General features: G+C 40.4%; 3 protein-coding genes and 1 pseudogene across 29 annotated transcripts; 2 read left to right on the forward strand and 2 right to left on the reverse strand.

Annotated features, from left to right (window-relative positions):
- The first annotated feature begins 16,705 nt into the window (after nt 1-16,705).
- Nucleotides 16,706-42,326, forward strand: PSEN2 (presenilin 2). 4 transcript variants are annotated; one of them, XM_019031278.3, is made up of 13 exons: nt 16,715-16,894; nt 17,507-17,649; nt 21,604-21,790; nt 28,049-28,209; nt 29,875-30,089; nt 31,736-31,877; nt 34,293-34,360; nt 35,031-35,251; nt 36,241-36,339; nt 37,484-37,567; nt 37,952-38,050; nt 40,214-40,332; nt 41,627-42,326. In XM_019031278.3, exons 4-13 carry the CDS (start codon nt 28,069-28,071, stop codon nt 41,780-41,782), a joined length of 1,344 nt encoding a protein of 447 aa, XP_018886823.1. In that variant the 5' UTR covers nt 16,715-16,894; nt 17,507-17,649; nt 21,604-21,790; nt 28,049-28,068; the 3' UTR covers nt 41,783-42,326. The 4 variants fall into 4 exon arrangements, with proteins under 4 accessions (XP_018886816.1, XP_018886823.1, XP_055227724.1 ...); XM_019031269.3 differs by having other exon boundaries at nt 16,716-16,894; nt 37,949-38,050; XM_019031271.3 differs by lacking the exon at nt 17,507-17,649 and having other exon boundaries at nt 16,706-16,894; nt 37,949-38,050.
- A 43,840-nt stretch (nt 42,327-86,166) lies between these two features.
- On the forward strand, nt 86,167-133,256 carry COQ8A (coenzyme Q8A). 5 transcript variants are annotated; one of them, XM_063708546.1, is made up of 16 exons: nt 87,223-87,523; nt 87,745-87,850; nt 107,595-107,780; nt 111,211-111,621; nt 111,881-111,947; nt 123,405-123,479; nt 127,763-127,885; nt 128,414-128,499; nt 128,630-128,770; nt 129,292-129,373; nt 129,501-129,594; nt 129,832-129,973; nt 130,288-130,395; nt 130,615-130,680; nt 130,990-131,076; nt 132,189-133,256. In XM_063708546.1, the coding sequence occupies exons 3-16, from the start codon at nt 107,604-107,606 to the stop codon at nt 132,471-132,473; spliced, it is 1,944 nt and encodes a 647-aa protein (XP_063564616.1). In that variant the 5' UTR covers nt 87,223-87,523; nt 87,745-87,850; nt 107,595-107,603; the 3' UTR covers nt 132,474-133,256. The 5 variants fall into 5 exon arrangements, with proteins under 5 accessions (XP_055227695.2, XP_018886829.3, XP_063564616.1 ...); XM_063708549.1 differs by having other exon boundaries at nt 87,223-87,490; XM_055371720.2 differs by lacking the exons at nt 87,223-87,523; nt 87,745-87,850 and adding an exon at nt 86,167-86,539.
- Nucleotides 133,257-135,565: 2,309 nt separating this feature from the next.
- CDC42BPA (CDC42 binding protein kinase alpha) lies at nt 135,566-459,458 on the reverse strand. Of its 20 annotated transcripts, none has more exons than XM_055371555.2 (40): nt 457,922-459,458; nt 395,146-395,237; nt 354,180-354,263; nt 343,411-343,506; nt 337,609-337,757; nt 304,282-304,375; nt 291,160-291,360; nt 289,284-289,532; nt 286,756-286,835; nt 283,381-283,547; nt 274,833-274,955; nt 265,541-265,674; nt 258,393-258,635; nt 258,031-258,141; nt 246,732-246,979; nt 237,530-237,635; nt 226,523-226,647; nt 219,862-219,967; nt 219,467-219,615; nt 217,811-217,902; nt 215,387-215,463; nt 214,263-214,310; nt 205,007-205,045; nt 197,517-197,621; nt 193,559-193,642; nt 185,763-185,868; nt 181,099-181,235; nt 180,279-180,418; nt 178,959-179,040; nt 176,925-177,141; nt 176,036-176,098; nt 174,273-174,866; nt 171,694-171,791; nt 168,903-168,987; nt 162,575-162,698; nt 161,728-161,845; nt 156,525-156,710; nt 150,657-150,774; nt 140,514-140,671; nt 135,566-140,090 (listed from the first exon to the last, which is right to left on the reverse strand). In XM_055371555.2, exons 1-40 carry the CDS (start codon nt 458,097-458,099, stop codon nt 139,959-139,961), a joined length of 5,538 nt encoding a protein of 1,845 aa, XP_055227530.1. In that variant the 5' UTR covers nt 458,100-459,458; the 3' UTR covers nt 135,566-139,958. The 20 variants fall into 20 exon arrangements, with proteins under 20 accessions (XP_055227530.1, XP_055227618.1, XP_055227594.1 ...); XM_055371643.2 differs by lacking the exon at nt 457,922-459,458 and adding an exon at nt 360,306-360,463 and having other exon boundaries at nt 395,146-395,233; XM_055371619.2 differs by lacking the exon at nt 258,393-258,635 and having other exon boundaries at nt 457,922-459,440.
- On the reverse strand, nt 402,926-406,936 carry LOC134758917 (ubiquitin-like modifier-activating enzyme 5; annotated as a pseudogene).
- Nucleotides 459,459-533,375: the final 73,917 nt, after the last annotated feature.

The following is a 533,375-nucleotide window of genomic DNA, read 5'->3' on the forward strand; positions in this document are numbered from 1 at the left end:
ACAAACCACTGCTCAACGAAAAAAAAGAGGACACAAACAAATGGAAGGACATTCCATGCTTATGGATAGGAAGAATCAATATCCTGAAAATGGCCATACTGCCCAAGGTAATTTATAGATTCAATGCCATCCCCATCAAGCTACCAATGACTTTCTTCACAGAATTGGAAAAAACTACTTTAAAGTTCATATGGAACCAAAAAACAGGCTGCATTGCCAAGACAATTCTAAGCAAAAAGAACAAAGCTGGAGGCATCATGCTACCTAACTTCAAACTATACTACAAGGCTACAGTAACCAAAACAGCATGGTACTGGTACCAAAACAGAGATATAGACCAATGGAACAGAACAGAGGCCTCAGAAATAACACCACACATCCACGACCATCTGATCTTTGACAAATCTGACAAAAACAAGAAATAGGGAAAGGGTTCCCTATTTAATAAATAGTGCTGGGAAAACTGGCTAGCCATATGTGGAAAGCTGAAACTGGATCCCTTCCTTACACCTTATACAAAAATTAATTCAAGATGGATTAAAGACTTAAATGTTAAACCTAAAACCATTAAAAACTCTAAAAGAAAACCTAGGCAATACCATTCAGGACATAGGCATGGGCAAGGACTTCATGATTAAAACACCAAGAGCAATGGCAACAAAAGCCAAAATAGACAAATGGAATCTAATTAAACGAAAGAGCTTCTGCACAGCAAAAGAAACTACCATCAGATTGAAAAGGCAACCTACAGAATGAGGGAAAATTTTTGCAATCTACCCATCTGACAAAGGGCTAATATCCAGAATCTACAAAGAACATAAACAAATTTATAAGAAAAAAACAAACAACCTCAGCAAAAAGTGGGCAAAGGATATGAACAGACACTTCTCAAAAGAAGACATTTATGTAGCCAACAGACACATGAAAAAATGCTCATCATCACTGGTCATCAGAGAAATGCAAATCAAAACCACAATGAAAAACCATCTCATGCCAGTTAGAATGGCGATCATTAAAAAGTCAGGAAATGACAGATGCTGGAGAGGATGTGGAGAAATAGGAATGCTTTTACACTGTTGGTGAGAGTGTAAATTAGTTCAACCATTGTGGAGGACAGTGGGGTGATTCCTCAAGGATCTAGAACTAGAAATACCATTTGACCCAGCGATCCCATTACTGTGTATATACCCAAAGGATTATAAATCATGCTACAGTAAAAACACATGCACACATATGTTTATTGCGGCACTATTCACAATAGCTAAGACTTGGAACCAACCCAAATGTCCATCAATGATAGACTGGATTAAGAACATGTGGCACATATACACCAGGGAATACTATGCAGCCATAAAAAAGGATGAGTTCATGTCCTCTGAATGGACATGGATGGAGCTGGAAACCATCATTCTCAGCAAACTGTCACAGGGACAGAAAACCAAACACCACTTGTTCTCACTCATAGGTAGGAACTGAACAATGAGAACATTTGGACACAGGGTGGGGAACATCACATATTGGGGCCTGTTGGGGTTTGGGGGGCTGGGGGAGGGATAGCATTAGGAGAAACACCTAATGTAAATGACGAGTTGATGGGTGCAGCAAACCAACATGGCACATGTATACCTATGTAACAAACCTGCACGTTGTGCACATGTACCCTAGAACTTAAAGTATTAAAAAAAAAAGTTAGCTGATCCTTTGTTTTTTCTGAGTCTAAAACTTTTCTTTTGAGATATCGACAGCTTTTAACAATTTAGTATATTCTCATGAACAAAATTTGGAGCATATTTGTTTCTCTCTACTTGATATCTACAGAATTTGGAAACTATGAGTATTCGTAACTTATGGCAATACAGTTATTTGCATAAGTGCAATAAAAATCTGTTTTCATTTGTAACAGGACACAATTGGAGAAATTGGTTATTTTACCAAGGCTTTGACTGGAACAGTGTACTTTCCTTTAAGGAATCAACTTGGCTTATGGAGGAAATAAAGCCCGTGGCAAAACTGGCCTCATATTTTGTGTACGCAGTGCTTGTACAAGGTTTCTGACCTGTGGTAAGTAAAGAATGTCACTTTCTAACAAGTCCAGAAGCCCCAGGTTTATCTTGGAACCTCAATAGGAGAGGAAATTCACCCAACTCATTGATATTTGATGTGCAAATCCATGACTGGGCTTGGCTTTAAAAAAGTCTTATCTGAGATCCCTTCTGTGGAACAAAGTTCCATCAAAGCCAATTAAAAAACTATTAAAAAATAATTATTCTTGCTGCACTGTATACAAATAATTAGGCCAAGTATAATAAGGCAAACCAGTCCTACCATGATTTGTCTTCAGCAAGGGAAACTGGAGAGAGAAAACTTATGTTTCAAAAAGTATAGTACACCTGTTGTTAGATTCTAGTCCTGCCTAACGTTTTTCAATTTTTATTATTTCTACAGTTTGGGTTGAATTCTAAATTTTTTCTTGGCTACAAGTCTTCAAAATAATGTTTTCAATTATTTTTTCTTTTTTTCCTTCTTTTTTTTCCCAGTTTTCCTAATTGGGAATCACTGAAAGCTAAGCTGTGCTTTCTTAAAGCCCTGCGAACTGAAACTAGAGAACTTAAACTTCAGAAGAAAATAACAGCAACCTATTTACATACATAAGACACTTTCATATCTGCCTACTGATGTATAGACTTCAGAGGAATGTGGCCTGTATCAATTTTCCAGGATTGTTCTTTTGTTTGTTGTTGTTTTTCTCCCTTCCTCCTCCTATTTTCTCTTCAGAGGACACTAGACTTCACAATCTGCTAAAAATGAGCTTTCAGCACCTGCTCGTCTAGGAATAACCATCCCAGCCATGAGAGATCAGATGAAACCTGAGACCAGAGACTCATTTTCTTGCAAAATGCTTTCTCGAAAAGATTTTAGAAAAGTTGGGAAATGTGAAAGGAAAGTATCTTGGGCCCCTTCAAACTGGGAACCACTCAGGGCAAATCTGCCTCCCATTCTCTTCAAAGTCATCCCTCTGCTCACAGAGATAGATGTATATTCTGATTACCTGCTTTGGAAAGACTTATCAAAAACTCAATGCAACCGCTTATGTTTCACCCTATGTGTGACCTGGAAGCTCCTTCCCCACTTTGAGTCTTCCTGCCTTTGCTTCAAGTTGTCCTGCCTTTCCAGACCAACCAATGTGCTTCTTACATATATTGATTGATGTCTCATGTCTCCCTAAAATATATAAATACTGGAACAATCTCCGCTTTGTGTAAATCTGGTTTAATTTGATCCTTTGTGTTAGCTCAGAAAATATTTATAGTAAATACCGAAATGGGGCGAACATCTTTATCATAAAAAGTTAACATAAATTACTAAGAAAAGCATCAAGAAACCAAAATATACACAGGTGAGGGCCATGATGGGTCTTTCACAAAGGAGAACATGAAACTGGTAAACAAACAGAGGAAAAATTCATACTTCCTAGTATTCAATGGAAATTAAAACACTGAGGTTTTTATGAATCTTTCAAATGAGCAGTTTTATAAAAAACCGAAACATTAATAATGGCCAGGATAGAGACACTCTCATACCCTCCTGCAGGGGAGTAAACCTTAATTCAAGTCTTTTGAAAAGCAGTTTGAGAATATACTTCAAAAGCCCCATGCGACATAAGAAAAAATATATTGATCTCTGCCCCCAATTCCTGATACATATCTAAAACCCTTAGAATTTCCTGGGTGATAGAAGCATCTTTTGTTCTAATGAGGTGACTCTTGGTGGGCTCCTGGGTGGGCACCTGGCACCAGAAAGACCAAGACATGGTTAGGAGCTTGGAACTTTCAGCTCTATCCCCCCATCCTCAAGGGAGGAGAGTGAGGCTGGAGACTGAATGCACAATGGATCATTCCTATGAACTGAAGCCTACACCAAAATCCCTAATCTGCAGAGTTCCGAGAGCTTCCAGGATGCTCAACACAACCATGTGCCAGGAGGGCGGTGTACCCCAACTCCATGGAGACAGAAGCTCCTGTGCTCAGGACCCTTCCCACCTCACCCTAGGTACCTCTCCATCTGGCTGTACATCTGAATCCTTTCTACAAAACCAGGAGACGTAAGCAATGTTTCCCCTGACTTCTGTGAGCTGTTACAGCAAACTCTCAAACCTGAAGAGGAGGCTGTGGGAACCCCCAATTTGTAGTCAAGTTGGTCAGAAGTATCAGAGGCCTGTGTCTTATGCTTGGCTCTGAAGTATGGGCAGTCTGTGGGGCCTGTGAGGTGTGCACTAACTCCAGGTAGGTAGTGTCAGAATTGAACTGAATGTCAGGACACCCAACTGGTGTACAGAGAGTTGAAGAAATGATTAAGAGTGGGGAAAATCCCCATACGGTTGGTCAGAAGTGTTTTGAGTAGAAAAACAGTGTTTTTATAGACCCCAGTAATTTTACTTTGGCAGATTTAGAAAGAAATCTAAATACGGAAAAAGAAATCCATGGCCTAAAATTTTTTTAACTGGAAATAATCTTTAATAAGCACAACAGTGAGTATATGGTTATAGTGTGGTGTATATATTCTTTGGAATACTTTTTCACTATTTCTTTTTTTTTGAGACGGAGTCTCACTGTGTCACCCAGGCTGGAGTGCAATGGTGCGATCTCGGCTCACTGCAACCTCTGCCTCCTGGGTTCAAGCAATTCTCCTGCCTCAGCCTCCCGAGTAGCTGGGACTACAGGCACGTGCCACCACGGCCAGCTAATTTTTTGTATTTTTAGTAGAGACGGGGTTCCACCGTGTTAGCCAGCATGGTCTCAATCTCCTTGACCTCATGGTCTGCCCGCCTCAGCCTCCCAAACTTCCGGGATTACAGGCGTGAGCCACTGTGCCCAGCTCTCTTACATTATTTCAAATAATGTTTATAAAGACTACACAATAATACTTGCATAAAATGCAATGTCAAGGGGGAAAGGCAGGCTACAAAATGCTCTACATACTGTATTTTTGATAAAGGTTGGAAGGAAATGCACCAAAATATTATCATTGGTCATCTTTGGAAGATGAAACTATTATTTTCTTCTTTATACTGCTTAGGATATCTAAGTTTTTGTTGTTGTTGTTGTTGCTTTTTTTTTGAGACGGAGTCTTACTCTGTTGCCCAGGCTGGAGTGCAGTGGCACGATCTCGGCTCACTACGACCTCCGCCTCCTGGGTTCAAGCAGTTCTCCTGCCTTAGCCTCCTGAGTAGCTGGGATTACTGGCATGCACCACCATGCCCAGCTAATTTTTGTATTTTTAGTAGAGACAGGGTTTCACCATGTTGGTCAGGCTGGTATCTAATTCCTGACCTCGTGATCCGCCCACCTGGCCTCCCAAAATGCTGGGATAACAGGCGTGAGCCACCGCACCCAGCTCTTTTTTTTTTTCTTTTTTCTTTTTGAGACAGAGTCTTGCTCTGTCGCCCAGGCTGGAGTGCAGTGGTGCGATCCCGGCTCACTGCAATCTCTGCCTCCCAGGCTCAAGTGATTCTCCTGCCTCAGCCTCCCGAGTAGCTGGGACTACAGGCATGTGCCACCACGCCAGGCTAATTTTGTATTTTTAGTAGAGACGAGGTTTCACCATGTTGGCCAGGCTGGTCTCAAACTCCTGATCTTGTGATCCGCTCACCTTGGCCTCACAAAGTGCTGGGTTATAGGCGTGAGCCACTGCACCTGGCCTAGAATATCTAAGTTTTCTTTAATGAATGTGTATTGCTTTACCATAGAAACAAAATCTGTAAAGCCAGAAAAAATCATGAATGCTAATTAGCATAATACAATATTATCTTATAATTTAGATGTGGAAGCAAACAAAATGTAATGAAACTAAAAGTGTTATCCAGATGTATGCATTACTTCTTTTCTCTCCACTGTCAACAAAGTAATTTCTGGCTAAGTGGGAATAACCATCTGAGAGCTACTACTTCCCTTCATAAATCAACATGTGTATAGTAGCACACAGAACCCAAGAAAATGCAGAGAAAGCCAAGGAATTTTTAAAAGAAAAACATTTGCCAAATTGTCTACAAAGTATGTGTTGTGAATTTCATAAATCTCGTTAGAATATGACAATAAAGTGGGTGTGCACATCTTTGCAATGGTTTACAGAAACAGACACCCGTGCACTACGTATCATAGAAATATGGAATGAAGGTGGAGATGTCCTTAGATAAAATGGCATAAATAAGCAGTTCTCAAAGTGTGGTCTGCAGACCCCCAGGGTCTGTGTGGGCAAAATGGTTTTCATAATAATATTAAGACTTTGTTATCACTCATTTTCACTATGTTGATATGTGCACTGATGGAACAAAATCAGTGTTGGGTAAAACTGCTGACGCCTTAGCATGAACAAACTCTGTGACGCCAAACAGAGTAGTCGATGCTGCATTCTTCACTGCTATGAAATTGGTGATTTTTTTAAAATGGCAGTCTCAGTTGAGAATGTACTTAATAAATCAGTAAAAATTATTAATTCCATCTAATCTCTGCCCTTGATCCTGTACTGTTTTTAATATTGTGTGTGATGCCATGGGACGTAGGCATAAAGCATTTCTGCTACAATTTGAAGTATCTTGGTTGTCTCCAAGAAAAGCACTTACATCATTTTGTGAGTCGTAACCTGTACTGTTTTTTGCATAGAGCACCATCTTGAAAATATGACGGACAACCTGAAGTGATTCAGACTTGTGTATTTGGCAGACATTTTCTGAAAAATGAACAAAGTGAGCCTGTCACTTCAAGGGAAACAACTGATGCTATTTGTTGCCAATGATAAAATTTGAGCTTTCAAATGAAAATGAGAATTCTGGAAAACTTGTATCTGCCATTATGAGTTTAATAGCTTCTCTATATCTTTGGATAAGATTGACATTAATGAATGTGATCTTTTTTATCTTGTATAATGAAATGTGTCAACAGTTGGAAGATCTGCATAACTTAGTGAATCAGTGTTTTCCAAATGACCAGTACATCATGTTACAAAATAATGCATAAGTAAAAGATCCATTCAAATTGCAAGATGGGCCAATGGGTATTAATGTAACAGATATGAAAAGTTTGTTGATATGATTTCATGTTCTACATTGCAACTAAACTTTAAGAAATTACCACTGTTAAATTTGGTGTTATATCAAAGAATAATCCACAATGATCTGAAAAGGCTATTAAAATACTCCTATGGTTTTCAACTATAAATCTATATAAGGCCAAATTTTCTTCATATACTTCAACCAAAGCATCATATCACAACAGATGAATGCAGAAGCAGGTGCAAGAATTCAATGGTCTTTGGTTTAGCCAGACACTAAAGAGATTTGTAAAACTGTCGGATTAATTTTTCCTTTTTTTTTTTTGAGACAGCGTCTCTGTCCGTCACCCAGGCTGGAGTGCAATGGCGTGATCTCAGCTCACTGTAACCACTAACTCCCGGGTTCAAGTGATTCTCCTGCCTCAGCCTCCTGAGTAGCTGGGATTGCAGGCATGCGCCACCACACCCAGCTAATTTTTGTATTTTTAGTAGAGACGAGGTTTCACCATGTTGGCCAGGCTGGTCTTGAACTTCTGACCACAAGCAATCCACCCAACTTGGCCTCCCAAAGTGCTGGGATTACAGGTGTGAGCCATTGCACCTGGCCTTGTATTAGTTTTTCTATTGCTACCATTAAAAATTACCACAAACCACAGTGGCTTAACAACACAAATGTATTCTCGTACAGCTCCGTAGGTCCGCAGTGTGACATGGGTTCTCACTGAGCTACCATCAAGGTATCCCAGAGCTGTGTTCCCTTTTGGAGGCTCTAATGAAGAATCTGTTTCCTTACCTTTTCTAGCTTCTGGAGGTCCTGTTCATTCCTTAGCTCTTGACTCCATCCTCAATCTTCAAGGCCAGCAATAGTGCATCTCCCTCTGAGCCTTCACTGTCACATCCCTCTCACCAGTTGGAAAAGGTTTTCCACTTTTCAGGAGCTGATGATTAGATTGGGTCCACCTGGATAATGAAAGATAATCTCCCGTCTCAAAATCGTTAACCCTAATCATATCTGTAATGTCCCTTTTGCCACGTAAAATAACATGTTTTATAGGTTCAGAGTATTAAGGTGTGGACAGAATTGAGGGCCATAACTGCTCACCATGAATATGAAACAGTACCATTCTTCCCACTAAATTTGTTTGCAAAATATATTTTTCATTAGAATGTCATATGTTAACACATAATGGGTTTGTCATTCTAAAGTGAGTGAATATTTTTAAAAAATTTCTCAGTTTTGCTTTCTAACATGGTATCTTGGTCCACTTAATGTTGCTATAACAGAATACCTGAGGCTGGGTAATTTATAAAGAAAAGAGGTTTTTTTGGCTTATGATTCTGGAGCTGGAAGTTCAAGAAGCACAGCGCCCACATCTGCCTGGCCTCTGGTGAGGGCTTCCCGCTGCATCATAACATGGTGGAGAAGCAGAAGGAGAAGCAGGCATGTACAAAAAAGGGACCAAAAACAAGGAGCAGCTTCGCGTTATAACAACCCACTATCATGGTAACTAGTTCAGTTCTGCAAGAACTAGCCCAGTCTCACAAGAAGTCCATCTTAACGAGCTAATCACCTCTGATACGCCCCACCTCCCAACACCGCTACACTGGCAATTCAAGGTGAGTTTTCACAGGGACAAACCACATCCAAACCACAGCATATGGTTAAGTACTGGTAAATATAAACCACATAAACAAAAGCTTTTGGAGTTCTGAATTAGTTTTAACAGAGTATAGAGGTTATGAAGCCAAGAAGGTTGAGGATTGCTGGCTTAAATGTTTGAAATGGTAAGAGCAGACCCATCCTAAGAGTGTCCCAAAATCACATAAACATCCTCCATAGAAAGATGAAATCATTCCATAATACAGAGAAAATGCTGGAAAAATGTGGTGGTAAGTGTCATTAGGTGAGTTGACCAGAATCTTTCAGATGATTGGTGCCAACTCCCAGACACACTGGCAAAAGCTCTAGCAAAGAAAGAGCTGCTTTAAGGTGTCCTTTAAGCATCCCTTCTGTCCCCAGTGTCACACATGACTGGCAAACCCTAGGGATGTGTCCCTAGTGCCTATCCTATGGCTGGGTTTCATGCATGTCAGACTGACCCTGCCCTGGAACCCTACTGGTGAGAATATTGTTGACATGGAATGTGGTTCTGCATGGCTCAAAAGAAACTACTTCAGGCTCACTCCATGGCAATCTTATATCAGATATTGCTAGTACTTATCTACTCTTCTTTTTTTAGAGACAGAGGTCTCACTATGTTGCCCAGGCTGGACTCAAACTCCTAAGCTCAAGTGATCCTCCCACCTCAGACTCCTAAGTAGCTGGGACTTACAGGCATGAGTCACCACACTTGGCTTCATCTACTCTTCTATTTTTTTTTTTTCATGTGAAGCAAGGCTTCCAAATTTGTGAACAATAATATAGTCTATCATTTCAATGTCAAACAAAACCAAACAAAGCTCCTACCTCAAATGAGGAGAGAAGTAGGAGAAGGAAGACAACTAAAATTTGTAGAGTGCCTGCCATAATCCTGTCATTTTGACTGGTTTCTCTTTAATTCTCTCTATAAACCTCTGAGAGATATCATTCTAGCCTCTCACAGGTGGGAAAACTGAGGCCCAGCAAGGTTAAGAAATCACCCTGGGTCAGGCAACAAATAAGTAGAAGAGACAGATTTCAGACCTGGGTCCATCTGGTTCTAACATTCACACGGGTTCCGTTCCCCCACGCTGTCTGCTAAGCAGTGTTGGGACCCTAGAGTGTGTTAAAAGAAAACACCATGCTCTGAACACCAAAACCCGAAGCAGAGGCCATCCCTCCTGAACTGAGGCCAGGCCCAGGAAGAAGTTTACTCATCCCTCACAAATCAGCATGTGAAAAGCAGCTGACGACCTCAAAGGAAAACCGCAAAGGGAATGAATTCATCAAAGATCCCTCAGCCACAGCCCCAGTGCATGCACTGCCATGGGACCTTCAAAGTGAAGCAGAGGGCCAGCCACTGCACTGGGCCAGAGGGACTTGAGTTCCACATCTGGTTCTGCTACTCATTATCCAAGCACAATTGGGAAACAATTTTGTCTTTGTAAACCTCCATTTTCCCATGTGTAAAAAAGCAATAATGCCCTCCTCTCCCTGAGTTCCTCCAAGAATTAAAATAAGGAATCCAAGACAGAGACAAGATACTCATGGGTAGTGAGGGAGACAAGTGAAGAAGACCCTCCCGATAACTCCCAGTAAATGCTGTGCAAAGAAATGGAAGCAGAGAGAGCTGCATGGCATTGAGCATAGCTAGTGGGGCATACAGCATAGGAGGAATGTGGCTGGAAAGGCCATGTGTGCAAGCAAGCTTTGATTTAACTGTATGTGAGGGAATCACAAAATTACAATGGCTTAAACAAGATAAAAGTGGTTTTCCCTCCATGAAACCAAGTAAGGAATTAGGCAATGCCAAGCTAGTGGCTCCACAATTGAGGACACAGCTCCTTCCATTTTGTGGCTTCACCGTCCTCATGGTCTTCATGGCCCAGCATGGCTACCTGAGCTCTGGCTATCATCTCCATATTCTCGAAAGGAAGCAGAATGACAAAAAAGACATGCCTCTTCTCCTTCCATCCGATTACCTGGAACTTAGTTACAGGGCTTCACCTAAAATAGTCTGAGGGATTTCTGAGTGCAATGGCTTATGGGCAGTTGTCCATGTACCTAGGATTCAGGGAGAGGACTAAACATTCCTCATGTAGCTTGCTGGTGCCAGGGTGAGCAATATGGACTTTGTTCTCAAGTAATTGTGATTGTGCATTTTGACATGCCTGGCAGTTCCCTGGGGGACTGGTGCAGAGGCTTGTCTTTTCTTCAACCCCTGAGGCTGGTGCACCTCCCCAGGTGGCATCTTGTTTGTTTTTGAGATAGATTCACTCTCGTCACCCAGGTTGGAGTGCAATGGCACGATCTCAGCTCACTGCAACCTCCGCCTCCTGAGTTCAGGCAATTCTCCAGCCTCAGCCTCCCAAGTTGCTGGGATTACAGGCGCCCACCACCACGCCTGCCTAATTTTTGTATTTTTAATACAGACGGGGTTTTACCATGTTGGGCAGGTGGGTCTCAAACTCCTGAGCTCAGGTGATCCACCCACCTTGGCCTCCCAAAGTGCTGGGATTACAGTTGTGAGCCACCGTGCCCAGCCTGTTGAAAACATTTAAAGACATAAACTCCCCATAGCTGTCTGGAGCAAGGGACAGCAGATGGGTCATGCAGCACATAGACCAAAAAGCCTGGGAAGGAGGAGGCTGAGGAGGAAGATGCTTGGGGAAAGAAGGTCATTGAAGGGCTACTGCATATACCAGGGAACCCAGGCTGCAATGCACATGTCCAGGGCTGGACACATGCTCAGAAAAGATCTAAGAGGACCCTAGGCTTGCACCTGTGGCTGATCTTTGTATTCCATGCAAGCAGGAGGTAAAGTCTAGGGAAAATGGAAAGAGTGGCTTGGCTAAGTGTCTAAGGAATGCCTCAGCTCAGAGCCAATCTGCCAAGATCAGATTTTTCTTTTGTGTTTGGTCCAGGTGTTTTTAGTCCAGGTGTTTAAGGAAATCTGTGTCAACTGTGGCTGACCACTGAGGTAACAGAGCAAAGACTTCAGTGTCTACATATAAAGAACGCAGTCTGCAAAAATCATATGGAAATGTCACTAAACAAAGAAGACTGCAGCCCTTAATAAGCAATAACAGCAAATCTTGCAAAGGGCAAAGAATCTGATTTCCAGAGTTATCACATTATAATATTCAAAATGACGTTTTTTTCTTTCAATCAGCTTCCTCAGGTTGAAATGTCCAGTTTTTAACAACAACAACAAAAAAAATTAGAAGGCATACCAAGAAAAAAGGAAAAGTATAACCCATTCACAGGAAAAAGAAACTGACAGAAGCCATCCGTGAGGAAGCCTAGACATTGAACTTGCCAGGCAAAGAGGGCTGGACTGTTCAGCCCTACCCCTTGACCTCCTGGGTCAATGATTTTATGGCCAATGATGTTGATCAATCAATGGTGCCTACGCAATAAAACTTCCATAAACACCCCCAAATGGCTACGTCTGGGGAGCTTCTGCTAACTTCAGGTACCTATTATCAGAATTGAATTGAATTGTAGGACACACACTTGGTGTCTGGAGAATTGTTTTTGTGTGGAATAAAAAAACCACACACTTGGTGTCAGAAGTGTTGTGAGAAAAAACAGTTCAGAGAAGTATTCCCTCCTCTTCTGTTTCTTAGTAGAGTTTGAGAATTGGTGTTAATTTTTCTTTAAAGGTTTGGCAGAAAATTCACCAAGCTGAAGCCATCTGGTCCTGCTTTAGGGGAGGTTTTTGATTACTGATTCAACCTTTTTTTTTTTTTTTTTTTTTTTTGAGATGGAGTCTCGCTCTGTCACCCAGACTGGAGTGCAGTGGCTCAATCTCGGCTCACTGCAAGCTCCGCCTCCCGGGTTCATGCCATTCTCCCACCTCAGCCTCCTGAGTAGCTGGGACTACAGGCGCCAGCCACCACACCCGGCTTTTTTTTTTTGTATTTTTAGTAGAGATGGGGTTTCACCATGTTAGCCAGGATGGTCTCAATCTCCTGACCTCGTGATCTGCCTCCCAAAGTGCTGGGATTACAGGCTTGAGCCATCGTGCCTGGCCTTACTGATTCAACCTCTTATTGGATTCAATCTCTTTACTTTTCCTAGCTTGTTCAGATTTATTTCTTCCTGAGTCAGTTTTGGTCATTTGTGTACAGTTGTTCACAGTATTCACTTAAAATGCTTTTTTTTTTTCCTGTAAGGTCCATAGTGATGCCCCTACTTTCATGTCTGATTTTAGTTATTTGCATCTTTACTCTTTATTTCTCAGTCTAGCTAAAGATTTGTCAGTGTTGTTCATCTTTTCAAAATTTTCATTTCAGCTATTGTACTTTTCAGCTCCAGAATTTTGATTTGGTTTATTTTTCATAATTTGTCTCTTTGCTGATATTCTGTTTATACATTTATTGTTTACCTGGCTTCCTTTAGTTCTTTGTCCATGGTTTCCTTTAGTTAGTTAAGCATATTTAAGACCGTTTAAATAAACGTTTAAGTAAACTTTTAAACATTTAAATAAAAGTCTTTGTCTAGCAAGTTCAATGTCTAGGCTTCCCCAGGGATGGTTTCTGTCAATTTCTTTTTCCTGTGAATGGGTTGTACTTTTCTTTTTTCTTGGTATGCTTCCTATTTTATTTATTTATTTACTTTTTGGTTAAAAACTGGGCACTTCGGGCCTGGCATGGTGGCTCACGCCTGTAATCCCAGCACTTTGGGATGCTGAGGTGGGTGGGTCACAAGGTCAGGCATTCGAGACCATCCTGGCCAACATAATGAAACCCTGTCTCTACCAGAAATACAAAAAATTAGCTGGGTGTGGTGGTGGGCACCTGTAATCCCAGCAACTCGGAAGGCTGAGGCAGGAGAATCGCTTGAACCTGGGAGGCGGAGGTTGCAGGGAGCTGAGATCGCGCCACTGCACTCCAGCCCTGGTGACAGTGCGAGTCTCCGTCTCAAAAAAAAAAAAAACAAAAACAAAAACTGGGCACTTCAACCTGAAAAAGCTGATTGAAAGAAAAAAAAACCTGGGCATTTTGAATATTATAATGTGGTAACTCTGGAAATCAGATCCTGTTAATGCTTATTAAGGGCTGCAGTCTTCTGTTTGTTTAGATCATGCCTTAGTCTTTCTGGCCACCAGCCCCTATCCTGAAGCTAGTCAGGGGTCCCCAGCCACCAGTCATTTCATTAGCATACCAACAACATTCATCACACCTGAGATTCCAAAGGTTTTAGAAGCTTGTGCCAGGAACGGGGATAAAGACCAAATATTTATTTTTATTATATCACAACTTCCTAACTCATTTATTGAGTCATTATGCTTCACATTAGGGCATATGCAGCCTCTTCACATTAGGGGAAATTCAGCCTATCAAGTACAACACTGAAAGCTAAATAACAACAACACAACAACAACCAATCAGGGATGGGCGCGGTGGCTCATGCCTGTAATCTAATCCCAGCACTTCAGGAGACCGAAGCGGGAGGGTCACTTCAGGTCAGGAATTCGAGACCACCCTGTTCAACATGGCAAAAACCCCCTCTCTACTAAAATTACAAAAATTAGCTGGGCGGGGTGGCACATACCTGTAATTCCAGCTACTTGGGAGGCTGAGGCAAGAGAATCACTTGAACTTGGGAGGCAGAGGTTGCAGTGATCTGAGATCGTGCCACTGCACTCCAGCCTGGGCGAAAAAGCAAGACCCTGTTTCAAAACAACAACAACAACAAACCAGGTTGGGGAGTTATTTCCCAGGAATTCTGTAGCAAGGGCTCATATGCATCAGTTAGAGTTGGACTTTGTGACCTTCAGGTGTCCTTCCTTTTCCAAGAATCGATTATTTTTATAATTCTGTTAAATGTAATTAATTTCTCAAATTTATCAAAGATCATTATTTGGACCATTATTTTCTTAGCCAAAATGCTGGCCTGCCCCAGTACTATCCAGGGCTAATCTGCATTTAAACAGCTCTTTAAAAATATTTGGTTTTCCCCATCCATCTATGGCCAATTGATTTTTGACAAGAAGCCAAGACAATTCAATAGGAAAAGGACAATCTCTTCAACGAATGGTGCTGGAACAACTAGAAGTCCACATGCAAAACAATGAACCTGGACCCTAACCTCACACTACATACAAAAATTATCTTAAAATGGATCAACAACCTAAATATAGGAGCTAAAACTATACAACTCTTAGAAGAAAACACAGGAGTAAATCTTCACAACCTTGGATTTGACAATGATATCTCACACAGGACACCAAATGCACGAACAACAAAAGAAAAAACAGTTAAGCTGAACTTCATCAAAATTAAAGTTTTATGTGCAAGAAAGGACATCAGAAAGTGAAAAAGACAATTACAGAATGGGAGAGAAATATTTGCAAAGCATATATCTGATAAGGGTCTAGTGTCCAGAATATATAAAGAACTCTTACAACCCAACAACAAAAAGACAACCCAATTTTAAAATGGGCAAAGGACTTGAATAGACATGTCTCCAAAGAAGATATACAGATGGCCAACAAACACATGAAAAGGAGAATGCTTAACAGCATTAGTTATTAGGAAAATGTAAACCAAAACCAGAATGAGGTACCCCTGCACACCTACTAGGATAACAATAAAATGGAAAATAACAAGTGTTGGTGAGGATGTGGAGAAATTGGAATCCTGTACATTGCTGGTAGGAATATAAAATGGTTCAGCCATCGTGGAAATCACTTGGGGTTCCTCAAATAGTTAAACATTGAAGGCTGGGCACGGTGGCTCATGCCTGTAATCCCAGCACTCTGGGAGGCCAAGGCAGGCAGATAACTTGAGTTCAGGATCAAGATCAGCCTGGCCAACATGGTGAAACCCCATCTCTACTAAAAATACAAAAATTAGCTAGACGTGGTGGCACGCACCTGTAACTCCAGCTACTCAGGAGGCCGAGGCAAGAGAATTGCTTGAACCTGGGAGGCAGAGGTTGCAGTGAGCCAAGATTGCGGCACTGCACTCTAGGCTGGGCAACAGAGCAAGGCTCTGTCTCAAAAAAAAAAAAAAAAAAAAAAAAAATTGAATTACCATGTGATCCAACAATTCAACCCCTATGTATGTACCCTCCCCAAATAAAAATGGGCTCTCAAACAAATACGTGTACATGCATGTTCATAGTAGCATTATTCACAAAGCCAAAAGATGCAAACAGCCCAAATGTCCATAGATGAATAAACTGTGGCATACATGATACACATACACACACACGCACACACATATACATATACACACACAATCAAACACTATCCAGTCATAAAAAGGAATAAAGTCTGTTACATGCTACCTGAGGATGAACCTTGAAAACATGCTAAGTGAAAGACACAAAAGTCCACACACTGTGATTCCGTTTATATGAAGTATCTAAAGTAAGTAAATATAGAGACAGAAGTAGACTGGTAATTGCCAGGGGCTGGGGGAAGAGGGCATTGGGAAGAAACTTCTCAATGGGTGTGGGGTTTTTCTTTCGGAATGAGGAAAATGTTTTGGAACTAGACAGAGGTGGTGGTTGCACAGCATTGTGAATTCACTAAATGCCACTGAAATGCCCACTTTAAAATGGTAAATTTTATGTTATGTGAATTTCATCTTAAGTTAAAAAAAAAAAAAAGTAAAACTACTCAGACAACGCCAAATTATTGACAATCTCAACCTACCCCACAGACCCCAAATCCTGGAACCACAACCCCCTAGGCCAATTCTCAGGTCAGGCAGCAATTTATTCCTGTTCAATTTTATCCAGAGCTCCTGGTGGCTCTGAAGCGCCCTAGGGAACAGACCAGGAACATTCTCATGGTGTTAGCTCACATCGGGCCATTAGTGCTCCTTTAATGTGAGAACAACCGGGAGGAGGAGGGATGTGGACCTAAAACTACAAGAAAGGGTGCCCTCGAAGCCTATGTCCTACCGCCCCACGCTGCTGCCAGGCCCGCAGGAAGATGACAGGCCCAGCCTCCACTCCTTCTAAGGTCGTCGCTTACTTCCGACGTCGGGATGACCCTGTCATCCACGCGGCGTGAAGGCCACCCTCCCCGCGCGCCCGGGACTCCAGGTGGGGCCCCAGTGGACGAGGGAACGCAGCGTCGCCCACCGGGCGTGGCCTGGGCGGGCGTGGGGCGGGGCCTGGGCCGGCGCCGGGTCCGGCCGGGCGCTCAGCCAGCTGCGTAAACTCCGCTGGAGCGCGGCGGTGGAGCAGGTGAGCTGGCGGTGCCGGGGGGTGCCCAGGCCAGGGCCCTGTCGCCTGCGGCGCTGAGGGCCCGGGCTGGGGCTGCGCCCTGACAGCCCGGCCCTGCCCTCCGCACGCCTCTGGCCACGGTCCCTTCCCCGGCTGTGGGTCTGCGGCCCCTGCGTGCGCAGCGCTCCTGGCCTCTGCGGCCAGCGCGGGGGCGGAGAGAGGAGAGTGCCCGGCAGGCGGCGGCTGGGCCGGCCCGGAACTGGGTCGTGGAAGGATCGCGGGGAGCGGCCCTCAGGCCTCCGGCCTCACTGCGTCCCCACTTCCCTGCGCCCGCCTGCCGCCGAGCCCCGGCTGGGGGTGGGCGCGGCGCGAGCTGTTAAAGGGCCGGTGCATTTAAAGGAGCGGTGCACGTGGGTCTCTGAGGCGTGTAGCAGGCGGGGGCGTTTTGTTCTTCCTCTCTCTCGCCGGAGACCTCCGTTGCGCCGAGTCCATCCGGCCTCCAGCACCGGGTCCTGGGCATGCTTTCCCCGGGAAGGAGGCGCGCGGGGGCTCTGCCCGCACGTGAGGGGCAGGGCCGCAGGCTCAAGCCTAGAGCCGGTTTCTGTTAGCAGCGGTGTTTGGCTGTTTTATCAGGCATTTCCAGCAGTGAGGAGACAGCCAGAAGCAAGCTTTTGGAGCTGAAGGAACCTGAGACAGAAGCTAGTCCCCCCTCCGAATTTTACTGATGAAGAAACTGAGGCCACAGAGCTAAAGTGACTTTTCCCAGGGTCGTCTAGGTAGGATATAGCAGAGCCAGGCTTCGACCCCAGTGTCCTGGCTTCTAGATCTGCTGTCCATCCCTCCGAGCAGACCTCACCCCTGTTTATTGCCTTAATAAGTATTCCCTTTGAAAGGTATGAACGGTGTTGAGTGAAGTAACTGCATCCCTATTTACAAATGGAGAACCTGAGAGCATTCCATAGAGACGATTGCAGACTAACTTAACTAAGAAGCGACAGCCTGGGGTTGCCAAGGCTGTCTACGAAGTAACTTGATTAGGACCGACCCCAGCTTCCAGTAAGGAAGCCTCTGATGCCTCTGTAGCCAATTCTGCAGACACCTGAGCCTCCAAGGCCTTCAGCCAAGACCTTTGGCGGTAATTGGAGTCTCGGGATAAGCTGCTTCAGGTGTGTGAGCCTCAGGTTCTTCTCTCCTGAATGTGGTTGTGGGCCGGCGGTGACTGGCGCAGGTGCAGAAGGGGCCTGGTTCTTGGCCCCAGCTCAGAGCTGCGTCCTCAGGACGCCCACGTTGAGCCTTGGGTTCCAGGGCAGAGGCTGGAGTGAGGGCTTGGGGGCATGTTGCTTTGAAGTGGGATGGATGTATCAGGTTTTTGGGGAAAACTCTGTACCCTTTGGTGTTGAAGTGCCCATGTGCCAAGTCTTGACTCCAGCATGTTCACATGTGGGGAGTGAGTGGCTTGTTCCTGTCTATTTGAAAGAGCAGCAAGGAGGAGGAGGAGCAAGGGCTAGGGGCTGCTGCTGGGGTGCCTGGAGCTGTGGTGCATAATGTCACACCTGTCTCCCCTCCTTAGCTGCTCACCGTCCCCCAAAGGGGGGTTTGCCTCTTGCCTACTTTGGCCTTTCTCTGTTATCGATGTTAATAATGACATATATCTTGCTTATGAGTCGGTCATAATAAAAAGCCATCTTGTACAGAATGTTAGAATTTAAGATCTTAAGAATTTCAATGACACTGAAATAGCTTATTATTACCTTTTTACAGAAGAGGAAACAAGTTCAGGGAGTTAAGCAGCTAGTCCAGTTATGGCTTCAGTGCTTTAAGCACCAGGATTTGAACATAGCTGGCTACACTGTCTTTATCTCTTGAGTTTTTGCACAGGAGGTTCCTGTATTCAACTCCTACCCGTGTGTCTCCACTACTGCTGGGAAGGTTTTGTGGAGTCCCCATGAGCAACTTCCTGACAAACAAAATTTTTTTAAAGAAACCAAAGCAGTGTGTGTAGGTCACATGCAGTGTGTCTAATGAAAACATCTCTGGCGGGTTTTCAGCTGTTGCTTTGACTTTCGGACACTGTTTAGTTGGGGACTGATAAGACAGCAAATGTTTCTGCAAGCATTCCCACCTGTTCTATTCCCAGCTGCCACAGCTGCGGAAAGGCGGGGGTGAGGCTGAGAGGCCCCGAGAGGAACATTTTCCACTGGGCTCCAATCCTGGAGATGGGATGACCATCATGTTAATGTCTGGAGAAAAGAATGATTTCAGGCTGGGCGCTGTGGCTCACGTCTGTAATCCCAGCACTTTGGGAGGCCGAGGCGGGTGGATCACCTGAGGTCGGAAGTTCGAGACCAGCCTGACCAACATGGAGAAACCCCATCTTTACTAAAAATACAAAATTAGCCGGGCGTGGTGGCACATGCCTGTAATCCCAGCTACTCAGGAGGCTGAGGCAGGAGAATCGCTTGAACCCGGGAGGTGGAGGTTGCGGTGAGCCGAGATCGGGCCATGGCACTCCAGCCTGGGCAACAAGAGCGAAACTCCATCTCAAAAAAAAAAAATGGTTTCACATCAGTCCTCAGGAAAGACCAGATGTCAGTGAGGGAGATCATTTCTTGAGAGCCTCTTCATTGAGTGGGAGAATGGGCTGCTTGTTCATCTTTGTGAAAATTCTAGAACGGGAAGAACAATTCAAAGAGTGTCCACCATTCTGCTATACCTTAACCAGAAACTTACTGGACTCTTTTTAAAATAAAAGTAATTCATGTTTATTCTAGAAAATTCGGGAAAAATTTTTTTTTTTTGAGATGGAGTTTCACTCTTGTTGCCCAGGCTGGAGTGCGATGGTATGATCTCAGCTCACTGCAACCTCTGCTTCCCGGGTTCCAGCGACTCTCCTGCCTCAGCCTCCTGGGTAGCTGGGATTACAGGCGCCTGCCACCACTACCAGCTAATTTTTGTATTTTTATTAGAGGCGGGGTTTCACCATGTTGGCCAGGCTGGTCTCAAACTCCTGACCTCAGGTGATCCGCCCACCTTGGCCTCCCAAAGTGCTGGTATTACAAGCATAAGCCATTGCGCCGGGCTGAGATAACCACTCTTAACATGCATTTCCTTCCACACTGTTCACATATGCATATTTATCTATTAAAACAATAGAGGGAGGGAACCGTAGGTGAAGTTTTTGTATCCTGTTTTTTCTGTTATGCCTTCAGAATTTTCCTTTTATTGAGTACTCATGGAAAAGCAGATTTGATGGGTGTGTAGAGCATTTGAATTATTTATCCTACCAGTCCCATAGCAGGACTCTTTCCCACCCTCCCTTTTGCCCCAGAGAAGCAGTGCCCTGTGTCCTCCCCATGCCCATATGTGGGCACTCCCCACCATGGAGCCAAACCTACCTGGGCAAGTAGCAGAGGGAGAGCAGAGTGAGCCCTGGGGGCAGGAGAGAGACTTGAGAGTTTTGAGGTGGCAGATGAGCTGGTGAGTGAGTGATTAGGGAGCATTTCTTGACACATACCTGCCCGTGGTGAAGGCATGTGCCTTGTGAGTGTGCTCCCAGAAAGCCTGTGTAGTGTGTGGTGGGCCTGCCTGTGTGACCAAACCCTGGCCACTGGGTACGTGACCCTCACAAGTGCTGACTGGGCTGAGAAGAGCTCCTTGATGGGCAGTTTGGAGACTTGAGTTGTAACTGTGGCTTTTGGCCATGGGACATTAACTGATTACTTTTGCCCCTCTAGGCTTCAGTTGTCCTTAATTATAATACAGGGAGCTGACTAGGTGGCGTTGATGGCCTTTAAGGTCCTTGCCAGCTCTGACATTGTCCTGTGGATATGTCCTTTCATTTGATAATATGTTTACGTGGCCATAATGCCTGGGGCTGGGCTGGGAATGGAAACTTGATCCCTGGGGCCTGGCCTTTGAAGCCAGTTCATGTGTCTGGTGGTTCAGCAGATCCGTAACTTTCCAAGAGGCACATCCATAGGCTACCGTGTCCTCTCTCACTGTGTCCCTCCTCCATTTCATCTTCTTTATAACTACCACTTATTGAACATCTACTGTGTGCTGGACACTTTACAGGTTATCTCTAGGTTTTACAATAATCTTGCAAGGTATGCCTGTTGTGCTTTTTACAGCAGAGGAAATGAGCTGTGTCAGATTAGACTGTCTGAGGCCTCTTGGCCAGGGAATATGTGGTTCAAATCACATAGGCAGGCGATCTGAACCCTGTCAGTCTCCAAAGCCTCTGCTTTTGACCACTGACTTGCTGCTGCTTGTTTAAAACTAAATGTGTTTCTGGAGCCTACTCCAGAGGGGCGTGCTAGGGGCTCCCTCTCCCAGTTCCCCACAAACCACCCTTTTCCCTGGCTGCTTCAGGAAATGAGAGAACTCTGCCTGGGCCCCAGGCACTTCTGAGTGGGACAGGGCTGTTAGAGGTAAGTCTAGAGCCTGGCCCAAAATTCAGGAGGCCCTGTCAGAGGGCCCCTGGGGCCTGTGGTCCGGGAGGGTGGTAGGGCAGTACCTCACTTCCCTTTGAGACTCAGGCCCCAGCTCTGGCTTAGGCCAGGGAGAACCATCCCCAAGTGATATGTGTTACTATATGGGCTGAGATGGATGGTCAGCTGGACCAAATACATAGTCGGGTACCCAGGGCCAGGGGGAGGAAGGTGAGCAGGGAAGCCGTGGGCAATTATCTGGGTATCACCTGACCTTAGCAAACTCTTCCTTATTTTAAGCGAGGACTGTGGGACTTCTCAGACGTCAGGAGAGTGATGTGAGGGAGCTGTGTGACCATCGAAAGTGACGTGTTAAAAACCAGCGCTGCCCTCTTTGAAAGCCAGGGAGCATCATTCATTTAGCCTGCTGAGAAGAAGAAACCAAGTGTCCGGGATTCAGACCTTTCTGCGGCCCCAAGTGTTCGTGGTAAGTGCAGTGACTCCCAACCTGCTTTTGAACCCTCTTTTTCCATTAGGATTTTCTCCGTGGACGCAGATTTCCATGGGGGTTTGCTGTGGCATTTTGAAATCTGTTTCTTACGTAGTTCCATTGGCCTTAAATGTTAAGGCCAAAGCCTTTACATTTCTCTGTAATGAAAGGAAGGTCGAGGAAATTGGGTCATTGGGTTTCCATAATGATTGCAGGAACTGCTGACACAAGCACGGCTGGGGAGATTCTCTAGGTCAGACTCCCTTGGTTTGGCTAATTCAGCAGTTTGGTCCCATTCAGCTGATTAATGGGAGTGTGCAGTGGCTTCTTTGGATGTATGATTTTGCATCCTAATCCAAAGCAGCTATCAGCCTCAGCACTTCCTTGTTGGAAGGCTTTCCAGAATGTAGTCTATGCTGGACACTTCCTTCTGCCTCTCTGCATTTTCCTGCCACTTCTCTAGAGAATGGGGTGCAGGGGGTGGGAGACGGGGAAAGCTGGTTGCTGTGTGGCTGATGGGACTTGACATCACCCAGCCCCACCCCCACCTGCCTGTGAGTCAGCCTCCGGGGAGAGTTCATTGCGTCACCGGCACTCTAATGTGGACAAACATCTAGCAGTGTTGTTTATCTGCACACGTTTGGGTGGTGATTTTTCCCTCCAAGGATTTCAGAGCACCAGCAGGCTTCAGAGCAGACTTAGGTGGCTTGCAAAGCAGGCCCTTAGGAATTCAGAGGGAACCAGAAGTCCATCCCAGATGCTCTGTTTTCCTTCGGGAGCTAGGTATATCAGAGGGGCTGAGGGACAAATGAAAAAAGTCACAGCTTTTGAGTCCCATCTGCTCCTCCTGGCCAATGAGAGGGGATCTGGGAGGGGCAGATGTAGAGGAAAATCTATCTAAATGTTGATGCTCGTTATTTTCCTTTAAAGAGTTAATAGCCTAAAATAAACCCTACAGATACAGTCTGTGTTTATTATGGAGACTTAGAGAAATGCAGAAAAATATAAAGAAAATAAAAACCACTCTTGGTTCTACCATGCAAAGATAATCACCTTTAATGTTTTGTAATATTTCCAGTCCTTTATATACATACATTTTATAAGGACATTCAGATGATTAGGTTTGTAAAGTTTTATGTTCTGTTAAATTTAACAGCGTGTCATTGTTCAGGTTATTAAATGTTTGAAATAAGATTTTTGGTGGTCCTGTCACAGTCTCCATGAAGTAGCATTTCAGGATCGAAAGGTATGCTGTGTTTAAAGTGTTGATTCTTACTCCTTTCAGTTAAGGCCAGTGCAGTTTGTCCAGGTAGTGACTGAGACCCAGTTTTTCCACACTCTCCTCCGCAGTGGGCATTGTTTTGGGCCTTTTTCAGCCCAAGAGCTCTCTTCTCCCCATGCCGCTCTGCTGGTCTGAGATTTTTCCACTCCTCTTCCTCCCTAGTTGCTCTCTGACCAGACTCTAGGTATTCAGGAGAAAGTGTTCATTGTCTCACTCTCTCATGTGGCAATCAAGTAGTGCCAAGCAGTGAGAGGGTGAAGGTGGGTGGGTGAGGGACACTCACCTTGCTGAGAAAGGGCCCCAGCCTGTTCGGGTGATTATAAAGCAGAGACAGTGCCAGGAAAAGTCTGACACTGGCTGAGAATCACCCGGGGACCAACCATCCCGAATGCGGATCCCTGACACTGGGTGAGGATGGAGCTTGGAGATCTGCATTTTTAATAAGCAGCCTAGCAGAGTGGTGAAGAGTCCAGACACAGACTACCTAGGTCCAAGGGTAACCTTGAGCTAATTACTATTTGAGCCTCTGTTTCCTCATCAGTACCATGGGGAAGAATAGTAGCATCTTGCTCCAGGATCATGATGTTTAGTGCCGGCTAAGGGCTCAGCAGGTGCTGGTCCGTCTCCACCAGCCGCCAGTGGCCTGGGCCACCTTTGAGAAACAGTTATCCTAAGGGATTCAGCATTTCCTAAGTTGGTGCCTCCCACCTGTCACCCCCACCCCACCAGGCTAGGAGGGTTGTGATTAGAGGGTGCCCTTGCTGTGACAGCTGAGACTAGCTCTTCCCTGATTATTCCTTAATGACAGCTCTCTCCTTCCCTGCTTTCTTGAAGTCTTGGTCCTCGTTGTTGTGGGCACAGCTTCAGGGGAGGCCTTGGAGGAATTTTTGAAAGTGGAATGAGGGAAGCAGCCTGCTCAAGGGAACACTTGTTTTCTGGTGAGGAGGCCGCAAGTATGAATGACGTTTGTGGGTTAGAAAGCATGTTTTGTAGTTTTTCCTTGTTTCTTCCTGAAGACATGTCAGGTCTTGATGAGACCAGGCCTGGGCACAGGGCAGGCAGTCAGCGAGTGTGGATGATGACGACAGTGGTCACCAGGTCACTGTCTAGGCCAGGTCACTGTCTAGCGCAGTGTCACATGGAAAGGGTATGGTCCTTTCACCCTACCCTCCCCAGCACAACTATCACAGATGTCAGGGAACCTCTGCTCACAGAACTGCTTTCCAGGGATTGTCTTTTTTTTCTTTTTCTTTTTTTTTTTTTTGAGACAGAGTCTCACTCTGTCGCCCAGGCTGAAGTGCAGTGGTGCGATCTCAGCTCACTGCAGCCTCCGCCTCCTGGGTTCAAGTGATTATCTTGCTACAGCCTTCTGAGTAGCTGGGATTACAGGTGCCTGCCACCATGTCCAGCTAATTTTTGTATTTTTATTAGAGACGGGGTTTCCCCATGTTGGCTAGGCTGGTCTTGAACTCCTGACCTCAGGTGATCTGCCCACCTCAGACAGGCATGAGCACCGCACCCAGCCCCAGGGAGCGTCTTATTAGTGGTTGGCAACTGAATGGAGACGTGGGAATTGTAAGGAACTGATTCTACTTGATCCTGGGTCCCCTGCTTCTCCATCTTCACCCACCCATCAGCTCCCTTTCTCCTTTAAACAGGCACCTTTGCTCTCTGCTTATCCATTTTTGTTGTGCATTGCTAGTTGGGAGCCTAAGAAACACAGCATCCTCTGAATGCTTCAGCTGTTGTGGGTCTGAAGGGTGAGCCTGCCCGCTGTCATTGGAGGCTGCAGCCTGTGGCTTTTTAGGTACAGGGACTCCCAGAACTGCTCCTCCAGTCATAGCAGAGATAAATCACAGGAGCTTAAGAAGCATGGGAAGAACAGAGGGAGGAGATCGTAGCTTCCCTGTTCATTCACAGCCAAAACAAAACTGTCATGCTAGAAAAGGAGGTATTAAAAGAGCCACCTGTACAGCCTCGTATCTCATCCAGCACACTGCTGCAGATGGAATATTATGATTTAGCTTGAGAAAATGCAGCAACTCTTTGTTGTGGTGCCCCTCTTTGAGTAAGAGTGAATTCCCCATTGCCAGAGTGGATAGTGAGGGAAACCCTGGGTCCAGGCAGGAGTCTGTTTAGGATTTATCTAGTGAGGCTGAGCCAGAGGAGGACCTTACAGTTTCTTCTCTTCAATTTCTTTTATTCATTTATTTATTTTTGTAGAGATGGGGTTTTGCCATGTTACCCAGGCTGGTCTTGAACTCCTGGGCTCAAGCGATCTGTCTGCCTCAGCCTCCCAAACTGTTGGGATTACAGGCGTGAGCCGAGCCACCATACCCGGCCCTTCTCCTGCATTTCCACCTGATAATTTCTCTCATTTCCATAGATGATGAAGGAACTAAAGCCAAGAACTTTCCAAGGTCCTGCAGCTCTTTGGGGGATGTGAAGCTGTGCTCTATTTGTATGGATTTTGCTGGTTCCCAGAACTTCCCTGTGGCCCTGGGGCCTAGTCTGAGGGCACTCTGAGTGAAGAGGGAGGAGGGCCCACACCTCTTTTGCAAAGGCTGCTTTTGTAAAGTTCACTTCAGTTCACATCTTCCTCCTGGTCAGAAAGCTTCAGGGGCTCTCCTCTGCTGCATTGAGCTCTTACTCCTCCATCAGGCACCAAACTCCTCCCTGGGATGGCCCATCCTACCAGGTCCCCACACTTGAGCCACATCCAATTGCTCGATATTATCAGGATAGGTTATGTTATGTTCCCAACTCATATGTTTACTTAAGTGGTTACCTCTTTCCAGAATGAGCCCCCTCCTCCAAACTCTGCCTGGTGAAATATTCCTAACCTTTACAGCTTCACGTCCCTCTTACTTCTTGTGACCTGAGGCATCTACTCCTGACAACTGATAGACTGTGTCCCCTCCTAACTGTCGGGTGCATTGTCCTTGTCAATACCCTCCTGGCTTTTAGCTGGCTTTGCTTCCTGCTGTTGTTACTCCTGTACTTGTCTCATCTATCCTAAACAGAAGGTGCTGCAGGCTGGGGAGTTTGTTCATGTTGAAATCCCTGCGATGGAGGTGAGCAGAGGCAGGCTCTGCCTGTGCCTCTTATTTGGGGATGAAGTTAAAGTCCCTGTGGGAATAATCCAGGCCACAGCCAGGGTTGCTGTCTTCAGAAAGAAGGGCAGCCACAGGTCTTGTTAAGGGGATTGAAATTGGCTGACTTGGTGGAAGGAACCTGCCTGCTTTGTTTAAAAACCACATATAGCTGAGTGTAGTGGTTCACACACTGTAATACCAGTGCTTTGGGAGGCTGAGGCAGGAGGATCACTTGAGGCCAGGAGTTTGAGACTAGCCTGGGCAACAACGTGAGACCCTCATTTCTACAAAATATTTTAAAAATTAGCCGAGTATGGTGGCGTGCATCTGCAGTCCTAGCTACTGAGGAGGCTGAGGTGGGAGAATTGCTTGAACCCAGGAGTTCAAGGCTGCAGTGAGCTATGATTGCACCACTGTACCCCAGCGTAAGTGACTAGTGAGACCCTGTCTCTAAAAATAAAAATAAAAATCACATATATTGTGGGGTGACTTACTTGGAGACGAACTTTCAGCAGAGTGCACACCTGCTATCCCTGCCCAGGGTGTGAAGCTCAGCCCTGAGGGTCTCTGGACAGCGATAACTCAGCCTCTGGGCAGCGATAACTCAGCCTCTGTCCCCGTCTGAGATGTTGGCAGGGACTGTCAGATTTGCTAGGCATTGTTTGAAGTTCTTCCCAGCCCAGGAACCTGCATGTGTAGATTTTGGTACACTGGGTCCCCCACTTGGTACTACTGTGTGAAACCCCACTTGGCACTGTTTTAGGGGGCAGGGCTTCCCTCCTGTCCCCTTGGCCTTGGCCTTCCCCTGGGTCCCGCCCTCAGTGGCACTTCCCCACCTCACACGTCTGCTCTCATGGCTTAGGTCTCCACTTCTAACCTCAGGAGACCTGGTCCTCAGACACCTCCCAGACAGCTTCCCCATTTTATCCCATAGACACTCAAAGGGTGAAATTCATGGTCTTTCCCGAGACTCTCTTCTCCGGTCTTCCCTGTCTTAGTCCCCACCTGGCTGCCATTCTAGACTGTGTTTTCTCTCCTGCGTCAGGTCCTGCCCTTGACCTCTTGACCCCTTCTGGACTCTGCCCTCACTTGCATCCATCCTGCTGCTGTCCTCAGCTCTCCTCACCTGCCACAGTTGTCTCTGGGGGTCACTTTCCCTCTCTGGTCAGTGGCCAGACTGACTTTTATAAACCTGGTTCAGATCTTGTCTGTCAAGATTGTCCTCAGGGTGATGTGTGCCTCCTTAACATGGTGCCTGAGACCCTGATCATCTCCACTGCCCGCCCCACAATGTGAGGCCCTCACTGGAACATTCTCTGTGCCTTCTGCCCTTCCCTCCTCCTGAGAAAACCAGTCTCCATCAGATAGGCTCTGCTCTAGAAAACATTCGTGATCTCTGAGATTTGGTTCCACTTTTGTGCTTCTGCACCTACCATCAAACACCCGGATTGTATCATTTGTCACATTAGATGATTTTTGTTTTGTTTTGTTTTAAGACAAGGGTGTTTCTTACTCATCTTTTTATCCCTAGAGCCCAGCATGGTCTTTGGTGCATAATAGATGCACCACAGATGTTTGCTGATTGAATGAATGAGCACACTGACAGTTTGGAGCTGCCCTGACTTTCGTGGCTATGCGTTTTGCCCCCTGGGATGTGAGTCACCTCAGGCCAGCCCCAGGCAAGGCCGCTGCTGCCTCCATGGTAGCTCTCAAGGCCTCTTGTTTTATGGCAGTCGTTTGATTGACAGGCATCTCTTGGAAGCTTTTGGGGCAGGACTTGTGTCCAGGTCTCCAGGTCGCCTCCAGCCACCCCCTGAGTCCTCCACTGCCTTTGTCTCACAGGAAAGTGGAACAAGGTCCTTGTGCTCCTTTTTCCAGGTGCTTCCAGAGGCAGGGCTATGCTCACATTCATGGCCTCTGACAGCGAGGAAGAAGTGTGTGATGAGCGGACGTCCCTAATGTCGGCCGAGAGCCCCACGCCGCGCTCCTGCCAGGAGGGCAGGCAGGGCCCAGAGGACGGAGAGAACACTGCCCAGTGGGTAGGTCCCACCAGCAGCTGGGGGCCTTCAAACAGGTCCCTGGGGCTCCTGTACATTACAGATGAAAACCAGACATTCGTTCCCTGATGCGGGAGGGAGAAGGGAAGTAATGATGAGGATTGGCCGAAAAGGTGGGTGGCTGGCCATGGTGGACCTTCCATCTGCAGGGTTTCATAGGACTCTGCGCATTCATAGCCGGAGATGGACTTGGCAGTGGGCTGAAGGATGCTGTCCACTCTGCCACCTTGGGTTTACCTCTCTCATGCAGGTCACTGTTTCCACTGTAATAGGAGAGTTTGTTTGGATGCCTGGGTGCTAGGACAGGTAACACAGAAGCTTAGGATGGTAGCAGGGGAAGCATTTTTTGGCAGATGGCCAGACATGGTAAGTGTGAGAGGAGTCTGCCTGATACACGGTTGACTTTTGAGCTGGGGATATTTGGGCTTCACTGTGATCATCCAGCCCCCAGGGGAGGAGATTGTAACGTTAGAAAGAGTAGGATATCGTTGGGAGAGCCACTTAGTTGTGTCCTTTCTCTCCCGATCAGGGCAGAACATCTGAATTTGCCTGAATCCTGTTCTCTGTTTTGCCCATTATAGAATTAAAAAATGTCTCTGTGTGGACTGTTTTCTTGCAGCCAGTCTTAATCCTGCTTGCTGAAATTTGAGCTCACTTCTCCATGTTCTCCTTGAGAATGGAACCATCGTCCCTAAGCTCTGAGTGAAATCGCACCAGCTCAAGGCCACTGCTCTGCCACTCCTCAGCCTTTTCTTGTTTGTTATTTCCGGGAAGTTTTGTACATTTTGGTTGTTTCAGTTTCTGTTCATGAGTAGTCTTCCTTTTCTTTCTTGGCTGAACGTCTAGATTGGGACTCTCTCTGCAGAGAACCGGTACTGAAGCAACTGTCATTTTCAGTTTTTGTTTCATTTGGCTTTTTCTTTAGCTGTTCACCTCATTAGCAAGGCAGCCCAAGACCTTGACTTGCCACAGTTCCAAAACACAAATTCTTACAGATCGGTTTGTGCCAGTGTCTGGCAGGTGTCCTGCCCTCCCTCGCTACCTCCTCATTTGTGCCTGCCCACCTTCCCAGAGCCTGCGTCTTCTCAGATGCTTAACACCTGTTTAGCCTCTCTAGTTCAGAGCTACAAATTTACATGCTTGATTCTGTGTGGCAGAAAGTTCAAAGTAATTTCTTCCTCTGCAAATTCCCAGTATCTTAGTCACACTCAAAGAGAGTGTCCCTGTGCACTGACTCCTCTAGCTAGTGATTTGTCAGCCAAAAATGTTTATCTATCTCCTGGCCTGTCTCCCCCCATATCAGTATGGCCACATGAACAGAATTGAGTGACCTCCTGAGTCCCTGTATTAGGAAGGGGAAAGATCTTTTGATTCATTAACCATTAAGTTGATTCATTAACCATTAAGTCTTGGGCCTGCAGACCATAGCAGCCTGCCTTCCTTCATTTATGGTGCTTCATCCAGCTCCAAATCTTCTCTACTCTTGTCCTCACAAACTTTTCATATGCCCTAGTAGCTCATAGACTGCTCCTTATATCTGGAAAGCAACATTCAAACTTCTCATTTCTGGTTCCAAAAATCCGTGCATTACATGGATAGGCTGCCGTGGGGGACAGTCCGCGGCCCTCACGATGTGGTTTCCCACAGAGAAGCCAGGAGAACGAGGAGGACGGTGAGGAGGACCCTGACCGCTACGTCTGTAGTGGGGTTCCCGGGCGGCCGCCAGGCCTGGAGGAAGAGCTGACCCTCAAATACGGGGCGAAGCACGTGATCATGCTGTTTGTGCCTGTCACTCTGTGCATGATCGTGGTGGTAGCCACCATCAAGTCTGTGCGCTTCTACACAGAGAAGAATGGACAGCTGTGAGTTGGGCTGGGGGGAACAGGGTGGGGTGAGGGCTGAGTTGCCAGGGGGTGGGGGGCGCAGCAGCCTGTGTTGGTCACTGTACCTGCAGCTCCACACCAGCAGCGGTAAAGAGCAGGGATGAAGAACTGCCCAGGTTCACGGCCTGGCTCACTGCCTCCTGGATTGTGACCTACTTGGGCATGCTGTTAACATCCCTATACCTCAGCTTCCTTGTTCGTATAATGGGTTGATAACGCAGTTACTGGGAAAATTAAGTGAGTTAATACGAGTGAAGGGCTTAGAAGAGTGTCTGCTACACGTGAGTGCTCAGGCAAGCTGGATCCTGCCGCAGAAAGCAAGCTCTTGCTGCAAAGCACTGGGCTCCCTGTTCCTAGTCCTAGATCCTGGGCATGGCTGTGCCACTGATCCCTGTGTGACCACAAACAAATCACTTCCTCTCTGAGTCTCTGCTTCCCTGAATGTGAAACAAGGTGGTTGGACCAGATATTTCTCAGCTCACTTCCAGCCTTGTGAGGAAGACTTATAAAGCCTTTCGTTTATTTTAGTAAAATACATGCAGAGGCAGCAGCGTAGAAAAATGAGAAGCTTCCTCCACTTCTTCCCCCTCCCCTTTCTGTGGTCCTCACTGCTAAGCACCTTCTGTAAACATTTTTTTTTTTTAAAGTTAGGGACTTTTGTTTCATTTTGTGTGTGTTGGTTTTTTTTTTGTTGTTGTTTCTTTTAAAGAAAGGAATAAGGCCAGGTGTGGTGTCTCATGCCTGTAATCCCAGCACTTTGGGAGACTGAGGTGAGAGGATTATTTGAGTCCAGGAATTTGAGACCAGCCTGGGAAATGTGGCGAGACCCTGTCTGTACAAAAAATGCAAAAATTAGCCAGGTGTGGTGGTACATGCCTGTAGTCTCAGCTACTTGGGAGACTGAGGTGGAAGAACACCTGAGCCCAGAAGTCGAGGCTGCAGTGAGCCATGATTGCGCCACTGCACTGCAGCCTCAGCAACAGAGTGAGACCCTGTCTCAAAATTTTTTTAAAAAATTAAAAAAGAAGTAGAGTCCCATCCTCAGAAAGCTTATAGTGTGTGGGGGATTCAGCGCAGAACAGGTGAAAGCATGGAGAGAATGCAGCCAGCGGTTTGTTTGCAGCAGTCCAGGCTGGGTAGAGTGAGGTTTGAGTGAATTCCTTCCTGTGTCTGCTTCCTGAGCTTATGAGCTGCAAGGACAGCAGTTGCTTCAGCGGGTGGGGGTCGGGTAGTAGCAGGTGGAGGAGTGCTGGGCTGGGTGGAGCTGGTGGAGAGGTGTGGGTGGGTGGGGGAATGAGAATTGGATGGGTGAGAGAAGTGCCTAGGGAGCCTTTAATCCCTGTGGGGGTGGGGAAAGCAGCAGGGAGGTCATCTAGCCCTCGTCCTCACTGCTGCACTGGGCCCAGTTGGCAGGCTGAGAGCCACAGGTCTGTGGTCAGGGTGCCAGGAAATGAGCTGGAGGACAGGAACTGCTCACGGGGATGGTGCCCGCACTCCATCAGGGCAGCATGTGGGCAGCATGGGCATCCCAGGCACCTCCCCTAGCAGGTCCAGAATCACTCAAGGTGGGGAGCCTCGAGGAGCAGGCAGGGCCGGGAGCATCAGCCCTGTACCTTCTCCCTCAGCATCTACACGCCATTCACTGAGGACACACCCTCGGTGGGCCAGCGCCTCCTCAACTCCGTGCTGAACACCCTCATCATGATCAGCGTCATCGTGGTTATGACCATCTTCTTGGTGGTGCTCTACAAGTACCGCTGCTACAAGGTGAGGCCCTGGCCCTGCCCTCCGGCCACCCCTCTCTCCGTCTGCCCCACACCATGGCGGCAGGGCCCGTGAAACAGCCGCCTTTAAAAAAACACAAATCAGAGGAAAATAGACCCAGATTTTTTGTACTCCTCCCCACCCCATCCTGTCTCCCACCGTGGATGACTTAATACTGTTGTCTTTTATTTTTATTTATTTTCTTTTTCTTGAAACATGGTCTCACTCCATTGCCCAGGCTGGAGTGCAGTGGTGCGATCATGACTCACTGCACCCTCAACCTCCTGGGCTCAAGAAGTTCTCCCGCCCAGCCTCTCAAGTAGCTAGGACTACAGGTGTGCACCACCATACCTGGCTAATAAAAATTTTTTTTTGTGCAGGCTAGATCTCACAGTGTTGCCCAGGCTGGTCTCAAACTCCTGGACTCAAGTGATCTCCCACCTTGGCCTCCCAAAGTTCTGGGATTACATGTGTGAGCCATTGCACCCAGCCTGTTGTCTTTTAAATTTACACATTATCCCACTTGAGTTCCTCATTGCAGTGTTCCAAGCATCATTTCTCATATTTCAAAGTTAATTTTGTTTTGCTTCTCTTTCTGAAGTTCTATTTTAGGCTCCCCTCACACCGATACTTCCCCTGAAGATTTATTTTTAGTTTTCCTTTTCCTTTTCGGGCAAGGATGTGCAGATGCCATGCTGAGGTCTTCCAGCCCTGGGAGACTTTTGGGTTGTAGCTGCCTATAGCTGCCGAGTAGCCCCAGGGAGTAGTGGAAGGGCAGATCCCAACTGGCCAGAATCATGGGCACTGCCTGTCCCCAAAGATGCCATAAGCTTTCAGACAGCGGCTTCAGGCTTTTCTCCCAGGTAAGGGGTTGAACCCCTAGCGATGGAAAGGAAATTAAGCTGGGCATTACCTATTTTAAAACTGTTTACACACAGGTGCCTCACAACATTTTTTGTTCAGGCGGCTGCCATCCATGGAGCAGGTAGATAGAAGTGCAGAGTGCCCAGGCTAGAGGGATGGGACAGGGACAGTGCAGGGAGGGAGCTGAGCCCCCTTCCAGCAGGGCCAGCAGAGGGGAAAGCCATGGGAGGGGCTGCAGGACGCGTCCTGAGCTGAAGCTTATCAATAAGTAATGAGTACCAGCTGGGCATTGTGGTGCACGCCTGTGGTCCCAACTACTTGGGAGACGGAGGCGGGAGGATCGCCTGACCCCAGGAGTTCAAGTCTAGCCTGGGCAATGTAAGACCCTGTCTCTAAAAAAATAATAATAAAATAAGTAACAATTACCTGTGTAACTGTGACGAGGCAGGGTTTGATCATTGCCGCTGGGTGGTTGGCAGATGGTGGGAAGCAGGGTGGAGGGCTGCTGGTTTGGAGCAGAGGATACAGATTGCATGGGGTCAAGCTAGAAATTGCGTGGCAGATGTGAAGAGCTGGCCCCACTGTGGGCAGTAGGTGTCTGGTGGCCAGTCCCAGAGGCTGTGAAGAGGGGCTCAGCCATCTGTCTAATAGGGCTTCCTTGGAGGTTCCACGATACAGGCAGATGGTGGTGGCCCGGGCAGCCAGGTGGTGGCTGGGATGAAGAGGGTTGGCAGGTCCCAGAGGCAGCCCCTTCCCCTTTTGGCTGTGTGTGCAGCACGGCCGTGGAGGCTGCTTTTAGTCCAGGTAGACCAGGGCCACGCTGAGGTCCCAGTGGGCTGAGCTGGTGACTGATGAGTTGGCCCTCAGGGGTGAGGCTGGTGGGAAGTGATGTCACTGTCCCACTGACGGCCAGCTAAGGGACTGGGTTAGGATCAGCCCCCTCTTGTCCTTCACTCTCCCATCCTTGGCCAGGAGAAGAGGAACAGGTCTTTCTGAGGACCTGTTTGTAGACCTTTGGGTAGGAGGGGACTTCCCAGGTTCTCTGTTGAGGCCACTCTGTCTAAAATAGCACCCCAGTGAGTCTCCTATCACTGTATCCTGCTAACATTATTTTCTCCATGGCCCTCATCATTACCTGCTGATATACTGTATGTTTGTCTATATGTCATCTAACACCCCTCACACTGGAACACAATGCCCATGGGCAGAGACTTTGCTAGCCTTGGTTCCAGAGCCTAGAACAGTGCCTGGCAAGTAGGAGACACCCAACATTACCTTTCTAAGTGAACCAGTAGAGATGGGGGGAGACCGCAAGGCTATGCCGGCAGACCTGAGGGAGTCTTGTCTGCATGCGCTGCAGGGTGACCTGAGGGGAACTCCTTGGACTTCTGTGCCCTCTTTATCTGTAAGGTGGCCACCTGATCCCTTCCAGCGTAGGCATGAAGTAGCCTAACGAAGAGCATTCAGGCTTGGGTATCAGTCCCAGGATCCTGGGGGCCTTAGAATTTGTGGCGCTTGGGGACACCTTGTGATCGTGTAATTTCTGTTGTCTAGTTCATCCATGGCTGGTTGATCATGTCTTCACTGATGCTGCTTTTCCTCTTCACCTATATCTACCTTGGGTAAGTGACAGATGAGCAGCAGGGTCCCTGGGAGCCCCTCTCCATGTGGCACAAGTGGACATGGGCATGAGGACCTGGGCGGGGAAAGATGACCGTCGAGCTCCAGTCTTCCCCAGTGCCAGCCGTTTTGGGAACCCAGGCCTCCGTCGCCCTCTCTCATGGCCTTGACACGGGGGAGTGGAAGTGGGGCTGCATGGTGGACCACACGTTTCTGTCTCGTTCCTGATTTAAAATGAACCCTTCATGGAGAAGGCTCTCTGTGAACCCCAGGGGGATAGAAACACCCCAAAATTTACATTCTGATTTTTAGGCTAGGCCTGGGTACTTTCTGGTTTGTGGGAAAAATTATCTGTTCTATTGCCCCTTGATTTGGGATATCAGCCTGACCCAGGGGCCCAAAGAGACTGGAAGGACAAGAGAAAACACCTTCCCAAGGACCTTTCCACGTGCACAGGGTCTTCCAGGTCATGCCCATGCACATTTCTGTGATCTGTTCCAAGCATCCCCACCTTGTTCTAGAAAATGCTGCAAATGGTAAATTGTAAGGACAGTGAAGGTCGGGGAAGGACATGTTAGTAAAGAGGGCCAGGTTGGGACTGAGTGGTGGTAAACTGCTAGGCTGTAATGCCTCCACTGAGTCCCACTCACAGGCTCCGCCTTGGTCCTGCAGGGAAGTGCTCAAGACCTACAATGTGGCCATGGACTACCCCACCCTCCTGCTGACTGTCTGGAACTTCGGGGCAGTGGGCATGGTGTGCATCCACTGGAAGGGCCCTCTGGTGCTGCAGCAGGCCTACCTCATCATGATCAGTGCGCTCATGGCCCTAGTGTTCATCAAGTACCTCCCAGAGTGGTCCGCGTGGGTCATCCTGGGCGCCATCTCTGTGTATGGTAGGTGGGCAGCAAGGCTGGTGGGGGCAGTGGGGGCGATGTCCAGGGCCAAATCGTCCCCAGTGCTGCACAAGGAGGGCAGGTGCTGAAGGGCTTGCATCCCTTTCTGCAGAGGCCTGGGTGGGATCCCTCCTGAGAGAGTCGCCTTTGTAAAACAGAGGGGGGTCCACTATTTCTGGAACACTCCTGGTGGTCCAGATAAAACGCGGTAGTCACTGAGCTCCTCATTTACCTTTTTTTTTTTTTTCCCGAGATGGAGTCTTGCTCTGTCGCCCAGGCTGGAGTGTAGTGGCGCCATCTTGGCTGACTGCAACCTCCGCCTCCTGGGTTCAAGTGATTCTCCTGCCTCAGCCTCCCGAGTAGATAGGATTACAGGCATGTGCCATCACGCTGGGCTAATTTTTGTATTTTTAGTAGAGATGGGGTTTCACCATGTTGGCCAGGCTGATCTCGAACTCCTGACCTTGTGATCGGCCCGCCTCGGCCTCCCAAAGTACTGGGATTACAGGCATGAGCCACTACACCCAGCCTCATTTTCCATTATTACTGATATGCCGATTGAGCAAGTGCACTGTTAAGCACTGGACACGCTGTAAGTGATTTGTTCATCAAGACAGTCCTTTGGGCACCATGCATATACATAACCCCAAATGTTAGCTGCTATTTGATATTAGCATGATTATCATTGCCAGTATTGTTACTTCCATTTTAAGGTTAAAGAATTGGAGGCTCAGAGAAGTGGGACTCCCCACCCTGGCCACCGCGTCTCGGGTGCACAGCTCCTCCAGGCTTGCAGTTGCCTGCGAGGCCCTACTCTGGCTCACACCAGGGCCTGCTCTAAGTTGTGACTGGAGATTGAGAATTTGGGATGCCAGCCCAGAGGCAAGGCATGCTCTGAGAGCTCCACCCGGGGCTCCTGTGCTATAGGGCAGGCTCTTCTTCAGGGGGCTGCCTGGGGATAACTTGACAAGGATGTCTCTGTCTTCTAGATCTCGTGGCTGTGCTGTGTCCCAAAGGGCCTCTGAGAATGCTGGTAGAAACTGCCCAGGAGAGAAATGAGCCCATATTCCCTGCCCTGATATACTCATGTGAGTGGGCCCCCCGTGCCTCTGCCTGACTCGGGGTCAGCAGGCAGCCTGTGGGGGGACAGGGGCCTGCTTCCTGGCCGTGGCTTTCAGAGTTGACTAGGTGATCCCAGGAGGGTCTCCACTTTCAGAAGCCAGGGAGGGCAGTATCTTGTTATTACACAGTAAGAAGCTTAGAAAGTTAGGACAGGAAGCAGGCATCTGCTGGGATGTGCTGCAGTCCCTGACTTCATCCCGTCCATCCTCCAGCGGCATGCTGCGGTGCACGTTGCATTCCTGTGATCCCGCAGCCACCCCTCAGCTCTCCAGGCTCTTGAGAAGGGACTTTGGAGAGAGATTCTTCAGGGCAGGGGGTCGGGGAGCAAGGAGCTTCTGGGCTTCCTTGACAGCAGCGTGGCTGATTGGCATTAATCCTAACTGAAGGGAAGGCACACGGGATGGCCCCTGGCCTCGGGGTCAATGTGTAGAGATTTGGACTTACACATGCAGTCAACAAAGGCACATCAAGTCCCCATTTTGTGACAGGCACTGTGCTAGGCATTGGGGGACCCAGCAGGAAAGAAGACCACAGGGTCCCAGGCCTCATGGAGCTCACGGCCCTGTGATTGTGATGCCCTCGGTCTGTTGATGGCGGGGCTTAAATAGCCTGAATTTCTGGAGCTCTGGCGTCTGCAAGGTGGCCTGGGAAAGAGTTTATGGAACAGCTACAGAGTTCTAGATACCTTCATGCAGTTGAGGATTCGAGCCCGTAGAGGAGAATCGCCCGCAGCGTGGCCCCACGGGAAAGCACATTCCAGGCGCATTCCGAGGATGAGCGGAGACCATGTATGGAAAGGTAGTGCCAGGACTGTCATGAGTGTCCCAGGGCTCTGGGGATTCACCCGTGAACAGTGAGGTCTTGGCTCTGATAGACCTGGTTCTTATGCTTTAGGAGGGGAGACAAACAGTAACAGAATAGACAAATGCAAGAGAGAGTGACTCTGGACCCCTCCCACAACGGCCTCCTAACAATGGAGCATGAGCAGATACCTGCAGGATGGAGGGTCCTGTGCAGGCTTTCTGGGACGCAGACTGGCCACCTCCCCCAGGCCCTGCAGGCAGCCACTGTTAGCACCGCCTGAGACGTGAACCTTTTCTCCTCCCCCAGCTGCCATGGTGTGGACGGTTGGCATGGCGAAGCTGGACCCCTCCTCTCAGGGTGCCCTCCAGCTCCCCTACGACCCGGAGATGGGTGAGTATCTTGGGGAGCTAACAGCCTCTCATCACTGGGGGGCAGCTCCCTACCTGCACCCAGCTCTGCTCGGCCTGGCTTCCCTGAGAGGCATGAGTTCAGGAGGGGCAGAGGGAAAGGTCCGTTGAAAACCAGCCGGACGCATGCGGCTTGAAGATTCAGCAAGTGTTGGACCCTCGGTCCTCTGCCAGCCTCTGTTGCATCATTCTGCTGGGCGTGGGTGGGTGGAGTGGGGGAAGCCCTGGTGTCAGGCGCTGGTGCTCGGGGGGACCCCTTCTTGGAGCTTTGTTCCCTGGTAACACTCTGACCAGCTGTTGTTTCTCTCCCTTGTTGTCCCCTCCTCACGGTGATGACGGACATCTTCTCTTCCTGGACACCCAGAAGAAGACTCCTATGACAGTTTTGGGGAGCCTTCATACCCCGAAGTCTTTGAGCCTCCCTTGACTGGCTACCCAGGGGAGGAGCTGGAGGAAGAGGAGGAAAGTAAGGTGCCCATGTTCACATGGCCTGCTTCAGCCTACGGCGGGAGTGGAGACAGAGGGTGGAGGCTCCCTGCAGCCTGGGTGGAGGAGGGCATGAGGGGAGGGGCCCCTTTTCCCATCAGAGGCATCTCTGTGAAAGTAGAAGATGCCTGCAGCACTGGGGTCTTCTCAGCAGGCCCCATGCAGTTGTCCGGCGTGTATTGAGTATGGGCCGTGTGCCCGTGCTGTGCTGGGTGAGGCCCAGCCCTGGTGGGACCCACAGGCTAAGGAGACACGGGCAGTAATCACATAGACTGGGAAGCCAAGGACTATGAAGGGGGCCATGGGGTGGGGGAGGGGCGGCAGGAGAGCATGCCACGGGGCTTCTTGACCCGGTTGGCAGGGGTGAGAGAAAGTCAGCTGAGGAAGTAACTGCTGAGCTGAGCTCTGAAGGTTGAGTCACAGCAGTCACTAGAGGAGAGGAACACAGGATGGGGAGCATTTCCTGACAGACAGACTCAGGAATCAGAGGAAGCCGGGGCGGGATGCAGAGAGCAGAAGTGTGGGAGAGCCTTGCAGACAGGCCTGGAGACATGCTGAGATAGGAGTTCATCCTGGCGTCAGTACACGGTGCCTGCCTAATACCCAATGCCAGCCCACTGCAGCGTGCCAGGCAGCACCCTGGAGCAGGGAGATGCTGCAGTGTTGTAACAGCCCCTGCCTTGAGAGGTGCCTTACGGGAGCAGCCTGGTGACAGTGGCCTGGCATACAGGACTCCAGTGATGCGGGAGGGGCAAGCTAGGGAAAGATCACTCTGCAGTGGGTCTGGAAGGAGGAGCAGGTGCGCACCCTCCAGGCAGGCTTGGGGGAGGTATTTATTCCAAGGCCAACCGGTGTGCTGCAGACCAGGAGTTAGCACAGATCCCACGGGGCCCACAGGACTGGCCTCCCTCCAGACACCAGCCACAAGCTCTAGAGGGTCTAGGTGCCACTTGTGCTTCTGACCGGCTGCAAATTTAGGGCTCCCATGACCCCCTTAGGTTCAATAACTTGTTAGAATGACTCACAGAACTCAGGAAAGCACTACACTTAAAATTGCAGTTTGTTTTTTGTTGTCGTTTTGTTTTGGAGACAGGGTCTTGCTCTGTTGCCCAGGCTGGAGTGCAGTAGCATGATTGTGGCTCACTGCAACCTTGACTTCCTGGGCTCAAGTGATCCTCCCACCTTGGCCTCCTGACTAGCTGGGATTACAGGCACGTGCTACCACACCTGGCTCATTTTTATATTTTTAGTAGAGACAAGTTTTCGACTTGTTGCCCGGGCTGGTTTCGAACTCCTGGGATCAAGCGATCCACCTGCCTTGGCCTTCCAAAGTACTGGGATTATAGGTCTGAGCCACAGCACCCGGCCAAAATTAGTTTTATTATAAGAGATGCAACTCAGGACCAGCCAAAGGAAGAGACAGTGAAGAAGTAATGCTGATGGATCACACCTGGTGGGGGAAGGATGACAGCTGGGGCCAGGAGCAGGAGGGACACCTGCAGGGCTGGAAGGGCAGGGGAGGTGGGCCTCCATGGTTTGTGTTTATTGCATAACCATTTTTATTGTCTACAGTGAGCAAAGTTATCCTATAAACAAGTGTCAGGGACCATTGCACTAAAGAAAACAAACAAGAGCATTTTGGAAGCTCTAATTTCCTGATCAGTAATGGGTAGACTAATTCCCAGTTATATTTACCTGTTGTAAGGTGAAAGGGTCTTCAGAGGACCTCTGTCTTGGTGTTATATGTGCTTTTGAATGTACTGAAATTAAATTCCCTAAAAATCTGTGATTCAGACTTCATACTAAATTGTACAGCAGTGCCCAGCCCAAGGCCTTGCATTTCTATTTGTTGTTTTCTTTACTCTCTAAGTGCCCAACACTGGTTTTACCTGAGTTTCAGAACTGCCCGCTTTTCTCTGCCCAGGTTGTAAGTCACCCAGTCCACAGGTGTCCCCTGCTTTCCCACTGGCCACTGATTTGGGGAGGCAGCTGTCCATGTCCCCAGTCCACATCATAGCTTCTAGAGGCCAGGTGGGGTGGGCTGGGCTGGGCAAGAGCGGCTGGGCCTTCTGGGCCAGAGTTTCTCTTCTTTTCCATTCTGTGCGCGCCTCTTCAGTACGGGTTACTGTCTCTCCTCACACAGGGGGCGTGAAGCTTGGCCTCGGGGACTTCATCTTCTACAGTGTGCTGGTGGGCAAGGCGGCTGCCACGGGCAGCGGGGACTGGAATACCACGCTGGCCTGCTTCGTGGCCATCCTCATTGTGAGTGGCTGGGGATGCGTCCAACTGCCTCGTGGTGGGGGCCCCCAGGGTCCTCGTTGTGGTGGGGGCAGGTCCCAGGATCCCTGGGGATTTTTCATTTCTTCTCTTCCCTCTGAGGGACAAGAGCAGGGAGCGGGGCTGGAAGGGTCAGCTTGAGACCGAGGCTCACAGGAGGTGTGCTCGCCCCTAGGTGGGCTCCAGCCTGTGGAGGACAGTGCAGGGGAGGGTGAGGAGTGTACTGGCCCCAGCGTGGCTGAGCACACAGCCTCCAGGCCGAGGACCCAGCTGACAGCTTTGCGCAGTGATGATACCCTTGAGGTGGTTGTGATGACATCAGATTTGCAGAAAAGAAAATTGCTTAAGGGCCTTGCCCATGGGCGCAAAGCTAGTGCGGACCATGTTTTCCCCTCCTTCATGCCACTGAGACAGCACAGGGTCTGAATCTGGGGCACTAGGGGTGGCCCCGTTACTGTGAACCACAGCAGTGAAATGTGGAGGCCCTGTAGTCAGTTAACGTGGCCAGATACACATAATGGGGAGACGTCCTGCCGTGACTTCATCTCAGAGATTTCGCCGTCACGTTAGAGGAGGAGGAGCGTCTGAGCCGTGCGCTTGGGGTCTGCCCCTTAGTGAAAACCCTGGGCATGGCATGATTAAGGTTGATGCTCCAGTGTCCAGAAGGTTTTCTTTTTGCCCACAAGTATATCAGGGATGGGATGGTGGACCCAGGCTCCTCCACCACCAGACTGCCTTACCTGAGCCCTGCTGGCCCCAAAGATATAGAAGGCACCCTGGTTCCCTGTGCTCACCTGGACCACTGCCTGCATCAGCTGGGTCAGGGGAGGATGGGCAGCCCCCACACCTGCTTCCCAGGGGCAGGTTGCCTGGCGGCTCTGATTCCCTTGGTGCCAGCTGCTGAGAACCTTACTGCCATTTCAGTTGAGCCCACCTAGCTCTCATATAAATACATGTTCCCTGAGGGCATCTTACCATCCCATGTGACCACTCCAGCCAGACAGGGGAGGCAGCACGGCCTCGGGGCACAGCACTGCTCCAGGAGTCAGGAGGCCTGCCTTCTGGTTCACTCACTAACAGGTGGGGTGATCTGATGGGGGTGAGAACTTCTGCCCTTAACACCTCAAGGGCTGTTGCAGGACCAGGGAAGATAATGGGGTGTCTAGCGCCGTTATCCGACTGGTCCTTGAACAAGCTGCGCCCAGGGACTAGACCATGACTCACAGCTCCTGTCCACACCAGGGATCACCACGCTCACCCTCCCCTCCATGTCCTGCAGGGCTTGTGTCTGACCCTCCTGCTGCTTGCTGTGTTCAAGAAGGCGCTGCCCGCCCTCCCCATCTCCATCACGTTCGGGCTCATCTTTTACTTCTCCACGGACAACCTGGTGCGGCCGTTCATGGACACCCTGGCCTCCCATCAGCTCTACATCTGAGGGACATGGTGTGCCACAGGCTGCAAGCTGCAGGGAATTTTCATTGGATGCAGTTGTATAGTTTTACACTCTAGTGCCATATATTTTTAAGACTTTTCTTTCCTTAAAAAATAAAGTACGTGTTTACTTGGTGAGGAGGAAGCAGAACCAGCTCTTTGGTGCCAGCTGTTTCATCACCAGACTTTGGCTCCCGCTTTGGGGAGCACCTCGCTTCACGGACAGGAAGCACAGCAGGTTTATCCAGATGAACTGAGAAGGTCAGATTAGGGCGGGGAGAAGAGCATCCGGCATGAGGGCTGAGATGCGCAAAGATGTGCCTCTATTCAGGACCAGGGCGGTGTGCTCGGGAGTGGCCCCTGGCACCTGGGTGCTCTGGCTGGAGAGGAAAAGCCAGTTCCCTACGAGGAGTGTTCCCAATGCTTTGTCCATGATGTCCTTGTTATTTTATTGCCTTTAGAAACTGAGTCCTGTTCTTGTTACGGCAGTCACACTGCTGGGAAGTGGCTTAATAGTAATATCAATAAATAGATGAGTCCTCTTAGAATCTTGGAGTTTGGTCCGTTGTAAATGTTGACCCCTCTCCCTGCATCTTGGGCACCCCTGGGATAACTTGTGCTGTGAGCCCAGGATGGAGGCAGTTTGCCCTGTTTGAAGGAGCTTTTAATGATCTCGCCTCTCTGCACACATTTCTTTAACTAGAAAGTTTCCTAAGCCAAGGAGTTAGGAGAGCAGGGTGGCCTGACATCTGCCAGCCCTGAGCTGTAAGGCTGTGGATGCTGAGCAGGTCCCTGGACTCAGTTGTGCACGGTGGCACAGACACTGCCAAGTGGTTGCCAAAACATCCAGTGGTTCCTTCAGCAAGTGTTCACCCTCTGCAGAAGCCTGTGAGGGCCTGATTTTAGAAACCACTCTCCTTTCCTTCTCTGGCTTTGGCCCTGAGCACTGTGGTGGGAGAGTGGACGGTTTGGCTTTGCCTTCTCTGTACATCAATCATGGGTTGCAGAGAGAATCTCAGAAGTGCCTCTTCCTGAGCACAGTGGCTCACACCTGTAATCCCAATACGTCGGGAGGTCAAGGCAGAAGGATCACTTGAGCCCAGGAGTTTGAGACCAGCCTGGGCAACATAGTGAGACTTTGTACAAAAAAAAAAAATTTAAAAATTAGCCAAGCATGGTGGCATGCACCTGTAGTCTCAGCTACTCTGGAGGCTGAGGTGGGAGGATCACTTAAGCCCAGGAGGCTGAAGCTGCAATGAGCCGAGATCAAGCAGGTGTTAGGTATATCAGACAGCTGAGAAGACGCAAGTGTGCCCTGGGGTTCAAACTGGTAGCCCTGTCTCCCTGTTCCAGGAATAACATGAGTGCCGGGACAATGCATCTTTATTATGAGAGGAATGAGAATTGTGTATCTTGACATTTGACAGGAGCTTGCTTTCCCCCAGGCTGTTTGAGGAAGGGCAGAGGAAAATGTGGTGCCCTAAGAAGGAAGGACGGAGGAGGCTGAACACTGGCGGGTGGAATCCCACTGATTAGTAGTGCAGGTCAGAGACCTGGGATTGGGGGCATTGCCGTCATGGAAGCCACAGCAGGGAGTGGGTAAAGCAGACAGGGATGGTCCCTGATGGTGACAGCTCCCAAGAGGTTAAGGGGAAAGGAAAACTGAAAAGCTTATTCAATTTGGCAATTATGGCAGTGCTTATCTTCAGAAGAGCAGTTTTAGGGTGGGGTTTCCAAAGATGGGATTGGACATATATTTTGAATCATTAAGCTTGAGGTCTTTCAAAGGCCTGGCCAGGGGTTGCTGGGTGGAGACCACATTCAGAGGTAAAGGCAGAAATTGGGGGCCCTTAAGTAGACAGCGAGGGAGGAAGAAATGAAGGGGCCTGCTGATGGTTAGGGTGAAGTGTTAAGACAGAAAACAAGGACATGTAAGAAGACGAGGGAAGAGCATTGGAGAGAACAAAGACACTGGAGGAGATGCTACTTGGAGGTCCCCAGAGAGCAGGGAGACGAATGAACCCAGAACACAAATGGTAAAGAAGAAAAATGAGAGAATTTGTAAAAGACAGCATTCGAACATGCCGAAGAAGAGCAGGGTACTGGTGTTCAAACGCCTGTATCTCCCCCGTGTAACCCGTCAACTAATATCTTTCCATATTTGCTCCAGATTTGTCTTTAGAAATAAAACCCACGTTCTGAAGTCCTGTTCGTATGTGGCCCCAGTCCTGTTGCCTCCGCCTCCTGTCCTGAAGTCGATTTCTGCCCTTCTCATCTGTGGTTAGTTTTGTTTTGTATGTTGGCATGTTTTCTTAACTTTACAGAAATGGTATCATACTGTACATATTTGATAATTTTTTTAAATATTGCATTCTGGAGGCATGTATAAATGTAGCTCCAGTTCATTTATGTTATTTATTTTTTGAGATGGAGTTTTGCTCTTGTCACCCAGGCTAGAGTGCAATGGCGTGATGTTGGCTCACTGCAACCTCTGCCTCCTGGGTTCAAGCAATTCTCCTGTCTCAATTTCCTGAGTAGCTGGGATTACAGTTGCCCGCCACCACGCCTGGCTAATTTTGTATTTTAGTAGAGACGGGGTTTCACCATGTTAGCCAGGCTGGTCTCAAACTCCTGACTGCAGGTGATCCACGCACCTTGGCCTCCAAAAGTGCTGGGATTACAGGCGTGAGCCACCGTGCCCAGCCCAGTTATTTTAACTATTGTATAGTGTTCCATTGTATGAGTTCTACTGTTTATATGCTATTGATCGACCTGTAGGGGTTTTGCAGTGTTTCTATATTACAGCTGTGCTGCAGTGAGCATCCTATCACATTGTGTGGATTTGAGGAAGTATTGGAATTCCCCTAATTGACTGGACATTCCCAATTACCCTCCAAGTATGTGTCTGTTTATCCTTCCGTCAGCAATCTGAGAGTTCCCCAACTCTATAATACTTGGTGTCATCAGACTTTTCATCTTGTCTGATTGGATGGGTGTCATTTCCTTTAGGTTTTATAATTATCTTTTCATATGTGTATTGGCTGTACAAGGTTCCTTCTCTGTTCTTTTATTATTATTAATTTTTTTAGACAGAGTCTCACTCTGTCGCCCAGGCTGGAGTGCAGCAGCGTGATCTTGGCTCACTGCAAGCTCCGCCTCCCGGGTTCATGCCATTCTCCTGCCTCAGCCTCCTGAGTAGCTGGGATTACAGGTGCCTGCCATCACGCCCGGCTAGTTTTTTTGTATTTTTAGTAGAGATGGGGTTTCACCGTGTTAGCCAGTAGGGTCTCGATCTCCTGACCTCGTGATCCACCCGCCTCGGCCTCCCAAAGTGCTGGGATTAGAGGTGTGAGTCACTGCGCCCGGCCCAAGTTTCCTTCTCTGTTACTTGTTCATATTCTCTGCCCATTTTTCACTTGGATTTTTTGTCTTACGGATATTTAAGCCTCTTAAAATATATATTCTGGAGAGATGCTAATCTTTGATTAATTATATGCATTGCAAATGTCTGGTACATTGTGGCTTGCCTCTCTTCCCTGCCTTTAGGAGTGTTTTGCTGGACCCAAGTAATTTTTAAATGTTAATGTTATTAAATCTATCAGTTTTTTGCCCGTATGGCTTATGCCATTGAATCTTGTTTTAAGAGATCCTTCCCTACCCTCAAGGTTTTCTAAATTTTTATTTTCATAATAAGATTTTTAGTTCATCTGAAATGTATTTTTATGATTGTATTTAGTAGGGACCTAATTTTATTTTTCTTTGTAACCAGGTGTCCCAGCACTGTTTACTGAACAGTCAGTCTCTCCTTTCTCGCTGGTCTGTAGAACTCTCCTGACATATACCAAGTTTCCATAAGTGGGTGGATGGGTTCCTGAGCTCTCTAGTGTTAATAGAACTTGCTCTCTCGCAGGCCAATGCCTCACCAGGTAATTGAAGCAGAGAAACTTAGGTGGTGAAAAGAGAAGATGGGGCCTGTCCTGAGAGTTTCTGTTCCTGAGATTCTGGAGGCAGAGGGTATATAAATCTGAAGTTACACCGGATCTCCTAAAACAGTATAAAGCTACAGAAGTATAATAGTGTGGAATGGTGGTGGGAGTCAGTAAGGGTTTAAACCACTGCACTGGTTTAAACAAGATGGGCTAGAATCCTTTCACAGGCACAGGCAGCTTGGAGAGGGTGCAATAGTGCACGGTATCAGGGGTCAGATGCCTCTTTTTCCTTTGAGGTCAGTAAGTGGCTTTCACCTCATGACCTAGGCTGGCTGCTGTGTGCTAGCCGTCAAGTCACACTCCATCCAGCATGAAAGGAGGTTAGAAAAGGATGCATTTCCTCTTCTTAAAAACATGTCTCAAAGTTGCACACAGCACTTTTGCCTATATTCAATTGGCCATTAGTCCTACGGCCATACCTGTCTGAGACTGAGAGACTGGGAAATGTCTTTATTTCAAGTGGCCATATATCCACCTAAACAAGATAAGGGATACGTGGTTATGGCGTGTCTTTTGGTTTACCAATGCAGATAATGAAGTTACCAAAACAATGAGAAAATGGGGTCGTGAGGGATCATGTGAACCACAAGCTGATGTCTTCAAAGACGGTGGAAATGGGCCCGGGGAGGCAGCAGATGACAGCAGTGGGGATTAAGGTAGACCTCCATCCTGGGGTTAAAATGAGGGGAAGGTGATGGAGCTGGACCAGCAGTCAGAATGGTCAGTGGTTAGGAGACCCTCTGCCCCCCACCGCTGCCACCATTGGCTCTCTACAGAATGCCTGCGAGTGGCTTAGAGTGACCAAGGATGAGGTGCAGATCCATGTGCACCCCCCCTGCCCCCTCTGTGGACAATTTTCATGCCTGACAGCACAGTCTATGTGGATTGCAAGCCGATGAAACTATACAAAGTAGAAGCATGCGTGCAGTTTGTGATTCGGTGATATGGTTTATGCTTATGTGAGTCGAACGAGGAGGCAGGGTCCTGTGGTCACCCACTGAGAAGGAAGGGGCCTGTAACCACTGCCTTTCTTTCAGCTACTTGAGAAAGGTGTTGTGAGGGACCGTGGATTTTGGGACAGCTTTGAATGGTGGTAGGGAGGAAGGGTCCGGTCTGAGTGAATGGCCAGAAAGCTGTGGGGAAGCTTTTAGGACATTGGCCAACAGCTCCCTGAAGGCAGCCAGGGAGATACTTGTCAGTACATGTGACTAATGGCCAACTGAATATAAGCAGAAGTGCTGTGTTGCTGTGTGCAACATTGGACACCTTAGGAAGGACCTTGAGACAGTGGTTGTGGACTCTATAGAGAGTAACAGTGACAGTAGCAAACCCTTACCCAGTGCCAACCTTGTGCTAGGCTCGCACTAAATGAGTTTATCTTCAATTCTCGTAACAATAGGAGGTAACTACTATTCTAATTTCCATTTTATAGATGAGGAAACTAAGGCACAGAGATCACTGACTTGCCCAAAATCAAGCAGGGAGTAGTTGGTATATAAGCCCACGGTATGTGGTTTGTAGAATAGATGCTCTTGACTAGCAGAAATAGGTCCTCCCTGCAGTGTGTAATTGATAACAAGCATGGGCTGCCATCTTCCTGTCGAGGCCACTCAAAACACCCAATAGAGGCTACGCGCTGTGGCTCACACCTGTAATCCCAGCACTGTGGGAGGCCGAGGTGGGCGGGTCACCTGAGGTCAGGAGTTCGAGACCAGCCTGGCCGACATGGTGAAACTCCGTCTCTACTAACAGTACAAAAATTAGCTGGGCGTGGTGGCGGGCACCTGTAATCCCAGCTACTCAGAAGGCTGAGACAGAAGAATCACTTGAACCAGGGAGGCGGAGGTTGCAGTGAGACAAGATCACGCCATTGCACTCCAGCCTGTGTGACAAAAGCGAAACTGTCTCAAAAAAAAAAAAAAGTATGATTTTATAATCCCAGCACCTTGGGAGGCTGAGTCGTGAGAATCACTTGAGCCCAGGAGTTTAAGACCAATCTAGGCAACATGGCAAGACCCCATCTCTGCAAAAAATAAAAAATAGTCTAATTTTAGCTATTCATGTGTGTGTGAAGTGGTGTCTCTTCGTGGCTTTGATCTGCATTTCCCTAATGCTGACTAATGACGTTGGGCACCTGTTCATGTGCTTACTGGTCAGATATCTTTCTTTTGTTACATTTTACTAAGTTTTAAAATTTAAAGTCAAAGAGTTCCCTATGAGAATGACTTTTAAAATGACCAAAAAAGGGGAAGATAACATTAATTCCTGAAGAGAAGGCCTCTGAGAAAAATACAGTTGTAGCAAGCTGCTACTTTGCAAATGACCCATGCATTTTAATTTTCCCCTAAGGAAGGCCAAGGAAGAGTCTTATCACCTCAGGGCAGGAGACGTAGGGACTTGGGTCATTTAATAAGAGTGATAGGTTTGAAAACTCAAACCCGGAAGACTCCTTAGAGTTTCTCCCAGGACGTAGGGAAGGGGCCGCATCCATGGAGAGAGGAGGATGTGACTTAGAGCAGTGGTCCCCAGTCTTTAGGGACCAGGGACTGGTGTCATGGTAGACAGTTTTTCCACGGATAGGGGTTGGGGGGATGATTTGGAGCTGAAACTGCTCCACCTCAGGTCATCAGGCATTAGATTCTCATGTGGAGTGTGCCACTTAGATCCTTGGTGTGCACAGTTCACAATGGGGTTCGAGCTCCTATGAGAATCCGATGCCACTGATTTGACAGGAGGCGGAGCTCAGGTGGTAATGCTCATCTCCACCGCTTACCACCTGCTGTGCAGCGTGGTTCCTAATAGGCTATAGACTGGTACTGGTCCATGGCCTGGGGGTTGGGGACCCCTGATTTAGAGGAAGTAAGGGCATGGCTTACCGTGGGCCCTGGGGTGTTCTGGGAATGGGGAGGATGGAGAGAAGAGAGGAGGTAGGGAAGACCTCCCCTTGCTCCCCATTTGGGATTTGGGGAGAAAGTCAGGTCTCAGGCTCAACAGCACCTGATCCTGTACCATCTTCCAAAGGGAAGTCAGTGGGGTTGGAAGGTAGGCAGGGGTTATCTTCTCTGAGCCACGGCACAAGACAGAAGTTTCCCACCATTCCTGAGGGGGCAGGTGGTAGGTCCCCAAGCAGAGAGCCAGCAGTCCCTCTCTGAGGCCTGCAATGGAATGGGGTGGGGTGTCCACTGAGCCAAGGGTCTGTCAGTGAGAGCTGGGGAGGCTGGGCTGGCTTGCAAGCACCTGTTATAACCAAACCAGGAAATCAGGCTCCGAGTCTTGCCAGCAAGGGCCTACAGCTGCCAGCAGAGATGGACAGCCAGGAGACCCCAATTGGCCACCCAGAGCCACCCTCCTCTGCCTACCCCACCCTCCAGTACTCCAGAGCCTACTCGGAGGGGAACAGAAACCTGAGAGGCTGAACACACACACACGGAGAAACAAACGTAGTAAAATATTTGGGGAATCAGGAAGAATTATTTGTACTATTCCTGCAACCTTTCTATAGGCTTGAAATTATCAAAATAAATTTTTAAAAATTGTAATAACATTCTCATACTAAAACACAGAGTTTTTTTCTTTCATTTTTTGATTTTTTCTTTTTGACTCCAGCATGACTTACTCTAACAATGGGTGGTCTCGATTTTGAAATACTTTCTTCTCCAAGCCTTTCATGACACCCTGTCTCTGTTGGTTCTGAAAATGTTGGATTTTGTCTCAGCCCTTGCTTCTGGAAACAGCCAAGGTTAAGAAAACCCCCCATGCTTTGTGTTCTAGCAGACAGCTTCCTGCAAAGAGCCATCTTCCCAGAGCACTTAGGCCTCTTAGATGTCTCCCTTGTTTAATTATGACAAGAGCACACACACAGACCCTCCAAATTCCCATTCTTAGTCTTCTAAATGATTGGCTGAGCTGCTTTTCCCCACTGATTAATCGGAATAAAATGCTCATTAACCAAACTTCCTTCCTTTCCCCAGGTCCCTAAACTTTCCTGAGTCGGCAGACATCCCCTCTGGAGAAGAGGTTGGCCCCAGAGTCAAACATCCTCTTATCTACCTCATCCTGCTGCCCTTCCATTCCACTTCCCTACATCTGTTCTTTCTGGTCGTGTTTACTCCCCTATTAAAAAAACAAAACCAGAAAACGTGTTTACCTAGATCTTGAGACTCTGGAAGATCTTAACAGTCAGAGGTTCCCCCTATTTGCAATGGTCTCCTTTCCTGCCCCTTCCTATCCTTGCAATAATCCTTTTGAATAAAGTCTCTCCTTACTAAATCCAGTTCCTAAAAATTAATTTTTTTAGAGACAGTGTCTCGCTTTGTCACCCAGGCTGGAATGCAGTGGCATGATCATAGCTCACTGCAACCTTGAATTCCTGGGCTCAAGCAATCCTCCTGCCTCAACTGAGGCTACATGCATGCACCATCATGCCTTGCTAATTTTTTTTAATTTTTGTCGAGACAGGGTCTTGCTATGTTGCCCAGGCTGGTCTGGAACTCCTGGCCTTAAGTGATTGTCCAGCCTCAACCTCCCAAAGTGCTGGGATTCAAGCATGAACCACCACACCCAGCTCCAATTTTATTTTGTTTGGCAGTTTCCTCCTACTCTTCTTCCCTCCTCCTGCTCATTCCTTGGCCATTTTCCAGCTGCTGCTCTGCTTTTACCCTAGATGCACATTTTCAGGGCTCAGTTCTCATTCCTCTTCTCTGCTTGCTCCTCCTCTCTTCCCAGTGTGATCCTATCCATTCACGTGGCTTTCACAAGCGAGTTGCCTTCCCCAGTATCCCTCCTAGCAGATCCTGCTGTGCTCAGGGTGTCCTCATGCATATTTAGCACTGCTCACCTCCCAGGGTCCTGGGCACTTAGGAGTGGCCATGTGACTCAGCTCTGCCAAAGTCTAGTGCTTGGGTCTTCCCGAAAAGCTATTGTTTTCCTGGTTTTAAAGGCGGGGAGGGGCGCCTCAGCCATAATCTGCCATTTTTTCCTTACATGGGACACAGATGTGATGCTTTGAGATGTCACAGCTGCTTAGCGACCACCAGGATGAAAGCCACAGGCAAAGCGTGTATGACAGAGAAGGAAACCACAAGTAGCTGCCCCAGCCACCCCTGGACTTGTTTTCTGTTTGTTTGTTTGTTTGTTTGTTTTGAAATGGAGTCTCACTCTGTCACCCAGGCTGGAGTGTAGTGGTGCCATCTTGGCTCACTGCAACCTCTGCCTCCTGGGTTCAAGCGATTATCCTGCCTCAGCCTCCCGAGTAGCTGGGACTACAGGCGCAAGCCATCGTGCCCTGCTAATTTTTGTATTTTTAGAGAGATGGGGTTTCACCATGTTGACCAGGCTGGTCTGGAACTCCTGACCTCAAGTGATTCACCCACCTAGGTCTCCTAAAAGTGCTGGGATTACAGGCGTGAGCCACCGTGCCTGGCCTGGTCTTCTTTTATGTTATTAATAGAAACCCCTATCTGGTTAAACTATTATAGCTGGGTTTCTAGTACATGCAGCCACATGCAAGCCTGACCTACCTTTCAGTCAGACATCTCTGCTCACTTGGTGTCTCTTCCACTTAGGTGTCTCAAAACACTGTTCTTCTCTCCCACTAACACCCCAAATCTGCTCCTCCAGTGTTTAACACCCCCAAAAAGCTTGTCTAAGTAGTTTCTCCAGAATTCTTCTTAGAAAGGGAGCCACTGCTGGGTGCAGTGGCTCACGCCTGTAATCCCAGCACTTTGGGAGGCCAAGGTGGATGGATCACCTGAGGTCAGGAGTTCAAGACCAGCCTGGCCAACATGGTGAAACCCTGTCTCTACTAAAAATACAAAAATTAGCCGGGCATGGTGGCACATGCCTGTAATCCCAGCTACTCGGGAGGCTGAGGCAGGAGAATCGCTTGAACCCGGGAGGTGGAGGTTGCAGTGAGCTGAGATCACACCATTGCACTCCAGCCTGGGTGACAATAATGAAACTCCATCTCAAAAAAAAAAAAAGCTGTATTTATTTAAGAAAACATCTTGATGAGAAGCATCAAGTAAAAGGTGAAGCCCTAAGGGCATGTATCAGAAAATTAAATGAATAGATACACTGCTTTGTATTGGAACAGGATTTTGAGGCTAGGGGATGTAAGGAGAAGAAAGTGTTTCTTGTAGCTGGATATTGCAATAGTTTCACATCTGTTTCCAGGTAAATAAGCTGGGAGCAGAATTAATCCCTTTTCTCTTGTAGCAATGCAGCCATTCCTTCCTCATTGCATTCCTCATTATCTTGGGATGCTTCTTAAGCAATGGCAACAGAGTTCTCCAAAGCTTCATCCTTGGTGGGAATAGCGTCTCCATCCCCGAGTCACAGGTGGTGGTTTTCTCAGACATTGCATCATCACAAACCATGAGCTTTCACCCCTGCATGGGACAGTGATCACTCACCCCCTCCCACAAAAGGACATGGTGCCATAGTCACTTACATATTCCTTCTGAGGGTATGTTCTGTGCATCCCCACTGCTGGTACCAATCTGCCTGCCTTCATTGGATTAGAAGGAACAGAAAGCCACTTAGACTGCCTTAGGGAAACAAGATTATTATGAACCTGTTATATATATTTTTCTATTTATAACTCTCGCTTTTTAAAAGGGTCCTGTTTGGTGGCTTTTCTTCTACTGAGCACAGGGTCTGGTTAAGCAAGGAGAGCTGAATGTCTCTGTATGATAATACTTGGGGAGGGATTTGGCCTCCACTTGATATAGAAGGAAAAGGAGCCAATAGGAGGCAGGTGGCCACATACTGTGATGTAACCTCGGCCCCAAGAGCCCCTAGAACCTTTGATCTGGTCAGTCCAACCCTGAAATAGTGACTATTCAGAGAACTCACAGAGTCAGGGATGTGGATTTGATTCTTACTCATCCATCTTGCTCACCATTCCCTGTGCCTTGAAATCTGAATATTTGAGTCTTTATTCAGATCTTGGAAATTTTCTCCCCTTATTTATTTTCTCTGTTTTCTCTTTTTGGGATTCCCTCAAGACTGGTGTCAGATCTCAGAAATTGTTTTTTAGTGTCTCTTCAGTGTTGTCTCCTACTCTCCATCCCTTTGTCTTTTCCCCGCTCTGTATGCTAGAATTTTTCTTCTAGCCTTTTTAGATTTTATTTTTTGACAATCTTGTTTTTTTTTTTAATTTCCAAAAACTCATGATCTTTACTTGCTCCTCTCTCATAGCTGTTATTTTTGATGGAGGCAATATCTTCTCAGCTCTTACTGAGAAACGAGTACTTCTTGAAAGGTTTTCTATTTGATTAATTGTCTCAGTTTTCTTTAGCCTTGTTGTTTATCTGTTCATCTTAGGTCCTTTTATTTCTTTTATAACTCTTTGAAAATGGCTGATGATCCTTGCTTGACTGTTCACATTTATGAATGAAGAACTAGACTAGGTGTCTGGAGTTACTTTCCTTGGCAGATGTCAGTCTGGTGGTGGGTTAAAGTATTATCCAGTAAATATTCATTCCCTTGCCTGCTGGCCTCATGAGGCAAGCCTGATCCCAGGCCATGTCCTCTCACCCCTCTTCGGTGTTCTCTGTGGTGCATGGGAACTGCCTGCACTCAGTTCCTGTTCAGCTCTGCTGCTGGGGGACCAAATTGAAACAGGACATGCCCCAGTTTAGCCAATGTCACCCTCTACTAATTACCATCTCATTCAGCTAAGAAAATATATCTTCCGGCCAGGTGCAGTGGCTCATGCCTGTAATCCCAGCACTTTAGAAGGCCAAGGCGGGCGGATCACCTGAGCTCAGGAGTTTGAGACCAGCCTGGCCAACATGGTGAAACCCCATCTCTACTGAAAATACAAAAATCAGCTGTGGCTAGGCACGGTGGCTCATGCCGATAATCCCAACACTTTGGGAAGCCAAGGTGGTGGATCACAAGGTCAGGAGATTGGGACCATCCCGGCCAACATGGTGAAACCCCATCTGTACTAAAAATACAAAAATTAGCTTGGTGTGGTGGTGTGCATCTGTAGTCCCAGCTACTCAGGAGGCTGAGGCAGGAGAATTGCTGGAACCTGGGAGGCAGAGGTTGCAGCAAGCTGAGATTACACCACTGCACTCCTGGCAACAGAGCGAGACTCTCAAAAAAAAAAAAAATTAGTCGGGCCTGGTGATGGACACCTGTAATCCCAGCTACTTGGGAAGCTGAGGCAGGAAAATCACTTGAACCCAGGGAGTGGAGGTTGCAGTGAGCAGAGATGGCGCCACTGCACTCAGGCCAGGGAGACAACATGAGACTCTGTCTCAAAAAAAAGAAAATGTATCTTTCTAAAGTATGTGTGTGTGTGTGTGTGTGTGCGTGCGTGTGTGATAGTCCCTTATAGTGACAGTTTCCTAGCAAAACAAAAGAGAAACATAATAAAATATGTGGGAATTTGGTGTCTAGAAAGCTAAGTTATATTCTGCTATCAATAGCCATAACCATCTGGTCAGTTCACTTCTGTGGGCCTGTTTCTCATATTTATAAAGTGAAGAGTTTAAAACACATTCATGATTCCCAAACTAGGGATTTGGAGAGTAGTAAAGATTATCCAAATAGTCTTATAATGGTTTTTAAGAGCTATGACAAGGCCACTCAAGCTATTAGCTGATTACTGCAGGGAATGGAGGAGTGGAGCAGAATATGGTGCCGGGCAAAGAACACAGAACTCTTGGCATGTGGAAGGTGGGCCCTGGAGCACCTGCTGAGCTCCCCGCTCAGCCCCAGCTGTAGGACCTTCAGCCGACTGTCCCAGGCTCAGCACCATGTGCCTTGAGGGTAGGGCAGAGGGGCTTGGGGGGCTCAGCCAGCAGTCACCACAGATGTAATCTTCCAGGGATATGCTCTGAGCTTGGGAGGAAATTCACTTCTTCATGCCGGGGAACGTATGACCCACTTTGGTGTATTCCAGGCAATGTGGAGATACAGAAATGAAAAGACTCAGGTCTCAAGGAGCTTGAAGTCTGATTCACTGAAATAATTTTTAGTTTCCAGAACCACAAGACAGACCCAAGAGGGCTGTGTTGGCAAAACAAATGGCAGAGTGGAGCTGGCCAGAGGCATCTGTGAGTGGCGACTCCAAGAGAGCACCCGACTCCGGATGGCGACACTGCAGGATGGAGCGGGGCATGCCTGCAGACAGGTGTCAGGTGCGAAAAACAGAACAACCGGACGCTTCTGGCTGCAAGGACCTGAAGCCTTAGGGGGTGATATTGGTTAAACTGAGGTAGGCCTTGTATTAATAGGGTCTCCACCTGACTTTGTCAGTTTATTTTCTCACTGACAAGAAGTGGAGTAGGGTGGCTCTGGGTTTGATTTATCCAGCAGTTCAATTCCATCTTTGATTTTTTTTTTTCCATTCTTTCCATTTTCCTCCCTGGCATTCTTTCCTCTCCCGCATTCTCACTTGCATAAAGCCGAGTGCAGGGGGAGAGAGAGGAGAGAGACTCTTCCTGTGTCATTTTTTTAAGGTCAATGAAAACCATTCTTAGAAGCCCCTGGGCAGATTTCTCCCTGAATCTCATTGGCCAGAACTGTGTCACATCCCCATGCCTAAGCCAATCACTGGCAATGGGTGTGGGATAGTTGTGGCCAGCCTGGACCCATCAGAATGTAACTCTGAGTCTCAAGGGGGAGAGTGGATGCCAGAATGAAATCAGAGTTCCATCCACTTTCCATTAGAAAGAAAGGAATGGGAGAGGAGCAGAGAAGGCTCCAGACAGACAACTAACAGTGTTTGATACAATAACTTTCTTATGTTTCTGTAACTTAAGGTCCATTTTGTCTATTGCTAGAATATATAAACTTAATGCCTGCTAGATTCTGTTGTTTATACTGTCCTCTTCTCCCTGGAGTAGTACCGAGGGTGAGGGAGCCTGTGGCCTCTGTAATATCAGGACATAGAGGATAGGGTTGCCGGGGGGCACATGTGGTCCCTTGATTGCCACCTTTCTATTTTGGTTTCTTTTCTTTAAAAGAAAACTTCTTTTATTTTACAGATAAGGTCTCATTCTCTCACCCAGGGTGGAGTGCAGTGGCGTGATCTCGGCCTACTGCAGCCTTGGCCTCCCAGGCTCGAGCAATCCTTCCACCTTAGCCTCCTGAGTAGCTGGAACTACAGGTGCACACCACCCTGCCAGGCTAATTTTTTATTTTTATTTTTTGTAGAGATGGGGTCTTGCTGTATTGCCCAGGCTAGTCTTGAACTCCTGGCCTGAAGTAATCCTCCCACCTTGGCCTCCCAAAGTTCTGGGACTACAGGTGTGAGCCACCATGCCCAGCCCTAAAAAAATTGTTGATTGTGGTAAACACATAGCATAAAATTTACCATTGTAACCATTTTTAAGTGTACAGATAATAGTGTTAAGTATATTCATATTGTTGTGAAACAGATCTCCAGAACTTTTTCATCTTGTAATATGAAATCCTACACCCATTGAACAACTTCCCATTCTCCCCTGCAACCCCCACAAGCCCCTGGCAACCACAATTCTGTTTTCTCTTTCTATTAGTTTGACTACTCTAGATACCTCATGTAAGTGGAATCATACAGTATTTGTCTTTTTGTGACTGGCCCTATTTCACTTAGCATAATGCATAATGTCCTCAAGCTTCACGCATGTTGTAGCATGTGACAGGACTTCCTTCCTTTTTAAGGCGGAACAATATTCCATTGTATGTTTATACCATATTTTGTTCATCTAATCCTCCATCAGTGGACATTTGGGTTGCTTGTACCTCTTGGCTATTGTGGATAATGCTGTTCTAAACATGGGTGAGCTAATATCTTTGAGATCCTGCCTTCAATTTAGATGTATGAGATTTCTGGGTCATAAGATTTAATTTTTTGAGAAACCACCATGCTGTTTCTTTACAGTGGCTACGTCATCTTACCTTCCCCCCAACAGTGTACAAGGATTCCAATTTCCCCACATCCTTGCCAACATTTGTTATTTTCTGTTTTTTTTGATAGTGGCAATCCTAATAGGTGTGAGGTGGTATCTCATTGTGGTTTCATGAGGTTTAAGTTGAGCATCTTTTCATATGCTTTTAGACCATTCGTATATATCTTCTTTGGAGAAATGTCTATTCAAGTCCTTTGCCCATTTTTAAACTGGGTTATTTTCTTGTTATCATTGAGTTGTAAGAGTTCGTTATATATTCTGGATATTAACATCTATCAGATATTATCATATATCAGATCTATGATTTGCAAATACTTTCTCCCATCCCATGGGTTGCCTTTTCACTCTGTAGATTGTTTCCTGTGATGCACAGAAGTTTTTAAGTTTAATGAACTCCCGTTTGTCTATTTTTGTTGTTGCCTGTGTTGTTGGTATCACATCCAATAAATCATTGTCAAATCCAATGTCGTGAAGCTTTTCTCCTATGTTTTCTTCTAGGAGTTTTATAGTTTTGGGTCTTAGGTTTAGGTCTTTAATCCAGCTTGAGTTAATTTTTGCATATGGTGTAAAGCTAGGGTCCCATGGCATTCTTTTGCAGTTGGATGTCCTGTTTTCCCAGCACTGTTTGTTGAAGAGACTGTCCTTTTCTTATTCCCTTGCCCTTGTTGAAGATCATTTGACTATGTATGCAAGACTTGTTGCTAGGGTCTGTATTCTGTTTCACTGATCTACAATGTCTGTCTTTATGGCAGTACTACACTGTATGTTTTTTTTTTTTTTTTTTTTTTTTTTTTTTTAAAGACAGTCTTGCTCTGATGCCCAGGCTGGAGTGCAGTGGTGCAATCTTGGTTCACTGCAACTTCCACCTCCTTGGTTCCAGCAATTCTCCAGTCTCAGCCTCTCGAGTAGCTGGGATTACAGGCATGTGCCACCATGCCTGGCCATCTTCACTCTTGAGCACCTGTGTCAAGGTAGGTCAAGGACCCCTGACAGCCAGGGTCCCAGGCAGGAGGGGGCGCGTCCCTTCTATTATCTTGGATTCTACCACCCCCTTACAGGGAGACTACAGACCCCCGGACTCTTCCCAGAGACCCATTGCCAGCACTTCATTCTGTTGATCTCCTCTTGCACTTCTGCCTCCCCCAGCCTGGAAAGAGTTTTAAACATCTTGTCCCTGGCAAGGAAACCCTGGCTCAGCCAGTATTCTTAGCTAATTTTCTGCCTCGTGTCCAAAGTGCAGCTGTATTAAATGTATTAAATAAAAGGAAAAACTTGGGCCAGATGTGGTGGCTCATGGCCAGCACTTTAGGAGGCCAAGGTAGAGGATCATCTGAGGTCAGGAGTTCGAGACCAGCCTGGCCAACATGGTGAAATGCCGTCTGTACTAAAAATACAAAAATTAGCCAGGTGTGGTGGTGTGCACCTGTAATCCCAGCTACTCAGGAGGCTGAGGCTGGAGAATTGCTTGAACCCGGGAGGCAGAAGTTGCAGTGAGCTGAGATCATGCCACTGCACTCCAGCCTGGGTAACAGATGGAGACTCCGTCTCAAAAAAAGAAAAAAAAAGAAAAACTTGGAGGGCTTTACCATTTCTGCTGGGAAGTCTGGAGCAAAGGCCACTGGCAGTGTCACTCAGCCTGAACATAGTGAGGGTGGGTGGGAGGGCAGGAATACAGTGTTCCTTCACCAGGTTGCAGGTGGGCATCGACCTCTTGGTGGTCTGGCGCAGCCTCCCTGCCTGGGGCCGCCTGCCTTGGGCTCGTCACTGCCCAAGGATCAGATGAGCTGATGGAGGAGGACCCTGAGCCAGAGTTAGTTCTTAGCTTAAACTCTACAGCCGTGCTTCTCAAAGTGTGGTCCTGGGGGCCCATGAGGTCAAAACTATTTTGTAATAAAACTACATTACCTTACCATTCTCCTTCTATTACAAGTGTACACAGGAGTTGTCCAGAAGCTGCATGATACGATATGTGATATCACAAGGGATTGACTACAAAAGCAGGTAGAAGAATCCAGCTGTCTTCTCTCTCTTTTTTTTTTTTTTTTTTTTTTTTTTTGTGGAGACAGAGTTTTGCTCTATTGCCCAGGCTGGAGTGCAGTGGTGCGATCTCAGCTCACTGCAACTTCTGCCTCCTGGGTTCGAGCAATTCTCCTGCCTCAGCCTCCAGAGTAGCTGGAATTACAGGCATGCGCCACCACACCTGGCTAATTGTGTAGTTTTAGTAGAGATGGGGTTTCACCGTGTTGGTCAGGCTGGTCTCGAACTCCTGACTTCAGGTGATCTGCCAGCCTTGGCCTCCCAAAGTGGTGGGATTACCGATGTGAGCCACCGTGCCCGACCTCACCTCCTGGGTTTTCAGCAATTCTCTCTGCCTCAGCCTCCCAAGTAGCTGGGATTACAGGTGCCCGCCACCATGCCTGGCTAATTTTTGTGTTTTTAGTAGAGACGGGGTTTTGCCATGTTGGCCAGGCTGGTCTTGAACTACTGACCTCAGGTGATCCACCCACCTGGGCCTCCCAAAGTGCTGGGATTACAGGCGTGAGCCACTGCGCCTGGCCGAATCCAGCTCTCCTCTATTACGATATTCTTTTTAGCCGGCCGGGCGTGGTGGCTCATGCCTGTAATCCCAGCACTTTGGGAGGCCGAGGTGGGTGGATCACGAGGTCAGGAGATCGAGACCATCCTGGCTAACACAGTGAAACCCCATCTCTACTAAAAATACAAAAAATTAGCCGGGCGAGGTAGCGGGCGCCTGTAGTCCCAGCTACTCGGGAGGCTGAGGCAGGAGAATGGCGTGAACCCCGGGGGGCAGAGCCTGCAGTGAGCCGAGATCGCACCACTGCACTCCAGCCTGGGCGACAGGGAGACTCCGTCTCAAAAAAAAAGATATTCTTTTTATTCTAGTAAAGAGAATTGCAAAAATGTAAACAAATGCCAGTCTTCATGAAAGGTTTTTGGTTTGCAAAAATATAGCTATTTTCAAAAAACTTATTTATGTTAAAATGAAATGTTTATTTTTGTTATTTTTTAAAAAGTTGATACATAAATAAAAAAAATTCTCAGTTGTAATTCTCAACAGGATAGAGCTAACCCACATAACAAAAGGTCTTTGCAGTCCTCAGTAAGTTTTACAAGTTTAAAGGGGTCCTGAGACCAAAACGTTTGAGGACCACTGTCCCTCTGGAAGGCTGCAGCTTTTTTCTGGTGGCTTTACACTTCTGCTGTCCTTCAGCCATGTCCCTTTTGCGTCTCCAGGGACTCCTCCATTTGCCTTGAATTTCTCCTGTTAGCTCCACTCCAGGGTGGCCACATGAGGGCAGCCGATTCCGCCCTGAGCCCTTGCGGGGGCCTCAAGCACAGGTGTTCACCAGGTCAGCCTTCAGCATCCAGTTCCCACCGAGTCCCTGGCTGGTGGTACTGGAGAAGCAAAGACGATAAACCAGGTCCTTGTTCTGTGGGAGGCTCAGGCCTCCTGTTCTCTCCCTCCCAGGGGCCAGGAGAGAGGCCCCAGCCAGAGCCTGAGCACATCATAGGGTTGACATGTTTGGTGAATGAACATTATCTCTGTGTTGTGCAGAGCTGAGCATAGAATTCCATCTTCTAGATCCTGAACTTTAACCTGGAAGGGTTAGGCCTTCTTGCCATTGCCTGCAGGGAAAGGTGAGCACCCTAGAACACTTAACTGTTCAGGAGCACGTGGTTCTCATGCAGTAAAGTGAGAAGGGGAGAGGAGGCACCTTTTCTCTAGTCTTGGATTAAGGTGGAAGTAAAGGGCATATGTGAAGTTTTTCCCAAAACTAAGGCCTCATTTATTTTTTATTTTTTATCAGAACAAGTCATGGACATTTCTAGCAATGAAAGCAAAGCCCTGCAGTCATTTAACATAGACATACTCTCTACATCCTGTTAGCCAGCGGCTCCTATGACTTCTCCCAACAATCTTAAGGCAACCTGGCATGAAGGAGCTGTCTCAAATGCTGGTCAGTGGAAAGGGCATAAGCTCTGAAGTCACAACACAAGGGTTCAAATCCGACCCTCCCAGCTCCTGGTCTGTGCTCTTTCCCCCTTACTGTAATGCCAACTTCACTTTGGTTTTTACCCCTGCAAATATTCATCATTGTGTTGAGTCAACACAATGATACATAAAAAATCAGCAGTCTCTGATAAAGTGTGGCCTACTGGCTAAGAGGAGCAGGGCTTTGAAAGGATAGCCAAGGTAACACTCCTGTTTCCACCATGTGTTAGCTGTGTAACCTCGGGCAAGCTGCTTAACCTCTCTGAGTCTCAATTTTCTCAACTGTAGAAAGCAGACAATAATATTACAGGGTTGCTGAGAGAATAATATGACATTAGGTTTCTAAAGTGCTTAATTCAGTACCTGGCTCATAGTAAGTGCTCAATAAACACCAGTTATAAACATCACTGCATTTGAAATTCACAACTTTTTCAAAGTTAGAGTCAGAAAGAATTTCAGAAGTCCTGTAATTCAATGTTTTCCAAAGTGTGTTCAAAACACTCACTTCCCTCAAGATGCTCTATGAAAAAGGGTTCTGTGGCCAAATATGATGGGTTGTATATTAAAGCCTCGGAGAAGCCACAGAGTAAAGAAACCTGTTGAACTTTGATTACTCCAACCTTTATCAAATGGATTTGACTGTAGAACCCTCTTCACACATCACTTTTTAACTTCCAGGTTGCTGGTAGACAGAGCACAGTCGTTAATCATCATTAAGAATCATAACAAATACTGGATAACATTTATGGAGGGTTTGCTCTATGCCAGGCACTGTGATATGCACAAGGCATGTATTATCTCACTTTATTCATAACAACACTAAGAAGTACTGCTATCATCTTTTATGGATGAAAAAATAGGCTTAGAAGACTAAGTAAGTTGGCCAAGGTCACATACCAAGAAATCGTCAGCATGCAAACTCAGGTTGGCCTGGCTCTGGAATTCAGCCTTGCCACCTCCCTGTATGGTTTCCGCAGCCCACTGCATTACCCGACTGTTGGACAGTCCTTCCTTGTATTGAGCTGAAATCCAATTCCAGTTCCAATCACACTGTTTCTCCAGGGTGCACATAAATATATGGTGAAATGTATATTTAGTTTCAATTCTAAATATCCTTTATTTGTCATTGTTTCTCGAATTGTATTTATTCTGTTCCCTTTTCTCTTGACTTGCTCAAATACTTCAGCATTTCATTTGGACTAAAAAACTCAACACAATTCTGTCTGCTTTCTTATAGTATGATATTTGCATTTTTAGGAAGTGACACATTATCAAAACCCATAAGAACTAAATTTTTTTAAGAGGGGAAAAAGACAAAGTTAGGAGGCTGAGGTGGGAGGATCGCTTGAGCCCAGGAGTTCGAGACCAGCCTGGGCAACAGAGTGAGACCCTGTCTCTACAAACACCACCACCACCAACAAAAAAAAAATTAGTTGGGCATGGTGGCACATGCCTGTGGCACATGCCTACTCAGGAGCCCGAGGTGGGAGAGTCACTTGAGCCCAAGAGGTCGAGGCTATTAGTGAGCCATGATCACACCACTGCACTCCAGCCTGGGCAACAGAGCAAGACCCCATCAAAAAAGAAAGTTTTAGATGTATACAATAACTAAGTTATTTTCCCTGCAGGAATTTTGATAACAAAGTTGTCTTTTATAGCTCTAGTAGTATTGCTGTAAAGCTATAAAAGTACCTCTGGCTTTTGTCCAAGTGTAGTAGTGTCTGTCTCTCTCTCTGTCTCTCCATAGCAGCACATTATTAACTGTTTCTTACCAGTAGCACTACTTTTATTACTTTTATGACTCATTGTCTCCCTTATTTAGTAAACAAAGTATACAGCCACTAAAAGCAAGTAGCTGGGCTATTCACAGCAGCTTTTCCCCCATACACTGTGGTAGTTCCTAACTACAATCTGTTTGTGTCCAATAGCAGTTCCTAGTGATGCAAATAGTACTTTCCATTTAAACAATTTCATTATAGCCAATTCTAGTTCTGAAAATACCACTGGAAGAAAAACACTTGAGTTCTCAGTGTGGTTTGACCAATATAGCTTGGAACTATCACTTTCCTTGTTCTGAACATTATACTTCACTAGTTCAGCTTGAGATCTCATTATTTTGGGTAACTGCATTACCCTATACATGCTTGTGGAGTTTGTCTCCAACCAATTAATCTTCCCCTACAATTCTGCTATACATCAGCAGTTGTATTTTGGAGCCCACATGAAAGGATACTATACTTACATCTGTTCCAGTTCATCTGTTTAGGTCTGGCTCGTTGTTCCAGCCTGTGACAATCATCTGGGAGTGGCGATCATTCTCCTTCAGCCCATGTCCTCTGTGAAACTGATAAACCTGCCCTAGAGTAGCACTTTCCAACAGAATGTTCTGTGAACATGGAAATGTACCAGATCTATGCTGTCCAATATGGTAGCCGCTAGCCACATGCAGCTTTTGAGCACTTGAAATTAGGCTCATGCAACTGGGAACTTAATTTTAAATTGTCTTTCATTTTAATTAAGTAGTCCTGTATGGCTAATAGATATCATACTGGACAGTGTCATAGCTCTAGATGTTTACCTGAAATGCAGGTAAAAATATTAAGTAGAACAGGGACCTGCTTCTGTCCCTGGAGTCCAAACTCTGGACTGGGGATGGCCATTCAAGGATTATCAACCACCTGTGTTTATAATAACTCGGTGCACAATTTTATCCACCAGCGTATATGAGTATCAGTGAAGGACTTTGTCAAATGCCTTGTAAAAAGCAAGATGGCCTAGAAATATGTGGCACTACCCTGCTCTACCAGCCTCATGATTTTTTTTTCCTAGAAAATAGGGTGTGTTTTTTTTTCTATTTGTAGAAGTCATACATACCTACTGTGGCAAAATGCAGGAAAGTACCGAGAGGAAATTAACAATGACCAAAATTCTGCCATCTTGAGATAACTACTGTTAACATTTCAGCATTTTTCTTTCAGCTTTTTTTCTGTGTTGGTATTTTTCACATCACTGAAATCATACCTTCTCTGTTACCTCCTGTTTTTTTTAATTTAAAAAAATTAAAAAAAATTTAATCGACAAAAATATATATCTTTATCATGTACAACATGTTGTTACACTGTGGAATGGCTAAATCAAGTTAATAAGCACACACGTTACTTCACATATATATCATTTTTTGTAGTAAGAACACTTAAAACCTACTCAGCAATTTTCAATACAATAAATTGTTATTAACTATAGTTATATAAACCAAAAATAAAATTCTAAGGCCCTGCAACCATCGGAAAGGATCCGTCCTCCTGGCTAGGGCATTCCAAAGTTAGCCTAAAAACTGGTTCAGGCCATGATGGGAAAGGAGGGTCGGACATGCCTCATTATACTCGTCTGCCTTTGGGATTTCAGGAAAAGCTGACGAGCATTTAACATCAACACAGGACCTTAAGTCCGCTAAGAAACATTTACAATCTCTTCTCTGTGAAGCTTGCAACCTGAAGGCTTCACCTGCACGATCAAACTTTGGTCTCCACAACCCCTTATCATAATCCGGACATTCCTTTCTATTCATAATAACTCTTTCAACCAATTGCCAATCAAAAGTTTTAAATCTACATAGAACCTAGAATTCCCCTCACTTCAAATTGTCCCACCTTTCTGGACTGAAGCAATGTATATCTTACGTTTTTATGACTCATGTCTCTAAAATGTATAAAGAAGGTTGTGCTCCGACCACCCTGGGGACATGTTCTGAGGGTCTCCTGAGGGCTGTGTCTTGGGTCATTGGTCACTCATATTTGGCTCAGGATAAATCTCTTCAAATATTTTACAGAGTTTGACTCTTTTTGTCAACAACACCATGTTGTACAATAGATCTCTTGAACTTATCCCGCTTATCTAACTGAAATTTTGTATCCTTTTATTAACACCTTTCCAACCCTTGCCTCCCAGTCCCTGGCACCCACCACTCTGCACTCTGCTTCTACGAATTTAATGTGTTTTCTCGTTTGTTTGTTTTTTTGTTTTTTTTCTGAGATGGCGTCTCACTCTTGTTGCCCAGGCTGGAGTGCAATGGTGCGATTTGGCTCACTGTGACCTCTGCCTCCCGGGTTCAAGCGATTCTCCTGCCTCAGCCTCCCATACGAGTTCAACTTTTTCAGATTCCACGTGTAAGTAAGATCATGCAGTGTCTGTCTTTCTGTGCCTGGCTTATTTCACTTAATATAATGCCTCCAGGTTCATCCATGTTCTTGCAAATGACAGAATTTCCTTCTTTTCTAAGGCTGAATAGTATTCCATTGTGTATATATACCACAGTTTCTTTATCCATTCATGCACTGATGAACACTTAAGTTGATTCCATTTTTGGCCATTGTGAATAATGCTGTAATGAATGTGGGAGTGCCGATATCTCTTGGACATACTGATTTCATTTTCTTTGTATATGTATATATTATAGTAGCGGAGTTGCTGGATCATATGGTAGTCCTGTTTTTAATTTCTGCTTTTTACATTTTCTTTATATTTTAAAAATTTTAAGAATTTTTATAAGTATTTCTCACATTATTAAATACTCTTTGAAAACAATCTTGAAGGCTGTATCAATGGTTAATAATTTGCATAGCAATTCCCCGTTGCTGTACTTTCAGCTTGTATCTAAGTTTTTGCTATTACAAATAAAACTGTGCTGAACATCTTCTTGTGCAAAATAACTTCCTGAAGGTGTATTATTAAAACTAAGAATATGAACATTGTTGAGGCTCTTATGAAAGAGGAAATAAGGTTATCCTGGACCACATGCTGGCTCTTAGTGGCCACTTCTTTCCCTTCTGAATATTCAAGGCCACCCATTTCATCCTCTCTTTTAGCCACTCATCCCATATTAATGTCAAGCTCACCTTAATATACTTTTTAGATACTAATTTCTTAGCCTTTTTGAAAATCAGGAAGACATTGCCTGCCTCGTCAGTCTTCCAGCAATATTTCTGTTCATGAAGGCTTCTTAAAAATGAAGTCTCCTGATCTGTGAGCTCCCTCAGTAGCCTTGAATATGACATATACAGGTCAGAAGACCTGAGTTGTTCTGAGGCAGCAGGGTGCTTTCTTACTGCCTCCTTCTGTGCTTGGAGCTTCAATTTCTCTTTCCAATAGTGCTCTTCAACTTTCCACCCTGACCATAATTCTCTTTAATAAGGGAAACCAAAAGAGTGTGTGGCAGAGAATATCAGCGCTGGGCAAAACTCATGCTCTCCTCTACTTCCCAGGCACACAGCTGGGGGACATCTCCCAGACTCCCCTGCAGCCAACTGTGGCTATGTCATTGCGGGCCAGCCAGTGAAGCGTGGGCAGAAGTGATGTGTGCCTCTGCCGGCCTGGCCATTAAGACCCCCGCATGGAGTGGAGACAACACCCAGGGCGACCTTGGAAGTCACATGATGAAGAGACCAGAGCTTTTGTTGAGCAGTAGTGCGGAGGAGGAGCACCTGCTGAACCACTCACTCCCCGACAGTTGTGTTGGATTGTGGACCTGTTTTCTCTTTGCCCACTCTGGGCTCATTTGCAATTATAACCTCGTTGCTTCTGCTTGAGCTATCTTTCCTTTGTCTTGGATCATGGGATCAAGCATGCCTAATTTTTCTCCAAATACCTTGGGATTCTTCTTCCTAACTCTTGGTACAGAGTCCAGCTGTCCCAGGCTCCTGGATGACAGGGAGCTTTCTCTCACTCTCATCTGACCAACAGGTTCCCCTAGCGGTACAGAATTAGATCCAAAATGGTGCTTCTCTTTATCATTTTCTCTGCTTTCTGAGAAATGGAATTGTCATTTTGGCAAGAATTTGGCAGAAATTGTATTTCAAATTTTAATACAATTGAGAAAAAACCATTCATAACCACCGTTGTCTGGTACGTAATGAAGGTAGATCTTGCCGAATGGAACATCCTTCTCTGCAACTTGGTGGGTTTGAATGGCTGAGTTTGGCAGAAGGAATGCTAGAGAAATAGATGACTCTACAGAATAAATGGGGAAGGATTTGGAGTTCTGGAAGCAATATAAAAGGGAAGGGGTAAAGAGGAGAGATGGGAAGATGAGGAGCCAGCTGGATCACTCTGTAAGGGGAGCTAGCCTAAAATCCTAATGGGACCGGATGGCTCAAGAGCTTTTGAGAACAGTGGTGTCCAATATTTCATTTGAAGTTGTTGCATAGATCTCCTCCACTCCCCTGAGGGGTTGGTGCCAGGCTGGACAGGGACAGCACACAGTTGGTGAGACAGCCCACAAGCTGAATTCTCCAGATGCAGAGGCTGAGAACCAGCGATGACTGTAAATGTGAGCCTCTGCCCGCCTTCTGCCCTGGCCTCCCTCCTGAGAACTGGCCAGACTTTTGAGGAGGAATTTAGACTTCCAAAGGGTGGAGAATAGAAGTTTGATCCAGTCTTATCTAGGGAGGCTCCCGCTGACATCCAAATTACATAATAAACACGGCCAGTAAAATACTACTGCTACTACTATCATAAAATAAAATAAGGAATTAAGTAGATAGGTCAGGAATTTGGCCCCTTAAAACACTGAGGCCAGAGAGATTACACAGTGTGCCTCAGGGATGTTTTGCTCTGTTCTCAGGTTATCTGGCTCCTATTCCTCGTGTCCTCAGTCCTTGCCTGGGAAGAGAGTGCAGTGAGCAGGGTAGCTCCTCACCCCCTCTCCTCAGGTACCAGGTGCTCCTGGGCCCTCAAGGGCTCAGCTCTTCCCTCCGCAGCTCCTGCAGGGGCTGTTGGGTTTATCAGTGACTGGTTCTGTCAAAGAGCAGAGTTCAGGGGAACATATCGGGGGAGTGAGGTTCCTACCACCTTGGAGATAGCTTTTTCCAAATAAGGGGAAGCATGTGAGAAATATGTTCATTAATAAGTTCGTCAGTGGTCATAAAGATATTTTGTCTGATGGCAGAAGGCCTGAATCTTTGTTCCCATAAAAGACTTACTCCTCTAACCAAAAGAATAAACGAAAGGTGGTGAGACATTGGGGACATCTGGGCAGCCATGGAGAAAGAGTTTGTGGATCTGACCCACTGTTCTCCTCTTGTCCAGATAAGGACGTGTGTTTGTGTGTTGACTGGTGAGGACAGGAGGAGGTTTCCTGAGTGCAGAGTGCCAAAGCACAAAGCCTGAGATAAAAAGGCACAAATAGACCTAGAGCCTGACCCAGAGCCAGGCCCAGTGTCCTTGGGCTGGTAGGACTTGCAGGCCAGGTCCCAGATGGGGAGGGGGGACTGGGGCTGAGCAGCTGCTATGGAAATTTCCATGGGCTGTCCACCAGCTCTTGGTAAGCTCTTGCACTCAGCATGGCATGGGGAGGACATGGGTTATGAAAGAGGCACAAGACTTAGTCCAAGCTTATAAGGAGCTAGGCCCCTAGAGAAAAAACTCAGGCTTGCCAAAGCAGCAAGTAAACAAACAGGTTGGAAAATTTTGAAACAAAGTTGTAAATAAGGTCAAGGCATGGAACCAGTCAAGAAAAGTCAATATCATATTCCAATTATTAGAATCTCATTTCACCTTCTAAGGAAAATCTTGAAAATACAAACCACATTAAGATAAAAATGGATTTTATTACTTTAAATACTAATAAAGAGGTGACAAACAATATATTAGTTTTTTAAAGAAAAAACTTTTTATAATTAATTGCCACTTGCCAGAGTTTAAGATATTCTTAAGAATTCAGGTTAAACTTACAAAATCATTTTTAATACAGAAATCAATGAAAAATGATCCAAAGACATTAGTTTCATGCATTGGTAATTGTTACCAAAAGCCTTACAGTGTGCAATTTTGTAAAGTCAATGTTGCAACTATCCCAGGAATTGGAGGTCTGTGTTTTTCCCGTCTCTAGTAAGATTCAGGTCGTGTGTGTGTGTGTGTGTATACAAGTGTGTTCACACATGTGTGCATGTGCAATGTATGAACCCACAATGCTGACCATAATGCTGGACTCCCAATGCACTGGTTAGGATGCCTTTGCTTGTATTTAAAGAAGCCATGAAGAGGATATATTAGTTCACATGGCTGAAAAGTTAAGTGTTAGGGCAGCCTTCTAATAAGCTTTAATCAGGGCTCCAGTTCCATTTCTAATTCTGTCTGCCTTGCCCTTTTGTGGCCAGATTCCTTTTCAGGCTGGCTTATTCACAGTTGCAAGATGTCTGTGAACAGCAACTCAGCCAACAACAACTCGTCTAAGGAGAGAGGAGCTATTGTTTCCTACAGCCGTTGCATAGAAGTCCTGAGCTTCCTTCTGATTGGACCACCCCAGGACCAGTCATTGAGGGCGTGCCATGTGCTGACTGGCTCAGATTCAAAAACCTATCATCTTGTCAAGTGGGTTGGGATTGACTTATATCAGGGGCATGATATGGTTTGGTTGTGTCCCCACCCAAATCTCATCTTGAGTTGTAGCTCCCATCCCACGTGTCATGGGAGGGAACTGGTGGGAGGTAATTGAATCGTGGAGAGGGTCTTTTCCATGCTGTTCTTGTGACAGTGAATAAGTCTCATGAGAGCTGATGGTTTTATAAACGGGAGTTCCTCTGCACAAACTCTCTTGCCTGCCACTGTGTAAGACATGACTTTGCTCCTCATTCTCCTTCTGCCATGATTGTGAGGCCTCCCATGCCATGTGGAGCTGTGAATCAATTAAACCTCTTTCCTTTATAAATTACCCAATCTCGGGTATGTCTTTAGTAGCAGCATGAGAACAGACTAATATAGTAAATTGGTACCAGTAGTGGGGTGCTGCTGTAAAGATACCCAAAAATGTGGAAGTGACTTTGGAACTGAGTAACAGGCAGAGGTTGGAACAGTTTGGAGGACTTGGAACTTCTTAGAGACTTGTTGAATAGCTTTGACCAAAATGCTGATAGTGATATGGGCAGTAACATCTAGGCTGAGGTGGTCTCAGATGGAAATGAGGAACTTGTTGGGAACTGGAGTAAAGGTCACTCTTGCTATGCAAAGTGGCTCGTGGCATTTTGTCCCTGCCATAGAGATATGTGGAACTTTGAACTTGAGAGAAATGATCTGGGGTATATCTGGCAGAAAAAATTTCTAAATGGCAAAGTGATCGAGAGGAAGCAGAGCATAAAAGTTTGGAAAATTTGCAGCCTGGTGATGCCATAGAAAAGAAAAACCCATTTTCTGGGGAGAAATTCAAGCCAGCTGCAGAAATTTGCACAAGTAACAAGGAGCCCAATGTTAATCACTAAGACCCCACCCAAATCTCATCTTGAATTGTAGCTCCCATAATTCTCACATGTCATGGGAGGAACCTGGTGGGAGGTAACTGAATCATGGGGGCGGGTCTTTCCCGTACTGTTCACCTCTTGAGATCTGATAGTTTTATAAAGGGGAGTTCTGCACAAGCTCTTTTGCCTGCCCTCATGTAAGACATGACTTTGCTTCTCATTGGCCTTCCGCCATAATTGTGAGGCCTTTGCAGCCATGTGGAACTGTGAGTGCATTAAAACTCTTTCCTTTATAAATTACCCAGTCTCGGTTAGCAGCATGAGAACAAACTAATACAGGGCACCACCCCTAGAGCTGGGTGAGACCAATGCCACTCAAACTGATGGTGACTACACAATGGGGAGGAGAATGGGTGATAAACATTCCCAATGTCTACCACACCTTGGTAGCAATTTAAACTTTTTTTTTTTTTAATTTAAAGCGTACTTTCTAGGTATAAGGCACTGTAAGAGATATACACAGTTGACAATCTATTAGGTATAAAAAGACAAGCTGACAAATAACTACAATACACTATTATTAGGTGTAATGTAAAAATGACACATGTAAATGCTAAAATGAAGTACAGTAAATGTAAAGGAGAGGGACAGATTGTTTCTGAGGTGATCAGTGAGGTGTCGCATAGCAAATAACACTGGAATTAGGTCTTAAAGGGTGAGTGGGATTTTAATTATTATATGGGAGGCAGAGGAGCTTTAAGAGTAAAGCCCCAGAGGCAGAAAGCCAAGGGAAGAGTTGGAGAAATGGCCCAGGTAAGTTGGAGCACAAGTTCTAGAAGTTGCTGCTAAGGCAAGAAATGTTTCCCCAATACAAAGATATCTCAGAGTTCAGATAACACCTGAGGAACTAGGATAATAAAGTCAGGGTGCAAGGTGAATATGTCTTTATTTTCTCCCATAAAGAAACCTGGCTTAAGCCTCCATTTACCTGATTAGTGGGAAATTCAGTATCTCCTTCGTGGGGCTCCCCCAACTCCTTGTGTTCAACCCAACGCTTTACACAGTCCAAAGAGGGAGCAGGGCCAGTCTGACTTTCACATGCAGGCAGAGGCCACTGGTCTCTCATCAGTCTGGTGGACAACATGCATCCCCAGGTCTCTGTGGCTTCTCAGGGAGGACAGTATCACTCATGTCACTTTGAACTTGGTCGTTAGTGTTCCTTTTCAGGATCCAGGGCCATTATTTCAGAGCTCTGCCCTTCAGTTAAATTCAGTTTCCCCATTTGCCAAGTCACTCGCTGTCCCAAGGACTTTGGATAAGAAGTAGCTTGGGATATCCATGTAGATGCAGAATTCTTTCATTTATTTATTTATTTAGAGACAGTGTCTCACTCTGATGGAGTGCAGTGGTATGATCCCAGCTCACTGTAACCTCTGCCTCCTGGGTTCAAGTGATTCTCCTGCCTCAGCCTCCTAAGTAACTGGGACTATAGGCGCCCGCCAGCATGCCCAGCTGATTTTTATATTTGTAGTAGAGATGGGCTGGCTCATCTGGCCAGGCTGGTCTCAAACTCTTGACCTCAGGTGATCCTCCCACCTCAGCCTGCCAAAGTGCTGGGATTACAGGTGTGAGCCACTGCGCCTGGGCCTGGATGCAGAATTCCTATCCTCTGTTCCTCCCTGGGATCCATCGCACCCCAGAAAGTGGGAGATTTTCCTTGCTGGCTGTCCCCCAACCCCCCTATGGGCTTCCCCCTTGTGCACCCTTTCCTGGCCACACATACCCCCCTGGGGTTCATGGGGTGGAGGCACCTCTCTGAAATGCTTGGCATCTTTCTCTGGTGCAAGGAAAGAAAATAAAACCCAAAGTTCAGACACAACTGGGACATTCTATTCTACTTGGATTTATAGGTCCACGCCTCTTAGTCTCTTCCAGGATTGCTTATTTCACCCAAGGGAGCCAGGCCCTCCTGTGCTCTTTTATTAAAATTTCATATTAACATTTAACCTTCTTGGTCATTGGCAAAATCTGTGTCCTTAGTCCGTCCTCACCTTGAAGTTGAAATTCTTTAATTTGCAGCCACTTAGACCCTGCCTTGATGGCATTTCTTGCCCACAGCAGGCTCTGAACTAAGTCTCGCTGTCTGTTTTGGACACATGGTGACTCTCTTTCTGAGATGGAGTCTCGCTTTGTTGCCCAGGCTGGAGTGCAGTGGCACGATCTTGGCTCACTGCAACCTCTGCTTCCCAGGTTCAAGTGATTCTTCTACCTCAGCCTCCCGAGTAGCTGGAAGTGCAGGCGCATGCCACCACACCCAGCTAATTTTTGTATTTTTAGTAGAGATGGGGTTTCACCATATTGGCCAGGATGGTCTTGAACTCCTGACCTTGGATCCGCCTGCCTCGGCCTCCCAAAGTGCTGGGATTACAGGTGTGAGCCACTACGCCCGGCCGGTGACTCTCTTTTCTAAACTCCCCTTCACAGTTTCGCTCTCTTCACCCTGCTTCTGTATACTCACAAGGAAGTGGGTAACAGATTGTTGGAATTAGGCTCGGCTCATGGTTTGCAGCTTCTCGCCTGTTTGCTGCTTCTCTAGTTTAAAAACTTGGGGTTCCAAATGTGGAAATTACTCCAAAACTTAGGTGAATTAGAAACAAGTATCCAGTGACTGTCTGAGGGAGAACAAAGTAAAATACATATTCAGCAACTAGGCAAGTAGGATGGCTTCCCCAATACAGTAGAGCATTTAAGAACTGGAGAATGGGGTGCTGAGAAGAATGTATATTTTGTTGATTTGGGGTGGAGAGTTCTGTAGATGTCTATTAAGTCCGCTTGGTGCAGAGCTGAATTCAATTCCTGGGTATCCTTGTTAACTTTCTGTTTCGTTGATCTGTCTAATGTTGACAGTGGGGTGTTAAAGTCTCCCATTATTAATGTGTGGGAGTCTAAGTCTCTTTGTAGGTCTCTAAGGACTTGCTTTATGAATCTGGGTGCTCCTGTATTCGGTGCATATATATTTAGGATAGTTAGCTCTTGTTGAATTGATCCCTTTACCATTATGTAATGGCCTTCTTTGTCTCTTTTGATCTTTGTTGGTTTAAAGTCTGTTTTTATCAGAGACTAGGATTGCAACCCCTGCCTTTTTTTGTTTTCCATTTGCTTGGTAGATCTTCCTCCATCCCTTTATTTTGAGCCTATGTGCATCTCTGCACGTGAGGTGGGTCTCCTGAATACAGCACACTGATGGATCTTGACTATCCAATTTGCCAGTCTGTGTCTTTTAATTGGAGCATTTAGCCCATTTACATTTAAGGTTAATATTGTTATGTGTGAATTTGATCCTGTCATTATGATGTTAGCTGGTTATTTTGCTCGTTAGTTGATGCAGTTTCTTCCCAGCGTCGATGGTCTTTACAATTTGGCATGTTTTTGCAGTGGCTGGTACCAGTTGTTCCTTTCCATGTTTAGTCTTCCTTCAGGAGCTCTTGTAAGGCAAGCCTGGTGGTGACAAAATCTCTCAGCATTTGCTTGTCTGTAAAGGATTTTATTTCTCCTTCACTTATGAAGCTTAGTTTGGCTGGATATGAAATTCTGGGTTGAAAATTATTTTCTTTAAGAAGGTTGAATATTGGCCCCCACTCTCTTCTGGCTTGTAGAGTTTCTGCTGAGAGATCAGCTGTTAGTCTGATGGGCTTCCCTTTGTGGGTAACCTGACCTTTCTCTCTGGCTGCCCTTAACATTTTTTCCTTCATTTCAACTTTGGTGAATCTGACAATTATGTGTCTTGGAGTTGCTCTTCTCGAGGAGTATCTTTGTGGCGTTCTCTGTATTTCCTGAATTTGAATGTTGGCCTGCCTTGCTAGGTTAGGGAAGTTCTCCTGGATATATCCTGCAGAGTGTTTTCCAGCTTGGTTCCATTCTCCACGTCACTTTCAGGTACACCAATCAGATGTAGATTTGGTCTTTTCACATAGTCCCATATTTTTTGGAGGCTTTGTTCACTTCTTTTTACTCTTTTTTCTCTATACTTCTCTTCTGGCTTCATTTAATTCATTTGATCTTCAATCACTGATACCCTGTCTTCCAGTTGATCAAATCAGCTACTGAAATTGACCACATAGTTGGAAGTAAAGTACTCCTCAGCAAATGTAAAAGAACAGAAATTATAACAAACTGTCTTTCAGACCACAGTGCAATCAAACTAGAACTCAGGATTAAGAAACTCAAAACCGCTCAACTACATGGAAACTGAACAATCTGATCCTGAATGACTACTGGGTACATAACGAAATGAAGGCAGAAATAAAGATGTTCTTTGAAACCAATGAGAACAAAGACACAACATACCAGAATCTCTGGGACACATTCAAAGCAGTGCATAGAGGGAAATTTATAGCACTAAATGCCCACAAGAGAAAGCAGGAAAGATCTAAAATTGACACCCTAACATCACGATTAAAAGAACTAGAGAAGCAAGAGCAAACACATTCAAAAGCTAGCAGAAGGCAAGAAATAACTAAGATCAGAGCAGAACTGAAGGAAATAGAGACACAAAAAACCCTTCAAAAAATTAATGAATCCAGGAGCTGGTTTTTTGAAAAGATCAACAAAATTGATAGACTGCTAGCAAGACTAATAAAGAAGAAAAGAGAGAAGAATCAAATAGACGCAATAAAAAATGGCAAAGGGGATATCACCACTGATCCCACAGAAATACAAACTACCATCAGAGAATACTATAAACACCTCTACGCAAATAAACTAGAAAATCTAGAAGAAATGGATAAATTCCCCGACACATACACTCTCCCAAGACTAAACCAGGAAGAAGTTGAATCTCTGAATAGACCAATAACAGGCTCTGAAATTGAGGCAATAATTAATAGCTTACCAACCAGAAAAAGTCCAGGACCAGATGGATTCACAGCCGAATTCTACCAGAGATACAAGGAGGAGCTGGTACCATTACTTCTGAAACTATTCCAATCAATAGAAAAAGAGGGAATCCTCCCTAACTCATTTTATGAGGCCAGCATCATCCTGATACCAAAGCCTGGCAGAGACACAACAAAAAAAGAGAATTTTAGACCAATATCCCTGATGAACATCAATGGAAAAATCCTCAATAAAATACTGGCAAACCGAATCCAGCAGCACATCAAAAAGCTTATCCACCATGATCAAGTGGGCTTCATCCCTGGGATGCAAGGCTGGTTCAACATACGAAAATCAATAAACGTAATCCAGCATATAAACAGAACCAAAGACAAAAACCACATGATTATCTCAATAGATGCAGAAAAGGCCTTTGACAAAATTCAACAGCTCTTCATGCTAAAAACTCTCAATAAATTAGCTATTGATGGAACGTATCTCAAAATAATAAGAGCTATCTATGACAAACCCACAGCCAATATCATACTGAATGGGCAAAAACTGGAAGCATTCCCTTCAAAAACTGGCACAAGACAGGGATGCCCTCTCTTACCACTCCTGTTCAACATAGTGTTGGAAGTTCTGGCCAGGGCAATCAGGCAGGAGAAAGAAATAAAGGTTATTCAGTTAGGAAAAGAGGAAGTCAAATTGTCCCTGACATGATTGTATATCTAGAAAACCCCATCGTCTCAGCCCAAAATCTCCTTAAGCTGATAAGCAACTTCAGCAAAGTCTCAGGATACAAAATCAATGTGCAAAAATCACAAACATTCTTGTACACCAATAACAGACAAACAGAAAGCCAAATAATGAGTGAACTCCCATTCACAATGGCTTCAAAGAGAATAAAATACCTAGGAATCCAACCTACAAGGGATGTGAAGGACCTCCTCAAGGAGAACTACAAACCACTGCTCAATGAAATAAAAGAGGACACAAACAAATGGAAGAACATTCCATGCTCATGTATAGGAAGAATCAATATCGTGAAAATGGCCATACTGCCTGAGGTAATTTATAGATTCAATGCCATTCCCATCAAGCTACCAATGACTTTCTTCACAGAATTGGAAAAAACTACTTTAAAGTTCATATGGAACCAAAAAAGAGCCTGCATTGCCAAGTCAATCCTAAGCCAAAAGAACAAAGCTGGAGGCATCATGCTACCTGACTTCAAACTATACTATAAGGCTACGGTAACCAAAACAGCATGGTACTGGTACCAAAACAGAGATATAGACCAATGGAACAGAACAGAGCCCTCAGAAATAATGCCGCATATCTACAACTATCTGATCTTTGACAAACCTGACAAAAACAAGAAATCAGGAAAGGATTCCCTATTTAATAAATGGTGCTGGGAAAACTGGCTAGCCATATGTAGAAAGCTGAAACTGGATCCCTTCCTTACACCTTATACAAAAATTAATTGAAGATGGATTAAAGACTTAAATGTTAGACCTAAAACCATCAAAACCATAGAAGAAAACCTAGGCAATACCATTCAGGACATAGGCATGGGCAAGGACTTCATGTCTAAAACACCAAAAGCAATGGCAACAAAAGCCAAGATTGGCAAATGGGATCTAATTAAACTAAAGAGCTTCTGCACAGCAAAAGAAACTACCATCAGAATGAACAGGCAACCTACAGAATGGGAGAAAATTTTTGCAATCTACTCATCTGACAAAGGGCTAACATCCAGAATCTACAAAGAACTCAAACAAATTTACAAGAAAAAACAAACAACCCCATCAAAAAGTGGGCAAAGGATATGAACAGATACTTCTCAAAAGAAGACATTTATGCAGCCAACAGACGCATGAAAAAATGCTCATCATCACTGGCCATCAGAGAAATGCAAATCAAAACCACAATGAGATACCATCTCACACTAGTTAGAATGGCGATCATTAAAAAGTCAGGAAACAACAGGTGCTGGAGAGGATGTGGAGAAATAGGAACACTTTTATACTGTTGGTGGGACTGTAAACCAGTTCAACCATTGTGGAAGTCGGTGTGGCGATTCCTCAAGGATCTAGAACTAGAAATACCATTTGACCCAGCCATCCCACTACTAGGCATATACCCAAAGGATTATAATTCATGCTGCTATAGAGACACATGCACACTTATGTTTATTGTGGCACTATTCACAATAGCAAAGACTTGGAACCAACCCAAATGTCCATCAGTGGTAGACTGGATTAAGAAAATGTGGCATATATACACCATGGAATACTATGCAGCCACAAAAAGTATGAGTTCATGTCCTTTGTAGGACATGGATGAAGCTGGAAACCATCATTCTCAGCAAACTATTGCAAGCACAAAAAACCAAACACCGTATGTTCTCACTTACAGGTGGGAATTGAACAATGAGAACACTTGGACACAGGAAGAGGAACATCACACACCAGGGCCTGTCATGGGGTGGGGGGAGGGGGGGAGGGATAGCATTAGGAGATATACCTAATGTAAATGACGAGTTAATGGGTGCAGCACACCAACATGGCACATGTATACATATGTAACAAACCTGCATGTTGTGCACATGTACCCTAGAACTTAAAGTATAAAAAAAAAAAAAAAAAAGGAACAGGAGAATGAACTATTTTTTTTTTTTTTTTTTTTTTTTTTTAAAGAAACGGAGCCTCACTCACTCTGTCACTCAGGCTGGAGTACTGTGACATGATCTTAGCTCACTGCAACCTCCACCTCTTGGCTCTTGGGCTCAAGTGATTCTCCTGCCTCAGCCTCCCAAGTAGCTAGGACCATGCGCCACCATGCCTGGCTGATTTTTTGTATTTTTAGTAGAGACAGGGTTTCGCCATGATGGCCAGGCTGGTCTAGAATCCCTGACCTCAGGTGATCTGCCCGCCTCGGCCTCCCAAAATGCTGGGATTACAGGCGTGAGCCACAGCGTCTGGCCCTATATGCTTTTTTCAATTCAATGGCTACTTGCCTAATTTTGAATGGCCAAAATAACCTTCCAGTTATTTTCCCTTAATGGAATCAACCTAGAATAGTTGCCTGGGGAGAGGGAGCTGGGGGGCAGTGATTGGAAAGAGACATGAGGGAACTTTTTGGAGGGATAAAATTGTTCTATATTTTGATTTAGGTGTTAGTTACAGGATATTTTCATTTGTAAAATTTATGAACTGTAGACCTTAGATCTGTGCATTTTACCATATATAAATTATATCTCAATTTAAGCATTGTAAAAGTAAACCAATGATTATGATATACTTGGCTAATGTCCATATGCTACAGTGTGTTGAAAAGAAAAATAATACCCTATTGAGAAGGTAGACATGTACTGCAAGCATAAGCTATGAAAACAGAGAAAAGCCGCAGACATTGTTAACGGACTGAGCTGGGATGTTTCCAGTTGTGGGGATTCTGAGCCTCTTTTGTAATGTGCTTAATCACTTCTAATTGTACAGTCAGCTAATTACAGTAATTAGTCTTGCCTTAGTTCAACAGAGTTGAACTAAGTCATTCTCTTAGCAGGACTGGGTTGAATTTTCCTGCATCTAGCGACTTCCTCAGATTGTGGCCTGCAATGGTGCATTCCTGGGGCTCGAGAAGTGATCTGTTTGTGCTAGGTTTTCACCACTGGTTGTTTGAGGGGTGAGGGATGTGACTAATCATGGAGCCAGTGAGTCATGTGTGTCAGGCCTCTGAGCACAGCAAGAGCCCTTTGGGCTCTGCACTGGCACCACTCTCGGCGTACTGACCCAGCCTTGCTTAGGTCCAAGTCAATCACATTTTTTTTTTTTTTTGAGACAGAGTCTCACTCTGTCATGCAGGCTGGAGTGCAGTGGCATGATCTTGGCTCACTGCAAGCTCTGCCTCCCGGGTTCATGCCATTCTCCTACCTCAGCCTCCCAAATAGCTGGGACTACAGGTGCCCACCACCACACCCAGCTAATTTTTTTGTATTTTTTAGTAGAGACCGGTTTCACCATGTTAGCCAGGATGGTCTCGATCTCCTGACTTTGTGATCTGCCCGCCTCGGCCTCCCGAAGTGCTGGGATTACAGGCGTGAGCCACCATGCCTGGCCGTCAATCACATTTTGAAAACAGACAGAGTTATTTACTGCAGCACCGTTTGTAATACCAAAATAATAGAAACAGTCTGTAGGACAGGAGACTGGTTAAATAAATTATGGTTCATTCATATAATACTGACAAAAAGGATGAGGATGTTCTCTATGTACTGATCTGGAAAGAGCTTCAAACTATATTGTTACATGAAAAAAAGAAAATGCATAGTAAGGCCATTTGTATAAAATATAAAAGTATAGGTTTGTATTTGCTTGTTTATGTATAAAGAAACTGAAAAGAGATAAGAAACAATAACAGGGAAGATGTTTATGTGGGAGGGCAAGGGAATTTGGGGCATGAAGGTTGGGAAGTGGGTGGGAAAGGGATGGAATTAGGCAAGACTTCACTGCAAACCTTTATAAAATAGATGTTTAAATATTCAAATGAATGTGTTATTACCTAATGAAAGATTGAAATCAATTAATTAAAATGTACAAGAGTTTTTTTTTTTTGAGACTGAGTCTCGCTCTGTCACCCAAGCTGGAGTGCAGTGGCATGATCTTGGCTCACTACAAGCTCCGCCTCCCAGGTTCATGCCATTCTCCTGCCTCAGCCTCCTGAGTAGCTGGGACTACAGGTGCCCGCCACCACGCCCGGCTAATTTTTTTTTTGTATTTTTAGTAGAGATGGGATTTCACCGTGTTAGCCAGGACGGTTTTGATCTCCTGACCTTGTGATCTGCACACCTCAGCCTCCCCAAGTGCTGGGATTACAGGCGTGAGCCACCGCGCCTGGCCAAGAGTTTTTAAAAATAGAAAAAAGTTTTAGGGGAAGAAGAAATCCAGTGATCACATAATCTAACATTTCCCCAATAGTGGTTTGTAAAGGTATAATGAGAAATTTGTGTATTTAAAGCAATAGTGGGCGGGCCTGGTGGCTCACACCTATACTTTGGGAGGCAGAGGCAGACAGATCAATTGAGCCCAGGAGTTCGAGACCAGCCAGGGCAACGTAGTGAGACTCTGTCTTGACAAAAAAAATTAAAATAAAAAATAAAATAGTCGAGTATGGTAGTGCTTACCTGTAGTCCCAGCTATTCAGGAGGCTGAGGTGGGAGGATCACTTGAGCCCAGGAGGTTCAGGCTGTAGTGAGCCATGACTGTGCTACTGCACTCCGTCCAGCCTGGGTGACAGTGAGACCCTGTCTCGAAAAATAAAATAAAGCAATAGTGGAATCTGTTTTGACTCCTACTTTCTTATATTTAATGCATAATTGTTTCTTTTTGAGATGGAGTTTCGCTCTCGTTGACTAGGTTGGAGTGCAATGGTGCAATCTGGGCTCACTGCAATCTCCACCTCCTGGGTTCAAGCGATTCTCCTTCCTCAGCCTCCCAAGTAGCTGAAGTAGCTAGGATTACAGGCATGCACCACCACGCCTGGCTAAATTTGTATTTTTAGTAGAGATGGGGTTTCATCATTTTGGTCACGCTGGTCTTGAACTCCTGACCTCAGGTGATAGACCTGCCTCGGCCTCCCAAAGTGCTCAGATTATAGGCATGAGCCACTGTACCCGGCCCATAGAATAATTTTTAAGCAATTGTTTTCCCATTATGACAAAACTCTCTGAGAGTTCCTGGGGTGTGGAGTGGACATAGTAGACAGCCGTGGAGAGCAGGTGTCCAGGCTGTGACTTGGTTGCTTAGGCATCTTTCTGCTTGAAAACACCTCTTCTTGTGCTTGTACAGTTATAATTTGTCTTTATTCTTTTTTTTTTTTTTTTTTTGAGATGGATTCTCACTCTGTAGCCCAGGCTGGAGTGCAGTGGTGTGATCTCAGCTCACTGCAACCTCCGCCTCCCAGGTTGAAGTGATTCTCCTGCCTCAGCCTCTGGAGTAGCTGGGATTACAGGTATGCACCACTATGCCTGGCTCATTTTTTTTTTTTATTTTTAGTAGAGACAGGGTTTCGCCATGTTGGCCAGGCTGGTCTTGAACTCCTGACCTCAGGTGTTCCACCCATCTCAGCCTCCCAAAGTGCTGGGATTACAGGTGTGAGCCACTGTGCCCGGCCTGTTTTTATTCTTAACCATGTTTAATTAATGCCCCAAATGGCCCAAGAATCAAAAAGAATCTTGCTGTTGAACACAGCTAGGTAATGTGTAGCATGAAAATTATTATTCTACAAATATGCTTCAGGACTTTTTCTCCAGATCTGAAAACTGTGATTAATCAACTTCTCATATAGAAAATTCAGCAATTCAGCCCTTCCACTTTAGAATCTATTGTTAATGAGAAAATATTGCAACCAGTGTATAAAATGATTTTCCAGGTATTATAAATGAAGACTACATTTGATGTGTCATTTATAAATAAAAGATGAAATTATTAAAGTTAACTAGTTGATTTTGGGTGTGCAAAATGTGAGAATTTCATATACGTATATTATCTATGGAGGAGTAACATCATGATGACTTTACAAATTAGGAAAGTCACTAAACAAAGAACAACTATAACAAGGAGCAATAACTACAAACCCTGGGGAGGGAGGAGAGTCTGATTTCCAGAGATGTACATTATATTATTTAAAATGTCCAGTTTTCAACAAAAAGTATGAGACATGCAAAGATACAAGAAAGTATGGCCCATGCACAGGGGAAAATGCAATCAATAGGAACATAGATAATGTCTCTGCCATTAGATTTATTAGACAAAGACTTTAAGTCAGCTACTTTAAATATATTCAAAGAAATAAATGAACCCATGTCTAAAGAACAAAATAAAAGTATAAAAATTTTGTCTCACAAAATAGGGAATATCAATAAAAACAAATTATTTTTAAGATCATCAAACAGGTATTCTGGAGTTGAAAAACATAATAACTGAAATGAAAAATCTAGTGGGGCTCAACAGCACATTTGAGCAGGCTGGAGAAAGAATAAGCAAAATTGAAAATGGGTCAATTGAGACTATCCAGTTTGAGGTACAGAAAAAAAAAAGAATGAAGGGAAAAAATGAACAGAGCCTCAAAAATCTGTGGGTTCCATCAAGCATACAAACATACTTATAATGGGAGTCCCAGAAGGAGAAGGAGAGAAAAAGGACAGAAAGAATATTTGAAGAAGTAGAAAAGAACTTCCAATTTTGATAAAAAGTACAAATAAGCATGTCCAAGAAGCACACTGAACTTCAAATAGGATAAACTCAGAGATTCACACCTAGACACATGATAATCAAACTGCTGAAAGCCAAAGGCAAAGAGAGGGTCTTGAAATCAGCAAAAAAACAAAAAAACCAACTCACCGTGTATCAGGATTCTCAATGATATTAACATTTGATCTCTGAAGGCCAAGAAGGCTATGGTATGACATAAAATGCTACAGAAAAAAAAAAACAAATATACCTGTCAACTAAGCATTCTATATCCAGCAAAAGAATCCATCAGAAATAAAGGAGAAATCAAGGCATTCCTAGATAAACAAAGTGAGGAAATTCAGCACTTAGCAAATCTTCCCTGTAAGAAATAAAAGGTGCTCTTCGGGCTGAAAGGACTTGAGGCATTAAGTCAAATTCACATGAAATGAAGAATACTGGTAAAGGAAATTACATAGGTAAATATAAAAGGCAGCATAAATATGCAATAATTATAAACGTGTGATGGGCATATAATGGATAAAAATGTAATCTGTAGGACAATAACAGCACAAAAGCGGGGAGAATGGAGCTATATAGGAGCAAAGCTTTTGTATATTATTGAAATTAAGTTGCCATTAATCCAAACTAGAATGTTATAAGATGTTCATTATAATCCCCAGGGCAACCCATAAGAAAGAGGGAGGGAGTGATCAACTGTGTCAAATGCAGCTGATAGTTTAAGATGAGATCTGAGAATGACTATTTGATTTGGCAACAGAAAGGTCACTGATGAGCAGTTTTAGGGGAATGGTGGGGAGAGGTGGCAAACCTGACTAGATTGCTTTAGGTAGAATAGGAGGAGAGGAAGTGGAGATAATGGATATGGATAATTATTCCAGGAATTTTGCTGAAAATTAGGGCAACGAGAATGGAGGTGAGCACAGGAGATTTTCCAACGGGTTTGTATGCTCATGGGAATGCAGCAGGGAAAAACTGATTGTCTCCTCTGTCACTGTTATTAAGGGAGAAGTTTGAAGATCAGAGGAAAGTTATTGGAACATCATACTTTTCACCCTAACGTCCCAGGGACAGGAATCTTTGGTTATTGGGAAAATACACACACACACACATTTGTTTGAGTGTGTTTATATTACATAATACTGTACTCACAGATACATTTTAAAAAAATGTCTTAACTAAGATGGCAGTATATGATCATTAACTAATACTTTCAGGCACAACAATCAGAGTGAGGTACTCCGTGAATGAAATCTATGTTTCAAATGTTTTCTTGATAATTTTGGATTTTATTCAAAATTTGAAAGGCTGTGTTCTTATCAGCTACAGTTAGATCTATCCTTGCCCTTGCCTTGTACTGAGGTTAAGAATAGTAATGACTGTTCTTCACTGTTTTATTTTTTATTTTTTAATTTTTTTTGAGATGGAGTCTCGCTGTCACCCAGGCTGGAGTGCAGTGGCGTGATCTCAGCTCACTGCAGGCTCCGCCCCCAGGGGTTCATGCCATTCTCCTGCCTCAGCCTCCCAAGTAGCTGGGACTACAGGCGCCCGCCACCTCACCCGGCTAATTTTTTGTATTTTTAGTAGAGACGGGGTTTCACCGTGTTAGCCAGAATGGTCTCGATCTCCTGACCTTGTGATCCGCCTGCCTCGGCCTCCCAAAGTGCTGGGATTACAGGCGTGAGCCACCGCACCCGGCCTATTCACTGTTTTCTTCTTGTTCACCCTGCCCACATTATTAGTGTTATCTTCAGGCTGGGTGTTCTTTGCAGATACCTTGTTTTTTTAAAAAAACTTATTATTATAGAGAATTGGAAACATATATAGGCAATAATATAATGAACCCCCGTAGACTCATCATTCATCTTCCACTGTTATCAACTTGTTACCAACAAAGCTGGTCCCCCATAAAATGGAGTCTTTCCCTCTTTGGTGTCCCAAAGCCAGTTTGGAAAAACAAAAGCAAGTGTCAAGTAGTGCAGGCGTTGTTGGATGGCCACGGAATTGAGAAGCAGGAGCTTGGTTCATGAATTAACTTCTCAGCTTGTGAAAGTCAGGAAGTCACAAATATAGGGCCTCTTTAATGAAGGGGTTGGGTATTAAAAGCTAGGAGATAATATTCATGTCTTTTTTGGGAATGGACAGAGAACTTCTCAAAACTAGAGTATTGCCTTCCTTTTTTTTGTCCTTTTATGGTTTCCTTTGGTCATTGTCATGGTGATTATCAACTGTCACGGTGCTGGTGGGAATGTCATTTAGCATGGAAATTAGATTATAATGAAGTTAGAAGTTCTTCAGAGGTCAAGTGAGCTGCCTTCTTGGATCTCAGTGTTTGGTCCTGTGCGGCACCTTCTGACCACAGGTATCCTGTTTCCTAAAGGTAAGCCAGGGTAGAAATTCACCTGTCACATAGGCATGTAATGTAAAGAAACCCATGGCCTGTTCACTTCCCCTGTCCTGTAATATTTTGAAGATAATCCCATATATAATATTATTACATCTGATAATGTGTATCTCTAAAACATAACGACTCTTTTAAAAAATCTAACTATAATCCCATTATCACACTTGAAAAATAATTTGCAGGGAAAATCTTTGCACTAAAAGCCAGGTCAAGAAAGAAAGAAATGTGTCTTTAGTATAATAAAGCTGAGGTCATTATTTCACAGGGAGTAAGGTCAAAGTCGTATTAATTTGAGGAAGACCCTGTCTTTGCATAGACTAGCTGGAGGTCATTTCTCTAGTAAATCAGACTGGCAGTCCTTGAAGAAAAACTAATGTTTGTGGTGGTGGGTTATGCTTGTCTTCAAGGTACTTTAGGAGAGAAGCTTGCCTTGGCATTGCTAGTGGAGTGGGACTGAGCTAGCATGGAAGCCACCAATTCCTGCCCCATGTTTGTGAAACTGAAGGACCACATCCTCCCCCCACTTAGCAGAAGCAGGAGTTGATGACAATCACATTCTCATCCAGCTGAAATCTGATGGGGTAGAGTTCGTAAGATTCAGGAAGTAACGAACCAGGAACTCTCTTATTCCATGGACTGTGGTCTGGGTCACTAGGCTGGGAGAGCTTGGAGGAAACAGGGAGGGAACAGCATAACCGTGTAAGGGAACAGTTACTGTAGGAGGAAGCAGCGGCCACCCTTGAAAGGCCTTGAGGCTTGGTCTTTTTCTCCTATGTGGGAAAAGGGAGCCAGCTGACCTAATCAAGGCAAGTTGTCAACTGTTTGGGGCAGTTACTTGAAACTTTAGCCAAAATAACTCCTTAATTGTCCTTTAAAATTTACTTTGTATTTAGTGTGGTGAAGATGGGGGAGGCAGAACATGGACTGTGGGGAGGGCATGTGAATGTACAGAGAGGAGCACCCAACAGCCGACCAGTGCCCAGCCACAGACGCCACAAGGCACAGTCTCCATTCTCCTTGGAAGAAAGCCCTCCCCTACCCCTAGGAAGAACGGAGCCTGACACAGAGCTTGTGTTCGCCCATATCACACACACTTAGAATTCTGTTCTTGGGGACTCAGGCAGATCTCTGGGGAGCCGATGGGGTACTGTGAAATTAGGTTCACTTCTGGATTTCATTATAATAAAGCAGCCCCCTATCCCCAATTTTAGGCATCAACATAGAATAGCTAACTTTAAATTTTTCCAAGTGATAATATAAAACAAACGACTTTCAATTAAGTTAAATGTCAATATTTGTGAACCGAAAAGTACCTGTATCAGTTTAGAAATTTATGTTGCGAAGGTGAAGGACTCGCGCCCAGAAGACAGGTCTGTGCCTTTCTCCAAAGATGATTTTGAGGGCTTCAATATTTAAAGGGGAAAAGCAGGCTGGAGGGGAAAGATGGAAGGTATGTTCACATTACTGAAGCCACATGTTGCGATAAAGGGAGAAGGTACGGCAACAATTATGTATTTGGCGATCAGTAAATCGGCACTTTATACAAGATAAGGTGAACATAGAGTGGAGATACTTCACCTTTAATCTGTAGCTATCTGCTTAGGAACAAAAGGAAAGGCAGTTGCATGACTCAGCTTTCAGCTTAATTTTTTTTCCTTTTGGCAGAGTGAATTTTCGTTTCACAATACCAAAAAAAAAAAAAAAAAAAAAAAAGGCGGGGGGAGGCTCAGAATAAGGAACAATCCGTTGGCTTGAGTATTTCATTTAATGAAAAACTAAATTGTTATTTCTTTTTTCCACAAGAACGACTAACAGAGCTGCAGACCAGTGTTTGGGATCATCTGAGTGGAAACTGTCCAGCCGACTTTGGCTCATACGTTCCTTTTCTCGTTAAGGAGGGAGTGACGGGGCAAACCTGCGTGCTGGTGGTGGCGGTGCCTCCCAGGGCTGCTCGGCGGGGACGCCGAGGGCTGCACCCGAGCTCCATCCCGTGTTGGCTGCTCGCCCCCCAAAACCCCGGCTGTCAGCGACTGCGGGCACCTGCACGCCGACGAGACCGGCGGGCGGACAGCGACTCCGGTGAGGGTACTGTCTCTCTACCCTCGGGGCGCGGGTGGCAGAGGCTTCCTGTTTTGAGGATGGCGCCACACAAAACAAGCATCCTTAGCCTGAAGGGCCCCGACGCCGGAGGTGGAAGTGCGCGGCCTTGCCCGCCGCGTTTCCCCTCCTCGGAGTGCTTTTTGTGGACCCTGGGCAAGGGGCTCTTGCTACAGAGAGAGGAGCAAAGAACAGGCATCGCCCGGTCCTTAAAGCGGCGGCACCCTCCACGCCCCGCAGTCGCGTCTGCTTGGTCCACAGCCTCCCCTCCCAGGCCCGCGCAGAGGCCCAGCAAGCACCAATCTGGAGGCAACAGGCACGCAAGGGGGCCTTTGCGGCCACGCACACTGCATCGCAGTGAAAAAGGCTCCCGTTCTCAAGGCGCATGCGCGCAGGCCACCAACTCCAAAGCCAGGCCTCCAGCCCGGGTTTGCTAGAGGGAAAGGTAGCCGGGAGGTGGGGAAAAGGAGAACAGGAGGGCCCTGTCCGCTAAGGTGGCCTCCCCATTGGCTCCTCTTGCTCCGCTCTCGGTCGCGATTGGCTACGGGACGGGAGCACGGGCCGAGCACGCTCCCACGTGCAGAGCGGCATTCGGCAGCCGGACGGCGGTGCAGCCAATGGGAGCGGCCCGCGGGGCGGGGCTTGTGAGCTGGGGCTCCCCCGGGGCGGGCGAGTTGGTAAACAGATCCGGAGCGCGTGGCGGGCGTCAGCGCGGAGGCCAGCGCGCAGAGGCGGGCGCGGAGGCGGCTAGAAGGTGACCGCGGTTCCCAGCTTCCTGCAGCCAGGTAAGGCTGCCACCCGCCGGCCCGCCGCGTGCCCAGGCGCCGTCTGGCTGCGGCCAGAGCTGGGGTCAACACCCACCTGAGCCCTTCTTGCATTCTCTTCATGTGACAGCGCAGCTTCCCCGCGAGTTTCGCTGGCCGCGAGCCTCAGGTCCGGACGCAGTGGGGGCGCCTCAGTTGCAGGGTGGGTCCTCTGCAGCCGTCTCACGTCCCTGGGTCCACCTCAGCCCCTCGTTCCTGCTTCGGGGAGGAGACGAGGGCCACGTGCAGAGCCTTGGGTCCCTGGGACACGCCCGCTGCTTGCCCGACCGCCTTCCCGCTGCCGAATGCCCGTTGCCCATGCCCTTTGGTCGCCAATACAGCTTTGATGCTTCGCTTTCTAATAATGTTGTTCTTCACTCCCAGACCCCCTTGCACTGTGTGTCTGGGGCTCTAGGCTCGTTGCCCCTGGCTGCAGGTTTGGGTGAGAACTTTGACTTCCTTGGCTGGAGCCAGCTGTTGGGCTTCGCAGGTGGGAATTTTGTGTGAACTTGGGACAGGGGATCCTTTTTGATCCTTTCTTCCTTTCGCTTTTCTTTGGCTTTTCCTCTTCTCCATACACTGGGGGGTCTTGTGAGTGGTTTGGGCTTACTCCCCTAAACTCGAACCTTTCCGAGGCTCATTCTCACCCATTGCACAGAGGTAACAGTCCCTCTGCCAAACCCTCTTTGGGCGATGGGGAGTGCTGCAGAGGCAGGTTTGGGTGTTGGGACTCCCCATTTGGGTGAGAGATGTCAGGTTCCTGAAGGGTGAGAGGCTTGTGTGCAGTCTTCCAGCCTGAGTCGGGCCTACAACCTGTTGAAAAACTTGTGCACGTTCACTTGGGCCTTGGATCTACGTGACAGGATTGAGTAGCTGGTCATGCCAGGCCTACCTGATTGCCAAAGGATTTGAACATTCCTTGATGCCAGCCTGCCAGTTGTCACGCTGTGGATGGGTAGGTCGTCCTGGCAGGAGGGCTCTTGGGAGACTCTTCTTTTGGAGGAAGGCCTTTCTCCTGAGGAGAGACAAAAGGGGAGCTACAGGAGCAGCATCTGTAAGACTCAGGCGGCTGGGTGCGGTGGCTCACGCCTGTAATCCCAGCACTTTGGGAGTCCGAGGCGGGTGGATCACCGTAGGTCAGGAGTTCGAGACCAGCCTGGCCAAAATGGTGAAACCCCGTCTCTACCGAAAAAAAAAAATACGAAAATTAGCCGGATGTGGTGGCGGGCGCCTATAATCCCAGCTACTCAGGAGGCTGAGGTGGGAGAATTGCTTGAACCTGGGAGGCAGAGGTTGCAATGAGCCAAGATGGCGCCAGTGCACTCCCCTCTGGACAACAGAGCGAGACTCAATCTCAAAAAAAAAAAAAAAAGGGCTCAGGCAATGGCTTAGAGTGTTTTGTTCAGCCTTGCAAATGGTGCGGACTATGCAGAATCGTAATGATTTGGGGCCTAATGTTGAGCAACTCAAAGGAAAAGTGAACCAGGCAGAATGGGCACTTCCCTCAGAGCCAGTGTGTTATCTAAGACAAAGTTTTTCAACCTGTGGACTAATGACATTTTGGACCCCTAATTCTTTGTTGTGGGGGACCTGGCCTATGCATTGTAGGATGTGTAGCAGTATCCCTGGCTTCTGTCTACTAGACTAGCACCGCTCCCCACCGCTTCTAGCCGTTGTGACCATCAAAAACGTTTCCAGACATTGCCACATGTCCCCTGGAGGGCAAAATCTCCCTTGATTGAGAACCACTGAGGTAAAACTCTAAAAAGAGTTGTCCTGTGCTGCCAGGGGTCCCTCTGGGACCTGCCCGTGAGTAGGTGAGAGGTTTAGGCAAAGGGTAGTGTTATGCCTCCTGCCCTAACTCAGTGGTAAAAGCCATGTAGATTGGGCTACCTGTGCACCTAGGAGGGCAGAGGCAAAACCTGCAAGCAGAAAGTTAGGAGGTAGACACCCATGGGCATGTACTGTGCCTGCTAAATGTGTGGCAGTGACTGGCTGGGTTGGGGGTGCTGGAGAATTAGAAGACTGGTAGCTTCTCGGGGATACTGCAAGACTAGGGGATTTGCACATGAATAACTATGGGCCAGTTTTAAAATAGGAAACATGCTTAAGCTGAGTGCTGGCATAAAGGCTAACTCAGCTATCCACAAGTGGTTCTTCAAGGAGATGCTTTATTCATCCTCACTTTTTGCTCAGACAGCTCTGTGTCTTGTGATGTGGGAGGGGCTGGGCCTGCATCTGCAGGGAGTGAGTGGCTGGGTGCATTTCAAACATACGTATGTGTATTTTTACACAGCAGCGTGGACATGGGTATGATTTGTGGAGTTCTTTTGTAGTTGCTTGAAGCATCAGTGTCAAGGTCAGTGAACCTTTTCTTTTTCTTTTCTCCTTTGGTCAGCCTGCTCACCAAAGAGACATATTTACGTGTGTGTGGAGAAAGATGCTTTACTTCTGAGTCTAAATTTTGCCTTCAGTGTAATCCAGAATTTATGCCCCAAATTTCTAAGTCCCAAACTGATTGGCATGCAGAAAAACTGAAAAACAGGGATTTCTTGCACAGGGCAAGGAAAACCATCCTAAGCCTATTCAATGAGTTTCTCTTTCTTGCTGTTAATTGATCCTGTGGGGATGTATCAGGATTTTCCTGTAACACTCCTTGGTCAGTTAGGGGATCTTTTGGGTGCCCTTTGTTGCCTATAGAAAAGGATCAGGAAGGAAGGTCACTTCTCCTTTCTCAAAGAGAATTTTAAAGAAGGCTATTATTGGGAAGCTCAAAACTTGGCAGGATAATTTTCCAGTAAGAACCATGGACACTGAGTCATTATCTTTGTCCGTTGAAACAAGAGCTGTGTGCAAAATTAGACAGGAATATTTAGACAGAGAGTTGTCTTGATTTGACAGTGGCATCTGGAGATACTTCTGTCATTCCTGTTAAGCAACAGCCAGGAACTCGGGAGAGCCAGTGGAAAGGAGAGCTGGTGGGAGTGAGTGAGTTCGAGGGTCCTGCTCTTTCTGGAGTTGCACATATGGAGGGGTGGGAGCCCCACGGAGGTGGTTTGTGAGAAGTGAGGATGGCCCGAGTCCCCAAGGGGAGATAGAACTGAAGGCATGGATTCAAAGAAATTTATGCAGGTGGAATTTCTAGATTGACTACCTGACTGGATATATGGCTGAGATTTCTAATCAGGGGGAGGAGCTGGTTGATGGAGGAAGAGCTGGTTTGGGAGAAGGTGGTCATCTTAGTTTTAGACATGATGGGAGCCTATGGGACTTCTTTTCCATCCTGTTTGATATAATTTGCATACGGTAAATTCATCCTTCTTAGTGTGCAGTTCTGCGCAGTTTGACAAACGCACATAGTCACATAACCCCTACCACAATCAAGCTATAGAACAATTTCATCACCCTCCGAAATTTCCCTACACACCTTTCCAGTTGCCTGTGGGTCTTTGAAGTGGTGATGCGGTGTGTGTGTGTAACTTGGTTTGTTCTGGAAATGGGTTCAGTTGTTGAGAGGTCCTGCCTGGCCTGAGGGTGGGGAGGCATCAGTGCAGAGCCTGTGGAGGGGCTCTGGCACCCCAGGAGCCAGTGCAGATGGCAGGGAGGCAGGGGTGTCGAGGACCAGCCTGGGAACTCCCAGGCATCGGAGTAGGTGGAGAAAGAGGAGCTGGGGGAGGAAGCTGAGGAGGTGAGGCCAGAGAGGAGGGAGGAGGGAGGGCTTCCGGGAAGAGTGTGGGGCCAGCAGGGAACACTGTGGGGCAGGAGGTGGCTGAGGAGACCCACTGGCTTGAGCCCTCAGGTGTCACAGAGGGGCAGCTTGGGGTTGGGGCCAGAAAGTGTGTGCCGAGGAAGCAGGGAAGATGGCAAGTGCACTCCATCCTTGGGAGATGGTAGCCATGTCCAGAGGGTGGAGGAGAAGCAGAGCCTATGGGAGGTTTATTTAAATGTTTGGTACAGGAGAGCAGAGAGTGGGCTTGTGGGCTTGAGGGGAGGGCTTTTATGATTGAAGGCAAAAGAAAAAAATAGGTCAGGGGCAAGGTCTTGTTGCGGGAAGGAGGAGGGATGGTCAGTGTGGGAGGAGATTGGACAGAGGCAGGGGAAGGGTCTGAGAGATGTGGCCAAGAATGTGCGGGCACTCCTATCTGGTTGCCCCCATTTCTGGAGTAACAAAAGTCCGCTAAAGAGGGGTCGAGGCCTTCTGTTTAATGTGAGAGGGCCAGGGGTGGGGGCTTGAAGAGCCTTAGGTGCCTCAGCATCCTTTGAGGAGTTGGTTGTACCCTGAGAGAGAGAGAGAGAGAGTGAGAGAGAGAGAGTGTGTGTGTATGTGTAGAAGGGAGGCAGGAAGGTAGGTGTTTCCGGGTCATATGGAAAAGCCCAGTCCCTTATCTCTCCCTACCTCTGCACCGTCCACTGGAGTTTTCCATTTCCCAGAGGTGTGTTTCCTGAGAGAGAGAGAGGCTGTAGCGCCCCTCTCTGCCTTTGTGAAGACAGCAGGGTTGGTCTGCCTCTCACCTCTCACTATTTCATAGAATCTCTAGAAGGATCAGTATCTGCGTTGTTTTGAGCATTACTCTTTCTAGACCCCGTTACATCCCAGCTTTCAGAACAGCCCTGTGTGTGCTCTCCTTGCTGACTTTCTGCACTCCAGGGATGCATGGTCCTTTCCTAATCTCTGGGAACTAGACCTCCTCCAGGTCAGTCGCCTCACTTACACATGAGGAAATGAGAAAACGCAGGCCCCAAGAGGAGAAGCGGTGTGCCTGAGGTCACCCGCGCTTGGTGGCCTTGCTGTTGGTCCTCCCTTTCGGCCCTCATCACAATATATGCGGTGTCATCTGGGAACTGGAGGACCTGGTGGCAAGTCCCTGCTGTTCACGGGGCTGGATGAGGGGTCCTGGGGGCAGTCCACATGAAAAGAAATGTTAAAGTTCAAGCTCAGAGCCTGGGCCCCAGCCCAGTGTTTGTTCTGTGCTTGGCACATTTTTTATTTGGCACTGATACTGGCTCAGAGAAGGGTAAAAGTAAGAGTCGATTGCCCGGTAAGCTGAAGGTGGTTACTGTTTGACAGGTGCTTGAGCAAACATCTCTAATCTTCCTGAGATTGAAAAAATCCTTGTGGCTCTTGCTCCCTAAGGTGTTTACAGCCAGCATGTGGTCAAGGGTTGGACATTGTGCCGCCGCCAGGCCTGTTGTAGCTCCTGTTTACACCTGTTTGGTGCTCACGGTTCATGGGCCAGGGCTGATTGGCCTGCTGAGGAACAGCTGCCTGCTGGCTTCAGCCCCTCCTCTTTTCCCTCAGTCTTAGACAGGGACGGGGGTGATGCAGAGGAAGCAGTAGCAGTGACTGAGTCCCCTGCTCCCTCCCTGGGTCTGTGTGCCCACCATAAGTGGGATTATGAAGCTGGCTTGGAAACTCATCTGGCTTTTGCTCCTGTAAAAATCACTTTTGAACAGGGTGCTGCTGCCATTTCTGTGGCTGTGCATGTTGGGGGTTCAGGTTCCCCTGGTGCTCAGCCTCCTCGGTGATCTCTTCAGTCCTGGGCTCTCGATGAGGGAGCTCAGGAAGCCACGGAGCCTGGGTGCCTGGGTCCTGCCTCACTGACTCATAATGCTAATAAACTCATGGTGTGTATGAGGACAGTGCCAGACCCCGTGGGGGGTACAGAACTGGGAAAGAGAGGGCCCCTCCCTCCGGAGCTTACCTTGCAGTAAGGGAAATGGGACAGACACACACAGAGTCATACAGGGCATGGCGAGGTGACCTTAGGCCATTAAGAGATGAGGGAGTTTAGAGGAAAGGAGATGACTTGCCTATGGAGGGGTTTACCAGTCCAGCAGGGTGGCTAAGATTCCAGCAGGGTGGCCAAGATTCCAGCAGGGGAAATGATATTCCATGGGGAGGAGGGAGCAGGATGTGGAAGCTGGAAAACCTGTGTGGGTGTTGGGCGGGTCCAGGGGTCCATTCTGGCTGAAGCGTTGGGGCACGGAGGCAGCTAGTGAGAGGTATCGCTGCAGAGGTGTCTGGGGCTCCACAGTGAAGGGTCTTGCTGGCCAGGCCAGACCAGGGAGAGTGGAGATCAGCAAGGAGATGGCCACCTCTCCTGGGTCTGTGATCCCCTCTCCTGGGTCTGTGGTCCCCTCGCACCCTGCTGAGCCTCTTCTCATTTCTCGTTGCGTGTGTGGTTGTTGTCTGTCTAGGATTGCCCCTTGTCTGGGTTAACTGGGTGATTTTAAAAGCTATTGAGGTTTTGCATACACATGTAGTGCCTAAGGGTTGTGTGTGACCTCAGGGCAGAACATGTTTATTTAACTTCCATACCAGTGATGTGTGCATGTCCACAGCTGGCCTGTGTGTGGCATTTGGAGGTGATGCTAATAAAGGTTGGTGCTGGTGTTGAGTGTGGCAAGACTGAGGGCCGTGTGCCCGATGGCTCCTCCTAGCTCTTGCACACCCAGAGGCAGTCTTCAGTGTGGGGCGTCTGCCTCTTTCCACTATTTATGTTTAAGATCAAACTGGCTCTGGAACCAAGCTTTGCCTCTAGTGGGTAGGATCACTGGTGCTGAGAATTGTGATACCCTCAGTCCTGGCAAGTGACAAACTTTCCAGAGCAGGGAGTTTGGCCAGATGGCCTTTGAGAGCCCAGCTGGCCCCAGAATTTTTATGACTCAATTTTCTGTAACCAGGAAGACACATTTCAGGATGTAAACCTTGCTGATGTCTCATATTGAGTGACTATTGATTTAACAAAAAAGGAGTTATTGATTTGGGGCAGTGTTCTTCTCTGCTGTCTCTCAGCTTCCTAGGCAGTAAGAAGAAAGGACTGGAGCCTGAGTCAGACAGGTGTGGAAGGGTCCAGCATCCCACAGCTTTGGCCCTTAGGAGATTGCTCAGCCTTGATGAGCTTTAATTATCCCATCAATGAGTGGGGATAATACTTCACCAGGTCTTTGTAGGAATTAGAGGTAATGTAAAGTGACAGCCATACAGAGGGGAATAATAAATGGTAGCTGTTCTTGTTATTATTCCTATTTCATTGAGATATTAAACCTGAAGTAAAAGTGTTTTGAAAGATTAAGAATATAAAACCCAGGCCAGGCACGGTGACTCACACCTATAATCCCAGCACTTTGGGAGGCCGAGGCGGGCAGGTCACTTGAGGTCGGGGGTTCGAGACCAGACTGAGCAACATGCTGAAACCCTGTCTCTACTAAAAATACAAACAAATTAGCCAGGTGTGGTGGTACCCACCTGTAGTCCTAGCTACTCAGGATAATCACCTGTGCCTGGGGAGGCTGAGGCTGCAGTGAGCTGTGATCATGCCACTGAATTCCAACCTGGGCAACAGAGTAAGACCCTGTCTCAAAAAAAAAAAAAAAAAAATATATATATATCTATCTGCCTGGCATGTAGTATGGGCCCAATATAGAGAAAGTCAACAGGACTCCGTCATTAAGAACAGGAGTGCACTGAGCTGTCTGTGGGGTAATCTACCACCGAGCTTGGTGCCTGGCACTTGGTTGGCATTCAGTAGTATTTGTGGAGTGACCAAGTGAATTTAGAAGAATGGTCTGGAAATTATTCTAGAATACAGCCCCTCTCCCCAACCCAAGGATCTGCTTTAATTTCCTATGGCTGTTGTGATAAATTACCACAAACTTTGTGGCTCAAAGCATCATAAATGTATGATATTACAGTTCTGGAGGTTAGAAGTCTGAAATTGGTCTCACTAGGCTAGAATCAAGGTATCAGCTGGGCTGGTTCATTTCTGGAGGCTCAAGGGCAGGACCCGACCCCTTGCCTTTTCCAGCCTAGAGGCTGCCTGCATTCCTTGGCTTGTGGCCTCTTCCTCACAATGGCATCCCTCCAGCCTCACTTCTGTCTCCCATCACCTCATTCTGACTCTGCCCTGCCTGCCTCCCTCTTATATGGGCCCTTGTGATTACATTGGGCCCACCTGGATAATCCCCCATCTCAGGATCCCTGACTTCATCATATCTGCAAAGTCCCATTTGCAGGTAACATTCACAGGTTCTGGGGATTGTGGTATGGGTATCTTTGAGACACCATTATTCAGCCTACCACAGCCACCCACAGTATTTTGGCCAGATTTAAAGACAACCCTGTAAGCGTCTGAAAGAAACGTTGAAAGAAACCCTTCAACCTCAACTTTAGGATCCTTAATTACCTTCCTGGGTGGCAGTGGTTCATGAATTCAGTCAACGCTTGTAATTTGTGCGGGTGGATCACTCTGTGTGTGTGGGTGGAGTGGGAAGAGTCAGAGTTGTCTGAGACAAGAGCCTCCCACAAGGAGCTTATAGTTTGAAGAGAAGAGAGGTCCATGTGCAAGAAGAAGAGTAACTTACAATGTAGGAATCTGACCAGCGAGTTAGATCAGCTGTCAGGAGAACATAAATATGGAAGAGCTGGGAATCAAGGGCCTGAATAGGAATACGTTCTTGAATTTATATGGTGCTTTAGCACATTTCAAAGTATATCCACCCACCCCTCCATTTATATTGGACAATATAATAACTTATACCATCATTTCCAGGAGAGGAAACAGGTCAGAGATGGTTCGAGAATATGCCTGGAGCAGCCCAGCTGGTCAGGGCAGAGCTGATTCCCAGCCCAAGGCCCCCAGGCCCTCACCGTTGGCTAATGGGTGGGTTTTCAGATGTACAGAGATGAAGGGGCGAGCGGGCCTGCCTGAGAAAGTAGGACCTGCAGAGTGGAGTGCGCTCACATGGCTTGCGCGTAGCTGGAGGCTGGAAAGGAGGCCGGGGGCCTGATTTCGATGCCTGGGACTTCAGGCGCAGGAGTTTGGGTTTTATATATATATGTCTACATACATGTCTACAGGTAGAGGAGCCATTTGAGCAACGCGTTGGCATGATGAACATGGGTTTTTTTTATAGGAAGAGGAATCTGGCAGGAGAGTGTTCCATGGCTCGGAGCTGGGGAGCTTGTGGGAGTTAGAGGGGTTTTCTTCCCAACTGCCTCTCCCTGAATGTACCTGGACAAAAGCCTCCCATGCTGTTTTCTCCTTTAAGGTGAAGTGGTAAGGAATACCAGTGGACCTTTGTGTCCCTGGTTTCCAAGCAGGCTGCCAGCACTTTGGACTGCCTCTCCTGAATGATGCCTCATACCACAGCACTAAATAAACCACACTGGTCCTCCCCAGCCCAGCCTTCCTCCCAACTCAGGTGTGAGACTGTGCCTGGCAGGAACAACTGCGGGTTATCCAGACTGATCCCATTCACCCTAACCGTTGGTCTCACCGAGTCTGGACTTCATTCCAGAATGTCTGTGTGCTTGCAATACTACTACTAATAATAATGGCATTAGCTAATGGCTTTTAAGCACCTACTATATGTCCTCAATGCTGTTACATGGATTTATCCAGTCCTTTCAAGAACAGATGAGGAAACTGAGGCACAAAGATAAGCTCACATGACTTGATTTAGGTCACACTAGCAAGTCAGTGGCAGAGTCATGATGTGAACCCAGATCACCTAACCTCAGAGCATCTTAACCATGTCACCAGTATCACTTCCTGAGCCAAATATTTTAATTTAAATGTTTTAAGCAGTAAACTTCACTAGGTTTTTAGTCAGAAAACTAAATTGCCATCAGGACCCTGCGCTTGGCTGGTTGGCGTTTAAAAGCCTTGTGTGTCATCGGCTATATCAACTCACAGAGTGGGAGAGGCTGCTCGGGACCCTCTGTTGCCTGCCTGTGGTTGGAGCTCTGAGCCCATGCAGGTTCGCTCACAGTGTTGGGTCCTTCTCTGGACTATCATCAGAGGCTGGAACTTTGCCTTCTGCTGCTTTTATATCACCCCCAACCCTGCCCAGCTCCCAACCCAGTGCTCACCACAGGGCAACTCACCCAGGGAATCCTAAGAATATCTTAATCTTCCAATGGATGGAGAATGGAGGTTTGTAGCCTGGGACATCAAAAACACACTGTTTTGCTCTTTTTCTCCTCTTACCTGTTAAACAGGTTGCCTAGCTCCTGAGCCATGATGGATCCAGGTCCCAGCTTTACTTCTTAAAAGCTGTGTGACTTTGGGCAAATTACTTAACCACTCTGTGCCTTAGCACCCTCATCTGTAAAATTGGCATAATTTACCTTTTGAAAATGATTGAGTTAATACATCTTTGTGCTAAGTAGAACACTGAGCCCAGAGCCTGGCATATACTAAACCCAGCAAAAGCAGCTGTAGTTATCATTGGCATGGTGGGCTGGTTCTGCTGCTCACAAAATGAAAACATCTGTGGAACTGGTTTCATTCATGGGGGAGAATGTCAGTGCCTAGTTGCTTGCTTTTTTTAAAGAAAAAATTAGCAGTATGGGATTCAGTGCCTGCTTTCAACAAGCTCTTGTTTATGTTATTAGCACAAGAATGTATAATTTTTAAACAGTTCAAAGAAAAACCCCAGTAGTCTGGAAGCAACTTTCAAGGGAACTTGAAGTCCTTAGCCTAGAAGGCAAGTTGAGCCCTGGAAACTCCCTTTCTTACAAGGCATGACCCACTGGGACATCCAGAGGCTGTGGGTACAGACCTGTGTGAGGGCCATGGCAAGCTCAGACCTCTCTGCCAGGGCAGACAGGCCAGCGTGTGTGGCTCACCAGGAGGCCACCAACGCCCTGCAGTCAGAAGGGACTCTGTGTGGGGCATGGGGTGGAGGCAGCAGCGTGCGTCCCTGTCTGCCTCTGTGTCTCCCCTGACCACCCCCTGACCCCACACCCACATCAGTGCTTGCCTTGCAAGGGGGTTCTTGTAAAGGAGGCTGAGAAAGTGGAGGGATGAAGGAATGATTAGATGGTGGATGATTTTATATCAGCCCAAGCCCAAGCCGTGGACCAACAACGTGGAGGGGAATGCGGGTGTCTGCAGTTAGGCTGTGAGCCTCCTGAAACGACAGGAGGAGGGAGGAGAACTGTACAGGAAGTTGGCATTGGACACCCCCTCCAAGCCCCCCAGGCCTGTCCCTTCATGAGCAGCACTTAGGGGCCACCCTGGCCTGGATAATACAGTAAGAGGTGGCTTGCCTTTCTCTGGCTTCACCTGGGGGCCTGTGGGTGTTGGGCAGCTCTGTGTCTGGCGAGGTGAGCCCATTTCTCAGGGTCAGGAGCAGAACTATAATGGGGGGGGGTCCTTGCCCCAATACGAGCCTTATTGGGGTGTTCTCATTCAACTCTGGTGACCTTCCAAATTTCCTGGGACAGCTGTGGTTTTTACTCTTGCCCGAGAATATGAGTCGACAAATAGTAAATATGTTGGGCTTTATGGGTCATAGATCTTTCTTGCAACTGCTGAACTTTGCTGTTGTAGCCAAAAAAGAAAAAAAAAAAAAAAAGAAAGCAGCTAGGGACAATACATATGTAAACGAATGAGCTATACGTAATCTATAAATGGGTGAGCAGGCTGTGTTCCAATAAAACTTTATTGACAAAAAAGCAAGCAGTAGGACTGGATTTGGTTTGAGGACCATGGTTTGCTAACCTCTGCCCTGGAAGGACACTAATTATGTGTCTTAATTTTTGTTGCAAAAAATGTGGTCGCTGCACTTACTACCCAGTTCTAAACTAGGATCCTGTTTTTTTGAGGATCAGGGGTAAGCACCCTTTCATTATTTCCATCTTTTAATGCAGAGGCCAACATTAGGGAAGGCAGGCAGACCCGCTGCTTGTTCCAAGTGATTTTTTTCCCCACTGTCCCGAGAAGGGCAGTTGAGCCTCTCTCTCCAAAGTGGAGGTGCCACATTCCATCCGCCTGGTGGCCTGTTAGGAGCAGTTGTCTTCTGATGAAGGACAGTGGCTAAACAAGGAGAGGCGATGTTTATGCCATTCCAATCTGCTGCCTAACCCTTGCCTGTTCTGCTCTGGACAAGCACTTAGGGGATGGGGAATACATTTGTGTGCTTGCTTACTTTTTAAAATTTTAATAAAAGATATTTAAGATTATTTTTATTTTATTTATCTTTTATTTTATTTTTTTTGAGACAGGTCTTGCTCTATTACCCAGGCTGGAGTGCAGTCGTGTGATAATAGCTCACTGCAGCCTCAAATCCCTGGGCTCAAGCAGTCCTCCCAGTTCAGCCTTCTGAGTAGCTGGGACTACAGGTGCAGCATCACGCCTGGCTAATTTTTTTGTTTGTAGAGATGGGGATGTCCTTGTGTTTCCCGGGTTGGTCTTAAACTCCTGGCTTCAAGCAATCTTCCCACCTTGGCCTTCCAAAGTGCTGGGATTACAGGCGTGTGCCGCTTCACCCAACCTGATATTATTTTTATAACATTTATTTTCTATTGTAAAAGTAGTTCGTGTTCTTTGTAGAATATTTTAGAAAATATAGATACAGGTACAAAGGCTGTATCTATAGACAAATCTTTCTATATAGAAAGATTTGTCTTCCCACCACTCTGTGAAAAGCAATGTTCCTGTTTTTGCTTCCTGTCACCTCCCTCCCTTTCTTCTCTCCTTTCCTGCTCCAAAAGGAAAGATGATAGTTTTGTGACCTGCTTTTTATTTCCTGGGAATATATAATAATACACTTTCTTATTTGTCAATAAACACCTTTCACAGTGTTATTTTACTTTATTTATTTATTTTTTGAGATGGAGTCTGGCTCTGTCTCCCAGGCTGGAGTGCAGTGGCATGATCTTGGCTCACTGCAGCTTCTGCCTTCTGGTTTCAAGCCATCCTCCTGCTTCAGCCTCCCGAGTAGCTGGGATTACAGGCGCATGCCACCACGCTTGGATAACTTTCGTATTTTTAGTAGAGATGGGGTTTCACCATGTTGGTTAGGCTGGTCTTGAACTCCTGACCTCAAGTTATCCACCAGCCTTGGCCTCCCAAAGTGCTGGGATTACAGGCATGAGCCACTGTGCCTGGCCCACAGTGTCATTTTCAATGACTGTGTGGCATGCCCTCCTATGACTATTCCACCGTTTAGCTAACTAATCTTAGGCAAGGTTGTGATGTTTACATTCTTGTAGTGAATGTTCACATCTGTTTTTAGGGAGATGTAATTTGACAGGTTTTGCCAGGCAGGGCCTGAGGAGAAGGGGAGAGGGGACTTCCTGGAAAATGTGCTCTTTGGGGCCAGCTCTGAGAGCCCAGCCCTGGGGTAGACTCTTTGAGTACAGGCTCCTGGGCTCCCGCTGTGAAGGTCTCACTCAGCAGGCCTGTGCTGGGGCTCACTGACAGGGGAAGGACGGAGGCTTTTTTCCCTCTTTCTCATCTCCTGGGTTCTTCATGTGTTCAGTTGTCTTTGAAAACTGGTAGCAGGTGAGGATATTTCAGGACCTACTGACAGAGACCCTGAAGCTGGACCTCGCGAGATAGAAGCCGGGAGTTGCCCGAGATGTTTGAGTGATGCTCCCTGGTGTGTGATCATAAAGACTGAGGTGAAGGTTACATCTAAAGAGACTCATGGAGTTTGGTTCAGAAGTTTGAAGTCTTTGCCCCAACACATACATTCTTGTGAGTCCTTGGAGGAAACAGTCAATTGTTTTCTTTTTCTAAGAGTAAAAAAGGAAAAATTTCAAGGATGTAAAGGAATGTTTCAGTGCCCACACAGGCTAGAAATTGAGAATGTTCATGCCCAAAGTGAAAAGACAGTTCCTGGCTGGGAGGGGGGCAGAAGGCCACTGCCAGCCCCTCAGGGTGTCCTGAATATCATTAAACAGTCCTTGCCGAAGCATCCTTGAAGTGACAGTCTTGAGAGCCTTTGGAGGTCTGCTCTGTGGGTCACGGTCTCTAAGCTCATTCACTTTTGATTTCCTTTTTCCGTTTCTTGAAGAATAATGGAAAAAGAAGGGGCAGGTGGAAGACTTCCGCCTAAGGGCAAAGCCAGACTCTTGGGAAGAGGGTTTCAGGGGGAGACTCTTAGGAAAGGGTCTCTGTGGAGGTGTCCTGCCTGGCCATAGGCATGGGCCACCTCTGCTCCCCTTCCCTCTCTTCCTCCAGAAGCGGGGTTCTCAAAGTAAGTTCCTGGGACCCGCAGTGTCAGCAGCACCTGGGAACTTGTTAGAGATGCAGATTCCCGGGCCCCACCCCAGACCTGCTGAGATGGAACCCTTAGGGGTGTGGCCCAGCACTCTGGACTCGTCTTAAGGTGATTGAGACGTTCGCAGCGGCTTGAGGACCAGTGCCTCAGACCAGCCTCCTGAGAGGCCCTTGATTCTGTATGTGGAGTAAAAGTTGCCAGCAAGTGTGAGCCAGCCAGAGAATAGCAGGCTTTCTCAAACTTTGGAGGGACCAGCTGAGTTCATTTCCTTTGGCAAATATTAATGACCTGTCTGCTCAATCCTGAGCATGGTGTTCGGTGCTGGAGAGAGGAAGACAGATGTGGTCCTTGTCCTATGGCTGATGGTCCTTGTAGTCCTTGTCCTGTGGCTGATATCCGACTGGGGAGAGAGTTAGGCAGATTCAGGAAGTGGTCACTGCTGCGCTGGAGGGGATGGGCACAGGGTGCTGGGAGGCATGTTGGGGAAGCCTTCCCAGAAGAGGTGATGTTGGTGCTGAGATCCGGGAGGAGGAGAGGAGGTGTGCCCCCTCTGCACAGGCCTGCAGGAGGAAGCCTCTCTGGTTCCAGGAGTGGGTTGGCCTGGCTGGAACCTAAAGGCAGTGGAGGGAAGGGCAGAGCCATGGTGAACGGTTGCTGCATCACCCAGTGGGAATATCAGATGCTTGAGGGCAGGGGAGGAGGCTTGAAAGAAGTGTATGGTGGCCACATTCCTCAGGGTGGGAGCCCTGGGAGGATGAGGTGTGGGTGGTAAGGTCAGTTTGGGACGTACTTCCTATAGGAGGTACCTGTAGGTGGTTGGGGTACTAGGCTTGCAGCAGACAGCTGCCCTGGGGAAGGCTTCTCAGCGTGGACTCTCCCTGACTCCCACTCTCCCTGGCTCCCGCTCTTCCTGGTTCACTCTCCCTGGCTCCCACTCTCCCTGGCTCACACTCTCCCTGGTTCACACTCTCCCTGGCTCCCACTCCCTGGTTCCTACTCTCCCTGGCTGCCACTCTCCCTGGCTCTCACTCTCCCTGGCTCCCACTCTCCCTGGTTCACACTCTTCCTGGCTCCCACTCCCTGGTTCACACTCTCCCTGGCTCCCACTCTCCCTGGCTGCCACTCTCCCTGGCTGCCACTCTCCCTGGTTCACACTCTCCCTGGCTCCCACTCTCCCTGGCTGCCACTCTCCCTGGCTGCCACTCTCCCTGGTTCACACTCTCCCTGGTTCACACTCTCCCTGGCTCCCACTCTCTGGTTCACACTCTCCCTGGCTCCCACTCTCCCTGGCTGCCACTCTCCCTGGTTCACACTCTCCCTGGCTGCCACTCTCCCTGGCTGCCACTCTCCCTGGTTCACACTCTCCCTGGCTCCTACTCCCTGGTTCACACTCTCCCTGGCTCCCACTCTCCCTGGCTGCCACTCTCCCTGGCTCCCACTCTCCCTGGCTGCCACTCTCCCTGGCTGCCACTCTCCCTGGTTCACACTCTCCCTGGCTCCCACTCCCTGGTTCACACTCTCCCTGGTTCACACACTGCCTGGTTCACACTCTCCCTGGTTCACAGTTTCCCTGGCTCCCTCTCTCCCTGGTTCCCATTCTCCCTGGTTCCCACTCTCCCTGGCTCCCACTCTCCCTGGCTCCCACTCTCCCTGGTTCACACTCTCCCTGGCTCCCACTCCCTGGTTCACACTCTCCCTGGTTCACACTCTCCTGGCTCCCACTCTCCCTGGTTCACACTCTTCCTGGCTCCCACTCCCTGGTTCACACTCTCCCTGGTTCACACTCTCCCTGGTTCACACTCTCCCTGGCTCTCACTCTCCCTGGTTCACACTCTCCCTGGTTCACAGTTTCCCTCTCTCCCTGGTTCCCATTCTCCCTGGTTCCCACTCTCCCTGGTTCATGCTCTCCCTGGCAGCCACTCTCCCTGGTTTCCACCGTCTCTGGCTCTCACTCTCCCTGGCTCCCACTCTCCCTGGTTCACACTCTCCCTGGCTCCCCCACTCTCCCTGGCTCCCCCACTCTCCCTGGCTCCCCCCCTCTCCCTGGTTCACACTCTCCCTGGTTCACACTCTCCTGGTTCACACTTTCCCTGGCTTCCGCTCTCCCTGGCTTCTGCTCTCCCTGGCTCCTACTCTCCCTGGTTCACACTCTCCCTGGCTCCCACTCTCCCAGATTCACACTCTCCCTGCCCCCCCCCCACCTCCCTGGTTCACACTTTGCCCAGAAGAAAGGCTTTTTGTGCCACTTGCTTCTACCTTCTTATACCAGTCATGTCTAGGCTTTGGTGGCAGATATGACTGCAAGAGACTTCAGGACAGTGGGTCCTTGGCTTTTAGAACAGACACCATGCTTTGCTGGGGAGGAGCTGGTTTACAATGCTGTGCTCTGTATTTACGGAGGAGACTGAACAGTGGCTTGGTAATGCAGATGACGTCCCTGGCCTGCTGTCATAGAGGAGATGAGTGACAGACAGTGAGTTCTGGCTGTGAAGGGGGGACTTGGAGTGTATAAGGGATCCTCAGAGTAAAATTCCTTCCTTCTGGTGGGTCCTGAGTGGACAGTGTGATAATCTCATCTGCTGTCTGTCAGGATTGACTGTTGAATTCATTTTTAAAAAGGACACAACTCATTTTCCTATTGATATATCTTCTTGTATCTGGCCGGTTAGACAGCCCGTGGGGGTGTCTTTTGGTTTTGGAGACTAGATTTGAAGGTCCCCATGACCCAAATAATTTACAGCTCGTGTGCAGGTCAGGATCCCTGAGTCGGAGCCTTGTCTCCAGCATGAGTGAGACGGTGTCCCTGAAAGGTCAGAGAGTGAAAGTTTGGCCAGAAAACCCCCTCCTGTGGTGGGAACACAGCCTTGTGCAGCTTTCTTAACCCCTGTCCGTGGGGTTGGGAAGCTGCATTTATCACGGTTCTTTTTCTCTCTAGACACTTCAATGAAGACATTTATTTACTTTAATCGTGATCCCAACTCCATCGTGCTCAGCTAGTCACCGAACCAGCATCAATTCCATTAATAGTCCTAATAATAAAGCCCCTCAGATGTCAATATTTGATCCTCATGTTTCAGGATACTCCTCAGTAGCCATCGCCATAGTATAGCCAAAAATAACCATCATGCCACCCAAGTAAATCAAAAAGACTATCAACTCCACAAAAGCCTGTTAGAGCAGGTTAGCACATTAGCACCAGAAAAGGGGTCTGATGAGGCACCCAGAGCCCTTCCGTACTGAGCTACTGAGGAGGAGGGGAAGAGGTTGAGCCTCACGCTGGGCAGCGGCAGCTGGTGGGTGTGGGCGTGGAGTCCCACGTCCCGGCTCCAGGTCGTCTCTTCCACTCTGCCTCCGATCCTGGCGTGTCAGCATCAGTTGGCCCCTAGCTGTCTTCCTGGTGTCTGTGCCCATTATAGAGGTACGGGCATGCCACGCTGCTATGAGCCCTGGGCCAGGGCAGGTTCATCTGGGGCCTGCAGGAACTAGCCCAGAGCCCTGGGAGAGGTCAGTGAACTTGTGTTGAAGGAACCTCCGGCTGACTTTTTATTTTGGTTTCATGCCTGGCTAGTGGACACTCCCAAACATGAGCACCTGTCTCCCACCCCCACTGCTTTATCATTTATGGTCACTGTTTTGGCTGCCCCTCCTCAGAGGAGAGCAGGCAGGCACACGGAGGCCTTCAGGAGGCTGCTGTACCAAGGAGGCACAGAGCCCAAACACTTCATTTCAGTTACTCACAGGCGAGACCCCCAAAACGTGCTCATGGAGCAGCAGAAAGAAGTAGGGTAGGTGGGAGACTGGTGTTCCTAGCGAGGGCCTGGTACTTGCAGATGAAGTCACGGTGCTGATAGGATTTTTAACTTGTGTGTTACATGGTTTGAGGGCTTTTATTTCTTTAAAATCATGATGAAAATACCTCCTGGTGTAGCTGTGTGCCTGGTTCTTGGTACACCCCTGGAAGGGATTTGCAGCGAAATTGTGGGATCGTTGAATTATGAGGCACTTTGGGATTGTGGTGCATTAGAAGTAGGGTTTTAAGACCTAAGTTTTGAAAACAGAAGGTGAGAAAAGTTCTGGACAGATGTTTCCTTCTGGTAGTTATTCCCCTTCCCTCCTTTCTACTTCTGTGAGAGTGGAGACTCCCTTGCAGAAAAATACCTGGTCTTAAGCTGGCATGGTGGTGCAGGCCTGTAATTCCAGCTGCTTGAGAGCCTGAGGTGGGAGGATCACTTGAGCCTTGGAATTTGAGGCTGTAGGGTGCCATGATTATGCCTGTGAACAGCCTTGGCACTCCATCCCGGGCAACATAGTGAGACCCCTCTCTTAAAAAAAAAAAAGTACCTGATGTTGATGAGGTGTGAAGGGTTCACTTTGTATGGTAAGGGGAGGTGTGGGTGGTGTGGCCCCTGAACAGTAGGTCAGCGATATTTGTCAAAGGGGGGTGGGTACAGGCTGTGGTTTTGAAATGAGTCTACATGTTAGTCTGCTCACAAATGACAGACTGTGTTCATTAGCAGCATCTGTTTATTAGCAGTCTGTGTTTATTGATTTGAGAAGAACAGGTTTTGCCTCCCAGTATGCAGGACCATATATCTATGGGGTATTTCCCCTTATTGGGCCCTCCTTCCAGCAGAGTGGGCGCTCACCATCTCTGCTTCCTGGCTCTGGCGCCACTGTCTAGGGTGGGGCTTGGCACCAGTTGGGAGTTCACTGGGTATGTAGGATGCAACTGTTTAGGTAGGAAGAAAGACACAACCAAGTACTATTCAGTGTGTACTTTTTTAGATGGCTTATGTATTTGCCACTTTGAAAGTAGGACAAGTAAACTAAGAAAGCTACCCACAGTGCTCCTTGATGCTTCCTTTTTGATTTTGCATCATGTGGTGGTGCTTGGTGGTGTTGGTGCTTGGTGGTGGTGTTGGTGCTTGGTGGTGGTGGTGGTGGTGGTACTTGGTGGTGGTGGTGGTACTTGGTGGTAGTGGTGGTACTTGGTGGTGGTGGTGGTGGTGGTGGTGGTACTTGGTGGTGGTGGTGGTGGTGGTGATGGTACTTGGTGGTGGTCCTTGGTGGTAGTGGTGGTGGTACTTGGTGGTGGCGGTGGTACTTGGTGGTGGTACTTGGTGGTGGTGGTACTTGGTGGTGGTGTCAGTGGTGCTTGGTGGTGGTGGTGGTGCTTGGTGGTGGTGGTGGTACTTGGTGGTGGTGTCGGTGATACTTGGTGGTGATGGTACTTGGTGGTGGTGGTGCTTGGTGGTGGTACTTGGTGGTAGTGGTACTTGGTGGTAGTGGTGGTACTTGGTGGTGATGGTACTTGGTGGTGGTGGTGGTACTTGGTGTGGTGGTGGTGGTGGTACTTGGTGGTGGCGGTGGTACTTGGTGGTGGTGCTTGGTGGTGGTGGTGGTACTTGGTGGTGGTGGTGCTTGGTGGTGGTGGTGGTGGCGGCGGTGGCGGTGGTGATGGTGGTGGTGGTGGTGGTGGTAGTAGTGGTGCTTGGTGGTGGTGGTGGTTGTTCATTTCTTTTGAATGGTGGTTAGGATCTTCCAAATTTATTGCACTGTGGGTCTGGACTGCAGTTTGAAAACATCGGTTTGGTGAATAGTTGAAGCTGAGGGTGGGCTGACCCTGAGGGGTCAGGGAGGGGCTCTGGTTGTCCCTTGGTCTGTGGATATCCGTCACAGGCCTCACTGGGCAGAGCAATGGTGCTGGGCAGGGACAGGCAGCCTCAGCCCCTGTGGGTTTGGGTTGGAGCACCAATGCCGTGAGTGGTCCCCTGGACCTTGCAGGGAAGTTCTTTGGGAATTGAATGCTCCTCTCCCAACAGGCAGTTTTGGTCCAGAGGGAAGAACCCTAGACTGCGAGTCTGTGCGCCTGACTCAAGTCCTGGTTCTGCTGTGAATCATGAATCACGCCACCTGTCTGTGCCTCAGGTTTTCCGTAGGGTGCTTGTGAGGCCCAGGTGAGGAAATGTGTGGGAAGCAGCGAGCACACCGCACCACTGACTCAACGGCCTTTATTCTGCTCCATTCCCCTGGAGTGTCCAGAGTCACGTGGAGCCTCCCTTGAGCCCTGGGCCCTTTCTTATCTCTTAGCAGAAGGGGAGATCAGTGGAAAAACCAGCCCTCTGGACCTTCTGCTCAGAGTTTGGTGTGGAGTTGGTAGTGTGGGTTTGGCCTGCAGAGGCCTGGGGCCTCCCCTGACTTGGCCTCCTCTCTTCCAGCCCCGAAGGATGGCTGCCATATTGGGAGACACCATCATGGTGGCTAAAGGCCTTGTCAAGCTGACCCAGGCGGCCGTGGAAACCCACCTGCAGCACTTGGGCATCGGAGGGGAGCTGATCATGGCGGCCAGGGCCCTGCAGTCCACGGCTGTGGAGCAGATTGGCATGTTCTTGGGGAAGGTGCAGGTAAGGGGGCCTGGCAGTGGGAGGGGTGCTGGCAGGAAGAGGGTGGGACCTGGAGCTCTGGGGGAGACCAAGGGCTGTGACCATGGCAACTGGTCTTTGGTGGCCAGGGCCTGAGGGCCCACCAGCTAATGCGTCCCACGGTCCTTCCAGGGTGGGACAGGGCCCCTGTGTGAGGCTGTGACAACTATAACAGAATTCCATAGACTGGTGGCTTAAACAATGCACGCTTATTTCTCAAAGTTCTAAAGACTGGAAAGTCCAATATTAAGGTGCCAGAAGATTCAGTGTCTGGTGAGGGCCTGTTTCCTAATCCATAGATGGCCATCTTCTCACTGTGTCCTCATGGGGCAGGAGGAGGGCAAGGCTGCTTTCTAGGGCCTGTGTTATGAGGGCACCAATCCCATTGAGGAGGGCTTCATTCTCATGACTTAATTACTTCCCAAAGGCCCCACCTCCCAATACTATCACACTAGGGGCTAGGTTTCAGTGTATGCACTTTGGAGACACACAATGCAGTTTTTACTGGGGCCCATGTGTCCATCAGCCTGGCTCAGCCTTCGAAGGCCCTTCCCACTGAGCCTGCTGAGCCTCCGCCAAGGCCTGGCCTCATTTTTCTCCTTCAGTTTGCTGAGGGTTTCTGGGCTCCTGATTGGGGGCTCTCCTTTCCTTGGTGGCAGCTGGCACAGCCTTTCCAAGAGCAGCTTCATCTCCAGCCTCTCTCTCATCCCTGTGGCATCTAGGGGAGGAGATGACCTTTTGTGCCAAGGTCCAGGAAGCCTTGACGTCTTACCTCCAAGGGGTGATTTTCAGTGAAATCGTGTGCTGGAGAGGTGACTATAGACAGGGCTGGCTACAGCAGAGCACGGCCCACCATGGCGTCACCTTGCACAGTTGCCAGCAGCTTCCCTGACAGTCAAGGAGACAGGGTGGAGGGTGTTTGTGTGCCTGTTGTGCGTGTGCACCTGTGTGTGTGTGCTTAGGCATGTGTGCATTGGAGGTTGTGTCGCAGCCTCTCTCCTTCCACGTCTGTTCTGTGGATGGCTGATTTCTGGACAAAGGTCACCACCCTCCTGCAGGCTGTGAGGCTGTCGCAGCCCCCAGGCATCTCAGTCTCAGGTTTAGGACCCGCAGGCCCTTCCCTGCCGCTCTGGGAGGATCCCACAGTGATACAGTGGCTCTGTCACCAAGCATGCCTGCCTTTAATGTTCAGACGTCCTCACACCTGTGCTCTCCTCCGAGCCTCACCACTGTCCTGGGATGGGGGCCAGCCTGGACCATCACACCCATTTCTCAGATGAGGAAACTGAGATGAAGCAATTTGCTGCAGGACTCATAACGAGTGACAGGACCAGAATTCTTGTCCCCTCCCAGCCTGGACTCCATGCTCTTGCCCTCCCCTTGCCTGGTTTGGTGCCTGAGTGTGGGGCCTTGGCCTCACTCTTGGGTGTTTTGCCTGTGGGACACTCAGAAAGTGAGGTTGCCCAGCTCACTTGGGCCTGCCCAGGAGTGAGACAGCCTGGGCAGGCCTTAGCTGTAATGGTGAGCAGGGCCTCCTACTCAGGCACTCTCCAACCCTCTGCTCCCAAAGCATGTCTGGAAGGGGCAGGGATTCCCCATCAGTCACTCGGAGGTAGGGGTGAGTGACGAGCCACACCACCCAGGATGCACGGGAGCAGGGTAGGCACTGGAGCAGGGTGGCTGCCCGCAGTGCGTTGCCATTCACTCCCTCAGTGCTTCGCTTTTCCGTGTCTCCCTTCTCGCGAGGGGAGGAAGGTCACGGACTCCAGGATCCTGTCTCCCTCCAGCCCCTCAAGGTTGCTTCCACATTCATTCAGCAGATACTTACTGAGTCCGGGTCCCTTCGGGGCCCTGGGGACCCCCCACTGGCCTTGGGCTTCCACAGCGACACCAACAGGTGTTAGTAGCACAGGGCCAGGGAACCATCATGGGAGTGATGGGGCAGAAGGAGGGCCCTGCCCAGGCTCCCTCACTGGCAAGGCTTCCCTGGGGGCTCTGTGAATTTAAGTATGACTTCTGTGGTTTTTTATTTTTTATTTTTTTGAGACGGAGTCTTGCTCCATTGCTCAGGCTGGAGTGCAGTGGTGCAATCTCAGCACACTGCAACCTCCGCCTCCCAGGTTCAAGCGATTCTCCTGCCTCAGCCTCCTGAGTAGCTGGGATTACAGGTGCCTGCCACCACGCCTGGCTAATTTTTGTATTTTTAGTAGAGATGGGGTTTCGCCATGTTGGCCAGGCTGGTCTCGAACTCCTGACCTCAGGTGATCTGCCCGCTTCATCCTCCCAAAGTGCTGGGATTACAGGTGTGAGCCATCGCACTGGCATAAATACAACTTGTTTCTACTCTGAGAGTAGTGCCGCAGCCAGCAGGGCCAGCCTGGGTGTTGGATCCCGGCTCTGTCATTTGCTGCCTGGTGACCTTCACCAGCATATCAGCCGTCTTTGCCTCAGTTTCCTGTTTTTGAAGTGAGTGTAACAGCCTGTCTCTCTCCTGCCTCCCATCCTGTGACATCTTAGACAGCAGAACGTGAGGCTTGGGTATCCTGCTGTCTGCATACCCTGCGCATTTCATTTGTTTCAGTTGAAGCCGAGAATCCAGGCCACTGGTCTCCCTCTAGAAGCCGGCGCTGTTCTAATTATAGGCTCCTGGGTGCTGTTTCCTGGCCCTGTCTGTGGCCTCCAGTAACTGTGACTGTGAGGAGCCCTATTTTCAGATGAGGAAGTAGCAGAGAAGGGTCAGGAGCTCACTCAAGGTCACTCCTGGTTCAGAAGCAGAAAGGACCTGGGCCCGAAGCTCAGGCCTTGGTGACCATCACAAAGAAAACACGGCGTATCCTCTCCCCTGCCCCTCCGTTTCCCTGTACCCTGAGCTCTTAGGGACGGCCAGGCCTGGTCCTGGTTGTGACCACCTCTCCAGTGAGAATCTGTTACATGCACACCCCGGCTGGTGGGTGGCATCCATGTCTGCAGTAAGCTGTGGGCTTAGGTGGGCCCGTCGGTGTGCTTCCCTCACCCCTTGCTGGCCTTAGGCTGTGTGTTCACCTCTCAGAGCTTTCCCTGTCTTTTGCACCCTGGTTTACCATCTCCAAAGGCCTCCTTGGCCCTGTTTTATAGGTGAGGAACCCGCTGCGGGCGTAGTGTGCACTTGGCCGGGCCCCGGCTGGGCACACAGTAGGTGCTCAGTGTCCCACCTGGGACCACACAGCAGAGCCCCAACAGAAGCAGGGCTGGAGCCCAGGTCCCGGCTCCCAGGCTGGGAAGGGTGCGGGGCCTCAGGTGCAGCATTGTGCCATCTCTGGAGGTGGGAGGGGGTGGGATGCTGGTGGTGTGCTGTCCTGAGCAGCAGGGGACAGGCAGGGAGGAGCTCCTGGCTCGCTCTTGCTCTCCTAATACTGGCCTTTGCTCCCTGCAGGGTCAGGATAAACATGAAGAATATTTTGCTGAGAACTTCGACGGCCCAGAAGGGGAGTTCCACTTCTCAGTCCCGCAGGCAGCCGGAGCCTCCACAGACTTCTCTGCAGCCTCCGCTCCCGATCAGTCAGCGCCCCCACCCCTGGGTCATGCCCACAGCGAGGGCCCAGCTCCTGCCTACGTGGCCAGTGGACCCTTTAGAGAAGCCGGGTTCCCCGGCCAGGCCTCCTCCCCTCTGGGCAGGGCCAACGGGAGGCTCTTTGCAAACCCCAGAGACTCATTCTCTGCCATGGGCTTTCAGCGAAGGTTCTTCCACCAGGACCAATCCCCTGTTGGGGGCCTCACAGCCGAGGACATTGAGAAGGCCCGGCAGGCTAAGGCTCGCCCCGAGAACAAGCAGCACAAACAGACGGTGCGTCTGGGAGGCCCCTGGAGGGCCGAGGTAGCTCCACCCACAGCAGTGATGGCCTTGGGCCCTGCTCTAGGGACTTTTCCTGGGTGCTGTGGTCTGGGGTTTTTAGGAGCGTGGTGGCCTTCTCTTGGTGGAGTGTGCTGTCAGGCGGAGCTGCTGCCTGTGGGGTGGAGAGGAGATGTGGGGGCAACAGGAGCCTCTGAAGGTTGGTCCTGTCCCCTTGGCTGATTCCACAGGTCTCTTTCTCGTCTCCCTCCAGCTCAGCGAGCATGCCCGGGAGCGGAAGGTGCCTGTGACGAGGATTGGCCGGCTGGCCAACTTCGGAGGTAAGGTGGCTGTGTGCCCCTGGACTGCCTCACTTGCCCTGCCTGGGCACCACGCTGCGGCCTGCATGGAGGTGGGGACCCAGCAGTATCCTGGGGAGGGCGTTGGGGGAGCAGGTGGCGGTGGCTGCCCCTGCATGAGCTTTTGGGGAGCTGGAGCTTTTCATGGGAGGATGATTCAGTTACTGGATTCCAGCTCTGCCTGGCTCTCCCCTGCGGGTTGGTACAGGGCCGATGCTGTGCCAGGAGCTGAGTTTGGACTGCCCGGCAGGCCTCGCCTGGAGGCGGTGTCTGCAGCATCTCTGTTTCACCCCTGCCTCAGGCTCACTACCAGTCGGCTGCTGTGGAGGCCTCTCAGGAAGGAGGCTGGGCAGTGAGGAAAAGCTCTTCCCTGGGGCTGTTCAGCAACTCAGCAGGGCTTTCTTTCCCCTGGGACCAGACATTTAGGGAGCCCATTTGCTGGGTCCCCACAGGCCTGCGGCTCATGAGTGGAGTGACAAGATGCCATGGCCTCCAGCTGCTGCTGTTTAAAGCCGTTTGTCTGTACTTTGGGGGATTGAGTTGTCATTGTGCCCAGTACACATGCGCTCTTTTTATAGAAGTTGAAGGGTGATTTTATAGTGAAGGTTTATAGCAGTTGTGTCTGCTTTGATGGCATCATGTTTGTCATGCTGCTGCTAATTCGCTGGCCCAGATGTTCCTGTTAAAGTGCCATCTCCTTTATGGTGGTACACTCTTAAGTTAGTTACTGGGATTGCATTTCTTTAACACTCAGCTGTCCTCAGTAGGTTCTCCAGGTGATATAATTAATGCAAGCCACAGTTCTGGTGGCTTGATTTGGACCCTGACCTTGGGTGAGTGGTTAGTTCCAGGGCTGTAGACAGCAGAGGTCTGAGTGGTCCATGATGGTGCTGATGCTGGGTGGGGCATGGAGATGCACTCTCATGGGTCTGCCTGTCTCTTTGCTGGTTTATGTTTTTCCTCCCATACACCATCCATCATACATGCTGTTCTCCGCTCCTGCCTATTCTCTTTTGGAAACCCCATCCTACTTGTTCAAGACTGGTTCTGGGCAGAGGCTCACGTACTGTGCTCCCCAAGAGCCTGGTATTCTGGGAGCTGTGTAATGTGTGTGGGTTCTGACATTGAATGATGGCTGGCCCCCCTCTCCAAGGTGCTGAGCAGACTTGGTTAACTGGATAGAATTTTCTCAACGGTAAGGTTTTCTTTCATAATTTTTACCTTAATATTTGGCATCCACTCTACTTAGCCATTCAGGAATTTAGTATGAAGTGTCATCTATGTGAGAGCCAAGAGTATTTGCTTATTTCCTTTTCCTGGGGTAACATTTCAAGCAGTCCCTCATAGAATATCACACCTCCCTGAGTTCTGCTGTCAGAATGAGTTTGAGAATCACTGCCTTGGTGGCCTCTAGTGGTCCTTATCCCCTGGAAGACTTGGCATGTTACCTGCTTTGCACATTGGCTTGTCGTTGGGTAACATGTATTATTTCTTATTAAAATATTGAATGGAGGCTGTCTTCTTTCCCCATGATATTGAGGGCAAGAGCTACCCTGTTTTCACATTGGTACCTTTTCTCTGTCACCTCCCTCTTCCCTTCACTCTAGACTCTTGGTGAGCCTGTCCCTGGAAGGCTGAGTTTGACGTGTTTCAGGACTGGTGCAGTCCTCACTTGGGAGTCTTTGTGGGGTGGGAAGAAGCGGTAGAGCTAATGCAGGCTGTTTGGGAAAAGTGGTCAGAATGAAAGTCTTGATGGTGAATTAGAATCTGGTGGAGCACCACGAAGTCCTGGTGAAGGAGGCAGTAGTCAGACCCTTTTGGGTGACGGGTTAAGGAAGACAGAGACTGATGTGGAAGGGGTTATATATAGGAAGATGTGTAGGAAGAAAAAGGTAGAGAGCTCTCCTCAGAGGGTGGGGGATTATGGGTAGTCAGAGGGAGCCTGGGTTAGCGGAGTTGAAGCCCTGGTCTTGGGTGCTTTGTAGCATCAGAAGCCTCTGGAGCCTTTGCTGACACCTGCCTGATGCACGGAGCCATCTGTGGGTGTCTGTGTGCTGGAGGATTGCCCACAGCTATGATTCAGAGATGCTCATGTTGTTGCCCAAGCAATTGACAGATGATGTTTCAGGCTTGGAGATGGCAGGATGGGAGCAAAGAGAAGCCAGGTCAGGAAAGAACGTGCCGTTCTGGCCCTAGTGGGGAATTCTGGGCCTTCTAGCTCACCCAGTTGAACCTTTCAAACTGTAGGTTAACTTGTTTTTTATATGCTGACCTATATGCTGATCCTGATGCATTAAATTTTACAAAATACAAAATACAAAATACAAAAATACAAAAATTAGCTAGGTGTGGTGGCATGTGCCTGTAATCCTGGCTACTCGGGAGGCTGAAGCACAAGAATTGCTTGAGCCCAGGAGGGAGAGGTTGCAGTGAGCTGAGATCGCGCCACTGCACTCCAGTGGGGGCGACAGAGTGAGACTCTGTCTCAAAAAACAAGTTAAACAGAATGGAATTCAATAGAAAAGATTGGAATTAATATCGTACATCCTTACAATGAACTATACACGTGGCAAGATATTTTAGTTTCAGAGACATACGTACTATTTAAGTATGTTCTTCACTACAATGTGAAATATATAGCTTACTGGTGGGTCATCGTCCAAACAGTTTGCAGTTGCACTGTTGCGCTTTGTTCTCCTAGAAAATACCTCTAGCCTTTCTTCCCTTCATGGAGGAAAGGTGTTTTTCAGGTGCAGACTGACAGACTTTAGGAAGTTTTTACACGGGGTTATGAAGGAAAGGGATTGCTCTAGGTCTCAGGGAGGTAGGGCTGCTGCAGGGACCCAGACGGGTTTTCAGCAAGGTTAGCAGTAGGTATTCAGCTATATAGAAGTGGAAGTCAAGGACTTTCCAATTCCAGGGGCTCATTTTGATGCTGAAATGGGGGCGGGGCGTGAGTCCTAAGTCCAATTTGGCTATGGGACATTATGACTGTGATGCTATGGGCAGGATGATCTGTGGATATTAGATTTTCTTAAAGAGTGGTGTGAAAGAAAGGGTCATATATTGGATATGGGGTCAGAACTGAACTTTAGTTCATCATAATAGCTGGCTTTTGATTACAACTGTGCTTCCAGTGTGACCTTGGGCTCTACCGTGGTTTTCTCTTTTGTAAAATAAGGGTCTTGCCGTTGATTCCAAATGGGAATATTTTGGTAAATGTTCCATGTTTACCTGAAAATAATTCATGTTGAGTGCAGTGATCCGTCTATCTAGTCTGGTTTATTATTCATATTGATCAGATTTTTAAGTGATTTTGGTTTGCTTATTCAATAAGCTATCGAGAGAGGCTTTAAAAAGTCTGCTATGATTGTGGATTTACCTACTTTTAGTCTATTGACTTGTGCTTTATATGGTTTGAAGCTATGTTATTTGTTGCCTACAGATTCAGAATTCTTTTTTTTTGTTTGAGACAGAGTCTTGCTCTGTCGCCCAGGCTGGAGAGCAGTGACACAATCTTGGCTCACTGCAACTTCCGCCTCCTGGGTTCAAGTGATTCTCCTGCCTCAGCCTCCCGAGTAGCTGAGACTACAGGTGCATGATGGTCTCGATATCCTGACCTCGTGATCCGCCCGCCTCGGACTCCCAAAGTGTTAGGATTACAGGCGTGAGCCACCACGCCCGGCCAGATTTAGAATTCTTATATCCTCCTAGGGATTGACCCTTCATTCTTATGTTATGCCTCTTTTCATCTCTGTGAAAGTCCTCATTGTCTGATATTACTATAGCTACATTCCAGCTTTGTTTTGGATAATGTTTGCATGTTATCTTTTCTTTTCCCCTGTACTTTCAACTTTTAAAATGTCCTTATGTTTAATGCATATCTATGAGCAGCATATATAGTTGGTTTTTTGTGTATTTTAAGTGTAGACTGATAATCTTACAATGAGAATATTTAGTCCATTTACATTTAAATGCAATTGTGGATGTATTGGAGTTTATATCTACTACCTTAGTTTTTGTTTGTTTGCTATTTGACCTGTCTGTTATGTCCCCCTTTTTCTCACCTGTTTTGCCTTCTTTTAAATTAATCAAGGACTTAAAATTATAGTCATGCATCTCTCTTTTTTTTTGGAGACAGAGTCTCGCTCTGTCACCCAGGCTGGAGTGCAGCGGCGTGATCTCGGCTCACAGCAACCTCAGGCAATTCTCATGCCTCAGCCACTCGAATAGCTGGAATTACAGGTGTGTGCCGCCATGCCCGGCTAATTTTTGTAGTTTTAGCAGAGACAGGGTTTTGCCATGTTGGCCAGGCTGGTCTTGAACTCCTGGCCTCAAGTGATCCACCTGCCTCAACCTTCCAAAGTGCTGGGATTAAAGGCATGAGCCACCACACCCGACCTAGTTTTTATTTTTTTGAAAATGTCACCTGGCCCTCATGTGTGTCTTAACAAGGATTCAGTCTGAGAAATGTGTCGTTAGGCAGTTTCATCATTGTGTGAACATCATAGAGTGTACTTAGACAAACCTAGATGGTGTAGCCTGCTACATGCCTAGGCTGTATGGCATAGCCTGTTGCTCCTAGGCTACAAACCTTTACAACATGTTACTGTACTGAATACAGTAGATAACTGTAATACAACGGTATTTGTGTACCTAAACATAGAAAAGGTATAGTAAAAATATGATACAATCTATCACTGTCGTATATGCAGTCCGTTGACTGAAATGTTACATGATGTGTGACCGTGCATGTTCTCTCTTTGTTAGCTCTTATGTTTTACATTCCTTTACGGTTCTTTTGGTGATCACTCTTGAGATTACAGCACGCATCTTGACTTATTACAATATAAAAATAAGTGATTATTTTTTACTACTTCTCCAATAATGCTAATACCTTAGAACACTTTTTAGATATTATTAAGATACATTAAACACCACAAGATATTATTTCTTTGTACAGCCCATATGAATTTAGATTTACCCACATATTTGCCCTTTTTTGTGTTTCTTTCTTCCTGCATTTCTATAATTTTATTTGGTATAATTTTCTTTTTCTCTGAGGAACTCTGTTCTCTCTTACAGTGTAGTCTGTTAATCATGAATTCTTTTAGTTTTTATTTATTTTTTATTGATTTATTTTTTGAGATGAAGTTTCGCTCTTGTCACCCAGGCTGGAGTGCAATGGTGCGATCTCGACTCACTGCAACCTCTGCCTCCCGGGTTCAGGTGATTCTCCTGCCTCAGCCTCCTGAGTAGCTGGGATTACAGGTGCATGCCACCACACCCAGCTAATTTTTGTATTTTTAGCAGAGATGGGGTTTTGCCATGTTGGCCAGGCTGATCTCGAACTCCTGACCTCAGGTGATCCACCCGCCTCTGCCTCCCAAAGTGCTGGGATTACAGGCATGAGCCACCACACCCGACCTAGTTTTTATTTTTTTGAAAATGTCATTATAGCTGGGCACGGTGGATCATGCCTGTAATCCCAGCACTTTGGGAGGTCAGGGTGGGCGGATCATGAGGTCAAGAGATCGAGACGATCCTGGCTAACACGGTGAAACCCCGTCTCTACTAAAAGTACAAAAAGTTAGCTGGGCGTGGTGGTGGGCACCTGTAATCCCAGCTACTTGGGAGGCTGAGGCAGGAGAATCACTTGAACTGGGGAGGTGGCAGTTGCAGTGAGCCAAGATGGCGGCGTTGCACTCCAGCCTGGATGACAGCTCCATCTCAAAAAAAAAAAAAGAAAAAGAAAAAAAAAGAAAAAAGAAAATATATCATCATACTTTATTTTTTTAAGGTATTTTTGCTGGGTAGAATATTCAGTGTTGAAAATGTGTTTCCTTTGATCACTTTAATAATATTCCTCTGTTGTTTTCTTACTTTGATTGTTTTTTTGAAAATGTGGCTATCAGTTATATTGCTGCTTCTTTGAAAGTTATTTCTTTTCTCTGGCTGCTTTTACGATTTCCTTTTTGTTTTTGTTCTCTAGCAGTTTGACTGTGACATGCTTGACTGTGGTTTGCTTTGTATTTATTCTGCTTGGGGTTTACAGAGCATCTTGAACTGTGGCTTCCATCAGTTTTGGAAAATTTTGATCATTTCTTCAAATACTGTTTCTGTACTATTCTCTCCTCTCTTTCTGGGACTCCAATTACACATATGTTAGATCTTTTTCCTCTGTCCCCTGTGTCTCCTTTGCTCTTTTCTGTATTTTCCATCCCTTTTTCCATTTATCGTTCAGTCTTGCAGGTTCAGAGGAGATGACTTATCTCCTCTGTACCTATACATTGAGAAATGGACACCTACAGAAGTGAGACTTTAATAGATAGAGGAGGCACTAGAGAAGACTTGCCAGAAGGAGTTGAGCACTGCTTTGTGCATAGCTCTGTGGTGGTTCCTGGGGCCTTCACACAGGAACTTACAATCCACATCATTAAGGCAGAAGGGGAGAGAGGAAAAGGGGAGAGAGGAAGACAGGAAACAAAAAGTAAAGAAAGAGGAAGCAATAATATTATTTGATTCTGTGTAGAAAGGATTTTGAAATTTGACCTGTGAAAACAAGGAGATGCTCATATGAGAAAAAGCAGGTCAGTGGGCCAGGAATGAAGAGTAGAGGGAATGGACCTTTGGGTATCCTATTATTTTTAAAAGGTAAAAGGTTGGGGGTCCCTTACTCCCAGAAAAATACTTTGCTTTTAAATATAGCTTACGAGACTCTATTGGGTTTCCTAAGAGGTAAGGTAACTCTCTTATGTTAGAAAACAGGCAGTGCTTAGGCTGTTGGCTCTTGTTGCTTAATTTCCCAAAGATGCCAGTACACTTCGGATACTGTTAATACACCAGCAGCAAAGTTCTCTCTGGGACCATTGTGCCCCATCCCCCCAAACTTTTGTGTCCCTCATCTCAGTGGTAAAATTTAAAACAAACATTGGGTGAATGGGCTTGGGGTGGTTATTTTTAAAATTTTGCATGTAAGGACATTTAAAACAAAGCAGCACCACTTTATACCATCACTTTATTTATCTTTTCAAAAGGACATTTTAACAGTGCAAAAGTATAAAGTACGTGCTTTAAGACAGAGGAGAATAAATGGAATAACTTAGTTTTGTGAAAGACTCACAGTATCACTTGGTTTCTGGACACCATTCGAGACCTGGCTGTGGCTTGCCATGGCCTTGAGAGCCATCCCACAGCAGCAATGCTGTTGGACCCTTTGGCTGGGACCTGCAGGACCCCCTGCAACAGCACTGTGTGCCCTAACCTGCTGGCATGATGCCCCTTTGTTGACAGGGCTGCATACAAGGCCAGCGACAAGTGGCAGGCAGTGACGCCAGCCTGATTTGCTGAGGGCACACGCCATGCTTCCTGCAGTGCCAGTGCTCTTCTGGGTCCACTTTGCAGCAGGATAGATGTGCTCTAGATCCAAGAGTTCTGCACCCTCGGCAGGGGTGCGGGAGTGTAGTTTTTTGCCTTCTCAGGAGCCTCCTTGGAAAGGGGCTTTTCTGTGTATTTCAGGAGCTCTGTGTTGGAGATGAGAGAGGTTCTTATTCTCTCCTGTTACAGATGAGGAAGCTGAGCCAAGAAGAAGCATATGGCCCAGGGCCATATGGTTATTTGTGACATCCCTGGGACTAGAGCCCAGGCCTCTGTGGTGTGTGTGGAAGTCTGAGCCTGGCCAGGCTCTGTAATTAGGCCCCAGAGGGGCTGTAGGGCTTCCCTTCCCCCACCAGTCCAGTTCTGGGAACAGAGGGACAGATCCTGAGAACCTGTGAGAGCAGCCGCTAGGAACTCCTCTCGCCTTCCCGTGCCCCTTCCTGCCATGCTGTGGGCTGCAGCCCCCTCCCCAGGCCCCCTGTCCTCCTCTGAGGCTGGGGGCAGCTGGAGGATGCCAGGTGGTGATAGAGAAAGACTGAACACTGGGGATTCAGGAACACCTTGAAGCAAAGGGAAGCCTCCTGGGCTGCTGCATTTTCTGTGGGGATTTCTTGTCTATCAGATGAGGATTGTTGGATGCCTCAGTAAAAGCTGGGCTTAGCGCAGCGCCTGGTTTATAGTTTGCTGCTGTTTAGCTGTATCTTTACCCCTTGCTGGTAGAGAAACTCCCCCGAGCCCTTCTCTGTAAACAGGCCTAGTTTCTGGCAGGTAAAGCCAAAGCCCCAAGGAACTTTACTTACTCACCCCTGCCCTTAAGCACTTTTCACCCAGCCTGCTAGGAAGGGCCCTGTTTGTTGGAAGTTGTTTGATGTTTTGCTTTTTTTAACCTCCTGGTGTCCCATCTGGGCAGAAGCCGAGTGACTGCCCGCAGGAGGGCCCTGTTTGGCTCTGATGACCTCCTAGAGGGACTTTTGGGAGGATGGGGCCTTGTGGGAGACTGGGCTCCAGAAGTCATAGGAGGTTGGCCTGCAGCCTGTGTTCCTGCCTGAGGGAGAGCCTGCCCCTCCCTCCCCTGTCATTCCTTCATTGCATAACTTCTCTCAGAGAAACATGTCAGAAGCTTTCCTGGAACAGGCCAGGAGGGAAGCAAGGCTGCTCACAGTGGCTTTAGAGCCTGGAGCTTGTGCTGGGGCTGGTTTTCCTCCAGGACGACCTTGCTGGCCACGTGGGCCAAGCCGGGGGGGCTCTTAGAATGTGGATCTGAGCAGGGAGAGGTGTGAGGTGTCCTGAGGGCTGTGGGGGTGCCGAGTGGGGTCCCACGAGGACCCGGGGAGTGCCGGCTGAGGTGCTCATCTTCTGGAGTTGCCTCCAGTGCTGGCTGGTTCTAATGGAGGGCAGAGGCTGGCCTGGGTTCCTGAGCAATGCGCTGAGTCTGGGGCGGGAGGGCCTCAGTTTATTCTGGGTTCACTGGTGCAGGAGCTCATGAGGCCAAGGTCAGGGTTGCTGGCCGGCTGGGCTGGTTTCTGTCCCCTGGGGAGCGTGCCGATGGAGCCTGTCTGTCCGTCAGTGGGCAGCGCCTCGGCCTGGCACCGGGCTGGTCGGTCCTGAGGGACGTGTGGGGCCTGAGGCCTCCTCTGTGGAATGTTCTTTTGGTCATTTGTTTAATAACAGGTCCTTGCCAGTGGAGAGCTGTGTGCCTGAAAGTGGCCAGAGAACAGTTTGAGGGGGTTCCTGATGGAGGGTGGTGAGGGGGACACACCTCTGCCTGCAGAAGGAGGAGCTCAATGTGGCCCACCCTACAGCTGTGGCATCTCCGGTAACCTGTGGATCCACCTGCCCCTCTCGTGGGCTTGTCTCTGGACTTGCTTCAGGCAGAGAAGAATCCAGACACAGAGAGACATTGGTGAAGGTCACTGCAGTGCACGGGCTAATGTTGCCTGTCTCCGTTTATTTCGCTAAGTCAGATCGTGTGCTCGAGTGCTGGCGGGGCAGAGGTGGGCAGGCATCAGGGAGTTAATGTTTAAACGGGGACTGTGTCTCCCAACTCTGAGCCCAGGGCTTTCCACAGCAAGATAAAGAGCTGATGTACCTGCCAGGCACCCCCGTCCCAACACAGCAGACATCTGTACCATGTGTGTTGTCATTCCTGAGGGCCAGTAGGCTCAGCTTATCCTGCCCCATGCTGCCCAGTACGGAGCCGCCAGCCACACGGGGCCTTGGAAATGCGGCTGGTCCACAGTGGGATGTGCTGAGTATAAAACACCCATGGTGTTTGGAGACTTTGTGCACACACACAAGTGCAAAATATCTCTAATAATATTTATTTTGATTACTTGTTGAAATGATAACATTTCGGGTATATTAAGTAAATTATACTATTAAAATTCATTTTGCATGTTTCTTCTTGCCTTTTTCAGTGTGGCTGCTAGAAAAGTAACAATTATATGTGTGGCTTGCCTTCTATTTCTTTTGTTCTGCGCCGGTCCAGCCTTTTTGAATAGAGTCACGAGAACAACAGCAGCTGCTTGTGTGGCCTTTGTGTGTGCCTGGCCCGGCGAGTGCTCTACTCAGGCCCGCACGACAGCCTGTGAGGCAGGGGCTGCCCAGACTGCTGGGGACGTGGAGGGTGCACTGTTGCCCAGGTGTGGGTAAAAATGTATCGCAAAAACATTTTTTAAAAAAATTGAGTTATCTTCTTTTTAGTTTTAAAATGTACTTTTCATTAAATTTTCAACAAGTTCTGTATTTTTCATAAAAGTCATGCATAATCACTGTAGAGAAATTGGAAACATGCAAGCAGATGCCAGTTTCCTTGCCCCTTAAACAGAGCGTCCTGGTGTGAGCCCACTCCCCCAGCAGCCCCCGGCTGCGATGTTGCCTGGCTGCCGGGCGGTGGGGCTGTGGCGCTGCGATGTTGCCTGACTGCGGGGCTGCGGGGCTGTGGGACTGCGGGGCTGTGGGACTGCGATGTTGCCTGGCTGCGGGGCTGCGGGACTGCGGGGCTGTGGGGCTGTGATGTTGCCTGGCTGCGGGGCTGCGGGGCTGCGGGGCTGTGGGGCTGCGATGTTGCCCGGGTGCGGGGTGCGGGGCTCTCCGAGGCCGGCTCATCGTGCGGCCGCTCTGGTCTCAGCCCTGCCAGCCATGGTCACCGTGCCCAGCCAGGTGCTCTTCACCCTCTTTCTGCTCACCCATGCCTACCCTGGAAAGCCAGCTACAGCTGGGTATAAAGGAAGAGAATACTGGCCCTGGGTGAGGTGTGGCATTAGTGGCACCTTCTGGGCTCCTGGGCAGGGGTGGGGAGTGGCTTTCTTGAGCAGCTGGGATCATTCATTGACTGATTTTTGGATAAATGAGGTGTTAGTGGACCTTGATTCGGAAGATTGTGAAAGAGGATAATGGGAAGCCTGGCACCCCACGTCCTCAGATGTCAGTGTTTGCCAGCCCCGCAGAAAGGGCAGGGTGGGCGAGAGGGCCTTCCATTCCCCAGCGAGGGCTGCGCCTGAGCCCCGCGAGTTCCCCTGGCTTGGATTAGGGGGAGCCAAAAGTGTTCTCACTCTCACCACCAAGTGCTTTGTATGCCTGTGGCAACACCTTTCCTGTTCCAGTGAATTAGGGAAGTCTAGGTGATTGGAGGCTCTTCAGACAGACCTGAAGCGGGTGGTTGTGTTCTCAGGGTGCCCTGTGCGGTCGGGGTGACCTTGGTCTGTGGACCATCCCTGGTCCGTCTTCCCATTTGTGCTGGGTCCTTCCCAGGTGCTTCCCAGCTGGCATTACTTTGGGGTGTCCGTGTGCCCATGAGCCTGTGGATTATCAAAGGTGATGGTGTGGAGTGGGGGATTCCTAAATCTTTTTCACTGAAACACCTACCTCGAGCCAAATGTTCTCTTAAAACAACAGGTGGCATCTCCCACCTTGTTCCCCACTTTTCAAAATGCTGGTGTGGCAGCGAGGGCCCCTGGTGCAAGCGGTGTCTGTGTGGTGCTGCCCCAGGCCTTGTGGGTGGGTGGGCGGGTGGCCCCAGCCCTGCGTGAGCACTGAGTGCTTGCCCCCTCCTCCTTGCAGGTCTGGCCGTGGGTCTGGGCTTCGGGGCACTGGCAGAGGTCGCCAAGAAGAGCCTGCGCTCCGAGGACCCCTCAGGTGAGCCGGGCCCTTCAGTGGGAGGGGCAGGGTGGGCCCCGGGAGGGTTGAGCCTGTCAGCCCCCAGCCTCACCTGTGCTCTGGGAGTGTCAGCCAGCTGGGCCGCATTTGCATGGGGTTCCACGTAAGTGGCGTCCCTGGGGTGATGAGGCTGTTCATACAGACAGATTGACCTGCTTTAGAGGGGGTGAGGCTGGAGGCCCTTCCTCCTCCCAGCCCAAAGTGGCCACCCAGCCCCTTCTTTTTGGCTGCGTGCACACCCACACGCCTTCTGCACACCTGGACACCTTACACACCCCCTGCACACCCACTGAACACCCACACACCTCCTTAACCCCTGCACACCCACCGAACACCCGCAGACCTTACCCCCTGCACACCCAGCGAACACTCGCACACCTTACACACCCCTTGTACACCCACCAAACACCCGCACCTTACATACCCCCTGCACACCCACTGAACACCCACACACCTCGTACCTCCTGCAACCCACCGAACACCCGCAGACCTTACACACCCCTTGCACACCCACCAAACACCCGCACACTTTACCCCTTGCACACCCACCAAACACCCGCACACCTTACCCCTGCACACCCACCGAACACCTGCACACGTTACACACCCCCTGCACACCCACCAAACACCCATACATCTCCTTACACACCCTCCACACCCACGCACCTTTTTACATCCTCCACACCCACCTCATACCTGCACACCTCCTTACCCTCCACACACCCACCACACACCTGCACACCTCCTTATCCTCCACCCACCCAAACACCTCCTTACACACCCTCCACATACCCACCGAACACCCAAACACCTTGCACACCCTCCACACACCCACCCACCTCACCCACACACCTCCTTACCCTCCACACACCCACTACAGCCACACACCACCTTACTCTCCACACACCCACACACCCTACCCTCCACACACCCGCCCACCTCCTTACACTCCACACACCCGCCCACCTCCTTACACACCCTCCACACACCTGCACATCTCCTTACATCTTCCACACACCCACCTCATACCCGCACACCTCCTTACACACCCACCTCACACCCGCACACCTCGGTACACACCCACCTCATACCTGCACACCTCCTCACACACCCTCCACACACCCACCAATCACCCACTGAACACTGCACCTCCTTACTCTCCACACACCCACCACACACCCACACACCTTACCCTCCACACACCCGCACACCTCCTTGTAAACCCACCTTTTGCTGCTGCCCTGCTCTCTGGAAGTCCCTGGTCTGGCCGGGTCAGGTGTGGCTGGGGACAGGCGAGGTGTGCAGGCAGACCCTGCAGGCTTCTCCTCACCAGCTTAGTAACCTGGGGAGGCTGTAGTCTATGCAGAGGCACCTCACCTCTGAGATGAAGGTCACAGCCAGGGTCAGGCAGGTGGTCAGGTCAGGACACTCATCCCACTGAGGTTGGTGGCCCACTGTGGCCGGGCCCTCTGTGGAGAGGTCCTGCGAATGGACCACGCCCAGGCTTTGGGCATTCGTGCTGCTGTGATGAGGAGTGGGGCGCACTGAGTCCCTGCCGCCTTCTGCCTGTGAGCACCAGGCCAGGCTCCTCCTTAGGCCTCTTCAGCCATGGGGGGCGTTCCAGGTGGGTGCAAGGTCAGCCCAGCAGGGGCTTTCCTGTTAGTGGGGTGTGGAGGGCAGTGCCAAGGGAACTGTCTGCGTGTGGATCTTCCTCAATGCCTCTGGAGTTCTGGGCCAAGTCCCCTGGCCCCGGCCCATTCAGGGAATGTCAGCTTATTCTGGTATCACGCCCTTACACCCCTGTCCATGGGGACCCCCAGAGACACCCAGTGTCTGGCCACACTGCAGCCCTCACAGCTCTGTCTGCCAGCCTGGGCTAGTCTCCTTTGGGGGCCCTGCCAGTCCCCGGACAGCCCCCCTTCACCCACCAACACTGCCTTCTGGGGCAAGGGCACTAGTCCATCCCATAGGCCCGGACTGAGTCCTGGGGACACGTCCCCAGGGTGGCATGCACGTCCTTGGAAGGGGCTGAGGACAGAGGGCTTAGCAAGGGTATTTTTAGCGTTGGTGCTGACACTGTCTGGGAAATGAAGCCTGGGTTTCTCTGGAAGGAGAAGCCAGCCTTCCCCTACTGTCCCCTACTGTCCTCTCCAAAGCTGGCTGTTCTCCAGACTACCTCATCCAAGCAGGGAAGAGGCCAGGCTGGCTTCACAGTTACAGCTGGGGTCCTTTGTCAGGGACAGTGGTGACCCCAGGCTGGGGGTTAAGGGGCCCAGGCATTGTTAGCCCTGAGAGGGGGACCTGAGGCTTAGGCTGGAGTGGGGTGGCCCTGGGCAGCCCCAAACTGTGCTCCAGCTTCCTGACCAGGCCCTGGCACCCTCTGGACTGGAGGACACCGGCCACCCTGGCTGAGCTCTGCCCTGGAAGGACCTTTCCTGAGCTGGGGCACGCTGCCGTAGCCCTGGGCCCATCCCCATTTGCCAGGTCATTCTCACAGCCAGCCCTGCCTGGGTGGGGGACATACCTCCAGCCTGTGGCATTGACCAGCTTTGCCGATGGGCTACCTGGGAAAGTCCTGATTGGGCCAGGCACCGTCCCCATCTCTCAGGAGTGCTGCCGCTAGCCTAGGCCTACTCTGTGTGTCATGAGGAGACAGACTGTCCCTCCTCTGGCCTGGGGCAGTGGCCTCTCCTCAAGGTTTGCCTCTCTGCCTGCCCCTCCCCAGGGACCCAGGCCCAAGCCCCCAGCCTACAAGTACCACAGGCCTAGGGGGCAGAGGGGACATTGACTGCTTTTCCTTTGGTGCTGGCGTCTGCTGCTGCCTAAGGCAAGGGGGTGGCCCAGGGACCCTTCTGGGCCCAGCCCTCTTGGACTCGCTCTGCCCATGGGTCATAGCTCAGCCTCCCAGGGCAGCTCAGCCTCTTCCCGCAGAGCTAACATCTCCCACCTTCACAGGGCCCTTCCTGCTGTCTGGGACCCTGGAGTGAGCCTGGCCCCTTTCCACGCAGCTGCCTGCATGTGTGGGCAGATGCGGGTCTTCTCCGAGGCTCCTCTTCCTGGCCCGCAGGGCCTCCATTCTCAGGGCGGCCCGCCCCACCCTGGTTTCTCAGGGGCCAGGTTGCACCCGGCTCCGGGGCAGAGAGCAGTGGCACGGTCACCTCTGTCTTCCCCTGCTGGGGACCTGGCTCCGTGCCACCCGAGCGCTGTGCCAGGCCTGAAGTGATTTGAACTGAGGCAAATGCTGGGTGCTGTGGGGGCCAGAGAGGAGGAAGCCGCACTGCGACCTCTTGGGGCTTGAGATCTAACTAGATTCACAGGACAGAAGGCAGGAGAAGCTCCGAATGTCACAAGGGCTGGAGGCCCGGCGACAAGGGGTGCTGAGGAACTCAGGGAAGGTGGAAGGACTCGGAGCCCCAGATCCCTGCTCAGGCCTCTCTCTGCCTCTGGATAGGGGCACCTCCATGTCTAGGCAGTACTGAACTGATGGCCCAGGAGGCGGGGGAAGCTAGAGGGGACCCAGCAGCACTGGGCCACACGGCTGCTGGCAGTTGACTTAGCTGGCCTTCTGCCGCTCCTGAGTCGCGGCCCTCAGCCCTCCCCTTGGTGGACTGGAAAAAGGCCACCTGCACCCTTGGGGTCACTGCATGTTCATCACTGGCCAGCTGGCTGCACTGAGCTGCAGGGGGCCTCTGTGGGTGGACGGGAGAGACGGGCACCCCTGGGCTGTGCTGCCCTTGCCCTGAGCGCCCTTCCCTTGAGGACAGGCCTCTGGCTGAAGCCACTTGGCCCCAGGTGCAAATGCATGCTGACCCCACAGGTGCAGCGGGCCTTTGTGCAGTGCCCTGGGTGGGGGTGCACAGGGCAAAGGCTCGGCACCTCCTCACCTGGGGTCCTCTGGGTCCCTACCTCCCTCTTGGTTCCCACTCCCACACCCCTTCCAGCCACAGGCAGCACCATGGCCCTGCCACGGCCCGCCAGGTCCCCATATGGAAGGGAGCGGCCCTTTGTGTGTGTGCGTGTGTGTGTGCACATATGTACGTGTGCATGCCTGTGTGTATTGGGAGGCGCTGGCGTAGGGCCTGGGGATGTGGCTCACACAGGCTTGGGGAGGTGGACATGGAACAGTAGTTAGTTGTGTTGCTGGTTTTATGGACGCCTGGGAGGAAGGACATTGTCTGAGCCTCCGTCTGTGTCAGGTGGGGTTTGCCATCCCACTCCCAGACCCCCCGAGTGCCGTGGTGACCCCTCTTGCCCGCCCACAGGGAAGAAGGCCGTGCTGGGTTCCAGTCCTTTCCTGTCCGAGGCCAATGCAGAGCGGATCGTGCGCACGCTCTGCAAGGTGCGTGGTGCGGCGCTCAAGCTGGGCCAGATGCTGAGCATCCAGGGTGAGTGGGCGCGGGGGCTGCTGCCCCGGGACTGTGTGGGCTGCTGGGGGGGTCAACTTCCAGGGCCGGGAGCAGTGGCCCCACCAAAGCTCAGTGGGCAAGATGTGAGCAGGCTGGGGAGAGATCTTAGAAGATAATAGGCCTGGTCTCCAGGCAGGTGGTTCTGGGTCCAAAGAAACACATGGAATAAAGAGCAGAGAGGAAAAATTGCTCTCTACAGGTGGTCAGAACACAGGTCATTTCAACATTTTACTATGTTTTATTTTCCAAATTTCTTTTGTAGTTATGAAAAGCTCTGCATGTTGAGTGTAAAAAGCCCACCTTCTCAGGTCACTGGGCGGAGGCTGGGGCTCCGGGGACGCTGAGTGGCCGAGGGCGTGTGTGCGAGGGCTCGTGTCTTTCTGGCCTCACCCGTGCTCCTGGTGGGGAGGGTGTGGTGGCCAGGGCGTCCCAGGAGTGTGCCCGCCCAGGTCCTGGGCGCACACTTTAATCCCCAGGTTCGCCCTGTGTCGTTCTCCTGCCTTCCAGATGACGCCTTTATCAACCCCCACCTGGCTAAGATCTTCGAGCGGGTGCGGCAGAGCGCGGACTTCATGCCACTGAAGCAGATGATGGTGAGGAGCCAGGGGCTCTGCCCGCTCTCTGTGTCCTCGGCCCCCACTGGGTGGAGGGGACAGACTTGGGGCTTCTCCGGGTGGCCCAGGCAGGGCATGCTCAGAGCCCCTCCCTGGCCCTGCCCTTCAGAAAACTCTCAACAACGACCTGGGCCCCAACTGGCGGGACAAGTTGGAATACTTCGAGGAGCGGCCCTTCGCCGCGGCATCCATTGGGCAGGTGCACTTGGCCCGAATGAAGGGCGGCCGCGAGGTGGCCATGAAGATCCAGGTAGGCGGCCTGATGCGCAGTGCCTGTCCCTATGGGGGCTGCAGGGGGCAGAGCTGGGGCCTGGCTCATGGAGGCCTCTACACCCCACGTCCTGCAGGGCACCCTCTCTCCTGGCAGGGCCATATGTGGTGTCTTCTGGCCCCAGTGCCTGGACGGCACCAGAAGCTTGGGAAGTACTTGCTAAATGAGTAACTTTGGGGGCACGGAGGGGCCCCCAGCAAGCTTGATTTGGGATGGGCAGGGACAGGGGACAAGTGATTGCCTTTTGGGGCCAGAGCTGGTGGGAGGGTGGCCGTGAGCTGTTCCCAGGGGTGAGGTGAGGCAGGAGTAGAAGGTGGACAGCGAGGCTGTGATGGGGTCCAGGTGTCACGGCAGCATGGCTGGGTCTTAGCTCTGGTTCTCCAGGGTGTGGGCTGGGGCCAGGACACAGCTGGGAAGCCAGTGGGGGGTTGGGGGAGTGCCCAGGCAGGGCCCACCCGTCTCCCTGGGCCAACTCCCCTGCCTCACCCATACCCCCACAGTACCCTGGTGTGGCCCAGAGCATCAACAGTGATGTCAACAACCTCATGGCCGTGCTGAACATGAGCAACATGCTTCCAGAAGGTCTGAGGCTAGGTGGTTGGGTCAAGGGCAGGAGTGGGTGGCAGGCATCTGTGTTGGGTTCTGGGGACCAGAGGGGGTCCTCCCTGCAGAGCCCCCTTCCTCACTGATGCCCTTCTCCCCGGCCCAGGCCTGTTCCCCGAGCACCTGATCGACGTGCTGAGGCGGGAGCTGGCCCTGGAGTGTGACTACCAGCGAGAGGCCGCCTGCGCCCGCAAGTTCAGGTGTGGCCCCCGGCCGGGCCCCTTGCGTGTTTGCACCAGGGAGGCAGAAGGGACCATGTTCAGCAGCTGGTGAAGGCTCCTCCAGCTCTGAGGGGCAGAGGGCTGGGGTTGCAGCCTGGGCCGAGGCCATATCCTGCCTGGGGTGAAGGAGGGCCCTCTGCCTGGTTGGGGGGTGTGTGTTGGGGGGGGCGGTGTGGAGGGCCTGTGGCTAGGGCGTGACCTCCCTCCCCTACCCAGGGACCTGCTGAAGGGCCACCCCTTCTTCTATGTGCCTGAGATTGTGGATGAGCTCTGCAGCCCACACGTGCTGACCACAGAGCTGGTGTCCGGCTTCCCCCTGGACCAGGCTGAAGGGCTCAGCCAGGAGATTCGGAACGAGGTGTGTCTGTGCCAGCAGACAGGTGGGGCCAGGGTGGCCCTGCTGTGTGGCTGTTTGGTGACCTAATAGTGTGAGCTGGGGACTTGGGAGCCCTGAGGTGCTCCCTGGGGGTGAGGGGCAGTGAAGTAGCACCAGTGGGACTTAGGGGGATACAGGGGAGCTGCTGCCTTCCCTGGCCCAAGTAACACTGGGAATCAAACAGTCCCGCAGGGTAGGGTGGGTAAAACAGGAGGCAGGGGCTTCTCTGGCCCCAGTCTCCCAGGGCACCAGGCAGTGTGGTGCTGCCTGACACAGACCCTTCGCGCTGTCCACAGATCTGCTACAACATTCTGGTTCTGTGCCTGAGGGAGCTGTTCGAGTTCCACTTCATGCAAACAGACCCCAACTGGTCCAACTTCTTCTATGACCCCCAGCAGCACAAGGTGAGCCCAGGGTGGGGGCACCCGCAGCCAGGCCTGAGAGCTTCTCCGAATGGGGCACGTGAGGCCCTGGACTGCCCCTTGTCCTGGGAAAGTCAGCAGAGAGCTCAGGGCTCTGGGAGTGGGGATCCTCACTGCCCTCTGTTGCACCCCCTTCCCGGCCCCACACACCCGCACCATGGAGCACCAGGGCCAAACTTCTCCTGGTGTCTCTGTCCCCAGGTGGCTCTTTTGGATTTTGGGGCAACGCGGGAATATGACAGATCCTTCACCGACCTCTACATTCAGGTAACTGGAGAGGGGCCCTGGCCTTGGTCCATGTTTTTCTGAGGCTGGGACAGGATGCTGGGGCACTCGGGGTAGGGAGAATGACTGGGTTCCTGCCCTTGTGTCCCCATCTGAGCTGCCTGCCCCTCAGGTCTGGTGACAGCAGGCAGTTAGGCTGCCAGCTGCCAGGCGTGTCACAGCACTGGCCGGGGGCCCTGTGCAGGGAGAGGATGAGGGTGGGGTGGGCTCGGGTGTGGCACTTGGCTCCCTGGGATGTTGGGAGCTTTTCTTTCCATGCTGCCCACGGTCCCCTCCTGTGCCTCTCCCCAGATCATCAGGGCTGCTGCCGACAGGGACAGGGAGACTGTGCGGGCGAAATCCATAGAGATGAAGTTCCTCACCGGCTATGAGGTCAAGGTGAGCAGGGTTGCGGGGGATCCCCCGGGCCTGCTGACCCAGGGCCCGGCTCCCTGTGTAGGAATGGATGAAAGCACAGGGGGCAGCTGCCCTCAAGGGGCCCCCAGAGCCCGGGCCTCCTTGGGCACGGTCTGAAAGCTGGGGCCCACCCCGGCCCATGCTGCCCTGCTGTGCGTGAGATTTTCCGAGTGGGCCAGTGAGTTGGGGACTTGTCGTGAAGCTCTTGTTTCTGCCTCTCACTCTTGCCCACTTAGGGCTTGGGGTTGGGCCTCGATTGAGCCAACGTGCAGAGCAAGTGGGAAGGGAAGCCCCAGCCCTCCCCTCATCGAGCCTCCCTGGGGGGAGTTGGAAGAAACCTTAGAAGCCTTTTAAATAAAGGGGAACGGTCTGTGCTGGTGCCGCCTGAAGCCACCCACAAAGTGGCATTTTCCGCTTGCTGCTTGACAGTGGGGAAGGAGTTAAAGAAATCCAGGTCAAGCCTTGGGTCTGCCGTCTCATAGGAGTGCCATTTGAGGCTTGTCAGTATCTCTGAGCCTCCCTTATCTCAGCTGTAAGCCCTCAGCGGGCAGCAGCTCTCTCCCGCCTCTTCCTTATGGCCACTCGCACTGACTCGATTCCTGGCTCCCCCATCCCTCTGACCACCTTGGGCTGTCCCTGGCGGCAGCTCCTCTCCCCTGCTCTGCTGGCGGCAGCTTCCTTAGGTTGCTAGTTCCCGTGGGCAGACACACGGCTGCTGGGTGTGTCTTGGGTGGACTCTGGCAGGCTCAGACACGCATGGTGGGAGGCCCTGCCAGCTCAGGCCCACGGACTCTGTTCTTTTTGGCCAGAACAGTGTTTTGTTAAAACTCTGAATGAGTGCCACGAGGCGGGACGCATCCTCTGCACTCTGCCACAGGCCCCGCCACTCCCTTTTGTATCACATCAGCCCAGTCCATGTTACCCTTGTGTTCCCGGCCCCTGTGGGTTTGACTTTATGCCCATTACCATGATGTAATCCAGTTTACAGCAGAGCTTTGAATGAGAACTCAGCGCCCCGGGCACTGTGGGAGGAACCCGGGCTGGTGGAGGGCTCTGGTGTCTCGCCGCCATTTATCCTTCCTCTCCTGCCCCAGGTCATGGAAGACGCCCACTTGGATGCCATCCTCATCCTGGGGGAGGCCTTCGCCTCCGATGAGCCCTTTGATTTTGGCACCCAGAGCACCACCGAGAAGATCCACAACCTGATTCCCGTCATGCTGAGGCACCGTCTCGTCCCCCCACCCGAGGAAACCTACTCCCTGCACAGGAAGATGGGGGGCTCCTTCCTCATCTGCTCCAAGCTGAAGGCCCGCTTCCCCTGCAAGGCCATGTTCGAGGAGGCCTACAGCAACTACCGCAAGAGGCAGGCCCAGCAGTAGGGCTGCAGGAACTCTCTCCCTCACACAGGCCAAAAACCAGTAGCGAGGTGGTGGTGATGCTCTTTTTAACTCCTTTGCCCAATAAGGGGGGTGGCTGCCTGGAGCCCCGTAGCCAGCGCTTTCCACGGTTTCTGTTGCTAAATGGTTGTAGGGTGAGAAGTACAAGAATGAAGATGAAGCCCCACTGCTCGGTCAGTCTGCCTCCGTGTGTCCTCTGAAATAAGCAGATGAAGATGAAAGGGCAACTGTGTTTTCTTCTTTTTCCTGATGTGAATGTTAAGCAGAAGGGAGAGAGTCCTTATTCCCTTCCAATCTCTGTTCAGTGCAAAACCCAGAAACATGAACAGATACGATTGTGGGATTTTATCATCTGTGTAGTAGGTGTGTGTATGTGTTTCTACAGTGAGATTTGTGTTTTCTGCCCTTTTCCTCTCCAGCCGATGGGCTGGAGCTGGGAGAGGTGCTGAGCTAACAGTGCCAACAAGTGCTCCTTAAGCCTGCGAGGCCCAGGCCTGTGGGGCTGGCTCTCACCTTTGACAGCTGAATGTTCCTAAAGAACTGCTGCCCCACAGTGAGGGTGGGAGCAGCGGAACAGGGAATGCCAGACACAGGCTCGCTGCTGCTGGAAGGCGGGGTGGGACTTCCTTCCTCTGTCCGGAGAGGCACAAGTGTCACCAGTTCCAGCCAAAGGCTCCTCACAGGCGCTGTGAATTTTTGTACAAGTCTTGTAATTATCGAATCAACAACTTGTTTCAATTTAATAAAAATGCTCATGGGAAGTGCTTTGGCGCGTGTACCTCTTCTGTATTCTGGAGAATGACGACCCGTATCTTCTAGCTCGTGATGGTGGTTCTTTTCTGACCTGACAGTCAGCAGGTTCAGTGTCACAGCCCATTTGCAAGGTTTGGGACTGGTTCAGCGTGAGGCCCTTGGCCCTGAACCTGGAAGGCTCAGCCCCGTTCCCTGTAAGAAGGGAGGTGGGAGGGGTGGAGAACAGGAGGAGAGGTTGCGGTGTCACTGCCCCAGCCCCCGGGAGGCCGTACGACACTGCTGAAGCTGCTGTACCTGGTGATGGTGGCAACTGGGAGGACAGTGACACCTGCCAGCACGGCTGATGCCAGGTCTGCATCACAGTGAGACGTCTCCTCTCTAGATGTCAGCTGCAGTTGAGGACCACTTCCTGAAAAGTGGCTTTTCCTGGGGCCAGACTGATTCCTAGGTAACAGGACACACTGGACACTGAGCTGGGGCCCTTTCCACGGACCTGTGAGCAGTTGAAAGTGCATCTGCAGAATGCACAGGCCCAAAAGAGGCTTTGAGAGGTATATGCTTTCAGGGTTCTTAAAGAAAATATAGTTTCTGAAATTTGGGATTGCCGAGTAGCAGACCCAGTGGGCTCCGGGACAGGATGGAGAGGCCTGGGTGGCGTCCGTGAGGCTGCCTGGCTAGCAGCGGCGCCCAGCACCACTGTCAGATCCCTGGCTGAAACTCTTGTGGCCCTCTTCTTAAGGGTATTTGCTGTTGTTTAGCGAACTCCTCTGCAGCACTCAGATCTGAAGCCATCGCCCTGCAGAGTAAACAGCAGGGGAAGAACCCAGGCCAGCCCTAGCCAGGGCTCTCACAGTCTCTTCCTCTTGAACAAGCCAAACAAGTCAAGCAGCAGCATGCGGGGGGAAGGGAGAGGAGAAGAAGAACAGCCAGCATTTGCTTCCCCAGGAACCACGACCATAACTGCTGGAACAGGAGAAGTTTTCTAAGGGAAACTGGAATGTGGTTTGTGTGTCCTAAGTCTGAGAGCCAGCTGAGAACTAGAGCCCTCCCTGTGAAGACAGTGGGGATCACTGGATTGCAAATGACTTTAATCCCCAAGTAAAGCTGGCTCTGAAGCTGGCCACACATACTTATTCTTTTGTACCTATTTTGATTTTTACAGTATTGTGATGAATGACTCCCCGTGCTCACCCATTCACACTGAGACATGGGGCATGAGAACACGGCAAATCATGACTTGATTTTCCCAGGGTCTGTGTCTTCGTATCCCTAACATCTAGTGAAGGGCTGGACACCGCACAACAAAAAAATATTTGTTACTGTAGGCTTTGGCGGTTACTCATAAGGACAAAACACTAAGCCATAGGCTAGAAGTTAGATTCTGAGTGCATTAACTCCTGACACTCCAAGTGGGCCTTTTTACAGAGGAAAAAAAAAAAAGAGGCCCAGAGGTTAAGTGGCAGAATGAGGATTTGGAACAAGACAGTCTAGTCTTACAGTCTACACTAAGGGGACCAAACCAAGGGCTGGCAAACTATGATGGTCCAAGGGCCAAATCTGGCCCACTGCATTTTTGTAAGTTTTATTGGAGCACAGCCACTCTCGTTTATGTATGTAGCAGGCTAAGACTGTTTTTGCACTGAAATGCCAGAGCCGGGGAGCTGCAGCAAACTACATACACAAAGGCACAAGGATTTCTTAACTGGTCCTGGACAGAAAAGGGTTGCCAAGCCCTGTTCTAAAGCACTGCACAGCTGACACTATAGCAAACCAACATAACAGTATCAGCCACAAGTGTCAATTCCATGGGCCATTGGAACCGGAAGTATTCTCCGAATAACTACTTAGCTGCCACCAGTTCAGGAGTTCCTTTAACCCCACCCCTGGACCTTCCCTGTGTGTTCTTACATGCACCATTCTAACTCCAGAAAAGCAGTAACAGTCCGTCTTGTTTAAGTGACACAAAATCAAACTGCTCCCACATTCACACTGTCAGGGCCACTCAGGAAACCTCACGCAGCCAGGGTTTGGTCTTGTGGACCGAAGTAATGGCAACAGCGAAGTTCTGGCCAGAAGAGGGGAGTTGTTGAAAGCTTCAGGAGAATTGAACATCATTCTTACCCGAGCTAAGGAAGAAATTAAGAAAGTCCTAGATTAAACCACAGGGGCAAACTAACCCCATGTCCTTTTACGGCATAAGGAGGCAGCCTGGATGAGGAAGGAGGCCAGCAGAAAGAAGAGAAGTGACAGGTGGAGAGGTGGCACCTTTCTCTATTTCTCAGACTTTCAAGTGGGGGGAAAAGAGACAAAATACTCAATGCTAACAGTTCTCTGTTTTATTGCAATACAGCAAAGTCTGGTTAATATTAAGTGATATCAACATAAAATATTGGTGAGGAGTCTTTTGTGACATTTTTTACCATCCCACCTTAAATATTTCTGTGCAAAAGAATCCACATCATTGTTTGGTAGCAGAGGATCTCTTATAAAGTTCCCTAAGACACTGAGGGCATAAAACCAAACAAAATAAAATAAGGAGTGATAGGCTAAAGCAGTATCTTCCCCTCCATCCACATTTGTCAGCATTATATTCTAACCAAAAAATGATCACACCAGGCCATGCAAAACTGTACAATATTACGAGAAAAACCCTAAAAAATTTATAAAATGAATATTACACTATCAAATAAAAAGACAAGTCATTTTGTTTTCATGAGATTTCAAGGTTGATTTGAGTCAGCTTCCCCCGGAACTGCACGGTGTCCTGTGTGGGGAGGGCCCAGCGTGCTGCCAGTGCTGGGGGCAGGGCTTACACTCCTTATCTAGCAGAAGTGCACAGAGAACTCTGGACTTGAGTAACAAAGTCATAAGGAAAGAGGTTTTAAAATGGGCTCCATGAAATGCAGCTCATCTAGTTCAGGGCTGGGCCAGAGAGACGGGGGAGTGGAGTGCCCAATTCATTCCCTGTTGTGCTCACCAGACATGGGCTACGGCAAAGTCGGCTCTGAGCGCCCCTCTGTCTAGATTGGATGGGGAGCCTTAGGCTTGGCAAGGCCTACCTGCTGGGAGACTGCAGTGGTTGTGATCCTGGCCAAAGGCGGCAAATGGCCTTGCTGCGTCTGTGGTTTTGACCTCTGCTCACCCCTGCTCTGGCTTTTCCTTAATGATACCTGAGATGCCACATAAATGTAACCAGTCTTTCTCAGAAATAGATGTGGCCACTAAGTAACAAAATGACATAATTCTAACCTATGGAAGGAGAGAGAGGCTGAGAGCTAGCCAGGAATGATAGATTGTTGCTGTAAACATGACAGGAATTTCAGATTCTTCCCTGAAATGTGAGTACAATAATTGGCTGGAAAACCAAATAGATGGGCTCCTTTTAGTTGTATCTCATAGCCTTAAAGCTGTGCTCCCTAGGAAATAACAGAAATCACGAAGTGTGTTGGGGGTGTGTATAAATACATACATAATAACAAAAAATGTAAGATCTACTTTAGCAATCATTTGACAAGAAGCAAGACTTTTGTTTTTGGCAAAAAGAAATAATATATATGTATGTAATTTTAAATACCCAAAGCACAAACATGATTAGTCAGAATTCGAGGGTAGATAACTTGGCTGGATATAGATAGCACCAAATACTAACGCAGATAGACTATCCCAGAAATGCCTCTGAATGTATTTTTTCTATTGAGAAACAAGTTTCTGCTGCCATATATGTTTTTAAAATGTCCTGCATGAAAACAAAAGATAACTTCAGATAGTAATAAAATACTTTATCTGTGAGCTTTGCTACTGACTCCTCTGAATGGTCATTATGTTTTCTTTGCCTGGAACCCACTCCCTGTCTTTTCACATCATTCTTCTCAGAAGCTTCTGGAGGTAACAGGCTTCATATTTAAGGGTGTGATAAACCCAGTAGGATGACCGTTATTTTGGGAAAACCCTCCCCAAAACTATTCCCCCCTGGCAGTGTTCCTCTCCTAAAGCCCTGCTTTTGGAATCTGCACGCATTCGGGACTGCTCTATTATGACTGATGAGATTACTTGCCACTGCAGTGGAAAAATCAAAGAGTGCCATGGTGCAATCCATGGGGTGAATATGGACAAGCCGCCCAGTTAGCCTGGCAACCTAGACAAGCCTCAGTAGCTCTCTCTCATCTGCCCTGTTGGGAGGCTGAAGAGTATGACCCATAGCAGTGGAGCCTAGACTTTAGGTAGGGTTATTATTTTGATCCTAAAAGCATCCTTTGCAAAATAAGCACCTGTAAGCAACAAAAATTCATAATTACTTGTCAAAGCTACAAACTAATGGCTTATGTCAAGTCCTGTTAATCTCGGCTTGGGATGGCCTCCTCCCTGCCTGAGAAGAGAAGGGAGAGAGGAGAAGGCAAGGGGAAAGGGAAGAGGAGGATGGGGAGGGTGGGAAGAGTGAGGAGGAGAGGAGGAGGGTGGGGAGAGTGAGGAGGGTGGGGAGAGTGAGGAGGGTGGGGAGAGTGGGGAGGAGAGGAGAGAAGGGTGGACAGAAGGGGTGCGAGCTGGTCACGAGCACCAAGCAGGGGGCCGGCCGGCTGACTCCCTTCTCTCACGTGAAGTGCTGAGGACAAGGATCTACCAAGTCATATGACCATGATCCAACTAAAGGGCCAACCCTTGGTATTCAGGTGACAAAAGTATTTTTATACTTCATTCTAAAAAGCAGAAAGATTTGGGAGACTAGAACTGTGCTGTGAATTACACCCATCCAAAATAAAATATAACCAAATCTGAGCCGGCACCAAACTCAGAATGTTTAAATGTCAAAGCTGTTACATGAAAATTCCCGATTATAGGTGCTTACAATGGAATCCCCAGCAGGATCCTTTCTTCCCTCACTGCATCTCAGAACCTTCTCCACACAGCAGCATCACCTGGAAACAGCCTCAGCTCCCTGCACATGCTGCAGGCCAGCATGGTGGCCACCTCAGTGACACGCAGGCCACCTCAGTGACACAGACGTGGAGTCACAGACAGCAGCAGTGAAATGATGGCCTTAAACACTGCAACTCGGGTTAGCAACTGCAGGAAAACTTTCTTCACTTTCACTGAATTTTAAAGAGAGAATCCTGTCTCTATTTCTCAGAGAAACTTAGGTGAAAAGTAAAAGAGAGGCAAAATCTCTTTCCTTCATGAGATACTTTTATTTTTATCTCTTTCTCTACTCATGTGCTTAACTGGTGAAATGATTCTGTAGAAATAGATCCTTCTGATTCTGCATCTCATTTCCTTATGGCAACTACAACAGGAGGAATCCAGCTGGAAATGCCACTAACCCCACAATCCAGCACCTGAGAGAGGAAGCCAGTGGGAGCGCCGTGCTGGGCTCACTCTGGCCTGCGCACTGGGGTTGTCACATCCATTTTCCACTGGCTATGGGGAGTAATATTTGGTTAAGGCTGTTGAAGCCCTTGCTTTTGAGGTTTTACATTATTTGGTAATGAAAGCCTTTTTTTCTTCCTTCCCCAGGCTTATGTGAAGAAGCCCACGCCCACTCTCAACAAAACAGACTCCTCCTTGGGAAGCATCTCCAGCCCTGGGACGGACACCTCGCTGTGACTTAGGGAGGGACAGGATTAGCCCAGGAATAAAAGCATTTTTAGAAATTGTTTTCTGCACCTTCAGAAGCTACAACACTCCTTGTACCCTTTCAGATGGAAGGGATCAGAGGTGACAGAATCGTGTATTTCTACATTTATCTGCGGAAGATAAAATACAATAAAAAGTGAGAAGTGTTCAAATTCCACCACTAGGAAAAGAAACATCTTGGGTAGAGATGAGTTCGCCTTTTGCTGCTGCTGCTGAAGTGGCTTCAAATGTTAAAGCTCTGGTGCCCAGGGCACACCCCAAACCAGCAAAACCAGGGTCTGCAAGTGTTTTCTACAGCTCCCCAGGTGACTAGAGCCTATGACCAGTTTGAGGACAGGGCAATAAAGGGAACTCTGATTTCTCTCGCTCTCTCTCTACAAATGTGAGCTTGAGGCCTTTCCACCCTTTACATTACTTAGCTGGGAAACAGACAAGAAACAACATATTTCTTTAAATTAAATCATCTCTCTTATATATGCATCCATCTTTTGTTGAATACAAGAGGCTCCTTTTAAATATATACATTCAGTACTTCTACATTTATGTATTCATTTAAACTCTGTACTGTAGTAAAATATGCATTGTTTTAATTCATAAGGATTTCCTGGCAACAATCAGGTTGATACTCACTGCGTTTGCTGATTAAGAGCTTAGTGAGCCACTCCAGGGACGGATTCTCCCTTCTGGATGCGGAGAAGCCCATGAGCTATTTTAGGACTATAATGAGACTCTACTGTGAAAGCAAAATCTGTCTAATCTTATGCTTATCACTTACATTTGTGTAATCTGTCTATTTAAGCTACCTTTGGGAGTAGGGGTAAAATGTTACTGAAAGCAACTGTAAGTGCATGGAATGAAATCAACGTTAATCTAAGCTGCTACGGAAAGTCTGTCTTTGTTGTTGCTGTTAGGCTGGGGGCGTGGATCTGAGAGTCGTGTCGTCAGAACTCCTGAATCCCTGTCCTGCTACTGCTGCCAGCCCCTGGTGGCTTTCAGGCCGAGCAGGCGAGGTGGAGGGAAGAGATGAAAGTGAGAGGAGGTGAGTGGCAGGGAGCGGAGAGCGAGAGGTCCTAGTGCTGAGGCAGCTCACGGGTCCCAGCTCCCGCGGTCAGTGCTCTCCAGGGAGAGGCTCTTGGTTTTTCGGGGTGAAACTGGGCTTGGGGGGCTGCTTAGGTTGGAACTGTTGGAAGCTGTGGAATGCCTCGGAGAGTCAGAGTCCTGTAAGGCCCAAAGTAAAACATTAATGAGAAGGAGGGGGAGAAAGGGAGGCAGAAGGTGCTCAGATTACCACTGCCCCCTCCAGCCACCCTGACCAAATAACCCCATGGGGCGGCCTCACTGTCGGTATAAAGCCCCTTCTATGAGCTGAGGAAGAGGCACGGAACATACAAGCTCCGTCCTTTCTGTAGGCCTTTACAGATGATGGTATTTTCACACAAAAGCCAGAAGTCTGAATGCCTCTGGGAAAACTGCAGTTTGCAGCCCGAGTGACTGGCCTAGCTGCCCGCTGGCCAAGAGTGAATGCTGGCCCCTGACCCCGAACCCTGCTGCAGCTGAGGCCAATCCCAAGGTGGTGGGATTGCCTGGGAAGATGCCCTAGTCTTTCTGATACATGTCGTCTCCAGAACCCTGCCCACTCACCTCTCCGTCAAAGTCCCTCGCTGGGGCATCACTTCCTTGGTCCATGCCTCCGGAGGACAAAGAGCCCTCTGACGGGGAGGGCATGGGCTGCCGCTTGGCACTGTAGCTTCCTCCAGAGAATTCCCTCTTTAATGCGCTGCCATTCTGTGCGGATGACCCTACAGTACATCATGCAGGCAAAATTTTACATATGCAGAGGGGACAATACTCTAGAAAGCACACAGACTGCTGAGCTGACAGGCCATCCTTTGCAGGCCCCAGACCACTCCTCCCCTGAAGCGCAGTAAGTCCAACTGTAGTACCTTTGCCCTGAGCTCAACCCCGAATCCAGCAATCTCACTCGCTGTTCCTGTCCACCCCAGCCACGGGGACTCCCGGTGAGCGAGCACTCTCTAGGCTGTGCCATCTGCCCCAATGCCCTGCTTTTTAACAATTCCCCGGAATCCCTCAAGTCTCCACCTGCCTGATGCTGCCTTGCACGTCTTTCCCAGCCACTGACGGCTCCCAGCCATCTTTCACACATCTCTTTCATGGCATTTATGAAGTCATGTTATCATCATGTGCCTGCCATTCTCCCAATAGATGAGGTGTCTTTGCCTCTCCAGGGCCTAGCACAGAACATGGCACAGGGCAGGCTCAAAACAGATGTGCTAAATGAGGAAGCTCGGTTGTATCATCCCCAGAGAGAGGCCATGCCACTCAGTGAAGAAATATCACTTATCTTCTAGAAAATTTTCATAAAACCACAAAGAAAACATAAAAGTACTTTTACTTCACAGGGCAAAGAGCCTGAGATGTAAAATAAAAGTGAGGTTTTCTTCAAAGTCACTCTCTATTGTGTTCTCAGAGTTGGGGTAGGTAACAGTGGACCAGCAGCATTCACAGGAAGAAAAGGGAAGACCCAGAACACCCTGGGGAATCTCGGGGCTATTGTCAGTACCTATTTAAAGCTCTTAGCATTCCCTACTATGACAAGGTTTTTGCTTAAACATGCCTTCATCGTGCTGAGTTTCAGTATTAGGATGATTGGTCCAAAAGACTGTGTTGAGGTTTTAGCACAACTCTACGGTACAGGTTGTGCTTGTTTCAACTTTTTGCAGGTTTAACGTCTCAATTGTTTTTCACATTAAGAATTCAGTGAAAAATGTCAAAAAATGATAGTTTAAAGCAGCACATTTATCTAATGACCACCAAGATACACAAGCGTTCATAAATAAACTGAACAAGAGCCTGCCTGGGCAGACTCTGTCCTTGGTAATCCCCCTTCCACCTCCCTTCCTCAGCTTCTTTGCGAAGCCCCTAGGCTGCAGTCACAGGCTCGCTGGCATTTCCTCGACACTGTGACTGACTGACTGCAGATCAGCAACACTGGTGGTTTACTGTTTAGCGTATGATGGAGCTTTACAAACACCAATGCCCAGCCCTATCCCAGAACAATTTGCAGAGTTTCTGACTTAACTTTAAAAGTCCTCCTGTCATTTTTGCACATTGATTTTGTAACCTGAGACTTTGCTGAAGTTGCTTGTCAGCTTAAGGAGATTCTGGACTGAGATGAAGGGGTTTTCTAATACAATCATGTCACCTGCAGACAGAGACAATTTGACTTCCTCTCTTCCTATCTGAATACCCTTTATTTCCTTCTCTTGTCTGGTTGCCCTGGCCAGAACTTCCAATACTATGTTGAATAGGAGTGGTGAGAGAGGGCATCCTTGTCTGGTTGCAGTTTTCAAAGGGAATGCTTCCAGCTTTTGCCCATTCGGTATGATATTGGCTGTGGGCTTGTCATAAATAGCTATTATTTTGAGATACGTTCCATCAATACCTAGTTTATTGAGTTTTTAGTATAAAGGTGTTGAATTTTATCGAAGGCCTTTTCTGCATCTATTGAGATAATCATGTGGTTTTTGTCACTGGTTCTGTTTATGTGATGGATTACGTTTATTGACTTGCGTATGTGGAACCAGTCTTGCATCTCAGGGATGAAGCCGACTTGATCGTGGTGGATAAACTTTTTGATGTGCTGCTGGAATGTTTGCTAGTATTTAATTGAGGATTTTCGCATCAATGTTCATCAGGGATATTGGCTTGAAATTTTCTTTTTTTGTTGTGTCTTTGCTAGGTTTTGGTATCAGGATGATGCTGGCCTCATAAAATGAGTTAGGGAGGAGTCCCTCTTTTTCTATTGTTTGGAATAGTTTCAGAAGGAATGGTATCAGCTCCTCTTTGTACCTCTGGTAGAATTCGGCTGTGAATCTGCCTGGTCCTGGCTTTTTTTGGCTGGTAGGCTATTAATTACTGCCTCAGTTTCAGAACTTGTTATTGGTATATTCAGGGATTCAACTTCTTCCTGGTTTAGACTTGGGAAGGTGTATGTGTCCAGGAATTTATCCATTTCTTCTAGATTTTCTATTTTATTTCTGTAGAGGTGTTTATAGTATTCTTTGATGGTAGTTTCTATTTCTGTGGGATCAGTGGTGATCTCCCCTTTATCATTTTTTTATTGTGTCTATTTGATTCTTCTCTCTTTTCTTATTAGTCTGGCTAGCGGCCTATTTTGTTAATCTTTTCAAAAAACCAGCTCCTGGAATCACTGATTTTTTGGAGGGTTTTTCGTGTCTCTATCTCCTTCAGTTCTGCTCTGATCTTAGTTATTTCTTGTCTTATGCTAGCTTTTGAATGTGTTTGCTCTTGCTTCTCTAGTTCTTTTAATTGTGATGTTAGGGTGTCGATTTTAGATCTTTCCCGCTTTCTCCTGTGGGCATTTAGTGCTATAAATTTCCCTCTAAACACTGCTTTAGCTGTGTCTCAAGAGATTCTGGTATGTTGTGTCTTTGTTCTCATTGGTCTTAAAGAACTTATTTATTTCTGCCTTCATTTCGTTATTTACCCAGTAGTCATTCAAGAGCAGGTTGTTCAGTTTCCATGTAGTTGTGCGGTTTTGAGTGAGTTTCTTAATTCTGAGTTCTAATTTGATTGCACTGTGGTCTGAGAGACTTATAATTTCCATTCCTTTGCATTTGGTGAGGAGTGTTTTACTTCCAATTACATGGTCAGTTTTAGAATAAGTGTGATGTGGTGCTGAGAAGAATGTATATTCCGTGGATTTGGGGTGGAGAGTTCTGTAGGTGTGTATTAGGTCCGCTTGAACCAGTGTGCAAAAATCACAAGCATTCCTACACACCAATAATAGAGAGCCAAATCATGAGTGAACTCCCATTACAATTGCTACAAACAGAATAAAATACCTAGGAATCCAACTTACAAGGGATGTGAAGGACCTCTTCAAGGAAAACTATAAACCACTGGTCAAGGAAATAAGAGAGGACACAAACAAATGGAAAAGCATTCCATGCTCATGGATAGGAAGAATCAATATCACGAAAATGGCCATAATGCCCAAAGTAATTTATAGATTTAATGTTATCCCCATCAAGCTACCAATGATTTTCTTCACAGAATTAGAAAAAACTACTTTAAATTTCATATGGAACCAAAAAACAGCCTGTATAGCCAAGACAATCCTAAGCAAAAAGAACAAAGCTGGAGGCATGATACTACCTGATTTCAAACTATACTACAAGGCTACAGTAACCAAAACAACATGGTACTGGTACCAAAACAGAGATATAGACCAATGGAACACAATAGAGGCCTCAGAAGTAATGCCACATATCTACAACCATCTGATCTTTGACAAACCTGACAAAAACAAGCAATGGGGAAAGGATTCCCTATTTAATAAATGGTGTTGGGAAGACTGGCTAGCCACATGCAGAAAACTGAAATTGGACCCCTTCCTTACACCGTATGCAAAAATTAACTCAAGATGGATTAAAGATTTAAACATAAGATCTAAAACCATAAAAATCCTAGAAGAAAACCTAGGCAATACCATCGAGGACATAGGCATGGGCAAGGACTTCATGACTACAACACCAAAAGCAATGGCAACAAAAGCCAAAATTGGCAAATGGGATCTAATTAAACTAAAGAGCTTCTGCACAGCAAAAGAAACTACCATCAGAGAGAACAGGCAACCTACAGAATGGGAGAAAAGTTTTGCCATCTATCTATCTGACAAAGGGCTAATATCCAGAATCTACAAGGAACTTAAACAAATTTACAACAAAAAAAACCAACCCCATCAAAAAGTGGGTGAAGAATATGAACAGACACTTCTCAAAAGAAGACATTTATGCGGCCAAGAAACATACAAAAAAAAGCTCATCATCACTGGTCATTAGAGAAATGCAAATCAAAACCACAATGAGATAGCATCTCATGCCAGTTAGAATGGTGATCATTAAAAAATCAGGAAACAACAGATTCTGGAGAGGATGTGGAGAAATAGGAACACTTTTTTTTTTTTTTTTTTTCTGAGACAGAGCCTTGTTCTGTTGCCCAGGCTGGAGTGCAGTGGCACGATCTCAGCTCACTGCAAGCTCTGCCTCCCAGATTCACGCCATTCTCCTGCCTCAGCCTCCCGAGTAGCTGGGACTACAGGCGCCCACCACCATGCCCAGCTAATTTTTTGTATTTTTAGTAGAGACAGGTTTTCACCATCTTAGCAAGGATGGTCTCGATCTCCTGACCTCGTGATCCACCCACCTCAGCCTCCCAAAGTGCTGGGATTACAGGCCTGAGCCACCGCGCCCAGCCTAGGAATGCTTTTACACTGTTGGTGGGAGTATAAGTTAGTTCAACCATTGTGGAAGACAGTGTGGCGATTCCTCAAGGATCTAGAACCAGAAATACCATTTGACCCAGCAATCCCATTATTGGGTATATACTCAAAGGATTATAAATCATTCTACTATAAAGACACATGCACACGTATGTTTATTGCAGCACTATTCACCATAGCAAAGATTTGGAATCAACCCAAATACCCATCAATGATAGACTGGATAAAGAAAATGTGGCACATATACACCATGGAATATTATGCAGCCATAAAAAAGGATGAGTTGATGTCCTTTACAGGGACATGGATGAAGCTGGAAACAATCATTCTCAGCAAACTAACACAGGAACAGAAAACCAAACACCGCATGTTCTCATTCACAAGTGGGAGCTGAACAATGAGAATACCCAGACACAGGGAGGGGAACATCACACACTGGGGCCTGTCGGGGGGTGGGGGGGGTTAGGGGAGGGATAGCATTAAGAGAAATACCTAATGTAGATGACGGGTTGATGGGTGCAGCAAACTACCATGGCACATGTATACCTATGTAACAAACCTGCATGTTCTACACATGTATCCCAGAACTTAAAGTATAATAATAATAATAATAATAATAATAATAATAATAAGCTCTCCTGATGATTCCAGAAGGCCCCTCGGGCTGAGAATCACTGACAACCTCACTCCCCAGGAGACACGTTTCTCCTAACACTCCATCCCCACCACTGGGTTTCTCCACATGCACTCGTCTTCATTTGTTGACATATTTCTTGGGAAATATACTCTTTATTTTTTTGATGTGGAACGTGTGTCTCCTTAGATTACAAGCTAACTGAACGCCATAAAATATTTTTTGAGTTTTCTTCCAATTCCTTGCCTAGTTTAGTGCTCAGTTCAAAAAATAATGAAAAAGTTACTTTAACATTTTGTTATTCTGCACAGAAAGTCAAACTGCCAGAGACTTCCACTGCTCTGCTTACTAATGGTGTGAACTTAAGCAAGTTATTTTACCTGAGTTTCCATTTTCTTCACCTTTAGGTTAAAAAAATAAATTCTACCTTACAGGACTTTGTGTGAACAACTCACCACTCAATGCATGGAGAGTAACATGCAAGACAGGTGTGTGCTGGCCCACACTGCGCTTCTGGTCTTTTCACTGCCTCCCTCCTTCCTAGCGATCATTTATAGAGCAGATAACTGAACTGAATCCCACCCCAGTGATTTCCACTATGTTTTTTTTCACTTTTAAACTTCAGGAATTTTTCTTTTCAAAGAAAGGTTACACTCAAACACTACAACCTTTAAAAAAAAAAATCAAGGCAGGGCTGTTTCGATTGAACAGCAAAAGGGGCCTGGGGACCCTCTGGCCTGAGACCACGTACTGTACTCAGGATACAGCCCCTTCCAGACAGTTTTAAGTGGTGACTCTGGGGACTGGGCCCTAAATCTCTTGGGGATGAGCAATGTCCAACCTCTGCATGACTTCCAGGAGGGTCTGGGAGGCTCCCAGTGAGCCCCTACTGCTGACAGGAGCGGGTCTCATTCCTCAGGTGAACTAGGAAGGAGGGAAGGAAGCATGGTGAGCACCGCTGTTTCAATCTGACTTTGCATCATGAAATCGTGAGTCTGGCTGTGGAAGATCCTGCGCTTCTTGCTGTAGAGACTGAACATAGTTGGCCTGTTCCTCTCTTGGCTGGCTGTCCTTCTGGAAACATTTTATATGAGCTGGGCTAGTCTTGAAGCCAGCAGGAGGCACTCTAAACACCAGATGCCCCTTGGCATTCCCGAGAGGGTCTTTCCTCTTGTATCTTTACTGGACAAGCAGCTGGTAACCAGGGACATAAAAAAGGCCAAACTCAATGAACGCGTTAAGGGCCTTGACAAGAATGCCAGGCCAGCTCCAGTCTGTCGTTTGCATGCCATCAGCAGTGATATGGGAGCCTCACTTCAGCACGTCTAAGGAGATGGGCTGTCTTGGCTCTTTAAATCTTTGCAGTTTAGGGCCTATCTTTATCTGCAATTCCACAAATCCAAAAGTGCTGAAAACCAAAAGTTTTTCCACAAGCTTGATGCAAATTCATGTGATGACAAAACCTAATGTGAACTGGGCTGGGTGCGGTGGCTCACGCCTGTAATCCCAGCACTTTGGGAGGCTGAGGCGGGCAGATTACCTGAGGTCGGGAGTTCAAGAGCAGCCTGGCCAACATGGTGAAACCCCGTCTCTACTAAAAATACAGAAATTGGCTGGGTGTGATGGCACCCACCTGTAGTCCCAGCTACTCGGGAGGCTGAGGCAGGAGAATTGCTTGAACCTGGGAGGCGGAGGTTTCAGTGAGCCAAGATCGTGCCACTGCACTCGAGCTTGGCCAACAGAGTGAGGCTCTGTCTCAAAAAAAACAAAAACAAAAAACAAAAAACAAAAACGCAAAACCAAAACAAAAAACAAAACAACAACAACAAAACCCAAAAAAATCCTGGAGGCCGACTTTAGGCTTTATTTATAAAGACTACATTTATTCCTATATTTACAGTGTAAACAGTCATAACTTTTGCTGTGTAAGTATTAATGTGTTTGTGGGAACTTAATGTGTTTGTCATGGATCTTGCTGGGAATATAACATAATATGTGGTAGATCCCTTTCTAAAACATAAAAACATTCTGGCCTCAAGGGTTTCAGGTAAGGAATGATGGACCATCACTTAATTCCTAAAGTTGTAAAACCTTTGTAACTGACTTCTAGATAACTTATAGTAACAGCTTACATCAATCATCAAATCTAGCTATCGCTAATAAAAAGATAATTAATAAAAGTGGTTGTCATTTTCCCACTTGGCAAGATTTTTTCATTGTGGTCAGGGCTACATACTGGGTACAGATGATGTTAGGAGATAATGGCAAGAAAGTTGCAAACTGTACATTTCAACATCTTCTTGTCAATTGAAAGCTCCTTGAAAGCATGCTCTATGTCTATAGCCAGGCTCCAAGATGATCGTCCCTTCTAGTATTCACTCGTATGTAGTCCCTTCCCACACAGTACCAGGGCTGGTCTCTGTGATCAACAGCATACTGCAGAAGTGGTGATACAGCACTCCTGAGGTTAGGTAGAACACTGCTGCTTCTGTCTCTCTGATCACTTGCCCTGGAGGAATCCTGCAGCCAGGCCATAAGGACACTCAGGCACTGGGTATGGAGAGGCCCACATTGGCAAAAACGGGAAGCCTCCAACCAACAGTCGGTGAGGAACTCAGACGTGTCCACAACCACATGGGTGAGCTGGGAAACTGATTCTCTAGTCACAGCTGAGTCTTGAGGTGACTGTGGCCCCAGCAGACAGCTCAACTGCAATCTGATGAGAAACCCTGAACCAGAGCCATCCAGTCTATGATGTTCCCAGATTCCTGACCCTGAGGCAGTGTGAGATAATAAATGTTTGCTATTTTAAGCTATGAGATAATAAATGTTTGCTATTTTAAAGCTAATTTGTGGGATAATTTCTTATGCAGCAAGAGATAACTAATACAGCATCATTCATCTTTATGTCGCCATAATCTAAAAAAAAAATACCTGGGCACAAATTGGGTGCCAAAATCAGTATTTGCTGAATGAAGAGCAAATGAATGGAGGAAACTCAATCTGCATCAGAAGACTTGAATTCAAATATGTAACATTCGAGAATAGAAGGGAACAAGTAAGTTTTCTGACTCAATGACTTTTAAATGTGAAATTGGATTTAGTGCAGTTACTTTCTCTTAAAGTTCATTTACATGGAGGTGAAAAAAGGTTTCACTAAGTTGCACCTGGTACACTTGGGGACTGCACTTACGTTGGCACACTCGATCGACACTCTCTCTGATCTCCAAGCAAGTACCATGCTCCCGGGAAAGCACACACTTGAGAAAGTTACAGAAAAGCAACCTTCAGCCAAGAACATTCTTCCCCAAGTGAAGCTACAATGATCACTTGACAATCTACAATCGCACTGCTTATAATCCAGGAAATACCTTAGATCGCAGTGAATTTGACGGGAGTAAAATTTACTTTTTTAAATCAGCCAGATGTCCCATCTGTACATTTCTCTCATTTTGAGGTAAGTAGCCTTTAGCATCTTTGTATAATTTTATTCAGGCAGACAATATCTTTTTACACACCTTTCCTCCCCCACCAAAAAGTTGCTCCGCGACAGTAGCTGAACCTAAGTGCACCATGGAGCACAGTTTTTTCTCTCTATGGTCCCTTAGCTCAAGGTTCTAGTTTTAAAGTGTAAAAAAAGAGATGCTGCAGTTCCGAGTACAGTTTAAAAAACAACAACAACAAAAAAAACGGAGAGAGAGACTAATAAAGACTGTGAGACACCTGAAAGCAGGTACTAGGTCATATATGTATTTTTATCCCCAGCACCTCAGCAGAAGAGTTGGTATCTAATGGAACCTCAAACATGTGTACTGCATGAATGTTATCTTTATTGTAGTAAAGGGTATATTCTTGAATCCATTCCTAGCCTTCTTTCAGTGAATCAAACAGATACTTTTTTTTTTTTTTTTTTTTTTGCTACCTCGGGACCTTTGGACATGCGTGGAATGTCCTGCCTCAGCCCCTTCTTAAACGGTGGTAAATGGGAGTAAATGGTATCATACTAAGGCCCTAGCAGGAAGTCTGGGAGTCATCTTCAACTCTCTCCCTTACTTTTCCACGACTAATTCATCATCAAGTCTTACTGCTTTTAACTCTGAAAATATATCTGGAGAATCTACCATCTTCTCTCCTTCTGCCCCTGCTGCATCCCAAGCCCTCATTGGTTTCCATTGGGACCACTCTAGGAGTCTCCTATCTGGATGCTGGCTTCCACTCTTCCTGCCTCTAGTCCATTCTCCACTTGGCAGCCCGCAGGATTGTTTTAAGAATGTAAATTGAAAGAAAATTCTTCCCTACTTAAAAGTCTTCCTTTTCCTTTTGAATAAAGTAAAAAATGTCTTACCTTGGTCTTCAAGTCCCTGCTGGTCTGACCCTTACCTGCTACCCCGCTCTAATTTTTGTTACTTCCTCACCACTACCATGTAGCCATGCTAGCCTTCTTTCAGTTAACCAAACATTACTCACCTCTAGGGAGTGATTTTCCTCATTATTCTGCCAAGTAGGGATTCATCCCTAACAGCTACCCCTTGTTATTCTCTATTAATGTATACTGTTTACTTCCTTCAGAGCATTTATCATCACAATTTGTAATCATATTTGTCTGTCTCCCAGATGGCCTGTACACTCTAGAAGGACTCTGGGACTATTTTCTTAACAACTGCATTTGTGCCTATGAGGCATTACCCAGCAGGGTCTGAGACACTGCAGCCACTTGAGAATGCAATGGGCACACGTAAGTGAAGGACATGTCACCCACGGGACAGGAGAGGGAGCTGGGGGTCACCCTGTCTCAGAGGCACCTTCCTGTAGCCCCGGCACTTACTTGCTGACAAGCCACTGCTAGCACTCATGGAGCGGCCTGGCTCAGGGCGGGATTTGGTGATAGATGGAATACTGACTGAGCCACTGAATACTGTCCGACTTTCCTGAGGCCGAGGGTTCTATAAACAAAAGTGAGAGAGACATTCTTTAGCCAGAAAGAAACTGATTTTTCTGCAGAGATGTCTATTTTTCACTATAATTACCAAGAAATAAAATCATCTTGACCAGAATGACACAGAGTAAGGAATGGCAGATTATATAGTCTTTCCCACCCACAAAAGTAATAAAACCCTAACATGAAGTAAATCTCATCCTAATCAGGAATAAGTACTTATACTTACTGAAATACTTATCAGTAAAAAACAGCATTTTTTTGTTTGTAAACACAGTAAGTAAAAGTTATATGGTTAGATGTGACAGTGAATTGTAGAATTACATGGACATTTGCCGATAACTGAAAGCTTTTACTATGTATGACATTTTTATTTGCTTAACAGCTGATACGTCCATTTGGAGAAAATTCTACTAAAATTATATTCTTCTCAAGAAAATGTTTTATTGATGTGATACCAAATGTGCCATTTATAAGTTCACACCCCAGTCACCAGGCATCTTTACTGACTCACACCAATAGTAGTACTGGGATTAGAAATAAGACGCTGCAATACTCACAACCTAGGTGAAGTTAGTTAATTTGGGAATATTAGTTTGAAAACTAATTTCTGATGTAAATGGTCTGGATTTGATTTCAAAGAGTTTATAAACAGGTTTATATACATTTACTTGGAAGATTTACCTACTCCTTATTGATAGTTCCATTTAATTATTGAATGATTTTAGTGTGTGAGGTAGGAAAATAGGCCACAGAATGTTTTGCAAATCACGCACGCCTAAAGGATAGCCACATAGGTGGTGTGCAGGGTGAGCTGTCTGATTACGGTTGAGAACAGAAAGCATGCTGCCTCCCCAAAGGCCCCAATCTTTTTCAGACCAGGAGGATGAGATGTTGGGGCTGACAAAAGTCCAGAGGAGGGAAAAATATTTTAATATTCTTTATAAATCCTGGAGAAGACAAATTACATATACCATGTTATTAACATCTTTTGACACTCATAAGGCTTTTCTCCATTTTTTCACATAATCCCAGCCTCATGTAAGCATCTTCTGACGCAAATGGTCTGGATTTGATTTCTTATAATTTATAAACAGATTTATATGTATTTACTTAGAAGATTTATCTACTCCTTATTGATTTTTCTTTCATAGCTACAAAAATGATGGTAATCTTACTAGCCTATTGTCAGCCAGCCTCTCCTTCATTGGCTGTTTGTGAGGGTGTGCCATAAAGGCAGCATGGTGGCTGTGAGCACAGGCTATGGAGGGATTTGGCCCACTACTCACATCTGTGCTGCACAGCTGACTGACAGCAGGGCTTGGGGTTGCTAAACTCTGTGCCCCAGTTCCCTCAGCTGTATTATGAGGATAAGAACTGCCTCCTGGGGCTTGTCTGAGGATGAAGCTAATTACACTAGCAAAAAGAAAGCATGTAGCCCAGTCCCACTATGTGCCTTTCTTTCCTCTGTTCTAGTAACAACCTCATACAGCCATCTGCAGTATCACTTTCAAACCTCCTTTTAGTCATATCGAAACAGCCATTCTGGCCAGGCACGGTGGCTCAGGCCTGTAATCCCAGCACTCTGGGAGACTGAGGTGGGCAGATCACGAGGTCAGGAATTCGAGACCAGCCTGGCTAATATGGTGAAACTCTGTCTCTACTAAAAATACAAAAAAATTAGCTGGGTATGGTGGCACATGCCTGTAGTCCCAGCTACTCGGGAGGCTGAGGCAGGAGAATCACTTGAATCTGGGAGGTGGAGGTTGCTGGAGGAGCCAAGATCACGCCACTGCACTCCGGCCTGGGCGACAGAGCGAGACTCCGTCTCAACAACAACAACAACAACAACAACAACAACAACAACAAACAACCCCCCAGCAATTCTGCTTGGTGGTGGGGGGATCACAAATTTTACATGTGTTAAACAATACCCTAACTCTATAATGGAAATGCAATGAAAAAAAAATCACACATTAAAAGCAGTAAAAATTCAAGTTTTGTGACTTTTCCAAAGGATCAATTTGTTAAGTAAAGCCAAATAGTTTAATTCCAAGTTAAACTATAACATGCAACTGTCCTTTGAAAACAGATGTTCTCTTCATAGAATGCTATAGGCTACCATTACTATAGGGTAATCCTTTATCTTTTCTACATCATCAAAAAATCTCACAGATAGTAATAGCCACTAAGACATAACAAAATGTGACTGGAAGATATATTTATTAACCTGGTGTTCTCTCAGTGCTAACTAGTTCATTAAAATTGTTTGCTTTTTTTCTGATTATAAAGGTAATACTCATGAACTATAGAATATATAATGAAATTATGAGACCAAAAAAGTCACCTGTTAATTCACCAGATACTAATAACAATTTGATGTGTTTCCTGCCTATCTTTTCTTCCAACATAATTTAAGAGTTGATGATACTGTATCATGCTGTTTTCAAATGCAACAGAACACCAAGCTAACTAGTGTATTTTTAAAAAATGTTACAACTGTCTGCCTAATTTTACTGTTTCAAAAACACAATCTTTTCTCATCATTTCGGGCTCAGAAAATATTACTCTTTCTTCTAGTAGCTTAACATAGAGAATACATTAGAGAAATTTATCCACATACCTGCCATACATTGATAAACTTTGTGGTATGACTTATGTTTATTCATGACTTATGCTATTTAATGTTAATAGAAATCTATCTTACCTAAATGGTTTTACAAGTTTCAGCAAGAGAAAAGGCCTAAATGCTTAAACTACATTTTACATATTTTACTAAATGTCCTCATACTTGCCCTTTAAACACAGAAACCCAGGGGAACACTGTTGGTAGGCACACCCTCCTCCACACTCACCACCTCAGGGTCCTCAGCTTTTAGGCTGACAGTTCAGTTTGTCCTGGTTATAGGTAAGCATATGGTTCCCTAGCCTCAGTTCTTTAGTCATCTTATAATTTCTTATACTGACTGTTATTACAACAACACTAAACTCTCCAGCACCTAAAATAGTTAGGTGCTGAAAGATATTTGCTAAATAAATAAATGGAAAATGAATAGATTATATCTGCAATCCTAATTTTCTAATTTGAGTATTGAGATTAATTCAGTTGGCAATGTAATTTCAAAATATGATCCTTTCTGTAAAACAGTGTTTAGTTAATATTGATTTGAAGTTACAGGCCTGTGTGTGTTTTAAAGATACAAAATAACATTTTATGCAAACACTTAAAAGATGACTATCTTCTTTGCTATAATATGGTATAAATTAAATAATTTAACACAGAATACAATGAAATCAGCACAAATACTTAAGACTTTTGAGGTTAAAAGAAACAAGCAATAAAGAAATGTACTAATGTGGCTAAAAATATTTTTAAGTTATAATAAAAGTCTAGAACTGGAAACTGAGTTCCCAGTTGCCATGCAATTGTGAAACTCACTCCAAGGAGAGGTTAGAGCTCAGAGAAAGTTTGCAGCACTGAGCTTTCCTACATGCACCTGAAATGCCTGAGAAAAGGTTATGGCAAAACAACTAAAAAAGGGCCAAAGCCAGCACTCAGGAAAACATGCATTAATACCACTTGAAAAGCTCCAAAGCATACATTTTGAAGAATCGCACATACTGAAAGTTGGCAACTAGTTGGCCCCAAATTTAACTGCTGCCATCTACATGCCATCTACATGAATTTGGTTCATCTACCAAATTTGCAAAGTCCATGTAATTCTTGGTGCGTTATTTAAAGCAAATGCTTTTTTTTCTCTAAGAAAATAAAAAAATTAAAATGGAAATAGTCAATGCTAGCAATTCAACAGACACATATACAAGAGCAACCCTGTAAGACGCAAGCAACATGTGAACAATGCAGCAAAGAAAAGCTCAAAGGAGATGGGAATATCCGTTTCAGGCTATACATTTTTTTATTGTTTTTCTGTAAACCTTAAGATACATTGATGTTGTCCTTTCCTATAAAACAAACCTATCCTAGAATAAACAGCAAAAATTAAGGCTACAAACTGTATCTGAAACTTAGTAACAACTTAGTAGCTTTATTACTTAGGCTGAAGTAATAAAGGAATGACAAAAAAAAGTTTTGTTAAAAAAAAGTTTATCATTCAGTCAGCTAGAGTTAAATAAACTTCATTATAAAGTGACAAGTAACCTAAGCCTCTGGTCCTTTCAAGGTACAAATATGTATAAGATTAGGGTGAGACTTTCATTTGATGGTACAGTATTTCTAGTTATAGATGACTAACTAAAGCAACATTTCCATGGTCTTTTATATGAAAAGTTATTATTATTATTATTTTGAGACAGAGCCTTTCTCTATCACCTAAGCTGGAGTGCATCGGTGCAATCACGGCTCTCTGCAACTTCGACCTCCCAGGCGCAAGTGATCTTCTCCCCTCAGCCTCCCAAGTAGCTGGGACCACAGGCATGTGCCACCACATCCAGCTAATTTTTTTATTTTTATTTTTTGTAGAAATAGGGTCTCGCTATGGTTGCCCAGGCTTGTCTCAAACTCCTAGGCTCAAGTGATCCTCCTGCCTCAGCCTCCCAAAGTGCTGGGATTACATGTATGAGCCATCATGCCCAGTGAAAAGTTCCTGATTAACATACACAAAATTCCTCTGGAATCCACTCCCTGCAGTCTAAGCAAACTCAGGCTTATTTTATCGTGGTTAATTTAATTTTGTCAGATAAGATATTTAAGTGATATAATAATTTAAATGTCAGTAACATTTAAAACATTATAATTTAGAATAATTTTATAATACAAACAACAAAAAATAAACTTCCCATCCTATAGCTAATTTTCTAATTGGAAAATTTCTACATATATAAATACAAAAATTGATCTACTATTGTTGTAAGTTAGGGGACAGTATGGGAAGTGGTTTGCATGATACAATATAAACATTTTATTACCTGCAAAACTAACTTCAGAAAATGTTCCCTTGAAGTTACTGTAAGCATACACCACTTGATGGACATATGAATATTCAGCTTTAATGGCCACCAGCTCTCCACCCTACTGCAAAGCCACTGGTAGCAAAGATACAAGCTGAATGGAAGAGACCAACAGCAGCTGCCACAATCCTTCAGAATACAGCATGCTTTTTAAATTTTCCTCTTTCTTTGCTTTAGTTTTCTTACCTTGGATCCTGGTTGGAATTACATGCATTTCAGTAACTCAAAGATTAGTAAAATCTAACTTATTTTTGGAATTTTTGTTACTCATTAATATTAATTTTTTAACTTTTCACTTTGGAGATTTTTAAGCTTTTCAAAAAGGGGTTTATTGTAGATAGGTCTGTGGATGGGTTCTACCACAGACTTTAACCTCACTAAATATAAAACATTTCACTGAATTGAACTGGTTATAAGGTAAGGAGCTAAAAAATTCAGATATTCTGGGAGCCCTTTCCTGTTTGTTTTAACAGAATAGAGAGCTATTTCTTACAATGGGAAAAACTTTTATTAAACATAGATAAATCTTTAATACTGTGTTTCAAAAATGAAAATTGAAATCTTCCCTATTCCTCCATCTTCTTCCTCAAAAGAAGAAACAAAATAGAAATGGGAAAGAAGAGGAAGATAAATAGAGGAAGAGGAAGAGGAGAAGTTTGGCAGAAGAGAAATAGGCCAAAGGAAAAGGTTCACAAGACGGCACCATCTCAGCGGTGTTACTTTTAAGCCAGGCAAAAGGAAATCCATACATGGTTAGTGAAAGTTAACACCTGACTCAGCTGTTCATACCCTCAGAGTCATAAAGCTTGGTGTACCAGGGACAGAGCGCAGAGACGGGGAATATTCAGGGTTTATGGAATCAGGAGAGAGAAATTTTTCAGCAGAATTAACAGTCATGTGATAGATGTGTTCAAAGTTGATCGGAGAGGAGATCAGACCGGAGTGATGATGAGGGGATGGATAAGGGAAACCTGGCTATCAAAAACAAAAGAAAGATGAAAAAAGGCAATAAGGTGATGAAAATGGATTCACATTTCACAAAACATGCACACAGAACAAATGGAATAGTATCTGATATCAGAGCTGAATCCTTAATGAAATACTTTTAGGTCTTAGAAAGTTAAATTTTGTAATACTCTTGCCAGTTACTTAAATAGTTGATTTGCAAAAGATCATTCTTTTTTGTAAAATTATTCTTTAATTAAAATAAGTAAGGAGAAATTGGACTTTCAGAGATACAAGACTTTCAGAGTTTAGTTCAGTATTTTCTTATGTAATAACACAATCAAAATATGGCAAAAATCTATCAAAAACATTAAGGATAGAAAAAGCAAGAAACAAGCAAGAACATGAACAAGTGAACCTACAACAGCTTCTAAATAGACGTGTTATGAAACTGTTTCTTTAGAAATCTAAAACCATGTAAAACCATTCCCTGATAATGTGTTTGTTTTTACTGATTTTATTTCCTTATAACAGTTAACCATGGAATATACTAATTATTGGTTTACCTTTAAGCAGCCCGAGCTTATCTCCATTTAGACACCCAAAAAGAACATGTTTGTTTTCTTAACAAGGTAAAAATCTTCCCTTCAATGTTCAGGTATATTTTTTTAAAATGAAATAATGTAATATCAAAGATACAGAAAAAAGCTTTTGAATCCAAGGACTATTTTTAGAGATAAAAGAACTACTTCTGATTACGCAGGAACTATCACTCAGTAGCCAGTCACCTTCTCTAATGGGAATTTTCAAGATTCAGTTCTTGAAGAACAGTTATGTTTCCAGAAAACATGATCCCTTCATTAGAGGCAGAGGGTGAATGGCGTGTTGGAGAGAATGCTAACTGAATCCAGCATGGAATTCACGTTCCCATGAGCTGAGATGAACCTGCTTTGTAAAAAGATTGCATAAATTACCTAGCCTTCAAAGAAAGGCTCTTCTGTAAGGTCTTGTTTTTATTCTAGATATATGAATAAAATCAGTACCCTCTGAGGTTGTACTGACGTACATGAAACTTTGACTTTAAGAAGCAAAATTACATCTTTAAGCTCCAGGATGTCACTAAGCTCGAAAATATACTTTTATTAACAATTTTAGTAATGGATAAAAAGCTAGGAGAAATGTAATGTGCTAAAAATAAATCTTCTAGAGGTAAAGTATTATTCTTGCATCCAAATTAGAGAAAAATTTGTTCTTTATCACAAATAGCAACCATGTATTAAAACGGTAAATTATTTTAAAAATTCAAGAAAATGAATATAGCATCTATTTATAAGCCACACACACCATCTTATATTAATGCTTATATTGTCTTGGCTCACTTAGATACAAATAAAGGTTTGCATCTGATAGAGGAATATGACTCCCTTAGCCTCACTGCTCCTTCCATATTCAAAAAGCAAACAATTCTGTTTCAAGAACATCTTGCACAAAAGCAACAGAATTAAATTTCTAAAGACATACAATAAACTTTCTAAGCTTATAAGTATTTCACAGGAAAGCAATACTGATTTGAATAAATTAAAATATAAAAATGTCTGGGACACATGCTCTTTGAATAGATGACAACATGTGGCTTTGGTATTTAAAAACTCATATATGTTAACTTTAGATAAATTTAATTCATCTTTATTTTATGAGACAGTTTGTAATAATTCCATTTCAATGGAAAGAACATATTAACATCTGAGAATACATTAAAATATCACAAGCTTTTCAATAGATACATACACAAGTACAGGCATGCATATCATTATTATTTTCAGACATGCATATTATTGTATTTACTAGTGTCTACTCTGAGATAAAGATGGTTCCGGGCACAAAGTAAGTGCTCAATAAATATTTGTTAGATGATTAAATGGATGCCTATAAAAAAGCCCCAGGTTATATGTCCTTTGGTAGTGAAATAGAAAAAAGTCATGTGAAAATAAAATCTGGTTGTGAAGAACAGGAATTCAGACAGATAAAATCTTTGATGCATACTACATGTACAGGTGAAGAAACAGGTTTCAAAAATTTACACCAACTTCTTGTCCTGGAAATACAAAAGCACTTACGTGATAAGAAAACATTAAAGCAATGAAAGGTACATTAAAAACTGAATTGCAATGAGAGGGTAAAAAGTCACTTGTGTTAATGCCAAAAAGAACAATTATCATGTGTTAACAAAATCAGGTGACAACAAACACTAAAAACCAAGCAGTCTAATGATTCTGTGGAAAATGCTATCTTCACTTGTTTTGCTTATCAATATAGACCTTATTTTGAACAAAAAATAAGATACAGATTTTTTCTTTTTCTTTTATCTCTTTTTTTTTCTTAAAGTGGTGGAAGGAAGAAGGAAGAAAATGTAGAGGAGGGATCTCTGATAAAAAAAGTTCTTATAATGTTTGAAATCTGACATTTTGGCATCAAGGTGCATAGTCTTATTGGATATGAAGGTCTGAAAGAACTCTGGAACATTAGCAAACTGATTTTTCACCTGATGGCAGAAGGATACTAAGCAGAGTAACATTCTGTTAAACACTGTAGTATGCAGGCTAGAATAGAATGTCTACAAACATTTTCTATACTACTTCTAGCTACATTGTTGGAATGTATGAGATAAAAACATTCTTTTCTGTGTAAAATGAAACAAAAGTGTAAGAAATTTAAATTTTAAAAGAATATCTATTAAAACCTTGTAACTACTGAAATAATTTTATATTTGCTGATGTTTTGCTTTGCAACTTACATATTTGAAATTTGTATCCTGCTATCCCTACATAATGCTAACTACATATTATGTATTGAAAAAACTAACTCAATTTAAAAAGTTTAATTAAAATACTACACAGCACTTATCAAATATAAGTCACAAATATATTCACATTTCAACTGTTTATCACAATTTAAAAAATTCTTTAAGGTATTTTGTGCCTGACATCCCACCTTCCATAAGGAAAAACAACAGGCTTTGGACTCGATAGTTATGTTTACTTCTGAGGTTAAAGGAAAACCAGACTCAGGACTTTAAGCAAATGTTCCTAATGGGAAAAGAATGGAGAGAAATCTGAGATCTCACTCCCAGGAAAAGGTTGAAAAAAAAAAAATAGTATAGCTTTTAAACATGATAGAAAAGTATAACAGTTTTAATATTTAATGTGCTCGACCTGAAAATTTTTAAAAGTACTATATCAAGATAAGCTGTAATCTAGTTTTTGCACTTTTTAAGTATTTACTCAGCACAGCCGACCCTATTCCAAAAACGTAAGTGATTAATGAGGCTGGTTTGAACTCCACAAAGAAAAGTATATTACTATGAATATATAATAATATTTTGATATTATTGGTAATGGTAATAAGAATGTCACATTCATTTATAAGCAAGCAGAGCCAACTGATGAACTGAGACATTTACAATGAAGAACTCAGACTTGAATGCAGATATTTCTTCTTCCCATGAAATAAATGCAAACCTCCCTTTAAAAGGCGTTTTTTTTAAATTTAAAGAAACTTGACTGCACACCGAACTATATTATCAATCAATTTCTCTGTCAGTGATAGATATTTATATCTTCTATCACTGTAGTGTTGATAATGTGGTTAATTAAGACAGATTTCCTTAGAGAGCAATTTGGGTCAAGATTCACAAATCATCTCCCAAATGGCCATGAAATATGAATTATACTTAAAATTCTGTGCAAAATTTAGCAGCTATCACTACCAATCAAAAGGGTCATTTTTAAAGTTTTAATAGTATGCTGGGAGAACTATGGTAATGAAATGTACAGAGCCTGGCTAATTCCACTAATATTCTTAATTTAAACATGACTGGTCTGAGAGCCTAATCTTCATATTGTTAAAACAGAATAGTTCTCCAATGTTGTACTTTTTTTTCTTTTTTTGAGATAGGGTCTTGCTCAGTTGCCCAACGCAACGGCAATCATAGCTCCCCACAGCCTCAAACTCCTGGGCTCAAGTAACCCTCCCACCTTAGCCTCCCGAGTAACTAGGACTACAGGCACACATTACCATGCCCAGGAATGTTTTTATAGAAATGGGATCTTGGTCAGTCTTGGTGGCTCACGCCTGTAATCCCAGCACTTTCAGAGGCCAAGGTGGGCAGACCACAAGGTCAGGGTTCGAGACCAGCCTGACCAACATGGTGAAACCCCATGTCTACTAAAAATACAAAATTAGCTGGGCATGGTGGTGGGTGCCTGTAATCCCAGCTACTCAGGAGGCTGAAGCAGGAGAATCACTTGAACCTGGGAGGCAGAGGTTGCAGTGAGCCAAGATCACACCACTGCGCTCCAGCCTGGGTGATAGAATGAGACTCCATCTCAAAAAAAGAAAAAAAAGAAATGGGGTCTTGCTTATGTTGCCTGGGCTGGTCTTGAACTCCTGGCCTCAGCAATCCTCATGCCTTGGCCTCCCAAAGTGCTGGGATTACAGGCATGAGCCACTGCATCTGGCCTATGTTATACTTTTTCACGTACAACTGACCAGGTAACATGTTTGTTACTGGGCAAAGGAAAAAGATTTAATTTCACAACTGTTGGAGAGATGTGACCATTAATGACCAAGCTAATGTGGTTCTCTGGGAAGAAGAAAAAAAAAAAAAGAGTAGGCCAAATATCTGTATTGATTTGCTAACACGTAGTGAAATTTTAGTGATTTGGCAACCACATTCCAAATGTGGTATAGAACCTCTCCGAATTTGGTAGTTTCTTCCACCACCAATAGTAAACCTAGGCATGGGAGAAATTCTCCAATATGGAACTAAGTAAGAACCTGATTTGTTTGGCTTTTGACAGATGTCTAAATTTTATGTTTTGTTCATCAGGTATGTCATCATGTATCTTAGACATATTGTGGTATACTGAGAGAAACATTTCCTCATTACTTTCACATATCCTTTGAAGTCTACGCATGTATTTAAGCCTATGTATTTATACTCCCCCCACACCCGCCCTTTTTTACACTCACTCTTAATTCCTCTTACCATGGGCAGATCTTTCAGGATCTGTATTCCATCTCCAGGACCCATGTGTGCTATGTGATTAAAATTAGTTGGATTAGAAATTAATTTATTTCTCATTTCTGGATCTCGTAGCATTTCCCTGTAAGACAAAGCATCTGTTTAGATACTTTTTCCACAGTTAATTTATGTAGCTTATGAAAAAAATTAAGCTTAATTTTCTTAATAAAAATACAACTGTTAAATCACATTAATAAGAATATAGAGTAACAGAATATACTCAATTAAAAATGTACTTCCTTAGAATATTTTGTTTTAAATTTTAAAAGAAAGATCTTATGATTTTAGGTGGAATAGTAGAGGGTCTTTTTAAACACTTAAGACATCAAAGAAGCTCTACTTTGTTTTACATATAATTCTGAACATTTTATGTATCTCTTTAAAAATGATTAATAACACTTTAGAAATGGTCTTATATGTAACTGTAAATACTACACTCCTGTTTGCTCATGAAGAGAGTAGTTAGTCTGAACTTCTTAGACATATACAGGTTTACTGTATGCACAGCTATGTCCTATGCTTATATTGTAGAAAGGTACACAATCCAAAAATATGACTATTCCATATACATAGAGAAGTGAATGAAGTGAATAAAAATATGGTACTTTAATCCAGTGCATACTCACAATTTTGAGAATATTAATTAAAATGACAGTGAGAAGTTACATTCATTATTGCAGTTTTTGACACCACAGATGAATGAGATTTTCAGATACCCAATTTTCCTTCCAAATCAAATATAGTATCATCACCAAGTAGTCCTTCAGATGGTACAAGCAGGCATGGATGATAGTACAGGTTAAGTATCTACCTCCTCTGCTGCATCCTTTCCTCTTCTGGGACTCTGAAGGAATAACGCCGCTTATTGTTAATGTTTCTAACCATTTGTTTCCGACTATTATCTGATGTTTCAGGAACTACCAGTTCGTCCCCTTCTGTTAAAATAAAAATACAAACGATAATGACGTTCTTTAAACTGTTAAAATGCTTTTTATCTATTAACCTCCAAGACAGTACAAACATTGATAGTACAAGTATATGCAATTCTGGTTTTTAAATGTTGTGTTGATAACCACAGTAAATAATATTTAACAGAACCTATGTAAACAGATAATATGCTGAAAGTAAACATAGCTTACAAAATATACTTTCACTTTTACTTGATTATAAACACAGTAGGACATAATTTTACTAGAAGAAAACTGCAGTTGCCTTGGTGTTCTGTCACTAATCAGCCACCCCACCCCAGTATCTCAATACTATATTTTCTCTCCCTCCAGGTATTGATTTCAATGGCTTAGGGTTTTGTTAAAGAGCTACTACTGTTACCCTGAACAGTAATCAGGCATAAATGGTAAGCCTGATTTACCATAAATGGTAAATAACAATTACAACTATCTTTACATAATAAAAAAATTTCCTTTGCAAGGTTCAATCTATGAGATACGGAGTAAAATGGAGGAGCTGTGCTTCCACTACCCTTCCTTTACAAAAGGTAAGAATCTGTCGCTATTTCTCCTCTTCTGATCTTGGGGGTAGATGATGTTTAATCATATACAGCTAGCAACCCAGTGATAGTCTTATCCGATGTCAGTTTTAATAACTAGAAGTAAACAAAACTGTCTGCCAGGGACTCCCAAAACATGCTGGGCTGTGTGAAAATAAGAAAAAAATAGACAACTGTATCCATATAACACAACAAACGGTGTCATTATCTAAATAAGATAAGGAAAAAGAGGAAAGTTTAGAAATTTTCAACACCCAAAAAGCTGAAGTGAGAAGGAGGAGGTGAGAAGAAGCCAAACGAGCCTAGAAGAAAACAAAGGTGATAATTAGCAGAAATGCAACATGATCCTCGTGGCATAATAATATGGCTTAGGCAGACTGCTTTCCTAACAATAAATATTTTAAAAATAGAATTATTATTATTATATTATTTATTTGAGGCAGGGTCTTGCTCTGTTGCCCAGGCTGGAGTGTAGTGGCACCATGATAGCTCACTGCAGCCTCGACCTCCTGGGCTCAAGTGATCCTCCTGTCTTGGCCTCCGAAAGAGCTGGGATTACAGGCACATGCGCCACCATGCCCAGGCAAAGAACAGAATTTTTGAAGTGAATGAGAATGTGGGACACAAATTTGGAATTTGAGAATTATGAGGGTAAAGCAGGTCTTGGAGACTCAGGGTGGCAATGGGAGATTTTGGACAGGCAGAGGGCTGCAGGAACACTTTGGCCTCTTAAGAAATGATGGAGAAAGCAAAACACAGAAAAAGAAAGGACCTCTTGAGATGGGCTTTCCTTCCTTTGTCAAAGAAAAAGACAACTACATTAAAATTTTGTCAGGTCCCTCTTCTCCAAGATCTACCTCTACTCTTAGCCTAGAGTAGAAAGATGAAAAAGCATGGGAAAAGACAAGTCAGAATAGGTTTTGTCTTATAGACACATAGTGGGTATGAACACATTTATGACCAGCATAGTCACACACAGTGAGAATAGGGTGGAGCCAAGCTTATACAAATATGTGGAGTTCCTCTAAGAAACAGAATACAGGCATACCTTGGAAAAAGTGCAGGTTCAATTTGAGACCACATAATAAAACAAATATCAAAATAAAGCAAGTCACACTATTTTTTTGGTCTTCCAGTGCATATACATTATGTTTACATTATACTGTGGTCTGTTAAGTGTGCAACAGTACGTGTCTAAAAAAAATACGTACCATAATTTAAAAATGCTTTATTGCCAAAAATGCTAACAACCATCTTCACCTTCATGAGTCGTATTCTTGTTGATAGTTGGAGGGTCTTACCTCGATGTGGATAAGCTGCTGACTGAGCAGGGTGGTGGCTGCTGAAGGCTGGAATGGCTGTGGCAATTTCTTAAAGTGAGACATCAATAAAGTTTGCCACACTAACTCCTCCTTTCACAAAAGATGGTTCTCCATAGCATAATGATGCTGTTTGGTAACATTTTACCCACAGTAGAATTCCTTTCAGAACTGGAGTCAATCCTCTCAAACCCTGCCTCTGCCCTATCACCTTAGTGTATGTAATATTGTAAATATTTTCTTGTTTTTTCAACAATGTTCTTAACATCTTCACCATGAGTAGATTCCATTTCAAGAAACCATTTCTTTTTTTGCTTACCCATGAGATACAACACCTCATCCAATCAAATTTATCATGCGATTGCAGCAATTCAGTCTCCACTTCTAATTCTAGTAGTTCTCTTGCTCTTTTCACCACATCTGTAGTTATTTCCTTCACTGATGTCTGGAACCTCTAAAAGTCATCCATGAGGGCTGGAATCTGCTTCTTCCAAACTCCTGTGAATGATGGTATTTTGACCTCCTCCCATGAATCACACACGTTCTTAATGGCATCTAGAATGGTGAATCCTTTTCAGAAGGTTTTCAATCTATTTTGCCCAGATTCATCAGAGGAATAACTATCTGTGGCAGCTATGGCCTTATGAAATGTGTTTCTTAAATGATCAGACTTGAAAGTCAAAATTACTCCTTTATCCATGGGCTACAGAATGGATGCTGTGTTAGCAGACGTGAAAATAACATCATTAATCTCCTTGTACATCTCCATCAGAGATTTTGGGTGACTTAGGTGCATTGTCAATGAGCAGTAATATTTTGAAAGAAGTATTTCTTTTCTGAGCAGTAGATCTCAACAGTGGGCTTAAAATTTTCAGTGACATCCTGTAAACAGATGTGTTGCCATCCAGACTTTGTTGTTCTGCTTATAAAATACAGGCAGAGTAGAGTTACCATAATTCTTTTTGTTTTTTGAGATGGAGTTTCGCCCTTGTTGCCCAGGCTGGAGTGCAACTGCGCAATCTCAGCTCACCGCAACCTCCACCTCCCAGGTTCAAGCGATTCTCCTGCCTCAGCCTCCCGAGTAGCTGGGATTACAGGCATGTGCCACCACAGCTGGCTAATTTTGTATTTTTAATAGAGACAGAGTTTCTCCATGTTGGCCAGGCTGGTCTCGAACTCCTGACCTCAGGTGATCTGCCTGCCTCAGCCTCCCAAAGTGCTGGGATTACAGGTGTGAGCCACCATGCCCAGCCGAGTTACTGTAACTCTTAAGGGCCTAGGATTTTTTCAAATGGTAAATGAGCACTGGCTTCAACGTAAAGCCACAAGCTGCATTAATCCCTAACAAGAGTCAGCCTGTCCTTTGAAGCCAGACATTGACTTCTCTCTAGCTATGAAAGTCCTAGATGACATCTTCTTCCTACAGAAGTCTGTTTTAGCTAAACTGAATTTCGTATTGTTCAGTGTAGCCACCTTCATCAATTATCTTGGCTATGTCTTCTGGATAAATTGCTGAGCTTGTACATCAATACTTGCTGTTTCACCTTGCATTTTTATGTTATGGAGATGGCTTCCTTCCTTGAACCTCATGAGCCAAACTCTGCTAGCTTCTTTTCTTCTGCAGGTTCCTGATAGCTCTCAGCTTTTACAGAATTGAAGAGAAAGCTTTGCTCTGGATCAGGCTTTGGCTTAAGGGAATGTTGCGGCTGACAGTCTCTCCAGATCACTAAAACTTTCTTTGTAACAGCAATAAGGTTGTTTCACTTCCTTATCATTCATGTGTTCTCTGTAACAGCACTTTTATTTCTTTCAAGAACTTTTCCTTTGCACTCATGACTTGGCTAACTGTTGCAAGAGGCCTAGCTTGCAGCCTATCTCGACTTTCAATATGCCTTCCTCATTAAGTTTAATCATTTCTAGCTTTTGATTTAAAGTAAGAGATGTGCGACTCTTCAGTTGAACACTTAAGAGTCTATTGTAGGGCTATTAATTGGCCTATTTCACTATTGTTGGGTCTCAGAGAATAGAGAGGCCCAATGAGAGGGAGGGAGACCAGGGAACAGCTGCTTGGTGGAACAGTCAGAACACACACATTTATCAATTAAGTTTGGCATTTTACATGGGCATGGTTTGTGGCACCCCAAAACAATTACAATAACCTCAAATTTGGATCACTGATCACAGATCACTGTAACAGACAGAATAACAGTGAAAAAGTTTGAAATATTGCAAGAATTACCAAAATGTGAAACAGAGACATGAAGTCAACACGTGCTGTTGGAAAAATGGCACCGAGACTTACTAGAGGCAGGGTTACCATAAACCTGCGATTTGTAAACAATGTAGTATCTGTAGAGCACGATAAAGTGGCACACAATAAAATGGGGGTATGCCTGTATAAAACTAAGTATGGGTCTTGGAAGTGAAGCATCTAAAGCTTACATTTCATTAACTTCACGAGGTATCCATCTCTGAATGAGAATCGCTTCTAAAACCTGAATATACTTTCTTAAGTCATAATGGAGTCTTACCATAGACTTCTGCTATATTCACCAGCCTGTTCACCAAGAAACCTCTGGTTCCAAGACAATGTACCAATGCACTGAACCAGAAATCAAGCAATTTTGTGTATTCCAGTACTTAATAACACAAAAACACACCAACAAAATAAAACAAAACCAACAAAAATAATCACAGAAAAACTTCTGATGGATTTTTTTTTGATAGTAGAAAAGAAAAATTTATTAGAGGAATATGGGGTAGGTGGGAGAAAACCATTAAGATAATAATTTCATGGCCAGGCGCGGTGGCTCACGCCTGTAATCCCAGCACTTTGAGAGGCCAAGGCGGGTGGGACACGAGGTCAGGAGATGGAGATCATCCTGGCCAACATGGTGAAACCCCATCTCTACTAAAAATACAAAAAAATTAGCTGGGCATGGTGGTGCGTGCCTGTAATCCCAGCTACTCAGGAGGCTGAGGCAGGAGAATCGCTTGAACCCAGGAGGCAGAGGTTGCAGTGAGCTGAGATGGTGCCACTGCACTCCAGCCTCGCAACAGAGCAAGACTCCGTCTCCCCTCCAGAAAAAATAAAAATAAAAATTAACTACCCCAAAATAATGGGTCTAAACATTTTAATGTGTTTTCTTGAAGCCAGTATTTTTACTTATATTTGTCTACTTGAAATTATTTTAAATACTGGCCAGGCGTGATGGCTCAGGCCTATAATCCCAGTACTTTGGGAGGCTGAGGCAGGTGGATCATTTGAGGTCAGGAGTTCAAGACCAGCCTGGCCAACATGGTGAAACTCCGTCTCTACTAAAAATACAAAAAATTAGCTGGGTGTGGTGGTGCACACCTATAATCCTAGCTACTCAGGAAGCTGAGGTGCGAGGATCACTTGAACCCAGGTGAAGGAGGATGCAGTGAGCCAAGATTGTGCCACTGCACTATAGCCTGGGCAACAGAGTGAGACTCTGTCTCAAAAAAAAAAAAATTATTTAAAATACATAATGTACTGTAAATACATCCTTGCTAACAGACCTGCCATAACAGATCAGAAATTTACAAATACTTCTATTATATAGAAATTTGCTGCTATGACACAAAAATGACTTTATTATATAGAAGAGGGCACTATAATAATGTTCGTTAAAAGTGAGACTTTAACTGTTTGGACACCCTGACAGGCAAACAACATTTAATTCTATGTGAACAGTCTCCCTGGCATTTTATGTGTGGTATGTAACGACATGTGTGACCTCAATATTTTGGTCACTGACCAAATATCCTCCCCTCCTGTCTGTAACACTCTGGGTCTCCATTCCCTCTCCTGATTCCAGGCACTCCCATGACTCTCCTCTCTTTCCTGCTTCTTCCTATGCTGACATCACCACTTTCGAAGTGCTAGGCCCTGTACACTGGCAGAAGATATGTTCCTGAAGACATATTCCTCAACTCTAGATGAGTGTTTATAATTTTAATGTTACAAATTTTGGTTAGGTTCCACAATATTGAAAATACAGAAGACATAATCAGCTACACTTTCTCTACTTACTCAGGTACTCCACAGAAAAATAACAAGGTACATCAGAATCAAATACTTACGTGAGCTTAAACAGAACGACTTTTTGCCCAGTAATTTATTCTAATATATTAAGAATGTGATAGTGGCCAACATCATAGACTTGGAGTAAGATACACCTGTGCTGAAATCTGGACTCTGGCACTTATTATTAATGTGACCTTGGGCAGTTAGCTTAGAAATAATATTTCCAATGAAGCTATCCCTATGAATATATATATTTTCTTACCTGCCATCTTATTTTTGAAATATATTAATCTAATGGTCTCCAACCCTAAAAGATTTAATGATCCTTCATTGTTTAAGGGTCGAACCTAAAATAAAAGACAAAATTAGTATTTCAACAAAACCTTTAAAAATTAAATTATAAAACTTTTGTCCTGCTTATAAAGCATATCTTATTAAGACTTCTCATTTATCTACTTCAAAATGCAGCCCTCTCGGAAAAATCAACAATAATTCTGACTGGAAAGGTATAATACTATCTAATTTGAACAAACAAACTTGCAATGATAACATTTTAAAGGAAGGCTATCCTAAGCAAATGAACAAATAAGTAGAAATACATTTAAACCTTAGACTTTTTAAAGCCATTAATGACCCAACAGTTATACTAAGAAGATATCAACACAGCTGATTTATGAATTCTTACTATCAAAAACTAAATGCATACATATGATGGAGATGGAAGGGTAGATCACTGGGGAAGGAGGGACTGTCAATAAATAGTGATTGAGCAACTGGTTATACGGAACCAAGCATCAATTCCAATTGGGTTAAAAACATAAACGTAATAGGCTAAGCTTTACAATGTTTGGAGGCTGGGTATATACATTTAAAAAAGATTTTTAAAAAAAGGTAAAATGTTTGGAGGAGAATAGAATGTAATCTTATGACCTTAAGGTAGGAAAGAGTTTCTTAAACAAGAGAAAAAAAGACAAACATAAAGGAAAAGAAAGATACATTTAACTACATTAAAATTAGTAACTTCTGTTCAGCCAAATACAAATGAATGAATAGGTCACAAAGAAGAAAAAGATTTACATATCCATTATTAGCCAGTATCCACAATGTATAAAGAATTCCAATAAATAAGAAAAATATGGCCAATCCAGTAGCAAAATGAGCAAAAACCATGACCAGGCATTTTATGGAAGAGGAAATATGAATGATGAATAAACACACACAAGACTTTCAACTACACAGTTAATTAGCAACATGCAAATTGAAACTTCAATGAAATACTACTTTGTAACCATTTACAAAACCTATGAATCCTGACAATGGAAAGTACTAGGATGTGGATAAGAATTCCTTTATGCTGTTGATGGGAGTATTGGTTGGTACAATTACTTTGGAAAATAATATGACACTATCTCATAAAGCTGACTGAACTCCCTATGTCCCATCAATTCTGCTCCTAGGTATATGACTCAAACTCCTGAAAACTATTCCAAAAAACAGATGCAGCAACATCACAATTGCAAAAAGCTAGTAAATAATTCAATGTCCCCCAGTCAGGGAACAGACAGTAGTGCTAAGTTCACCCAACAGAATATTTTATAGTACTGAAAAGCAATAAACTATATGGTATATATAACAACATGAATGAATGAGACTCAGTGGATGAGTAAAGAAAGCAAGATAGAAAATGACTATATATTATAACATTTTCATAAAGCTCAAAACCAAGCAAAACTGAAAGATATATTATTTAGGGATGCTTAAATATGCAAAAATTCTGTATTTTAAGAAAAGCAAAGGAATGATAAACACAACATGACGCAGTTTGCAGTTATATGAGTGATGTTCTGATTCTCAGGTTAGGAGGTAGGTTCATGAGTGATCAGTTTATTATTATCCTTCACAAAGGCCATGTATCTCTTCTTTCACATACATTGCAAAAATTACATGATAAAAATCAAATAGGGCTGAGCGCAGTGGCTCATGCCTGTAATCCCAGCACTGTGGGAGGCTGAGGCGGGCAGATCACTTGAGGTAAGAAGTTCGAGGCCAGCCTGGCCAACATGGTGAAACCCTGTCTCTACTAAAAACATAAAAATTAGCAGGGCATGGTGGTGTACACCTGTAGTCCCAGCTACTCTGGAGGCAGAGGTGGGAGAATTGCTTGAACCCAGGAGATGGAGGCTGCAGTGAGCTGATATCATGTCACTGCACTCCAGGTTGGATGACAGAGCGAGATCCTGTCTCAGAAACAAAAACAAAACAAAAAAATCCACAGAAAAGTAATAATGACCAATCCAAATTTACAAACTAGAGTACATTTTAGTTGCTTTAGATAATCTGGCAGTATTTACAAGAGCTTTTTAAACTGCTATTATGATTTTAAATGGGTGCTGATTTTGAAATATGATCTAAGCTACTTTCACGTATTCTCTAAACCCTGTCCCCCAACTAATCATACATGCTATATATATATATCACATCTATCTATGTGAAACTATTGCTTTTCATTTTTGCAAACTAGCAGTTCTATAATTGTAAAAATTCTCTTTGTTATGGAAACAGGATTATATATTAAGAAAAATATGTTTTATTAGGAATATATGAAATATTTATTTTTCAATTATGAGACACAAACAGTTTTGGTTCTAAGTTTAATTACTTTTCTAGCCTTTTAAATCTGTCCTCACCGGATTAAACACTGGGTGAATGACAGTTATAATTCATAATAATCATGTACTCTCTCAGAGCTCCTTAATCCAAAAGTAGAAGATAACACTGACATTTTAAGTTGTAGGATATATTCTAGTTGTTCATAATAATAACAATCATACTTTGCATAAACCAAATATAGTAAAATAAGTATGGTTTTAGCGAGGCATAAGGAAATTAACCAACTTTATTTCTGTTTCTATTTTCTCACTCTTAGCTAAGTCCCAAACTGCCAATTACACATTCCAGAAAATGCTGAATAAATAAAAAAAAATTACTATGTAGTAATTTAGTGTTTTCACTTATACTCAGTTGGCTTAGCCCACATTTTAATGTTAAATTACCTTTTTGAGAGGAAGAGTCTGAATCCATTCCATGGAGTTCACATCAAAGATATCAACTGCATTTTCACTGTACACCGAGAGATATGGTGCATTGTAACCTGGGAGAAGGGAAGGAGGGGGCAGCTTGCGGATTACTTTTAACTATTGAACCCCAAATATTTTGAAAGGTCTACACTAAATAACTGTAGAGTGGAATCCCACCCAAATCCTATGTGGCTATCATATAGTAGCCAAATCAAAACATTTTTGAAGCAAACAGAACATATATCATAAATGAGGAACTGGTATACCATGATTCAGATTATATAGCCGTTATAATATAGACGGATTCTGTAAACACCAGGGGTATACTATTTCTTTGCCCAACATGAGTTCTATAAAGGAATTTCATTATATTTGAAGTATTTGATTCCTAAAAGTAGTTAAGTTATTGACAGTGAATCAAACTTAGAAAGCAGAGAAATCTTCAGGTAAGTGTTCTAGTCCCTGTTAAGAATGTATAATAAAGCACTGTAGCACAGTTACATGAATAGGGTAGATGCTCAATATACACTTGTTGAAAGAATGAATATCAACAAATGGTGACACAAGCAAAGAAAGATTCAATGGTTTACTTAAACTAAGGTTACAAAGGGAATTATTGGCAGAGCTACACAAAAAAGTCAGACATTCCAACTCTGACTCTACATTAGAATAATCATAATGATTATCTGATTCAGTTGCAAGACAGCATTTATTCCATTGATGAGTATGAGAGTGTGTGTGGGTTTGTGTTTTTAGAGATAAGGTCTCACTGTATTGCCTAGGCTGGAGTGCAGTGGCATGATCATAGCTCAAGTGATCCTCCTACCTCAGCCTCTTGGGTAGTTGGGACCACAGGCATGCAACCACTACACCTGGCTAATTAAAGAAAATTTTTTATAGAGACAGGTTCTCGCTATGTTGCCCAGGTTGGCCTCGAACTTCTGGCCTCAAGTGATCCTCCCGCCTCAGCCTCCTGAAGTGCTGGGATTACAGGTGTAAGCCACTGTGCCCACCTAAGACCATATTTTTCAGAAGAAACAAAATATTAAAAATAGTTAATTCCCAAGATCTGCAGTTGAAAAGCTGGAAAGACAAAAAACAACAACAATAACAACAAAAAATAGTTAAGTCGTTCATCCCAGGATGGAGGGTGGGGGAAAAAAAAGTCTGGATGGGTAGAACTAGAGGTATTTTTCTTTCGTCCTGTTTATGCAGACTTTCTGATTTTTCTGTAATGAGCATGGGTTGCCCTCCCAAACTTTCTCGCACTGAACCTTTAAACTTGACTAGACCCATACCCATGACTCCTCCTCCTACCTTGTTACAAATGAAGAGGTTTTACTCCTCCTGCCCCCAAGTAATTCTTGCACCTGTCTTCTGAATTTTGTCCTCTCTGGCCTTCTTGGCAGTCTTACTCTATTTCCCATATAGACAACTTTTCCACGTAGTTCCCTAGAGTTTTTTTTCCCTTCAGCATTTTAACATGCTCAAGTATTTTTCATTAAAAACAAAACAGTTTGGATGAAATACTTCTCCTATGTGCATAGCACTTACACTCTACTGCAACTACTTGCTTTATCACGAATCTTTTCCACTGCACCCCATGCTCTGTGGGGTTAAGACTGTATCTATTTTACTCATTGCTGTAACTCATATTCAGTGGCACATATTCAATAATAACTGGATTATTTTCAATAACCAAAGTATTCTATAATTAAAAGTATTCAATGAGGCTGGGTGTGGTGAGTCAAGCCTATAATCTCAGTGCTTTGGGAGGCCAAGTTGGGAGGATTGCTTGAGGACAAGAATTTGAGACCAGCCTGAACAACTAATGAGACCATCTCTACAAAAATAAAAAATAAAAACATAAGCTGGGTGTGGTGGTGTGCACCTGCTGTCCCAGCTACTCGGGAGGCTGAAGAAGGAGGACTGCTTCAGCCTAAGAGTTGGAGGCTGCAGTGGGCTATGACGATACCACTGTACTCTATCCTGGGTGACAGAGCAAGACTCCATCTCTCAAAAAAAAAAAAAAAAGTATTCAATAATTTATTATGTCTTAATATTTCTTGAAGGGGTAAAATAAGCAATGATAAATATCTACCCATCTAGATAAAAGTGGAAAACTGAAAAAACACCTCTTATAGATGTTACATTATACCTTTACATACCTGATTAAATAACTCACTTAGTAACTACTTCTCCAGAATAAGTTCTGTGAAACACTGATGCTTACAAGCACCATATTTTGGGGGACCATGAGATAACAATTCTGGGTTATTTCAAAATACGATGTGGGGTAAAAAATCCATCTTAGTGAAATATTCCACAGAAAGATGTTTTGTTTAAATTACATGCATGCTAATGCTGGCCCTGTTTGCCCAGGCCTAACTACATATGGTTTTTACATCAACAACATAATCAATACTGAGGAAAAGCATTAAGAATGACTTTTGAAAAAAACTGTTATCAACAATGACAACATTTGGGAGACGAAGTAGAAGGGAAAAGGAAGAAGAGATATAAAGATAAGACAGCCATAAGAAAGAGAATCTTACAACAAGAGGAAGGATTTGCTGGCCACATCAATTCCTGTTGTCTAGATCTTCGGCCCTGGCAGTCAGTGTATATCCCAATGCTGTTAAAACACAGCAGATATTCTTTACTGGAGATCTCAACTGCGCAGATAGCATCCATTGGTTGATGTGCAATAAATGATAGTGTATGGTCATTTGAATGGAGCATACTGTATGGATTTCCTTCTCCATTCAAGGGGTATCTTAGAAATCCTGACTGGAATCCCACACAGAGTTGTTCACTGAAGATTGCCATCCACTGGACATTATATGGGACTTGAATTTCCTTAAATTTTCTGTGACGGGTCTTGCTCTGAAATAGCTCATAACAGAGGACCTGCCTTTTCATAGCCACACACAGGCATGTGAGAGCTCCATGGCGCACCTTTCCAGAAGTTATGGTTTGACACCCTTTAGTTTCTGACAGCTTGTAAAAATCGGTCTCTCGCCCATCCAATGCTGACATAGGAAAAAGTCGTACATGACGATTTCGTCCTGAGATCACAGCAACAAGCTGATCATTTGGAATGAGTTCAATCTGATGAATCTTCTTATTGTCACCAACTCTAATAATTTCTAAACACAGAAAGAATAATAAATCAAAATATAGTTTTATTGATTAATCATATCCCAATTATACTCAAAAGGATGTAAGTCAACTTACAGATGCACACACGGAAGAATAAGACATCAGAAGTCACAGGAAAAAAAGATTATCAAACCCATCATAAGATAATTTAACTCACCTATAGTACGTATTATATTGAGTCCTGAGATTTCTGGCAGCCAAGGCAAACCCCAAAGGATTCTTGTGTAAAAGTATGCCAAATCTTCAAGGAAACTTTTCTACTGGCACTAAATTCTAGGGAACGTCACCATAGGATTCCCATTTTTAAAAACAGAGAACTTATTTTTCAGAAGTTTTTACATGGGTAACAATGCATTGTTTTCCCATGGTCTAAGTTGACATAAAGATAAAACTTAGAATACTGTATTTATGAATACCAAGTTATATTGGTTTCTCTTTATTTCACCCAGCATTTAGTTTTTCCCTAGAAGAAAAACCTCCAAACAAACACATTTTAATAGCTGTTGCCTCTTCTGGTACTAATAGAACAATGTGAAAATCAAGTTGTATATATTTTTTTTCATGTTCCATCTTTAGAAATGCAATCTGGGCTGGGCGCAGTGGCTCATGCTTATAATCTCAGCACTTTGGGAGGCCAAGGAGGGTGGATCACCTGAGGTTGGGAGTTCGAGACCAACCTGGCCAACATGGAGAAACCTCGTCTCTACTAAAAATACAAAATTAGCCGGGCGTGGTGGTGCATGCCCGTAATCCCAGCTACTGGGAGGCTGAGGCAGGAGAATCTCTTGAACCCAGGAGGCAGAGGCTGCAGTGAGCCGAGATCATGCCACTGCACTCCAGCCTGGGCAGCAAGAGTGAAACTCTGTCTCCAAAAAAAAAAAAAAAAAAAAAAAAAGAAATGCAATCTGAGTTCATACAGAACTGCTAAATAAAATGATACAAGAAAGACAATACATATTTGAAGTTTTAAACCTCAGGGGGGTTATAGAAATTTAAAAATAATCTTTTAATTTATAAACATCAAATTAGGTCTGGAAAATTTTAGTCACAGGATAAATAAGAGCAAATCCTGCTCTTTGTAGAATTTAGAATCTACAGTTTAAATTTTTTTAACATATGATTTAAAATTACTCCAAAAAAAAAAGTTTTCTCTTACCATCTTTGGTGACATGTACAACAAATAACCCTTCTTCGTTTCCCAAAGCAATTCTTTCATGATCTATGTAAGACATGAATGTGAAAGATTTTTATTAGGAAAAAAACCATGTAACGCTAATAAACCAGATGATAAGAACATCTGGTGCAAAAAATGGAAATAAAATGAATTACAATAACAGTTTACACTATTTCCTTTCAGATTATACTGGTAAATCTCTCATGTCTTCTAAAATAGAACAATTATTAAAGAATAATCCATATCAATACTTACAAAAAGAAGTAAATGTTTAATAAATGATGAAACAAAATGACAAACCTAAGTTGTTCTACACTTATTGTTTTGGGAGGTAAAAATTGTGAATGGCATTTGAACCATACTCATTGAACTTTTCAGTATTTATGGAAAGTAACAAAAGAGTTAGATGCATACACAGGAACACAGCAAAAATTTAAACCTCCAGACACAGAAACTGCCATTTGTTAAGGGGATTTCTTTCTTATGCAGGGCACTCTGTGTCATGTATTCCATCTTATTTAAACTTCCCAATAACCTTAGCAAGGTAATTACCATCTGTATTTTATATATTAAACTCTAAGAAACTAACTTGTTCTAAATCACACAAGCAGAAAATAGATTAGTAGGCTAATGCTTAGCAATGTTGTTTTTTCAGGAAAAAAAGGCACTTTGAAAGTGTATTTATACTCCTGTTTACTGAAAAACAAAGATCTGATATAGGTCTCATTCATTCAGTAAACATGTACTGAGCATTTGTGATATGATGCACAGTATGTTGGACACTGGGGATTCCTAGATGAAAGCCAATCCCTGTTCTCAAGGTAGATTAGTAAACAATGATAATAATACGATAAATGTTATAAATTCATACCTATGATTGCGGCTGCCTGGGTTGTTTTAATGAGGGGTAGAGTGCTGTCATAAGCCTCTTTGGGAACATAGACTGAGCGGTCTCTGAATTTGTTTTTCTTCAAAATCTTGTGCAATTCACTCAGCACTCCCACCCACTTATTCTTCTCATTCTCAGTGTCTGCTAGCATCAGGATTGAACATTTGTTATTAGATGCTGAGAGCTGGGAAGCTGTGACCTAGAACAATTTAATCAATATTCATGATATTAGAAAACAGACACCCTTTATGCTAGTTTCATGATTATGTTAGTTTGCTTAGCACTCACCAATAAAATCAGCATTCATTAAATGATACCATTACTGGAGTTTAGCTATTCCTAATCAGAATAACTACCTTTAGCACTAGAATAAATGACAAAGCAAAGGTGGCAGATACCATTTGAAATGTTAGTATCATTTTCATTTTCCTTCTGTAAATGTGCCAGAACACTATCACTAAAGAGGCATTAAATATATAACAACAACAACTGACATTTATTGAGTAAATACTGAGCACCAGGTAGATCTAAGCACTTTACAAGTATTAACTCACTTAACTCTGTTAACATCGTCATGATTTAGGATGTACTGTCATTATATCCTTATTTTATATATGAAAAAATGGTGATGCAAAGAAATTAAATCATTTCTCCAAGGACACACAACTACAAGTCTGGGATCTTGTGCCCATGCTCTTAAGCGCCACACCATACTGACTTGTGACTTGTTTTAAGAAGTCAGAAGTGCTCAGAAATATATTCTCTGTTACTTCACAACAATAACTTGCATTATCATTAAGATTTGATCATTTAAATTAATATTTAAATGAAGGTTTATCATTATTCAAACAACACTATCAGAGCAGTTTTAAATTTTACCTATATGAATTCCTTATTATAAGTAAAGAATTCCTTATTAAGTAGCAGTGACAATAAAATCACACTATGAAAATCAGTTATAGATAAGTGGGCCTCTGTAGGCTCCCTTGGTGGCTGGGAGGAAAATAAATAGTTGTCAGTCTGGGAACTAAGAGACTAAGTATAATCTTTGCCTGACCTTCCTTAGATACAAGATTCATAGACAAATATAGGGAGATAGGCATAACAATTGGGCAGTAGTTTTTTATTTTTTTAACCTCTATTGTCTTAATTTACCAACTCAAGATTGCATCATGGCAAGGGCCTCCAAAGACGGCTACCAACAAGTCTTCCTAAGGAATTCCATTCTTCTCATCAAGAGGTGGAGTCTATTTCCCCTCCCCTTAAATCTGGGCTGACCTCATGACTTGCTTTGACCAACAGAATGCAGAAGGGTTATTATACCTGTTTTGGGCCTAGTCCTCAAAGGGCCTGGCAGCTTATTTTGCTCTCTTAGAAGCCAGCCACTGGGAGCTCAGCCAGCCTACCTGACGACCAGAGACCACATGGAGGGAGTTCACAAAGAGGAGAACTGAGATCACCCAGCTAACAGCCAGCACCCAGATGTAAGAGCAAGCCCATTAGATGTTCTGGTCCCAAATGAGCTGAATGCAGTCACATGAGTGACACTAGCGGACACCACAAGAACTGTACAGCTGGTCCACAGAATAGTGAAAAATAGTAAATCATTGTTGGTTTAAGCTACTAAGTTTTGGAATGGCTGTTACAAAGCAGTAAGTAACAAACACATTAATTTTTCAAGACAGACATTTTTATTTTTTTAAAAACTTGAGAAGCCTCACACTTATCTAATTTTCCATGTGGTAGTATTTATTTAAAAATTGAATTGGAACTAAAAAATATTATCTACCAGGAAGCATATTTTATAAGCCATATATTGATGCTTTCTCCAGGTCTTTCACTAATTAAATACTTAGCACCAATTTTCTATACCTTCAAGTACTGGATAATATGGAATATATAAAAGAATATAAGATTTGGTTTTACTTATAGTGAATTTATGATTTATATAGGGAGGGAAAATATACTCATTAAAAACACGTAATTCAGTGATCAAATTACAGCATACACACTTACCCTAAATATACAGGGTATATCTTTCCGACTTGCATGGATAACATCAGAAGCCAAGACTGAACTCACAGAAAATTCTTCATCCCTGAACGAAAAGCAAAGCATTAAAAGTTACTATATGTGGCTATGTGTGTGTGGTTTGGGGTGTGTATCCAAATAACACATATCCAAAGCTTAACTGCACCAAACACCCAAATTTAATTTTTTAAAAAATTTCATTTTCCCCCATTGTAATTAATAGTGCCCCAAATAATTTATCAAGAATAACTTCCTAGTGGCACATTATACAAGAGCTAGAAATCATTGCTGGCTTACCCACAGTCACAAGGCCAGTTAAGTATACACGTAGAACTGGGATTTGAACCCTGGTAGGTCTCTGGAACCTCCAGTGGACCCTCTTGCCTCCCATAATAAATCTTAAGTACCCTCAACCCAGCTCATGTTATATTTTATTGTTCCTTCAACATCTACAACGTATTTCCTCCACAATAATTTCTTGTGATTCCCTTAATTTTGTTGTTGGTACCATGACTCCCTTAGTCTTACAGGCTTGACACCTTAGTCCTATTTGTGATTCTTCTCCCTATCTATATTCAGTCCCTTAGTAGGTTCTATCAGATTTTTCTTGCCAATATTTCTTGCATCTATCCCGTCATGTTCCATATTTGTAGGGGAAGATAATGTGTTTGAGATGCCAATGTGAAGTGCCAATTTGAGTCACAGCTAGAAATTCCGGTTTTGAGCAATGGATGGATATATCTGAACTGGAGATACAAGTTTGGGAGTCATCAATGCAGAGGAGATGGCTGAAGCTGTGAGTAAATATGATCACTCAAGGATAGTGCCTGGAGTTAGGAGAAAAGGTAAAGGAGAGAACACTAAGGAACACAGGAAGAATCTGAAAAATGAGACCAGAAGTGTTCAAGGGCTGTACTTACTTAAATGTTTACTGATTATGTTTTCCAGAAGCCTTTCTGATTTTTATTTTCTTTCCTCACATTGAAATTATACTCTAAGCCTTTAGGTGATGTGATAATATAAACTTCACATGGTAGGCCTCCATTACCCCATTTACACAGGTCTTTGGGAAACCAACTTCTTTTTCCTTAACTCCTAGCCCCTCACACTCAACACACATACCAACCTGTCCTATAAATACACCTTACTTCTATTTTCAATTCTGTTTCTATAGCAATATTAGCAAATTAGAAAATACAAAATTAGTTCATTGAAATAAACCATGGCAACACAATTTTTAAAAATCAGAAACTTTAAAATTCCTATGTTGCAATGATACAAATAATTTTACCTTCAAAGTCTTACCTCATGTCAATCACTTGACTAATGACAACACTGGGCTGAGATGCTTTTCCTTCAGCAATATCGTACAGAAAGAGTTTGAAGTCACACACTATAGCCAGTGCTCTCTGCCACCCTTTCTTCACTCCAGCTGGCTTAGGAATCTTAGTTTTGTTTTAGACAGACAAACAAACAGCCAAAACAACTCAAATGAAAATATCCCTTAAATTACATATGTAATTGCATGGTAAAGACCTACAGATAATGCACATGTTTTATAAGTCTGCCATTCTGGTTGGTAAAGTAGCAGATGAGACACATATCATTAAACTATGAGAAAATGTGAGAACACATTCTTCAAATACTGAATGACTTTTTATTCTGAGAAACATTTTAATGGTACCATTTTAACTTTCACTCATATTTCATCAAAATAACACTCATGGTTTTCTTTCTAAATAGCATAAAAGTCAAACTTGGTGTAAGATGAAGTTCAGCTTACATTGTAAATACTACTCAAGATAACAAGACTATGCCTTAATAGCTCATAATTCATAACCATATGCCACCTCTCTTGCAAGACCAGGGGCTACAAACTCCTTTATGAAGATTTCATCACAAGATAGGAACAATATGGAAAAACTTGAGACATTTTATAACTTATTTCCATGTAAAAGCTAGGTTTTTGTTTGCAAATCATTATTCTAGATGAAATAAAATTATTAGATGAATTTTATTCATTTAATTTTCCATCAAGAACTATCCTCTTAAACTAACTGGATTTGATTTTAATTCATTAATAAATCTTAAAGGATTAATCTAAACCCAACTTAATCATACTTACCCTGACATGACCTTCATATGCTGTTCCTATTCCTTTCTGAGGGTCTATACCCAGGGGACCTTTTGTCTGTTCAGGAGGAACTGGACAAGTTGTTGGAGCTTTGTTTACACAAGTTATATGGCATGAGAATCCACACACTTTTAGAGGGAAAAAAGAAACGTTTGATAAAAATTCATTTTAACAAAAAGAAAATTCATAACACTCACTGCATACAAGATGCTATGTTAGATGAATGCTTATCTCCAATTTTATTTTAAATAACTGTTTCATCATTTGGGTAGCTGATTCATTTGCTTACCAATGACAATTTTAATGAGACATAGTAAATATTTAAAAAATTATTTGTATTACTGCTCTTCTGTATTGACATTAGTGATCAAAAAAAGAAGCAATAGACAAAGCATCTAACCTTGTGAATAAAATGATTGATTTAGATTTTCTAAGAGAGTGGTTTCTAGAGTTTTTTGCTCTTCATCCCACTGCAACTTGGTATCTGCCTTGAAATTTCTGTTGCAAGGGTCACTAGTGGGCATTAAGCTACCTGACGTCTTCGGTTTGGCAAACCCTACCAATCCTTGAAAATGGAGTTTTTCAGTGACTAAAAAAGTACAAGTTAAAGGTAAATTTTAGGAGTTATTATTATATATACTTAAACTACTACTAAAATAACAATAGTTAACTTTATGGAGTGCTTTTTATTTTTCTATAACAATCTAAGAGAGGTACAGTTACCATCTCTATAAATGGACTACATATCACTGATGGATACTGTGAAACCAGCAGAGAGGCAAGATGACAAAAATCATCCAAACATCTCAATGCACTTTATTTATTTATTAAAGAGAAGGTCTTGCTAGCTATGTTGCCCAGGCTGGCCTCAAAATGATCCTCTTGTCTTAGCCTCCTGAGTAGTTGGGACTATAGGCATGAGTCATCACACACAACTTCAATTCACTTTTTTTTTTTTTTTTTTGAGACGGAGTCTCGCTCTGTCGCCCAGGCTGGAGTGCAGTGGTGCGATCTCGGCTCACTGCAGGCTCCGCCCCTTGGGGTTCACGCCATTCTCCTGCCTCAGCCTCCCGAGCAGCTGGGACTACAGGCGCCCGCCACCTCGCCCGGCTAATTTTCTGTATTTTTAGTAGAGACGGGGTTTCACCGTGTTAGCCAGGATGGTCTCGATCTCCTGACCTCGTGATCCGCCCGCCACGGCCTCCCAAAGTGCTGAGATTACAGGCGTGAGCCACTGCGCCCGGCCTTCAATTCACTTTTAAGTGGAGTATCTAGCAAGTTATGATTTGTTTTACTTACAAGCAAAGGGCAGTGGAAGCAACAAAATAAGTATCCTATACTGGATCTAATTCCAACCAACCACAAGGAAAGGAACACGACAGGAATCTTTAGAAGCTGGAACCACATTATTACAACATTTACAAAAGCCTGGCAGACAAAGGCTAGGAACAGTCTCATGAGTTCCCATAGCTTCATAAAGTAGGCTTCAAAGGGTCTGAAGAAAAGATAGGCACAATTTCACAGCAAAAGACTCTAGAAGGGAAGAGAGTCTGAGAAGACCTCAAAAATTCCTACTATGAATTGCAAATAATTGTGGTGCATAAAAAATGATATAGGACTTAAAGCCAGGTAGCTGGCCAGGATTCTTTCTGACAAACAAATTTTAAGATGACATACCAGTACTGGCTAAGTTCCAAAATGAAACAAAGCTTGAAAACTACAAATTTTCTCCTTCTTTGCCTTCAGTCACACCTTCCTAGTCAACAATACAGGCGATTCCTTCTCAGGTTAACTTGGCTATCTTTTCCTGTTGCCTTCCCTTAACTATGTAAGAGACTCATGTACTTGCTCTCTTCTCAATCTACATGTACTTCCTGGATGTCATTCATGTTTATAACTTAATACACTCCTAACTCTTAAATCTCTGCTTTCTTAACCCTGAACATTTTATTTGGCTTTAAACACACATATCTAATGGATTAGTTAAAATACTGCAATCTAGATCTTTTACTTTAGCTGTGAGAACTAACCAAACAGAATGCACTGCCTTAAGATGTTATTAATTTCCCTCTTACTCAAAGTACTCAGATACAGGCTAACTACAAGTCTATTATAAAGGAAACACATGCATCTGATGGGGATGGGCTACATTTCCTTTAAGGTCCCTTCCCGTCCTAACAGCAGAAGAGACAGGAAATGGCAACTAGTATTAGAATTTGAGTTAGCAACTATTTTCTTGTCTTTTTCATAAGATACATCAATATATGAGAGATCTTCAGAATGTTCATGGAAAATGCATATTATGGAAAAACTATACATGGATTTAAAATTTTCTTTTGCACCAAAATAAATGCATACTAACTTGTTATAATATGTCTGAAAAGGATCTAGTTTGAGGCACTAAGAAGAATGAGACATCAATTTGAAAAGAGCCCCTATCAGAGCAACATGAATTCTGCTAAAATTAAGTAAGAACAAATATAAAATTTACAATGAAGCTTGGGTGAAATCATTGATGCTTTACAAAAAGTTTATGGGGACAATGCCTGATATGGTTTGGCTGTGTTCCTACCCAAATCTCATCTTGAATTGTAGCTCCCATAATTCCCACGTGTCATGGGAGGGACACAGTGGGAGGTAATTGAATCATGGGGGTGGGTCTCTCTGTGCTGCTCTGGTGATAGTGAATAAGTCTCATGAAATCTGATGGTTTTATAAAGGGGAGTTCCCCTGCACATGCTCTCTTGCCTGCCACCATGTAAAACGTGACTTTGCTCCTCTTTCACCTTCCACCATGATTGTGAGGCCTCCCCAGTCATGTGGAACTGAGTCAATTAAACCTCTTTCCTTTATAAATTATGCAGTCTTGGGTATATCTTTATTAGCAATGTGAGAAGAGACAAATACAATGCCTTAAAGAAATCAGCAGTTTACAAATGGATAACTCATTTTAAGAAGGGATAAGATGATGTCAAAGATGAAACCTGCAGTAGCAAACCTTCCACATTAATTTGCCAGGAAAAAAATTAATCTTGTTCATGCTCTGTCTGAAGAGGACTGATGAATAACAGCACAAACAACAGCCAATACCACAGACATCTCAATTGGTTCAGCTTACACAATTCTGACCAAAAATGAATGCTGAGCAAACTTCCCACTTGTTGGGTGCCAAAACCACTGCACCCAGATCAGCTGCAGAATGTTCAACGGAAATTTTAAACAAGCGGGATCAAGATCCTGAAGGATTTCTTTGAAGAACAGCAGCAGGAGATGCAACATGGCTTTACCAGTATGATCCTGAAGACAAAGCACAATCAAAGCAATGGCTACCAAGAGGTGGAAGTGGTCCAGTCACAGCAAAAGTGTACCAGTCAAGAGCAAAGGTCATGGCAATAGTTTTTTGGGATGCTTGAGGCATTTTGCTTGTTGGCTTTCTAGAGAGCCAAACAATGATAGCACCTGTTTATTATGAGAGTGTTTTGAGAAATATAGCCAAAGCTTTAGCAGAAAAACGCCTGGGAAAAGCTTCACCAGAGTCCTTCTTCACCATGACAATGCTCCTCCTGCTCAGTCCTCTCATCAGACAACAGCAATTTTGTGAGTGTTTCCATGGGAAATCATTAGGCATGCACCTTACAGTCCTGATTTGGTTCCTTCTGACTTTTTTGTTTCTGAATTTCAAAAAGTCTTTAAGGGCACCCATCTTTCTTCAGTTAATAATGTAAAGGAGACTAGACTGACATGGTTACATTCTCAGGACCCTCTGTTCTTCAGGGATGGACTAAATGGGTGGTATAATTGCTTACAAAGTTGTCTTGAACTTAATGGAGCTTATGTTAAAAAAATAAAGTTTATATTGTTTATTTTTATTTTTAAATTCTACTTTTCCACAAGCTTTTTGAAGTCCCCTCATATAAGGTAGTGTTGCAGTGACAAATTTCATTTGATTTTTTAAAAAAGCATTCTTCTGAAACATTAAAAAAAATATATGTTCCATTATAATTTAAACCATTTTCACTTCAGAGGTCCTAGGAAAAATAAAGGAATACCCAAACAAATATACTTTCTTTTCTGTTCACATGACCCCTGACCCTCTCTCCTTCATCACTCAGAATGTGCGCTCTATGAGGGTAGGATCTATGCCTTTCCCCTATCCACTATTATGTCCCCAGTGCCTAGAAGTACAGTGGGTGTTCCATAAACATGTGATGAATAAATCATGGATGTTAGGGAAAAAAAAAAAACCTCTGCTATTAATACAGGAATAAAATATCTTTCAGACATAGTGGCAGACATTTAATATTTCTGAAAAGGTTCCCACACTGTCTACTTTTTAATAACAATTTCTCTAATAAATTAAACAAGGTTAAAATTCAATGAATTTTCTTCTGTCAGATAGGTTAATGTTTTTTGGCAGGGACTACAAATTTACTCAATAACAAAACAAAGACAAATGAACCATATTTAAATATATTGCCCCTGAAAAATATGTCTAGTTTCTCAAACATTCAACAGACAACACAGATTATTTCCATTCCTGTTATGCAAAAACAGGATTAAGTAAAACAAACATTTATACACCTTTGAAAGAGAATCAACTTATTTGATTACAATTTAGATAGTGAAGTCACATTTTCTTTCCTTTGTGTTCTTACCTTCACATGAACAGCCCTGTCTTATTAAACCCACCATCAAGGAGGTACACTGATGACACTTGGTAGGAGTAGTAAAAGATTTTACAAAAAACTGGTGAGTCTTGCGCTGCAAAACAAATTGATAAAAAAACACACAGATTGTTTAAAAGATTTCCATAATGTGAGTCCTTATGCCCCACTTTCTAGAATGTTTTCTAAATAGGAATAGAATGAATTATTTCCATTTCTCATTACATCTTCTTATAGTTTATGGTCTTTAAACATTTTTATTAGGTAATTTGAACTGGACTAAGCTAAAATAATTAAGAAGTTAAATGATAATCAATTGCTCTTGAATGCCATTTTAAAAGTATGTAAAATAAACAATAGCTTTTTTGGGGGGCTCATAAATCTTAGCTTTAGAATTTTAATAAATTATCCAAATTATTGTTCAGCAAATAGTTAAGTAAAATATTGCATATTTATACTGACACAAATATAGGATTTTAATATGCTTTATACCTTCTTAGGAAAAAGAGTTATTTAAAATTATTGTTTCTACTGTAAATCATGCATTTCTCTTTCTGGGACCAAGGACAAATAATATGCTTCACGAATCAGTTTCCTCCTATGGAAAGAGGCAGTATAACACTTGAGCAGATAAGAATACACAAATATTATTCCAGAGACAGATGGCAGATTGAAATTTCTTATTGAATACACCGTAGTTAAAGGTATCTTAGTCTTACCTGATTTACATGGTGGTAAGCAAATGTAGATTTTATCTCTTTGGAATATTCCTTTGTTTTCCAAATTAATTCTCTTAGCATGTTTTAACAATAAGTGATGTATCATAAATAACCTTTCATTCTGTTGTGTGAACTTAGGAAAAAATTACTAAATTCCTCTCTGTCTCACTTTCCTTATCTACAAAACAGGATAAATAATAGTATCTACCTAACGGAGTGGTTAAATGAGTATTAATACAAACAAAGCCTTTCAAACAGTACCTGGTACATACTAAGTACTAAAAAAAAAATAATTTCAACTCTTATTTTAGATTTGTGGGTACACGTGCAGGTTTGTTACCTGAGTATATTATATGATGCTGAAGTTTAGGGCATGACCGATCCACATTACCCAAGTACTGAGCACAGTACCCAATTTTTTAGCCCTGGCACCCCTCCCTCCTTCCCCTTCTCTAGTAGTCCCCAGAGTCTTTTGTTGCCATCTTTATGTCCATGGGTACCCAATGTTATTTGAATTTTGCTATTTTTTTCTCTTTTAAATGTGTGATTGATTTAAACTACTAAGAACTCTACTCCATATTCTAATAAATTATGAATACTGATAATAAAGTAGCATTTATTTCAGTAGACACTAACATACGAACAAAAACTAAAGGGAATATTTGAAGCTTTAAAATTCAAGTTAAAAATAAATCTTGTTCTTTTCAACTGGGATATATGATTTGTACACTACAAAATAAATAAAAAAAATAAAAGTAGATTATCTTTTTACATAGAAAAACCTGACTACCAGCATTAATCAGAGAATGGGGTGAGAGTCTCAAATTTAGAGTGGTCATGAGCTCTGGTCCAACCTCAAAGCATTCTGTTCTAGAAGTTCCTCACGATCTTTTGGTCAGTTTCAAAGCAGCACTGGGATTTGACTCTAAGTAGAACACAGTCTATCTTATTACTAACTCTGCAACTGCTCCTATAGCTTCTGAGTCCCAGTCAGGGTACAGACACTGTACCAGTACTTTACATAATTCATCTTATTTCATGCAAATAACCACCTTGGAAAGATAGATATTATTTCCTTATATGAAGGAATCTATTAAAATCATAAAATTTTGCTCTTTCTCCTGTATACTACTTTTTAATTTTTGGCTCTTTGAGAAACTATTATGAGTAAATTTTCTAGTGCTAACTTTTTCAATTGTTCAAAATGCATTAATGCAAAAGACGTAAAGTTATTTTACTGGTTAGTCCTAGAGGCTTTGAATACAAAGAAGGAAAAATTAATCAACTGCTCTAAGTAGCTTCATGTTTTTCTTCTTCTAAAGGGTAACAAGACATATCTGAAACAGTAGCAATGAAACAACTCTAGGGTTGACAAATTTATTAGTAATTCTCCATAATACCTCCCGAATTGCGCATATACATATATGAGATATATATATATATATATATCATACACTTCCTCTCCAGCAAGAGATCTATTCAGGATGTCACAATTCTGAGTATGACAGCAGGGAAAAATATAACAACCCAGTGTTTTGGTTGAGCATTATTTTAGGTAATAAATCATCCAACTGGTAGGTGCTGGTTAAATTATAGGAGAGGTTGTGTAATCTACTACTAAAGATTAACGGGTTTATATTTCACTAATCTCCACTAAGGATAGTATAACATAACATAATTAAAGATCGTTATTCTGAGGCCATCAATCTTTAGGTAATACACAATAGGATTTTGTTTTTGTTTTGGTGTGAAAATGTATAAAGAAAGACACATGAATGATCGATCTTAGGGTCTAGATTCCTTGGCTTCTAATATCCCTGTTTCCTGCCTCCTGGTCAATATTTGATATCTAATACTTCCCTTTGTGGACAGCTGGAAGAAGAGAAAAAAATGAAAAGAAAAAAATCTAGTAAGAAAGCTATTAAAGTATGGACTAAAATTAGAATTTTAGATTATGTGATCATTTGGAGTAGAAAGAATTAACTATAACCTCAAATTTCAAAGTGGTGATTAGAAAGAGTTCTTTTCTACTCTGATTTTTTCTGTGTTGTAGATTTTAAGCTACACATTGGAGAAAGTAAAATGTTTTTAATAGAAGATGTAAGAGCCAAGTAGAACCAAGTACAACTCTTGGTGAAAGCTTAAAAATTTACTGTAGATAATTAAACTTTTACCACTAATAAATGACAATTCAAAGAGTATCTCACACAACCCTTTCTTTTTTACAAAAAATTTTAAAATGTTATAAAGAAATTAAATTTTCTGGCCAGGCACGGTACCTTATGCCTGTAATCCCAAGCACTTTGGGAGGCCAAGGAGGGCGGATCACGAGGTCCAGAGATCGAGACCATCCCAGCCAACATGGTGAAACCCCATCTCTATTAAAAATACAAAAATTAGCTGGGCATGGTGGCATGCGCCTATAGTCCCAGCTACTCGGGAGGCTGAGGCAGGAGAACTGCTTAAACCTGGTAGGCAGAGGCTGCAGCGAGCTGAGATCACGCCACTGCACTCCGGCCTGGCGACAAAGTGAGACTTCGTCTCAAAAAAAAAAAAAAAAAAAAGAAATTTAATTTTCTTTTTAAAAATATTTTTTCTTCCCTTTTAAAATTTCTATTTTGAGATAATTATAGATTCACTTCTCTATCTTTTAAAAAACATGAAATAAATTTTATTTCTTGGGGAGAAATATTAGGTGCAACAACCTAAGTTAATATTTAATTCATAAAATAATATTAGCTTGATAGAAGCCTCACTCTAGTTTTATTTTGTCTTATTTTGCCTTTTCATCCTTGATGATCCAATACCTTGGACATGTATATATCTTTATAAATTAGATAGTCTGAGTATGTGTTTTTAATTTATATAAACGTGCTTCTGTTATATATCAATTACATTTTAGGAATCTTTCCCCTATTTCCAACTCCCTACTGCCATAAAAAATACAGTAATAAACATCTTCATCATGTTGCCTAATGAATCTGTATGGAGGTTTTTGTAAAGGAAAGAGATTTTTCTGATGAAATGAGATTGCTCAGTCATACAGCTTACGTATGACTCTACACTGTCTAGGTTCTCTCCAGAATGGCTGTACCCGTTTATACTTCCAGTATCCACGTGTGAAGCTGCCTGTTTCTCCACATCCATGACGTCATCTTACTTAATTTTATCTTGATTTTGAATAGAAAGTGATAGTAATTTTAAAATTAAATTTTAAAAATTTCTCCAATGATTAATGAAGTTGGACATTTCTTCACATGCTTGTTGACCATCAGGATTTCGTCTTCTGGGAATTATTTATATCACTTGCCAATCTTTCAATGGGATTTCTAGTCTTTTTCATATGGAGTTGCAGGAGTTTCTTATGTATTTTAGAAAAAAGCCTCTTATTAGTGGTAAACATTGCAGATATCTTCCACTAGTCTGTCATCATCTGTTAACAATGCTTTCACTGTAAAAGCATTTTTAATTTTGATGTAAAGCCCACAAATATTTTCACCTTATGCTTGTGATTTGAGATCTTATATTTATTCCCAGTCACAAAAAATTTTTCTACATTTTCTCTGTTTTAAATTTTTAAAATCAAATTAATACATACACATGGTTGAAAAAGTAAAATGGTATTACAATGCTTATGACAAAATCAGAAGTATTCCTCCTACTTCCTACAGGCAATTTCATTTAACTCTTCTTTTTTAAAAGCTATTTCCCTCCTTCTGTAATAGGTATCTATATTGGCGGGGCAGAGCTGGGGTGGAAAGCCTATACTACAGTTTTTTGATTTGAGACGTTATCTGTTCACTTCCTGCTATGGTAGAGAAGGATATGGCCCTTTTACACTATCTACTCCCTTTTTTTCATTTTTCCCAATATTGTTATAGTAGTTTTAGCTTAAAATTTATATGTAATGTCTAAGTTATTATGACTAGAGAATCATTATTCACTAATAAGAAGTACACTATGGTTATCATCTTACTTGTATAACCTCATGATTTTTCTAAAATCAATAGTTCCCCTCCCACCCTCGACTTTTACCTTTCTGTATCTCTATCACTAAATCCTCCAGACTCTTCTAAGGAACTGTAAAATCCCCTGGAATCTATTTACCACATGGTCAAACACACTGGAAGCCTTTCAGCCCCCTTACCCCTTTCTATTGACCTGAAGACAACCCTGCTGAAGCCCTCTGGTTTCCTATTCCAGTCTTTCTCTTAACCGGTCTGTGTACAATTCCTTCTTCTATAGACCTCATGTCTCTCTTTCCTTGTCTCCTTCCTTGTTCTGGTAGAACTAATTAAGTTTCCTTAGAAAGTAGCACATGGGTGATAAAAATTTCTTTGAGATGTGGAATTTCTCAAAATGCAATTTTTTTCCCCCTGCAACTCGATGGGACATTTGACAGGGAATCAAAAATTCTAGCTTGAAATCATTTTACCTTCTAACTATTCTTTTCATTTTGCTTTGGATAAGTATGTCATTTCAATTCCTGAATATGTGGATGTGATCTTTTTTAAATCTCCTTAAAGGTTTAAAAAGTTCTATCTTTGGTATCTTGAAAACTCACACAATGATGTGACTGGGGACAGGTATTTGTCATCCACTAGTGCTAGTAGGCACTGATGGAACTCTGCAATCTGGAAACATGTCTTTCAGTTACAGGAAAAAGTCTTTTACTTACTTGATAATTTCCTTCCTTTTCTTTTTTCTGTTTTCCCTTTCAGGAACTTCTATTTGTTGGATATGGATTTCTCATATTTTCTTTTCCTAATTTCTACCTGATTTTTTGCAATATTTTCTAAGAGAATTCTCAAATTTATCTTGTGACCCATCTACTGAATTTAAAAAATATTTATCATATTTTAACTTGAGACTTCTTGTTCTCATATTGCTCTGTTTCTTTCTGCTTTTTGCATTGTCCCTTTTCCCTTCAACGAAAACAGGAAATATTTGATCTTTTTCTTTGAGACAGGGTCTCACCATGTCACTGAGGCTGGAGTTTAGTGGTGCGATCTCAGCTCACTGCAGCCTTGACCTCCCAGGCTCAAGTGATCCTCCCTCCTCAGCCCCCAAGTAGCTGGCACTGCAGGTGTACATCACCACGCGTGGCTAATTTTTGTATTTTTCATACAGACAGGGTTTTGCCATGCTGCCCAGGTAGGTCTCGAACTCCTGGGCTCAAGCAATCAGCCCGCCTAAGCCTCCCAAAATGCTGGCATTACAGGTGTGAGCCACCACGTATCCCTGATCTTTTTCCTTTGTTAGATAATTTTGAAATGTCTACTGACTCTTGGGAATCTTAACATTTTTAAGAGTCAGTAAAAAAGCTAAAGAGATTTTGTGTCTATCTATGTGTCCACATGTGAGAGCAAACATATGATGTGCTTGTTAAGAAAGGACCTAGCCATCTTGTTAGGGAGCCCCAAATGACATTATCGATAGGTCTTTTCTGGGCCATTCAGTGGACCCGAGGATCCACTGATATCCTCTCCAAGCAGAGTGGGGAGGAGGAGGCTATAGTCCCAAGAGTCAGTATTCTGGGAGCTAAGCAGAGGAAAGGATTTGAAGTCTCGCCATGAACAGTACATGGACTTTTACCAAATCTCAACTATTTGTGGTTTTGCACTTCTTTCTCTCACCAACCAGTGAGCCTGGTTGGTGCCCCTAAATTTGTGATCTCTTTGGTTTAATTACTTCACAAAATTAACGTATTGCTGAGTTGGGGTAGTTGTCTGGTTTTCAGAACTGGTATAACACTTTATGTGGACTTTGAATCAAGTCTCTAATTTACTCTAGACTCCTGCTTCACTCTTGCCTCTCAAAGTACTTGGTATCTTATCATTTTGGTTGTCTGAAGCTTGTTCTCTAGTACATTGCTTGGGAAGGGGTATGGGAACAGTATTTCCTGAGCTCTTGCATGTTCTTAATAGTTTTCTGTGGCCTTCATTTTTGGAGTATGCTTTACTATCCTTAAAATATTAAATCCTTAAAAATCTTTCACTTGTACTTTCCTTGGGTATCTTAAATGTGTTATTTCACTGCTGTTGTTTTTAGCATACTGCTACTATGAAAAAATCTGATGATAATCTCATTTTCTTTCCCCTTTAAGTGACATATTTTTTGCCTGAATGCCCAATATTTTTCGTTTTATTTATAAACCATTAGTTTACTAGAGTGTTTTCTTTTGGTTGGGTTGTCATATATCTTAACTTTCCTGTTTTTCATCTTATCTTCCATCCTACTAACTTGTTTTTCTGTGATATCCATTTTACCCCTTCTACTATTAAAGTCATCTATTTAGTTATTTCAGCAGTTATGTTTTCATGTCAAGTATTCCCAATTTATTTTTCTTCCTAACTACCTTATCCTGCCTCATGTTACCAACATACTTCTTATCTCTTTAAGGATATTTTTTATGTTTATTTTAAATTCATGTTCTATCTGGCCTTAAAATTTTGCTTTGTCTGGGCACAGGTTATTTCAGTTTGTCTTTCTTCTATATCAGTTATATTTTTTGTATATTTTTTCAGGTCTATTGACCTCTCTCTCTCATTTTGTGGTTTATCCAAGGTTTATGTTCTGGAGAGGCAGATCATTCAATTTTCCAATTTCTGGAATTTCTTTGTGGGAGCTTGAGACAAGCAACTAAATCTTCTCATTCTACCATATGTAATACTTCAGTCATATTTATGTCAAATAGAATGGGAAAAAAAAGTCCACCTGAATTTTTCACTAAATGTTTTTCTTTCTCACTGGTTTATTGATTTCAGTCTCAGATTCTTCCACAAGTGGCCTCAACTTAATGCCTTACTGAGGCATATACTGCTTAGAGGAAGTGCTACTTCTTATTATAACAGACTTCAAAACATTGAATTTAAGAAGATGAAAAAGTGCTGTATGCTCTCCCTACCTTTCCTATTGGTGATTATTTGCATTCACACAGAATTTATTTTATAAGTTTTTCTGTTTGTAAATTTGAAGAAATAATATCAAAAAAATCACAGCAAATGCATAGAGCAGATAAAATTCATTTTTTTTGGAACACACTATGCTTATAACTAGATTGAGTACCTTAGGTGGAAAGCCAGTTGAACCAGGACATCCTTTTTTCCTTAAGGTTGGTGTGTGAACTGAAAGTGGAGTGGAGTCTACAGTCTGAACCCAGGAGCAAAAAAGGAAATAAATGTCATGAAACACTCCATTAATTTCAAATATAACTAGAAAGAAGCCAAAATAAATAAAACAAAACAAAACATCAATAAGGCAAAAAGTTCTAATTAATAATAAAACCTCAATAAAGCTAAAATTCTCATAGTGTTGATAATTTAAATCTCTGCCTGCAATATCTACGAATGAAATATTTGTTCAATTAGTAAGTTACTTTAGTCTGGAAATATAAAAATAAATCATTTGGATCAAATGATTCAAATAAAAAAAGCCATAGCATGTGGCCTACATAAATATGAGGATATTAATTTTTACATTCATCTGAATTTGCCATATTCTAAAAAGTATCTGAAAATGATTTATAATTAAATATTTAGAAGATTCTTTTAACTACTCAACTTTCATACATAGAACATATATTACATATATAGAACACAGCTCTGGATGTGAATACATAGACAGAGATTGACACTGGGATTTTTGTGCAGAAATTAATTTCCAAAGAAGGGAATTATTTAATTTTATTGTAATTATTTAATATTATTGGAATTCTGACTTTAATACAAATTTAGTCACATACCATATCTTTCTTAGGTAGCTATGTAAAATATGGTCTTCTTTTATGGGGTTTTATTGTAATATTATTTCTTTGAATGCAAAGAACCAATCATTCCACTGGATGTTATTATGGGGAAAAAAGAGCCACTGCTTAATCAGCAAAGTAGTGAGAAAAAAAAAAAAAAGACATGGAAAGTAACTTCCTTTCAGGATGCCAAGCAAAAAAATAAAAGGAAAACACTAGCCTTTGTATAAAGAACAGAATATTTTAAAATATTACAAGAAAAACGGATGGTCCTTTCTTTGCTGTTACTATACAACCTCATCTTTGTTGTTACTATACAACAATCTATCTTTGTTACCATACAACCTCCAAAAACAGAATATTTTATAAGCACTACAGCCTTAAAACAAAATTCAGTTGAGTTTCTCAGAGTTTTCTGTTTGTGAGTTTAGCTCTAATTTAGATTTTATTTACTTTTAAATAGCTTGAAAAAGTTTTAAACCAAACTTATAATTTAACATTTGAAAAGATACATATGAAAGATAAAAGGGAGGAACACTGAAAATCTATATAAAAGTTAATAAAAAACAATAGGAAACAAAGTCGTCAAATTCACATAGAAAGTCCAAAGGTTATTAGAATTAAAAAAAATTAAGCAAGGGTGCTGGATACAAGATCTACAGAGTTTATAAAGACAAGGCAATGCACAGTAAGAAAATCTATTTAAAAAGAATCCCAGTCACCACAGCAACAAAAAATTTAAGGTACCTAGGAACAAATCTAACAAGCAATATGAAATACACTGAAAATAATGAAACTTTATTGAAGGATATAAGAGAATCCCTAATATGTATACCATGTTCATAGATGGAATACCCAGTATCATGAAAGATGTCAATTCTCCTCAAATAGATCTATACATTAATGCAATTCCAATCAAAAGCCCCATGTGAAATTTGACAAGCTGACCTTAAAAGTAATATGAAAAACTAAAAGGTCAAGAAGAAAAGGAAGAAGGTATGTGGGATGGCTCACCATACCAGGTATCAGGAATTATTTTAGAGTGAAAGTAATTGTAATTAAGACAATTTACTGTCAATGCAGGAATAACCAAAAGAACAATGGAAAAGAATTGAGAGTATCCAAACAGATCCATGCATATAAAGCAGAAATAGCCATTACAAATCGATGGGGGGAAATATAGCAGGGTCACTTGTTCACATGGGAAAAAGACATTGGAAGCCCATTTCCCATTATACATAACAATATATATCAGTTTGATTAAGGTCCTAAACAAGTAAAAGCAAAATTTAAAAACTTTTAGAAGAAAATATAGAAGAAAATCTTTATAATCTCTGCATAGAGAAGAACTGTTTTAAAAAGACATAAAAAGCAGAAGTCATAAAGAAAAAGACTGATAAATCTGACTATTTTAAAATCAAAACTTTTGCAAGACAAAAAGACACCACAAATAAAATTTTAAAATAAGCCACAGACTGGGAGAAAATATTTGCAATGCATATAGCTAGCAAAGAATTAGTATCTAGAGTATATAATGAACACAAAAAGCTATAGGAAAAATGATTCAATAGAACAACAAAGGACACAAACAGGCAAATCATCAATGGTCAATAAACATACAAAAAGATGCTGAATAACACTAGAAAACAGATGCAAGGTAATACAAAAATGACACTTAATATCCATCAAGCTGGCAAAAGTTAATGTGTGACTGTGAGGTGAGGATGTGGGGAAATGGGGAACTCACACACACTGCTGGGGGAGTGAAAATTGGTCCAACCACTGTGGAAAACAATTTGGCAAGATCCAGTTAAACTTGAAAATGCATATAACATACAACTCAGTAATTCCACTAAGTATATATGCCAAACAAACTCTGTACATTTGCAAAAACAGATATTAGGATATTCATTTCAGCACTGATAATAATGAAAAATTGGAAACAACCTAAATATCCAACTGCAGGAGAATGGATAAGTAGTTGTGGTATATGCCACAGTTATAATGAATGAACTAAATGAACACATATCTGTAGGAATAAACCTGAAAAGCAGACTTCTGAATGAAAAAAATTACAAAAGGATACAGGTAATATTTATGTAAATTATAAACACATAATAAGCACTACTATATATCATTTATGGATACAAACGAAATGAACATCTAAAACCAAGAAAGGGAAGATGCACATCAGCTTCAGGATATTTAGATATGTCTGGGAAAGAAGAGTGGGGAATGGTATACACGAGGATGTTTCAACTGTTTCTGAAATATTTTTGAATAAAAACCTGAAAAACAAGCAAAATTTTCATATCTGTTTAATCTGTGGGTGATACTTACATGGGTGTTTATATTCTCTGAATGCTTGAAATATTTTATCATTAAAACAAAAATGTATAATCTCAAAATATTAAAACAATTATAACTAAAAACACAAGAGGGTCTCATTAACTTAAACAGTTTGGGGGAGTCTGTCACAGAGTTGGAAAAATCAAGTCAGAACCTGACTACAACCTCACACTTCACTTCAGACAACTCTTCAGATTGGACTATCTGCTTCTATTGGAATGCTAGACACAGCTCTGGAGATTTAAGAAAAGGAAAGCAAAGGAGCTTTGTCTGAGTCGTGATGCTGAATGAAGAACCAGAGCTGATCTTAAGGTAGGATGGTATGGACTGAGGTACAGCATTCTTTTGACTTGTGGAAGAAATGATCTCTGTTAAGAAAATTGGCCTATTGGCTATTTAAAACCATTGATTGACATGAAGTGTAAACACAACACAGTTTTTTTTGCACTATTAAATGTCAGGATTTAGTTGACTGTTACCAATTTAGCAGTTAGAATGAACTATTCAGTTGCCAGAAGTGGCTATTTTATTTTTCAGCTCTATTTATGATGTAATAGGTTAGTTATATCATGACCTATTACATTTATTAGAAGAATTAAAATATGAGAATGGCACCTGCACTGCCATTTGCCTAGAGTTTCTAATAATTCAAAAATTTACATAATTAATCTTCTGTTCTACATAGTTCTCTAATTAAAATAAAGACTATCTTTCTAGTTAGTTTTGTCTATTTCAGATTGACTATTTGAGGACAATGTGCTCTTTAGTTTTTTACTTCTACCTACATTATCAGTTAAATGTAATGATCTCCAATAGATGGTAACTTATTACATATTTGGTTAAGAGGAGAGAGACAGACTTGTTTTATTCAATTCCCTCTTTTCTGACACAAGTGAAAAGTTGAGGAGCAGGGATGCTCCAATAAGGCACCTTAACTGGCTCAGCTTCACTAGATGTGGAAGGAGATGTGGACCGTGACTGGATGTGAAACTTGACGCTCGGGTTCCATACATATGTGTTCTCAACGGGATCAGTCTAGGAAAATAAGTCGGGAAAAATAAAAACCCAAAAAATCACTTTTCAACAATGTGCAGCTCTTAGCAAATTTCTGTAAGGCATGATTATGACAACATTTCTTGAGAAAGGAGGATAACAAACTTTAGTTTGAATATTCACATTAGGGATACATCATTATACAAAAGCATAACCACTACCTTTAATGTAAACAAGGATTGACAGAATAGTTAACCAAAGGCTCCTCTCTGATCTTCACTGTTGATCTCTTACTTTGAGCCCTGGTCCTACTGCACATTCTATGTTGGTATTCCACATGGAACTTTTTATTTCACAAAATGAATCATACATGTGAAATAAATGCCGAGTACTTAATAGAGATACATACGGCAGATTAAAGATAACTTTGTCCTTGATAAGAATGAAGTTTCGTCTTTTACTACTCATTAATTGAAAGTAAAAAAAACCTAACCTATCAGTTTTGTGCAGGACACTAAAGTAAGTCTTCCCTTTATTTTGCATCAGTAGAAAAACCAGCACTTATATTCAGTCGCATCCTTTTACACCAAGTATTTTTAGAAATTAAAAATGCTTTGGGTTAAAATTTAGCATAAAAGATCTTATGAACCATACTGATTGAACCATACTAGTCAGTTTGGCAAGTTTCAGAGTTACTAGGACTGAGTTTTTAAAATGAAAGGACAATGAAGGTAATTTGGAAAAGTGGTTCAGGAACTTACTTTGAATATGTTGTACAGCAAAACAATGTTTAGATCAGAAATCACAAATCATAAAAACACCATCAGTTCAAGAATTTAAACATGAACTTATAATTATTTTCCTTTGTTCTTACTATGGCTATATTTTAGAGGGAAGACATGATGATAACGTATCCCTTAGAAATGCCACTGCTGAAAGAGTCAGGTGCAGTTGAGACTGCTGGCAAAGTAGAACTATTAAAACAATGAATTAAAATACAATGCCCTTGTACTCAAAACTAAGTGAAAAGCAAAATTTCACTTTGAATGAATGATAAATAATTGAGAGTAGAAACACTTGGAAAAGAAGGTTCCCCTAGAAATTAACTTCATAGATTTGTTTTTAGCTCAACAGAACTCTGGGCATGTGGCTTCAATCTCTAAGGGCATAAGTTGTTTTCTCAAGTTGGGGATATTTTCCTATTGATAATTAATGTAGAATACTATTAGCAATGTATGATATGTTGCATATGTTAAAAACAGTCAACTTCTGTTCAATGTGGAGAATTTAAAACATCTGGCAAGTGTATGGGAAGAACAGGCTAGCAGGCTGGGAAACACTATCGTGCCCTCCATTGGTGCCCACCTACGGCCTTCCTGGGTGGTGGGCATGGAAAGGTATTCTGGTAACCACAAAGCCACCACCAGGCCATAAACTTTCAGCTACTGGATTTGGGAGGAGTAGGGAGAAGAAGGGTCTCAGTGAAGGCATTAGGGGTCTTGGAGCAGCAACCACTTACCAACTGCTAGGATACTCAATATTTAAAAAACTGGGCCACTGAACTAAAGCTTACCAGCTGAATATCAGCTCTGTACATGTGATGTGGCTGATTTCATGAAACTAGTATGCCTTGTGAAGTTGGAGAGCCAGGCCTGTATCCCCTCTCGAGTCCAAATTCAGCCCTATTTTTGTCCTACCAGAGGCATCTCCACAGCAGAGTAATTTACTCAAAGTAATTTAATAATCAAGGAGGCTAAGTTATATTATCTCCTTTCCTGATAGTAAATTTTGACCACGAAAAGAAAAAGTAGAAGAAAATGGGACTCAAGACACATTTTGCCCAGTTTACAATTTTATTCAGGGACAGCCATGGAGAAAGTAATCAGTTTAGATTATAAATATGAAATATGACTCTGAGTTGGGAATACGGCAGAAATGTCTTTTAGTTTCTAAAAATCTCCTCCTCCCAGTTTTCATAAGATTATACACATTGCAAGAATTAGGAGTCCATGGACAGTGGCTTTAGTTAAAATGGAACTGAGAAGCAAAGCAGAATTGATACATTTTATACCAGTAAGAACTTAAAACTGACTGAAATGTCATCTCAAGAAGTTTTAAGGTATCTAAGTAGGAGACTTTCTATGTGTAAGAAACTGAGCCATCTTAAGAAAATTGTAAAGTTTCTGACCTGTTGCAAAAGGCTTTAGCCCCACAGCTTGACAGAAAGACACAAAATGCGAAGTTCCTGTGTGAAAGGTAATGCTGTGCATATGTGAATAGCTGATATAACGGTTTTGTATTATCTGGGTTTGATTATTTCAAAAACTCTTTAAAAATGGGAAAGGCCAAGTATTTGCTGTTTCCAATAGCACTGGTTGAAATTTTACAGCAGGTCTGCTCTTTGAGCTGTTTAAACACATGCTGACAGAAGTTGGGCATACTGTCTTCTACTTTCTCGCATTAAAATCAGAAAATACTGCCTTAAGCCATTTTGTCAGTATATGGACTAATGGAAGGTTATATCATGAAATCAGTGAACCTAAAAAGCAGGGCTTTCTCTAGTCCCAGAGCTGGTTGTTAAAACACTTACCAGCATGTTTGCTGATCCTATGAAAATGTGGTATTATGACAGTGGGATATTGGAGAAAGGAAAAATACACTATCAATTTAATTTGTGACTACACCAATTAGTAACTCTTTTCTTGAGGCTTTAACACACACCTCTTGGCTCTTCTGTCAAGTCTTATTCTCCTAACTAGTTTTTCTCCAACAATAAAAATGAAAGAGAATATGGATATGGACAAATTTAAAAGTGATTTTCTTTGCTGAATGAGGTAAAAGGTGGTTATTCAGAAATAGAAAATATTTAATTTAAATGAAAATATTTAATTGTAATAAAGTAGAATAATGAAATTTACCATACTAGCTTTTTAGAACTGTATACTCTTAAATAAAAATCAATTTCAGAGTTTAAATAAAATCAAGTAATTTTTCCTATAAAAAATATTAAAAATAAGTGAAAATACTGAAATATTTTGAGATGGTATTAGGCATATTAAAAAGTTGAACTATGCCATTTATAGTGATAGTCGTATCTTTAATTTTAAAAACCTATGAATATAATAATTAAAATTTAAAAATTACCACTTTACTTTCAAAGTATGTTTCTTTTAAAGACAAAGGACAAAGCTTGGTAAAGGTGAATAAACTCAAGGCAAAAACCATTTCAAATAAAAAAAAAAATGTCCAGGTCTTTTAAATGAAACTAATGCTAATAACATTAATAGATTTAAATATTTCATTTCTCGGTTACCACCAGTGTAAACAATATCTCAAAAGTGTTATACCACAAATCACTTATTTTCTTTATTCAAGTTTTAATTATCGCCAACCAGACTGGAATTTTCAGGAAGTTACTAATTTTGACCACAATTAAATGCCTACCAATGCATTTATAATTAATGGCTTATTCTATCCACTAAAAAGCAATTAATTCTATTAAACTTTCAGAATATTCAATGAATACATGCTGGCATTTAAAGACAGCCTATGATTCAGTTTAATAATGAATTGGCAATGACTCTGATATAGTATAGCAGCAAAGCAACTGATTAATACCATTAGTTATTTTATTACAAAGTATTTTAAAACCTTAAAAACAAACATAATCATTATTAATATTTTAGCCACGGAAGTTAAAATATTCTTTTTGTCATTTTTATGTGCTAAAATACTATAGCATTAAGTATAATAATGCAGCAAAAGCTAATAAACATACATAAATAGCAGAGATATTATAAATTCAATATAAGAAATATCTTTAAGTAAATGCAATTTTTTTTTGTTAGCTAATTTTCTTTTCCTAAGTAAACATACTTTAAGGTGTTACTCTGACGAACAGTCATTAGAAACATCTACTATATTTCAGTATCATTTTACTTAATGCTCTGTTAAAAAAAAAAGAAAAGCTGAATATTAGTGGTACTGTCCATACTGCAAAACATTTTAATGCAAAATGTTCATAATGGTCCCTGAAGCTGTTAGGATTTTTCTACTAAAAGATCCTCAAATGTATTTTCACAGTAGTACATTTAAAAAGGTTCCCCCCCGCCCCCAGGATCACAGAACTGGTTTTTAGATGACCCACTTATCAAGAATTCCTCAAATTATGGACAGCATGGTTTTCCTATAAATAATAAAAATAACTAAAACCACTCATCTTGAATATGTACCAACAGGCCTTTTCTACTGCCTAAATAATTCAGATTTGCACAAGTAACAACCCCTCTCATAAGAAACCTTGCTTCAAAGTAAAAAACACCAAGACGTGATATGGATTATATATGGTCAACCTACTAAAAACTAGCTTGCATCTAACAAGTTGTTTGTTATTGGTAAACATAAACTGTAAGTTAAAAAGTCCCAGTTTCTTTTCTCCTTTTTTTTTTTTTTTTTGAGACAAGGTCTTTCTCTGTTGCCCTGGATGTAGGGCAGTGGCACAATCACGGGTCACTACAACCTTGAATTCTTGAGCCGAAGTGATCCTCCTACCTCAGCCTCTAGAGTAGCTGTGAACACAGGCATGTGCCACTATGCCTGGCTAATTTTTAAAAAATTTTTTTGTAGAGGCAGGGTCTCCCTATGTTGCCCAGGATGGTCTCAAACCCTGGGCTCAAGCGATTCTCCCGCCTTGGCCTCCCAAAGTGCTGGGATTACAGGCGTGAGCTACCATGCCTGGCCAAAATCCAGTTTCTATCAATTTTCTTTATCCTCTAGCTAGAAGTATTTTGAAAACAAAGTAGAAGGTAATTTAATATTTTGTATTGAGAACACGTATAAACTCAAATCTTTTAGTGATATATTTATTTCTGTTAATTGAACTTATGATACAAAAACAGTATTACAGAAGTACTATATCATTTGGAAAACAGTAAATACATTTTATTGCTCTAGAACAAATCCTAACAAATGACTAAAGGTTGTGACCAGTAAGGGTAAGCTTACTAGTTATACATAATGCACCTTGTTTCCCTTTAAGAAAATTTATTCTCAAGTTATTTTCAATATACTGATTGGAACAGCTAGTCTGGAGAATTTACACATATTCTAAGAAAACATAAGAGAAAGTTAAGCCATACGTGGGCTATAAAATCTCTGCTCCAAACTCTAAATGAACAATCTGAAATAAGGCATTCAGTGTTTCTCACTATTAATGAAAGCACTGTGGAAATCTCTCTCATCATTTGTATTTGGACATTAACAATACTATCAATAAAAACTTTTTCTTCTACTATACTTAATACTATTTATAAAGAAAATCATTCAAACTGTAAATGAGGTTTAATAGCATACTAGAAACAAGAATGCAAGAAACATTATTTTGTAATACTACCTCATTCATATGACATTTCATAGTTATTTAATTTTAAATTTATTAAAATACTGCATATTTTCTTGTCTAAAAACATGGTATATAACATAAAATCTTATGCTACTGTTACAACAGAGGCCATTGTTAAGAATGGTAACTGTATGTGTCCTACTGAAATACACTGATGTCCCAGGGAACACTGAGGTTCTACACTATACCACTGAGATGCTTCTATTTAACAGCTGAGTAATTTGTAATTCTTCAAGCATCTTCACAGGCACTAGTACTTTTCAGTGGCTGACTTTTTTTGTGAGATACTTAACCAAAGAAAAATTGAAGGAGGCCAGGAAAGCAGATAACCAAGCCTATTATATCTACATTTAAAATAATCATATGTAATAATAAGTCAATAGATTATGGTTAATTATAGTTTATTCATATCTCATAGAATAAAGACATAGAATTAAGGAGAGACCTTATAACAGCTATTTCCCTCCAAAATTTTTTTCTTATTTCAAGATTCACAAAAAATGTTCTAGGTGGCTAAGGCCCCAGAAAGTCTGCAAGGCAAGTGAGACATAATTAATCCACAATAAAATTAGAGAAACAAATCCTAAATTATAACCTTACTGAAAAAACAACAAGTAGTTAAAAATTTAGTCAATTCACGGGCTGATGATTTGACCCTAATATAACTGGGCACACAACATATTGGTTTTCCCTTCTAGAGGTTATGTAATGTAATCAACATATATTCAGATTCATTTGACAAATCCAAATATCTAATGGTTTTAAGTCTCTACAAGTTTCAAAATAATCAAGCAATCAGTTGAACTAGTAATCTTTCATAAACACAATAATTAATGAGATATCACTTGAATGCAGTTCTACTGGCCATAGTACAGGTATCCGAAATGCTTATTATTAAGCTGCAATCCGAAAATATTATATATGCTATATTAGAGTTATTCATGTTTATTTTACAACCAACCCTCCAACATACCAGAAAGACAGGACCACAGGAAGCAGCAGGCCACCCCTACTGCTTCCCATGCCTACCACAAACCACAGAATTCCCTCATCTAGAACTTTCTGAGTCTAAGAATTCTGAATGTAAAGTGTTGATCAGTCTCCACGGAGATGACTGGTGAACATTACGAACTTGTACCCATCACTGACTTTCCTTTTGAATGTTACTATTTTACATAGTATATGAAAATCCCAACACTGTCAGCTACCCTGTCGCTTTTCAAATAGGGAGTATGTATGTGTGTTTATGACTAGTGTTGGGATGTGGCTGGTTTAGAAAAATTCCATCTGTGGGCATGTCAGAATCTTGTAGCACAGAGGTAGTGGCTGACTCATTTCAAGTTGAGAAACACAGAGCTAGGATTAGTATAGGAAGATATTTACAGTTTGTTAATAATACATATATAAATAATGTTACTGATATTTTTTAAATCTTGGAATTATCTTAGAATAGAAAGGCTTTATTATTAACATTATTTCCTCAGATCTAGATATAGAGTTTGGGAGATTCCTCTGAACTACATTAAAAAAAAAAAAACAAGATTTCTCTAGAACTGATTTACATAAATTATAGTCAATAAGATGTATAATTTGTTCCAAATCATTTTTGAATTTTGTACAACATGAATGATCAAGTTTTCTTTCTACATAATTAAAATCTCTAAGAAACAATCTACATATTTGCTTACAACAGATTCTTAGGAGCTCATGTACTTTGATACTTAGAAGGCATACTTTAGGATCACTTTTCCCCTTGATCAAACTAAAAAAGATATCTTATCATTTTAGTAGTTTGGTTATAGTGATTTATATGAACATTCCTAAAGCTTTGCGGCCAAAGCCAAAAAAAAAACAAAAAACAAAAACATAAAAGCAGCACAGCAACAGCAGGAGCAGCAGCACAAAGCATGCAATAGATGTAATAATATACCACAAAAACATTAACAGGTTCCGCAATCACAGGCAAAAGGATGAGAGAGGGGTAAAAGGCCTCAGGATGGGTACATAAAGTGCAAAAGTCTCTTACACGTCTGCCTTTGCTAGCTGGAGTACAGGATGGAGAGCGCTTCAACAGAGAAAGGAGAATAGGACATGTTACAAATATTTACACACATAAGACTCTCAAGGACTACTACTGTATTAACAGACAAAGTATATAAACATACATATAAAGCCACAGTTTTGGATAGGTTGAATGTACATGTATTTTTAGGAAAAACTGGAGGATAGGATGGTAAAGAAACAGTTGTTTGGACTACGTCTAAGGTTGACAAACTTTTCACTGGCCCATGTACAGTGACCCACAAAATAAGGCTTCATCAAGTGATAGACAATTTCTTTTCTGGAAAGGTTGGCAGCAGCAGACTGGAACAAATGAGAACAAAAAGGATCTAGATATTTCTGATTTAGTGCTGGCAAACATTCAATAAAATAATGAACTAGCCTGGCGTTAGACATTTACCTAGTAAATTTTTACTCTTTTCAAAAATGATTCTTTTAAATGACAAGGGCTAAGTTAGGATTTCAGAATTAATGATAATAAATTAAAATTAAAAGTTATTTGAACAACACTCCATCCTGACTCAACTTCAGCCATAGTCAAAAGAGGGACTTTCACCTTTCTAACATTAAAGAATTAAGTAATTAGGAAAAAAGGAACAATTATCTCAAAAAGTTTTTTCTTTGTTTGAGACGGGAGTCTCGCTCTGTCGCCCAGGCTGGAGTGCAGTGGCGCAATCTTGGCTCACTGCAAGCTCCACCTCCCGGGTTCATGCCATTCTCCTACCTCAGCCTCCTGAGTAGCTGGGATTACAGGCGCCCACCACCATGCCCGGCTAATTTTTTGTATTTTTAATAGAGACGGGGTTTCACCATGTTAGCCAGGATGGTCTTGATCTCCTGACCTCGTGATCCGCCCACCTTGGCCTCCCAATCAAAATATTTTTGTGATGCTCCAGCAGTAGAGCTTCACTAATATGAACCATATCTACTTTGGCAATTTCTAACATTCAGTGCAACCCAACATTTGTTGTGAGCTTACAATACATTGGATACTAAGCCGACTTTGCAAGGGATTGAAAGATAAACAAGACATGGAAGTTCACAGACTGGTAGAGAAGACATCATGCCAGCAACAATGTGACAAATGCTATCACTGAGATACGTACAAGGTTTGTATGGGAACCTAGAGGAGGGATAGAGAAGATTTTCTTGGGGACCTAGAGGAGGGAACTTATAGACTAGGTCTACAGGAGTTATAGAAGATTTAAAAAAAAAAAGGAAAAGTTCAAGAATGAGAAACACTACCAAAAATTCAGTATTAGTGTTACAATAACTCTGGCAGGTAAGTAAATAGGAACTACTTTTTTTTTTTTTGAGACAGTCTTGCTCTGTCACCCAGGTGGATGCAGTGGTGTGATCTTGGCTCACTGCAACCTCTACCTCCCAGGTTCAAGTGATTCTCCTCCCTCAGACTCCCGAGTAGCTGTGATTACAAGTGTGCGCCACCATGCCCGGCTAATTTTTGTATTTTTAGTAGAGATGGGGTTTCACCATGTTGCCCAGGCTGGTCTCAAACTCCTGACCTAAGTGATCCGCCTGCCTCGGCCTCCCAAAGTGCTGGGATTACAGGTGTGAACCACCGTGCCTGGCCAGAAATATTCTTTCTTTCCATAGGAAACTGGAATGGAAGATAACTTGAACACTGTGTCCTGCAGAGTTAATAGTAAACCAGGATTAGAAGGCCTGGAGAGTTCTAAAGAAGTTTTTCCATTATGGAGGCTAAAGTCTCAGGTTCAAACCTAGTTACTTTTCCTCAGTTATTAATGGGAAGAATCTCTCTCATTCCTTCTTGCCCCCAAAACCAAACAACCAAACAATAAACAAATCAACTCCAACGCTTCCTCTAGCTATCAATTCATCTATCTCCCTTCTTCCTTAATAATCATAATAACATTTATTATGTGCAGAGTATATGCAGATCCTTTTCCAAAGTGCTTTACATATATGAATTATTTTAATTCTCACAGAAACCCTATAAGGTAGGAATTATGATCCTCATTTTAAAGATGTAGAAGATGGATCAACTTGCCTAAGGTTATAAAATTATTAAGTGGTAGAGCCAGGATTCAAAACTTCCTCAGCCAGATTTCTGAAAAATGGTATACAAACGCCGTCTGTACTTTCTAAACTCCCAATTAACTTCTAATACAGTGCAATTCGGATTCTGCTTTGATCTGATACTCAGGTCAGTATTTCTGGTTTGTCCTATCTGACCAACCACCTCTGCCATACCATCACACTGACGATTCCCCTCCTTAAAATTCTCTGCTCTTCTAGTTTTTCTGACAGGTACTTTCCTAAGGAACCACATACTTCTCAACTATTGCTTTCTTAGCTTTTGTGGAGTCCTATTCCTTCACCCTTTCTTCAATGGAGATTCCAGGTTTCTGTCCTTGGCTCACTGCTACAATCTGCCCCTTGGGGAATCTCATCCACTTTCAACTCTGATTATTTCCAAATCTCTGTTGCCAGTTCACTCCTCTTCCTTAAACTCCTGACGCATATATTAAATATCTGACTGTCTGCTGGACATCTCCAACTGGATGTCCCTTAGGAATCTCAAATTTAACTTGTCCAAAATGAAGCTGTCACCTTTCTCTTCTGTTAAATCTTTTAATAATTATTACATATGGGACTGATTAAACCTAAGCTCTGTAATATGAAGTATAAAGTTGAGAAACACAGACCCTTATTCTGGCCTTTGCCCATGTCTTCATACTCATTTCTCAATCCCTTCCTCACCCTTTTTGTTTGCCAAGCAAGGGACAATTCTAACTAAATTGAAATCTCCCTCTGTCCACAACCCCGTAACTCCCTGCTCCCTCCCCCAACAAGTTCGCTCTGCCTGTCTAGAATATATTCCTCTTATGTAGTTGTTTTATGATTTTGCTGAACATACTCATCTGTGAAGACCCAGCTCAGGCATTATTTCCTTTAGTAAGCTTTTCTGGATCCTCCTGGTTCAATCAGAAATCTCTCTTCTTTGTATTCCCATGATATACGATCTTTATCTTTTATTACTATATTTCCCACATGGTGTTATAGTTATCTGGCTATATATTTGTCTTTCCAATTAGACTGTCAGGGCAGGAAATATTGTATTATGCTTAAGGGCAGGAAATATTACGCTTAAGGGCAGGAAGTATTGTATTATGCTTAGCGTAAGCCTTCAAACTTAAAAATTCTCAATAAATATTGAATGAATCCTTCTGAATGTCCATAGTACTTAGCCTAGGTATTTCTCATGGCATTTATTGCTTTCCACATTGCACAGTGTGTAACTATATAATTATTTTTCTAATTATAAAATAAGCACTTTGAGGTCCATTTCCACGTCTGCTTTGTCTTTGTATCCATTACGCCCAGTATATTACTACCCATGTAAAAAGTGCTAAAATGTTTAACATTAAAAAAAAAAAAACTTTTTTGGCTATCTCTACTTCTAGACTAGAGTCTGGAGTATGCTAAAACCATGAAAAAGACCATGAATATCTCAAAATAAATATATTATCACTATACTAAAAACAAGTTAAAATGTCTCCCGAAACTATCTTTGAAAATGAAGGACAATACATTTTCTAAGCTAATACCATTTAAAGCTAATAATGATACTATCACCACAGCAATGATTTCTTACCAAAGTGTTTACTTAGAAATTGTCTAATTTTTATGTTTTCAATATTGTTACATTTTCAACTATTTTTATGTTTTCAACAGAAAAGGTGAGTTAGAGGAAAACACACCCACACACTTTCTCTCTCATATATACCTACACACACTGTGGTTTTTTATAAACACTGAAATTGAATTCATGGCAAACACTATAAACCAGCACCTTGTCTTAATGTGCAACCAAATATCACTTTAAAACATGTATTTCATATCTAGGTCCATGACATGCCACCAAAACTTTAAGACTGAATATGAAGGTATGCACACAAGCAGAAACCAAAAGAAATAATCTCAGGAGTACATAATTTGGTTAATAGTTTTTAAGGTTCAATTAATCCTAGAGGTCTTATTTAATAAAATACCAAAGAAGAAATGGACTATGTAATCATGGTTCTTTCTCTTTAGATTGTCTAAATATATTATTATATTATATATGCGATAAAATATGTAATATATACAATTATATTCAACATAATATATTGCCTAAGTTGAGGAAAAAATGCAAGTAACTTTCTGAAATATGCAATCTTCAGGTAGGGTTGTGGTGAATATGTGGATAGAAATTGTAAAAACAAGAATTCAATGAGCAAATTTCAGGAATGCCAAAGAAGCTAGGTCTGATTTTGGTCATAGGACTAAAAATCTTTAAAATGTATGTTTTAAAATTCTATTTCCTACCAATCCTCATATACAATTGACCATCCCCCCAAGTATCGCTGAAACTATGCTGCCAAGCTTCAGATTTCTGTAAAAGCCTCAGATTTCTGTAACTGATTGTAACAGAATGTAAAAGAAGCTGGGAGATAAAACCATGTGAAATCAAGAGATAAATTAAAGAAGTTAGAAGCCATTACTGAAATTAAATATTTTGAAGCATCTTAGTAAGATGTTATACAAGGTTAAAATCAAGTCCAGAACTCAGCCTGCCAATATTGTCAGACTACTTGCTTTTCTTATATGCCAGAATATAAGAATGGAAAACAATATTAGGGGGACCAGACTGTTGGGCTACAGATACTATCTCTGTTTCTCTGTGTCTGACCTTTATATTCCAGAGCTTAATCCTTGATTTACTCTTTCATCAGTATATCAGAGTAAGAAAACTCTGAAAAACCAAGTTGAGTACATTCTCATTTTCCAGGCAAATGGGCAATTTCTATTTTTGTGAACTGGGACTAAATGAACAAAGTGTAGAATTGTAATTTAATCAAATTCAAAACTTACTTAGCACATATTTAATATATGACAATATGTTTCTCAAATATAAAGAGCAAGCAGTTAATTTATATGATTGTAATTAGTATTATCTATAATATTCTCAAGCCAAGCTTTTTCAGGTTCGGCTCAAAAGAAAATGAACTGAAGAGAGTATAGGAAGTTGCTACAAGCTTGGTGTGATGATCCCTGGATCTGTTACTATTGGGATGAAGGGAATAGATGGGGGAGAGAAATGGGAAAATCTAAGCAGCTGAGCTCCATTTGCTCCTCACCCTGTTTATTACCTAGAGAAAGAGGCTGGGGCTAATATGGACTAGACAGTCCAGGACTGGGCATGTACGGTTGAAGGAAAAGATGAGGGTAGAAGTGGGAATAATTTCTACAGCAGAAGGGATCTTGGTATCTCTGTTCTACTGCTTTCTTAACAGGTTGAATGGAAATGCCTTTCTCAAGAAACCACTTATCAAAGTAGTTTCAATTTCTTTTAAAATTAACTCAAACCCGGTCGGGCACGGTGGCTCACGCCTGTAATCCCAGCACTTTGGGAGGCCGAGGTGGGCAGATCACGAAGTCAGGAGATCAAGACCATCCTGGCTAACACGGTGAAACCCCGTCTCTACTAAAAATACAAAAAAATTAGCCGGGCGTGGTGGTGGGCACCTGTGGTCCCAGCTACTCGGGAGGCTGAGGCAGGAGAATGGCGTGAACCTGGGAGGCGGAGCTTGCAGTGAGCTGAGATCGCGCGACTGCACTCCAGCCTGTGTGAGAGAGCGAGACTCCATCTCAAAATAAATAAATAAATAAATAAATTAATTAACTCAAACCCTTCTTTATCTGTCCTAAAGAATATTTTACATAACAATGTATCACCACACTGTCCTAATCCCCAAAGATTGAGAACTTTAAAAAAGTCACTCTTAAAAATGGGAGAGTAACCTATCCACTCTTAATAACAGAAGAGTGCTGTAATGGTTAAAACAACTGGATTAAATATTTTCTAAGGTTTTCTCCTTCAAAACTCTATGATTCTACATGTAGAAAAGCCCAAATGCCTACATTCCCCCAAGTTAGAGAAGCAGAGAGTGTTGAGAATATGCTCTGCTCTGCCTGGTTGCCTCCTTTCATTTTCCCAGAGGGAAGTGAATGACTGGTATTACATATATTTCTTCTCTTCAAAGCTACTCTTACACATACAAGTATTGGCCAAACAATGTGACTTAAAAAGGAAAGCATGTTGCTCCGAACATCTTCCCATTGTGCCAAAAATTCCAGCACTCATTTGAATTTTGAGTTAACAGGCAAAACATGTGGAGGAAAAAATAGGGGTGGGAACATTTTAACTTAAAACCGTACTGTTTTAAATAAAGTAACTACACTTAGAGGCCTGTGTGGAAGGGCAAAAGTAGGAGTAAAGAAGGTAACTTTGGAGGAGGAGAGGCACTGGTGGTAAAGCTCCGACAAATCAGAGAGCAGCATGAGAACACTGGGTTCCCAGAGACAGAGGGAGAAGAATGATAATATGTTGATACCAAAGGACTTGATTCCTGCAATTCTAGTCAATACTAGTCTTATTCCCTTCTATACGTACAAGTTCCAGCTGCAATTCAAACTTTAGGTCTTCAACATAATCTCCTCTATAGCAACGAGACAGAAAACAAAAAAGAATGTCCAGAAGGATGTGTACTACTCATTAGAGCCTTACCGCAAAGGGCAGGCATATAAGCATCAAGCACAATATAACTAGATTTGGCACAGAGAACAACAGAGACCTGATTTGCTCCTTAAGAATCCAAGTGCAGCTGGGCGTGGTGGCTCACGCCTGTAATCCCAGCACTTTGAGAGGTTGAGACGGGCGGATCATGAGGTCAGGAGTTCAAGAGCAGCCCGTCCAACATGGTGAAAGCCCGTCTCTACTAAAAATACAAAAATTAGCTAGGCACGGGGGGCATGCACCTGTAGTCCCAGCTACTTGGGAGGCTGAGGCAGGAGAATCGCTTGAACCTGGGACGCGGAGGTTGCAGTGAGCTGAGATCGTGTCACTGCACTCCAGCCTGGTGACAGAGTGAAACTCTGTCTCAAAAAAAACAAAAACAAAAACAAAAAAAGAATCCAAGTTCCTAGCAGAAAAAGAGCTACAGAAGAACTTGAGCATTATGTGAAATATCTTGGATGCTGAACTCAAGTATGTCAAAGATTGAATACTGCTGTTCAAAACATCATTCTGCTATGACTTTGAGGATCAAATGAATGAATGATAACTCTGGGAAGGGAGATCATAGGTACAAACTCTAAAGAGAAACACAAAGTTTGTGCCATAAAATATTGGTGGTGGATAGATGACTGAGTGATGAAGAGCTAGGAAAGTATTTAAGTGAAACTGAACTGATGGACGAGAAAAGAAGCTAAAGAGAATACAGAAAGGGAGGGAACCAGCTTATTAAAAGTAATAAGGGCATTATTACTGACAGCATTACATACACTGTTTCCTTAAATCTTCAAACAACATTATGAGATTAGTTATATTATTACTATTTGCCTGATGAGCAAACTTAGGGTGTAGAAAGGTTAATTTCTTCCAAACCATACACCTAGAAAGTTGTATAGGCAGGATTTGTGCCTGCTTATGCACTTAACCAATAAAGTGGGAGAATGGAGCTTAGAAAGCACATGAGTGGGAAATCATGCCTTTTAGGAGGTGGAATATAAATAAAAGATTTGGCAGCTCTTGTGAACTCAGCTTCTTTTTACTTCATACTAGGAGTTCCCTTGCAGTGCAATAAAATTTACTTTTATATTTGTACTGAGCTCATGTTGCATTAATAGAGGGTAGAAGATGAGAAAGGATATTCCTGGAGGTAAAGTAACACTGGGAAATGGCTGCGGGGTGCTCAGGCATTACAGGTGGGTGGCAGCAGTGGGAGAGTGCCTGTGAGAGCAGAAACAAGCTGAGGACCTGGCTGGGGTGTGCATTCCTGAAAGGTCTGCTGAGAAGACCTCATGTATTTGCCAAAATACATACTGCTCCTAGGTTTTACAATCAAATATATGTATATATTTTTTTTGTGACAGGAAAAGGGATGGAGAGAAGTTTGTTAGAAATAAAAAGGTTTTCTAGTGGAAAGAACAACCAAAATAATTTACTCAAACTTCCTTCCCTTTCTTTTTAAGGTGAATAATATCTGTATGGAAATATCATATTGAATATTTTAACATCCTGAGCAGCAGATAATAACATGCAATACCACTGTACACGAGGAGAGTTCTCTTTTTATCATACTATAGAGTTAACCAGAGTAATTATTTGTTTCCAGAATAGCAAAACACTTTGTTTAGAATGAACATGTGCAAACTTCAGTATAAATATTCCAAGCATATTCAAAATCACTTTTTTGTTCAATAATTTTTAAACATCTAGATCAAGAAGTTCCTTTAGCAGAACATTATGCTAACTACTCTTCTGACTATAAGTATCCTAACAAAACAGAAAGAATAAAACATCAAAAAATCTCCCGATTTTAAAAACAATTCTAGGCACAATATTTGCATTTGAATCCATTTTATTTCCCCATTTCTGTAAAGACTATTCAACAGGATAATAAATGCTTTAGGACAAGAATTACTGTGCCATTTAATGTGGAATAGAGAGAATGTTATGCCAGGTAGTAAAGAGAATGAATGATACACATTTAACAGGAACTTCTAAATTATTAAATTGATAGAATTCAGGAGAGAAAGTGATAATGCAGTCAATTTATAGTGCATATAGTGAATATGTTAACTAAAATCACTCTGCACATTAGAAGAGAAATTCTGTCAGCATTAGAAATAAATCAATTAAACATTGATTTATTTTAAAATCAGCACTCTATTATTGTCATACAATAAAACCTACTGGAGAAATTAATTAAAAGTAATTTTTTTTTATTATACCACCAGAGGTTTATTTTTAACCAACATAGAAATTAAACAGTAAAGTGCTGAAAAGGGAAAAGTAAAATAGAAATCACCAGGAAAAATAAAAATAAGCAATTATTTATATATATATAAAAAATAATTAAATAAGCATTCTAGTTTTAGAATTCTTACAAAGACTGAAAATACTGGGATTCTACAACAGGCAAAGCATTTTTGAAAGTAAATTTTTACTTCATTATGTTTAATACTGATAAATCCTTCATTATATTTAAGATAAGAAAGAAGCATATTTTGGCTCACATAAATTTTCAAATGTGGTATTTCTAAAACTGACTGCATTACTAGGCAAATTCTTCAAATCAATTCACTGATCTTTTTTACTGAAGGATGCATTGGTTTGAAAATCAAAGACTTACGTCATCCAAAAAATCAATCAGTGAAGATGAGGAAGAAGAAAAGGAATCCTATTTAACGAATACAGCAATAAAAAAATAGAAAATATGGATGAAGCAATTTAATAAGAATAATAAATCAAAAACTTTGTAAAACAATTGAAAGGCAAATGACATTAATTCAAATAAATAAATGAGAAAAGCAGTCACTATCATTGTTCTTGAGAACCTTAAGAGATTCATTAATTACTTTTTAAAGAGTGATTATTTTTCCTTTTCCTAAAGGAACGAAACACAATTCACACACTGTGCCCAAAATGTAATAAAATGAAGCTCATGACAAATAATTAATAATCAAATTAAATGTAAGTACTTTTGAAGTAACAACTAAAAGTAAGCAATGGAATTCCTGAGGCTTCTAATTCTTCCCACTGGAATGTAAGTTCTAGTGGGAAGGACTTTGTCTATTTTGGTCACTACTGTATCTCCAGCACTTACAACAGTGCCTTGCACAAAGCTACATGATTATTATTTGTTCAATAAAGATATAATCACACTTAAATTTACTGAGACAAAAATATACTTGATAACAGTAAGTTGATTTTTTTAAAGCAAAGAATTTAAATACCAAGGAATGATCAAGAGTTACATAATCACAATTTCATTACTGTGTGATATGCCTAACAGAGTCTACGTAACACCTTTTAACAAAAAGCACTTCTTACTGTATAGTTTTTAAAAGATGAATTGATTTGAAATAAGAACCAGAAATACCTTATTGTCAGCTTTGACATTTTCTCACTTTTTATTGTGGCACTATGCTTTGGAGAATAAAAAAATTGTCAAATTATTTCAAAAGTTGGGATTTGTTCTGCTCTTAATGTTTCTTAAGGGAGATGAAATTGCTTTTAAATCTTATAATGACTCTCATGATTAAATCTTTCTTAGATGTTTTGTTAAACAGAGGTGGGATTATAGTCTCCATAAGAATGCAGAACATATTCCTCTGCTAATATGTTTTTGTTTATTTAAGATTCTAGGTCCTCTGATGTGGGAAGCAATAAAATGGTTTTATTATAAGTGAACTTTAAATTACAAAGTGAATTTTAAATTGACCCCAGAGGATATGTGACATGTTTAATACTTACTTCAAATTGATCCAGAGCATCGGTAGGCGTATTCAAAAATGCCAAGAAAGAATGCTGTGAGTCTTGGTGCTCTATACCTAGAAGACAGCAGCAACTTTTTTTAAGGCTACAACAATTAAAATTGATTTTAATGGATAACCTTCCCTGTCTGAATCTACTAAAAGCAGTTCACAAACTACTGTATTTCAAAGTTGATCACTATAATTAACTCTACATTTAAACAAAACTAAAATACACTAGTGTTTCCTAGAATATCACTTAATAGTTCAATTATATCAGTTTCCATGAAATGCTTATTTATGTTACTGAGTTTCTTTCTTTTTGTGTATAGTAAATAATAAAAAACCACATTAAATCTTTTGGTAGGCTTGAGAGAATTTAAAAATAGGAGTCTGTTTATATCTGATTTTTCTAAGCTAATTCAACACCAAACAGGCTTCTGTTTTGAAATACTCTTATCAAAGCACAGAGTATGCACTAATAAGAATAATCCTTTATAAGAAATTAATGCAGTGATGAAACAAATACACTTAATTACAAAAAAACTGCCAATCTGATTTCAGGTATTTTTTTATTGACAGGATGAAGACTCCAAAACCCAGTTTTTCTCAGATGAATTTTTTAAAATTCATACATATCTCTTGACTATGGCATTAACTTTAAATGCACAATTTCCCAAGTAATTCTTACAACATACAAATAAAAATACTAGGTAGAAAAAAACCAGAAAACAGCCAATCCCACATTTTTTACTTCCATATCCTTAGGAATTGACATCAGCTGATTTGTGTTTTTTATATTACTATCTAATAATATAACACAGTTATCAGGTAAGGCAGTATGTTCAGAAATTCATTCAAATATTGAGAGTGCGCCAGACACTGTCCTAGAGACTTGGGGAAATAATAGTAAATGAAGCATTAAAAACATCCTTGCCCTCATACTGTAAATATCACATTATATTACTGAAGTAGTAGTATACATTGTTATACAATAACATTTTGTTCTGCAATATTCAAAATCCAAATTAAAAAGCTGTGGTAAACATGCCTTCAGTGATAAACTTAAGTCTCTTTCAAGTTTAGGTCTATTCTAAAAATGATGCAATCAATGTCATCTGGCGTGCAAGTCATATTCTGCACTAGTCTCTCTCCTATTTGCCATTAGGGCCACGAGTTGTCCATGTCTTACGAATTCTTTTTTTTCTTTTCCTCACTAAATAATGTATCTTCTTTCAAATTTCCATTAATTAAAACCTAGCTTGATTTTCATTTTGGCATGATGGCTTGTGCTCCTAATCTGAATTATTATTCACTTTTTCTGGGCTCCTTCCTTTTGTTAATTAAGAAATTCAATCCACAAGAATTTATTGAGCATCCACTATTTGTAAAGGCTTTTTCTTGTTAGCTTCTTTATGTGATTACTCTCTGTTCTCCATCATTTTACATGCAGATGCAGAGACTCCACCAGTTTTATCTCACTGTGTAGCATGGCTGAGAAATGATAGGAAAGCACTTAGACCTAATAAAAAGCCCATTAACGAGTTCGGTATTCAGTGATGGCCTTTGTCAGGAAAATCAATTTCAAATAAATGTATATAAGATATCCCTTTATTTTAAAAATATCTGAATTTCTTTTTATTAAATCTTCACATTCTTAACATCCACATTAAGGAAAGTTTAAGAAGTTCATGTAATACAGCTATCAAGCACTCTGACTAAGCTTTCACATGAATGGAAAAATGTTCAAGTAAAGTTTTCAAGAAAATGGTAATAAATCCGGGATATCCTACAGGACAAGCAATTTAAGTGTCAAACTGGAAGAAGACATTAAAATGCCCCCCAAAATTTTCCTTACTGAATTGCTCCATTAATACTAAATTAATCTTCAGCTATTTCATACATTGTTTCCTCAACTACCCTGAAAGTGAATCCCCCCCACCCCCAATTTTTATACATTCTAGGCACATAAAAAGTGCTAGGAAATACTTGTTCAAGTACCCTTACCAAGTTCTGGATGTTAACACACATTGCCACTGTCAGAGTGATAACCTCATATCATAGCATTTGAGAATATTATAAAGTACATTATAAAATAAAATTTTTTTCCAATCACAAAAATGTTATTCATGAAGTAGTCCACTGCACTGAAAAAAACGTCAAATTTATGGCAAAGTGTCTTTTTCTGTTACTATGAAATCTTTCAACAATGCATATTAAGTAAAACAAAATGACTCAGAGGTCAGTCTTCCAAATGTGTGTGTATGCACATGCATCATATATATACACATATGTTCATAAATGAGTGCCAGAATTGCTTATGTCAACAATTCTCCCACCTATGCAATGAACTGATTCTTCTGTAATAAAATATATTTATAACATAACAGTAAGTCCTGAGTGAGGCAAACACACACTCCCATACCCTTTTCAGATCTAAGCTCTTCAGTGTCCTTTATCAGCTGTTCGATTTCTGAGAGTAGTTCCAAGTTCTTCTTCTCTGAATCTTTTAGTTTACTTAAATAAGGAGAAAAAAGGAAAAATGTCATTAATTTTTATTGCTGGTTAGTGAGCCATCTTGGATGTAGCCAAACTTACTTGGTTTAAATGTCAGGCATGGTAAATTAGGGGACTATAAATTACTGCAGGAAGAACAAATACAGCTTGCTACCTACTTTCATGTAGATTAACAGTTTTACTAGAATACAGCCAATCTCATTCATTTAAGTATTGACTATGGCTGCTTTTACACTACAATAGTAGAGATGAGAAGCTGTGACGGAGGTTAATCAAAGCCTAAAATATTTACTGAGTGAACCTTTACAGAAAACATTCGTGGACCCTGAACTAAATTATTAAATTTAAAAATGTTACAAAATCAAAGGTTAATTTTAGAATTCTGTTAGACTTTGTTAGATATTATACCATTACAGGCAACCATGAAAGTGGAGCACATACAGGAGTAAGTTTATAATTTTTCAAACTGGCTCATCTTCCTGACTTATGAACAATATGTAAACTCATCTGTCCTAGGCGTAAGGAGAAAAGATATTACTTATTTCAAATTACAACACAGAGAATGATATTCATTAGCTCTTTATGCTGGGATCAATTCACTTTCTCCAGAAAAAGTTTTCCCCTCCTCAATGCCACATAAGCACATTTAAGTAAAACATACAATGTCTGCATTATTTATAGCAAAAAGCTTATAAACCAAAAGTTTATAATCCAACAGAAGTATCATGTATCTGGCCTTTGATTTGATTAAAAAGATAAACAATTGCAGTTTAAGGACTATGACTACACACCATTAAAAACTGAATTCATGAGCCTGCATTTCTTTTCAGGCTTTTGGAACTTTTGGTATTCTCAGCAGTCAATGGATTTTCGTATTTGTAGTTTCACTTGTGATGTGAAGTTTCTATTGTTCCTCTATGTCACTTAAACTGGCTTATTTTGAACCATGTTTATAATCAATCTAACTGTGAATCATTTATGTATTCAGAGTATGATTCACTCTAGTGTTGTGACCAGAATTGACGAAATGTGTTCATTAGCTAACTGCTTCAGAGACTGTGGGATACACTTTTTCTAAATACATAAAGAAACATGAAAAACAATAATTATACTTAAAAGATATTATATCATTATGAAATTTGCCATCAATACAATTTTCATTTATAAAAGACCTATGGTAGAGGCCACAATTTTCAAATGATTATATTTTGTTCTCACCATATGTTGTATTATTATACAAATATAATATTCCTAAACATGAGAGAATTTTAGGTTTAATAAAATTTGAGAGTCAACTAAATTTTATGAGGAAAATTAAATAATGGAATATTATTTAATACTATTAATTCTACTTTATGGACAAGCCAGAGGAAAACAAGGCTATATTAAAACCTCATCACTATCTACAAGGCTTAAAAGCATCTAGTTATTTTCAAATCTTTGTAACATATTTGGCCATCATTTTTCTAAAAGCAAGCAATGGAAACTAAACATGTAACTTCTCTCCAAATAATTTTGTCAAACTTAGAAATTATTCTAGTGGGACTATATGATTCAATCTTACCATTCTGTTATGATATTAGATGCTTTAACTTTATTCAACTCTTCTTGGATGGCCTGTTTGGCTCTTATTTCTGCATCCAGAGCCGACTGCAACTCCAGTCTAGCTGACATATCCAGTTTCGCAAAACGACGCATTTTCCAAGGCATATCCTATGAAATAATGACTGTGTTTTTAGTTCCATCCTATTTTTAACATTTAAATTATTACAGTTAACCAGCTGTGTGTTATGTTTTTCTAAACTGGAAAAGACCCAAACTAATAGTTTTCTCATAAAAAACTCTTTAGTAGGCTCAAAGTCTAAACAAACTGATACAAGTAATTGGATTTATTATAGTGTTTTTTAAATCTCTTTTTTCTAATATGATAAGCCTCCATGCAAAATCATAGAAGCTTACTGTTGCTCGTGTACCCAAGCTGGAATTTCTTAATGCCTCCAATTCTTCAGTCATTTTAGAAGCTAAGGCCTGAAGATACCCTCGTGCATCCTTTTCATCACTGACCCTAGAATATATAAAGACAAAGTACAAAAGTAAAACAAAAAAGCTTCAGTGCAATATATGTTATTTTAAAGCTTCCTAAAGAAATAAGTGATAGGAAATTCAAAGATAGTCTTAAATAATTTCTTTGAAAAGGTCTACCATAGTATACTACCTGTCAACAACTGGGAAGAGGTTTATGGAACTGTTCTTTTATGTACATGGTAGAGCTGGTGATGTTTAACAAAAGTCCAAGTTACTCATAGCTGATAAATTATTAAAACTTCACCCTTGAAACACAGAATTAACACTCTTTAAATCTAACAATTAACACAGATGCACAAATGTGTGAGGTTTTCTAAATAATAAGATTTCTCAATTGGATTCTGCCATTTTATATCATAAAAACAACATACCATTCTTAAAACTGAAGTGTATATTAAATTTAGAAAGTTTAATGTAGGATATTCTGCAAAAATCAGGGTTATATTGTAATTAAGCTCTTCTGTTTTCTGAAATGATCAATAAAATAACAAAGAGAGAAGATTAAAGTCTACCAAAACCTAATTTCTACTTACTGTCTTAAGGCTATCTAGCTAATGATACAATTATAATTTTAGACAGAAAGTTTTCAAATTATATTTAGTAAGACAAATTCCACATTTTAGAATTTCTCAAGAAAACGTCTGCATTTCTTACACTTCCCCCAAGTGGGGAGAAGGTGAGGGGAGGAGTCCAGCATATCTACAAGAATCTACAAAAGAAGGTCCTATTCTCAGGAAGAATGAAAACCACTGGTATACAGAAAGCCATACTGCACAAACGAAAAAAATGGAGTTGAAATTTGCAATGCTCACAAGTGTATTCTAAGACACTTTGGGGAAGACAATTTGTCTTTGTGCAGGCTGGTTGTTTTCAGATAAAATCCAGGTCACTGAAGCTATGAGGAAAGTATATTTCAGGTAAATCAGCATGTATCCGATGCATACAGCAGACATGTTTAACTCCTGAGCTCTGCTTTAGTATCTCTTAGAATGTAAACTCCTGAGGAGTCAAATTTATATATATCTTAAAGAGGCCCTTTAAAAGAGGCTTGTTGCTCTCTCCTCTTAGATGGGAGATTGTCTTTGGAGTATAAGCAAAAGAAAATATGGAGATGCAATAAAACCATGGTAAGAAGTTGTTCACTCTAGGGACAGTTACATATTCCTAGGCTCTATGTACATGTACATATTTTTATTGCCTGTTAAAGAAAAATGGTTTTGGAAATTATTTTAAGAATGTTTGTGTAGCAAGGGTTGTGTCCTTCTAAAATTCTTTGACCACAAGTGACTGTAATCTTTTCATTTAATTACCTGATCTATAGTGTAGAGAATAAATTGGGATGAAGGAAGATTATCTTTTTTAGAATGCAAAAAAGATACTTATATAGTAACAATAAAGAAAACTGTATTATCCTTTAAGTGCCCAGGCTAACAGGTCTCACCTAGTGCTGGTTTAGTATCTACCATAGCTCAGAGATCTTAGTTTAAGCACATTTCCAAGAAACTGTGAAGTCCAATGTGTTTTATTAACTTTGGACATCAACCTCTTGTAAACTGACTTTAAGTTATTTGGAATTTTATATGACAATCTCTTTTTTCTAACTTTACTTTTTATTTACATGTTGAACACATTACATGTTGAACACATTTATTTACATGTTGAACACCTTACAACTGCAGTCTTCCACTAATTCCTAACTTTTGATTAAACCTATTTCTCTTTTTCTTGGCTATAGAGAATTACTGGTTTGGAGGGTAACTCATGCCATTTAAGTTCCACTGTACTCTAAGTCTCACACAACTCCTTCTCATAATCATTGCTATTCGTCTATTTTTCCACCTCATTAAAAAAAAAATCTTACTTTCTCCAACCCCAACACTATCTTTCTCTCTTATTTATTTATTTTTTTTGAGAGAGTCTTGCTCCGTTGCCCATGCTAAAGTACAGTGGCACAATCTCAGCTCACTGCAACTTCCGTCTCCTGGGTTCAAGCAATTCTCCTACCTCAGCCTCCCTAGTAGCTGGGATTACTGGCACATGCCACCACGCCTGGCTAATTTTTGTATTTTTAGTAGAGATGAGGCTTAGCCACGCTGGCCAGGCTGGTCTTGAACTCCTGACCTCAGGTGATCCACCTGCCTCAGCCTCCCAAAGTGCTGGGATTACAGGCATGAGCCACCGCACCTGGCCCCAACACTATCTCTTGCTCCTTGCTTCTAGGCCATTTGGTTAAGTTTATTCATATTCATTCTCTTAACTTTTAAAACCAGTTTTAGAGGTAGGTGTCTTATCTTTTATTTGGCTAAATCATTCAAATATTTCTTAATAACAGTTATTATTACTATACATAATACCCCCCCACTACACCTCATATTTTCAATTTCATTATTTCCATTGGTTCCTTTAAACATGTACAAACTCTACCAAATCCAAAAGTTCCCTGTCCTCTTCACTGACAAATCCCCAAACATCCCATTTTCCCTCTTTCATTGTTACACTCCATACGTGTAATTGCTCTAGGATTAAACCCTCCATTCACTACTCCATACTTCCTGAAGTCTAATTCCTGCCTCAACTATTTTGCTGAAGCTAATCTGTTAAAACTCAACTACAGAAGGCCAACTTAGATCTATGTGTTCTCTTGGCACATTTAATCCTTCCCTTCCAAGTTCTCTCAAATGATCAATTAGTTAATACTTATTAAATACTATTACATTGGGCATATTGAAAAGACAAATAAGGGACAGTTCCTGAAAAGTTGGGGCATATATAGTAATTAGGAACTTTGATTCTTAAGTCATATAGACCTGGTTTCAAATCCTAGCTCTGGTGCTTACCAGCTGTGTAACTTTGGGCAAATTACTTCTCTAACTTTGTTATCCCACTTATAAAATGGGGATAGTAAAAATATCTATCTCACAGGACCGGTGTAATAACTAAATAAGAATACATGTGAATTTCCAGCCTAATGACCAGAACACTCTTATGTTTTAATCAATAGAAGCTATTACTATACACAAATGAGCATTACTGAATGAGGAATGTTTCAAATATGTGAGTGGATTTAAATAAAGAGAGACAAAGGTTTCATTACTGAAACGCTTTGTAATTATTAAACCCTTCTCCTGGTTCTCCTCTACAGAGCTGTTTCATCTAGCTTTTATAATATAGCCCTTACCATCCTCCTTCTTTCTTGTCTCCTTAAAAAGATCTCAACCACTTCACTGGCCTTATTCACAAGGAATTTAATTCCCAAATTTGCATTTCTAATCCTAATCTTTATGTTAGTTTTTCAAAAGCATATGAGAAATCTCTACTAAGATGTCTCAGGATCACCTCAGTCTTACCAACAAACAAAATAAAATAACAGCTAAAATTGATTGTATCATCTTCCCCAAGGGTGGTTACCCCTCTTAACTTTCCTACTTCAATGATGCCATCATTTTCTTAACCTCCTTAACTCACAATTCAGGAATACTAATATCTCCTCATCTCTTGCCCTTCATTTGTAAATAGTATTAAGTCCTATAGAGTTTTCTCTCACAATGTCTCCTGCATTTGTTCACTTTATTTCCAACATTGCCTTCTACTTCATCCTGAACATTACTGTTAAGAGCTATTTGCCTAATCATCATTTTAATTAACACCATTACCTTTGAAAAACCTTCTCCATCTTACAAATAAGTGAAGGTAAAATTCTTACCTAGTATTCATGACAACTGTGTTGCAGTAACTTTATTACTCTTATTTCCTACTATTCTTTTACATAAATTCTCCAATTTGGTCAAACTAGGTGTAGGATATTTTACTAAACTCAGGGTTTTCAGAACACACAGTCTAGTTTAACTGATTATTCCCACCCTTCTTGAGCAACTAGTCTGAGATAATTTTCTCAACACTACATTCTTATTTTTAAAAAGTCAGTATCTATTCAATATGTAAGGCATTTATATTTAAGTCTCATAAATTATCTCCAGCTCTGGTCAAAACAGTTTTTAAACTTTAAATGTTAAGTTACAAGTTACTTAAAGGCAAGTACTACATTTATAGATCTCTGTATCTCTTATTGCACCAGAAGAATGCCTTATGTGAGGAAACACATTTAAAAAATAAATCTTATGGACTAGCCTATTAATCTAACCTCTCTTTGTAATATTATTTCAAAGAGAAAACGTGAAGTCCTCTGATGAGCCAATGGCGAGAAGGAAGGTTCCTACTCTAACGGCGGTGAGAAGATGTCCTTGCTCTAAAAGGGTTTCTGATGAAAGGGATATTTCATAGCAAAAGAGAGAGGAGGTGGAGTTCAAGAGCCATTAGAAGTGACTTCATAAAAGGTTTTATATACTGCAGTGTTTGTTTTGTATTAAAACTGTTCATTTGTCCCAGGAAACATTTAAAGTGCTATATGTCATGAGGTCCTATAATCTTGTTTGAGCATTACCTCATTTTTTAAAAGAAGGTTGAGTATTCCTAATCTGAAAATCCAAAATCTGAAATGCCTCCAAATCTGGAACTTTTTGAGTACTGACAAGATGCTTAAATTTTTGGATTAGGGATGCTGAACTGTTAAGTATAATGCAAACTTCCCAAAATCCAAAAGAAATCCAAAATACTTCCGGTCCCAAGCATTTTGAATAAGGAATACTCGATCTGTAAACTAAACTCAAAAAATGAAAATAACTCAGTCTTCTGACCTTTATAAACTTGGATATTGTATCTCACAGAGTTAACTTTGAAGTGGTAAGAAAGTTGAACAGGGAATATATATTTTACTTTTTCCCTTTGGGTATTTGCCAATCTGCTATCTATTACTCCATTTCTAAATAAAAAGTAGGGTTAATAACAGCTTTCATGCAAAGTGACTTCCTCGTATTTCTGATTTCTGCATATTTCGTTTGAATGTGAAAAGTGTACAGTGAGTGTTTTGTGGCATCATATAAAACTTTCATCTTCACCCTTTCTATTAACCCTTTCTACAAAGCCCACATTGAAAGCTTCCTTCCATTACTAGCACCACTTCCCATTCCAGCTGAACTCATCATGCCAGACACTTGAAAAAATCAGTAGTCTAGTATCACAGGTTTTGACTCTGTCTTCTGAAGTCATTTTCAGCCCCTCCTTACATATATATTTGATAACATAAAAATGGAATCACAAATATCGAGTCATAATTTTTGATATTATAAACTTGGTTAAAGATTAAAATGGATTTTGCTTCAGAAATGCAGACTTGATGATATAGATATAAATTAATGAACCAATAACTGTACTGTCTAGAACCCAAATAAATTTCCACAATCTGCATATTCCCTTTATATGCACTGAATAGAAACATTGTAAGCATTAAGAGCTCTTAATGGAAAAACATTTGAACCAAAATATGCATACAGGAATTAAAATTCCCTACAAATGACTGATCTATAAATATATGATGAAACTATAGGCTGGGTATCCTTTACATGAAATGCTTGAGACCAAAAGTATTTTGGATTTCTGGTTTTTTTTTTTTTTTAATTTTGGAATACCTGAATATACATAATGAGATTATCTTGGGGATGGGACCCAAGACAAAACACAAAATTTGTGTGTTTTATGTACATCTTATAAACATAGCCTGAAGGTTAATTTTTTACAATGTTTTATAATAATTTCTTGTGTATGAAACAACATTTTGACTGTGACCCATCACAAAGTCATGTCTAAAATTTTCTACTTGTGGTGTCACGTCAGCTCTCAAAAACTTTCACGTTTTGAAGCATTTCAGATTTCAGATTTTCAGATTAGGAATGCTCAACCTGTATTTGTTTTGATATAAATTAAACACCTACCATTTGCCAAAAAGGATTTCAAAAGTTAAATAAACATAAAAAGTTAAGTTACCTATTTTTACTTGGAAATACAGTCTTCATTAGATTCTACTTTCCCCATGTATTATTAAAATATGAAACTTTTTTACCAGCACCAGAATAATTGTTTAATAAATGAATATGAAGGTTACTATGATGAATATTCCAAACTAAATCCCAAGAGCTTAAGAAAGAGCTGATAAAACTAAAATGTAACCACTTAAGGTTTTAAAAATGCCATGTGTGAATTAATCTGGTATAATCATGATACAAGATAACAATACAGTATCTTTAGCTTCTAAGTTTTTTTTGCAGGCCTTCCATTTCTTAAAATACTCACAAATACAGGACTTTTGGTCTTAGAAAGAAACATCCATAGGTAGCAGATGAATTTCAACTTTGACTCTGAAGGTGGTAACATTTTCTTAGAAAGTAATAATAATCAGATTTCAATGAAGCTGTGTTAAATGCTGGTATGGGACATTAGTTAGAGTTAGGGAACAGAGGAATGTAACAGAAAACACAGTAGAACACAACAGATCAGTAATAAAACTGTGCTTTTCAGAGTAACTTATTTATCACAGCTGACAAATGAGATAAAAACCATTATTAGTAGCCACCTGGAATTCATACCAACTTGGCCACATACTCACAATCATCCACAAAAAAACGTTTAAAAGAGCACTCACCACTGAATTATTTCTGTGATTTGGGCTTCCCAATGTGCAACTGATTCTTTCTTGTCTGCTAGATCTTTAACCTCTTCTTCTAACTGCTGGTTGTGTATACTTAAGTTCTCATACAAAGTAGTAAGCTGAAAGATAGTTTTAAGACATGCATGACTTTTAGGACCAAGAATTCGAGGTGTTCAGACAGGTATTGTCAAATTTGATTACTCAACATCATCTACCCAAAAATGCTTGTCTTATTATAATAATCCCTTTTGCTCACTGAATTTGGATATCAAGTACTCTGAATTCTCCTGCTACCTTTGCTTTTCCCTTACATCCTACAGTGACTTGGTTCTGTGAACATTCTCTACTTGGCTTAAGAATTGCCCATTTCTGTTGGTAATAGCTTTCTTTTTTTTTTCTCCAAAAATGTCTTTATGTCATTTTTTCTTTAAAATAGCATGTTATTTCAAGCATATACAGAAAAGGAAAATATAAATGAATTCCCATGAGCCCCACTACCTAATTTCAACAATGATTACTTCAACATCAATCTTGTTTCACTTGTACGCCTGTTCTCTCTCTCTTTTTTTTTTTTTTCAGACAGAGTTTTGCACTTGTTGCCCAGGCTAGAGTACAATGGCACGTTCTCAACTCACTGCAACTTCTGCCTTCCGGGTTCAAGCGATTCTCCTGTCTCAGCCTCCCCAGTAGCTGGGATTACAGACGTGCACCATCACGCCCGGCTAATTTTTTGTCTTTTTAGTAGAGATGGGGTTTCACCATGTTGGTCAGGCTGGTCTCAAACTCCTGACCTCAGATGATAAGCCCACCTCGGCCTCCCAAAGTGCTAGGATTACAGGTGTGAGCCACCAAGCCTGGCCTATACGCCTGTTCTCTTATCCCCTCCTCCTGTACTATTCTGGAACAAATACTAGACATCATACAATGTTATCCATACATATCACTGTATGTATCTCTAAAGAATAAGGATCTCTCTTTTAAAATATAACCACGATAGCATCATACTACAAATTTCACAAATTTCCTAATATCACATAAATAGTAATAGTTCAAGTTTCCAGTTACTTCAACATATCACAAAACTTGTTTATTAAACTGAATCATGATACCAATAAGAAAACCCAGCTTAATGGCTGGATATATGTTTTTTTTGAGACAGGGTTTCACTCTGTCACCCAGGCTGGAGTGCAGTGGTGTGATCTCAGCTTATTACAACCTCCACCTCCTAGGCTCAAGCAATCCTCCCACTTCAGCCTCCCTAGCAGCTGGGATTACAGCTAAAAAAAAATTAGTATCCAGCTAATTTTTTATTTTTTTATTTTTTAAATTTTTTTGTACAGATGGGGTCTTGGCATGTTGCCCAAGCTGGTCTCAGATTCCTGGGCTCAAGCCATCTGCCCGCTGTGGCCTCCCAAATTACTGTGATTACAGGCATGCACCAGCATGCCTGGCCCGATACATCTTTTAAGTCTATTTTATTTATAGGTTCCCCTGCAACACCTTTATTTTTCTTTTGACTTGAAGAATGCAGGTTGTCCTGGCCAGGCACGGTGGCTCACACCTGTAATCCCAGCACTTTGGGAGGCTGAGACGGGTGGATCACGAGGTCAGGAGATCGAGGCCATCCTAGGTAACACAGTGAAACCCCATCTCTACTAAAAATAAAAAAAAATTAGCCGGATGTGGTGGCACGTGCCTGTAGTCCCAGCTACTCGGGAGGCTGAGGCAGGAGAATTGCTTGAACCCGGGAAGTGGAGTTTGCAGTGAGCTGAGATTGCGTCACTGCAATGCAGCCTGGGTGACAGAATGAGACTCCGTCTCAAAAAAAAAAAAAAAAAAAAAAGAATGTAGGTTGTCCTGCAGTTTTCCACATTCTGAATTTTTGCCTTCATTTCTGGAAGGCATTTTTTGCTGTAAATAACATTGTAAGTTGGCAGTTATTTTACTATAGCACTTTTAGGACATTCTTTTTCTTCTGAATTCCGTTTTTAATTTTTCTGTTGGGAGGTCAGTTTTCAGTTGAAGTTTCATGCCTTTGAACATAATGTGTCTTCTCTGGTTGCTTTTAGAATTTTATGTTGGTTGGTTTCTGGCCGCTTTTCTAGGATTTGTCTAAGTGGGGTCTGATTTCTATTAATTATTTCACTTTTAGGGTTTGTGGTATTTCTTGAATTTGTGGCTAAATGTTTCTCATAGGTTTGGAAAAATTCTGGGCCATAAACACTCTTCAAGTATTGCACTGCCACTATCTCTCTCTTCTTGCCTTTTGGGAAACCAATTATTTGTATGTTAGAACTTTTCATCACATACTCTATGTCTTAGATCCTCCTTTCTATATTTTCTATTCTTTTTAATCCCTGACTACACTTTAGTCTAAAAATTTTTTTTTAACATATGCAGTCCTTTTCTTTGTTTCTCTCCAATCTGTTTTTAAAATGTTCTATTGAGTCTTTTAGTTATTTAATTTTTTGCTCCTGGAAATTCTATTTGACAGTTTTGTATAGATTCCAGTTGTTTGCTGAAATTCTTCATATGTCTACTTTCTTGAACAAATCACACAATTTAAGTCCATTCATAAAAATTTCATACTGGGAACTCCCGCGGGTCTGTTTCTACTGACTGCCTGGTTTTTATTTTCCCTTTTTTGATTTTGTTTTTGCTGTTGAATTTTTCTCTTAATTTTCAATGATTTGGTTGTGTTTGCTGATATGCCTGGTAATTTTTTACTGCATGCCACATATCGTGTATACAAATTTTAGATAATTTTAAGACTCTGGATAACATCTTCCTCCACAGAGTATTTACTTTTACTTTTGGTAGGCAATCAGAGTAAAGATAGATCAAAGATTGAAATACTTGGAGGCTGGGTTTCAGTCACTGAGGACTCATCTTTCTTACTCACCCTTACTCCTAAAATGTAGGCTTTCATTGGGTTCAACTGAAAGTTTGAATTATTTACTAAGGATCCTGCAACTTGATAGGCAATGCACTTCCATTTTTCTCTCTCCAGCCTTGTAAAACTGTGGAATACCATGTTCAACTTCCTAGATTCTGAGGTTTTTCTGCTTTCATATCTGCAAATGCCTAAAGAGGAAAAGTGGCACTAAAGGTTGGGCTCACTGCTCTGTACTATTCTTCCCTTTAGGATCTTGGTGAGTAAAGTCCTGGTTTCCTTGCTGTCACTCCAATGACTTCTTACAGATGAATACCGTAAGTGGTATTCGTATAGTATTATTTTTAAAATCCAGCTTTATAGCTCTTCTTGGTGAGGTGGTAGGATGTAAGCTAATCTGTCACAGAAGCAAAAAGTTCTTGCTTTAAGTTTTTAGAAAATTCATGAAAAAGGCTGGGTGCGGTGGCTCACGCCTGCAATCCCAACACTTTGGGAGGCCAAGGTGGGAGGATCACCTGAGGTCAGGAGTTTGAGACCAGCCTGGCCAACATGGTAAAACCCCATCTCTACTAAAAATAAAAAAAATTAGATGGGTGTGGTGGCACATGCCTTTAATCCCAGCTACTTGGGAGGCTGAGGCAGGAGAATCGCTTGAACTCAGGAGGCGGAGGTTGCAATGAGCAGAGATAGTGCCACTGGACTCCAGCCTGGGCAGCAGAGTGAGACTTCATCTCAAAAAAAAAAAAAAAATTTTTTTTCATGAAAAAATATTTGCATACTACTTTATTTCAGAGCTACATTTGTTTCTGATAAATGATCTCACCTGCTATTTATTACCACTCCTTTCTTCCTTTTTTGTATGTTTGTAGAGATACTGTGCTAGTTTCTTCTTGATTACTCAACTTTGATGAAGGTGAGTTGCTCCTAGAGGATCTATTTACAGGTTTTTAGGGATAAAAGGGCCATGTGATTGTCAACTTGACTGGTCCACAAGGTGCCTAGACATTGGGTCAAACATTATTCTGGGTAGGTCTGTGAGGGTGTCTCTGAGTAACACTTGAATTGAGAGACTGAGAAGAACCCCCTCCCTAATGTATGTGAGCCCCATGTGATCAACTAAAGGCCTGAACAGAACAAAAAGCCTGAATGCACCAATAGTAGGGGGGAACATCAGCTGTGACATCAGCTTCTCCTGCCTTCAGACCTGAAACGAGGCAGAAGCTTTTCCTGAATGTTAAGCTTGCCAAGCTTTGGGACTGGAACTACAAAATATACCCTCCTGGGTCTCCAGCTTGCCCAATGCAGATCTCGGGACTTGTCAGCCTATATAATCACTTAAGCCAATTCCTTATAATCTCCCCTGCTCCCAACACACATACATATACCACCTCCCACCCCCCACATACACTCACTCTATTGGTTCTGTTTCTCTGTGGAACCCTAACTAATACAGGCCACAACCATGTTCTAAGTCAAGGGTCTGCAAACTTTTCCAGTAAAGAACCAGATGCAAGTATTTTCACCTCTGTGGGCCACATAAAATCTCACATCACCCTCATCTTCTTTTTAAAAATAGCCATTTAAAAATGTAAAGATCATTTTTATTCTGTGGGTCAGACAAAAACAATCTGGGAGCTAGATTTGGCCAGAGGCCATAGTTTGCCAACTCTCAATTCTAAGCTATTAGGAATTCTACTGATGACACAGGATTTTATTGGTGTGCATTTTGAACCTGTATTTCTGTGCAGAGATAGGCAATTGTGGCACAAATCACAAAGCAAAGTTTCATTTCTTCCCCTCTGGCAAAACAACAACAACTAAGTGTTTTATGCATATAGAGTTTGTCTGTAATACCCCATTTAATCCTACCTCCAACCTCCTTGTCTTCCCAAAAGGAAATGAGATCCAGGGAAGCTATCACTCACTGCTGGCACACACTGATTTGCCTATCGCAAACAAGAGATTTAAGTTTGTATCTTAGGGTGTGCCATTTGCCTCTGAAAATATAGTTTACCAGTTTTTTTTCACACTTTTACTGAGGTATAATTTATATAACATAAAATTCACCCATTAAAAGTGTATACTTGAATGATTTTTAGCAAACTTAAACAGTTGTACAGTGATTGCTACAATCCAGTTTTGGAACACTTCTAATACTCAAGAAATATCCCCATGCCTATTTACAATTGATCTTGGTCCACACTCTGATTTCTCTCGGCATCACTGACCTGCTTTCTGTTTCTGTAGTTCCGCATTTTCTGAAATCGTCTATCAATGAAATAACAGAATATGTAGTCTTTTGTATTGGACTTCTTTCACTTAGATTATTGAAGTTGAACCTCAATACTGTTGCATGCATCAGAATTTCACTCCTTTTTACTGCTGAGTGGTATTCTAGTATATGGGTATGATATGCTTTGTTTATCATGCACCGTTGATAAACATTTGTACTGTTTCCAGTTGTTTACTATTATGAGAATATGATGCTACGAAAATTCATATGTAAGTCTTAAGGGGACTATGCTTTCAACTCTTTTCAGTAAATAGGAGAATTGCCAGGTTGTATGGTAAGTATATGTTTAACTTTTTGAGAATTTTTGGAACTATTTTCTACAAGCGCTATGCCATTTTATACTCCTATGAGCAGTGTGTAAGTTCTAGTTCCTCCATATCATCGTCAATAGTTGATACGGTCACGCCAATTGATTACAGCCATTCTCAAGGGTATACAGCAGTATCTTGCTGTGGTTTTAAGGGGCATTCTCCTCATGACGAACATCTTTTCGTGTGCTTATTTGTTATTCATGTATCATCTTTCATGAAATGTCTATTCGGCTTTGTTACCCATTAAAACACTGAGTTGTTTATATTTTAAGAGGTTTTTTCCTTTTTTTTTTTTTTTTTTTTTTGAGACAGGGTCAAACTCTGGGCAGTGGTGTCATCTCCCCTCACTGCAGCCTTGACTTCCTGGACTCACATAAATCCTCCTGTTTCAGCCTTCCAGGTAACTGGGACTACAAGCATGCGCCACCTCACCCAGCTAATATTTAAAAAAGATTTTGTGTAGAGATAAGGTCTCACCATATTTCCCAGATTGGTCTTGAACTCCTGGGCTTAAGTGATCCTCATGCCTTAGACTCCCAAAGTGCTGGGATTATAGGTATGAACCACCATGTCCACCTTAAGAGTTCTTTACATATTATGAATACAAGTCTTTTTTCAGATAAATGATTTGGAAATATTTCCTCCCCATCTGTGCACGTCTTTTCATTTTCTTAATGTTCTTTTTAAATTTTGATGCTCAATTTATCATTACTCTTCTCTCATGCACTGTGCTTTTAATGTCATTATCTTGACATTTTTAACCCTGAATCACAAAGACTTTCTCCTATGCTTACCTTTTATATTTCAGATTGTGATCCACTTTGAGTTAATTTTTGTATAAGGTATGAGGTAAGGATCCAAGTTCATTTTTTCTCACATATGGATATCCAATTGTTCCAGTACTATATGAAAAGATTATCCTTTTTCCATTGAATTGCCTTGGCACTTTTGCAGAAAATCAACTGACCATAAATGTAAGAGCTTATTTTTGGACTCTTCATTTCGTTTCATTATGCCAGTACTACATTTTTTTGATTACTGCATTTTTATAGCAAGTATTAAAATTACATAGTGTTAATCCTCCGACTTCTAACTTTACTCAAAATATCTGAACTATTCTTAGTCTTTTCTATTCCTCTATAAGTTTAAGGGTAAGCTTGTGAATTCCAACAAAAAGCCTACCAGAATTTTGATAGGGATGTCCCAAAACCTATAGATCAATTTGGGGAGAATTGCTATCCCAACAATATTGAGTCTTCCAATCCATTAACATAGTTTATCTCTCCATTTGTTCAGATAGTCCTTAATTTATCTTAGCAGTATTTTGTAGCTGTCATCTTCCTCTGGTTAACTCCAAGACTTCTGAAATGATTGTTTTTGACAATTGCATTTGCTTTTTAGTATTTTTTTAGAAGATTAATCAATTTCTTCATATTAGCATAGCCAGAAGTCTATCAGCTGTTTTTGAGAGTTGTATGTGCAGCATCTTCTCTTACATTAATTCCTGCACTAATATCCATTTTGGATTACCATTATTTTTTATAGCCCTTCCACACTTGTGGTTGGGGTTTCAGTTGGAGATTTGCAAGAGAAGGAGGAAAATGCAAACTCTGCACTGTCATATTACAACAGTGACAAGCAGTTTTCAATAGATTGCTTAAGGTATGTGGAATCGGTTAGAAAAAAGTTAATCTTTGCATTATTACCAAATAAAAGCATGGACTCCGGAGCCCGACTACCTGTACTCAAATCCTACTTCTTATTCTTGTGATTGGGAAAGTAGTTTAACCCTTCTTTGACTTAGTTTCCTGATCTATAAAATGGCAAGAACAAAAGGGTACACCTTAGAGAATTATTGTGAAAATTAAATGAGTTATATGAAGTAATTCAGAAGATGACCTGCACATAGTAAATTTTAAGTATTAGTTCATTTTTCATGTTTGAAAATGAGGTTTTACTATTTGTACATTGACACATTTGACTTATAAGAAGACTACATAGGAATACGAAAAAATGCTCAACATTTTAAGTGAAAAGGCAGATTAGTAAGTGGATTGTATACATGATTGCAATTATGTAATAATAAGGATATACCTGGAAAGGAACAAACAAAATTAAAATACCTGTTTTGTGGTGATCACATTATGGGTAACTTTCATGTTAAATATTTTCCACATTTTTTGAAAATATTTTAAAAACAAAACAAGTTTTAAAAACAAACTACAACTTTTCTTACTGTAAACAATTAATTTTACTCACTGGCATAAATGGCTAATTTTTAAAAATTTGTTATGAGATTGAAGGAAACCAGATGGCTAATTATATTTGCAATGATATATATATATATTTTTTGAGACAGACTGTCGCTCTGTCGCTCAGTCTGTAGTGCAGTGGTGCGATCTCGGCTCACTGCTACCTTCACCTCCTGGGTTCAAGTGATTCTCCTGCCTCAGCCTCCCGAGTAGATGAGACTACAGGCACATGCCACCACACCCGGTTAATTTTCGTATTTTTAGTAGAGACGGGGTTTCTCCATGTTGGCCAGGCTGGTCTCAAACTCCTGACGTCAAGCGATCCGCCTGCCTCGGCCTCCCAAAGTGCTGGGATTACAGGTGTGAGCCACTGTGCCCAGCTGGCAATGAATTATCTTTTAATAGAAGGTGGGGCTTATAAGATTTACAAAAATGTCATCTAATTTTTAAAAATTTATTTAAACGTTTTTATTTTTGGAGTTTAAAAACGTGAAAATCTGTAATATGTACCTTTCAAAATTAACCTAATAATTGCTTTCTGACTTCTAGATCTGTAATTCTGTCAAGAAGAGATCCAGTTCTCTTCAAGCTGGTTCCCAATGGAACAGTTGGTGTAGCAATGGCAAATGCTTCTGTGGTCATCCTTGGGGAAACTACCCACTTCTAACCAAATTGGAAAATGAATAAATGGAAAGTGAAGATGTGCAGTGAAGTTCAGCTTATCACTACTGAGACAGACAGAATGAAAAAGGGAAAGGTAGACTGAGAATCAGGAAGAGAGAGATGCAAAAATTGAACAAAAGTTTGAGAAACAGAGCAGAGGTTCAAATGGAAATAGAGATTCCAGATCTCTCCCATTTCTTCAGGAACAAATACTGCCCTGTAACCACTGGACATTAAATATTTACCTACCATATGAATTTGCTCTTAAAGTGCTACTCATATCCTACCTATCTTTCAATTTAGCAAGAATGGGTAATTCCGTTTTTTTTTTTTTTTTTTTTAAAAACAAACTATCCTTCAGGCCTCATCAAGGAGACTTCATTACATATACTAGGCCTAAGTATGTCCGTTTCTCATGGATGTATTAGACTGCAACACAATTTTAATCAAATGAGAAGTTTTGAAAAATTCTCTCTAAATATGTATTTTGGATAAACTCAGCAGAAATGTATGGCTAACAATGAAATTAAACCAATAATTGAATGCAAAAATTTGATCTACATTCAAGTTATTTTCCAATACAATTTTTCTTAAAATGTAATAACATCTTTTAGTAGGTAACTCAACAGAATCTTAAAATTCTGTCTTATAGGACAAAATGACATTAAATTTTGTAATCAAATTAGTCAACACATGAAATAACAATTATGTGACTTGCTTGGATAAAGTTCAAATATTGTTAGTCTTATTTCAATGGAAATAACTGTTATACAATAAAGTTCATGCACTATTCATGGCTTAAAAAATCAATTTATATTACTTACGGTTCAGCCACTTTCTACAATGTTTGTGTATGTTAGCTTTACAAGACTTTATGATGTGAACAGTATTCTTTCTCAAGTAGTTTTCAACTAGTCATTTTTTAAAGGCTTAGAAAACAAGCAGTCATTTTAAAAATGTTTTAAATACTTATTTAGCATTTTAAATGCTGAATAATCATGGGGAAAATAGTGAGAAATACAGAGCTATACAGAAAACAAAAAGAAGGAAGAGTCTCTATTTTACAAGTCAAGGTCTTTCAGTCTGTTATTGGAATAACTAATAATTGAACATAATATTTTTATTGGAGGAAAATACTAGATATCATTATAAAATGCAATTAACCAGCCCTTCTTATTTAAATTTAAGTAGAATTATTAAAACTTCTGGGCTGGGCGCAGTGGCTCATGTGGCCAGGCATGGTGGCTCACGCCTGTAATCCCAGCACTTTGGGAGGCTGAGGTGGGCGGATTGCTTGAGGTCAGGAGTTCAAGACCAGCCTGGCCAACACGGTGAAATTCTGTCTCTACTAAAAGTACAAACATTAGCTGGGTGTGGTGGTGTGCGCCTGTAGTCCCAGCAACTCAGGAGGCTGAGGCAGGAGAATTGTTTGAACCCAGGAGGCGGAAGTTGCAGTGAGACAAGATTGCACCACTGCACTCCAGCCTGGGCGACAGAGCGAGACTGTATCAAAACAAACAAACAATAAACTTCTGGTTAATATTAGGATTTTTACAACTGCTTGTTAGGAATTAGCACAAGAAATGCAGAATGGTGGGAAGTTGGGAAATTTGAGATACTAAGTGGGAAAAAAATTCCTTTAATTATTTGAAATTTTGTTCATGAATATGGCTACTTCTCAGTTCAATACATGATTCTGTATGCAAGCTAGAAATTAGGCTGAGATGGTTACTTTAGATATCACCTACCCCTGGTATCATTTCTAGCTTTACTAGTTCTTCTTTGTGAATATGAATCAGCTGTTACAATTTCTCCAGGTTTGGCCTAATTGTCCCTGTTCTTGCCAAGGGACAGCCTTAACTTGGCCTGAACTTATTAGCCATCTGTGACGGGGTAAACGATGAATATATGAAAAAAAAGAGTAAGAAAGAGAACAGATGGTGATATGACTTCAATGTTTGTCTCCTTCAAATCTCAGGTTGAAATGTGATTCCCAGTGTCGGAGGTGGGGCCTGGTGGGAGGTGACTGGATCAGGAGGGCAGGCCCCTCATGAATGGTTTAGCATCATCCCCTTGGTGATAAGTGAGTTCTCACTGAGATCCGGTTGTTCAAAAGTGTGTGCACCTCCCCAGTCTCTCTCTTGCTCCCTCCCTTGCCCTTGCACCTTCTGCCATGATTGGAAGCTTCCTGAGACTCTCACCAGAAGCAGATGCTGGCACCACACTTCCTGTACAGCCTGTAGAACCATAAGCCAAAATAAATCTATTTTATTTGTAAATTACCAAGTCTCAGGTATTCCTTTATAGTAACCCCAAAATGGACTAATATGGATGGAGAGTGAAATAAATAACAGGCTCAAAAAAAATATATGGGACAAAGAATAAAAGGAGATAAGCAAAACTCTCTCTTCAGAAGACTCCTATCAGATTATTATAACAAAGAATTGCATATATCATAGAAGCAACATAACTCAGGAGAAAGACTATTAAACAAAAATGTATGCCAAATATAAAGTTATACCCACAATTCCTATCAGTGTTGAACATCTAGCATGTACTACTCAATTAATATGAGATTAAATCACTCACCTTATCAAGTTCACTCGTCAGCTTTTTATTTTCTTCAGTTAACAACACTTTTTCTCGTTCATACTGTTGTTTGAACCCACTTTCAAATTCCTCCCTTTCACTTTGACTAACACAATTCAAAACACAAAAGGAAAAAGGGGAATTAAAGGTCAATTGAAAACTTGAAATTATTTTTCCAATAGTTACATAAAACACAAAATATCAGATTGAACTGCAGAAATGTTGTCCCCATAGAATACAGCTTGTTTATATGTAATGACAGGCCTGGTGAAAGCATGTTCCAGGAATTTATATTACAATAATACTGATTTGTTCATTCATTTACCAACTATTTATGGAGTGCTTACTAGGTGCCAAGGAATTGTTGCAGGTCTTGACAGCTACTGCTCTCACAGAGCTTATATTCTGGTAGAGGCAGACTGCCAATGAAGAGTGAGTAAAATGAACTAATTTCAGATAATAAGTTCTAAATTGTATATATATATGGCAATGCAAAAAGTATTTGGGAGAGGGTGGCTACTTTAGATTATATAGTCAGAGAATGTACATCAAGGTTGATAATGGACCAAAATGAAAATAATAATTGCCATTTGCTTCACATGCATTACGTTCTATCCAAAGGCAAATTAGTTTGAGACCAAATTAGATACTTTTCTTTGTGTATTTCCACCACAATATTCTTACAAAATACAAAGTTGCTGGGCCCTTATTTAGTATTAGGCCAGAGCCATTTCCTAGTGTTATCAATTTGATTAACAATAGTATTCCAAACATTTTGTTCATAATTAGAATTTATGAGTTCAGAAATTTTAAAAAATTTACTTCGAAATAATTTCATTATTATTAGCAAAGTTACAAGAATAGTACAAAGAATTTTTGTATACTCTTAACCCAGATTCCCCAATTGTAAATATTTTACTGCATTTTCTCTATTACTGTGTATATACCGATTTCATTAGTGTTCTTCAGAACCACTGAGAGGCAGCTAGCTGCAGATATTATGCCCTATTACCCCTAAATACTCCAGTGTGTATCTTTCAAAGTCAAGGACACTCTGCCATAATCACAAAACAATCCTCTCAATTTAAAAAAATCAACATTACTAGAACACTTACCATCTGAAGTCACAGACCCAATTCAAGTTATCCCAACAATGTCTCCTTTTCTTATGAAGCCCAGGATCCAACTGAGAAACATGTGTTGCATTTAGTAGTCATGTCTCTTCAATTTTCCTTGGTCTAGAACAGTTCCTCAGTCTTCCCTATCTCTCACAACAGTTTTATAATGTATAGGTCTCTAATTATGTACAGTGACACTCAACCTGGGGCTATCTGATGTTTATGACTAGTCTCAAAGAATTCATTTTTGGCTGGAATACCACAAGAACAATGTTTCTCAGTGCATCCCATCAGAAGGTGCAAAATGTTGATCTGCACAACACTGACCAAACCTCTTAGGCTAAGGGTGTGGATTCAGAATGAGTGCGGTCCCCAAGACATGAGATGTGAGAAAGAAAGGAAACTTTTTATGAGAAATGCGAGCCCCTTTAAATTAGCAGGGCCAGAGAGGCACTGAAATGTGACTGCAGTCACATCTTATTCTCCCAGTTGAGCTAAGTAATCTACCAGCTATGTGGACTCCAGACTGAGTGTCACCAATAGCTATAAATTAACCCAACAATGCCATATTCTGGACACCATAACTCATACCCTATAGTTCAACAATGTACAGCCAATCATTAATCAATGTTATTTCTGCAAACCAGTGAGAACTCCTGACAAAAGACTTTTGTATGTTCCCTCTCCTGATTTGTCTTTCTTTAAAAACCTGAGCCTCTTTTTTGTTCTCTGGAGCACTTCTCTGTGTTTCCTGGGCTGCAGTCCTCAACTTTGGCCCAAATAAACTCTATATTAATTTTGTCTCAGTTTCTGTCTTTTGGACAACATATTGGAACCTTCAGGCAGCAAAAGACAGTGCTGAGAACTCTGAACCCTCATATTGCTTCAAACCTCTGCAGGTAGAAGCAATCTCATCCCCTTCCTCAAAGCAGCTATAACCTAAGGCAACCAGCCTGTTTTTGCATAAATCATTTATTAACTTCACCTGAAATAGTTACATCAAAAAGGGAGGCCAAGTATCTTTAACACCTACCCAATCACTTGTCATTGTCTTCAGGCCTATGATGACAGTTAAGATCACAGCAGAGACTAGATATAAAAGCAATGAAGGTGTTAAAGCATTTTGGCAATTTATATTGGAAGGAGTACGGGCAGCATACAGAAATGAATTCTAAGAGCTGAGAAAGAAAATAAACTTTTTTTATCTGAGGAATGTGAGACCATTTAAATTATGAGGCCCAGAGAGGTATTTAAAATGTGAGAGCAGTCACATCTCACTCCCACCTTGAGCTAAATAATCACCTCTTGAGGCCACTTGCTATGTGGGCTCTAAACTGATGCTAAGTAGCCATAAAATGCCATACACTGGAGACCATGACTCACACGCTATAGTTCAACAACGAATAGCCAGTCACTAATCAATGTTATTTTGTAAACCAGTGAAAATTCCTGTCAAACAACTTTGTATCAGCCCAGCCCTTATCTCCTTTTGCTTTTAAAACCCTACTTGTAACAAAGACCTAACGGAGCACTCCTCAAGGTAACCTGGAAGTGTGTTCCTGGCAGCTGTCCTCACTTTGGCTCAAACAAACTCTTTAAACATATCCTGTGCCTCAGCTTCTTCCTTCAGGTCAGAAGGGTGTTACCCCAAGGTGGGTAAACAAAAAATTAAATACAGCCAAATTTATCAAATGCACATACTCATCTAGGATTTGTGGTTTAATGTGTTGACTCAATATTCAGGTGTAGTTTTTCACTGCTAGGCTGAGTAATTGAAGTCTGGACTTTGGACCCAATAGTGGCCTACAGTCAATTAGCTCGAGATATTTGACTTACCGAGCATAAAGGGTCTACTGGCTCAAGGAGATGAGAATGTCAGAGTGGACCTATTATGTGCAACCTGGTCAGCCACCCACAAAGCACTCCTTTCACCAAGGCATTAATAAATACACCAGTGAGAGGGCACATTAGCATCCTGGAGAAACACTATGGTAGGTGTCTTCAGATGACAGTCTGCAAATGACAGCGGAAAATGCCAGAATGGAACTGCATTGCCTGATTTTATTGAAAATAACAGTATTCTAGATTGGCTATTGCACCATCTGCTTTACTTATAGCCTGATGCTTCCAAATCCTCATCCTTTCCCTTAAAATTAAAAGTCACACTCATTTACTTTTAATGAGTTCAATGAACGTATACTTAATAACATCTATTTGTGTTTCATTTGGAAATCTGAGGAAAACATCTGTGATGTGTAGACTTCCTATGCTCACCTTATTTGATTATGTATATACTAGAAAGCATGGTGAAAGGAGAGGTTAGGGAAAGAGGATATATGAACCACAAAATGATTCCTTGTTCTCAACCCTAGATTGTATTAAAAGTTCAATTAAATTTCCAACAGTTCTATCAATACTTTCAGCCATTCCTTCTTACATCTACATATATACACATTTATTATTATAATATTACAAAGCTTATTTAAAATGATAGTTCTGTGGATCATGATGACTTATTTACCCTTAGAAGTAAACACAGTTTTAATAAGACTTAAAAAATCTTCTAAGGAAAAAAGGGGAATAAGTTCTTTGGTTTTTTTTTGTTTGTTTTTTTTTTTGAGACAAGAGTCTCACTCTGTAGCCCAGGCTGGAGTGCGGTGGTGCGATCTCAGTTCACTGAAATCTCCGCCTTTCAGGTTCAAGCAATTCTCTAGCCTCAGCCTCCGGAGTAGCTGGGATTACAGGCACATGCCACCGTGTCTGGCTAATTTTTGTATTTTCAGTAGAGATGGGGTTTTACAGTATCGGCCAGGCTGGTCTCCAACTCCTGACCTCAGGTGATCCACCCGCCTCAGCCTCCCAAAGTGCTTAGATTACAGGCGTGGGCCACCGTGCCCGGCAAGGAATAAGTTTTTGAAGACTGTATTGTTATGTGACAAACAGGCATATATCTACAGCAATTTGATGGATGCTATAGGATGTTAGCAATAAATGAAATTCCATGTGGATCAGTTCTGGGTAATTTTATATGATTGCTTTCTGGTGAACAGACAATGTAAGTAAGGGTTGATCTTAAAAGTGTAATCTTAAAAATCTCCTACATAACATTATTGAAGATAAATTATAATTTAAATGACAAATTCAAGGAAAATAAGCCAACCTCCATCTCCAAGCAAATTTGTCACTTCACTACTATCTATAGACAGACGTTAAATTTAGTTATGTTTAGGAAGCTTTCCTAACACAGAAGCAACTTCAATAAAAAAAACTGCAAAGACTTTCAGAAAAATATGTACACAAATAAATTGAGTAAAATTTTCATGTAAAACCATTCTTTTTCCTGTTAGCATTAAACAAGCTTAAGTCTCTTCTATATTAAAAATAAAGAAACTCTCCCCATACCCTGTGTCACAATTCATTTCCTAAATCCTTGTCTTCCCACTCACCGGTAAGCATCCTGAAACAGATTCTGTAACTACTTTTTCATCGCTTAGTTGCTCTCCACCACACCAAAATCTGGCTTCTGCCTCCACCATCTCAAGAAAACAGCTCTCTCAAAACTCAACACTGCCTGTGATTACATCCAACCTGCTGGCCACTTTTGACAGTGTTGTCCACTCTTGCCCTCTTGACATGCTGTCTGGCTTTGACTTCAGGGATCCCATGCTCTCCTAGTTTTAGTCTACATTCCTGGCTTCTTTTCAGTTGTCTTTGTGACTCTTCCATACTTCCTGTAAATATCAATGCTCCTCAGTATTCTGTCTTAGGTGCTATCTCTTCCCTCTCTACACGTGCTGCCTGAGTTATCTCATCAACGACACCAGCTGGTTTTATTTATGTATTCAGCTGATGATCTCTAAATCTACACTTGAAGCTTTTGTGGCCTTCAAACTGACTTGACATCTCCACAAAGATGTCTTCCAAGCACCACAAGTTCAATATGCCCAACTCAACAAGAGAGCTCAACACACAGACAAGTTCCCACCACCCCATCTATGTCCATATACTCTACTTTCTCTTTTCATGATAGGTTAAAAAAAAAACAACAGGATCGAGTAAGGCCAACCCCTTCATTATGAACATCCTCAAGTACTTTGCTCCAGTACTTTCCTCCTCTCCTCTCTCCTCCAATCATCTATGAGATAATTTCTATCAGATTACAAGCATGCTGTTATTTCTTCCATCTTAAAACACACACACACACACACACACACACACACACATATACACAAAGTACAATAGTTTTACCTCTATGTTCTGCCTCCAACTGCTCTCCTTCCAGTCTCTTTTGATCCTACTGTGGGGTCTCTGCCTCTACTTTTCCACAAAATTGTTCTTATCAAAGGCACCAATGACCTTCATATTGCTAAACTCAATGTCATTATTTAGTCCTTATCTCACTTGATTCAGAACTCATTTTATTTGACATGCTGACAGACTTTATATGCTTTCTTCACTTGGTTTCCGGTGTTACAGTAGGCAGTCAGGCAGACATAAGCAGGACAGGAGGGACTCCCTCTCTCCACACCCCCAACCAAGAATGGCCACATCAGGTGATGATCAGGTGGTTGTTAAACTGTCTCTCTAAAATAATAATTGGTCACACCTGGTGCCAAGAAAAGGCAGTCTCCCACTAGATAGAAAAGCCTGAAACTGGTGATCAGCAGCTTCCCAATAAGACTCAGGAGTTAGGCAAGTGGGGTCAAGCATGCACACTAAGAGGCAAAATGGTGAAGTTTAACTGGTGGCATATGACCTTCTTCTAGGAGCACTCAACCGGTCAGGGAAGAATGCCTCAAATGAGCACGTGTACAACTTCAGTAAACACACTGTGCATGCAGCCCCTCCCAAGTGCTGGCAGGTCACTGTGCATGTGGACAGCCCACCCCAAGGGAAGAATCAGAGAAGGGATGCAACCCCACAGAAGCATGCCAAGTCAAAGGTTAAACACCAAGTCAAAGGTTAAATCATGCACTTGAATCTCTCAAGTCACCCACTTGGCCCAATTCCAAGTGTACTTTGCTTCCTTTTATTCCTGTTCTAAAGCTTTTTAACAAACTTTCACTCCTGTTCTAAAACTTGCCTCAGTCTCTCCCTGTCTTATGCTCCTTGGTCTAATTCTTTATTCTGAGGAGGCAAGAATTGAGGTTGCTGCAAACACGTATGGATTCGGCACTGCTAACACAAGGACACTAAATTTGCCTGTTATTATGCTGTCATTCTCACTGCCCTTTCTCTATCCACTTTGCTGGTTCCTCATCATCTCTCGACTTCCAAAAATTGGAGTACCCCAAGGCTCAGTTCTAGGAAATTTTTTTCTATCTATATCCATTCACTAAGTGTTTTCATACAGTCTCAGAGCTTTAAATGCCATGGAAGTGATAAATATTCTCAGGATTTTACCTCCTGCCCCCAAATCCAGGCTGGTCTATACATCAGCCTATTTGACATCTCCAACTGAATGTCTAATAAGCATCTCAACTGTAACTGTTTAAAATGAGCTCTTTCTGTTTATGAAAGAGTCTTGTCAGGGGAAAAAATGTGCCCTTGATAACACTCCCAATCCCAAACTTGCCTCTCCTGTAGTCGTCCTTTCTAGTAATATATTCTCCCAACTGCTTGGACCAAAAACCTTAGTATCATCCTTGAGTCTTCCTTTTTCTCCCTCATCCCATATCTAGTCCATCAATACACTGCTATCTTTACCTTTAAAGATCATTAAAATTCAAACCCTTCTTATCCCTTTTGCCACTACTCTAGGCCAAAGCCACTGTCATCTTCTGCTTGGATTACTTCAATCATCTTCTAAGTGGTCTCATCGCTTTTGCTCTTATCTAATTCAGACTACTCTTAACCTAGTATTCAGAGTGATCCTGTTAAAACACAAATCAGTTGTCACTTTTCTGCTCAGAATTCTACAATATAGTCACGTAATGCATAATGACATTTTGATCAACTATGGACTGCCATTAGTCCTTAATGCATTAGTCCATAACTGCGTAAATTTTTCAACTTTATTATAATCTTATGGGAACACTATGTGGTGTTGAAAAATTCCTATTACCTGTGATATTGTAACTGTTTTAAGTACTAATGTAAAGCATTACTCACGTGTATGTGGTGATGTCGGTGTAAACAAACCTACTGTGCTGCCGGCAGTATAAAAGTATAGCACATACAATTATGTACAGTACATAATACTTAATAATAAATGACTATGTTACTGGTTTATATATTTACTACACTTCTGATCGTTATCTTAGAGTATACGGCTTCTACTTAATATTTTTTTAAAAGTTAACTGTAAAACAACCTCAGGCAGGTCCTTCAGGAAGTATTCCCGAAGAAGGCACTGTTGTCATAGGAAATGACAATTTCATGTATGTAAATGTCCCTGAAGACCTTCTAGTTGTGACTCACCGAGAGCAACTTCCAGTCCTGTAAGCTTCATTCATGGTAAGTGCCTTATATAGGTGTACTCTTTTTAAAAAAATTCTTGTATATAATCACATAACAATACCTTTCTCAGAAAATATCCCTAGTGTTAAGCAATGCATGACTGTAATTCCCTGCAATAGTTTTACTCAGAATAAGAAACTATGCATCCACTAAATATGACTTACAAGGCTTTACATGATGTGGCCCCCTGTTGCCTCCTCTCTCGTCTCTACTATTCTTTTCCCATTATTCTACTTGAGCCACAATGGCCTCCTCACTATTTTGTAAAAAACTTATTCTTCTCCATGTAGAATGCTCTTCTCACACATCTGTATAAACATCTCTTCTTGTTTTAATCTTTAACTAAGAAATCAATCACCTTCTCAGTATAGTTTTCCCTGGCCATCCTGTATTTATATAATTTAACCCTCCCTTGAATGCTTCATAGACCCGATTTCCTCTTACTTTTTTGTTCTTAGCATTTATCATTATCTAATGTATTCTATGTTTTACTTATAGAAAGTTCTATGGGACAGGAATTTTTTTCATTGTTATTGTCTTTTTGTACCAGTCCCTACAACAGTGCGTCAGATATGGTAGGTTAAAAAATATTACTGAATGAATAAATGCAGCAAATTGAATAAATTTGGGCTTCCAATATAAGCTGAGAATGACAATAACATATATTCAGTTGCCTGAAATCTAGAAAGCTGAGTATAACTGATAATTTCTCCTGCTCCCTCATTTCTCACAGCTGCTTATTATGTTCTGCAGGTTCTATCTTCTTAGTAGATGGAATCCATCCACTTCTCTCCATCTTCACTATCACCACCTGAGGCCCACACCTCATCTCTCGCAGCTGGATTCCTACCTCCAGCCTGCTCCTCCCACTTCACTCTCCACACAGTAGCAAGAGTGGTGATTCAAAAATGTAAATATAATCATGTCACCTTTCTTCAATGGCCTGAGGATAATGTGCAAATGCCTTGTATTCTGTCATGACTTTGCCTCTATTTTACTTTCCAGCTTCGTTTCTCACCACTCTCATCTATTTATGTTTCAGTCAAAGTTAACAGCTATCATTTTCTGAATGTGGCATGTCCCCCTTTTCCTTTAAGATCTTAGCACATCCTCCCTGGACACTCCTCCCTAGCTACTTCTTTCTTACTAATTATATCTCAGCTTAGAAGTTTATCGTTTCTTTCTTTCTTTTTTTCCCTGGTAGAGATAGGGTTTTACTATGTTGCCTGGGCTGGGCTTGAACTCCTGGGCTCAAGTAAGCCTCCTGCCTCAGCCTCTTAAGTAGCTCAGATTATAGGGGTGTGTGTGTGTGTGTGTGTGTGTGTGTGTGTGTGTGTGTGCGTGCGTGCGTGTGTGTGTGTGTACCATCATACCCAGCTAGAAGTAATTTTGTTCAGAAAGCCTAGATGTACCAAAGTTATCTTTTGTGCCTTCCCTATATGCGCTCCCATACTTATCATCCCATTTGCTTTTCTATCATGCTGTATTATAATTTTCTATCTGCCAATCCTGACTTTGGTCTCCTTTAGGTCTAGGATATGTTTATTGTCTATGTATCTCCAATACTTGACACATAACAGGTACTCAATAAGTATTTACTGTATAGTAAATAATGTGATTCTTACCTTTCTCTTCTGGTTTTTTCCAATTTGTCTTTTAAAATCATAATTTCTTTGTTGAGAGCAAGTTGCTGACCTTCTGAATCATGCAGTTCTTTCTTAAGATTCTTTATTTCATTTGCATGTATTCCTTCTCTTTTAGATAATTCTTCTTCATAAAAGATACTTTTCTTTTCCAAATCAGTCTTTAGTTTGGTTATCTCTTGCTGATGTTCTATGCTGCATACTCCTGGTGAGTAACTGATTTGTTTTTGCTATAGAAATAATAACAAAAGATTAGTGCATCTATAAGAATAGTAAAATATTTAAATAACTTCTTTCTGTAATATAAATGAGTATTCATATAACTGCATTTTTTGTACATCCTAACAAAAATAAAATTCTATATTAAGTCTACTAACTTTTTGCCTGCCATATATTGCAAATATTTTCCTCAGTTTACATTCCTTAATAGTCTGTCTTTGTTGCTATTTTTAAAAAGTTTTCTTCACACAAAGATTACATATTTATTCAAATTTTTGGCTGGGACTTACATGATTTCTTGCTTTACATTTAAATTTCTAATTTATTTACAATTATTGTTGGTGTATGGAGTGAGAGAAAAATCTAACTGCATCCTAAATCTGATGAAGAACTGATAAAAAGTTTTAAGGACATCTGTGTCTTAAAAAAATTAAAATGGGCAAAGGAATGGTAGAGTAGAATGTACAAAAATAAAGACAGAAACCTTTTGCAATAGTCCTGTGAGAAATGGCAAAGGTCTAAACTAACATCTCCTTCATATCTACACTAGAAAAAAAATGGTAGGTCTCTTCACTTTTAGGTATGATTAAGAAGGAGAAGAAATTGGGTGGAAATCTACCGTTTTAGAAATAAGGCTGAAATATCCTCTCAGTAATAAGAAAGAAAAGAAAATGTAAAGTCCAAAGATTCTTCCAGGTACTGCCTAAAGGGTAAACAGAAACATACAGACTACAGATTATGACTGTAAGATTTCCTAAGCTTTGTAATTTTCCAAAGGTCATTAATTTGTTATATCTTATCTGTCTCCCCAGTTGCAATAAAACTTTTAAAACTGAAAGAACCTATGCACTTAAGTTTAGGGACAACAAAGAATCAAGATCTGGAGGTCACTGTATTCTTTTTTGAAGTCAGTCATAAGGGTAATAAAAACTGGTAAGTGTAGTTGACTTAAAGTAGAAGGAAAAATATCCTGACTCCTTCATATTTGAAGTATATAATTTAAAAAGAGCAAAGGAAGTGATGTGGGCCAGAGAAATAGCCCTGGCGTGTCCACTGCAATATTAACCATTTATCGAAAAAATACTTTTCATGTGCCAGATCCAGATCGTCCAATGGTTTATGAGGCAGCCTAACATGCAAAAGTCTGCTTAACTTGAGAAGAACCAGAGCAAGGCAGATTCTTGCTCTGAAGCATCGCTATGAAAATGATAACTAAATTGACATCTGTGGCACTTACCACTGACCCGTACTATTCTTGCATTTTTCTAACTACTTAAAGAAAAGAACACTTTTAGTTTGATGTTCTGTTTATTGTGATGACTGTTGGGATGGCAGCAGCATGTACAGTAAGTTTCAAGAAAAAAAAATTCCCCTGAAATCAAAACCTAACAAAGATACCAACAATTATGGTTACAGATGCATATATCACTTATTGATAAGAATGTGAAAAGCCAAATAGAACACAAATGATATTATTAAACCATCTGTAAAAAAGAAAAACCTACCAAGAAATAACAGGTTTTATTGCAGACACCGAAGATAATTTAATGTCAGCAAACTTATTAATAAATGTGTCATAAAATGAATTATTTTAATAGATTAAATTTTAAAATCCAAATGATAATCTCAGTATGTAAAAATCCAAATGATAATCTCAGTATGTACCCCTACCCAAGAGCATTTTATAAAATCCAGTAATAATTCCAAATACTACTCTAAGTCCCACAATAAAACCATTACATAAAAAAACCAGTAATTCTTTTAATTTAAAGGTATCCATTTTGAGCTATCAAAATACTATTTATGTGAAACATCAGAGATACATCGAGTAAATTCAGAAATATCAACAAAAAGGATGTCTTCCATTACCACTCTTATGCAACATTCATTTCAGACCAACATATAAAATTGTCTCTCTGACCAACACGTAAAATAGTGAAAAAAAATGAATATTGTAAAGAAAAATAACATATTTATCATTTCTATTTAATTGTTCACCCAGAAAATACAAATAAATCTAGTGAAATGTGTTAGAATTGACAGAGTTGAGTAAAGCAATAGCATATAAGATAAACACAAATCAATACTTCCAGATATTAAAATAAGCAATAAATATAACAGAAATTTCATTGTTAATTGAAGGATAACAGTGAGAAACTTCTGATTTATATGAGAAATCTACAAGTCTTGAAACAAAGTATTTAAAAGGGAAGATTAAATGTACATATTCAATATTTTTCATGTTATCTTCCACATAATTCTAATTAAAAGTTCTTTACAAATGTGTAGAAGCGCTTGGAGACATGTTTCTACTCCGTGGATAAGAATAAACTGGTAAAAATGTCAAAGAAAATACCAAGGGGTGCATGGGAAAATATACTTTTCAAATATTAAAACATACTATAACTCTTTACTAAAGTATCACTATGACAGATCTGCTCCCCGAAATAATTTAATATATGAGACATCTTCAGTCATTGGGTAAGGCAATGATTAATAAATGAAATTGGAATCACCAGCTAGCAATAAAATAACAAAAATCAATCTCATGTCATACCATTTAGCAAAACAAACTCCTAATAGATTAAACAGTTAATTATTTTTAGACCCAACAAACATCCAAAAGAAAGCGGAATTAAGTACTTATCAAAACTCTGAGAGGAGAAGGACAAGCCAAGCTTTGAAGCGACAGAAGAAACACTGAGAAAAACCAACAAATCTTCTGTAATTTTAAAAAGAAACAAGATCAAAATTAAGGGATACATGATAAATTGGTTAAATAGTTGCTGAAAATACTTCAAAAAGTAAAATTTTTACTGTGCAGAGAGTTTTATGAATTGATAAGAAAAACGTTAAGACTACTAAATTAAATTAGCAAATAAAGAGAGAATTTACGAACAGAAAATATGATTAATAAAACAATCCACTAATAAACCAAGAAATAAGAGGTACAACTTTTTTGGCCTCTCATATTTGCAAAGATTTGTGGGACTTATCACATAAATTAGCCTTAAAATAATCGCTAACTTCGTTTCTAGGTGGCTGTTCTAAGAAAATGATACAGAAAAAGCAGTGCATAAAGGTGTTTTTGGCAATTATAATACTGCAAAGAATTTTTAAAGGTAACAATAGAAAATTGGTTATGCGGATAGTCTTCTTGAATTATTTATAATCACTAAAATTATGTTTGTGATAATTTTGTAATAACAAATAGAAATAACTAGGTATGTGAAAATTCATCTTGAACTACTTAAAATCATTAAAATTATGTTTGTGACAATTTGGTAATGAAAGTAAAAATGCTTATTACACTATTAAGTGAAAAATGTAAGTGTATGGGTTGAACTGTGTTACCCTCAAATTCCTATGTTGAAGCCCTAACCACCAGTACTTCAGAATGTAACCTTATTTTAAAATATGGTTTTAAGAGGTAAATCGAATCAAAATGGTAAGGCACACCCCTAATTCATTAAGACTGCGTCCTTATAAAAGGAGAAATCTGGACACAGACACACAGGGAGAACTCCATGTGAACATGAAAGCAGAGATCAGGGTGATGTATCTTACAAGCCAAGCAATACCAAAGACTGTCAGCATGCCACCAGAAGCCAACCATACCAGTATCTTGATTTTGAACTTCTAGCCTCCAAAACTGAGACAGTTCTGTGTTTTAAGCCACCCAGTGTGTGGTACTTCGCAACAGCATCCCCAACAAACTAACACAATAGGGAAAAAAAAATACCTCTAGTAACATCACAGCATCATATATAACAACTTAAAAGTTTTCTTTAAAAATTGTTTTTATTGAAATGTGATTCACATATCATACAAATCACTCATTTAAAAGTGTAAAACTCAATTATCTTGTTATACTGCAATAATAGTTTTTAAGTGGTAAAACAACATACAACAAAATTTTCCATTTTAACCATTCTACATGCACAATTCAATGGCATTAATTACATTTGTAATGCTGTATAAATATCACCAGTATCTATTTCCAAAAATTTTTCATCATTCCAACAAAAAATTCTGTAACCATTAAGAATTAACTCTCTGTTCCCCACTCCACCCAAACCCTTGTAACCTCTATTCTACTTTGTATCTGTGAATTTGCCTATTCTCTTTTTTTTTTTTTTTTTGAGACAGGGTCTCACTCTGTTGTCCAGGCTGGAGTACACTGGCACAGTCATGACTCACTGCAGCCTCGACCTCAAGCAATCCTCCCACCTCAGCCTCCTGAGTAGCTGGGACTACAGGCATCTACCACCGTGCCCAGCTCATTTCTTAATTTTCTGTAGAGATGGGGTCTCACTCTGTTGCCCAGGCTGGTTTTGAACTCCTGGACTCAAGTAATCCTCCTGCTTTGGCCTCCCAAAGTGCTGGGATTACAGTCATGAGCATTGGGCCTGAATTTGCCTATTCTAAATATTTCATATAAGTGGAATCATATAGTATTTGTCCTGTTGTGTCTGGCTTCTTTTACTTAGTACGTTTTTGAGATTCAGCCACGTTGTAGCATGTAACATGACTTCATTCCTTTTCATAGATAAATAATACTCCATTGTATTTATATACCACATTCTCTTTATCCATCTGTTGATGAACACTTGGATTGTTTCCACCTTTTGGCTACTGCAATAATACTTCAATAAACACTTGTGTAAAGCATCTATTAGAGTTCCTATGTTCAAATATTTTGGGTATATACCTAGGAGTGGAATGGCTGGATCATGTGGTAGTTCTGTTTGACTTTTTGAGGAACCACCACATTGTTTTCAAAAGTGGCTACATTATTTTATACTTTCTTTAGCAACATATAAGGGTTCCAATTCTCTACCTTCTTGTTAAGATCTACTTTCTTTTTCTTTCTTTTTAATTTTAGCTATCCCAGTACATATGAAGTGGTATCTCATTTTAGTTTTAATTTGAATTCCCCTAGTGATTAGTAATGTTGAGCATTTTTTAATTTGCTTATTGACCATTTATATATATCTTCTCTGGAGAAATGTCTATTCAAGTCTTTTGCCCATTTTTTGATTGAGTTGTCTTTCTGTTGTTGAGCTGTAGTTCTTCATATAATCTGGATATTAAATTGTTATCACATATATGATTTGCAAATATTTTCTTGCATTCCTTAAGCTGTCTTTTTACTTTCTTAATAATGTCCTTTGATACCATACAAATTAAGTTTTAATTTTGATAAAGCCCAATTTATACTTTTTTTGTTATTTATGCATCTATATTAATAAGAAACGTTGGTCTGTAATTTTGTGATTTTTTTGTCTGGCTCTGGTATTCAGGGTAATGCCAGCTTCACAGAATCAGTTAGGAAGTGTTTCCTCCTCTTCTGTTTTAAAAAGAGTTTGAGAAGGATTGGTGTTAATTCTTCTTTCAGTATTATTTCTAAGAATCCATTATCAAATCCAAGGTCTCTTGAGTTTTATAGTTGTAGCTTTAAGATTTCAGTTGCTGATCCAATTTGAGTTAATTTGTATAACTGGTGTGATGCAGGTGACCAATTTCATTCTTTTGTAGGTTAATATTCAGTTGTCCCAAAACTTCTGTAGAAACTATTCTTTCCCCATTGAATGGACTTAGTACATTTGTCAAAAATTAATTGGCCATAGATACATGCATTTATTTCTGTATTAATTATATTTTATTGGTATGTATGTCTATCCTTATGACAGTACCACATTGTTTTGATTACTGTAACTTTGTAGTAAGTTCTGAAGTATGAGTCCTCCAACTTTGTCCTTTTTTTATGATTGTTTTGGCTGTCCAGGTCCTTTGCAATTCCATATGAATTTGAGGATCAGCTTTTTATTTCTGCAAAAAAGACTTTGAATTTTGATAGGGACTGAATTGAAGCTGTACATAACTTTAGGCAGTAGTACTGCATCTTAACAATATTAAATCCCACTATTCATAAACATGAGATGTCTTTCCATTTATTTAGATTTTCTTTAATTCCTTTCAGCAATGTTTTGTCATTTTTAGTTGGTTAAATGTGTCCCAAGGGATTTTATTCTTTTAGATGCAATTGTTAAGTGGAATTGCTTTCTTAACATTCTTTGCAGACTGTTCGTTGCTGGCTTATAGAAACACAACTGATCGCTGTGTTGATCTTGCAGCCTGGAACTTGGGTGAATTTATTTTAAGCTCAAGTCTCAAGTACCTTTCTTTTTGAGACAGGGTCTCACTCTGTCACCCAGGCTGGAATGCAGTGGCCCAATCATGGCTCACTGAAGTCTCGACCTCCGAAGTCTCAGGTGATCCTCCTGCCTCAGCCCCCGGAGTAGCTGGGACGACAGGTGCCTTCTCAAAAAAGAGTTTGGGAAGGATTGGTGTTAATTTTTCTTTAAGTGTTTGGTTCAATTCAGCAGTGAAGTGGTGTGGTCTTGGACTTCTCTTTGTCAGAAGGTGGCCTGTCTTTTTTTAACAAGCCGCTGGAGTGGGGTTGTGGAGTGCGGGAGGGTCTGTCAGAAGGTTTTTGATTACTGATTCAATGTCTTTACTTGTTATAGGTCTGCAGAGATTTTCTATTTTGCCATGAGTCATACTGGGTTATTTGTATCCTTCTAAGAATTTGTCCATTTCATCTAGGTTATCTACTCTGTTGGCATACAGTTGTTCCTCTTATAATTCTTTTGTTTTCTGTTGGTCAGTAATAAAATTTTCCCTTATACTTCTGATTTCAGTTATTTGCAACATCTCTCTCTCTTTAGCTCTTTTTATTGGGAAGGGGTCAGTCTAATTAAAGGTTGTCAATTTTGCTGACTTCTAACCAACTAACTTTTTGTTTTATTGATTCTATTATTTTCTAGTCTTTATTTTATTTAGCTGTGCTCTAATCTTTATTATTTCATTCCTTCTGCTATCTTTGAATTCAGTTTGCTCTTCTTTTTCTAGTACCTTAAGATATAAAGTTTTTTTATATCTGATTTTTACTTTCTTCCCTTTTAGTCCTTCCTTTTAATACAGGCATTTATAGTTACAAATTTCTCTCTTGAGCACTGCCTTTATGGCATCTGTAAGTTCTGGTGTATTGTACTTTCATTTTCATTCATGTATTTTCTAATTTCCCTGGTGATTTATTCTTTGACCTATGGTTGCTTAAGAGTGTGTTCATTAATTTCCACATATTTTTGAGCATTCCAGGTTTTTTTTTTCCCTGTAATTGATTTCTAGCTCCATTCCATTGTGGTTGGAGATGATACCTCATACGACTTCAATCTTCTTCCATTTACTAAAATGTTTTTTGGCCCAACATACGGTCCATCCTGGAGAATCTGCCATGTGTACTTTAAAAGAATGTATATTTTGCTGTTGTTGGGTGAAAAGTTCTATACATGGTTGTCTCTCAGTATCCATAGAGCACTGATTCCAGGACCCTACTTGAATACCTAAAATCCATGGATGCTCAAGTCTCATATATACAATGGTACAGTGTTTGCATACAACCTACACACATCCTCCCATATACTTTAAATCACCTCTAGATTACAGTCACATATTGCTAAACGACAGGGATATATTCTGAGAAATGCATCTCATTAGGTGATTTTGTCCTTGTGTGAACATAAATTGTACTTCCACAAACCTAGATGGTACAGCCTACTACACACCTAGGCTACAGGGTATAGCCTATTGCTCCCAGGTTACAAACCTGTACAGTATGGTACTGTCCTGAATACTGCAGGGAACTGTAACACAATAGTAAACACTTGTGTCTCTAAATATAGAAAAGATACAGTAAAAACATCATATAAAAGATAAAAAAGGTATGTCGCATATAAATATGGTATAAAAGTAAGGTATAAAAAATAAAAAACGGTATGTCATATAGAGCACTATGAATGGAACTTAACAGGACTGGAAATTGGCCTGGATGAGTTAGTGACTGGTGAGTGAACATGAAGGCCTAGGACATTACTGTACACTACTGGAAACCTGATAAACACTTTATACTTAGGCTACACTATTTTTAAAATTTTACTTATCCAATAAAAAACTTGGCTTACTATACCTTTATAAGCTATTTACTATTTTAAAACTTTCTGAACTCTTCTGTAGTAACACTTAAAATACAAACACATTGTACAGATGTACAAAAATGTATCTTTTTTTTTGAGACAGAGTCTCACTCTGTCACCCAGGCTGGAGTGCAGTGACTCAATCTCAGCTTACTGCAATCTCTGCCTCCCAGGTCCAGGCGATTCTCGTGCCTCAGCCACCAGAGTAGCTGGGATTACAGGCATGCACCACCACGTTCAGCTAATTTTTGGATTTTTAGTAGAGACGGGGTTTCACTATGTTGGCCAGGCTGGTCTCGAACTCCTGGCCTCCAGTGATCCACCTACCTCAGCCTCCCAAAGTGCTGGGATTACAGGTGTGAGCCACCGCACCTGGCTATCTTTCTTTATATCCGTTTTCTATAAGCTTTTTTCTATTTGTAAAATTTTTATTTGTTTTACTTTTGAAACGTTTTTGTTAAAAATTAAGACACAAACACACACATTAATATAGGGTTTACACAGGGTCAAGATCATCAAGACGTTACTAGATGATAGGAATTTTTCCAACTCCGTTATACTCTTAAGGGACCATTGTTGTATATGCAGTCTGTGGCTGATCAAAACGTCACGATCTCTACTTACAATACCTAATGTGATATAAATGCTATATAAGTAGGTTTTACATTTGGAACAATGACAAGAAAAATCATCTGTACATGTTCGGTACAAATGCACCCATCTAATTTTCTTCCTCCAAATATTTTTGATCCATGGTTGGTTGAATCCACGAATGCAGAACTCATGGATATGAAGGGCTGACTCTGTATCTGTTAGGTCTAGTTGGTTATAGTGGTGTTCACAACCTCAATATCCTTATTGATCTTGTGTGCATATGTTCTATCCATTATTAGAAGTGCGCGATATTGAAGTCCTTAACTCTTTTTGTAGGGCTATTTCTCTCTTTAAGTCTGTCAAAAGTATTCTCAATGAAGTGAAGATTCCTACAATCTTTAAAAGGGCCAAAATATGTTTTAACCCTTTACTACATGCCAGGTTCTGGCCTATACATGTTAAATGCATTAACTTATTTACTAGGTAGGTGTTATATTATCTCAAATTTCTAAATGACACAGAGATGTGTTTGGCAAGTAGGTAAACATGATACAGAGTTTCCAATGAAGTAATGTTTATTGTAGAAAAAAATAAAAAGCAAACCATTAGATAAATCATGTGAATGAAAGTTAGAAAACCTGGGTTTACATTGTACTCTATCACTTATGACTAAAATATTTAACTCTTCTGACCCTCAATTTTCTCAAATAAAAATAATGCCTAAGATTTCTTCCAGTTTGTACTTTATTATTCTTATCATCCAAAGCACCCAGAATAGTGCTGGAAACAAAGCAGGCCCTGACTGAAAAGTATCTGGGATGGTGATGTAATTACTTCTACATACTAATCCTGCTCTAGAGGTATATAGAAGACACATCTCTACTTCGTAAAGCTAACCAGGACTATGAATTCATGATGAACTAAAACTCCCAAAACAAAAACAAGAATAAAATCAAGAGTTTATATTTCTATTTACAGCAAAGGAATTTGACTTGCAACCACTGAAATTCAATTGTCAGACAAAGTAAGCTCTGACCAATTCTACCACATGATTCATTCATTAACTTAACAGGTTTATTAAACAAGTATTAAATATCTGGTCCTTTGCCAGGGCCAAATTAACAATATAACTGTCTGTGTTTTCAATAAGCTAGGTCACAGTTTAGTTGGAAATATACAGATTTGCAAATAAATAATTACAATAAGAACTAAGCTACAGGTATTAACAGAATTCCAAGAAGCAGTACAGGAGTATGTAGATTTTAAGGAGTATGATTCTTACATGTTATGGATAATTAGACACTAGACTAAGCATGGTCCTAAAAGAAGTAGGTGAAATGGGGGCTGACAGATATAGCAGAGAAAACAGGATGGAAAAAGTTTCCAGTCAAAAAAGATAAAAGGCAGATACCACATTCAGACTATTACTTAGTATGGTAAAAATATCACGTCAATTTGATCTTAATTCACTCACTGTAATATACATAATACTATTATACTAACAGTTACTGAACACTTACAATGTGTCAGCTTACAAATGTATGTATGTACTCGTCACATGAAATAGTTTTATAGAGGAGAAAATTAAAGTATAATGAGGTTAAATGTTGTTTTGTTTTGTTTAAGATGGAGTTTTGCTCTTGCCCAGGCTGGAGTGCAATAGTGTGATCTAGGCTCACTGCAACCTCCACTGCCCAGGTTCAAGCAATTCTCCTGCCTCAGCCTCCTCAGTAGCTGGGATTACAGGCGTGCGCATCATGCCTGGCTAATTTTGTATTTTTAGTAGAGATGGGGTTTCGCCATGTTGGTCAGGCTGGTCTCGAACTCCTGACCTCAAGTGATCTGCCCATCCCGGCCTCCCAAAGTGCTGGGATTACAGGCGTGAGCCACTGTGCCCGGCCCCATAATGTTCTGTCCAATGTTACATGTTACACAGCAAGTAACTGGTGAAAGCAAGAAGTTAAGAATAGGTAGTCTGACTCCAGAACGGCTCAAGAATTTCCCTTGCAAAGCACCTTCTGCTGAGATGTTTTAGACTATGCCCATTATCATCTTATCCTAACAGACACAAGTGTCTGCAAAGCTACCCCTGAGCTTCTCCTGAGTCATTTATGAGATATACAGAGGGTCTGGATATCTAACCATGACTCCCATGCAGATTACCAGTACATCTTGTGTAGGTCTTCATAAACATTCTAACTCCTTCCTGATAGATTCATATTTCCACTAAACATAGTCCTCCATTTTCTTCAGCATAATTAAGAAATCTGTATTAGCTTCCTACTGGTAAGAACGAGAATTATGAATACTAGGTTTGAAGAAAGGCTAGTTTTCACTGCACACCGAATACAGTATATAAGCTAACACCCCTAACAAGCCTAAAGAGAAGAAAATTTATTGAGCTTCATAAATGTGAAGTCAAAAGATACCTTCAGTCCCTCCAATTCATTTTCCAGTTGCTTAGAATAGTGCTCACTCTGTTCACGTAGCTTCCTGTCTTTAGATGCTTCAGCAGCTAGAGCTTCTGTATGAACTTCCAGCTTTAAAACAGAATGAAAAATGCAGATTTCATGGTTATAATTTTTCTCCAAACAAAACATTTATCCCAATGAGAATTTACCTTGTAACAAGAAGATAATTCAAATGTTTAAATCCATATTAAATAATATTAACAAACTATAAAAATAACTTTAAAAATATTAAAGAAAAAATTATATATTATATTACTAGTCTCAAAAAGCAGCTTTAATCACTATCCCATGGGCACTACAAAATTTGCCTGACTACTAACCTCTTTTTTGGCTCTTTCTGTTCTGCGCAGTTCTTGCCTTAAGCTTTCAACTTTTTGCATCACCAGGTCCACCTCTTCTTCCTTATCTCGGACATGGCGAGCAAGTTTCTGTTTTTGGGTGTGCAATTCTGTTAGCCGCTCATTGATCTCCATGAATTCCTGCATGGCCAGTTTCCTCTGACAGTGTGCGTCTTTCAGCTCTTTGGATTGGTTTTTTAATCGCTCACTAGCCTGGACTAGTTCCTACAGTTTTGTAAAAAGAATATAAGTTACCAATTCTGCAACCTAGAGACCAAATTTGGCCATCAGAATAGCTATTATTAAGTCAAGAAGAGCCAAAATTATTCACCTTAGGACAAATTAAAAGAAATAAACTACTTCTGAACAGATATTAACGGCATGGTGTCCTGATATAGTCTCAATTCCTTATGCTAATACAGTAAATGCACAGGAGCTGCTGATTTAACCTTATAGTACCTTAGTTTCCACAAATGAGGAAAAAGTTTAGGAATAAACGATATGATGGTCAAAATAAATATTTGTGAAATTTAATAAATATTTGTGAGGTTGTTTTCATAAAAAACAAGTGTTGCCCTTGACATGGAGGATACGCCTCAAGCCAGAAGCAAGGAGATAGAAACTAAACCGGAGACTCCCTAATTAAAATGAGAAACTTAGAGGAGAGCTAAAGTGGACTCAGGGCAGTACCACTACCTGCCTCCCAGCAAAAGGAAATGCAAATTTTCTTAGGGGGAAAGAAGTGCAATGAAATCTGAATTTTTCACATATTAAGAACAAACAAGAATGAGCTCACAACCACAGATTCCAAAATACTCAAAGAACAAAGCACCACAATCAAACAACAAAAACAATAAAAATAAACATCAAAGGTATCTTGGTATTAAAATCATTAGATATCAACACAAAATTGCTACATATGAAACATTTCAAGGAATAAACGATGAAATAATAAAAACGAAAAAATGACAAAAGGCTATTAAAAATGACCAAGATTTATAGAAGAACTGTATGGAACATTTAGAAATAGAAAACATAAGGCCAGGCACAGTTGCTCTCATCTATAATCCCAGCACTTTGGGAGGCTGAGGCAGGAGGATTGCTTGAGCCAAGAAGTTCAACATCAGCCTAGGCGACATTGTGAGACCTTACCTCTACAAAAAATAACAATGTAAAAAAAAAAAAAAAGGCCAGGTGTGGTAGTATGCACCTATAGTCGTAGCTACTAAGGTGGGAAGATGACTTGAGCCTGGGAGGCTGAGGCTGCAGGGAGCTGAGATCACTCCATTGCACTCTAGCTTGGGCAATACAGTGAGACTCCAACTCAAAAAAAAAAAAAAAAAAAGGAAAAGAAAAGAAATGAAAAAACATAAATGTTAAAATTAAAGACATGCATCCATCACCACAGGAAGCTCTACATTTATGAATCAAGAAAAAATTTTAAAAACCCAAACCAGAAGTGTTCAAAAAACGACGCTGGCTAACACCAAAGAGAAATAAAAGACCGTAAAGAAATCAGAGGGAAAGAAAGACAAATCACCTATTCCCCATCCTCAAATAAGGCGGGGAGGAGGAAAATTAGACTAAGAACAGACACTGAAGAAGTAACAACAGCAACAGAAACAGGGTAAAATATTTTCAAAGATATGAGAAGATAATTAAAATTATATACCCCCAAAATTACTTTTCAAGTCTGAGGCTTCATATAAACAAAACTGACAGAGCTTACCATAATCAGATCTGCACTAAAGGAACCAGTAAAGCTTTATTTCAGGGAAAAAAAAAAAGATTTTAGAGATCTAATGCAAGAGAAATGAAGAGCTAATAAAATGGTTAACATGAATGTGAATGTAAACAAATGTGTATATAAGATTATACTATAAAAATGTTAACTTTGTACAGTAAACAAAAGATAACAGCTAAAATACTGGCCAATAACAACACATAAAGAAAGCTGTAAAGAGGTAATACAGCTTGAATAATCCAAAAAATTTGAAATCTGAAATGTTTCAAAATCCAAAACATTTTGAGTGCCAATATGATGTTCAAAGGAAATGCTCACTGGAGCATTTCAGATTTTGGATTTTCAGTTTAGAAATACTCAACTGGTATAATGCAAATATTCCAAAATCCAAATGCTGGTCCCAAGCATTTCAGATAAGGGATACTCAATCTGTAAAATTAAACGTCTTTAAATTGTTTGTGGGAAATAGTTTTAGGATATTTAACTTAAACTTAAACTTGGTTAATACACATAGTAGAAGCCAAGAGTAACCACCAAAAGACTAGATAGAGAGTAAACTAAAATGTCAACAACAACAACAACAACAAATTTCAGTGAAGAAGAAATAAATGATTTTTCAAACAAAAAAAGTTCTGGGGACTGCTGCACAAGAATGTAAATACACTTAACATTACTTAACTGTGCACTTGAAAATTGTTTAGATGGTAATTTTATGTTATACGTATTTTACCACAGTTAAAAACTTTTGAGAAGGGAAGAAAGGAAATAAAAAGCAGCATGCAAAAATCATGACAAACAGAAGAAAAGATAGTAGAAACACATCCATATACATTAGTAACCAGTTAAAGGCCATCTATTATACTGGATTAAGAAACGAAATCTTGACTTCAGTAGAAAAAGTATTACTAAGGATAAGGAATATCACTACATAATGATAAAATTCAGTACACTAAGAAGAAATATTATCCTAAACTTTTGTGCCTTCTATAAGAGAGTCTCAAAATCATTAAAAAGAAACTGTTAGAACTTCAGAGAAAAATTGGTAAACATCACTATAATGAAAAATTTTAATTTCTTAGTCATTAACAGATAAACCAAGTAGGCAAAAAAAATAGTGAATATAAAGACGATCTGAAAAGCTTCATACACAGAAGCTTGCTCTCTAAATTGGAACACGAACTATTTTCAAGAACACACATTGAATGTTTTAAAAATGGAACAGGCTACGCCATGAAGCAAGTCTCAGTAGATTTCAAAGAACAGATACCACGCAGAGCAAGTTCTGTAATGACACTGCAACTAAATTAGAAGTCAACAAAAAAAGATGAAACTCCATATATTGAAAATTTTAAAAGATACTTATAAATAACTCATTGGTCCGTGAGAAAAAGCAGCAATGCAATTCAACTCTTTCTATGGACCAGTATAATCTGAATATCAAAAAAAAGAAAAGAGAGGAAAAAAAAACACACCAATCTCACTTATAAAAAACAGTGAAAATCCTTTTTAAAAATTAGTAAATCAGTTCCAGTGATATATAAAGTAGATATGCATGAAGTCTGGAGCTAAACTCCTTGTGCTGAAAATCTAGCTCCACCACTTTCTATTTCTATGACCTTGAGCAAGTGAACTAACTTCTCTGTGCTTGGTCTCACCATTCATAAAATGAGAATAACACCTAACTCATGGGGCTGTGATGGAGATTAAATAATTTAATATATGTAAAACATTCACAACAGTGCTATTAGAACAGATATTTGCTACATAAATGTTATCTATACTATCACAGTATTATAAGAAATTTGGGCTTAACCCAGAAATATAACAGTGGCTTAATATTAGAAAAAGTCTACAAATGTAGTTCACCACACCAACTTATTAAAGGACAAGAATCATATAATCATATCAATAGAGCACAGAAGGGCACATTTAATAAAGTCAGTACCCATTCTAAATAAAAAGCTATTAATAAAATAGGAATAGAAGGTAACTTCTTTAACCTGATAAAAATTATTTATTAAAAACTTACAGCAAACATTATTAGCGATGAAATATCAGAGGCAATTTCTTTAAAATCGGGGAACAAGATGGGGATGCCTGCTATTATCATTTCTAGTCAACACTGTACTGAGGTTCTAGCTAATACAGTCAAACAAGAAAAGAAATGAAAGTCTTTTCTGTATGAAATTTTATGGAAGAACATTTTAAAAGAACTTTAAATATATGGAGAGATATCATGTTTACAAATAAAAAGACTTTAGGAATGCAGAGAAACTTTTATGTTTTTGCAGCTGGTCCCTTTTGAACAAATTTTACCGAAACCTGGGCTAAATGAAAGTCTTAAAAAGTAACTTATAACTGATTTAGTAGTGAGAAAACTAAGAGATTTACCTTCTGGAGGTTATGTGTTTACATTTCAAGGTGGGGTGGGAGAGAGTAGGAGCCTGGACCAAGGGGGCTTCCTTTGACGGAGCAGGAGACTCCGGGCTTATATTTCCAGAGGGAATATTTATCTATATTCCAAAGGGTTAGAGAAAGAACCCAAGATCCTTCTCTTTAGATTTCCAAGGAACTCTCTCAGGAGAAAGCAGGAAGCAGTTGCTTCTTTCCTCTATATAAGCACCTGCATAAATGTTTTCAAGGCTCCTCATTCACAACACAGACTCCTTATGTGTAGGGTTTTATCCTGCCAGCTCTCAGGGTATTTCTCTTGGGGTAAGACTTGGCACAGAAGGGAGCCATGTAGTTATTCTTTGCTGTATGTAAGTAATAACAATCTGTTCTATTCTGGAAATCTGTGTGTATATTCAGAAAAATAGTAATAAATACAGATAGTAAGAACTTAAAGACAATATTGTAATGATGTTAATTCTCCCTAAATTGACCTATAAATTCAGTGCATTTTTTTCCCCCTGAGATAGGGTCTTGCTCTGTTGATCAGGCTGGAGTGCAGTGACATGATCATGGCTCACTGCAGCCTCAATCTACCAGGCTCAAGTGAACCTCCTGCCTCAGCATCCTGAGCAGCTGGGATGACAGGTGTGCACCACCCAGCTAATTTTTTTATTTTTTGTAGAGACTGGGTCTCATTCTGTTGTTGCCTAGGCTGGTCTCAAACTCCTGGACTCAAGTGATCCTCCTGCCTCAGCCTCTCAAAAGTGCCAGGATTACAAGCATAAGTCACCATGCCCAGCTGATTAAATGCAATTTTAATCAAAATTCCATCTTCACAGTTTTCAAAAAATAGTTGAGATACAGACCCTAAAATTTTAAAACTTTAAGATAAAAATTTAGGAGAATTTTTTTAAATCTCAGATTTTTTATACAAGACAGCAAATACACTAACCATAAAAATATTGATAAATCTGGCCACAACAAACCTAAGAACGCTTTTTAATAAAAAGATTCCTAAAAGCAAAAAGATAAGCTACTGAGAGATACTTGTAACACATATAACTCACAAAAGATTAGAATGTCCAAATATTTCCAAGAATTCTTATAACCAGTAAGAAAAAAACCCAACAGAAAAATATACAAAAGATATTAAGAAGCATTTCACAAAAGAAATGTAAACGACAATAGACCCATGTGAAGATACTTGACCTCATTACTAATTAGAGAAATGCAAATTAAGACCACAACCAAACATTTTCTAAAACCTAAAATCTCAATTTAGACTAGATTGGCCAAAAGTAATAAATCTGGAAATATGAACACAGGAACTCTACACTACTCGTGGAAATGGAAGTTGGTATGCTAGAAAACAGTTTGGCATTATAAAAAATCAGGATATTTGCTAACCCAATCAAAAAATGGGCAAAGGACCTCAGTGGACATTTCTCTAAGATGACATACAAATTGGTCAATAGGTATATGAAAAAGTATTCAACATCACTAGTCATAAGAGAAGTAAAAATCAAAACCATAACGAGCTGTCACTTCACATCTATTGGAATGGCTATTTTTTTTAAAAGACAAAGGATAACAAGTGTTGGCAAGGAATGTGGAGAAAAATCATTTTCTACTGCCTATAGGATATTAAGCAAATCACTCAAAGTCCTTTATTGGTATAATCTGTTTCTTTTCGTCAGCACTATCATCTTCTCAAAATATATAAAAAGGATTTTTAATACTAAAACATTAAAAATTGGTGACTACCTGTCACTATAAATCTAGCTATCTGATTTTCATCCTCTTTCCAAAGGGTTAGAGAAAGAATCCAAGATCCTTCTCTTTAGATTTCCAAGGAAATCGCTCAGAAGAGTAGAAAGCAGGAAGCATAACGCCGATTATGTTAACTAAATTTGGCTGAGTAATCCTACCAATAAAAATGGTAAACCATTAATATTACTATAATATTATTAAAGCGAATAGAACACTAACAGTTTTAAATGACAAATATTATTAAATTGGCAATGAATTTAAATGGACCTATACAAAAAATTGGTTGAAACTGCATTAAGCAGAAAGTAAAAATGTACTGGTCTATTTCAATCTATTCTTTAATAGCGTTCTCTTTTAGTCCTTTTGATTAGTTTCATCAGCTAAAGGTTATTTGTTTTATTTTTAATTCCCTCCATCTCCTTCCTGGCACCAAGACTTTCAAATCTTCCCCAGGAGGACTTCATTCATTCTATATTATCAGTGCATTATATTAATATATTACATCACTGAATACAACTTATGCTATGCCATAAACTACTGATTTCTTGTTTGCAATGGCTAGTATTAGTCCCAACATTTTTCTATTTGTTAATGAAAGTCACGGTGCTTAGCAGCATGTGGTTCAAGAAAAGTGTTTTCTCTAGTGCTTGAATATTATTTACCTTATTGGGCTGTGTTACAGAGGCTTAGCTATCAATAAATTTTCTTGATGTTTAAAATAATGTTTAAATGTTTCACAAAGTTCTTATGAAAATAACTTTAGCTTATTTACCCCTGCTGCTTTGAAAGATAAAAACTGACATTTAAAACAATTAAATCACCAAATAAACTTTAAATTATAATATTTTAAGAATATTCATATCAGTAAGTTATAATGAAAATATGCCTGTATTTTAAATTTTTTCTATAGATGCTAAACAGTTTCTACTATTTTCTTATTTCTTCATGTTTCTTTTTCAATAACATTCTTTTAATCTAGTCCTTTGACTATTAACTTTCTAAAAGAATAAAAGATTCTGAACTTTCAAGCTTCAATAGTTTCTTAATTACTAGCTACTAACCAAGTAACATACACCAAAATAATCCTAAATTTTTAGACCAACTTTTAAGAAGATAAAATATACTATGTATTATTGTAATTCATTATGAATGCTTTCAGTATTCTTATTATACAAGATTCAAAATAGAGAAAAAGCTTTAATGATCTAGTCACATATTTTACCTTATTTAGATCTTCTCTTTCTTGTTGTAATGTTTTGATTTGTTTTTCATAAGCCTTGATTTGTCTAAAAGCATCATCTAGTTCTTGCCTCACAGCATTAGCTTCTTCAAGTTGCTGTTCCAAATGACTTGATTCTAAAAACGAAAGACAATGTTTCTTTTACTATTTGTATAAAAGCAAATGATTGAACCTAAGGTAAAACAACTAAAATGTTTTTTAAAATTGGTATTTTCAATTTAGTGTTAGATCTGACAGTGTATACCAGTATGACTCTTGACAAATTAAATGCATTATCAGTTCACTGTAAAGATGGTGAATGGCGTATGCCAGTGTGAAGATGTGCAAAAATGCCTTACATACTCATTAGGGAAAAAAAAAAAAGCATGCTTCCAAAAACAGCACCTTCGGAAAAATTAAAAATTTAAAACTAACAAGCAACAATAAAACCAACCAACCAAAAAAAAAAAAGGCAAGTTTTACCGCAGTGTTGGTAAGCATTCTAGTGCTGATGTTAGTCAAATTACCGTATAAGACGGTTTTGATTCTAACAGGGTGGTTCCAAATCACTTGGTCTAGTTTCACCACTGTTTATCTGAAGAATAAACTCTGATTTCTAAAGAGCAAATATCTGAAAAACTCCTGATCTAAATCAATTCTTCTATTTTTCAGATGAAGAAACTCAGGGAGTTGAATAATCTGCCTACAGTGACATTGCAAAATGTGTATCAGAGCTAAGACTAGAGCCCAGGAAATCTTGCACTGACTTTTCCACCTTACAAGGTAATGTTATTAAATAATGTTTAACATTCTCAGATAAGAGGTGCTTTTAAGAAACAACATTATTGATTTTAACCTATGCCTCAAAATGTAATAATTGATAGGAAATGTTCCTGGTATCAAAAGTAAACTAGTAAAGAATTGAAGTCAGTGATACAGAGAAATCTAAACAACATTCATTATCAGTTCTGCTCTGGATATTTTCTGTTCTTTACACATTATTACTCTAAGTCAGCAATACCCAACCTTTTTGGTACCAGGGACCAGTTTTGTGGAAGACAATTTTTCCACAGCCCAGGAGTCCGGGAGATGGTTTCGGGATGAAACTGTTCTACCTCAGATCATCAGGCATTAGTCAGATTCTCATAAGAGGCATGCAACCTAGATCCCTCGCATGAGCAGTTCACAATAGGGTTCACGGTCCCATGAGAATCTAATGCCACTGCTGATCTGACAGGAGGTGGAGCTCAGGCGCTAATGCTCACTCACCTGCCATTCACCTCCTGTTGTGCAGCCCAGTCTGCTGGTACCAGTCTGTCACCCGAGAATTGGGGATCCCTGCTCTAAGTACCATCCCCAGACAAGTGACATGAGCATCCCCTAGGAACTTAGATATGGAGAATCTCAAGCCCCAATCAAGACCTAATGAAGCAGAATCTATACAGTATCCTCAAGTCATTCATTTGTACATTAATGTGTGGGAACCAATGCACAAAGTGTTGTATATTGTTGAGACTGATGCTTTCAATAAATGAAGCAGTGTTAATATGTTAGTCCTATTGGGAAGAGCAATTCACTTGTGTAGATGAATCCGGCAGTCTAAAAATTACTTAAATGTATTAGTGTATCATGCATTGTATAGTTCTACATTCCATAAATAACTGATATCAGTGCAATAAATTGATAGATTTAAAACCTACTTTGAAAGTATAGTTATTAATAGCATAGTTAACTTTTGAAGATGTAAAGTTGTATTAACTGGTTTTCATAGTATCTGAACAGTATCAATTAATGAATGCTTATGTGAAGAAAACTAAAAATCGTAGGGTGTTTAATCTTAATCATGGTGTTTAGCCTTATATTCAGAAAACTGTATTTTATCACTTTATCACATTTTGGCATTTCATATGGGAATATTTCTATTTAAATCAATTTCTTTCAAACACATTTAAATATTTTCTAGTTTAAGTTTTTAACATTTTTAGGATACCAACAATTTCTTTTTTTTCTTTTTTTGAGACGGAGTCTTGCTCTGTCACCCAGGCTGGAGAGCTATGGTGTGATATCGGCTCACTGCAACCTCCGCCTTCCAGGTTCAAGCAATTCTCCTGCCTCAGCCTCCCGAGCAGCTGGGATTACAGACACTCGCCACCACGCCCGGCTAATTCTTGTATTTTTAGTAGAGATGGGGTTTCACCATGTTGACCAGGCTGGTCTCAAACTCCTGACCTCAGGTGATCCGCCCGCCTCAGCCTCCCAAAGTGCTGGGATTACGGGCATGAGCCACTGCCCCTGGCCCGGATTTCAACAATTTCTAAAGTAAATATTAATTTACTTTTGTTATTTCTCATAATTAAGAGTAAAAATGTAGCCTGTAAGGCAGCTGACTTCTGTCACTTCCTGGTTCATTTTAATCAAATCTTATGGTTAAGGAAAATCAATTTAGAGTAGCAATATGGTACATTTAGTAATCCATTCTGAGCACACTTTCTTTCTTCTACTTTTGAAGTGTTTTTCTCTAACATGTTGTTTTTTCAGAAATTATTGTTACTGACTTATTTCAACAGCTCTGAGAAACAAAAAATTCAGTATTTCATAAAATTTCTCTATCATATAAAGTTTATAACAGATGATATCACAGGGGATAGCTTCTAAAAGCTTTAAGGATATTTTTACTGATTTGTTTCAATATAGTGTTAATTTTAGTTTTCACCACAGCCATTTCATTCTGGCTGCTTTGCAATGGAGTTGTTAGAGAAATATATGTCAAATTTCCCTGTTTTATATTTCAGACACTTTTCAAAAGTGAAAAAAGCTCAAAACATTCATTTAAACAACAGCATGTGAATTATGTGAAATAAAAAATAATGTACTAGATTAAGAAGTGTTGGAAAAGATAACCCCTCCCCTAATATTTAATAAAATCCTCCATTATGGAGAGAAACACAGCACTTGTAATTTGGAAAACACAGAATGTTGCATTCCCAAAAGATGAAAACCCCATATCACGAAAAATCCAGAATGCTCTGAACTTTGGTCAAATACTATAAAATGAGTAAGGCAGCAGAGCCTTTACTTTCACTACAACAAATAGCAAATATGGCTATAATTCTGAAAGAAATCCAGAGACTATTATAAATATCCAACACAATTAGCCATGACATTTAGATAAAGTTGTTAAAAACTAATTATAGTGAACAAATAGAAAAAGCTGTACTAGTCCGGGCACCATGGTTCATGCCTGTAATCCTAGCACTTTGGGAGGCCGAGGCTGGCAGATCACCTTAGGTCAGGGGTTCAAGACCAGCCCGGCTAACATGGTGAAACCCCATCTCTACTAGTATTACAACAATTAGCCAGGTGTGGCACACACCTATAAACTCAGCTACTCGAGAAGGGCTGAGGCAGGAGAATCACTTGAACCTAGGAGGCGGAGGCTGCAGTGAGCCAAGATTGCATCGCTGCACTCCAGCCTGGGTGACAGAATGAGACTCTGTCTCAAAAGAAAAAGCAGTACTACGAAACTGGGTTAGCTGATACCAACTAAATGGTTCTTAGCTCACGGGTGCTATTTAGGACTATAAAATTCAACTTGTTAGTAATGAGGACTTAATGAAGGCATCATACATATGGGGTTACTTTCTTGGCACTGTATGGCATGGAAGAGAAATATAAAATATGGAATCTGTCTTGAAGGAGGTAAGTTAGACAACAGCAACACTCTTTAAAAAAATAATAAAGTAGAAAATCAAATGCAAATTGTGTGGCAGGCTATATGTCCTATAGGAATCGAGGTCAAAAAATGGGCATGATTAAAGCAGTATTCAAAGTGGAACACTATAAACTGGAAAGGGGTTAAGACTAGAGCCAGCGGGAGGTTGGCAGAATAACCAAAACATCTCCCTGATCCACAAGATGGATAGTTTCATTTTTCCCATTATGTAACTCTTCTGAGATGCGAAGAAACTTTATTTCTAATTATAATCAGTAAAAATAGGCTCCTTTATTATCAACGCCCCTATTCACAGGAGGTAGGGAGGGGAGAGAGAGAGAGAGTGTGTGTGTGTTAGTTTGGGGTTGGAGAAACAGAAACAGTACACAGAGGCACATATCCCCAACCTCAAGGCAACATAAGAACGAGAGTCTCAGAAGTACATTATAATTTTTCATTTAGGAAACAAAAAAATTCTATTTTCTCATACAAAAATATTAAATGAGGTATGAATTTTTTATTTAAAAAAATTTTATTTTTGTCTGCAGATACTCAACAAATATATATTTAGTGTCAGTTATACAATACTGGCAATAAGCTTGGCACTAGGAATATAGTAGGAAAACCTACTATAACCTACCCCTAACCTTTAGAAGCTCAGAGTATGGTAAAGAAGCAAATATTAAAAAGAAGTTGTCAATAATTATAAAACTGTCACATTTTTTTCCAGAAACTTAAAAATATTGGAGAACACTGCTGCTGGGAAACACAAGAGAAACAGTCATTAATGGTGGGTATTTGTATACACAAAGACTTTGCTCAAGAAGTATCTGGAGGAATGACAGATTGAAGGTATTTTTTCTTTGGAGGTATTTTTTTTTCTTCAGAGGTATATATTATTCAGAGGTATGTATTTTTCTTTGGAGGTATATATATTTTCTTTGAAGGTATATATATTTTTTTCTTCAGAGCCAAATTAAAGTTGGGGCTACTCATCAGGCAGGTCCTAAGGGGAGCCTTCAATTTGTATTTTTTTTAAAAAAAGGGAAGGAAAGAAAGAAAGGGTAGGAAAAAAACAGTATGTGAAGGAAGTGGAGCATCACTGGGTGATTCAGCATGGCTGGAATCACTGGGCAAGGAAGTAGTAACAAGAGACAAAGCTCGAGAGGCAAATACATGCATAATAATGAAGGGTCTTGTATTAGAATTGAGAAATTTCTACTTTATCCTGGACGCAATGAGGATCCACTGAAGGTAGGTATGTTGAAGCTGTGACCTCAACAGACTTATACTTTAAAAGCTTACTCTGGAGACTTCAAGTTCTGGGAAGAAGGAATAGATATATTTCCCATTCTTCCCATTTTAAGTATAACTTAAAACCCTAGACATTATACATAAAACAAACATAAGACGACTCTGAAATGTGAAGAAAAAAACTTCCTCAGGACACTGGGACCTGATAAACAACATAAAGGTGAGTTTTCTGGGGTTTCTTCTTGGTTCATATATCCCAGAACAAGAGCTAAAGAAGATGGTAACCCATAAATGACAACAGCTGTAAAGAGAAAAAGCCCCAACAAAAGCCTGCTCTTTCTAGCCAAAGGATTAGGAAAGGGGTAGACCAGAAAGACAGACAACTCATAGAAAGTAACAATTCTACTTGAGATAACAATCACAGAAAAAAAAAACTGGCCCCATGTCACCAATGTCAATAATGGACAAGTGCAGGGGGAGCTAGATTTCCAACCTCATGAGGCTATAATGAGATGCTCAAACACATCTGCAAGAGTGGTGTCAGAAAAACACTGGGTGTGGTTACTCATCCCTATAATCCCAGCACTTTGGAAAGCTGAGGAGGGCGAATCACTTGAGGACAGGAGTTCGAGACCAGCCCAGGCAACACAGCGAGACCCCGTCTCTACTAAAAATACAAAAAATTAGCCGGGTGTGGTCCCAGCTACTCAGGAGGATGAGGCACAAGAATTGCCTGAACCTGGGAGATGGTGGTTGCAGTGAGCTGAGATTGCGTCACTGCACTCCAGCCTGGGGAACAGAGTGAGACTCTGTCTCCAAATTAAAAAAAAAAAAAAAAAAAAGAGTGATGTCAGAAAAAGACAGGACATTAACCCTCACTGGCTGACAACAAGCCTCCCCTCACACATTGTCAGTAGAAACCACACGGGGAACCTGGACTTCTACCTCCAACCTGGGTTGGGTTTCGGATCCAAAGCATACTGTATTTTCAATCTCTATTTGGTTGGGGAAAAAATCTGCATGTAAGTGGATCCACACAGTTCAAATCCATGTTGCTCAAGGATCAACTGTATTTACAAATTTACAGCATATTTAATTTTACTTTAAAATAAATCATAAATTTATAATAAATGTATAATTTTATAATAATTTTATGTTGCCTCAGCATCCACTTTGAGTCCAGGTTTAGCTTTCTTGTTTCAGAGGCAGGGTTTAGTCACTCTTGATGCAGTTTCCAGTTCTACACCACACCCAAGGGGCTCAAGCAGGAGACATCTCTCCCACCTAGCAGACTGGGATCCTGCCTTCCAGCTGCCTCCTCTAAGGGGACCATTCGAGCACTGGCTTACAAACTTAAAGTGACCTACACCCTATTCCCTAATATATACTGCTAGTTGCCATGCTCTCCTGCTCAAAGCTCTCTGTCTCCCTGCACTCCCTGACCTCCAGGTGTGTGGCCTCCAGGCGTGCCACGTGCCACAAGGTCTGTAAGTACTAAAAACTCTTAAATGTTCACATCGAGGTTGTCATTGACGCTGTACCAGCAATCTGACTCCTGACTGCAAGGTTGCTTCAGAAAGGATGCATGCAGGTGGATCCCCTGCTGGTACTCTTTTGTTCAGGCCTCTGGTGGCTGCTGGTGACAGGAGCCACCAGCTACGTTGACAGAGAAAACAGGCAGTACAAGAAAGAAAGGAAGGAAGGAAGGAAGGAAGGAAGGAAGGAAGGAAGGAAGGAAGGAAAGAAAGAAAGGAAAAAGAAGAAAAAAAAGGAAAACTAAAGACTAATATCCTTCATGTATATAGATGCAAAAATCCTTAAAAATATATTAGGAATGGAATTCAGCAATATGTAAAAATAATTGTACACCATGACCATGGTTTATAACAGGGATGTATGGCTGGTTCAATACTTTAAAATCAACCAATGTAATTCACCATATTAACAGGTTATTTTTTGAAAATCGTATGTTCATATCAATTGATACAGAAAAAGAATCTGACAAAATTCAGCACCCATTAATGATTTTAAAAACCCTTAGAAATACAGAAACAGAGGAAAAGGAATGCTTTTCCCCAAGATTAAGAAGCTAGAATGTTCTTCTCATCATTCTTCTTTTAACATAGTGCTGCAAGTTCTTGCAATAAGGCAAGAAAAGGAAACAAAAAGCATATAGATCAGAAAGGGAGAAATAAAACTGTTCCCACCTGCAGGTGACATGATTGTCAGAATTAAAAATCCCAAAGAATCTATTTTTTAAAAACCCTCCTAGAACTAATAAGTGAGTTCAGCAACACTATAGAATACAAAATAAACATATAAAAATCAACTATATTTCTATATATTACAATAAACACATGAACAATAAAATTAAAAATACAATACCATTTGGAATTACTCAGAAAATGAAATTACTTATTATTATTCTATATATACTGGGTTAGACATCAACAAAGGTTTCCTTTGGATAGTGCCAGAACATTATTGTGAATGACAGCAAAACGTTTTAATATTTAAAAATTCAGCTCTTACATAGAGCTAACAAAGAAGCTCACAACTATTTTAGTGAATGACATAACAACTAGATTGTTGATTTGAATATTTTACATCAATACCATCTACTTCAAGGCAGTTTTAAAATTAATTAGCAAGCTTTCAAAAGCTACTGCCATTCAAAGCCACATTCTACTATTAAAAAGAGGAGAGATATGCTTATGAATAAGTTTTCCAAATCGCGATTGCTTCTCTGAAGACGAATCACTGACCATTCTAGCTGGTCTTCTGTTCTACTGCTTTTTTAGTGTCATACAACTCTAACACGGACATTCAGTGACACTCTTAATGTTATTGTTGGTACCAAAGCAAACTCCATGATTCACTTATCATGTTCCCAATCTACAATAACTTACTTTTGGAAAGATAAAGTAACAGAGATTAGATATATAGATATTTCTTAGGAGGAGAGCCTCTTAAAAACACAAAATAGCATTCATAAATTATGCTCAAAATTAAGATCTCCATATATTTAATATAAACAAAGTATTAATATGGCATTTTAAATAGTCATTTTTATAAAAGATGCTACATTAGATTATTTCTTCTCTTTCACTTATTTTTGCCTAAAACTACCTTTCTGGAGAGGCCTCACCATTCTCGTTAAAATAGTACCTTCTGCTCTCTCTTCCTATCCCTCTGCTTATTCAGATCATGTAATGCCTCTAAACCCTGCAAAAAACTGCCATTTCATTCTGAGTAAAAACCAAAACCTTACAACAATCAGTAAGGCTCTACTGATCAGGCAACAAGCCCATTTCACCCCTTTAGTTCTCATTTCCTTCCATTCTCCCTGCCTGCTCATTCTGCTCTAGCCACCCAGTACTCTCTGTTTTACTTGAACACCTGGGGCACATTTGATTTTACAGTCTTTGCACCGGCTAGTCCTTCTGCCTGGAACACATATTTTGCAGATAACTGTATGGCTAACCCCCTTGCCTTCTTTAAATTTTTGCTAACATGTCATCTTCTCAGTCAGGCCTACCCCTGGAGCACTATACTTAAAATGATAAAACTCCTCATTTTGCACATCTGACTAATTCTCCTTATTCTATTCTTATTTTTAAACCACTTATTACCTTCCAACATATTGTATCATTTACAAAGTTATATATTTACTGGTTTCTGTTTTCTGTCCTTTACCCAGGCCAAAGCAAAGAATTTTTGTTTAGTCTGTTTTGCTTAATGTTGAATCCCAAGAGCCTAAAACAACACGTGCTACATAGTAGGTGCTCAATATATTTATTGAAAAAATGCAATAAATGAATAATAGGTATACGAACACTTGTCAAATTTAGTTTTAATCTCAGTAATACACTGAAAAGATAATTGCATTAACAAAGAAAATAAATTTTCTTGATGCCTGTATACATGCAATCTGCTTGTCTCTAGTGTCCTTCTTCCTCACTCCTAACTCACCTTTTCCTCTCCTCACAAATATGCTTTGCCAGACAAATTCCAAAATGAATAGGCCTTCCAAAAAAGCCATCCTTGTTCATGTAAGTCTGTTAGGTGATCCTCCTATGTACTCTCCACGTACCTCCATTTATTTTTCCTGATAGCCTTTTCATATGTATTGCAATAACTGTTTATCTGTTTCCCAGACCAAAATGTGAACTCCTTGAGAGCAGAACCCATTCTTATTTGCCCTTCCCTGACTAGCATGCAACTCACATCACATAACACAGACAGGTTCTCAATAGACGTTTTTTGTGTGAATAAACCATTTTTTAAACATTTCCTAAATTGAATTAACAGTGAATCACAGATATTTACCTGTTACTTGTTTTCTTAGTTTTTCAATTTCTTCTTTTAAGTTTTTTATTTCTAAATCTTTGCTTGCTGTTAGTGGGCCATCAACAGTTGAATACTGCAGAGCTTGGACAGTCTGTGTTGACTCTTTAAAAAAAAGGATAAAAGAAATAAAAATATCACCATACTCTAAATTCTTAAAACTAATAACATTATTTTTTTGGAGAGAAATTCTTATACAATTTTATAGAACAAAACATCTACTCACTGACAGAAAGCATGTGAATACTCAAAAATTAAGTCATAAAAAATCAGGCCAGGCATGGTAATCCCAGCACTTTGGGAGGCCAAAGTGGGAGGATCACTTGAGTCCAGGAGTATGAGACCAGACTGGGCAACAGAATGACACCCTTTCTCTACAAAAGATATAAAAATTGGCAGGGCATGGTGGCACATGCCTGAAGTCCCGCTACTCAGGAGGCTCAGATGGGAGAACTGCTTGAGCCCCGGAGGTTGAGGTGGTAGTGAGCCTTGATCATGGCACTGTACTCCAGCCTGGGAGACAAAGTGAGACTGTATCTCAAAAAAAAAAAAAAAAAAAAAATCCACTGCATATATATATATGAAAGAATCCACCTTCTAATAATTTTTGGTTTTAAATACTGTTGGTGTACTCTGCCAATGAATCAACTACATAGCTCCTTTTTCTCCTAGTAGGAACATCACCATGTGATAACTCAAAAGCCTGGTATGTCAGTCAGATGCTATACGAAGAACTGAATCTGGTTTACAAACGGAGGGTTAGGCATGTTAATATACATATGCAGAAGTGCTGGCCTTCCAAATTTTATGTCTGAAAGTTGAGGCCCAGCTACAGGTAACCATGGCTCAACAATTTAGCTAAAATATTTAGTTAAAATAGAAAATATTAATTTATCTTGCAGTTCTAATTAGAAAATACAAGGTTTTAAAAAAACAATAACTCTATTGAGGCTTATTCCCAGATATCATCGAAAGACATGGAACAAAGAAAACATTTTTTACCATTTTACATCAGAAATGAAATTGCCCTTTGTTCTAAAATAGGTATTCTGCTATTTATGGAGGGATTCTCACATAATAAGTCTCTCCCTTACCATAATTCTTTATGAGTTAGTGCAAATCATTACTGATTACTTTGTGTGTGCATATGTACATGTGTGTGTGTAAACCATAATCCCTATATGTTTGGCAGTCAATAAATATTTGTTAATTTGAATTAAAGGTATAAGATATACTAGATTGTGCATCTGATCTTGATTTTCTGCATCTTATAAATATTTCTTATACATTTCTTTCTCTTTGGGTTCAAAACATGCTAAAAACTGGTCCTTTCTGTATTTATTATTTTGAAAAGAACATCCATTGTTTTTATTTTTTAAGACATCTAAATTGGGGGTAGAAAACGGGGAGACATAAAAATACTCAATGCAGGGGAGGTGTAGGTGTGGTGGCTCATGCCTGTAATCCCAGCGCTTTGGGAGGCCAAGGCAGGTGAATCACCTGAGGTTGGGAGTTTGAGATCAGCCTGGCCAACATGGTGAAACCCCGTCTCTACTAAAAATACAAAAATTAGCCAGGCATGGTGGTACATGCCTGTAATACCAGCTACTCGGAAGGCTGAGGCAGGAGAAATGCTTGAACCTGGGAGGCAGAGGTTGCAGTGAGCTGAGATCATGCCACTACACCCAGCCTGGGTGATAGATCGAGACTCTGTCTCAAAAACAAACAAACAAACAAAAGACCAAAGAATACCAAATGGATATTAATAGGAGCTACTTTTCCTCCTGTACCCCACCTACCACAGGTATGAAGGTGGGGCAGGCATCCTTGCTCATTACTGCCACCTCTCTCCTCAAAATTCCTAGGTCTACTGAAATGACCATTTCCTGCTTATGTGGTTATTCACTTGTCTTCCCTATCTTACTCTTTTTTAAATAAGGATTTTACATGTTGTTCTCTGCTGCTCTTTCCATTACTACTCTTCTTATTATTCTTAGTAACTTTAACATCAAAATAGATAATCCATCTAACACTGACTTCTGAGGCACATAAATCCCCTATGGCAGATACTGCTTGTTTTTACCTGACATCTATTCATTTCTTCTGTCTTGTGAACCAAATTCAATTATCAGGCTACAGTGTGCATAGGTAAGGTGGGCCCAGTCAAAACTGGCTGGTTTAAATTAATCATAATAATTCCATTCTACATTGCAAGTGTTGGTCAAGAATTAGGTATGTGACCTAGTTAGAACTTAAATGGTACCTTGAGAAGAAGTCCACTAGGGGGCTTCAGGGAGAGGTTTTAATCTCCCATTAAATGAAAGATGTATGAAACTAAATGAATCTTTCCACTTTCTGGGTCTCTGGATATGTGCAGATATGAAGATGGAATTCTTGGTGTACTCTGCCAATGAATCTACTTAGCTCCTTTTTGTCCTAGCAGGGAACATCACCGTGTGATAAATGAAATGCCTGGTATATCTGTCAGATGATATATGAAGAACAACTGAATCTGGTGTATGAAGGGAGGTCTTACCTTCCAAAGTTTACATCTGAAAGTTGAGGCTTACAATATTGTGGAATCATGTAAGGAAAGCCAAGAAATTAATAGGGAAGCTACCCTAAAATTGGCACTGAAACCATTTACTTCTGACTTAAGTGAGAAAATAAATCCATATTATTTAAGAATTCTCACATCTGCAGCCCAAAACAATCTAGCTGATAGACTTCTCTCCAGCATAACCATCAGATTAACTGGCCACATCCTAAACTAGTGGTTCTCTACTGCAGGTGGTACCATCACCTTATGTAAGGGCACAGGAGAACGGGAGTCTGTTGTTGACACAGCACATGAGGAGACTGCTACAAGCATTTAACATCTGGAAACTCAGAATGTTCAATATCTCAGAGTGTGAAACTCTCTCTCATGTGAAAAAATTACCTCACCCCAAATGCTTGTGGTTCACCAATTAAGAAATTCTGCTATACACTTTGTCATTATCAATAACTGCATGGCCTCCAAAATCATCTCTCTTATCTGTACAGCTTACTACTCTAGGGACCACTTCAACAATTTTTCATTCCAACCAGAAATGCCAATCAATGTGTTCCTAACATTTTCCATTTTTTTCCTCTTTACTTCCTTACTTACCCTGGTTAGATTCTTTGGTCCATCACTGTTTTGCAAATACCTTCAATTTCTTTACCTTTCTCTCCTCCATTGTACTTATTCTAGAAGGCCCTCTATCTTGGCTAATTTCTACTCTCCTCCTACTGTATGATTTTACCCAAGTAGCTGAAAATGGCTGAAAAAAATACACAGTCATTTAAAACTCATGATTACTAAACTTAAAAAACTTGGAAATATCTGGCGATCCTAAACTATTTCCCTAGCTCATTTACTCTTTTCGTCTCCATACTGACCATTTCACATTTTCTCTTTTTCTTGTCAAATATCTAATATCTCCTCTACCTTCCTAACTCTCAGTGGATGACCCTACTTTGTATGTGATTTATTGTCTGTCTCCTCAAAGCAGAATGCAAACATAACAAGGAGAGGTATTTTTGCCTTTATCTGTTTTTTATTACATTCCTAGTCATGTGCAGTACAGTTCCTGGGCTGTTTGATACTCAATAAATAGCTAATAAATGAATGAATCAGTTTAAATGTTAATCTATGTCACTGCTATGAAACAAGTATTCATACCAAAAGGCAATGATCTTACATTTTTGTTCACTTTGCTATGTGCAAACGATACTACACATGTAAAAATACTAAGAACAAATTAAAGAATTCAAAACATTTTTAAAAAACCCAAAACATAGGAAATTCTTAGTCATAAGGGGATGGACTAGGAAGCAACAGGTCACTGCTTTGTTTCTCCTGCTGTAAAAAGTAAAAATTCAATACATAATTTGAAAAAATCTTATTTTTAAAAACATCTTTGGTTTATTTTACTTAGTTCTCTTTGCTTTTTCAGTTGGAGTTGGGAAAGCGAGCCAGGGAAGTGAGGCATTCTGAGGTGAAGAGGCTATTACAACTGCTTCTTACCTGGAAGCCTTATCCATTTCTGTGAGTGTACTTAGGTCAAGCCTGGCCTTTAAATTGAGAGATAACATGCTGGAAAGAAAAACCACTGAAGCTTCTGGAGGACGTGTGGGGATGATGCAACAATTTGGAAATCTCAAAGTCCCTAAGCATATGGTGCTTTTATTCCCATGGTATATTTTAATTGATGTACTTGGGGGCTGCATGGGAAGTTAGGGAGCTTTGAAAAGTCAGACAGAAATCTCCGATAGTATAGAATTATTTCAGAGACAAAGAGCTGCTTGAGGAAGAGAATCTGCTTCAAATACATGGCCAGTCTCTTCATCAAGACACCAAATTTGGAAATGGTATAGGGCAGAAGGCTGAAGAACAGAATAAATCTCCCATAGTTTAGGAAGTGAAGGAGAAAGAGGCCCAACTAGGCTCTATCCAGCTCCCGATTCTGGGCATTTGAAATCAAAGGTAGGGTTGAGTCTAATTCAAAATGCAATTTAGGGGCAGGCACGGTGGCTCACGCCTGTAATCCCAGCACTTAGGGAGGCTGAGGCGGGCAGATCACGAGGTCAGGAGATCGAGACTATCCTGGCTTACATGGTGAAACCTTGTCTCTACTAAAAATACAAAAAATTAGCCAGGCATGGTGGCACGTGCCTGTAGTCCCAGTTACTCAGGAGGCTGAGGCAGGAGAATTGCTTGAACCCGGGAGGCGGAGGTTGCAGTGAACCGAGATCACACCACTGCACTCCAGCCTGGGCGACAGAGTGAGACTCTGTCTCCAAAAAAAAAAAAAAAAAAAAAAAGGCAATTTAGTCTTGTCCAAGCTCAATTCTTGATGGAATGAAAAGGGAGAAACCTCTCTGGGGCAAAAATAATATAAACTTTCTTCTCTGTGTTATTTTTATTCATGACATCTTTCACATGAGACATTTGGAAAAGCAGAAAAGCATGACAAATGAAAGAAAAAAACAGAAAGGCAGGCTCACAGATGATTCAGTTGTTGAAAGTAACAGATAAGGACCTCAAAATATTAAAATGTTAAAGAAAACAGAGAAAAAATACATAAAAATATGGGGAAATTTCAACAGAAAACTGAAAACTGAGAGAATCAGATGAATAATCCTTAACTAAAAAAGACAATATCTGAAATTAAGACTAATTAGACGGACTTAACTGCAAAATGGATAAAGCAGAAGCCAGAACTAGTGAACCTGAAGGCAGATCAATAGAAAATATCTTAATGAAGCACACAAAAAACAGAAAGAACGGAAGGAATAGAACAGAGCATAAAGGAAATGTGATACCATCTAACATATACACAATTACAGTCCCAGAAGGAGAGGAGAAAGTGCATGAGGCAAAATAATATCTACAGAGATTATGGCTTAGAATTTTGCAAAACTGATAAAAGACATCAAAGAAAATTGCAAAAGCTCAATGAATCTCAACCAGGATTTTCTGTTCACATAAAGAAAGCGACACGTACGTGAATCACAGTCCAACTATTTGAAACTGAAGTTAAGGACATAATACTGAAAGCAGCCAGAAGGGAAAACATACACATTACATTCAAGAGCTTAAGATTAACAGCTGGCTTCTCAAGAAATATTATGGAAGTTATTATAGAAAACAATGAAATAATACATGTAGAGCTCTGAAAGAAAAAGCTGCCAAGCTAGAATTCTAACCCAGCACAAGTATTCTTCAAAAATGAAGGTAAAAATAAAGACATTTTCAACAAAATCCTATCAAGAATTTGTCACAACACACTCACACTAGAAGAAAACAATAAAGGAATTTTTTTAGGCTAAAGAAAAATGATTCCAGATAGAAACATGGATCACTAGGGAGAAATAAAAAGCACCAAAAGGGTAAATATATGGGTAAATAAAAAGATACTTAAAATTAATGAGTAAAGAAAACATAAAGCAATAATCGAGTAAAAGTGTATTAAAAGATTTATAACACAGATTAAGTAAACTATGTAACAACAGTCATACAGGGAGTTGTCTAAAGGTTTCTACGTTGTTTGTGAAGTAGTAACATACAAATTATTAAGAAAAAGATATATAAAGACCTAACAGAAAAATGGGCAAGAACCTCGAACCAAAACTTCACAAGACTAGATATCCAAATGGATAGTAAATATATGAAAAGATATTCAACCTCATTATTCATCAGGGAAATGCAAATTAAAATCATGGCAGGACATCACTATACTTCTACCAGAATGGCTACAAGTGAAAAACGCTGACAATATCAAGTTCTGGTGGGGAGTTGAAGAAAGTAGAACTCATACATTATTAGTAGAACTATATATTGGTATAGTCACTTTAGAAAACTCTTTGAAAATATCTTCTAAAGCTGAAAATCCTCTACTATATGGCCCAGAAATTGTACTCCCAGGTATATATCTGAGAGAAATAGTACATAGGACCACCAAAATAAACAGATAAGTATATTTGCACGAACTTTACTCACAGTAGTCAACATCTGGAAATAACCCAAATATTTACCAACAACAGACTGGGTAATTTTTTAGTGCTGATATACAATGAAATACTAAACAGCAGTACAAAAAAAAAAAAAGAGCAAACTGCTGATATATACAAAACATGGGTGAATTTCAAAAAACAACAAGTGAAAGATGCCATACACATAAGAGAATATACTGTATGATACCATTTATATGAAGATCAAAAACCGGTAAAAATTCATTAATGGTGAAAGAACTTAGGATGATGTTTATTTCATAGTGGTAGGTTACAAACTGGGAAGGGACAAGTGAGGACTTTACCCTATGCTGGACATATTCTACACATGAATATGGGTGAAGGTTACATCAGTGTATACATATACAAATATTTATTAGGCTTATACTTAAAAGTAGAATGCTTGCACACTTTGCTATATGTGTATCACCACAGAAAAAAAACAAACAGAAAAATTTCAGTCACAAAAGGGAAGTAATTCATATGCAGAGATCTTAACAACTTATGGAAAAACAGAAAATAGTCCATTCTATTGATGTCTACACAGCCTTTTTCTCTACTGGGCCTCTAAAAGTATGACAGTAAAGTTTTGTGATTGTAAAACTTTGATTAGTTACAAGTTCCTGATTATTTGTCCATAAATACATTCCTTCATTCACAAAATATGTAAGTAAAATATATACTATGTTACATCCTTTTATTTTAGAGAAAAAAGCAGAAAAAGGAGACAGTAGTACTGGGGATATATATACATGATTAAATTATAAATAGGATGGTCAGGAAAACCTTCATTGAAGGCCTCATTCAATTAGAGACTTGCTTCAAATAGAGAATATTCTAACATTCAAAGGTCGAAGAGTTGAGGAAAACTTAGCAAAGGAGGCTGGGAAGGACAGGTTTATGAGGAAAAAGAAAACCAGGAGATAAAGTGCCCCAAAAGCCAAAAAAAAAAAAAAAAAAAAGCGTTATCAGAAGGAATAAAAGGTCCATAGGGTCAAATATTGCTGATAGGTTAAAAGGTGAAGACAGAAATCATCACTGGATTTTACAACACAGGATAGGGAAATAGACTAGGGGAAACAGCATGAAGAGCTGACCTGAGGTGAGTGTCTGTGAATCTGAATTAATATTAGTCAGCACGTTGTGGGTGTTTTAAGCAAGCTGTCTTCAGCTGGATAGTTGAAGATACAAAGTTGTATTCAAACACAGTTGGGGTTCTGCCAAAGGTATTTGACAAAGAGAAAGAGGAACAATAGATTTGAAGGTATATGCCAGGGTATGACTATGGCTGACCAGAGAACGAAAAATGAGGGTATAAATAGCAGAGTTAAACGGTGATAGACTTGTAGGTAACGGTGGCAGTGAAGAAATACTGGAGTTAAGGGGTCAGAGAGAGAGCACTAAAAATTATGAGGAGATTATAAAAGATTTGCTGGAAACTGCGATTAAAGAAGAGTTTTAGGTATTGTAATCTTAAGACATATCTTATTACCATAGGATGGACTGCATGAAACCAGGTGGAGAAAACAATCACTGAAGGTGAAGAATCAAGAAACTCACTCAGAATCTTAAAAAGTTGATGTGTATGTGCATTTTAAAATCACCAAATATGGCAGAGGCAATGCTGCAGAGAATGACAGTGTGAAAGGAGCTAGAGCTCTTAAAGACTGAGCAAATAAGATAGGAAAAGTCATTAAAGTGCTATAACGAAGTGAGGAGGGTCCCATTTCCCCATCCCCAAAGGTATTCCCACACATTTTTATAAATATAAATATGTAGCCACAGGAGACCAAAGCTATTTTGTTGTTGTTTACTATTAATTGTGTGATTTTACATAAATGGTATTATGCTGTGTTCTGCATACATCTCTACAACTTGATTTTTCACCACTTAAAATAATTTTTTTCAAAGATAAAACAACCACTTATAATAAACAGCTCATAACCCTGTGAGTACAATTCAAAAAGTGAAAATACATTTAAAATATATTTACCTTGAAGTTTTCTACTGAGTTCAAGTTTTTCTTGCTCAAGGCGCTTAATTCTTCTTTCATAAGCTTCAGTTGCTAAGTTGTTGTCTAGAGTCCTCTGAACATTAACATCAAGATCCAGTGAGGTGGGACCAGCCGTAACTCTTAAACAGCTCCGATCAGAAAGTACACTGAAGAAAAGAAAAAAAAATGTAGGTTCATACTGTGATAAAAAGCTTGAAGAAAAACGTTAACATTTTTTAAAAATTGTTTTTAACTGACTCCACATTTATGGCAAAAACATTTTTAAATTGCTCATTTAAAACATAGATCTGAATATCTTGCAGTTAGCCAGCTGGAATAATTATAAAAATTTGTTTGCAAAATCACCATAAACTGTTTTTAGAAGCATTTTAAAAAATGAAAACTTAAAATCCCCCAAATTATTTTGATTTTTAAAACCCCACAAATTATAAAATGAAGTTTGCTGAAGGGTTACTGGTAGTTTAAAACAATTTGACCACCTAGGTGAAACAGCAGTAGTCAAAAGCACCAACCACGGCCCTCTTTACTAGAATTTGAAATTCAAAAGCAAGTTTCTGTCTTTAATTCAATACAATTTAAATAAAAATGCTGAAACTGCTGGACATTTGGTGGTGAACAAAACAGACAAAAATCCTTGCCCATGTAGAGCTTATATTCCAGTGACCGAGACAGAAATAAAGAAAATAATGGAGATATTCATTACATTAGAAAATGTTAAATGCTAAGGAGAAAACATAAAGCAGGAAAGGGAGAAATAAAGTATTGAAGAGGAGGAGATAAAAATTTAGATAAAGTAGTTAGGAAAGCTGTCACTGCTAAAGTAACTTTGGAAAAAGCTAAGTAAGGGTGAGGGGACAAGTTAAGGGAATATCAAAAGAAAGAATGTTCCAAGCAGATGAAACAGAAGTACTAAAGCCCCAAGACAAGAGTATGTCTGGCATGTTCACAGCCCAGAAAGGAGGCCTGTGTGGATGGAGTTGAGTAAACAAGGAAAAATAAACTCAGAAAGATAAAAGTAAGGCAGTCACGTAGGGCCTTGTAAGAAGTTTGATTTGGAGTTAAGATATGAAGCCACTGGAGTTGGGGATGGGTGGACTGGTTCTGAACAGGGGAGTGACATGTTCTGATTATCTTTTAAGAGGATCACCTGAACAGGATCAGAGAACTAAAACAAAGTTATTTATGTAGTAAGTGGGTGGTTAAGACAGATTTTTAAGTAGACGAGAGGAGAGGTCTCAGTTGGAGATGCACATTTAGGAGTCATCAGCAAATCTTTGGGAGAAGACTACAGAGTTTAGATGGAAAAGAGAAGTCCAAAGACTGAGCCATAGGACACTCTGATATTCACAAGTCAGGGAAATCAGGAGGGATCAGGTATGGAGACTGAGAAGGAAGGACCAGCAAGGTGAGAGAAACTCAGTCAAGTGCCCTAGAAGATAGGAGAAGGTGGTATTTTAAAAGTATGGAGCTGTGGCAAATAAGATGAGACTAAGCAAATAAGTAATACTAGGACTGACAAGTGATCATTAGATTTAGCAACATGTTGGTCAACAGTGACATCGATAAAAGTAGTTTGCATGAAGTGATGGGGGCACACACCTGACTGGAATGGATTCAAGAAACAACAGTATGAGAAACATAAACAAAATATAGTCAACAGTTGAAGTAATTTTTCTATAATGTAAAGCAGAGACATGGTTGATAAGAGGTAAAGGAAGAGGAATCCAGATTTTATATCTTGCATTAAGATGGAGAACTGACATTTGTAAGCTGATAGAAATGATCTGATGATGCAGATGACACAAGAAGAAAAAAATTCATGACATGAAAGCAAAACATGCACTAGACTAGCCAGGAAGGGATGGAAGATACTGGCCTTACTAGAGGCTTGCACAGTTCATCCATGAAAAGAACAGAGAATTTGGGTCCAACAGTAAGTAGGCGGTAAATATGGTAACTGGAGCTTGTGGAAGTTGTCTGCGGTTTGCCTCAATCCTTTCAGTGAAAGGAGATGCAAGCTGAAAGGGTGACAGAGGTTTCAAACTCAAGTAGAAAGAAATAGGCCAGATGCAGTGGCTCACATCTGTAATCCCAGCAACAGGGGAGGTTAAGGCCAGAGGATGGCTTGAGGAGTAGGAGGCTGTAGTGATCTATGACTGTGCCACTGCACTCCAGCCTAGACAGCACAGCAAGACTCCATTTCTAAATCGTTTTAAAAATTAGCTGGGCATGGTGGCTTGTGCCTATCGTCCCAGCTACTCAGGAGGCTGAGGCAGGGGGATCATTTGTGCCCAGGAGTTTGAGGCTATAGTGAGCTAGGACTGCACCACTGCATTCCAGCCCTTCTGCTGCCCAGAACAAGACCCCATCTCTTAAAAAAAAAAAAAGAAAGTAAGTAAAAAATAGTTACTAGGTGAGTGGAAGAGTGAATACACTAGGGTAATACAGTACATTTGTCAGACAAGGGGGACTTGAGGTTGGTAGTCATGAATTTAAAGTAGACCAGTAAGAATAGTCAGCTATTTTTTCTAGTCATTTGGAACAGTACGGGTAGAGAATAAAATTGTAATAGTTAATGTTCAGTTAGCAAAACAAGTATAACAGAATGAGAGACAGTCAAAGGAAATGAAATGGCATACAAAGAGTGATTATAATCATTCTCAATGGAATTTAAACAGGGTAAGGGGGAAATAGGGAATATAAGTGAAGTGAGGGTCAGTGAAAGGATGGTAGAATTAATGGGTTGAAAGTTCTCCTGCTTGACATCTAGAGAATATTCAACAGCATGAAATTCTTCTAATTACTGCTTCATTGGTAAGGATTAGATTCTGAGCTCTCTGTTCCATTCTTTCCCCTCCAAAACGAGTTAAGATTTTCATGTGTTCTATTCATTTTGTAATGCTTAACTTTCTATTTCCAGCAGTAGGCTCATTCTATTTTTTAAAAAGTTTTAATTCACAAAGTTTTCTCATACATTTTTTACGAACCTCAATTCAATTTAATTTGCTTTAAATTGTCCAAACTATGTTAACTTTTTTTTTTTTTTTAAGACAGAGTCTCGCTCTGTCACCCAGGCTGCACTGCAATGGCGCGGTCTCGGCTCACTGCAACCTCCACCTCCCGGGTTCAAGTGATTCTCCTGCCTTGGCCTCCCGAGTAGCTGGGATTACAGGCACCTGCCACCACGCCCACCTAATTTTTGTATTTTTAGTAGAGATGGGGTTTCACCATATTGGCCAGGCTGGTCTCGATCTCCTGACCTCATGATACACCTGCCTTGGCCTCCCAAAGTGTTGGGATTACAGGCATGAGCCACTGCACTTGGCCCAAACTATGTTAACTTTTCAAACTTACCAGCTACTAGTATATGTAAAACCAACAAATGGCAGATGGTGGCCAGAAAATGCAGTATGTGTTGGTGGGGGCATCGTTTCCTAAAGGAGGAAAAAACATCTGGTAAGAAATAGATAGCTATATGATCTGTAGGCTTGGCTATAAATATAAAATGCCAAAAAGAAATATTTTAAAAAAAATTGTGACTGTTCAATTTTAAAACACTGGTAAGTTTGGTATAGTTGTTTAGTGATATAAAATTTAGACCATGAACACTGCTACTCTAAAATTCTAATTAAAGTAAAATGAAGATTGAAAGTCTGATATTGAGAATACAGTCATTATTATTCATGTATTCTGTGTTTGCAAATTTGTGTAGAAGCTAATATTTATTTGTAAACCCCAAATCAATACTTGTGGTAATTTTATGATCATTTGTAGACACGTGCAGAGCAGAGAAAAATTTGAGATGTCCTATGCTCACATTCCCAGCTGAGGTTGAACAGGAGAGGCTCTGCCTTCTCATTTAAGCTCTCATATTATAAACAAGTGTCCTTTACAGGGTCTCTTTGGTGTCATGCATTTCACATTTTTGGGCCCTCTGTACGTGATTTACTGCTTGCAAAGGCTCCCAAGCATAGTGCTGAAGCGCTGTCTAGTGTTCCTAGCACCAGAGGACAGTGATGTGCCTTTATGGAGAAAACAATGTGCTAGAAAAGCTTCATTCAGGCACGAGTTACAGTGCTGCTGGTGGTGAGTTCAGTGGTGAGTTCAGTGTTAATGAATCAACAACATATGTTATATAAAGTGTCTTTAAAGAGAAGCACACATAAAACAAGACTATATATTGATCAGTTGATCAGAGGCTCACAGAAACCTAACCCTGTATTTCCCTCAGAGCAATGGTTCAATATTAGCTAATAGTGTTCAAGGCAACTATATAGAACATAACCACCATGAATAATTAGGATCAACTGTACTATGTATTTAATTTGGAATGATTCATAATTTGTTAACAGTAAATATAATTCTATTTATAAAAAATTGGTAAGAGAAGTCCGTTTAATTATTCTTTGTGAAGTTTAGACAGGAAAGTATGAGAAATTTTTATCTGCCTTGAATATAGTACTAGGATGGTTTTACAATTATCAGTTATCAAACAGTGATCACAGCTTATTGTACTGAAATAGTATTCACTGTTTCAGTGAAAAGTTATATAACGTGTACCTATTATGTACCCATAAAAATTAAAAATAAAGATTTTGTTAAGTCATATAACACTAACATAAAAATTTTTAGTACAGGATTAAAGCCATAGTAAATAAAATAACTGAATAAAAATAAAAGCTCAAATTAAGAAGGCTAAAAAGGGGCCGGGAGCAGTGGCTCATGCCTATAATCCCAGCACTTTGGGAGGCCGAGGAGGGCGGATCATAAGGTCAGGAGATCAAGACCATTCTGGCTAACATGGTGAAACCCCGTCTCTACTAAAAACATAAAAGTTAGCCAAGTGTGGTGGCGCACGCCTACAGTTACCAGCTACTCAGGAGGCTGAGGCAGGAGAACGGCGTGAACCCGGAAGGCGGAGCTTGCAATGAGCCGAGATTGTGCCACAGCACTCCAGCCTGGGAGACAGAGCGAGACTCTGTCTCAAAAAAAAAAAAAAGAGGAAGGCTAAAAAGGCAAAAAACTCAAAAATTTTAAGTTCTTCTTTTCCTAAATTTTAATCTCATATAACCTAAAGGGTTATAGCAGAGGTCGATATACTATGTTGGCCTGTTTTGGCATGGCTCACAAGTTAAGAATGGTTGAATTATTTGGCTATTGGACTGGCCGAATAATTGGCTTGAGGTCTGTATTCACCTCAGGCAGGGCTATACCTCAGAGCTATACCACGTCTGTGGACTATTTTCCCTATTGATTTCCTACCAAGTTTGCTACTGTTAGCAGCAACACACTGGGCTTGGGTATTTAGTCCTGGAATCTACCCTCTGTATCAGCAAAGCTGCTGATTTTTCTATCCAGTTCCATGCTACTAGTACTACTGTCCCAGACCAAGTCAGTAGTGGGGATGGACGTGTGTGGTATATGTGACTTTAACTAAAGTTCAGCAGTTTTTCACAAATAAATGCTTCTCAATTTATTTCTCTTCAATTGTTGTATCAGGCCCTGACATGGTTGATTTTGATAATTTTGTCCAGTTTTACGGTTTTAGGGAGAAATTTGCCAACCTCTGCACTTTACAATCATAAAATCTGCTTTTTTAAGTATCTAATTTGTTCTCTTACGAAGCTTAATGGCATAACTTATCTAAGAGGTAAAACTTTGAATTTTAATTTTGTTCTTAGTCACAAATAACTATGTTCACCTCAGTTAACTTTCTTCTTAATTTGATTTGTGACAGAATAAGCACCGGAAGCCATGATCACTGACTAATAACTGATCATTGTAAAACCATCCTAGCAAAATACTTATAAACCAAAAAATTACTATATAACCATAGTAGAAAGAAACAGAGGGATAGAACTTCTTCACAGTGTCATACTTACAGAATTTTTTAAACAATCATCATCTACATCAAAATTCGATGTATCTGTTGGGCTACTAACTTCTGGAATATAAGGTGCTTCACAGTTCCGAATATTATCCCAATCAATTCCACTGAAAAATGGGTGTTTCTTAAAGTCTTCTATTCCATTTTGACCAAGTCGATGTTCTCTGCTACAAATGAGCCTTCGAATAAGATCCTTAGCATTTTCAGACACATCAGTCACTTGGGCTGGAAACTGAAACCTCTCCTAAACAGAGAAAAACAGAAACAAAATATAAATCAGTGTTTAACATACTAAGTAGGTTGGTTGACTTATTTATTTTCTTAAAAATACATTTTATTTTAAATATATCTAATAACTGCATGTTGGTGCAAAGTACTAATACTAAAGGAATACAGGGATGAATGACAGAAGATCATTTTCCTAGGACTTTTAATTTCATATATGACTCAATCACGCATGCGCTACAGAAAGAAGAATACATTGTACCTTAGATATCTTAAACTGCTATCAGAATGAAGAGAAATTACTTCAAAGTAGTGGAATTTGACTCTATTTAAATCGAGATAGATGATTGATAATGGTCATATAAGTTACATACTAATGATTAACTAATAATAAATATTTTTAAAGGACATAATATGTATCTGACACTATTTAAAGTACGTTACTCATTTAACCCTCAAAACAGTAATTTTAGGTGGGTACTCCTACTATGCTAATATTATAGACGAAATAAAGACACAGAGAATTCAAGTAACTTTCTCAACATTACACATCTAGGAAGTGGCAGAACCAGAATTTGAACTGAAGCTGTAATCTGCGCTGTTAAATATCATGTTATACTACAATATTTTTTTCTAATTCAAATGATGTACATGCTATTTACAACCCTGCTGCTATTTCCAGTCTTTCAACTCTTTATAACTATATGAAACATTATCTTTGCAAACAGGAAGAAGAATATAAACCCTATAAAACTGATTTTTATAAATGTAAAGCAACTAATCATAATTGCTTCACTGGAACAAATTAAAAAGAATAGATTATCATTCCCTTATATCGGATATTCATATTCTAAGTATTTGCAACTGCTCACAATCTTCTAAGGCTGCTAATAAAACCTTTCTTCTTATTATTATGAACAGTCTACTTCACTTAGTACTAAATATATTAACGTTTCATTAATTTGTTCTTGTTGTGTGTCTGTGTTGCTTCTAGTGTTCTGTGATCATAAATAATGTTAGAATAGGTATCCTTGTACATATATCTTTGTTCTACTGAGAATGTTATAGGGTAGATTCCTAGACTGAAGTTGCTCAATCAAAACCTCTAACCATTTTTTAAGGCTCTAGGTGCACACCTATAAACTTCCTGAACAGAAAGGTTACACCAATTTATATTCCTATTAATGTCTTAGAATGCCCATCTCACTGCATTATTTATGGTACAGAGTACTATTTTTCTTTTGATCTTTGCTAATTTGACAAGAAAAAAAGTATCTCATCCTTATTTTAAATTTGTATTGCACTTATTACTACTAAAGTTGAAAATTTTTTTACACATATTCTAGTCATGATTATACATATATTGTAGTAAGCAATGATCTAAATTCTCTACTTATGACCTTTGTTATTCTACTGGGGAGATCACTTAATTTCCTACTTAGCGGCATCTCTAATAAAATACAAGAAAATTAGAACTAATAACTTATGAATAATTTATGGATTTTGACTATTTATGTTGTCCTGTCCCATACTAGGATAGAAATATGATTGTTCACTGCTTTTAGAAAAATATTTTCTCTTTAAAAATGGTTTTATTATATGTGTTATTTACCACATTAATTTGAACAAAAGTAAAATATACTAACTTTGTGATTCATGATTTTTCCGTATGTCTCCACCAGAGATTCTGCATAAAATGGTGTTTCTCCATAAAGCATTTCATACATACAGACCCCCAAAGACCACCAGTCACATTCAGGTCCATATCTCCCTTTTCCATCTTCCATGGCTTGAAGGATTTCAGGAGAGATATAATCTGGAGTTCCTACAGCCACTGAGGACTGAACCTGAAGAAATTTACATTTTTATTAATCTCCTATATTAGAAATAAAATATTTTAAATAGTTACTTAAGATACACAATAGACATTATTATCTCATAAACACATCTTTGTCATTATCTGAAAAATAATAATAATCCGTGTATATATGTTAAATTGTATATTATCCCCACATTAATAGTTTTCAGGATTTCATAACACTATAGAACTTTTATTATAGTGTTACTTAACTGATGACATTGAGAGGAACAATTTAATTTAAACCATCATACCCATTAACAACAAACTGAACATTTGGTTTAGAACACTCATTATTGATAATTACCTGTTAAACCTATACGTGTGAAAAAAAAAAAAATGAAACCGTGAAAATTGTACAATGAGATGGGGGGAAAAAGCTCCTGATATTTAGGCCAACACTATGAGAAGTCTGGAGATTATGTTCAAACTCCTTAATAGAAACCTAAGAAAATACATGTCAATAATGTACAACAAACTACTTACTAATTTAAAAAACTATAAAAGAGGTATATCCTTCAAAAACTAAAGTTCCAATAGAGAAAAAAAGTTGAGTACTTGTTATAGCAGGTTAGGTTTAATTAGAAAACAGGTAATTAAAACCAGGCATGGGAGCTGACATCTGTAATCCCAGCACTTTGGGAAGCCAATGTGGGAGAATCACTTGGGCCCAGGAGTTTGAGACAAGCCTGGGCAACACAGCAAGACCCTATCTCTGTAAAAAAGTGGAAGAAAAAATAAAACAGGTAACTAGAAAAATCCTGGGTATGTATGTTGTAAGGTACTTTGAAGTAAAAGAATATTGGCCCTTTACATGTTTTAGAAGAACTTTTCCAAAACATGAACATTCCTAAAGTAGAATACCAGTTAATATTTTGGATTTCCTAGACTACATTTCCAATTCTTAATAATTAGGATCAACTTACATTTTAGCAATACTGAGATTAAATAACTTGAAAACCCTTCCATTACAAACTCTTAAAATGCTAGATAGACACCCTGTCTAACACAGTGAAACCCCATCTCTACTAAAAACACAAAAAAATTAGCCAGGCGTGGTGGTGGGTGCCTGCAGTCCCAGCTACTCGGGAGGCTGAGGCAGGAGAATGGCGTGAACCCGGGAGGCGGAGCTTGCAGTAAGCCAAGATTGCACCACTGCACTCCAGCCTGGGCAACAGAGCAAGACTCGGTCTCAAAAGCAAAAAAAAAAAAAAAAAAAAAAAAAGCTAGATAAAATATAACAATTATTTGTATAAACATATAAAAGAACTTTTTTACAAAGAGAGATTCTTAGAGGTCAGTAATCAAGAAATGCTTGAGAATCAGGATAACAAGCATTAGAGATGAGTAGGGTTGGGGAACTGTTGGTTTTCATTTCCTAGGTACTCAAATTTTAACATACACAAAAGCGAATACCTTATGCTTATATGAGGTAAGAACAAAAGAAAAGACCTTATCCTTAGCTTACATGAGGTGGCGAGTTTGAAGACAAAGGCTGCCCTATATACATACCTTTTGCCTTAAAACGTATACCGTAAGAAAAACGGTACATTATAAAAATCTGCCACAAAGCAGAGAAGGACAAGACATTTCATCTATCTTGACTTGTGTGTGATGAATGAAAAATATTGTTCCTGTAGAAATTCGTAACATTACATCACATAGTCTCAACATTTGAGATTCAAATGCACACCGCTTCTGTGGTCCAAAAGTTCCCAAGCCAAGAAACTGGCATTAACACTGACCCAAGGTTAGTTGCCTCTAGGAAGCAAAACAAATTCAAATCTACTCTGGAGGACACATGCTCAAATTTGGCAGATATAATTCTTAAACATAAAATCTTGCTGAATATGAACTCACAATCCAATAATATAAACCAAATGAGTAAACTGTCTATTATGAGTAACTCAGAAATCCCAACAAACAGAACAATTAGATCCCTAACAACAATCAGATCCACTCTATGAAATAAGCATGTTTAAAATTATTAAAGACCTAAAAAAATCAACAAACACAAAAGTTTTTAAAAATCAAACAGAAGTCCTAGAAATGAAAATAGTCACTGAAATAAAATAAACGTAATAAATAGGTAAACAGTGGATTAGATACAGTTGACGAGAATAATAAACCTGAAGAAGAGCTGAAGAAATTAACTAGCATCTAATATGAAGACTTAAAAAATGGAAAATTTGGAAGAAAGGCTAAGACATACAGACCCTAGAATGGACAAGTTCAACATAGTATAAGAGAATGAGATAAAAGAGAGAATAGTGGAAAGCAATATCCAAAGAGACAAAGCTTAAATTTTTTCAAGAATGATATAAGACTCGAATTCCTGGATGCAGGAAGGGCATAAAGTACTTAGAAGAGGTTGAGCGCAGTGGCTCACACCAGTAATCCCACCACTTTGGGAAGCCAAGGCAGGTGGATCACTTGAGCTCAGAAGTTGGAGACCAGCCTGGGCAACATCGTGAAACCACATCTCTACAAAAAATACAAAAATTAGCTGGACATGGTGGCACATGTCTGTACTACCAGCAACTCGGGAGGCTGAGGTGGGAGGATTGCTTGAGCCTGGGAAGTCGAGGTTGCAGTGAGCAGAGATGGCATCACTGCACTCCAGCCTGGGCGACAAGAGTGAAACCCTGTCTCAAAAAAAAAAAAAAACAAAAAGTACTTAGAAGATAAATAAAAGCAGACTCATGTCTATACACATTGGAATTAAACTACAGAATACCAAAGCCAAAGAGATTTTAAAAACATTAAAGAATAGAGATTATCTACTAAGAAATGACAATTAGACCAACAGCTGAATTATTAATAACTAAGAATTGCAGTCAGAAGAAAATGAAGTTGTACCTTCAAAGTGATAAGACAAAATAATTGTCAATATAGTATTACCTACCTACCTAAATTATGATACAGAAATGATACATTTTCACACAAGACTGAGTAAACTATTGCTAACATTTCCTTTTGGCTAAACAAGCACTAAAGGGTATACTTCGGAAAACAAGAAATTTAACCAAGATGGAAGAATGTGATACTAGAAGCAATTATGAACAAAGATATTAGTAAACTTTACTAATACATTTAAATGGTGGTTAATTGGATAACATAATGAAGAAGAAGGAGGACAAGGACTAGAAAAAGAGGCAGGAGTAACTACCTTAGGGCTGAAAAATAAGTTTACCCCATAAATGTATTCAACTATAATTTGTCAGTTTACAAATAGAAAAATAAAAATTTTTAAAAACCACCCACTTTACCTCCCTGAAAAAAAAAAAGAAAAAAAAAAGAAGTTGGAAATTAAACACTGGAAAAACAAAAACATATTACTGAGGGTGTAAACAGGATTCAAGTATTCTAAATTTCTTAGGCTTTTTAAATTTTTAATTATTATTTTTAATGGTGGTAAAAATAGACATAAAATTTACTATCTTAATGATTTTTAGAAGTGTGCAGTTCAATGGCATAAGTACCTTCACACTGTTGTGCAACCAGTCCCCACTATCCTTCTCTAAAATTTTTTCATCTTGGAAAATTTTAACTTTGTACCCATCAGTAATTCCCCCATTCCCCCTTCCCCTAGACCCTGGAAGCCACCATTGTACTTTGTTTCTTTGAACTTGATTACTATAGTTATCTCACATAAGTGGAATCATAAAATATTTGTACTTTTGTAACTGGCTTATTTCATTAACATAATGTCCTAAGGTTTCATCCATGTTGTAGCACGTGTCAGAATTTCCTTTCTTTTTAAAATTGATTGATATTCCATTGTATGTATACAGCACATTTTGTTTATCCATTCATCTGCCACCCTGTGGCTAATGTGAACAATGCTGCTCTAAAAATGAGTGTACAAATGTATGTTCAACTCCTTGCTTTCACTTCTTTTGGGTATATACCCAGAGGAGGAACTCTGGATCACGTGGTAATTCTATTTTCAATTTTTTGAAGAGCTACCCATACCATTTTCCATATTTTACATTCCCACCAACAGTGCCCAAGGATCCTAATTTGTTCACATCCTTGACAACACTTGTTATTTTCTGGTTTTTGATAGTAGCAATCCTGCTGAGTGTGAGATGGTGTATCCCAGTGGTTTTGTGTTTCTCTAATTATTAGTGATGTTGAGCACCTTTTCATGTGCTAATTGGCCATTTAAATATCTTCTTTGGAGAAATGTCTATTTAAGTTCCTTGTCCCAGCACTTTGGGAGGCTGAGGTGGGTCAATCACTTGAGGTCAGGAGTTTGAGACCAACCTGGCCAACAGGGCATAACCCAGTCTCTACAAAAAAAAAAAAAAAAAAAAAAATTAGCTGGGTGTGGTGATGCACGTCTGAAATCCCAACTATTCGGGTGGCTGAGGCAGAATAAGTGAGCCGAGATCACGCCACTGACACCAGCCTAGGCGACAGAGCAAGACTCTGTCTCTAAAATAAAATAAAATAAAAATAAATAAATACCTTGTCCATTTTTTAACAGGGTCCTTTGTTCTTTGTTACTGACTTGTAGGAGTTTTTACATATTTTAGAGACTAACCTGTTATTAGACATATGATTTGCAAATATTTTCTCTCATTCCATATGCTGCCTTTTCACTCTGATCGTGCCCTTTGATGTACAGAAGTTTTAATGGAGATATTGCCCAATTTATCTATTTTTTTCTTTCGTTGCCTGTAATTTTGTGTCATCCCCAAGAAATCACTGACAAATCCAATGTCATAAAGTTATCCCTTCTATTTTTTTTCTAAGAGTTTCACAGTTTTAGTTTTTGTATTTAGGTCTTTGACCCATTTTGAGTTAATTTTTGTTGTGAGTGTTACACGTTGAGTTAATTACAGTGTGAAGTAATCTAAGTTTCTTGTTTTGATTGGGAATGTGGCAGAAAAACTGATTAACTCTAGACAGCAGGTAAACTACAAATGTTTAAAAATGTAAAGATAAACACTAAAATACTTCGAATATGTAACTTCCAAACAAAGCAAAATTTAAAAGCTAAACTTGATCAAGTCAACAGAAGGCAAGAAAGAAGAAAACAAACTCAAGCATACATGCAAAGAAACAAGCAAAACCAATAATAAACTGCACATAAGATACTAGAAATAAGTATATTAATAATCACAAAATTTATACATGGATTAAATTCACCTGTTAAACAAACCTGTTACACAGGACAACACACAAAACCAAAATGAACAAATGGGAAAAACATCAGCAATAATCTGTTTAAAAGGGATGCACTTAAAACATAAGGACGCAGGAAAGTTAAAAGTAAATGGATGGAAAGGGATATATCAGGCGTATGATAAAGAAAAGAAACTTAAGGTAGCTACAGTAATATCAAATATATCCTCATGCCAAAATCATTGTAAGATTTTTTAAAAATTCATTAATATAATATAAAAGAAAATACCCTGGAAGAAATGTCGATTCTGAATAATATATACCTAACAGCAAAGCTACAAAAGAGCTGTGCAAAACATTGATGATCACAAAGAAAAGTTAACAAATTTACCATCATAAGGATTTTTAAAAAACAAATAAATAGATCAGAGAAATAAAATGGTTAAGAACACAAAAAAACTGAATGACAAAATTAATAATTTTAATCTTATGGGCATATACATCTGTACCCAAAAGTTAGAAAAAAAAAGTATTCTTTTCAAATAAACATAGAACATATAAAAACTGGCCTGTTACAAAATCACAAAGCAAATTTCAAAAAATGCCAAAAAAATCTGATACCAAATAGACCCAATCTACAGTAAACTGAAACCAGGAATAACTAAGTAAACAAATAAATATAATACTATGAATATTAAAAAGGCATATCACTAAATAGTGGCCCATAGAAGAATTCTAACTTAAGTTGGAAAATATTTAGAATTGAACAGTAGAATGCTCTGTATCAAAACTTATGAAGGAAAAGAGAAGCACAAATAAACAATACTAGGAAAAGGGGGGCAAAACGACACTGTAACAGAGATGTTGAAACTAGGAAGAAGGTGGTCTGAACTACTTTATGGCAATACAATTGAAAACTCAGAGAAAATGGACAATTTTCATTGAAAAGACTATAACATATTAAAACTCAGGAAGAAAGAGAAAATCCAACAGACCTATAATCATTAAAAATTTGAATCAATAGTACAAAATCTATCTGCAAAACAAAATAAAATAGAAGAAAACAAAACTTCACCCAGGCTAAGGTGATTTAAAAGTAAATTCTACCAATGACATAAGTTAACAGATAACTGTACTATAAACTGTTCTAGAGCCAAAATGGGTAAGGGGAAAATATGGGTCCTCTGTTTATTTTACAAGGCTAAAATGACCTAAACCTAAAAATCAGACAAGAACAATTTAAGGAAAAAAAATTATACTCCAGTCTGAGATATGACTAATGTCATGTATGAATGCCAGGTAACAATACTATATAAAATAGTAGTAGAGTCAACTAGGAATGTTTTAAAATACTGCAATATAACATCTTGATAAAGTCGTATTTACTCAAAGAATGAATGATTTAACAATGGAAAAGCTGTCATTTATCAGATTAACTGATTAAAGGAAAAACAACCTAACATCATCTTGATGGATGCAGAAAAGTAATTTAGTTACAACCAGAATCATAACAAAAAAACTCTGGTAATCAGATATGAGAAGGAATTTCTTAATTTGATAAGATATATATACCAAATGCTAACTGCAAACATTAAATTAATTTGAAGCTACAGAAACAACATCACTGCACCTATTTAACATTGTACTGAAGGTCATTAGACTCCATGGTAAGAGAAAAAAAATAGCACATATAAAGATTGTGAAGAAACAAACCCAAAGTTTGTCATAATTTATGGATTACATGATTTATTATATGAAAAATCTAGAAGAATCTATAAACTATTTTAAACTGATAAAAAATTAGCAAGATTGCTAGATTCAGGATGAATATACAAAATCAATTCTAATCCTAAAGAAGAGCAACACGCTATTAAACTGCAAATTTAAACAAGTATCATTTATAATACAGGTAACATAAAAAAATCCACAAGTCGTTTAGGAGCAAATCTAACTCATCTAGGTAATGGATTAATAGTAAACATCATGGAACTGTATTAACAGACATAAAAGAAAACCTAAAACAATAAAAAGAAACACAACATTCATAGATGAGAAGATTCCATGTTATAGACATAAATGTTCCCAAAATTAAGCTAATTTCAAAGCAGGTCTTAAATACATAAGCCAGTGTTTATGAAGGATTGTTCACATGTGTGTACATGTATGGATATAAACCAATATGCTAATTCTAACAATCACATAGAAAAATGAAGGGCCAAGAATAGCCAAGATAATTTTAGAGCAAGAAAAAAGAATTACAGCAAACACTTCACCATCAGAAATTGACTTCTTAAGGTAAATTGATTCAGCTGGTATGGTTTTGACCAAGATATAACAGAAAAAGTAAGTTGAAACTTAATTTGAAAGTCACAAACTTGGGAAAAGCTCATAGATTTGAGGCAGCTGTCCAGATAATAAATAATGACCCACACAAAGTCAACAATCATAACATTTCAGGACATTGGGAATAAATAAAACATTCTAAAAGCTTCCAGAGATAGAGAGAAAGGCTGTAATAAAAGGACTGAGACTCAGAATGTCGTCAGATGTCTTAACAGCAACACTGTAAGTTAAAAGACAACATAATGCCTTCTAAATTCTAAGAGGAAAATAGTTTCAAATCTAGAATACTATGTCCAGACAAACTATCAATACAATATGAAGGCATTTTTCAGACATGGAAGATTATGAAATATTTACTTCCAATGGAACCTTCCTCAGGCAGCTATCACGACATAGGATCCAGGAAACAGAGTCCGATACTAGAGAACAACATAAATTTCATGAAAACGATGAAAGGTAGTCCTAGGATAGTACCTATGCAGTAGGTCTCTAGAACAAACAGTCCAGATTAGGAGAATGCAAGACTCCAGTATGAATATCTCCATGGGGAAAAAAGGAACTGCTAAATTCCTTTTATTAAGTAATTCAACGTGGTGGAGAGTTTGAGGATAAATTGGTGACAATTACACGGGAAATTAAGCAGAGCAAAGTGGTCACTTACACCAGGAAGAATAAAAAGGTTCTGAAGAAAATAAATGCAATTAAAAAAAACTATGACACGACGATGAGTATTTGTATCATCATAATAAAATACCGAACAGGATTTAACGAGGGATTGTGTGATAATTACATTGGGAGGATAGAGAGGATGTGTACTGGATGGGCAAGAGCAGAGCAAAAGACCTGAATCCTCATCTACCATGGTAGGATAGTATGAGTTAGTATCTAAAAATAAATAATCAAAAGACAGCAGCACAAATATGGTTATGGGAAATATGTAAGTAAATGAAATGCTCAAAGCACCACTGAACTTGCGTGGCTGATAGAGCAAGACCCTGCCTCAAAAAATAAGACAATAAAATCTAAAAATTAATTTAAAAATCTGAAATAAAATAGTTTCTTCATTATAGTTTTTTTTATTTTTATTCATTTTTATTTTTTATTTATTTATTTTTTTTGGAGTCAGGATCTTGCTGCCACCCAGGCTGGAATGCAATGGCACCATCACGGTCACTGCAGCCTTGACCAGGTCCCAAGCTCAAGCGATCCTCCCATCTCATCCTCCTGAGTAACTGGGACTATAGGTGCATGCCACCATACCTAACTAATTTTTTATATTTTTTTGTAGAGATGAGGTCTTGCTATGTTGCTCAGGCTGGTCTCAAACTCCTGGGCTCAAGCAATCCTCCTGCCTTGGCCTCCCAAAGTCTCAAAGCCTATGGTTTTGAAAATGGAAGTCCAACATGATATTATGTCCAAGAAAACCATTTTGAGTTCATCAATAAGTATGCTAGAAACAAAACATAAAATATTATCCTATTGTCCAGAAAAATCAGAATGAATGACTGGGAGGACACACCAGACTTTCAAGAACAAATATAATTGGAGGAAACTCAGAGACAGAAATATTACTCATGCATTCTGGAATTTGCATTTCGAATGCATTCAAAAGGAATTTAGAGAGGCAAACATCAGACTATAGGGACTCTATCTCCAACTTTGAGTCCATCGGGCTTGTAATATGCAGGACTGGAGAATCACTAGCTCTCTCCGTGAAGTTATTTTTTCCCTGCAGCTCTATCCTCTCTGGAATGGTGGCCCCAAATTCCAGATGCTAAAGCCTCCCTGATTTCAATCTCTGTTTTCTCAACTCAGCAACACCACCATGCTATTTCCCTCTTCCAATGTCATACCTGGCACTACCCACTTCTCACTTTATATTTCCTATATACAGTTATCCTAGAGCAGTATAATTCCATATACATATCTTCCATTGTTTATGTGACTATTGTCATATCCTTTACTTCTACATGTCATAAACCCACATTACAAATAGTTACACATTACATTATTTTTGCTTTTAACAGTTAGGTACCTTTTATGTAAATTAAATAAGAAAGACAGTATAGACATTTTATTTACCCACTTATTTATTGCATATGATATTTTTATGCTATAAATCCAAATGTCCAAACAGTATCATTTCCTTTGACATGGAGGACATTCTTTAGCATTCAGGCCTGCTAGAGATTAATTTTTCTCATCTTCCATTTATCTGAAAATGTCTAATTCACTCTCATTTTTGAGGGATATTTTTCTTAATACAGAAACCTCAGTTTACACATTTTTTTCCTTCAGCACTTTAAAGACATCACTCCATGATTTCTCATGACAGGTCAGTAGTCCTTACCATTTCTCCTCTGTATGTAATATGTCTTTCCTTCTGGCTGCTTTTAAATGTTTTAATCTTTAGTTTTCAGCACTTTAACCACATCTGACATAGCCAGATGTGGTTCTCTTTATAGGTTTGAGATGCGGTAAAATTCTTAGATCTGAGTTTTTCATCACATTTGGGAAGGTTGAGCCATTACTTACACATTTTTTTTTTCCCCACATCTCACTCTCTTCTTCTATATGGATCCCTAAGCCTCTATTTATTTGGTCTCAATATTTTTCTCTGTTCTTCACATTGGCTCATCTCTACTCATCTGTCTTCAAGTTCACTGGCTCTTTCTTCTCCTATCTCTAGTCCACTTTTAACCTCATCCAGTGAATTTTAAATTTCAGTTACTGTACTTTCTAATCGTAAAATGTCCATTTGATTCATTTTTTTGCTGAAATTCCTTATTTGTGTAATCTTTAAGACTACATTTTCCTTTGTTTTCTTAAATATTTTTATAACTTTTTTTTTTTTTTTTGAGACAGAGTCTCATTGTGTTGCCCAGGCTAGAGTGCAATGGCACCATCTTGGCTCACTGCAACCTCCACCTCCTGGGTTCAAGCGATTCTCCTGCCTCAGCCTCCTGAGTGAGTAGCTGGGATTACAGGCATGTGCCACCATGCCTGGCTAATTTTGTATTTTTAGTATAGACAAGCTTTCACTGTGTTGGCCAGGCGGTCTCAAACTCCTGACCTCAGGTGATCCACCCTCCTTGGCCTCCCAAAGTGCTGGGATTACAGGCGTGAGCCACTGTGACTGACCTATGATCACTTCTTTAATTCTCTGTCTGCTAAGTCCAACATGTGTGCCAGCCAGGCCTCTACTGACTGCTTTTATCTGACTCTGTATCACTATCCACATCCCCATTTTTGTTTGGTTCAGTGATTTCTTTTTGAATCCTTGTCATTGTGAATAAGATGTTATAGACAGTATTGATTCTGTTATCTTCTTATGAAGAAAAACAATTCTTATGTAAGCACATCAAAAAATTACTGACTGATCTCCTTGACCACGAGTTGGCTTACAGATACACTCTGTGATTGTAGGTTCATACAAAAATCTAAGATTTGTCAATAAGTCCCTCTACTTGGAAGGAAGACTTCCAAACTCTATGGATCTAATCAGGGCTTGGACTTAGGTTGTTAGAGAGTAGGTCTTAGGTGATACAAAGGTGTTAGCTGGCTCTCCAGGGATGAAAATTCAATTTCCCCTAGCACTGTTTCCCGCCTGGGAGATCTGCTTGATCATTAGTATTCTGGTCTGTTTTCAAATGCTATCATCTGCTATTGTCAAGCCTCATATGGTCTTGTGGTACAATGCACAGCCCAACCTTCATGAGGCACTTTATGCCCTCTCTCTGCACAATTCCCTCCTCTCCAATGCCAAGCCCTGCATATTCCAGCTGTTGCAGGTAGTCCAGCTCTGCTTTCACTCTAGCTTTCTGCATCAGAGTCAGGAACTGCCCCAGTCTTTGCGCAATCATGAGGAATACCTCATGAGTTCATTTATGTCAGGGATAATAGTATTATGCTGCCTGTTGTCCACTGCTGGAAAATAGTAGCTTCAACTATTGTATCCAGTTTTACAGTTCCTTACAGTGGGAGTGCTAATTTGGTACCAATTTAATCCCTCTATCATGGCCAGAGGCAGAGGTCACATAATTCTTTTTAACAAAGTTATCACTGTAGGACAAATTTTCCAAAGTTGGCCGGGCACGGTGGCTCACGCCTGTAATCCCAGCACTTTGGGAGGCCGAGGTGGGCAGATAACCTGAGGTCAGGAGTTTGAGACCAGCCTGACCAACATGGTGAAACCCCATCTCTACAAAAAAATACAAAAATTAGCCAGGTGTGGTGGTGCTTGCCTGTATCCCAACTACTTGGGAGGGTGAGGCAGAAGAATCACTTGAACTCAGGAGGCGGAGGTTGCAGTGAGCTAAGATGGCGCCTCTGCACTCCAGCCTAGGCAACACACACTTTGTCTAAAAAAAAAATAATAAAATTTTTCCAAAGTTAAAATTACTGGTCTAGAGTAATGTGACATTTTCATGGCTTTTGGAATGTATTATACTAAACTGTCCTCCAAAAAGTTTCTGTCAATTAAACTGATATATTTTTGGACCTCTCCTATATGGCCAGAAAAAAATGAAGTTAAAAAAAAAAATAACAGAATAAAACTGTGGCACATATACTTTTTTTTTTTCTTTAAAACAGAGACAGAGTCTCACTATGTTGCTTAAGCTGGTCTCAAACTCCTGGACTCAAGTGATCCTCTTGCCTCAGCCTCCCAAAGTGTTGGGATTACAAGCGTGAGCCACCATGCCCAGCCTTTTTTTTTTTTTGGGTGGCTGTGGGAGAGTGAGGGGGTGGGAGACAGGACTTCACTGTTGCCCAGGCTGGAGTGCAGTGGTGCAATCTTGGCTCACTGCAACCTCTGCCTCCCGTGCTCAGGAGATCCTCCCACCTCAGACTCCTCAGTAGCTGGGACTACAGGTGCGCACCACCATGCCCAGCTATTAAGTAAACAAAAAAAAACCAACTGACGGGTTTAGGGTTAGCAAAAGTTAAGCAAATGGGAACATGAAACTAAATCAACTTGTGAACTTTCTGAAAAAGGGATTCATTTGTTGAACACTATCCCTTAGAATAACTAAGCAATTTAGGAAAGAAAGACAAAAAAGTAAAAGTGCGGGCAAAGCTGCGTTTTCTTTTTCTATGTGAGACTTAGTTCTTTTACCCCCAGTGAACTTTGAAATATCTAAAGTACAACAGAAGTCGCCAGCTAAAGAAGGAGCAAACAAGGGTCTCATAAAGGGTATATTTTATCAATCTTAAGATCACTGATATGAGCAGCTGAAATGGCTTGTGACTTTTTAGACAAACCCCACTATAAATATGCCCAAATGCCTTTGTGGAAGGAGGTGGCGCATAGATAGACAAATGGATGGATGGACGGGTAGATAGTATAAATAGATGGTTTCTAAAACAGATATATCAGACAAATAGCAAGGGAAATGTCTGTGAACAAAATAATTTAGGATTTATCTTTATTTACCGTTCCATCTTCCATCAGCTTCAGACAAGAACCAAAATCTGCTAACCGAATATGTCCATTCATATCCATCAGTATATTGTCAGGTTTAATGTCTCTGAAAAAATAAATAAATTCAATTTTTAGTGGAAAAATAAGCAATTCATTGTTTGGTAAGATATTCTTTTTGTCAGAAAAAAATCTCAACTTATTTTAGAAGTAATATTCTAAGAAAATCTATTTAATTACTTTATTAATTCAAATCCTGGTTCTGATTCATATTAAAACTTTCTCAAACACATGTAATTTCAGTATTCTTCTAGAGATAAAAAGTAGTGTGGTAATTTTCATTCTGGTTAAATTAATCTTACTATCTTTCCTTTTGATTTACACAGATTCCAATGTGACTATGGTAGACCTACTTTCTGCATACAGAAGAGTCAACATTACCTGATAACCACAAAAAATACTATCCTCTAGCCCATGAAACTGGACAGGGAAAAATATACTTTCTAGACCTTAAGATAACTGCAGATAGATAAAGTCTCAATTACTGCAGGTCATGACAACACAAAGAAATTGCTTCATAAGTTGATTTTACAGAAGAACTAAAACAACTGCCTAATAGATTGTCTATATTATTTAAAGCTTTCATTGTATTTGGATGTTAAGTCAATGGTGTGTAAGATATCCAAATCTAAACTATATCATACACCAGCTTTTGTATTTGTTTTTTGCATGTGAATGCAAACCTTAGAAAAATAATCACATACAAAATGGTTCTGTAAAGAAGATTCTCAGGGACTTAACAATATTAAGTTTCTAATCATAGTAAAGGTTGTAATTGTGAATAACTAAGAGATTATACTCACTCTACTTTTAGAGGAAGAAAAAGAATCTCTGGAGAACCTATATATTTTTTAATAAATTACATTGCCATGTAAATTACAGGAATATGGGAGGGCTACTTTAACCTGAATAATGCCATTTAAGATCTCTATGCTTCAGTTTTACCATCCATAATAAGGGTAAAATATTGTAACAGTATTACTTTGATTACTGAAGCAATTTCTCTGAGTGTGTTGTATATCACAAGTTAGTAAATTATGGCCCATGGCCAAATCTGGTTTGCTGCCTGTTTTTGTAAATAAAGTTTTATTGAAACACAGCCATGCCCATTCATTTAGGTATTGCCTATGTCTGCTTTCACACTACAAAGGCAAAGTGAGTAGTTGTGACACAGACCACATGGCCTACAAAGCCTAACATATTTATTCTCAGGCTGTTTATAGAGAAAGTTTTCAAACCCCTATTGTAGATGATAGATGGTTGCTAAAGAGAGACAGGGTGATTGAAAACAACAATCTGTATAGGGTATTAGCTTTATAATCTTCAACATTTGACTGTATTCTAACCTGTCGAAAAAGATCTGCTGTAGGGGAAACATCAAAGAAGTACAGTTTAGTTCTGGAAGGAAGCTTAGCAATTACTAAGACCATTTTTAGATGAGGAAAAAATATTTTATTCTTTATCTTAAAAATTAAGCTATACAGTCACTACGAATTACTTCTACTGGTATAGTACTTCTTAGATTGTAAAGGAGATTAAAGGAACTGTAAAGACAGGATTTATATGCATCAATAATATCTTTGCTTATTTTATAGACAGTAAGTATAAAATATATACATATACATAAAGCATATTACGTGAATATATTTTATTCATAATACTATATAAATTAATAAAATAGAAAATACTAAAAATTAACAAGACATTACAGATAGTACTGAAAAACGTAAGTATTCTATTACTGTTCCTGATCTCATCCTCTCCCTCCACTACCCAGACACAGCTACTATCCTAAATTTGGTGTTTACTGTATCCATGCATATTTTATACTATTATGCCTATATACAACATCACAAAACTATGTGCTTTTTAAAATGTCTTTATAAATGACACCAAACTGTGCATTGCCTTTTGCAACTTGGTTTATTCAAATATTATGCTTCATCAGCTGGGTGTGATAGTTCATGCCTATAATCCCAGCACTTTGGGAGGCCAAAGGAGGCAAGGAGGGAGGATTACTTGAGCCCAGGAGTTTAAGAACAGCCTGTGCAACACAGTGAGACCCCTTCTCTACAAAAAATAAAAATGAAAAATTAGCTGGGCAGGATGGCACATGCTTGCGATCCCAGCTATTTGGGAGGCTGAAGTGAGAAGATCACCTGAGCCTGGGAGGTCAAGGCTGCAGTGAGCCGTGATTGTGTCACTACACTCCAGCCTGGGTGATGGAATGAGAAACTGTCTCCAAAAGAAAAAATATATATGTGTGTGTGTGTGTGTGTGTGTGTGTGTGTGTGTGTGTGTATGTTTCCAAACATATATGTGTATATGTTTCTAAACATATGTATGTGTGTGTATATGTGTATATGTTTCCAAACATACGTGTGTGTTTCCAAACATATATATGTGTACGTTTCCAAACATACGTGTTTCCAAACATGTTTCCAAACATATAAGTGCGTGCATGTTTCCAAACATGTGTGTTTCCAAACATATGTGTGCGTGTGTTTCCAAACATAAATATGTGTGTATGTTTCCAAACATATGTGTGTTTCCAAACATATATGTGTGTGTGTTTCCAAACATATATGTGTGTATATGTTTCCAAACACATATATGTGTGTATATGTTTCCAAACATATATATGTGTGTGTGTGTGTATGTTTCCAAACATATATATGTGTGTGTATATATGTTTCTAAAACATCTATTTTGGGACATATTGTTTTAATTCATTAATTTTAATTAATTTTAATTATATACGTATCAAAATTTATCAATTCTCCTGATAAAGGAATTTCGATTGTTGCCCATTTTTATTTTGTTAAAACACAGAATGCTGGATGAATATTTTAATAAATGTCTTCTAGTACTCATATTTGAATGCTTCTCCAGACTATAGATGTAGAAGTGAAATTTCTGAGATTTAAAAAGATATGGACATCTTCAACTTTGCTAGCATGATTACGAATACAGTTGAGAATCTTTTTCATATTATCACTGGTATCATTGGTCATTTTACATTCCTCTTCTATAAAATGCCTGTTAATATCCCTTGCCGTTTTAAAAATTGTGTGTGCACTGTTTTTTGTTTAATCTTCAGGGATTCTATTTACTCGAACTTAGTTCTTCATTATGTGTTACAAATCTCTTCTCCCTGCATGTGGGCTTGTTTTTCCATTGTTTTTAATGTCCTTCTTATTTGTAAAAAAAAAAAGAAATATATATATATATATATAATACTAATGTAGTCTTATAATTTATACTATGATTTCTGTCTTCCCAGACATCATAAGGATGGTGTCCTAATTTTCTCTTGTGTAAGTTTTAAAGTTATGCTTTTCCAGTTTTTAAATCTACCGGGGATTAATTTTTGTGTGTAGTGTGAGATAAAGGGCAGTTACATTTCTTTCTACCCCAGCACCATTTACTGAATGATATCCTTTCACCACTATTATCTAATACCACATAGGTCATAAATTTAGTGGGTTTGTTTCAGGAGTCTCAAGAAGAGCAAAAATATTGCTGTATTACTCTCTCTATTTTTTTTCAGTTGACGATCTTTACAGTGAAAGGGAGCCTATTAATAATTGCCAGGATAACAGGCATAAATTGGAACTCTTCCACACAAGCCAAGATGAATGGCCACCCTATCCATATGCCTCTACCTGCACCAATACCACAGTGTCTTAATTATAAAATAATGAGCTTTCTATCGGTAGAGCATATTTTTTAATTGCCATTACTCTTCTAGATCAATGCTGGAATTAGCTTAATATATTCTATAATACATATTGAAATTTTTATGGGAATCATGATTTTATAGATTAATCTGAAGAGAACTGACATCTTTGCAATATGACACTTCCCATCTGTATATACACTAAACCTATAAGTCTTCTTTTATATTCTTCAGTTATGAATTATTTTCCACAGAGAACTTACATATCTCATCTATAGGCAACATAGTGAGACTCTGTCTCTATAAAAAAAAATATTAAACCTTAGGCATTGTGGTGCATGCCTGTGGTCCCAGCTACTCAGGAGGCTACTCAGGAGGCTGAGGTGGAAGGATCACTTGAGCCCAGGAGTTCAAAGCTGTTGTGAGCCATGATCATGCCACTGCACTTCAGCCTAGGTGAGAGCAAGACTCCTATCTCTTTTCAAGTGCGTGCACATGAGCGCACACACACACGCACACACACACAAATGCACACACGCACACCCCTAACTAAATTTTTAAAAATTCAGACTCTGGAAACCAGATTCTAGTTTCAAAACATTCAGTAAACTCTCAATAAATCACTAAAATGCAAAGGGCTCAACATTACTCTTATCACTTCACATTTTCTTCCAAATCAATACATAGTCTTCTTGTATAAATAATCTTATGTTATATATTAGCAGCTGAGAGAAAGACAGGTTTTAGGAAATAAAATTTCAGGATCCCATAAGCATGTTGGGGGTAGAGTGAGGGTTGGGATAAGAATGTAACAACTGACAAAGTTAACATTCAATAAGCATTAATTAAACATTTACAGCATGCAACAGCACTGAATTAAATGCAATACTATGCACTATAGGAGTACATAAAAGTAGAAAACAGAAATCCTTCTTCTTATTCCCTCATCACCCCAAAAATATTTATGGGAGTAAACATGTTTATCTCTGCTCCCTCCAGAACTACAGTAAAATGACAATACAAGAATTAAAAGGTAGAAACCCACAAGTGAATGTAAGAAAAGACAATGGAAGATAATGGGTGTCAACACAATTTTCAAAGATGGAGAACATACATATGATAAATAATGCAGAGCCAAGGAAGCTGAATTATAACTGCCTACAAGGTTGGGAGAAAGGAACTAAATTGACTTGATACATGATTTGATGTACTCGAATACTTGAAAATGTACTGTTAGGCATTTGGTACACATAAAAGGAAATTTTAAGAGTACTGACAAACAACTGAAAACAAATTTGAGCCTATTATTAATTACAGGAAAAATAGATAAGAAAGGAAAAAAATTATAGTATATTTCTTGGCTCAGCAATAAACAATATTTACAAAGTCTCAAAAATGCAACCATTATCTACCAAGAAGATCAAAAATAGTGATAAAAGTATAGTGAGAGAATGCAGGGAGGAAAAGTAGAAAGAGGAATACAAACAGCTAAATCCTCCACTAGCATAGAAGGCAGTCAATAGAAGTCTTTACAAACTGTCCAAAATTCGCAAATCTAGAAACATCAACATATCAGGACATTAGAGATATGGGGCTAAATAACTTTTAAAAAATAGAATTGAATATAGCTGCCACTAGGGAGCAGGCATAAGAGGTATGCTGGAGAGACTACTTTTCAATATAACCTTTTTTGTATTAGTTTTTTCTTTACTGTATTAAGTATTGTTTGATTAAAATTAATTAAAAACCAAAAATACATGTGTAAATGTCTGAATCATTTAATCAAAGAATATGAAAATGTTTTCACTAAGCCACTAAGATCATTTGCAGTCAGCAATATATTTTAGTCCAAACAGTTAATGGTTATCAATATCACAGATAAGCACCATGATGTTAAAATGACAATATTAATTGGTCTCTGTTTATCCAACAATGAGTACAATTATACATTTAATAAAGTATGTAGCCTACTGACTCACTCCACATCCTTACTCATTTTATTCCATGGCTGAAGTCTCTGTTCTTAAAATGGTCACTATTTGGGCAGATGGAAACTCTCCTAACCTTCGAAATAACGAGGCCTCAGGAGGGTGGGCTATTTATTCTCCCTAGTCATCTGCTGTGTTTGAAAATATTTAAGTTTTATTTTTGTTTTGGGGGTGAGGCAATATAATAGATAATGCTGGTATGAGGCAGAATTTGAAGGATTCATAGGGTAAGAGAGAAAATGGCTTTTCCATCTAGCTGGGCTGAATATTTCACTAAATTACCAGGTGAAAGTAAGGCGTAAAACTTACATAAATTCACATACTTTATCACCTCGAGCAAAAGAAAACATTTGACCAAGACTATAGCTTGGCCTTCTGTGGTTTCCTTTTTCCTTCAGACTTACCTATTATTTTCATTTAAATCTAAATTTATAGTAGTCATAAGAAAAATGTTTGGGGCAAAGTATGATGTGAACTAGGCTGAACTTATACAAGGACCACCCTGGTTCTTTTTGTACTCTCAAGTGTAAACAAAGTGAAGAGAAGCCACACATTCCAATTCCCACTAGTGCTCACTAGGGGCGGGAGTGGGGGTGCCTCAATGCCTCTGTTGACCAACATCTATTAACTAAGAAGGCTCTTAGTTACTTCATAAGGATGTTCTCAATAGGTAGTAAAAACAAGCATAGATACTTCATTCAAACTTGGGGGAGGGGGGCTCAAGAGAGGAGGAATAGCAAGAGCTCTCTAGTGTCACCTGAATAGAAAGAAGGTTACACTTAATTGACAGTACCCACAAACCCAAAAGGTTCCAACATCTTGAAGAAGTAGGATCAAAGAAAAGTACGTAGATAAACATCTACCTATTCTCTGTACAAATAATTTAATCACTGAGCTAAGATTTTGGCATCTTACAATACTACATAAGAATAAAAACTAGAGGCCTCCTAGAAAATGTTTTGCATTCCATATTTGGTAAAATCTTTTTAAATAATGAAGGTCATAAGTATAAAGTTATCTATGATTATACCTGCTCCAAGAAAATGCAAGTCCTCTTCCTTACATTACCACTGAAATGTATGATCAATTCTTAAAAGGAATTTGAGTGCTGAAAAGAAGTTGTCCAAAAGTTTTTTTTTGGCTTTCCCTTTCCCTATTCATTATGCAGAAAATACTCTTTAAGATGACAAATGACCTTTTCACTGCCAAATCCAGTAGCATCTTTTTAGTTTGAATCCTGTAATGACTTCTCTATGACATCTGACGCTGCTGGTTATTCTCCCAACTATACCACTTTCTTCTCTATTTTTTCTCCCAACTAAAATTAATGCTTCTCAGTTTCCTTTCCTGGTTCCTCTTTTCCCAGAAGCATAATTTCCATTCCCCTAATGCTGCCCCTTCTTAATATGCAGCTCTCTGCTCTCCTTTGTACCTCAATGATCTTTTCCTTGGAGGTACCTGTCATTTCTTAGATTTCAGGTTAGTTGGTTGCCCTATGACCTCAAATCTCTGATGAGTTCAAGACAATGTTATAATTTTTGCTTTAAGCAGTCATATGGTTTGTGAAGAAATTAGTAAGAATAAAAAATTTATAGTCTAGTATGTATATCTAGACATTTACAATTTTAAGTGCCTTGGATTCCCTTCTGCAGATCCAAGCTTTCATGCAGTATCATTTCCCTGCAGCCTAAAGAACTTCCTTTAGCATGTCTTACAGTGCAGGTCTTCTGGCAATAAATTCTTTTGTTCTTTTTTTTTTTAGATGGAGTCTCACTCTGTCACCCAGGCTCAAGTGCAGTGGCATGATCTTGGCTCACTGAAACCTCCACCTCCTGGGTTCAAGCAATGCTCCTGCCTCAGCCTCCTGAGTAGTTGGGATTACAGGTGCCCGCCACTAAGCCTGGCTAATTTTGTATTTTTAGTAGAGGCAGGGTTTCACCATGTTAGTCAGGCTGGTCTCAAACTCCTAACCTCAAGTGATCCGCCTGCCTCAGTGTCCCAAAGTGCAGGGATTATAGGCATGAGCCATCACCCCTGGCCTCTTGTTCTTTTTGTTCTTCTTTTACTTAAAAATATCATATCACATTTATTTTTGAAGGATATTTTCACTGGATATATAGAATTCTTGGTTAAGTCTCTCTTTTAGCTTCCTTATTTTCTAATGAGAATTCATCTCTTAATGGAATTGTAGTTCCCCCAAATGTAACTTGTCATTTTTTCCTTGCTGCTTCCAAAATTTGCTCTCTGTCTTTGGATTTCAACAGTTTCACTATAATGAACCTTGACATGGCCTTTTTCATATTTATCTTCCCTGGTGTTTCTTTTTTTTTTTTTTTTTTTGAGGCAGAGTCTCGCTCTGTCGCCCAGGCTGGAGTGCAATGGTGCGATCTCCGCTCGCTGCAAGCTCCGCCTCCCGGGTTCACGCCATTCTCCTGCCTCAGCCTCCCGAGTAGCTGGGACTACAGGCGCCTGCCACCACGTCCGGCTAATTTTTTTTGTATTTTTAGTAGAGAAGGGGTTTCACCGTGTTAGCCAGGATGGTCTCGATCTCCTGACCTCGTGATCCACCTGCCTCGGCCTCCCAAAGTGCTAGGATTACAGGCGTGAGCCACTGCACTCGGCCCCCTGGTGTTTCTTGAGCATCTCAAATTCATAAAATTATAACTTTCATCAAATTTGAGGCCATTATTTCTTCAGGTATTTTTTCTGGCCCATTCTCTTTCCTCTCCTTCTTGATCTCAAAGTACATGTACATAAAACCTTGTGATATTTTCTAACAGGTCCTTGGACTACTATTATTTTAATCTTTTCCTCTCTCTTACCTTCAATAACTTCTGGCTTATTTAACTTCAAGTCTTTACTTTGTCATCTCCACTAGGCTGTTAATTTTTTGCAGTGAAAATTTTTATTTCAGATTTTGTATTTTTCATTTCTAGAATTTCCATTTGATTTGTTTCTAGTTCTGTGCTGAGATTTCCTATCTTTTCATATATTGTGAACACATTTTATTTTCCTTTACTGAGAATAGTTGTAACAGCCACTTAAAAATCCTAGTCTGCTATTAATAATTTCTACATCTGGGTCATTTCAGGGATACTCTTTTCTCTTGTAAAGGAGTTACATACTCCTTTTTCTTTATACACTGGGTAATTCTGAATGTTCCCTGAACATAATAAATGCTAAATTTCTAAAACTCTGGATTCTTTTTCTCCAGTTAGCATTTTTTTCTTTCTTTTTTTAATCAGCTGATTAAACACATTTAAACTGCAAACTGTTTCTTGGGAAGAAGTTTCGTATCTTTTGTCTTTAGCTGAGCAGCTCTGAGTGAAGCTATCACTCAGGGGTCATGCGAGCTGTCAGTAGACAGATTTTGGATCCCCTCTCTAACAAACATAGTTTCCCCAAATTCAGCTTTCACAGGCCATAGAGACCAGAGTTCTACTTATCTTCTTGTTATCTTCTCCCATGCCACAATGTACACCATGCCATTTTCACCCAGCCCCAGGCTGAGAGCTGCAAAACATGAGATGTCATTTCATATACCTCCATCTTCTTTGAGGATGTATTCCCAATCAGGTTCTCCCCGCTTCTGTTCACTCTTTAGTGCCTTTAGGATAATGGTCTTTGTGCTATGCTCAGATTTTTAGTTGCTTCTGTGAGGGCCTTAGCCCAGAAGGACCTCATTCAGTCACTAGCCCTCCTCATACATTTGGACCATTATTAATTTGAATTTTCTAAAAGACGCAGCCAACCCTATTTCCAATTAAGGCACCCTGAACTTTTAAGTTTTATGAATACAGAAAACCATATTTTTCAAACATGGCCTCAATAATATCTCTCACTCCACATTTTCATCTAGAACCTTGCCACTCACCCATCAAGAAGATTGTCCCTTCAGCTTGAACCTGGACGGACTCTTGTGACTGTCTCAATCAATACAGTATGATAGAACTTAGGCTGGCTATGACGTCCAAGGCTAGGTCATTAAAATATCATGCAATTCTGCTTTGTTCTCTAGAGACATTTGCTCTTGGAACATACTTATCATGTTGTTAACAAAGTCAAGCAGCCCACGTGGGAAGAACAAAAACCCCGTGCCCACAGCTCTGGCTGAACTCCCAACTGATGGGCAGCACCAACTGGCTAGCTATGTGTGTGAGCCATCTTGACAGTGATTCTTCCAACCACAGGCGAGCTACTGCAACTCATGCTGCATAGAGAAGATACAATTAGGTGCTGCCTAGTCCTGCCCAAATTTCGGACTCGTGAGCAAAAAAAAAAAAAAAAATTGTTGTTGTTTTTTATTAGTCACTATAGTGTTTCAGGGTGTATGGTGGACAGAGATGCATTATCTTCTCCCTCAATGATGAGCTTTGCCCCAGATGTCAACAGATAGCTCCCCACTGCCAGGTTCCTTCAAAGTTACAGAGAGCCTCTTTAAACAACTGCCTGTGTTTCTTGGAGAACTTCATATGCGTTGAATGACTGATAAGGAAATAAGAAAGACCATGCCATTTCTACTAAACTAGCAACAACTCAGGTGACCACAGATGCTTCAGAACTCCTAGTAGGGCTGACTGAAGCTTTGGCCTCAGTGTAATCTGACTTCTCCTCCACCCAAACCTGCTTTCTCCAATTCCCTTCTACAGGTGTTAACCCCTAATAAATACCCTGCATGACACATTCTGTCTCAGTGCCTGCTTCTGGAGAACATAATGTGTTACACAGCAATTGGTAAGTGGAACAGTAGCCCAACAAATTCCATTTTCTGGAAGAAGCAGCAAAATAACATCTGGCATTCAAAACCACTCTGAGTCAGTAACATCTTGCAAATAACGTGGCAGCCAGACAACCAGATATTAAGAACTGTCAATAAAAGGAGTGAAAGTTCAGGTAAAACTTTATTTTCAACTTTGATAATTCATGAAAACTGAGAAATGTTTGGAAGAGATAAAATATCTATTACTGTAAAAACATTATTCAAGTTTTCCATAATTTGAATATTAGTCAAAACATGTACACTAATTAAAGTTTCTAAAATGAATAATTTTCCTTGTCCCTAAACAAAAGTAAATAAGATTTGGGTTAAAAGTTTTATGATTTTAGTTTTAAAATAATAGTTTTAAAAACTTTAAAAGCATTTTATGCTGGGCACAATGGCTCACGCCTATAATCCCAGAACTTTGGGAGGCAAGGCCAGTGGAACACTTGAGTCCAGGAGTTTATGACCAGCCTGAGCAACCTCATCTCTACAAAAACTACAAAAATTAGCCAAGAATAGTGGTCCACGCCTGCGCTAGTGGTCCCAGCTACCCAAGAGGCTGAGATCAGAGGATCACCTGTGCCCAGGAGGTCAAAGCTGTAGTGAGCCGTGATGATGCCACTACACTCTAGCCTGGGTGACAGAGCAAGATCCTGTCTCAAAAAAAAGCATTCTAAAACAACGATCACATTGAAAGGGCAACATTCTATGGGTGATTTTTTTTTTTAACTTCACTAGAACATCAGTACCAAAAACATGATTATTACAAATATTACCCCCATAAGACCGAAATGCGGATACGACATTAGTTAATCTATATAGTTTCAATTCTGGCTGGACACTGAATTCAGCTATAGAGGGTTATTTTAATTGCATGTACCTTGGCCCCAACCCAGACACCACTAATCAAGATATTGCACAGAGGATTGGTCCCTGACAACCACTAATTTAAGACAGGCATTTCTCTTCCCAGCAACATCACATTAATATCTCCCATTTGGTTCCTTTTTATCATTTATATAAGTTAGGGTAGTGGACTCTTCTAAAACAATACTTTTATTTTCTAATTTTCCTACTCCTCCTTTTTTATACTCATAAAAACAGCATACTGCATTATATTAAAATGAAACTGCTTTTTGAAATTGTCTCTTAATTTTGTCAAAGAAATATTACATCAGTAATAAAAGAAAGTCCACACTGGTAAAATTACATCACAAACAGCCTTTCTGTCAGTCAGAAATTAGAATTCTTTATGGAACATTAATTTGGGGTTCATCTTACATTTGAGAAAACAGTTATTCAAAAAATTCTGTCAGTAAACTTTTCTCAAACTAATCTTTTCCACCGGGTAGTGAAGCTATTATTTACGAATTATGGGAATAAAAAACTAATGATTCTATAATTCCAGGTACTGCAAAATAATGGTAGTTATACAAATCCTAATCTTTCTCTGCATCTTTCCAAAAACCATCCAGATACAATCAACAAGGAGAACAAGTAAAACAACCCACATACCACATTTAAAATGTAATTCAAAGAAAGACTACTATGAAATTCAAATTATGTGTAATTATGAAAATAAACATTCAAATTCAGCAAATGAGAAAAAGAAGAGAAAAGCGGGGAGTAACGGGGCAATAAAATGCAGATTAAACCACTGCCCACTGTGAAGGAAGGAAGAAGTCCTATCATGAGTAGGATAGATAGTATAGTTGGGGGAAACTGGGCGAAAGGTACATGGGACCTTTCTGTACTACCTTTGCAATTTCCTGTGATTCCAAACTTATTTCAAAATAAGGTTTTCTAAGCTAAAAAAAAAATCATCTTGGGCAAATTTATAGAATTACTTTATGCTTCTCATTATCCTGTTATATATTAACATGTCTTTACACTAACTCTCTTTAACAAATACTTGTATGTAGATAAATAATATATCACTAAAAGAAAAACCTTCTAAAACTATAGTATAGCCAATAGCATCTGATCTCAGGAATACTCACTGGGAGATTCAGTTAAAGGCTCCTCAGGATCTAATCAAATGGCCAGCCTGAGGAATAACTACATTTAGCTACCTATCAAGTAACTTCTATCCTAAATAGTTCTGTACAAGTACAAATAGTGACAGATAAAAGGAGGAAACAAGTAATTACATTAGTACAAAAACATGAAAACGTATATAATGGCTTTATAGGATAGACCAGAAGTTTTGTTCAACTACCCTGCATTGGCTCCTCCAAATGACAGATACATTCAAACCGATACTATTGCTGTATCTGCCATATGAACATTACACTAAATGAAGATGTCCAAATATCATAGGAAAGCTTGCCTAAAGACCACGGAATTATCTGTATAGTGAAGGCCTAATCTTGCCCAAAGAGAGGTCTGGCTTTTATCCTCAGCTACTGGAAGATAATCGCTAGGCTCCTGGAATAGCACAACTGATAGGAGTGTCTTTGACTACTAGACAATCTACCAATGTAATTTATGATACATGTAATTTATTTGAGTCATACTATGTTTTGCCTCTGGAAAGGACTGGAGACTAAAGGTATCAGCCCAACATTTGGGAAGGGCTGGAGACTAAAGACAGTCACACAGGCAGTAAGTAATTGAGGCCACCCTAAGAAAACTATAAAAACCAAAGGCTTAGGTGGGCTTCCCTGGTTGGCAATACTCGGTAAGCACTATCATATATGTATGCTGGGCTGTCCTAATTCCACCAAGAAAGAATGATGTAAGCTCCACATGTGGTATTTTTTTTTTAACTCTACCCTATATATTAATACTTCTTCCTCTGGCTGATTTAAATCGTTATCCATGTAATAAAATCGGTATTCCATGTAATAAAATACAACTGTTAAGTATAACAGCATTCAGTGAGTTCTGTGAGTCTTGCAAATTATTAAAACTAAGAGGTGGTTTTGGGAACCCCTCGAACTTCCAATTGGTGTCAGAACTTGGAGTGGTCTAACAGGAAGGTTTCCTCTAAAACTCTGTAGTTGCCCCAAATTCCTTGTAGTTACTGAAATACCAATTGAACTGTAATATGGTAACTATATTTATATTTAAAAATTCCTAATTGTGCACATCCTGAGTTCACCTATACTCTAGTGTAACAGTTTTTAACTATATTTTTAACTATAGATGGTCCCTAACTTACAATGGTTCAAATTATGATTCTTCAACTTTATGATGGGCTTACTGGAACATAGCCCACTGTAAGTCAAGGAGCATCCATATAACATTACCTATTCTTTAATAGTTTCACAATACTATAAAAATAGTTCCTCCATTAGCAATACGAAAAATTCCAATTTTGAAATGTGACTCAGGCCTGTAAGAGACTGAAGAGAATTTTGAGTAAGCCTTAGGCCTCGAAATATTTCTATCTCATGTAAAAGTAATGATTTTACACATTCCAAGAGGATAACTGCAAAATCATACACACAAATCTAAGCCGAAAGAGATGAAATCAGCGCAAAGCTCTGGTATAGGCAAAGCACATACCAATCCTTCATGAAATTCTCATGGGATAACAGATGAAAAACGCTCTAGATATGAATTATGTGGTATTTCCCCCCCAACAAATTATATTAAAATAGGATTGCTCTATTTCCTATATCGGTACACTTTACTCAACCACATTATATAAAATATTATCAACATTAAAGAGATGAGGTTAATAAAAGCTGTAATCAAAAATCTTGACTATGAAACTACATGAGATAAAAAGAGTTATGAAGAAAACCATAAATAAGTTAACTGGTTTTTTGTTTTAGTTTTTTGGACTAAGGTAAAGAAAAATTACTTTAAAAATACATTCCATCCTAAGAATCTATTCAATCCAGTATTTAAGATTTAAAACAAAGATAGGAAAGCACGTATATTCCACTAAGTTTCACATAACCTGCTTGCCCTCAGGGAGAGATTCTATCCAACAGAAAGCTGGTGTGCCTCAAGCATATGACTCGACTTCTGTTCATTATTTCTCCTTGGTTTGGGGTCTTCATTTTAAAATATAATTTCCAGTTTGTGATTCTTTATTCCTTTTTATATTCTGCCATTGATTTATTGCATGCATTCTTATTTCTAATTATCTAAATCCATTATGGAACACAGTGAAGATGAAAGGAATAAATAACTAGATAAATAATTTGATTATCAGGAAAGATATTTTCATGTACATTCCATGCAATGATGACTGATATAACCCCTTTTGGAACTTATATAGAATTCATGGTCTAAATTCCAGATATAACAGCAACTGTTCCTAAAATATGACTTGACAATGGTAGTGCTGTGTTGCAGCAACCCATTAACCAACACCCAGAAAGAAGCCCTTGAAACCACAAGGCTGCAGGTCTAGATGAAGAAAACCTCCAGAGAGACATCATAAAATATATCCACTGAGTACAATAGAAAAAAAGTCATAGTCTATGCCTCTGCAAACTTGAAGTCTAATTTAAATATATATATATATTAAAATAAATAACTGGATAATGGGTAGTATCCTATACTTTAACACAGCATATGATAAACTACCAAGTAATCATTCATTACATGTACTGTTCATATTTTCAGCTCATCTCCAAGGCACTGAGGCTGGTACAGGTGCATTATGCACTCATTAAAACTCATTAATACAGGCACATCTGATGAGTTTCTATTTCTTTCTATTATTATCCCTATTAAATTTGAAATTTTCCCATCTTACGCCACTAGTAACCTTTCCAATTTGACTCCTGTATCCTTCAAACATGACCCTAAAAGTCTTTGAAAGCTTATTTGCTATTTGGCATGACAAGACATACAGGGCTCATCCTGTACACTTCCTACCTAGATCTTGAGTCAGTAATTTCTCCAAGTAGCCTGTTTTCCCTGCAGTAGGAAATGTGAGGACAATAATCTGTCAATAGGGATGCTCACTGCTACGTGCTGGTCACTGTTTCTAGTTATTTTCACCACACAGAGCTGTATGTATGGTGTACTGGGTGTGTGTATGAAATACTGCAGAAGTTCATACTGACATAAAGTGCAGTGGTGCGATCTTGGCTCACTGCAACCTCCGCCTCCCAGGTTCAAGCGATTCTTGGGCCTCAGCTCCTTGAGTAGCTGGGATTACAGGCGTGTGATACCATACCGGGCTAATTTTTGTATCTGTAGTAGAGACAGGGTTTCACCATGTTGGCCAGGCTGGTCTCGAATTCCTGATCTTAAGTGATCTGCCCGCCTTGGCCTCTCAAAGTGCTAATATTACAGGTGTGAGCCACCATGCCCAGCCCACAATGATACTTTCAATTCAAATTCACGACATTAGGGTTTTTAATGATCTCTTCCAGATTACATCAGCATCTCCTTTCTTCTACACCAAGAATTCTGATTCTTAACATAAGGGATAAAATTAGAATACTCCATAATCATTGTTTCATTTCACATTATAAACACAACAATGTCAAAATAACAGTAACTATACTGTCACCACTAATTTGATTACTGCAAACAGTTTGAAAAAAATTTTATATAAATTCTCCCAATTATCACTACCTACTTTTACAGTTGTACTACATGCTCATGCCATAGCATATAGCCATTAATCCTGTGCTCACTCCTTTTAACTTTTTTCTGCTTTAGTTCTACAACTGACTATTTAATGAGCAATACCAGTCCTTATACTGATATCTCTATAGCCATGTTAGTCATCTGAAGCTCATTTTCTAGTAGGTTATACTAGAAAATGTATACTATACTAACTAGTATATATTATTACACTATACTAACTAGATTAGTATCTTCTTCAAGAGGAATTCATGGAAACAACATTCCTAAAATTCTTGTACTTGATAACATTTGTACATGCCTTTTATACCTGAAAGTCTGTTTTGTTCACATTTTCTTTCCTAGGGTATTATAAATCTTTATCATAAAGCTTCATCACTGGGGAAGTCTAATGATAAACTAGTTTTCTCTCCCCTCTAATCCACTGGCTCTTTATGCCCCCTACTTTTTTTTTTAACTTTAAAGGTAAATAATTATTCTAGAATTTGTTTATGCCCTATCTCTCTCGATTATCTCATAGCTGTCATATACATTATGTATTCATTCAATATCCCACAAAAACAACTTTTACTTTAAAGCCATATATTTTAAAGATTTAAGAAAAAATATATATATACAGTATTTCATATACACTGAGATATTTACTAATTATTATTCTCTTTCTTCTTTCCTAAAAATCCAGGTTGCCTTCTGCTATCTTTGCCCTACATTCTGAAGTGCTTTTTTCAGCATTTCTTGTAAGGAAGGCCTGAAGCAATGAATTCTTTTGGGTTACCTTTATCTGAAAATGTCTCCCCCTCACCCCCACTTCATTACTGAAGAAAATATCCCCACATACAGAATACTGCATTGATAGTTTTCTTCCTCTCAATACTCTGAAGATGTTAATTACCTTTTAGCCCCCGTGGTCTTGATGAGAAATCTGAGATCATTCCATTTGTTTTTCCCTGTATGTGATATATTGTTTTCCTCTGGTGCTTTCAAGACTTTTTCTCTATCCATTGTATTCTGTACTTTGATTTTGATGAGCTTGGTGTGGTTTTCCCAGAATTTATGTTGTTTTGGGTTTGCTGCAATTTTCTTCCGTGGGGTGGAGGGCAGGGGAGGGTTCTGGTGCAATTCTAAAAGAGCTGTAACACTATGCAATTTTTTATTCTACAAATTCATGTATTTCTCCAAACATGGGAAGTTTGGAGCTATTATTCTTTTCTGTCCTATTGTCTCTATTCTCTCTACCTGGAACTCCAATTACTTGCATGTTACACCTTTTCATTCCTGAGAATCTGCTCATTTTTTCAATCTTTTTGTCTCTGTTTTTCATGGGATAATTTTTATTGATCTATATCCAAATTGAATTTGAATATACTTTATTCCTATGTAATCTCCTTTGTCCTCTCAAAGACATTTAATACATTTTTTTTGCAATACTGTATTTTTCTGTCCTAAAATTTCCATTTGTTTCTTTTATAGTTTTTATTTTATTGATGAGATACTTCTATCATGTCTTTCACCTGGAAGAAAACAAATGTGTTTTTCTTGAGTTCATGGAACATATTTAAACTAAATGCTTTAAAGTCTTTGTCCAATAATTCTCATACGTGGATCATCTTGAGTTGCTGGTTTAGCTCTGTGTCCCCACCAAAATCTCATCTTGAACTGTACTCCCAGGATTCCCACATGTTGTGGGAGGGACCCAGTGGGAAATAACTGAATCATGGGGGCAGTTTTCCCCATACTGTTTTCATGATAGTGAATACATCTCATGAGATCTGATGGTTTTATTGGGGGTTTCCACTTTTATCAGGGTTTCTCATTCTCTCTTTGCCTGCTGCCATCCATGTAAGATGGGACTTGTTACTCCTAGACTTCCACCATGATTGTGAGGCTTCTCCAGCCATGTGGAACTGTAAATCCAATTAAACCTCTTTCTTTTGTAAATTGCCCAGTCTTGGGGTATGTCTTGTCTTTTTTGTTGTTGTTTTTTGAGACGCAGTTTCACTCTTGTTGCCCAGGCTGGAGTGCAATGGCATGATCTTGGCTCACCACAACCTCTACCTCCCGGATTCAAGTGATTCTCCTGACTCAGCCTCCTGGGTAGCTGGGACTACAGGCATGTGCCACCACGCCCAGCTAATTTTGTATTTTTAGTAGAGACGGGGTTTCTCCATGTTGGTCAGGCTGGTCTCGAACTCCCAACCTCAGGTGATCCGCCCACCTTGGCCTCCCAAAATGCTGAGATTACAGACATGAGCCACCACGCCTGGCCAGATATGTCTTTGTTAGCAGCGTGAAAATGGACTAAATACAGTTGCCATTAGTTGTTTTTTCTCTTGAGACTAAATCATAATTTCCTGATAGACTGAGTAATTTTGGACTGCACTGTGTATGCTATGAGCATGTACACTTTTGGTTCTTTCCCAAAACTCTGGAAAATGTTGGTGTCTTAGTCTTACCAGGTAGTCTACCTGGTTGAGATCATATGTCCTGACATATCCTACGACATGATTGAATCTTCAAAACATTATGCTAAGTGAAAAAAGCCACTCAGAAAACCGCGTGTTATATGATTTCATTTATAGGCAATGTCTGGAATAGGCAAATCTACAGAGATAGAAGGTAGACTAATGGTTGCTTAAGGCTGGGGAAACAGGGAAACAGGGTGTAGAGACTTAAGGTATAGAGTAGAGTGTCTTTCTGAAATGATGAAAATATTCTAAAATAGATCATAGTAATGGTTGCAAATATCTGTGAATATACCAAAAACCACTGTACACATTAATGAGTGGACTGTATGGTATATGAATTTATCTCAAAAAGCTATTTTAAGGCTGGGCACGGTGGCTCACGCCTGTAATCCCAGCACTTTGGGAGGCCAAGGCGGGCGGATCACAAGGTCAGGAGATTGAGACCATCCTGGCCAACATGGTGAAACTCCGTCTCTACTAAAAATACAAAAAATTAGCCGGGCGTGGTGGTGGGCACCTGTAGTCCCAGCTACTCAGGAGGCTGAGGCAGGAGAATGGCGTGAACCCGGGAGGTGGAGCTTGCAGTGAGCCGAGATTGTGCCACTGCACTCCAGCCTGGGCAACAGAGCGAGCCTCCATCTCAAAAAAAAAAAAAAAAAAAAAAAACTATTTTAAAAGACTATTTACAATTTAATCTCACAATAATTTTTAATGAGGATCCACTGAATACCACTGGCAAGTTATACAAAAAGGTAGAGATCTTTCCTCCAAAGGGCAAAAAAGTTTAAAAAATAAAAGTCTTAATAAGTAGTAATATATAAATGACTACTATTAATATTAACTATCAAGGATAATATCTAGTGCTATTATGATTAAAGCTAATAAAAAAAGGTTCACCATTTTTAGATCATTTTTTAAAACTGCCTTTGGACAGGATGCGGAGGTTCACGCCTGTAATCCCAGTACTTTGGGAGGCCATGGAGGGCGGATCACTGGGGTTAGGAGGTCAAGACCAGCCTGGCCAACATGGTGAAACCCTGTCTCTACTAAAAATACAAAACTTAGCCGGGCATGGTGGCACAAACCTGTAATCCAAGCTACTCAGGAGGCTGAGGCACAAGACTCGCTTGAACGCAGGAGGCAGATATTGCAGTGAACCAAGATCATGCCACTGCACTCCAGCCTGGGTGACAGAGTGAGATTCCATCATAAATAAATAAATAAATAAATAAATAAATAAATAAATAAATAAATAAATAAATAAATCTGCCTTTGAAGGGTTTAAAATAAAGAAGGAATTCTCAATTTTTTCCAAAAAGCTGTTAAATATTCTACTATTTCCACTAAGAACCTTTTTTAAAAAAAATATATAAAATTTCATTTTATGAAATGACAGGTGATCTAAGAAAAGAAACTGTTATCCTCTCTAATACACAACCTTAAAGCATTATATATTTTACGACAACAAAGATTCTCTTTAACAGACCAATACGCCAACCAGCAATGACCCTTCTCAATCAAAATGGCTTCTAATAGGGTCCTTCCAGTTTGAAGGCAAAGTGTGCAACATTGTTTAAATGGTGATATTGTAGGAAACTATACCACAAACAGAATCAAGGTAAGATCTAAGTCACTGAAGGACACACAATATCAGCTGGTAACATTTTGGTGCCAGAATCAGCATTCTGACTATCTATGTAACTTATCTATGTAGTGCTGAAAAACGCCACAAAAGTTCCTCATCTTCCCATTTTTGTCATCTAAAACTGAAGTGCATGATAATCGAACATAACATTCTAATCAGATGAAACTTAGTTTTTCTTTCTTGTTCTAGTAGGATTCTGTGTCTTAAATCATTAGCATTTTTGAAGTTATAGTTCACAATCTAAATAGCAAGTCTAGTGCTGAGTTTAAACATGGTTAGAAATAACTTGGGGCCTTTTTTTTTTTACAACCTGAAATTAGGCCTTACATTACCACAACCTATTTGGCATAAACTTTAATCAACCTTAATCAGACATACCACATGATGCTGTTAAGTCATTAGAAATAACCTCTACTCCCAAATTTTGTATTTGAACAAAAAAAAATTGAAAAGAAAGGGTACACCCTTAAAATGCAAACTGCCTATGCAGCAAATCAAAAACAGTAATGCTAGGATTCAAACTTTCAGCTGAAATTAAAGTGCATCTATTCACTTTACAGATGCATAGTGCATAGATGCACAAATCTGAGTTTACAGATAATTGAAAAAAAGATATGATTGCCAAAATGGTATTTCAATGAACACAGGGAAAAAACCCACCATTCTGTTAAAAAGCATAAAGATGGACATATTTTCATAATATTAAGATCTTCATATTGCATTTTTCTATGTATTCAAGTGACATCTTTAACATTAAAATAATGATAAAATATTATTTCAGAACCTCAATGGTCATTTTTTGTACATATTATTTACTTTGGTCCTCCTTCTTTAAGCTATTTCAATTTTTTGAAGTATCTTCTTGCTATGATAAACATGGCTTTTTCTAAGAGATCTTCCTGATTCACTTTTTCATCTACTATTTTCTTTTATTTTATATGGAGACGTAAAAATAGTTTTTGCAGCTTTTTGTTTTAAACCTGTTTTGGTTGTCGCTTACTCTCTATTATAACAGTTAATCTTCAAGTAGCTCCTCTAAAGAGTATTTCCTCCAGTTCTATGGCACCTCTTACCCAAGAAAATAGCTAGAATATCAGGAAAAACTGTACAGCCTAATACCTTCATGATACATGAATGAATTTACAAAATTAAAATTGAGATGAACATCTGTCCAACTTGGGCACAACTATGAAGCAGAAGTATTTTCTTAAGCTTTTATCATTTCCCCAAAGACAGTAAATTGAAGGTAAAAAGTATATTACTTACATAAAAGCAGGCAATACCCTACAGCCTTCCCTACTTCAACCTCCAACACCCAGGACACTAGCATCCACAGGAAAAACATAATAAATGTTTGCCTGAAATGCATCCGTTAAGACATTAATGTAATTAAATGTAAGGGGAAAATGATTACTTTTATTTTCCATAAGACATTGTAGGTATGCTCTCAGCTATCATGATTTTCCTCCTAACCTCTGACTGCTCCTTCTTAGTTTTCTTTATTGGCTACTCCTAATCTATCCAGTCTCTAACACCTGGAGTCCTCATGGCTCATCGGTCCTGCACTCTCTTTATTACCTACTCTGTTTCGCGAAGTGAATTCATCTTATCCCATGATTTGCATAGCATCTACATGTTAATAACACCCAAAAGTTTGAATTACAGATCCCAGCCTTATAGCTGGTAAGAAAAATCACTTCCTTGTAGGCCAAAGAGCCTAAGCAAATTTGGCAATCTTGAGGAACTCACCAAATTTATATGCACTGCAGGTGAAATATAAGGTACAGAATTTCTTGGGCTTGCTTTCCAGTCTTTAGAAAAGCAAGTCATAGAGGCCCTTCTTTTTCCTAAAAATTTTTATTTTGAAATAATAGGCTCACAGGAAATTGAAAAATAGTTCAATGAATCCCTTGTACTCTTCCACCAGCTTCCCCCAATGGTAACATATGATAACTGTAGCACAATATCAAACAAAAAAATTGACAATGGTACATTAGTGTTAGACTAGACCTTATTTCAGTTTTCACCCTGTGATAATAAATATTAGGTGTCAGTGTGACTGGATTGAAGGATGCCTAATTGGCTGGTAAAGTATTGTTTCTGGGTGTGTTTGTGACAGTGTTACCACAGAGGAAACTGACATTTGAGTCAATGGACTGAAAGAGGAAGACCCACCCTCAATGTGGGCAAGCAGGTATTAGAAGGTGGGATATATTCTGCTTGCTGAGTCTTCTGGCTCTTTCTTCTTCCAGTGCATGAAGCTTGCTTCCGCTTTCCCTGCCCTGGGACATCAGACTCCAGGTTCACCAGCCTTTGGACTTGCACCAGCAGCTTCCCGGGGAATCTCACGACTTCGGCCACAGACTGAAGGCTGCCGTGTCGGCTTCCCTGGTTTTCCGGCTTTCAAACTCGGACTGAGCCATTACTGGCTTCTCTCTTTCCCCAGCTTGCAGATATCCTATCATAGGACTTCACCTTGTAATCGTGTCAGTTAATTCTCCCTAACTGACTCCCTTTTATATATACATATATCCTACTGGTTCTGTCTCTCTGGAGAAGCCTAGTACATGCCATTTTAAAAACGTACATGTGTGTACATGTATAGTTCTGTGCAATTTTATCTTGTGTATAGATTCGTGTAACTACCACCACAATCACAATATATAACTGTTCCATTATCACAAAAGAACTCCCTCACACTGACTGCCTCTTTGTATTTCTACTTACTCCCCCATTCATTTTCCCCAGGCCCTGTCCCCTGGAAATTATTCATCTGTTCTCTATCTCTGTAATTTTGTCATTCAAGAATGTTATATAAATGGAAACATACAGTATGTAACATTTTGAGATTTAATTCTTCTCACAAAGCATAACACCCTTGAGGCCCCTCCGGGTTACTGTATATATCAGAAGTTCATTTCTTTTTATTGTTCAGTAGTATTCCACTGCATGGATATACCAGTTTTGTTAACTATTCACCCACTGAAGGATACCTGGGTTGTTTCCGGTATTTTGCTATTACAAATAAAGCCTCTATGAACACACAAGTACAGATTTTTCTGTGAATATAAATCTTGACTTGTCTGGGATAAATGCTCAAGAATGTAACTGACAGGTCAGATCATGTTACATGCTTAACTTCTTTTAAAAAATGTCCAACTGTCTTCCAAAGTAGCTGTGCCATTTTCTATTTCTACCAGCAACATGTAAGAGATCCACTTTCTCCATATCCTTGCTAGCATTTAGTATTAGCTACTTTTTATTTTAACTGTTCAAACAGGTGGGTAATAATATCTCATTATGGTTTTAACTGGCATTTTCGTAAAATTCAGTATCAGTATATTGAACATCTTTTCATGTGCTTACTTGCCATCTCTATCTCCTCTTGGGTGAAATGTCTACTGTCTTTTCCCTATTTTGTAATTAGATTGCTTGGGCTTTTTAATTGTATTTTGAGAGTTCTTTATATAGTCTAGATATAAAACCTTTGTAAGGTATGTTGACAACTATTTTCTCCCACTTTGTAGCTTGTCTTTTTATAGTCTTACCAGGGTCTTTCATTGAGCACATAATTTTAATTTTAATGAAGTCCCATTTATTCATTTTTATTGATCATATTTTTTTGTCATATCTAAAAACTCCTTACCAAGCCCTAGATCCAGAAAATGTTCTCCAATATTTTCTTCCAACAGTTTTATAGTTTTATGTTGTACATTTAAATCCATGACCCATTTTGAATTAATTTTTGTATTTATGAGAGCTTTGGGGAAGTTATTTGGGGTTTTTTTTTTGGTCTCTTATTTGAGCACCATTTGTTGAAGATTATTTTCGCTTTTGCACCTTTCTCAAAATCAGTTGAAAATACCTCTGTTAGCCTACATCTGGGCTTGCTAATGTCGTCCAATGATCTGTGTGTTTATTACATCGCAATTATCTCATGGTCCTGCTTAAGGTGGCAATATAGCATGGCTTAATATCTGGTAGAGTGATTCTTTCCACTTTATTCTCCTTTTTCAAAATCTGTTTAACTACTCCAGTTCTATTGCCTTTCCATATAAAATTTAAAGTAAGCTTGTCTCTATCTAAAGGAATCTTGCTAGGATTTTGAGAGACTGCAATAAACCTATAGATTTGCCACCTCATGAAAGAACATGAAAAAAAAAAAAGAATAAAGACTAAGTCTGTAGATCAATTTGGGAAGAACTGACATCTTTCATGTTTAAAGCATTTCAAATCTACTAGCCACTCATTATTTCTACTTCCTCCAAACAATATTCACCAGTATTATCAGCTGCTCTATTAATACCATTTTTCTTCACTCCTCAATACCACTGCATCATTTCCCTGCCTCCTTCAAAAGGGAGAAGGCTACTGGGGTAATTCTCAGTAGAAAATAATAGTAATAGCCCCTTTGAGTGTTTATCTTTATAACATCATACCGTTCTTAGGTTTCTCAATAAAATAACAAGCTGTTATTTTTCCAGCTAGTCATTTAACACTTTATTAGCATCTTTGGAAATCTTTTCATCTTTACAAGAGAACTTTTTTTTTAAAAAAAAACAAAAAGTTCTTAGTTGCTGTACCCTCAAGTGAGGTAAGAGTTATTAAGAAATTATTTTAGGCAGATAGGAAAAAAAGGGGTCCTTGGAAGATTTTTCACAGCTCTTATCTAGAATGAAAGCCTTGGGTCTTAGACCCGGGCTGGCAACCTTTGATATGCAAATGTTAGCCATTAGAAACTGGGTCCACCTAACATGGCGATTCCCACCGTTGTCCTCTTGCCCTTGCCCCCACATGTGCCTGGCAGTATGGCTGCCCCTACATATCCCCACGTGTGTGGAACATCATGGCGCCCTGCATTTGCATATTAAAAAGAGAGGGTGGGAGGGCCAGTTTTTTCGCCGGCTACGTGAATGACATGCCTGGTCAAACCAATGCCCTGAGCTCTATGCAAATCAGACACCGCCTCCTCCAGCCTTCCAATATAGCTGGTTGATACTACCTGAAAGTGGGGTTCTGTCTCTTGGCTTTGGAGCCCCCCTCCCTCTGTCTCTGTTGAGGGGAGCTTTTTCTTTCTTTCCTCCCCCTTGTCTCTTGCCTATTAAACTCCCTGCTCCTTAAAACTACTCCACGTGTGTCCGTGTCGTTTTTTTCTAATTCAACTTAAGAGGAAGAATCTGGTGTTCCTCCACTCATCGGAGCCGTATCACAATGATAAAACATGTTGTTTTGAAATCTAAGTTTTAAAAGATTGTGGGGAGACTTCCACTTCCAGTATGTAAGGAGTCCAGAAGTCACCACAGCATCCTAACAAAAAGTAAAAACCTGAACAAACTGAAAAATCAACAACTCTTCTTAAATATGTAAGAGAAGTAAGGTCACAGGGCAAACTGTTGTCCCCAAATTGGACAGACAGGTGGCTATGGAGAATCACAACTTGGCAGTTTAAAAACCCACAGCAGAAACCTTGCAGAGAACCAGTGCCTGGTTAGGAAAACCTAAACTGTGATTGAAGAATTGCTGGAGGTTCAGTGTGGACAAGCCTGAAAGATTAAAAACTCCAAAGGCGGCCCAGTCATAGGGAGGCCGTACATTTATTTTTGAGTTTTACCACTAAGAGCTCAACCAGGTCCTCATAGTAAATCCAGAGAAACATACCCTCATGCTTCCAACAGAGGGAGGAGAAAAGAGAATCTCTGCTGCATTCTGAAATATGCCAGAGTATTCTCTTCTTAAGAAGGCCTGCCCTCAGGAGAAACTATTTTAACAGAGCCTAATCTGTGTGGAATTTTTCAGAGCCTAACCTGCTGGGGTACTATCAGAGACTAACCTACCAGAAGGAGGGGCAATACCCAAGTCTGGCACCTTCTAGCCATCCTGTCCCAACTAAGCAGGAAGGCAGGAAGGGAGGTACAGAGGTGGCAGGGGTACTGAGAAGCTGAGAAGCCCTGGTGTTCACTGTGCAGTCTCAAAGCCTCACTAAAGATTGGGACCTAATCATAGGACCACAGAATGGCCCCTTACCAACACATCCATGCACACACACGCCCCTTGCCACTACATCACTCAAGGCCCACTTACTGCAATTCCTTTTGCCCAATACATTGAGAAACGAAAAAGAGCTCAAAGCAGTCTGAGCTATGGGAGGCATGCAAAATTTAGTAGGCCCAGAGAGACATGAGTATGGGACTTCAGTCACTGGCCCCTCAAACCCAGGGGCAATTGTTTGAAGGCATTTTACTGGCTACCTGTCTCACCCATCGTCTTCTTGTTCCTGGACTTTGTGATACAAAGAACGAATGTATAGCTAACCAAGAGCTTCTGATATTTTAATGTAAATTCTTGGTAACAACTTAGGAACTGCCTCTTCTTTTTTCCTTAAAAACCCACTTGTAACACTGCTAATCAGAATGTATATTCAAGGCAAATAGAATCTATGCTCTCTGGTGGCCATCCTCAAGCTTTGGGCTCAAAGTGTATACTTATTTTCTAATCTTGTTATTTAAGGTTAACAACATCATATCTGTCTTTCAACAAAAAATTACAAGGCATACTAAAAATGGGACAAAGAGACTGGACAGACATCAGAATGAGAGTCAGATATGGCAACAATGTTGCAATTATCAGACCAGGAATTTTAAAAACTATTATTAACATGTTAAAGATTTTATGGTTAAAGTAGGCAACATGCAAGAACAGATAAATAAGATGGAAAGTCTAAGAAAGAATCAGAAATGCTAGAGATCAAAAACACTAACAGAAATAAATAATATTTTTGATGAGCTCATTAGTAGACTAGACACCACTTAGAAAAGAATCTCTGAGCTTGAGAATATAATAGAAACTTTAAAACGAAAAAAGCAAAGAGAAGACTGGAAAAAAAAAAAAAACAGAACAGAATATCCAAGAACTGTGGGATTACTACAAAAGGTATAAGTTACATGTAATGGGAATACTAGAAGGAAATGGAATGAAGCAATAATGTCTGAGAATTTCCCAAAATTTTCCTACATCAAACCACAGAGCCAGGAAATTCAAAAAATATCAAGCAGGATAAATGGCACCCCCCACCAGCCCCCCAACCAAAAAAAAAAAAAAAAAAACTATACCTAGGCACACCATTTTCAAACTACCAGAATACAAAAAAATAAAGAAAAAAACCCTGAAAGAAGCCAGAGGAAAAAAACACCTTACGTATAGAGGAACAAAGATAAGAATTATATCTGATACCTTAAAAACCATGCAAGTAAGAAGAGAGTGAAGTGAAATATTTAAAAGAAAAAAAAAGCCTCACCAACCTATGATTTCATATACTGCAGAATTATCCTTCAAAAGTGAAAGAGAAATACTTTCTCAGACAAACAAAAACTGAGGAGATTTGTTGCCAGGAAAACTATATTTCAGGAAAAATTGAAAAGTTCTTCAAAAAGAAGAAAAATCATACAAATCAGAAACAGAACTATGTAAAGAGAGGAACAGCATCAGAGAATGAATAAGTGAAGGTAAAATAGAAACTTTTACCTTTTATTTTTAATTAGTCTAAAAGATAACAGTTTGATCAAAAGAATGGCAACAATGTACTCAAATATGAATTCTTACTTATGCATGAAATAAATGACAGCAATGATACAAGGGACAAGAACAAGGAATTAGGATTATTCTGTTATTACAAGGTACTTCACTACCTATGAAGCAGTACCATGTCATTTCAAAGTGGGCTGAGATTAGTTGTAAATTTATATTGCAAACTCTAGGGTAACCATTAAGAAAAGTTAAAAAATAGAAGTATAATTGAAATGCTAAAAAGAGAGAGAGGGAAAAAAAAAGCAATCATATAAAATGCAGCTTCATTCACAATTGCCAAAACTTAGAAGCAACCAAGATGTCCTTAAGTAGGTAAATGGAAAACTGTGGTACATGTGGACAATAGAATGTTACTCACTACAAAGAAATGAGCTATCAAACCTTAAATATTGCTAAGTGAGAGAAGCCAATCTGAAAAGTCTATAAACTGTACGATTCCAACTATATGATATTCTGGAAAAGGCAAACCTATGAGACAGTAAAAAGATCAGTCATGTCCAGGGGTTAGCGGGAAGGGAGGAATAAAGAGGTGGAACACAGAGCATTTTTAGGGCAGTGAAATTATTCCGCATAATACTATTATGGCAGATACACGTTCTGCATTTGTCAAAGCCCACAGAACGTACAACAATAACAGAGAACACGAATGTAAACATGTAAACTATGGACTTAGGTGATAATGAAGGGTCATCGATGTTAACAAATGTGCCACACTCTGGTAAGGCATGTTGATAGTGGGGGAGGCTGTGCGTGTGTGTGTGTGGTGGGCGGGAGTAGATGTAAGGGGAACTCTATACTTCCCACTCAATTTTTCTATGATCCTAAAACGGCTCTAAATAAGGAAGTTTATTAATTTAAAAAGTATATATGAAAAGGGTATTCACTTAGAAATTGAGCTTTCATTCCTATCCCTGTCCATCCCACTTTCTCTCCACCCTACTCTCTTTAGGCAACCATTTTTACAACTGCCGGTGTATCCCAGTTGTAAAACTTTCCTTAGGAAATGCAAGCAAATTTAGAAATATATGCTTATATCCCTGCATTTCTTAAATAAAATTTACCACACACAAAAGCTTATGAAAAAATACTGCCCAAAGAAAGGAAGGGAAAATCAGAAATGAAAACTAAGGAAGAGTAAGAAATATTCTCAATAGACCTAGACAGAAAAATGTATTTAGAATTATAGAACCAAAGGATGAAACTATCTTATTTATAATAATTTTAATGCCTCAAATTTATAATGCAAAAAGATGTTTCCCTAATTGCAATGGCATATTTTCTATACTGTCAAAACACTTTCATATACACATTTCATCTCACCTTCCCAATAGTCTGGCAAAACAAGCAGAGTAAACGTTATTTATTATCCTCCTTTAACACATGGGGAATCTGATAGGTGATGGAATTAAATCTTCTGATTCCTAGTCCAGTGCTTTTTGACTACTCAATGTTATAAGAAAATATTTTACTTTAATTATTCGTACCATTTGCTACTTTCCATTGCTCTTGTTAAACCTTTGTGCAAATTTTTTCATATGCGAGTTTTTGTGCTGATAGAAGACAAACAACATACTTTTACAAGTCTAGAAATATATTTCCTTAAAAAGAACACAAGAAAAAGGAGAATATCTCCTTCCTTAAACACAACAGTTTCACTAGTCCCTTCTTGTATTCTCCACATCCCTATATTTTAAGTTCATGAATTATAACACATTTGGAAATTTGATAAATTTCATAAAACTCTAAGACATGAAGTTTACCTTCAAATTTCATTGCCTAAAATTCATTGTAGTTTATTAGCTACCAAGATACAAAGTCTGTGACATTCAAGAGTTCCATGGTAAGAACCAAAATCTCTTTACAAATTAATCTCCTACTAAACTCAACATGAACTCTTTTCTCTAGCCAAACTAGTCTATTAAGTATTTTCCAAAACTACTATTTACCTTCTTATGTGTTTTTCTCCTACCATTCACCTATCTTGAATGTCTTCCTATCTGCCTACAGAGTCTTCTCATCCTTCAAAGCCCCGCCATTAAAGTCTTCTATGGAAAACATGATGTTGGGCAAAGAACATAAATCTGGAGACAAGCCTGACTTAGATTTTAATCTAGGCTATGCTACTTACTAACTAATGTCTCTGAAGCTGGGTTTCCTCATCTATAAAATGGGGCAACATCGATTTTAGACGACATCTAAATCACAGAATTTGTGTTAGAATACAGTGAATAGCACAAAGAGTTAAATAAGGATTAGAACTGATCATTAGAAATAAACTTATTACTCATTTCTTGAGCTCACTACTGTAATTTGCTTGTATAACTCATTTAGCAATCCACAGTCTGGACTCACTCCATCATCTCTTATACTTTGGCCTTAAATGATTATTTAACTTGTGGTATTTTAAGTTTTATTTCTCTCTTAGGTTTTGTGCTTCCAAACAACTGAAACCTTTTCAAAAGCCACAACTATATGCTATACCTACTTACTTACAATTCCACATAGTTCAGCACAATGTTACTTATAAAAGAGGACTCAAAAAATATTTCCTCAGTAAAGCATTTGCTGAAAATAGTCTATCCAGAAAATGAGAATAACATTTTAAGGAGCACATTAACACAATGGAGCATCCACGGAAAGGTAAAAGTAGAGAAAAGGAGGGAGGGAGAAGAGGTGTGGGAATGGGCAGAGTGTGTGGTGGGGGGTTAAGACAAGGAAGGTAGGAAGTGTATACAAATTGTTATAACAGAGAAACTAGAGATGTTTAGATGTTTAACCTAAAGAAGACTTCAGAAAGCATGGTAACTAGAAGAGAAATAAATTATATGTGACTCTAAAAGCAAAACTAGAACCAATGACTAAAATAAAAAGAAATTCAAGGCCGGGCATGGTGGCTCATGCCTGTAATCCCAGCACTTTCAGAGGCTGAGGCGGGAAGATCACCTGAGGTAGGGAGTTCGAGACCAACCCGACCAACATGGAGAAAACCCACCTCTACTAAAAGTACAAAAACTTAGCCAGGCTTCATGGCGCATGACTGTAATCCCAGCTACTTGGGAGGCTGAGGCAGGAGAATCGCTTGAACCCAGGAGGCGGAGGTTGCAGTGAGCCAAGATCGCACCACGGCACTCCAACTTGGGCAACAAGAGCGAAACTCTGTCTCAAAAAAAAAAAAAAAAAGAAAAGAGAAGAAATTCAGCTTAATATAAAATTAAATTTTATAATATTAGAGCTGCCCAACAATGGAATAAATACGATTCATTTAAAAGTACTTTGTAAAATTAGATGTACTTAAGCAGAGCTCAAGGTTGAAATGGTTTTCAGTCCACATAACAGTATCTCTAACAAGCCTGGCAGAATGAAAGATACTACAAATACCTCATATTTACTTTCACCAATCTAGGCATATAATTTTCAGAAGCAGTTATTCCTTCTCAAGAATTACATATAAACTGGGTGAAATCTCTCAATTCCACAAGCCTAAGACTCTATGTTTAGTAACATTCTTCAAATATTCAACGAAATAGTATTTTCTGTAAGTATTTTTAAATGATAGTCCTCAGCTAGGATTTTGGATTACTGTTTAAGCCACAAAATAGCACTTTCGTTTCTCATTCTATAACTGATTCGTGAGACCACAATACCATCTTTAAGGCTGCACTGTGGCAAGAAGTGGTAGCTATGCCTGTAATCCCAACACTTTGGGAGGCTGAGGTGGCAGGATCACTTGAGTCCAGGAGTTCAAGACCAGCCTGAGCAACACAGTGAGACCCCCATCTCTACAAAAATTTAAATTAAAAAAAAAAACTGCATTGTACAATTTTCAAAGCATTTCCATATCTTTATTTTCAATAAAAACTGTGACAATCAAATACCCACAGAGAAAAGCACACGAATAGGCAAAAGCCAAACAGATCTGATAAAATACAAATTGTTTAATTAAAGTAGTCTTCCTTTAATAATGTCTTAGAACTTCAATACTAATTAAATGAAACAGCAATTAAGACACCCACATCTTAAAAAGCAAACACTGAAATAGAAACATTCTATTCCTTGCCACATTCATGTTCTTCTCAGAGATCACTCTCACCACCCAAAACTTGAAAGAAACAGTCACTGCTGTCTTAGAGCATAGTTCTCAGAGTGTGGTCACTACACCAGCAGCAGCATCACCAACTGGCAACTTGTTAGAGATGGCAATTCCCCAGCCCCACCCAACCCACTGAATCAGCACTTCTGCAGCTGACTCAACAATCTGGGTTTCAACCACCCTTCCTCCATAGGATTCAGATGCATGCCAAAGTTTGAAAATCACTCTTAGAAAATGGTTTAGTTTATTTCTAAGTTGGCAGTATCCCTTTACGTACTTCTCCTCAGCATCTTTCTCTTTCTCACATTTTGCACCATCCAAAGATACTCTCATTTGAATGATTAATTCACCAACAACGTTCTGCTGTTTCCTACTTTCCTCTTAAAATGTGATGGTACCTTTTAAATCATCCAATATATCCTTAATTTATTTCTTATTTTTTGTGTGTCCTTCCAAATTCATGCTGGTATTTTTAAAATTTTTTAAATATAAAGTATTAATAGTTTACAATTACTCCATGAACATCAAAATTATCACTTTCATACAAAAAAAAATCTCTTTTGACACATACAATCCTTGAAAGTATTTTCTTGAGAAACATAAAATATATAATACAGGACTTATTTAGCAAATGAACCTATGACTTATGGTCTAGAATTCCAGCTAATTTAAATATATAAGACTCAACTATAAGGAAACCGACCAATGCATACTCCTTTTGAGATGGAATTCACATGTACATTTAAACAAGAGTGGTTTTTTAAGAAGTGATTTCTAGAAATGCTGACTGGAAGTGAGAACTTTTTTTTTTTTTTTGGAGACAGAGTCTCGCTCTGTCACCCAGGCTGGAGTGCAGTGGCGGGATCTCGGCTCACTGCAAGCTCCGCCTCCCGGGTTCACGCCATTCTCCTGCCTCAGCCTCTCCGAGTAGCTGGGACTACAGGTGCCCGCCACCACGCCCGGCTAATTTTTTTCGTATTTTTAGTAGAGACGGAGTTTCACCGTGGTCTCGATCTCCTGACCTCGTAATCCGCCCGCCTCAACCTCCCAAAGTGCTGGGATTACAAGCGTGAGCAACCGTGACCGGCTGAGAACTTTTTTTTTCATAGATTTAGCGGGTACAAGTGCAGCTTTGTTACATGGACATATTGTGTGGTTGTGAGTTATGCAATATAGTGTACCCATCACTTGAATAGTGTACCCTGTACCCATAGGTAATTTCTCATCCCTCACCTCCTCCCACCTTTCCTAGTCTCCAATGTCTATTATTCTAGGAGTGAGAACTTTTAGATACTATACATGTACATGTATGTATAAGCAGGCACATCGGTTCTGTAATGCTGACAAATAATAATAACGACAAAACAACCAAAATCATCTCAAAATAAATTTTTTTGGTTGACGATAAATGTATCCAAGACCATAATTAACAAATCTGGCAAGAAATAGGCCTCTGTTGCTAGATATTACATGGTAACTCACAGCTAGGTACAATGAAGGACTGTTTTACCTGTGTACATAGTGTAGCTGATGAACTGAGTCAATTGCTATCACCATCTCAGCCAAGTAAAATCGAGCCATATCTTCAGGCAATCTATCTTCAAATTTGCTGAGTAGAGTAAGCAAATCCCCACCAACATAATAATCCATAACCAGGTACTGTGAATGAAAAAAATAAAATGTACTCAGTAAACTAATAAGGGCGAAAAATTAATATACTGTATCCCAAGGTCAACAGGACTGGGTCAAATATTTATGCAGTTAATTATATATGCTGCTAATTAACAAGAAACTGTGTAAGATGATGATCAGCAGTCATTACAAAACTTCTAAATTTCATACAGCAGTAAAACAAAATTTTGAAAGACTGGGGCAGAGAACAACACAGGGTTACCATTGCTGTATTTTGCAAAGAGCTAATATCATTATTATCATCTTCACCTACAACAATGGAACACAGCTTTCCAAGATTTTAGAAGAATGAACATTTGAATCCACCCCCCCCCCAAAAAAAAACAATGAAAGAAAAAACTTGGAATACAGGATAGTCCCTACATTGAAAGAAATTCATATTCATTATCATTATGTTTTCCTTATTTCACCTTGGATCAGTAAGAACTTTATTAGAACCAGCATCAGCCTATAGATAAGCATTTAGAAACCACTACTACGTAGAATATAGTAATTATCACCATATGTGTCTCTTCCCATTTCTAATACTGTAAAAATATCAGAATGGGCTTTTCTCAGGTGTATATAATAAACAGAAGCCAACTAATTTTAGATATGGATCCTTATGGGTATGTATGTGGTGTGCCAAAAAAGAAACGATGAGAAGAGTACATCAAACTGTTCACTGAGATTCTGTAGGTTGTTAGATTAGAGCTGATGTTATAACCTTATGTTCTACATTGCTGTATAAGCATGTATTACATATACATGTGTTTTGTGTGTATATATTATTTTTAAGTGAGGGAGAAAACTAGACATAGTGGAAAAATGGGTTTTGTAGTCAGAGAAACCTGTATTCAAATACTGACTCCATGTTGTAAGTGGACGTTGAAAAATTAATCTCTGTGACATTTCATTTTTTCATCTACCTAACTACAATAATGATAATGTAGCACTTAGCATGAAGGCTAGTGAGTACAAGACACATGAATGTCAACAACAATGCTTTGAAATTAAGGTTTTATTACAGAATGAAGATATTGTTTCAGGGATATTACTGAGTTGACATTAAGATTTAAAGAGTCTTGAAAAAATTCAAATTCCTTTTATTACTATATGTTAAAATTACAAACATAGGAAATGTGTGTTAAACCAAAGAAACTAATTTCGCATATTTAAAGCCTTGAAAATTAGGGAAGCAGAATATATTTAAAATCCTGTGTCTTTGGCCTACTTGCTGTATTTACTAGGCCCAACGTTTTTGTTTGTTTGTTTTGAGACAGAGTCTTGCTCTGTCGCCAGGCTGGAGTGCAGTGGCGCAATCTTGGTTCATTGCAACCCCTGCCTCCTGGGTTCAAGTGATTCTCATGCCTCAGCCTCCCAAGTAGCTGGGATTACAGGCACGCACCACCACACCCAGCTAATTTTTGTATTTTTAGTAGAGACGGGGTTTCACCACGTTGCCCAGGATGGTCTTGATCTCCTGACCTGGGCGTCCCAAAGTGCTGGGATTACAGGCGTGAGCCACCACGTCGGGCTACCCTAACGTTGAACTGACCCTATCCTGACGATTTACTTTTGATTAAAGTGTGAAGACTATTTTCTTATAGACAGAGTCTATAAGACTAAAAGTCTAAAGTAACAGTTAAATAATCCATTCTTTCTCCTCAATTCAAATGAAATGTCCCTTCGTCATATTTTAAGATCCCAAATATACTCATATCTGTTCCTAATCTATTCTGCTATGGTTATCTATTCCTATATTATTATAATATCATATTGTTCTGATTGGTTAATTTTATAGTAAAATTGAATATTTGGTACTCCTAATCACAAACTACTTTTAAAATATTACCCAATGTAGCTAAGGTATATTTATACAAGTTTTTAAAAAACATAGACTGAGAGGTAATATTCATAATAGGTCAAGGATATAATCCTAAAATAAAGAGCCCCTTCCAATTGTTAAGAGAGAGACAAACAATCCAACAAAACTAGGCTAAGAATATTAACAGATAATTCACATAAGAGGGAACACAATCAGCCAATTAATACATTCTGAACCTCAATAGTCACTAGGGAAATGAAAGCCAAAGCAACAATCACTGATTTGAGGAATCACTGGTTAAATTACTAAAAAGACCATGGCAGCTTTGGAGATTTTTTTTTTTTAAAGAGCTCCAGTCCAAGGAAACAATGCTAAAACATCTGAAAACATGCAATAAATGAGTTATGTGTCCCAAAATGAGCATTTCAAGGAACAGATATAATTCTAGAAGTCTTCGTAGGAATATCAAGAAACTCTTTTAATTCTCATGCTGCCATAACAAAGAGATTAACAGTCAATCTTTAGAGCCTCACCTTATAGTTAATCCTCCTTGCTTTCTTTTTGTTTACTATTAAACAATACTTTTTTTTTTTTTTTTTTTTTTTGAGACAGAGTCTCCCTCTGTTGCCCAGGTTGAAGTGCAGTGGTGTGACCTCAGCTCACTGCAAGCTCCACCTCCAGGGTTCAGGCCATTCTCCTGCCTCAGCCTCCCCAGTACCTGGGACTACAGGCGCCCACCACCACGCCCGGCTAATTTTTTGTATTTTTATTAGAGACTGGGTTTCACCGTGTTAGCCAGGATGGTCTTGATCTCCTGACCTCATGATCCGCCTGTCTTGGCCTCCCAAAGTGCTGGGATTACAGGCATGAGCCACCCCGTGCCTGGCCCTAAACAATACTTTTCTAAAAAAAATTACTTTTCTAATAATTTCTGTCTTCACAAATTGGATTCCTATAAAGAATTTAGAGTTCATATGAGTTACTACAATTAATTTAAAATTCAAGTATCTTTCACCTTTTAAACAAGTTACATATGTCAATGCAAGATATTTTCCCTTTTTTCCTCAACCATAAAGTAACTAATAAGGAAACAATAAGAAAGTACAGAACGAACAAATTTCACTGGTTCATTATATTCTAGTGTTATGTAAGTGATAAAAATTTTATGTGTCAATGTTGATATAACTAAGCAGCTTTGTATTTAATGAGCTTTTCTTAAAGAAAAAAAGATCTAATCACATAATAATATCTACCATTCATTAAATTATGTGCCTTTTTCTGAAACACACAAAAAGTCTACTTGCTATAATTGCAAATTTTTTCATAAACTATTGTAGTAAGTAGGTTAGAAATGAAAGTTATTTGCCACAGCTTTCTAGAACCGTATAGCATTATAAATTATGTTCTTTACTTGGCAATTTAAAAGCTATCAGGGTTAAAAGTTACTTTGAAAAATAATTATATATAATAAAATTTCCTTTTTTGTATCTAAAATTAGCTTTGTCGACATTTTTTAATGATTTTTTCTAATATTGTATAAATGTTCAAAAGGCAACCTTTGATGATAACCAAGACCTCTGACTCTTGAGATGAATATATGATGAAGGCTCCCCTAAAGAAACACTGGCAAGTTACAGGAGATTTGACTACTAGAGTGTTTCATTCCTCCTCCAGTTACGTCTTTAATTCTATTTTAGTAATTATTGAGGGGTATATACAGACTATTTTTCCCTGAGAAATGTCTTTGAAAAAGAAATGTTAATCCTAATGTCAAATACAAAGAATGCAAATAAAACTAAACAAGAGGAGAGAGATAAATCACAGTTCAGGCTTTTTTTGCTATATAAAATTTGGTATTTGGGTACTTTATTTCTATTAATATACCTACAAAATTATATAATTATTTCTATATTTATACCAAAATGTAGATTTTTAAGCAATGCACAAATCTGCAGTGTTAAATTTATCTATTACAGAATACACCATCATAGTAGATTTTATTCATTATTTGAAAACATTTTGAAAATTATCATGATACATTGCTATAATTTTTCTAGGCAAAGATGTGGGATGTGTTTTAATTTGCTCTTACAAATGTTGTTAACAAACCCATGCAGATTATCTTTGCATGGTACATTCATCCCTAAAATTTTGTATATTAAGTATAATAAATCCAGTTAAAACATCATTCTATTCAATTTAACAACTATGCATTTAGCACATACAAAAAACTCTATGCTATGGTTTTTACACAATTCTCACTGTAACCCACAATAATATATATGGCTTATATGATAATTCAGTATATTATAAAAGAAATGTGTCATGAGACCATATTCACTCTTACTACTTACTTGTCATGAACTCTGTCATTTTCTATTCTATTTAATCTTTAAAAATGTTGCTTATGGTTGGGCATGGTGGCTCATGCCTGTAATCCACACACCTTAGGAGGTCAAGCTGAGAGGATCACTTGAAGCCAAGAGTTCAAGACGAGCCTGAGCAACAAACTGAGACCCCATCTTAACAACAACAACAAAAAAATTAAGTTAGTGGGGCACAGTGGCACACACCTGTAGTCCCAGTTACTCAAGAGGCTGAGGTGGGAGTGCTGCTTGAGCCCAGGAATCAGATACAGCAGTTAGCTCTAATTGGGCAACAGAGCAAGATCCAGCAAATAAAAAAAAAAAAAGAAAAGAAAGAAAGAAAGAAAGAAAAAAAATGCTGCTTGTAACTAACTTAATTGATTTTATTACCCACTAATGGGTCACAATCTGTAGTTTAAAAAAAACATTATTATACTCTATAAGCATGTAAGGGATATAAAAGACTAGTAATGACATTGTTTGAACACCTAGATCTGGCCTGAAATCAGATAAACCCCATAAGCATTATAGAGTTGCATAAACCTTTATTTTTTTTCCTTGTTTCCAGTCGGGTTGGAAAAACCTTTAATTTTATTTTACCTAAAGATGGTACAGTCCATGTAACATATTTAAATGTGTTTTTTTTTTTTTTTTTGAGACTGAGTCTCGCTCTGTCACCCAGGCTGGAGTGCAGTGGCATTATCTCGGCTCACTGCAAGCTCTGCCTCCCAGGTTCAGGCCATTCTCCTGCCTCAGCCTCCCGAGTAGCTGGGACTACAGGTGCCCACCACCACGCCCGGCTAATTTTTTTGTATTTTTAGCAGAGACGGGGTTTCACCGTGTTAGCTAGGATGGTCTCAATCTCCTAACCTCATGATCCGCCCACCTTGGCCTCCCAAAGTGCTGGGATTACAGGCGTGAGCCACCGCATCCGGCCTATTTAAATGTTTCTTAAAGTTGTATCAAAAAAAATCAGAGATACATGTGTTAGTTATGTAATAAAAATAATTTAAAAATGTAAAGTTAGAATGAGATGAGAAAGATTAATTTCAGTGGAAAATTCTGGAAATGATTATTTTAAGATGAATTTGAGCACAATTTTAAAGTACTAGCTGGACTTCAACAGGAACAAGGGAAGAGGAATGGTACCGGTATTAAAGGTATCATGAAAAACTCCTGAAGACCGTCTATAGAACTTAACCAATGGAAATTAAATGTTTGGATTTAGTTTTGACTTGCTTATTAAAAACCATAAAGAATTCCAATGAAAAGGTATCAAATTTCCAGGGAGAAAAAAAAAACACCACATATCAAGTGAACAACTTACCCTGTGTGAAATGCACTTAATTTTCTATATGAAACCTACATTTAAACAATGCTTAAATAAAAATAATGCTAATTCTTCCAACAAAAAAACAGTATATAGAAATACAAAAATGATTCTTACTAAGTTATTGTCATCCTGGAAAGCATAGTGCAAGGTTGTAATCCATTTATTGTCTCCATTCACTAATACATCCCTTTCTTCACGAAAACATGCTGTCTGAAATGCAAAAAGAAAATTTTTAGAGCATACTTTATGTAAAACTAGGAAATATACAAAGAATTACTATGTTTATTATATTATTTCTGTTCTGGAAAAGGAATACACCTGATATTATAAGACATTTCAATAACACAAGTTTCAAACCACCCTCAGAAACTGGGATACTGGAATAGTACCTTTTAAAAATATATTTTATATTAAATAATACTTTTATAGTTCAAAACAATGAGAAAAATGCACAGAATAATTTAAGAACCATGGACCAACCCACCATCCAGATAATATAAATGTCTACATTTTGCCATATTTACTTCTGATCTTTTAAGACATAAGATGTAAATTGTATCCTTCCTACTCCAAACTGTGAACCCATTCTCTTCCCTTTCTCCCCTGCTGTAATAATCTGAAGTCAGTGGATAGTCCAATTATACTACTTGATCACACATGTATATGTCTACAAACAACAGATTTGTTTTGTGTTTTGAAAATTTTCATGGGCCGGGCGCAGTGGCTCATGCCTATAATCCCGGTACTCTGTGATGCCGAGGTGGGCAGATTGCTTGAGCACAAGAGTTCAAGACCAGCCTGGGCAACATGGTGAAACCCAGTCTCTAACAAAAATACAAAAATTAGCAGGGTGTGGTGGCATACACCTGTAATCCCAGCCACTCAGGAGGCGAAGACGGGAGAATTGCTTGAACCCAGGAGGCACAGGTTGCAGTGGGCCAAGATTGCACCACTGCACTCCAACCTGGGTGACAGAGTGAGACCTTGCCTAAAAAAAAAGGAAAGAAAGAAAAAAAACAAAAATAAAAAAAATCTATGTGAATGGCATAATTTTATCCTTTTGCAATTTGATTTTTTTTTTTCTCTCAAGAATGACTGTTCTTCTTTTAACTGCTATGGCATACCACTGTTTGAATGCACTATAATTTATTTATGCAACCCCCAACCATGGAAACACAGGTTATTTCCAGTTTTGTATTATTATTATACAATGTTGGAATAAACATATTTGTACAAATGTGCAAGAGTTTCTCCACTGTATACACTTAGAAGTAGAAATGCTAAATGCAAATTTCAACTCCACCATTTAGCCAATTGTCTTTCCTGAGTGTTATACCAATTACTATCTCCACCCAGAATATGAAAGCTCTGCTTTTCCCCACATCCTCAACTATATGTGACATTATTAGACTTTTAAGTGGTTGCCAACATGACGGGTGTGAAACAATATCATTATTCCTTTAATTAACATATTCCTAATTACAGGTGCAGATAAATAGCTTTATATACACTTACTGGACACCTGAACTTTGTCTTTTAATTGTTCACTTCCCTTGTCCATTTTCTCTAATGGATTGTTTTTTCAAATTGATTTTTTAAAGTTGTAGTTTATTCTGAGAATACACTTCCACTACTATAAAAGTATATCCCAAAGAACCTTAGAAATATATGAACAAAAATAAAAAATAATTTTTTAACTTTTTTTGAGACAGGATCTCACTCTATTGCCCAAGCTGGAGTACAGTGGTACAATCACAGCTCACTGCAGCCCAGGCTCCTGGGCTCAAGTGATCCTCCCACCTTAGCCTCTCGAGTAGCTGGGACTACAGGTGCACACCACTATGCCCAGCTGATTTTTTTTATTTCTTTCTAGAGACGAGGTCTCACTATCTTGCTCAGGTTGGTCTCATACTACTGGGCTCAAGCAATCTTCCAGCCCCCTCAAAGTGCTAGGATTACACGCATGAGCTACCACACCCAGCCTAAAAATCAATTTTATGTATCATAATTTTGTAATACATTATCTTTAACTAAAAAGAAACAAAAATAACACTATGACAGAAACTTCAAAGATAACTCTAAGAAAGTAAAAGTCTCCCTGAGTCATGTTCCCATAGTTTCGTTGCCCAATTGTTGTGTCCAGAGGTTACCATTATTAACTCTTTGGTCAAAATCCTCTCAAAAAATCTGTGTCTATATAAGCATGCATGTGCACGTGCACACACACACACAGATTATATATTCACATGGTATCCCACCTCCCCTATATTTTTTGGTCTTTATACAAATGAGATTATAGTGCTCCATAAGTTTTTTTTTTTTCAAGTAACAATGAATTTGAACATCCTTCCGTATCAGTACACAGAAATCTACCTAATTTTTTCTTAATGGCTACACCATATTCCAGATACACTAAAAACATTATCACACAGTATGCTATATATAATAAGTGATTATTATTTCCCACAAGGAAAATTCAACAGCCATGATCCACAAAACAATTAAATTACTAAAATCTATACAACACTATGCTTTGGTTCTTTATTCTCGCTCTGTCGCCCAGGCTGGAGTGCAGTGGCGTGATCTCAGCTCACTGCAACCTCTGCCTCCGGGTGTGAGCAATTCTCCTGCCTTAGCCTCCTGAGTAGCTGGGACTACAGGTGAGTGCCACCAGGCCCAGCTAATTTTTTGTATTTTTAGTAGAGATGGGGTTTCACTGCGTTAGCCAGGATGGTCTCGATCTCCTGACCTCATGATCCGCCCACCTTGGCCTCCCAAAGAGCTGGGATTACAGGCGTGAGCCACCACACCCGGCTGCTCTGGTTCTTTTTAAGGGGAAAACAGAAAGCACTTTACATACTTACTACCAAGTCCTGTTTTATGATTTAACCAACCTGAGGTTATGGTTTACTGCTAACATTTTAGAGAGTGTGTAAAGACTGCCAGAGCCTAGAAGACTACTTTCTCCTGGCTTTATCTCACTATAATAGCAATCCGAAATTTTATAAACATTCTAGCTAGAATTTAATAAACATTCATTATTTAATTTGACTAATAACTCAAAACTAAAAAAAGCTCCAAAGACTTTGGTCAACAGAACATATTAAACTTTGAGTTCTAATCTATGCTAAACTGTTTAACTAAAAAAATTATTTTTTAAAAATAAAAATAATAGGCCAGGAGTAGTGGCTCATATCTGCAGTCCCATGCTTTGGGAAGTGAGGTGAGAGGATCGCTTGAGGCCTGAAGTTTGAAACCAGCCTACCTGACACAGCAAGACCCTGTCTCTACAGGCAAAAAAAAAAAAAAAAAAAATTCAGCCAGGCTGGTGGCATGCACCTCTGTAGTCCTAGCTACTTGGAAGGCTGAGGCAGAAAGATCACATGAGCCTAGGAGTTTGAGGCTGAAGTGAGCTATGATCACACCATCGCACTCTAGCCTGGGCCACAGAGCAAGACTCTGTCTCTTCAAAAACATTAATTAAAATAAGAAAATAAACAATATAAACTCTTTATGATACAAAATTTCAAATGTATACAAGGGTAGAGAAACTAGTATAAAAACCCCCTCCTACTAATGAACTCAACTTCAACAATTATTTTATTGGTCAATCTTATTTCATTTAGACCCTCACTTACTTACTACCATCCCCTAGCACCACACACACAGGAGCATATACATATTTTTAAGCAAACCCCAGACATCATATGATTTTATCCATAAATATCTAGCTATTAAATGATTCCTATCAATGCCTTGAATCCTGAGTCTAGATATAAAGCACAGGCTACGTTTTTGCTTCAACATATCACACTGCTCTCAGTTGCTTGTCACAATTGGGAAAGGATGGGTTCTACTGGCATTTAGTGGGTAGAGGCCAGGGATACTGCTAAATATTCTACAATGCACACGACAACCCCTCCAACAAAGCATTATCTGGCCCCAGTTGTCAATGAAGTCCCTGTTGAGAAGCCCTGTTCTAGATCAATATTAACCAAATCATGATGCACATATACCCTGGGTATATATATGTTCATAAAGGTGCTCTGTGGATTCAACATGCTTAAAGGCTTTAGTAACATCTACTTCATTACCTTTTTTTAAAAAAACTAAACAATATCTCCCCCCTTTAAAAACAGAATATTTGATATCTAAGAATGTATTAATAACAAACATGTAGGAAGGGCTACTACTGTAGATCATATCACTTCCTCGGATTCACTCACTTTCTCAACCAAACGTTCATCCAAACATTCGGCTTGCCACAGTGATGTTTTCAACTGTTATACAGTTTTCCTTTTTAAAAAATATTCAGTCTATATTATTTAAATTTTATCCTTAATGGACTATTGGGATAAACAGGAACAGGAATGCCTATGTTGAAACACAAGTTAGTAAGGACTACATACACAAATGGTAATTCTGGAAAGTTGACACAGGATTCTCTTCACCGTATTGATAAGATGCACTCATCACACTAACAAGCTTATACTGCTCATCAAAACTGCACAGATACTTGGAAAGCATGAGTTAAAAAGAAACAAAATCCAATGATGATTATATCTACTTTGGCTTATCATTTAGTAGGAATAAAGACTTCACTCTTCCATAGAATACTATCACAGAGAAACTCTTTCAAATAATAACTGAATCTTTCTCTAATATTTGAGGGAAAGAACAACATTTTTCATTTTTAAAATCTAAATCAGTAAAATTTTAAATTGCAAAATGTAAGAATTCCAAGTATTACCATGGCATCAATTCAAGTCTTCGTTTTAATATATATTTGATGGCAAAATCAAACATGAGATGTATCATTTTTAACTTATTTTTCAGTAAAAAGTTTTAAATTTTAAATATAGAAAAAATTTGGTAACATCCACAACTGCCAAGTGTGTGAGAAAACAGACGTTTACATACTATGAGTGCAAAGATAATAGTCCAACTTTTATAGAAGACAATGTTATTGGAACAATAGCTATCAAAGTTTTAATGTCTCCCCTCCCCAACTAAAATCCCAGAGTTTGACTAGCAAGGAGTTTAATTTAGGGAGTGGATAAGTTCTAGGTCAAGCATAAAATGATAATCCCTTCATGTAAAAATTATCCTTGAAATCATTTCAACTTCAGTATACACAAGCTGAAGTGCCTCAGGGTAGCCCACAGCAATATCTCTAACAGCATTTCATAGTAAAATTTTTTTAAATTTTACATGGCATATACTTTTTGGGTAGCATGACTAGTTCTGAAGCACTAGTTTCTCTCCTGTTTTGAAATGTCTCTTGGCCAAACACATGCAGATAGATAAATGGTAAAATAATGAAATGTATTGACAGTTTGACACTTCATCTTTGTAAGAATTCACACTACCGATAAACTCACAAAAGTTTATCCAGTACATATAAAGATTTTTACAACATGGTTCAAAATAGTAAAAATAAGGAAACAATCTAAATTCCCATAAACTTAAAAAAAAAATCAACCTAATAAAAAATATAGCTATTCAGGCCGCGCACAGTGGCTCACGCCTGTAATCCCAGCACTGTGGGGGGCTGAGGCAGATGGATCACCTGAGGTTAGGAGTTCAAGACCAGCCTGGCCAATATGGCAAAACTCTGTCTCTACTAAAAATACAAAAATTAGCCGGGTGTGGTGGTGGGAGGTACTTGGGAGGTACTCAGCCAGCTACTTGGGAGGGTGAGGCAGGAGAATCACTTGAACCCTGAAGGAGGAGGCTGCAATGAGCCAAGATCTAGCCACTGCACTCCAGCCTAGGCAACAGAGTGAGACTCTGTCTCAAAAAAATATATATATATATACACACACACACACACACACACACACACACACACACACACACACACAGAGCCATTCAGTATAATGAAGCTATTAACAAAGAATGAGATATTATAAATGTATTAAATACATAGAAGTGAAAAAACAATACATATTTTAAGTGAAAAAGCAATATGAAAAATCAGCCTCGTAATATGATTTCATTATAATAAAATTTTCTGTTGAGGATAAATAAGAAACCCTTACTAATGATCTACTTAAGACAGAAGGACTAGGGGTATTTGAGGGAGAAAAGGGAACTTGCATTTGTTCATTTTTTACTTTGTGTAGTACTTTACTAACAATTATAAAAATAGCCAAACAAGGATAACAACAATAGAAAAACTAATAAAACAATAGGCATAAATCAGCACTGTCACAGATAAACTAAGATATACTGTTACCCTACTTATGAGACCTTATTATCTTCAGTTTATACATGAGAAAATTGAGCCTTAGAAAGGTTTAACTCTCAGCCCAGTGCAGTGGCTCACACCTGTAATCCCAGCACTTTGGGAGGCTGAGGCAGGCAGATCACTTGAGCCCAGGAGTTTGAGACTAGCCTGAGCAATATAATGAGACCCCATCTCTACAGAAAATACAAAAATTAGCTGAGTGTGGTGGCATGTGCCTGTAGTCCCAGCTACTCCCAGGCTAAGGTGGGAGGATCCCTTGAGCCCAGGAGGCAGAGGTTGCAGTGAGCCAAGTTCCTAACACTACACTCCAGCCTGGACAACAGAACAAGACTCTGCCTCAATAAATAAAATGTTTTTAAAAGGTTTTATAAAAAGGTTTAACTCTCAAGACAGTGAGTGTTTCTGTAAACTATACCGCATCTCCTCATGAAATGAGTAAGGACATCTCTTAATGAGCGAAGTCAGTACTCACTGAACAAATGTGAAGACAGAAGTAAAATTTACAGAACAGATTGAGAGCAGTAGTTCATTCGTTAATTTAGGAGGCTGCTGATAAACTAGCAAAGTCTGTAAATGATGAACTTGTAGAGTTATTGGTGATAAACTAGCAAAGTTTGTAAATGATAAATCTGTGAAATTATTGGACAATTATTATATTATTATATCTTTCTGCCCAGGTATAGAAAGAGAGGGGGCTTCCTAGCACCTTTGAGTAACCCGTATGTCATTAATTATATATTTGACATATGGCTTGAAACAGAATAAGGTAAATAAGTTGGACATAAACCTCTGAAAAAATTGTTTTAAAGCATCAACAATACACAAATAAAAAATAAGAAATTTTGCTGCTCATTTGTAATTTATTAAGCATCACTGGTAGGTCTTGTTTTCCAAAGTTGGATAAGTCATGGTCAGAAGGATTTTTAGAAATGTTTTTGTTTTTAAAAAGATCTGCTTATTCAAGAATAGAAATACAATTTCTATTTTAAAGTGAATTCTTCCTTAAAAGTTTCAATGTAGAATTTCTGTCTAAAAGATAAAAGTTTTCTCAAATAGTTTGAGGAGAGTACCTTTCAAATATGGAATCAGTCTTGCATCCCAACAATAAATCACACTTGGGCATGGTATATAATTCTTTTAACATATTGCTAAATTGTATTTGCTAATATTTTGTTAAGGATATTTGCATCTATATGCATGAGGACTATTTATCTTTTTTATTATTTTATTTTATTATTATTATACTTTAAGTTTTAGGGTACATGTGCAGAATGTGCAGGTTTGTTGCATACGTATACATGTGCCATGTTGGTGTGCTGCACCCATTAACTCGTCATTTAGCATTAGGTATATCTCCTAATGCTATCCCTCCCCCCTCCCCCCACCCCACAACAGTCCCTGGAGTGTGATGTTCCCCTTCCTGTGTCCATGTGTTCTCATTGTTCAATTCTCATCTATGAGTGAGAACATGCGGTGTTTGGTTTTTTGTCCTTGCGATAGTTTGCTGAGAATGATGGTTTCCAGTTTCATCCATGTCCCTATAAAGGACATGAACTCTTCACTTTTTATGGCTGCATAGTATTCCACGGTGTATATGTCACACATTTTCTTAATCCAGTCTATCGTTGTCGGACATTTGGGTTGGTTCCAAGTCTTTGCTATTGTGAATAGTGCCGCAATAAACATACGTGTGCATGTGTCTTTATAGCAGCATGATTTATAATCCTTTGGGTATATACCCAGTAATGGGATGACTGGGTCAAATGGTATTTCGAGGACTATTTATCTTAAACTTGCTTTGTATGGTCCTTGTCAGGTTTTTCTATCAGCATAATACTGACCTCCAAAATGGGTCTTATACTGTAAGGTCCTGAGGTCCCTAGCTGGTCTACCTTATTCTCTCTACCTTTTGGGTTCTTCTAATGTTTGCTTTATATATAAATGTCCAGAATCTTCAGCTATACTTCACAGGAGAACAGGGAGAAGTGAGTCTATTCCATCTTGTCTCAGAAACAGAATATATAAATACTTGTTAATTGAATAAAATATTTGATTTTAAATTATACTGTTTTATTTTGAATTTTGCCACTTCCAGCTGTAATGAAAGCTAACCCAGTTATTCGTCCTTTTCACAATCTTCCCCAACATATCCAGCTTCATTAAAAAAAGTATAAACTTTAATTCAATTTTTTAAAAGTTCTAACTCTGAAACAGTAAACTGACTACAGTTGTTATTTCTGCTAAACAGAACATAATTATTTACTCTTTTGTAATAACAGGATTTGTTGCTCTAGCTGCTGATGCTGTCATACCTTCAGGGTTTGCATCAGCTGAAGAAAGCCTACCAGTCCAACGCCATGTCCTTCAGGGGTAGCTCATGTCCACTGACTAGTAGAGGCAGGTGTATAAAGGTCTAGACATTTTGATCCAATGTAGGACACTTCTCAAGAGCCATTTCTGCTACAGAGCTCCCAGTGGAATCAACTGAGGCTGATGGGACAACTTTATAAATCCTATTTCCCTCCCTTCCCTTCTACAGGTAGGGATTTCTCAAAAGAAATCCCTAACAAATTTCTGCACAATAAACTCAATCTCGGTATTTACTCCTTGAGAAATCCAACCCGTGACAGTAAGGCAATTCAGTCTTAGGGAAATTAAAAGTAAAAACTAAGGTGTTGAATATAATGGACACTGGCACATATCCCAGTGATACATGTGACATTAAAGCTCCCAGATACTTTGTCAAACAGGATATTACTATACAATAATTACCTCTGGGGGGATGCAGATAAAAAGGAACAATTATACACTATTAATAGGAATGTAAATTAGTATAATCTTTATGGAAAATGGTACGTCGATTTCTCAGAACTACCATTCCATCCAGCAATCCCACTACTAGGTATCTACCCAAAGGAAAAAAAATCATTATATCAAAAAGATACCTGTACTCATATGTTTATCACAGCACTATTCCCAATAGCAAAGTCAAAGAATCAATCTTGCTGTCCATTAACGCAGGACTGAAGAAAATGTGATGTGTGTATACATATATGTATGTATGTATGTATATATGTGTGTACATATACACATAAATAAATACATGAAATCTTATCTTCTGCAGCAAGATGAATGGAACTGGAGATCATTATCCCAAGTGAAAAAAACTCAGAAAGCCAAATACCACATGTTCTCACTTATAAGTGGAAGCTACACCGTGAGTACACATGGACATACAGGGTGGAATAATACATTGCAGACTACAAAAGGTGGGAAGGTGGGAAGGGGGTGAGGGTTGACAAGTTGCCTATTGGGTCCAATGTTCACTATTTGGGTGATGGGTTCACTAGATGGCTATTTCACCACAATGCAATATATGCATGTCAGCAATCTGCACCTGTATCTCCTAAATATATAAAAACAAAAAAAAATGTTTAATGAAGAAATAGTATTTTAAAAGTAATAATGACCTCTGGGAGTTAGAGAAAGGACGGACTTGGGTGGTGAAAGAACACTTTGGCTTTATCTGTAATATGCTATTATTTGTTTTACAGAGAATATATTTGTGCTTCACTTCTGAGGGTTTTTGTTTCTTTTTTTTTTAGTTTAAAAAAAAAAACTAAAAGCAAAAACTTGGCCAAAATGTTATTAATTCTGGGTAACAGAACAAAAGTGATTATTAGTTTCTTCTTTGTGTTTTCAAATTTCTCCAAATAAATAAATAATGAAGTATTTACTTTCACTGCCACCATATCTGTCATCATGGGAACCCTTTTTGCTTTTCCCTGTATGTTTATTCATCTTTGGGTTGCTACAAGTACTGACGGATAAAGATTTCTAAAGGCGAATTTCTCGTTATTTTCATACTAATCTTACTAACTTCCAGGGCTATTACTCAGCCTGCTCGTCAGTATCACCTTTTACCAGTTAAAATACTGACAGAATTCTACACCAGTTAAGTTCTGTTTCCCTGAAGCCCCAGAATGCCTATCCCATTCAACCCTTCACCATGATACAGCACAGCAGAGGACCCCCCAGAACTCCACCCCAAATCTATGTGTGACATCAGTTCTGACCAGGCCATACCAGCTGCTGGATATTTTTAACATCACTCCAGTCAATCCTTCCCTCAAATCTACATAAAAATGCAGGCAGTTCTTCCATTACTAGATTTTACTACAACTCCTGTAATATAAAACAAAACACAAAGTGACTGCATAATCAGCATTAAACAGAATTTCTAGAGGGCATGTTCAAAACTCCTGCTGACTTTTGCTTGTAGCAGAATACAGATAAATACAGAATAATATAAACAAGTTACGTCACGTTAGAAATCAACCATTACGAAATGTCTTTCTATAGAAGAAAGTAGTTTGCAGACATCCTTTAAATATAGCTGCATAAGCCCTACATTACAAAGGTTTCCATTTAGTATTCCACTAATATTAAATTAGCATTATGGATTGTAACCTTTATCATAATTATATCACAATTGTGTTGAATTTGTCTTTTATGCCTTAAAAAATGTCACCACAGACAAAATGTTACCAAGTAATATTTAATGAGCTCTACGTAATAATTCCTGAAAAATATTTCTAAAATATTTATATATTCCAATACATAAGACTCTTACCTCAGCTCTTTTCAGCATTTCCCATTTATTCAGTATTTTCATGGCAAACACTTTATCTGCATTTTTTAGTTTTACTACAGCAACCTAGAAAAGATAAAGGAAATATAAATTTTAAAATAATGACAAATAATTTTTTCAGCCATCCATTTTCCTTTTTCCTCTCTGTAAAAAAATAAATACCAATTATCAATTATGTCAATGCAGTTCAAATTCTAAGATCCTAAATTAAATAATGTTGCCAGATGAAAAAGTTAGTGAACATGTGCCAAACTAATAACTGTATTTGTGAACACTGTATTAGTTGGTATTTGTGAACACTCTATTAGTTGGTATTTGTGAACACTGTATTAGTTGGTAATTATACATTATATCCCCCTTTCCAAGTTTTCTGCCCTGGAATTCAAACTCAATATCTACTATCACTAAGAAACTGAACAAAATGCTCAACAGGAAAGAACTAGAGCTTATTAAATAATGCATGCAAAATTCCAACACCATGTTACAAGGAAGGCCAGCTGCCAAAACACATACGTTTTGTGAGGATCAAACAATATGAAATAAACTGAAAACGATCCTATTTTTCATATCACATACTCTTACATACTATACCATAACCCCCAAACCACATACACACATATACATACGCATAGAGAGCAATTAAAACTAACGATTTTACAAAAACTAAACTTTACACATCCCTTCCAAAAAAAAAAAAAGGAACATCTACTTCTGTATTTTATATTTCAATTGCGGATCAAAAACTATCAAATACAATAAATAAAATCCCTTTCTCACTCTCAACAAATTGATTACATTTCTATCTCTCTGCTTCAGTTTAACCAGATAATCTGTAAGACCACTTCCAGGCCACTGGACTTGCCATAGGCCAGAGGCTAGCCTACAAAAGAGGAAAACAAAGGTTGAACGAGGATGTTTCCAGTTACTGGGGGTGGGTGGTGAGGAAGAGAAATGCTACTCTAATATGCAGAAAGGGAGGTCAAACTATATACAGCAGATCTCCAAACTGCTGTTCAATGGGATATTTCCAAAAACAGAGTATAGGTTTAAATTCAAGTGCAAAAAAAAAAAAAACAAAAAACAACAACTTAATAGCAAATGTGCATATCAAGGTTATTTAATAAATTTATATTTGGATCAGACTGCAATAAAAGTAACATGACCATATAATTACAGTAAGTGTATACATACTAAATATTTCTTGGTAATTGTTATAAGTGGTTATAATGACTGTGATTATAGTTTTTCATCAATTAAAATGGATGAGAAAGAAAAGGAAGTAGCTCAGTTTCAAACAATTAAATTGTTCTCCCAATGGGCTCATAAAGAGGGCTGTTATAAAGAATAAGGAAAAACTTGAAACGTTGTTTCACTAAGATCTCTGAAGCGGTGAACACACCACTTGAGCTACTGCTTAGACTCTAAAATCAAACCCTGCACAACTGGGAGTGCACATGGACAGAGGGACAGGAGCACTAAGCTATACAAGACTAAATTTGGGGCGGGGAAACACACAGAACACTGTGACTTACACCCTCTTATTCTGATTGAGGGAAGAATAGCTGAAAGACTCCAAAACTTAGGTATCTTCCCCTCCCAAGGTCACAATGTGAGAAAAGTACTAGCAGTACTCTACAGTTCACAAGTTTTCTATAAGTATGTATCTGATGATAACTACTAATAACAGTAGTGGTAGTAGTAGTACCCACCCAATACTACTAGTATAAATCTAGTAGAAGGAGGAGTGTGTTCTAAATGCCAGGCACTATGGTAAGAGTTTTATACAGGTCCGTAATCCCTTATCTGCAATTCTCAAAGACAAAAGGTTTTCATAACTCATTTGGCAGCATGTAGTGACATCAGGCTATTAATATTCTTGCTTTTTAATCTCACTTAGTATAAAAACAAACATGCTTCACTGAAGAAACGTGAATGTATCTGTTCATGAAGTGCTGCTCCAAACCGCAATGGGAATGTTATATAAAATAGAGTATACAAACTAAATTATCTTTCTAAAATCCAAAAATATTGGAACCAAAACAACCTCTGGAATATGCAACTGTGCAGTAGGAATAATGATGATGCCTAATATTTATTGAACACTCAAACACTTAGCTAGCATTTATTGTGGCTGTTTTGGGGAGTGGTGATAGCATGGATTCTGAAGCCAGACTACTTGGGTTTGAATCCTAGTTTTGTCCTTAGCTGTATAACTCTAGGCAAAAAACTTAACCTTTCAATACTTCAGTGTCCTTGTCATGATCATGGGGTTAATAACAATACTTATATCATTGTGGTAAAGATTTGAAAAATTAATACAAGTATAATCCTTGCACTCGGGATTATTGACCACTAACTATTGAGGTATTGTGGTGTAACTGATCAGGGACAAAATGAGACCCATTCTACACACCTGTGCAGTCATCAGGGCTGCCATGCTGCCGCAGGGTGAAAAATAATTTCAAGTTTTTCAAGGGTCTGGTGCTTAGTAAGCATTCAGTAAGTGTTAGCTATGATTATGTGCCAGGCATTGCACTAAGCACATTACAGCCCAATCTCTTCACTGCCAACTCTACCTCTAATATCTGGCAAAGAATATAACTCTCAATTTCTCCAGTTTAACTACCAAAATAAAAAATCTTTCATCTCTTTAATTTCTAACTTTCTGTAATTTTAGACTTATGACAAATATATTTACATAGAAATATGGATAGAAATACCCTCAACTGAATATATCTATATACAAATAAAAACTAAGCCACAATATTCACCACAGTGTGGTTTTCAATAGTAAAATATTGAAATGAACTTAAATATTCTACATGATCAATTTGACTAAATATGGTATCTCACAGTATGAAAGAAAAATTACTCATACACTTGAAAAAATTACTGAGGAATGTTAATACGAAAAAGTTCACAGTATAATGTGAAACAAATAAGTTTATTAAAGTATGTACACTGTGACTTTTTCTCTCTCTCTCTCTATATATATACACACACACATAAAATATGTACCATAAATTTCTATGCTTTACCAAAAGATCAGGTATTTCTAAGTGATGCAATTTCTACTTGCTTTTCTACATTTTCTATATAAAACACATAAAATTTGAAGCATGGAATGAGGTAGTATGGGACACCACACATCACATCCTGGTCATGAAATGACCGCTAATTATCAAGGTATTGTGGTGTAACTGATCATGGCTAAAATGAGACTACACATGTGTGTGGTCATCAGGAATGCCATCCTGCTGCAGGGTGGAAAACATTTTCAAAGCTATCTTATAACAGTTTTATGAGCTACCTAAAATCTTTTCTGGAATAAGGTGAGTGTGGTGAAATAAAAGTCAGTTCAGGAAATATTCTTGAATTATCAAATTGATAAATGATGAGAAAAGAATATGAGGCTTACAAAGTAATACAATAAAATCAAACTGATCTTGCTTTTCTCCTTTACCACTGCAAGTCATACTGATATTCATTTCAGTAGCTAAAAATCAAGAAGAGGAGGATTCTCTTAGAACTCTAACCTCAGGTCCTGTATTTTCAAGAACCACAGCTTAACATATAACAGTGTAGTCTGTTAAAATGTCCTTTCTTGTTTAGCTTGATCAAAATTAAAAGTACATTTAGTATGAACTGCAAGACTATAGTTTAACACAGAACAAAGATATATTTTTAAAAACACTAGCAATGTCTTGAAAGACTTCATAGTAAAAACATGATGTTAGAAAACCTGTAATAATAATTCAAGAATTATTTCTGTAAACACTACAGAAATAATCACTAAGTGACAAATGTATACAAATCAGTTCTTAAACAGAATGTATTATCATTTGAAGTTACAAACTAGTTACAAATTGCAGTTACAGAATGCTGTAACAGTATTTTATGTTCATTCTTAAGTTACAGGTTGTAGAATACAGAAAGAGTTGCCACAGAGTTCTGTAAATCTAGTCTTCCTGCATATAGCAAGAATTCATTCACCATATCTCCTCTGTTCCAACCCATTCCAAGCTACCATTACATGGCTCATGTCTGTAATCCCAGCACTCTGGGAAGCCGAGGTGGGTGGATCACCTGAGGTCAGGAGTTCGAGACCAGTCTGGCCAACATAATGAAACCCCATCTCTACTAAAAATACAAAAATTGGCTGGGTGTGGTGGCGGGCGCCTGTAGTCCCAGCTACTAGGGAGGCTGAGGCAGGAGAATTGCTTGAACCCGGGAGACGGAGGTTGTGGTGAGCTGAGATCACGCCACGGCACTTCAGCCTGGGCTGAAGTGAGTGAGACTCTGTCTCAAAAAAAAAAAAAGAAAATCTTGCCTGGATTGTCCTACCTGACCTCTCTACTACTTCTGCCCTCTCATCCCACAACCTATCCTCAACACTGAAGCCACAGTTGATCCTCTTGAAATGTAGTTCAGCTCATGACACTCCTCTGCTCCACAGCTTCCAATGGTTTCCCATCTCTCTCCAAGTAAAAGTCAAAATCCTTACTATGCCTTATAGGGCCAACATGTTCTGGCCCTCCACCTTCCCTGACCTCGTGCTACTCTACCCCTGGTTCACTATGCTCCAGCTATAATGATCACTGCACTCAATCCCAACTAGCCTTTGCACTTGTTGATCCCTAGGCCTGGAATATTCTAGCCCCATGAAGCCACACAGCTTTCTCTCTCACTCCTTCAATGAAATGTCACTTTACCCCTTGACATTTTCTAACCCATTTCTTTGCTTCCCTTTACCATTAGTTGTCATTATTTCATGAACTATGTATTCTATTTAAGTATTTTGTTCATTGTTTGCTTCATTCACTACAATATAAGCTAATGAGGGCAGGGATTTTTTTTCCTATTTGTTCACTAGTACACACCTAGTAACTGGGAATCTATAGGTACTCAATAAACATTAGCTGAATTAATGATGAATGACTGGTAATCTATGTGGGTGTATATACATGCAAAGTTTACGGCATCAATATTCTCAGCTGCAAGTATACAACTAAACTGACACTAAAACTCAAAAATAAGGTATTATGACAAAAGAGATACAACTGTGTATTTTGTGATTTATTAAACATCTATCAGCTTATTCCAGCCCATTCTGCTCTCTTAACAGGCATCGAAGTCCTGACTTCACAACTTCGCCTTTAATATCTTTTGTCTGTTGCTGCTCATTACTAATTGTCTTTTTCACCTTTTAATTTCCCCTACATATCATCTACTATCATTTATGGTTAATAATAATAACAAAAAATAACTCTTATTTATAAAAAGCTTATTCTGTGCCTAGCACTGGGCTAAGCATATTACATATATTACCCCTCATTTAATCCTTACACCAATCTAAAGCAGATTCTACAATCCCCACTTAAATTAGTAAACTAATGTTTGGAGAAGTTAATTAACTTACTCATAGTGACAAAATTATTAAGTAATAGAACCAGAATATGTACCTGGCTGTCTGATAAGAGAGCTAGTATACTTTACTACTCCAAGTACTGAATAGTTATATAAGTACTGAAGAGCTCTTCCCATTCATCATACCTGTAACTCTGATACCTACTGACACATGTTAATGGTGATCATTACAAAATGTATAGAAATCACTGTATCTGCATTTTTAAAAACTGTTCTGTGAGCGACCAATTTGTGTTCAAAATATTTATTAAAAATGGGGGAGGGAACTAAATATTATCTTTAATAAGCAAACTAAAAACACTACAAAGAGTTTATTAAACCAGCTAGAGATATCCTTTCTATGGAGACACAATTTATATATTCAGTAGCAATAGTCAAAATACTTTAAAATTGGGACAGCATGGGCATCAACCAATCAGAACAAACACTGGCTATAAAATACAGTATGCCCACACCAGTTTGCCCCTACAGACTGAAGACTAGCACCATCAAAGGTGAATCATGCAATATAACTTCTTACTCTCCCATGAATGCCAGGAGAGCCAAAGTAAAAGATCTTTTAAAGAAGAATGAATGGCTAAAGGTAATTCTCCTTTCAGACCCTAGAACTGGATTATGCAGACACGTAAGGGCCTAGTTATAGTAATTAGAGGAAGCAAGCTAATTAAAAGCTTTTGACACCTGAAGCAGGGGTAGCAGGCCAAAGCAGCAAGCTTTCACAACAAGCTCTGAAGCCCAGAAGCCTTGAAGCTGCCGGAGCAAGGCTGGAGCAGGCAGAAGCGGTGAGCCACCAGGAAACTGTTGACAGGCAACACCCAGGGCGTAAGTTAAAGGTTTTCCTGAAAGCAAAAAGGAAAACCCAGCGTTAAGTTAAGCAGTAACTAACACAATTGAGTTGTAGAGAGAAGGTTCGTAACTCACTGAGCTGCTGAATTTCAATTATATCTTGCTCACTGTTTCCCACGATTTATGCATTTCTTATAAGAGTTACATAAATGATGCGTTTATTTTCATGTTTTTTTTTTTTCAGAAAGAGCATAACTGATAGAAATGCTCCTATCAAATATTCATGCAGAGGTGAGCCTATCCACTGGGCCTATATATCTATTGACAAATTCCTGGTAGAAGACAAAACATCTTGGAGGAAATGATTATCTCTCTAGGGTCTCTTCATTTCTAAACCTACTAGTTCATAAACACTACACGGTATGTAAGCCCAGCAGAGATATTTTCATCAGGAATGAATAAGCAGTAAAGCTCATAATCCAGTCAATACTACCTTTCTATACAAAATCAATTGTGTCTTGAAATAACAGAGTTAATTACCAGCAACCTGTTGCTTTTATTTTACGTATTTTAATCAGTACACACATACAGGAAGAACACACCAAAAAAAAATTTAAAAAGACACCTCACACTAAATCTCAAATATTATCAGTCATGCGTTAAGTGCTCTGACTTGATCCTGGAGGTTTAAATGGCACTGACCTGTGACCAGGCAGGACTTGACAGACTGCTGGACTGCTCTCTGCTGCCACCAACTCCCCAGCCCTGTACCCCATTCTTTAATTCTTCCAAGCATCAGGACAGTAGAGCAAATTTGGCTGTCCTTAACTAACTGCCTTACATATCCTAATGAGCAACTACAAGTAATTTTTCAAATCCCTTTTTTTTCAGTCTCTTTAATGAAAAAAAGTCATGTTTTATATATATATATATATATACACATATATATATATACACACACATACATATATGGATATATATAAAATAAGGTTATATATAAGGATATATATATTATGTTAAGGAATAATATATATAAGAATATATATATACTGTCTTTTTATTATTGCTTTTTATTTCCATAGCTCAATCTCAGTTGAACCCTCAAATCTACCTGCAGTCCTAACATTAATTCTATCACTCTCAACAGAACTTTACTAATCTTCCAAAATGTCCTGTGCCACCCTGCCACCACAAACTATCCCATTCCTGTCCTATCTACTCTTCACCAGCAATTAATGACCTGGTTGCCTCCTTTATAGATAACAGACCTTTTACATTCCCTCATGCCAATTCTAAATGTTTTTGCGCTTCCATACCTCTTTTCCTTTTGAACCCTACCACTTTTCAGGGCTAACAGTATCATTTGACATCTTGATCCCAAACCCTCTCCTTCCTTCCCTTCCTGTCCTTATTCCATTAAAAATTTTTTTCCTGCTTTCAATCCCCCTTTCTCCTGGATATCAATTGAAAAACTTTTCCAAGACCATTCCCCATCCAAGAACAAAAATATGAACAAAAATGTCACCCCCATTTTACCTTTTCCTCAAGGAACTGATACCACATCCCTTTCCACAACACATTTCTCCAAAAAGCACATTTTGAAAGAGTAGTACATGCTTGCTTTTTCCACTTGCTCATCATTTGTTTGCTTCTCAACCTCTTTCAAACACCTATTTCAATCTAATTTCTATTTCACTCTACTAGACTGAAACTATTCTCTCAAAGTTCAATAACAACTGTCTAATTTCCAAATAAATTGTTCTCAATTCTCATCTGCTTTACCCTTTCTTCATTACTGGACACTGCTGACAATTAATATACTTCTCTAATTTTTCTTTTGCTGTAACCTGTTAAATATTGCTCCCCAAGGATCTCTACTCCACCTTTTTTACATCTCCTCTCCTTCCTGACTTATATTATCTATTCCAAAGCCTCAGTTAATACCAATATGCTGGCAACTCCTAAATCCCTATCTCTTACTATCTATACCCTTATTTCTAGTTGCCTACTGGTCATCTCTCTAGCATGTTCAGCAAATGTCTTAAATTTAAGAAGTCAAAAATCTGTATGCCAAACTCACTCGAGTTGCAAATCTCATCATCTATAAATTACATACCTTTAACTTATCACTAACATCCAAAGTTGACTTTTTTGAATGTTTCTCCCACCCACCCTCCCTTCCCACTACCCCTGGCCTAGTTCAAGGCCTCATTATTTCAACTGAAAAATAATAGGCTCCTTTTTTTTTTTTTTTTACCACATTACTATATGCTATACATTATGCTAACTGCTGAGAACACAAAGCTGAATAAAAAGTTTGTTGGGCTCAGAAAACAATACTCCAAAATGAAGGACTCAGCTGCATTAGACACAGAAGTTTTTCTTTGACCTTCTCCTGCTCTGTCTCTCAGTCCCATTCTCCCCCAAGGTAAGCCATAGAAACTAGAATCCCTCTTCTCTAGGTCATAGAAACTAGAACTCCCTTTCCTCAAAGCCAGCCATAAAACCTAAAAATATTACTCTAGTTTTCCCTCAGCCTTTTGGTATAAAAACTGGCTACAAAGAAATTACTGCCAGCCATGGTGGCTCATGCTTATAATCTCAGCACTTTGGGAGGCTGCAGAGGGAAGATTACTTGAGCCCAGGAGTTTGAGACCAGCCAGAGCAACATAGGAAGACCCTATCTCTACAAAAAAAAAAAAAAAAAAAAAAATTAATTAGCCAGGGATAGTGGTGAATGCCTGTGATCCCAGCTACTTGGGAGGCTGAGATGGGAGCTTGGTCAAGACTGCAGTGAGCTGTGATTGCACCACTGCACTCCAGCCTGGGTGACAGAATGAGACCTTGTCTTTAAAAAAACAGCTGGGCACAGTGGCTCATGCCTGTAATCCCAGCACTTTGGGAGGCCAAGGAGGGCGGATCACTTAAAGTTAGGAGTTCGAGACCAGCCTGGCCAACTTGATGAAACCCCATCTCTACTGAAAATACAAAAAAATTAGGCAGGCACCTGTAGTCCCAGCTACTCGTGAGGCTGAGGCATGAGGAAGGCTTGAACCCGGGAGGCTGAGGTTGCAGTGAGCCAAGACCACGCCACTGCACTCCAGCCTGCGGGACACAGCGAGACTCTGTCTCAAACAAAGAAACAACAACAAAAAAAAAACTATCAGATTTTACCTGTTTCATTGTAGGTCATCACACCCCCGTTGCAGAGAGGGTCCTGCCCCATACCTGGAAGGAAGGAATGCTGCACAGAGAGGCCAAGAAGACTTTAGACACACAGGCCTTGCTGGGTTTCCCCCACTCAGTCTGTTAGCATTAGATCATACCCTTTTCCTTCTCCAATCACATTTCTACACAGCTGTCTATACTTTATTGAACCTAAGTATAAAAATGGGCAATTTCCCCTGTATTTTGGGGTCATCATACAGGTTCCCACGGATACATGTTAAATAAATTTGTATGCCTTTTCTCCTATTAATCTGCCTTTTGCATGTTAATTTTTCAGCAAACTTTCAGAGAGCCAAAGGTTGGATCAATAACAAGGGTTGGACCCTTGGCCCCCACAAGTTCTTGCCCCCCAAATTCTCACAGTCCATTGTGCAAAACACACCTAAACAGTAGTACACAGACAGTACCATAACAGTACTACAAGGAAAGGAGAGATAAAAATCAGGGTCCTATAAAAAGTAAAGAAGAGAGATCCTTGACCCCAAAGTGGGAGTAGAGGAGGAAAGTGTATAGTATGTGAATATGTTAAAAGTTTTTAAAATGAAGTGGCTGACACCTGAGTCTTACACAGTGAACTCCAGAAAAAAGGGGACTGAAATGGATGTGACTGAGGATGGGATAGTTTGGGAAGTAGGGACAGCATAAGCAAGGCACACAGGCAGGAAGTATGTGTGGGGGAGAAGATACACAGGACAATAAGCAGTTTCCTTTCCTAGGAACATAAAGAGCACAACAGGGAGTAGCAAGAAATGGTGCTGAAGGGTCCAAAGAGCAGAGAAGCTGTATGTCATGTTAATAAACTAGAACCTTAAAAATACAGATAACAGGGGAACCATTCTGCGCAGATAGTTTTAGCTAGATCACTCTAGCAGCTCTGTGGAGAATGGTTTTAAGGCAGGGAAAGACATTGGAAAGTTATAGCAGTAATTGAGGTGAGAGGATCTAACTAAGAAAAAGAGGAAGAAACTGAAGAAATACTGAGTCAGTGACTGGTGAGATATGGAGACTAGAGAGTGAGAAATCTAGCGCCTCCCTTTGTCCCCTTCTCTAACCAGTCCTTGCTCAGCACTATCACTATTACCTTTCTAGAAGAGTTCTAACTATACCACTAGAGATGATGTCCAACTTACAATAGTTCAACTGATGATTTTTCAATTTTTCAACTTTACAGATGGTGCAAAAACAACATGAATTCAATAGAAAGCCATATGAGACTCTTTCAGGATGCTGGTCAGTTGCAGCGAGCCACAGCTCTCACGCAGTCATGAGGGCAAACAACCGATACTCTACACTGTACAGTATTGCTAGATGATTGTGCCCCACTGTAGGCTAATAACATAAGTGTTCTGAGCACGTTTAAGGTAGGCTAGGCTACGGTAGGTAGGCTATGATGGTTAGGTATATTAAATGTATCTTCAAGACTTATTTTTAATTTACAGTGGGTTCACTGGGACATAACACTTTCAAAAGACAGGTGGCATCTGTACTCTGCTTTTTTGTATTTTGTTTTTTATTTATTTTATGAAGTTTTTGTATTCTGCTTATTAATAGTTTATAGGACTCCGATTCCTGCAGAATAAAGGTCCTTAGCATAGCATACCAAGCCATTCACTGCTTTGCCCAAGTGATGTTTCTTCCTTTTTTTTTTTTGAGATGGAGTTTCGCTCTTGTTGCCCAGGCTGGAGTGCAATGGTGCAGTCTCGGCTCACTGCAACCTCTGCCTCTCAGGTTCAAGCAATTCTCCTGCCTCAACCTCCCAAGTAGCTGGGATTACAGGTGCGTGCCACCACGCCCGGCTAATTTTGTATTTTTAGTAGAGATGGGGTTTCATCATGTTGGCTAGGCTGGTCTCGAACTCCTGACCTCAGGTGATGTGCCCACTTCGGCCTGCTGGGATTAGGGGTGTAGCCACCACACCCAGCTGTGACCTTTCAAGCCTCATCTTTCACCACCACCAACAAAAACCTTATATTCCAGTTAGAAGACTGCTCACTGCTCTCCGAATAAATAGAAATGTACTTAAAAGAAAAAAAATAACTCTTTTGATCCTAATATGTTATAGAAAATTTATAAAATTAAAGTGTAAAGAAAAATAGCCACAGATAACATTATTGTGGATTAGAAAACTAATTTGAAATCATACAACCTTTTCTATGTCTTTTCAACTGGCAAGTCCTCTTCTAGAAATTTATTCTTAGAAAATCATTTGAAGTGTAGTGAAAGCATTAGGTACAAAAACGTTTTATAAGGCATTTATAATATGGAAAAAATAGAGCGCATTCTTTCACTCATGCTACAAATACATATTGAGCACCTACTATGCACTAGACACTGTTGTAGGTACTGGGAAACTACAATGGGCTAACAGAGGGAAAAAAAAATCTTTATATTCATGGAGCACACATTCTAGCTTAACAATAAGGAAATGGTTAAGTAAATTATCAAATATCCACATAATGGACTTCTTTGGGGCCATAAGAAATCAGATTTACAAAGAAATATTTCAATACATGGGAAAAAGACTAAATATTTGTTAAGAAAAGTTCATTATATTAATGTTTATAAAACTACATCAATTTTGTTACCTGTGAATAGAAATAAAATTGGAAAAATATCCCTCAAATTACAGAAGTGGGTATCAATCCTGTGTACCTCTCCCCCTTGCTGATTAAACTGCAACCCTACTCAAGGGCATGTAAATTACTGGATTATAGTAGATGATTAATAAGTATTATTTTCATTAGTCAAAAGAGGGAAGCATGAAAGAAAAAAAAGAACTCCATTTTCCTATGTTTTTAGCCCTTGATTTAAAAAATTACATTTAAAAGCACTGTTCTAAGTAGGGAATAAAACAAATAAGAGAAATTCACTCCCTGACCTCACAGAGATTACACTTTATTGGTGAACGCAAACATTAAACACATAAATAATGAATTTAATAGTTGTTAAGTATAAATACTAGGAAGAAGTTGTATAGGTGTTCTCATCTCCCCATTAGAACAATAAAAGTATTTTATATCTTTATTCCCATTTTCATAAACTCATTCATCTCCTGACTTTATTCTTGTATTCAGTTCCTTCACTGATTTCTTTCTGCCGCAATTCTTTCACTGATTTCCAAATATGGGATAATTTTAAAGAAGCAATTGGTAATGATAAATACATTTAGTGAAGCAGGGAATACCTCTGATTTCCTTGAAAACACAATGACTAGTACTAGTGGCCTTAAATATAATGCATTAGTCATTTCAAAGTATCTGAAGGAACTGTATCAAAGGAGATGAGTGCTTGGGCAAAGCACGCTGCTCTACTTCCCTTTTCTGTAAAATTTATCCTGCTACGTTTTTCTTCCTAGAGTTCGAGTTACGAGTATGTGGAAACACCCTGCCTCACAAGCAAGAGAGGCTCCACCCTCTCTCTTGATTCAAGAGGCAACTGTTGAAAAACAAAAATGAGTAATTCCCTTTCACTTCACTTCTGTCCTTGTAATAAACTCAAATGGATTAGGACTCAAGATCTGTCCTCTTGCAATTGGCCTGGATGCCCATATTTCAATACTGTTCTCTGTTCCACTAGCCAATTGGTTTGTAAGGCTGGCTGGAAACCTTAAGTCAGCTAGCTGGATACATATACTTGGAGTCTACTCCAAGATTCCAAGTCAGAATCCAACTTTGCATTTAGGAGAAAATAATTGGAAATCTCCCGTTTGGCTCCAGGTTTAAGTCTTGATCCCTTTTAACAGAAAATCTGGTAATTTTGAACCTGATCTAGCTCTAGTATACTAGTTAAAACCCAGAAGCAAAGAGAAGAGGTTTGAACCTCACCTCCTTACAGCTCAAACAGGATGCAATTATATCATAGTCCATAGATGGAAAGTATCAAAACTTCCAGGATCTATGGTACAAGGAATGAAGACTTTCATCAATGACATGTAGAGGCAGAAACAGGAAAGATTTGAAGTTCTCAAAGGACAGAAACACTGAAGCAGTATAAAGAACCTCAGCTGCGAAGACCAGCCAAGAAATATTCAGTTACTGAAGAATAAGAGCCAGGAACATTGACTTTTGTTGATGTTTTCTTTTTAAGTTAGTATTTAAATAGTCTAAATAGAGTCTGTTTTGAGATGGCAAACTAGGGACCCTCATTTACTTCCCTCCCACCTTCAAGCTCATGAGATGACAGACAATATAAGTTGTCAAAAATAAACCATAATAAACTGGAAAGTAGTAAGAGTAACATCAGCTGATTAGATATTTTAAAGAATTCCTGAAATCTAAGGAGGAACAGAATAGGGTTAGATGGAGAGAAAAGAAAATGGAGAAACTACACTGCAGAATAAAATTAATGCACAGGTAAGAGCAATTACATAGACAGTTAAAGCTGAAAATAAAAACTCAAGGAGTCAAAAGAGCTAATAGGGAAATTGTCAATGTACAGACTCCAAATTTTATTATTTTTGGTAGAAGATACAATTGCATAACTAAAAAAGTATAAAATAAACAAAAAGGAAACTACTAGAAACAAGGTAATTTGTTAAGGTAGCTGGTAACAAAAGGTAATTAATATTAATGAAGTAGGATATATAAATAAATGCCTTTCATATTTTTCAAGAAAAAGAAAGAAAAAAACATAGTAGAAAATATCCCGTCAACAGCTACCAAAAAAACCTAGTAAGGAACGTAAGAAACAAGTAAAAAGTTTATAAAACTGGCCATCTCTCTTCTCTGAACTTATAAATCACATTGTAGTCCAAAGAGGACTGGACTTCAATTCTCCTTTCATCTGTAAATTTCAAATTATCCCAATGAAAATAACACTTTTTTAAGTAGACAAGTTGAGACTAACATTCATATGAAAAAAACAAAAACTTCAACTTCTGTCAGTATGGAAGATCAGATACATTGAATTACTTTCCCATACATCATAAATGTGAGAAACTGTTAAAATAGCCATTTAAATACATTTCTGAGTGAGATGAAAGAAACTGGCATGACATCAAAATTAAGTGCATCTAAGAATACTAATGGATATGCAGGCATCATAGCTGGCCTTCACTCTGATGCTTTCTGCCAAACTTTGGAGACTGAATTTTCCCTTTGGTGACCATAAAACTGGTAAAGACAGGAAATAAAGGTTAGACAAGATAGAAGGTGGAAATCTAACACAGGACCATATACAAAAACTGCGTCCTAAAACTAAGTGGATTTACAATAGTTACAGGATACAAGGTCCATATTAAAAAAAAATCAACTGCATGTCTATACACTAGTAAATGATAAATGTTCCATGTGTACTGAACAAGAAACAAGTAGTCATCAGTGATTCAGTATAATGTTCTATGTCAATTATGTTGAGGTTGTTTATATCCTTTACCCATTACTGATTCTTGTCTACTTGTTCTATTGGCTAACAGGAACAGAAAACCAAACACTGCATGTTCTCACTTATAAGTGGAAGCTAAACAATGAGAACACATGGACTCAGGGAGGGGAACAACACACACTGAGGCCTATGGGGTGGGGAGGTGGGGGCAGGCCGGGAGAGGGAGACCAGCAGGATAAACAGCTAATGCATGTGGAGCTTAATCACCTAGGTGATGGGTTGACAGGAGCAGCAAACCATCATAGCACATTTACCTATGTAACAAACCTGCAGATATTTCATATAAATGGAATCATACAATATGTGGCTTTTTGTTCTGACTTCTTTCACTCAACATGTTTTCAAGGCTCATTCATATTGTAGCATGTATCAGTACTTCTTCATTCCTGTGTGGCTAGATAATATTCCATCATACAGATATACCACATTTTGTTTATGTATTCATCAGTTGATGGACATTTGAAGTGTTTCCACTTCCTAGCTATTATGATTAAGGGTGCTATGAACATTCATATACAAGTTTTTGTGTGTACCTACATTTTCAATTCTCTTGCATTTGTACACATCTTGGAGTAGAATTGCTGGATCATATGGTAATTCTATGTTTAACATTTTGAGGAACTCTCAAATTTCTTTACAAAGTGGTTACACTATTTTACATTCTACCAGCAATGCATAAGCTTTCCAATTTCCCTATATCTTCATCAATACTTGTTACTGTCTTGCCTATTACAGCCATCTCAGTGGGTGAGAAGCGGTATCTCACTGTAGTTTTGACTAGCATTTCTCTAATGACCAGTGATGTTGACCATCTTTTCATGTACATATTGTCCATATGTATAACTTCTTTGGAGAAACAGCTATCCAAATCACTCATCAATTTTTAAATTAGGTTGTGCTTTTATTGCTGAGTTGCAGAGTTCTTTTAACACAGACACTGGGCCCTCATCAGATACATGATTTGCAAATATTTTCTCCCACCCTGTGAGTTGTCTTTTTCCTTCCCTGATGGTGTTTTTTGGAGGCACAAAAGTTTTAAACTCTGATGAAATCTTATTTTTTGTTTTTTCTTTAATGCCTGAGATTTCGTGTCATATTTAAGAACCATTGCCTAAGCCAAGGTCACAAAAATTTACACGTATGTTTCCTTCTAAGAGTTTCATAGTTTTATCTGTTACATTTATGTCTATGATCTATATTGAGTTAATTTTTGAATATGGTACGAAGTAGAGTCCAACTTCATTCTTTCACATGTGGATATCCAGTTGCCCCACACTGTTGGAAAAAAACTGTTTTACCTCCTTGGTTTCAGCACCCTTGCCAAAAACCAATAGTCCATAAACGTAAAAATTTATTTATGGACTTTCAATTCTTTTCTCTTGATTTATATATGACCCTTATGCCAGTACCACACAACCTTGATTACCAATGCTTTGTAGTAAGTTTTGAAATCAGGAAGTGTGAGTCCTCCAACTTTGCTCTTTTTCAAAATTGTTTTGGCTATTCTGGAACTCTCCAATTTCTACATAAATTTTAAAATCAGCTTGTTCATTTCTACCAGAAAGGTACCTTGAATTTTTATAGGGATTGCACTGTATCTGTAGATCAATTTGGGTAATACTGTGATCTTAAAAATATTAAGTCTTCAAATCCATGAATATGCAATGTCTTTTCATTTGCCTAGGTCTTCTTTAATTTCTTTCAGCAATATCTTCTGGTTTTTGCCTTCATTTAAAGATACTGCTGCTGGGCATAAAGTCTTAGATTGATGGCTTTTCTTCTTTTAGTAGTTTTAAAATGCCATTTTTCCATTATCTTCAACTTCTATCATTTCTGTTAGAAGTGAACTGTCTTACTGCTTTCTGGAAATTACATGTCCTTTTTCTGCTAGGTATTAACAAATTTTTTATCTTTGGTTTTCAGACGTTTTACTGATTATGTGCCTGGGTGTAATTTTCATATTTATCCTGTCATGGAGTCTTAAGAACTGATTTGATTGCAACTGAGTTTCTGCCTTACAATGGCAGACTCGTTTCCATTTGTCTTTACACCTAAAGGTGATAGGCCTTCAAGGATCGAAACTGAATACCTAGGATACTTAACAGAGCCCTACTCTTTACTGAAACCTGAACTCCAAGTTATGTTTTTCCTGCCTATGAGATTTCTAGCTGTTCTGCTACTGCCTAGGTAATGGCAACTGCCTGAAAGAGAAAGGTAGGGCTGAATGTTGGGAGTTTACCTCTCTGATTTCATAGTTCTTATACCTTCAAACAGAAAATTTATACTTTAGTCAAGGTTTTCCAGTTGTTTTCAGCAGAACAGCTGGTGTAATATAAGCAAAAGTGTCATAATCAGAATCAGAAGCTCCATATAAATTATTTAATAGTTCAAATTTCTCAAAATATTCCATGGATTTTGATTGACATTTCATAGAATTTATAGATTAGGGAGAATTGACATCGTTACAAGTATGTTGTACCATCTTTGAATAGGGTGTATCTGGTTTTCAAGTCTTTTGAATAATACTGTTAACAGAGTTTAAAATTTATTCCATGTAGATCTTATGCATTGTTAGGTTAATTCCTAGATCCTAGAGACATGATTGTTTTTGCTATTGTGAATGACATCTTGTATCATCATCTCTTCTAGTTAATTATTTTGAATACAGAGGAATTCTACTGATTTTTGTAAGATGACCCCTTAACTGAAAAATACTCAATTATCTTATTAATAGATATTTTTATCTATTGCATCTATACATTTTTATGTGTAGGTGGTCTATTAATACTTAAAGATTTATCTCTTCCTGTCCAATCCTGCTAACTGATTTCTGTTTCTTTTTTCTTTTTTTTTTTTTTTTTTGAGACAGAGTCTTGCTCTGTTACCAGGCTGGAGTGCAGTGGCGTGGTCTCGGCTCAGTGGAATCTCCGACACCCGGGTTCAAGTGATTCCCCTGCCTCAGCCTCCTGAGTAGCTGGGACTACAGGCACGCACCACCAAGCCTAGCTAATAATTTTTTTTATTATGCTTTAAGTTCTAGGGTACATGTGCACAACGTGCAGGTTTGTTACTTATGTATACATGTGCCATGTTGGTGTGCTGCACCCGTTAACTCGTCATTTACATTAGGTATATCTCCTAATGCTATCCCTCCTCCCTCCCCCCACCCCACGACAGGCCCCAGTGCGTGATGTTCCCCACCCTGTGTTCAAGCGTTCTCATTGTTTAATTGCCACCTATGAGTGAGAACATGCGGTGTTGTTTTCTGTCCTTGAAATAATTTGCTCAGAATGATGGTTTCCAGCTTCATCCACGTCCCTACAAAGGACATGAACTCATCCTTTTTATGGCTGCATAGTATTCCATGGTGTATATGTGCCACATTTTCTTAATCCAATCTATCATTCATGGACATTTGGGTTGGCTCCAAGTCTTTGCTATTGTCAATAGTGCCACAATAAACATAAGTGTGCATGTGTCTTTATAGCAGCATGATTTATAACCCTTTGAGTATATGCCCAGTAATGGGATGGCTGGGTCAAACGGTATTTCTAGTTCTAGATCCCTGAGGAATCACCACACTGTCTTCCACAATGGTTGAACTAATTTACAGTCCCACCAACACTGTAAAAGCGTTCCTATTTCTCGACATCCTCTCCAGCACCTGTTGTTTCCTGACTTTTTAATGATCGCCATTCTAACTGGTGTGAGATGGTATCTCATTGTGGTTTTGATTTGCATTTCTCTGATGGCCAGTGATGATGAGCATTTTTTCATGCGTCTGTTGGCTGCATAAATGTCTTCTTTTGAGAAGTGTCTGTTCATATCCTTTGCCCACTTTTTGATGGGGTTGTTTGATTTTTTCTTGTAAATTTGTTTGAGTTCTTTGTAGATTCTGGATACTAGCCCTTTGTCAGATGAGTAGATTGCAAAAATTTTCTCCCATTCTGTAGGCTGCCTTTCACTCTGATGATAGTTTCTTTTGCCATACAGAAGCTCTTTAGTTTAATTAGATCCCATGTGTCAATTTTGGCTTTTGTTGCCATTGCTTTTGGTGTTTTAGTCATGAAGTCCTTGCCCATGCCATGGCCTCAATGGTATTGCCTAGGTTTTCTTCTAGGGTTTTTATGGTTTTAGGTCTAAAATTTAAGTCTTTAATCCATCTTGAATTAATTTTTGTATAAGATGTAAGGAAGGGATCCAGTTTTAGCTTTTTACATATGGCTAGCCAGTTTTCCCAGCATCATTTATTAAATAGGGAATCCTTTCCCCATTTCTTGTTTCTGTCCGGTTTGTCAAAGATCAGATTGTAGATGTGTGGTATTATTTCTAGGGGCTCTATTCTGTTCCACTGGTCTGTATCTCTGTTTTGGTTACTGTAGCCTTGTGTATAGTTTGAAGTCAGGCAGCATGATGCCTGCAGCTTTGTCCGTCCAGCTTTGTTCCGTTGCTGGCGAGGAGCTGTGTTCCTTTGGAGGAGAAGAGGAGCTCTGATTTTTAGAATTTTCAGCTCTTCTGCTCTGGTTTCTCCCCATCTTTGTGGTTTTATCTACCTTTGGTCTTTGATGATGGTGATGTACAGATGGGGTTTTGGTGTGGATGTCCTTTCTGTTTGTTAGTCTTCCTTCTAACAGTCAGGACCCTCAGCTGCAGGTCTGTTGGAGTTTGCTGGAGGTCCACGCCAGACCATTTGCCTGGGTATCACCAGCAGAGGCTGCAGAACAGCAAATATTGCAGAACGGCTAATGTTGCTGTCTGATCCTTCTTCTGGAAGCTTCGTCTCAGAGGGAAACCCGGCTGTATGAGGTGTCAGTCGGCCCCTACTGGGAGGTGTCTCCCAGTTAGGCTACTCGGGAGTCAGGGACCCACTTGAGGAGGCAGTCTGTCCATTCTCAGATCTCAAACTCCTTGCTGGGAGAAGCACTACTCCCTTCAAAGCTACTCAAGCCTCAGCAATGGCGGACACCCCTCCCCGAGCCTCTCTGCCACCTTGCAGTTCGATCTCAGACTGCTGTGCTAGCAGTGAGCGAGGCTCCATGGGCGTGGGACCCTCCGAGCCAGGTGCGGGATATGATGTCCTGGTGTGCCATGTGCTCAGTTGGAAATGCAGAAATCACCTGTCTTCTGCGTCACTCATGCTGGGAGCTGCAGACTGGAGCTGTTCCTATTCGGCCATCTTGGAACCACTTTTTTTTTATTTTTTATTTATTTTTATTTTTTAGTAGAGATGTTACAGAATTTCACCACGTTGGCCAAGATGGTCTCGATCTCCTGATCTCGTGATCCGCCCACCTTGGCCTCCCAAAGTGCTAGGATTACAGGCATGAGCCACCACGCCCGGCCTCTATTTCTTTTCTTAATGGACTATCTAGGACCTCCAGTAACATATAAAGCTGTAATAGTGTTAACCATCTTTGTCCTGTTCCTGATCTTAGACAGAATGCAGCTAAAGTTTCTCCATAAAAGGTTTGCTTTAGGTTATTGGCATAAATCCTTTATTAAGTTAAGGATATTCCCCTTTATTCCTATTTTCTGAGTTCTTGTAACATATACCTATCAAACTTATGTTTTCCCTTTATTGAAATAATCATGTGATTTTCCTCCCAAGACCCCAACAATTTTTAAATATCCTATTAACCCTTTCAAAGAGCCATTTTGGGCCAGGCACGGTGGCTCACGCCTGTAATCACAGAATTTTGGAGGCTGAGGTGGGCAGATCACCTGAGGTCAGGAGTTTGAGATCAGCCTGGTCAACATGGTGAAACCCCATCTCTACTAAAAATACAAAAATTAGCCAGGCGTGGTGGCAGACCCCTGTAATCCCAGCTACTCAGGAGGCTGAGGCAGGAGAATCACTTGAACCTAGGAGGTGGAAGTTGCAGTTAGCCGAGATCACACTGCTGCACTCCTGCCTGGGTGACAGGACGAGACTCTGTCTCTATTTTAAATAAATAAATACATAAATAAGCTAGAAAAGAATGTGTAGTCTCTGCAGCATGTAGAATTCTCTATTTATCTTTTAGGTTCAGCAAGATAACATGTCCTTAAAATATTTTTTTATGTTGTTCAAGTGGCAACAGTGGTGGAGGTGGGTTCCAGGAACCAGGTATTAGGACTGGACATGGCATCTTCAGGCTCAGGGTATCTGCGGTTTCAGTAAATCCAGGATCCAGAGCCCAAAGAGTGGGTCTGGCCACCTTTTCTGCCTTATGGTGCTGACTAATACCCCAAGCAGAACCTATTTCACACCCTGCAGATAAACTGTTGAGTCTCCATAATGCCAACATAAGCTATGCAAATTAACTAGTGGAAACTTTCCTGGATAGATCCAAGCTGCCTCAGAGAGTACAGTTTGTTAAGAAAATCGGTCTGCCCAAAAAATGCTGATCCAGGAACAGTGGCCAAAATGTCTAACAATTAAAAAGACATCATCAGCAGAGCTCATGTAGCTCTTCCTGAACATCTGGGGCCATGAAAACCATTTCTGACCAGGTGTACATTTAGACCAATAAGAACACCAATGTGGAGATGTCTGCTGAAAACTGCTCACCTATTGTGCAGTGTGGAGATGACCGTATGGAGGCTTTCCTTCTCAAACCTAGAATTTCTGAACCAAGAAAAGCCTGTTCTCTCTCAGGTAGCCTCTATGACTCCCACGTAGCCTGAAGACCCTATTCTATCCACCACGTGAGCACCATTTCAACATGGCTCTCAGCTCCCATGTGACGGAGGTGGACAGACATTCCCATGTTCAAAATTTGTAAGTCTCGCTACATGCCTTCCTACAAAGATGACAAGCACTACAGCAATGGTTATCACAGCAGGCTTGCCCAACCCGTGGCCCACAGGCCGCATGTGGCCCAGAACGGCTTTGAATATGACCCAACACAAATACGTAAACTTTCTTAAAACAGTATGAGATTTTGTGTGTGTGTGTGTGTTGTTTTTTTTTTTTTAGCTCATTAGCTATCGTTAGTGTTAGTGTATTTTATCTGTGGCCCAAGACAATTCTTTTTCCAATGTGGCCCAAGGAAGCCAAAAGATTGGATACCTCTGTTTTACAGTAAACCTTCAAGTGTAGAGATCATGGCTGATATTTATAAGAATGGTCCAGCAGATGGAGCCTTCTCTGTGTATGCTGATTTCCAGCAATCAAAGTCTGAAGGGTCCAACATGACACCAAAGAAATAAGGAGAACCTATACCATCTGCAGCCTGGTCTGGAGAATGAAGACTGCCACCCCCTACCGGCTGACTGTCAATTCCTAGAAAACTGACTAGGGTGACAATGCCTTCTTCGAATTCTCTCAGAAAAAGGCCACTATGGAATCAAATCAGAAATCCTGGTTAGAAATCTCACGCACTGATCAGTACTAGAAAAAGTTTTAGCATGTAGTCTGTCCAGCCAGTCCTGCAAAAGTTTTTTCTTAAATATGGCGAGTTGAGTATTTTTTTAAATATGGCAAGTTGAATATAGCAAGTGGGGATGGGTGAGAAGTCCTTTTATTCTTTTAGTTCAGATATAATTCAAGAGTTTAGACAATGGCTAATGTGCTTCAGGGCCTGAAGAACTGGACTAAACCAAACTTTTGTGTATACTATTTGAATTATGTTTTGGGGGTTAGATAGAGTTCCCTAACAAACGAAATAATTCCAAACCTGGCTACCTCTCAGCCTCTTTGAGGGCTGATTTTCACCGCTGACAAGGCAAAGTGAACCCTTTTAATTTCCTAATAAGGACTTTCACACAGACTAGCATTCTACACAATGCTTGCTGCTCCAACTCCTACTCCAACCAACCTCCCAACCAGAGCATCTCCAGAGAGTAAAACTCTGTGAGAACCTAAACGGTTTGATTTCAGGTTTTCCAAAAGAATTGCTAGTGGAATTCCTAACAGGGAAGATTTAAATTCCCATATATAATCAGTATCTCTTGGCAAGTACTTTCTTTCTAGATTTGGAATAAGTTAACAGGAGAGATGGTAAGTAGCTTTTTAAATGAAGAAAGCCACTTTCTCCTGGGGTCCCTGAATCAGCTGAGTCTTCCTGTATTGTATATATATCCTCTCTGTTCTTTTCTGTAGCATAATTCTTTTAATAGAAGCTTTATTTTCTATGTACCTCAGGTGATTCTGTGAATGAACATTTCTAACACTTGTTAGAGCTGCAACTCTGCTAGTTGCAGACTATATATCCCAACAGACTAGCCTAAAACAAAACTGGGTGGTCCCTACTGGATATAGATTTGACTGAATGACAGACTGACCTCTAATCCCTTGGGGAGACTAATTTGGGAGAAACCAGCTTTTGCTGTTTTAAAAAATCACTACTTTACCAATCATCTTAACGTGGAATTGGAATAACTGTGTCATTAAAAGTTTCTCCCTTCAAAAAAAAACAAATACCTCTATGTCTTGATTTTTTATCTGCTTATCAATTTATGATATAGGAATATTAAAAGTGCTAATCTTAAACTATTCAAAGTTTTTGTATTTCCTCACGCAAGTTCCATCTATCAAGTGTTAGTGTATATATTTTTAAAATAATTTGTAAGACATATGTTCCATAATTATTAAACCTTTTTAAATTATTTTATACCATTTATAATTGATTATAACATACCTACATACAACTACAAAACAAATTATGTTTATACAATGATAAAGTGAACAACATATAACTAAAACTCAGATCAAGAAATAGAACATGCAATAACACAGAACCCTGCCCCTACAGCCCTACCCGATCACAACCCCCACCTTTCCAATGGAGTTAACCATGATCCCGACTTTTGTGACAGAGGCATATCATATAAGGCCGGGCACAGTGGCTCATGCCTGTAATCCCAGCACTTTGGGAGACTGAGGTGTGAGACCAGCCTAGGCAACATGGCAAAACTCCACCTCTACAAAAAATACAAAAGTTAGTCAGTTGTGGTGACACACGCCTGTGGTACCAGCTACTCAGGAAGCTGAGGTATGAGGATCAACTGAGCTCAAGAGGTCGAGGCTACAGTGAGCCGTAATTGTGCCACTGCACTCCAGCCTCGACGACAGAATGAGACCCGGTCTCTACAAAAAAAAAAAAGAAAAAAAAAAGCGTCTCATATGTATTCTTTCCTATGTTGCTTCATGTCAGGTTTTAGAATCAAGGTCATTCTAGCCTCATAAAATGACTTGGGCAATGGTCCTTCTTTTTCTATTATCTGGGGAAGTTTAAGTTTAGAATTACTTCTTCCTTAAATGATTCATGGAACTTGCACATAAATTCAGCTCAATCTGGAAAAGTTATTACATGGTATCTTAAAATGAGTAATACATTTACATGCTTTAAAAAATCAGAACAAAAATAAAAAGGCTCCCACTTATAAGTGTCACTCCCACTCCTGTCTACCCCATTCCCTCGACTACCTTTCTATTGTTACTGTATAAAAATACAAGTGTAAACAATATTTCTACCTACCTCTGTTTAACAAAAAAAGACACACTTAAATACTATTCTGCATCTTATTTTATTCACTTTACAATATATTCTGGAGATCGCGCTACATAGGTACAGTGAACTTTCTTGACTGCAGCTACACGGTATTCTATTCTATCGCTATACCAATAGTTTATTCAACCAGTTGCCTAATGTCAGATATTTGGGTTGTGTTTCTCTTATTTTTTACACTTGAATCTTTGATCCATCTGTGGTTTGTCCTGGAATATGTAAGAGTTTTAACTTGTTCCACAAATGGACTTTTCCAAATGGTTATCCAGTGGTCTCAGGACCATTTATTAAAACTTTTATTGGCCAGGCGCGGTGGCTCATGCCTGTAATCCCAGCACTTTGGGAGGCCGAGGCGGGCGGATCACCTGAGGTCGGAGTTAGAGACCAGCCTGACCAACATGGAGAAACCCTGTCTCTACTAAGAATACAAAATTAGCCAGGCGTGGTGGTGCATGCCTGTAATCCCAACTACTCGGGAGGCTAAGGCAGGAGAATTGCTTGAACCCAGGGGAAGACGTTGTGGTGGGCCGAGATCGTGCCATTGCACTCTAGCCTGGGCAAGAAGAGCAAAACTCTGTCTCAAAAAAAAAAAAAAAAAAAAAAAGTTTTATTTCTAGCGGAATACAGTGGCTCATGTCTGTAATCCCAACACTTCGGGAGGCCTAGGCAGGAGGATCACTTGAGGCCAGGAGTTCAAGACCAGCCTGGGCAACAAAGTGAGACACCCATCTCTATTTTTTTTTTTTAATTTTTAATTAGCCGGACATGGTGGGGCACACCTGTAGTCCCAGCTACTTATGAGGCTGAGTGGGAAGATAGCTTGAGCCCAGGAGTTTGAGGCTACAGTGAGCTATGATGGCACCACTACACTGGCAAGACCCTGTCTCATTAAAAAAACAAACAAACAAACAAACAAAACATCTAAACCAGGTTTCGGCAAACCATGGCCTGAAGGTCAAATCTGGTCCATTACCTGTTTTTAAAAATAAAATTTTATTTGAATACAACCACATCCATCATTCATTTGCAAACTGTCTATGGCTAGTTTTCACACCACAATGACAGAGAAGAGTAGTTGCCACAGAGAACATATGAACTGTGAAATCTAAAATATTTACTGTCACTTTACAGAAAAAGTTTGTTGACCCATAGTCTAAACAGTCCACTTAAAATACAGATTATCAGAATATGTAAAAAATATAAAGCCTAACTATATGAAAAAGGTTAATATCATAAGAAAGCTGGCTATACTGAGGCAAATCAGACTATGACAATGAGTACTACCTTGAAGGGAAACATTCCATGATTAAAGGCTCAGTGTATAAGAAAGATGAACAACTGGAACATGTATGCACCAATTAAGTTTCGCAATGCATAAAATAAAAAGAGAGGAAACTACAGGGAAATACAGACAAACCCACAATTATATTTGAAAACTTTAATAGCCCTCTTCTCAGCACTGACAGAACTAAACAAAAATTAGGAAACTATGGAAGAGCTTAATGAATTCATCAACCGTCTAGAGCTAACTGATGTATAAAACACAACAAACAATAAATGTAGAAAAAACATTCTTCTCAAGTGTACATGGAATGTTCAATGCACACAGTGTATCTAGACAATGTAATATTATTCAGCACTAAAAAGAAAAGAGCTATCAAGCCATTTAAAGACGTAGAGGAACCATAAATTCATATTACTGAGAAAAGCCAATCTGAACAGGCTACATACTGTATCATTCTAACTATTCTGGAAAAGGCAAAAGTATGGAGATTATAAAAAAAGACCAGTGGTGGCCAGGGGTCAGTGGTGAGGGAGAAATGAATAAACAGACAGAGCACAGAAGATTTCTAGGGCAGTGGAAACTACTCTGTTTGATACTACAATGGCAGATACATAACATACATTTGTCAAAACCCACTGAACGTACAACATCAGGAGTGAACCCTAAGGTAAACTACAGACTTTGGGTAATAATAATATGTCAATGTAGTTTCCTGGATTGTAACAAATGTACCATTCTGGTTCAGTGTTTTGGGAGATGAAGGTTGGGTAAGTGTGGGAACAGGAGGTATACGGGAACTCTATTTTCTGCTCAATTTTGCTGTGAACTTAAAACTGCTCTAAAATATAAAGTCTATTAAAAAATTAATCAAAGTAATCCACTATGTCAACTAACTAAAAGAAAAAATCCATATAATGATTTCAATAGATACAGAAAAAGCATATGACAGAATTCAGCACCCATCAATAACTATATTTTTTTAAATGCTCAGCAAACTATTATAGTAACAGAAGACAATATCTTCAATCAGATAAAAGGCACCTACCAAAATATTGCCTAACAATAATTTCACCATACTTAACAGTAAAACACTGAATTCTTCCTCCCTCAATTCAGGAATAAGGTAAGGATGTCCACCCTTGTGACACCATTTCAACACTGTATTAGAGGTCCAAGCTAGTGCAGTAAGTCAAGACAAAGAAACAGAAAGTCTGCAAAGTAAAATGGATGCATCCCTATTCTGAAAATCCTATTATCAGACAGCAGGACTGCTTACACAGAAAAACTAAGAAACCAGGGACCAAAATAACAACAAAACTATTAAAAAATAAATGACTTTAGTAGGATCTCAGGAAATAAAGTCTGATACAAAAATCAAATATATTATCTACATATTAGCAGCATAGTGTTTGAATGTAAAAATTTTAAAGATATCATTTACCAGAGTCAAAAAACTTAAATACTTAGGAATAAATTTAAGAAAATATGAAGAAGACCTATACATTAAAACTATAAAACATCCTTGAGAAAATTAAGTTAGACCTTCAAAAAACAAAGAGAAATACCTGCTTCATAGACTAACAGACTCAACATTATTAAGATATTGGTCCTCCCAAAATTTATCTATGTACTCAGTGCATACTCAATTACATCAGTAGGCTTTTATAAAAATTGATATATTGATTCTAAAATGCAAAAGTCTTTGAATAATTAAAACAATCTTGAAAAAGAACAAAGTAGGACTCCATACACTCAGAGTTCATTACACAATCTCAACATTAGTATAAAGCTATAGGAATCAAGATTGTGGTATTAGCATAAAGGCAGACAATGAGATAAAGAGAATAGAGAGGACAGCAATAGAGCATATGGTCTTTTTACTAAGGTGCTAAAATGACTTAATAAAGGGAAAACAGCCTTTTCAACAAATGGTGCTGAAACAACTGGCTACAAATACAAAAAAAAATGAATCTCAATGCCGATATCACATCAGACATGAATTTGAGATGGATCACCAATCTAAATATAGTAGCTAAAAATAGAAGGCTTTTAGAAAAAAAAAACATAGATATCTTTGTGATCTGAGTATAAACAAGGATTTCTTAGAACACAGAAAATACTAACTGTAATAGAAAACAATTGATAAAATTATACCTTCAAAATTGAAAACTTCTGCTCTAAACGATAATTTTTTTAAAAAATGAACAAACCACAGTCTGAGAAAATACTGCTAAAACATCTGACAAAGAATTCCTACAGTTCAACAATAAAAATACAAACATTTCAATTTCTAAAGACTGAGCAAAAAATTTGAACATATACCTCACAAAGGAAGATATAAAAATGGTTAATAGGCACACAAAAACCCCATGATTATGCTGATATATAACACAAATGCAAACAACAATGAAAATTAAGACCACAGAATACCACTACATACCCACTAGAATGGCTAAAATTAAGATTAACAACAAAAAATACTGGGCAAGAACAGGGCATAAGTAGGAATATAAAAATGGTACAATCCAACTGGAAGTAGTATGCCAGTTTCTTTTAAATTTAAACATGCAACTACTATCTAGCGTAGCAGTTCCACTTCTGGGTATTTACCCAAGGAAAACAAAAACATATTTCCATAAAAACCTGTACGAGAATATTCATATCAGCTTTATTTCTAATAGCCAAAAAATTGGAAACAAATGTTCATCAATAGGAAAATGAATAAACTGTGGAACATTGATAAAATGGTATACTGCTCAGTAATAAAAATGATTAATACATGCAATTGCAAGGATGAGTATTGGACATTATCCTGAGTGAAAGGTGGACACAAAAGAGTACATACTGTATAATTCCATTTATATGAAATTTTCAAACAGTCAAAATTAATCTACAGTTAAAACTCAGAACAGCGGTTGCCATTTGATGGAAGCCGTGGGGAACCAACAAGGAAGAAAACTTCCTAGGGTGATAGAAATATTCTGTATCTTGATAAGGGTGATCCATTTTCCAAAACCTCAAGGAACTGTGTATATACAATTAGGGTATTTCAATGTATGTAAAATTTTCCTCAGAAGATCTAAACAAACAACAAAAAGATTTTGTGCTCCTTGTTCATATGGCGTCACCAGTGAGGTCTTCTTGGCATTATTAAAAAGAAATAACACCAATCTTACACAAATGCTTTCAGAGAACTGAGAAAAAACACTTTCCAAATTGTCTTATGAGCTAAATAATATCGTTCCAAAATGTAAGATTATAAAATAGACAAAGGCCAACCTGTCTGAAGCACGTAAAAAAATTATAAACAACATATCAGCAAATCAAACCCAACTATATATTAAAAGGCCAACTGAATTTCTATAGTACTGTAATATTGGCATATTTGAAAATTATAATATCAATATTAGCCAAATATCATAGTAAAATCATATCAAAATAGATATAGATGGAGCTTTTGATAAAAGTTAGCTCCTATTAATGATAAAAGCTCTCTACAGACTAGGACAAGAAGGAAAAAGAGTAATCATTTTTTTGAAAAGTAGTAGTAGCAAACTTCTTAATCATTAGTAAAATGCTGAACACCTTCTCCTGATTCACAAACCAGACAAGGATGATGCCCACTTTCAGCACTTAAATTCAACATTTTATTATTCTCTATTACAATAATAGAGGAAAAAGAAATAAAAGGAATAAATATTGGGAAGAACAAATGCTATCATTAATTGAAGATCAAGATGAACATATAGAGAATTCAAAAAATTTATGTACAAACTAGAAGAAGTTAACATAATCAAGTTCCTTAAATAAAAGATTAACATTTTTAAAGCCAATTGTATTTCTACCACAGCAAGAAAATAAAAAATAGAATTCTAAAACTATCCTTTACTAGCTTACTAAAAAACATCAGACTCAAAAAAATTAAATAAAAAAAGAATTGGATTGGGGCAGATAAAAAAAAAGAAATCAGACCCATAAATTTAGTGAAACATGAACAAGACATCTACATTGAAAAATATTCCTCAAAGAACAAAAACAGAAACACCATCTGACCCAACAATCCCATTACTTGGGTATATACCCAAAGGAATATAAATTGTTCTCTTATAAAAACACAAGCACACGTACATTCACTGCAGCACTACTCACAATAGCAAAGACATGGAATCAACCTAAATGCCCAGAATGGTAGACTAGATTTTTAAATGTGGTACATATACACCATGGAATGCTATGCAGCCACAGAAAAAAAATGAGATCATGTCCTTTGCAGGGACATGGATGGAGCCGGAGGCCATTATGCTCTGCAAACTAACACAGGAACAGAAAACCAAATACCCTATGTTCTCATTTGTAAGTGGGAGCTAAATGATGAGTACACATGGACACACAGAAGGGAACAACACACACTGGGACCTATCAGAGGACGGAGGGTGGGAGGAGGGAGACGATCAGGAAAAAATAACTAATGGGTACTGAGCTTAAAAGGGCGATGAAATAATCTGTACAACAAATGCCCACGACACAAGTTTACTTATTTAACAAACCTGCAAGTGTACCCCTGACCTTAAGAATTGTTTTTAAAAAAGACTTCTACATTGAAAACTGTTTTTTAAAAATTAATAAGTAGCACACATAGGGGCCCCCCAACTTAAGACAAAAGTTTCTTTGCAATTAAATGTGAAAAAGGTAGTCTTTAAAACAAACAATAATCAGAAACCACAAAGAATAAAGTGAACTTTGACCTATACCTCAGTCAATACCAGAGAGATGAGACATCTAAATGTGAAAGGTTTGTCTTGAAAGATCAGAGAAAGAATTTATTTTAATTATTGGAAAATATGTTCATGACCTTGAGGTTAGAAAAAAACTTCTTAAAAACACAAAAATCACTAATTATAAATAAAAGTTTAATTAATTGCACTCCATTAACATTAAGAATTTCTGTTTAATACAAGATCTCTGGAGAGAGGGAAATGCCAAGCCACGGAAAAGATTTGTCACATATACACACACACACGCACGTGTGTGCACATCTCCAACAACAGATTTGAATCTAGAATATGACGATAAGTCAGACAACTCACCCATGCAACTCCTACTTACCCAACCCCAAAATGTGCACTTCACGGAAAGGATATCTAAGTGATGTGAGGTGATATGAAAATGTGTTCAAATGTAGGCGCGATCAAGAAATGCGAAATGGAATAACACAATACGGCCACTCACTCACCAAAAAAAAAACTAAAGTAAAAAAAAAAAAAGACCTATGTTAGCAAGGTTATAAAGCAACTGGGACCTTTATACACTGTTGACGGGAATATAAATCATTAACCACTTGGGAAGTTATTTGGCATTATCTGCTAAAGCTAAATAAGCCTACCCTGTGACCCAGCAATTCTAAATTTGTATCAAACACAAATAAGTGCTCATAGCTCCCAAAAGATATGCACAAAAATGTTTCTAACAGCATTATTCATAATGGCCAAAAACCATAAACAACTTGAACACCATTAATAAATAACTTGTGACATATTCATATTAAGAAAAATACTGTGAACCAGTGAAAAACAAGAATGAATTACAAAAGTGTACTGTTGAGCACAAGAAGCCAGAAACCAAAGAGTATATATTACATAATTCCATTAACATAAAACTCAAAAACAAGCAAAAAAAATCTATGGTGACAGAAGTCAGAATAGTTAACAGAATAGTTAACATGGAAGTGATTATTCACATGGTGGTGGGGGGCAATGGGAGCCTATCAGAATGCTAGAAATGTACTATATCTTGATCTGCTTGATGGTTTATACAAACTCATACAAATGTAAAAATCTGGCTATGGCCAGGGGTGAAGCAAGGTAGTTAGAATAGAAGCCTACACCATTCAAGCTCTCCCACACCATGCTGGAACAGCAAATTTTAAAAACTATCTGCAAAGAGAAAAGCACTCTCACAAGAACCAAAACTCAGGTAAGCAATCACAGTACCTGGTTTTAACTTCATATCTTGAAAAAAAGGCACTGAGGAAGACAGGAGAGACAGTCTTGAATCATGGATGCCACCCCTATTTCCTATTCCCTGGCAATGGCCATGAGGTAGAGAGAGAGAATATACTTCAGGGAGGGAAAGCGCAGAGACTCAGTGCCGCCCTGTCACAGCAGAGAATGAAGCCCTGCTGGGCTCAACCAGTGGCCATGCCTGGAGGGGCATTTGACTAGCTCTAGCCAAAGGGGAGTCACCCATCCCAGCAGGTCAGAACGAGTTTCCCAGCAAGCATCACCACTGCAGGCTGAAGTGCTCTGGGGTCCTAGGTAAACCTGAATGGCAGTCAAGTTGGGTTCTAACAAGGACTCCAACTCCTAGGCAACTCCAAGTGCTTAGAGCCAGTGAACTAGGGTTGCTCATGACCTAGGGAGGCATCGGCTGTCCATCCCCCAACCCAGGCAGTGCAGCTCACAGGAACCAGAGTGACTCCTTCCTTCTGCTTAAGAACAGAAGAGCAAAGAGTAAAGAGGACTTTGTCTTGCATCTTTTTTTTTTTTTTCTTTGAGACGGAGTCTCACTCTGTCGCCCGGGCTGGAGTACAGTGGTGCCATCTCAGCTCACTGCCAACCTCTGCCTCCCAAGTTCAAGCAATTCTCCTCTCTCAGCCTCCCGAGTAGCTGGGACCACAGGCACGTGCCACCTCACCCAGCTAATTTTTGTATTTGTAGTAGAGACAGGGTTTCGCCATGTTGGCCAGGCTGGTCTCGAACTCCTGACCTCAGGTGATCTGCCCACCTTGGCCTCCCAAAGTGCTGAGATTACAGGCGTAAGCCACCATGCCCAGCCCCGACATTGTCTTGCATCTTGGATACTAGCTCAGCCACACTAGAATAGAGCACCAGGCAGAGCCATGAGGCCCCCATTCCAGGCCCTAGCTCCCCGATGATATTTCTAGACACACTCTGGGCCAAAAGGGAACCCGCTGCCTTGAAGAGAAGGATCCAGTCCTGGCAGGACTCATCACCTGCTGACTAAAGAGTTCTTGGGCAATGAACTGCCACTGAGCACCAGCAATACCCAGGGAGTATGCTGTGGGCCTTGAGGTCTGAGACTACTTGCTTCAAAGGAGACCCAGCACATTCCCAGTTGTGGTGGCCACTGTGAAAGACTCCTTCTGTCTGAGAAAAGCAGAGGGAAAAGTAAAGGGAACTTTGTCTTGCTTTCAGGTATCACAGTGGGATAGAGCAAAAGGCAGGCTTTTCAGATCCCCAAGTCCAGCCTCTTGGACACCATTTCTGGACCGGCTCTGGGCCAGAGGGGGGCCCACTGCCTGAAGGGTGAGTCCCAGGCCTGGCAGCATTCACCACAAGCTGATGAAAGAGCTCTTGGGCTTTAAGTGAACACTGGCGGTGTGGCCTGGCAGAACTGCTCATGGAACAGTCATGGTGCTGGCCACAGAGAGACGCTCCTCCTCTGCATGTGGAAAGGGGACAGAAGAGCGGGAAGAACTTTTTGTATTGTGGTTTGAATGCCAGCACAGCCGTAGTAAAATAAAACATCAGGTAGATTGCTAAGGTTTTTAACTAGAATCGCAGGCTACCAGACAGCATCTCTGGACACACCCGGGGCCTGGGGAAACTCACCACCCTGAAGGGAAGGGCCTTGGGCAAGGCCCAGTGCTGTGCTGGCTTCAGGTCTGACCCAGCACAGTCCCAGTGATGGTGGCCACAGGGGTGCTTGTATCACCAAATCCCCAGAGTTCCAGGTGGCTCAGCACAGAAAGAAAGACCCAATATGTTTGGAAGAAAGTAAAGTAAAAGAATAAGAGTTTTTGCCTGGTAATCCAGAGAAAACTTTTGGATCTTATCCAAGACCACCAAGACAATATCTATATAAGACTGCAAAAACCATTGTGTTATTGGCCTTTGGGCCCAAGTCCCTTCAAATACCTGGAATGCTTTCCCAAGAAAGACAGGTACAAACAAGCCCAGACTGCAAAGTCTACAATAAATACCTAACTCTTCAATGTCCAGACACCGAAAACATCTAAAAGCATCAACACTATCCAAAAAACCTGACCTCACCAAATGAACTAAATAAGGCACTGGGGATCAATCCTGGAGAAACAGAGACACATGACATTTCAGACACAGAATTCAAAATAGCTATTTTGGGCCAAGCACGGTGGCTCACACCTGTAATCCCAGCACCATGGGAGGCCGAGGTGGGTGGATCACTTGAGGTCAGGAGTTCGAGACCAGCCTGGCCAACATGGTGAAACCCCATCTCTACTAAAAATATAAAAATTAGCCAGGGGTGGTGGTGGGTGCCTGTAATCCCAGCTACTCAGCAGGCTGACATGGAAGAATCACAGAACCTGGGAGGCAGAGGTTGCAGTGAGCCAAGATCGTGTCACTGCACTCTAGCCTGGGCAACAGAGCGAGACTTTGTCTCAAAAAAAAGCTATTTTGGCCAGGTGCAGTGGCTCATGCCTGTAATCCCAGCACTTTGGGAGGCCAAGCAGGCAGATCACTTGAGGTCAAAGACCAGCCTGGCCAACATGGTGAAACCCTATCTCTATTTTTAAAAAAATACAAAAATTAGCCAGGCATGATGGTGCACGCCTGTAATCCCAGCTACTCAGAAGGTTGAGGCAAGAGAATGGCTTGAACTCAGGAGGCGGAGGCTGCAGTGAGCTGAGATCGCGCCACTGCACTCTAGCCTGGGTGACAGAGTGACAGTCCATCTTAAAAAACAATAGCTATTTTGAGGAAACTCAAAGAAATTCAAGATAACACAGAGAAGGAATTTGGGATTCTGTAAGATAAATTTCACAGATTAAAATAATTAAAAACGGGGCCAGGCGTAGTGGCTCATGCCTGTAATCCCAACACTTTGGGAGGCCAAGGCAGGCGGATCACCTGACGTCAGGAGTTCGAGACCAGCCTGGCCAACACTGTAAAACCCCATCTCTATTAAAAATACAAAAATTAGCCAGGCGTGGTATGCACCTGTAGTCCCAGCTACTCAGGAGGCTGAAGCAGGAGAATCGCTTGAACCTGTGAGATGGAGGCTGCAGTGAGCCGAGATCACACCACTGCACTCCAACCTGGGTGACAGAGTGTGACTCCATCTCAAAATAAATAAATAAACAAACAATAATTTTTAAAAATCAAGCAGAAATTCTAGAGTTGAAAAACTCAACTGACATGTTAAAGAATGTATCAGAGTCTCTTAATAGCAAAACTGATCAAGCAGAAGCAAGAATTAGTGAGCTTGAAAATGGTCTATTTGAAAATACACAGAGGGACAAAAGAAAAAAGAATGAAAAAGAATGAAGCATGTATAAGATCTAGGAAACAACCTCAAAGGGTAAATCTAAGAGTTATTGACCTTAAAGAGAAGGTAGAGAAAATAGGAGTAGTAAGTTTATTAAAGGGATAATAAGAACTTTCCAAATCTAGAGAAAGATATCAATATTCAAGTACAGCATAGTTCTTTAAGTATTAGCTAGAGCAATTAAACAAGAGAAAGAATGAAAGGGTGTCCAAACTGGAAAGAAAAAAGTCAAATTATCCTTGTTTGAAGATGATATGGTCTTATATTTTGGAAAACCTAAAGACTCCACACACACACACACACACACACACACACACACACACACACACACAAACCTATTCAAACTGATGAACAAATTCAGTAAAGTTGCAGGATACAAAATCAACATACAAAAATCAGTAGCATTTCTCTATGCCAACAGTGAACAATCTGCAAAAGAAATGAAAAAAGTAATCCCATTTACAATAGCCACAAATAAAATTAAATACCTAGAAATTAAATCAGCCAAAGAAGTAAAAGATGTCTACAGTGAAAACTATAGAACACAAATGCTATGGTCAAATGGCATAAGAATAAATGCTATTATTTATTTGTCCCCTACAAAAAAATGTAAAAATTCATCAAGTTATCTATGTGTATTTTTTAACTGAAGTATATAAACATATACATGTGAGGTATGCACACACACACATACATCAATATACTGATGAAACACTGATGAAAGAAACTGAAGAGGACACAAAAAACTGAAAAAATATTCAATGTTCATGGGTTCGAAGAATCAATACTGTTAAAATATCCATACTGCCCAAAGCAATCTACAGATTCAATGCAATCCCTGTCAAAGTATTAATGACATTCTTTCACAGAAATAGAAAAAATAATCCTAAAATTCATATGGAATTACAAAAGACCCAGAATAGCCAAAGCTATCCCAAGCAAAAAACAAAACTGGAAGAATCATATTACCTGACTTCAAATGATACTACAGAGCTACAGTAACCAAACTAGCATGGTACTGACATAAAAACAGACACATAGATTAATGAAACAGAACAAAGAACCCAGAAGGAAATCCACATACATACAGGGAACTAATTTTCAACAACGGTGCCAAGAATGTTAGGGAAAAGACAGTCTCTTCAATAAATGGTGCTGGGAAAACTGGATAACCATATGCAGAAGAAGGAAATTTGATCCCTATCTCTCACCTTACATAAAAAACAAATCAAAATGGATTCAAGATTTAAGTCTAATACCCCAAAGTATAAAACTACTAAAAGAAAACATTGGTGAAAATCTCCAGGACACTGGTCTGCACAAAAATTTCTTAAAACACAGCCAACCAAAGCAGAAATGGACAAATAAAATGACATGAAATTAAAAAGCTTCTGCACAGCAAAGGAAACAATCAACCCACAGTGAAGAGACAGAATCAAACCACAGTGAAGAGACAACCCACAGAATGGGAGGAAATATTTGCAAACTGCTCATCTGACAAGGGATTAATAACCAGAATATACAAGGAATTCAAACAACTCTATAGGAAACAATCTGATAATCCAATTTTTAAAATGGGCTAAAGATTTGAATAGACCTTTCTATAAAAAAGACATACAAATGGCAAACAGGCATATGAAAAAAGTGCTCAACGTCACTGATCATCAGAGAAATGCAAATCAAAACTACAATGAGGTATCATCTCCCCCCAGTTAAAATGACTTTTATCCATAAGGCAGGCAATAACAAATGCTGGTGAGGATGTGGAGAAAAAGGAGATGGGGATGATTAATGAGTACAAAAAAAAATAGAATGATGAAGACCTAGTATTTGGTAGCACAAGAGGGGGACTGTCGTCAATAATAATTTAATTGTCCATTCTGAAATAACTAAAAGAGTACAACTGGATTTTTTGTAACACAAAGGACCAATAATAATTTAGTTGTCCATTTTGAAATAACTAAGAGTACAACTGGATTTTCTGTAACACAAAGGATAAATGCTTGAATGTCCATTTTGAAATAACGTGGATATCCAATTTTCCATGATGCAATTATTACGCATTGCATGCCTGTACCAAAATATCTCACGTACTCCATAAATATATAAACCTACTATGTACCCACAAAAATTAAAAAAATAATAATAATAAGGCCAGGCATGGTGGCTCATGCCTGTTAATCCCAGCACTTTGGGAGGCCAAGATGGGTGCATCACCTGAGGTCAGGAGTTCGAGACTAGCCTGACCAACATGGTGAAACCACATGTCTACTAAAAATACAAAAATTAGCCAGGCATGGTAGTGGGCACTTGTAATCCCAGCTACTCGGGAGGCTGAGGCAGGAGAATCACTTGAACCCGGGTGGCAGCGGTTGCAGTGAGCCAAGATTGCACCACTGCACTCCAGCCTGGGCGACAAGAGCAAAACTCCATCTCAAATAAAAAAATAAAAAATAAAAAAAGAATGCTATGGGCAAATGGCATAAGAATAAAATGCTATTGCTTGTTTTGTACCCTAAAAAAATGTAAAAATCCATCGAGTTATATGTGTGTATATTTTTTGAAACTGAAGTGTGTGTCTGTGTGTGTGTGTGTGTGTGTGTGTGTGTGTGTGTATACCATAATATACTTCAATTTTTTCTTAATTTTAGGACCTCAAAAAATATATTTTCAGACAAATAAAATCAGATAATTTGTTATCAGCAGACTTACACTGAAGAAATACTAAAGAGGGCCAGGCACAGTGCCTCACAACTGTAATCCCAGCACTTTGGGAGGCTGAGGCAGGAGGACTCCTTGAGCCTTGGAGTTTGATGAGACCAGCCTGGGCAATGTAGGAAAACCCTGTCCCTACAAGAAAATTCACAAATTAGCCAAGCATACTGGTGCACAGCTATAGTCTTAGCTACCCAGGATGCTGAGGCAGGAGGATCACTTGGGCCCAGGAATTCAAGGCTGCCGCGAGCTATGATGACACCACTGCACTGCAGCCAGAGAGACAAAGCAAAACTTTGTCTCTAAATATTAAAAAGAAATATTAAAGGGAATTTTTAAGTCAAAAGGAAAATGATCCCAAAGGGAAGTACATGAATGTGAAGAGCAGAGAAAATACAAATATGTGGGTAAACCTAAATAAATAGGTACAATATATATGTTGGGGTTTCAAATATAAATGGAACTAAAATATATGACAGCAATGAAAAAAAAAGGTAGAAATTGGGTAAATGGGAATTGGCAAAATATAAATTTACCAAGGATACATGTGGTAATTGCCAGGGGAACCCATAAAAGAAGATAAAATTGGGAGGTATGATTTAAAATATTCCATTAATCGAAGAAGAAGCAAGAAATGAGAGAAAAATAACACAAAATGAGCAAAACAAATATAAAACAAATAGTAACATCATTACATGTTAACTGATTAAAAAACAAAATCTAATTACATTCTACTGGACAGTAAACATACCATATGCTTATAGAAAGCTAAAACGAAAAGGACAGAATAAGATATTTAATGAAAATACTAATAAAAAAGAGCTGGAGTAGTTCCACTAATATCAGATTAAGGAAAATTTAAATCAAAAAACACTATAGAGATCATGGGAACACTCCATAATAACGAATGAGTTAATCACCAGGAAGATATAATAACTGTACATTCGTCATCAGCAAAAACTGAAAGAAATAAAGAAATCCTCTCTCAGGAAATGACAGATCAAACTGAAAAAAACAGACAGTAAGGATATGGAAGATTTAAACAAGATTTTGAACTTGACCTAACTGATATTTACAGAACACTGCAGAGCAAATTTCAAAGGATTCTAATCACATAGAGTATGCATTCTAACCACTTTTAAATTACATTATAACTCAATTTAAAAAACTAGAAAATTTTCTAAATGTTTAGAAATTTTTTTAGTGAACTTTAAATTCATAGATTAAAAACAAAAATTTAAAATCACACTGTATTTTAAGCAAAAAATATATACATATATGTGACATACCAAAATATGTCTGCTATAGCTAAAACTGCTTAGAGGAAAACATATAGCCTTAAACACAGGTTTGAAAAGAAGGCCTAGATATCAATGCTATTTTGAAAAATCAGAAAAAGAATAGCAAGATAAAACCAAAGAAAATATTATAAAGTGCAGAAATTAAAGAACCAGAAAACAAATCTACAATAACAAAATTCAAAAGGCCAAAAATTAATTCATGGAAAAGATAATAAACTGATAAACCCCTAGCAAGAAAAATAAAGAGAGAGAGAAATGATCAATACAGTAACAAGTTTTAAAAATTAGATGAAATGGATAAACCTAGCAAAACTAATACATACACAGAACAAGTCATTTTATTTCCATTAAAGAAATTAAACATTATTTAAAACTTTTTCACTAGCAACCTCTGGTCTCAGAGGCTTCACCAGTTAAATCTTGTAAGCATATCAGGAAAAAAATAGTAACAATCTTCACTAACTCTTCCGGAGAACACTAAAGGAGGGAACATTTCCCTCTTCTTGTAAGACCAGTATAACCAAGATACCAAAATCTGATCAGAACATTCGAAGTAGGAAAATTACAGGCCAATTTATCTGAAGAACACAGGTGCAAAGATCCTAACAACACACAAAAAGCACATGAAGTCCGTTGGTACATATAAAGGGGTAACATATCACAAGTCAGTTGGGCTTATTTTAGGAATGCAAAGATTGTTTAACATCTGAAAATATAACAGCATAATTCAACACATTAACAAAGTAAAGGAGAAAAACCATGAGTGTCCCAAAAGACGCAGATAAAGTATTAATAAAATTCAACAAAATTCCTATTTGAAAAGTATAACAAGGTATAAGATCAATAAAATTAAATTCTACTTCTAACTACTACCAAGAAAACAATTAAGAAATGAAATTTCACAAACAATTCTAATTAAAATAATATCAAGAATATCACATATCCAGGAATAAATCTGCTGAAAGATGTGGAGGTCTTCTATACTGAATGAACACTACAAAACAGTATTGAGATAAATTTATAAAGCCCTAAATAAATGGAAGAATATACCACGTCTATGGATTAGCTGACTCAGTAGTATTGTTAAAATGCCAATTGTCTGCAAACTGATCTCCAGTTTCAATACAAACTTTACCCAAATTCCTGGAAAAGAGAGAGAGAGGAGACAAGAGAAGAGAGAGGAGAGAGAGAGGAGGGAGAGAGAGAAAGAGAGCGGGAGAGAGAGAAAGAGCGAGAGAGAGAGAGAGCGCGCGCGCGTGCGCGCGCATGTGTATCTTTACGAGTGAGTCGAAATTGAAAAACTGATTCTAAAATACTATGAAAATATCCTTTAGGAGGACAAGGTGGGCAGATCACTTGAGGTCAGGAATTTGAGACCCGCCTGACCAACACGGCAAAAACCCAACTTGACTAAAAATACAAAAATTAGCTGGGCCTGATGGCGGACGCCTGTAATCCCAGCTACTCGGGAGGCTGAAGCAGGAGAATCACTTGAACTCGGGAGGTGGAGGTTGTAGTGAGCCAAGATCATGCCACTGCACTCCAGCCTGGGCAACAGAGAGAAACTCCATCTCAAAAATAAATAAATACACACATACATAAAATAAAATACTATGAAAATATCAGGGGAGGAGAGATGGGAGAGGGGGAGAAAAAGGAAGTCAGAGTATATACACTACCAGGTATCAAGATTCCTTATAAACTAGAATAAGACAGACCAACAGAACAAAAGAAGAGTGTAGAAACACACTCATATTTACACTGACATATGAAGTACATGTGAAAACATGATCTTAGAAAAAATTCCCAGTAGAAATATTTCATTCAACACTTTATTTTCTGAGCTATTATATCAATCACAACAGCACAATCAATCACATAAATCACAACTTAACAAATATTGTTTAACAAGTAACAAGTAACAATACTTGTTAAATTCTCTCACAACTGTGTTCAACAGTTTCCAAAACAATTAGCAGACCTTCTATCAAATCTTAATCTCTTACCTCCCCAAAAGCTCCTCGACCAATCACCTTTAATATTTCAAAGTCTTCTCTATGTAATCGCATTTGTTTCACTTTAGAAGTAAATGGTTTAGCTGAAATGAAAGAGCAATATCAATTATTTTCTTAATAAAATGTGATGCAAATTAGATATAAATAATGGTGTTTCTTAGTTACACAAAAATTCAAATTATGATTTAAGAATTGTCAAAATATTTAAAAATCCCAAACTATATGAGAATAAACAGATTTAATTTCCCTAAGAAAACAATATATTTTCTTTTATTTCTTACATATGAATCACATTTTTGGTAAGAAATGTATGTTTAAACTCCAAATAACATATAAAAGAATGCAAAGCAAGAGGGATGTAAAAATGAGACCAGTTTTAACATTCTATCAGCATTAAATATATATTTTAACACAAAGGTATAAAAAAGAAAAGCAGATTTCATGGCACCAGAGAGCTCTTCAGCAATTCCCACCAAGTAAACTCATGTTTCTTTCACACTCATTCGTTCTTTTTAAATGCGTTAGCAAATGTCTACACTATACAAAGCATGGTGGCAATGACTGGAGTTTTTAAAAATTTGATTATGATATGATACTTTCCTTCAAGAAACTTAGTCTTCATTCAAGAAAGACAAGTATGCACATATGCAGACACAAAATTTAATAATGTGATAAAGTTTTAAGTGCTTCAGAATTAGTGAGAATAGAACACTAATTATGTGGATACTAATGCTTCACACAAAGGAGATAACAGATAAATTGAACCTTGAGGACTAAATAGAATCTTGCTGCTTTGCCTGGGTTTGACAATGTAGATACTCCAGGCAAGAGGGAACAATATAAGCAAATGAAGAGAGGCGAGGAAGTGAATTTGGGGTGTTAATGGTAAATAATCCATGGTAAAGAATTGTGAGAAGAAATGCAAAGAAATAGCTAGAAAATGGAAAAGGCTTTGAATTTCATTAAAGGAATTTAGATGTAACCTTATTAATATTTTTAACTGGTAAATTAAAAATGTTTAATGATTAGAGCAATTACATATTCTGCTGCCTCTAAGAGAAGTTTAAACGTGTCTCCTTTCCTCTCTTCAGGTCCCTCTTTATTATAACACAAAAAGGAATTGATATGATTAAAGGATCATAATACATGGGTGTAGCTGTCTTCTCTCTTCCTTCCATGGAGCCAGAGTGTGATAAGATCAAAGATACATATTTGAGCATTAGGGGAGTGAAACAGATAGGTCATACAGTTTGCTTTGATCTAAAAGTATGCATTTAGCCCTAACTAGCTTAGAAAACGGGTATTCCTCACTGCTTAGTCAAGTCCACTAGGGATTTCTATATTCGTGTTTTGTAAGGAAAGGAAAGAGAGAGAGGATTTCTATCTGGAATTCACACAACAGAGAAGAGAAAGAGAAAAAAATTAGCTGAACGTGGTGGCATATGCCTGTAGTCCTTAGCTACTCGGGAGGCTAAGGCAGGAGGATAACTTGAGCCCAGGTATTCGAGGCTGCAATGAGTCATGATCATACCACTGCACTCCAGCCTGGGCAAAACAGCAAGATCCTGTCTCTTAAAAAGCAGTAATAAAAGAATTAATAATAATACAATTCCATTTGCAACAGCATTCAAAAGAATAAAGTACTTAAAGATAAATTTAACCAACGAGGTGAAAGACTTGTACATTGGAAGCTACAAAATATTGCTGATAAAAATTAAAGAAGACCTAAATAAATGAAAAGACATCCAGTATTCTAGATTGGAAGAAGACTTAATATTGTTAACATGGCAATGTTACCCAAAGCAATCCACAGATTCAAAGCAATCCCTATCAAAATTACAACGGCATTACAGAAATAGAAAAACTCATCCTAAAATTCATATGGAGAGAGAGAAAAGACAACCCATAGAATGGGAAAAGTATTTGCAAATCATGTATCTACTAAGGAATTAATACCAGAATATACAAAGAACTCCTACAAGTCAACAACAAAAAACCCCAATTCAAAAATGGGCAAAAGTTTTAATAAACATTTCTCCAAAGAAGATAAATAAAAATGAAAAAAGAATGAGTTCATGTCCTTTGCAGGGACATGGATGAAGCTGGAAGCCATCATTCTCAACAAACTAACACAGGAACAGAAAACCAAATACCACATGTTCTCACTCATAAGTGGGAGATGAACAATGAGAACATACATGGACACAGGGAGGGGAACATCACAAACTGGGGCCTGTTGGGGTGGGGGCCAAGAGGAGGGAAAGCATTAGATAAATAACTAATGCATGCGGGGCTTAAAACACAGATGACAGGTTGATAGGTGTAGCAAACCACCATGGCACATGTATACCTATGTAACAAACCTGCATGTTCTGCACATGTATCCCAGAACTTAAAAGTAAAATAATATATATATTGAAGATATATAAAAATGGCCAAAACACCTGTAATCCCAGCACTTTGGGAGGCCGAGGCGGGTGGATCACGAGGTCAGGAGATCGAGACCATCTTGGCTAACACGGTGAAACCCCGTCTCTACTAAAAATACAAAAAATTAGCCGGGCGTGGTGGCGGGCGCCTGTAGTCCCAGCTACTTGGGAGGCTGAGGCAGGAGAATGGCGTGAACCCAGGAGGCGGAGCTTGCAGTGAGCCGAGATCACGCCACTGCACTCCACCCTGGGCAACAGAGCGAGACTCTGTCTCAAAAAAAAAAAAAAATGGCCAAAACACATATGAAAAGATACTCAACATCACTAATCATTAAGGAAATGAAAACCAAAACCACAATGAGATACCACTTCACAACCTTTACAATAGCTGAATTTTTTTAATTAATTAAATAAAACAGAAAATAAAGAGTGATGAAGAGGATGTGGAGAAACTGGAACCCTCATACATTGCTAGAGGTGATATAAAATGTTACTGCTGCTTTGTAAAACAGTTGGGTAGTTCCTCAAAAAGCTAAACATAGATTTACCAACATATCCCAGCAATTCCATTCCTATGTATCCAAGAGAATCAAAAGAAGAGATTCAAACAGATATCTGTACAATGATGTTCATAACAGATTATTCGCAGTAGCCAAAAGGTGGAAATTATCCAAATGTCCATAAAGAGATGAACAGATAAACAAAATGTGATATATATATATATATACAGACACACACACACACACACCCCAGTATGTTAAGCACCTTTAAAATGAAGTTAAGGTCTGATACGTGCTATAATGTGGATGAATCTTGAAAACATGCTAAGTAAAGTAAGACAGGCATTAAAAGGCAAATATATTATTTCACTTAAATGAAATATCTAGAACAGGCAAATTCATAGAGACAGAAAGTAGATTAAAGGTTACTAAGGGCTGGGGGACAGGAGAATGAAAAGTTATGGCTTAATGGTTACAGAATTTCTCTTTGGATAATGAAAAAGTTTTAGAGACAGCTATGTGATGGTTGTTACATAACATTATAAATATCATTTAATGCCACTGAATTGTACACGTAAAAGTGGTCAAAATGGCAAATTTTGTTATGTATTTTACCACAATTTTTAAAAATTAGTTAAGATATCAAAACCACTGAATTGTATACTTCAAACAGGTGAACTGTTTGGTATGTCAATCATGTCAGTAAAGCTGTTTTAAAACAAAATAGAAGATGCTGGGCACAGTGGCTCACGCCTGTAATCCCAGCACTGTAGGAAGCCAAGGCGGGTGAATCACCTGAGGTCAGGAGTTTGAGACCAGCCTGGTCAACATGGTGAAACCCTGTCTCTACCAAAAATACAAAAATTAAATGGGCATGGTAGTACGTGCCTGTAATCCCAGCTACTTGGGAGGCTGAGGCAGAAGAATCACTAGAACCCAGGAGGCGGAGGTTGCAGTGAGCCAAGATTATGCCACTGCACTCCAGCCTGGGCGATTGAGTGAGACTCTGTCTCAAAAAAAAAAAGGAAGAAAACTTTTTAAAAAATTACGTACAAGTTTGACAAGGTGGGTGAAACCTTTTTTTAAAAAAATTACACGCAAGTTTTACAAGGTGGGTGATACATACAGGCCTATTAGAACTAAAAATGGGGCCAGGTGTGGTGGTTCACGCCTGTATCCCAATACTTTGGGAGGCCAAAGCAGACGGATTGCTTGAGTCTAGGAGTTCAAGACCAGCGTGGGCAACGTGGCAAAACCCCGTCTCTACAAAAATACAAATATAAAAACTGGCCGGACATGGTGGCTTGTGCCTGCAGTCCCAGCTACTCAGGAGACTGAAGTGGGAGGGCCACTTTAGCCCAGGAGATGAAGGCTGCAGTAAGCTTAGAGGGCGCCACTACACTCCAGCCTGGGCAACAGGGTGAAACCCTGTCCGGGAAAAAAAAAAAAGAACTGAAAATGGGAGCCTGACTATCCCCCCAAATAATTGTAACACCAGTCTTCTATACTTAAAAGCAGTTTTGATTTCTACTATATCACAAAATCACAAAACAAAGGTATCCTTAAACCGAAACCTAGCTTCCCCACCCAGACTAAATCAGAAATTCAGAAAAAGTGTGCTGCAGAGCTCACACTTCAGGTAAATTATACCTACTGACTATTCTAATTTGGGGTAAATATGAACACAGAACAATAAATATTAATAATATTAAGTGTCTATACAGGGGTATATAGTTATCTTGTCATATGATGATACCCTAAGTAGTATAAAGAAAATGAATCAAAACAAAGCTAAGGGTTATACAAATCATTACTGAGCACTCCATTCATAATGTCTGGGATAATTTAAAAGATGCCTTAACAAGTTATAGCTGAGAGTTCAGAAATTCAATGATAGAACCAAAATAATCATGTATCAATTACTTGAATATTTCTTATTTCTATGCTGCATTTGAAAAAAAACTGATTATATGTTCAACTTATTCCCGAAAAAAGTTCATTAGCAATATTTAACAAAAGTGCTTTTATACAAAGATATGTTCTTAAAAATTATATCCACCAAAAAGTTCATTTCAAGCACACTGTATGATTAAAATAATTTTGAATATAAAAGACAAATTGCAAAAGACTTTATATTCATTACAACAACTGAAAAACATATAACAATCACTACGCTACTGCCCTTGACAAAAATCAAGGACATATAAGGGACTAATCAGATCTGTTGCGCTGGTAGATAAATGACATGCTATTCTGAATAGATGCTATTAGTGATATTTCACAAAGTACTACATCATCTAATGATAACAATACCTTGACTTTCTTCAGTGCTGTATACTTATATGACTTCACTTGTGGCACACACTTTCTGAGGTATCTGCCACACCGCCTCCCTCCCTTTTTCTGAAAATCTCCCCCTCAGTTCTCAGGGTTGGGCCAAGTGCATATTGTGAGGCCCCATTTAACTGGCCAGTGTTAACTGAACCAATATGGAAACCTGACCTAAGCTGGGGGACAAGTAATTTAAAACCTAACTCAGAGTCAGTCTCTGCAGATGATTACAAGAATTAACATACAAACTCAGCAAGTGTTGAGGCAAACATCCTACTATGACGCTAAAAGCAAAAGAGAAAATCAGTTCCACATAATGAAAGAGAAAAACAAAGCAGATGCATAGAGAAAGGCAAAGACAATGAGAAAAGCAAGTGTTCCGATAGCTTCCTTATTCCCGGTGTTCTGGCGATTCCTGACATTTGATTGCATCCCTGCCTTGTATTCCCCGAACGAGCCTGAATCTTACACTAAATACTTGGTTTTTAGCTCACAACTAGACATGGTTAGCTTCCAAACTAATACATAATTTAGTTATCATAAAATCCATAAGGTACATAGTATTAACCCTCATTAATATTATAAGGCCTAAACATAGTATGTAACTTGCCAGCCTAAACTTGACTAGTAAGTCACAGTACTACTATGACACAGCTAGCTCAGAGAAGGACACACCAACTTAGAAGTAATAGCTTAGAAGTTATAGTTTTATGTAAATTATGACAACTTGTCCAAACTTCAAGAATGTGATATAAAAATAAATAAAACAGAATCCTTTAATCATTGTCTTAATGTACTCTAGTTTTAAAAGTACTTCTTGGCAAAACAAAAACAAAAACAAAAAAACTGATTTGGTACTAAGGACAAACTTTCTGTGTGATAATAATAATCTTAGCAGGCATTATTTTATTGGGAGCCATCTAAGCCAAGTACCATACCAAGAACTTCCCATTTTACAGAAAAAAAAAAAGGTTTAGAAAGATAATATAAATTCCTGAATATTACATACCTAGTAAATGGCAAAGACAGGATTAAAACTCAGATCTATCAGGCTCCAAAAGCCTTTCCAATATAACAAGTTGCCTCTTTATTCCCAAAAGTTTTGAAATAAACACAGATGCTGAAATTAAGAGATTCAAAAATGAAATAATTCTAAGTTAAATAAAAAAGATATCTGAAACTGAAAAGAACAAAGTATGTTTCTATGTGAGTTCCTAAAACACTGCCTGGGGTTCATTGTATACTGTTTAATGAACAGATAAATGAATAATTCTAGAAGAAAAAGAACTCAAAGTTCCAATACAAAATGCCTGGTATACCTTGTAAGGTACATCTTTCTCCCTACTCTGTGTAGCCCAAGATCCAACAACAGAGTCTCCTTCAATTCTCCCATCCAACCTCCTTCCTCCCTACAACTACTGGCCAGGTGGTAGGAACATAGATTGCAAGCCACTAGTGATAGCTACCATGGTGTCAGAAAGAAAGTGTACAATAGAAAGAGAGAGTGGAAAGGCAGAGGCATAAGTGAGAAGAAAAGATGAGAAATAAAAACAGAGTCTGAAGGAGTAAGATAAGGCCTGGAAGAGAACAGAGAGTGCTGGAGCAAGAAATTTTAACCTTCCCTTCACCCATTATTTTCCTTCTTCTCTTTCTTCTCGAATTTCTCCAGTGGGTTTCCATTCTACCATTCTTCTTCTCCCTTATCTGCAATGGAATAACGTAAGAATCCGGAACCAACAGTAGGGCAGGAAAAGAGAATAATCCATGCAAAAGGGAGACTAGAAGAGAATAGGGAAGAATGAGAAAAGAGTAGTTAATAAAGCCATGTTAAAACTGTTATCAATTATGCCAGGCTCTGTGTCTAAATTCTGTAATACTGTGACTATACATTAATGAGTTAAAATATACAAAGAACAAAGTTACAGGTGGTATATTTGAGACTTTTTACAATCACAGACACATGAAGGTAAAAACAGTATTATTCACCTTTAAGCACCAGTATCTTTCATATTATAATTTTTTAACAGAATAATTGAGTTTTTCTTTTTTTTTTTTTTTTGAGACAGAGTCTCGCTCTGTTGCCCAGGCTGGAGTGCAGTGGTGTGATCTCACCTCACTGCAACCTCCACCTCCAGGATTCAAGCAATTCTCATGCCTCAGCCTCTTAAGTAGCTGTAATTACAGGTGCGTGCCACCATGCCCAGCTAACTTCTGTATTTTTAGTAGAGACGGGGTTTCACCATGTTGGCCAGGCTGGTCTTGAACTCCTGACCTCAGGTGATCTGCCTGCCTTGGCCTCCCAAAATGCTGGGGTTACAGGCCTGAGCCACTGCACCTAGCCTGAGTTATTATTAAACAAAGTTTCAAAATAGTCCTTGTGCATATATGGGCTTGACAACACAGTAAGCAGTAACACAGACCCACACATACACAAATACACATAGAAATGCTGAATAAAACAAACAACCATGAGAGATTTTAAATATACAATCAAACTAATGAAGGAGAGAAGAAAGGAAGAGAAATCCCCAAGAATTAGAAATAAAGAAAAATAATCAAAACTTTAAACACAGGAATAGATGCTGCAAAAGCAAAAGTCCTGGACACAGGCCCTAACAGGTGCCTGTTAGGGATCATTCGATCCACAAGGAATGAAGGTATTGCTGGTGGCTTAACAGAGGTAGAAGACTGGAATGATTACCTCTCATTAAAACCAGGACCCTTTCCCCATGTCAGGGAATAATAAAAATTCTGATTCTTGTCCAGTGAAGCAACCTAGGGTGTTGGTGGGGGGCGGCACAAGAGGAAAACATGAGGGTTTGGAGTCTGAATCCATACTGCCCATGTGGTAAAGAAATCCTTTGCCAAGAAATTAATATTAAATCTAGTTCCTATCCCACAGAAGCAAAAGCATTCAGAGGGAATAGAACTCATCCCAGAAAAATCTACCTCAGTCAAAAGTGAGCTCACAATTAAAAAAAAATTAAACTAAATGAGGAAAAAGAACACCAAAATGGGGAAAGTTGGCAATCAAAACAAATGGGAAGATTAGTACCCTCAAGAACTCAAGAGAATAATACAATCTGAAAAATACCATGAAGTGGGTAACAATGATTCAAGAGATAGAAGAAATACAAATGATAATGAAAGAACAGAGATTTGAAAATTAACCAAGTAAAACAAGAAATGAAAAATACTGCCACTGAAATGTAATGATATATTAACATGTGCATATAGGACAAAATAATGAATTTTTAAGTCACTGATTTATTTCTCTATGCTGTTTAAAGTACTCAAACTTAAAAAAAAATACTCTGAAGCAATAATTGAAGAACAGGAAAGTACACAGAGAGAATCATACACTCCTCCAAGAATAGTTTAAGGCTATGAATTCCTCCCAAGAAAAAGCACATTTACCTCCAATTTTATATATCATGTAAAATGTTGCTAGATGCCTCATAAACTTTGACTAAGAAATAATGTTCTAAAGGATACTAAGAATATAGCCATGTATTCTGGCCCTTATTAAGTATAAATTTAAACCAAATTATAGACAAACACAGAAAATATCACTGCTTAAAAAATCGGCCTTTTAAGTCATAAGATATCCTGAGAATGTTATTTTCACATCTGCAATCCCAGCATCAATAAACTCTACCTCCTATGACACACTAGAGGAACAATAAGGAATTAAGATACGTTGTTCTAATTACTGGGTGAACTATAAATATACTACACAGATTTTAAAATATAACTTACCTAAACATTAATCTAACACATTCCCATTACTGCAATAAACTTGCAACTTTAATCACAAAGAGTTAATGAAGGTAACAAAGCAGCTACAGATTTTTAACAATTTTTATGATATCACTTTTGGCTGGGTGCAGTGGCTCATGCCTGTAATCCTAGCACCCTGTGAGGTAGAGGTGGGCAGATCACTTGAGGTCAGGAGTTCAAGACCAGCCTGGCTAACACGGTGAAATCTCGTCTCTACTAAAAATACAAAAATTAGCCAGGCGTGGTGGCACATGCCTGTAATCCCAGCTACCTGGGAGGCTGAGGCAAGAGAATCACTGGAACCCGGGAGCTGAGGCTGCAGAAAGCCAAGATCGTGCCACTGCACTCCAGCCTGGATGACAGAGCAAGACTCTGTCTCAAACAAACAAACAAAAATCACTTTCTCACACAGAAAAGCTAAAACATTGTAGTTTACATAATATAGTAGTTTATATAATAATTTTTTTAATGGTTACACCTGCATGGTATTTATTAGTCTCCAAACAATTGGAAATTTATTTCAGCCAAGGTTCTCTTAAATCTTCATTATTTGTGTGTAACTCCAGAGAAAGTTAATTTATATCAATTTACAGTGTAGTGGTCATGATCAGGGAAAATGATACTCTTCCACTGACTACAAGTCATTGCAGAGGCAATTTAGAACTTTTCTTTTATGCCCACTATACAAGACAAACCTTGCTGATATCTCATTACCTTGAGAATCAATTTTTTTTTTTTTTTTGAAACAGAGTCTCGCTCTGCACCCAGGCAGCAGTGTAATGGCATGATCTTGGCTCACTGCAGTCTCCGCCTCCCGAGTTCAGGTGATTCTCCTGCCTCAGGCTCCCAAGTAGCTGGGATTACAGGCGCCCACCACCATGCCCGGCTAATTTTTGTATTTTTAGTAGAGACGGGGTTTCACCATGTTGGCCAGGCTGGTCTCGAACTCCTGACCTCAGGTGATCCACCCACCTCAGCCTCCCAAAGTGCTGGGACTACAGGCGTGAGCCACCGCGCCCAGCCAAGAATCAAATGTAAATGAAGTATCCAGGAGTGGCCTAAAGAATGAGTGTAATCTGGATGGATCTTAGTCTAAATTCATGCCCTGCTCTTTAGTATAGTAACTCCAGGTATATGTTCCACAGATGCAGTAACTTCTATTCTTTGGTCAGTGCAGAATATAATTTATACTTCCTGAAAGCAACTTTGTCTATTCATGAAGATAGCTGCTTTTTATTTGCCTTTGTCTTATTTTGAATATATAATCCACAGGTTTGTAGACTTTTGCAATGAATACATTTCAACTTGAATTTCATCAGCAAACATTTGAGAGGATGTTATTTCACAGGCTATTTTAAATTCATTTTTGGTCAAGTTAGTAGTAGAGGGCAATTTTCTTATAGAAAGCAATTCCAAACATAATGAGCAGATGCTTGCTGGCTCTAATCAATAAGCTATATGCCTTGTCCTTCTCCCTATATCTGAGGATCATGTACTGCTTTATTGTCCATGTCCCTCAGGCAACAGACACAAGGGATTACTGAAAAGAAAAAGATTCCAGGATCAGATTTGTCATTCCCCAACTCCAAAAGGCCAAAACATTTCAATGGCTATATTTTCAAATAAGATTTATATCCTACAATATCCTTTGAGGTTTTCTTACTAGAATGAAACATACATTTTAGGAGAGTTAATGATTTAGTTGGAGTGGAGAGAAACAAGCAAGTCACGGGATTTTCAAAAAGTGTAACAATTCAGTTAAGAGTATACATTAATTAATGTTGCCCTAAGTTTTATCAGTTTTAAAAATTTTTTAATTTCAAGGTAAGAGGCTTTAACATGAGAAATAAAATATATGCCAGTCCATTATGTACATATTCTTAATCTTGGCCATGAGGTCTTCCAAGCTTTACAGAATCTTCCACTGCTACCTCAGTGACAGAATCTTCTTGCTTTTTTGGAATTGTGTATGCCACTGTAATTCCTTCAGGTAAGTCTAGAACTGGACCTGAAGAATTTTTCAATTCCTCTTCTGAAACCTCAGATACCAGCTCAATACCCCACTCGGTATATTCATGGATTATCTCTTCCTCTTCTTGTATAACCTCATTTGGGCAGTGCTGCTACCTTTTTCTTATAGTCTTTCTGCAATTTCTGTCATCACACTGAGGATTTGGCTTCATGGACGTAGCAGGAAAAAAATCCTGCATTGCATTGTATCCAAGGTAAAACTAACAGTACCAAAATTTAACAGAAACTTTAACATGCTGTGTACTAAGATCCCAGCAACCACAGTGGTAGGAAGACCGGCAGCACAAACACCAAAGCGTGCTAAAAGTGCACACTTTGGCATCTAACAACCCTGAGGTGTTAGTTTGATTGCCGCTTAGTAGCTGTGAGACCTTGAGAAGTTATTTAAACACAAAAGCCTTCGTTTCCCTACCTGTACAGGTACCTATACCTCATAACCCTCACAGGGTCATGAGGATTTAATAAAACAATTTATGAAAAGTAGTAAGTACAGTACGTGGGACATAAAAAAAAGTTTCAAAAATTAGGCCGGGCACAGTGGCTCATGCCTGTAATCCCAGCACTTTGGGAGGCCAAGGCGGGCGGAATTGTGGCATGCACCTGTAATCCTAGCTCCTCGGGAGGCTGAGGCAGGAGTATCGCTTGAATCCAGGAGGTGGAGGTTGCAGTGACCCAAGATCACGCCACTGCACTCCAGCCTGGTGACGACAGAGCGAGACTCCGTCTTAAAAAAAAAAAAAAAAAGATTCAAAAATTATTAACTGATATTACAATTAGAACCTCCCATCTATTTGAACTTGGGTATATTATCCTCTAGACCCTAGTTTCTCCTTCTCTCTGAAACTAGAAATACTAATACATAATTGTAAAAATAAAACATTTTTAAGTGAATGTTTTTCTTCTAAGGAATGTATTTTTAAAAACTGATGGTCCAAAGAAGGTCCTCATTTGAACTCTAACACTTATAAGCATTCAGGAGTCAAGAAAATGCATGATAATATCCCAACAAAAATGGCATCTCTTAAACAGAGAAAGAAAAAAAAAAACTCAAGAATTCCGGGGATTAAGTCCGCTTTGTTCACTATTTTAAACCTTGTTGCTTTGTAAGTTACTTAAACAAATGAATATCATATGTGGCAGACTGCCTAGTTACCTAACAACTAATCTTCCCTTCTTCCTCATTGACAGACCCTATTTCTGGGTAGCGGCAACTTGTTCTACCTCAGATGATGAATTATAATGGGTATATGCCAGTATAATTGGTATAAGCCCTTTCCCCTTTTCCATTGTTTGGTCAGGCACCTGTGTCAAACTTGCTTTATATTATTTTGACCAGTAATAGAAAGGGCCTGAGAGCTTCTAGGGTCTTTTCCTTAATGAGTAAGAAGAACAAGGAGAAAGCCCTTTCTCGAATGCTCTCTCTCTACTCTATATATTACTATGATGATACGCTCTTTTAGGAGCTGTCTTGCAACCATGAAAGGAAAAACAGAAGAGCTTCAGAGACCTGGCAATCTAACACTGACACTGCTGAGCCAGAGAGCCAACCCTGGGATTGCCTGCCTCAAGACTTATTTAGTAATAAATGTTCTTGTGTTTTCGATCACTGTTAGTTGTATTGTTATGGCCAAGCAAATCCTCTTAAAAAATACTAAGCATGAAGTCAAAATATAATTCTATCCAGTGAAAGATAATCTTACCTGGAAATTTTGCCAAGTTTATCACTAGTCTATAACTTATCTCTGCATCTGTAAATTGAAACTACACGTGTTTGTGGCACTTTTTCTCAATTAGGCTATCAGAATAGGACTCATAATCTTCAGATTAACTCCATTTAACAAGCTTGACATTTTATGTTTTGCATACCAACTTGTCCAAGACACACAACAAACTATGAAGATAGGTAGCATTACTAGCTTCATTTTTAATGAGAAAAGAAAATAATTTAAGTTATGTGACCTAAATAGTCCATTTATTTACGTTTTTAAACGAATTTCTGACAATTTTGTTGGCCCTTAAATACTCAAATAAATGAAGGAACTGGGATTTACAACCAGACCATCTAGCATACAGTCTTTAGCACGAGATCAGAAAGAGCAGGAAAACATTGGTTTAAAGTTGTTGGGGAAGGCATAAAGAAGTAAAACTTTAAATGTCTATAGAAGGATATTACAAGATTACGAAAGAAAAGTTAGTCACTCTAATATATCACAAAAAGTTTGGTCCTACTAAGAAAATGCTTAATTTATGCATTTTTATAACCAAATAGATTTTGTTTCTATAAGCTCCTTCAGCCAAGAATTTGCATTTAGTGTTGAATGATAATTTATGAATGAAATCCCTAATATATCCAATTTAGTTCTAATCTGTTACTAAAATACATAACAGAATACATAATTCTACAAAATAAAATCACTTTAGGAATCCAGTGATCTCTTAAAGCTTAGATAAGATCATCTACTAGAAGACCTGTGAGAGGGGAAGGAATAGTATTACTATATTTTAATGTTTTAGGAATGTTTGCTAGCCCTTAAGCATTTAAAAAATGTACAACCTAATCTATATCATGTCATGTATGCAACTCACATAGATGTTATCAGATAAAAGGTGATAGATGCCTGCTAATGAATATCTATACCCATCAGACAGGTGATTTTCCAGGTGTATTAGTCTGTTTTCACACTTCTATAAAGATACTACCTGAGACTGGGTAATTTATAAACAAAAGAGGTTTAATTGACTTACAGTTCCACATGGCTGGGGAGGCTTCAGAAAATTTACAATCATGGCAGAAGGTGAAAAGGGAAGCAAGCACCTTCTTCACAAGGCAGCAGGAGAGCAAGCAAGGGCAATGCCACTTTTAAAACCATCAAATCTTGTGAGAACTCCCTATCACAAAACAGCATGGGGGAAATTGGCCCCATGATCCAATCACCTCCCACCAGGTCCCTCCCTCAATACGAGGGGGTAACAATTCGAAATGAGATTCGGGTGGGGACACAGACCTAAACCATATCACCAGACAAAAGACATGGCAGAAAGAATCTTGGACCATTCCTACTAGTAGCACGTATTTATTGTACACCTACCATGTCCCAGGCACTGGAGCTAGTACCATTACTTAATCAAGTATTTTAAAATGGCAAAATTGTAGATAAAATGTAATCTCTGAAAAGTAACATTTTTTTTAAGTTCGCCTTAAAAGAAAGCCTAATGTGGTATCTGATTGAAGTTAACAACTATTTCTGAAGTTCAGGTGCAAAAGGAAATGCAGAATAATCATGAAAAATGTTTAAAACACAGTTGTTTTTATTGGAACACAGCCCCATCCATTTGTTTATGTATTGTTTTCGTTTGCTTTCACGACATAAGGGCTGAGTTGAATAGCTGGCACAGAGACGGTGCAGCTCACAAAGCCAAAGTATTTATTGTAGCCTTTACAGAAAAAGTTTGCCAATTCTGTATTAGTCGGTTTCTTTTCCAATACCAGACTCTATTTTTACTATAATTTATTAGTTTTGATATCTGGTAGGAAAAGACACACGCCCCCACCAGGGTGTACATAAATAAAATAAAATATTGTGATATGGGGAGGAGACAGACATACCCATTAATACACATTTATATGTGTATTTTGTATGTGTATGTATATATGTATACTTTTTTCTGTATATATATAGTGTATATATGTGTATATATAGTATGTGTATATATACAGTATGTGTATATATATAGTGTGTGTTTTTTGTGTGTGTGTATATATATATATACACACACACACACACATATATATATATATACACACACACTTTTTTTTTTTTAAAGACAGGGTCTTGCTCTGTCATTCAGGCTGCAGTGTACTGGCGTGATCCCGGTTCACTGCAGCCTCAACCTCCTGGGCTGAAACAATCCTCCCACCTCAGCCTCCCAAGTAGCTGCGACTACAGGCACATGCTACTACGCCTGGGTAATTTTTGTATTTTTTGTAGAGACAGGGTTTTGCCATGTTGCCCAGGCTGGTCTCAAACTCCTGGGCTCAAGCAATCCATCTACCTTGGCCTCCCAAAGTGCTGGGATTACAGGCATGAGCCACTGGGCTCAGACCATATTCATATTTTTATTTAAAAAAAAAGTCTGGTATTAGAAAAGAGACTAATTCAGGGGTTGGCAAACCTTTTCTATAAAGGCCACAGTAAATATTGCAGGCTTTGTGAGCTCTTTAGTCTCTGTGCCAACTATTCAACTCAGCCCTTGCATAATCAAAACAAAAACAGTATGTAAACAAATAGGTGGGGCTATGTTCCAATAAATCTGTATTTACAAAAACAAGGCAGTAAGCCAGATTTGTCTTGTGTGTCAGTCTGCTGACTCCTGAACCAATAGAACAATGAAGCAGAAATGGGCTCAGATATAGGTATTTTAAATGAGTGGGAGAAAGATGAACTATTTGGAAAAAAACTTTAATCCATAGTTCACACGACTCAAAAAATAATGCCATAATTAGAGAAACAATTTTTTAAAATCTACAGTAATACTAGGAAAATATAATGGAGCATATTCACATAACATTGAAATGGAAAAAGCTGTTTTAGCAACACAGAGCCTTATAGCCAGAAGTATTAATAATAAAAAGAAGATTTATCTATATGAAAACTTAAGTCTCCTGTAAGGTAAAAGATAACACAAACAAAGTTTAAGAAAAATAAAACAACATTGGAAAAATATATTTGTAACAAATATTTACATAACAAAAAATTAACACATAGAACATACAGATTTTACAAATCACTAAGAGAAATATTAATATTAGAAAAATAGGCACTGGCAATTCAAAACAAAAGAAAACCATATGGAAAACGTCTAACATCTGGAAGTAAATCAGAGATTTTTATACTAATGTAACAAGTATCAATTACTGACCATGGGATAGGCAAAAAAAGACTGATAATACTCTGTTCCTAGGAAACAAGGACTCTCATATCCCAATGTTAGAAGTTTAAACAGGTATCCTTTGAGGGGGAAGAAATATTATATTGCAGTAACTAAATATTTTAAATGTACATTCCTTTTGCCCAAAAACTCCACTTCTGAGCATATGTATAAGCCCTGAAATACTGTATGTTAGAATGAAAAACTGGAAACTACCTAGGAAATATCGAAATGGTATATAAATTATGGGATATCCATGCCACGAAACACTATACCCACATATATCCATACCATGAAACATATGCAGCAAATAAAATGAAGTAGACCTACATGAATTAATAGAAACATCTCTAATGCATACTGTTAAATGAAAAAAGCAGTCACATAAACAATGTTAATTATGCTGTGTATGTAAATTAATGAAAAAGTTGTACACATTTATGCACATAAATACTTAAGTAAATGCAGAGGAAGAGGGTCTAAAAGGATATATGTCAAACAATTAAGCAAAGAATCAGAAGTAATTTCTGTGCAAAAGAATGGAAATAAGGAATAGGAAAGACGGCACCTCCACTTTTATTTCTGAAAGCAGAGAACCACCTGATTAAAAATATGGCATCTGGGGTCAGACAAACCTGAGTTCAAGTCTAGATGCCTGTCACTTAACTACATGAACTCATACTAGTTACTTATTTCTTCTAAACCTCACTTGTAAAATGGTGATAATAGTAGAACCTAAGTCATGAGTTGTTTGAATTTTATTTTGTGGAAAAAATACATAACATAAAATATGCCATTTTAACTATTGTTAAGTGTACATCAGTAGCTTTAGTTACATTCATAATGTTGTACAAACATTAGGATCGCTATTTCTACAACTTCATCACCCCACACAGAACTCTGTAAACATTAAGCAATAATTCCCCATCCCCTCCCCGACCCACCACCACATCCCATGCCTGGTAACCACTAATCTACATTCTGTCTCTACGGAATTTGCCTATTCTATATACTGAGTATAAGCAGAATCATGTATGTCTGGCTTATGTCACTAGGCATGTTTTCAAGGTTCAGTGATGTTGCACAGCATGTGTCAGAAATTCATTCTTCTTATGACTAAATAATACTCCACTGTATGCTTATGCTACAGTCATTTTCTCCAACTACAAGTTAATGAAGACTTGGGGTGTTTACATTTTTTGGCTATTGTGAGTGGCTATTACATGCCAGTGCTATGAACACTGGCATGTAAGTACCTGTTTGAGTCCCTCAATGGGTTAAAAATGGGTTTTTAATTAAATAAGAATATATAATACTTAATGTGATATCTGGTGCATAAAATGGCTCAATAAATGTTAATTATACTGTTTTTTAAATAAACATATATTCGTGTACAACTTGTGTATTTTCTTTTAAATAATTATGACTAAATCAGAGCAAGATCTAATGGTGAGCTAATGACACAGCTAAAGAAAGTACGTGGCCAGGAGGCAGATATTATCAGTAGAGAAAATCTGTGAGTGAGAAATTTAGGTAGCAGTCTTTTGTGCACAGTAGAGGAATATGTTAAACACTGGGCAAAAATATTAATCCACTTGGCACATCATTCCTATCATGCTATCAGAACTTAAATTCACTAAGTAGCTATCCTTATTCCAGTTTCATTCTTCAAGTAAACATCTGATAAAATTTTTCCCGTAGGAAAAAAAAAAGCAGTGGGGAGAACGATACAAATGACTCTGATGGCTGATAGATATATTCTTTATTGGAAATTCCTAACTGGCATTCTAGTTCATCTACTTTGCCTCCTATAAATAAGACTACTGAATATACTTGTATCTCTGATTCTGATCAATAAGGCTGAAATTAAGAGCTTAGTAAATTCACCCAAAAAAGTCTTCATTATTCATTTAACTCTTCATGTATTTAACTCTTTACTGAGCATCTATTCAATACCAGATATTGTATTAGAAATGGGAAACATTCTGGGTAGTTACCTACTCAATCTTCCCATGGCAACAATCTCATTACATGCCTTCTTTCAAGCATCCTCAGTTATTACACCACCAATAATGTATAAATCAACAACTGGTTCACCATAAATTTTACATAATAGCTTCCTAGAAGATAAATTACAAAGAAAGAAAAAATAAATATAGGTACTAAGTAAATGTATTTCTATCCAGCTGGTAAGAACATTATTATAATGTTTAACTCTTTCATATGTTTAAAATATGACAAAAGTGAAAAGCAAAGTTTGGCCACTTTGTTTATCTTTTTAAAAGTTCTTCCAAATTAGATTTTAGAAAAAGAAAGAGAATGTAAAGATAATTTTAAGGTCACCTATAAGAATAAATGTAGGAGAAAAGCCAAGAAAACACTTAAAAAGAAATATTAAGGTCCTTACCCTACTGCTCTTAAAGTGTGTTCTAAAATTATCAGTTCAAATATAGACAATCTAAAAAATAACCTACATATACCACAGATATATCAGAATTGGATATTTTTATGTTCTTTGGATGGGGAAGAAGTTTTCTAATCAGAATGCCAAAAGAAAAACCCCAAAGGAAAAGATTTAACTAAATAAAATATACAGTTTTATTATGTACTGAAGTTTTATTTTTAAAAATACTCTAAGTTAAAAAGAAAAAATACAAATGGGGGAAATATATGTAATCTATGATGGTCAGAGGGTTGCTATCCCTAAAATTCAAGGAGTTCTTACAATATAGTAAGAAAAAAAAGAACACTATAATAGAAAATTGGGCAAATGTGTAAGGTGTTTTTGATTTTAGATTTGGGATCTCACTATGTTGCCCAGGCTGGTGTCAAACTCCTGGTCTCAAGTGACCCTCTGCCTCAGCCTCCCTAATAGCTAGTATTACAGATGTGAGCTACTGCTCCTGGCCCTGTAATTTCAAAAATAAATTATAAGTTGATTTTTTAAAACATATTTTTAAAGTCATAAACCAAGAGTATAATGAACAGAATAATTATTTTTTTTAATGAAGTATATCAAGTAATTGAGAGATCTGGTTTCAGAGTCAGAAAAAGTTGACTGCAAAACCTGGCTCTATCATTAAAGAAGTTACTTAACCTATATAATTCTCCATTTCTTTGCAGAGACTAAACTATTTACTAACTCAAAGGTATTGGCAAGATAAGTATTTTATACATAAGTGAGATAAAAACTTCAAAGAGGGGTTGGGCACGGTGGCTCACGCCTGTAATCCCAGCACTTTGGGAGGCCAAGGTGGGTGGATCACCTAAGGTGAGATCAGGAGTTTGAGACCAGCCTGGCAAACATGGTGAAACCCCATCTCTACCAAAAATACAAAAATTAGCCAGGCATGGTGGCGCATGCCTGTAATCTCAGCTACTCGGGAGGTTGAGGCAGGAGAACTGCTTGAACCCGGGAGGCAGAGGTTGCAGTGAGTTGAGATTGCACCACTGCACTCCAGCCTGGGTGACAGAATGAGACTCTGTCTCAAAAAAAAGGCCGGGCATGGTGGCTCACGCCTCCAAGGCAGGCAGATCACCTGAGGATCGGGAATTCGAGACCAGCCTGACAACATGGAGAAACCCCATCTCTACTAAAAAAGTACAAAATTAGCCGGGCGTGGTGGCGCATGCCTGTAATCCCAGACACTCAGGAGGCTGAGGTTGCGGTGAGCCAAGATGGCACCACCGCACTCCAGCCTGGGCGACAAGAACAAAACTCTGTCTCAAAAAAAAAAATACCACCACCACCACCACCAACAAAACAACTTTAAAGAGGCAAGACCTGGCTGTAAGATGACTGATAAAAATAGGGAGGAGTTCAACTTATAAGGAAAAGAATGATGCCAGTGGAGACTTCAGAAGAATATTTTAACCTGCTAAAATATGTGGGTGGGAGTGAGACAGGTAGCACATGTGATCTGTCCATGGTCCTGAACCTCCATGAAATGTTAGGACAATAGTTCATTCTAACTGTGAAATACTGATGACACTTCCTCAAAGTTCCCTAGGAATTCTCAGATAAGCACCAAAGGAAAAGAATGGAAGAAACAAGGAAAAGAAAAAAACAACCCAAAGCTCTTGGAACAGCTTAGCCAATGAGAGATGACAGGTTTGGGATTGGGAGGTGGTGGTGGGGGGAGGTGTTTCCTGGTTTGATAGTTTTCAAATATTCGTATACACCAAAAAAAAAAAAAAAAAAAGGAAGAATATTTCCCCCACCCTGTAAATTTGAGAGAAACAGTCTTACAGAAAGACTATGGAATTACATATATTTGGGTTTGCAGCAATTCCGTAGTATATATCTCCTAAAATGGCTGATAAAAGTCAACAATATACAGTTCATGAATAGGGGAGTAGAGAGGCAAGGAGTGAAGGAAAGGAACCCCCCAGTGGCCACATCTCCACAAAAATTCTCCACCTTCCACACCTTATAATAGCTATGATCCAAAAGTAGGCACCTGACCCAAACTACTCCAATCAGATTCTCTTTTTCTAAATTAAAAGAAACAGAGACTAGAAGTCACAGGAGAGGATCCTTAGGAAGAGCATAAAAGAAAGTGATTACTTTCATAACTTAAATGTGGAAATTTCAACTGGGCAGTCTCAAACTGAAGACAAATGAAGTGTTATGTCTTCCAAACAACTAGAGGGGAAAATTAAATCTGGCAAATATACTGAATTAATCTAAAAGACAGTGAGAACATATGGAAAAATAAATGTAGAAAAAGCTTTTTAAATGGTAGAAATATATCCAAATAAATCTGTATTTATAATAAATCTAAATGGCCTCCCTGCTCCATTAAAATACAAAGATTTCACACCACAGGAGAAAAATCCAGTTACATGCTGTTTCCAAAAACTATCCAAACACAAGAATACAGAAAGAATGAAAATAAAAGTATGGACAAAGAAAAACCAGGTAAATAATATCCAAATAAAGGTATATTATTTATATTAATATGAAGAGAAAGGGGAAACTTTAAGGCAAAAAGCTTCACTACAGATAATGACTGTCATTAGAAAAAGGTGCAATTCATCAGGAAAACACAGAAATTCTACACTTTATATACCTAACTGACCTGGCCTCAATGTATAAAATGGGCAAAAACTGACAAGAGTTACACAGAAAAATTGGCAAACTTGCCATTAAGCTAGGTAATTTTAACACCTGTCTCAGTAATTGATAAGTGAAGCATACAAAAGTTTGAACAATCTAAGTAACAAGCTGAATCTAGTAGACACAAATGCAATACAACAACTACAAGAAGAAATACTATTTTGAAAACCATACAGAACATTTTAAAATCTTAAATACTGAAGTATGATACAAATAAAAAATATTTTAAACTAATGGCTCTTTTAAAAAAGCATTGGAAATTAAGACATAACTCTAAACAATTCACAGGTCAAAAATAAAAATTAGAAAGCAGAGGGCATTTAGAATGGAATAATAATAAAAAGACAATATATCAAAACATATGAGATGCAACTAAGGTGGTATTTAGAAATCTAAAGTGTTAATACTTACATTAGAAAACAATAATGCTAAAAATTAACAAGCTAATCATAGAACTTTAAAAGATGGAAAAGAGAAAAGTAAAAGAAATACAGATGAGAGTAGATGTTAATAAAATTAAAACAACTATTAAATAGAGAAAATCAACATTACCAAAAATTCACAAGATTGATAAACCTCTAAAAGGAGTGCTGAAAAAAAGACAGATGACACAAATAAACAATATTAGAAATGAAAAAATGTTCCCCCTCCCCCTCCCCCCCTCCCCAAGGTCTCCCACTTTCCAAGGTCTCCCTCTGATGCCAAGTGGAGGCTGGAGTGTACTGCCGCCATCTCGGCTCACTGCAACCTCCCTGCCTGATTCTCCTGCCTCAGCCTGCCCAGTGCCTGGGATTGCAGGCACGCGCCGCCACGCCTGACTGGTTTTCGTATTTTTTGGTGGAGAAGGGGTTTCCCCATGTTCGCCGGGCTGGTCTCCAGCTCCTAACCGCGAGTGATCTGCCCGCCTGGGCCTCCCGAGGTGCCGGGATTGCAGACGGAGTCTCGATCACCCAGTGCTCAATGTTGCCCAGGCTGGAGTGCAGTGGCCTGATCTCGGCTTGCTACAACCTCCACCTCCCAGCCACCTGCCTTGGCCTCCCAAAGTGCCGAGATGGCAGCCTCTGCCCAGCCGCCACCCCCTCTGGGAAGTGAGGAGCGTCTCTTCCTGGCTGCCCATCGTCTGGGATGTGAGGAGCCCCTCTGCCCGGCCACCCAGTCTGGGAAGTGAGGAGCGCCTCTTCCCGGCCGCCATCACGTCTAGGAAGTGAGGAGCGTCTCTGCCCTGCCGCCCATCGTCTGAGATGTGGGGAGCGCCTCTGCCCCGCCGCCCCGTCTGGGATGTGAGGAGCACCTCTGCCCGGCCGCGACCCCGTCTGGGATCTGAGGAGCGTCTCTGCCCGACCGCCACCCCGTCTGGGAAGTGAGGAGCGTCTCTGCCTGGCCGCCCCCTCTGAGAAGTGAGGAACCCCTCCGCCCGGCAGCCGCCCCGTCTGGGAAGTGAGGAGCGTCTCCGCCAGGCAGCTGCCCAGTCTGGGAGGGAGGTGGGGGGCAGCCCCCACTTGGCCAGCCGCCCCGTTTGGGAGGTGGGGGGCAGCCCCTTCCCGGCAGCCACCCCGTCCGGGAGGTGGGGGGCGCCTCTCCCCGGCCACTGCCCCGTCTGGGAGGTGTGCCCAACAGCTCCTTGAGAGCGGGCCATGATGACGATGGCGGTTTTGTCGAATAGAAAGGGGGGAAATGTGGGGAAAGGAAAGAGAGATCAGATTGTTGCTGTGTCTGTGTAGAAAGAAGTGGACATAGGAGACTCCATTTTGTTCTGTACTAAGAAAAATTCTTCTGCCTTGGGATGCTGTTAATCCATAACCTTACCCCCAACCCTGTGCTCTCTGAAACATGTGCTGTGTCCACTCAGGGTTAAATGGATTAAGGGCAGTGCAAGATGTGCTTTGTTAAACAGATGCTTGAAGGCAGCATGCTCGTTAAGAGTCATCACCACTCCCTAATCTCAAGTACCCAGGGACACAAACACTGCGGAAGGCCGCAGGGTCCCCTGCCTAGGAAAACCAGAGACCCTTGTTCACATGTTTATCTGCTGACCTTCCCTCCACTATCGTCCTATGACCCTGCCAAATCCCCCTCTCCGAGAAACACCCAAGAATGATCAATAAATACTAAAAAAAAAAAAAGAAAAAAAATGTGTACAATTATGGACATTAAGAGAGTAAACAGAAAAACAATCATTGTGAAAAAATGTACGCCAATAAACTTTAAAATTAAAAGTGGGCAAATTCCTAGAAAAACTCAACTTGCCAAATGACCAACAACAGAGAACTTAAACAATCCTATCTCTAATAAAGAAATTGAATCCATAATTTAAAATCTTTCAAGAAAACTCCAGAATGAGATGGATTTATCATTAAATTTTTCCAAACGTCTCAATATTAAATGTGGAAATGGCACCATTATTTGAGGGACTACATCTCATCCTTTTTTATGAGGACAGCATAATGTTAATACTTAAAACTTACAAGGACAGTATTACCAGACTACAGACTAATCTCTCTGGCAAACATAATCCGAAAAATATCCTAATCAAAGCATTAGTAAATCAAATCCAGAAATACGTTATCCATCACAACCAAGATGAGTTTAATCCAGGAATTTAAAACTGATTTAATATTCAAACTTCAATGTTAATCATCACATAACGGAATTTAAAAACTGAAAAATCATTAAGATCCTCTCAATGCATCCAAACAATTGATAAAATTCTGTAACAGTTTTTACTAAAAATTTAAAATCTCTTAGAAAACTAGGAATAGATATACTGGATAAAACTTCTGTTTGTTTGTTTGTTTTCAGACAGTCTCACTCTGTCGCCCAGGCTGGAGTGCAGTGGCGCAATCTCGGCTCACTGCAAGCTCCACCTCCATGGTTCACATCATTCTCCTGCCTCAGCCTCCCGAGTAGCTAGGACTACAGGCACCCGCCATGACGCCCGGCTAATTTTTTGTATTTTTAGTAGAGACGGGGTTTCACCATATTAGCCAGGATGGTCTCCACCTCCCGACCTCGTGATCCAGCCACCTGGGCCTTCCTAAGTGCTGGGATTACAGGCGTGAGCCACCGCACCCAGCCACTCTTAGTAGTTTTTAACTTAACTTCTAAGCCAATATTGCCAGAGAAAAGATTCAAACTAGGCCACTAAGACTGACTTTAGAGCCCAGGCTTTCTTCACTACACTACAGCAGTGGTTGTGAAATTTTTCTGTTGTTGTTACACTGTCTCTACAAAGCTTTTGAAAAGCAATGTACTGCCTTGAACACTTTTAAATTACAACTCAAATGTTTAATTATAGGTTTAAATGGATGCAGATGGTGTAATTTCTAACCTATTTCAGATTGCATATGTGCTTTAAATAGAATTCTATCAAAACCTGGAATTTATGAAAATTTATGGAAAATGTCCACCACATAATCTAATTGGCAAAGCCAGTCCTCACTGTCAAAATCACAAAAGTAAGACTTGTTCTCTAACACTCAACTGAGACTTGAAGGGAATACTAGGAAGTTAAGGTAGAACCCCAGTATTCTGGGATTCCAAAACAGCCTTTAAAATTCCCTTTTGTTTCTTGCATGGGATCAAGTTATTGGGATTAGTACTACAAAATATTGACCTTGTTCAATTTAGTACTTCAATTAGTATTAAACTTTGCTGAGAAGTAAACCATACTCCAAATTGTATATCCCTAATTGCATTTTGGGGTCCTAGGTCATGAGTTCTTAAAAAGAATAGTAGTACTTGAAATAACATATATTATTATAATTACAATCAACTTTAGCTCATCAGGGTAAATTAAAGAGGAGCATGACAGGCAAACATATTTATATTTGACTTATTTATTTTTGTACTTTATTTTGAAAATCAGTATGTCTGACATTCTTGGAATTTTTAGCACTGTTAAGGCATTAAGTGATTTAAATTTAAATTAGCCCAATATGAAGATGTGATTTTAGAGAAGCAGAAGTTACATTCTTTTCTTCAGGCTTAAAACCAATAACATCACCATTCAGACTTAACTGGGCAAGTTGTGGTCCTAGCCTTTTTTTTTTTTAAGCTTACTGTCTTGTAATTTTTTTTATTTAATGAAGTGTTTTGTGCAGAAGGTATTTCCTGAAGGTTAAATTAGGATGGAAGACAGATCCGTAGTTCTCTCTTCCATTACATCTTTCTTTTGGTCTTCATGGATGTGAGGATCCTGCTGCCTTGATGGCATTAGTTGGAAACCTCTGTTCTCCTAACTCCATCAACTCTTCATTAGCTCAATTTTGAGATAATGAAAAATTGACCGGAAATTTAAAATTCAAACTACTATCTTTAAATAAATTCTGGTCTCTTTTGAAGATGTATTCTAAAAGAAAGGAAATAAGTTACAGTGATGGAGGTACTGCTTTCATAAAACAGTTTTTTCAGTATTTTGATAATTTCTATACTAATTTTAATAATAGAAAACTTAGTAGATTGCTACTGTTTTATATCCTAAAGTTAAAATAGCATGGAAATATCTGTAAAGGTCTGACCATACCAGAAAATTAAAGTTGAGATATTTAACTATCATTTTCTTACTTCGCATATTAAAGTAATATAATTTATATTATAAATTAAGTGGTTTAATTCTTTGTAATTCCAAAAGATATATTTAACTGAAGGCTTTATATTTGGAGACATTACTTTTATTTAATTAAATATGCTGCCTTATCACCCCAGAAATTTGTCAGCAATTTAAGCCTCTTTGTGGAGATACAGTTTTTTGCAGACTTGAAAATAATTTGATTCACACACACACAAAATTTAACATACTGTAGTAAGGCCGGGAACGGTGGCTCACACTTGTAATCCCAGCACTTTGGGAGGCCAAAGTGGGCAGATCACTTGAGGTTAGGAGTTCAAGATCAGCCTGGCCAACATGGTGAAACCCTATCTCTAATAAAAATACAAAAAATTAGCCGGATGTGGTGGTGTGCGCCTGTAATCCCAGCTACCTGGAAGGCTGAGGCAGGAGAATCACTTGAACCTGGGAGGTGGAGGTTGCAGTGAACCGAGATTGTGCCACTGTACTCCAGCCTGGGCCACAGAGCAAGACTCCATCTCAAAAAAAAGAAAAAAAGATACAAAGTACTGTACTAAATGGAATTAAAACCTTGTATAAAAAAAGACTTATTTTCTATTAGAATAAGTCTGACTTTAATTTTTAATTCAAATGAATGTGTTATTACATAGCCTGGTATCAACCATTTTGCTTCAGAGTTCTCCGAAAGAAGACGGATAAGAATTTTGCCACTGGTTTGTAAGCTAGTGAAATAAAATACCTGCTTCAATACTTTTTATAGAAGCTCTTTTTCTTTTGCCCTCTTTCAAGAGCAACACATTCTCAAACAGTCCCTTTTGTTTTACACCTAAGAGATCTTCACAACACAAGACAGTACCATGGGAACATATGAGATGTGTGAGAAATATGCCTTTATTTTACAAAAATGGGAGATGGTTCATTGTGAAATGGGAGTGGAAAGAAAATCCACAAACTTCAGACTGTTCTCAGATGGATTTTAGAAGACTAGTTAGGAAAGCTAAAGACCTGAAAATTGATTCCCTTAAAACTATATGCATCCGCATATCCCTTGGAAAGTCTTCACGCACCAAGGATACAGATACCACAGTTTGAAGACTATTACACTAAATTATCTCCTGAGCTTTAGTAGATCTTTTAAAAACTAAAATTGCCAATTTATATTTTAACAAAAAAAATCTGATCTTAATTGACTCTCAGGTATAAATGAATGATAAAAACTTAAAAATGGACTGCATTCTGGAAGTTCTGTTTCCTAATAGGGATTGTCTGCAGTATGCAAGAAGGATTGTTTTAGCTGAGACAGAGATCAGTTTCTTAGCCTGCTTCTCTTCTAAGGTAAGCATGCCAAGCCAGGGATCCCAGCACAACAGCTCAGGGGGTCAGAACTGCCTCTCAGGGCCTCTGCCTCTCTGGGATAGACCGGTTGCTACTGGTAGCCAAGACTCCATCAGCAGTTACGCAGTGCCTGTTCCATAGCCCAGATATTGCACCAAGTCAGCTCTCTCTCTCACCACATTCTCCCAAATTCCAATCCTTCACTTCCACAAACACCATGGCCCATGTGAATGTGGAGAATACTGAGCCATGCGAAAACCTAGGCCAAGCCAAACTGAGAAAGTTAGCCTAGCAAAACCCTTTATTGCTGTGGTTTAAAGAAAGAAAAAGGCGTCCTTTTAATCAATCATTAGAACGCTTTCTCGTGATTGGCTGCTCTGGTTTTACACAAAACCAGGTGGGGTGTGAGTAGGTTCATTGCCCTAACCCTCAGAGTCACTTTTTTTCCCCACTCTCACCCCAGACATGCCAGGGAAACTCCAAAGCTCCTCAGAGCACAGCTCCTAAAGGGATTACCAGGCCCAGTTCTCCAACCTGTACAACTGCCAGCCCCATTCCAGGTCCTGTGATTTCAGGCAAGGGCTCTTCTCTTGGATCCCATGGTCCAGTAGACATGAGGCCCTCAAAAGCAGCTGTCCCAGGGCCCCTGGAAGCAGCTCAGAGCCCCCACGCTTGCCAGTCTCCAGCTGGTCAGTCTCCTGTGGCTGGTTCCCCATGCCTGTACTGAGCCAGAGGTAGTGGGACCTGGAGGCCCTGAGCACCAGGCAGCAATTAAGTCTCTGAGAACCCTCCCAACCACCAGCCTGAGTTAAAGCTTTTGCAAGTGCTCCAACTCAGACAATTAAGTTTTAAGACAAAGCATGAGGCTGAGCAGAGGAGTGAGATCAGCACTGCCCAGAGACTCAGGAGTCCTGAACCTCTGCACATGTCCCTTAATAACAAAATGGGAAGGGGAAAACCTACCTGGCTCTGGGTAAAACCAGAGCAGTCAATCAGGAAAAAAGAGTTCTAATAATTAAAAGGAAGAGAAGCCAGGCGTGGTGGCTCACGCCTGTAATCTCAGCACTTTGGGAGGCTGAGGCGGGTGGATCACTTGAGGTCGGGAGTTCGCGACCAGCCTGACCAACATGGAGAAACCCCGTCTCTACTAAAAATACAAAATTAGCCAGGCGTGGTGACACATGCCTGTAATCCCAGCTACTTGGGAGCTGAGGCGGGAGAATCACTTGAACCCGGGAGGCAGAGGCTGTGGTGAGTCGAGATTGCGCCATTGCACTCCAGCCTGGGCAACAAAAGCAAAACTCCGTCTCAAAAAAAAAAAAAAAAAAAAAAGGGAAAAGAAAAATTTTAAGTGAATTAGAGTAAACATTGCCTAGAATGGCAGAATTAATATTCTTAGGGTGAGAACAGAGATTACCTAAAAATTATTTTATGGTTCCTATTCAGTCCTGTTAAAATGTGATTTCATCACTTCCTAGGAGTTTAAACCAAAATTAATTAAGCGGTTGTTTATATAATACTCTAAAATGTCTGCATAGAAAATAAAATAACTTCCAGTGTTTACTGTTACACATGTGGGATGTGAGGACTGTGATAGCAGCTAAGTCAAAAAGACAGCAGAATTCCTCTACCACACACTGCAGCAGCAACAGGCTCTCTGGTATTACCGGCAGTTATCTAAGATCTTGATTAATATGTTATTTTTTAAATGCAGATAAATAATTTTTCAAGTATTTAAAACAGTAATACTGTTTGCTTAGGAGCAGGTAAAACACAAACAGCAAAGAAGCACAGCTCTACCTTACTCTTTGCTAGTGGTTCTTACATTTATTCAAGTGCAGAACCAGTGAAATAAGTTAGTCAAAAAAGGACAAATACTGTTATGATTCTACTCATGAGGTACTTAGAGTAGTCAAATTCATAGACAAGAAGTAGAATGACAGTAGCCAGAGGGCAAGGTATGGAAAGTGGGAGTAAAGTCATTTTTAATGAGTACAGTTTCAGTTTAGCAAAACACAAAATGTTCTGAGATGGATGATCAGGATGGTTGCACAACAATGTGTATGTACTTGATGCCACTGAACTATACACTTAAAAAAGATTAAAATAGTAAATTTTATGTTATATATATTTTAACACAATTTTTTAAATAACTTTTTATAATTCATGGGATGAAAAACTTTAAATTGAGAAAATTCTACCCATTGACTTAATCTTTCCTAAAAATTAAAGATTTCTATTATTCTATTTTAGTGGCAGAATATCACTACTCTAAGGAACATGACTTAAAATACACATATTGATACAACAGTATGTTCCTGGAAAAGTACATATAGTCTCATAAATATTATTGTAAGCAAACATTTATAAATCTGTTGCTATTAAATGCTACAGAAAGTTTTATATAAGCTTTCTATATACACATAAATGAGAGAAATATAAATGAGTGAAAAGTATTGACCCACCAAAAAAATGGCAGGCTTACTCTTCATATCCTATGAAAATACTATGATAATATTTACTAATAGTTTATAACATTTTATCATAATCATTTACTACTCTCTCCACCTAAAAATAGAAAAAGCAAATGAAAACCAGGTAGGAAGATTCTATTTGTAATGAAAATGTTTATGCTATAATTATATTTATTTTCAAAATGCTTTATAAGTGGGAGCTAAACAAAGGGTACATATGGAGATAAAAATGGAGGAAAAAAACTCGAGACTCCAAAGGAAAGAGGACAGAAGTAGGGAGGGTGGAAAAATTACCAATGGATACAATGCCCAGTATTTGGGTGATGAGTACAGAAGCCCAGCCCCCCACCATTATGCATGTAATACCCATGTAATAAATAAGCACATGTACCCTTGCATCTAAATTTTTTGTTAATGCTTTATTAGGCCAAGCATGGTGGCTCACGCCTGTAATCTCAGCACTTCGGGAGGCCAGGGCAGGCGGATCACTTGAGGCCAGGAGTTTGAGATGGGATTTTGCCATGTTGGCCGGGATTTTGCCCAAATTAGCTGGGCGTGGTGGCGCATGACTGTAATCCCAGCACTCGGGAGGCTGGGGCACAAGAACTGCTCGAGCCCAAGAGGTGGAGTGGGCTGCAGTGAGACAAGATCACACCACTGCACTCCAGTCTGGGCAACACAGACTATATCTTAAAAATATATATATTTTTTTTAATTAAGTGCTTTACTAGATTGTTTTAAATAACTAATGAATAATCCATAAACTATCTTCTATTAATGCTTTGTCTTGACACATCAAATGTCATGATGGTATGGTTTGATGAGTATTAAATAGGATATTTTGATATTTTATAACTAAAAATATAAGAATTTGCATTTCCTAAAAAAGTAATGATTTAATTTTTTATATTTTATTCTCCTTGAAATGAAAAGCTGAACTTAAAGCAATTCACAACTTATGAACTAGTCATAATCTAGAAATTTACTTACAAATAACTACTTTGGAATTTGGAATACATTATCTCAAAGATTATGTTATAAATACTGGTTAGTTTTCCAGTGAACCACATGTAAGTCCATAAGCTTTAAATCTGAGGCCCAGCAGGTGATTATCAAGTATTCTACCCACCACCATCCCCAGGAGAGGGCCTAAACTTAATACTAATAGCACTGGAGAGAATGTACACATTTTCTTAATCTATGATTCCTAAAGAAATACTAAGTTGGTCCCTAAGCCCAAACTTCAGAGCAACATTTGATTGCATTTTTCTCTTGCTGGAAACCCAAGTTCCCCTAACTGTTAGAAATCCACTTTGTTCTAGGCCAGGGTTAATTACATCTGTAATCTCAGCATGTTGGGAGGCCAAGGTGGGTGGATCACTTGAGCTCAGGACTTCGAGACCAGCCTGGGCAACATGGCAAAACCCTGTCTCTACCCAAAATAGAAAAAATTAGCCGGGCATGGTGGTACACGCCTGTCATCACAGCTACTCAGGAGGCTGAGGTGGGAAGATCGCTTGATTCCGGGAGGAAAAGGTTGCAGTTACCCAAGGTTGCGCCACTGCAATCTGTCACTGGGTTGACAGAGTGAGACCCCATCTCAAAAAAAAAAAAAAAAAAATCCCCTTTGTTCTGGATCAAAGCATTCTCTGGTACGTACCTCTGGATAGAGAAACATGGTCCAATGTTCTCCAGTCTACCCAGCCAGACACACACCCCACCTGACAAAATTCTCATTTCTTGTGCAAAACAGGTAGTAATACAAACTATCTACACAGTTTCATTAATGGAGAGTCCAAAACTTATAAAAGGACTAAGCTAACATTAAATGGTCTGGAACTATGATTCTTAATCAGAAGAACACATTGGAATTAACAGGGAAGCATTTTAAAAACTCACATACCCTGACTTCCATCCTGAGTTAACCAAGTCATAATCTCTAGAAGTGAGTAGCAATCATATATTTTTTGAAAAAGCCACTAAGTTACTTGGATGCATATATCAAGTTAAGAACCACTTCTTCTGAGGACTTTACATCTTACGTAATTATTTAATAACCACAAATTGCCTATGAAAAGCAAACAAAAATTTACATTATTGGTTCTATCCATATGCCCCTGAAATAACAGACCCAAATTCCATCCATCTAGCCAAGAAATTACTAGGCCAAAACCAAGCCAGGTAATGGCATCCCATAAGTGGTCACAATGAAGGACTGTCAGTATCTGATACTCTGCTTATATTGACACGTTATTCCACACAAATTACATCCTCTGTGAGTCCTAGATGGTCCTGTCACTAGAAAGAGGATCATTTAGGGTTTACCATGGGATTATCAAATGAGAATAAAATCCACAAAATCTCCACCTGTTTCTCTGTCTCAGGCTAGTGTAAAAAAAGGAGCCACCTCATTTCTGAACAATTCAAATTATGTCAGCAAACCCTATTTAAAACTGTAACTCTGCCTACTCCTGAGTACTTGGATATAGGTAAAGAAAAAATCACAATCATGCTTTTATTAATCCAGCTGGAGTCAGAGAGAAGAACAGCATCCTGAGTCGGCACAGGCAGTTGAAGCCCTAGGCCTGGCCCCTTGAAACCATTCTGTCCTCCTAAGACTCTGAGCCTATAATGGGAAGGACAGCCTGGAAGATTTCTGAAATGCCTTCAGGGCCTTTTTCCCACTGTCTTAATATCGGCACTTACCTACCTTTTCATCATGCTACTCTCTCTAGCAAGTGGTTGCTCCACAGCCCCCTTGGATTCCTCTCCTGAAAACACTCCTTCCTTCTTTACTACTGCACCAGACTGAGGTTTTTCCAAAATTTTATGCTGTTTCCCTTTTTATTATAAGCTCCAACTTTAAGTCATTCATTTGCTCCCATATTTGATCACAGGCTGTTAGAAGCAGTCATATCATTCTCGAATGCTTTGGTGCTTAGAAATTTCTTCTGCCAGTTAGTCTAGGTCATCACTCTTAAGATCAGCCTTTCACAAAGTCCTAGAACATGGACACAATGCAGTCAAGTTCTTTGCTAAGGTGTAACAAGGGTGAACTTTGCTCCAGAGTTCCCAGTACATTCCTCATTTCCATATGAGACCTTGTCAGCTTGGGCTTTGTTGTCCATTCTTCTATCAGCATTTTTATCAGAGCCACTTAATCAGTCTTTAGTAAGTTCCAAACTTTCCCTGTCTTCCTGTCGTCTTCTTAGCCCTCCAAACTCTTCCAACCTCTGTACATTATCCAGTTCCAAAGCCACTTCCACATTTTCAGTTATCTTTATAGCAACATTACACTCCTGGTACCAATTTTCTGTATTAGTGTATTAGTCCATTTTGAACCGCTATAAAGGAATATCTGAATGGCTGGGTAATTTACAAAGAGATTTATTTTGGCTCACAGTTCTGCAAGCTGTACAAAAAAGCATGGCACCAGCATCCGTTTATGGTGAGGGCTTCAAGAAGCTTTCATTCATAGTATTAGGTTGATGCAAAAGTAATTGCAGTTTTAGATGGAGAAAAGCAGCTGGCATGTCACATGGCAAGAGTGGGAGCAATGGGGAGTGGGGAGGTATCAGGCTCTTTTTAACAATCAGATATTGGGAGAACAAACACAGCGAGAACTCACACATTAACCACAGGAAGGACACCAAGCCATTCATGAACAATCTGTCTCCATAACCCAAATATCTCCCACTAGACCCCACCTTCAACATTGGGGGTCACATTTCAACATGAGATTTGGAGGGGAAAAACTTCCAAACTACATCAATGCTTGCTGATAAAAGTCATCATCACACATTTTACATGAACACACATTCCTGACAATCTCAATACTCTCTCCTACGATGGTCTCTCTCCAATGCTCCAAAAGTACTGTTTCGTATTGTGCGGAAGAGTTACATCACAGACCTGAGACTGCTATTTCTTAGCAAGGCCTATTTGCAAGGTTGGTCTATGGCTGGCATCTGGGAACTTAGATTTTGGGAGTGTTCTCACAATCCTAACTGGTAAGAATGGCTCACTGTACCTGAACGATTTCTGCAAATAATATAATTTATGCTGAAAATCTACTATCCTTCTGGAAGTCCAGAATGAATGATAATAATTCAATTAGTATTAATAATTCAATTAAAATACCTCTTACCCTGATAATTCTCTTCACAAGTAAAGTTTTAACAAAGTTAGAATTTTGATTTTAGAATTCAATGGAAAGCAATATGATTATGACCAAATTACTTAATACCTTGTTGAATCTTCAACCTTGTTGAATTTCAGTATGTGCTAGGCAGAGGGTTCCTACGTGACTAGCCACCAATAAAAAAATAAACTCAGTGCCCAGGGTTTTTAATTGACAAATAATTATACATATTCATGGAGTACACAGTGATGTTTCAATACATAAGACGTATGGTGATCAGATCAGGGTAATTACAATATCCATCATCTCAAACGTTTATGATTTATTTGTGTTGGTAATGTTCAACATCGTCCTTCTAGCTATTCAAAACTGTAGGGCAATGAGTTTCTCTGGCAGACAATACTTCACACTATACGTTAAAATTCATTACTGAGGGGATTAAACACATCCTGTATGATTCCAATGGGAGAGGATCCTTGGAAGTATGTGCTTGGTTTCCTCTGGCTTTGCTCCATTAGCCTTTTCCCTTTGTTGATTTTGCTTTGTAGCTTTTCACTGTAATGAACATTAATCTATGAGTATCATTACATGCTTGTCCCATCAGTCCTCCTAGTAAAGCACCTAACATGGGGATGGTCTATGGGATCCCAAACACACACAAATCTTCTCTTCTCTCACTAAATGTCTAATCACCCATTATTTCCCAATATCCTCAGCTGATTACATTTTATCAACTTCATGAAATAATAAAAGCAATCAGAAGTGAATGGGAGGCAGAGGTGGGAGGATCACTTAAGCCCAGGAGGTCTAAGCTGCAGTGAGCTGTGATCGTGCCACTATACTCCAGCCTGGGCAACAGAGGGAGACCCTGCCTCAAAAAATAAAAAAATGAAAAATCTTAAAATTAAAATGATATCGGCCAGGTGCAGTGGCTCATGCCTGTAATCCCATAACTTTGGGAGGCCAAGGCGGGTGGATTCCTTGAGGCCGGGAGTTCAAGACCAGCCTAGCCAACATGGCAAAACCCCATCTCTACTAAAAATACAAAAATTAGCCGGGCGTGGTGCACACCTGTGGTCCCAGCTATTGGGGAGGCTGAGGCACGAGAATCGCCTGAACCCGGGAGGCGGGGGTTGCAGTGAGCCAAGACTGCATCACTTCACTCCAGCCTGGGTGACAGACCAAGACTCGGTCTCAAAAAAAAAATTTTTAAGGCCAGGTGTGGTGGCTCATGCCTGCCATCCCAACACTTTGGGAGGCTGAGGCGGGCAGATCACCTGAGGTCAGGAGTTCGAGACCAGCCTGGCCAACATGGTGAAACCCCGTCTCTACTAAAAATACAAAATTGGCCAGGTGTGGTGGCATGTGCCCGTAATCCCAGCTATTTGGGAGGCTGAGGCAGGAGAATCACTTGAACCCAAGAGGCGGAGGTTGCAGTGGGGAGAGATCATGTCATTGTACTCCAGCCTGGGCAAAAAGAGCAAAACTCTGTTTCAATAATAATAATAATAATAATTCAAAATAAAAAAATTAAATAAAATGATATCACAAATCTCCATCTCCCCTACTACAGCCCAACTTCAAGGCACTATCTCTCTCACTTGTACTGCTACAAAGGTCCTAACTGGCATGATTTTATTCACATGACAACCACAGTTACCCTTTTAAAGCATAAATCTAGATATCACCCTTCTGCTCAAAACTCTGCACTGGGTTTAACCCTTAGAGGAAAATATAAACTCCTTTCCAGGAGAAACCTCATACCCTACCACTCTCCCCTTCACTCACTCTAATCCAGCCACACTGGTCTTCCTTCTGTTCCTTTTTCCATCTTAAGGACCCAGCACTTACGGTTCCCTTTACCTAGGGTGCTCTTACCCAAGATAGTCACATGGCTGGAACCTTCTCATTTAACATCAGTTCAAACATCAAATCCTCAAAGGTCTTCACTAACCAACTCATCTAAATTACCACCCAAAACACTCTGTCACAGCATCCTCGTATTTTCTTTATAGCTCTTACAATTATCTGAAATAATCTTATTTACATGTCTATTTCCTGACCTCCCCCCAAATTATAATGTAAGCTCCATGAGAGCAGAGACCCTGCCTGTCTTGTTCACTGCTGTATCTCCAGATTTTTATGTCTGTCACATATGAGGTGTGCAATAAATATCTGTTAAAATAAATGAATTAATGTGTGTACTCCACAAACACTGTATCATGGCAAAAAACAACAAATCTTAAGGGTACTTATGTTTCGGCGGAAAACAATTTCCAAGTCTTCTTGCTTTAAAAAGAAATACATGGGAGGCCAAAGTGGGAAGACTACTGGGGCTAGGAGTTCCGGACCAGCCTGGGCAACATGGTGAGACCCTGTCTCTACAAAAAAAAAAAAAAAAAAAAAAAAGGCAGGCATGGTGGTGTGCACCTATAGTCCCAGCTACTGGGAGGCTCACTTGAGCCCAGAAGTTTAAAGCTGCAGTGAGCTATGACTGCAACACTACACTCTAGCTTGGGTGAGTGACAGCAAGACTCTACCTCTAAAAATAAAAACAAATATATATATATTCAATGGCTTCCCACTGTCCAGAGTCAAATTCAAATTAAGTAGTAAGCCTTCTGAAATGGCCCCAATCCACCATTTCAACTTTATTTCCCACTATGCCTCAACTGCACCCAAGTACTATGCTCCAAGCACATGCCTTTGAGCTTCCTTTCCATCTAAAATGCCCCCTTTTCTCTTGTTCCTTAAGAGTAAGCTCAAAATGTCACTTCCATGATTGAGCCTTTCTACTCCCCACACCAAAGTAATCTCTCTCTACTGCCCCCTTTATTACATTTAATTCTGTTTAATTCCTTTAGGGAAAGAACCACATGTTGTTCATCTTCATTGCTGCTACACTCCATTATAGACATAATACTTTACATTTAAAAAATTTATTGAATTGACTTTAAATCTTCTCTTAATGACACCTTCTGCAGATACCAGTAACAACACAGATATAATAGAATTTATTTGTCCTAGATATACAAGAAATGATCCTGGTATGACATACATAAAAAGACAATAAATAATCCAAGATTCATATTGGTTTCCAAATGAGCACTATAAACAAATTTTATAGGCATTCAGAGGAGGCATACGCCAACAAAGGATGGCATGGCTGAGAAAGGTATCATTTTAATGACTATTTATAATTTTAAAGTTAAAATTTAATTATACATATCTATAATGCATCCTTTCCTCTCTTACACACAGGACACTGGCCCAGAATCCCTAAATCAAAAACACATTATTAGGGAAGGTGTTAGTTACAGGTGGTGGGATGGGAAGGGGAAACACAAAGTATAGCATAAAGCTTTACTATAGCACTAAAAATTCCTTTCGAAAATGATACAAATAAACTGTAGGCCACAATGCCAACTATAGGGGAGACTGTTTGTTGTCTAGACAGAATCCATTCCGTCTTCCTAAACAGAATCCTAACTTTGTTACGATCACTGCACTTCCCATACACAGCCCATATACCTCAATAATCTTATTGGCACCAATACCAATTATATTGGCTCAGGAATAGAGAGGAGACCTAATTTTGGCCATTGAGAATGGAGGGAAGATTTTCTAGGTGCTTCCATGAAATAAGAGGGCTACAGGTAGCCTTCCTCTCTCCTCCCCACCTGAACAAAAAATCATGTTGCTCCGGTGCCATCTGATAACCTTGAGGGAAAACAGTGTTAAAAAAGAAGTCTAGGCTGGGCGCGGTGGCTCATGCCTGTAATCCCAGCACTTTGGGAGGCCGAAGCAGGCAGATCACTTGAGGTCAGGAGTTCAAGACCAACCTGTCCAACATGGTGAAACCCCGTCTCTACTAAAAATACAAAAATTACCCAGGCATGGTGGCACGCGCCTGTCATCCCAGCTACTCAGGAGGCTGAGGCAGGAGAATCGCTTGAATCCAGGAGGCGGAGGTTGTAGTGAGCCAAAGTCACACCACTGCACTCCAGCCTGGGTGACAGAGTGAGACTCTGCCTCAAAAATTAAAAACAAAAACAAACAAACAAAAACACCCAAGTCTGCACTACAACAACAGTGAGACTGAAAGACTGGATATTAGGTAATACTGTAGAGCCACTAAACCAAGAAGTCTACCCCACTTTTGCTCTTGATAGGTTAACTAGTAAAACTTTCCATATTCTTTAAACCAGTTTGCATCAGGTTTTCTGTTCCAACCAAAAGCACACTATTAACCCTCAACATTTGTATTGTGTAATCAGCTACCTCTTATTACTGTACTATCATTTAAACTATTTTTTTATTCCAATACTGAAGTTAAGACATGTACCACCAGAAATTTGACCTGTTTCTTCTACAGAATCATAAATTCAATAAATAAAGTACAATGTTCACAAAATTCAAGTTCATTTTAAAGACAATTTAAAAATAACAAATAGCCCTGAGGTCTATAACAGATAATTTTTTTTTTTTTTTTGAGATGGAGTCTCGCTCTGTTGCCCAGGCTGGAGCGCAGTGGTGCGATCTTGGCTCATTGCAACTTCTGCCTCCCAGGTTCAAGTGATTCTTCTGCCTCAGCCTCCCGAGTAGCTGGGACTACAGGCACACGCCACCACACCCGGCTTATTTTTGTATTCTTAGTAGAGATGGGGTGTCACCATATTGGCCGGGCTGGTCTCAAACTCCTGACCTCGTGATCCGCCTGTCTTGGCCTCCCAAAGTGCTGGGATTACAGGCGTGAGCCACCATGCCCAGCCAATAATTTTTAAAGTATCATAGTGTTAAAGAAAAAATATGAAATAAAAAATGATTAATTTTAATTTCAAATGAAAACCACATTTCACTAAATATTTACCTCTAGAGACATAAGCGTTTCCATATTTTTTCCACAGAAAGATAAAAGATAGGTACCATAATGATTATTTTTAAAAACCTTGTTTCAATTATTTCTACACAGAATGGCAGTAAAACTTTTTAAAAATATTAACAAAAGTCTCAACTACAAAGTTCACTGAATTAAAATAATCTTTATCACTTAGAAGATACAGTGAAAATTCAACAAGGTATTAAGATAATTTGGTCATAATCATTGCTTTCCACTAAATTCTAAAATCAAAATTCTAACTTTGTTAAAACTTTACTTGTGAAGAGAATTATCAGGGTAAGAGGTATTTTAATTGAATTATTATTATGAGGAATATGTCTTACTCACCTACCTTCCACAACTATACAATAGCTAGCACAAGGTAGACATTCAATAATTTGTTGAACTTAATTACCGTCATTATTTGAATGACTACCCTTTGACCTTTGGCCCATATTTCTCTCTCCTGAATATTCTACCTGGATGTTTCCACTATCATTCAAACAAAACCAAAACCCTAGAGTTAAATACTTCATCTCTAAATTGCCCTCCTTGTTATATTTTACTATATTCCCCCCAAATCTCTGCAAAATTGTATCTAAAGTTGGAGTTTTAGATGTTATTTCTTCATCATAGCTACTGACTTAATGTTGAGATTTAACTGTATCAAAACATTTTATTCCCTATTTATTTGCTTAACTCCATTGTTCACTCACCAATTCTTTCATTAATCAAATAAATATTTATTGAGTGCCTACAATACACCAAGCACTTATGTTAGGTATTGGGGAAGAGCTGGTAAGCAAAACAGACACAGTCCCTGCTCTAGTAAGGAAGATCAATAATAATCAAATAATTGCAAATATATATAATTAAAAACAGTGATAAATGCTGGAAAATAGTGACTATGGCATATTCTTAATCACCTTTTAACACTTAAATGTTTACAGTTTCTAAAAATTACCACAAAAAGAGAATTAAACCAAACTAAATCCTCAAGCTTACAGAACTTATAATGTGTTATGAGAACTGGTTATACAATCTGTGACTATTATTATTTATTGCAAAAGATATCTACATCCCAATTGCCATCAGATTCATATACAAAGCTACTATGGCAAAGTCATCAAAAAAAAAAAAAAAAAAAGATAAGATCTATTGCTGGGTGCAGTGGCTCACGCCTGTAATCCCAGCACTTTGGGGAGGCCGAGGTGGACGGATCACCTGAGGTCGGGAGTTTGAGACCAGCCTAACCAATATGGAGAAACCCCATCTCTACTAAAAATACAAAATCAGCCGGGCGTGATGGCTACTCGGGAGGCTGGTCTGAGGCAGAAGAATCGCCTGAACCCGGGAGGTGGAAGTTGCAGTGAGCCGAGATGGCGCCACTGCACTCCAGCCTGGGGAACAAGAACAAAACTCCGCCTTAGAAAAACAAAATCTATTTCACATTTTCTTCACTACCTTATAAAATAAGGGATAAATGCTGCTTTTAAAAGTGTCTCTAGCTTGTAATAAAATGACATTTAATCACAGATCAGTTTATAATAGCATTATTTGTAACACCAAATAAATGGAAGTAAATTAAATGTTTAAAAAAATTTTAGGCCAGGTGCGGTGGCTCACACCTGTAATCCCAGCACTTTGGGAGGCTGAGGCGGGTGGATCACAAGGTCAGGAGATCAAGACCATCCTGGCTAACACAGTGAAACCCCATCTCTACTAAAAATACAAAAAAATTAGCTGGGCGTGGTGGCAGGCACCTGTAGTCCCAGCTACTCGGGAGGCTGAGGCGGGAGGATGGCATGAACCCGGGAGGCAGAGCTTGCAGTAAGCTGAGATCGCGCCACTGCACTCCAGCCTGGGCAACAGAGCTAGACTTCATCTCAAAAAAAAAAAAAAAAAAAATCTAGTATCTAATAAATAACTGTGTATTTATTTAATGAAATAATAAGCAGACTTTGAAGAGGGTAATTATCAAGATTTTACAATAATATAGAAGAAGAGCTTAAGATCACACGATATTAATAATGGTAATGATAACTAACATTCATTGAGGGCCAGGCATTCACTACATGTTGGGCACTAGTCTAGCATTTTACTCCAATATTTTATTTAATGCTCAAAACAACCCCATGAAGCATGTGTAATAACTATTCCCATTTTTAAAGAGAAAGAAACTGAAGCAAAAAGAGGTTAATTAACTTGCACTAGATCACTTTATCATATTAAGTGAAAAAAAAAAGCAAGGTATAAAAATACCAGAAATGTTCCTATGTAGAAAACTAAGTATGTATATAAAAAATATTCAACGGGTTAGCACAAAAATGACAAATCTGCTATGTTACAGCAGTGAAAATTTTTTTCTGCTTTTTTAAAAAATGTTGAGGCTACACTTAAGTTAAAGAACGTTTTAGTATTACATACTAAGGAAAAATAATTTTAAAGTCAAATTCACAATACATATATATGAAATACAATTTTTTTTTTTTTGATACAGGTTCTCACCCAGGCTAGGGTACAGTGGTGTGATCTCAGCTTATTACAACCTACACTGCCCAGGCTCAAGCGATCCTCCCACCTTAGCCTCCAGGGCAACTGGGACTATAGACGCACACCACCACATCTGGCTAATTTTTGTATTTTTGTAGAGATGGGGTTTCACCATGTTGCCCAGGCTGGTCTCAAACTCCTAGGTTCAAGTGATCCACCCACCTCAGCCTCCCAAAGTGCTGGGATTACAGGCATGAAACACCATGCCCAGCATGAAATAAAAAAAAATTTAAATTAAGTATAGTTCCAGCAATTCTGGTAATATATTATCTTACTCACTCCCTCACACAGTACACACAATGAAGAGATAAACAAGTTAATGTAGTAGGAAAAGTGTATAAATTAAGTTTAGCTCTAACAAAAAACTCAACCCCAACTTAAACAAAATGAAAATATATTTTCCTTTCAAGTAAAAGACATTTGAAGGTCCAATGCTGGTATGGCAGTTTCACAAAGCTGTCAGGAATCCAGGATGCTTCCAGCTCACTGCTGGGCCATCCTTGGAGTATGGCCCTCAGGCCCTCATCATCACAGTCCAAGCTCTGAAAACATCACATGTGTTCTGTGCAGCAGAGGGGAATAAAGTGGGGAAAGCCTTCCTTTTAATGAAGCTTCTGGTAAGCATCACACATCACTTTGTACATCAATCAGCCAGAACTACTGACGTGACCACACCTAACTGGAAATAAAGCTAGAAAACACAGTCAGTTGGGTTTTGTTAATAAAGAAGAGCCCTAACAAAATTCCAGCAGCCTTTTCTGCAGAAATGGAAAAGCCAACCATCATAATATGGAACTGCAAGGAGCCCAGAAAAGCCAAAATAACCTGGAAAAACAGTTTAGAGGACTTACCCTTTTCAATTTCAAAACTTACTACAAAACGATAGCAATCCAGGCTGTATGGTACTGGCAGAAGGATAAACATATAGATCAATGGAATAGAACTGAGAGTCTAGAAAAAAATCCAAACATCTAAGGCCAGTTGATCATCCACAACGATGCTGAGTCCATTCAATACAGAAAGAATAATCTCTTTTCTATATGGCAAATCTGGAACAATTGGAATTTCCACATGGAAAAGAAGGAAGTTGGATACTTACTTCAAATCATATATAAAAATTAACTCAAAATGGATTCATAACAAATATAAGAAGTGAAACACAAAACTTTTGGGAAAAAAATAGGCCAGGCATAGTGGCTCACACTTGTAATCCCAGCACTTTGGGAGGCCGAGGTGGGCAGATCACTTGAGGTCAGGAGTTCGAGACCAGCCTGGCCATAATGGTGAAACCCCGCATCTACTAAAAATACAAAAATTAGCTGGGCATGGTGGCACATGCCTGTAATCCCAGCTACTTGGGAGGCTGAAGCAGGAAAATCGCTTGAACTCAGGAGGCGGAGGATGCAGAGAGCCGACATTGTGCCACTGCACTCCAGCCTGGGAAACAGAGAGAGACTCTCCCCGCCAAAAAAAAGAAAAAAAAAAAAAAAACTTTTGGAAAAAAGCAAAGGGTAAACCAATATGACATTGGATTTGGCAATGGATTCTTAAATATCACACCAAAAGCACAAGAAAAAAAAAACAGACAAATTGGATTTCATCAAAATGAAAAATTTGTATATCATTAATGCACATTATCAAGAAAGTGAAAAAGCAACCTACAGAATGGGAGAAAATATGTGTAAATAATATACATGACAAAGAATATCCAGAATGTATGAAGAACTCTAACAACAGCAAAAGATAAATGCAATTTTTAAATAGACAAAGAATAGGCGAGACTATGCATATGGGGAGGCTGGAAAACTAAGAAATTTCTATACCTTCTGCTCAATTTCACTGTGAACCTAAAACTTTTCTAAAAATAGTCTATCTTTTAAAGTGGGCAAAGGGTTAATCAGACATTTCTCCGAAGAAGATATACAAATTGCCAATAAGCACATGAAAAGCTGCTCGTCATCAGTAATTATTAAGGAAGTAGATCAAAGCCACAATGAACCACCTACCACTTCATACCTACTAAAATGACTAATCAAAAAACAGAAAGTACCAAATGTTGGCAAGCATGTAGCAAAATTGAACCTTCATACATTGCTGGTGGGAATGTATGACGGTACCACTGCTTTGAAAAACAGTTTGGCAGTTCCTCAAAAAGTTAAACATAGAATTACTATATGACCCAGAAATATCACTCCTAAGCATATATGCAAAAGAGTTAAAAATAGGGACTCAAACAGATACTTGTATGCCAATGTTCACTGCAGCATTATTCATAATAACCAAAAGGTGGAAACAATGCAAGTATCCATCAACAAATGAACAGATAAACAGAATGTGGTATAGCCATACAATGGAATATTATTCAGCCATAAACAGGGATGAAGTTCTGACACATAATGCCACATGAATGAACCTTACGAATAGCATGCTAAATGAAATATGCCAGACACAAAATAATATTAAATGATTCCACTTATACAAAATATCTACAATATGTAGAAATTCAGAGAGACAGAAAGTAGATCAGAAGTTACCAGAAATTGGGGGAAGGAGAGAATGCAGAGTTGTTGGTTAATGGATACAGAGCTTCTGCTTGAGTTGATGAAAAGGTTTTTGAAATAGTGGTGATGTTATACATTTTGAAATGCAATTGACACCACCGAATAATATAAAGTGGCTAAAATGGCAAATTTTGTTTTATGTGTGTGTATATATATATACACACACACATATATATACATAAATATATACGTACACCAAAAGAAAGCAGAGTGAGAAAAAGCAGTGTGACTATATACAATGTTTTTTTAATCTGTCTCAAAAAAAATCTTTCTCTCTTTCTCAGTGTAGTAGGTAAAAATTTCACACATATGGCATTTTCCAGAATACCTCCCTCCCCAGAGTTGTGCCACAATTCCAAATTCATATATATTGCCAAGGTACTGAAGACAAGCAACAGTTAAAGCACATCCAAGAAATATACACACACAAACACATAAAAAACAAGTGAAATTATGACAAAATAGTACCAGAAATTCAACCACTATTATAATTGCCCTTACTCAACTTGAGGCATTTTTTTGTAATAATATCCTCAGGAAAATAGTTCCTTTTACTTTTCATAATTTGGCTAAACATGTATATAAACAAGCTAGTGTCATTGGTATGTTGGTGCTATAACCTAAAAACTCAGAAGAAAATTAAGGAGGGCATGGAAATCCTCCCCCTCTACTCCCTCACCCTAAACCTTGCCCTATGCATCACCTCCATTTGGCTGTCCCAGAGTTTTGTCCTTTATAATCAACTGGTAATACAGATTCATACTTCTCCAGCAAAAACATGCTTCTTTTAAGGAAAAAAGCCATTTGAAGCTATATAACAAAAAGCTTGCTGCATTCTGGCAAATGAAAGCCAAGGACTATCTGGCAGAAGCAGATACAGACAGCAGCAGCTCAGTGGCTTATAGGTTTCAATGACAAAAACTGAGAACTTTACAGAGAAGAAAGCACATGAAATATCTCAAACACCGCCTTTTCACTGAATTATAAAGATAATTCAATATCCATAAAAAAGGAAAATTAATCAAAACTAAGCTGAACAAAACACACTGGTCATCTATAACTTCACCTCAATATGCTAGAATAGAATCATATATAGCTCTTTACATTCTAGAGGCTGGTAACTTTCACAAATGGACAGCTGTAGAGTAGCATAAATAGAAATCAAGTGAAACAGTTAAAGTGAAAGTCATTCTATGAAAGAAGAGTAAATTTGAACTAAACATTTTCTCGGCATTTCTTCATAAAGCTTACTGGATTTTCAAAAGAAATTCAGACTCAAATACAGTTTGAGCCATGTGCAGAGAATTTTGGAAAGAAAATGAAACTTGACTTTTTAACTAATATTTAAGCAGCTTTATGTAAAAATTCTTAGGGTTGATGAACACTAAACAATTAGGGTTTTCAAAAACTGAATTTAATTGTCTGTTAAAAAACTAATGCCCTCTCACAGAAATCATCTTTGTATATCTGAGAACTGAAACATAAATGAGAAACACTGTTGCAAAGGAAATACTTCTACAGCTGGAGGGAAAATTCCTTTGTCATTTCCAAATACTAGTTATATTACATCATCTCCTTTTACTTCTTTTTTTAAATGGAATGGTTTACATGTTTTTTAGTAATACACCTAATTGAAAACAAAATATACTAAACTGTCATAAATATTTCATCCTAACCCTATTTTAAGCTGTAAATACATAATGTTATCTAGATACACTGATTAATATCTGCTTTAAATTCTATTGATTCTCAGCAAAGACATTAAATTTAGAAACTAAAATGATTACAGATTTAGCATGTAAATTTTTTATGGCTTTGCTACTATTTTGATGTTTTTCCCTTTAGATAAAATGCAAGATAAATTTTTAGGTATGCAATCACGAACAAAATAAGGAAAATAAAAACGACCTTGAGCAACAGAAGTAGTCAACAAACTAAACAGAATGATTTCTCATACAAGGAAGCAAAGTATTACATAATTCAATAATAATTTCTTTGGGGTGTGTTTTTCAATATGCATCTGAATGTAAAGAGTCATAATGTCAAAGTAAATAAAGACGTCACTCTAGTCCTCTGAAAACCTGACTCAGGAGTAGTTAGAAAGCGGACCAGTTTTCTCAGACTCCTACAGTTCAGCAATCCCCTGAAACAAACTTCTCTTAACCTTGCCCTAAAACAGACATGTAGGGAAGAGCTGGTCAATTCTTTAGATGTTCAAGGGATTTTCTCTAGGAGAAGTTGAAATTCATTACAAGAGGAATTTCATTTAATATAAGGCACCTCTCATTATTAAAAAGTCAAAAACAATAGATGTTGCTGTGGATGTGGTGAAAAGCGAACACTTATACACTGCTACTGGGAATGTAAGTTAGTACAACCTCTATGGAAAACTGTATGGAGATTTTTTAAAGAACTAAAAGTGTATCTACCACTTGATCCAGCAATCCCACTGCTGGGTATCTACTCAAAGGAAAATAAGTCATTACATCAAAAACACACCTGCACACATACGTTTATTGCAACACAATTCACAATTGTAAAGATATGGAACCAACCTAAGTGCCCATCAACCAATGTATGGATAAAGAATATATGGTATATATATACACACATACCATGGAATACTACTCAGCCATAAAAAGAACAAAATAATGTCCTTTGCAACAACTTGGATGGAGCTGGAGGCCATTATTCTAAGTGAAGTAACTCAGGAATGGAAAACCAAATACTGTATGTTCTCACTTGTAAGTGGGAGCTAAGCTATGGGTACACAAAGGCAGACAGAGTAGTATAATGGAGTTGGAGACTCAGAAGGGAGAAGGAGGAAAGGGGGTAAGGGATAAAAAACTATATATTGGGTAAAATGTACAGTACTCAGGTGACGAGTGTACTAAAATCTTGGACTTCACCACTATACAATTCATCCATGTAACCAAAAACCTCTTGTACTCCAAAAGCTATGAGAATTTACACACATGCACACATGGCATTTCTTTGCATTTACAAGTATCAACTTGAACTTCAGAAGAGCGGGTAAGCGCTGCTAAACCAAAGCTACCTTTGCAGTTGTATAGTTGACACGTATTCTGATGCCTCCTCATAGCACCTGGCAGCTCCTCAGTTTTAAGAAATAATAATCATATCCATCATTTGCGTCATTTACATCATTTGTGTGATTTGTCTTCACTGCTCTGTTAGCGTTCTTTTGCTGTGTGTTCACAGAAGTATCTGTGTATCACTAATGAATTTAACCTACATAGGTTTTTCAGGAATCAACTAAACTCCTAAGACAAAGACTATAAATTGCCATCATAAGAAGAGAGAAATAACTGAAGAAGAAAAAGACTGATCTGCTCAAAGAATATACTCATAAATTCTAACACAAATTTCCCATTCCCTCTATCCAGTTTTGAGCTCCTCGATTACAGGACTTAGAAATACCTCAAAAAGAAAAACACAAGTTTGAAAATAAGATCAGTGAAGTAGGAGTAAAGGATGTAGACTTTTTTTTTTTTTTTTTTTTTTTTGGAGATGAAGTCTCACTGTCGCCAAGCTAGAGTGCGGTGGCGCGATCTCGGCTTACTGCAACCTCTGCCTCCTGGGTTCAAGCGATTCTCCTGCCTCAGCCTCCAGGGTAGCTGGGACTACAGGCATGTGCCACCATGCTCAGCTAATTTTTGTATTTTTAGTACAGACAGGGTTTCACTATGTTGGCTAGGATGGTCTCAATCTCTTGACCTCGTGATCTGCCCACCTCGGCCTCCCAAAATGCTGGGATTACAGGCATGAGCCACTGTGCCCAGCCGGATTTAGACTTTTTAATTCTGTAAAAACTACAGCTGTTTTTAAAATTTTCATTTTTATCAGTTATTCATAAATACACATTCAATCATCACTTAAGATTTAGGAAAAACATTACACCCCGTACCTACTATCACTTCCACCAAAAAAAAATTCCCTTTCCATACCATCCTCCCAATATGGTTACAGCATAATTTTAGTTAGATAAATATTAAGTGTTTCCATTACTATAACCATATGTTATTACTTTTCCTTTCCTAATTTCTATTTTTCTTATTGTTTTCTCATTTGCTTCATTTCCTAAGCAACCTTAAACCCTCCCCAGATTTCCAAATCTCCTCTCAAGATGTTCATCCATATCAGATACTTAAGTCTGTCCTGAAACCTTCTGAACTGCATCCTGTCTGTTATGGTTCACCTCTATGCTTGGTGCAAAGTTGTCATTTTGTATTCTCCCTTCATTACAGTCTTAGGAAATCCTTTCTACTCTCTCCTGCATTGCATCTCCTGCTTCCTATATCCTGTTACTTCCTCATCTTCATTCACTCCTTTACCTAGTTGCAGCTAAGGCAATCAACTCATTCCAGTTTGCCTAAGACTTTGCTGGTTTTAGTAGAAGTCCCACATCCTGGGAAGCTCCTTATCCTAAGTAAACCATTTGTAGCCCACAGGTTACAGAATTTTTAACACCTTCATGCCTAAAAATGTCCTTATCCCACCCTCATACTTAAGAATTTGTCTGGATATAGAATTTCAGTTTAGAAACTGTTTTCCTTCAAAATATGAACACTGTCTTCTAGCTTCTAGAGTTGCTGCTGAAAAGGCCAAAGCGTTTCTCATTCTTATCCTTTGTATTCACACTCTTTGGAACCTTTTGGGGTCTCTTGTTTGTCCCCAGAGTTTTGGCAGTTGCAAAATATATTGGTTCTGAACCTTGATGCGAATCTATTTTCATCCACTGACCTGGGTATTTGGTAGGCCCCTTCTACCTAGGAACTCGTGTCCTTTGGTTCTACAACATTTTCTTGTATTGATGATTTTTTTCCCCTCTGTTCTATCAAAGTGCTCTTTTAGAATTCCTATCATTCATCAGATTATTATTCAGGCCTCCTCAATTGGTCCTCTAATTTTCTCCTCTATCTCCTCTTTTCTATTTCTCTGTGGCTTTTTGCTCCACTTTTCTACTTTCCAATCTTGTACTGAGGTTTCCATTTTAGCTATCATAAGAATTTCAAAGAACTTTTTGCATTCTCTTTTGCTCCTTTTTATGGCATCCTGACTTCATGATTGCAGTATTTTCTCTCATCTCTGGAAAATACTGATAGTTTTATGTGATTTGGTTTTTTTGGGTTTTTTTTTTTTTCGAAGTTATGCTTTCCCTGAAAAGTATGTTTCATGTGGGTTGCTTTCTTTGTTTGGGACTGTACCCTATAGAGGCTTTGAGGATCCTCAGATGTCTGGCAATTCTATTTTCCATTCATATTTAATTATGAGAACTAAAACATGATGTGAAGCTCCAAATCCTTGGGTGAAACCCCCTGATAACAAATCTCACTGTAGTGTGACTGCCTGAGCCCTTTACTGAGAAGCCTCTGATATCTCCATCTCTAAGTTCTTTCTTCTTGGGGAGAGTCAGATTCTCCAGACAAGACTCTTCTAATCTCCTGTCTTTGTGATAAAGGCCTAGTTGCCAGCATTCTGGGAGCAGAAGTGAATACAAATTTACTTAATCTCCTTATTTTCAATATGAAATGTCCACCATAAACTATGCCTATGTTGCCCAATCCAGAAAACCTCTGTTGTACTAAGAACATCCAACATTTGTTTGAGGAGAGGGATAAAGTAACCCAATGGCACACTCAACAGGGGAATTGCTCTAGAGTTTCTACTGCTTCTAAACCAGCCTCAATCAATCCTCTGTGCTTTAGCCCTACCCATACCTCAACTTCCAGAGGTTCCTAAAGATAGCAATTTCTAAAACTTCTGAAGATTCTGCCAAGTAAACTGAACAGGTCCTCAGCTTTCACCACTAATTTGGAATTTGACTTTCTCAGATCTCCTAAGCCATTACCACTCATCTACCTGCTTTTCAGCTTCCAAAATTTTGTTTCTATAGTCTCTTCTACCACTCTTATCATCCTTAAAGGTTTATGACTCTTTAAAAAAATTATTTTATTATAGTGTTAGTGAATTGCAGAAGGAAATGAAGTTATATTTGTATGCTCAATCCATCATCACCAGACTCTAAAGTTTGTGATGGACATTGTGCAAATAAAGTTAAATGCAGAGTTAATCTAAGAACTTTTACCTTGAAAAATTTGAGATTATCTGCATTTTACCTCATTCTTTTAAATAGCAGCACCCTCTTCTCCTTACCTCACCACCATGAAGTACTTGTTTACAAACTGCCAACTGCTAGGGGATAATAAATGACTGCTCATATAAGAAATCACTTTTGACTACATGTGGTGGCGCCTGTAATCACGCTGGTAATCCTGGCACTTTGGGAAGCCGAGGTGGGCGGATCACTTGAGGCCAGGAGTTCCAGGCCAGCCTGGTCAACACGGCGATACCCCCTCTACAAAAAAATACAAAAATTAGCCAGGCATAGTAGCACATGTCTGCAGTCCCAGCTACTCAGGAGGCTGAGGCAGAAGAATTTCTTAAACCCAGGAGGTAGAGGTTGCAGTGAGCCCAGATCACACCACTGCACTCCAGCCTGGGCAACAAAGCAAGATTCTGTCTCAAAAAAAAAAGAAAAAAAGAAAAACACAAAAATCACTTTTGAATTTTTATTATCACTATTTCTGATTATTAAATAATTTTAAAAGGAAAAAATTACTTTGAAATAAAATAGGGTAAATCAAAGAAGAAACAAGTCCCTGGCATTAAAAATATGAGTTTCATACAATGTTTCAAGATTAGAGCTACTGCTTTTAGCCCTGCATATAACAAGTGTAACGGCATAATTCATTCAACCTACATTACCAAATGTCTCCTATGGGGTGCAGTGAAAGAGGAGTTTCCAAACAATTTAACCAATATGTGAAAAGTCATGAATAATCAAAGTTATGGTTTAATTAGTAAAAGAGTCGAATTCATTTATAGCTGGAGTAAAAGATGAGTGTGGGACAAAAGAATAGCACAAGAGAATTTTAGGGATGATGGAACTGCTCTGTACCTTGACTATGGTAGTGGTCACATGACTTTACATTTGTTAAAACTCACAATATACACACCAAAATAAGTGAATTTTACTATAGGTAAATTTCTTAAAGAACTTTAAATAATTTTTAAGATGACAGTGGAAAATAAACATAAAATTGCACATACACACATACATACATAATAGGTGGCCATTCCCTTCTCCTTCCTAAACAATTCAGCCCTAAAGATTAGATGACAATATACACCAATGTTAATTTCTTCATTTTAATAGTTGCATTGTGGTTAGGTAGAAGAATGCAGAAAATATATGGGGATGACAGAGCATTAGGTAGGCTACTTACTCTCAAATGGTTCCAGAGGAAAAAAATTATACTATACTTGCAACGTTTCTGTAAACTCGAGATTATTTCAAAATTTTTTTAAGTGAAGAAAAAGCCAGGCACGGTGGCTCACGCCTGTAATCCCAGCACTTTGGGAAGCTGAGGCAAACTTTTTTTTATCTTAAATCCATTACTCTTTATAGATTACTCTTATTCTTTACATTAATCCCAAAATGGATAGGATAAAAGTAACTCACATTTGTATAATGTCTGCATTGTGGTTTGTTGTCTCAAGAAACCTCCTTTTCATTTCTTGTTGTTTACTCTTTCATTTTTCTTGCTGTCAGAGAAGTCTCTTAAGGTTGGTCTTTCAAGGATTACTAGGTCCTCTCATACCTTTAGATGTCATTCTTATTAAGCTGACTTCATTCTCTTTCAACGAAGTTCATATACTTCAAGGATTATGAAAATTATTTTCTTCATCACCATCATCAAATTTGACACCACTTTTTCAGCCATTAAAATATCATAGCATCTGCCGGGAGTGGTGGCTCACGCCTGTAATCCCAGCACTTTGGGAGGCCAACGTGGGTGGATAACCCGAGGTCAGGAGTTTGAGACCAGCCTGGCCAACATAGTGAAACCCCATCTCTACTAAAAATACAAAAATTGGCCAGGCATGGTGGTGGATGCCTATAATCCCAGCTACTCGGGAGGCTGAGGCGGGAGAATCACTTGAACCCAGAAGGCGGAAGCTGCAGTGAGCCAAGATCGTTGCCATTGCACTCCAGCCTGGGTGACAGAGCGAGACTCCATCTCAAAAAACTAAATAAATAATAAAGTGAAGAAAAAGAGAAGTAAACAGGATCATATTAAAAATTCTGTATGGCATGCTAAAGAGGAGTTCAAATGTCATTCTGAAAGCTTTCAGTAGTCACTGAAGTATATTAAGCAGGATGTTGACATGATCAAAGGATCATGTTCTAAGTGTTTTTTTTTTTTTTTTGCTTCCTTCTACAAAGGTCCTGGATGTGCAGAATTCACAATATTTTCAGGTTAGAGGTACATGTAATAAGGAAGTTGTTATTGCTTAGCAATTAATGGAAAAACAAACATGATTAATAAGGTAAGATCCAGGAACGTAACCCATTTGTACATGTTTAATACAGAGAAGTCAACTGAGCCAGATGCACACAGAGGTTGAATAAAACCAGAACTCATGAGCTACTACACTTAACTGGGATTACCAGAGGTACATAGGCAAAAGAGACAAATATGATGATCACACTTAATCACAGCCTCAAGCAACATAACACAGCAAAGGACTCTTAGAAGAAACTGTCAACTTAGCATGTATTAGTCAGAAATGGGTAACACATTACAAACACATGCAGCAAAAAGGCAGAAACAGATACTACAGTAGACCTGAAAATATTATTGTAGTTTTAACCATAAACTCTAGGAGAATCTCTATAAGTAGAGAGTATGGAAAAGCTTTATGATATCATATGTCAGCTTCACTACATACCTGAACTTAGTCTGTTGTTAAATGTTTGTTAGTTATGCTTTTAGCTCAGGGCAAGATTATAGGTAGCTAGCAATACAATCTCAAAAAGGGGCTTTAGTCACTGTTTCATAGCGGGGGCTTTTCCTAATCTTTTCAAACAAGTATTTTTTAAATCTCAGGGCATACCACTTCTAAGTAGATGCTTGAGTGCTTTTATTAGTATCTGAGTCAACTTGGGGCATTGCATTAGCCACTCTAAGTAAACGATGATACTTAAGGATGGGATTCTTGCTGTAGCAAGATAACTATACTTTTACAAAACTTTCATAAAATCTAATTAGCATTGTTCTATTTCACAGCCATGACAATATCAATCCCAAATTCTGTACCAATGGTTAGAGAGGTAACTGGATTAGAACATAATAAAGTTTTACTGGAAAAAAACAAAATCACTAGGTTAGCAGGTGCATCTTTGCAAACCAAGAATTGCACATATAAACTCCTCGAAGTCATGTATCAAGTCTCACTGCCCTTTCTTTGTAAAGATATATACACCCCATGCAAAACTCCACACCAACTTAATATTGCTTAGATGACATAAACAGATACGCTAAAAAATATGGAAAGGATAAAGGCAAACCTTCAAACCTTTGCCTTTGTTTGGAAATTGATATAAATTGTGACAATTTATGTGTTAGAAGAATTTATTAACCACTTTCTGTCACACAACCAGTTTAAAGGCTCTCACACTACCTACGGTTAAGTATATACCAGCATTTCCCAAAATCTGTCAGCTGTTCTTCATAAGGAGTTCCAATGTTAAATTACTCAGGCAAATTCTAGGTAAAACAAAGTTTAAATGGTTTCTACACCAAACTTTTTGAAACTTTTTCTATGATAATGTGCTTTGTAATATCCAAAGAGGCATACAAAAAGCACTATTTTCCAATCTTACACAGCCACTGAACTCTTAATTTTCAGAATATTCATTTATATCTCTAGAAATATAATTTAGGAAACACTAGCGTACATTAAGTTTCTACATACCACACCACATGTTTGTGATGTACTGTCAGGTCACAAATACATTTACGGGTGCTGCATAATCTTCAATACATAAAAAGTCCTAAATGAACAACACATCAATAATTTTTCATGATGATTTTAACCCTCTGCGTTGAGGTCCAGAACTCTACCACTGATGTGCAGATTGGAGATATATAAATATAAAAATAAAATGTAATTAGTCATCTCATATTTGTTGTTGGTGGACGAATGAGCATTAACTTGATATTTACTGAAGAATAATTATATAACAACAAAATGTTCCAATGCAAAAAGCTTATCCTGTAAGATTTTTTTGCATAGTCACACAGAAATATTGGCATCTTCAATCCCAATATGATAAAATACTATCAGTAAGATACAAATGTATGTTAATAGTAAAATAGTTATTTACATCCTTATATTAGTATAGCTATGCATTTCAGTTATTATTTACCAATAAATGGCATTTTAATTATTCCTTTATCATAAGGCTAGGTAGAATAGAAATTTTAAAAAGCAGAATGGGAGGACGGGCATGGTGGCTCATGCCTAAAATCCCAGCACTTTGGGAGACCTAGCCCGGTGGATTGCCTGAGTTCAGGAGTTCAAGATGAACCTGGGCAACATGGTGACACCTTGTGTCTACTAAAATACAAGAAAAAAATTAGCCAGGCATGGCAGCGTGCACCTGTAGTCCCAGCTAACTTGGGAGGCTGAGGCAGAGGAATTGCTTGACCTCGGGAGGTAGAGGCTGCAGTGAGCTAAGATCACGCCACTGCACTCCAGCCTGGGCAACAGAGTGAGACTGTGTCTCAAAAAAAAAAAAAAAACAGAATGGGAAGCAAGCTGACAAAATACAACCATAAATCACCAGAAAAGGAAGAATCCTAAACCAACTTTTAACTTTTTAGAAAAATAAACTATTAGTCTTATGTCCATTTTTCACAAAGAGACATAGGGAGGTTAAATAACTGAATCACCCAGTTAATAATCAAAGCAGTCAGTCTTAATCCAAAACCCCTTGCTCTTTTCCAGTATATTGGTTTAGAACAGAAACATTTCAGGTTAGGTGTTCTACTTGTAGATATTCACCATGGAAACTCTAAGGAAACTGGATTAAGTGTTATCACTATGAATAGACCAAATTAAACAGAAGGTGTTTTTTTCTTTGATTAAGCCTACAGTGACGTTTAAGCAATCTGAAATAAAACTGAAAGTTAACAAATGATTGCACATGACTGAAATAATTCACAATCTTTTCAAAAGATTATTTTCATCCATATAAGTAGTACTTTGCAGTATAATTAGATCAGGGGTGGGAAGAATGGCACTGGTGAGGAAGAGTTAAAGAGAAAAATAAATCTAAATCAGAAAAAAGAAAAAAGGCCAGGTGCGGCTGCTCACATCTGTAATCCCAGCACTTTGGGGAGGCCAAGGTCGGAGAATTGCTTGAGGCTAGGAGTTCAAGACCAGCCTGGACAACACAGTGAGACCCTATCTCTACCAAAAAAAAAAAAAAATAAGCGAGAAAACTAATTTTATTCCCCTATATGCTGTCTTTAAACAATGAAACTAGATTGTCCTCTACGATTATTATCTGGCCTCCCAAAAACTCTGAACAAAAGTTAATAGTAACCACAGTTTTAATTGTTCACACAATGCCAAAATAGCACCAATTATGTTTTCTCCTTAATAAAAGTATATATTTTCTAGTTTCCTTAACAGTATATATAAATAGTTGCTGGCACTAGAAACACAAGCGCTTCATGGATGTAATAAATAGTAGTAAAGTTCCCACACTAGTCCAAAACTCTGAAACCAATGGCCTAGCCAAAATGTGTTACACTGCAAAAAACAATACTTAACACTGTAACAGGATTTTAAAACTATGAGTCCATGATATTTTCCTCTTAAAAATCACAAAGTAATGAATGTAATCTCTTCAGATAGACAATAGTTTTGCAACATCTACAGTAATGAAAGCTGTAAAAAATAAAGTGACAATTTCTGTATTTAATGTGAATGCCTACACATAAAGAAAAGTAAGCTTAATTAGAGCAGGAAAAGGTCATAATTAAGAGATCTCTCAGTAATTTCAAGGACTTTAGGGGTTGACAGCAGTTGTTCATTATGATGTCAAATTTCACTCTACTTTTTAGGGTGCTTTTCTTAGATGTAATTTTACCAACAGCATCACTCATGTTATTTCACCATGATTAAATTTATCTTTCAGTGCACGACTTTCACACAGAAAATGAAGTTCACAGCCACTAAGTAAAATATAACCTATTCAGATTTGGATTCTCTCTCCAATCCACACAATATCCCAAATTTCTCTCAAAATTTCTTTCTAACCCTGCTACTCAGGAAGTTACAAGGAAAACCATGACCTTATACTGGAAGAACATTTCCCAAAGCGTATTCTATGAAACACTGGTTGCCAGCCATCCTCCAGACGCTCTGAAAAAAAGCCTATTCCATAGTCAGATAAAATTCATAAATTCTAGGATAATCTGCTGTATTTTTAACATTAAATGTTGTCTAAAATCGTTTCCCAAACTGATTTATTCATATAAACCTTTCCCCTTGCTCAAGCATCTATTAAATATCCCATGGATTTCCAGAACACACTTTGAAACTAGGGAGGGAGGTTAGAGTGAAGAGGCCCTAATCCCAAAAGAGAAGCAAACAGTTCCATGAGGAAGAGTAAAGGCAAACAGTGGGATTGGAAAGGGGGAGCCAGGTCTTTGTGCCCCGTTAACATGAAAGCTAAAGTGCTGCTCTCACACAGTGATAGATAAAGAAACACTAGCCAATAGAAGATTAGCCATTCCCTACGTACTGATTAGAAAAAGAGATGGCAGTCATAGGAAGGAAGTGTGTAGAAGCTAGCTAGAAAGAATAATCCTGGAGTTCTACTCACCATTAATGGAGAAGAAAAGGAAGTCCCCCAGATTTGGAAAGGAGTTTTTTTTTTTTTTTTTTTTTTTTTGAGACAGAGTCTCGCTCTGTCGCCCAGACTGGAGTGCAGTGGCGCGATCTCGGCTCACTGCAAGCTCTGACTCCTGGGTTCACGCCATTCTCCCGCCTCAGCCTCCTGAGTAGCTGGGACTACAGGCGCCCGCCACCGCGCCCGGCTAATTTTTTTTTTGAATTTTTAGTAGAGACGGGGTTTCACCGTGTTAGCCAGGATGGTCTCAATCTCCTGACCTCGTGATCCGCCCGCCTCGGCCTCCCAAAGTGCTGGGATTACAGGCGTGAGCCACCGCACCCGGCCAAGGAGTTTTTATATACAACAAAAAACTTGTGTCTGGGATAATCCATACTTACAGTGTGGGTAATTCAAAAACAAAAATTACACCAAGTGCAGATGATCACACTTGCAATTCCAACACTTTGGAAGCCCAAGGCAGGCGGATCACTTGAGGCCAGGAGTTTGAGACCAGCCAGGACAACATAATAAGACCCCCTCCCCCCATCTCCACACACACAAAAATTTTTTAATTAGCTGGGCATGGTGGCACATGCTTGTAGCTCCAGCTACTTGGTAAGCTGAGACAGGAGGATCACCTGAGCCCAGGAGGTTGAGGCTGTAGGGAGCCATGATGGTCTCTCATAATAATTATTATGCAAAGACTTCTTGACTCATCAAGATAGGGCAAAAGGAGCTAAGCAATTCTTGGTCCTCGATACCTAAAACTGGCAGTTTCCTGAGCAACAAATGATGAGAAAAAATCTGATAGAACTAGCAAATCCTCACCTACATCTACCCTAGAGTTCATCTGAAGTGATGAGAAGCTAAAACCAAGAAACTACTACCTTTGTTTATAGGTCATGTGGTTATCACTCAAACTCAAAAACATATATACCTCTGACAATCAATCAAACTCAACGCCCATTAGCCCAAACTCAGAAAAGGGAAAAAACAAAGGAAGAGACAATAAACCATTGAAGGAAATACAAAAGAGTGAAATTAACTCCTCTGCCCATTAAGTTCTTTTAAATTAAAAATACCCAATCATAAAAAAAAAAATACCCTATCATTCAACAAGTCAGACTGAAGTAGCAACTCAGGAACACAGTATTCATTCTCATTCTCTGTCTCCCTCTCCCTACTCATTCTCTTGTTCTCCCTCCCCCATGTCTCCTCTTCCCATCTATTTCCAAGTCTGTATCTTGCCCATACCTTACACTCATTCCCTTCACTAGGTTCTTGAGTAAGTCCCTAATCTATCATGTGTCCTTTCTGAAAAAATGAACTGTCTATATTTTCACTGTTTAACAGTCAACATAGCATAGCTGCACCTACACTAAAGTATTTCAAACTATTTTTATCTCAACCTATAGTAAGAAATATGGGAATAAGGAATACAGAAATACACAATGTTTAGCACAACAATACTTATTCCTTCTATAAATGATGTACTTTATATTTTCTATTCTAGTCTATAATTTTTTTTAAATGCTGGTTAGACTTAGTAATTGGTTTTAAAACCTATCACAACCAGCAGGAGAAAAACAATGAGCTACATACGTAACATACTGTCAATAAATGTACCAAATGAGAAAAAGGTCAGAGAATAAATTTTTGACTGCCATAGAATAGGTACAATAAAATATTTATTTGAGCTAAATTATTTTATCCTAAAATAGCCTGAGCTTACTGTGTAATAGTATTCAAGTCCTAGGAATTATGGGACATATCATAAAATTTCCAACATACTGCACTATTTGTTTTTATATACTGCTATACTAAGGTATGCCTTACATTTCCATATAAAATAAATATGTCTAAAATTCCTAAAGTGTTAATCCTGACATCCTGTTTTCACTCATGAAGCAATACATTCCTTTTTTAAAAAAGCTGGGTGTGGTGGTGCATGCCTGTAATCCCAGCTCTTTAAGAGGCTGAGGTGGGAGGATCTCTTGAGCCCAGGAGTTCAAGACCAGCCTAGGTAACACAGTAAGACCCTTGACATGGTTTGGATTTGTGCCGTCACCCAAATCTCATGTCAAACTGTAATCCCAGTGTTGGAGGAAGGACCTGGCGGGAGGTGACTGGATCATGGGGGCAGACTTCCCCTTTGTGTTCTTGTGATAGTGAGTGAGTTCTCACAAGATCTGGTTGTTTAAAAGCGTGTAGCATCTCCCCCTTCCCTCTCTTCCTCCCACTCCAGCCATGCAGGACGGGGTCGGCTTCTCCTTTGCCTTTTACCATGATTGCAAGTTTCCTGAGGCCTCCCCTGCATGCCTCCTTGTAGCCTGCGGTACTGTGAGCCAATCAAACCTCTTTTCTCTATAAATTACTCAGTCTTAGGTAGTTCTTTATAGCAATGCGAGAACAGACTAACACAACCCTGTCTCTAAAATAAAGCAATACATAAAATAAAAAGAGTAATGTTCCTAAAAACAATTATAATACAACCCTGTCTCTAAAATAAATCAATACATAATATAAAAGGGTGATGTTCCTAAAAACAAAAAAATTACTAATGAACATCAAGTATTTCAAAGACTTTAGGGGTTAACAGCACTAGTTCATTATACCTAAGTTCACTCTACTTTATGGGGAATTTTTCCTAGATGTAATTTTATCAACAGCATCACTCTTATGCTATTCCATCATGAATGCCAGTAACCAGTATCATCTGGCAACTACCTCTAAGTGTAATTTCTCTTAAAAAGAGAGAGACAAACAGAAATGTTATAATAATAGCCATTACATTTATTGAACACACTTCTACCATGTGCCAGCATTGTACTAGATAAAATAATTGTAATTACTCATTATCATTCCTAGAATAGAATATTAGGTGGCTAGTATAAAGGAAACAAGTACCCAACCAATATTACTGATTATTCTAGTTGAGAACTTAAATAAAATAAATGTAATCATCTGTATTAAATGAACATTTTGATAATTCGGACTGATTAATAAATTCTACTCAGGAAAAGCTAACAATGAGGAACAGCATATGTGAAGAACAAAAGTATCCCAGAAAAGATACATATCCATCAACACCTCACTTAATTAACCCTCGTGTCAAAAAAAAAGTGAACAGCTTTAAAACTATTCTAATAAAAAGAAAAGCTTAAAGCATAGTACCTGCTGATATGCTATAGGTACAAATTTATTAAACAGACTATTTTCTATGTATATACAAAATCTGAATAAGCTATAAAATCAGTTATTTAGTGATAATTTCTGTATGTTACAAAGTCCAAAATTCAAAAAGCATCAAAATAGTTATCCATGTACAGACAGCCTTGCATATTTATTTTGTATTAAGTAATATTATCTTACATTTATTAAGTAAATTGGTAAATAATTCCCTAAAATTCCAATTTCCCATTTCAAAGTAGGAGGTGGCCGATTTAACGAATGATATACTAATTCAGTCATTACTAGCAAATTAGTTTACAATGTGGAAGTTATTTTTACTTCTACAACTCCACTGTAATTTATTCTAGAGTTATGCTGACATCCAGACTATTACTGTATACACAAACATACAAACCATAATCATTTCAACAACTTAAAACTAAGCAGACAAAAAAACATAGTCTTTCAAATACTATTTACTATAAATGAAAAATAATACATCTTATTAAATTTAAATGTGATCTACAGTCTTAAGTCACTTTTATTCCCTTGCTCTAGTGATCATTGGCTTAATCCTCTCTTTCTCTTTCCACTTATTTCCTCCCTCAAGCCATCAGCACCAAAAGCAAGAAAGGCTGTCAAAGAAAAACAACATATCTGACTTTGAATTGTCAGTTTTCTTATTGTTTTGATACTGCTATGAACAAAACATTAACTGTACCAATATAAAAATAAAATGGACTAAAACTAGGAATAAAATGAAATTGATAGAAATGAAGCTGAATACAGCCGGTAAGAATCTTGGCTGACTCTACTGTAAGAGTAATCTATCATCAGCATAAAGATAAGTAGCATCTAGCTGACACTTTCATTAATATAAATAACGAACACAAATATGTAACAACTTTTGTTATTAATACTGCGTTCCTGTTGCAAATAGTCTTTTAAAGATTTAAATAAAAGACAATATTTTTTCAATTATTAAAAATTAAACTTAAAATTACACCATTTAAGGCAAATCTAAATTACCAAATTTAACCCCAACAACAATCCCTGTAAATTTCCACCAGAGTCCCAAAAAATAATGTTTAGAACACTGAACTGAGGTCAATTCACAATTTGGAAATATTCTTAGTCTTAACTGATTTTCACATATTGTTAAGTAATTAAAATAAAATAGGACATTTCCCCAAAATGCAGTTATCAATTCATATGAAGAACATCTGATCTACTTCAATTCTTAAATAGACTGGCACTCTTAACCTAAATTCTCAAATAACTTAAAGACAGCAAATACTACTCACTACGCAACTCCTGACAGCCTTTTCCATTCTTAACTTTCTTTTTACTCTTTATCCAAGCTTCCATACTAATAAAAATAATACTTAGCCAAATACTTATTTGATATTTGGCTTATATAAAAATATACATAAATGAGGTGTTTTTATACATATATAAGAAACAACATCCAAGAAAACATATTTAATGGAAAATATATATAAATTATTCTGATAATACAGCGAAATATCTCATAACATAAAACTACTTACCTAAACTCTAATAATCAGAAGGCAATGGAGGATACAGTTTTCTCTTTATCATAAATCATTTAAAATTATATTTACTACTGGTACATAGAGTTCTCCCATAGCTTCGCAGATAGGAAAGAATACTAAATGACAAAAATCACAGACTAGAGTGTCATTAAGGAACCACAACTTAAGAACTCAAGTTCCAACTCTAAAAGTACCAAAACCCTTTAAGTCTTAAAAAAAAAAAAAAATTAACACTACAGAATTTCTCAATTTGTGAAACATGGGATGTAAAACTACATATGCTTTACAAAATATTTTATTCAACAAATAAAAGACGTATACTCACAAAACCAGTACCAAAGCCAAAATTGTCTCACTCTTAAGTGAGAAGTTACTTGAAAGATGGTTCAGATTTCTTACATTCCCAGGATGAGTCTGGCAGTCTGTTTTGAAAAGTTATTCTATTCACATTTACATATTTTTTTAAACCTTATGACATCACGTTGCTAGAAACCTTCTTATACTGGCAAATTGAATAATTAAAGTTATTACGTGTAGACATTCTTGTATCAGTGGTTTACCTGAGAAACTAACTTTGAATAAATTTCAAATCCAAAAAAAAAAAAAAAGACACAATCAGCACTTGACTTTTACTTCAGGAAAATAAAGTTTTACTTGGGAACAGATATTTTAGCATAAGAACTTAGCATAAGAACAAACTAAAATGATTAGTATTACAAAGGTACAGAATCATATTTGGCCAAAATCCTTCAAAAGCCAACGTACCACTACTATAGACAGATCTGGGTGACGATGCGTGCTTATTGCAACAGTGAACTTCTGGACCTTAGAGTGTGCCCTGTATATAACAGCAGACGCTGAAGAACTTGAGCCAAGCCTTCAAGCTTGAAGGTCATGGAGCGTTTGCTCACATCATTGATCTATTCCACTACAGTAGGTCTTCTAAATCACATCTAGATTTAGAAGAATGAAGCCAAAAATCTAACCAGTTTAGATTTAAATTAAATTTAGAGTAAAATCTAACTCTCAAGTGGAAGCTGCCCCCAAACATTCTCTAACTACTATCACAAAATTTTTAAACTATGTCATTTAATCTTACAAACATAATTTTTGGAAAGTCCATGTTTAGCAGTTTTCTTTCCTTGTACTATGCAGAGATGAAATAAAACCCACTGATCACCACCTTCAGCTTTCTGCTGACCTAAGGCAAACACAGATATTTTAATATCTCCTCCCATTTTGAGAATAATTTCCATAGTCTGAATGTTTCCACCAATAAATACCTTTCAAATGAAGGACTATTATAGTGCCATGTATTAGGCAACTGTAACCAATAATCCACTTTTGCCCATCACAGAATTGATTTAAAATCTCTTACTGTTGACCTAAAAACATAAGTTCTTCATCGCCAAGTTCCACATTAGCTAGGCCTTAAATCAAGGCAACAACTGAGCAGCACAATTTTACTCCTGGGAAAATATTTACCAAAAACCAGCGGAAAATCTTGAATAACTAGTGTCTGTTTTTTTATTGTATTTTTTCTTTCAACGGAGTAGTTTACTCATAACTCTCTATACCAATTAAATCATAATGACCAGCTAAAGATTAACAGTTTCTTTAAAAATTACAAACTTACCCCATTCTAGGTATTCGAGAATGTTCTTCTCTCTTCTCAATGGAGAATTATTGCATTCATCATAAAGGCAGATGAGTATATCCAGTAACGTCTCCACACTGAAGCACTGCCCATTGGTCTGAGCGGGCCCGTCCAAAATAAACTGCTCCAACTGCCTCAAACGCACTTCTCCAGACATGTTTGCTTCGATTTCTGCTGGTTTTCCTTTAAATTATTATGATGACTTTTACTATTATCTGAACCTAAATTTTAAAAGGTATGGTTTTAAAAATAAACCACTTGTTATTCAAACAACTGTCATGCAATGCTGGTGCTGAATTAAACATCCAACACACCAGTAACCTCACTTAACTGAAGCGTCTTCAATTTCACCCATATACATATATTTTGAGGGTAAATTACCATAAAATATATACTTAATGCATTTTTAAAAGAATACAATTAAGTCGTATATTTAAATAAAATAATTAAAAGTACAACGAACTAGAGAGTCAACACTTCTTTAAAAAAAAAAACAACTCTTCTCCTTCATTCAAAATTCAACTCGTGCAACGTAATCCTGAAACGAATCCGGTTGCATCATTAATGAATAAAGTCCGATTTGCATCAGCAATTCACTTCCCGGGAAGAAGAAAAACAGAGAAGGGAGGAAAAAAACAGAATGCATAGAAGGGGGAGGGAAAACCAAAAATGTTGCTGCAAATCCTCCCAACCACCACTTGGATAATGCATCAGCGACAATTTCTCCAGCGGGAAAGGGAGGGGGCGAGGTCCCTGAAGCAGCCCCTCGGCTCGGAGCACGCCAAGTCTTGCCCGGAGGCGGCTTTTCGTTTCTCCTCCCGAGGTCCTTCTTTCCTTAAGGCTTTGCAGTCAGTCCTATTTTCAACGGATTCCGGTGAAAACTCTTCATTTTCCTCCCGGCTTCACCCTAGGGCCTGACCGGCGGCGCGGCCGGGGGTGGAAGGCGGGCTGCGGGCGGCACTGGCACCGGGCTCCGCAGAAGCGGCTACTTAGCCGCCCGAGCCCACTCCATGTCGGTGGTCGCTCGTGGGCCGAGCCGCGCCGCGCCGCGCCGGGCAGAGAGCCTGGTCTCCCCGACACCCGCACCGCGGCCGCCGCGCCGGAGGCTCCCGACGCCCCAGGCGGGGGGGGTGCTTTTCTGAATTCAAAGGACACAAGAGGCAGCAGCTGCGGCGGCGGCGCGGGCGGCTCTAGCAGCTACTTCTCCCCCTTCTTCACACCCCTGGGCTAAGGGCATCTTTCCTCAGCGAGGAGGGAGGCGGCCGAGGCGCAGGAGGAGGGGTCGCTTCCGCGGCTGAGGAGACCAGAGGCTGCGGCAGCCCGGCTCCCAACCACTCCCTTCCTCTCCCTTCCAGCCCTCCCCCGCCTTCCCTCTCCTCTCGCGCTCGCGCCCTGGGCTCCGCGAGGCTCCTCCAGTCCCGCCGCACACAAGCGGAGGCTTGCGGACGAGTCCGGATCCAATATGGCGGCCTGGCCCCCCCCCCCGCCCCGGCACACGCGCGCGCACACGCCCTCCACTCCCCGCCCCCGCCCTGCCCGAGCCTCAGCCCCAGCCGGCGGCCAAGCCGGGCGGGGTCCGGCCGGCGCGCCCAGCGGAGGCCCCCAAGGGGGCGCGGGCTCCTGGCTCGAGTGGCTGCGCCAGCCCGAGGGGAGGGGTGTGGACTGCCTAGGCGGCGAGGCTGCGGCTGCCGCAGCGTGGAATGCAGAGCTGCGGGAGGGCTGAGGGAGGCCCGGGCGGCGGTGGCGGAGCATATGGAGGCGGGATGACCGGGCCGCGCCGGGAGCTGCGGCAGGACTGGGCGCAGGCTGGGAACTGCGCCACCGCCGCGCCGTGGCCCCGGCTCCCCGAGGCTTCTGGTGCAGATCGTGAAGGGGGGCTCCTGCTCGTCCTCGGAGACATCACCTGTCTGGCGCGTTTGTTAAGGGCGCCCAGAAGCAGAGGGCTTTAGGCTTCCGACAGAGCTGGAGGAGACGGTGCCTTTCAGCCCCTTACCTGCTCCCCACCGGCCCCCCAGATTCGGTTCGCGCACACTCCAGAGTAATCGTTTCTTAGGTGTCTAATTACAGCACTTCGTGTGTCATTTCCCAGGACAAAAGCAATGACAGACTTGTCCGCGCTACCATCGAAGTCTTGGGTCTGCACGCAAAGGATGGAATCCCCCATCTCCATTCCCAAAAGTTTCCCTACGGGAGCCTGGTATTGTCTCCTCCGGAACTGTCCTAGCGGCTGCCTGTTTTTCCCTAGCCATGGTTACCGCCTGCGGGGGATTCAGCCTGTGAAGGCAGTCAAGGCAGTTCACCACTGTCATCAAACCTACACCCCTGTGTGCACGCGCACACACACTTGTAACCCAGGGGCACAATGCAGGAATTAGGGCAGCAAAGGCAAATCGCTGAATAGCTAGGGCACCTGATGCCTGCAGGGCCCTTCCAGGTTTTTGTGAATCTCGGTTTTAGGAGAGCTCCCTTTATAAAATTCTCATGGAAGATGCCACATTTAAATTGACCACGAAACTAGGTCATTGCAGTTCTGTTACTTTCTCTCAAAATTGCCATCTCCTTTATGGTTGTTCTCTAAAATACAATTATTTTATATTCCTTCCCCACACCTGTGAGGCTGTTGTGTTACTATGTTAATGTCCACAATTGCATCTTACATCTTGATAATATGGAAGCTGAGGAAGAATTAGAAATGAGGGCCTAGACGTAAAATGAAGGCTAACAGAAGTCGATTCAAGTTGTGATTCATGAAATAGTGTGAATTTTTTATGAAATCTACATTTGCAACGTCTACACTTGCCTGGCTTAAGAACAGCATTATTTTCAGTGCGGTCTTGACATGAATGATACTTAGATTCAAACAAAAGGTCAATCATTTCCAGCCATGACATCTTTATATGAGTGTGTGTTGTCTAATTCTAAAAGTAGTAGAAAAGTTTAATCCTAACACAGATAATAAGCAACATTTTGGTGTTTATTATTCAAGTCTTTTTCCTATGCACTTTAACAAAAATGATACATAATAAAAGAGTTTTATAGCCTCTTGCTTGCAATTAGCAATATATTATGGACATTTTTTCAGTTCAACAAACATTCTTCAACACCATGGATTTTAATGGTGAAGCCAATTTTAACAGTTTCATTTGACCATAAGATGCGGTAGCAAAGAAGGAAGCAATTTCTTCTGCTTTTTCAAGTACGGTTAACTAAAGAACTGGCTCCAAGATACCTGCTTTTCCAACTTACAAATAACTAGAAAGAAGTTTAAAGGAGAACCTAAAACATGTTAGGTCTCACTAAATGCTAATTGACAATGGAAGTATATGAGATGTAGATACTTTTTTTTTTTTTAACAAAAGAGTCAAGCTGTCAGTTCTTTACCTATTCTATTAGCGCTTGGGTACCACCCACAGTCCAGGGTATTGATGGTTGCTAAATAACCCTTTCCACATTATTTAGAAAGTAGAGAGGAGAATTTATTTTTATTGTAAAAAACACACACACAAAGAGAAGGAAGGAGCTTGAACCCAATCAATTTTGCTTGAATAATTCAAGCTCAGAGACTTAATAATTAACTAGACACTAAACACATTGTGCGGGTGTTATTTTAAATGTTCCAGTTGAAGTGTGAACATGCTTGTTAATGAAACCAGTCTTAAGCCAAAGAAAGGCGCAGCCCAGCAGCTGTACAGTGCTTGAAGTGTTCCTGCAAAACAAGAGTGCCACAGGCTGCCTCGCAGGGTATTCTTTGGGGAAAAATAGTCTGGAGGAGGTCTTCTTTGTGAAATTCTGCTTGAGGGCCTGGAGATTAGTTGTATACCACTGCAAACACCCAATTTGTTTGAAATAATCAGAGAATGTTTTATGAAGATGCTGGGAATTAATCTGACCATTCAGAAAAGAAAGAGGACAGGAGAAGACAAGAAGGTAGGAAGGTGGAAAGAAGAAGGCAGGACAGAAATCATTAAGCCTAGTCCCCAATACAAGCTCTCTTCAACTAATCCTCCAATTCAGGGCTAAAAGCAGGAGAATTAATCCACCAATTAATATTTATAACAGCCTCACTCTCACCTTGGTATATCTAACTTCAGAATAACTATAGGGTCATTGTTGGAGAACGGAGCCAAAAACAAGGTGCGTGCCACAGTAGGGCTTAATGTATAGCAACACTGAGGATGTTTTACCCCATCTCCTTTTAGCCTAGCCACATCCTGACCCTGCAAATGAATGACTTGGCTTAGTACCCTCCCAGGATAAAATGCCAGCAAATGCCTGTCCTGTCTTCATGTCAGGCTCCTGACATGAGTGAGATCAACTGCAAGGGCTTACATATAAAAAAGAAACTTTCTGATTAATAATTGCTTCCTTTACAGAACACTTAACAACCTGTAAACACTGTCCTGGGTAGTTTGAGCTCATGTTTTATTCAATCATCATAACCATATGAAGTAGGGAAATTACCTCTATATCATAGATGATGGAAGAAGCTGAGGCTTAGAGATCTTAACTTGTGAAAGATCACACAACTAGTAATTGACACAGGAGCTACAAGTCAACACCAGGCCTGTCTCATGCCAGTGCCTGTGGCTTTAATCACAAAGCAAGTGAGGTCTAAAAAATCTGCAGTTTCTATAAACTCAACTTTTCCTTCCTATTGTAACAAGGAAGAAGTGGGGTGTGTTGTTAATTCACATATTTGGGCATTAGAAGTTGATATGAGGGCAAAAGAAAGAACTACGCACATGATTATATCAGAGTTCAACCAAAAAAGCAGAAATCACCTATTTATTTAAACCAGAGAAAGCTTTTTTTTTGAGACAAAGTCTCACTCTGTCTCCCAGGCTGGAGTGCAGTGGCGTGATCACATGCTCACTGTAACCTCCATCTCCCTGATTCAAGCGATTCTCCTGCCTCAGCCTCCCAAATAGCTGGGACTACAGGCACATGCCATCACATCCAGCTAATTTTCTTTTCTTTTCTTTTTTTTTTGAGACAAGTCTTGCTCTGTTGCCCAGGCTGGAATGCAGTGGCACAATCTCGGCTCACTGCAAGCTCCGCTTCCCGGGTTCACACCATTCTCCTGCTGCAGCCTCCCAAGTAGCTGGGACTGCAGGCACCCCCTACCACACCTGGCTAAGTTTTTGTATTTTTAGTAGAGACGGGGTTTCACTGTGTTAGCCAGGATGGTCTCAATCTCCTGACCTCGTGATCTGCCCACCTCAGCCTCCCAAAGTGCTGGGATTACAGGTGTGAGCCACCGCGCCTGGCCCACATCTGGCTAATTTTCTTGTATTTTTAGTAGTGACAGGGCTATATTGGCCAGGCTGGTCTTGAACTCCTGACCTCAAATGATCCTCCCGCCTCAGCCTCCCAAAATGCTGGGATTACAGGCGTGAGCCACTGTGCCTGACCAAAACCAGAGAAACCTTAATTCTGACACATGGTTCCATGGATGGTGGAAGAGCTGAGGAAATGCAGGGCAAGTCAGGTAACCCAGTTTGGCAGCAGCAGGAAGCTATTCCCACCCCTAGGCTAGTGGAAGCTAAAACCAGGGCTGATGGGAGATGGAGCCACAGAAGAGATGCAAGTGCTACTGGGGAGGCTGCCATAGTCAGAGAGAGGGGAGGAGAATCCTCTTACCACAAATCTCCTGTCATTTGCAGCTAACATGGAGCCTCTGAAAGGGAGGCTGCATGACTGGTCCCCAAACATAGAGTAGAGCAGGCAATGGGTAAGAAATGAATGCAAGAGCAAACAGGCAGAATTTGCACACATATAATCAACACAGTTACAGTTTAACCGAAACTATAATAAAATCAATAAAACAAATGTTTTATCTCTGAATAACCATTAAGTAGATTTTGACGTGGCGTTATTTTAACATAGGAGAAGTTTTTACCTTTTCCTTTTCAAATTTATTTTGTTTTTTTGTTTTGTTTTGTTTTGGTTGTTGCTATTGTTGTTGTTTTGTCCCTCAAGAAGTTAAAAAACAATCCAACCCTCATTAGGGCAGGTTTACTTAGGTATACAGACTAACAGTTCCCACTTGCTTGTCAATGGATCTTGTCCATCTTGCCCTATCTTTAAATTTATCATTTAAAATCTCTCACTAAAGCTCTACTATAAATGGGACTTTCCAAAATATGTTTAGAATCAAACATTATAATATAGATATTGTCGGCTATTAGAGCTACTTAGCAAATTTGAACACTGCAAAGATAAGTGGCATTCTTTCATAAATTCTATCAGCAGAAAACATTTGGTAAAGACTGTATTGCAACGTGTGGTGACAAAACCAAACCAATTAAGCCAGTGTGAACCTTCGGTCCTGAGGTGGGAGTGGAGGTGACACACCCAGGACCTGTAGAGGCTGGCAGCCAAGGAGATGAAAGTTGACGAATTCAGTTACCACACTCTGGAAATTGCTCTGGCCAAGATTGCCAGGGACTTCCACATTACCAAAGTTAATAGGCAGTCCTCAGTCCGCATCTCATTTGCCGCTTTAACAGTATTTCACAGTGCTGATCACCTCTCTTAACTAAAACACTTTCCTTCACTTAATTTCTGCACTCTCCTGATTTTCTCCTACCTCACTGGCCACTCTTTTTCAGTCTCCTTCGCTGGATGATCCTTATCTTCTTGATCTTCAAATACTGAAGTGGCCCAGGGCTCAGAATTTCACCTCTTTTCTAGCTACACGCATTACCTAGGTGATCTCAATTAGTCTTAAGGCCAAAAATACTATCTATGATGGTTTGAAAAACTTGTCATAAATTCAACACTCCCATTGAAAGATTGGGTCCATATCCTCTTACCTTGAATCTAGGCCAATCTTGGTGACTCACTTGTCCTAAATAGAATGTAGCATAAATGACTGCTTACCTTCCTAGGCTGATCCATAAAAGGCAATGCAGTGTCAGCTTGTCCACTGGAACACTGTCACTAGAACCCTACATTGCCATGTAAGATATTCAACTAAATTCAACTGTCCTAAGGCTGCCATGCTAGTAGGGAGCCCAAGCTGCATGCAATCACCCATTCAGCAGCTCCAGGCAGCATCAGCTGCTGGACATGTGATTGCAGACACCTCCAGATGATTTGAGCCTGCAGCTGTCAATCACCCTAGCCAAGACTCCCAGTCTTCTCATCTGAGGCCCCAGGCATTGTGGAGCAAAGTTAACCTCTCATCACTGTGTCTTTTCCACATTTCTGATGCATAACATCCATGAACCTGATGAAATAATTGCATTAAGCTGCTACATTCTGAGATAATTTGTTATGCAACAGTAGTAACTAGAACAATATCGGTTTTTTGTTGTTGTTGTTGTTGTTTTAGGCAGGGTCTCACTCTTCACCCAGTCTGGAGTGCAATGGTACGACCATAGCTAACTGCAGCCTCCACCTCCCAGGTTTAATTGATCCACTCACCTCAGCCTCCTGAGTAGCTGGGACTACAGGTGCGCACCACCACGCCCAGCTAATGTTTTTTGTCGGGGGTAAGGGTAGAGATGGTTTCGCCATGCTGCCCAGGCTGGTCTCAGACTCCTGGGCTCAAATATTCCTCCTGCCTCAGCTCCCAAAGTGCTAGGATTACAGGTGTGAGCTACCACGCTTGGCCCAAATGGTCTTTACCCTCATTGAATCCTCTTTAAAATCCTATAGAGGAGAATCTGTTATTATTTCCACGGAGAAAAACTGAGAGAGATTAAGTAACTTTCCCAAGTTTACAAAGCTGATTATTAGTATCAGGATTCCAGCACAGGTGGCATTCATTCTAAAGCTTGTGTGCTGAAATGCTTTCCTCACCTACCTCATAGCAAGGTAAGAGAAACTAATACCAGCTACCTGATTAATATTTAGACTATGCCCTATTGTCTAAAAAAAAAGAAGAGAAAACAGAAATGACTTAGCTATAACCTGGAAGCAGAGAAGACATTCTTTTGCAGAGATTTTTGTCCATTGTTTTCCTTATTAGAGAAGAGCAAACAAGAGAGAACAGTTTTATTAAAATAGGACTTATTTCATGGAGACAAAAAAATGAAACTCTTCATTATCAGGATGGTAATGGATGATAACTCTAGATTTAAATACAAAGAGAGATTGTTAAATTGTAATCTGCAAAGATTTTTTAAATGATTATTTCAATTCAGTTCCAACAGCCACCTCTCTTGAATGGTTTGGAACCCACCTGCCAGAAGGTGAAGGGACCGGAACAGATGTGCTCTCCAGGCCTCATTCAGCAATAACATTCAGCGCTTCACACCAGTATGGGGGACTAATTAAACTCACAGTTGTATGGTGGAGCCAGCGATTATGTTTTAGAACAGACTGTGACCTCTCTCTGACCCAGAGGATAGCAAGCATCAGCATTTACAAGCCAAATGAAATAAGGCACTGTCAGCAATGTTCCTTACAGTAAGAAATATAACAATAATAATAATAAAAAGCACCAAGACATAAACCCACAAATAGGATGGTATCTGAAGACCCCAGGCATTCATGAGAATAAGGGAAGTGAAAATTCAATAAAATTCAATCTGAGATCTTAACAGGGGCTTTCCTCAAATAAGAAAGGCCCCCAAGCCGGTACAGTGGCTCATGCCTGTAATCCCAGCACTTTGGGAGGCTGAGGCAGGCAAATCACCTGAGGTCAGGAGTTCGCGACCAGCCTAGCCAACATGGTGAAACCCTGTCTCTACTATAAATACAAAAAAAATTAGCCAGGCCTGGTGGGACGGGCCTGTAATCCCAGCTACTCAGGAGGCTGAGGCAGGAGAATCGCTTGAACCTGGAAGGTGGAGGTTGCAGTGAGCCAAGATCGCACCAGTGTACTCCAGCCTGGGCAACAGAGCAAAATTCCGTCAAAAAAAACAGAAAGAAAAAATAAATAAAGGCCCCAAATATTATAAAAATCAAGGAAAAATTCATGCAGAGGACAATAAACAGTACAAAAGACTTCATAAGTATTAAAATGTGGGACCTTGTTCCAACCACTTCTTCAGATACTAGCATGACATTGACATAGGTCAGGATAAAAAGCTAGAGAACAATATCAAATAATGTTAGAAAAAAATTAAGTATTTTTTATTACTGTAACATAAGGTTTTCCTGTTCTTTGGAACGTTGTTTCTCATAATGATAACATGTTATCCTATATAAAAACAACTAACTGATGATTAGTGGATTATTTTCTCAGCAGTGGAACTGAGTTTTCTCTAAACCATCTATATCCATACTCTTGTTCATCCTGCCTTGTGAGAAGGGCATGATTTATTTAATGACTACTTTAGTGCAAGGTACCATGTATGACTGTGAAACAAATACTACACAAAAATAAATTATCTAGGCAGTGATAAAACTACCACCTTGTCCTCATTAGTACCTCATACTAAAAATGGAATTAATCGGCCGGACACACTGGCTCACACCTGTAATCTAAGCACTTTGGGAGGCCAAGGCGGATGGATCACCTGAGATCACACCACTGTACTCCAGCCTGGGTGACAGAGTGAGAGTGTCTCAGGAAAAAAAAAAAATGGAATTAACCATCCCACAAAACTACTAGATAATCATTAACAAGTACTAGAGCAACCATTCCCAAATTCCTTTTTTAAAACCACTATTAAGATGTTTCAGTTCATTCATTCAGTCACCAATGAATGTCGTCAATGAAGTACTTACCAAGCCCCCAGTCTCCACCAGATACAGAGTATAAAGTATAGGTGGATGATGTCCAACTTTCATTGTAGAAATCTCCAAGATAAACTTACAAATTGTAAACAAAGGTATCATAATATTGTTAATGTCCTTTTAGTTGGAAGGGGAAGGTTGGTTGGTGGAAGGTAATGAAGTAGAGAAATTTCCCTGAAAGCTGAATTGTAGTATACCTTTTGGTACACTTTGGATTGCTCGGAACAGAGTAGACAATAGAGAGGATTTTTCCAAGAGAGAAAAGAATAAGCCACAACTATTATTAAAAAAATGAAATCATGTCCTCTGCAGCAACATGGATAAAGCTGGAGGCCATTATTCTAAGTGAAATGACTTCTTAGCCAAGAAGGGGTAGCCTCCAGTTTCAGCAAGGAATTGGAACAAATACTGCATGTTCTCGCTGTGGTATTTGGTAACTAAACCATGAGTACACATGGACATAAAGAAGTAAATCACAGATACTGGAGACTCTAAAAAGAGGGAGACTGTGGGGGTGAGGCTTGAAAACTTGCCTGTTGAATACAATGTTCGCTATTTGGGTAATGGGTGTACTAGAAGCCCAATCCCTGCAAATATGCAATATAACCATGTACCCCTTGAATCTAAAATAAAATGAAAATTAAAAAAAATAAATAAACCAACTTCAGGGCTGTGGGAAGCAATATGGGACAGAAGAATCAGGCCCCTCCAGGAAAAGACAGAGGTACAAATAACCAAATCCAAGCATGGCTAAGTGAAATCTAATGAGGGTGATTAAATCTTCAAGTGGTGGCCAGGCACAGTGGCTCACCCCTGTAATCTCAGCACTTTGGGAGGCTGAGGCGGGCGGATCACCTGAGGTCAGGAGTTCGAGACCAGCCTGACCAACATGGAGAAACCCCATGTCTACTAAAAATACAGAATTAGCCAGACATGGTGGCGCATGCCTGTAATCCCAGCTACTCAGGAGGCTGAGGCAGGAGAATTGCTTGAACCTGGGAGGCAGAGGTTGTGGTGAGCTGAGATCATGCAATTGCACTCCAGCCTGGGCAACAAGAGTGAAAACTCCGTCTCAAAAAAAAAATATATATATTCAAGTGGCTCAGTTCCACAAAGACAGGGTCACGTAGAGCCACTCCTGAGAAGAGATGGTTATAGTTGTCAAGTGGGGGCTAGGATGATAGATGGATGATGGTGGTCCTTCTAGGTTAGAGTGGCATTGGTTACTAAGGGGTGGGAAGAGGACATGTGGCAGAAACCCATAAGCACTTCCAGGTCTTAGCCAAGAAGGGGTAGCCTCCAGTTTCAGCAAGGAATTGGAACACACATCAAAAACCAAGATGCAAAGCTACAAATACAAGCTAACCAGGTAAACTAGGGGTCAGCTGGAAGCTCTCTGACGTATCTGAGGCCTAAATGTTACTTTGGGCCCACTAGACCAGTGGTATGGAAGCAAGGACCCATTTTAAGATCTCACCAGCTATTGGTCAGAGTTCTCAGTGTGCACAATAAGGCCAGAGTAGCCCTAAGCAAGGGTCTATATGGAGTAGAACTTGAAGGTTGTGATAGGAAAATAAAAATCCAGGACCCCAATTCGCTCTGCCAAAAGGAAAAAAATGAAGCTGAAAGCTGAGTTGTGCAAGAGCTGCCTTTCCTTTTGTTCCTAAGCAGATAGTCACAGATAAAGGGTTAAATATCTCCACAGGTAGCTATTCTATGTTCACCTTATCTTACGTAAAGCTTCAATTTACTGAGCACAAGAGGAATACATAATTGACTATTCCCCTACCTGCTCCTTTTCTCTTGCAACATGTGGATTCAGTAATGTAACCACCTCTCTCCCCTCCAGCCCACTATTCCCTCTTTAAATATTGAAGCCCTCAGACCATAGATGTTTCTGCAATTCTGTGTTTGTTTGTTTTCCTCCTGGGCATGTCCTTAACCTTGGCAAAATAAACTTCTAAATTGATTGAGACCTGTCTCAGATGCTTTTTGGTTTACAAGGTCATCACTGCTGGCATCTGGTTAAGAATGAATAGCCATGAACTTATGCTGCCAACCTAAAACTACTCCCTCACCGTGATGCCTAACACCTCGGACAGTGTGGCCATCGCTTTGCGTTAAGGTCGAATCAGGGAACATCTTTCACAGGTTGGGTACAATCTAAAGCTTGGATTGACCTGCCCACTAGCAGACTGATTCTTATTACTTTGAGCACTGGAGCTAAAATGCAAATAATGATTTCTCCCTTAATTGGCTGCTGTGGTGATCCCATTCGGAGTGGAAGCACTGAAGGTTAAATAATAAAGAGCTATTGTGGAGCTATAAACCATGGTTTAAAAACAAATTACCCCTTTAAAGGAAATGATTAGAAGAGATAGCTAAGGTATAATACCCTCTGCCCAGTGAACAATAAGATGGACTAGAATGCCTAGATAACACGTTAGAACGAGCTATTGACTATCTCTTCCATACACTCTTTCATTCAGCAAATATATATTGAGCACTGACTGTATGCCGGACAATATGCTGGGTCTTTCTCAGGCTTGGAGAATACAAGCAATTCATCTCTCTCTCTCTTTCTCCTCTCTCTCTCTTTTTTCTTTTGGACAGGGTCTCACTGTCACCCAGGCTGGAGTGCAGTGGCACGATCACAGCTCACTGCAGCCTCGACCTCCTGAGCTCAAGCTATTCCCCTGCCTCAGCCTCCCAAGTAGCTGGGACTACAGATACGTGCCACCATGTCCAGCTAATTTTTGTGTTGTTTGTTGTTGTTGTTGTTTTGAGACAGGGTCTTGCTCTGTCCCCCAGGCTAGAGTGCAGTGGGGCAATCTTGGCTTACTATAGCCTCCGCCTCCTGGGTTGAAGTGATTCTCCTGCCTCAGCCTCCTGAGTAGCTGGGATTACAGGCAGGCACCACCATACCTGGCTAATTTTGTATTTTTAGTAGAGATGGGGTTTCACCATGTTGGCCAGGCTGGTCTTGAACTCCTAATCTCAGGTGATCCACCCACCTCAGCCTCCCAAAGTGCTGGAATTACAGGCATGAGCCACCATGCCTGGCTAATTTTGTTCAGTTTTTGTAGAGACAGGGTCTCTCTGTGTTGCCCAGGCTTGTCTCAAATTCACGGACGCAAGTGATCTTCCTGCCTCAGCCACCCAAAGTGCTGAGATTACAGGTGTGAGCCACTGTGCCAGGCCAAATTCTCTCTTTCTTATACTCACTCTGGCTTTCTCTCACTCTATTCCTCTGTTTCTGCCTTTTCCTCACTACAGACTCTGTGAATGTATCTTTCAGCAGCAATTTGTTTATCTGTTTCTTCCCCTTTTTCCTCTGCCTACCTTTCCTTCTCCATTTGTCCTTTCTCTTCTCTAATCTTTTCTCATCTTTCTGTTTTATTTCCTTACCTTTCCACTACCCTCCCTTCCCTTAACTTCTCATAATGCTGAATGAAAACCAGTTTTAAAATATATTAATATAATATATATATATAATATAATATATATTAAATATAACCAATCTCAATGAGGGAAAAAGTAACCTCTCAAGGGAGCTCCTGTTAAATGCATTACTCTTGGGACAAATAACATAAAGTTAGCACTTATTCGCGCATTTATATAGACGTAGATGAATATCCTACCTAGAAGGGACAGGGCACTGAAGGAAGAGAATCCCAGGTGTTTGACTTTTTCTGGCCATTGGTGATGGTAGAGGGAGGAAGGAAGGGTTTATGCATGGGACACTCCCTGGGGACAGTGAGGAAATGTGTCATCAGGGCAAGTGGTTTAGTGAAGAGACTGTCCTGAGCCTTTTCCCCACATCATTTTTCTGATTCTCACAACATCCCTACGAGGTAGACAGCATTATTATCTGCATTTAAGGAAGCAGGTGTAGAAAGTCAGTGATGAAGCTAGAACAAGGGCCCAGCCTGTCTGATACCAAAGCCCATGGTGACAGAACAAAGCCAGCTGAACAGTTCTGTCTGCCAGAACAAAGCCAAGTCATAAAAAGGAACTGCGGTAAGATGTTCTGAGGGCTCATGGTCCCACGGCACTGCTCTCATCCAGCTTTGCACGCGTGGTCCCTAACAGTGTGCTGGCCCAGGCTTGGAGCTCAATAAAAGATTAGTGAATGCATGAATAAGATTCAAAGCAGCAACCACTAGAAATTTCTGAACTGGAAAAATCATTATCTTACCCAATTCAGGAATCACGCGGCCCCTGCATAAACATTCCTAGGACAATCCTACAAAATAAGAGTTGTAATTTGGCCACATTTTTGATACAGCAGTTCAAGGCCTTAAGCTTCTGTATAAACAGAGGACTTAAAATACTTTTCCTATACTATCACTTTTGTAAAATTTCATCTATCATAAAATCTTGAAAATCATCAGAATGTGGCTGGGCACAGTGGCTCACACTGTAATCCCAGCATGTTGGCAGGCTGAGGTGGGAGGATTGCGTGAGACCAGGAGTTCAAGACTAGCCCAGGCAACATAGCAAGACCCTGTCTCTACAAAAACATTTTTTAAAATTATCTGGGTGTGGTGGTGTAAACCTGTAGTCCCAGCTACTTGGGAGGCTGGGGCAGGAGAATCACTCAAGCCCAGGAGTTCAAGGTTACAGTGAGCTGTGATTATGCCACTGCACTCCAGCCTCAAAGACAGACAGAGAGAGAGAGAGAGAGAGAGAGAGAGACCACGTCTCGAAAAAAAAATTTTTTTTTTGAGACAGAGTCTGCTCTGTTGCCCAGGCTCACTGCAACCTGTGCCTCCTGGGTTCAAGTGATTCTCCTGCCTCAGCCTCCTGAGTAGCTGGGATTACAGGTGCCCGCCACCACACCCAGCTAATTTTTGTATTTTAGTAGAGACGGGGTTTTGCTATGTTGGCCAGGCTGGTCTTGAACTCCTGACCTCAGGTAATCCACCCGCCTCAGCCTCCCAAAGTGCTGGGATTACAGGCATGAGCCATTGCACCCAGCCATAAAAAAAATATATTTTTTAAAATCATCAGAATGTAAATATATGTGCATTCATGACATTTGGCCAGGCTGGTCTCGAACTCCTGACCTCAGGTGATCCACCCGCCTTGGCCTCACCAGCTCCCAGCCACATCTATTCTTTCAGAAGTTTTAATAACTCATATTTCTCAGCCAGGTATGGTGGCACTCATCTATATTCCCAGTTATTCAGGAGGCTGAGGCAGGAGGATCACTGGAGCCCAGGAGTTCAAAGCTGCAGTGAGCTGTGATCACACCACTGCACTCTAGCCTGGGAGACAGCAAGATGCTGTCTCTAAAAAAAAACCAACAATAGGTCAGGCACTTTGGGAGGTTGAGGCGGGCAGATCATGAGGTCAAGAGATCGAGACCATCCTGGCTAATACGGTGAACCCCCGTCTCTACTAAAAATACAAAAAATTAGCCAGGCATGGTGGCAGGCACCTGTAGTCCCAGCTACTCAGGAGGCTGAGGCAGGAGAATGGCGTGAACCCGGGAGGTGGAGCTTGCAGTGAGCCGAGATAGCGCCACAGCACTCCAGCCTGGGCGACAGAGCAAGACTCCGTCTCAAGCAAACAAACAAACAAAAAACCCAACAACAATAAAACTCATATTTATCTTTAGGATTCTGTGTAAACATAAATTTTCTACAGTAGCATATATTTTATATATATATATATATATTTTTTTTTTTTTTTTTGAGGCAGTGTCTCATTTTGTTGCCCCCAGCTGAAGTGAGCACAATCATGGCCTACTGAAGCCTTGACCTCCTGGGCTCAAACAATCCTCTCACCTCAGCCTCTCGAGTAGCTGGGACTACAGGCATGCACCACCATACCCAGCTTGCTTATTTATTTATTTATTTATTGAGACAAGGTCTCACTATGTTGCCCAGGCTGTTCTCAAACTCCTGGGCTCAAATGATCTTCCTGCCTCAACCTCCCAAAGTGTTGGGATTACAGGGGTGCACCACCATGCCCAGCCATACATATCTTATACTTTAATCAGTTTGATCATTTGTCTTCTGACTTGATTATTTCTTCAATGATACTTTTACTTGGGGATATTCACACCTTAGGTGATATATTTACTAAGATACTCTCCTTACGAGATTTATTCTTGTGTGATAGTATGTTGTATGTATCTAATCTATTTTGAGTTCTCAGCTCTTTAGAAGGAATATGTAATTAACTTATACCAAGTCTCAAGTTAGAGAAGTTTACTGTGCCTATTTTGCTAATCATGAAACAAAAACTCAAAAGTGTAAGGAATTTGCCTGAGGTCTCACAGCAACAGTGGGAAGACATTGAAGACATGACCATGACTTAGAAGTTGATACTTGTGTTTCAGAATCTATTACGTGTGTTACACTCTCATTATACAGCCAGCTGGCTTCTTGAGTCTAAGAAGCTCAACAGATTTTTTTATTTACTTGGGAATATTTTAATGCTAATGTGCAGAAGTTTTCTTTATGGGAAGAAGAGGACAACACATTTAGTACATTTTTCTGCATTTAGAGAGATAGATGAATACAACTATCATACAGTAGACTTTTGGAATTGTGGACAATCATTTCACAGGTACAGTATAGGAATCACAGAACCTCTGCCTGGTGATCCCTGTGACAAGGATCTTATTGCTTTTCAAGATTGCCTTTATTGCTGAATAAGTCTATTTTTAATTGTGCATAGTAAATAATATAACAGTTAGCTATTGCTACTATCACATAACAAGTCACTTCAAAATTTAGCGGCATAACACACCATTTTCGTGACTACAGTCAGCAATTTAGGCTCTGCTCAGCTGGGCGGTTCTTCTGTTAGATTCCTTCATGGGTCTGTGGTCAGCCACAGATTGGTTTTGCCAATCTTGGCTGGGCTCTCACACATGTCTGGAGCCTCAGCTGGGACAACTGAGCTGACTCAGCTCCAGTCCAGATGATCTGTTGTTCTCTAACAGGCTAGCCTAGACTTGCTCATATGGCAAAGGCAGGGATCCCCATAAAGCAAGTAGAAATGCACAAGGCCTCTAAAGTCCAGTACTGAAATTAGCACACCATCACTTCTGCCACATGGTATTGGCCAAAGCAAAATCACAAGTCCAGCCTAGAATCAAGGGGTGGGGAAATGGACTTCACCTTTGAATGGGAGAAGACATATTATAAAGTGTTTGGAGGGCTAGGGAGAGTGGCTCACATCTGTAGTCCCAGCTACTCAAGAGGCTGAGGCTGGAGAATCAGTTGAGCCCAGGAGTTTGAGGCTGCAACGAGCCAAGGTCATGCTGCTATAGTCCAGCCTGGGTGAAAGAGTGAGACCCTATGTCTTAAAAAGAAAGGTTGGGGGGTGTTGGATATAAGAAGGTCTAAACAATTGTGAACATTTTTGCAACCTACCACATATATTAAAAATTGCAGCTGGGTGACCGGGCGCGGTGGCTCACGCCTGTAATCCCAGCACTTTGGGAGGCTGAGGCGGGCAGATCACGAGCTCAGGAGATCGAGACCATCCTGGCTAATATGGTGAAACCCCGTCTCTACTAAAAATACAAAAAATTAGCCAGGCGTGGTGGCGGGCAGCTGTAGTCCCAGCTACTCAGGAGGCTGAGGCAAGAGAATGGTGTGAACCCAGCAGGCAGAGCTTGCAGTGAGCTGAGATCATGCCACTGCACTCCAGTCTGGGCAACAGAGCGAGACTCTGTCTCAAAAAAAATAAAAAAAAATTGCAACTGGGTGCAGTGGTTCACGCTTGTAATCACAGCACTTTGGGAGGCCGAGGCGAGTGGGTCACGAGGTCAGGAGTTCGAGACCAGCCTGGCCAACACAGTGAAACCCTGTCTCTACTAAAAATACAAAACTTAGCTGGGCGTGGTGGCGGGCACCTGTAATCCCAGCTACGTGGGAGGCTGAGGCAGGAGAATCACTTGAACCCGGGAGGTGGAGGTTGCAGTGAGCTGAGATCACGCCACTGCACTCCAGCCTGGGCGACAGAGCTAGACTCTATCTCAAAAAAAAAAAAAAAAATTGCATTTAGGGCCGGGCGTGGTGGCTCACACCTGTAATCCCAGCACTTGTGGGGGCTGAGGCGGGTGTATCACCTGAGGTCAGGAGTTAGAGACCAGCCTGGCCAACATGGTGAAACCCTGTCTCTACTAATAACACAAAAATTAGCTGGTTGTGGTGGTGCACGCCTGTAATCCCAGCTACTTGAGAGTCTGAGGCCTAAGAATCACTTGAACCCAGGAGACGGAGGTTGCAGTGAGCCGAGATCATACCATTGTACTCCAGCCTGGGTGACAAGAGTGAAACTCCATCTCCAAAAAAAAAAAGCATTTAGGAAGGAGGTGCTGAGTATATTAACAAAATAAGATATAATATTCAAAATGCCAAAAGGACAACAGTAGGGCATGGACATTAATCAGTCAGAATGGATGACAGTTGTAAACAATAGACATGGCGGAATTAATGTATGCTGACTGACCTGAAAGATGTGATATTAAGATGATATTTCACTAAGAAGCTAGGAATACCCAAATTCTATCCTTGTTCATGACTTTCTCCCAAGAGAAATATATACCCAAGAGACACAGCAAGGCACTTTATCATTGGCTGGAGCTTTGGCCCCAACTCCTAGCAAAGAACTCAAGTTCAGTCTGAATAACCTCAAACCAAAGTGTGCCCAAAGGCTTGCTGTGGTTTTTTTCCCACTGGAAGCCTGAACCTGAGACACAGATCTTTTCACTCCACTGCACGGACAGGTCACATCCACCAGATGGGAGGCAGAAGACCCAAAGGAACAGAGAGCAGAAGAGATGGTTTGCCCCAAAGCCTACACCTGTCTACCTCAGGGCTTCTCAGATCAGAGCAGAAGCACTTCTCAAGTAAGTTACAAAATGGGAGGGGTCAGGGGTAGGAGCATCTAAAGAGAGGAAGAGGGTCAGGGTTTATTACACCAACTGCTTCACCCTCTGGTGAGGCATGAGATAACCGTGGGTGGGTCTCCACTCTGATGACGGGAACTATAAGCCTTATCTCACATCTCTAGCTTCCTAGAGGGAAGAGGTCAGAAAGAAACCTATCCCTGTAAACCAAACATTTCAGCACAGCACATAGTTTCCATTCACTGGTACAGTGGTGAAATAATTGTCCTTAAACTTGTATGTCTGTACCATTTTGGTACAAAGGGTGGGGTGAGGGTGAGGAGCAAAGAGAAGACTAGAGACAATACCATATAGCACTGACATTTTGCAAAGTACTTTCACAAATAATTCATGCACAAACTCTCTTACCACCATCTTGAACTTTCAGGACTCCATGTGAATTTTACTTTACTGGCCAAGGTTACATAAAGTGTCTCTAGTCACTGAATTCATGAGTGTCTGTTGGGGCCCTATTGTTGCAAGGATAGAAACCAATTATAACTTAAAGACTTTACTGGAAGCTGATCAGATAGCTCATGAAAACAAAGGAAAAGCAGAAGTACCAGGACAGCTGTAGGATCTAAGCAGTGAGAACCAATGGTTATTTCTTCCAGGTGCCAATGACAAGATAAATCAGCTCCAACATTTCTGGCTCTGACCCAGCAATTCCATTACTGGGTATATACCCAAAGGAATATAAATCATCCTATCATAAAGTCACATGCAGCCGGGCACAGTGCCTCACACCTGTAATCTCAGCACTTTGGGAGGCTGAGGCAGGCAGATCACTTCAGCCCAGGAGTTCAAGACCATCCTGGGCAACATGGCAAAACCGCATCTCTACTAAAAATACAAAAATTAGTTGGGCCTGGTGGCGCATGCCTGTAGTTCCAGCTACTTGGGAGGCTGAGGCATGAAAATTGCTTGAACCTGGAAGAGGGAGGCTGCAGTGAGCCAAGATTACACCACTGTACTCTAGCCTAGGTAAGCGAGATTTGGTCTCAAAAAAAAAAAAAAAAGACATATGCATGTGTATGTTCATTGCAGCGCTATTCACAATAGCAAGGACATAGAATCAACCTAAATGCCCATCAACAGTGGACTGGAAAAAGAAAATGTGGTACATATACACTATGGAAAACAACACAGCCATAAAAAAGAACGAGATCATGGATGTTGCAGGAAAACGGATGGAACTGGAGGCCATTACCCTTAGCAAACTAATGCAGGAACGGAAAACTAAATACTGCATGTTCTCACTTATAAGTGAGAGTTAAATTATGAGAATACCTGAACACAACATAGAGGGGAACAACACACACTGGGGCCTACTGGAGGGTGGAGACTAGGAGGAGGCAGATTATCAGGAAAAATAATGAATGGGTACTAGACTTAATACCTGGGTGAAGAAATAATCGTACAACAAATGCCCATGACACAAGTTTACCTATGTAGCAAACCTGCATATGTACCCCAAACTTAAAAGTTTAAAAACAAAAATTTCAGGGAAACACTATCTGGATGACCTAGCTTGGTTGTATGTTCATCCACTGGACAGAAAAAGCCATGGCCTCTAACAAAGGACTATTTTGGTGGTTCATGGGGAGAGACTAATTTCTCATTTTCCAAAAGAATAGGTAAAGTTGCTGGGCCATCCAAAACAATCCATAATGTTATAGCCACTGCATCATTAAAGTACTGAATAAAGACATGCAGCAAGGGTAGGGTGGCCTGGGGACTGCAGTGTATAATAAGCTAGTGAGCAACCTCAGAAAATGTATTCAGTTGGCGCAGTCTAACGGGGTAGTTGGGAAATTTGCTTACCACCATTGTTCTAAAAAAGTACCCAGCACTTGTGCTGAGCTGGTATAGTAATACACACAGACATAAAAATGATTGCCATGATGGAAGAAGTTTTTTATTATAATCACAGTCCCTAGAAAGAGGAGGCACAACACACATGCAGGACCACACAGGGAAGCACCAAAGCTAGATGAGCAGGCAGGGAGAGACAGGATCTGTGGGTGGGAGATTTAATTGTAGTTTATGCAGGAAGGAATGGGCCAAGCAAAGTAGGCAAGCGGTACAAGCTTATGGTCAGAGAGTCTAAATAATTTCAGTGGGCTCTGCGCTATGTTGGTGGTCCCCAGTTGTCTGGTACTTGGCCCTGCGGTGATTAAGGTAGGGGATAGAGTCCCAGACAGTAGGAGTCTGATAAAAGGTGACATGTGGGCAATAGAGTCTTGGAATTGGTTGGTTTGCATATTAAAGGTATACTGGCAGGGAAGTTCCTTATCTTTAGGAATTAGTTAATCCTCGGAGGGGTGGTTCCCAGGGTCCAGAAGACCCCAAATGCCAGAGCATCAAGAATACAGAAAATTAGGCCGGGCGCGGTGGCTCACGCCTGTAATCCCAGCACTTTGGGAGGCCGAGGCGGGCGGATCACGAGGTCAGGAGATCGAGACCATCCTGGCTAACACAGTGAAACCCCGTCTCTACTAAAAAATACAAAAAATTAGCCGGGCGTGGTGGCGGGCGCCTGTAGTCCCAGCTACGCGGGAGGCTGAGGCAGGAGAATGGCGTGAACCCGGGAGGCGGAGCTTGCAGTGAGCCGAGATCGCGCCACTGCACTCCAGCCTGGGCGACAGAGCGAGACTCCGTCTCAAAAAAAAAAAAAAAAAAAGAATACAGAAAATTAGCTGGGTGCCGGGGCACACGTCTGTAGTCCCAGCTTCTCAGGAGGCTGAGGCAGGAGGATCGCTTGACCCTAGGAGTTTCAGGCATAGTGAGACCCTATCTCTTACAAAAAAAAAAAAAAAGAAGAAGAAGAAGAGGCTGGGTGCGGTAGCTCACATCTGTAATCCCACCACTTTGGGAGGCTGAGGCGGGAGGATTGTTTGAGCCCAGCCTGGGCAACATAATGAGACCTCATCTTTACAAATAATAAAAAAGAAATAGCCAAGTGTGGTGGCACACAGCTGTGGTCCCAGCTACTCTTGCTAGAATGAGGTGAGAGGATCACTTGAGCCTGGGAGGTCAAGGCTGAAGTGAGCTGTGATCACACCACTGCACTCCAGCCTGGAAAACAGAGTAAGACCCTGTCTCACAAAAAAGAAAAAAAAAAAAAAAAAGGAATACAGAATATAAGAAAATACAGCTAATACAAAATATAGTGGTTTTTTGTTTGTTTGGGTTTGTTTTTTTTTTTTAATAATAGAGATAGGGTGTTGCCCAGGCTGATCTTGAACTCCGAGTCTCAAGCAATCCTCCTACTTCAGCCTCCCAAAGTGCTGAGATTATAGGCATAAGCCACCATGCCTGGCCCAAAATATACTGAATGTAACTATAGGCATAACTTGAGATACTGCAGGTTCAGTTCCAGACCACCACAAAAATGTGAATATCACAGTAAAGCAAGTCACACAAACTTTTTGGTTTCCCAGTGCACATAAAAGTTTATGTTCATACTATACTGTAGTCTATTAAGTGTGCAATAGTATTATGTCTACAAAAACAATGTACATACCTTAATTTTAAAATACTTCATTGCTAAAAAATGCTAACATTAATCTGAGCCTTCAGTGAGTTGTAATATTTTTGCTGGTGGAATGTCTTGTCCTGATGGATACTGACTGACCAGGGTGATGGTTGCTGAAGGCTGGGGTGCCTGTGGCAATTTTCTAAAATAAGACAACAATGAAGTTAACTCCATCAATTGATTCTTCCTTTCACAGGAGATTTATCTGCAGCATGTGGTGCTATTTGATAGCATTTTACCCACAATACAACTTCTTTCAAAATTGGAGTCAATCCTCTCAAATCCTGACACTGCTTAACAACTAAGTTTATATAATATTCTAAATCTTTTGTTGTCATTTCAACAATGTTCACAACATCTTCACTGGGAGTAGTTTCCATCTCAAGAAACCCCTATCTTTGCTCATCAGGTAAGAAGCAACTCCTCATCCATTCAAGTTTTATAATGAGACTGCAGCAATACAGTCACATCTTCAAGCTCCACTGCTAATTCTAGTTCTCTTGCTATTTCCACCATATCTGCAGTGACTTCCTCCACTGAAGTCTGGAACCCCTCGAAGTCATACATAATGGAATGAATTTCTTCCAAACTCCAGTTAAACTCCTCCCATGATGAGAATCATGAATGTTCTCACTGGTATCTAGAATGGTGAATCCTTTCCAGAAGATTTTTAATTTACTTTGCCCAGATCCATCACAGAAATTGCTATCTATGGCAGCAACAGCCTTGCAAAATGTATTTCTTAAATAATAAGACTTGAAAGTTGAAATTACTCCTATAGAATGGATGTTCTGTTAACTGGCATGAAAACAACATTTATCTCCTTGTACATCTCCATCAGAATGCTTGGATTAACTAGGTGCATTGTCAGTGAGCAATAATATTTTAAAAGAAATCTTTTTTCCTGAGTAGTAGTTCTCAACAATGGACTTAAATTATTCAGTTAAACCATGCTGTAAACAGATGTGCTCTCATCCAGATTTTATTTTTCCATTTATAGCGTACAAGGAGAGTAGATTCAGCATCATTCTTTTTTTAATGACATGAAATCCTGAACTTCATTAGCATAATTCTAAAGGACCCTAGGATTTTTAGAATGGTAAATGAGCATTGGCTTCAACTTAAAGTCACCAGCTACATTAGCCCTTAACAAGAGAGTAAGCCTGTCCTTTGAAGTTTTAAAGCCAGGCATTGACTTATTATTGACTTCTTTCTTTTTTTTTTTTTGAGACAGAGCCTCATTCTGTCAACAAGGCTGCAGTGCAGTGGCGTAATCTTGGCTCACTGCAACCTCTGCCTCCTGGGTTCAAGTGATTCTCCTGCCTCAGTCCCCCAAGTAACTGGGACTACAGGCATGCACTACCACACCTGGCTAATATTTGTATTTTAGTAGAGACGGGGTCTCACCATGTTGGCCAGGCTGGTGTCAAACTTCTGACCTCAAGTGATCCAGCCACTTTGGCCTCCCAAAGTGCTGGGATTATAGGTGTGAGCCACTGCACCTGGACTATATTGACTTACTTCTAGCTATGACAATTCTAGATGGCATCTTCTTCCAATAGAAGGCTGTTTCATCTACACAGAAGATCTGTTGTGTAGTGTAGCCACCTTCATCAATCATCTTAGCTAGAACTTCTGGATCACTTGCTGTTTCACCTTGCACTTTTATGTTATTAAGACAACTTCTTTCCTTAAGCCTCTGAACCAACTTCCGCCAGCTTCAAACTTTTCTCTTGTATCTTTCTTACCTCTGTCAGTCTTCTTAGAATTGCAGAGAGTTAGGGCCTTGCTCTGGATTATGCTTTGGCTTAAGGGAATGTAGTGGCTGGTTTGATCTTCTATCCAGACCACCAAAACTTTCTCCATATCAGTAATAAAAAGTTATTTCTCTTTTTTTTAATCATTCATATGTTTATGAAGTAGCACTTTTAGTTTATTTCAAGAACTTTTCCTTTGCACTCACAACTCTCCTGTTAATGCAAGAGGCCTTGTTGGCCAGGTGGGGTGACATATGCCTGTAGTCCTTTGGGAGGCAGAGGCAGGAGGATCGCTTGAGGCTAGGAGATTGAGACCAGCCCGGGGAATATAGCGAGACCCCATCTCCACAAAAAAAAAAAATTTTAGAAGTCTGATAAAAGGTGACAAGTGGGCAATATGGTCTTGGAATTGATTGGTTTGCATATTAAAGGCATGCTGGTAGGCAAGTTCCTTATCTTTAGAAATTAGTTAATCCTCGGAAGGGCAGTTCCTGGAGTCCACAAGACCCCAGATGCCAGAGCATCAAGAATACAGAAAATTAGCCAGGTGCCATAGCACAAGCGCCATAGCATAAGCAGAATATGGATGAAAAAAATTTTTTAATTAATTGGGCATGGTGGCATGTGCCTGTCCCAGCCACTCAGGAGGCTGAGGTGGCAGGATCACTTGATTCCAGGAGTTTGAGGCTGCAGTGAGCTATGATTGTGCCACTGCACTCCTGCCTGGGTGACAGAGTGAGACCCCATTTAAAAAAAACAAAAAGGCCTTGTTTTTGGCCTATCTTGCCTTTCATCCTCCTTTCCCCTGTAAGTGTAATCATTTCTAGCTTTTGATTTAAAGTGAGACTCTTACTTTCACCTGAACACTTAGAGGCCATTATAGGGTTATTAATTGGCTTAATTTCAATATAATTTCATGGGGAATTGGAGGCCCAAGGAGAAGCAGAGAGATGAGGGAAGGGCCTGTCCATGGAGCAGTCAGAACACATACAGCATTTATCTAAGTTAGTGTCTTATATGGGTTCAGTTCATAGCTCCCCAAAACAATTACCATAGTAACATGAATGATCACTGATTACATATCACCATAATAGATATAATAATGATTATTTTAAAGTTGGACATATTGTGAGGAATACCAAACTATGACATGGAGACATGCAGTGAGCATGTACTGTTGGAAAAATGGCACCGAGAGACTTGGTTTATACAGGTGCAAGTTTCTCTAAAGGGACAGAACTAATAGGACAGACGTATATATGAAGGGGAGTTTATTAAGGGGTATTGACTCACAAAATCACAAGGTAAAGTCCCACATAGGCCATTTGCAAGCTGAGGAGCAAGAAAGCCAGTCTGAGTCCCAAAACCTCAAAAGTAGGGATGCAGCCTCCAGTCTGTGGCTGAAGGCCGGAGAGCCCCTGGCAAACCACTGATGTAGGTTCAAGAGTCCAAAAGCTGAAGGACTTGGAGTGTGATGTTTGAGGGCAGGAAGCATCCAGCATGGGAGAAAGATGAAGGCTGGAAGCCTCAGCAAGTCTGCTCATTCCACCTTCTTCTGCCTGCTTTATTCTACCTGCACCGGCAGCTGATTCGATGGGGCCCACCCAGATTGAGGGTGGGTCTGCCTCTCCCAGTCCACTGACTCAAATGTTTATCTCCTTTGGCAACACCCTCACAGACACACCCAGGAACCATTCTTTGTATCCTTCAATCCAAACAAGTTGACACTCAATATTAACCATCACAACAGGGTTGCCACAAACCTTCAATTTGTGAAAAATGCACTGTGAAGCACAATAAAGCGCAATAAAATGAGGTATGCCTGTGTATTCTTTGGGCAGACATACAGCCATATGAAGATACTAGATAAATGATACAGAGTATAGAATGAAGCCTACAGAGCTCCTATCTAGGTTCAATTTTACTGACCATGCAATATGCTACAGGCACAGTCTGCTGAATCTCCTTCCACCACTCCAGCTCCTCTTCCTTTCCTTCAGCCTTTTTCATCATGCCCAAACTCTTGGGTTTATTGAAGCAGTTGCTATAGCCACAATTATTGCATGAATCTATTTTTCAGCATGACAGTATGGTATGTGCAAGTGTACTTTAAGATACTTAAAAACTCAGTTATATTATAGATTAATGGATGTGTGAACTTCCAAATTGATGCCAACCTATAAATTCCCAGTCACTGAAACTATTTAGTATGTGAAACTAGTCCAGTTTTTTTTTTTTGAGATGGAGTCTTGCTCTGTCACCCAGGCTGGAGTGCAATGGCATGATCTTGGCTCACTGCAACCTCCACCTCCTGGGTTCAAGCGATTCTCCCACCTCAGCCTCCCAAGTAGCTGGGATTACAGGCACCCACCATCATGCTTGGCTAATTTTTGTATTTTTGTAGAGATGGGGCTTTGCCATTTTGGCCAGGCTGCTCTTCAACGAACTCCTGACCTCAGATGATCTGCCCACCTCACCCTCCCAAAGCGCTGGGATTACAGGCATGAGCCACTGTGCCTGGGCCAATTTTTTTTTTTTTTACTTTGATATTCCTCAATCTTCACATTTATTTCAATTCCTCTACTAGAATCATACTCTTATTTATTTTCTCTCATGCATTCTTGAAATATTTCTGCTCAGTAGAGAAGCAATATGAAGCTTTAGTGTTTTATTAACTATATTAAACAGCAGATTCTCTAGATGGTGAGCCAAAAGTTGCTGAAGGGTGTATTTTTTTGGTCTGCTGTGAATTATGCCTTCAGGCTCAACAAAGTGGTAAAGACTGTTTTAAATTATTAGCTGAATATGTGAGAACTGGCTGTTGCAAAATCTGACTGTCATGTAGCATTATGCCATCATCAAGAGAAATTTTAGCATTTTCTGTTTTCTCCAAAGATGAAGTGCTTGTTTTCTTTAGCTTTTCTTCTATTGAGGTTGATTAATCCTTTTCAAATCAGGAAACTCAGACTTAACATATGTAGACTTTGTTTTGCACAAAATCTTCTATATCTTGCATTTAGGGGCACACAGTCCATCTGTCATTTTAACTGTGCTCACACAAATTGTGCTGATTTATACTTAACTATAGCTAATTTCATTTGTGTTTTTGAGTTTGTTTTTTGATTTTCAAAAGCAGCTGAAAGTGAGTTGACGTCTTAGTACTTTGGTCTCTTTTATAAAGAGTGATGATATAATATTCATCCATAATTATAACCTTCAAAGTTATTTAATGTCATGTTCGTAGAAAAGGAAACTGCTGACATTGACTTTCTACACTTTAAATCAATTCTTTAGTATCTTCACATAAGTCTCCCCCTAAATTTCCGGTTTTTAGAAGTGATTTTTATACTTACCCATTGCATAAACCTGGACAAATTCTTTTCTTCATTTATTTCAATTTCCCAATATATAAAAGAGTTAATAATGTAGCTACCACAGAGCATATTGTGAAATTCACTGAGAAATCACAGAGATATGCTGCTTTGGGAAGAGCAGGAAGAACTCCGTGAATAATAGGTTGTACCAATCTTCCTCCAAACACTTCTCTGACAAGCACACAATTCTGACACATATTTCTGCAGAGCTCTAGGGTTTCAAGTTTTCTCCTTTTATGATGTAATCATTCTCCATGAAGTTTAGTCATATGCTGCTCATTTTCAGTGTCTCTATTTTCTAAATAAAGGCATGAATAGAATTAACTCTTGGATTCTAGAAACTACAATAAACCTAAATGTGTTTAAAGAAAACTTAATGAATCATCATGCTACCCCTCCCCCATAAGACTGTAGAATGTTAGCTTTAAAAAGAATACAGGGAACATCCAGTCCAATCTTTGCATTTTATAGGCAAGACAACTGAGCTTTTGGGAGCTTAGGGAATCTTGTGATTTTCTCAAAGTGAGAAGATTAGTTAAGTGGCAGATCTGTGTGTGTGTGTGTGTGTGTGTGTGTGTGTGTGTGTAATTTCAAAAACATGCAATACTAGTGTATTTTTCATTTTCATTGGTTTCTTTTTAAAAAATATCTTCAAACTAATATACTTGGTTAAACTTTTTAAGTCTCAAAACACAACTAAAATAACCTGTTGTGTTTCATTTTTTAACCAAAAAACTACTACTGAGGCTTCTGCCTTTAAGAATAATTTCTGGGGCCAGGTGTGGTGGCTCATGCCTATAATCCTAGAACTTTGGGAGCCGAGCGTGGGAATCATTTGAGGCCAGGAGTTTGAGACTAACCTGGGCAACATAGCGAGATCCTGTTTCTCCAAAAAAATTTTAAAAGCTGACCGGATGTGGTGGCATGCAACTGTACTCCCAGCTACGTGGGAGGTTGAGGAGGGAGGATATCTTCGAGGCTGAAGTAAGCTATGAAGGCCCCACTGCACCCCATCCCAGGGGGCTGGAGTGAGACCCTGTCTTAAAAAAAAATTTCTAAGAAATGGTATATTCAGAGGTATTTCAACATATTTAATAACAGTATATCATGGGCACTGACCAACAACTGGTGTGTCTGTCCTGGTTCTACCAGCTGCACATGCGCCTGGGTATATTACTGAAAAATAGGCAGTGCCATATGCTGGAAATAAAGATGTAATCCTTGAACATTGTTACACCACAATGAAAATGTAACAATACCCAGTAAAGCTATATTATTTTCATTATTAAATTTGTTCAACACTATTTGTTTTTGTTTTTGTTTTTTTTTTTCACAAAAAGTTGAAAAGAAAACAGGATTTTTTTTCCTGTATGATATTTCTACTGGATTAACCACTAGATTTAGGTAATAGTAACAGAGCTGAACCTCTGGACCTGGTAACATTGTCTCTTCAAGTTAGCATTTTCGATATATTATAAAATAAATTCTGGCAATAGTCATCTACATATGTAATTTGTAGAGTTGTTATATTGGGCTTGGTGAGTAAGGACAACATATGTGCTTTATTAGCAATGTTAAATAGGCACTCAATTAATGTTTGCTGTTATACTACAGAATTTCATAAACAATGGCAACAAATTTTTCCCAAAATCAATATGGAAATGAGTTATGAAATTTGCTTTACTGAACAAGTCTTCATTTGTGGCAGGAACGCATTTTGGTTTTTGTGTTTCCCTGCTGTTTGAAAGAACAGATTGAGTGTTCCTTTGTTTTCTTGTTCCTACATAGAAGACATTTAAAATAATCATAAACTATTAGTACTAGAAGGAAACCTAAAAATCTCACTTCCCACACAATGCAAACCCTCAGTGATTCTGATGCTTGCTAAAGTTTGAGAAACATTGCCCTATGTAACACTCCACATAGCTGGGTGCAGTGGCTCATGCCTGTACTCCACTTTGGGAGGCTTGAGGCAGGCGGATCACCTGAGGTTGGAAGTTTGAGACCAGCCTGGCCAACACGTTGAAATCCCATCTCCACTAAAAATACTAAATTAGCCAGGCGTGGTGGCAGGCACCTGTAACACCAGCTACTTGGGAAGCTGAAGCAGGAGAATCAGTTGAAGCAGGAGAATCAGTTGAACCAGGAGGCAGAGGTGGCAGTGAGCTGAGATCGCACCACTGCACTCCAGCCTGGGCGACAGAGCAAGACTCTCTCAGAAAAAAAGAGAAAGACGCCACATGACAGAATTGGGTTGCAGATATCAGAAATCTAACTATAAAATTAGATTGAGTATAAAAGGGAATATCCTAGTTCGTGAGGCTCAGGATAATGGAGTAGCTCATAGGATCAAGGGATTGATCAGGACCTACAGGACCTGGGCTTCTGGGACTGGAAAGAGAAATGTTTCACTTCATGTTTGCTCATGAATGCTCAGAATGGCTCCATCTCCCACCCACCCTCAGCCCATGTATTGCCATTTCTCTGTCTCTGCTTGTTTTTATCCTCTTTCACTGCAGATAGACTTCTGCACATGATGAAGATGGCCACCTCCTCTACCCTGCAACCTGCACGCATACATACCTTCATATCCCTCTAGGACTTGACCTCTGAGGCAAGGCTATTCCTCTCCAGGCTCCAAATCAAGAAATCCCAGGGAAGAACTCCAAGGGCCAGAAATGTTAATGGAAGAAAGGTGTTGGGAAGTCTTGCAGAGGAGATAAATAACAGTAGCTACTGCAGCCTATTACATAAACTATAGTCAATTTTACTTTGAGAAAAGGAAGTTTAGAAAGATGATTTGCCTTGCCCAAATCACTAAGTCAGTGAAAATCAAAACCAAAAAAACTCAAAAATAGTAATATTTAAGACCATACCGTAGTCACTCATTTACTAAGGAATTTCCTAGAAAAATTTAGTTTAGGTTTTAGCTCTATATATTTGCACTGAACTTTCTCCCTCATGGAAAAAAAAGTTAGTTTTATAAAAATAACTTCATGAGTCTGTAGTAAAACAATGGTGAAAGAAATATAATTTTTCCTATTGCAGAGAGACGGTTGAGATTTTTTTGCATTTATGTCATTCAAACATGATTGTTACAAACTTTAAACTTGGCAGCAATGTACTCCCAAAGGAGGAAGGGAAGAAATCAAGCCAATCTAAAGCCATGAAGATTTAAATAACGTATTTAAGAAAAAAACACAAAATAGAACATTTATGGTTTTTTGCAAGAACTTGGACTTACAGCTTCCTGATGCGAAAAAAAAAAATCATTTAAGAATTCTACTTTAGCAAACAATTACTTTTTTTGAAAATGTGCCTTCTACTTAACCCCAGAAAAATATATATTAATGAAGCCTACAAGCTAAGAACGTACATAATCAAAGCATCAGTTTCCAAAGCTTTTCTTATTTTTTTGAGATGGAGTCTTGCTCTGTAGCCCAGGCTGGAGTGCAGTGGTACGATCTCAGCTCCCTGCAACAACTGCCTCCTGGGTTCAAGAGATTCTCCTGCCTCAGCCTCCTGAGTAGCTGGGATTACAGGCACACACCACCATGCCCACCTAATTTTGGTATTTTTAGTAGAGATGGGGTTTCACCATGTTGGCCAGGCTGGTCTCAGCTGCTGAGCTCAAATGATCCACCCACCTTGGCCTCCCAAAGTGCTGGGATTACAGGCAAGAGCCACCGTGCTCAGCCTCCAGAGGTTTTCATAGCACTATTTATTTGATCTCTCCAGCCATAAACTGGTCTTCCCATTTTCCCTTTAAGAAAAATCATAGTCCATTATGGCTTTTATTTTTAGGGCATATTATAAACCCTATTAAATGTGCTATATAGCTGAATCAATATAAGAACCTTAACTCTGGAATTTCCTGATCCTTGAATGTCTAAATTCATAACATTGTTGTGTTACACCATTTGTGGACAGTTTTATGAAAATAAGCGCCATTCTAGGTTTTGTCTTTTCAACTTTACATTTGCTTCTGCTAGTTGGGCTACTGTAGCTCCCCAAGACAGCCTGAGACTGACTAGGGCTTATGACAAGCAAAGGAGAGTTGAGCCATTGTGGCACTATGTAGATTCTGAGACTGAAGCTCTTATCAACATTTGAAGAAGACTCTGTACAAAGTAATTCTCTTTCTTTCTTTCTTTCTTTCTTTCTTTCTTTCTTTCATCAACATTTGAAGAAGATTCTGTACAAAGTAATTCTTGCTTGCTTGCTTGCTTGCTTGCTTTCCTATCAACATTTGAAGAAGATTCTGTACAAAGTAATCTTTCTTTCTTTTCCTTCCTCTCCTCCCCTCTCCTCTTCTCTTTCTTCTAGATGGAGTCTCGCTCTGTCCCCCTGGCTGGAGTGCAGTGGCGTGATCTCGGCTCACTTCAACCTCTGCCTCCCAGGTTCAAGAGATTCTCCTGCCTCAGCCTCCTGAGTATCTGGGATTAGAGGCACCCACCACCACACCTGGATAATTTTTGTGTATATATATACATACACAATATATATATTTTAGTAGAGATGGGGTTTCACCATGTTGGTCACAGCTGGTCTCGAACTCCTAACCTCAACTGATCCGCCCACCTTGGCCTCCCAAAGTGGTGGGATTACAGGCATGAGCCACCATGCTCAACCTATGCAAAATAATTGTTTTTCAATTCTTTTTTTCTTTATTTTTTCTTACTTGCCTCTATATTTAAGACTCAGTTTCTCAATTTTTTTTTTTTTTTGAGACAGGGTCTCACCATGTTGCCCAGGCTGGAGTGCAGTGGCATGATCTCGGCTCACTGCAACTTCTGCCTCCCAGGCTCAAGCAATCCTCCCATCTCAGCCTCCCAAGTTGCTGGGACTATAGGAACATACCACCATGCCCAGCTAACTTTGCGTGTGTGTGTGTGTGTGTGTGTGTGTGTGTGTGTGTATTTTTGGTAGAGACAGGGTTTGCCATGTTGTCCAGTGTGGTCTCCAACTCCTGAGCTCAAGTGATCCGCCTGCCTTGCAGTTTTTCAATTATTATTATCATTATTATTTTTTGAGACGGAGTCTCACTCTGTCGCCCAGGCTGGAGTGCAACGGCGCGATCTCTGCTCACTGCAAGCTCCGCCTCCCGGGTTCACGCCATTCTCCTGCCTCAGTCTCTCGAGTAGCTGGGACTACAGGTGCCTGCCACCATGCCCGGATAATTTTTTGTATTTTTAGTAGAGACGGGGTTTCATCTTGTTAGCCAGGATGGTCTCGATCTCCTGACCCCGTGATCTGCCCGCCTCAGCCTCCTAAAGTGCTGGGATTACAGGTGTGAGCCACTGCGCCCGGCCTGCAGTTTTTCGATTCTTAAAATCATTATTGGCTGGGCACGGTGGTTCACGCCTGTAATCCCTGGACTTTGGGAAGCTGAGGTGGGCAGATCACAAAGTCAAGAGATTGAGACCATCCTGGCCAACATGGTGAAACCTCATCTCTACTAAAAATAGAAAAATTAGCTGGGCGTGGTGGTGCAGGCCTGTAGTCCCAGCTACTCCGGAGGCTGAGGCAGGAGAATCACTTGAACCCAGGAGGCAGAGGTTGCAATGAGCTGAGATTGTGCCACTGCACTCCAGCCTGGCATCAGAGCGACACTCCATCTCAGAAAAAAAAATCATTATTGCCTCTTTCCTCAAATTTCTGTCAAACAATCACGCAGGACAAAAGGATGTTGCAAAAATAAGAAAACATTAGTAGCTCATATGTAAAGGTCAGATCTTGATAAAACATGAGCTCTCTGTTTTTCCATGTCCTTTTGCAATAAATGTTAAATCTGAAACTGCGTAGAATAGAGAGATTAAACCTGGTTTCCCTTCACTCATAATTCCATTTAAGCAGATAAGTGGTAAAAATAAAATCAGAGAAATCCAATTCCATTCTCCATTTTGGACACTAAATAAGTCCACCCACACCATTTTGCCATAAGTAGATTACTTACAAAATGCTAAATTCCAAATCTCAATATGGAGATTCCCCCAAACCATCTGAATCTACTTTCACCTGTCACTTTCTATTGGGACTCAAAACTGGTGACATCCTAGAATGAGTTCTTCTTGTAACAGAAACATACGTAATGCCTCTGGCTAGGGTCAGAATCTTGCTTTAGAATGGGTTTCCTTATGTCTCATTGTATGCTGGTTCTGTGTAGTAACTTACTTCTCTATTCTGAATTCCTGACTAGTGGGGATTAACATATATCATGATAATTTTGATGATAAGTATGATGAGAATAATGAAGACAGTTGGGGTGTGATGGCTCATGCCTTTAATCCCAGCACTTCGGGAAGCCAAGACAGGAAGACTGCTTGAGCCCAGGAGTTGGAGGCTACAGTGAGCCATGACTGCGCCACTGCACTCCAGCTTGGGTGGCAGAGGTGAGATCCTGTCTCAAAAAAAAGAAAAGAAAGAATAATGAAGATGACTTCGCAATCATTTAAGGAGCACTTACTATGAACCAGCCCCTGTACTAGGGACAGTCTGTTCTGCTGCACCATCTATATCTGTCTTGGAAATTAGTCCTCACATAAATGATAAATCCAGAGATATCACTAAAATCAAGATTGCTTTCATATGTGATTTTCCCCAGCATGTTAATATTTTGCAGCTCTAAGTTGTGTGCAGTGGCCCATGCCTGTAATCCCAGCACTTCGGGAGGCCAAGGCTGGGGGATTACTTAAGCCCAGGAGTTTGAGACCAGCCTGAGCAATATGGTGAACGCGCATCTCTACAAAAATATACAAAAATTAGCTGGGTGTGGTGGCACACATCTGTAATCCCAGCTACTTTGGAGGCTGAGGCAGGAGGATTGCTTGAGCCCAGGAGGCCAAGGCTGCAGTGAGCCTTGATGGCGCCACTCCACTCCACTCTGGGTGACAGAGTGAGACTGTATCTGAAAAAAAAAAAAAATTGCAGCCCTATGCACACGTTACTATTTTGCAGCTAATGTACCCTAATAAGCTTTTAAAAAAAGAAACCATGAAGTAATCCAGTACTTAACATGGTGCCCATTCACCCCACTTTCTTGGCTCTATCTTGGAGGTACTCACTGGGTCTCACTGCATTTTGCCCTCATCTCTGTAACTTTGCAGCATCAATCCTCATTCACAACCTCTTCCATCAAGTAACCATTGCCTTTTCTTAAAGGCAAAGGCAATCTTATACATTTACTTGATAGTATTTCTTCTTTTTAGAAGCTTAACTATGGTGCATTTTATTAGGATGGATATTGTTACTGTCACTGCTTTGGTTACAAAGCTGCATAGGCCTTGAATGAACTGCTTCAAACCTGTTTTTTCCATAAATCCTCTTACTTTTAGTGCACAACTCTGAAGAATGAGTGGCTTGTTGTTCCTGCACATACTGCAGAAACATCAACCAATATCCACACAGTCTCATTCAGTTCTTGCCACTATTTCATGGCATAGATATTATTCCCATTAGCTGATGGAAGGAAACCAAGGCTCAGAGAACTTAAGTAACTTGACCAAAATGAGGAGGCAAGATGCCTTTGAGTCATTATATACACCTCACTTATTACCTGGCCTCATCAACCTCTATTCAATTAGTCCTTGCAGCCTTAAAGAGGACCAAAGTGAAAACACAGGCAGTTGAGTCATGGGGAGGTCAGGGCAGTGATCTGCACTGCTGTTCTCCAAGATTGACAGCACTTCCTTTCCATTTATCATGGAAGATATCCCAGAATTTTTTTTTATTGTTCCAGAAAAAGTCCCATAAAAATAAATTAAATATGTGGGTCAGCTGCAGCAAGCTACTGATAATGTCACATGAGGGAGGCTGTGGAGTTCTGTACAGGGAAAAAAAGGACAGACAAGGCCTGATCTGGTCCTGGCTTTATGGTAGAGTGATATATAGCACATTCCAGAAGAAAAAAGTTGGATGTTGAAAATTCAAATAAAAGGCAATCCCAGAAAAGATTTTCTATCATCTATTCAGTTCTTTTTAGAAACTGAATGTGATTTCTCACAGATGAAAATAGTGCATTTTAAAAAAGAAATTGTGTTACACAACAGGATCCTACTTTTATCAAAATAGAATACACACACAAAACCTTTAGATGATAAACATCAAGATATTAATGGCAATTATTCATCTCTAAGTGGTAGAATTATAGTGTTTTTTCTTTTTGCTAATTTTATGAACTCTCTAAAATAGATCAGCATAATTTTTCTAACAAGAAGTTATAAAAGTTACTTTTGAAAACAAATTTTCAGGATAATTTGTGATTTTCTTTTCTGGAAACAATTGATTTTATAACTGGGACAAATATTCATAATTGTTTCCAGGTAGAACAGCCTTTTAAAGATTGATGTCACTCAGCATTGCTGTCCTCCTTATAAAATGTCACAGACTCATATTGATTTTTTTTTCTATTCTCTCATTTCAGCTTTTCACAACTCTGCTTCTCTCACTTTCCCATGCCTTTTTTTTTTTTTTGAGACTGAGTTTTGCTCTTGTTGCCCAGGCTGGAGTGCAGTGGCATGATCTCGGCTCACTGCAACCTCCGCCTCCTGGGTTCAAGTGATTTTCCTGCCTTAGCCTCCCAAGTAGCTGAGATTACAGGCACCTGCCATCATGCCAGGCTAATTTTTTATTTTTGTAGAGACGGGGGTTTCACCATGTTGGCCAGGCTGGTTTCAAACTCCTGACCTCAGGTGATCTGCCCACCTTGGCCTCCAAAAGTGTTGGGATTACAGGCGTGAGCCACTGCGCTGGGCCTCCGTGCCTTTTATCTCATCCACAATCACTGGTTCTCGGTCCATTCTGCATTGCCTTACTTTGGGCTGCTTTTCACTTCTCACCCTCCCTCATGCATAACTGCTTGCCTGGAACCCGCCACCTCTGTGCTGACTCTTGCATTCTCTTCCACCATATGATGACAGCGTCCACACCTAATTGCACACTCCTGTAGTTTTTCACATCTTTTTTATTACCTTGTTCCTCCCAACATAACAGAGACTATTGTCTGCTTCTAAGGAAATCATGTCGTTTGGGCTTCCTGGCAGCAACAATAAGAAGACAAGATTCCCCCTAGAAAATTATGCACAAAACAACAACAAATCCCTGTTTGTAAGGTTCTTTCTGATGCCTTTCTCTCATTAGTTCCTAAGTTGCAGCAGCAATATGATCATACCTAAAAATCAGGAGACGGTAAACACAAAAGGTTATTGTAAACTATGTGCCCCCAATCCCGAAACTTTTCCTTTCTTTTTATTGTCTGTTATGGGTGAATTACAATAATATACAGACCTACTATCACTAGTAGCTTTGTAAGTTCCATGGAAGATTGCTATAAATCCCCAGAGCTTGTCTGCAATTACATCTTAATGTAGATTGGCTTTGTGACCCTGCCCAAACCACGTGTTGAATTGTAATCCCCAGTGTTGGAAGAGGGGCATGGTGGGAGGTGACTGGATCATGGGGGCGGATTTTCCCCTTGCTGTTCATATGATAGTGAGTGAGTTCTTATGGTATCTGGTTGTTTAAAAGTGTGTGGCACCTCCCGCTGCTCTCTCTTCCTACTTCTCCAGCCATGTAAGACGTGCCTCCTCCCCTTTGCCTTCCACCATGATTGTAAGTTTCCTGAGGCCTCCCCGGCCATGCCTCCTGTACAGCCTGAGGAACTGTGAGCCAATTAAACCTTTTCTTTAAAAATTACCCAGTCTCAGATAGTTCTTTATAGCTCTGTGAGAATGGACTAATATAAATCTACTTCCATCCATGAATGCTTGTGGTGTATATCTTCCACCCTTTGACACAATTGTATTTACTAGGGCATCCAAAGTTCTCACCAATTCCTGCTGAGTCAAAATGGGCCTGATGTCATTAATTCAATAAATCGGCATCATGTTCTGCTTCCACAGATGATTGAGATGGTCAAGTTCCCTGTGGGCTACGTAGTAACAGAAACAAGAGTTGGCACAGCAAAACGGTGCCAAGGCAGTGACTATGTCCGGCTGCCTTGTAAAAAGAAGTTGGTTTTAAAATTTTCTTTACTGATGGTGATGAGAAACAACACATTCACTCCATCAACAGTTGCATTCCAAGTGCCAGGGTCTGTTAATCTATTCTAGTAAAGATGCAGCATCTGGAAAAAACAGCTGCAACTGGGTGCCCCCATCTCCACCTACCTTAATCCACCTGGTGCTCACTAGAGGCATGCAGGTGAATTGAATAGAGATTTGGTGGAGGCCACTACCCTCACATCCCTTTGCCTACCTCTGCAGTTCCTTCTGGGATACAGTATTGCCTTGGTTTACTATGTTGCCTGGAGGAGAGCGGTTTCAGGCACCTTCACTTGGCTCTTCCCTCTATAATAGCTCTTACTCTATATGTCAGGTATTTAATGTAAGATTCTACCTGCTGTTAATTTGCATCCTAATTACACAGTTGGGAACCAGGGTAATAACCACAGGAGGGGGCTGGAGACTTACTGGACCACTGTCAGACTTGAGCCAAAATTTCATTTATTGCTTTGTTTCCATAAGCTTCCACTATAACTGGGGGATCATAATGGTGTTTTGAGTGCCCTCTATCCAATAGCTCTCAAAGGGCTGAGCATTCCCTTTTCTCCTCTGTATCCTTTTTTTGGTACATGACCGCAGGTCCATTTAGGGAAGGAATAAGAGAAATAATGTCTATTCCTGTAGTGTCATTATAGAGTCCTTTCTCAAAGGGACCCAGACTCTCCTTCAATTGATGGCCTCTGGGAGTGAGAACTGATTCAGACCTGAGGGGTCATGATTTTCCACTTCTGCAATTGATGTAGGTTCACCAAGCTCTCAAGTTTTTCTTGTTATATAAGTGAAGTAACTTCTTAGTCATCTGCCTACCTACCTTGTCCCTCCAGGATCACTATGGTCTATTTGTTAGCCATTGCCACAAAACCTTTTGAGAGGAGACACCTGGCTGAGATTTCAACCTTGCTGCCTGTTTCTGTTACATCCACCTTGCCTTTTGTTAAGTGCTACCACCTGGACCGTGCTATTCTGGAATTGTCACCATCACTGATACTACTAGAGTCTTACAGTTACCTCTGCCCTATGGAGGATAGCCAAAACTGGGCTTCTCAAAGATGTGTGCACCGCTCTCAGCAGCTCATCCTTATTGCTTCCATGGAAGGGATATTCCTTAGACCACATGCTTAGGGAACAGGTTCTCTGTATCACATAATAAATCCATTCCTATATTTCCATCTCCCCAAGCTTTCTAACCTCTTCCTCAGAACTCCGCAAGACAGCTGGAGTACCTCTGGCCTTACTGCAGGTCACCATCATGTTCAATTTTTAGGGAGCAATCCCAGCACATCCTGGGACTAGCTCAGATGTCCTTGCTAGTATGCGAAACTCCTCATCATAGGAGGATGCTCTTATATCAATGAACTCTCACCTACCCAGCCTTAGATTCTACCCTCTCCAGCCCACCTCCCTCAAGATCCACCTGTCTGTACACCTTCTCATTTCCTGCCGGTTCATATTAGCCAGCTCTTGAGGCAATGAAGGGAGCCAGGCATGGGTCCTAAAAAGGACACTCACCATTTTGTGAGGCAACAGCCTCAGGCGAGGTTTTTGAAGGGTCTTTTGGAGAGGAGAGGCTCCCCTCCGCCAGCGTGAGATAGTGAGCTACTTCTGCTAACCTCGACAGTTCAGGAGGGCCCGGGGCCTCAAGATTCTCTGGTTCATCCACTCCAATGCCCCCTTTCTATGTCCCAGAGTGTAACCCTGGGAGACCCATCAAAGTTGTGCATTCGTTATCCATTGTAGCACTGCTGTCCTGGGCCCCAGTTACAGAAGACAAGAGCCCTTTAAAATGCCTCCATGAAGGCATGTCTTAAGACAGCATGTCTTAAGTTGATAGTTGCCTAACCTGAGCCTATCATTTTCTTTTTCAAGGTTTCTAATGCTGTTAACAAGACCCAGCCAACTCCACATTCATATAATACACACTGTTACCAGACTGTTCAAGGACCATTACTACGACATAAGACAACGCTTCAGCATTCACCGGCGTCTCACCTTCGTCCATCACTGGGTGAATTCTTAGGGATTAGGATGCTGCTGTAAACCGGTAGTAATTAACCACTTAACACCAGTCACGGGTTCTTATCTGTGATAAGGACTGTTAAAGGACCCTGAAAGTTTCCTTTTTAGGGTCACTTTGGTACAACTGTCTTAGCCTGAGTTTCCTTAACAAGTAGATTCCATGGCTGGGCGCGGTGGCTCACACCTGTAATCCTAGCACTTTGGGAGGCCGAGGTGGGTGGATCACCTGAGGTCAGGTGTTCGAGACCAGCCTGGCCAACAGGGCGAAACCCCATCTCTACTAAAAATACACAAAAATTAGCCAGGCATGGTGGTGTGTGCCTGTAATCCCAGCTACTCGGGAGGCTGAGGCAAAAGAATCACTTGAACCCAGGAGGTGGAGGTTGCAGTGAGCTGAGATTGTGCCACTGCACTCCAGCCTGGGCAATAGAGCAGGACTCCATCTCAAAAAAAAAAAAAAATTCCATGATAATGGTTTGTATGCAAGTAATTTATTTTGGGAAGTGATCCAGAAGAATAGGAATGAGGGAGTAGAAAGAGTGAAAAAGGAGAGAAAGCAATCCAAGGGCCTGCTATTAAGCTGGCCATTATCATGTGCAACTGGGGCTCCATCCTTCTGGGAACGCTCTGAGAGGTCATGTAAATTGTGACCATCTCCCACTGGTCAAGCGTTGCCCCAGGAAATGAAACTCCCTGCCAGGTTTGCACAGCCACTGTGTGACAGTGGCTGAACAGTTCCTATAGCCAGCCCATACGGCAGGAAGTGAGATCAGTGGAGAAAAATGTGATACAGCTAAGGTAAGCTGCTGCCGGCCTCACCTGCACTTCATTGCTGGTGAAGTTCTTAGTGATTAGGATACTGCTGTAAGCTAGCCCCACCTGTCCCCACTGACACCAGCCACATCAATGGCTAGAGTAAAAAGGTGAGCTGAGCAGATGGAAGATGCCGTACAAGATGTGTCTGATAAGTTGCCTCTCACTGAACATTGCCTGATATTATTCTCTTTGCCCAAACCTTCTATTTCATTTATCCGTCATTCTGATTCGCCTCTGGACACAGTCTCAACAGGGAATCTTCCTCTATCTGTAAAGATTAACCCAACAACACTCTTATTATCTAATAGCACTATTCATCCAGTTCCTCTGCAATTTCCTTTGTGAATTATCAGATGACTCTTTCCTTATGTTGTGTCTTATATTATTTAACTTATAAATTACAGTAAATTGATAACGTTTTCTTAGGTCAGGTCCCCTGAGACAGACTCTGAGACAGATTTGCCGGCTGGAGGTTTACTGGGGTGTGTCTTATGAGTCAGCACTAATGGGCATGGAAGGAGATAGGATTGAAAAGAGGGAAGAGCTGAACTGGGGAGCAGCTGGAACAAAGCCAGGCTGCAGTCAGAGGGGAGCTCTGCATAGCCCATCTTGTCCCACCTTGGTGCAAAGGGGGATGGGCCTTTGTATACTGCCTCCATCAGTCTGTGGCTGGAGACTGACCCCAGGCAGGGAATGTCCTTGGGCGAGGGACTGAGAACATTTCCTGGAGAGTGACTCAGCTGAAAGCCCTTCGGCCAACACTTCCGACAGCTGGGGAAATGGTATCTCAGTCCTGCAGGGAAGTTCTGGGCAGTGCATAGCATTAACTACAGTCCACCCTTTTCGGCTGCTTGGATTTTTTTTTTTTTGTAAATTAGTCTTTGCAAATAGTTCCTCCAAGATTCTGACTGGTTCTTTTTGTGGGAAATTTAAGGAGAGGATTGGCAGGAAAAACCACAGCCCTGTCACTACAGCAATGGATCCTGAGAGGCCAGCTGATTATCTCACTCTTCTACCCGTTCTAGAGTCCCTTCACCCTTGGCTATCATCTCTGTTGGTTTCAGTGGCTTAGCTGCTGGGGTGACCTAGACCCTCATCTTTGCTGGGTCTGAGACCCTGGTTGTCACGTCCTTCTCAGGCTGCAACCATGGCACTTGGCAATTTGCCATCAAAATTGGTAAAGGGAGTACAAGGAGATTCTCCTGGAGATGTCCCGGGTGCCAAATATTATATACTTTTCCTGGCACTATTGTATATCAGCAGTTTTACTTCCTCTTAGTGATCACAGTCAATGACCCCTGCTGAATCCCCAATATGACACATCCCCAGAATGGTGACTCCTTTTTTCTTGTCTCTTATAACAAGAAACCTAAAGTAATTAGGCAGTAGCTATAAAATTTAATGGGACTGGCCGGGCGCAGTGGGTCACGCTTGTTATCCCAGCACTTTGGAAGGCCGAGGCAGGCAGATCACTTGAGGTTAGGAGCTCGAGACCAGCCTGGCCAACTTGGTGAAACCCCATCTCAACTAAAAACACAAAAAATTAGCTGGGCATGGTGGTGCGCACCTGTAATCCCAGCTACCTGGGAGGCTGAGGCAGGAGAATCGCTTGAACTTGGGAGGTAGAGGTTGCAGTGAGCCCAGATTGTACCACTGCACTCCATCCTGGGCAAAAGAGGGAGACTTTGTCTCAAAAAAAAAATTAAATTAATGGGACTACTGCTGTGTTCCCTAGTGTGTTTTGCTTTAGAATATAGAACCTGTAAACCCACAGAGTACAAAGCTGCAAGGACAGAAATCACACATTCCTAATAGTCGCTGACAGTGATGATAAGCACAGCCACTTCTGTTTTCACCCTGTTTCCTAGACCCAAGTATTCTTCCCAATGGGGATGCAACACCATAGAGTGGTAGCTGATTTAGGACATGTCCTGCAATCTGGAAGATGATGCCCCAACTTCTTAGGTTGGCATCTCCAAGCGTAAGCTTCTGTGGCTCCCTTACAAAGACCATTTTATTCCCTCAGCAGGCTGGCAGGGTCTGGGTGGTAGAACCAGTTGATCTCCCCACCATGTGTCTACTTTTACTCTCCTTTGCTGTAAAGTGGGCTCCTTGAATTAATAGAATGTCACACAGCATTCCATATTTCTGGATAAAAACTATAATTATTCAGAAGGTGGTGCTGGCTGACACACTGTGGGTAGGAAAAGCAAACCTACATCCATATGTATCCATTTTTATCAAGATTAACTACTGCCCCTTCCAGTGTAGAAAGGATCCAATGTAATTAATACCAAATGGTTAATTGGTCAGCTGGTACACAGGGTTAGTTTCTGTTGCTGGCAGGTTGGACATAGGGTAGTTGCAGTAGCAGGATCAGCCTTGCTGAGTGGGAGTCCCTGCTGTGAGCCCATGTACAGCCTCCATCCTTGCCATCAGGGCTGCTTGGTTCATGTGCCCATTGTGCCAGCACTAGAGCGTGACAGGGGCTGGCTGGTCATCCTTTAGTAGATGACTAGTTAAGTCATCCTGTCTACTTAGTTCTTCAGTGCTTCTTCCATGGGGAATGCTCACTTATGGGCATTAACAATGGGATTCAAAATCTTCACACTTTGGGCCATGGCCATAGGTCCATTGACACACCTCTTCTTTAAATGTCTTTCCACCAATCTTCCAGTCTTTCTGCCCTGCTCTTAACAAGCCAGCCAAGCTAACCACCAAAAATATTTGACCAGGCCAGGCACAGTGGCTCACATCTATATTCTCAGCACTTTTGGGGGCCAACACAGGAGGATTGCTTGAGGCCAGGAGTTCAAGACCAGCCTGGTCAAAATAGTGAAACCCCATCTCTACAGAAAAAAAAAAAAAAAAAAAAAAGTATTTGACTAGGTGCACTGCCCAGAAATCTGCCAGTTGGTAGGATTTCCTTGGCCATCGTCTTCCAGGCTCTCACACTGGAGGGCTACAATGAAGCTGTAGTGCAGCCAAAGACCATTTTCATGTTGCGTCCACACACCAAGCTGTGGTCCTGGCATGGCCTTTTCCCTCTTCTGTCAGCTTGCCATAGGGACCCTCTATGGTCCATAGGCATGAGCTGACATAGAGGAACCAGTGCAATAGAGGTGGATAACCTGAGTTCAATCTCTTTTGGGGCTCCCCTTCTTTTATATTTAAGACTTGGGCCTGATCCTCAGTTTTTTTTGTTTTTTTTTTTTCTGTGTTCCAACTGCAGAATAAGAGTCTCTTTATTATGAAGCCAAGGAGAGCTTCGGCATTTCTGATTGTTGATTAATCACTCTCAGCCTTTCATTGTTCTTCTTCAATACATAAAATGTCAACAGTAACAGCCAGCCATTTCCATAGTTCTTATAGTTATGACTTCCCTTGAACTTCTCAAATGCCTGAGGCCCCTGCACTGCCCTCCACCAACATCTCATCCCAGTTTACGACCATGAAAGTTTTAGTCTCCCTCTGTCACCCAGACTGGAGTGCAGTGGCGCGATCTTGGCCCACTGCAACCTCTGCCTCCTGGGTTCAAGCGATTCTCCTGCCTCAGCCTCCCGAGTAGCTGGGATTACAGGTGCAGCCACTGCACCCGGCCTACTACCAAGAAAGTTTTAACAAGCACGTGGCTACAGCATGCTAAGCACTGTCCATGCTCCACCTACCCCCAGGGATGATGTTCTCATTGCTGGTGACCCATTTTTACACTTGGCTTCCTCAGACCATTCCTGGAATGAATTATCGCAGGTCAGATTCCCTAAGAAGCCGACTTTGAGATGGGGGTTAGTATACAGTAAATTTATGGCGGGGAATGGGAGGTGTCATCAGACTGACATCAATAGGAGATGAAAAAAGAAGGATTTAACAGACGGAAAAGATGAACTGCATTGAAATCACAGAGGCCTTAGATGGTGTCACAGAGAGCTCTGGGTGCTAAGATGTGGGCCACCCCAGGGAGACAGTGTGACTTGGGCAAAGTGGCTATCTTTGGTTAATGGCAAGTCACAGAAAATAATTCAAACGAGAGCAGTCAGCCACCACAATTTCCAACGGCTGGGTGAATGAGGGCCTCAGTCTTGAAGGGGCCTTTGGGTCCCACACCATAGCATCCATCAGATGAGGCAAATTCTTCTTTCTCAGATGAAAAGAACTAATAAGCATATAAGTTTCTCCGTTATAAGGAAGGAGACTTAGCCCAGAAAAATTAGGCCTAAAAATATCAGAGTTATTAATAACATGGTAATTGTGAATGACTTCATATAATCCCAAGTCAAAAGGAAAAACATATCTTCTCTCACCCTGAGAATGTTCTTTTTATATTTTGAATGTCCTTTTCTGTATGAATGGCATGGCAGAGAAGCAAAATCCTGTTTAAACGTCCTATAAACTTTTAATATCACCCATCTACAAAGACAAGACTTAAAATCTCTCCAATTTTTGACACAGACCTTTTTAATTTTAATTTATTTATTTTTGAGACACAATCTTGCTCTATCACCCAGACTGGAGTGCAGTGGCAGGATCATGGCTCCTTGTAGCCTCAACTTCCCAGGCTCAAGTGATCCTCCTTGACTCAGCCTCCCAAGAAGCTGAGACTACAGGCATGTGCCACCATCCTCGGCTATTTTTTTTTTTTTTTAATCTTTTGTGGAGACGAGTTCTCACTGTGTTGCCAGGACTGTTCTCAAGCTCCTGGGCTCAAGCGATCCTCCCTCTGCCTCCCAGTGGAGGTGGTGCAGAAACAAGAAGACCAGTCCTGAAGTCAATAAAGTAATCTGGGAAAGAGATGATAATTAGTTTGGACCACAGTTGTAGCAAGAGAGATGGCTAGTGGTCAGACCACGAACATATTGTGAAGGTACAGCTGATAGGATTTGCTGATGAATAGGATTACAGGCGTGAGCCACCACTCCCAGCCTACAGACCCTCTTTAAATGTACCCTCCAGCAAAGTAATTCTGGAAGAGTTGAGAGTAGGCTACCCTTTCTAAATCACTCTTTTCTTAATGAACAATATTGCTGTCACACTTGTGTACCTTGTCAAATTTAGCCTTTCTGCCAAAATGTCCTTTCCAAACCTTTTTCCAGAGTTCCATTCGTTCTTCAGGAACCTCACTAAATATTCATTCATTCATAAGGTTACCAGATTTAGTAAATAAAAATATAGGATACCCAGTTAAATGTGAATTTCAAATAAACAAAAATTTTAGCATAACATGTCCAAATATTCCATAGGACATACTTATACAAAATAATTAATTGCTATTTATTTGAAATTCAAATTTAACTGAGTGTCCTGTATTCTATCTAGCAACGTATTCATTCTTCAAATACTTGTTGAGTATCTACCACGTGCCAGAAACTACTGAATGTTGAGATTACAGCACTGAACAAAATAACTCCAAATTCCTCCTCTTGTTGAGTCTGCATTCTAGTGGAGGGAGTCATTTATACACAAGTATTTATACAAGAAAATATACAATAATATTGTTGGAGCATAAATCTGTGCCATGAAGAAAAATAAAGTGAGGACAAGAGGATAGGGAGTGTCAGGGCTGGGGGCTGGCAGTGCTGTTTCATGAAGGTCTTACTGATTGGGTGAAACTCGAGCAGACACCTGGAAGAAGTGAGAAAGTGAGAGCCGTAAGATTTGGGGGATGCATATTCTAGGCAGAGCGAGCCCCAAATACAGAGTGCCTAAGGTGGAGGTACATTTGAGGGACAGCAAAGAGGCCATTATGGCTGGACAATAGTGAACAGGAGGGGTTAGCTAGGAAATGAACCCAAAGCCAGACCATTTTCAGGCTTTGGGCCACTGGGCAAGTTTCAGCATTTACTCAAGGGAGATGGAGCAGACACTTGACTAGATTTCACATTTCAGACACAGCAAATATTCATTTAATAAATATTTTTTTCTTTTTTTCTTTTTTTTTTTTTTTTGAGATGGAGTCTCGCTCTTTTGCCCAGGCCGGAGTGCAGTGGCGCTATCTCGGCTCACTGCAAGCTCCACCTCCTGGGTTCACGCCATTCTCCTGCCTCAGCCTTCCGAGTAGCTGGGACTACAGGCAGCTGCCACCACGCCCGGCTCATTTTTTGTATTTTTAGTAGAGACGGGGTTTCACTGTGTTAGCCAGGATGGTCTCAATCTCCTGACCTCGAGATCCGCCCGCCTCGGCCTCCCAAAGTGCTGGGATTACAGGCGTGAGCTACCGCGCCCGGCCCATTTAATAAATATTAAATAAATGGAAATTACCTCTTCTTGTTGGGAAGGGAGGTGGTGAAGAAACAAGAAGGCCAATCATGAGGCCAAAAAAATAATCCAGGAGAGAGATGATGATTAGCTGTAGCAACAGAGATGGCAAGTGGTTGAATCCTGAACATATTGTGAAGGTACAGCTGATAGGATGATCAGATGAATTAGATGTGGTGTGTAAGTAAGAGTCAAGATAGAGGCTTGAGGCCAGGCATGGTAGCTCATGCCTGTAATCCCTGTGCTTCGGGAGGCTGAGGCAGAAGGATTGCTTGAGCCCAGGAGTTTGAGGTTACAGTGAGCTATGGATTGCACCACGGCACTCCAGCCTGGGTGACAGAAATTAGGAGTTCAGCTTCAGATTCGTTAATTTTGATATGCCTGTTAGAAATCCAAGTGGAGATATTGGAGCAGCAACAAAACGTTAAAGTCTGGAGTTCAAAATAGAGATGTGGCCTGGCTAGAGATATAAATTTGGGAGCCATCAGCACATGGACATAGCCAGTATACTTAAAGCAGGGGGTCTCAAAGAGATTCCCTGGGGAGTGGGTATAGCTAGAGTGGGCCAAAAACTGACCCCTGGGATCTCTGAGTATTTAAAGATTGGGAAGATAAGTGGAAAAAGAATGAGGCCGGGCGTGGTGGCTCACGCCTTAATCCCAGCACTTTGGGAGGCTGAGGTGGGTGATCACCTGAGGTCAGGAGTTCGAGGCCAGCTTCACCAACATGGTGAAACCCTGTCTCTACTAAATACAAAAAATTAGCCATGCGTCATGGCGGATGCCTGTAATCCCAGCTACCTGGGAGGCTGAGGCAGAGGAATCACTTGAACCTAAGAGGTGGAGGTTGCAGTGAGCCGAGGTTGCCAGTGCACTCCAGCCTGGGCAACAAGAGCGAAAAACTCTGTGTCAAAAAAAAGAAAAAAAAAAAAAAAAGAATGAGTCATCAACTGGACAGAAGGAGAATCAAGAAAGTCTCACAGAGGCCTGGCGCGGAGGCTCACACCTGTATTCCCAGCATTTTGTGGGGCTGAAGAGGGAGGATCGCTTGAGCCCAGGAGTTCTAGTCCAGCCTGGGCAACAAGGTGAAACCCCGTCTCTACAAAATATACAAAAAATTAGCCAGGTATGGTGGCATGCTCCTGTAGTCCCAGCCACTCAGCAGGCTGAGGTAGGAAAATCACCTGAGCCCTGGAGGTCCAGGCTGCAGTGAACTGTGATCGTGCTACTGCACTGCAGCCTGGGCAACAGAGTGATACCCTGCCTCAGAAAAAAAAAAAAAAAAAAGGAAAGAAAGTGTCCCAGAAACCAAAGCGAAAAGTGTTTTAAGAAAGAAGGCATGATTACCCTCGCTAATCAGGTAGAAGAGGCCTGAGCATTGGGTTTAGCAACCTGGTATTATGGACTTCTCAATAATAACTATTTCAGTAAGATGGTGGGAAAGAAAGCTTGATTAGAGTAAGTTCAAGAGAGAATGAGACAGAAAATAGAGAAAGCAAAGACAGACAACACTTTCAAGGAGTTTTGCTATAACCTGGGGATGATCCAAAAAAAGTGAGAAGGAAAATAATGACACTGGGGATGAGGGGAAAGATACTAGGAGCAAAGCCCTTGAACAGGGGAGAGAGAATGGAAAAAGAGAATAAATGGAGATGTTGGCCTGTGACAGGAACACAAGCAGACCACAGGAGGGGAATGAAATATCCTATGTGGTCAGAGGTGCAGGCAGGTAGGTGGCAGAAGCAGTGGGAGGAGCAATCACGTAGGAGTTTTTAGGATTGCTCCTGTTTCCTTCGTGGAATCAGAAGCAAGGTGGGAGTGAAGAAGAGGGAGGATGTGCTGCTAGTTTGGGAGAGAGGGGAAGGTGTGAAGTGGTCAGCTAGGAGGGTGGAAGAGTGGACTCGAAGTATAGTAGGATGGCCAGGTAGTACTTGGGGTACTTGAGATTAGTGGTCGTGAATTTAAATTGTGACCAACAGCATGGTTGTGTGTTTTTCTTCAGCCATATTCAGCTGTGCAAATGCAGGCAGGGAGTAGTTCAACAATTGGATATAGGCAGGGGTGGAAATTTTGACAAGGATATATGTCAAAGTGAGAGAGGAGCCAGGGAGCCCAGCGTGTAGGCAAGGGAACATTCACAATGACTGCCCAGGAGACCTAAATCCAGTTACGAGGGAAATGAGGACATCGGAGTGTGAGAGACAGTGAACAGATGGGAGCATCAGTGGATAGGAGCGTCCAGTGGGATTGAAGGGTTACTGGAATTAGGGTACCAGAGAGACAGAGAGCTGAAAAAATAGAAAGTGGTAGTCAGAGTGGAATCCCTGAGAGTGAGTTTATGGAGGGTTTGCTATTGTTGGTAATATTAAGTCTAGGTTATGACCAAAGTAATGAGTGACTGAAGCAGAGATCTCTGAAGAAAGAAAATCGAGGAACTGAGAGGCCTGAAAGCTGGGTGGGTCCTCTATGTGTATATTGAAATCATCAGGTGTGATTTTAGCAAGTGCTCTAGAAAAAAAATAGAAAGGAAGGAAGGAAGGGAAGGAGGAAGGAAGAAAGGGAAGGAAGGAAAGAAGGGACGGAAGGGAGGAAAGGGATGGAAAGAAAGAAAGGGAAGGAAGGGAAAAAAGGGAAAGAAAGGAAGAATCACCAGTAATTACACACTGCAGAGACTGACAATGAACCAGTATGTTAGTTTTCTATTGCAGCTTTAACAAATCACCACAAACTTAGCGGCATAAAACAATACAAATTTATTATCTTACAATGATAGAGGTCAGAAGTCCAAAATCAGCCTCACTAGTCTGTAGTTGAGATATCAGCCAGGCTGGTTCCTTTCTGGAGGCTCAAGGGCAGGACCTAACCCTTTGCTTTTTCCAGCCTAGAGACTGCCTGCATTCCTTGGCTTGTGGCCCCTTCCTCACAATGGCATCACTCCAGTCTCACTTCTGTCTCCCATTGCCTCCTTCTGACTCTGCCCTGCCTGCCTCCCTCTTATATGGGCCTTTGTGATTACACTGGGCCCACCTGGATAATCCCCCATCTCAGGACACCTAACTTCATCACATCTGCAAAGTCTCTTTTGCCACTTACATATATTCATGTATGAATACATACATATATTCGTGTATGAATACATGCATATATTCGTGTATGAATACATGCATATATTCGTGTATGAATACATGCATATATTCGTGTATGAATACATGCATATATTCGTGTATGAATACATGCATATATTCGTGTATGATACATGCATATATTCGTGTATGAATACATACATATATTCGTGTATGAATACATACATATATTCATATATTCTGGAGATTAGGGCATAGGCATCATTGTCAGGGGGGTGGGGATGGAGGGGGCATTACTTAGCCTATGACAACCAGCAATATATATTTTCCTCGGTGGAGATTTTCCAGATTCTGGTCTTCCCACTCCATCCATTCCAGGCTAAGTTGATGAACAATCCTTTTGGGTCACCTGCTCGGATTCCCGTATTAGAGGATACGCTTTCTTTATTTGAAAGCACATTTACTGTGCTAGGTTCTGGGTTAATTGTTGTTGATACAAATAGGATACAATGTCTTAAAAGTTCATTCCCCTAATGCAAATGTTTGTTGATGTGTCTGTCTCCCCAGGTAGGGGGCAGATCATACCAGGACAGGAACTACTCACATTCCTACCCATGCCCTAAATGCCTACCATGGCACCTGACCTATAATACCCTGGGGACCTTTTAGAATGAATAAATGAACTCTGGTTGCACTTGGTAACATAAGCACTTTGAGAGATTTCATGCACACCAAAATAAACTTTTCATAATTCTAATCCAGTTTCATGAAGACGATAAATTAGTATGCCTTAACATTCACGTATATCATTTAATAATCTGCATGCCCATCACTCTGATTTCTGGAACCAACTGCTTGTCTTCTACATAGTATGTAATATATTATCTATCAGCTAATGTATTCATTTAGGAACACTTGGACATCAAAATTTGCAATGGTTCTGCCAAGGTATATTTAGAAACTTTAGATTGGGTCATATCTCTAGGGACTTTTCCTGAATTAAAAAGGACAGTATCATCCATATCTTGTTCAATCACAACAATTAGAGACTGATAAAAAACACACAAGCAATCATACAAAAACCCAAATCCCTCAAAAGCAGCTGGCAAAGTAATAAATAACAGCACGTACAAAAATCAACTGTAGTCACTTATTAAATTCATATCCTTTTATAATTATTATCTCAAAGAGTTAGATGACAGCAGATTTCAATGGAGATTGTGATATCTACAGTTATAGATCATGATGAAATTAGATTCTGTGAATCCATTATGAATCTTTTGTAAATTGGTTTTTCAAAGCATAAATCATGTTTTAACTAGACAAGTTGCTTCCTTCGGCCGTGCAATCCTACAGCTGTGGATACGTCTTTTGTGGATTGTAAAGACCTACATCATAACTCCATTCTAATAGCTGACCAGCTACCCAACTGAAAAAGGGCCAGATTTCTGTCATCAAAATTATTTAGACTCTATCCTGATTTATAGTTCCCAATCCTTGCCAAATTATGACACCTAATTAATACTAGGGGCATTTTCCCATAGAATGTAGACAGATGTTTGTCCACTCTATTTTTAGAAAATACTCATGAAGTTACAAGCTAGTGTACTGGGTATTCCTTCAAAACTCCAGGCCTATTTCTTTTCAACAAATCCTAGGGTCAAGACTGGGCGCAGTGGCTCATGCCTGTAATCCCAGAACTTTAGGAGGCCAAGGCAGGTGGATCACCTGAAGTTAGGAGCTCAAGACCAGCCTGGCCAACATGGCAAAACCCTGTCTCTACTAAAAAAATACAAATATTAGGTGGGCGTGGTGGCACATGCCTATTATCCCAGCTACTTGGGAGACTGAGGCAGGGAGAACGGCTTGAACCCAGGAGGTGGAGGTTGCAGTGAGACAAGATTGCACCACTACACTCTAGCCTGGGTGACAGAGTGAGATTCTGTCTCAAAAAAAAAAAAAAAATCCTAGGGTCATAGGTTCTAAATTCAGAATTTGTGTAAAGAACAAACATATTTCAGGCATCGGAGGGGCACTGAGCACAGTTATTCTGTTTTAGCTGCTTAAGCAAACAATGTAGCCAGGTGTGGTGGCTTCAGCCTGTGGTCCTAGCTGCTTGGGAGGCTGAGGTGGGAGGATTGCTTGAGCCCAGTTTGAGGTTACAGTGAGCTTTGATCCCACCACTGCATTCCAGCCTGGGCAACAGAGCAAGACCCTGTCTCAAAAACAGAAACAAAATGCAAAATAATTTAAGGAGGCTATTACTAGCATTTATCAATCATTCATCAGTCTTTGATACCATAGACAAAAGCCATCCAAAGACCAAGTTGTATTGTCCTAATATAAATACAAGACACTAATGTTTCTGTGGAGTATCGTCTTACCATTAAAATCAGAATGGGTCTAGGTATCTACCTGAGAAATGCATGCACACGTGATTGAAGGGACATGCACAAGTGTGTTCACTGGAGTATTGCTGGTAACAGCAAAAGTGAAGGAGGTCAGATTCCATTTACATTTGGGGAAAAGTCGTGACTGGATGAGGCACAAGGAGGGCTCTGGGTGCTGGTAATATTCTAATTTTTTTTTTTTTTTTTTTTTTTTGAGACAGAGTCTCGCTCTTCCACCCAGGCTGGAGTGCAGTGGTGTGATCTTGGCTCACTGCAACCTCCGCCTCCTGGTTCAAGCGATTCTCATGCCTCAGTCTCCAGGTAGCTGGAATTACAGGTGCGCACCTCCATGCCCAGCTAATTTTTGTACTTTTAGAGCCATGTGGGCCAGGCTAGTCTCAAACTCCTGGCCTCAAGTGATCTGCCCGCCTCGGCCTCCCAAAGTGCTGGGACTACAGGCATAAGCCACCGTGCCTGGCCAATATTCTAATTTTTGATACAAGGGCTGGTTACACAGATGTGTTTACTTTTTGAAAATACATTGAACTTTGATAATTTGTGCACATTTCTGCATATATGTTATACTTCAATAGTAAGTTTAAAAAAAAAAAGAGAAAAAGAGCGAGGGACTTTCCCTCCAGCTTTCAAGGAGCTGGCCTTACTGCTCAATCAAGTGCAGGCCACCAGACTCACAGCCTTGACATCTCCCAGGCACACACCAGAAACTTAGACTATCAGGCCCCACCTCGAACCTGCTGACTCAGGAACTGCAGTTTAACAAGGGCCCCAGGTGACTTGAATGCACAGTGATGTTTAAGAAGCACTGATCTGGAACACAATCTTGTAAGCAGAAAAGTACAATATGAAAGTGTCCTGAATGGCACGGGGGAGGGAAGCACAGGGCACCAGAGAAGCCAGAAAAGGCACCTCTCATCCAGGCCAGCTCAGTTCCCCCGAGTTTGCTCCTAAGCCCAGCAATTCTGGGAGTATCTAATTGCCAGATATGTTAGTGGAGAACCTCAGGTTTACTACCTTCCTTATTTACGGCTTAGCATTTTAGTCAAGAGCAGTAATTGTTTAGAATCAATACCAAAGGAAGCCTGAATTTCAGGCCAGAAAGTGCTGCTGTGACTGTGCAGTTGTTTAAAAAGATAAATGGTCTCTACATTTTTTTTTTTTTGTCTTCAGCTAGGGACAAAGAAAAGTAGGACAAGCACGAGGAGAACCTGATAGAGGAGTGCTTTGCAAATAATTAGTGGCTAATTTTAGCTGATCAGCTTACCTATTTTTTCATTATTCTGTAAAACTGAGTTCCAAAGTTGTAAAATTTGATCCTGTCCAAAAGCCCCCAAAATAACATTTAAGATCCAATGATGCTATCTCAGGTAACAGACACTGAAAGCAGGGCCTCAGCAACATCTCAAATGTGAAGAGTTATTATACTTTTGTCTTTCTTCTATTTGTCATCTGTATCATCACTGTTATTGTATTTCTCTAGAATATTGGCTTTTTAAAAAATGAAATCATAAAAAATAAACTCCAACTGTTCATAATCCTAAACACCATGAAGAGATGATTTCTTTTCTTTGCATGGCATACTTTCTTTAATTTATCCTTGAGTCACAAGGAATTGTTTTAATTATATTACTACATTGCTAACTCATTCTGTTTGTTGTCCACTCTGACTGGAAGCACTTTCTTCTGCATTTATGGCTCTTCAGCCTAATGCCATCTTGAGTCTATATTTCTAATTTCTAAAGCTTTTAATGTGCATTTGTCTCTGTTGAGATTAAAAGCAAATTTTGCTATTAATGGATACATTTTCTGATGTTTCAAAGTCATATTGAAATAAACCATCAAATTGATATCATCCACTCCCTGCAAATGAGTGCCCTCTCCAAATTTAGTGACCACTTTTAATATTTTCATCTAAATTGGTGATAAAGAACAATCCTTAAGGGTGTCCTTGGGTTGATAATGAACCACTGATAATTACTATTGAGGAGTTTTCAATAGGCTAATAGTATTACCAGTATCTCAGCTCCTTGCTTAGACTATCGTGTGACACAGAATCAACTGCTTTATTTATATTCACATGGGCTGATTCACTCACCCCATCCTCCACCCTCCACCCCCCACCACCATATACCCCGCCCCTTTAGCACAAAAGGAAATAACATTGGTCTGGCATAATCCTCTTTTCACCAAGCCATGCCTTGGCATTAATCATGTAAGGAAATAAGACCATTTTCTCTGCATCATAGCCGAGGCCCTCTGCAGCAAATCCAGTGTGGTTTCTGAGCAGCATTCAATAAGTGGAACAGGGGACAGGCTGGGTCACCCGGTGCCTGGAAACATGCACAGGGTCTGCGTGTTTTTATTAGTATTTATTAGTAAAAGTGGCAAGGATGACTCGAGATCTGAGGTCAGCAGAGTCTGAGAATAATGGATTGGAGGACAGACAGTCACCCTGGGTAGAATCTCACCTTCTTCTGCAATCCCGCTCAGCAGTCCTCTGGCTCAGAAGCAGCCAAGGGAAGCTCTCGATTTTTTAATCTAAAACAGAAATGCAGACAATCAGCAAGCAAAGACAACTACATACTCTATAACAAGAAAATATACATTGCTCTGTGTTAAATTATACCTTAACCGTGCACAGGCAGGCCTGTTAGAGGGTCTGATAATTCTTCTACTCTGCTTTAACTGGTCCTGATAATTGACTTTTTGGATGAAACCCATGCCATTTTCATGGGACTCCCTGAGGAATTATTTTTACTCACTAGAAGCACCTCCTTTCAAGAAATAAGCCTCATTCTTCCTTCTCCAGTTTTGACTTGATATCACATACACACTGTTCAGGGTCAAATGTCTTCTAGTTGCATATTGAATTCCTTTCCAGTGTCAGAATCATTGTTTCAACTGTAACCAGCTAGATGTCGTAGTCTCTCTCTCTCTCTCTCTCTGTGAGTGTGTGTGTGTGTAAATTATTCTCTTAATACAAGTATTCTTCATCCTGTAGCAAAGGGAAAAAGTCTGCCAAATTTCAACATTAGAAAATAAAGAAAGCTGCCTGAGCAACATGGTGAAACTCTGTCTCTACCAAAAATTCAAAAATTAGCAGGGCATGGTGGCACATGCCTGTAGTCCCAGCTACTCAGGAGGCTGAGGTGGGAGGATTGCTTGAGCCCAGGAAGTTGAGGCTGCAGTGAACTATAATCACACTACTGCATTCCAGCCGGGCAAGAGAGTGAGACCTGTCTCAAAACAAAAATTTTAAAAATGAGGGGAAAGCAGTGGTAGTGAAATGCAAAGGGTATTTTGGGAGCTGAGAGAAGAATATCTTACCCATCTTGGAGGGGTTATGGAAGACCCTTGGACAAGGCTGGCATGAGATCCGACTTATTACTTGGTATGAAGCAAATCTAGAATTAAGACAGCAAATGAAACCAAATTACGTGTCAGAAAACCAAGTGATAGCCCTATAAATGTTCAGCCAACATATGAAAGAGATTTATATTATACCCTTGACCAAATATACCCAATCTTCAGCAGGCAGCTTCTTGCTGTGAGCACATTGGTATAAAAGGTGGTATGAAAATGTTGGTTTGTGGAAGTTGTTATGTCCTTGGGAAATGTTTTGAGGATTCCAGGTCCACTTTATCTGCCCTGGCTCATTAACTATTTTCATAACAGATCTTCAGAGGAACCAATATACTAGCAACTGAGCTGTTGCTAAGAGATGATCTCTTAAGTCAGAAAATTTGAATATGGACTCAGGGACTCTCCTGACAGAACTGTATCCAGAATCTTTCATATGTAAAAATGCCTGAAAGGGTGACATTAGCCATCTACATCCACATGGATACAAGCCACAGTGCTGATCTACTTAGGCTTGCTGCTTCCTACAAATAGAGAGAGGAGAAAACAGCTTCCAGTCAAAATGAGATGAACTCATCTGACCCATAAAAAAGAATTCAATTAATTTAAAATCAGACAATTAAGGCAATTCCCATGGAATAAACTAACTTGGGCTTTTAACTAATCCTGGGTAAAACTTGGAGGCCAAGTTGATTTAGATGGCAATCTACACATTTACATGTTTATTTGGATTTGGGTGTCTTATATTCACAGGAAGGGTCCCTAATACTTTCTTAATGAAAAGTTCTTCTTGCATTTTCCTAATTTTTGTCATTGCCAAGCCCCCAGAAGACAGAAATGTGTCTTATTTTTTGTATCCTTGGTATGTAACTCTTAGAAAATAGAAGAAATTTAATAAATGTTTACTGAATGCATTTTTAAAACCCCAAATTTGGAGACAGGATGAAAGGAGAGGGAGGAATAATCCAATCTGTTTGCACAGGGTAGTGAATCATGTACCCTGGCCTGGCTCCAACCATCTTAACCCAGAACTTAAGAACAAGTAATAATCCCTGCTCAGAATGTCAATATTTAACATTGTGTTTATTTGCTGGGTAGGGTCTCCATTTGTTTATGTTTCTCTCAATGTTGTGTATCTCTGTTTGTCTGCCCTTCAACATGTTTGTCCACCCTGATGGAAAGCTTAGATGGAGTGGAAATGATGCCTATTTTAATGGCTTCATGGCACTCAAGTGGGTACTTAAAGACGCTATTTTGAATGGAGCCTTTGGGAGACCCTAATGAGTGACACCATTCTAAATGAACTGAAATACCAAAAGAACAGCCTCTCTCTTTGGAAGAAGAATACTGAATGACATCACTGTTTCTTCAAAGCACAACATCATCATTTAGAAAACATTCCTCATTACTTCGGAAGTCTTTCCTTCTATGCTCCAGTGCCCATTTCCCTGAAGGGGGATGTCTGGGGTTAGCAGAGGGAGGCGAGGTAGAAGTGGAGGAGACATTGCTTTGTCACTTCTTCTTGGGGCCATGACACTGTCACACACTTTCAGTATATAAATGGCCACCCTTATACATACTTTCACCCTCCACCTCCAACAAACATCCCAGCAGTGGCACTCCAGCTGCGGCATCTAAGGAATCTTCAGTTTAGTCAGGCTTCTGCCCTGCTGTAAGCCAGCATCACTGAAAGATGGAATCAGAGCTGGGAGGAACTCTTCTTTTTTTTTTAATTTTTAGAGACAGGGTCTCACTCTGTTGCCCAGGCTGGAATGTAGTGGCCTGATCATAGATCACAGCAGCCTCAAATTCCTGGGCTCAAGTGATCCTCCTGCTTCAGATTCTTGAGTAGTTGGAACTACAGGTGTGCGCCACCACACTCGGCTAATTTTATTTTATTTTATTTTTATAGAGACAGGGTCTCACTATGTTCCTCAGGCTGGTCTTGAACTTGTGGCCTCAAGCAGTCCTCCCACCTCAGCCTCCCAAAATGCTGGGATTACAGCAACTGGGAGAAACCTTAGAAAGCACTTGTTAAACATAAAATTCCCAACGGCCCTCCCCTGGAAATACTGATCCAGTGGGTCTGGAGTAAGGGCAAGAACTCCAGGAGATGCTTGTCATTAGGTAAGTTCCAGAATTGCTGATTTCATTTCCATCCATTTAATCTTATAGATGATGAGATTGAAGCTAGAAAGATGCAATGACTTTGCCAAGGTCACACAGCAAATCTATGTTCAAGCCTAAGCTAGACCACCAAGGGCCACTTTTTTCACTTTATCCCCCAAAGATACTACATTAATACCTTAATTAATTAATCTGTAAGTGATTTTTTTTAAATAAGCAGTTTGGTCATGTTGATCTTTAGGAAGCATATGTACCTGTGCTGGCACATGTCATCTTGTGTAGTTTATTCCCACATGAGTGGCTGAATTAGACAAAGTATCTGCATGGGTAATATCTGCTTCCAGAATGTGCACAATTAAAGGTAATAAAGGCCAGTGCTGCATGAGTGAGGGATTTGCAGAAAGAAAAAGACAGTAGAAAAAGTAGCAGGCCAGGCACATGGCTCACACCGGTTATCCTAGCACTTTGGAAGGCCTAGGCAGGTGGATGATCACTTGAGGCCAGCCCAGCCAACATGGCGAAACCGTATCTCTACTAAAAATACAAAAATTAGCCGAGTGTGGTGGCTCACACCTGTAATGTCAGCTACTCGGGAGGCTGAGGCAGGAGAATCGCTTGAACCCGGGAGGCGAAGGTGGCAGTGAGCCAAGATTGCACCACTGCACTCTAGCCTGGGTGAAATAGCGAGACTCTGCCTCAAAAAAAAAAAAAAAAAAAAAAAAGGCATAAAAAAGCATGCTTTCTCCTAGCTCAGCTCTGTCCTGCACTGTTTGCAGAGTTACCTTCCTTTTGAGAAGCTGATTGTCTTTCACCGGCTCCCCTTTGCCTCTAAGGGAAAAGCTGGGATTTCTCAACAGGGCATGCAAGATCCTTCAGGGTAGTTTTGCCTATCATTTTGCCCAATTCCTCACCACTCCCCCAGTCAACCCACCTTTTTGCCAAATTAATTCACTATTGTCTGAACTCTCCAGGCTTTCCTGTGGTTTTGTGCCTTTACACGCACTGTTCCCTGAACCTGGAATTCCCCCTGCCTTCTTTCCTTCTTTACCTTTTCCTCTTTCTTTCTTTCCTTTTCCTTTTCCTTTCCCTTCCTTCCTTCCTTTCTCTCTCTCTCTCTCTTTCTTTTTTTCTTTTTCTTCTTTCTTTTCCTTTTCCTTTTCTTTTCTTTCTTTTTTTCTGAGATAGGGTCTCACTCTGTCACCCAGGCTGGAGTGCAGTGGTATGATCTCGACTCACTGCAGCCTCGACCTCCCAAGCTCAAGTAATCCTCCCACCTCAGCCTCCCAAGTAGCTGGGACTACAGGTGTGCACCACCATGTCTGGGTAAATTTTGTACTTTTTGTAGAGATGGGGTTTTGCCACATTGACTAGGCTGGATTTCTCTTTCATTGTGTAGCAAACTTCTACTTGTCCATCATCTTTTAGTTTAGACACACCTCCTCTGAAGAGTCCTCTCTAACACCTTGGGCATAGTAACTTGTTCTGCCTCCTGGGCTCCTGCAGTGCTTTGTTTGAGTTTCAGTTGATCTATTTCTGTGAATGGCTTCTTCACTTAACTGTGAGTCAAGGTACTTAAGGGCAGCATTTTGTTTTCTCTAGCTTGGCATCTACACGTGTAGCACAAAGAAGCTGAAAAGCAAATGATGGAGGACCATAATACTAAAGTGATAGTAAAATGAGTATTTCTAATTATATATATTTTTATCAGTCTTATTGGGATGTAATTAATATACTACACAATTTACCCATTTAAAGTATACAAGTCATGGTGGGCGCCGTGGCTCACACATGTAATCCCAGCACTTTGGGAGGCCAAGGCGGAAGAATCACTTGAGGTCAGGAGTTCAAGACCAGCCTGGCCAACACAGTGAAACCCTAGCTCTACTAAAAATACAAAAATTAGCCAGGTATGTTGGCACGTGCCTGTAATCCCAGATACTCAGAAGGCTGAGGCATGAGAATCGCTTGAACTCGGGAGGCAGAGATTGTAGTGAGCTGAGATCACGCCGTTGCACTCCAGCCTAGGGGATAGAGCAAGATTCTGTCTCCAAAAATAAATAAATAAAGTATACAACTCAATGGTTTTTAGTAAGTTCACAGGGTTATATATCTACCATCATAATCTAATTTTAGAACTTTTTTGTCCCCCGCAGAAAGAAACCCCATACCCTTTAGCTACCACATCCTCAAGACCCCATTACTCTCTGCTCAGCCCTAGGCAACCAGTAATCTACTTTCTCTACAGATTGCCTGTCTTGAAGATTTCATATAAGTGGAATCATAAATATATGGCCTTTTGTGACTGGCTTCTTTCACTTCATGTAATGTTTTTAAGACCCATCCACATTGTAGCACGTGTTACTACTACGTTCACTTTTTATGCCCAAAAAATATTCCATTGTACGGGTATCCCATATTTTGTTTATTCATTCATCACCTGATGACCATTTGAGTTGTTTCTAATTTTTGGCTATTATGAATAATGCTGCTTTAAGCATTCATGTACAAATTTTTGTGTGGACATGTGTTTTTATTTCTCTGGGGTAGAACTGCTAGCCACGGAATTGCTGGGTTATATAATAACTCTATGTTTAACCTTTTCCAAAGCAGCTGCTCCATTTTATATTCCCACCGGCAACATTTGAGGGTTCCAACTTCTTCTCCTCCTCACTGACACGTGTTATAGTCCATCTATTTGATTACAGCCATTCTGGTGGGTACCTCACTTTTATTTTCATCTCCCTAATGACTTATAATTTTTAGCATCTTTTCATATGCTTATTGGCCATTTGTACATTTTGTTTAGAGAAATGTCTGTGAATCCTTTGCCCATTTTCAAATTGAGTTATAGGTTTTTTTATTGTTGAGTTGTAAGAGTTCTTCCTATATTTTGGGTTTTTTTGTTTTTGTTTTTGTTTGTTTGTTTGTTTTGAGATGGAATCTCTCTCTGTCGCCCAAGCTGGAGTGCAGTGGCACGATCTCGGCTCACTGCAACCTCCGCCTCCTGGGTTCAAGCAATTCTCTTGCCTCAGCCTCCTGAGTAGCTGGGTCTACAAGCACATGCCACCACACCCAGCTAATTTTTGTAGTTTTAGTAGAGATGGGGTTTTGCCATGTCGGCCAGGCTGGTCTAGAACTACTGACCTCAGGTGATCTGTCACCTCGGCCTCCCAAAATGCTGGGATTATAGGCATAGGCATGAGCCACCATGCCCGGCTATTTTGAATACAAGTTTCTTATTGGATAGTTGATTTGCAAAAATTTTCTCCCATTCTGTGGGTTGTCTTTTCACTGTCTTGATTTGTCCTTTGAAGCACAAAAGTTTTTAATTTTAATGAGTTCAATTTATCTATTTTTTTCCTAACATTTTTGCTTTAGTGTCATATGTGAGAAAGCATTGCCTTACCCAAGGTCATAAAGATTTACCACTATGCATTCTTCTAAGAGTTGTAAACTGTTAGCTCTTACGTTTAGGTCTATGATTGATTTCGAGTTAATTTTTGTGAATGGTTTGACATAGGGGTCCAATTTCATTCCTGTGCCTGTGAATTATCTCAGCACTATTTGTTAAAAAGAATATTCTTTCCCCATTAAATTGTTTTATCCCCTTGCAAAATCAACTGACCATAAACATGAGGTATGTGGACCCTCCATTTTTTACATTAAGCTATATGCCTATTCTTCTGCCACTACTAATTAAAACCTTTTTCTCTTTAATTATGGATTGAAAGACTTTGTCTGTGCCAATAATTAAGTTGCAAGCAATGAAATTCGAAGCACAAAGTGTGCTAAAATTAAAGCAACTTCAAGGACTTGAGAGAAACTCTCAGAAGGTACAAGGCAATGGGCTTCCACTGCTGAAGGCCTGTGCTTGGACACTGTTGAGGTCAGGGAATCATAGGCCACCCATTCTTTGGAAGTGGCTGGGCCCCTGCTCAGCAGGCTTTCTCTCTTCAGGGAGTCTCACTGAAAATTTCCTTTCTTCTTCTGCTTCAAAACAAACCCCACCCCATTCAAATCTCACTCTCACCCTTATACCAAGATTCATATTTTGAGTTTCTCAGTATGCGAGGTGTGGTTTTCAGTAGGGTATAATTTGTTTTTTCAACATATATTTATTGCGCATCTGCTCTGTGCCACATTTTGTTCTTGACTCAGGGAATAAAGTAACAAAACAGAAAATGCCTTTCTCTCAAAGAATGTATGTTTTAGTAGCACAAATTAGAAAAAAAAAATCCTCAAGTAATGCAATAAATAAATGAAGTAATTCCAGATAGTGATCAATGCCATGACAAAAATAAAAAGGGATAACAGAACTGCAAGTAAAAGAGAGGTCCTATTTTAGGTAGGCTTGTTAAGGGAGCTTTGCCAAGAGAGTGGTTGGTATTTAAGGACCGAGGAGTGAGCTATGTGAAGATCTGAGAGGAGAGTAATCCAGGCAGAGGTAGCAGCAAGTACAAAGGCTCCAAGGAGGGTATGTGGAGCGGCAAGAAAACAAATGTGGCTGGAGCAGAATGAATGAGGGAGAAAGGGGCAGGCGGTTGAGGTCAAAGAAGAAGCTGAAGGCAAGATCATGCAACACTTTATAGGCCTGGATTAGGAGTTTAGATTTTGTTCTAAATGTGAGGGAAAGTCCTTAGAGAATTCTAAGCAAGGGAGTGATGTGATCTGATTTACACTTTAAAAAGAGTACTCTGAGAGAAGAAACATTACAATGATTGTGACCTTGAGTTAGGCAAAAATGTCTTAGATACAATATGTAAAAGCTTAATCCATAAAAGAAAAAAATGGAAAAATTAGATTAAAAAAATTTAAGAATTTCTCCTTCCTTTCTGAGAAACACTGTTTAGAGGATTAAAAGACAAGGCACCATCGGTCAGGCATGTAAGGAGCTTGGAAGTCGTCACTCCATCCAAACAAGTAAAAAGCTGAACAAACTGAAAAATGAATGAAATGAAGAAACCAATCAGCAGGAACCAGCATGGGGAAGGAAAACTTGAACTGTAATTGACAAATTGCTGGAGGCTTAGTGTAGACAAGTCTCTGAGTCAAAAACTCCAGGGGATACGGCCAATGGGGTGTGGGACACTTTTGAGTTTTACCTCCAGGAGCTTGACAAGATTCTCACAGTGAATATTGGACAAAAATTCCCTCATTCTCTTGGTAGGGGTGGGGAAAAATGAATCATTTTGAAATACACCAAAGCATTCTGTACTTCTTAGCAAGGTCTGCCCTCAGGACCTGCTAAGGACCCCTAACCTCCTGGGGTTTAATCAGAACCTAATTGTCCTGGGGGAAGAGAAATACTCAACTTCAGCCCACTTTAGCCATTCTGTCCAACTAAGGCAGGGAAGAAAACACTAACACTTCTAAAGTTCACAGTCAGTCCATGGGCACAGGCTCACCAAAAGACCTAATCTTAGGACTACAGATAAGTAGTCCCCCACCACTTACAGGGAACTTCCTTTCCTTTCACACCTTACGCCTACATGACTAAAGGTCTATTTATCACAGTTCCCTTTACACTGTACATCAAGTCTGGCTATCAAGATAAAATTACAAGGCCATGCCTGTAATCCCAGCACCTCGGGAGGCCTAGGTAGGCAGATCATTTGAGCTCAGGAGTTAGAGACCAGCCTGGCCAACATGCTGAAATCCCATCTCTACTAAAAATACAAAAACATTAGCCGGACATAGTGGCTCATGCCTGCAGTCCCAGCTATTCTGGAGGCTGAGGCAGGAGAATCACTTGAACTTGAGAGGCGGAAGTTGCAGTGAGCCTAGATCGCGCCACTGCACTCCTGCCTTGCCTGGGAGACACAGCAAGACTCCATCTAAAAAAAAAAGATAAAATTACAAGGCATACTAAAAAGCAAAAAGCATATTTTGAAGAAACAGAGCAAGCATCAGAACCAGACAGATACAGCAGAGATGCTGGAATGATCATACTGGTAATTTAACACAAATATGGTACATAGGCTAAGAAAAGTAGATAGCGTGCAAGGACAGATAGGAAATGTAAGCAGAGACAGGACAATATTAATAAAGAATTAAAAAATGCTGGAGATAAACACTGTAACAGAAATGAAAAATGCTCTTGATAGGCTCATTAGTAGACTGAATACGGCTGAGGAAAATCTCTGAGCTTGAGGTCATCTCAAGGCAATTTTGAGTTTTCACCTCAAAATTAAAAAGCAAAGAGAAAAATGTCTGGGAAAAGAAAGAAAGAAAAGAACATCCAAGAGCTGTGGGGCAACTACAAAAGGTTTAATGTATGCATAATAAGAATACTAGAAGGATAACAAAAAGATATATTTGAAGCAATATTGACTGATAATTTCTCCTAAATTAATGTCAGACACCGCAGATCCAGGAAACTCAGGGAACACCAAGCAGGATAGTGCCAAAACAAACAAACAAAACAAACAAACAAACAAAAAACAAAACCAACAACACCTAGGCATACCATATTGAAACTTCAGAAAATCAAATATGAATTTTAAAATCTCCAACAAAGCCAGAAGAAATAAACACCTTACCTATATAGAAGCAAAGAATTATATCTGACTTCTCCTCAGAAACCATGAAAGAAAAAAGAGAGTAAAGTGAAATATTTAAGCTATTGAGAGGAAAAAAAATGAAACTAGAATTCTGTCTCCTGTGAAATTATCCTTCAAAAGTGAAGAAACAAATAAAGATTTTTCATACAAATGAAAATTGAGGGAATTTATTGCCAGTTGACCTGTTCTGCAAGAAATATTAAAAGAAATATTAAAAATGTGAAGGAAAACGGTATAAGTCGGAAATTCAGGTCTGCAGAAAGAAAGAAAGAGCATCAAAGAAGAAATACATGAAGGTTGAATAAACTCTTATTTTTCTTATTCTTAATTGATCTAACAAATAAGCATTTGTCCAAAGAATAATGGCAACAATATATTCAAGTATGGATATGTGTGTGTGTGTGTGTGTGTGTGTGTGTGTGTGTGTGTTGATGCTTATATATAAATGAAATGAATGATAGCAACGATACAAGGAACAGGAAGAAGGAATTCAGATTATTTTGTTATAAACTACTCACTATCTGTGAAGCAGTATACTTTTATTTAAAGGTGGACTTAGGTTAGTGGTAAATTAATATTGCAAACTCTAGGGCAAACACTAAAACAAAAAAGAAGTATAACTGATACGCTAAGAAAGGAGAGAAAATGAAATCATTTTATAAAATGCTTGATTATAACCAAAAAAGACAAAAGTAGGAACAAACAAAAGGGCAACAAGTAGAAAACAGTAACTAACATGGCAAATCTTTTTTTTTTTTTTTTTTTTTTGAGACAGTCTTGCTCTGTTGCCAGGCTGGAGTGCAGTGGCGTGATCTTGGCTCACTGCAACCTCCGACTCCCTGGTTCAAGCAATTCTCCTGCCTCGGCCTCCCGAGCAACTGGGATTACAGGCACACGCCACCATGCCCACTTAATTTTTATATTTTTAGTAGAGACGGGGTTTCACCATGTTGGCCAGGATGGTCTCAATCTCCTGACCTCGTGATCCGCCCGCCTCGGCCTCCCAAAGTGCTGGGATTACAGGAATGAGCCAGTGCACCCGGCCTATGGTAAATCTTAATCCAACTATGTCAATGATCACTTTGAAGATCAGTGGTACAAATATACCAATTAAAAGACAGAGATTGTCTGTGTGGGTCAAAGAACAAGATCCAACTATATACTGTCTATAAGAAATCCACTTTAAATATAAAGACACATACAGATTAAAAGTAAATGGGTGACCAAATATTTAAGGAAGAAATAAATTATACCAATTCTTTACAATCTTTTGCAGAAGACAGAAGCAGAGGGAATACTTCCTAACTCACACTGTGAAGCCAGTATCACCCTAAACCAAAATCAGAGAAGACATTACAAGAAAAGAAAACTACAGAACAATATCTCTCAGGAACACAGATACAAAAATCCTTCACAAAATATTAGCAAATCAAATTCAACAATGTAGAAAAGGAATTATACACTATAACCAGGTGGAATTTAACTCAGGTGTGCAAGGATGATTCAACATTTAAAAAATTCAACTAAAATCAACTAATGTAATCTATCATCTCAACAAGATAAAGAATAAAACTAACATTATCATATTAATAGATATAGCAAAAGCATTAGATAAAATCCAACACCCGTTCATGATAAAAACTCTCAGTAAACTAGGAACACAGAGGAATGTCCGCAAGTCCCTTCACAGGGACTACTAAAAAAAAAAAAAAAAAAAACAAAAAACAGCAAACATCGTACTTAATGGTGAGAAAATAAAGCTTTCCCACTAAGATCAGGATCAATACAAAGATGTCCGTCACCTATCGTTCATTGGTTTCTTTCTCCTTCATTTTTCTTCCCTCCCTCCCTCCCTTCCTTCCTTCCTTCCTTCCTTCCTTCCTTCCTTCCTTCCTTCCTTCCTTCATCTTTCTTTCTCTTGCTCTGTCATCCAGGCAAAAGTGCAGTGGTGCAAACCTGGTTCACTGCAGCCTCGACCTCCTGCACCTCAAGTGATCCTTCCATCTCAGCCTCTCAAGTAGCTAGGACCACAGGCACGCAACACCATGCCCAGCTAATTTTAAAAGTTTTTTTTGGAAATATGGGGCTTCCATGCCCAGGCCAGTCTTGGCCTCCTGGGCTCAAGTGATCCACCTATCTCAGCCTCCCAAAGGGCTGAAATTACAGGCATGAGCCACTGCACCTAGCCATACTACCCCTTTCAACATTATACTGGAAGTCCTAGCTAATGCAATAAGATAAGGAAAGAAAATAAAAAGTGGAGTGATAGGAAGGAAGAAATGAAACTGTCTTTGTTGTAGATGATATGACTGCCTATGTAGAAAATCTGAAAGAATTGCCCCCAAACTCTTGGAATTAGCCAGGTGTGGTGGCTCATGCCTGTAGTCCCAGCTACTTGGAAGGCTGAGTTGGGGTGATCACTTGAGCCCAGGAGTTTGAGGCCAGCCTGGGCAACATAATGAGACCTTACCTCTTTTTTTTTTTTGGACGGAGCCTTGCTCTGTCGCCCAGGCTGGAATGCAGTGACGCGACCTCGGCTCACTGCAAGCTCCGCCTCCCAGGTTCACGCCATTCTCCTGCCTCAGTCTCCCAAGTAGCTGGGACTACAAGCGCCCGCCACCACGCCTGGCTAATTTTTTTGTATTTTTTAGTGGAGACGGGGTTTCACCGTGTTAGCCAGGATGGTCTCGATATCCTGACCTCGTGATCCGCCCACCTCGGCCTCCTAAAGTGCTAGGATTACAGGTGTGAGCCACTGCGCCCGGCCCCCCGCCCAACCTTTTTTTTTTTTTTTTTAAAGGAGTCTTGCTCTGTCGCCCAGGCTGGAGTGCAGTGGCTCCATCTCAGCTTACTGCAAGCTCCGCCTCCCAGATTCACGCCATTCTCCCGCCTCAGCCTCCCGAGTAGCTGGGACTACAGGTGCTCGCCCCTAAGCCCGTCTAATTTTGGTTTTGTATTTTTAGAAGAGATGGGATTTCACCGTGTTAGCCAGGATGGTCTTGATCTCCTGACCTCGTGATCCGCCCGCCTCGGCCTCCCAAAGTGCTGGGATTACAGGCGTGAGCCACCGCACCCGGCCAGAGACCTTACCTCTTAAAACAAACAAATAATTGGGGGGCCAAAACGGGCAGATCACCTGAGTTTGCGAGTTTGAGACCAGACTGACCAACATGGACAAACCTCATCTCTACTGAAAATACAAAATTAGCCGAGTGTGGTGGCACATGCCTGTAATCCCAACTACTCAGGAGACTGAGGCAGGAGAATCGCTTGAACCCGGGAGGCGGAGGTTGTGGTGAGTCGAGATCGCGCCATTGCACTCCAGCCTGGGCAGCAAGAGTGAAAGTGTCTAAAAAATAAACAAATAAATAAAAATAAAAAATAAAGAAAACATTTAAAAAATAAATAAATAAAATAAAAACTCCCGGAATTGATATGCAATTATAACAAGATTGCAGGATACAAGCTTAATAAACAAGTCAATTTTTTTCCTCTATACCAGCAAATAAGTGGAATTTGAAAATAAAAACACAATACTACTTACATTAGCACCTAAAAAATGCAACAATTAGTATAAATCTAATGGAATGTATACAAGATCTATATGAGGAAAACTACAAAATTCTGTTGAAAGAAATCAAATAATTAAATAAATGGAGAGATAGTCCGCATTAATGGAGAGGAAGAATCAATGTTGTCAAGATGTCAGTTTTTCCTAACTTGATCTATAAATTCAATGCAATCCTAATTTGTCATTGACAAAGTAGCAAAGACAATGCAATGGAGAAAAAGATAATGTTTTCAACAAATGGTGCTGGAATGACTGGACATCGACAGGCAAAAAAATGTATTTAGACAAAGACCTTACACCCTATACAAAAATTAACTCAAAAACGGATCTAAATATAAAACACAAAACTATAAATTTCTAGAAGATAACATATGAGAAAATCTGATGACTTTGGGTTTGGAAATGACTTTTTAGATAAAATATCAAAGGCATAATCCATGAAAGAAAGAACCAATAAGCTGGACTTCACTAATATTAAAAATTTTGAAACATACTGTCAAGAGAAGGAAAAGCTAAGCCACAGATGGGGAGAAAATATTTGCAAAATAAGTATCTGATAAAAGGCTGTAATCCAAAATATAAAAATAACTCTTAAAAAGCAACAATAAAAAAAAACCAATTTAAAACTGGGCCAAAGATCTTAACAAACACCCCACAAAAGAAGATACAGAGACGGCAAATAAGCACATGCAAATCTCAGCATCATACCTCATCAGGAAATGCAAATTAAAACAAGACACCACTGCACATCTATTAGAATGGCCAAAACCCAGAACACTAACCCCACCAAATACTGATGAGGATGTGGAGCAACAGAAACTCTCACTCTTTGCTGGTAGGAATGCAAAATGGTTCAGCTACTTTGGAAGACAGTTTCGCAGTTTCTTGCAAAACTCAACATACTTGGCCGGGCGTGGTGGCTCATGCCTGTAATCCCAGCACTTTGGGAGGCCGAGGTGGGCAGATCACGAGGTCAGGAGTTCGAGACCAGCCTGGCCAATATGGTGAAACTCCGTCTCCACTAAAAATACAAAAATTAGCCAGGCATGTTGGCACACGCCTGTAGTCCCAGCTACTCGGGAGGCTGAGGCAGAGAATTGCTTGAACCCAGGAGGTGGAGGTTGCAGTGACCTGAGATCAGGCCACTGCACTCCAGCCTGGGTGACAAAGCCAGGCTGCATCTCAAAAAACAAAAAAACAACAACAAAAAAACTCAACATACTCTTAACATACAATCCAGCATTCACACTCCTTGGTATTTACCCAAGTGAGTTAAAAAAAAAAATGTCCACACAAAACCTGCACACAGGTGTTGATTTATTCATAGTTGCCAAAATTCAGAAGCAACTAAGATGTCCTTCAGTAGGTGAATGGATAAATAAACTGGTACATCCAGACAATGGGGTATTATTCAGCACTAGAAGGAAATGAGCTAACAAACCATGAAAAGACATGGAGGAAAGTTAAGTGCATGTTACTAAGTGAAAGAAGCCCATCTGAAAGGCTATATGCTGTCTAATTCCAACTGTGTGACATTTTGGAAAAGGCAAAATTATGGAGATAGTAAAAAGATCATTGGTGGCTAGGGGTTGGTGGGGAGGGAGGGGTAAGTAAATAGAAAACAGAAGATTTTTAGGGCAGTGGAATACTTTATATGACACTATAATGGCAGATACATGTCATTGTATCTTTGTCCAATCACATAGAATGTAGGACACCAAGAGTGAACCCTAATGTAAACGCAGGACTTTGGGTGAGAATGATGTGTCAGTGTAGGTTGATCAGTTGTAACAAATGCACCACTACAATGGAAGGTGTGGAAATGCACTGGGAGAAGCTATGCATATGTAGGGGCAGGTTTATATGGGAAATCTCTGTACCTTCCACTCAATTTTGCTGTGCTGAAACTGCTCTAAAAAATAAAGTTTATTTTTTAAAACATACAAGGCATACACTGAGAGAAAATATTTTCAAATCACATATCCAACAAAGGACATATATCCATTTTCTAAAACAAAAACAAAAACAAAAACAAAAAACAAAAAACACCTTTCTAAACTCTACAATTAGAAAAATATCAAATTAGAAAATAGTGGTCAGGCACAGTGGCTCTTGCCCATAATCTCAGCACTTTGGGAGGCCAAGGTGAGAGGCTCATTTGAGCCCAGGAGTTTGAGACTAGCCTAGATAATATAGTGAGACCTCACCTCTACAAAAAATTAAAAGATTAGCTGAACATGATGACACATGCCTGTGGTCCCAGCTACTTGGGAGGCTGAGGTAGGAGGATCACTTGAGCCTGGGAAGTGCAGGCTGCACTGAGCTGAGATCGTGCCACTGCACTCCAGCCTGGGTGACAGAGTGAGACCCCATCTCAAAAAAAAAAAAAATATATATATATATATATATGTATATAAAGACTTGGATATTTCACTAAAGAAGGTATATGAATAGCTAAAAAAGCATATGAGAAGATGTTTGACATCATTAGTCATTAGAGAATTGCAAATTAAAAGCACTATCTCCTACACATCTTGTAGAAGAGCTAAAATACAAAACAATGATAATATGAATGCTGGTGAGATTGTGGAGAAACTGGATCTCTCATACATTGTTGATGGGAATATAAAATGGTACAACTACTTTGGAAAACAGTTTGGGAATTTTTTATAAAGTTAAACATATACCTTAATACCTTGGTACCAGGCCAGGTGTGATGGTCACTCCTGTAATCCCAGCACTTCGGGAGGCTGAAGCAGGCAGATCACTTGAGGCCAGGAGTTTGAGACCAGCCTGGCCAACAAGGCAAAACCCTGTCTCTACTAAAAACACAAAAATGTGTTGGGTGTGATGGCGCGTGCCTGTAATCCCAGCTACTCGGGAGGCTGACGCACAAGAATCACCTGTGCCCGGTAGATGGAAGGTTGCAGTGAGCAAGGTTGTGCCACTGCACTCCAGCGTGGGCGACGGAGCAAGAACCTGTCTCAAAAAAACAAAAACAAAAACAAAAAACCTTGATACCACTCTTGAGTATTTACCCTAAAAGAAATGAAAATTTATGTTCACTGAAAAACCTGTATATGAATGTTTACAGTAGTTCTATTTGTAATCATCAAACACTGGATAGTCCATTCTCACACTGCTATAAAGAACCACCTGAGACTGGGTAATTTATCAAGAAAAAAGGTTTACTTGGCTCACAGTTCTGTACAGGTAGCATGGCTGCAGAGGCTTCAAGAAACTTTCAATCATGACGGAAAGCAAAGGGGAAGCAACCACGTCCTATGTGGCTGGAGCGGGAGGAAGAGAGGGAAGGAGGAGGTGTCACACACTTTTAAACAACCAGATCTCGTGAGAACTCACTCACTATCACGAGAACAGCAAGGCAGAAATCTGCCCCATGATCCAATCACCACCTACGAGGCCCCTTCTCCAACACTGGGGATTACTTTTGACATGAAATTTGGGCAGGAGCACAAATCCAAACCATATCACAACCTAAACATCCTTCACTGGGAAAAGGGATATACAAACTGTGGTACATCCATACCATGGAATACTGCTTAGTAAGAAAAGGGAAAGGACAATTGAAAGGCACTCCAACAGGAATGGATCTCAAATGCATCATGACAAGTGAAAGAACCAGAAAGACTCATATCATTAGATTCTGTTTATATAACATTCTGGGAAAGGCAGAACTATAGCAATAGAAAATAAATCAGTGGGCCAGGCGCAGTGGCTCACGCCTGCACTTTGGGAGGCCGAGGCAGGCGGATCACTTGAGGCCAGGAGTTTGAGACCAGCCTGGCCAACATGGCAAAACCCCGTCTGTACTAAGAATACGAAAATTAGCCGGGTGTGGTGGTGGGCGACTGTAATCCCAGCTACTCGGAAGGCTGAGGGAGGAGAATCACTTGAACCTGGGAGGCAGAGTTTGCAGTGAGCCGAGATCGCACCACTGCACTCCAGCCTGGGTGACAGAGCAAGACACCGTCTCAAAAAAAAAAAAAATCACCATATTCATGTCACCTATGTTATTTCTACACTGGGCAGCATTGGTACAGACTACTAAGTGCATTTTTTTCATTAGTCCTGATATAAATGGAGATGAGACAGAAGTTATTTCCTCCATTTTATTCAGGACTTAATCTAGGTGTATCTAGTCAAAGGCAAGTGCCTGTAAGCAGAAGCTTTACCTTTGAACAACCTATTTTGTGAGTGTTAAGTTGCAGTTCAAAACAGGGTGAAAAGCCTCGAAAATGTGAACCACTGTGGACTACAAAGAATGCCAGATTTGATCGGTCCTATAAAAGTGATTTATTATACATATGCATGTGTGCATATGATTCATAAGTATTTTCAGCCTGTTGAAAACGAAAACACATTTTAAACATATGAAAATCAGCAGAAATAAAAATGAATAGATAGTAAGGGAAATAACATACTAGATTTGTGGCTTTATGTAAATAAAAAAAGAGAAATTACTTAAACAAATCCATCCTGTGTAAATACAAAGTTAAAAAGAAAAGTCAGCTCTAATTTACCCTATGTTTGCACTTCTAGAGTCACAAGCATTTTATTTTTTGTTTTGTCTTGGAATTTGTTCCCTTATATAACGCATGTCAAAATAGCTGGAAAAATATGATTAACTACTGCCAGCTGAAATTCTTGTCCCACAAAGACAACTCCCTCCTGGCTCCTAATTTTCTTTTCATATTTTGGGCACTGTGAGATAATGGTTGGAGCACAGGCAGGAAGGCAGTGTGGCTCTACAGGAGGGAGAATTCCAGGTTGGGCCTTCTAACTTTGCAGCTGTCATTAATTTACTAAGTCCTCCTGGCAGAGCCTCTTAAAGACTGACTGTGGTCTCACACAGGGTGTGGTCAGCAGGAATTTTGCCATAGGCTAGGTTTCCACAGGAGCTCAATCTTGCTAAAGTGTAATTTGGGTGCTAAAGGAAGAAGGAAAAGTAAATCAAAATACTTTCCATAGACCTAGGCATGAAATAAACATCTTTGCTTTTATTACCTCATCCACAAAAGCAGGATGGCATTATATATATTCAAGAGCCTACCTTGAGAAGGTTTTAAACAAATATGCAGACACATTCTTATCCTACTTCCACCAAATGTGCTGTTTTAGGTACCTAACAACTCCTCAATTTCCCAGTAAGTTATCTACGATGAAGTTCGTAAACATGATCAGAAAGTTTCTTTGATAGGCTGGGTGTGGTGGCTCACCTGTAATCCCAGAACTTTGGGAGACTGAGGTGGGAAGATTGCTTGAGCCCAGGAGTTTAAGATCAGCCTGGGCAACATAGGGAGACCCCATCTCTATTTAAAAAATAAAAATAATAATAATAAAAGTTTCTTTGATAGAAGACCCTCTTAGGAAGGAATACGTTCAAAATGGCTAACATAGTTTTGCCACCTGGGTGCTCTGAAAAATTGTTTAAATTGAGTTCTTTAGATGACTAATACTAAATAATACGAAGGGGTGTTTGTGAAACAATTATGGGAATAAGTGAAATAATTCTAAAAGTCCTTTAGTCTTTAGGGTGCTAAGTAAATCTTGAGATTTTGACAACCCCCTTCCCTATTTCTCAGATATTGTCCTTTCTTGCTCGTACTAGATTCCTTTTTTTTTTTTTTTTTTTTGAGACAGGGTCTCACTCTGTAAACCAGGCTGGAATGCAGTAGTGCTATCACAGCTCATGGCAGCCTCAACCTCCCGGGCTCAACCTCAGCCTCTCAAGCAGCAGGGATTACAAGCACATACCATAATGCCCAGCAAACTTTTTTAAAAAATTTTGTAGAGACTGGGTCTCATTATGCTGCCCAGGCTGATCTAGAAATCCTGGCCTCAAGTGACCCGCCCACCTTGGCCTTCCAAAGTGCTGGGATTATAGGTGTGAGCCACTGCTCCCAGACCATTTTTCCACCTTTAATCAATCAATTGATTAATATTTATAGAACATTTACAATATAACTGTCAGTGGAATAGGCAACAGGGAGGATCCAGAAGATATGGAATACATGGTCCTTACACTCAAGAAGTTTATAATCTATTTAGCAAAATCTAAGATTCAAAATAGCAGCAAACACCATACACCTAGGCATTAGACATTTATACCCTGGTGCTTTACCAACACAGTCAGATTCTGAGCCAGAAAGATGGGTGGAGATCAGAGTGCTTAGGAAAATCTTTAGGAATCTCATCTTTCTCCTGAGGAGAAAAGTGGGGAAAGAGGAATGTAAGTCATGGAATCTTGAAGGCTGGAGCCTTGAGGACAACAATGTCATTTCTCACTGAGCAGCAGGCCATCTAGAATTATGTAACCAAGTTGAATGGGACAAGACAAGTGAATTTATCAAAATGGAGTGCCTAAAACCGTGCTGTACAATGTGGCAGCCGTTAGTCATATGTGGCTATTTAAATATAAATTAATTAAAGTTCAATAAAATTAAAATTTTACTTCTTCAGTCTCACTAGCCACATGTAGATGGCCAATTGCCATATGTGGCTAGTGGTACCATATTGGACAGTGCAGATATAAAACGTTTCCATCATTACAGAAAGTTCTCTTGGACAGTGAAGTTCTAGAACCACAGAAGTGTTGAGCAAAAGGCAGAAAGGCATGGCTCAGAAGAATTCCCCAAGCCAACTGGCATGCTGGGGTTTCTGACTTACACATGATTTCCATGACCACAAGTTGTGCAAAATGTGAAAGGGGTCTAATTAATTTAACAAATATACATTGAGCACCTACTAATACAAGAAGGCTAGGTGATATGAGAGACACAAAAGTAAATAAAGCAGGTTCGAGTCTCAAAGAACTGGACATGAAGAGAGGAAATAAAGGCCTGTACATGAATAACAATAGTGCCAAATAAAAAGTGATAAGCAACCCTGTCTGTACTAAAAATACAAAATTAGCTGGGCGTGGTAGCACATGCCTGTAATCCCAGCTATTCAGGAGGCTGAGGCAGGAGAATCGCTTGAACCCGGGAAGCAGAGGTTGCAGGGAGCCGAGATCGTGCCATTGCACTTCAGCATGGGCAAAAAAACCGAAACTCCGTCTCAAAAATAAACAAACAAACAAATAAATAAATAAATAAAGCGATAAGCATCCAAGGGGCTGCAATTCAAGCATGCAGGTGCTGAACAAAAGGACAGATTACTTCTGTTTGAAGGTTTCAAGAAGACTTCTTAGATAGGCATTATTTGAACTAAACCTTGAAGAAAGCAGTGGGGTGCGGTGGAAAGATCCCAGGGGACCAGGAGTCCAGAGATTATCTCTAGGCTCAGTTATGTCCTAATTAACTGTGTGATCTTAGGTAAGTCAGGCTCCAGGCCTCACTGTCTTTATCAATTGGGTAACAGAAGCAAAGAGGAACTAAATGTCCAGGCCGGGAGACCAATAAAAGCAAAAGCACAGGGATAGATTGATAAGTGTAGAGGAAATCAAATAGTCTACTTAATAATGAAGTGTAGCCATAGTACAACTATCTTATAACTTGTACCTGGGCATTATATAATTCTTGAACAACCCAAAAAATGTGTATATAAAAATGAAAAGTCACCATCACAAAAAACAAAAGCTAGATTTTGGTAATGTCTTGATAGTTTAGATCAGATATGAGAAGCAAAGCAGATAGAATGGAAGTGATTGTATTTGCATTTAAATATGGTTGTGAAGTGGAGCTGGAGAATAACTACTATTTTGGTTCCCTTTTGGAAAAGGCTGTCATTCATGAAATTATGAGCAAGTGCCACACTTCAGGAAACAATAAATAAAATTACAGGACATTTCTGAGGGGGAAGAAAAGCAAGCTAGAATTTGAAGCTGAGAAATCACTATCGAACAGGTGGTTAAAAGGATAAAGCTGACATGAAAAGAGTGAAGC

This window comes from Gorilla gorilla, chromosome 1 (genome assembly GCF_029281585.2).
Source record: "Gorilla gorilla gorilla isolate KB3781 chromosome 1, NHGRI_mGorGor1-v2.1_pri, whole genome shotgun sequence".
Lineage (NCBI taxonomy): Eukaryota > Metazoa > Chordata > Mammalia > Primates > Hominidae > Gorilla > Gorilla gorilla.

What these genes read in the sequence shown, in the direction of transcription:
- PSEN2 (XM_019031271.3), top strand. Translation starts at nt 28,069, where the DNA reads ATGCTCACATTCATGGCCTCTGACAGCGAGGAAGAAGTGTGTGATGAG. An exon ending in GAGAGAACACTGCCCAGTGG is followed by an intron (nt 28,210 to 29,874) that starts GTAGGTCCCACC and finishes GGTTTCCCACAG; the next exon opens with AGAAGCCAGGAGAACGAGGA. An exon ending in TTCACCTATATCTACCTTGG is followed by an intron (nt 34,361 to 35,030) that starts GTAAGTGACAGA and finishes TTGGTCCTGCAG; the next exon opens with GGAAGTGCTCAAGACCTACA.
- COQ8A (XM_055371720.2), top strand. Translation starts at nt 107,604, where the DNA reads ATGGCTGCCATATTGGGAGACACCATCATGGTGGCTAAAGGCCTTGTC. An exon ending in AGGTGGCCATGAAGATCCAG is followed by an intron (nt 128,771 to 129,291) that starts GTAGGCGGCCTG and finishes ATACCCCCACAG; the next exon opens with TACCCTGGTGTGGCCCAGAG. An exon ending in ATGACCCCCAGCAGCACAAG is followed by an intron (nt 130,396 to 130,614) that starts GTGAGCCCAGGG and finishes CTCTGTCCCCAG; the next exon opens with GTGGCTCTTTTGGATTTTGG.
- CDC42BPA (XM_055371555.2), bottom strand. Translation starts at nt 458,099, where the DNA reads ATGTCTGGAGAAGTGCGTTTGAGGCAGTTGGAGCAGTTTATTTTGGAC. An exon ending in CAGCTAGCAAAGGCAGACGT is followed by an intron (nt 197,622 to 205,006) that starts GTAAGAGACTTT and finishes TTATTTTCCTAG; the next exon opens with ACTGATCCCGTTGAGAACAC. An exon ending in TTTCAAAAATAAGATGGCAG is followed by an intron (nt 162,699 to 168,902) that starts GTAAGAAAATAT and finishes TTATTTTAACAG; the next exon opens with AAGGGGACGAACTGGTAGTT.